The sequence below is a fragment of the Cetorhinus maximus genome, unplaced genomic scaffold (genome assembly GCF_964194155.1).
Source record: "Cetorhinus maximus unplaced genomic scaffold, sCetMax3.hap1.1 HAP1_SCAFFOLD_168, whole genome shotgun sequence".
In the NCBI taxonomy this organism is placed as follows: Eukaryota; Metazoa; Chordata; class Chondrichthyes; order Lamniformes; family Cetorhinidae; genus Cetorhinus; species Cetorhinus maximus.
In genome coordinates this window covers 324745-813000 of record NW_027596154.1, presented here as the reverse complement: position 1 = coordinate 813000, position 488256 = coordinate 324745, and the positions used below count along the sequence as shown (strand labels likewise).

At 46.9% G+C, this 488256-nt stretch overlaps 1 protein-coding gene across 1 annotated transcript; it reads left to right on the top strand.

The window, feature by feature from the left end:
- Positions 1-1073: 1073 nt before the first annotated feature.
- LOC144672961 (nitric oxide synthase 1-like) lies at positions 1074-264641 on the top strand (the record flags this gene model as incomplete). The annotated part of the gene is made up of 16 exons (XM_078534965.1): positions 1074-1159; positions 23043-23187; positions 23908-24012; positions 24468-24523; positions 150232-150342; positions 181135-181309; positions 187677-187815; positions 204497-204575; positions 249816-250009; positions 250957-251126; positions 251782-251992; positions 256722-256809; positions 256981-257102; positions 257712-257860; positions 260927-261121; positions 263066-264641. Coding segments are annotated over 16 exons (2151 nt in total), but the record flags the coding sequence as incomplete, so codon positions are not given.
- Between the last annotated feature and the right edge of the window lie 223615 nt (positions 264642-488256).

Sequence of the window (488256 nt, the reverse complement as noted above, 5' to 3'; positions counted from 1 at the left end):
TCTCTCTCGGGGAAGGTGGAAATGTTCAGTCTCTCTCGGGGAAGGTGGAAATGTTCAGCGTCTCGGGGAAGGTGGAAATGTTCAGTCTCTCTCGGGGAAGGTGGAAATGTTCAGTCTCTCTCGGGGAAGGTGGAAATGTTCAGTCTCTCTCGGGGAAGGTGGAAATGTTCAGCGTCTCGGGGAAGATGGAAATGTTCAGTCTCTCTCGGGGAAGGTGGAAATGTTCAGTCTCTCTCGGGGAAGGTGGAAATGTTCAGTCTCTTTCGGGGCAGCTGGAAATGTTCAGTCTCTCCCGACTTCAGTCTCCCCAGCATTGTCAGTGGGACCCTCAACACCGACTACACTCTCCCCAGCACTGTCACTGGGACCCTCAACGCCGACTGCACTCTCCCCAGCACTCTCATTGTGACCCTCAATACCGACTGTACTCACCCCAGCACTGCCAGTCAGACACTAAACACCGACTGTACTCTCCCCAGCATTGTCACTGGGACCCTCAACTCCGACTGCACTCTCCGCAGCATTGTCATTGGGACCCTCAACACCGACTCTACTCACCCCAGCACTGTCACTGGGACCCTCAACACCGACTGCACTCTCCCCGGCACTGTCACTGGGACCCTCATCACCGACTGCACTCGCCACAGCACTGTCAGTGTTACCCTCAACACCAACTGCACTCTCCCCAGCTCTCTCATTGTGACCCTCAACACTGACTGTACTCACCCCAGCACTGTCACTGGGACCCTCAACACCAACTGTACTCGCCCCAGCACTGACACTGCGTTCCTCAACACCAACTGCACTCTCCCCACCACTGTCAGTGTTATCCTGAACACTGATTGCATTCTCCCCATCCCTGTTACTGGGACCCTGAACAGCGACTGCGCTCTCCCCAGCGCTGTTACTGGGATCCTGAACAGCGACAGCGCTCTCCCCAGCACTGTCAGTGGGACCCTCAATCACTCAAGTCCAACTGCACTAACAATGGTCAAACATCAGTCTGCTGCATGTCCTAAATTCTCAGATGTGCAAACGGATTAAAGGCTGTCAAATTTCCATTCATTTTCTAGACTTCCCCTTGGAAAACCCACGAGTGGAAAGGAAGTGATGGGTTCCCAATGAAACGGCGCACAATTGGTTTCAAGGAACTTGCAAAGTAAGAACTAAGTGTAAATGTGAACCTTAATAGGGTGACGTACCTGCATGGAGAGGCTTCCCAAGTGACATGGGGACGGGGGACTCCAGCGTTGATGGGTGTTTTCAACATTCTCCTGATGCTGTATTACAGGACTGTGACACTCTCTTCTGATGTTACAGGACTGTGACACTCTCTTCTGATGTTACAGGACGGTGACACTCTCTCCTGATGCTGTGTTACAGGACGGTGACGCTCTCTCCTGATGCTGTATTACAGGACGGTGACACTCTTTCCTGATGCTGTATTACAGGACTGTGACACTCTCTCCTGATAGTGTATTAGAGGACGGTGACACAATCTCCTGATGCTGAATTACAGGACGGTGACACTCTCTCCTGATGCTGTATTACAGGACGGTGACACTCTCTCCTGATACTGTATTACAGGGCGGTAACACTCTCTCCTGATGCTGTATTACAGGACGGTAACACTCTCTCCTGATGTTACAGGACTGTGACACGCTATCCTGATGTTACAGGACGGTGACACTCTCTCCTGATGTTACAGGACGGTGACATTCTCTCCTAATGCTGTATTACAGGACGGTGACACTCTCTCCTGATGTTACAGGACTGTGACACGCTATCCTGATGTTACAGGACGGTGACACTCTCTCCTGATGTTACAGGACGGTGACACTCTCTCCTGATGTTACAGGGCGGTGACACTCTCTCCTGATGTTACAGGACTGTGACACTTTCTCCTGCTGTTACAGGGCGGTGACATTCTCTCCTGATGTTACAGGGCGGTGACATTCTCTCCTGATGTTACAGGGCGGTGACATTCTCTCCTGATGTTACAGGGCGGTGACATTCTCTCCTGATGTTACAGGGCGGTGACATTCTCTCCTGATGTTACAGGACGGTGACACTCTCTCCTGATGTTACAGGACGGTGACACTCTCTCCTGATGTTACAGGACAGTGACACTCTCTCCTGATGTTACAGGATGGAAACACTCTCTCCTGATGTTACAGGACGGTGACACTCTCTCCTGATGTTACAGGGCGGTGACATTCTCTCCTGATGTTACAGGGCGGTGACATTCTCTCCTGATGTTACAGGGCGGTGACATTCTCTCCTGATGTTACAGGGCGGTGACATTCTCTCCTGATGTTACAGGGCGGTGACACTCTCTCCTGATGTTACAGGACGGTGACACTCTCTCCTGATGTTACAGGACGGTGACACTCCTCCTGATGTTACAGGACGGTGACACTCTCTCCTGATGTTACAGGGCGGTGACATTCTCTCCTGATGCTACAGGACTGTGACACTCTCTCCTGATGTTACAGGACGCTGACACTCTCTCCTGATGTTACAGGACAGTGACACTCTCTCCTGATGTTACAGAATGGTGACACTCTCTACTGATGTTACAGGGCGGTGACACTCTCTCCTGATGTTACAGGACGGTGACACTCACTCCTGATGTTAAAGGACGGTGAAAATCTCTCCTGATGTTACAGGGCAGTGACATTCTCTCCTGATGTTACAGTGCGGTGACATTCTCTCCTGATGTTCCAGGGTGGTGACACTTTCTCCTGATGTTACAGGGCGGTGACACTCTCTCCTGATGTTACAGGGCGGTGACACTCTCTCCTAATGTTACAGTGCGGTGACACTTTCTCCTGATGTTACAGGGCGGTGACACTCTCTCCTGATGTTACAGGGCGGTGACATTCTCTCCTGATGTTCCAGGGTGGTGACACTTTCTCCTTATGTTAAAGGACGGTGACACTCTCTCCTGGTGTTACAGGGCGGTGACACTCTCTCCTGATGGTACAGGCCAGTGACACTCTCTCCTGATATTACAGGACGGTGACACTCTCTCCTAATGTTACAGTGCGGTGACACTTTCTCCTGATGTTACAGGGCGGTGACATTCTCTCCTGATGTTCTAGGGTGGTGACACTCTCTCCTGATGTTACAGTGCGGTGACATTCTCTCCTGATGTTCTAGGGTGGTGACACTCTCTCCTGATGTTACAGGATGGTGAAACTCTCTCTTGATGTTACAGGGCGGTGACATTCTCTCCTGATGTTACAGGACGGTGACACTCTCTCCTGATGTTACAGGCCAGTGACACTCTCTCCTGATGTTACAGGGCGGTGACACTCTCTCCTGGTGTTACAGGACAGTGACACTCTCTCCTGAGGTTACAGGGTGGTGACATCCTCTCCTGATGTTACAGGGTGGTGACACTCTCTCCTGATGTTACCGGACGGTGACACTCTCTCCTGGTGTTACAGGACAGTGACACACTCTCCTGATATAACAGAACGGTGACACTCTTTCCTGGTGTTACAGGACGGTGACAATCTCTCTTGAAGTTACAGGACGGTGACAATCTCTCCTGATGTTACAGGGCGGTGACACTCTCTCCCGATGTTACAGGATGGCGACACTCTCTCCTGATGTTACAGGATGGTGACACACTCTCCTGATGTTACAGGAAAGTGACACACTCACCTGATGTTACAGGATGGTGACACTCTCTCCTAATGTTGCAGGGCGGTGACACTCTCTCCTGATGTTACAGGGCGGTGACACTCTCTCCTGATGTTACAGGACGGTGACACTCTCTCCTGATGTTCCAGGACGGTGACACTCTCTCCTGATGTTACAGGATGGTGACACACTCTCCTGTTGTTACAGGCCAGTGACACTCTCTCCTGATGTTACAGATCACTGACACTCTCTCCTGATGTTACATGGCGGTTACACTCTCTCCTGATGTTACAGGACGGTGACACTCTCTCCTGATATTACAGGACGGTGACAATCTCTCCTGATGTTACAGGCCAGTGACACTCTCTCCTGATGTTACAGGGCGGTGACACTCTCTCCTGATGTTACAGGACGGTGACAATCTCTCCTGATGTTACAGGACGGTGACACTCTCTCCTGTTGTTACAGGACGGTGACACTCTCTCCTGATGTTACAGATCGGTGACACTCTCTCCTGATGTTGCAGGGCGGTTACACTCTCTCCTGATGTTACAGGACGGTGACACCCTCTCCTGATGTTAAAGGACGGTGACATTCTCTCCTGATGTTACAGCGCAGTGACATTCTCTCCTGATGTTAAAGGATGGCGACACTTTCTCCTGATGTTACAGGGCGGTGACACTCTCTCCTAGTGTTACAGGGCGGTTACACTCTCTCCTGATGTTAAAGGACGGTGACATTCTCTCCTGATGTTACAGCGCAGTGACATTCTCTCCTGATGTTAAAGGATGGCGACACTTTCTCCTGATGTTACATGGCGGTGACACTCTCTCCTAGTGTTACAGGACGGTGACACTCTCTCCAGATATTACAGGACGGTGACACCCTCTCCTGATGTTACAGGAAGATGACAATCTCTCCTGATGTTACAGGGCGGTGACACTCTCTCCTGATGTTACAAGACGGTGACACTCTTTCCTGGTGTTATAGGACGGTGACACTCTCTCTTGATGTTACAGGACGGTGACACTCTCTCCTGCTGTTACAGGACTTTGACACTCTCTCCGGATGTTTTATGCCAGTGACACTCTCTCCTGATGTTACAGGGCGGTGACAATCTCTCCCGATGTTAAAGGATGGTGACACTCTATCCTGATGATACAGGATGGTGACACATTCTCCTGATGTTACAGGAAGGTGACACTGTCTCCTGATGTTACAGGACGGTGACACATTCTCCTGATGTTACAGGACGGTGACACTCTCTCCTGATGTTACAGGACGGTGACACTCACTCCTGATGTTAAAGGACGGTGAAAATCTCTCCTGATGTTACAGGGCAGTGACATTCTCTCCTGATGTTACAGTGCGGTGACATTCTCTCCTGATGTTCCAGGGTGGTGACACTTTCTCCTGATGTTAAAGGACGGTGACACTCTCTCCTGGTGTTACAGGACGGTGACACTCTCTCCTGATGGTACAGGCCAGTGACACTCTCTCCTGATATTACAGGACGGTGACACTCTATCCTGATGTTACAGGGCGGTGACACTTTCTCCTGATGTTACAGGGCGGTGACACTCTCTCCTGATGTTACAGGGCGGTGACATTCTCTCCTGATGTTACAGTGCGGTGACATTCTCTCCTGATGTTCTAGGGTGGTGACACTCTCTCCTGATGTTACAGGATGGTGAAACTCTCTCTTGATGTTACAGGGCGGTGACATTCTCTCCTGATGTTACAGGACGGTGACACTCTCTCCTGATGTTACAGGCCAGTGACACTCTCTCCTGATGTTACAGGGCAGTGACACTCTCTCCTGGTGTTACAGGACAGTGACACTCTCTCCTGAGGTTACAGGGTGGTGACATCCTCTCCTGATGTTACAGGGTGGTGACACTCTCTCCTGATGTTACCGGACGGTGACACTCTCTCCTGGTGTTACAGGACAGTGACACACTCTCCTGATATAACAGAACGGTGACACCCTTTCCTGGTGTTACAGGACGGTGACAATCTCTCTTGAAGTTACAGGACGGTGACAGTCTCTCCTGATGTTACAGGGCGGTGACACTCTCTCCTGATGTTACAGGATGGCGACACTCTATCCTGATGTTACAGGTTGGTGACACACTCTCCTGATGTTACAGGAAGGTGACACACTCACCTGATGTTACAGGATGGTGACACTCTCTCCTAATGTTACAGGGCGGTGACACTCTCTCCTGATGTTACAGGGCGGTGACACTCTCTCCTGATGTTACAGGACGGTGACACTCTCTCCTGATGTTCCAGGACGGTGACACTCTCTCCTGATGTTACAGGATGGTGACACACTCTCCTGTTGTTACAGGCCAGTGACACTCTCTCCTGATGTTACAGATCGCTGACACTCTCTCCTGATGTTACATGGCGGTTACACTCTCTCCTGATGTTACATGGCGGTTACACTCTCTCCTGATGTTACAGGACGGTGACACTCTCTCCTGATATTACAGGACGGTGACAATCTCTCCTGATGTTACAGGCCAGTGACACTCTCTCCTGATGTTACAGGGCGGTGACACTCTCTCCTGATGTTACAGGACGGTGACAATCTCTCCTGATGTTACAGGACGGTGACACTCTCTCCTGTTGTTACAGGACGGTGACACTCTCTCCTGATGTTACAGATCGGTGACACTCTCTCCTGATGTTACAGGGCGGTTACACTCTCTCCTGATGTTACAGGACGGTGACACTCTATCCTGATGTTAAAGGACGGTGACATTCTCTCCTGATGTTACAGGACGGTGACACACTCTCCAGATGTTACAGTTCGGTGACACACTCTCCTGATGTTAGTGTGGTGACACTCTCTCCTGATGTTACAGGGCGGTGACACTCTCTCCGGATGTTACAGGCCAGTGACACTCTCTCCTGATGTTACAGGACGGTGACACACTCTCCTGATGTTACAGGACGGTGACACAACCTCCTGATGTTACAGGGCGGTGACACTCTCTCCGGATGATACTGGCCAGTGACACTTTCTCCTGATGTTACAGGGCGTTGACATGCACTCCTGATGTTACAGGATGGTGACACTCTCTTCTGATGTTACAGGACGGTGAAAATCTCTCCTGATGTTACAGGACGGTGACACTCCTGTTGTTACAGGCCAGTGACACTCTCTCCTGATGTTACAGGGCGGTGACACTCTCTCCTGATGATACAGGACAGTGACACTCTATCCTGATGTTAAAGGGCGGTGACACTCTCTCCTGATGTAACCGGACAGTGACATTCTCTCCTGATGTTACAGGACGGTGACAATCTCTCCTGATGTTACAGGGCGGTGAAAATCTCTCCTGATGTTACATGGTGGTGACAATCTTTCCTGATGTTACAGGCCAGTGACACTCTCTCCTGATGTTACAGCCCAGTGATAATCTCTCCTGATTTTATAGGACGGTGACACTCTCTCCTGATGTTACAGGGCGGTGACACTCTCTCCTGATGTTACAGGCCAGTGAAAATCTCTCCTGATTTTACAGGACGGTGACACTCTCTCCTGATGTCACAGGCCAGTGACAATCTCTCCTGATGTTACAGGTCGGTGATACTCTATCCTGATGTTACAGGACGGTGACACGCTCTCCTGATGTTACTGGCCATTGACGCTCTCTCTTGATGTTACAGGCCACTGACAATCTCTCCTGATGTTACAGGACGGTGACAATCTCTCCTGATGTTACAGGGCGGTGACACTCTCTCCTGATGTTAGAGGATGGTGACACTCTCTCCTGATGTTACAGGACAGTGACACTCTCTCCTGATGTTACAGGACGGTGACAATCTCTCCTGATGTTAGAGGATGGTGACACTCTCTCCTGATGTTACAGGACAGTGACACTCTCTCCTGATGCAACAGGATGGTGACAATCTCTCCTGATGTTACAGGATGGTGACACATTCTCCTGATGTTACAGGACGGTGACACTCTCCTGATGTTACAGTGCGGTGACACTCTCTCCTGATGTTACAGGACGGTGACACTCTCTCCTGCTGTTACAGGATGATGACAATCTCTCCTGATTTTACAGGACAGTGACGCTGTCTCCTTATGTTACAGGACGGTGACACACTCTCCTGATGTTACAGGACTGTGACACACTCTCCTGATGTTACAGGGTGGTGACACTCTCTCCTGATGTTACTGGGCGGTGACACACACTCCTGATGTTACAGGATGGTGACACGCTCTCCTGATGTTACAGGGCGGTGACAATCTCTCCTTCTATTACAGGCCAGTGACACTGTCACCTGATGTTACAGGACAGTGACACTCTCTCCTGATGTTATAGGACGATGACAATCTCTGCTGATGTTAGAGTATGGTGACACTCTCTCCTGATGTTACAGGACAGTGACACTCTCTCCTGATGTTACAGGCCAGTGACACTCTCTCCTGATGTTTCAGGGTGGTGACACTCCGTCCTGATGTTACTGGGCGGTGACACACTCTCTTGATTTTGCAGGATGGTGACACACTCTCCTGATGTTACAGGGCGGTGACATTCTCTCCTGATGTTACAGGATGGTGACACACTCTCCTGATGTTACAGTGCGGTGACACTGTCTCCTGATGTTACAGGGCGGTGAACTCTCTCCTGTTGTTACAGGCCAGATACACTCTCTCCTGATGTTACAGGGCGGATACACTCTCTCCTGATGTTAAAGGGTGGTGACACTCGCTCCTGATGTTACAGGACGGTGACACTCTCTCCTGATGTTACAGGGCGGATACACTCTCTCCTGATGTTACAGGGTGGTGACACTCTCTCCTGATGTTACAGGACGGTGACAATCTCTCCTGATGTTACACGACAGTGACACTCTCTCCTGATGTTAAAGGGCGGTGACACTATCTCCTGATGTTACAGGGTGGTTTAAATCTGTCCTGATGTTACATGGTAATGACACTCGCTCCTGATGTTACAGGCCATTGACATTCTCTCCTGATGTTACAGGACGGAGACAATCTCTCCTGATGTTAAAGGCCAGTGACAATCTCTCCTGATGTTAAAGGCCAGTGACAATCTCTCCTGATGTTACAGGCCAGTGACACTCTCTCCGGATGATACTGGCCAGTGACACTCTCTCCTGAAGTTACAGGGCGTTGACATTCACTCCTGATGTTACAGGATGGTGACACTCTCTCCTGATGTTACAGGACGGTGAAAATCTCTCCTGATGTTACAGGACGGTGACACTCCTGTTGTTACAGGCCAGTGACACTCTCTCCTGATGTTACAGGGCGGTGACACTCTCTCCTGATGATACAGGACAGTGACACTCTATCCTGATGTTAAAGGGCGGTGACACTCTCTCCTGATGTTACCGGACAGTGACATTCTCTCCTGATGTTACAGGACGGTGACAATCTCTCCTGATGTTACAGGGCGGTGAAAATCTCTCCTGATGTTACACGGTGGTGACAATCTTTCCTGATGTTACAGGCCAGTGACACTCTCTCCTGATGTTACAGCCCAGTGAAAATCTCTCCTGATTTTATAGGACGGTGACACTCTCTCCTGATGTTACAGGGCGGTGACACTCTCTCCTGATGTTACAGGCCAGTGAAAATCTCTCCTGATTTTACAGGATGGTGACACTCTCTCCTGATGTCACAGGCCAGTGACAATCTCTCCTGATGTTACAGGTCGGTGATACTCTATCCTGATGTTACAGGACGGTGACACGCTCTCCTGATGTTACTGGCCATTGACGCTCTCTCTTGATGTTACAGGCCACTGACAATCTCTCCTGATGTTACAGGACGGTGACAATCTCTCCTGATGTTACAGGGCGGTGACACTCTCTCCTGATGTTAGAGGATGGTGACACTCTCTCCTGATGTTACAGGACAGTGACACTCTCTCCTGATGTTACAGGACGGTGACAATCTCTCCTGATGTTAGAGGATGGTGACACTCTCTCCTGATGTTACAGGACAGTGACACTCTCTCCTGATGCAACAGGATGGTGACAATCTCTCCTGATGTTACAGGATGGTGACACATTCTCCTGATGTTACAGGACGGTGACACTCTCCTGATGTTACAGTGCGGTGACACTCTCTCCTGATGTTACTGGGCGGTGACACACACTCCTGATGTTACAGGATGGTGACACGCTCTCCTGATGTTACAGGGCGGTGACAATCTCTCCTTCTATTACAGGCCAGTGACACTGTCACCTGATGTTACAGGACAGTGACACTCTCTCCTGATGTTATAGGACGATGACAATCTCTGCTGATGTTAGAGTATGGTGACACTCTCTCCTGATGTTACAGGACAGTGACACTCTCTCCTGATGTTACAGGCCAGTGACACTCTCTCCTGATGTTTCAGGGTGGTGACACTCCGTCCTGATGTTACTGGGCGGTGACACACTCTCTTGATTTTGCAGGATGGTGACACACTCTCCTGATGTTACAGGGCGGTGACATTCTCTCCTGATGTTACAGGATGGTGACACACTCTCCTGATGTTACAGTGCGGTGACACTGTCTCCTGATGTTACAGGGCGGTGAACTCTCTCCTGTTGTTACAGGCCAGATACACTCTCTCCTGATGTTACAGGGCGGATACACTCTCTCCTGATGTTAAAGGGTGGTGACACTCGCTCCTGATGTTACAGGACGGTGACACTCTCTCCTGATGTTACAGGGCGGATACACTCTCTCCTGATGTTACAGGGTGGTGACACTCTCTCCTGATGTTACAGGACGGTGACAATCTCTCCTGATGTTACACGACAGTGACACTCTCTCCTGATGTTAAAGGGCGGTGACACTATCTCCTGATGTTACAGGGTGGTTTAAATCTGTCCTGATGTTACATGGTAATGACACTCGCTCCTGATGTTACAGGCCATTGACATTCTCTCCTGATGTTACAGGACGGAGACAATCTCTCCTGATGTTAAAGGCCAGTGACAATCTCTCCTGATGTTAAAGGCCAGTGACACGCTCTCCTGATGTTACAGGCCATTGATGCTCTCTCTTGATGTTACAGGCCGCTGACAATCTCTCCTGATGTTACAGGGTGTTGACACTGTCTCCTGATGTTACAGGGCGGTGACAATCTCTCCTTCTATTACAGGCCAGTGACACTGTCACCTGATGTTACAGGACAGTGACACTCTCTCCTGATGTTATAGGACGGTGACAATCTCTCCTGATGTTAGAGGATGGTGACACTTTCTCCTGATGTTACAGGACAGTGACACTCTCTCCTGATGTTACAGGACGGTGACAATCTCTCTAGATGTTAGAGGATGGTGACACTCTCTCCTGATGTTACAGGACAGTGACACTCTCTCCTGATGTTACAGGACGGTGACAATCTCTCCTGATGTTAGGGGATGGTGACACATTCTCCTGATGTTACAGGACGGTGACACTCTCTCCTGATGTTACAGTGCGGTGACACTCTCTCCTGATGTTACAGGACGGTGACACTCTCTCCTGATGTTACAGGACGATGACAATCTCTCCTGATGTTACAGGCCAGTGACACTCTCTCCTGCTGTTACAGGACGATGACAGTCTCTCCTGATGTTACAGGCCAGTGACACTTTCTCCTGATGTTACAGGGCGCTGACACACTCTCCTAATGTTACAGGACGGTGACACTCTCTTCTGATGTTACAGGACGGTGACAATCTCTCCTGATGTTACAGGATGGTGACACTCTCTCCTGATGTTACAGGCCAGGGACACTCTATCCTGATGTTACAGGCCAGTGACACTCTCTCCTGATGTTACAGGATGGTGACAATCTCTCCTGATGGTACAGGATGGGGACACTCTCTCCTGATGTTACAGGCCAGTGACAATCTCTCCTGATGTTACAGGACGGGGACACTCTCTCCTGATGTTACAGGACTGTGATACTCTCTCCTGATGTTACAGGACGGTGACACTCTCTCCTGCTGTTACAGGGCGGTGACACTCTATCCTGATGTTACAGGGTGGTGACACACTCTCCTGATGTTACAGGATGGTCACACTCTCTCCTGATTTTACAGGGCGGTGACACTCTCTCCTGATGTTACAGGACGGTGACACTCTCTCCTGATGTTACAGGGTGGTGACTCTCTCTCCTGCTGTTACAGGACGATGACAATCTCTCCTGATGTTACAGGCCGGTGACACTCTCTCCTGATGTTTTAGGCCAGTGACAATCTCTCCTGATGTTACAGGACGGTGACACACTCTCCTGATGTTACAGGACAGTGACAAACTCTCCTGATGTTACAGGATGGTGACACTCTCTCCTGATGTTACAGGACGGTAACAATCACTCCTGATGTTACAGGCCAGTGACACTCTCTCCTGATGTTACAGGGCGGTGACACTCTCTACTAATGTTACAGGGCGGTGAAACTCTCTCCTGATGTTACAGGACAGTGACACTCTCTCTTGATGTTACAGGACGGTGACAATCTCTCCTGATATTTCAGTCAGTGACACTCTCTCCTGATGTTACAGGGCGGTGACAATCTCTCCTGATGTTACAGGACGGGAACTCTCTCTACTGATGTTACAGGACGGTGACACTCTCTCCTGCTGTTACAGGGCGGTGACACTCTATCCTGATGTTACAGGGTGGTGACACTATCTCCTGATGTTACAGGACGGTGACACTCTCTCCTGCTGTTACAGGACGATGACAATCTCTCCTGATGTTACAGGCAGTGACACTCCATCCTGATGTTTCAGGCCAGTGACAATCTCTCCTGATGTTACAGGACGGTGACACTCTCTTCTGATTTTACAGGACTTTGACACTCTCTCCTGATGTTACAGGACGGTAACACTCTATCCTCATATTACAGGATGGTGACACACTCTCCTGATGTTACAGGGCGGTGACACTCTCTCCTGATGTTACAGGACGGTTACAATCTCTCCTGATGTTACAGGACGGTGACACTCTCTCCAGATGTTACAGGACGGTGACAATCTCTCCTGATATTTCAGACAGTGACACTCTCTCCTGATGTTACAGGGCGGTGACACTCTCCTCATGTTACAGACCAGTGACACTCTTTCCTGATGTTACAGGACAGTGACACTCTCCCCTGATGCTACAGGACGGTGACAATCTCTTCTGATGTTACAGGATGGTGACACTCTCTCCTGATGTTACAGGCCAGTGACAATATCTCATGATGTTACAGGACGGGGACTCTCTCTCCTGATGTTACAGGACGGTGACACTCTCTCCTGATGTTACAGGACGGTGACACTCTCTCCTGGTGTTACAGGGCGGTGACACTCTATTCTGATGTTACAGGCCAGTGACACTCTCTCCGGATGTTACAGGACGTTGACAATCTCTCCTGATGTTTCAGGACGGTGACACGCTCTCCTGATGTTACAGGACGGTGACACTCTCTCCGGATGTTACAGGCCGGTGAAACTCTCTCCTGATGTTACAGGGCGGTGACAATCTCTTCTGATTTTACAGGACTTTGACAATCTCTCCTGATGTTACAGGACGGTGACACTCTCTCCTGATGTTACAGGACCGTGACACTCTATCCTCATGTTACAGGATGGTGACACACTCTCCTGATGTTACAGGGCGGTGACACTCTCTCCTGATGTTACAGGACGGTGACACTCTCTCCTGATGTTACAGGGCGGTGACACTCTCTCCTGATGTTACAGGACGGTGACAATCTCTCCTGATATTTCGGAACAGTGACACTCTCTCCTGATGTTACATGCCAGTGACAATCTCTCCTGATGTTCCAGGACGTGGACACTCTCTCCTTATGTTACAGGGCGGTGACACTCTATCCTTATGTTACAGGGCGGTGACAATCTCTCCTGATGTTACAGGGTGGTGACACTCTCTCCTGATGTTACAGGACGGTGACACTCTCTCCTGATGTTACAGGACGGTGAACTCTCTCCTGATGTTACAGGGTGGTGACACTCTCTCCTGATGTTACAGGACGGTGACACTCTCTCCTGATGTTACAGGACGGTGACACTCTCTCTTGATGTTACATGGCGGTGACACTCTCTCCTGATGTTACAGGACAGTGACACTCTCTCTTCATGTTACAGGACGGTGATAATCTCTCCTGATATTTCAGGACAGTGACACTCTCTCCTGATGTTACAGGACGGTGACACTCTCTCCTGATGTTACAGGCCAGGGACACTCTATCCTGATGTTACAGGCCAGTGACACTCTCTCCTGATGTTACAGGATGGTGACAATCTCTCCTGATGTTACAGGATGGGGACACTCTCTCCTGATGTTACAGGCCAGGGACACTCTATCCTGATGTTACAGGCCAGTGACACTCTCTCCTGATGTTACAGGATGGTGACAATCTCTCCTGATGTTACAGGGTGGTGACACACTCTCCTGATGTTACAGGATGGTCACACTCTCTCCTGATTTTACAGGGCGGTGACACTCTCTCCTGATGTTACAGGACGGTGACACTCTCTCCTGATGTTACAGGGTGGTGACTCTCTCTCCTGCTGTTACAGGACGATGACAATCTCTCCTGATGTTACAGGCCAGTGACACTCTCTCCTGATGTTTTAGGCCAGTGACAATCTCTCCTGATGTTACAGGACGGTGACACACTCTCCTGATGTTACAGGACAGTGACAAACTCTGCTGATGTTACAGGATGGTGACACTCTCTCCTGATGTTACAGGACGGTAACAATCACTCCTGATGTTAAAGGCCAGTGACACTCTCTCCTGATGTTACAGGGCGGTGACACTCTCTACTAATGTTACAGGGCGGTGAAACTCTCTCCTGATGTTACAGGACAGTGACACTCTCTCTTGATGTTACAGGACGGTGACAATCTCTCCTGATATTTCAGTCAGTGACACTCTCTCCTGATGTTACAGGGCGGTGACAATCTCTCCTGATGTTACAGGACGGGGACTCTCTCTACTGATGTTACAGGACGGTGACACTCTCTCCTGATGTTACAGGGTGGTGACACTATCTCCTGATGTTACAGGACGGTGACACTCTCTCCTGCTGTTACAGGACGATGACAATCTCTCCTGATGTTACAGGCCAGTGACACTCCATCCTGATGTTTCAGGCCAGTGACAATCTCTCCTGATGTTACAGGACGGTGACACTCTCTTCTGATTTTACAGGACTTTGACACTCTCTCCTGATGTTACAGGACGGTAACACTCTATCCTCATATTACAGGATGGTGACATACTCTCCTGATGTTACAGGGCGGTGACACTCTTTCCTGATGTTACAGGACGGTTACAATCTCTCCTGATGTTACAGGACGGTGACACTCTCTCCAGATGTTACAGGACGGTGACAATCTCTCCTGATATTTCAGACAGTGACACTCTCTCCTGATGTTACAGGGCGGTGACACTCTCCTCATGTTACAGACCAGTGACACTCTCTCCTGATGTTACAGGACAGTGACACTCTCCCCTGATGCTACAGGACGGTGACAATCTCTTCTGATGTTACAGGATGGTGACACTCTCTCCTGATGTTACAGGCCAGTGACAATATCTCATGATGTTACAGGACGGGGACTCTCCCTCCTGATGTTACAGGACGGTGACACTCTCTCCTGATGTTACAGGACGGTGACACTCTCTTCTGGTGTTACAGGGCGGTGACACTCTATTCTGATGTTACAGGGTGGTGACACACTCTCCTGATGTTACAGGACGGTGACACTCTCTCCTTATGTTACAGGGCGGTGACACTCTCTCCTGATGTTACAGGACGGTGACACTCTCTCCTGCTGTTACAGGACTTTGACAATCTCTCCTGATGTTTCAGGACGGTGACACGCTCTCCTGATGTTCCAGGACGGTGACACTCTCTCCGGATGTTACAGGACGGTAACAATCACTCCTGATGTTACAGGCCAGTGACACTCTCTCCTGAGGTTACAGGGCAGTGAAACTCTCTCCTGATGTTACAGGGCGGTGACAATCTCTTCTGATTTTACAGGGCAGTGACACTCTCTCCTGATGTTTCAGGCCGGTGTCAATCTCTCCTGATGTTACAGGACGGTGACACTCTCCTGATGTTACAGGCCAGTGACAGTCTCTCCTCATGTTACAGGCCAGTGACACGCTCTCCTGATGTTATAGGACGATGACAATCTCTCCTGATTTTACAGGACGGTGACACTCTCTCCTGATGTTACATGCCAGTGACAATCTCTCCTGATGTTACAGGACGTGGACACTCTCTCCTTATGTTACAGGGCGGTGACACTCTATCCTTATGTTACAGGGCGGTGACACTCTCTCCTGATGTTACAGGGTGGTGACACTCTCTCCTGATGTTACAGGACGGTGACACTCTCTCCTGATGTTACAGGACGGTGACACTCTCTCCTGATGTTACAGGGTGGTGACACTCTCTCCTGATGTTACAGGACGGTGACACTCTCTCCTGATGTTACAGGACGGTGACACACTCTCCTGATGTTACAGGACGGTGACACACTCTCCTGATGTTACAGGATGGTGACACGCTCTCCTGATGTTATAGGACGATGACAATCTCTCCTGATGTTACTGGACGGTGACACTCTCTCCTGATATTACAGGGTGGTGACACTTTCTCCTGATGTTACAGGCCACTGGCAAGCTCTCCTGATGTTACAGGACGGTGACCCACTCTCCTGACATTACAGGGTGATGACCTCTCTCCTGATGTTACAGGCCAGTGACGCTCTCTCTTGACATTACATGACGGTGACACTCTCTCCTGATGTTACGGGCCACTGGCAAGCTCTCCTGATGTTACAGGACGGTGACCCACTCTCCTGACATTACAGGGTGATGACCTCTCTCCTGATGTTACAGGCCAGTGACGCTTTCTCCAGACACTACAGGACAGTGACACTCTCTTCTGATGTTACAGGACGGTGAAACTCTCTCATGATGTTACAGGCCACTGGCAAGCTCTCCTGATGTTACAGGACGGTGACCCACTCTCCTGACATTACAGGGTGATGACCTCTCTCCTGATGTTACAGGCCAGTGACACTCTCTCCTGATGTTACAGATCGGTGACACTCTCTCCTGATGTTACAGGGCGGTTACACTCTCTCCTGATGTTACAGGGCGGTGACACTCTCTCCTGATGTTACAGGACGGTGACACTCTCTCCTGATGTTACAGGGTGGTGACACTTTCTCCTGATGTTACAGGACGGTGACAATCTCTCCTGATGTTACAGGACGGGGACTCTCTCTACTGATGTTACAGGACGGTGACAATCTCTCCTGATGTTACAGGACGGGGACTCTCTCTACTGATGTTACAGGACGGTGACACTCTCTCCTGCTGTTACAGGACGGTGACACTCTCTCCTGATGTTACAGGGCGGTGACACTCTATCCTGATGTTACAGGACGGTGACACTCTCTCCTGCTGTTACAGGACGATGACAATGTCTCCTGATGTTACAGGCCAGTGACACTCCATCCTGATGTTTCAGGCCAGTGACAATCTCTCCTGATGTTACAGGACGGTGACACTCTCTTCTGATTTTACAGGACTTTGACACTCTCTCCTGATGTTACAGGACGGTAACACTCTATCCTCATATTACAGGATGGTGACACACTCTCCTGATGTTACAGGGCGGTGACACTCTTTCCTGATGTTACAGGACGGTTACAATCTCTCCTGATGTTACAGGACGGTGACACTCTCTCCAGATGTTACAGGACGGTGACAATCTCTCCTGATATTTCAGACAGTGACACTCTCTCCTGATGTTACAGGGCGGTGACACTCTCCTCATGTTACAGACCAGTGACACTCTCTCCTGATGTTACAGGACAGTGACACTCTCCCCTGATGCTACAGGACGGTGACAATCTCTTCTGATGTTACAGGATGGTGACACTCTCTCCTGATGTTACAGGCCAGTGACAATATCTCATGATGTTACAGGACGGGGACTCTCTCTCCTGATGTTATAGGACGGTGACACTCTCTCCTGATGTTACAGGACGGTGACACTCTCTCCTGGTGTTACAGGGCGGTGACACTCTATTCTGATGTTACAGGGTGGTGACACACTCTCCTGATGTTACAGGACGGTGACACTCTCTCCTTATGTTACAGGACGGTGACACGCTCTCGTGCTGTTACAGGACGTTGACAATCTCTCCTGATGTTTCAGGACGGTGACACTCTCTCCGGATGTTACAGGACGGTAACAATCACTCCTGATGTTACAGGCCAGTGACACTCTCTCCTCATGTTACAGGCCAGTGACACGCTCTCCTGATGTTATAGGACGATGACAATCTCTCCTGATGTTACAGGACGGTGACACTCTCTCCTGATGTTACATGCCAGTGACAATCTCTCCTGATGTTACAGGACGTGGACACTCTCTCCTTATGTTACAGGACGGTGACACTCTCTCCTGATGTTACAGGGTGGTGACACTCTCTCCTGATGTTACAGGACGGTGACACTCTCTCCTGATGTTACAGGACGGTGACACACTCTCCTGATGTTACAGGACGGTGACACACTCTCCTGATGTTACAGGATGGTGACACTCTCTCCTGATGTTACAGGACGGTGACACTCTCTCCTGATGTTACAGGACGCTGACACACTCTCCTGATGTTACAGGACGGTGACACACTCTCCTGATGTTACAGGACGGTGACACACTCTCCTGATGTTACAGGATGGTGACACACTCTCCTGATGTTACCGGATGGTGACACTCTATCCTGATGTTACAGGATGGTGACAATCTCTCCTGATGTTACAGGCCAGTGACACTCTCTCCTGATGTTTCAGGCCAGTGACAATCTCTCCTGATGTTACAGGACGGTGACACTCTATCCTGATGTTACAGGACGGTGACACATTCTCCTGATGTTACAGGACGGTGACACCCTCTCCGGATGTTACAGGACGGTAACAATCTCTCCTGATGTTACAGGCCAGTGACACTCTCTCCTGATGTTACAGGCCAGTGACAATCTCTCCTAATGTTACAGGACGGTGACACTCTATCCTGATGTTACAGGATGGTGACACACTCTCCTGATGTTACCGGACGGTGACACACTCTTCTGATGTTACAGGACATTGACACACTCTCCTGATGTTACAGGCCGGTGACACACTCTCCTGATGTTACAGGATGGTGACACACTATCCTGATGTTACAGGACGGTGACACTCTCTCCTGATGTTACAGGCCAGTGACACACACTTCTTCTGTTACAGGGCGGTGACACTCTCTCCTGATGTTACAGGGCAGTGACATTCTCTCCTGATGTTGCAGGACGTTGACATTCTCTCCTGCTGTTACAGGGCGGTGACACTCTATCCTCCTGTTACAGGGCGGTGACACTCTATCCTGATGTTACAGGACTGTGACAATCTCTCCTGATCTTGAAGGCGGTGACATTCTCTCCTGCTGTTACAGGACGGTGACAATCTCTCCTGATGTTACAGGACGGTGACAATCTCTCCTGATGTTACAGGTCGGTGACACTCTCTCCTGATGTTACAGGGTGGTGACACTCTCTCCTGATGTTAAAGGACGGTGACACTCTATCCTGATGTTACAGGCCATTGACACTGTCTCCAGATGTTACAGGGCGGTGACACTCTCTCCTGATGTTACAGGACGATGACACACTCTCCTGATGTTACAGGACGGTGACACTTTCTCCTGATGTTACTGGACGGTGACACTCTCTCCTGATGTTACAGGACGGTGACACTCTCCTGATGTTACTGGACGGTGACACTCTCTTCTGATGTTACAGGACAGTGACACTCTCTCCTGATGTTACAGGACGGTGACACTCTCTCCTGATGTTACAGGACGGTGACACTCTCTCCTGATGTTACAGGGTGGTGACACTCTCTCCTGATGTTAAAGGACGGTGACACTCTATCCTGATGTTGCAGGACGGTGACACTCTCTCTTGATGTTACAGGACGGTGACACTTTCTCCTGATGTTACTGGACGGTGACACTCTCTCCTGATGTTACAGGACGGTGACACTCTCTCCTGATGTTACAGGACGGGGAAACTCTCTCCTGATGTTACAGGGCCGTGACACTCTCTCCTGATGTTACAGGACGGTGACACTGTCTTCTGATGTTACAGGACAGTGACACTCTCTCCTGATGTTACAGGACAGTGACAATCTCTCCTGATGTTACAGGACGGGGAAACTCTCTCCTGATGTTACAGGGCCGTGACACTCTCTCCTGATGTTACAGGACGGTGACACTGTCTTCTGATGTTACAGGACAGTGACACTCTCTCCTGATGTTACAGGACGGTGACACACTCTCCTGATGTTACAGGCCGGTGACACTCTTTCCTGATGTTACAGGGTGGTGACATACTCTCCTGATGTTACAGGACGGTGACACATTCTCCTGATGTTACAGGACGGTGACACCCTCTCCGGATGTTACAGGACGGTGACAATCACTCCTGATGTTACAGGCCAGTGACACTCTCTCCTGAGGTTACAGTGCGGTGAAACTCTCTCCTAATGTTGCAGGACGGTGACAATCTCTTCTGATTTTACAGGACTTTGACAATCTCTCCTGATGTTACAGGACGGTGACACTCTCTCCTGATGTTACAGGACGGTGACACTCTCTCCTGATGTTACAGGCCAGTGACAATCTCTCCTAATGTTACAGGACGGTGACACTCTATCCTGATGTTACAGGATGGTGACACACTCTCCTGATGTTACCGGACGGTGACACACTCTTCTGATGTTACAGGACATTGACACACTCTCCTGATGTTACAGGATGGTGACACACCCTCCTGATGTAACAGGCCGGTGACACTCTTTCCTGATGTTACAGGACGGTGACACACTATCCTGATGTTACAGGACGGTGACACTCTCTCCTGATGTTACAGGCCAGTGACACACACTTCTGCTGTTACAGGGCGGTGACACTCTCTCCTGATGTTACAGGGCAGTGACATTCTCTCCTGATGTTGCAGGACGTTGACATTCTCTCCTGCTGTTACAGGGCGGTGACACTCTATCCTCCTGTTACAGGGCAGTGACACTCTATCCTGATGTTACAGGACTGTGACAATCTCTCCTGATCTTGAAGGCGGTGACATTCTCTCCTGCTGTTACAGGACGGTGACAATCTCTCCTGATGCTACAGGACGGTGACAATCTCTCCTGATGTTACAGGTCGGTGACACTCTCTCCTGATGTTACAGGGTGGTGACACTCTCTCCTGATGTTAAAGGACGGTGACACTCTATCCTGATGTTACAGGCCATTGACACTGTCTCCAGATGTTACAGGGCGGTGACACTCTCTCCTGATGTTACAGGACGATGACACACTCTCCTGATGTTACAGGACGGTGACACTTTCTCCTGATGTTACTGGACAGTGACACTCTCTTCTGATGTTACAGGACAGTGACACTCCTGATGTTACAGGACGGTGACACTCTCTCCTGATGTTACAGGACGGTGACACTCTCTCCTGATGTTACAGGGTGGTGACACTCTCTCCTGATGTTAAAGGACGGTGACACTCTAACCTGATGTTGCAGGACGGTGACACTCTCTCTTGATGTTACAGGACGGTGACACTTTCTCCTGATGTTACTGGACGGTGACACTCTCTCCTGATGTTACAGGACGGTGACACTCTCTCCTGATGTTACAGGACGGGGAAACTCTCTCCTGATGTTACAGGGCCGTGACACTCTCTCCTGATGTTACAGGACGGTGACACTGTCTTCTGATGTTACAGGACGGTGACACTGTCTTCTGATGTTACAGGACAGTGACACTCTCTCCTGATGTTACAGGACGGTGACACTCTCTCCTGATGTTACAGGACGGTGACACTCTCTCCTAATGTTACAGGGCGGTGACAGTCTCTCCTGATGTTACAGGCCAGTGACACTCTCTCTTGATGTTACAGGCCACTGGCAATCTCTCCTGATGTTACAGGACGGTGACACTCTCTCCTGATGTTACAGGACGATGACTCTCTCTCCTGATGTTACAGGCCACTGGCAAGCTCTCCTGATGTTACAGGACGGTGACCCACTCTCCTGACATTACAGGGTGGTGACCTCTCTCCTGATGTTACAGGCCAGTGACGCTCTCTCTTGACATTACATGACGGTGACACTCTCTCCTGATGTTACGGGCCACTGGCAAGCTCTCCTGATGTTACAGGACGGTGACCCACTCTCCTGACATTACAGGGTGATGACCTCTATCCTGATGTTACAGGACAGTGACACTCTCTCCTGATGTTACAGGACGGTGACACTCTCTCCTGATGTTACAGGACGGTGACACTCTCTCCTGATGTTACAGGGCGGTGACATTCTCTCCTGAAGTTACAGGACAGTGACACTCTCTTCTGATGTTACAGGGCGGTGACAATCTCTCCTGAAGTTACTGGACAGTGACACTCTCTCCTGATGTTACAGGGCGGTGACACTCTCTCCTGATATTACAGTTCACTGGCAATCTCTCCTGATGTTACAGGACTGTGACCACTCTCCTGACATTACAGGGTGATGACCTCATTCCTGATGTTACAGGCCAGTGACGCTTTCTCCTGACACTACAGGACAGTGACACTCTCTCCTGATGTTACAGGACGGTGACACTCTCTCCTGATGTTACAGGACGGTGACACTCTCTCCTGATGTTACAGGACGATGACTCTCTCCTGATGTTACAGGCCACTGGCAAGCTCTCCTGATGTTACAGGACGGTGACCCACTCTCCTGACATTACAGGGTGATGACCTCTCTCCTGATGTTACAGGCCAGTGACGCTCTCTCTTGACATTACAGGACGGTGACACTCTCTCCTGATGTTACAGGCCACTGGCAAGCTCTCCTGATGTTACAGGACGGTGACCCACTCTCCTGACATTACAGGGTGATGACCTCTCTCCTGATGTTACAGGACGGTGACACTCTCTCCTGATGTTACAGGGCGGTGACATTCTCTCCTGATGTTACAGGACGGTGACACTCACTCCTAATGTTTGAGGCCAGTGACACTCTCTCCTGATGTTACAGGGCGGTGACATTCTCTCCTGATGTTACAGGACGGTGACACTCTCTCCTAATGTTTGAGGCCAGTGACACTCTCTCCTGATGTTACAGGCCAGTGACACTCTCTCCTGATGTTACAGGCCAGTGACACTCTCTCCTGATATTACAGTTCACTGGCAATCTCTCCTGATGTCACAGGGCGGTGACACTCTCTGCTGATATATTACAGGTTTGTGATGCTCTCTCCTGATGATTTATTGCAGGGCGGTGACATTCTCGACAATGCTGATGGTCCAAGTCATGGCCAAGCGGATAAAAGTGACAATTCTCTACGCCTCAGAAACTGGCAAATCAGAGACTTTCGCCATGAAATTGTGTGAATTCTTTAAATGCACTTTTTATCCAAAGGTGAGAGTTTGTGTTTTGGGGAGGAGATGTGTTAATTTTTGTATTGGGCTCAGGAACCATAATGTGGATTAACGCCGATGTGAAGTGATTGCCGTTAGTGTACAATGTGTACAAAATTACTGCAGATTTCCAGCATCCGCAATATTTTGCTATTATCCTATTTAAATGAGGACAGCTGGAATGCAGCACAACGTCTACTACACGCAGGACATGGTCCAGGAAAGGACTGATTTGATCCCAGAGAGAGGGATCACAGAATGAAGGGATAGATGGATGGATGAAGAAATAGAAGTGATGGATGTTTTCAGGAATAGATGGAGGGGAGGGATTGTGGATTGAGGACAGAATGAACAGATGATGGGGAAAAATCATGCATTGAATGGAAGGAGTGAAAGACAGGTAGCAGGAGGGATGCATAAAGAAATTTAGGGATGTGTAATTGGAAGATGGGATGATGGTGACAAGTGGATGGATAAGAAGGGATGAATGGAGAGGTGGAGGATAGAGCTGGAATGACAAGATATACAGACTGCAGAGGAATAGAGTGTCTGTAGGGATTGAAGATTGAATCACTGAATGAAAGGCTAGATGATGGGGGGATGGCTCTTTAAACAGCTGATGGAGAGGAAGTATCTGTGCCTGCGTGTCTCTTTCTCAGTCCCTCATTACCTGTCACTCACTCTGTCTCTCTGCCTTTCTGCCCGGTTGTCTTGCTTGCAGGTCATATGCATGGACGAGTACGATATTATTAACCTTCAACATGAAACCTTGGTTTTAGCCGTCAGCAGCACATTTGGAAATGGTGACCCTCCAGAGAATGGACAGGTACAGTTCCGACCAATCACACACTGGGGACAGTGTCACTCACAGTCCGAGATCGGTTACACACTGGGGACAGTGTCACTCACAGTCCGAGATCGATCACACAATGGGGACAGTGTCACTCACAGTCCGAGATCGATCACACAATGGGGACAGTGTCACTCACAGTCCGAGATCGGTCACACAATGGGGACAGTGTCACTCACAGTCCGAGATCGATCACACACTGGGGACGTGTCTCTGACTGTCCGAGATCAGTCACACACTGGGGACAGTGTCTGACTGTCCAAGTTCGGTCACACACTGGGGATAGTGGCACTCACAGTCCAGCTGTGTGACAGGTCCCATTTTATCTCTGTCACCTCTGCCACATTTGGAGAAGGGGCGAGGTTTTGTAAAGTGTTGTTGATGCTTGCTCCAGATCCGGTTCTATAATAACAATCCTCTTGTCTTTTCAGAATTTTGCAGACCTCTTATTCGCGATGACACATCCAGGCTCCACCAAAGTGCTAAAGTGAGTTAAGCTGACTTGGAGCAGAGTAGGTACAGGGACAGTGTTGTCGAGCTCACAGCCATGTTCCTGAACACAGCATCACATATACAGAAATCCACAGCTGACAGGCCTCCGCAACAGTCATTGTCCGATCAGCCAGAGAACAGGGTGTGCTCATTCAGCACCTTATACGTGTTCCAACATAGGGATCATGGCTGTATTCTGACACCCTCTCTCCCTGTCTCTCTCTCTCTCTCTGACTCTTTCTCTCTGTCTCTGTCTCTCTCTCTCTCTTTCTCGTTCTGTCCCTCCCTCTCCATCCCTCTGTCTCTCTACCCTATCCAAATCCTTAATCATCTTAAGCACTTTGATTTGAATGTAAGACAAAAAAGGAGAGGTAATATAAAATAAAGGGTAGAGCTCTAAAGAGGGGTGCAGGAGCAGAGAGACCTGGCTGTATATGTGCTTGAGTCATTGAACGTGGCAGGACAAGGGGAGAGAGCAGTTAATAAAGCATATAGTATCCTGGGCTTTATTAAAAAGAGCAGAGAGTGGAAGAGCAAGGAGGTGATGTTGAACTTCTATAAGTCACTGATTCAGCCTCAGCTGGAGTATTGTGTCCAGCTCCGGGCACCACACTTTAGGAAAGACGTGTAGGCATTTCAGAGAGGACAGGAAAGATTCACGAGAATGGCTCCAGGGTGAGGAACCAATGTCATAGATTGGAGACAGTTTTTCTTTGAGAAGAGAAGGTTGAGAGGAGATGTGGTAGAGGTGATCAAAATCATGAGGGGTCTGGACGGAGTCGATAGGGAGGATCTATTCTCGTTGCTGTAAGGGCACAGCTGGAAGATAAAGAAGCAGTGGAGACAAGAGGAGAAACTTTTTCAAAAGAGAGTGGTTGGGATCAGGATTGTGCTGTGTCAGGGCCAGTGTCAGTCAGGCATTTGTAGAACAAGATGGAAATGGAGTGTGATGAGCAGTGTTTCTCCAACAGAGAGTGTGGGTTCGATGTGAGGATAACGAGGTTCCTGCTCTAATCATTCTACACCTAGACGAGTGTTTACTTTCCTGTAGTGAAGGAAATAAAAATTCAAATCTCATGATCAAAAATAAAAGCAGTTGGGCTGCACACCACTCACACTGGAAACTCCCTCACACCACTCAGACCGGGAACTCCCTCACACCACGCACACCGGGAACTCCCTCACACCACTCACACCGGGAACTCCCTCACACCACTCACACCTGGAACTCCCTCACACCACTGACACCGGGAACTCCCTCACACCACTCACACCGGGAACTCCCTCACACCACTCACACCGGGAACTCCCTCACACCACTGACACCGGGAACTCCCTCACACCACTCACACCGGGAACTCCCTCACACCACTCACACTGGAAACTCCCTCACACCACTCACACCGGAAACTCCCTCACACCACTCACACCGGGAACTCCCTCACTCCACCAAAACCGCGAACTCCCTCAGTCCACTCACACCGGGAACTCCCTCACTCCACTCACACCGGGAACTCCCTCACTCCCCCAACACCAGGAACTACCTCACTCCGCTCACACTGGGAACTCCCTCACTCCACTCACACCGGGAACTCCCTCACTCCCCCAACACCAGGACCTCCCTCACTCCGCTCACACTGGGAACTCCCTCACTCCCCAAACACCAGGAACTCCCTCACACCACTCACACCGGGAATTCCCTCACACCACTCAGACTGGATACTCCCTCACACCACTCACAACGGGAACTCCCTCACACCACTCACACCGGGAACTCCCTCACACCACTCACACCGGGAACTCCCTCACGCCACTCACACTGAAAACTCCCTCACACCACTCACACCGAGAACTCCCTCACTCCCCCAACATCAGGAACTCCCTCACTCCGCTCACACCGGGAACTCCCTCACTCCCCCAACACCAGGAACTCCCTCACTCCGCTCACACCGGTAACTCCCTCACCCCCCCAACACCAGGAACTCCCTCACTCCGCTCACACCGGTAACTCCCTCACTCGCCCAACACTGGGAACTCCCTCAGTCCCCTCACACCGGTAACTCCCTCACTCCACTCACACCTGGAACTCAGTCACTCGATCAACACTGGGGACTCCCTCACACCATCAATGCTGGGACTCCCTCACTCCACGCACACCGGGAAATCCCTCACACCCCCAACACTGGGAACTCCCTCACTCCCCCAACATCGGGAACTCGCTCACTCCACTCACACCGGGAACTTCCTCACTCCCCCAACACCAGGAACTCCCTCACTCCGCTCACACCGGGAACTCCCTCACTCCCCAACACCGGAAACTCCCTCACTCCACTCAAACTGGGAATCCCTCACTCCCACAATACCGGGAACTCACTCACTCCCCCAACACCAGGAACTCCCTCAGTCCGTTCACACCGGGAATTTCCTCACTCCACTCACACCGGGAATTCCCTCACTCCCCCAACACCAGAAACTCCCTCACTCCACTCACACTGGGAATTCCCTCACTCTCCCAACACCAGAAACTCCCTCACTCCACTCACACTGGGAACTCCCTCACTCCACCAAAACCGCGAACTCCCTCAGTCCACTCACACCGGGAACTCCCTCACTCCACTCACACCGGGAACTCCCTCACTCCCCCAACACCAGGAACTACCTCACTCCGCTCACACCGGGAACTCCCTCACTCCACTCACACCGGGAACTCCCTCACTCCCCCAACACCAGGACCTCCCTCACTCCGCTCACACTGGGAACTCCCTCACTCCCCAAACACCAGGAACTCCCTCACACCACTCACACCGGGAATTCCCTCACACCACTCAGACTGGATACTCCCTCACACCACTCACAACGGGAACTCCCTCACACCACTCACACCGGGAACTCCCTCACACCACTCACACCGGGAACTCCCTCACGCCACTCACACTGAAAACTCCCTCACACCACTCACACCGAGAACTCCCTCACTCCCCCAACATCAGGAACTCCCTCACTCCGCTCACACCGGGAACTCCCTCACTCCCCCAACACCAGGAACTCCCTCACTCCGCTCACACCGGTAACTCCCTCACCCCCCCAACACCAGGAACTCCCTCACTCCGCTCACACCGGTAACTCCCTCACTCGCCCAACACTGGGAACTCCCTCAGTCCCCTCACACCGGTAACTCCCTCACTCCACTCACACCTGGAACTCAGTCACTCGATCAACACTGGGGACTCCCTCACACCATCAATGCTGGGACTCCCTCACTCCACGCACACCGGGAAATCCCTCACACCCCCAACACTGGGAACTCCCTCACTCCCCCAACATCGGGAACTCGCTCACTCCACTCACACCGGGAACTTCCTCACTCCCCCAACACCAGGAACTCCCTCACTCCGCTCACACCGGGAACTCCCTCACTCCCCAACACCGGAAACTCCCTCACTCCACTCAAACTGGGAATCCCTCACTCCCACAATACCGGGAACTCACTCACTCCCCCAACACCAGGAACTCCCTCAGTCCGTTCACACCGGGAATTTCCTCACTCCACTCACACCGGGAATTCCCTCACTCCCCCAACACCAGAAACTCCCTCACTCCACTCACACTGGGAATTCCCTCACTCTCCCAACACCAGGAACTCGCTCACTCCGCTCACACCGGGAACTCCCTCACTCCCCCAACAACAGGAACTCCCTCACTCCGCTCACACCGGGAACTCCCTCACTCCCCCAACACCAGGAACTCCCTCAGTCCATTCACACCGGCAACTCCCTCACTCCACTCACACCGGGAACTCCCTCACACCCCCAACACCAGGAACTCCCTCACTCCGCTCACACCGGGAACTCCCTCACTCCACTCACACCGGGAACTCCCTCACTCCCCCAACACCAGGAACTCCCTCACTCCACTCACACCGGGAACTCCCTCACTCCACCAAAACCGCGAACTCCCTCAGTCCACTCACACTGGCAACTCCCTCACTCCACTCACACCGGGAACTCCCTCACTCCACTCACACCGGGAACTCCCTCACTCCACTCACACCGGGAACTCCCTCACTCCGCTCACACCGGGAACTCCCTCACTCCACTCACACTGTGAAGTCCCTCACTCCCCAAACACCAGGAACTCCCTAACTCTGCTCACACCGCAAACTCCCTCACTCCACTCACAATGGGAATCCCTCACTCCCACAATACCGGGAACTCCCTTACTCCCCCAACACCAGGAACTCCCTCAGTCCACTCACACCGTGAACTCGCTCACTCCACTCACACCGGTAACTCCCTCACTCCACTCACACCTGGAACTCAGTCACTCGATCAAAACCGGGGACTCCCTCACTCCATCAATGCTGGGACTCTCTCACTCCAAACAGACCGGGAAATCCCTCGCACCCCCAAAACCGGGAACTCCCTCACCCCGCACACACCGCGAACTCCCTCAGTCCACTCACACCGGGAACTCCCTCACTCCAATCACACCGGGAACTCCCTCATTCCCCCAACACCGGGAACTCCCTCACTCCACTCACACCGGGAACTTCCTCACTCCCCCAACACCAGGAACTCCCTCACTCCGCTCACACCGGGAACTCCCTCATTCCCCAACACCGGAACCTCCCTCACTCCACTCAGACTGGGAATCCCTCACTCCCACAATACCGGGAACTCCCTCACTCCCCCAACACCAGGAACTCCCTCAGTCCGCTCACACCGGGAATTTCCTCACTCCACTCACACCGGGAACTCCCTCACTCCCCCAACACCAGAAACTCCATCACTCCACTCACATTGGGAATTCCCTCACTCCCCCAACACCAGGAACTCGCTCACTCCGCTCACACCGGGAACTCCCTCACTCCCCCAACAACAGGAACTCCCTCACTCCGCTCACACCGGGAACTCCCTCACTCCCCCAACACCAGGAACTCCCTCAGTCCATTCACACCGGCAACTCCCTCACTCCACTCACACCGGGAACTCCCTCACTCCCCCAACACCAGGAACTCCCTCACTCCGCTCACACCGGGAACTCCCTCACTCCACTCACACCGGGAACTCCCTCACTCCCCCAACACCAGGAACTCCCTCACTCCGCTCACACCGGGAACTCCCTCACTCCACTCACACCGGGAAATCCCTCAAACCCCCAACACCGGGTACTCCCTCACTCTGCCAACACCAGTAAATACATTACTCCCCCAACATCGGGAACTCGCTCACTCCACTCACACCTGGAACTCAGCCACTCGATCAACACCGGGAACTCCCTCACTCCATCAATGCTGGGACTCCCTCACTCCGCTCACACCGGTAACTCCCTCACTCCCCCAACACCAGGAACTCCCTCACTCCACTCACAATGGGAATCTCTCACTCCCACAATACCGGGAACTCCCTTACTCCCCCAACACTAGGAACTCCCTCAGTCCACTCACACCGGGAACTCCCTCACTCCACTTCGTCCGGCAACTCCCTCACTCCACTCACACCGGGAACTTCCTCACTCCCCCAACACCAGAAACTCCCTCACTCCACTCACAGCGGGAACTCCCTCACTCCCCCAACACCGGGATCTCCCTCAGTCCACTCACACCAGGAAATCCCTAACTCCCCCAACACCGGGAACACCCTCACTCCAATCACACCGGGAACCCCCTCACTGCCCCATCATCGCGAAATCCCGCACTCCAGACACACCGCAAAATCCCTCAATCCACTCACACCGGGAACTGCCTCACTCCACTTAAATCAGGAAATCCCCCACCCTGACGACACCAGGAACTCCCTCACTCCCCCAACAATGGAACTCCCTCACACACACGAGGAACTCCCTCATTCCCCCAACACCGGTACTCCCTCACTCACACCAGGAATTCCCTCACTCCCCCAACACCGGGAATTTCCTAACTCCACTCACACCGGGAACTCCCTCACTCCAATCACACCGGGAACACCCTCACTCCACTCACACCGGGAACTCCCTCACTCCACTCACACCGGGAACACCCTCACTCCACTCACACCGGGAACTCCCTCACTCCACTCACACCGGGAACTCCCTCACTCCACTCATTCTGGGAACTCCCTCACTCCACTCAGACCGGGAACTCCCAAACTCCACGAACGCCGCGAACTCCCTCACTCCACTCACACCGGGAACTCCCTCACTCCAACAATACCAGAAACTCCATCACTCCGCTCACACCGAGAACTCCCTCATTCCGCCAACACCAGGAACTCCCTCACTCCACTCACACCAGGAATTCCCTCACTCCCCCAACAACAGGAACTCGCTCACTCCGCTCACACCGGGAACTCCCTCACTCCCCCAACAACTGGAACTCCCTCACTCCGCTCACACCGGGAACTCCCTCACTCCCCCAACACCAGGAACTCCCTCAGTCCATTCACACCGGCAACTCCCTCACTCCACTCACACCGGGAACTCCCTCACTCCCCCAACACCAGGAACTCCCTCACTCCGCTCACACCGGGAACTCCCTCACTCCACTCACACCGGGAACTCCCTGACTCCCCCAACACCAGGAACTCCCTCACTTCGCTCACACCGGGAACTCCCTCAATCCACTCATACCGGTATCTCCCTCACTCCCCCAACACCAGGAACTCCCTCACTCATCCAACACCAGGAACTCCCTCACTCCGCTTCACCGGGAACTCCCTCACTCCACTCATATCGGGATCTCCCTCACTCCCCCAACACCGGAAACTGCCTCACTCCACTCACACCGGGAACTCCCTCACTCCACTCACACCGGGAAATCCCTCACTCCACCATCACCAGGATCTCCCTCACTCCTCCAACACCAGGAACACCCTCACTTCACTCACACTGGGAACACCCTCTCTCCACTCACACCAGGAACTCACTCACTCGCCCAACACCGGGAACTCCCTCATTCCGCTCACACCGAGAACTCCCTCACTCCCACAACACCAGGAACTCTCTCACTCCGCTCACACCGGGAAATCCCTCACTCCCCCAACACCAGCAACTCCCTCACTCCGCTCAAACCGGGAACTCCATCAATCCACTCACACCGGGAACTCCCTCACTCCCCCAACACCAGGAACTCCCTCACACCGGGAACTCCCTCAATCCCCCAACACCAGGAACTCCCTCACTTGGCTCACACCGGGAACTCCCTCACCCGCCCAACACCAGGAACTCCCTCACTCCGCTCACAACGGGAACTCCCTCACTCCCCCAACACCGGAAACTCCCTCACTCCACTCACACTGGGAATACCTCACTCCCACAGTACCGGTAACTCCCTCACTCCCCCAACACCAGGAACTCCATCACTCCGCTCACACCGGGAACTCCCTCCTTCCTCCACACCAGATACTCCCTCACTCCGCTCACACTGGGAATTCCCTCACTCCCCCAACACCAGTAACTCCCTCACTCCGCTCACACCGGGAATTCCCTCACTCCCTCAACACCAGGAACTCCCTCTCTCCGCTCACACCGGGAACTCCCTCACTCCCCCAACACCGGGAACACCCTCAGTCCATTCACACCGGGAACTCCCTCACTCCACTCACACCGGGAACTCCCTCACTCCCCCAAAAACTGGAACTCCCTCACTCCGCTCACACCGGGAACTCCCTCACTCCACTCACACCGGGAACTCCATCACTCCCCCAACACCAGGAACTCCCTCACACCGCTCACACCGGGAACTCCCTCACTCCACCAACACCGCGAACTCCCTCAGTCCACTCACACTGTGAACTCCCTCACTCCACTCACACCGGGAACTCCCTCACTCCCCCAACACCAGGAACTCCCTCACTCCGCTCAGACTGGGAACTCCCTCACTCCCCCAACACCAGGAACTCCCTCACTCCGCTCACACCGGGAACTCCCTCACTCCCCCAACACCAGGAACTCGCCCACTCCGCTCACACCGGGAACTCCCTCACTCCCCCAACACCGGGAACTCCCTCTTCTCCATTCACAGCGGGAACTCCTTCACTCCCCCAACACCTGGAACTCCCTCACTCAACGCATACCGGGAACTCCCTCACTCCCCCAAACCGGGAACTCCCTCACACCACTCACACCGGGAAATCCTGCACTCTACTCACACCGTGAACTCCCTCACTCCCCCAACACCGGGAACTCCCTCACTCCACTCACACCGGGAACTCCCTCAATCCCCCAACAGCGGGAACTCCCTCACTCCACTCACACCGGGAACTCCCTCACTCCCCCAACAACGGAAACTCCCTCACTCCACTCACACCTGGAACTCCCTCACTCCTCTCTCACCGGGAACTCCCTCACTCCCCCAACACCGGGATCTCCCTCAGTCCACTCACACCAGGAATTCCCTAACTCCCTCAACACCGGGAACCCCCTCACTCCACTCACACCGGGAACCCCCCTCACTCCAATCACACCGGGAACCCACTCACGCCCCCAACATCGCGAAATCCCGCACTCCATACACACCGGGAAATCCCTCAATCCACTCACACCTGGAACTGCCTCACTCCCCCAACACCAGGAACTCCCTCACTCCCCCAACACCGGGAACTCCTTCACTCCGTTCACACCGGGAACTCCCTCACTCAACTCACACCGGGAACTCCCTCACTCCCCCAACACCGGGATCTCCCTCAGTCCACTCACACCAGGAAATCCCTAACTCCCCCAACACCGGGAACCCCCTCACTCCACTCACACCGGGAACCCCCTCACTCCAATTAAACCGGGAACCCACTCACACCCCCAACATCGCAAAATCCCGCACTCCATACACACCGGGAAATCCCTCAATCCACTCACACCGGGAACTGCCTCACTCCCCCATCACCAGGAACTCCCTCATTCCCCCAACACCGATACTCCCTCACTCACACCAGGTATTCCCTCACTCCCCCAACACCGGGAATTTCCTAACTCCACTCACACCGGGAACTCCCTCACACCACTCACACCGGGAAATCCTGCACTCTACTCACACCGTGAACTCCCTCACTCCCCCAACACCGGGAACTCCCTCACTCCACTCACACCGGGAACTCCCTCACTCCCCCAACAATGGAAACTCCCTCACTCCACTCACACCTGGAACTCCCTCACTCCACTCTCACCGGGAACTCCCTCACTCCCCCAACACCGGGATCTCCCTCAGTCCACTCACAGCAGGAATTCCCTAACTCCCTCAACACCGGGAACCCCCTCACTCCACTCACACCGGGAACCCCCCTCACTCCAATCACACCGGGAACCCACTCACACCCCCAACATCGCGAAATCCCGCACTCCATACACACCGGGAAATCCCTCAATCCACTCACACCGGGAACTGCCTCACTCCCCCAACACCAGGAACTCCCTCACTCCCCCAACACCGGGAACTCCTTCACTCCGTTCACACCAGGAACTCCCTCACTCAACTCACACCGGGAACTCCCTCACTCCCCCAACACCGGGATCTCCCTCAGTCCACTCAGACCAGGAAATCCCTAACTCCCCCAACACCGGGAACCCCCTCACTCCACTCACACCGGGAACCCCCTCACTCATATTACACCGGGAACCCACTCACACCCCCAACATCGCAAAATCCCGCACTCCATACACACCGGGAAATCCCTCAATCCACTCACACCGGGAACTGCCTCACTCCCCCATCACCAGGAACTCCCTCATTCCCCCAACATCGGTACTCCCTCACTCACACCAGGAATTCCCTCACTCCCCCAACACCGGGAATTTCCTAACTCCACTCACACCGGGAACTCCATCACTCCACTCACACCGGGAACACCCTCACTCCACTCACACCGGGAACTCCCTCACTCCACTCACACCGGGAACTCCCTCACTCCACTCATTCTGGGAACTCCCTCTCTCCACTCAGACCGGTAACTCCCAAACTCCACGAACGCCGGGAACTCCCTCACTCCACTCACACCGGGAACTAAATCACTCCACTAACAGCTGGAACTCAGTCACTCCATCAACACCGGGGCCTCCCTCACTCCTTCAATGCTGGGACTCCCTCACTCCACTCACACCTGGAAATCCCTCACACCCCCAACACCGTGTACTCCCGCACTCTGCCAACACCATTAAATACATCACTCCCCCAACATCGGTAACTCGCTCACACCACTCACACCGGGAACTCCCTCACTCCAACAATACCAGGAACTCCATCACTCCGCTCACACCGAGAACTCCCTCATTCCCCCAACACCAGGAACTCCCTCAATCCGCTCACACCGGGAACTCCCTCACTCCACTCACACCGGTATCTCCCTCACTCCCCCAACACCAGGAACTCCCTCACTCATCCAACACCAGGAACTCCCTCACTCTGCTTCACCGGGAACTCCCTCACTCCACTCATACCGGGAACTCCCTCACTCCCCCAACACCGGAAACTGCCTCACTCCACTCACACCGGGAACTCCCTCAATCCACTCACACCGGGAAATCCCTCACTCCCCCAACACCAGGAACTCCCTCACTCCCCCAACACCAGGAACACCCTCACTCCGCTCACACTGGGAACTACCTATCTCCTCTCATACCGGGAACTCACTCACTCCCCCAACACCGGAAACTCACTCACTCCACTCACACTGGGAATCCCACAATCGCCCAACACCAGGAACTCCCTCACTCCGCTCACACCGGGAACTCCATCAATTCACTCACATCGGGAACTCCCTCACTCCCCCAACACCAGGAACTCCCTCACTCCGCTCACACCGGGAACTCCCTCACTCCCCCAACACCAGGAACTCCATCACTTCGCTCACACCGGGAACTCCCTCACCCGCCCAACACCAGGAACTCCCTCACTCCGCTCACACCGGGAACTCCCTCACTCCCCCAACACCGGAAACTCCCTCACTCCACTCACACTGGGAATACCTCACTCCCACAATACCGGGAACTCCCTCACTCCCCCAACACCAGGAACTCTCTCACTCCGCTCACACCGGGAACTCCCTCACTCCACTCACACCGGGAAGTCCCTCCTTCCCCCACACCAGTTACTCCCTCACTCCGCTCACACCAGGAAATCCCTAACTCCCCCAACACCGGGAACACCCTCACTCCAATCACACCGGGAACCCCCTCACTCCCCCAACATCGCGAAATCCCGCACTCCAGACACACCGCAAAATCCCTCAATCCACTCACACCGGGAACTGCCTCACTCCACTTAAATCAGGAAATCCCCCACCCTGACGACACCAGGAACTCCCTCACTCCCCCAACAACGGAACTCCCTCACACACACGAGGAACTCCCTCATTCCCTCAACACCGGTACTCCCTCACTCACACCAGGAATTCCCTCACTCCCCCAACACCGGGAATTTCCTAACTCCACTCACACCGGGAACTCCCTCACTCCACTCACACCGGGAACACCCTCACTCCACTCACACCGGGAACTCTCTCACTCCATTCACACCGGGAACTCCCTCACTCCACTCATTCTGGGAACTCCCTCACTCCACTCAGACCGGGAACTCCCAAACTCCACGAACGCCGGGAACTCCCTCACTCCACTCACACCGGGAACTAAATCACTCCACTAACACCTGGAACTCAGTCACTCCATCAACACTGGGGCCTCCCTCACTCCTTCAATGCTGGGACTCTCTCACTCCATTCACACCTGGAAATCCCTCACACCCCCAACACCGGGTACTCCCGCACTCTGCCAACAACATTAAATACATCACTCCCTCAACATCGGTAACTAGCTCACACCACTCACACCGGGAACTCCCTCACTCCAACAATACCAGGAACTCCATCACTCTGCTCACACCGAGAACTCCCTCATTCCCCCAACACCAGGAACTCCCTCACTCCGCTCACACCGGGAACTCTCTCACTCCACTCATACCGGTAACTCCCTCACTCCCCCAACACCAGGAACTCCCTCACTCATCCAACACCAGGAACTCCGTCACTCCGCTTCACCGGGAATTCCCTCACTCCACTCATATCGGGAACTGCCTCACTCCCCCAACACCGGAAACTGCCTCACTCCACTCACACCGGGAACTCCCTCACTCCACTCACACCGGGAAATCCCTCACTCCCCCATCACCAGGATCTCCCTCACTCCCCCAACACCAGGAACACCCTCACTCCGCTCACACTGGGAACTCCCTCTCTCCACTCACACCGGGAACTCACTCACTCGCCCAACACCAGGAACTCTCTCACTCCGCTCACACCGGGAACTCCCTCACTCCGCCAACACCAGCAACTCCCTCACTCCGCTCAAACCGGGAACTCCATCAATCCACTCACACCGGGAACTCCCTCACTCCCCCAACACCAGGAACTCCCTCACACCGGTAACTCCCTCACTCGCCCAACACCAGGAACTCCATCACTCCGCTCACACCGGGAACTCCCTCCTTCCCCCACACCAGATACTCCCTCACTCCGCTCACACTGGGAACTCCGTCACTCCCCCAACGCCAGTAACTCCCTCACTCCACTCACACCGTGAACTCCCTCACTCCCTCAACACCAGGAACTCCCTCTCTCCGCTCACACCGGGAACTCCCTCACTCCGCTCACACCGGGAACTCCCTCACTCCCTCAACACCAGGAACTCCCTCTCTCCGCTCACACCGGGAACTCCCTCACTCCGCTCACACCGGGAACTCCCTCACTCCCTCAACACCAGGAACTCCCTCTCTCCGCTCACACCGGGAACTCCCTCACTCCAATCACACCGGGAACCCACTCACCCCCAACATCGCGAAATCCTGCACTCCATACACACCGGGAAATCCCTCAATCCACTCACACCGGGAACTGCCTCACTCCCCCAACACCAGGAACTCCCTCACTCCCCCAACACCGGGAACTCCTTCACTCCATTCACACCGGGAACTCCCTCACTCAACTCACACCGGGAACTCCCTCACTCCCCCAACACCGGGAACTCACTCACTCCACTCACACCGGGAACTCCCTCAATCTCCCAACACCGGGAACTCCCTCACTCCGCTCACACCGGGAACTCCCTCAATCCCCCAACACCGGGAACTCCCTCACTCCACTCACACCGGGAACTCCCTCACTCCCCCAACACCGGGAACTCCCTCACTCCACTCACACCGGGAACTCCCTCACTCCCCCAACACCGGTAACTCCGTCAATCCACTCACACCAGGAAATCCCTAACTTCCCCAACACCGGGAACCTCCTCACTCCACTCACACCGGGGAACCCCTCACTCCCCCAACATCGCGAAATCCCACACTCCAAACACACCGGGAAATCCCTCAATCCACTCACACCGGGAACTGCCTCACTCCACTTACATCAGGAAATCCCCCACCCTGACAACGCCAGGAACTCCCTCACTCCCCCAACAACGGAACTCCCTCACTCACACCAGGAATTCCCTCACTCCCCCAAAACCGGGAATTTCCTAACTCCACTCACACTGGGAACTCCCTCACTGCACTCACACCGGGAACTCCCTCACTCCACTCACACTTGGAACTCCCTCACTCCACTCAGACCGGGAACTCCCTCACTCCATGAACGCCGGGAACTCCCTCACTCCACTCACACCGCGATCTAAATCACTACACTGACACCTGGAACTCAGTCACTCCATCAACACCGGGGTCTCCCTCACTCCATCAATGCTGGGAAACCCTCACTCCACTCACACCTGGAAATCCCTCACTCCCCCAACACCGGGTACTCCCTCACTCTGCCAACACCAGTAAATACATCACTCACCCATCATCGGTAACTCGCTCACACCACTCACACCGGGAACTCCCTCACTCCCCCAACACCAGGAACACCCTCACTCCGCTCACACCGAGAGCTCCCTCATTCCCCCAACACCAGGAACTCCCTCACTCCGCTCACACAGGGAACTCCCTCACTCCTCTCACACCGGGAACTCCCTCACTCCCCCACCAGGAACTCCCTCACTCCGCTCACACAGGGAACTCCCTCACTCCACTCACACCGGGAACTCCCTCACTCCCCCAACACCAGGAACTCCCTCACTCCGCTCACACTGGGAACTCCCTCACTCCGCTCACAGCAGGAACCCCCTCACTACGCTCACACCGGGACCTCCCTCACTCCACTCACACCAGGAACTCCCTCACTCCCCCAACACCAGGTACTCCCTCACTCCGCTCCCACTGGGAACTCCCTCACTACACTCAAACCGGGAACTCCCTCACTCCCCCAACACTGGAAACCCTCACTCCTCTCACACCGGGAATCGCACACTCCCCCAACACCAGGATCTCCCTCACTCCCCCAACACCATGAACTCCCTCACTCCTCTCACACTGGGAACTCCCTCACTCCCCCAACACCAGTTACTCCCTCACTCCGCTCCCACCGCGAACTCCCTCACCGCACTCACACCGGGAACTCCCTCACTCCCCCAACACCAGGATCTCCCTAACACCGGGAACTTCCTCACTCCCCCAACACCAGGAAATCCCTCACTCTGCTCACACCGGGAACTCCCTCACTCACCCAACACCGGGACCTGCCTCAGTCCACTCCCACTGGGAACTCCCTCACTCCACTCACACCGGGAACTCCCTATCTCCCCCAACACCATGAACTCCCTCACTCCGATCACACCGGGAACTCCCTCACTCCAATCACACCGGGAACTCCCTGACTCCCCCAACACCAGGAATTCCCTCACTCCGCTCACATTGGGATCTCACTCACTCCCCCAACACCAGGAACTCCCTCACTCCGCTCACACCGGGAACTCCCTCTCTCCCCCAACACCAGGAACTCCCTCACTCCCCCAACACCGGGAACTCCTTCACTCCGTTCACACCGGGAACTCCCTCATTTAACTCACACCGGGAACTCCTTCACTCCACGAACGGCGGGAACTCCCTCACTCCACTCAGACCGGGAACTCCCTCACTCCACGAACGCCGGGAACTCCCTCACTCCACTCACACTGGGAACTAAATCACTCCACGTATACCTGGAACTCAGTCACTCCATCAACACCAGGGACTCAATCACTCCATCAATGCTGGGACTCCCTCACTCCACTCACACCGGGAAATCCCTCACAACCCCAACACCGGTTACTCCCTCACTCTGCCAACACCAGTAAATACATCACTCCCCCAACACCAGGAATACCTTCACTCCACCCACACCGGGAACTCCCTCACTTCCCCAACACCAGGAACTCCCTCACTCTGCTCACACCTGGAACTTCCTCACTCCACTCACACCGGGAATCCCTCACTCCCCCAACAGCAGGAGCTCCCTCACTCCGCTCAAACCGCGAACACCCTCACTCCCCCAACACCAAGAATTCCCTCACTTCGCTCACACTGGGAACTCCCTCACTCCCCCAACACCTGGAAATCCCTCACTCCGCTCACACCGGGAACTCGTTCACTCCCCCAACACCAGGAACTCCCCCACTCCGCTCACTCCGAGAACTCCCCCACTCCGCTCACACCGGGAACTCCCTCACTCACCCAACACCGGGAACTCCCTCACTCCACTCACACCGGGAACTCCCTGACTCCACTCACACCGGGAACTCGCTCACTCCCCCAACACCAGGAACTTCCTCACTCCGCTCACAACGGGATCTCCCTCACTCCACTCACATCGGGAACTCCCTCACTCCCCCAACACCAGGAAATCCCTCACTCCGCTCACACTGGGAACTCCCTCACTCCCCCAACACCCGGAATACCTTCACACCACCCACACCGGAAACTCCCTCACTCCACGCACACCGGGAATCCCTTGCTCCCACAACACCGGGAACTCCCTCAATCCCTCAAGCGAGGAACTCACTCACTCCGCTCACACCGGGAACTCCCTCACTCCACTCACACCGGGTACTCCCTCACTCCCCCAACACCAGGAACTCCCTCACTCCGTTCACACTGGGAACTCCCTCAGTCCCCCAACACCAGGAACTCCCTCACTCCGCACACACCGGGAACTCCCTCACTCCACTAACACCGGGAATTCCCTCACTCCCCCAACACCAGGAACTCCCTCACTCCGCTCACACCGGGAATTCCCTCACTCCCCCAACACCGCGAACTCCCTCACTCCGCTCACACCGGGAATTCCCTCACTCCCCCAACACCGCGAACTCCCTCACTCCACTCACACCGGGAACCCCCTCACTGCACTCACACCGGTAGCCCCCTCACTCCTATCACACCGGGAACCCCCTCACTCTCCCAACATTGCGAATTCCCGCACTCCAAACACACCGGGAAATCCCTCAATCCACTCACACCGTGAAGTGCCTCATCCCACTCACACTGGGAACTCCCTCACTCCACGTACATCAGGAAATCCCCCACACTGACAACGCCAGGAACTCCCTCACTCCCCCAACAACGGAACTCCCTCACTCACACCAGGAATTCCCTCACGCCCCCAACACCGGGAATTTCCTAACTCCACTCACACTGGGAACTCGCTCACTCCACTCACACCGGGAACTCCCTCACTCCACTCATTCTGGGTACTCCCTCACTCCACTCAGACCGGGAACTCCCTCACTCCACTCAGAACGGGAACTCCCTCACTCCACGAACGCCAGGAACTCCCTCACTCCACTCACACCGCGATCTAAATCACCACACTGACACCTGGAAGTCAGTCAATCCATCAACACCGGGGACTCCCTCACTCCCCCAACTCCGGGAACTCCCTCACTCCACTCACACCGGGAACTCCCTCAATCCCCCAACACCGGGAACTCCCTCACTCCACTCACACCGGGAACTCCCTCACTCCCCCAACAATGGGAACTCCCTCACTCCACTCACACCTGGAACTCCCTCACTCCACTCTCACCGGGAACTCCCTCACTCGCCCAACACCGGAATCTCCCTCACTCCACTCACACCAGGAAATCCCTAACTCCCCCAACATCGGGAACCCCCTCACTCCACTCACACCGGGAACCCCCTCACTCCAATCACACCGGGAACCCACTCACCCCCAACATCGCGAAATCCTGCACTCCATACACACCGGGAAATCCCTCAATCCACTCACACCGGGAACTGCCTCACTCCCCCAACACCAGGAACTCCCTCACTCCCCCAACACCGGGAACTCCTTCACTCCATTCACACCGGGAACTCCCTCACTCAACTCACACCGGGAACTCCCTCACTCCCCCAACACCGGGAACTCACTCACTCCACTCACACCGGGAACTCCCTCAATCTCCCAACACCGGGAACTCCCTCACTCCGCTCACACCGGGAACTCCCTCAATCCCCCAACACCGGGAACTCCCTCACTCCACTCACACCGGGAACTCCCTCACTCCCCCAACACCGGGAACTCCCTCACTCCACTCACACCGGGAACTCCCTCACTCCCCCAACACCGGTTACTCCGTCAATCCACTCACACCAGGAAATCCCTAACTTCCCCAACACCGGGAACCCCCTCATTCCACTCACACCGGGGAACCCCTCACTCCCCCAACATCGTGAAATCCCGCACTCCAAACACACCGGGAAATCCCTCAATCCACTCACACCGGGAACTGCCTCACTCCACTTACATCAGGAAATCCCCCACCCTGACAACGCCAGGAACTCCCTCACTCCCCCAACAACGGAACTCCCTCACTCACACCAGGAATTCCCTCACGCCCCCAACACCGGGAATTTCCTAACTCCACTCACACTGGGAACTCCCTCACTGCACTCACACCGGTAACTCCCTCACTCCACTCACACTGGGAACTCCCTCACTCCACTCACATTGGGAACTCCCTCACTCCACTCAGACCGGGAACTCCCTCACTCCATGAACGCCGGGAACTCCCTCACTCCACTCACACCGCGATCTAAATCACTACACTGACACCTGGAACTCAGTCACTCCATCAACACCGGGGACTCCCTCACTCCATCAATGCTGGGAAACCCTCACTCCACTCACACCTGGAAATCCCTCACACCCCCAACACCGGGTACTCCCTCACTCTGCCAACACCAGTAAATACATCTCTCCCCCATCATCGGTAACTCGCTCACACCACTCACACCGGGAAGTCCCTCACTCGCCCCACACCAGGAACACCCTCACTCCGCTCACACCGTGAACTCCCTCATTCCGCCAACACCAGGAACTCCCTCACTCCGCTCACACTGGGAACTCACTCACTCCCCCAACACCCGGAACTCCCTCACTCCACTCATACCGGGAACTCCCTCACTCCCCCAACACCGGAAACTCCCTCTCTCCACTCACACCTGGAATCCCACACTGCCCCAAAACCAGGATCTCCCTCACTCCCCCAACACCAGGAACTCCCTCACTCTGCTCACAGCAGGAACCCCCTCACTACGCTCACACCGGGAACTCCCTCACTCCACTCACACCAGGAACTCCCTCACTCCCCCAACACTAGGTACTCCCTCACTCCGCTCCCACTGGGAACTCCCTCACTACACTCAAACCGGGAACTCCCTCACTCCCCCAACACTGGAAACACCCTCACTCCTCTCACACCGGGAATCGCACACTCCCCCAACACCAGGAACTCCCTCACTCCCCCAACACCATGAACTCCCTCACTCCTCTCACACTGGGAACTCACTCACTCCCCCAACACCAGTTACTCCCTCACTCCGCTCCCACCGCGAACTCCCTCACCGCACTCACACCGGGAACTCCCTCACTCCCCCAACACCAGGAACTCCCTAACACCGGGAACTTCCTCACTCCCCCAACATCAGGAATTCCCTCACTCCGCTCACACTGGGATCTCACTCACTCCCCCAACACCAGGAACTCCCTCACTCCGCTCACACCGGGAACTCCCTGACTCCCCCAACACCAGGAATTCCCTCACTCCGCTCACATTGGGATCTCACTCACTCCCCCAACACCAGGAACTCCCTCACTCCGCTCACACCGGGAACTCCCTCACTCCCCCAACACCAGGAACTCCCTCACTCCCCCAACACCGGGAACTCCTTCACTCCGTTCACACCGGGAACTCCCTCATTTAACTCACACCGGGAACTCCTTCACTCCACGAACGGCGGGAACTCCCTCACTCCACTCAGACCGGGAACTCCCTCACTCCACGAACGCCGGGAACTCCCTCACTCCACTCACACCGGGAACTAAATCACTCCACTCATACCTGGAACTCAGTCACTCCATCAACACCAGTGACTCACTCACTCCACCAATGCTGGGACTCCCTCACTCCACTCACACCGGGAAATCCCTCACAACCCCAACACCGGTTACTCCCTCACTCTGCCAACACCAGTAAATACATCACTCCCCCAACACCAGGAATAACTTCACTCCACCCACACCGGGAACTCCCTCACTTCCCCAACACCAGGAACTCCCTCACTCTGCTCACACCTGGAACTTCCTCACTCCACTCACACCGGGAATCCCTCACTCCCCCAACAGCAGGAGCTCCCTCACTCCGCTCACACCGGGAACTCCCTCACTCCCCCAACACCAAGAATTCCCTCACTCCGCTCACACTGGGAACTCCCTCACTCCCCCAACACCAGGAAATCCCTCACTCCGCTCACACCGGGAACTCCCTCACTCCCCTCACACCGGGAACTCCCTCACTCCCCCAGCAACAGGAAAACCCTCACTCCGCTCACACCGGGAACTCGTTCACTCCCCCAACACCAGGAACTCCCCCACTCCGCTCACACCGGGAACTCCCTCACTCACCCAACACCGGGAACTCCCTCAGTCCACTCACACCGGGAACTCCCTGACTCCACTCACACCGGGAAATCCCTCACTCCGCTCACACTGGGAACTCCCTCACTCCCCCAACATCAGGAACTCCCTCACTCCGCTCAAACCGGGAACTCCCTCACTCCACGAACACCGGGAACTCCCTCACTACCCCAACACTGTGAAATCCCTCAAACGCCCAACACCCGGAATACCTTCACACCACGCACACCGGAAACTCCCTCACTCCACTCACACCGGGAATCCCTTGCTCCCACAACACCGGAAACTCCCTCACTCCCTCAAGCGAGGAACTCACTCACTCCGCTCACACCGGGAACTCCCTCACTCCACTAACACCGTGAATTCTCTCACTCCCCCAACACCAGGAACTCCCTCACTCCGCTCACACCGGGAATTCCCTCACTCCCCCAACACCGCGAACTCCCTCACTCCGCTCACACCGGGAACTCCCACAATGCCCCAACACCGGGAACTCCCTCACTCCACTCACATCGGGAACTCCCTCACTCCCCCAACACTGGGAACTCCCTCACTCCACTCCCCCCGGGAACTCCCTCACTCCTCCAACACCGGGAACTCCCTCACTCCACTCACACCGGGAACTCCCTCACTCCCCCAACACCGGTTACTCCCTCAGTCCACTCACACCAGGAAATCCCTAACTCCCCCAACACCAGGAACCCCCTCACTCCACCAACATCGCGAAATCCCGCACTCCAAACACACCGGGAAATCCCTCAATCCATTCACACCGTGAAGTGCCTCACCCCACTCACACTGGGAACTCCCTCACTCCACGTACATCAGGAAATCCCCCACACTGACAACGCCAGGAACTCCCTCACTCCCCCAACAACGGAACTCCCTCACTCACACCAGGAATTCCCTCACGCCCCCAACACCGGGAATTTCCTAACTCCACTCACACTGGGAACTCCCTCACTCCACTCACACCGGGAACTCCCTCACTCCACTCATTCTGGGTACTCCCTCACTCAACTCAGACCGGGAACTCCCTCACTCCACTCAGATCGGGAACTCCCTCACTCCACTCACACCGCGATCTAAATCACTACACTGACACCTGGAAGTCAGTCAATCCATCAACACCGGGGACTCCCTCACTCCCCCAACTCCGGGAACTCCCTCACTCCACTCACACCGGGAACCCCCTCAATCCCCCAACACCGGGAACTCCCTCACTCCACTCACACCGGGAACTCCCTCACTCCCCCAACAATGGGAACTCCCTCACTCCACTCACACCTGGAACTCCCTCACTCCACTCTCACCGGGAACTCCCTCACTCGCCCAACACCGGAATCTCCCTCACTCCACTCACACCAGGAAATCCCTAACTCCCCCAACATCGGGAACCCCCTCACTCCACTCACACCGGGAACCCCCTCACTCCAATCACACCGGGAACCCACTCACCCCCAACATCGCGAAATCCTGCACTCCATACACACCGGGAAATCCCTCAATCCACTCACACCGGGAACTGCCTCACTCCCCCAACACCAGGAACTCCCTCACTCCCCCAACAACGGGAACTCCTTCACTCCATTCACACCGGGAACTCCCTCACTCAACTCACACCGGGAACTCCCTCACTCCCCCAACACAGGGAACTCACTCACTCCACTCACACCGGGAACTCCCTCAATCTCCCAACACCGGGAACTCCCTCACTCCGCTCACACCGGGAACTCCCTCAATCCCCCAACACCGGGAACTCCCTCACTCCACTCACACCGGGAACTCCCTCACTCCCCCAACACCGGGAACTCCCTCACTCCACTCACACCGGGAACTCCCTCACTCCCCCAACACCGGTTACTCCGTCAATCCACTCACACCAGGAAATCCCTAACTTCCCCAACACCGGGAACCCCCTCACTCCACTCACACCGGGGAACCCCTCACTCCCCCAACATCGCGAAATCCCGCACTCCAAACACACCGGGAAATCCCTCAATCCACTCACACCGGGAACTGCCTCACTCCACTTACATGAGGAAATCCCCCACCCTGACAACGCCAGGAACTCCCTCACTCCCCCAACAACGGAACTCCCTCACTCACACCAGGAATTCCCTCACGCCCCCAACACCAGGAATTTCCTAACTCCACTCACACTGGGAACTCCCTCACTGCACTCACACCGGGAACTCCCTCACTCCACTCACACTAGGAACTCCCTCACTCCACTCACACCGGGAACTCCCTCACTCCACTCAGACCGGGAACTCCCTCACTCCATGAACGCCGGGAACTCCCTCACTCCACTCACACCGCGATCTAAATCACTACACTGACACCTGGAACTCAGTCACTCCATCAACACCGGGGACTCCCTCACTCCATCAATGCTGGGAAACCCTCACTCCACTCACACCGGGAACTCCCTCACTCCCCCAACACCGGAAACTCCCTCTCTCCACTCACACCGGGAATCCCACACTGCCCCAAAACCAGGATCTCCCTCACTCCCCCAACACCAGGAACTCCCTCACTCCGCTCACAGCAGGAACCCCCTCACTACGCTCACACCGGGAACTCCCTCACTCCACTCACACCAGGAACTCCCTCACTCCCCCAACACCAGGTACTCCCTCACTCCGCTCCCACTGGGAACTCCCTCACTACACTCAAACCGGGAACTCCCTCACTCCCCCAACACTGGAAACAACCTCACTCCTCTCACACCGGGAATCGCACACTCCCCCAACACCAGGATCTCCCTCACTCCCCCAACACCATGAACTCCCTCACTCCTCTCACACTGGGAACTCACTCAATCCCCCAACACCAGTTACTCCCTCACTCCGCTCCCACCGCGAACTCCCTCACCGCACTCACACCGGGAACTCCCTCACTCCCCCAACACCAGGAACTCCCTAACACCGGGAACTTCCTCACTCCCCCAACACCAGGAAATCCCTCACTCTGCTCACACCGGGAACTCCCTCACTCACCCAACACCGGGACCTGCCTCAGTCCACTCCCACTGGGAACTCCCTCACTCCACTCACACCGGGAACTCCCTCACTCCCCCAACACCAGTTACACCCTCACTCCGCTCCCACCGCCAACTCCCTCACCGCACTCACACCGGGAACTCCCTCACTCCCCCAACACCAGGAACTCCCTAACACCGGGAACTTCCTCACTCCCCCAACACCAGGAAATCCGTCACTCTGCTCACACCGGGAACTCCCTCACTCACCCAACACCGGGACCTGCCTCAGTCCACTCACACTGGGAACTCCCTCACTCAACTCACACCGGGAACTCCCTCACTCCCCCAACACCAGGAACTCCCTCACTCCGCTCACACCGGGAACTCCCTCACTCCAATCACACCGGGAACTCCCTGACTCCCCCAACACCAGGAATTCCCTCACTCCGCTCACATTGGGATCTCACTCACTCCCCCAACACCAGGAACTCCCTCACTCCGCTCACACCGGGAACTCCCTCACTCCCCCAACACCAGGAACTCCCTCACTCCCCCAACACCGGGAACTCCTTCACTCCGTTCACACCGGGAACTCCCTCATTTAACTCACACCGGGAACTCCTTCACTCCCCCAACACCAGGAACTCCCTCACTCCCCCAACACCGGGAACTCCTTCACTCCGTTCACACCGGGAACTCCCTCATTTAACTCACACCGGGAACTCCCTCACTCCCCCAACACCAGGAACTCCCTCACTCCCCCAACACCGGGAACTCCTTCACTCCGTTCACACCGGGAACTCCCTCATTTAACTCACACCGGGAACTCCTTCACTCCACGAACGGCGGGAACTCCCTCACTCCACTCAGACCGGGAACTCCCTCACTCCACGAACGCCGGGAACTCCCTCACTCCACTCACACCGGGAACTAAATCACTCCACGCATACCTGGAACTCAGTCACTCCATCAACACCAGTGACTCACTCACTCCACCAATGCTGGGACTCCCTCACTCCACTCACACCGGGAAATCCCTCACAACCCCAACACCGGTTACTCCCTCACTCTGCCAACACCAGTAAATACATCACTCCCCCAACACCAGGAATACCTTCACTCCACCCACACCGGGAACTCCCTCACTTCCCCAACACCAGGAACTCCCTCACTCTGCTCACACCTGGAACTTCCTCACTCCACTCACACCGGGAATCCCTCACTCCCCCAACAGCAGGAGCTCCCTCACTCCGCTCAATCCGCGAACACCCTCACTCCCCCAACACCAAGAATTCCCTCACTTCGCTCACACTGGGAACTCCCTCACTCCCCCAACACCTGGAAATCCCTCACTCCGCTCACACCGGGAACTCCCTCACTTCCCCAACACCAGGAACTCCCTCAATCCGCTCACACCGGGAACTCCCTCACTCCCCCAGCAACAGGAAAACCCTCACTCCGCTCACACCGGGAACTCGTTCACTCCCCCAACACCAGGAACTCCCCCACTCCGCTCACTCCGGGAACTCCCCCACTCCGGTCACACCGGGAACTCCCTCACTCACCCAACACCGGGAACTCCCTCACTCCACTCACACCGGGAACTCCCTGACTCCACTCACACCGGGAACTCGCTCACTCCCCCAACACCAGGAACTTCCTCACTCCGCTCACAACGGGATCTCCCTCACTCCACTCACATCGGGAAATCCCTCACTCCCCCAACACCTGGAAATCCCTCACTCCGCTCACACCGGGAACTCCCTCACTCCCCTCACACCGGGAACTCCCTCACTCCCCCAACACCAGGAACTCCCTCACTCCGCTCAAACCGGGAACTCCCTCATTCCACGAACACCGGGAACTCCCTCACTCCCCCAACACTGTGAAATCCCTCAAACCCCCAACACCCGGAATACCTTCACACCACCCACACCGGAAACTCCCTCACTCCACTCACACCGGGAATCCCTTGCTCCCACAACACCGGTAACTCCCTCACTCCCTCAAGCGAGGAACTCACTCACTCCGCTCACACCGGGAACTCCCTCACTCCACTCACACCGGGTACTCCCTCACTCCCCCAACACCAGGAACTCCCTCACTCCGTTCACACTGGGAACTCCCTCAGTCCCCCAACACCAGGAACTCCCTCACTCCGCACACACCGGGAACTCCCTCACTCCACTAACACCGGGAATTCCCTCACTCCCCCAACACCGCGAACTCCCTCACTCCGCTCACACCGGGAATTCCCTCATTCCCCCAACACCGCGAACTCCCTCACTCCACTCACACCGGGAACCCCCTCACTGCACTCACACCGGTAGCCCCCTCACTCCTATCACACCGGGAACCCCCTCACTCCCCCAACATTGCGAATTCCCGCACTCCAAACACACCGGGAAATCCCTCAATCCACTCACACCTTGAAGTGCCTCATCCCACTCACACTGGGAACTCCCTCACTCCACGTACATCAGGAAATCCCCCACACTGACAACGCCAGGAACTCCCTCACTCCCCCAACAACGGAACTCCCTCACTCACACCAGGAATTCCCTCACGCCCCCAACACCGGGAATTTCCTAACTCCACTCACACTGGGAACTCGCTCACTCCACTCACACCGGGAACTCCCTCACTCCACTCATTCTGGGTACTCCCTCACTCCACTCAGACCGGGAACTCCCTCACTCCACTCAGAACGGGAACTCCCTCACTCCACGAACGCCAGGAACTCCCTCACTCCACTCACACCGCGATCTAAATCACTACACTGACACCTGGAAGTCAGTCAATCCATCAACACCGGGGACTCCCTCACTCCCCCAACTCCGGGAACTCCCTCACTCCACTCACACCGGGAACTCCCTCAATCCCCCAACACCGGGAACTCCCTCACTCCACTCACACCGGGAACTCCCTCACTCCCCCAACAATGGGAACTCCCTCACTCCACTCACACCTGGAACTCCCTCACTCCACTCTCACCGGGAACTCCCTCACTCGCCCAACACCGGAATCTCCCTCACTCCACTCACACCAGGAAATCCCTAACTCCCCCAACATCGGGAACCCCCTCACTCCACTCACACCGGGAACCCCCTCACTCCAATCACACCGGGAACCCACTCACCCCCAACATCGCGAAATCCTGCACTCCATACACACCGGGAAATCCCTCAATCCACTCACACCGGGAACTGCCTCACTCCCCCAACACCAGGAACTCCCTCACTCCCCCAACACCGGGAACTCCTTCACTCCATTCACACCGGGAACTCCCTCACTCAACTCACACCGGGAACTCCCTCACTCCCCCAACACCGGGAACTCACTCACTCCACTCACACCGGGAACTCCCTCAATCTCCCAACACCGGGAACTCCCTCACTCCGCTCACACCGGGAACTCCCTCAATCCCCCAACACCGGGAACTCCCTCACTCCACTCACACCGGCAACTCCCTCACTCCCCCAACACCGGGAACTCCCTCACTCCACTCACACCGGGAACTCCCTCACTCCCCCAACACCGGTTACTCCGTCAATCCACTCACACCAGGAAATCCCTAACTTCCCCAACACCGGGAACCCCCTCACTCCACTCACACCGGGGAACCCCTCACTCCCCCAACATCGCGAAATCCCGCACTCCAAACACACCGGGAAATCCCTCAATCCACTCACACCGGGAACTGCCTCACTCCACTTACATGAGGAAATCCCCCACCCTGACAACGCCAGGAACTCCCTCACTCCCCCAACAACGGAACTCCCTCACTCACACCAGGAATTCCCTCACGCCCCCAACACCGGGAATTTCCTAACTCCACTCACACTGGGAACTCCCTCACTGCACTCACACCGGGAACTCCCTCACTCCACTCACACTGGGAACTCCCTCACTCCACTCACACCGGGAATCCCACACTGCCCCAAAACCAGGATCTCCCTCACTCCCCCAACACCAGGAACTCCCTCACTCCGCTCACAGCAGGAACCCCCTCACTACGCTCACACCGTGAACTCCCTCACTCCACTCACACCAGGAACTCCCTCACTCCCCCAACACCAGGTACTCCCTCACTCCGCTCCCACTGGGAACTCCCTCACTACACTCAAACCGGGAACTCCCTCACTCCCCCAACACTGGAAACACCCTCACTCCTCTCACACCGGGAATCGCACACTCCCCCAACACCAGGAACTCCCTCACTCCCCCAACACCATGAACTCCCTCACTCCTCTCACACTGGGAACTCACTCACTCCCCCAACACCAGTTACTCCCTCACTCCGCTCCCACCGCGAACTCCCTCACCGCACTCACACCGGGAACTCCCTCACTCCCCCAACACCAGGAACTCCCTAACACCGGGAACTTCCTCACTCCCCCAACACCAGGAAATCCCTCACTCTGCTCACACCGGGAACTCCCTCATTTAACTCACACCGGGAACTCCTTCACTCCACGAACGGCGGGAACTCCCTCAGTCCACTCAGACCGGGAACTCCCTCACTCCACGAACGCCGGGAACTCCCTCACTCCACTCACACCGGGAACTCCCTCACTCCCCCAACACCAGTTACTCCCTCACTCCGCTCCCACCGCGAACTCCCTCACCGCACTCACACCGGGAACTCCCTCACTCCCCCAACACCAGGAACTCCCTAACACCGGGAACTTCCTCACTCCCCCAACACCAGGAATTCCCTCACTCCGCTCACATTGGGATCTCACTCACTCCCCCAACACCAGGAACTCCCTCACTCCGCTCACACCGGGAACTCCCTCACTCCCCCAACACCAGGAACTCCCTCACTCCCCCAACACCGGGAACTCCTTCACTCCGTTCACACCGGGAACTCCCTCATTTAACTCACACCGGGAACTCCTTCACTCCACGAACGGCGGGAACTCCCTCAGTCCACTCAGACCGGGAACTCCCTCACTCCACGAACGCCGGGAACTCCCTCACTCCACTCACACCGGGAACTAAATCACTCCACTCATACCTGGAACTCAGTCACTCCATCAACACCAGTGACTCACTCACTCCACCAATGCTGGGACTCCCTCACTCCACTCACACCGGGAAATCCCTCACAACCCCAACACCGGTTACTCCCTCACTCCCCCAACACCGCGAACTCCCTCACTCCACTCACACCGGGAATCCCTCACTCCCCCAACAGCAGGAGCTCCCTCACTCCGCTCAATCCGCGAACACCCTCACTCCCCCAACACCAAGAATTCCCTCACTTCGCTCACACTGGGAACTCCCTCACTCCCCCAACACCTGGAAATCCCTCACTCCGCTCACACCGGGAACTCCCTCACTTCCCCAACACCAGGAACTCCCTCAATCCGCTCACACCGGGAACTCCCTCACTCCCCCAGCAACAGGAAAACCCTCACTCCGCTCACACCGGGAACTCGTTCACTCCCCCAACACCAGGAACTCCCCCACTCCGCTCACTCCGGGAACTCCCCCACTCCGGTCACACCGGGAACTCCCTCACTCACCCAACACCGGGAACTCCCTCACTCCACTCACACCGGGAACTCCCTGACTCCACTCACACCGGGAACTCGCTCACTCCCCCAACACCAGGAACTTCCTCACTCCGCTCACAACGGGATCTCCCTCACTCCACTCACATCGGGAAATCCCTCACTCCCCCAACACCTGGAAATCCCTCACTCCGCTCACACCGGGAACTCCCTCACTCCCCTCACACCGGGAACTCCCTCACTCCCCCAACACCAGGAACTCCCTCACTCCGCTCAAACCGGGAACTCCCTCATTCCACGAACACCGGGAACTCCCTCACTCCCCCAACACTGTGAAATCCCTCAAACCCCCCAACACCCGGAATACCTTCACACCACCCACACCGGAACTCCCTCACTCCACTCACACCGGGAATCCCTTGCTCCCACAACACCGGTAACTCCCTCACTCCCTCAAGCGAGGAACTCACTCACTCCGCTCACACCGGGAACTCCCTCACTCCACTCACACCGGGTACTCCCTCACTCCCCCAACACCAGGAACTCCCTCACTCCGTTCACACTGGGAACTCCCTCAGTCCCCCAACACCAGGAACTCCCTCACTCCGCACACACCGGGAACTCCCTCACTCCACTAACACCGGGAATTCCCTCACTCCCCCAACACCGCGAACTCCCTCACTCCGCTCACACCGGGAATTCCCTCATTCCCCCAACACCGCGAACTCCCTCACTCTACTCACACCGGGAACCCCCTCACTGCACTCACACCGGTAGCCCCCTCACTCCTATCACACCGGGAACCCCCTCACTCCCCCAACATTGCGAATTCCCGCACTCCAAACACACCGGGAAATCCCTCAATCCACTCACACCTTGAAGTGCCTCATCCCACTCACACTGGGAACTCCCTCACTCCACGTACATCAGGAAATCCCCCACCCTGACAACGCCAGGAACTCCCTCACTCCCCCAACAACGGAACTCCCTCACTCACACCAGGAATTCCCTCACGCCCCCAACACCGGGAATTTCCTAACTCCACTCACACTGGGAACTCGCTCACTCCACTCACACCGGGAACTCCCTCACTCCACTCATTCTGGGAACTCCCTCACTCCACTCAGACCGGGAACTCCCTCACTCCACTCAGAACGGGAACTCCCTCACTCCACGAACGCCAGGAACTCCCTCACTCCACTCACACCGCGATCTAAACCACTACACTGACACCTGGAAGTCAGTCAATCCATCAACACCGGGGACTCCCTCACTCCCCCAACTCCGGGAACTCCCTCACTCCACTCACACCGGGAACTCCCTCAATCCCCCAACACCGGGAACTCCCTCACTCCACTCACACCGGGAACTCCCTCACTCCCCCAACAATGGGAACTCCCTCACTCCACTCACACCTGGAACTCCCTCACTCCACTCTCACCGGGAACTCCCTCACTCGCCCAACACCGGAATCTCCCTCACTCCACTCACACCAGGAAATCCCTAACTCCCCCAACATCAGGAACCCCCTCACTCCACTCACACCGGGAACCCCCTCACTCCAATCACACCGGGAACCCACTCACCCCCAACATCGCGAAATCCTGCACTCCATACACACCGGGAAATCCCTCAATCCACTCACACCGGGAACTGCCTCACTCCCCCAACACCAGGAACTCCCTCACTCCCCCAACACCGGGAACTCCTTCACTCCATTCACACCGGGAACTCCCTCACTCAACTCACACCGGGAACTCCCTCACTCCCCCAACACCGGGAACTCACTCACTCCACTCACACCGGGAACTCCCTCAATCTCCCAACACCGGGAACTCCCTCATTCCGCTCACACCGGGAACTCCCTCAATCCCCCAACACCGGGAACTCCCTCACTCCCCCAACACCGGGAACTCCCTCACTCCACTCACACCGGGAACTCCCTCACTCCACTCACACCGGGAACTCCCTCACTCCACTCACACCGGGAACTCCCTCACTCCACTCACACCGGGAACTCCCTCACTCCGCTCACACCGGGAACTCGTTCACTCCCCCAACACCAGGCACTCCCCCACTCCGCTCACTCCGGGAACTCCCTCACTCCCCTCACACCGGGAACTCCCTCACTCCCCCAGCAACAGGAAAACCCTCACTCCGCTCACACCGGGAACTCGTTCACTCCCCCAACACCAGGAACTCCCCCACTCCGCTCACACCGGGAACTCCCTCACTCACCCAACACCGGGAACTCCCTCAGTCCACTCACACCGGGAACTCCCTGACTCCACTCACACCGGGAACTCGCTCACTCCCCCAACACCAGGAACTTCCTCACTCCGCTCACAACGGGAACTCCCTCACTCCACTCACATCGGGAACTCCCTCACTCCCCCAACACCAGGAAATCCCTCACTCCGCTCACACTGGGAACTCTCTCACTCCCCCAACACCAGGAACTCCCTCACTCCGCTCAAACCGGGAACTCCCTCATTCCACGAACACCGGGAACTCCCTCACTCCCCCAACACTGTGAAATCCCTCAAACCCCCAACACCCGGAATACCTTCACACCACCCACACCGGAAACTCCCCCACTCCACTCACACCGAGAATCCCTTGCTCCCACAACACCGGTAACTCCCTCACTCCCTCAAGCGAGGAACTCACTCACTCCGCTCACACCGGGAACTCCCTCACTCCACTCACACCGGGTACTCCCTCACTCCCCCAACACCAGGAACTCCCTCACTCCGTTCACACTGGGAACTCCCTCAGTCCCCCAACACCAGGAACTCCCTCACTCCGCACACACCGGGAACTCCCTCACTCCACTAACACCGGGAATTCCCTCACTCCCCCAACACCAGGAACTCCCTCACTCCGCTCACACCGGGAATTCCCTCACTCCCCCAACACCGCGAACTCCCTCACTCCGCTCACACCGGGAATTCCCTCACTCCCCCAACACCGCGAACTCCCTCACTCCACTCACACCGGGAACCCCCTCACTGCACTCACACCGGTAGCCCCCTCACTCCTATCACACCGGGAACCCCCTCACTCCCCCAACATTGCGAATTCCCGCACTCCAAACACACCGGGAAATCCCTCAATCCACTCACACCGTGAAGTGCCTCATCCCACTCACACTGGGAACTCCCTCACTCCACGTACATCAGGAAATCCCCCACACTGACAACGCCAGGAACTCCCTCACTCCCCCAACAACGGAACTCCCTCACTCACACCAGGAATTCCATCACGCCCCCAACACCGGGAATTTCCTAACTCCACTCACACTGGGAACTCGCTCACTCCACTCACACCGGGAACTCCCTCACTCCACTCATTCTGGGTACTCCCTCACTCCACTCAGATCGGGAACTCCCTCACTCCACTCAGACCGCGATCTAAATCACTACACTGACACCTGGAAGTCAGTCAATCCATCAACACCGGGGACTCCCTCACTCCCCCAACTCCGGGAACTCCCTCACTCCACTCACACCGGGAACTCCCTCAATCCCCCAACACCGGGAACTCCCTCACTCCACTCACACCGGGAACTCCCTCACTCCCCCAACAATGGGAACTCCCTCACTCCACTCACACCTGGAACTCCCTCACTCCACTCTCACCGGGAACTCCCTCACTCGCCCAACACCGGAATCTCCCTCACTCCACTCACACCAGGAAATCCCTAACTCCCCCAACATCGGGAACCCCCTCACTCCACTCACACCGGGAACCCCCTCACTCCAATCACACCGGGAACCCACTCACCCCCAACATCGCGAAATCCTGCACTCCATACACACCGGGAAATCCCTCAATCCACTCACACCGGGAACTGCCTCACTCCCCCAACACCAGGAACTCCCTCACTCCCCCAACACCGGGAACTCCTTCACTCCATTCACACCGGGAACTCCCTCACTCAACTCACACCGGGAACTCCCTCACTCCCCCAACACCGGGAACTCACTCACTCCACTCACACCGGGAACTCCCTCAATCTCCCAACACCGGGAACTCCCTCACTCCGCTCACACCGGGAACTCCCTCAATCCCCCAACACCGGGAACTCCCTCACTCCACTCACACCGGCAACTCCCTCACTCCCCCAACACCGGGAACTCCCTCACTCCACTCACACCGGGAACTCCCTCACTCCCCCAACACCGGTTACTCCGTCAATCCACTCACACCAGGAAATCCCTAACTTCCCCAACACCGGGAACCCCCTCACTCCACTCACACCGGGGAACCCCTCACTCCCCCAACATCGCGAAATCCCGCACTCCAAACACACCGGGAAATCCCTCAATCCACTCACACCGGGAACTGCCTCACTCCACTTACATGAGGAAATCCCCCACCCTGACAACGCCAGGAACTCCCTCACTCCCCCAACAACGGAACTCCCTCACTCACACCAGGAATTCCCTCACGCCCCCAACACCGGGAATTTCCTAACTCCACTCACACTGGGAACTCCCTCACTGCACTCACACCGGGAACTCCCTCACTCCACTCACACTGGGAACTCCCTCACTCCACTCACACCGGGAATCCCACACTGCCCCAAAACCAGGATCTCCCTCACTCCCCCAACACCAGGAACTCCCTCACTCCGCTCACAGCAGGAACCCCCTCACTACGCTCACACCGTGAACTCCCTCACTCCACTCACACCAGGAACTCCCTCACTCCCCCAACACCAGGTACTCCCTCACTCCGCTCCCACTGGGAACTCCCTCACTACACTCAAACCGGGAACTCCCTCACTCCCCCAACACTGGAAACACCCTCACTCCTCTCACACCGGGAATCGCACACTCCCCCAACACCAGGAACTCCCTCACTCCCCCAACACCATGAACTCCCTCACTCCTCTCACACTGGGAACTCACTCACTCCCCCAACACCAGTTACTCCCTCACTCCGCTCCCACCGCGAACTCCCTCACCGCACTCACACCGGGAACTCCCTCACTCCCCCAACACCAGGAACTCCCTAACACCGGGAACTTCCTCACTCCCCCAACACCAGGAAATCCCTCACTCTGCTCACACCGGGAACTCCCTCATTTAACTCACACCGGGAACTCCTTCACTCCACGAACGGCGGGAACTCCCTCAGTCCACTCAGACCGGGAACTCCCTCACTCCACGAACGCCGGGAACTCCCTCACTCCACTCACACCGGGAACTCCCTCACTCCCCCAACACCAGTTACTCCCTCACTCCGCTCCCACCGCGAACTCCCTCACCGCACTCACACCGGGAACTCCCTCACTCCCCCAACACCAGGAACTCCCTAACACCGGGAACTTCCTCACTCCCCCAACACCAGGAATTCCCTCACTCCGCTCACATTGGGATCTCACTCACTCCCCCAACACCAGGAACTCCCTCACTCCGCTCACACCGGGAACTCCCTCACTCCCCCAACACCAGGAACTCCCTCACTCCCCCAACACCGGGAACTCCTTCACTCCGTTCACACCGGGAACTCCCTCATTTAACTCACACCGGGAACTCCTTCACTCCACGAACGGCGGGAACTCCCTCAGTCCACTCAGACCGGGAACTCCCTCACTCCACGAACGCCGGGAACTCCCTCACTCCACTCACACCGGGAACTAAATCACTCCACTCATACCTGGAACTCAGTCACTCCATCAACACCAGTGACTCACTCACTCCACCAATGCTGGGACTCCCTCACTCCAATCACACCGGGAACCCACTCACCCCCAACATCGCGAAATCCTGCACTCCATACACACCGGGAAATCCCTCAATCCACTCACACCGGGAACTGCCTCACTCCCCCAACACCAGGAACTCCCTCACTCCCCCAACACCGGGAACTCCTTCACTCCATTCACACCGGGAACTCCCTCACTCAACTCACACCGGGAACTCCCTCACTCCCCCAACACCGGGAACTCACTCACTCCACTCACACCGGGAACTCCCTCAATCTCCCAACACCGGGAACTCCCTCACTCCGCTCACACCGGGAACTCCCTCAATCCCCCAACACCGGGAACTCCCTCACTCCACTCACACCGGCAACTCCCTCACTCCCCCAACACCGGGAACTCCCTCACTCCACTCACACCGGGAACTCCCTCACTCCCCCAACACCGGTTACTCCGTCAATCCACTCACACCAGGAAATCCCTAACTTCCCCAACACCGGGAACCCCCTCACTCCACTCACACCGGGGAACCCCTCACTCCCCCAACATCGCGAAATCCCGCACTCCAAACACACCGGGAAATCCCTCAATCCACTCACACCGGGAACTGCCTCACTCCACTTACATGAGGAAATCCCCCACCCTGACAACGCCAGGAACTCCCTCACTCCCCCAACAACGGAACTCCCTCACTCACACCAGGAATTCCCTCACGCCCCCAACACCGGGAATTTCCTAACTCCACTCACACTGGGAACTCCCTCACTGCACTCACACCGGGAACTCCCTCACTCCACTCACACTGGGAACTCCCTCACTCCACTCACACCGGGAATCCCACACTGCCCCAAAACCAGGATCTCCCTCACTCCCCCAACACCAGGAACTCCCTCACTCCGCTCACAGCAGGAACCCCCTCACTACGCTCACACCGTGAACTCCCTCACTCCACTCACACCAGGAACTCCCTCACTCCCCCAACACCAGGTACTCCCTCACTCCGCTCCCACTGGGAACTCCCTCACTACACTCAAACCGGGAACTCCCTCACTCCCCCAACACTGGAAACACCCTCACTCCTCTCACACCGGGAATCGCACACTCCCCCAACACCAGGAACTCCCTCACTCCCCCAACACCATGAACTCCCTCACTCCTCTCACACTGGGAACTCACTCACTCCCCCAACACCAGTTACTCCCTCACTCCGCTCCCACCGCGAACTCCCTCACCGCACTCACACCGGGAACTCCCTCACTCCCCCAACACCAGGAACTCCCTAACACCGGGAACTTCCTCACTCCCCCAACACCAGGAAATCCCTCACTCTGCTCACACCGGGAACTCCCTCATTTAACTCACACCGGGAACTCCTTCACTCCACGAACGGCGGGAACTCCCTCAGTCCACTCAGACCGGGAACTCCCTCACTCCACGAACGCCGGGAACTCCCTCACTCCACTCACACCGGGAACTCCCTCACTCCCCCAACACCAGTTACTCCCTCACTCCGCTCCCACCGCGAACTCCCTCACCGCACTCACACCGGGAACTCCCTCACTCCCCCAACACCAGGAACTCCCTAACACCGGGAACTTCCTCACTCCCCCAACACCAGGAATTCCCTCACTCCGCTCACATTGGGATCTCACTCACTCCCCCAACACCAGGAACTCCCTCACTCCGCTCACACCGGGAACTCCCTCACTCCCCCAACACCAGGAACTCCCTCACTCCCCCAACACCGGGAACTCCTTCACTCCGTTCACACCGGGAACTCCCTCATTTAACTCACACCGGGAACTCCTTCACTCCACGAACGGCGGGAACTCCCTCAGTCCACTCAGACCGGGAACTCCCTCACTCCACGAACGCCGGGAACTCCCTCACTCCACTCACACCGGGAACTAAATCACTCCACTCATACCTGGAACTCAGTCACTCCATCAACACCAGTGACTCACTCACTCCACCAATGCTGGGACTCCCTCACTCCACTCACACCGGGAAATCCCTCACAACCCCAACACCGGTTACTCCCTCACTCCCCCAACACCGCGAACTCCCTCACTCCGCTCACACCGGGAATTCCCTCACTCCCCCAACACCGCGAACTCCCTCACTCCACTCACACCGCGAACCCCCTCACTGCACTCACACCGGTAGCCCCCTCACTCCTATCACACCGGGAACCCCCTCACTCCCCCAACATTGCGAATTCCCGCACTCCAAACACACCGGGAAATCCCTCAATCCACTCACACCGTGAAGTGCCTCATCCCACTCACACTGGGAACTCCCTCACTCCACGTACATCAGGAAATCCCCCACACTGACAACGCCAGGAACTCCCTCATTCCCCCAACACCGGAACTCCCTCACTCACACCAGGAATTCCCTCACGCCCCCAACACCGGGAATTTCCTAACTCCACTCACACTGGGAACTCCCTCACTCCACTCACACCGGGAACTCCCTCACTCCACTCATTCTGGGTACTCCCTCACTCCACTCAGACCGGGAACTCCCTCACTCCACTCAGACCGGGAACTCCCTCACTCCACGAACGCCAGGAACTCCCTCACTCCACTCACACCGCGATCTAAATCACTACACTGACACCTGGAAGTCAGTCAATCCATCAACACCGGGGACTCCCTCACTCCCCCAACTCCGGGAACTCATTCACTCCACTCACACCGGGAACTCCCTCAATCCCCCAACACCGGGAACTCCCTCACTCCACTCACACCGGGAACTCCCTCACTCCCCCAACAATGGGAACTCCCTCACTCCACTCACACCCGGAACTCCCTCACTCCACTCTCACCGGGAACTCCCTCACTCGCCCAACACCGGAATCTCCCTCACTCCACTCACACCAGGAAATCCCTAACTCCCCCAACATCGGGAACCCCCTCGCTCCACTCACACCGGGAACCCCCTCACTCCAATCACACCGGGAACCCACTCACCCCCAACATCGCGAAATCCTGCACTCCATACACACCGGGAAATCCCTCAATCCACTCACACCGGGAACTGCCTCACTCCCCCAACACCAGGAACTCCCTCACTCCCCCAACACCGGGAACTCCTTCACTCCATTCACACCGGGAACTCCCTCACTCAACTCACCGGGAACTCCCTCACTCCCCCAACACCGGGAACTCACTCACTCCACTCACACCGGGAACTCCCTCAATCTCCCAACACCGGGAACTCCCTCACTCCGCTCACACCGGGAACTCCCTCAATCCCCCAACACCGGGAACTCCCTCACTCCACTCACACCGGGAACTCCCTCACTCCCCCAACACCGGGAACTCCCTCACTCCACTCACACCGGGAACTCCCTCACTCCCCCAACACCGGTTACTCCGTCAATCCACTCACACCAGGAAATCCCTAACTTCCCCAACACCGGGAACTCCCTCACTCCACTCACACCGGGGAACCCCTCACTCCCCCAACATCGCGAAATCCCGCACTCCAAACACTCCGGGAAATCCCTCAATCCACTCACACCGGGAACTGCCTCACTCCACTTACATCAGGAAATCCCCCACCCTGACAACGCCAGGAACTCCCTCACTCCCCCGACAACGGAACTCCCTCACTCACACCAGGAATTCCCTCACGCCCCCAACACCGGGAATTTCCTAACTCCACTCACACTGGGAACTCCCTCACTGCACTCACACCGGGAACTCCCTCACTCCACTCACACCGGGAACTCCCTCACTCCACTCAGACCGGGAACTCCCTCACTCCATGAACGCCGGGAACTCCCTCACTCCACTCACACCGCGATCTAAATCACTACACTGACACCTGGAACTCAGTCACTCCATCAACACCGGGGACTCCCTCACTCCATCAATGCTGGGACACCCTCACTCCACTCACACCTGGAAATCCCTCACACCCCCAACACCGGGTACTCCCTCACTCTGCCAACACCAGTAAATACATTACTCCCCCATCATCGGTAACTCGCTCACACCACTCACACCGGGAAGTCCCTCACTCCCCCAACACCAGGAACACCCTCACTCCGCTCACACCGAGAACTCCCTCATTCCCCCAACACCAGGAACTCCCTCACTCCGCTCACACAGGGAACTCCCTCACTCCACTCACACCGGGAACTCCCTCACTCCCCCAACACCAGGAACTCCCTCACTCCGCTCACACCGGGAACTCCCTCACTCCGCTCACACCGGGAACTCCCTCACTCCCCCAACACCAGGAACTCCCTCACTCCCCCAACACCGGGAACTCCTTCACTCCGTTCACACCTGGAACTCCCTCATTTAACTCACACCGGGAACTCCTTCACTACATGAACGGCGGTAACTCCCTCACTCCACTCAGACCGGGAACTCCCTCACTCCACGAACGCCGGGAACTCCCTCACTCCACTCACACCGGGAACTAAATCACTCCACTCATACCTGGAACTCAGTCACTCCATCAACACCAGGGACTCACTCACTCCATCAATGCTGGGACTCCCTCACTCCACTCACACCGGGAAATCCCTCACACCCCCAACACCGGGTACTCCCTCACTCTGCCAACACCAGTAAATACATCACTCCCCCAACATCAGGAACTCCCTCACTCCCCCAACACCAGGAATACCTTCACTCCAACCACACCGGGAACTCCCTCACTTCCCCAACACCAGGAACTCCCTCACTCTGCTCACACCTGGAACTTCCTCACTCCACTCACACCGGGAATCCCTCACTTCCCCAACAGCAGGAGCTCCCTCACTCCGCTCAAACCGCGAACTCCCTCACTCCCCCAACACCAAGAATTCCCTCACTCCGCTCACACTGGGAACTCCCTCACTCCCCCAACACCAGGAAATCCCTCACTCCGCTCACACCAGGAACTCCCTCACTCCCCTCACACCGGGAACTCCCTCACTCCCCCAGCAACAGGAAAACCCTCACTCCGCTCACACCGGGAACTCGTTCACTCCCCCAACACCAGGAACTCCCCCACTCCGCTCACACCAGGAACTCCCTCACTCACCCAACACCGGGAACTCCCTCACTCCGCTCACACCGGGAACTCCCTCACTCCCCTCACACCGGGAACTCCCTCACTCCCCCAACACCAGGAACTCCCCCACTCCGCTCACACCGGGAACTCCCTCACTCACCCAACACCGGGAACTCCCTCACTCCACTCACACCGGGAACTCGCTCACTCCCCCAACACCAGGAACTTCCTCACTCCGCTCACAACGGGATCTCCCTCACTCCACTCACATCGGGAACTCCCTCACTCCCCCAACACCAGGAAATCCCTCACTCCGCTCACACTGGGAACTCCCTCACTCCCCCAACACCAGGAACTCCCTCACTCCGCTCAAACCGGGAACTCCCTCACTACACGAACACCGGGAACTCCCTCACTCCCCCAACACTGTGAAATCCCTCAAACCCCCAACACCCGGAATACCTTCACACCACCCACACCGGAAACTCCCTCACTCCACTCACACCGGGAATTCCCTCACTCCCCCAACACCAGGAACTCCCTCACTCCGCTCACACCGGGAATTCCCTCACTCCCCCAACACCGCGAACTCCCTCACTCCGCTCACACCGGGAATTCCCTCACTCCCCCAACACCGCGAACTCCCTCACTCCACTCACACCGGGAACCCCCTCACTCCACTCACACCGGTAGCCCCCTCACTCCTATCACACCGGGAACCCCCTCACTCCCCCAACATTGCGAATTCCCGCACTCCAAACACACCGGGAAATCCCTCACTCCACGTACATCAGGAAATCCCCCACCCTGACAACGCCAGGAACTCCCTCACTCCCCCAACAACGGAACTCCCTCACTCACACCAGGAATTCCCTCACGCCCCCAACACCGGGAATTTCCTAACTCCACTCACACTGGGAACTCCCTCACTCCACTCATTCTGGGTACTCCCTCACTCCACTCAGACCAGGAAATCCCTCACTCCACGAACGCCAGGAACTCCCTCACTCCACTCACACCGGGAACTCCCTCAATCACCCAACACCGGGAACTCCCTCACTCCACTCACACCGGGAACTCCCTCACTCCCCCAACAATGGGAACTCCCTCACTCCACTCACACCTGGAACTCCCTCACTCCACTCTCACCGGGAACTCCCTCACTCGCCCAACACCGGAATCTCCCTCAGTCCACTCACACCAGGAAATCCCTAACTCCCCCAACTTCGGGAACCCCCTCACTCCACTCACACCGGGAACCCACTCACCCCCAATATCGCGAAATCCTGCACTCCATACACACCGGGAAATCCCTCAATCCACTCACACCGGGAACTGCCTCACTCCCCCAACACCAGGAACTCCCTCACTCCCCCAACACCGGGAACTCCTTCACTCCATTCACACCGGGAACTCCCTCACTCAACTCACACCGGGAACTCCCTCACTCCCCCAACACCGGGAACTCACTCACTCCACTCACACCGGGAACTCCCTCAATCTCCCAACACCGGGAACTCCCTCACTCCGCTCACACCGGGAACTCCCTCAATCCCCCAACACCGGGAACTCCCTCACTCCACTCACACCGGGAATTCCCTCACTCCCCCAACACCAGGAACTCCCTCACTCCGCTCACACTGGGAACTCCCTCACTCCCCCAACACCAGGAACTCCCTCACTCCACTCACACCGGGAACTCCCTCACTCCCCCAACACCGGGAACTCCCTCACTCCACTCACACCGGGAACTCCCACAATGCCCCAACACCGGGAACTCCCTCACTCCACTCACATCGGGAACTCCCTCACTCCCCCAACACCGGGAACTCCCTCACTCCACTCCCCCCGGGAACTCCCTCACTCCTCCAACACTGGGAACTCCCTCACTCCAATCACACCGGGAACCCCCTCACTCCACCAACATCGCGAAATTCAGCACTCCAAACAAACCGGGAAATTCCACAATCCACTCACACCGTGAAGTGCCTCACCCCACTCACACTGGGAACTCCCTCACTCCACTTACATCAGGAAATCCCCCACCCTGACAACACGAGGAACTCCCTCGCTCCCCCAACACCGGAACTCTCTTACTCACACCAGGAATTCCCTCACTCCCCCAACACCGGGAATTTCCCAACTCCACTCACACCGGGAACTCCCTCACTCCACTCACACCGGGAACTCCCTCACTCCACTCAGACCTGGAACTAAATCACTTCACTCAAACCCGGAACTCAGTCACTCCATCAACACCAGGAACACCCTCATTCCGCTCACGCTGAGAACTCCCTCATTCCCCCAACACCAGGAACTCCCTCACTCCGCTCACACTGGGAACTCCCTCACTCCACTCATACCGGGAACTCCCTCACTCCCCCAACACCTGAAACTCCCTCACTCCACTCACACCGGGAACACCCTCACTCCACTCAAACCGGGAACACCCTCACTCCACTCACACCAGTAACTTCCTTACTCCACTCACACCAGTGAAACCTTCACTCTACTCACACCGGGAACTCCCTCACTCCCCCAACACCGGGAACTCCCTCAGTCTACTCACACCCGGAAATTCTGCACTCCACTCACACCGGGAACTCCCTCACTTTACTCACACTGGGAAATCCCTCACTTTACTCACACCGGGAAATCCCCCACTCACCCAACACCGGGAACTCCCTCACTCCACTCACACCGGGAACTCCCGCACTCCACTCACACCGGGAACTCCTTCACTCTACTCACACCGGGAACCCCCTCACTCCAACAAAACATGGAAATCCCTCACTCCCCCAACACCGGGAATTCCATCACTCCCCCAACACCGGGAACTCCCACACGCACACCAGGAATTTCCTCACTCCCCCAACACAGGGAACTCCCTCACTCCACTCACACCGGCAACTCAATCATTCCATCAACACCGGGGACTCCCTCACTCCATCAATGCTGGGACTCCCTCACTCCACTCACACCGGGAACTCCCTCATCCCCCAACACCAGGAACTCCCTCATTCCGCTCACACTGGGAATTCCCTCACTCCCCCAACACCAGGAACTCCCTCACTCCACTCACACCGGGAACTCCCTCACTCCCCCAACACCGGGAACTCCCTCACTCCACTCACACCGGGAACACGCTCAATCCCCCAAAACCGGGAACTCCATCACTCCACTCACATCGGGATCTCCCTCACTCCCCCAACACTGGGAACTCCCTCTCTCCACTCCCCCCGGGAACTCCCTCACTCCCCCAACACCGGGAACTCCCTCACTCCACTCACACCGGGAACTCCCTCACTCCCCCAACACCGGGAACTCACTCAATCCACTCACACCGGGAACTTCCTCACTCCACTCACACCGGGAACTCCCTCACTCCCCCAACACCGGGAACTCACTCAATCCACTCACACCGGGAACTCCCTCACTCCCCCAACACCGGTTACTCCCTCAGTCCACTCACACCTGGAAATCCCTAACTCCCCCAACACCGGGAACCCCCTCACTCCACTCACACCGGTAGCCCCCTCACTCCAATCACACCGGAAACCCCCTCACTCCCCCAACATCGCGAAATCCCGCACTCCAAACACACCGGGAAATCCCTCAATCCACTCACACCGTGAAGTGCCTCACCCCACTCACACTGGGAACTCCCTCACTCCACTTACATCAGGAAATCCCCCACCCTGACAACACCAGGAACTCCCTCACTCCCCCAACACCGGAACTCCCTCACTCACACCAGGAATTCCCTCACTCCCCCAAAACCGGGAATTTCCTAAATCCACTCACACTGGGAACTCCCTCACTCCACTCACATCAGGAAATACCCCACCCTGACAACACCAGGAACTCCCTCAGTCCCCCAACACCGGAACTCTCTTACCCACACCAGGAATTCCCTCACTCCCCCAAAACCGGGAATTTCCTAAATCCACTCACACCGGGAACTCCCTCACTCCACTCACACCGGGAACTCCCTCACTCCACTCACACCGGGAACACCCTCATTCCCCCAAAACCGGGAACTCCCTCACTCCACTCACATCGGTATTTCCCTCACTCCCCCAACACTGGGAAATCCCTCACTCCACTCCCCCCAGAACTCCCTCACTCCCCCAACACCGGGAACTCCCTCACTCCACTCACACCGGGAACTCCCTCACTCCCCCAACACCGGGAACTCACTCAATCCACTCACACCGTGAACTCCCACACTCCCCCAACACCGGTTACTCCCTCAGTCCACTCACACCAGGAAATCCCTAACTCCCCCAACACCGGGAACCCCCTCACTCCACTCACACTGGTAGCCCCCTCACTCCAATCACACCGGAAACCCCCTCACTCCCCCAACATCGCGAAATCCCGCACTCCAAACACACCGGGAAATCCCTCACCCCACTCACACTGGGAACTCCCTCACTCCACTTACATCAGGATATCCCCCACCCTGACAACACCAGGAATTCCCTCACTCCCCCAACACCGGGAATTTCCTAACTCCACTCACACTGGGAACTCCCTCACTCCACTCACACCGGGAATTCCCTCACTCCACTCAGACCGGGAACTAAATCACTCCACTCACACCTGGAACTCAGTCACTCCATCAACACCAGGAGCACCCTCACTTCGCTCGCACTGAGAACTCCCTCATTCCCCCAACACCAGGAACTCCCTCACTCCGCTCACACTGGGAACTCCCTCACTCCACTCATACCGGGAACTCCCTCACTCCCCCAACACCGGAAACTCCCTCACTCCACTCACACCGGGAACTCCCTCACTTTACTCACACCGGGAACACCCTCATTCCACTCACACCAGTAACTCCCTTACTCCACTCACACCAGTAAATCCTTCACTCTACTCACACCGGGAACTCCCTCACTCCCCCAACACCGGGAACTCCCTCAGTCTACTCACACCAGGAAATCCTGCACTCCACTCACACCGGGAACTCCCTCACTTTACTCACACCGGGATATCCCTCACTTTACTCACACCGGGAAATCCCTCACTCCCCCAACACCGGGAACTCCCTCACTCCACTCACACCGGGAACTCCCGCACTCCACTCACACCGGGAACTCCTTCACTCTACTCACACCGGGAACCCCCTCGCTCCAACAAAACAGGGAAATCCCTCACTCCCCCAACTCCGGGAATTCCATCACTCCCCCAACACCGGGAACTCCCTCACGCACACCAGGAATTTCCTCACTCCCCCAACACAGGGAACTCCCTCACTCCACTCACACCGGCAACTCAATCACTCCATCAACACCGGGGACTCCCTCACTCCATCAATGCTGGGACTCCCTCACTCCACTCACACCAGGAAATCCCTCACACCCCCAACACCGGGTACTCCCTCACTCTGCCAACACCAGTAAATACATCACTCCCCCAACATCGGGAACTTGCTCACTCCACGAACACCGGGAATTCCCTCACTCCCCCAACACCAGGAATACCGTCATTCCACCCACACCGGGAACTCCCTGACTCCCCCAACACCAGGAACTCCCTCACTCCCCCAACACCATGAACTCCCTCACTCCGCTCACACTGGGAACTCACTCACTCCCCCAACACCAGGAACTCCCTCACTCCGCTCACACCGGGAACTCCCTCACCGCACTCACACCGGGAACTCCCTCACTCCCCCAACACCAGGAACTCCCTCACACCGGGAACTCCCTCACTCCCCCAACACCAGGAACTCCCTCACTCTGCTCACACCGGGAACCCCCTTTCTCCCCCAACACTGGGACCTCCATCAGTCCACTCACACTGGGAACTCCCTCACTGCACTCACACGGGGAACTCCCTCACTCCCCCAACACCAGGAACTGCCTCACACCTGGAACTCCCTCACTCCCCCAACACCAGGAACTCCCACACTCCGCTCACACCGGGAACTCCCTCACTCCCCGAACACCGGGACCTCCCTCAGTCCACTCACACTGGGAACTCCCTCACTCCACTCACACCGGGAACTCCCTCACTCCCCCAACACCAGGAACTCCCTCACTCCGATCACACCAGGAACTCCCTCACTTCAATCACACCGGGAACTCCCTGACTCCCCCAACACTAGGAATTCCCTCACTCCGCTCACACTGGGATCTCACTCACACCCCAACACCAGGAAATCCCTCACTCCGCTCACACCGGGAACTCCCTCACTCCCCCAACACCAGGAACTCCCTCACTCCCCCAACACCGGGAACTCCTTCACTCCGATCACACCGGGAACTCCCTCATTCAACACACACCGGGAACTCCCTCATTCCCCCAACACCGGGAACTCCCTCACTTCACTCACACCGGGAACTCCCTCAATCCCCCAACACCGGGAACTCCCTCACTTCACTCACATCGGGAACTCCCTCACTCGCCCAGCACCGGGAACTCCCTCACTGCACTCAGCCCGGGAACTCCCTCACTCCCCCAACACCGGGAACTCCCTCACTCCACTCACACCGGGAACTCCCTCACTCCCCCAACACCAGGAAATCCCTCACTCCGCTCACACTGGGAACTCCCTCACTCCCCCAACACCAGGAACTCCCTCACTCCGCTCAAACCGGGAACTCCCTCACTCCACGAACACCGGGAACTCCCTCACTCCCCCAACACTGTGAAATCCCTCAAACCCCCAACACCCGGAATACCTTCACACCACCCACACCGGAAACTCCCTCACTCCACTCACACCGGGAATTCCCTCACTCCCCCAACACCAGGAACTCCCTCACTCCGCTCACACCGGGAATTCCCTCACTCCCCCAACACCGCGAACTCCCTCACTCCGCTCACACCGGGAATTCCCTCACTCCCCCAACACCGCGAACTCCCTCACTCCACTCACACCGGGAACCCCCTCACTCCACTCACACCGGTAGCCCCCTCACTCCTATCACACCGGGAACCCCCTCACTCCCCCAACATTGCGAATTCCCGCACTCCAAACACACCGGGAAATCCCTCAATCCACTCACACCATGAAGTGCCTCATCCCACTCACACTGGGAACTCCCTCACTCCACGTACATCAGGAAATCCCCCACACTGACAACGCCAGGAACTCCCTCACTCCCCCAACAACGGAACTCCCTCACTCACACCAGGAATTCCCTCACGCCCCCAACACCGGGAATTTCCTAACTCCACTCACACTGGGAACTCCCTCACTCCACTCATTCTGGGTACTCCCTCACTCCACTCAGACCAGGAAATCCCTCACTCCACGAACGCCAGGAACTCCCTCACTCCACTCACACCGGGAACTCCCTCAATCACCCAACACCGGGAACTCCCTCACTCCACTCACACCGGGAACTCCCTCACTCCCCCAACAATGGGAACTCCCTCACTCCACTCACACCTGGAACTCCCTCACTCCACTCTCACCGGGAACTCCCTCACTCGCCCAACACCGGAATCTCCCTCAGTCCACTCACACCAGGAAATCCCTAACTCCCCCAACTTCGGGAACCCCCTCACTCCACTCACACCGGGAACCCACTCACCCCCAATATCGCGAAATCCTGCACTCCATACACACCGGGAAATCCCTCAATCCACTCACACCGGGAACTGCCTCACTCCCCCAACACCAGGAACTCCCTCACTCCCCCAACACCGGGAACTCCTTCACTCCATTCACACCGGGAACTCCCTCACTCAACTCACACCGGGAACTCCCTCACTCCCCCAACACCGGGAACTCACTCACTCCACTCACACCGGGAACTCCCTCAATCTCCCAACACCGGGAACTCCCTCACTCCGCTCACACCGGGAACTCCCTCAATCCCCCAACACCGGGAACTCCCTCACTCCACTCACACCGGGAATTCCCTCACTCCCCCAACACCAGGAACTCCCTCACTCCGCTCACACTGGGAACTCCCTCACTCCCCCAACACCAGGAACTCCCTCACTCCACTCACACCGGGAACTCCCTCACTCCCCCAACACCGGGAACTCCCTCACTCCACTCACACCGGGAACTCCCACAATGCCCCAACACCGGGAACTCCCTCACTCCACTCACATCGGGAACTCCCTCACTCCCCCAACACCGGGAACTCCCTCACTCCACTCCCCCCGGGAACTCCCTCACTCCTCCAACACTGGGAACTCCCTCACTCCAATCACACCGGGAACCCCCTCACTCCACCAACATCGCGAAATTCAGCACTCCAAACAAACCGGGAAATTCCACAATCCACTCACACCGTGAAGTGCCTCACCCCACTCACACTGGGAACTCCCTCACTCCACTTACATCAGGAAATCCCCCACCCTGACAACACGAGGAACTCCCTCGCTCCCCCAACACCGGAACTCTCTTACTCACACCAGGAATTCCCTCACTCCCCCAACACCGGGAATTTCCCAACTCCACTCACACCGGGAACTCCCTCACTCCACTCACACCGGGAACTCCCTCACTCCACTCAGACCTGGAACTAAATCACTTCACTCAAACCCGGAACTCAGTCACTCCATCAACACCAGGAACACCCTCATTCCGCTCACGCTGAGAACTCCCTCATTCCCCCAACACCAGGAACTCCCTCACTCCGCTCACACTGGGAACTCCCTCACTCCACTCATACCGGGAACTCCCTCACTCCCCCAACACCTGAAACTCCCTCACTCCACTCACACCGGGAACACCCTCACTCCACTCAAACCGGGAACACCCTCACTCCACTCACACCAGTAACTTCCTTACTCCACTCACACCAGTGAAACCTTCACTCTACTCACACCGGGAACTCCCTCACTCCCCCAACACCGGGAACTCCCTCAGTCTACTCACACCCGGAAATTCTGCACTCCACTCACACCGGGAACTCCCTCACTTTACTCACACTGGGAAATCCCTCACTTTACTCACACCGGGAAATCCCCCACTCACCCAACACCGGGAACTCCCTCACTCCACTCACACCGGGAACTCCCGCACTCCACTCACACCGGGAACTCCTTCACTCTACTCACACCGGGAACCCCCTCACTCCAACAAAACATGGAAATCCCTCACTCCCCCAACACCGGGAATTCCATCACTCCCCCAACACCGGGAACTCCCACACGCACACCAGGAATTTCCTCACTCCCCCAACACAGGGAACTCCCTCACTCCACTCACACCGGCAACTCAATCATTCCATCAACACCGGGGACTCCCTCACTCCATCAATGCTGGGACTCCCTCACTCCACTCACACCGGGAACTCCCTCATCCCCCAACACCAGGAACTCCCTCATTCCGCTCACACTGGGAATTCCCTCACTCCCCCAACACCAGGAACTCCCTCACTCCACTCACACCGGGAACTCCCTCACTCCCCCAACACCGGGAACTCCCTCACTCCACTCACACCGGGAACACGCTCAATCCCCCAAAACCGGGAACTCCATCACTCCACTCACATCGGGATCTCCCTCACTCCCCCAACACTGGGAACTCCCTCTCTCCACTCCCCCCGGGAACTCCCTCACTCCCCCAACACCGGGAACTCCCTCACTCCACTCACACCGGGAACTCCCTCACTCCCCCAACACCGGGAACTCACTCAATCCACTCACACCGGGAACTTCCTCACTCCACTCACACCGGGAACTCCCTCACTCCCCCAACACCGGGAACTCACTCAATCCACTCACACCGGGAACTCCCTCACTCCCCCAACACCGGTTACTCCCTCAGTCCACTCACACCTGGAAATCCCTAACTCCCCCAACACCGGGAACCCCCTCACTCCACTCACACCGGTAGCCCCCTCACTCCAATCACACCGGAAACCCCCTCACTCCCCCAACATCGCGAAATCCCGCACTCCAAACACACCGGGAAATCCCTCAATCCACTCACACCGTGAAGTGCCTCACCCCACTCACACTGGGAACTCCCTCACTCCACTTACATCAGGAAATCCCCCACCCTGACAACACCAGGAACTCCCTCACTCCCCCAACACCGGAACTCCCTCACTCACACCAGGAATTCCCTCACTCCCCCAAAACCGGGAATTTCCTAAATCCACTCACACTGGGAACTCCCTCACTCCACTCACATCAGGAAATACCCCACCCTGACAACACCAGGAACTCCCTCAGTCCCCCAACACCGGAACTCTCTTACCCACACCAGGAATTCCCTCACTCCCCCAAAACCGGGAATTTCCTAAATCCACTCACACCGGGAACTCCCTCACTCCACACACCGGGAACTCCCTCACTCCACTCACACCGGGAACACCCTCATTCCCCCAAAACCGGGAACTCCCTCACTCCACTCACATCGGTATTTCCCTCACTCCCCCAACACTGGGAAATCCCTCACTCCACTCCCCCCAGAACTCCCTCACTCCCCCAACACCGGGAACTCCCTCACTCCACTCACACCGGGAACTCCCTCACTCCCCCAACACCGGGAACTCACTCAATCCACTCACACCGTGAACTCCCACACTCCCCCAACACCGGTTACTCCCTCAGTCCACTCACACCAGGAAATCCCTAACTCCCCCAACACCGGGAACCCCCTCACTCCACTCACACTGGTAGCCCCCTCACTCCAATCACACCGGAAACCCCCTCACTCCCCCAACATCGCGAAATCCCGCACTCCAAACACACCGGGAAATCCCTCACCCCACTCACACTGGGAACTCCCTCACTCCACTTACATCAGGATATCCCCCACCCTGACAACACCAGGAATTCCCTCACTCCCCCAACACCGGGAATTTCCTAACTCCACTCACACTGGGAACTCCCTCACTCCACTCACACCGGGAATTCCCTCACTCCACTCAGACCGGGAACTAAATCACTCCACTCACACCTGGAACTCAGTCACTCCATCAACACCAGGAGCACCCTCACTTCGCTCGCACTGAGAACTCCCTCATTCCCCCAACACCAGGAACTCCCTCACTCCGCTCACACTGGGAACTCCCTCACTCCACTCATACCGGGAACTCCCTCACTCCCCCAACACCGGAAACTCCCTCACTCCACTCACACCGGGAACTCCCTCACTTTACTCACACCGGGAACACCCTCATTCCACTCACACCAGTAACTCCCTTACTCCACTCACACCAGTAAATCCTTCACTCTACTCACACCGGGAACTCCCTCACTCCCCCAACACCGGGAACTCCCTCAGTCTACTCACACCAGGAAATCCTGCACTCCACTCACACCGGGAACTCCCTCACTTTACTCACACCGGGATATCCCTCACTTTACTCACACCGGGAAATCCCTCACTCCCCCAACACCGGGAACTCCCTCACTCCACTCACACCGGGAACTCCCGCACTCCACTCACACCGGGAACTCCTTCACTCTACTCACACCGGGAACCCCCTCGCTCCAACAAAACAGGGAAATCCCTCACTCCCCCAACTCCGGGAATTCCATCACTCCCCCAACACCGGGAACTCCCTCACGCACACCAGGAATTTCCTCACTCCCCCAACACAGGGAACTCCCTCACTCCACTCACACCGGCAACTCAATCACTCCATCAACACCGGGGACTCCCTCACTCCATCAATGCTGGGACTCCCTCACTCCACTCACACCAGGAAATCCCTCACACCCCCAACACCGGGTACTCCCTCACTCTGCCAACACCAGTAAATACATCACTCCCCCAACATCGGGAACTTGCTCACTCCACGAACACCGGGAATTCCCTCACTCCCCCAACACCAGGAATACCGTCATTCCACCCACACCGGGAACTCCCTGACTCCCCCAACACCAGGAACTCCCTCACTCCCCCAACACCATGAACTCCCTCACTCCGCTCACACTGGGAACTCACTCACTCCCCCAACACCAGGAACTCCCTCACTCCGCTCACACCGGGAACTCCCTCACCGCACTCACACCGGGAACTCCCTCACTCCCCCAACACCAGGAACTCCCTCACACCGGGAACTCCCTCACTCCCCCAACACCAGGAACTCCCTCACTCTGCTCACACCGGGAACCCCCTTTCTCCCCCAACACTGGGACCTCCATCAGTCCACTCACACTGGGAACTCCCTCACTGCACTCACACGGGGAACTCCCTCACTCCCCCAACACCAGGAACTGCCTCACACCTGGAACTCCCTCACTCCCCCAACACCAGGAACTCCCACACTCCGCTCACACCGGGAACTCCCTCACTCCCCGAACACCGGGACCTCCCTCAGTCCACTCACACTGGGAACTCCCTCACTCCACTCACACCGGGAACTCCCTCACTCCCCCAACACCAGGAACTCCCTCACTCCGATCACACCAGGAACTCCCTCACTTCAATCACACCGGGAACTCCCTGACTCCCCCAACACTAGGAATTCCCTCACTCCGCTCACACTGGGATCTCACTCACACCCCAACACCAGGAAATCCCTCACTCCGCTCACACCGGGAACTCCCTCACTCCCCCAACACCAGGAACTCCCTCACTCCCCCAACACCGGGAACTCCTTCACTCCGATCACACCGGGAACTCCCTCATTCAACACACACCGGGAACTCCCTCATTCCCCCAACACCGGGAACTCCCTCACTTCACTCACACCGGGAACTCCCTCAATCCCCCAACACCGGGAACTCCCTCACTTCACTCACATCGGGAACTCCCTCACTCGCCCAGCACCGGGAACTCCCTCACTGCACTCAGCCCGGGAACTCCCTCACTCCCCCAACACCGGGAACTCCCTCACTCCACTCACACCGGGAACTCCCTCACTCCCCCAACACCGGGAACTCCCTCACTCCACTCACACCGTGAACTCCCTCACTCCCCCAACACCGGTTACTCCCTCAGTCCACTCACACCAGGACATCCCTAACTCCCCCAACACCGGGAACCCCCTCACTCCACTCACACCGGTAGCCCCCTTTCTCCAATCACACCGGGAACCCCCTCACTCACCCAACATCGCGAAATCCCGCACTCCAAACACACCGGGAAATCCCTCAATCCACTCACACCGTGAAGTGCCTCACCCCACTCACACTGGGAACTCCCTCACTCCACTTACATCAGGAAATCCCCCACCCTGACAACACCAGGAACTCCCTCATTCCCCCAACACCGGACCTCCCTCACTCACACCAGGAATTCCCTCACTCCCCCAACACCGGAACTCCTCACTCACACCAGGAATTCCATCACTCCCCCAACACCGGGAATTTCCTAACTCCACTCACACGGGGAACTCCCTCACTCCACTCACACCGGGAACTCCCTCACTCCACTCACACCGGGAACTCCCTCAGTCCGCTCATTCTGGGAACTCCCTCACTCCTCTCAGACCGGGAACTCCCTCACTCCACGAACGCCGGGAACTCCCTCACTCCACTCACACCGGGAACTAAATCACTCCACTCATACCTGAAACTCAGTCACTCCATCAACACCGGGGACTCCCTCACTCCATCAATGCTGGGACTCCCTCACTCCACTCACACCGGGAAATCCCTCATACCCCCAACACCGGGTACTCCCTCACTCTGCCAACACCAGTAAATACATCACTCCCCCAACATCGGGAACTTGCTCAATCCACGAACACCGGGAACTCCCTCACTGTCCCAACACCAGGAATACCTTCACTCCACCCATACCGGGAACTCCCTCACTCCCCCAACACAAGGAACTCTCTCACTCCGCTCACACCGGGAACTTCCTCAGTCCACTCAAACCGCGAACTCCCTCACTCCCCCAACACCAAGAATTCCCTCACTCCGCTCACACTGGGAACTCCCTCACTCTCCCAACACCAGGAAATCCCTCACTCCGCTCACACCGGGAACTCCCTCACTCCACTCACACCGGGAACTCCCTCACTCCCCCAAGAACAGGAAAACACTCACTCCGCTCACACCGGGAACTCGTTCACTCCCCCAACACCAGGAACTCCCTCACTCCGCTCACACCGGGAACTCCCTCACTCACCCAACACCGGGAACTCCCTCAGTCCACTCACACCGGGAGCTCCCTCACTCCACTCACACCGGGAACTCGCTCATTCCCCCAACACCAGGTACTTCCTCACTCCGCTCACAACGGGAACTCCCTCATTCCACTCACATCGGGAACTCCCTCAATCCCCCAACACCAGGAAATCCCTCACTCCGCTCACACTGGGAACTCCCTCAATCCGCCAACACCAGCAACTCCCTCACTCCGCTCACACCGGGAACTCCCTCACTCCACGAACACCGGGAACTCCCTCACTCCCCCAACAATTTGAAATCCCTCAATCCCCCAACACCCGGAATACCTTCACACCACCCACACCGGAAACTCCCTCACTCCACTCACACCGGGAATCCCTCGCTCCCACAACACCGGGAACTCCCTCACTCCCTCAAACGAGGAACTCACTCACTCCGCTCACACCGGGAACGCCCTCATTCCACTCACACCGGGTACTCCCTCACTCCCCCAACACTGGGAACTCCCTCACTCCACTCCCCCCGGGAACTCCCTCACTCCCCCAACACCGGGAACTCCCTCTCTCCACTCACACCGGGAACTCCCTCACTCCCCCAAAACCGGGAACTCCCTCACTCCACTCACACTGGGAAATCCCTCACTCCACTCACACCGGGAACTCCCTCACTCCCCCAACGCCAGGAACTCCCTCACTCCGCTCACACCGGGAACTCCCTCACTCCCCCAACACCGGTTACTCCCTCAGTCCACTCACACCAGGAAATCCCTAACTCCCCCAACACCGGGAACCCACTCACTCCACTCACACCGGTAGCCCCCTCACTCCAATCACACCGGGAACCCCCTCACTCCTCCAACATCGCGAAATCCCGCACTCCCAACAAACCGGGAAATCCCTCAATCCACTCACACCGTGAAGTGCCTCACCCCACTCACACCGGGAACTCCCTCACTCCACTTACATCAGGCAATCCCCCACCCTGACAACACCAGGAACTCCCTCAGTCCCCCAACACCGGAACTCCCTCACTCACACCAGGAATTCCCTCACTCCCCCAACACCGGGAATTTCCTAACTCCACTCACACCGGGAACTCCCTCACTCCACTCACACCGGGAACACCCTCACTCCACTCACACCGGGAATTTCCTAACTCCACTCACACCGGGAACTCCCTCACTCCACTCAGACCGGGAACTAAATCACTCCACTCACACCTGGAACTCAGTCACTCCATCAACACCAGGAACACCCTCACTCCGCTCACACTGAGAACTCCCTCATTCCCCCAACACCAGGAACTCCCTCACTCCGCTCACACTGGGAACTCCCTCACTCCACTCATACCAGGAACTCCCTCACTCCCCCAACACCGGAAACTCCTTCACTCTACTCACACCGGGAACCCCCTCACTCCAACAAAAAAGGGAAATCCCTCATTCCCCCAACACGGGAATTCCATCACTCCCCCAACACCGGGAACTCCCTCATGCACACCAGGAATTTCCTCACTCCCCCAACACAGGGAACTCCCTCACTCCACTCACACCGGCAACTCAATCACTCCATCAACACCGGGGACTCGCTCAATCCATCAATGCTGGGACTCCCTCACTCCACTCACACCGGGAAATCTCTCACACCCCCAACACCGGGTACTCCCTCACTCTGCCAACACCAGTAAATACATCACTCCCCCAACATCGGGAACTTGCTCACTCCACGAACACCGGGAACTCCCTCACTCCCCCAACACCAGGAATACCTTCACTCCACCCACACCGGGAACTCCCTCACTCCCCCAACACCAGGAACTCCCACACTCCGCTCACACCGGGAACTCCCTCACTCCAATCACACCGGGAACTCCCTGACTCCCCCAACACCAGGAATTCCCTCACTCCGCTCACACTGGGATCTCACTCACTCCCCCAACACCAGGAACTCCCTCACTCCGCTCCAACCGGGAACTCCCTCACTCCCCCAACACCAGGAACTCCCTCACTCCCCCAACACCAGGAATTCCTTCACTCCGTTCTCACCGGGAACTCCCTCATTCAACTCACACCGGGAAATCCCTCAATCCCCCAACACCGGGAACTCCCTCACTGCACTCACATCGGGAACTCCCTCACTCCCCCAGCACCGGGAACTCCCTCACTCCACTCACATCGGGAACTCCCTCACTCCCCCAACACCGGGAAGTCCCTCACTCCACTCACACCGGGAACTCCCTCACTCCCCCAACACCGGTTACTCCCTCAGTCCACTCATACCAGGAAATTCCTGACTCCCCCAGCACCGGGAACCCCCTCACTCCACTCACACCGGTAGCCCCCTCACTCCAATCACACCGGGAACCCCCTCACTCACCTAACATCGCGAAATCCCGCACACCAAACACACCGGGAAATCCCTCAATCCACTCACACCGTGAAGTGGTTCACCCCACTCACACTGGGAACTCCCTCACTCCACTTACATCAGGAAATCCCCCACCCTGACAACACCAGGAACTCCCTCACTCCCCCAAAAACGGAACTCCCTTACTCACACCAGGAATTCCCTCAATCCCGGGAATTTCCTAACTCCACTCACACCGGGAACTCCCTCACTCCACTCACACCGGGAACTCCCTCACTCCACTCACACCGGGAACTCCCTCACACCACGAACGCCGGGAACTCCCTCACTCCACTCACACCGGGAACTAAATCACTCCACTCATACCTGGAACTCAGTCACTCCATCAACACCGGGGACTCCCTCACTCCTTCAATGCTGGGACTCCCTCACTCCACTCACACCTGGAAATCCCTCACACCCCCAACACCGGGTACTCCCGCACTCTGCCAACACCATTAAATACATCACTCCCCCAACATCGGTAACTCGCTCACACCACTCACACCGGGAACTCCCTCACTCCAGCAATACCAGGAACTCCATCACTCCGCTCACACCGAGAACTCCCTCATTCCCCCAACACCAGGAACTCCCTCACTCCGCTCACACCGGGAACTCCCTCACTCCACTCACACCGTGAACTCCCTCACTCCCCCAACACCAGGAACTCCCTCACTCCCCCAACACCAGGAACTCCCTCACTCCGCTCACACTGTATACTCCCTCACTCCACTCATACCGGGAACTCCCTCACTCCCCCAACTCCGGAAACTCCCTCTCTCCACTCACACCGGGAATCCCACACTGCCCCAAAACCAGGAACTCCCTCACTCCCCCAACACCAGGAACTCCCTCAATCCGCTCACACCAGGAACTCCCTCACTCCGCGCACACCAGGATCTCCCTCACTCCACTCACACCAGGCACTCCCTCACACCCCCAACACCAGGTACTCCCTCACTCCGCACCCACTGGGAACTCCCTCACTCCACTCAAACCGGGAACTCCCTTACTCCCCCAACACTGGAAACACACTCACTCCACTCACACCGGGAATCCCACACTCCCCCAACACCAGGAACTCCCACACTCCCCCAACACCATGAACTCCCTCACTCCGCTCACACTGGGAACTCACTCACTCCCCCAACACCAGGAACTCCCTCACTCCGCTCACACAGGGAACTCCCTCACCGCACTCACACCGGGAACTCCCTCAATCCCCCAACACTAGGAACTCCCTCACACCGGGAACTCCCTCACTCCCCCAACACCAGGAACTCCCTCACTCTGCTCACACCGGGAACTCCCTCACTCCCCCAACACCGGGACCTCCCTAAGTCCACTCACACTGGGAAATCCTGCACTCTACTCACACCGGGAACTCCCTCACTTTACTCACACCGGGAAATCCCTCACTCCACTCACACCGGGAAATCCCTCACTCCCCCAACACCGGGAACTCCCTCACTCCACTCACACCGGGAACTTCCTCACTCCACTCACATCGGGAACTCCTTCACTCTACTCACACCGGGAACCCCCTCACTCCAACAAAACAGGGAAATCCCTCACTCCCCCAACGCCGGGATTTCCATCAATCTCCCAACACCGGGAACTCCCTCACGCACACCAGGAATTTCCTCACTCCCCCAACACAGGGAACTCCCTCACTCCACTCACACCGGCAACTCAATCACTCCATCAACACCGGGGACTCCCTCACTCCAACAATGCTGGGACTCCCTCACTCCACTCACACCAGGAAATCCCTCACACCCCCAACACCGGGTACTCCCTCACTCTGCCAACACCAGTAAATACATCACTCCCCCAACATCGGGAACTTGCTCACTCCACGAACACCGGGAACTCCCTCACTCCCCCAACACCAGGAATACCTTCACTCCACCCACACCGGGAACTCCCTCACTCCCCCAACACCAGGAACTCCCTCACTCCGCTCACACCGGGAACTTCCTCACGCCACTCACACCGGGAATCCCTCACTCCCCCAACAGCAGGAGCTCCCTCACTCCGCTCAAACCGGGAACTCCCTCACTCCCCCAACACCAAGAATTCCCTCACTCCGCTCACACTGGGAACTCCCTCACTCCCCCAACATGAGGAACTCCCTCACTCCGCTCACACCGGGAATTCCTTCACTCCCTCAACACCAGGAAATCCCTCACTCCACTCACACCGGGAACTCGCTCACTCCCCCAACACCAAGAAATCACTCACTCCGCTCACACCGGGAATTCCTTCACTCCCCCAACAACAGGAACTCCCTCACTCCGCTCACATCGGTAGCCCCCTCACTCCAATCACACCGGGAACCCCCTCACTCCCCCAACATCGCGAAATCCCGCACTCCAAATGCACCGGGAAATCCCTCAATCCACTCACACCGTGAAGTGCCTCACCCCACTCACACTGGGAACTCCCTCACTCCACTTACATCAGGAAATCCCCACCCTGACAACACCAGGAACTCCCTCAGTCCCCCAACACCGGAACTCCCTCACTCACACCAGGAATTCCCTCACTCCCCCAACACTGGGAATTTCCAAACTCCACTCACACCGGGAACTCCCTCACTGCACTCACACCGGGAACTCCCTCACTCCGCTCACACTGAGAACTCCCTCATTCCCCCAACACCAGGAACTCCCTCACTCCGCTCACACTGGGAACTCCCTCACTCCACTCATATCGGGAACTCCCTCACTCCCCCAACACCGGAAACTCCCTCACTCCACTCACACCGGGAACTCCCTCACTTTACTCACACCGGGAAATCCCTCACTTTACTCACAACGGGAAATCCCTCACTCCCCCAACACCGGGAACTCCCTCACTCCAATCACACCGGGAACTCCTTCACTTCCCCAACACCAAGAATTCCCTCACTCCGCTCACACCGGGAAATCCTGCACTCCACTCACACCGGGAAATCCCTCACTCCCCCAATACCGGGAACTCCCTCACTCCACTCACACCGGGAACTCCCTCACTCCCCCAACACCGGGAACTCCCTAACTCCACTCACACCGGGAACTCCCTCAATCCCCTTACACCGGGAACTCCCTCACTCCACTCACACCGGGATCTCCCTCACTCCCCCAACAATGGGAACTCCCTCAATCCACTCTCACCGGGAACTCCCTCACTCCACTCTCACCGGGAACTCCCTCACTCCCCCAACACTGGGATCTCCCTCAGACCACTCACACCAGGAAATCCCTAACTCCCCCAACATCGGGAACCCCCTCACTCCACTCACACCAGGAACTCCCTCACTCCGCTCACACCGGGAACTCCCTCACTCCACTCACACCGGGAACTCCCTCACTCCCCCAACACCAGGAACTCCCTCACTCCGCTCACACTGGGAACTCCCTCACTCCACTCATACCGGTAACTTCCTCACTCCCCCAACACAGGAAACTCCCTCTCTCCACTCACACCGGGAATCCCACACTGCCCCAAAACCAGGAACTCCCTCCCTCCCCCAACACCAGGAACTCCCACACTCCGCTCACACCAGGAACTCCCTCACTCCGTTCACACCGGGAACTCCCTCACTCCACTCACACCAGGAACTCCCTCACTCCCCCAACAACAGGTACTCCCTCACTCCGCTCCCACTGGGAACTCCCTCACTCCACTCAAACCGGGAACTACCTCACTCCCTCAACACTGGAAACACCCTCACTCCATTCACACCGGGAATCCCACACTTCCCCAACACCATTAACTCCCTCACTCCCCCAACACCATGAACTCCCTCACTCCGCTCACTCTGGGAACTCACTCACTCCCCCAACACCAGGAACTCCCTCACTCCGCTCACACCGTGAACTCCCTCACCGCACTCACACCAGGAACTCCCTCACTCCCCCAACACCAGGAACTCCCTTACACCAGGAACTCCCTCACTCCCCCAACACCGGGAACTTCCTCACTCCGCTCATACCGGGAACTCCCTCAATCCCCCAACACCGGGTAATCCCTCACTCCCCCAACACTGTGAAATCCCTCAATCCCCCAACACCCGGAATACCTTCACACCACCCACACCAGGAACTCCCTCACTCCACTCAGACCGGGAATCCCTCACTCCTACTACACCGGGAACTCCCTCACTCCCTCAAACCAGGAACTCCCTCACTCCGCTCACACCGGGTACTCCCTCACTCCCCCAACACCAGGAACTACCTCACTACCCCAACACCGGGAACTCCTTCACTCCGTTCACACCGGGAACTCCCTCATTCAACTCACACCGGGAACTCCCTCACTCCCCCAACACCGGGAACTCCCTCACTCCGCTGACACCAGGAACTCCCTCAATCCCCCAACACCGGCAACTCCCTCACTCCCCCAACACTGTGAAATCCCTCAATCCCCCAACACCCGGAATACCTTTCCGCCACCCACACGGGGAACTCCCTCACTCCATTCAGACCGGGAATACCTCACTCCCACTACACCGGGAACTCCCTCACTCCCTCAAATCAGGAACTCCCTCACTCCGCTCACACCGGGAACTCCCTCACTCCACTCACACCGGGAACTCCCTCACTCCACTCACACCGGGAACTCCCTCACTCCCCCAACAACGGGAACTCCCTCACCCCACGCACACCGGGAACTCCCTCAATCCCCCAACACCGGGAACTCCCTCACTCCAGTCACATCGGGAACTCACTCATTCCCCCAACACCGGGAACTCCCTCACTCCCCCAACACCGGGAACTCCCTCACTCGCCCAACACCGGAAACTCCCTCACTCCACTCACACCGGGAACTCCCTCACTCCACTCACACCAGGAACTCCCTCACTCCGCTCACACCGGGAACTACCTCACTCCCCCAACACCGGTTACTCCCTCAGTCCACTCACACCAGGAAATCCCTAACTCCCCCAACACCAGGAACCCCCTCACTCCACTCACACCGGTAGCCCCCTCACTCCAATCACATCGGGAACCCCCTCACTCCCCCAACATCGCAAAATCCCGCACTCCAATCACACCGGGAAATCCCTCAATCCACTCACACCGTGAAGTGCCTCACCCCACTCACACTGGGAACTCCCTCACTCCACTTACATCAGGAAATCCCCCACCCTGTCAACACCAGGAACTCCCTCATTCCCCGAACACCGGAACTCCCTCACTCGCACCAGGAATTCCCTCACTCCCCCAACACCGGGAATTTCCTAACTCCACTCACACCGGGAACTCCCTCACTCCACTCACACCGGGAACTCCCTCACTCCACTCACACCGGGAACTCCCTCACTCCACTCAGACCGGGAACTAAATCACTCCACTCACACCTGGAACTCAGTCACTCCATCAACAAATGGGACTCCCTCACTCCTTCAATGCTGGTATTCCCTCACTCCACTCACACCTGGAAATCCCTCACACCCCCAACACCGGGTACTCCCTCACTCTGCCAACACCAGTAAATACATCACTCCCCCATCATCGGTAACTCGCTCACTACACTCACACCGTGAAGTCCCTCACTCCCCCAACACCAGGAACACCCTCACTCCGCTCACACCGAGAACTCCCCCATTCCCCCAACACAAGGAAGTCCCTCACTCCGCTCACACTGGGAACTCCCTCACTCCACGCACACCGGGAACTCCGTCACTCCCCCAACACCGGAAACTCCCTCACTCCACTCACACCGGGAATCCCAAACTCCCCCAACACCAGGAACACCCTCACTCCCCCAACACCGGGAAGTCCCTCACTCCGCTCACACCTGGAACACCCTCACTCCAATCACACCGGGAACTCACTCACTCCCCCAACACCAGGAACTCCCTCACTCCGCTCACACCGGGAACTCTCTCACTCCCCCAACACCAGGAACTCCCTCACTCTACTCACACCGGGAACACCCTCACTCCACTCACACCAGTAACTCCCTCACTCCACTCACACCAGTAAATCCTTCACTCTAATCACAGCGGGAACTCCCTCACTCTCCCAACACCGGGAACTCCCTCAGTCTACTCACACCGGGAACTCCCTCACACCACTCACACCGGGAAATCCCGCACTCCACTCACACTTGGAAATCCCTCACTCCACTAACACCGGGAACTCCCTCACTTTACTCACACCGGGAAATCCCTCTCTCCCCCAACACCGGGAACTCCCTCACTCCACTCACACCGGGAAATCCCTCACTCCCCCAACACCGGGAACTCCCTCACTCCACTCACACCGGGAACTCCCTCACTCCCCCAACACCGGGAACTCCCTCACTCCCCCAACACCGGGAACTCCCTCACTCCACTCACACCGGGAACTCCCTCACTCCACTCACACCGGGAACACCCTCACTCCCCCAACACCGGTTACTCCCTCAGTCAACTCACACCAGGAAATCCCTAACTCCCCCAACACCGGGAACCCCCTCACTCCACTCACACCGGTAGCCCCCTCACTCCAATCACATCGGGAACCCCCTCACTCCCCCAACATCGCGAAATCCCGCACTCCAATCACACCGGGAAATCCCTCAATCCACTCACACCGTGAAGTGCCTCACCCCACTCACACCGGGAACTCCCTCACTCCACTCACACCGGGAACTCCCTCACTCCACTCAGACCGGGAACTAAATCACTCCACTCACACCTGGAACTCAGTCACTCCATCAACAAATGGGACTCCCTCACTCCTTCAATGCTGGTATTCCCTCACTCCACTCACATTTGGAAATCCCTCACACCCCCAACACCGGGTACTCCCTCACTCTGCCAACACCAGTAAATACATCACTCCCCCATCATCGGTAACTCGCTCACACCACTCAAACCGTGAAGTCCCTCACTCCCCCAACACCAGGAACACCCTCACTCCGCTCACACCGAGAACTCCCCCACTCCCCCAACACAAGGTAGTCCCTCACTCCGCTCACACTGGGAACTCCCTCACTCCACGCACACCGGGAACTCCGTCACTCCCCCAACACCGGAAACTCCCTCACTCCACTCACACCGGGAATCCCAAACTCCCCCAACACCAGGAACACCCTCACTCCGCTCACACCGTGAACTCCCTCACCGCACTCACACCAGGAACTCCCTCACTCCCCCAACACCAGGAACTCCCTTACACCAGGAACTCCCTCACTCCCCCAACACCGGGAATTCCTCACTCCGCTCATACCGGGAACTCCCTCAATCCCCCAACACCGGGTAATCCCTCACTCCCCCAACACTGTGAAATCCCTCAATCCCCCAACACCCGGAATACCTTCACACCACCCACACCAGGAACTCCCTCACTCCACTCAAACCGGGAATCCCTCACTCCTACTACACCGGGAACTCCCTCACTCCCTCAAACCAGGAACTCCCTCACTCCGCTCACACCGGGTACTCCCTCACTCCCCCAACACCAGGAACTCCCTCACTCCACTCCCACCTGGAACTCAGTCACTCCATCAGCACTGGCAACTCCCTCACTCCTTCAATGCTGGTATTCCCTCACTCCACTCACACCTGGAAATCCCTCACACCCCCAACACCGGGTACTCCCTCACTCTGCCAACACCAGTAAATACATCACTCCCCCATCATCGGTAACTCGCTCACACCACTCACACCGGGAAGTCCCTCACTCGCCCCACACCAGGAACACCCTCACTCCGCTCACACCGTGAACTCCCTCATTCCGCCAACACCAGGAACTCCCTCACTCCGCTCACACTGGGAACTCACTCACTCCCCCAACACCAGGAACTCCCTCACTCCGCTCACACCGGGAACTCCCTCACTCCCCCAACACCAGGAACTCCCTCAATCCGCTCACACCGGGAATTCCCTCACTCCCCCAACACCAGGAACTACCTCACTACCCCAACACCGGGAACTCCTTCACTCCGTTCACACCGGGAACTCCCTCATTCAACTCACACCGGGAACTCCCTCACTCCCCCAACACCGGGAACTCCCTCACTCCGCTGACACCAGGAACTCCCTCAATCCCCCAACACCGGCAACTCCCTCACTCCCCCAACACTGTGAAATCCCTCAATCCCCCAACACCCGGAATACCTTTCCGCCACCCACACGGGGAACTCCCTCACTCCATTCAGACCGGGAATACCTCACTCCCACTACACCGGGAACTCCCTCACTCCCTCAAACCAGGAACTCCCTCACTCCGCTCACACCGGGAACTCCCTCACTCCACTCACACCGGGAACTCCCTCACCCCACGCACACCGGGAACTCCCTCAATCCCCCAACACCGGGAACTCCCTCACTCCAGTCACATCGGGAACTCACTCATTCCCCCAACACCGGGAACTCCCTCACTCCCCCAACACCGGGAACTCCCTCACTCCCCCAACACCGGAAACTCCCTCACTCCACTCACACCGGGAACTCCCTCACTCCACTCACACCAGGAACTCCCTCACTCCGCTCACACCGGGAACTCCCTCACTCCCCCAACACCGGTTACTCCCTCAGTCCACTCACACCAGGAAATCCCTAACTCCCCCAACACCAGGAACCCCCTCACTCCACTCACACCGGTAGCCCCCTCACTCCAATCACATCGGGAACCCCCTCACTCCCCCAACATCGCAAAATCCCGCACTCCAATCACACCGGGAAATCCCTCAATCCACTCACACCGTGAAGTGCCTCACCCCACTCACACTGGGAACTCCCTCACTCCACTTACATCAGGAAATCCCCCACCCTGTCAACACCAGGAACTCCCTCATTCCCCGAACACCGGAACTCCCTCACTCGCACCAGGAATTCCCTCACTCCCCCAACACCGGGAATTTCCTAACTCCACTCACACCGGGAACTCCCTCACTCCACTCACACCGGGAACTCCCTCACTCCACTCACACCGGGAACTCCCTCACTCCACTCAGACCGGGAACTAAATCACTCCACTCACACCTGGAACTCAGTCACTCCATCAACAAATGGGACTCCCTCACTCCTTCAATGCTGGTATTCCCTCACTCCACTCACACCTGGAAATCCCTCACACCCCCAACACCGGGTACTCCCTCACTCTGCCAACACCAGTAAATACATCACTCCCCCATCATCGGTAACTCGCTCACTACACTCACACCGTGAAGTCCCTCACTCCCCCAACACCAGGAACACCCTCACTCCGCTCACACCGAGAACTCCCCCATTCCCCCAACACAAGGAAGTCCCTCACTCTGCTCACACTGGGAACTCCCTCACTCCACGCACACCGGGAACTCCGTCACTCCCCCAACACCGGAAACTCCCTCACTCCGCTCACACCGGGAACTCCCTCACTCCCCCAACACCGGTTACTCCCTCAGTCCACTCACACCAGGAAATCCCTAACTCCCCCAACACCAGGAACCCCCTCACTCCACTCACACCGGTAGCCCCCTCACTCCAATCACATCGGGAACCCCCTCACTCCCCCAACATCGCAAAATCCCGCACTCCAATCACACCGGGAAATCCCTCAATCCACTCACACCGTGAAGTGCCTCACCCCACTCACACTGGGAACTCCCTCACTCCACTTACATCAGGAAATCCCCCACCCTGTCAACACCAGGAACTCCCTCATTCCCCGAACACCGGAACTCCCTCACTCGCACCAGGAATTCCCTCACTCCCCCAACACCGGGAATTTCCTAACTCCACTCACACCGGGAACTCCCTCACTCCACTCACACCGGGAACTCCCTCACTCCACTCACACCGGGAACTCCCTCACTCCACTCAGACCGGGAACTAAATCACTCCACTCACACCTGGAACTCAGTCACTCCATCAACAAATGGGACTCCCTCACTCCTTCAATGCTGGTATTCCCTCACTCCACTCACACCTGGAAATCCCTCACACCCCCAACACCGGGTACTCCCTCACTCTGCCAACACCAGTAAATACATCACTCCCCCATCATCGGTAACTCGCTCACTACACTCACACCGTGAAGTCCCTCACTCCCCCAACACCAGGAACACCCTCACTCCGCTCACACCGAGAACTCCCCCATTCCCCCAACACAAGGAAGTCCCTCACTCCGCTCACACTGGGAACTCCCTCACTCCACGCACACCGGGAACTCCGTCACTCCCCCAACACCGGAAACTCCCTCACTCCACTCACACCGGGAATCCCAAACTCCCCCAACACCAGGAACACCCTCACTCCCCCAACACCGGGAAGTCCCTCACTCCGCTCACACCTGGAACACCCTCACTCCAATCACACCGGGAACTCACTCACTTCCCCAACACCAGGAACTCCCTCACTCCGCTCACACCGGGAACTCTCTCACTCCCCCAACACCAGGAACTCCCTCAATCCGCTCACACCGGGAACTCCCTCACCCCACTCACACCGGGAACTCCCTCACTCCCCCAACACCAGGAACTCCCTCACTCCGCTCACACTGGGAACTCCCTCACTCCCCCAAAACCAGGAACTCGCTCACTCTGCTCACACCGGGAACTCCCTCACTCCCCCAACACCGGGATCTCCCTCACTCTACTCACACCGGGAACACCCTCACTCCACTCACACCAGTAACTCCCTCACTCCACTCACACCAGTAAATCCTTCACTCTAATCACAGCGGGAACTCCCTCACTCTCCCAACACCGGGAACTCCCTCAGTCTACTCACACCGGGAACTCCCTCACACCACTCACACCGGGAAATCCCGCACTCCACTCACACTTGGAAATCCCTCACTCCACTAACACCGGGAACTCCCTCACTTTACTCACACCGGGAAATCCCTCTCTCCCCCAACACCGGGAACTCCCTCACTCCACTCACACCGGGAAATCCCTCACTCCCCCAACACCGGGAACTCCCTCACTCCACTCACACCGGGAACTCCCTCACTCCCCCAACACCGGGAACTCCCTCACTCCCCCAACACCGGGAACTCCCTCACTCCACTCACACCGGGAACTCCCTCACTCCACTCACACCGGGAACACCCTCACTCCCCCAACACCGGTTACTCCCTCAGTCAACTCACACCAGGAAATCCCTAACTCCCCCAACACCGGGAACCCCCTCACTCCACTCACACCGGTAGCCCCCTCACTCCAATCACATCGGGAACCCCCTCACTCCCCCAACATCGCGAAATCCCGCACTCCAATCACACCGGGAAATCCCTCAATCCACTCACACCGTGAAGTGCCTCACCCCACTCACACCGGGAACTCCCTCACTCCACTCACACCGGGAACTCCCTCACTCCACTCAGACCGGGAACTAAATCACTCCACTCACACCTGGAACTCAGTCACTCCATCAACAAATGGGACTCCCTCACTCCTTCAATGCTGGTATTCCCTCACTCCACTCACATTTGGAAATCCCTCACACCCCCAACACCGGGTACTCCCTCACTCTGCCAACACCAGTAAATACATCACTCCCCCATCATCGGTAACTCGCTCACACCACTCAAACCGTGAAGTCCCTCACTCCCCCAACACCAGGAACACCCTCACTCCGCTCACACCGAGAACTCCCCCATTCCCCCAACACAAGGTAGTCCCTCACTCCGCTCACACTGGGAACTCCCTCACTCCACGCACACCGGGAACTCCGTCACTCCCCCAACACCGGAAACTCCCTCACTCCACTCACACCGGGAATCCCAAACTCCCCCAACACCAGGAACACCCTCACTCCGCTCACACCGTGAACTCCCTCACCGCACTCACACCAGGAACTCCCTCACTCCCCCAACACCAGGAACTCCCTTACACCAGGAACTCCCTCACTCCCCCAACACCGGGAACTTCCTCACTCCGCTCATACCGGGAACTCCCTCAATCCCCCAACACCGGGTAATCCCTCACTCCCCCAACACTGTGAAATCCCTCAATCCCCCAACACCCGGAATACCTTCACACCACCCACACCAGGAACTCCCTCACTCCACTCAGACCGGGAATCCCTCACTCCTACTACACCGGGAACTCCCTCACTCCCTCAAACCAGGAACTCCCTCACTCCGCTCACACCGGGTACTCCCTCACTCCCCCAACACCAGGAACTCCCTCACTCCACTCCCACCTGGAACTCAGTCACTCCATCAGCACTGGCAACTCCCTCACTCCTTCAATGCTGGTATTCCCTCACTCCACTCACACCGGGAACTCCCTCACTCCACTCAGACCGGGAACTAAATCACTCCACTCACACCTGGAACTCAGTCACTCCATCAACAAATGGGACTCCCTCACTCCTTCAATGCTGGTATTCCCTCACTCCACTCACACCTGGAAATCCCTCACACCCCCAACACCGGGTACTCCCTCACTCTGCCAACACCAGTAAATACATCACTCCCCCATCATCGGTAACTCGCTCACACCACTCACACCGGGAAGTCCCTCACTCGCCCCACACCAGGAACACCCTCACTCCGCTCACACCGTGAACTCCCTCATTCCGCCAACACCAGGAACTCCCTCACTCCGCTCACACTGGGAACTCACTCACTCCCCCAACACCAGGAACTCCCTCACTCCGCTCACACCGGGAACTCCCTCACTCCCCCAACACCAGGAACTCCCTCAATCCGCTCACACCGGGAATTCCCTCACTCCCCCAACACCAGGAACTACCTCACTACCCCAACACCGGGAACTCCTTCACTCCGTTCACACCGGGAACTCCCTCATTCAACTCACACCGGGAACTCCCTCACTCCCCCAACACCGGGAACTCCCTCACTCCGCTGACACCAGGAACTCCCTCAATCCCCCAACACCGGCAACTCCCTCACTCCCCCAACACTGTGAAATCCCTCAATCCCCCAACACCCGGAATACCTTTCCGCCACCCACACGGGGAACTCCCTCACTCCATTCAGACCGGGAATACCTCACTCCCACTACACCGGGAACTCCCTCACTCCCTCAAACCAGGAACTCCCTCACTCCGCTCACACCGGGAACTCCCTCACTCCACTCACACCGGGAACTCCCTCACCCCACGCACACCGGGAACTCCCTCAATCCCCCAACACCGGGAACTCCCTCACTCCAGTCACATCGGGAACTCACTCATTCCCCCAACACCGGGAACTCCCTCACTCCCCCAACACCGGGAACTCCCTCACTCCCCCAACACCGGAAACTCCCTCACTCCACTCACACCGGGAACTCCCTCACTCCACTCACACCAGGAACTCCCTCACTCCGCTCACACCGGGAACTCCCTCACTCCCCCAACACCGGTTACTCCCTCAGTCCACTCACACCAGGAAATCCCTAACTCCCCCAACACCAGGAACCCCCTCACTCCACTCACACCGGTAGCCCCCTCACTCCAATCACATCGGGAACCCCCTCACTCCCCCAACATCGCAAAATCCCGCACTCCAATCACACCGGGAAATCCCTCAATCCACTCACACCGTGAAGTGCCTCACCCCACTCACACTGGGAACTCCCTCACTCCACTTACATCAGGAAATCCCCCACCCTGTCAACACCAGGAACTCCCTCATTCCCCGAACACCGGAACTCCCTCACTCGCACCAGGAATTCCCTCACTCCCCCAACACCGGGAATTTCCTAACTCCACTCACACCGGGAACTCCCTCACTCCACTCACACCGGGAACTCCCTCACTCCACTCACACCGGGAACTCCCTCACTCCACTCAGACCGGGAACTAAATCACTCCACTCACACCTGGAACTCAGTCACTCCATCAACAAATGGGACTCCCTCACTCCTTCAATGCTGGTATTCCCTCACTCCACTCACACCTGGAAATCCCTCACACCCCCAACACCGGGTACTCCCTCACTCTGCCAACACCAGTAAATACATCACTCCCCCATCATCGGTAACTCGCTCACTACACTCACACCGTGAAGTCCCTCACTCCCCCAACACCAGGAACACCCTCACTCCGCTCACACCGAGAACTCCCCCATTCCCCCAACACAAGGAAGTCCCTCACTCCGCTCACACTGGGAACTCCCTCACTCCACGCACACCGGGAACTCCGTCACTCCCCCAACACCGGAAACTCCCTCACTCCACTCACACCGGGAATCCCAAACTCCGCCAACACCAGGAACACCCTCACTCCCCCAACACCGGGAAGTCCCTCACTCCGCTCACACCTGGAACACCCTCACTCCAATCACACCGGGAACTCACTCACTCCCCCAACACCAGGAACTCCCTCACTCCGCTCACACCGGGAACTCTATCACTCCCCCAACACCAGGAACTCCCTCAATCCGCTCACACCGGGAACTCCCTCACCCCACTCACACCGGGAACTCCCTCACTCCCCCAACACCAGGAACTCCCTCACTCCGCTCACACTGGGAACTCCCTCACTCCCCCAAAACCAGGAACTCGCTCACTCTGCTCACACCGGGAACTCCCTCACTCCCCCAACACCGGGATCTCCCTCAGTCCACTCACACTGGGAACTCCCTCACTCCAATCACACCTGGAACTCCCTCACTCCCCCAACACCAGGAACTCCCTCACTCCGCTCAAACCGGGAACTCCCTCACTTCCCCAACACCAGGAAATCTCTCACTCCGCTCACACCGGGAACTCCCTCACGCCACTCACACCGGGTACTCCCTCACTCCCCCAACACCAGGAACTCCCTCACTCCGCTCACACCGGGAACTCCCTCACTCCCCCAAATCCGGGAACTCCCTCAGTCTACTCACACCGGGATCTCCCTCACTCTACTCACACCGGGAACACCCTCACTCCACTCACACCAGTAACTCCCTCACTCCACTCACACCAGTAAATCCTTCACTCTAATCACAGCGGGAACTCCCTCACTCTCCCAACACCGGGAACTCCCTCAGTCTACTCACACCGGGAACTCCCTCACACCACTCACACCGGGAAATCCCGCACTCCACTCACACTTGGAAATCCCTCACTCCACTAACACCGGGAACTCCCTCACTTTACTCACACCGGGGAATCCCTCACTTTACTCACACCGGGAAATCCCTCTCTCCCCCAACACCGGGAACTCCCTCACTCCACTCACACCGGGAAATCCCTCACTCCCCCAACACCGGGAACTCCCTCACTCCACTCACACCGGGAACTCCCTCACTCCCCCAACACCGGGAACTCCCTCACTCCCCCAACACCGGGAACTCCCTCACTCCACTCACACCGGGAACTCCCTCACTCCACTCACACCGGGAACACCCTCACTCCCCCAACACCGGTTACTCCCTCAGTCAACTCACACCAGGAAATCCCTAACTCCCCCAACACCGGGAACCCCCTCACTCCACTCACACCGGTAGCCCCCTCACTCCAATCACATCGGGAACCCCCTCACTCCCCCAACATCGCGAAATCCCGCACTCCAATCACACCGGGAAATCCCTCAATCCACACACACCGTGAAGTGCCTCACCCCACTCACACCGGGAACTCCCTCACTCCACTCACACCTGGAACTCAGTCACTCCATCAACAAATGGGACTCCCTCACTCCTTCAATGCTGGTATTCCCTCACTCCACTCACATTTGGAAATCCCTCACACCCCCAACACCGGGTACTCCCTCACTCTGCCAACACCAGTAAATACATCACTCCCCCATCATCGGTAACTCGCTCACACCACTCAAACCGTGAAGTCCCTCACTCCCCCAACACCAGGAACACCCTCACTCCGCTCACACCGAGAACTCCCCCATTCCCCCAACACAAGGTAGTCCCTCACTCCGCTCACACTGGGAACTCCCTCACTCCATGCACACCGGGAACTCCGTCACTCCCCCAACACCGGAAACTCCCTCACTCCACTCACACCGGGAATCCCAAACTCCCCCAACACCAGGAACACCCTCACTACCCCAACACCGGGAAGTCCCTCACTCCGCTCACACTGGGAACACACTCCAATCACACCGGGAACTCCCTCATTCCCCCAACACCAGGAACTCCCTCACTCTGCTCACACTGGGAACTCACTCACTCCCCCAACACCAGGAACTCCCTCACTCCGCTCACACCGGGAACTCCCTCACCCCACTCACACCGGGAACTCCCTCACTCCCCCAACACCAGGAACTCCCTCACTCCGCTCACACCGGGAACTCCCTCACTCCCCCAACACCAGGAACTCCCTCACTCCGCTCACACTGGGAACTCCCTCACTCCCCCAAAACCAGGAACTCGCTCACTCTGCTCACACCGGGAACTCCCTCACTCCCCCAACACCGGGATCTCCCTCAGTCCACTCACACTGGGAACTCCCTCACTCCAATCACACCTGGAACTCCCTCACTCCCCCAACACCAGGAACTCCCTCACTCCGCTCAAACCGGGAACTCCCTCACTCCCCCAACACAAGGAAATCTCTCACTCCGCTCACACCGGGAACTCCCTCACGCCACTCACACCGGGTACTCCCTCACTCCCCCTACACCAGGAACTCCCTCACTCCGCTCACACCGGGAACTCCCTCACTCCCCCAAAACCGGGAACTCCCTCAGTCTACTCACACCGGGAACTCCCTCACTCTACTCACACCGGGAACACCCTCACTCCACTCACACCAGTAACTCCCTCACTCCACTCACACCAGTAAATCCTTCACTCTAATCACACCGGGAACTCCCTCACTCTCCCAACACCGGGAATTCCCTCAGTCTACTCACACCGGGAACTCCCTCACACCACTCACACCGGAAAATCCCGCACTCCACTCACACTTGGAAATCCCTCACTCCACTAACACCGGGAACTCCCTCACTCCACTCACACCTGGAACTCCTTCACTGCACTCTCACCGGGAACTCCCTCACTCCCCCAACACCGGGATCTCCCTCAGTCCACTCACAACGGGAAATCCCTCACTCCCCCAACACTGGGAACTCCCTCACTCCACTCACTCCGGGAACTCCCTCACTCCACTCACACCGGGAACTCCTTCACTCCACTCACACCGGGAACCCCCTCACTCCAACATAACAGGGAAATCCCTCACTTCCCTAACACCGGGAACTCCTTCACTCCATCAACACCGGGAATTCCATCACTCCCCCAACACCAGGAACTCCCTCACTGCGCTCACACTGGGAACTCCGTCACTCCACTCATACCGGGAACTCCCTCACTCGCCCAACACCGGAAACTCCCTCAATCTACTCACACTGGGAATACCACACTCCTCCAACACCAGGAACACCCTCACTAGCCCAACAACAGGAACTCCCTCACTCCGCTCACACCGGGAACTCCCTCACTCCAATCACACCGGGATCTCCCTCACTCCACTCACACCGGGAACTCACTCACACCCTCAACAACGGGAACTCCCTCACTCCACTCACACCTGGAACTCCCTCACTCCAATCTCACCGGGAACTCCCTCAATCCCCCAACACCGGGATCTCCCTCAGACCACTCACAACGGGAAATCCCTCACTCCCCCAACACCGGGAACTCCCTCAATCCACTCACTCCGGGAACTCCCTCACTCCACTCACACCGGGAAGTCCTTCACTCCCCCAACACCGGTAACTCCCTCACTCCACTCACACCGGGAAATCCCTCACTCCCCCAACACCGGGAACTCCCTCACTCCACTCACGCCGGGAACTCCCTCACTCCACTCACACCGGGAACTCCTTCACTCCACTCACACCGGGAACCCCCTCGCTCTAACATAACAGGGAAATCCTTCACGCCCCCAACGCCGGGAACTCCTTCACTCCATCAACACCGGGAATTCCATCACTCCCCCAACACCAGGAATTCCCTCAATCCGCTCACACTGGGAACTCTGTCACTCCACTCATACGGGAACTCCCTCACTCGCCCAACACCGGAAACTCCCTCAATCTACTCACACCGGGAATACCACACTCCTCCAACACCAGGAACTAGCCCAACACCAGGAACTCCCTCACTCCGCTCACACCGTGAACTTCCTCACTCCAATCACACCGGGAACTCCCTCAGTCCCCCTACACCAGGACCTCTCTCACTCCGCTCACACCGGGAACACTCTCACTCCCCCAACACAAGGAACTCCCTCAATCCGCTCACACCGGGAACTCCCTCACCCCACTCACACCGGGAACTGCCTCACTCCCCCAACACCAGGAACTCCCTCACTCAGCTCACACCGGGAACTCCCTCACTCCCCCAACTCCAGGAACTCCCTCACTCTGCTCACACCGGGAACTCCCTCACTCCCCCAACACCGGGACCTCCCTCAGTCCACTCACACTGGGAAATCCCTCACTCCACTCACACCGGGAACTCCCTCACTCCCCCAACACCAGGAACTCCCTCACTCCACTCACACCGGGAACTCCCTCACTCCAATCACACCGGTAACTCGCTCACTCCCCCAACACCAGGAACTCCCTCACTCCGCTAACACCGGGAACTCCCTCACTCCCCCAACACCAGGAAATCCCTCACTCCACTCACACCGGGAACTCCCTCACGCCACTCACACCGGGAACTCCCTCACTCCCCCAACACCAGGAACTCCCTCACTCTGCTCACACCGGGAACTCCCTCACTCCACTCACACCGGGAACACCCTCACTCCACTCACACCAGTAACTCCTTCACTCCACTCACACCATTAAATCCTTCACTCTACTCACACCGGGAACTCCCTCACTCCCCCAACACCGGGAACTCCCTCTGTCTACTCACACCGGAACTCCCTCACACAACTCACACCGGGAAATCCCGCACTCCACTCACACTGGGAAATCCCTCACTCCACTCACACCGGGAACTCTCACACTTTACTCACACCGGGAAATCCCTAACTTTACTCACACCGGGAAATCTCGCACTCCCCGAACACCGGGAGCTCCCTCACTCCACTCAAACCGGGAAATCCCTCATTCCCCCAACACCGGGAACTCCTTCATTCCATCAACACCGGGAATTCGATCACTCCCCCAACACCAGGAACTCCCTCACTCCGCTCACACTGGGAACTCCGTCACTCCACTCATACCGGGAACTCCCTCACTCGCCCAACACCGGAAACTCCCTCAATCTACTCACTCCGGGAATACCACACTCCTCCAACACCAGGAACTAGCTCATTAGCCCAACACCAGGAACTCCCTCACTCTGCTCACACCGGGAACTCCCTCACTCCAATCACACCGGGAACTCCCTCACTCCCCCTACACCAAGACCTCCCTCACTCCGCTCACACTGGGAACTCACTCACTCCCCCAAGACCAGGAACTCCCTCACTCCGCTCACACCGGGAACTCCCTCACTCCCCCAACACCAGGAACTCCCTCAATCCGCTCACACCGGGAACTCCCTCACCCCACTCACGCCGGGAACTGCCTCACTCCCCCAACACCAGGAACTCCCTCACTCCGCTCTCACCGGGAACTCCCTCACTCCCCCAACTCCAGGAACTCCCTCACTCTGCTCACACCGGGAACTCCCTCACTCCCCCAACACCGGGACCTCCCTCAGTCCACTCACACTGGGAAATCCCTCACTCCACTCACACCGGGAACTCCCTCACTCCCCCAACACCAGGACCTCCCTCACTCCGCTCACACCGGGAACTCCCTCACTCCAATCACACCGGTAACTCGCTCACTCCCCCAACACCAGGAACTCCCTCACTCCGCTAACACCGGGAACTCCCTCACTCCCCCAACACCAGGAAATCCCTCACTCCACTCACACCGGGAACTCCCTCACGCCACTCACACCGGGAACTCCCTCACTCCCCCAACACCAGGAACTCCCTCACTCTGCTCACACCGGGAACTCCCTCACTCCACTCACACCGGGAACACCCTCACTCCACTCACACCAGTAACTCCTTCACTCCACTCACACCAGTAAATCCTTCACTCTACTCACACCGGGAACTCCCTCACTCCCCCAACACCGGGAACTCCCTCTGTCTACTCACACCGGAACTCCCTCACACCACTCACACCGGGAAATCCCGCACTCCACTCACACTGGGAAATCCCTCACTCCACTCACACCGGGACTCTCACACTTCACTCACACCGGGAAATCCCTCACTTTACTCACACCGGGAAATCTCTCACTCCCCGAACACCGGGAACTCCCTCACTCCACTCACACCGGGAAATCCCTCACTCCCCCAACACCGGGAACTCCTTCATTCCATCAACACCGGGAATTCCATCACTCCCCCAACACCAGGAACTCCCTCACTCCGCTCACACTGGGAACTCCGTCACTCCACTCATACCGGGAACTCCCTCACTCGCCCAACACCGGAAACTCCCTCAATCTACTCACACCGGGAATACCACACTCCTCCAACACCAGGAACTACCTCACTAGCCCAACACCAGGAACTCCCTCACTCTGCTCACACCGGGAACTCCCTCACTCCAATCACACCGGGAACTCCCTCACTCCCCCTACACCAGGACCTCCCTCACTCCGCTCACACCGGGAACTCCCTCACTCCCCCAACACCAGGAACTCCCTCAATCCGCTCACTCCGGGAACTCCCTCACCCCACTCACGCCGGGAACTGCCTCACTCCCCCAACACCAGGAACTCCCTCACTCCGCTCTCACCGGGAACTCCCTCACTCCCCCAACTCCAGGAACTCCCTCAATCTGCTCACACTGGGAACTCCCTCACTCCCCCAACACCGGGACCTCCCTCAGTCCACTCACACTGGGAAATCCCTCACTCCACTCACACAGGGAACTCCCTCACTCCCCCAACACCAGGAACTCCCTCACTCCGCTCACACCGGGAACTCCCTCACTCCCCCAACACCAGGAAATCCCTCACTCCACTCACACCGGGAACTCCCTCACGCCACTCACACCGGGAACTCCCTCACTCCCCCAACACCAGGAACTCCCTCACTCTGCTCACACCGGGAACTCCCTCACTCCACTCACACCGGGAACACCCTCACTCCACTCACGCCAGTAACTCCTTCACTCCACTCACACCAGTAAATCCTTCACACTACTCACACCGGGAACTCCCTCACTCCCCCAACACCGGGAACTCCCTCTGTCTACTCACACCGGAACTCCCTCACACCACTCACACCGGGAAATCCCGCACTCCACTCACACCGGGAACTCTCACAATTTACTCACACCGGGAACTCCCTCACTTTACTCACACTGGGAAATCTCTCACTCCCCCAACACCGGGAACTCCCTCACTCCACTCACACCGGGAAATCCCTCACTCCCCCAACACCGGGAACTCCCTCACTCCACTCACACCGGGAACTCCCTCACTCCACTCACACCGGGAACTCCTTCACTCCACTCACTCCGCGAAACCCCTCACTCCAGCAAAACAGGGAAATCCCTCACTCCCCCAATACCGGGAACTCCTTCACTCCATCAACACCGGGAATTTCATTACTCCCCCAACACCGGGAACTCCCTCAAGCACACCAGGAATTTCCTCACTCCCCCAACACCGGGAACTCCCTCACTCCACTCACACCGGGAACTCAATCAATCCATCAACACCGGGGATTCCCTCACTGCATCAATGCAGGGACTCCCCCACTCCACTCGCCACCGTAAATCCCTCACACCCCCAACACCGGGTACTCCCTCACTCTGCCAACACCAGTAAATACATCACTCCCCCAACATCGGGAACTTGCTCACTCCACGAACACCGGGAACTCCCTCACTCCCCCAACACCAGGAACTCCCTCACTCCGCTCACACCGGGAACTCCCTCACTCCCCCAACACCAGGAATACCTTCACTCCACTCACACCGGGAACTCCCTCAATCCCCTTACACCGGGATTTCCCTCACTCCACTCACACCGGGAACTCACTCACTCCCTCAACAACGGGAACTGCCTCACTCCGCTCACACCGGGAACTCCCTCACTCCAATCACACCGGGATCTCCCTCACTCCACTCACACCGGGAACTCACTCACTCCCTCAACAACGGGAACTCCCTCACTCCACTCACACCTGGAACTCCCTCACTCCAATCTCACGGGAACTCCCTCACTCCCCCAACTCCGGGATCTCCCTCAGTCCACTCACAACGGGAAATCCCTCACTCCCCCAACACCGGGAACTCCCTCACTCCACTCACTCCGGGAACTCCATCACTCCACTCACACTGGGAAGTCCTTCACTCCCCCAACACCGGTAACTCCCTCACTCCACTCACACCCGGAAATCCCTCACTCCCCCAACACCGGGAACTCCCTCACTCCACTCACACCGGGAACTCCCTCACTCCACTCACACCGGGAACTCCTTCACTCCACTCACACCGGGAACCCCCTCACTCTAAAATAACAGGGAAATCCTTCACGCCCCCAACGCCGGGAACTCCTTCACTCCATCAACACCGGGAATTCCATCACTCCCCCAACACCAGGAATTCCCTCAATCCGCTCACACTGGGAACTCTGTCACTCCACTCATACGGGAACTCCCTCACTCGCCCAACACCGGAAACTCCCTCAATCTACTCACACCGGGAATACCACACTCCTCCAACACCAGGAACTAGCCCAACACCAGGACCTCTCTCACTCCGCTCACACCGGGAACACCCTCACTCCCCCAACACCAGGAACTCCCTCAATCCGCTCACACCGGGAACTCCCTCACCCCACTCACACCGGGAACTGCCTCACTCCCCCAACACCAGGAACTCCCTCACTCAGCTCACACCGGGAACTCCCTCACTCCCCCAACTCCAGGAACTCCCTCACTCTGCTCACACCGGGAACTCCCTCACTCCCCCAACACCAGGAACTCCCTCAATCCGCTCACACCGGGAACTCCCTCACCCCACTCACACCGGGAACTGCCTCACTCCCCCAACACCAGGAACTCCCTCACTCAGCTCACACCGCGAACTCCCTCAGTCCCCCAACTCCAGGAACTCCCTCACTCTGCTCACACCGGGAACTCCCTCACTCCCCCAACACCGGGACCTCCCTCAGTCCACTCACACTGGGAAATCCCTCACTCCACTCACACCGGGAGCTCCCTCAATCCACTCACACCGGGAAATCCCTCACTCCCCCAACACCGGGAACTCCTTCATTCCATCAACACCGGGAATTCCATCACTCCCACAACATCAGGAACTCCCTCACTCCGCTCACACTGGGAACTCCGTCACTCCACTCATACCGGGAACTCCCTCACTCGCCCAACACCGGAAACTCCCTCAATCTACTCACACCGGGAATACCACACTCCTCCAACACCAGGAACTACCTCACTAGCACAACACCAGGAACACCCTCACTCTGCTCACACCGGGAACTCCCTCACTCCAATCACACCGGGAACTCCCTCACTCCCCCTACACCAGGACCTCCCTCACTCCGCTCACACTGGCAACTCCCTCACTCCCCCAACACCAGGAACTCCCTCAATCCGCTCACAATGGGAACTCCCTCACCCCACTCATGCCGGGAACTGCCTCACTCCCCCAACACCAGGAACTCCCTCACTCCGCTCTCACCGGGAACTCCCTCACTCCCCCAACTCCAGGAACTCCCTCACTCTGCTCACACCGGGAACTCCCTCACTCCCCCAACACCGCGACCTCCCTCAGTCCACTCACACTGGATACTCCCTCGCTCCAATCACACCGGGAACTCCCTCACTCCCCCAACACCAGGAAATCCCTCACTCCGCTCACACCGGGAACTCCCTCACGCCACTCACACCGGGAACTCCCTCACTCCCCCAACACCAGGAACTCCCTCACTCTGCTCACACCGCGAACTCCCTCACTCCCCCAACACCAGGAACTCCCTCACTCCGCTCACACCAGGAACTCTCTCACTCCCCCAACACCGGGAACTCCCTCAGTCTACTCACACCGGGATCTCCCTCACTCTACTCACACCAGGAACACCGTCACTCCACTCACACCAGTAAATCCTTCACTCTACTCACACCGGGAACTCCCTCACTCCAATCACACCGGGATCTCCCTCACTCCACTCACACCGGGAACTCACTCACTCCCTCAACAACGGGAACTCCCTCACTCCACTCACACCTGGAACTCCCTCACTCCAATCTCACGGGAACTCCCTCACTCCCCCAACTCCGGGATCTCCCTCAGTCCACTCACAACGGGAAATCCCTCACTCCCCCAACACCGGGAACTCCCTCACTCCACTCACTCCGGGAACTCCATCACTCCACTCACACTGGGACGTCCTTCACTCCCCCAACACCGGTAACTCCCTCACTCCACTCACACCCGGAAATCCCTCACTCCCCCAACACCGGGAACTCCCTCACTCCACTCACACCGGGAACTCCCTCACTCCACTCACACCGGGAACTCCTTCACTCCACTCACACCGGGAACCCCCTCACTCTAAAATAACAGGGAAATCCTTCACGCCCCCAACGCCGGGAACTCCTTCACTCCCCCAACAACAGGAATTCCATCACTCCCCCAACACCAGGAATTCCCTCAATCCGCTCACACTGGGAACTCTGTCACTCCACTCATACGGGAACTCCCTCACTCGCCCAACACCGGAAACTCCCTCAATCTACTCACACCGGGAATACCACACTCCTCCAACACCAGGAACTAGCCCAACACCAGGACCTCTCTCACTCCGCTCACACCGGGAACACCCTCACTCCCCCAACACCAGGAACTCCCTCAATCCGCTCACACCGGGAACTCCCTCACCCCACTCACACCGGGAACTGCCTCACTCCCCCAACACCAGGAACTCCCTCACTCAGCTCACACCGGGAACTCCCTCACTCCCCCAACTCCAGGAACTCCCTCACTCTGCTCACACCGGGAACTCCCTCACTCCCCCAACACCAGGAACTCCCTCAATCCGCTCACACCGGGAACTCCCTCACCCCACTCACACCGGGAACTGCCTCACTCCCCCAACACCAGGAACTCCCTCACTCAGCTCACACCGCGAACTCCCTCAGTCCCCCAACTCCAGGAACTCCCTCACTCTGCTCACACCGGGAACTCCCTCACTCCCCCAACACCGGGACCTCCCTCAGTCCACTCACACTGGGAAATCCCTCACTCCACTCACACCGGGAACTCCCTCACTCCCCCAACACCAGGAACTCCCTCACTCCGCTCACACCGGGAACTCCCTCACTCCAATCACACCGGGAACTCGCTCACTCCCCCAACACCAGGAACTCCCTCAATCCGCTAACAACGGGAACTCCCTCACTCCCCCAACACCAGGAAATCCCTCACTCCACTCACACCGGGAACTCCCTCACGCCACTCACACCGGGAACTCCCTCACTCCCCCAACACCAGGAATTCCCTCACTCTGCTCACACCGGGAACTCCCTCACTCCACTCAAACTGGGAACACCCTCACTCCACTCACACCAGTAACTCCTTCACTCCACTCACACCAGTAAATCCTTCACTCTACTCACACCGGGAACTCCCTCACTCCCCCAACACCGGGAGCTCCCTCAATCCACTCACACCGGGAAATCCCTCACTCCCCCAACACCGGGAACTCCTTCATTCCATCAACACCGGGAATTCCATCACTCCCACAACATCAGGAACTCCCTCACTCCGCTCACACTGGGAACTCCGTCACTCCACTCATACCGGGAACTCCCTCACTCGCCCAACACCGGAAACTCCCTCAATCTACTCACACCGGGAATACCACACTCCTCCAACACCAGGAACTACCTCACTAGCGCAACACCAGGAACACCCTCACTCTGCTCACACCGGGAACTCCCTCACTCCAATCACACCGGGAACTCCCTCACTCCCCCTACACCAGGACCTCCCTCACTCCGCTCACACTGGGAACTCCCTCACTCCCCTAACACCAGGAACTCCCTCAATCCGCTCACAATGGGATCTCCCTCACCCCACTCATGCCGGGAACTGCCTCACTCCCCCAACACCAGGAACTCCCTCACTCCGCTCTCACCGGGAACTCCCTCACTCCCCCAACTCCAGGAACTCCCTCACTCTGCTCACACCGGGAACTCCCTCACTCCCCCAACACCGCGACCTCCCTCAGTCCACTCACACTGGATACTCCCTCACTCCAATCACACCGGGAACTCCCTCACTCCCCCAACACCAGGAAATCCCTCACTCCGCTCACACCGGGAACTCCCTCACTCCCCCAACACCAGGAACTCCCTCACTCCGCTCACACCAGGAACTCCCTCACTCCCCCAACACCGGGAACTCCCTCAGTCTACTCACACCGGGATCTCCCTCACTCTACTCACACCAGGAACACCGTCACTCCACTCACACCAGTAAATCCTTCACTCTACTCACACCGGGAACTCCCTCACTCTCCCAACACCGGGAACTCCCTCAGTCTACTCACACCGGGAACTCCCTCACACCACTCGCACCGGGAAATCCCGCATTGCACTCACACTGGGAAATCCCTCACTCCACTCACACCGGGAACTTCCCTCACTTTACTCACAACGGGAAATCCCTCACTTTACTCACACCGGGAAATCCCTCACTCCCCCAACACGGGTAACTCCCTCACTGCACTCACACCGGGAAATCCCTCACTCCCCCAACACCGGGAACTCCCTCACTCCACTCACACCGGGAACTCCCTCATTCCACTCACACCGGGAACTCCTTCACTCCACTCACACCGGGAACCCCCTCACTCTAACATAACAGGGAAATCCCTCACACCCCCAACGCCGGGAAATCCTTCACTCCATCAACACCGGGAATTCCATCACTCCCCCAACACCTGGAATTCCCTCAATCCGCTCACACTGGGAACTCTGTCACTCCACTCATACGGGAACTCCCTCACTCGCCCAACACCGGAAACTCCCTCAATCTACTCACACCGGGAATACCACACTCCTCCAACACCAGGAACTAGCCAAACACCAGGAACTCCCTCACTCCGCTCACACCGTGAACTTGCTCACTCCAATCACACCGGGAACTCCCTCAGTCCCCCTACACCAGGACCTCTCTCACTCCGCTCACACCGGGAACACCCTCACTCCCCCAACACCAGGAACTCCCTCAATCCGCTCACACCGGGAACTCCCTCACCCCACTCACACCGGGAACTGCCTCACTCCCCCAACACCAGGAACTCCCTCACTCAGCTCACACCGGGAACTCCCTCACTCCCCCAACTCCAGGAACTCCCTCACTCTGCTCACACCGGGAACTCCCTCACTCCCCCAACACCGGGACCTCCCTCAGTCCACTCACACTGGGAAATCCCTCACTCCACTCACACCGGGAACTCCCTCACTGCCCCAACACCAGGAACTCCCTCACTCCGCTCACACCGGGAACTCCCTCACTCCAATCACACCGGTAACTCGCTCACTCCCCCAACACCAGGAACTCCCTCACTCCGCTAACACCGGGAACTCCCTCACTCCCCCAACACCAGGAAATCCCTCACTCCACTCACACCGGGAACTCCCTCACGCCTCTCACACCGGGAACTCCCTCACTCCCCCAACACCAGGAACTCCCTCACTCTGCTCACACCGGGAACTCCCTCACTCCACTCACACCGGGAACACCCTCAGTCCACTCACACCAGTAACTCCTTCACTCCACTCACACCAGTAAATCCTTCACTCTACTCACACCGGGAACTCCCTCACTCCCCCAACACCGGGAACTCCCTCTGTCTACTCACACCGGAACTCCCTCACACCACTCACACCGGGAAATCCCGCACTCCACTCACACTGGGAAATCCCTCACTCCACTCACACCGGGAACTCTCACACTTTACTCACACCGGGAAATCCCTCACTTTACTCACACCGGGACATCTCTCACTCCCCGAACACCGGGAACTCCCTCACTCCACTCACACCGGGAAATCCCTCACTCCCCCAACACCGGGAACTCCTTCATTCCATCAACACCGGGAATTCCATCACTCCCCCAACACCAGGAACTCCCTCACTCCGCTCACACTGGGAACTCCGTCACTCCACTCATACCGGGAACTCCCTCACTCGCCCAACACCGGAAACTCCCTCAATCTACTCACACCGGGAATACCACACTCCTCCAACACCAGGAACTACCTCACTAGCCCAACACCAGGAACTCCCTCACTCTGCTCACACCGGGAACTCCCTCACTCCAATCACACCGGGAACTCCCTCACTCCCCTTACACCAGGAATTCCCTCACTCTGCTCACACCGGGAACTCCCTCACTCCACTCAAACCGGGAACACCCTCACTCCACTCACACCAGTAACTCCTTCACTCCACTCACACCAGTAAATCCTTCACTCTACTCACACCGGGAACTCCCTCACTCCCCCAACACCGGGAGCTCCCTCACTCCACTCACACCGGGAACTCCCTCACTCCCCCAACACCGGGAGCTCCCTCACTCCACTCATACCGGGAACTCCCTCACTCGCCCAACACCGGAAACTCACTCAATCTACTCACACCGGGAATACCACACTCCTCCAACACCAGGAACTAGCCCAACACCAGGACCTCTCTCACTCCGCTCACACCGGGAACACCCTCACTCCCCCAACACCAGGAACTCCCTCAATCCGCTCACACCGGGAACTCCCTCACCCCACTCACACCGGGAACTGCCTCACTCCCCCAACACCAGGAACTCCCTCACTCAGCTCACACCGGGAACTCCCTCACTCCCCCAACTCCAGGAACTCCCTCACTCTGCTCACACCGGGAATTCCCTCACTCCCCCAACACCGGGACCTCCCTCAGTCCACTCACACTGGGAAATCCCTCACTCCACTCACACCGGGAACTCCCTCACTCCCCCAACACCAGGAACTCCCTCACTCCGCTCACACCGGGAACTCCCTCACTCCACTCACAACGGGAACTCCCTCACTCCCCCAACACCAGGAACTCCCTCACTCCGCTCACACCGTGAACTCCCTCACTCCCCCAACACCAGGAACTCCCACACTCCGCTCACACAGGGATCTCACTCACTCCCCCAACACCAGGAACTCCCTCACTCCCCCAACAACAGGAACTCCCTCACTCCGCTCAGACCGGGAACTCCCTCACTCCACTCACAACGGGAACTCCCTCACTCCCCCAACACCAGGAACTCCCTCACTCCGCTCACACCGTGAACTCCCTCACTCCCCCAACACCAGGAACTCCCTCACTCCGCTCACACCGTGAACTCCCTCACTCCCCCAAAACCAGGAACTCCATCACTCCGCTCACACCGTGAGCTCCCTCACTCCCCCAACACCAGGAACTCCCACACTCCGCTCACACAGGGATCTCACTCACTCCCCCAACACCAGGAACTCCCTCACTCCCCCAACACCAGGAACTCCCACACTCCGCTCACACTGGGACCTCCCTCACTCCCCCAACACTAGGAAATCACTCACTCCGCTCACACCGCGAACTCCCTCACTCCACTCACACCGGGAACCCCCTCACTCCAACAAAACAGGGAAATCCCTCATCCCCCAGCACCGGGAACTCCTTCACTCCATCAACACCGGGAACTAAATCACTCCACTCATACCTGGAACTCAGTCACTCCATCAACACCGGCCACTCCCTCACTCCTTCAATGCTGGGACTCCCTCACTCCACTCACACCTGGAAATGCCTCACACCCCCAACACCGAGTACTCCCTCACTCTGCCAACACCAGTAAATACATCACTCCCCCATCATCGGTAACTCGCTCACACCACTCACACCGGAAAGCCCCATACTCCGCTCACACCGAGAACTCCCTCATTCCCCCAACACCAGGAACTCTCTCACTCCGCTCACACTGGGAACTCCCTCACTCCAATCATACCGGGAACTCCCTCACTCCCCCAACACCGGAAACTCCCTCACTCCACTCACACCGGGAATCCCAAACTCCCCCAGCACCAGGAACACCCTCACTCCCCCAACACCGGGAAGTCCCTCACTCCAATCACATCGGGAACTCCCTGACTCCCCCAACACCAGGAACTCCCTCACTCCGCTCACACTGGGAACTCACTCACTCCCCCAACACCAGGAACTCCCTCACTCCGCTCACACCGGGAACTCCCTCACTCCCCCAGCACCAGTAACTCCCTCAATCCGCTCACACCGGGAACTCCCTCACCCCACTCACACCGGGAACTCCCTCACTCCCCCAACACAAGGAACTCCCTCACTCCGCTCACACCGGGAACTCCCTCACTCCCCCAACACCAGGAACTCCCTCACTCCGCTCACACCGTGAACTCCCTCACTCCACGAACACCGGTACCTCCCTCACTCCCCCAACACTGTGAAATCCCTCACACCCCCAACACCCGGAATACCTTCACTCCACCCACACCGGGAACTCCCTCACTCCACTCACACCGGGAATCCCTCACTCCCACAACACCGGGAGCTCCCTCACTCCCTCAAACCATGAACTCCCTCACTCCGCTCACACCGGGAATCCCTCACTCCCCCAACAGCAGGAGCTCCCTCACTCCGCTCAAACCGGGATCTCCCTCACTCCCCCAACACCAAGAATTCCCTCACTCCGCTCACACTGGAAACTCCCTCACACCCCCAACACCCGGAATACCTTCACTCCACCCACACCGGAAACTCCCTCACTCCACTCACACTGGGAACTCCCTCACTCCCCCAACACCAGGAACTCCCTCACTCCGCTCACACCGGGAAATCCCTAACTCACCCTACAGCGGGAACTCCCTAAGTCCACTTTCACCGGGAAGTCCCTCACTCCACTCACACCGGGTACTCGCTCACTCCCCCAACACCAGGAACTCCCTCAGTCCACTCACACCGGGAACTCCCTCAGTCCACTCACACCGGGAACTCCCTCACTCCGCTCACACTGGGAACTCCCTCACTCCCCCAACACCAGGAACTCCCTCACTCCGCTCACACCGGGAACTCCCTCACTCCACAAACAGCGGGGTCCCCCTCACTCCCCTAACACTGTGAAATCCCTCACTCCCCCAACACCCGGTATACCTTCACTCCACCCACACCGGGAACTCCCTCACTCCACTGACACCGGGAATCCCTCACTCCCACAACACCGGGAATTCCCTCACTCCCTCAACACTAGGAACTCCCTCACTCCGCTCACACCGTTACCTCCGTCACTTCACTCACACCGGGAACTCCCTCACTCCCCCAACACCAGGAACTCCCTCAGTCCACTCACACCGGGAACTCCCTCACTCTGCTCACACTGGGAATTCCCTCAATCCCCCGACACCTGGAACTCCCTCACTCCGCTCACACCGGGAACTCCCTCACTCCACAAACAGCGGGGTCCCCCTCACTCCCCTAACACTGTGAAATCCCTCACTCCCCCAACACCCGGAATACCTTCACTCCACCCACACCGGGAACTCCCTCACTCCACTGACACCGGGAATCCCTAACCCCCACAACACCGGGAACTCCCTCACTCCCTCAACACCAGGAACTCCCTCACTCCGCTCACACCGGTACCTCCGTCACTCCACTCACACCGGGAACTCCCTTACTCCCCCAACACCAGGAACTCCCTCACTCCGCTCACACTGGGAAATCCCGCACTCCCCCAACACCAGGACCTCCCTCACTCCGCTCACACCGGGAACTCCCTCACTCCACTCACACCGGGAACTCCCTCACTCCCCCAACACCAGGAACTCCCTCACTCCGCTCACACTGGGAACTCCCTCACTCCCCCAACACCGGGAACTCCCTCACTCCACTCACACCGCGAACTCCCTCACTCCCCCAACACCAGGAACTCCCTCACTCCGCTCACACCGGGAACTCCTTCATTCCCCCAACACCGGGAACTCCCTCAGTCCACTCATACTGGGAACTCACTCACTCCACTCACGCCGGGAACTCCCTCACTCCCCCAACACCAGGAACTCCCTCACGCCGCTCACACCGGGAACTCCCTCACTCTACTCACACCGGCAACTCCTTCACTCCGTTCACACCGTGATCTCCCTCACTCCATCAACACCGGGAATTCCATCACTCCCCCAACACCGGTAACTCCCTCACTCCCCCAACACCGGGAACTCCCTCACGCACACCAGGAATTCCCTCACTCCCCAAACACCGGGAACTCCCTCACTCCACTCATTCTGGGAACTCCCTAAGTCCACGTACACAGTGAACTCCCTCACTCCACGAACGCCGGGAACTCCCTCACTCCACTCAGACCGGGAACTCCCTCACTCCACGAACACCGGTAACACCCTCACTCCACTCACACCGGGAAATCCCTCACTCCCCCAACACCGGGTACTCCCTCACTCCATCAATGCTTGGACTCCCTCTCTCCACTCACACCGGCAAATCCCTCACACCCCCAACACCGGGTACTCCCTAACTCTGCCAACACCAGTAAATACATCACTCCCCCAACTTCGGGAACTCGCTCACTACACTCACAGCGGGAACTCCCTCACTCCATGAACACCGGGAACTCCCTCACTCCCCCAAAACTGGGAAATCCCTCACTCCCCCAACACCAGGAATACCTTCACTCCACCATACTGGGAACTCCCTCACTCCACTCACACCGGGAACTCCCTCGCTCGACGAACACCGGGAACTCCCGCACTCCCCCATCACTATGAACTCCCTCACTCCCTCAACACCAGGAACTCCCTCACTCCGCTCACACCGGGAACTGTCTCACCCCACTCACACCGGGAACTCCCTCACTCCCCCAACACCAGGAACTCCCTCACTCCGCTCACACTGGGAACTCCCTCACTCCCCCAACACCAGGAACTCCCTCACACCACTCACACCGGGAACTCCCTCACTCCCCCAAAACTGGGAAATCCCTCACTCCCCCAAAACTGGGAAATCCCTCACTCCCCCAACACCAGGAATACCTTCACTCCACCATACCGGGAACTCCCACACTCCACTCACACCGGGAACTCCCTCACTCCACTCACACCGGGAACTCCCCACTCCACTCACACTGGGAACTCCCTCACTCCGCTCACACCGGGAACTCCCTCACTCTACTCACACCGGGAACTCCTTCACTCCGTTCACACAGGGATCTCCCTCACTCCATCAACACCGGGAATTCCATCACTCCCCCAACACCGGTACCTCCCTCACTCCCCCAACACCGGGAACTCCCTCACGCGCACCAGGAATTCCCTCACTCCCCCAACACCGGGAACTCCCTCACTCCACTCATTCTGGGAACTCCCTAACTCCACGCACTCAGGGAACTCCCTCACTCCACCAACACCGGCTACCCCTGCACTCCACTTAGACCGGGAACTCCCTCACTCCACGAACGCCGGGAACTCCCTCACTCCACTCAGACCGGGATCTCCCTCACTCCACAAACGCCGGGTACTCCCTCACTCCACGAACACCGGTAACACCCTCACTCCACTCACACCGGGAAATCCCTCACTCCCCCAACACCGGGTACTCCCTCACTCCGTCAATGCTGGGACTCCCTCACTCCACTCACACCGGGAAATCCCTCACACCCCCAACACCGGGTACTCCCTCACTCTGCCAACACCAGTAAATACATCACTCCCCCAACATCGGGAACTCGCTCACTCCACTCACACCGGGAAATCCCTCACTCCCCCAACACCAGGAATACCTTCACTCCACCACACCGGGAACTCCCTAACTCCACTCACAGAGCGAACTCCCCTCACTCCCCAAACACAGGGAACTCCCTCACTCCCCAACAACAGGAACTCCCTCACTCCCCGACAGCGGGAACTCCCTCATTCCCCAACACCGGAAGTCCGCCACTCCATTAACACCGGGAAATCACTCACTCCCCAACACGGGGAACTCCCTCACTCCCCAACACCGGGAACTCCCTCACTCCCCCAACACCGGGAACTCCCTCACTCCCCCAACACTGGGAACTCCCTCACTCCCCATCACGGGGAACTCCCTCACTCCCCACCACAGGGAACTCCCTCACTCCCCCAACACCGGGAAGTCCCTCATTCCCCCAACACCGGGAACTCAGTGACTCCCTCAAGACCGGGAACTCCCTCACTCCACTCACACCGGGAACTCCCTCACTCCACTCACACCGGGAACTCCCTCACTCCACTCACACCGGGAACTCCCTCACTCCACTCACACCGGGAACTCCCTCACTCCACTCACACCGGGAATTCACTCATACCCAACACCGGGAAATCCCGCACTCCACTCACTCTGGGAAATCCCTCACTGCACTCACACCGGGAAATACCTCACTCCACTCACACCGAGAACTCCCTCACTCCCCATCACCGGGAACTCCCTCACTCCACTCACACCTGGAACTCCCTATCTCCCCCAACACCGGGAACTCCCTCAATCCACTCACACCGGGAAATCCCTCACTCCACTCACACTGGGAACTCCCGCACTCCATTTACACTGGGAAATCCCTCACTCCACTCACACTGGGAACTCCCGCACTCCACTTACACCGGCAACTCCCTCACTCCACTCACACCGGCAACTCATTCACTCCATTCACACCGGGAACTACCTCACTCCACTCACACCGGATACGTCCTCACTCCATGAAAACCGTGAGATCCCTCACCCCACTCACACCGGTGTCCGGCTCACTCCCCAAACACCAGGAACTCCCTCACTCTTCCAAAACTGGGAAATCCCTCACACCCCCAACACCGGGTACTCCCTCACTCTGCCAACAGCAGTAAATACATCACTCCCCCAACATCGGGAACTCGCTCACTACACGAACACCGGGAACTCCCTCACTCCACTCAGACCGGGAACTCCCTCACTCCACTCAGACCGGGAACTCCCTCACTCCACGAACGCCCGGAACTCCCTCACTCCACGAACACCGGTAACACCCTCACTCCACTCACACCGGGAAATCCCTCACTCCCCCAACACCGGGTACTCCCTCACTCCGTCAATGCTGGGACTCCCTCACTCCACTCACACCGGGAAATCCCTCACACTCCCAACACCGGGTACTCCCTCACTCTGCCAACACCAGTAAACACATCACTCCCCCAACATCGGGAACTCGCTCACTACACGAACGCCGGGAACTCCCTCACTCCGCTCAGACCGGGAACTCCCTCACTCCACTCACACCGGGAAATCCCTCACTCCCCCAACACCAGGAATACCTTCACTCCACCACACCGGGAACTCCCTAACTCCACTCACAGAGTGAACTCCCCTCACTCCCCCAACACAGGGAACTCCCTCACTCCCCAACAACAGGATCTCCCTCACTCCCCGACAGCGGGAACTCCCTCATTCCCCAACACCGGAAGTCCGTCACTCCATTAACACCGGGAAATCACTCACTCCCCAACACGGGGAACTCCCTCACTCCCCAACACCGGGAACTCCCTCACTCCCCCAACACCGGGAACTCCCTCACTCCCCCAACACTGGGAACTCCCTCACTCCCCATCACGGGGAACTCCCTCACTCCCCACCACAGGGAACTCCCTCACTCCCCCAACACCGGGAACTCCCTCATTCCCCCAACACCGGGAACTCCGTGACTCCCTCAAGACCGGGAACTCCCTCACTCCACTCACACCGGGAACTCCCTCACTCCACTCACACCGGGAACTCCCTCACTCCACTCACACCGGGAACTCCCTCACTCCACTCACACCGGGAACTCCCTCACTCCTCCAACACCGGGAACTCCCTCACTACCCCAACACCGGGAACTCCCTCACTACCCCAACACCGGGAACTCCCTCAATCCCCCAAAACTGGGAACTCCCTCATTCCCCCAATGCCGGGAACTGCCTCATTCCACTCACACTAGGAACTCCCGCACTCCACTGACACCAGGAAATCCTTCACTCCCCCAACACCGGGCACTCCCTCACACAGCCAACACCAGGAAATACATCACTCTCCCAACACCGGGAACTCCCTCACTCCCCCAACACTGGGAACTGCCTCACTCCACCAACACTGGGAACTCCCTCACTCCACCAACACTGGGAACTCCCTCACTCCACTCACAATGGGCACTCCCTCACTCCCCCAACACTGGGAATTCCCTCACTCCCCCAACACTGGGAACTGCCTCACTCCGCTCACACCGGGAACGCCCTCATTCCCCGAACACCGGGGACTCCTTCCCTCCCCCAACAGTGGGAACTCCCTCGTTCCCCCAAAACCAGGCACTCCCTCACTCCCCCAACACCGGGAATTCCCTCACTCCCCCAACACTGAGAGCTCCCTCACTCCCACAACACTGGGAACCTCCTCACTCCCCCAACACCGGGCAGTCCCTCACTCCACCAACACCAGGGATTCCCTGACTCGATCAACACGGGAACTCTCTCACTCCACTCACACCGGGAAATCCCTCTCTTCCCCAACACCGAGAACTCCCACACTCAAACCAGGAACTCCCCCAATACCGGGAACTCCCTCACTCTCCCAACACTGGGAACTTCCTCACTCCTCTGAGACTGGGAATTCTGTCACTCTACCAATTCCGGGAGCCCCCTCACTACACTCACACTGGGAACTCCCTCACTTCACTCACACTGCGAACTCCCTCACTCCACTCCCACGGGAAGTCCCTCATACTCTCACAGCGGGAACTCCCTCAATCTTCCAGCACCGGGAACTCCATCACTCCACCAACACCATGAATTCCATCACTCCGTCAACACCAGGAACTCCCTCACTCCCCCGACACCGGGAACTGCCACACTCACACCAGGAACTCCTTCACTCCCCCAACACTGGAAACTCCCTCACTCCACCAACAACGGGAATTCCCTCACTCCATCAACACCGGGAACTCCCTAACTCCACACACACTGGGAAATCCCTTACTCCGCAGCACCGGGAACTCCCACATTCTCCCAACACACACCTCACTCCTCTAATACTGGGAACTCCCTCACTCACACCAGGAACTCCCTCAATCCATTCACACCGGGAACTTCCTCCCTCCTCCAACACCGGGAACTCCCTAACTCCATCAACACCAGGAACTCCTCACTCCCCTAATACTAGGAAGTCCCTCACTCACGCCAGGAAATCCCTCACTCTCCCAACACCGGGAACTTCCTCATTCCATCAACAGCGGGAATTCTCTGACTCCATCAACACCGGGAACTCCGTCATTCCACTCATCCCGGGAACTCCCTCACTCCCCCAACACTGGGAACTCCCTCACTCCGCTCACAACGGGAACTGCCTCACTCCCCTAACTCCGGGAACTCCCTCACTCTCAACAGGATCTCCCTCACTCCCCCACATCAGGAACTCCCTCACTCCACCAACACCGGGAGCTCCCCCACTCTACTCATACCGGGACCCCCTTCACTCCATCAACACCGGGAACTCCCTCACGCCACTCACTCCGTGAACTCCCTCACTCCTCCAACACCGGGAGCCCCCTCACTACATCAACACTAGTAACTCTCTCACTGCATCAACACCAGGAACTCTCTCACTCCACTCACACCAGGAACTCTCTCACTCCATCAATACCGGGAACTCCCTCACTCCACTCACACTGGGAACTCCCTCACTCACCCAACGCCGGGAACTCCCTCACTCCCCCAACACCGGGAACTCCCTCACTCCACTCACACTGGGAACTCCCTAACTCTCCCAACACTGGGAACTCCCTCACTCCACTCATGCCGGGAACTCTCACTCCCCCAACACCGGGAACTCCCTCACTCCACTCACACCGGGAACTCCCTCACTCCACTCACACCGGGAACTCCCTCACTCCACTCACACCGGGAAATCCCTCACTCCCCCAACACCGGGTACTCCCTCACTCTGCCAACACCAGTAAATACATCACTCCCCCAACATCGGGAACTCGCTCACTACACGAACGCCGGGAACTCCCTCACTCCGCTCAGACCGGGAACTCCCTCACTCCACTCAGACCGGGAAATCCCTCACTCCCCCAACACCAGGAATACCTTCACTCCACCACACCGGGAACTCCCTAACTCCACTCACACCGGGAATTCACTCATACCCAACACCGGGAAATCCCGCACTCCACTCACTCTGGGAAATCCCTCACTGCACTCACACCGGGAAATACCTCACTCCACTCACACCGAGAACTCCCTCACTCCCCAACACCGGGAACTCCCTCACTCCACTCACACCTGGAACTCCCTAACTCCCCCAACACCGGGAACTCCCTCAATCCACTCACACCGGGAAATCCCTCACTCCACTCACACTGGGAACTCCCGCACTCCACTTACACCGGCAACTCCCTCACTCCACTCACACCGGCAACTCATTCACTCCATTCACACCGGGAACTACCTCACTCCACTCACACCGGATACGTCCTCACTCCATGAAAACCGTGAGATCCCTCACCCCACTCACACCGGTGTCCGGCTCACTCCCCAAACACCAGGAACTCCCTCACTCTTCCAAAACCGGGAAATCCCTCACACCCCCAACACCGAGTACTCCCTCACTCTGCCAACAGCAGTAAATACATCACTCCCCCAACATCGGGAACTCGCTCACTACACGAACACCGGGAACTCCCTCACTCCCCCAACACCAGGAACACCCTCACTCCGCTCACGCCGGGAACTCCCTCACTCCCCCAACACCAGGAATACCTTCACTCCACCACACCGGGAACTCCCTAACTCCACTCACAGAGCGAACACCCCTCACTCCCCCAACACAGGGAACTCACTCACTCCCCAACACGGGCAACTCCCTCACTCCCCCAACAGCGGGAACACCCTCACTCCACTCACTCTGGGAAATCCCTCACTGCACTCACACCGGGAACTCCCTCACTCCACTCATACCGAGAACTCCCTCACTCCCCCAACACCGGGAACTCCCTCACTCCACTCACTCCAGGAGCTCCCTCACTCCCCCAACACCAGGAACTACCTCACTCCATCAACACCGGGAATTCCATCACTCCCCCAACACCAGGAATTCCCTCACTCCCCCAACACCGGGAACTTCCTCACTCCACTCATTCTGGGAACTCCCTCAACCCACGCACACAGGGAACTCCCTCACTCCACTCACACCGGGAACTCCCTCACTCCACTTACTCTGGGAAATCCCTCACTGCACTCACACCGGGAACTCCCTCACTCCACTCATACCGAGAACTCCCTCACTCCCCCAACACCGGGAACTCCCTCACTCCAGGAGCTCCCTCACTCCCCCAACACCAGGAACTACCTCACTCCATCAACACCGGGAATTCCATCACTCCCCCAACACCAGGAACTTCCTCACTCCATCAACACCGGGAATTCCATCACTCCCCCAACACCAGGAATTCCCTCACTCCCCCAACACTGGGAACTTCCTCACTCCACTCATTCTGGGAACTCCCTCACCCCACGCACACAGGGAACTCCCTCACTCCACTCACACCGGGAACTCCCTCACTCCACGAACGCTGGGAACACCCTCACTCCACGAACACCGGGAACTCCCTCACTTCACTCACACAGGGAACCCCTGCACTCCACTCAGACCGGGAACTCCCTCACTCCACTCATTCTTGGAACTCCCTCACTCCACTGACAACGAGAACTCCCTCACTCCACTCACAGAGCGAATCCCCCTCACTCCCCCAATACCAGGAAATCGATCACTCCACGCACACCGGAAACTCCCTCACACCCCAGCAGCGAGAACTCCCTCACTCCCCAACACGGGGAACTCCCTCACTCCACAACACGGGGAACTCCCTCACTCCCCAACATGGGGAACTCCCTCACTCCCCAACACGGGGAACTCCCTCACTCCCCAACATTGGGAACTCCCTCACTCCCCAACACTGGGAACTCCCTCACTAACCAACACTGGGAACTCCCTCACTCCCCAACACGGGGAATCCCTCACTACCCAACAAGAGGAACTCCCTCACTCCCCAACACGGGGAACTCCCTCACTCCACCAACAACGGGAACTCCCTCACTCCCCAACACTGGGAACTCCCTCACTCCCCAACACGGGGAACTCCCTCACTCCCCAACACGGGGAACTCCTTCACTCCCCAACACGGGGAACTCCCTCACTCCCCAACAGCGGGAACTCTCTCACTTCCCAACAACGGGAACTCCCTCACTCCCCAACACGGGGAACTCCCTCACTCCCCAACAGCGGGAACTCTCTCACTCCCCAACAGCGGGAACTCCCTCACTCCCCAACACGGGGAACTCCCTCACTCCCCAACACTGGGAACTCCCTCACTCCCCAACACTGGGAACTCCCTCACACCCCAACAGCGGGAACTCCCTCACTCCCCAACAGCGGGAACTCCCTCACTCCCCAACACGGGGAACTCCCTCACTCCCCCAACACGGGGAACTCCCTCACTCCACCAACAACAGGAACTCCCTCACTCCCCAACAGCGGGAACTCCCTCACTCCCCAACACTGGAAGTCCGTCACTCCATTAACACCGGGAAATCACTCACTCCCCAACCCGGGGAACTCCCTCACTCCCCAACACGGGGAACTCCCTCACTCCACCAACAACAGGAACTCCCTCACTCCCCAACAGTGGGAACTCCCTCACTCCCCAACACCCGAAATCCGTCACTCCATTAACACCGGGAAATCACTCACTCCCCAACACGGGGAACTCCCTCATTCCCCAACACGGGGAACTCCCTCACTCTCCCAACACCGGGAACTCCGTGACTCCCTCAACACCGGGAACTCCCTCACTCCACTCACACCGGGAACTTCCTCACTCCACTCACACCGGGAACTCACTCACTCCACTCACACCGGGAACTCCCTCACTCCACTCACACCGGGAATTCACTCATACCCAACACCGGGAAATCCCGCACTCCACTCACTCTGGGAAATCCCTCACTGCACTCACACCGGGAACTCCCTCACTCCACTCACACCGAGAACTCCCTCACTCCCCCAACATCTGGAACTCCCTCAATCCACTCACACCTGGAACTCCCTAACTCCCCCAACACCGGGAACTCCCTCACTCCACTCACACCGGGAACTTCCTCACTCCACTCACACCGGGAACTCACTCACTCCACTCACACCGGGAACTCCCTCACTCCACTCACACCGGGAATTCACTCATACCCAACACCGGGAAATCCCGCACTCCACTCACTCTGGGAAATCCCTCACTGCACTCACACCGGGAACTCCCTCACTCCACTCACACCGAGAACTCCCTCACTCCCCCAACATCTGGAACTCCCTCAATCCACTCACACCTGGAACTCCCTAACTCCCCCAACACCGGGAACTCCCTCACTCCACTCACACCGGGAAATCCCTCACTCCACTCACACTGGGAACTCCCGCACTCCATTTACACCGGGAAATCCCTCACTCCACTTACACTGGGAAATCACGCACTCCACTTACACCGGCAACTCCCTCACTCCACTCACACCGGCAACTCATTCACTCCATTCACAATGGGAACTACCTCACTCCACTCACACCGGATACGTCCTCACTCCATGAAAACCGAGAGATCCCTCACCCCACTCACACCGGTGTCCGGCTCACTCCCCAAACACCAGGAACTCCCTCACTCTTGCAAAACCGGGAAATCACTCACTCCCCCGACACCGGGAAGTTCCTCACTCCACTGACACCGGGAACTCCCTCACTACCTCAACACCGGGAACTCCCTCAATCCCCCTAAACCGGGAACTCCCTCAAGCCCCCAACACCGGGAACACCCTCATTCTCCCAACACCGGGAACTACCTCACTCCACTCACACTGGGAACTCCATCACTCCACTTACACCAGGAAATCCCCCAACCTGGCAGTACCCGGAAATACCTCACTCCCCCAACAACGGAACTCCCTCACTCACACCAGGAACTCCCTCACACCCCCAACACCCGGAACTCCCGCAGTCCACTCACATGGCGAACTATCTCACTCTACTCACACCAGGAACTATCACACTCCTCTCACACAGGGAACTCCCTCACTCCACTCACACTGGGAGCTCCCTCACTCCACTCATCCGCGAACTCATCACTCGACCAACACCGGGAACTCCCTCACTCCACTGACACGAGGAACTCCTTCCCTCCACTCACACCGGGAACTCCCTCACTCCACTCACACCGGGAACTCCAACAAAACAGGGAACTCCCTCACTGCCCCAACACCGGGAACTCCCTCACTCCACTCACATCAGGAACCCCCTCACTCCAAAAACACCAGGAACACCCTCACTCCCTCAACACCGGGAACTCCCTCACTCCACTCACACTGGGAACTCAATCACTCCACTCACACCTGGAACTCAGTCACTCCATCAACACCGGGGACTCCCTCACTCCATCAATGCCGGGACTCCCTCACTCCACTCACACTGGGAAATCCCTCACACCCTCAACACCGGGTACTCCCTCACTCTGCCAACACCAGTAAATACATCACTCCCCCAACATCGGGAACTCGCTCACTCCACTCACACCGGGAAATAACTCAATCCCCCAACGCCGTGAACCCCATTCTCCCCAAATATCAGAAATTCCCTCACTCCCCCAACACCAGGATCTTCCTGACGTCCCCAAAACTGGGAAATCCCTCACTTCACCAACACTGGGAAATCCCTCCTGCCACCAACAGCGCTAACTCCCTCACTCCGCTCACACCGGGAACTCACTCACTCTACCAACACCGGGCACTCCCTCACACAGCCAATACCAGGAAATACATCTCTCCCCCAACACTGCAAACTCACTCACTCCACTCACACCGGGAATTCACTCACTCCACCAACACTGGGAACTCCCACACTCCACTCATACTGGGAAATCCTTCACTCACCCAACACCGGGCACTCCCACACACCGCCAACACCAGGAAATACATCTCTCCCCCAACACTGGGAACTCCCTCACTCCACCAACACCTGGAACTCCCTCACTCCCCCAACACTGCGAACTCCCTCAACCCTCCAACACCGGGAACTCCCTCACTGCACGCACACCAGGAAATCCCTCACTCCACTCACACCGGGAAATCCCTCACACCCCCAGCACCGGGTACTCCCTCACTCTGCCAACACCAGTAAATATATCACTCCCCAAACATCGGGAACTCGCTCACTCCACTCACAACAGGAACTCACTCACTCCCCCAAATCCGGGAACTCCCTCACACCACTCACAGCGGGAACTCCCTCACTCTCCCAACACCAGGAACTCCCTCACTCCACCTGCACCAAGAGCCGCTTCACTCTTCTCACACAGGGAACTCCCTCACTCCACTCAGACCGGGAACTCCCTCACTCCACGAACGCTGGGAACTCCCTCACTCCACGAACACCGGTAACTCCCTCACTCCACTCACACAGGGAATCCCTGCACTCCACTCAGCCCGGGAACTCCCTCACTCCACTCATTCTGGGAAGTCCGTCACTCCACACACAACGAGAACTCCCTCACTCCACTCACAGAGCGAACCCCCCTCACTCCCCCAACACCGGGAAATCCATCACTCCACTCACACCGGGAACTCCCTCACACCCCAGCAGCGAGAACTCCCTCACTCCCCAACACTGGGAACTCCCTCACTCCCCAACACGGGGAACTCCCTCACTCCCCAACACAGGGAACTCCCTCACTCCCCAACACGGAGAACCAACTCACTCCCCAACACGGGGAACTCCCTCACTCCCCAACAGCGGGAACTGCCTCACTCCCCAACAGCGGGAACTGCCTCACTCCCCAACACGGGGAACTCCCTCACTCCCCAACACGGGGAAATCCCTCACTCCCCAACACGGGGAACTCCCTCACTCCCCAACACGGGGAACTCCCTCACTCCCCAACACGGGGAACTCCCTCACTCCCCAACAGTGGGAACTCCCTCACTCCCCAACACGGGGAACTCCCTCACTCCCCAACACCGGGAACTCCCTCACTCCATCAAAACTGGGAATTCTCTGACTCCATCAACACCGGGAACTCCCTCACTCCCCCAACACCATGAACTCCCTCACTCCACTCATACAGGGAACTCCTCACTCCACTCACACCGGGAACTCCCTCACTCCACCAACACCGGGAACTCCCTGACTCCACAAAGACCAGATACTTCCTCACTCCATGAACACCGGGAGCTCCCTCACCCTGCTCACATCGGGGTCTCCCTCACTCACTCACTCCCTCACTCCACTCACAATGGGAAATAACTCAATCAACGAACGCCATTAATACCTCACTCCCACTACATCGGGAACTCCCTCACTCCACTCACACCAGGTACTTCCTCACTTCCCCAACACCGGGAACTCCCTCACTCCACTAACACCGGGAACTCCCTCCCTCCACCAACAGCGCTAACTCCCGCATTACCCCAACACCAGGAACTCCCTCAATCCACCAACACCAGGAACTCCCTCATTCCCTCAACACCGCGAACTCACTCACCCCACTCACACTGGGAATTCACGCACTCCATCAACACCCGAAACTCCTGCACTCCACTCACACGGGGAATTATCTCACTCCACTCACACCAGGAACTATCACACTCCATTCACACCGGGAACTCCCTCACTCCATTCACACCGGGAACTCCTTCACTCCACTCACACAGGGAACTCCCTCTCTCCCCCAACATTGCGAACTCCCTCACTGCACGCACACCGGGAGCGCCCGCTCTCCACTCACTCCATGAACTCATCACTCGACCAACACCGGGAACCACCCCACTCCACTCACATCGGGAAGTCCCTCACTCCACTCACACCGGGAATCCACTCACATCGGGAATCCTCTCACACCACCAACACCAGGAACTATCACACTCCACTCACACCGGGAACTCCCTCACTCCATTCACACCGGCAACTCCCTCAATCCCTTCTCACTTCAAACGTCCTCCCTCCCCCAACACCGGGAACTCCCTCACTGCACTCACACCGGGAACTATCTCACTCCACCAACACCGGGAACATCCTCAGACCACTCACACTAGGAACCCCTTCACACCTCCAACCGGGAAATCACACACTCCCCCGACACCAGGAATTACCTCACTCCACTCATGCCGGGAACTGCCTCACTCCCCCAACAGCAGGAACTGCCTCACTCCACTCACACCAGGAACCCCCTCACACCTCTAACACCGGCAAATCACTCACTCCCCCGACACCAGGAACTCCCTCACTCCACTCACACCGGGAACCCCCTCACACCACTCACACCGGGAGCCCCCTCACTCCACTCACACCGGGAACTCCCTCACTCCACTCACACCGGGAACCCCCTCACTCCACTCACACCAGGAACTCCCTCACTCCGCTCACACCGGGAACTCCCACACTCCATTCTCACCGGGAACACCCTCACTCCATCAAAACTGGGAATTCTCTGACTCCATCAACACCGAGAAATCCCTCACTCCAACAACACCGGGAACTCCTCACTCCCCTAATACTGGGAATTCCCTCACTCACACCAGGAACTCGTTCACTCTCCCAACACTGGGAACTCCCTCACTCCATTAACACCGGGAACTCCCTCACTCCATCAAAACTGGGAATTCTCTGACTCCATCAACACCGGAAACTCCCTCACTCCCCCAACACCATGAACTCCCTCACTCCACTCATACAGGGAACTCCTCACTCCACTCACACCGGGAACTCCCTCACTCCCCCAACACCGGGAACTCCCTGACTCCACCAAGACCAGATACTTCCTCACTCCATGAACACCGGGAGCTCCCTCACCCTGCTCACATCGGGGTCCCCCTCACTCACTCACTCCCTCAGTCCACTCACAATGGGAAATAACTCAATCCCCCAACGCCATTAATACCTCACTCCCCCTACACCGGGAACTCCCTCCCTCCACCAACAGCGCTAACTCCCTCATTACCTCAACACCAGGAACTCGCTCAATCCCCCAACACCAGGAACTCCCTCGTTCCCTCAACACCGCGAACTCACTCACCCCACTCGCACCGGGAATTCACTCACTCCACCAACACCCGGAACTCCTTCACTCCACTCACACAGGGAACTCCCTCTCTCCCCCAACATTGCGAACTCCCTCACTACACTCACATCGGGAATCCACTCACATCGGGAATCCTCTCACACCACCAACACCAGGAACTATCACACTCCACTCACACCGGCAACACCCTCACTCCACTGACACCGGGAACTCCCTCACTACACTCACACCGGCAACACCCTCACTCCACTCACACCGGGAAGTCCCTCACTCCACTCACACCGGGAGCCCCCTCACTCCACCAACACCAGGAGCTCCCTCAATCCACTCACACCAGCAACTCCCTCACTCCCTTCTCACTGCGAACGTCCTCCCTCCCCCAACACAAGGAACTCCCTCACTACCCCAACACCGGGTATTCCCTCACTCCATCAACACCGGAACTCCATAACTCCACTCACACCAGGAAATCCCTCACTGCCCAACACCGGTAACTCCTGCATTCTCCCAACACCAGGACATACCTCACTCCGATAATACTGGGAACTCCCACACTCACACCAGGAAATCCCTCACTCTCCCTATACTGGGAAATCCCTCACTCCACTCACACTAAGAGCTCTCCCACTCCACCAATACCGGGAACACCCCTACTCCACTCACACCGGGAACTCCCTCACTCCAATCACACCGGGAACTCCCTCACTCCACCAACACCAGGAGCTCCCTCACTCCACCAACACTGGCAAATCCCTCACACCACCGACACCGTGAACTCCCTCACTCCACTCACACCGGGAACCCGTTCACTCTACTCACAGGGTGAACTCCCTCACTCCAATCACACTATGAACTCCCTCGCGCTACTCACACCGTGAACACCCTCTCTCCACCAAAACCGGGAACTCCCTCACTCCACTCACACCGGGAACTCCCTCACTCCACTCACACCGGGAACTCCCTCACTCCACCAACACCAGGAGCCACTCACTCCACCAATACTGGGAACACCCTTGCTCCACTCACACCGGGAACCCCTTCACTCCACTCACAGGGTGAACTCCCTCACTCCACTCACATCAGGAACCCCTTCACTCCACTAACAGGGTGAACTCCTTCACTCCAATCACACTATGAACTCCCTCACGCTACTCATACCGGGAAGACCCTCTCTCCACCAACACCGGGAACTCCCTCACTCCACCAACACCGGGAAGTCCCTCACTCCACTCATACCGGGAACTCACTTCCTCCACGCACACCGGGAAGTCAGTCAACCACTCACACCGGGAACTCCCTCACTATCCAAGCACCAGGCACTCCCTCACTCCCCCAACATCGGGAATTCCCTCACTCCCCCAACACTGGAAACTCCCTCACTCCCCCAATACCAGGAAGTCCCTCACTCCACCAACACCGGGAATTCCCTCACGCCATCAACACCGAGAACTCCCTCACTCCACTCCCACCGGGAAATCCCTCACTCCCCCAACACCGGGAACTCCCTCACTCAAACCAGCAACTCCCTCACTCCCACAACGCCGGGAACTCCCTTACTCCCCCAATACCTGGAACTTCCTCACTCAACTCACAATGTGAACTCCCTCACTCCACCAACACCGGGAATTCCCTCACTCCATCAACACCGGGAACTCCCTAACTCCGCACACACCGGAAAATCCCTCACTCCACTCACACCAGGAACCCCCTCACTCCACCAACACCGGGAACATCCTCAGTCCACTCACACCAGGAACCCCCTCACACCTCTAACAACGGCAAATCACTCATTCCCCCGACACCAGGAACTCCCTCACTCCACTCATACCGGGAACCCCCTCACTCCACTCACACTGGGAACTCCCTCATTCCACTCACATTGGGAACTCCCTCACTCCACTCACACCGAGAAATCCCTCACTCCATCAACACCGGGAACTCCTCACTCCCCGAATACTGGGAACTCCCTCATTCACACCAGGAACCCCCTCACTCTCCCAACACCGGGAACTTCCTCAATCCACTCAGACTGGGAACTCTCTCACTCCACCAATACCTGGAACCCCCTCACTCCACTCACAGTGGGAACTCCCTCACTCCACCAACACCGGATGCTTCCTCATTCCACAAACACCGGGAGGTCCCTCATCCCACTCACACCGGAGTCCCCCTCACTCCCCCAACACCGGGAACACCTTCACTGCACTCACACCGGGAAATCCCTCACTCCCCCAACACCTGGAAATACCTCACTCCCCCGACACTGGGAACTACCTCACTCCCCCTACACGGGGATCTGCCTCACCCCACTCACACAGGGAACTCCCTCACTCACTCCACTCCGGGAACTCCCTCACTCCCTCAACACCAGGAACTCCCTCACTCCCTCAACACCGGGAACACATTCATTCCCCCAGCACCAGGAACTGCCTCACCCCACTCACACTGGGAACTACATCACTCCACTTACACCAGGAAATCCCCCACCCTGGCAGCACCCGGAAATACCTCACTCCCCCTACAACGGAACCCCTTCCCTCACACCAGGAACTCCCTCACACCCCCAACACCCGGAACTCCCGCACTCCATTCACATGGGGAACTATCCCACTCCATTCACACCAGGAACTATCTCACTCCACTCACACCGGGAACTCCCTCACTCCACTCACACCGGTTACTTCCTCACTTCCCCAACACCGGTACCTCCCTCACTCCCCCAACATCGGGAACTCCTTCGCTCCCCAAACACTGCGAACTCTCTCACTCCACCAATATCGGGAACTCCCTCACTCCAATTACACCAGGAGCTCCCTCACTCCACCAACACCGGTAAATCCCTCACTCCACCGACACCGTGAGCTGCCTCACTCCACTCACACCGGGAACAATCTCACTCCACTCACGCCTGGTACTTCCTCACTCGCACAAAACCAGGAATTCTCTCACTCCACCAACACCGAATACTTCCTCGCTCCATGAACACCGGGAGCTCCCTCACCCCACTCACACCGGGGTCCTCCTCACTTCCCCAGCACCGGGAACACCGTCACTCCACTCACACCAGGAAATCCCTCGCTCCCCCAACACCGGGAACTCCCTCAATCCTCCAACACCGGGAAATCCCTCACTCCCCCGATACCGGGAAATGCCTCACTCCCCTCACAATGGGATCTGACTCACTCCACTCACATGGGGAACTCACTCACTCACCCCACACCGGGAACTCCCTCACTCCTCCAACACCGGGAACTCCCTCACTACCCCAACACCGGGAACTCCCTCACTACCCCAACACCGGGAACTCCCTCAATCCCCCAAAACTGGGAACTCCCTCATTCCCCCAATGCCGGGAACTGCCTCATTCCACTCACACTAGGAACTCCCGCACTCCACTGACACCAGGAAATCCTTCACTCCCCCAACACCGGGCACTCCCTCACACAGCCAACACCAGGAAATACATCACTCTCCCAACACCGGGAACTCCCTCACTCCCCCAACACTGGGAACTGCCTCACTCCACCAACACTGGGAACTCCCTCACTCCACCAACACTGGGAACTCCCTCACTCCACTCACAATGGGCACTCCCTCACTCCCCCAACACTGGGAATTCCCTCACTCCCCCAACACTGGGAACTGCCTCACTCCGCTCACACCGGGAACGCCCTCATTCCCCGAACACTGGGGACTCCTTCCCTCCCCCAACAGTGGGAACTCCCTCGTTCCCCCAAAACCAGGCACTCCCTCACTCCCCCAACACCGGGAATTCCCTCACTCCCCCAACACTGAGAGCTCCCTCACTCCCACAACACTGGGAACCTCCTCACTCCCCCAACACCGGGCAGTCCCTCACTCCACCAACACCAGGGATTCCCTGACTCGATCAACACGGGAACTCTCTCACTCCACTCACACCGGGAAATCCCTCTCTTCCCCAACACCGAGAACTCCCACACTCAAACCAGGAACTCCCCCAATACCGGGAACTCCCTCACTCTCCCAACACTGGGAACTTCCTCACTCCTCTGAGACTGGGAATTCTGTCACTCTACCAATTCCGGGAGCCCCCTCACTACACTCACACTGGGAACTCCCTCACTTCACTCACACTGCGAACTCCCTCACTCCACTCCCACGGGAAGTCCCTCATACTCTCACAGCGGGAACTCCCTCAATCTTCCAGCACCGGGAACTCCATCACTCCACCAACACCATGAATTCCATCACTCCGTCAACACCAGGAACTCCCTCACTCCCCCGACACCGGGAACTGCCACACTCACACCAGGAACTCCTTCACTCCCCCAACACTGGAAACTCCCTCACTCCACCAACAACGGGAATTCCCTCACTCCATCAACACCGGGAACTCCCTAACTCCACACACACTGGGAAATCCCTTACTCCGCAGCACCGGGAACTCCCACATTCTCCCAACACACACCTCACTCCTCTAATACTGGGAACTCCCTCACTCACACCAGGAACTCCCTCAATCCATTCACACCGGGAACTTCCTCCCTCCTCCAACACCGGGAACTCCCTAACTCCATCAACACCAGGAACTCCTCACTCCCCTAATACTAGGAAGTCCCTCACTCACGCCAGGAAATCCCTCACTCTCCCAACACCGGGAACTTCCTCATTCCATCAACAGCGGGAATTCTCTGACTCCATCAACACCGGGAACTCCGTCATTCCACTCATCCCGGGAACTCCCTCACTCCCCCAACACTGGGAACTCCCTCACTCCGCTCACAACGGGAACTGCCTCACTCCCCTAACTCCGGGAACTCCCTCACTCTCAACAGGATCTCCCTCACTCCCCCACATCAGGAACTCCCTCACTCCACCAACACCGGGAGCTCCCCCACTCTACTCATACCGGGACCCCCTTCACTCCATCAACACCGGGAACTCCCTCACGCCACTCACTCCGTGAACTCCCTCACTCCTCCAACACCGGGAGCCCCCTCACTACATCAACACTAGTAACTCTCTCACTGCATCAACACCAGGAACTCTCTCACTCCACTCACACCAGGAACTCTCTCACTCCATCAATACCGGGAACTCCCTCACTCCACTCACACTGGGAACTCCCTCACTCACCCAACGCCGGGAACTCCCTCACTCCCCCAACACCGGGAACTCCCTCACTCCACTCACACTGGGAACTCCCTAACTCTCCCAACACTGGGAACTCCCTCACTCCACTCATGCCGGGAACTCTCACTCCCCCAACACCGGGAACTCCCTCACTCCACTCACACCGGGAACTCCCTCACTCCACTCACACCGGGAACTCCCTCACTCCACTCACACCGGGAAATCCCTCACTCCCCCAACACCGAGTACTCCCTCACTCTGCCAACACCAGTAAATACATCACTCCCCCAACATCGGGAACTCGCTCACTACACGAACGCCGGGAACTCCCTCACTCCGCTCAGACCGGGAACTCCCTCACTCCACTCAGACCGGGAAATCCCTCACTCCCCCAACACCAGGAATACCTTCACTCCACCACACCGGGAACTCCCTAACTCCACTCACAGAGCGAACTCCCCTCACTCCCCCAACACAGGGAACTCCCTCACTCCCCAACAACAGGAACTCCCTCACTCTACTCACCCGGGGACCCACCTGCATGCCCTGACCTCTCTCTTTGTGATAGTGTTTGCTCCTGATCGGAGTGTAAAAATTAAATGTGTAGACAATATGAGTTAGTAGATTTGGAAAGCAGCAGGTTTCTAGCAGCATCCCAATGAGGGCTGGTAGTTGTTGTGGCAGAGGGAAGGAGTTTCACTGCTCCAGTTCCACGCTCTTCAAGGCTCCTCTGCCAATGGGGCTGTGATTTAAATCAGTCATCATTAAGCATGTGCATTTAGTGGGGCCCAGCTGTCTCGGGTGTTTGTGGGGCTTCAGGAGATTACAGAGATTGGAATTACCAGATACATCAATGGATTTGAAAACAAAGTTGACAATTTCAAATTCAACCTGGATTCTGTATGGATCCGTGAAAGCAAGGGTGATGGGAGATCACCATGTGCCCCAGTTTGGACACTGGCACCTGTGTTTTGGTATCAGCTTCATGGGGTGAAAATTCTGGATGCCAAGAATGATTGCTTTAAGATCGTCAATCTGCAGCAAATCATATCACGGGATCAGTTTCTGGAAGCCTGTCATTGTGATATTTCTATGTCCATTTGTCAGTGAGAAAGATGTGTGAAAGATGGCTGTGTGTTTCTGTGTGTGTGTATGTCTGTCTGTCTGTGTGTGTGATGGTTGAGTGTGTGATGGTTGATTGTGTGATCGTTGTGTGTCTGTGAGATGGTTGTGTGTGTGTGAGATGGTTGTGTGTGTGTGAGATGGTTGTGTGTGTGTGAGATGGTTGTGTGTGTGTGTGATGGCTGTGTGTGTGAGGGATGGCTGTGACTGTGAGATGGTTGTGAGTGTGTGATGGCTGTGTGTGTGAGATGGCTGTGTGTGTGTGATGGTTGTGTGTGTGTGATGGTTGTGTGTGAGATGGTTTTGTGTGTGTGTGATGGTTGTGTGTGTGAGATGGTTGTGTGTGTGTGTGTGAGATGGTTGTGTGTGTGAGATGGTTGTGTGTGTGTGTGATGGCTGTGTGTGTGAGGGATGGCTGTGACTGTGAGATGGTTGTGAGTGTGTGATGGCTGTGTGTGTGAGATGGCTGTGTGTGTGTGATGGTTGTGTGTGTGTGATGGTTGTGTGTGAGATGGTTTTGTGTGTGTGTGATGGTTGTGTGTGTGAGATGGTTGTGTGTGTGTGTGTGAGATGGTTGTGTGTGTGAGATGGTTGTGTGTGTGTGTGATGGCTGTGTGTGTGAGGGATGGCTGTGACTGTGAGATGGTTGTGAGTGTGTGATGGCTGTGTGTGTGAGATGGCTGTGTGTGTGTGATGGTTGTGTGTGTGTGATGGTTGTGTGTGAGATGGTTTTGTGTGTGTGTGTGTGATGGCTGTGTGTGAGATGGTTGTGTGTGTGAAATGGTTGTGTGTGTGAGATGGTTGTGTGTCGGAGATGGTTGTGTGTGAGATAGTTGTGTGTGAGATGGTTGTGTCTGCGAGATGCTTGTGTCTGTGAGATGGTTGTGTCTGCGAGATGGTTGTGCGTGAGATGGTTGTGCGTGAGATGGTTGTGCATGTGATGGCTGTGTACGTGTGATGGCTGCGTGCGTGTGATGGTTGCGTGTAAGATAACTTTGTGTTTGAGGCAGTTGTGTTTGAGAAAGCTGTATATGTGAGATAACTGTGTGTGTGAGATAGTTGTGTGTGCATGTGAGATAGCTGTGTGTGTGTGTGTGCGTGAGATAGCTGTGTGTGTGCGTGAGATAGCTGTGTGTGTGTGAGATAGCTGTGTGTGAGATAGCTGTGTGCATGTGATGGCTGTGTGCGTGAGAAAGCTGTGTGCATGTGTAAGATAGCTGTGTGTGTGAGAGATAGTTGTGTGTGAGATAGCTGTGTGTGTGAGATAGCTGTGTGTGAGATAGATTTGTGTGTGTGTGTGAGATAGCTGTGTGTGTGAGAAACCTATGTATGTGTGCGAGATAGCTGTGTGTGAGTGAGAAAACTGTGAGAGTGAGAAAGCTGTGTGTGTGAGATAGCTGTGTGTGTGTGAGATAGCTGTGTGTGTGCGTAACATAGCTGTGTGTGTGAGATAGCTGTGTGTGTGAGAGATAGCTGTATGCGTATTTGAGATAGCTGTGTGCATGTGTGAGATAGCTGTGTGTGTGTGAGATAGCTGTGTGTTTGTGAGATAGATAGCTGTGTGCATATTTGAGATAGCTCTGTGCGCGTGTGAGATAGCTGTGTGTGTGAGAGATATCTGTGTGTGTGTGTGAGATAGCATGTGTGTGTGTGAGATAGCTGTGTGTTTGTGTGAGATAGCTGTGTGTGAGAGATAGCTGTGTGTGTGAGATAGGTGTGTCTGTGTGAGATAGCTGTGTCTGTGTGAGATAGCTGTGTGTGTGAGATAGCTGTGTGTGAGAAAGCTGTGCGTGCACATGATAGCTGTGTGTGTGAGAGATAGCTGTGTGTGTGAGAGATAGCTATGTGTGTGAGAGATAGCTGTGTGTCTGAGAGATAGCTGTGTGTCTGAGAGATAGCTGTGTGTGAGATAGCTCTGTGTGTGCGTGAGATAGCTGTGTGTGTGAGATAGCTGTGTGTGTGTGTGAGATGGCTGTGTGTGTGTGATGGCTGTGTGCGTGAGAAAGCTGTGTGTGTGAGATAGCTGCGTGTGTGTGAGATAGCTGTGTGTGTGTGTGTGAGATAGCTGTGTGTATGTGAGATAGCTGTGAGTGTGTGAGTGATAGCTGTGTGTGTGTGAGTGATAGCTGTGTGTGTGAGATAGCTGTGTGTGTGTGAGATAATGTGTGTGTGTGAGATAATGTGTGTGTGTGTGTGTGTGTGAGATGGCAGTGTGCATGTGATGGCTGTGAGCGTCAGATAGCTGTGTCTGTGTTTGAGATAGCTGTGTGCGTGTGATGATTGTGTGTGTGTGTGAGAGATAGCTCTGTGTGCATGTGATGACTTTGTGCATGTGATGGCTGTGTCGTGTGATGGCTGTGTGTGTGAGATAGCTGTGTGCATGAGAAAGCGGTGTGTGTGTGTGTGATGGCTGTGTGCGTGAGAAAGCTGTGTGTGTGAGAAAGATGTGTGTGTGATGGCTGTGTGCGTATGATGGCTGTGTGCGTGTGATGGCTGTGTGCGTGTGATGGCTGTGTGCATGTGATGGTTGTGTGCATGTGATGGCTGCATGTGTGATGTTTGCGTGTGAGATAGCTTTGAGTTTGAGGTAGTTGTGTTTGAGAAAGCTGTGTGTGTGAGATAACTGTGTGTGTGATGCTTTTGTGTGAGATAGCGGTGTGTGTGAGAGCTGGTTGAGTGTGAGATGGTTGAGTGTGAGATGGTTGAGTGTGAGATGGTTGAGTGTGAGATGGTTGAGTGTGAGATGGTTGAGTGTGAGATGTTTGAGTGTGTGATGGTTGTGTGTGCGAGCTTGTTGTGCATGTGAGATGGTGGCGTGTGCGATGACTGTGTGTGTGAGATAGTTGTATATGAGATGGCTGTGTGTGTGAAATGGTTGTGTGTGAGATAGCTATGTGTGTGTGAGATGGTTTAAGTGTGTGATGGTTCAGTGTGTGGGGGATAGCTGTGAGTGTGATGGTGGTGTGTGAGATGGCTGAGTGGGATGGTTGTGTGTGTGATAGCTGTGCCTGTGAGATAGCTGCATCTGTGAGATAGCTGCGTCTGCGAGATAGCAGAGTGTGTGATCATTGTATGTGAAGTGGCTGTGTGTGAGATGGTTGTGTGTGATGGTTGCATGTGAGTTGGCTGCGTGTGTGAGATAGCTGTGTGTGTGAGATAACTGTGTGCATGTGTGAGATAGCTGTGTGTGTGAGATAGCTCTGTGTGTCTGTCAGATAGCTGTGTGTGTGCGTGAGATAGCTGTGTGTGTGCGTGAGATAGCTCTGTGTGTGCGTGAGATAGCTGTGTATGAGAGAGATAGCTGTGTGCGTGTGTGAGATAGCTGTGCATGTGTGTGAGATAGCTGTGTGTGTCAGAGATAGCTGTGTGCATGTGTGAGAGATAGCTGTGTGCATGTGTGAGATAGCTATGTATGTGTGTGAGATAGGTGTGTGCGTATTTGAGATAGCTATGTGCATGTGTGAGATAGCTGTGTGTGTGTGAGAGATAGCTGTGTGTGTGTGAGAGATAGCTGTGTGTTTTTGAGATAGCTGTGTGTGAGATAGCTGTGTGTGTGCATGAGTTAGCTGTCTGTGTGTGAGATAGCTGTGTGTGTTTGTGAGATAGCTGTGTGCATGTGATGGATGTGTGCATGAGAAAACTATGTGCGTGTAAGATAGCTGCATATGTGTGTGAGATAGCTGTGTGTGTGAGAGATAGCTGTGTGTGCGTGTGTGTGAGTGATAGCTGTGTGTGTGAGATAGCTGTGCGTGTGTGTGAATAGCTGTGCGTGTGTGAGAGATAAATGTGTGTGTGAGATAGCTGTGTGTGTGCATGGGACAGCTGTCTGTGTGCATGAGATAGTTGTGTGTGTGTGTGAGATAATGTGTGTGTGCATGTGATGGCTGTGTGCGTGTGATGGCTGTCGTGTGATGGCTGTGTATGTGTGTGCGATAGCTCTGTGTGCATGTGATGGCTGTGTGCGTGTGATGGCTGTGTGTGTGATGGCTGAGTCGTGTGATGGCTGTGTGCGTCAGATAGCTGTGTGCGTGTGATGGCTGTGTGTGTATGTGACATAGCTCTGTGTGCATGTGATGGTTGTGTGCGTGGGATGGTGTGTGTGTGAGATAGCTGTGTGCGTGAGAAAGATGTGTGTGTCAGATGGCTGTGTGTGTATGATGGCTGTGTGCGTATGTTGGCTGTGTGCGTGTGATGGCTGTGTGCATGAGAAAGATGTGTGTGTCAGATGGCTGTGTGTGTATGATGGCTGTGTGCGTATGTTGGCTGTGTGCGTGTGATGGCTGTGTGCGTGTGATGGCTGTGTGTGTGTGATGGCTGCGTGTGTGATGTTTGCATGTGAGATAGCTTTGAGTTTGAGGTAGTTGTGTTTGAGAAAGCTCTGTGTGTGAGATAGCTGTATGTGTGATGCTTTTGTGTGAGATAGCTGTGTGTGTGAGATGGTTGAGTGTGAGATAGTTGAGTGTGAGATGGTTGAGTGTGAGATGGTTGAGTGTGAGATTGTTAAGTGTGAGATTGTTGAGTGTGAGATGGTTGAGTGTGAGATGGTTGAGTGTGAGATGGTTGAGTGTGAGATCGTTGATTGTGTGATGGTTGATTGTGTGATGGTTGATTGTGTTATGGTTGTTTGTGTGATGGTTGTGTGTGTGATGGATGATTGCATGATGGTTGTGTGTGAGATGGCAGTGTGTGAGAGTTGGTTGTGTGCGTGAAATGGTTGTGCGTGCAAGATAGCTGTGTGTGCGAGATAGCTGCATGTGTGAGATGGGTGTGTGAGATGGTTGTGTGTGTGAGATGATTGAGCGTGTGATGGTTGTGTGCGAGAGATGGTTGTGGGCGTGAGATAGCTGTGTGCATGAGATAGCTGTGTGCATGAGATAGCTGTGTGTGCGATGGTTGTGTGCGAGATAGTTATGTATGTGAGATGTTTGTGTGCAAGATGGTTATGTGCGAGATGGTTGTGTGTGTGAGATGGTTGTGCACGTGAGATGGTGGCGTGTGCGATGACTGTGGGTGTGTGAGATGGTTGAGTGTTAGATGGTTTAAGTGTGTGATGGTTCTGTGTTTGGGGTATAGCTGTGAGTGTGATGGTGGTGTGTGAGATGGCTGAGTGCGATGGTTGTGTGTGTGATAGCTGTGCCTGTGAGATAGCTGCATCTGTGAGATAGCTGCGTTTGTGAGTTAGCAGTGTGTGTGATCATTGTATGTGAGGTGGCTGTGTGTGAGATGGTTGTGTGTGATGGTTGCATGTGAGTTGGCTGCGTGTGTGAGATAGCTGTGTGTGTGAGATAGCTGTGTGTGTGTCAGATAGCTGCGTGTGTGTGAGATAGTTGTGTGTGCGTGTGAGATAGCTGTGTGTGTGCTTGAGATAGCTGTGTGTGTGAGATAGCTGTGTGTGTGAGACAGCTGTGTATGTGTGTGAGATAGCTGTGTATGTGTGTGAGATAGCTGTGTGCGTGTGTGAGATGGCTGTGTTGCGTGTGATGGGTGAGTGCGTGAGAAAGCTGTGCATGTGTGAGATAGCTGTGTGTGTGAGATAGCTGCATCTGTGAGATAACTGCGTTTGTGAGATAGCAGTGTGTGTGATCATTGTATGTGAGGTGGCTGTGTGTGGGATGGTTGCATGTCAGTTGGCTGCGTGTGTGAGATAGCTGTGTGTGTGAAATAGCTGTGTGTGTGTGAGATAGCTGTGTATGTGAGATAGTTGTGTGTGCATGTGAGATAGCTGTGTGCGTGTGTGAGATAGCTGTGTGTGTGATATAGCTGTGTGTGTCTGTGAGATAGCTGTGTGTGTGTCTGTGCATGAGATAGCTGTGTGTGTGCGTGAGATAGCTGTGTATGTGCGTGAGATAGCTGTGTGTGTGAGATAGCTTTGTGCGTGTGTGAGATAGCTGTGTGTGTGTGTTGGCTGTGTGCGTGAGAAATCTGTGTGTGTATGAGATAGCTGTGTGTGTGAGATAGCTGTGTGAGTGAGATAGCTGTGTGTGTGAGATAGCTGTGTGTGTGCATGAGATAGCTGTGTTTGTAAGATAGCTGTGTGTGTGAGAGATAGCTGTGGGCGTATTTGAGATAACTGTGTGTGTGAGAAAGCTATGTATGTGTGTGAGATAGCTGTGTGCGTGTGTGAGATAGCTGTGTGTGTGTGTGAGATAGCTGTCTGTGTGAGATAGCTGTGTGTGTGAGAGATAGCTGTGTGTGTGCGTGAGATAGCTGTGTGTGTGAGATAGCTGCATCTGTGAGATAACTGCGTTTGTGAGATAGCAGTGTGTGTGATCATTGTATGTGAGGTGGCTGTGTGTGGGATGGTTGCATGTCAGTTGGCTGCGTGTGTGAGATAGCTGTGTGTGTGAAATAGCTGTGTGTGTGTGAGATAGCTGTGTATGTGAGATAGTTGTGTGTGCATGTGAGATAGCTGTGTGCGTGTGTGAGATAGCTGTGTGTGTGATATAGCTGTGTGTGTCTGTGAGATAGCTGTGTGTGTGTCTGTGCATGAGATAGCTGTGTGTGTGCGTGAGATAGCTGTGTATGTGCGTGAGATAGCTGTGTGTGTGAGATAGCTTTGTGCGTGTGTGAGATAGCTGTGTGTGTGTGTTGGCTGTGTGCGTGAGAAATCTGTGTGTGTATGAGATAGCTGTGTGTGTGAGATAGCTGTGTGTGTGAGAGGGATAGTTGTGTGTGTGAGATAGCTGTGTGTGTGTGTGAGAGATAATTGTGTGTGTGTGCGATAGCTTTGTGTGTGCGTGAGATAGCTGTGTGTGTGAGATAGCTGTGTGTGTGAGAAAGCTGTGTGTGTGTGAGATAGCTGTGTGTGTGTGAGATAGCTGTGTGTGTGAGTGAGAGATAGTTGTGTGTGTGAGAAAGCTGTGTGTTTGTGAGATAGCTGTGTGCGTGTGTGAGATAGCTGTGTGTGTGCGTGAGATAGCTGTGTGCGTGTGATGGCTGTGTGTGTGATGGCTGTGTCGTGTGATGGCTGTGTGCGTGAGATAGCTGTGTGCGTGTGATGGCTGTGCGTGTGTGACATAGCTCTGTGTGCATGTGATGGTTGTGTGCGTGTGATGGCTGTGTGTGTGAGATAGCTGTGTACGTGAGAAAGATGTGTGTTTGTGATGGCTGTGTGTGTATGATGGCTGTGTGCGTATGATGGCTGTGTGTGTGTGATGGCTGTGTGTGTGATGTTTGCATGTGAGATAGCTTTGCGTTTGAGGTAGTTTTGTTTGAGAAAGCTGTGTGTGTGAGATAGCTGTGTGTGTGATGCTTTTGTGTGAGATAGCTGTGTGTGTGTGAGATGGTTGAGTGTGAGATGGTTGAGTGTGAGATGGTTGAGTGTGAGATGGTTGAGTGTGAGATGGTTGAGTATGAGATGGTTCAGTGTGAGATTGTTGAGTGTGAGATTGTTGAGTATGAGATTGTTGAGTATGAGATGGTTGAATGTGAGATGGTTGAGTCTGAGATGGTTGAGTGTGAGATGGTTGATTGTGTGATGGTTGATTGTGTGATGGTTGATTGTGTGATGGTTGTTTGTGTGATGGTTATGTGTGTGATGGTTGTGTGTGTGATGGATGATTGCGTGATGGTTGTGTGTGAGTTGGCAGTGTGTGAGAGATGGTTGTGTGCGTGAAATGGTTCTGCGTGCGAGATAGCTGTGTGTGCGAGATAGCTGCATGTGTGAGATGGTTGTGTGTGAGATGGTTGTGTGCGTGAGACGATTGAGGGTGTGATGGTTGTGTGCGAGAGATGGTTGTGTGCGTGAGACGATTGAGGGTGTGATGGTTGTGTGCGAGAGATGGTTGTGTGCGTGAGATAGCTGTGTGCATGAGATAACTGTGTGCATGAGATAACTGTGTGTGCGATGGTTGTGTGCATGAGATAGTTATGTATGTGAGATGTTTGTGTGCGAGATGGTTATGTGTGAGATGGTTGTGTGTGTGAGATGGTTGTACATGTGACATGGTGGCGTGTGCGATGACTGTGTGTGTGTGAGATAGTTGTATATGAGATGGCTGTGTGTGTGAAATGGTTGTGTGTCAGATAGCTGTGTGTGTGTGAGATGGTTGAGTGTGAGATGGTTTAAGTGTGTGATGGTTCTGTGTTTGGGAGATAGCTGTGAGTGTGATGGTGGTGTGTGAGATGGCTGAGTGTGATGGTTGTATGTGTGATAGCTGTGCCTGTGAGATAGCTGCATCTGTGAGATAGCTGCGTTTGTGAGATAGCAGTGTGTGTGATCATTGTATGTGAGGTGGCTGTTTGTGAGATGGTTGTGTGTGATGGTTGCATGTGAGTTGGCTGCGTGTGTGAGATAGCTGTGTGTGTGTGAGATAGCTGTGTGTGTGTGAGAAAGCCGCGTGTTTGTGAGATAGTTGTGTGTGCATGTGAGATAGCTGTGTGCGTGTGTGAGATAGCTGTGTGTGAGATAGCTGTGTGTGTCTGTGAGATAGCTCTGTGTGTGTGTGTGTGTTTGTGTGCGTAAGATAGCTGTGTGTGTACTTGAGATAGCTGTGTGTGTGAGATAGCTGTGTGTGTGAGATAGCTGTGTATGTGTGTGAGATAGCTGTGTATGTGTGTGAGATAGCTGTGTATGTGTGTGAAATAGCTGTGTGCGTGTGTGAGATGGCTGTGTGCGTGTAATGGCTGAGTGCGTGAGAAAGCTGTGTGTGCGTGAGATAGCTGTGTGTGTGAGAGAGATAGCTGTGTGCGAGTGTGAGATAGCTGTGTGTGTGAGATAGCTGTGTGAGAGATAGTTGTGTGTGTGAGAGATAGTTGTGTATGTGTGAGATAGCTGTGTGTGTGAGAGATAGTTGTGTGTGTGGGATAGCTGTGTGTGTGAGATAGCTGTGTGTTAGTGAGATAGCTGTGTGTGTGAGAAAGCTATGTATGTGGGCGACATAGCTGTGTGTGAGTGAGATAGCTGTGTGTGTGTGAGATAGCTGTGTGTGTGCATGAGATAGCTGTGTGTGTGAGAGAGCTGTGTGTGAGAGATAGCTGTGTGTGTGTGTGTGTGAGATAGCTGTGTGTGAGATAGCTGTGTGTGTGCGTGAGATAGCTGTGTGTGTGAGATAGCTGTGTGTGTGCGTGAGATAGCTGTGTGTGTGAGATAGCTACATCTGTGAGATAACTGCGTTTGTCAGATAACAGTGTGTGTGATCATTGTATGTGAGGTGACTGTGTGTGAGATGGTTGTGTGTGATGGTTGCATGTGAGTTGTCTGTGTGTGTGAGATAGCTGTGTGTGTGAGATAGCTGTGTGTGTATGAGATAGTTGTGTGTGCGTGTGAGATAGCTGTGTGCGTGTGTGAGATAGCTGTGTGCGTGTGTGATATAGCTTTGTGTGTCTGTGAGATAGCTGTGTGTGTGCGTGAGATAGCAGTGTGTGTGCGTGAGATAGCTGTGTATGTGCGTGAGATAGCTGTGTGTGTGAGATAGCTGTGTGCGTGTGTTGGCTGTGTGCGTGAGAAATCTGTGTGTGTATGAGATAGCTGTGTGTGTGTGAGATAGATGTGTGCGTGTGTGAGATAGCTGTGTGCGTGTGTGAGATAGCTGTGTGTGTGAGAGATAGCTGTGTGGGTGTGAGATAGCTTTCTGTGTGTGTGTGAGATAGCTGTGTGTGAGTGAGATAGCTGTGTATGTGTGTGAGTGAGATAGCTGTGTGTGTGAGATAGCTGTGTGTGCGTGTGTGTGTGTGAGATAGCTGTGTGTGTGAGATAGCTGTGTGTGTGAGAGATAGCTGTGTGCATGTGTGAGAGATAGCTGTGTGCATGTGTGAGATAGCGTGTGTTGGCTGTGTGCGTGAGAAATCTGTGTGTGTATGAGATAGCTGTGTGTGTGTGAGATAGATGTGTGCGTGTGTGAGATAGCTGTGTGCGTGTGTGAGATAGCTGTGTGTGTGAGAGATAGCTGTGTGGGTGTGAGATAGCTTTCTGTGTGTGTGTGAGATAGCTGTGTGTGAGTGAGATAGCTGTGTATGTGTGTGAGTGAGATAGCTGTGTGTGTGAGATAGCTGTGTGTGCGTGTGTGTGTGTGAGATAGCTGTGTGTGTGAGATAGCTGTGTGTGTGAGAGATAGCTGTGTGCATGTGTGAGAGATAGCTGTGTGCATGTGTGAGATAGCTATGTGTGTGAGAAAGCTATGTATGTGTGTGAGATAGGTGTGTGCGTATTTGAGATAGCTGTGTGCGTGTGTGAGATAGCTGTGTGTGTGTGTGAGATAGCATGTATGTGTGTGAGATAGCTGTGTGTGTGTGTGAGATAGCTGTGTGTGTGCGAGATAGCTGTGTGTGTGTGTGAGATAGCTGTGTGTTAGATAACTGTGTGTGTGTGTGAGATAGCTGTGTGTGTGTGAGAGATATCTGTGTGTTTTTGAGATAGCTGTGTGTGAGATAGCTGTGTGTGTGCATGAGTTAGCTGTCTGTGTGTGAGATAGCTGTGTGTGTGTGAGATAGCTGTGTGCATGTGATGGCTGTGTGCATGAGAAAACTGTGTGCGTGTGAGATAGCTGCATGTGTGTGTGAGATAGCTGTGTGTGAGATAGCTGTGTGTATGTGAGATAGCTGTGCATGTGTGAGAGATAGCTGTGTGTGTGAGATAGCTGTGTGTGTGCGTGAGACAGCTGTTTGTGTGCATGAGATAGTTGTGGGTGTGTGAGATAATGTGTGCGTGTGATGGCTGTGAGCGTGAGAAAGCTGTGTCTGTGTTTGAGACAGCTGTGTGCGTGTGATGGCTGTGTGTGTGTGTGAGATAGCTCTGTGTGCATGTGATGGCTGTGTCGTGTGATGGCTGTGTGCATGAGATAGCTGTGTGCGTGTGATGGCTGTGTGTGTGAGATAGCTCTGTGTGCATGTGATGGCTGTGTGCGTGTGAGGGCTGTGTGTGTGATGGCTGTGTCATGTGCTGGCTGTGTGCGTGAGATAGCTGTGTGCATGTGATGGCTGTGTGTGTGTGTGACATAGCTCTGTGTGCATGTGATGGTTGTTTGCGGGGGATGGCTATGTGTGTGAGATAGCTGTGTGCGTGAGAAAGCTGTGTGTGTGTGATGGCTGTGTGCGTGAGAAATATGTGTGTGTGTGATGGCTGTGTGCGTATGATGGCTGTGTGCATGTGATGGCTGTGTGTGTGATGGCTGCGTGTGTGATGTTTGCATGTGAGATAGCTTTGAGTTTGAGGTAGTTGTGTTTGAGAAAGCTGTGTGTGTGAGATAGCTGTGTGTGTGATGCTTTTGTGTGAGATAGCTGTGTGTGTGTGAGATGGTTGAGTGTGAGATGGTTGAGTGTGAGATGGTTGAGTGTGAGATGGTTGAGTGTGAGATGGTTGAGTGTAAGATGGTTGAGTGTGAGATTGTTGAGTGTGAGATTGTTGAGTGTGAGATGGTTGAGTGTGAGATGGTTGAGTGTGAGATGGTTGAGTGTGAGATGGTTGATTGTGTGATGGTTGATTGTGTGATGGTTGATTGTGTGATGGTTGTTTGTGTTATGGTTGTGTGTGTGATGGTTGTGTGTGTGATGGTTGATTGTGTAATGTTTGTGTGTGAGATGACAATGTGTGAGAGATGGTTGTGTGCGTGAGATGGTTGTGCGTGCGAGATAGCTGTGTGTGCGAGATAGCTGTGTGCGAGATAGCTGCGTCTGTGAGATGGTTGTGTGCGTGAGATGATTGAGCGTGTGATGGTTGTGTGCGAGAGATGGTTGTGTGCGTGAAATAGCTGTGTGCATGAGATAGCTGTGTGCATGAGATAGCTATGTGAGCAATGGTTGTGTGCGAGATAGTTATGTATGTGAGATGTTTGTGTGCGAGATGGTTATGTGCGAGATGGTTGTGTGTGTGAGATGGTTGTGCATGTGAGATGGTGGCGTGTGCAATGACTGTGTGTGTGTGAGATAGTTGTATATGAGATGGCTGTGTGTGTGAAATGGTTGTGTGTGAGATAGATGTGTGTGTGAGATGATTGAGTGTGAGATGGTTTAAGTGTGTGATGGTTCAGTGTGTGGGGGATAGCTGTGAGTGTGATGGTTGTGTGTGTGATAGCTGTGCCTGTGAGATAGCTGCATCTGTGAGATAGTTGCGTTTGTGAGATAGCAGTGTGTGTGATCATTGTATGTGAGGTTGGCTGTGTGTGAGATGGTTGTGTGTGATGGTTGCATGTGAGTTGGCTGTGTGTGTGAGATAGCTGTGTGTGTGAGATAGCTGTGTGTGCGTGTGTGACATAGCTGTGTGTGTCTGTGAGATAGCTCTGTGTGTGTGTGCGTAAGATAGCTGTGTGTGTGCGTGAGATAGCTGTGTATGTGTGTGAGATAGATGTGTGTGTGTGTGAGATGGCTGTGTGCGTGTGATGGCTGAGTGCGTGAGAAAGCTGTGTGTGCGTGAGATAGCTGTGTCTGTGTGAGATAGCTGTGTGCGTGTGTGAGAAAGCTGTGTGTATGAGATAGCTGTGTGAGAGATAGTTATGTGTGTGAGAGATAGTTGTGTGTGTGTGAGATACCTGTGTGTGTGTGTGAGAAAGCTGTGTGTATGAGATAGCTGTGTGAGAGATAGTTGTGTGTGTGAGAGATAGTTGTGTGTGTGTGAGATAGCTGTGTGTCTCTGAGATAGTTGTGTGTGTGTGGGATAGCTTTGTGTGTAAGAGAGCTGTATGTGAGTGAGATAGCTGTGTGTGTGTGTGAGATAGTTGTGTGTGTGAGAAAGCTATGTATGCGTGCGACATAGCTGTGTGTGAGTGAGATAGCTGTGTGTGTGTGAGATAGCTGTGTGTGTGTGTGTGCGACAGATAGCTGTGTGTGTGCGTGAGATAGCTGTGTGTGTGCGTGAGATAGCTGTGTGTGAGAAAGCGTTGTGTGTGAGATAGCTGTATGTGTGTAAGATAGCTGTGTGCGTGTGTGAGATAGCTGTGTGTGTGTGAGAGATAGTTGTGTGTGTCTGAGATAGCTGTGTGTGTGTGTGAGATAACGGTGTATGTGTGAGATAGCTTTGTGTGTGAGATAGCTGTGTGGGTGTGAGATAGTTTTCTGTGTGTGTGTGAGATAGCTGTGTGTGAGTGAGATAGCTGTGTGATTGAGTGAGATAGCTGTGTGTGTGAGATAGTTGTGTGTGTGGGATAGCTGTGTGTGTGAGATAGCTGTGCGTGTGTGTGTGAGATAGCTGTGTGTGTGAGATAGCTGTGTGTGTGAGAGATAGCTGTGTGCATGTGTGAGAGATAGCTGTGTGCATGTGTGAGATAGCTGTGTGTGTGAGAAAGCTATGTATGTGTGTGAGATAGGTGTGTGCGTATTTGAGACAGCTGTGTGCGTGTGTGAGATAGCTGTGTGTGTGAGATAGCATGTATGTGTGTGAGATAGCTGTGTGTGTGTGTGAGATAGCTGTGTGTGTGTGAGATAGCTGTGTGTGTGTGTGAGATAGCTGTGTGTTAGATAACTGTGTGTGTGCGTGAGATAGCTGTCTGTGTGTGAGATAGCTGTGTGTGTGTGAGAGATAGCTGTGTGTTTTTGAGAATACTGTGTTTGAGATAGCTGTGTGTGTGCATGAGTTAGCTGTCTGTGTGTGAGATAGCTGTGTGTGTGAGATAGCTGTGTGCATGAGAAAACTGTGTGCGTGTGAGATAGCTGCATGTGTGTGTGAGATAGCTCTGTGTGTGAGATAGCTGTGTGTATGTGAGATAGCTGTGTGTGTGTGTGTGTGAGTGATAGCTGTGTGTGTGAGATAGCTGTGCGTGTGTGTGAGATAGCTGTGTGTGTGAGATAGCTGTGTGTATGTGAGATAGCTGTCTGTGTGTGTGTGTGAGTGATAGCTGTGCATTTGTGAGAGATAGCTGTGTGTGTGAGATAGCTGTGTGTGTGCGTGAGACAGCTGTCTGTGTGCGTGAGATAGTTGTGTGCGTGTGTGAGATAATGTGTGTGTGTGAGATGACTGTGTGCGTGTGATGGCTGTGAGCGTGAGAAAGCTGTGTCTGTGTTTGAGATAGCTGTGTGCGTGTGATGGCTGTGTGTGTGTGTGAGATAGCTCTGTGTGCATGTGATGGCTGTGTCGTGTGATGGCTGTGTGCATGAGATAGCTGTGTGCGTGTGATGGCTGTGTGTGTGTGTGAGATAGCTCTGTGTGCATGTGATGGCTGTGTGCGTGTGATGGCTGTGTGTGTGATGGCTGTGTGCGTGTGATGGCTGTGTGTGTGATGGCTGTGTCATGTGATGGCTGTGTGCGCGAGATAGCTGTGTGCGTGTGATGGCTGTGTGTGTGTTTGACATAGCTCTGTGTGCATGTGATGGTTGTTTTCGGGGGATGGCTGTGTGTGTGAGATAGCTGTGTGCGTGAGAAAGCTGTGTGTGTGTGATGGCTGTGTGCGTGAGAAAGATGTGTGTGTGTGATGGCTGTGTGTGTATGATGGCTGTGTGCGTGTGATGGCTCTGTGCGTATGATGGCTGTGTGCACGTGATGGCTGTGTGTGTGTGATGGCTGCGTGTGTGATGTTTGCATGTGAGATAGCTTTGAGTTTGAGGTAGTTGTGTTTGAGAAAGCTGTGTGTGTGAGATAGCTGTGTGTGTGATGCTTTTGTGTGAGATAGCTGTGTGTGTGTGAGATGATTGAGTGTGAGATGGTTGAGTGTGAGATGGTTGAGTGTGAGATGGTTGAATGTGAGATTGTTGAGTGTGAGATTGTTGAGTGTGAGATGGTTGATTGTGTGATGGATGATTGTGTGATGGTTGATTGTGTGATGATTGTTTGTGTGATGGTTGTGTGTGATGGATGATTGCATGATGGTTGTGTGTGAGATGGCAGTGTGTGAGAGATGGTTGTGTGCGTGAAATGGTTGTGCGTGCAAGATAGCTGTGTGTGCAAGATAGCTGCATGTGTGAGATGGTTGTGCATGAGATGGTTGTGCATGCGAGATAGCTGTGTGTGTGAGATAGCTGCGTGTGTGAGATGGGTGTGTGTGAGATGGTTGTGTGTGTGAGATGATTGAGCATGTGATGGTTGTGTGCGAGAGATGGTTGTGTGCGTGAGCTAGCTGCGTGCATGAGATAGCTGTGTGCATGAGATAGCTGTGTGTGTGATGGTTGTGTGCGAGATAGTTATGTATGTGAGATGTTTGTGTGCAAGATGGTTATGTGCAAGATGGTTGAGTGTGTGAGATGGTTGTGCATGTGAGATGGTGGCGTGTGCGATGACTGTCTGTATGTGAGATAGTTGTATATGAGATGGCTGTGTGTGTGAAATGGTTGTGTGTGAGATAGCTGTGTGTGTGAGATGGTTGAGTGTGAGATGGTTTAAGTGTGTGATGGTTCAGTGTGTGGGGGTTAGCTGTGAGTGTGATGGTGGTGTGTGAGATGGCTGAGTGTGATGGTTGTGTGTGTGATAGCTGTGCCTGTGAGATAGCTGCATCTGTGAGATAGCTGCGTTTGTGAGATAGCAGTGTGTGTGATCATTGTATGTGAGGTGGCTGTGTGTGGGATGGTTGTGTGTGATGGTTGCATGTGAGTTGGCTGTGTGTGTGAGATAGCTGTGTGTGTGAGATAGCAGTGTGTGTGTGAGAAAGCTGCGTGTGTGTGAGATAGTTGTGTGTGAGATAGCTGTGTGTGTCTGTGAGATAGCTCTGTGTGTGTGTGTGTTTGTGTGCGTAAGATAGCTGTGTGTGTGCTTGAGATAGCGGTGTGTGTGAGATAGCTGTGTGTGTGAGATAGCTGTGTATGTGTGTGAAATAGCTGTGTATGTGTGTGAAATAGCTGAGTGCGTGCGTGAGATGGCTGTGTGCGTGTGATGGCTGAGTGCATGAGAAAGCTGTGTGTGCGTGAGATAACTGTGTGTGTGAGAGATAGCTGTGTGCGTGTGTTGGCTGTGTGCGTGAGAAATCTGTGTGTGTATGAGATAGCTGTGTGTGTGAGATAGCTGTGTGCGTGTGTGAGATAGCTGTGTGCGTGTGTGAGATAGCTGTGTGTGTGAGAGATAATTGTGTGTGTGTGAGATAGCTGTGTGTGAGTGAGATAGCTGTGTGTGTGAGAAAGCTATATGTGTGTGAAATAGGTGCGTGTGACTGAGATAGCTGTGTGTGTGAGATAGCTGTGTGTGTGAGAGAGCTGTGTGTGTGTGAGAGAGAGATAGCTGTGTGTGTGAGAGATAGATGTGTGCGTATTTGAGATAGCTGTGTGCATGTGTGAGATAGCTGTGTGCATGTGTGAGATAGCTGTGTGCGTGTGTGAGATAGCTGTGTGTGTGTGAGATAGCTGTGTGCGTGAGATAGCTGTGTGTGAGTGAGAGATAGCTGTGTGCGTATTTGAGATAGCTGAGTGCGTGTGTGAGATAGCTGTGTGTGTGTTAGATAGATGTGTGTGTGTGTGAGGTAGCATGTATGTGTGTGAGATAGCTGTGTGTGTGTGAGATAGCTGTATGTGTGAGATAGCTGTGTGTGAGATAACTGTGTGTGTGCGTGAGATAGCTGTCTGTGTGTGAGATAGCTGTTTGCATGTGATGGCTGTGTGCGTCAGAATGCTGTGTGTGAGATAGCTGCGTACGTGTGTGACATAGTGTGTGTGTGAGATAGCTGTGTGTGTGTGAGATAGCTGTGTGTGTATGTATGTGTTTGTGTGAGTGATAGCTGTGTGTGTGAGATAGCTGTGCGTGTGTGTGAGATAGCTGTATGTGTGCGTGAGACAGCTGTGTGTGTGCGTGAGACAGCTGTGTGTGTGAGATAATGTGTGCGTGTGATGGCTGTGAGCGTGAGAAAGCTGTGTCTGTGTTTGAGATAGCTTTGTGCATGTGATGGCTGTGTGCATGTGATGGCTGTGTGCATGAGATAGCTGTGTGCGTGTGATGGCCGTCTGTGTGTGTGTGTGTGAGATAGCTCTGCGTGCATGTGATGGCTGTGTGCATATGATGGCGGTGTGCATGAGAAGCTGTGTGCGTGTGATGGCTGTGTGTGTGTGACATAGCTCTGTGTGCATGTGATGGCTGTGTGCGTGTGATGGCTGTGTCATGTGATAGCTGTGTGTGTGAGATAGCTGTGTGCGTGAGAAAGCTGTCTGTGTGTGATAGCTGTGTGCGTGAGAAAGCTGTGTGTGTGAGAAAGATGTGTGTGTGTGATGGCTGTGTGCGTATGATGGCTGTGTGCGCGTGATGGCTGTGTGCATGTGATGGCTGTGTGTGTGTGTAATGGCTGTGTGTGTGATGTTTGCATGTGAGATAGCTTTGAGTTTGAGGTAGTTGTGTTTGAGATAGCTGTGTGTGTGAGATGGTTGAGTGTGAGATGGTTGAGTGTGAGATGGTTGAGTGCGTGATGGTTGATTGTGTGATGGTTGTGTGCGTGATGGTTGGGTGTGTGAGATGCTTGTGTGCGTGAGATGGTTTTGCATGTGAGATAGCTGTGTGTGCGAGATAGCTGCGTCTGTGAGATGGGTGTGTGTGAGATGGTTGTTTGTGTGAGATGATTGACTGTGTGATGGTTGTGTGCGAGAGATGGTTGTGTGCGTGAGATAGCTGTGTGCATGAGTTAGCTTTGTGCATGAGATAGTTGTGTGTGAGATGGTTGTGTGCAAGATGGTTATGTGCGAGATGGTTGTGTGTGTGAGATGGTTGTGCATGTGAGATGGTGGCGTGTGCGATGACTGTGTGTGTGTGGGACAGTTGTATGTGAGATGGCTGTGTGTGTGAAATGGTTGTGTGTGAGATAGCTGTGTGTGTGAGATGGTTGAATGTGAGATGGTTTAAGTGTGTGATGGTTCTGTGTTAGGGGGATAGCTGTGAGTGTGATGGTGGTGTGTGAGATGGCTGAGTGTGATGGTTGTGTGTGTGATAGCTGTGCCTGTGAGATAGCTGCATCTGTGAGATAGCTGCGACTGCGAGATAGCAGTGTGTGTGATCATTGTATGTGAAGTGGCTGTGTGTGAGATGGTTGTGTGTGATGGGTGCATGTGAGTTGGCTGCGTGTGTGAGATAGCTCTGTGTTTGTGATGTTTGTGGGCACAAATTCCTGATACCTATTTTTGAATATATACAATTTATTTCAGGAGTTATAAAGCACGATTTAACAGTTTAGCTGATGAGGATTTTGAACCGTGCGGCGGGATTGACATCGAGGAGAATTGTTTTGAGACCACAGGACCACTTGCCAGTGTGCGGTAAGAAGATTATCAGCAAGCTCCAATACAGGGGAATATGAACCTACTGGGATTGAGGAGATTGTAAAACTACTCGCATCAAGGGGAATATAAACCTATTCGGATCGAGGGGAATATAAACCTATTCGGATCAAGGGGAATATAAACCTACTCGGATCGAGGGGAATATAAACCTACTCAGATCGAGGGGAATGTAAACCTACTCAGATCGAGTTGAATATAAACCTACTCGGAACGAGGACAATATAAACCTACACAGATCGAGGGGAATATAAACCTACTCGGATCGAGGGGAATGTAAACCTACTCAGATCGAGGGGAATATAAACCTACTCAGATCGAGGGGAATATAAACCTACTCGGATCGAGGGGAATGTAAACCTACTCGGATCGAGGGGAATGTAAACCTACTCAGATCGAGGGGAATATAAACCTACTCGGATCGAGGGGAATGTAAACCTACTCAGATCGAGTTGAATATAAACCTACTCGGATCGAGGGCAATATAAACCTACACAGATCGAGGGGAATATAAACCTACTCGGATCGAGGGGAATATAAACCTACTCGGATCGAGGGCAATATAAACCTACTCAGATCGAGGGGATTGTAAACCTACACGGATCGAGGGGAATATAAACCTTCTCAGATCGAGGGGAATATAAACCTACTCGGATCAAGGGGAATGTTAACCTACTCAGATCGAGGGGAATATAAACCTACTCAGATCGAGGGGAATATAAACCTACTCAGATCGAGGGGAATGTAAACCTACTCAGATCGAGTTGAATATAAACCTACTCGGAACGAGGACAATATAAACCTACACAGATCGAGGGGAATATAAACCTACTCGGATCGAGGGGAATGTAAACCTACTCAGATCAAGTGGAATATAAACCTACTCAGATCGAGGGGAATATAAACCTACTCGGATCGAGGGGAATGTAAACCTACTCAGATCGAGTTGAATATAAACCTACTCGGATCGAGGGCAATATAAACCTACACAGATCGAGGGGAATATAAACCTACTCGGATCGAGGGGAATATAAACCTACTCGGATCGAGGGCAATATAAACCTACTCAGATCGAGGGGAATATAAACCTACTCAGATCGAGGGGATTGTAAAACTACTCGGATCGAGGGGAATATAAACCTACTCGGATCGAGGGGAATATAAACCTACTCGGATCGAGGGGAATATAAACCTACTCAGATCGAGGGGAATATAAACCTACACGGAGCGATGGGAATATAAACCTACACGGATCGAGGGGATTGTAAAACTACTCGGATCGAGGGGAATATAAACCTACTCGGATCGAGGGGAATATAAACCTACTCGGATCGAGGGGATTGTAAAACTACTCGGATCGAGGGGAATATAAACCTACTCAGATCGAGGGGAATATAAACCTACTCGGATCGAGGGGATTGTAAACCTACTCGGATCGAGGGGAATATAAACCTACTCGGATCAAGGGGAATATAAACCCACTGGGATCGAGGGGATTGTAAACCTACTCGGGTGTGTTTGGGTTGGAGGCGGGGTTTGATATGTGGCTGTGTTTAAGTTGGAGGCGGGGTTTCATATGCAGCTATGTTTGGGTTGGAGGCGGGGTTTGATATGGGGCAGTGTTTGGGTTGGAGGCGGAGTTTGCTATGTGGCTGTGTTTGGGTTGGAGCCGGGGTTTGAAATGGGGTGGTGTTGGGTTGGAGGAGGAGTTTGCTATGCGGCTGTGTTTGAGTTGGATGCGGAATTTGATATGCGGCGGTGTTATGGTTGAAGGCGGGGTTTGATATGGGGCGGTTTTGGATTGGAGGCGGAGTTTGCTATGCAGCTGTGTTTGGGTTGGAGGCGGGGTTTGATATGGGACGGTGTTGGGTTGGAGGCGGAGTTTGATATGCGGCTGTGTTTGGGTTGGAGGCCGGGTTTGATATTGGGCGGTGTTTGGGTTGGAAGCGGAGTTTGATATGGGGATGTGTTTGGTTTTGAGGCGGAGTTTGATATGCGGCTGCGTTTGGGTCGGAGGCGGGGTTTTATATGGGGCGGTGTTTGGGTTGGAGGCGGATTTTGATATGCAGCTGTGTTTGGGTTGGAGGCGGGGTTTGATATGGGGATGTGTTTGGTTTGGAGGCGGAGTTTGATATGGGGTGCTGTTTGGGTTGTTGGCGGAGTTTGATATGCGGCTGTGTTTGGGTTGGAGGCGGGGTTTGATATGGGGCGGTGTTTGGGTTGGAGGCCGAGTTTGATATGCAGCTGTGTTTGGGTTGGAGGCGGAGTTTGATATGCGGCTGTGTTTGGGTTGGAGTCGGGGCTTGATATGGGGCGGTGTTTGGGTTGGAGGCGGAGTTTGACATGGGGATGTGTTTGGGTTGGAGTCGGGGCTTGATATGGGGCGGTGTTTGGGATGGAGGCGGAGTTTGACATGGGGATGTGTTTGGTTTGGAGATGGTGTTTGATATGTGGCGGTGTTTGGATTGGAGGCGGGGTTTGATATGTGGCGGTGTTTGGATTGGAGGCGGGGTTTGATATGCAGCTGTGTTTGGGTTGGAGGCGGGGTTTGATATGCGGCTGTGTTTGGGTTGGAGGCGGGGTTTGATAAGGGCGGTGTTTGGATTGGAGGCAGAGTTTGTTATGCGGCTGTGTTTGGGTTGGAGGCGGGGTTTGATATGTGGCTGCGTTAGGTCTGGAGGCGGAGTTTGATATGGGAATGTGTTTGGGTTGGAGGTGGGGTATGATATGGGCGGTGTTTGGGTTGGAGGCGTGGTTTGAAATGGGGCGGTGTTTGGGTTGGAGGCGGAGTTTGATATGCGGCTTTGTTTGGGTTGGAGGCGGGGTTTGATATGGGGCGGAGTTTGGGTTGGAGGCAGAGTTTGATATGGGGCGGTGTTATTGATGGAAGCGGGGTTTGATATGGGGCGGAGTTTGGGTTGGAGGCAGAATTTGATATGCGGCTGTGTTTGGGTTGGAGGCGGGGTTTGATATGTGGCTGTGTTTGGTTTGGAGGTGGAGTTTGAAATGGGGATGTGTTTGGGTAGGAGGCGGCTTTTGATATGAGGTGGTGTTTGGGTTGGAGACAGAGTTTGATATGCGGCTGTGTTTGTGTCAGAGGCGGGTTTGATATGGGGCGGTGTTTATGTGGGAGGTGGAGTTTGATATGCGGCTGTGTTTGGGTGGAGTCGGGGCTTGATATGGGGCGGTGTTTGGGTTGGAGGCGGAGTTTGATATGGGGATGTGTTTGGTTTGGAGGTGGTGTTTGATATGGGGCGGTGTTTGGGTTGGAGGCGGGGTTTGATATGGGGCGGTGTTTGGGTTGGAGGCGGAGTTTGACATGGGGATGTGTTTGGTTTGGAGGTGGTGTTTGATATGTGGCAGTGTTTGAATTGAAGGCGGGGTTTGATATGTGGCGGTGATTGGATTGGAGGCGGGGTTTGATATGCAGCTGTGTTTGGGTTGGAGGCGGGGTTTGATATGTGGCTGTGTTTAAGTTGGAGGCGTGGTTTGATACGCAGCTATGTTTAGGTTGGAGGCGGGGTTTGATATGGGGCAGTGTTTGGGTTGGAGGCAGAGTTTGAAATGGGGCGGTGTTATTGTTGGAGGTGGGGTTTGATATGGGGCGGAGTTTGGGTTGGAGGCAGAATTTGACATGCGGCTGTGTTTGGGTTAGAGGCGGGGTTTGATATGTGGCTGCGTTAGGTCTGGAGGCGGAGTTTGATATGGGAATGTGTTTGGGTTGGAGGTGGGGTATGATATGGGCGGTGTTTGGGTTGGAGGCGTGGTTTGAAATGGGGCGGTGTTTGGGTTGGAGGCGAAGTTTGATATGCGGCTTTGTTTGGGTTGGAGGCGGGGTTTGATATGGGGATGTGTTTGGGTTGGAGGCGGCTTTTGATATGAGGTGGTGTTTGGGTTGGAGACAGAGTTTGATATGCGGCTGTGTTTGTGTTAGAGGCGGGTTTGATATGGGGCGGTGCTTATGTTGGAGGTGGAGTTTGATATGCGGCTGTGTTTGGGTTGGAGTCGGGGCTTGATATGGGGCGGTGTTTGGGTTGGAGGCCGAGTTTGATATGGGGATGTGTTTGGTTTGGAGGTGGTGTTTGATATGGGGCGGTGTTTGGGTTGGAGGCAGGGTTTGATATGGGCCGGTGTTTGGGTTGGAGGCGGAGTTTGACATGGGGATGTGTTTGGTTTGGAGGTGGTGTTTGATATGTGGCAGTGTTTGGATTGGAGGCGGGGTTTGATATGTGGCGGTGATTGGATTGGAGGCTGGGTTTGATATGCGGCTGTGTTTGGGTTGGAGGCCGGGTTTGATATTGGGCGGTGTTTGTGTTGGAAGCGGAGTTTGATATGCGGCTGTGTTTGGTTTTGAGGTGGAGTTTGATATGCGGCTGTGTTTGGGTCAGAGGCGGGGTTTTATATGGGGCGGAATTTGGGTTGGAGGCGGATTTTGATATGCGGCTATGTTTGGGTTGGAGGCGGGGTTTGATATGGGGATGTGTTTGGTTTGAAGGCGGAGTTTGATATGGGGTGCTGTTTGAGTTGTTGGCGGAGTTTGATATGCGGCTGTGTTTGGGTTGGAGGCGGGGTTTGATATGGGGATGTGTTTGGTTTGAAGGCGGAGTTTGATATGGGGTGCTGTTTGGGTTGGAGTCGGGGTTTGATATGGGGCGGTGTTTGGGTTGGAGGTGGGGTATGATATGGGGCGGTGTTTGGGTTGGAGGCCGAGTTTGATATGCGGCTGTGTTTGTGTTGGAGGCGGAGTTTGATATGCGGCTGTGTTTGGGTTGGAGTCGGGGCTTGATATGGGGCGGTGTTTGGGTTTTAGGCAGAGTTTGACATGGGGATGCGTTTGGTTTGGAGGTGGTGTTTGATATGTGGTGGTGTTTGGATTGGAGGCGGGGTTTGATATGTGGCGGTGTTTGGATTGGAGGCGGGGTTTGATATGCAGCTGTGTTTGGGTTGGATGCGGGGTCTGATATGCGGCTGTGTTTGGGTTGGAGGCAAGGTTTGATAAGGGCGGTGTTTGGATTGGAGGCAGAGTTTGTTATGCGGCTGTGTTTGGGATGGAGGCGGGGTTTGATATGTGGCTGCGTTTGGATTGGAGTAGGAGTTTGATATGGGAATGTGTTTGGGTTGAAGGTGGGGTATGATATGGGCGGTGTTTGGGTTGGAGGCGTGGTTTGAAATGGGGCGGTATTTGGTTTGGAGGCGGAGTTTGATATGCGGCTTTGTTTGGGTTGGAGGCGGGGTTTGATATGGGGCGGTGTTTGGGTTGGAGGCAGAGTTTGAAATGGGGCGGTGTTATTGTTGGAGGCGGGGTTTGATATGGGGCGGAGTTTGGGTTGGAGGCAGAATTTGACATGCGGCTGTGTTTGGGTTGGAGGCAGGGTTTGATATGTGGCTTGTGTTTGGGTTGGAGGCGGCTTTTGATATGTGGCGGTGTTTGGGTTGGAGGCAGAGTTTGATATGCGGCTGTGTTTGGGTTAGAGGCGGCGTTTGATATGGGGCGGTGTTTGTGTTGGCGGCGGAGTTTGATATGCAGCTGTGTTTGGGTTGGAGGCGGAGTTTAATATGGGGATGTGTTTGGTTTGGAGGTGGTGTTTGATATGTGGCGGTGTTTGGATTGGAGGCGGGGTTTGATATGCAGCTGTGTTTGAGTTGGAGTCGGGGTTTGATATGCGGTTGTGTTTGGGTTGGAGGCGGGGTTTGATATGGGGCTGTGTTTGGTTTGGAGGGGGAGTTTGATATGGGGATGTGTTTGGGTTGGAGGCAGACTTTGATATGGGGCGGTGTTATTGTTGGAGGCGGGGTATGATATGGGGCGGAGTTTGGGTTTGAGGCAGAATTTGACATGCTGCTGTGTTTGGTTTGGAGGCGGAGTTTGATATGGGGATGTGTTTGGGTTGGAGGTGGGGTATGATATGGGGCGGTGTTTGGGTTGGAGGCGTGGTTTTAAATGGGGCGTTGTTTGGGTTGGAGGCGGAGTTTGATATGCGGCTGTTTTTGGGTTGGAGGCGCAGTTTGAAATGCGGCAGTGTTTGGGTTGGAGGCGGGGTTTGACATGCGGCTGTGTTTGGGTTGGAGGCCGGGTTTGATATGGGCGGTGTTTGGGTTGGAAGCAGAGTTTGATATGCGGCTGTGTTTGGGTTGGAGGCGGGGTTTGATGTGGGGCGGTGTTATGGTTGGAGGCGGGGTATGATATGGGGCGGTGTTTGGGTTGGAGGCGGAGTTTGCTATGCGGCTGTGTTTGGGTTGGAGCCGGGGTTTGAAATGGGGCGGTGTTGGGTTGGAGGCGGGGTTTGATATGCGGCTGTGTTTGAGTTGGATGCGGAGTTTGATATGGGGCGGTGTCATAGTTGGAGGCGGGGTTTGATATGGGGCGGTGTTTGGGTTGGAGGCGGAGTTTGCTATGCGGCTGTGTTTGGGTTGGAGGCGGGGTTTGATATGGGATGGTGTTGGGTTGGAGGCGGAGTTTGATATGCGGCTGTGTTTGGGTTGGAGTCGGGGCTTGATATGGGGCGGTGTTTGGGTTGGAGGCGGAGTTTAATATGGGGATGTGTTTGGTTTGGAGGTGGTGTTTGATATGGGGCTGTGTTTGGGTTGGAGGTGGGGTTTGATATGTGGCGGTGTTTGGATTGGAGGCGGGGTTTGATAGGCAGCTGTGTTTGGGTTGGAGGCGGGGTTTGATAAGGGCGGTGTTTGGATTGGAGGCAGAGTTTGTTATGCGGCTGTGTTTGGGTTGGAGGTGGTTTTTGATATGTGGCTGTGTTTGGTTTGGAGGCGGAGTTTGATATGGGAATGTGTTTGGGTTGGAGGTGGGGTATGACATGGGCGGTGTTTGGGATGGAGGCGTGGTTTGAAATGGGGCGGTGTTTGGGTTGGAGGCGGAGTTTGATATGGGGCGGTGTTTGGGTTGGAGGCCGAGTTTGATATGCGGCAGTGTTTGTGTTGGAGGCGGAGTTTGATATGTGGCTGTGTTTGGGTTGGAGTCGGGGCTTGATATGTGGCGGTGTTTGGATTGGAGGCGGGGTTTGATATGTGGCGGTGTTTGGATTGGAGGCGGGGTTTGATATGCAGCTGTGTTTGGGTTGTAGGCGGGGTTTGATCTGCGGCTGTGTTTTGGTTGGAGGCGGGGTTTGATCTGCGGCTGTGTTTGGTTTGGAGGCGGAGTTTGACATGGGGATGTGTTTGGGTTGGAGGTGAGGTATGATATGGGGCGGTGTTTGGGTTGGAGGCGTGGTGTGAAATGGGGCGGTGTTTGGGTTGGAGGCGGAATTTGATATGCGGCTGTGTTTGGGTTGGAGGCGGGGTTTGAAATGCAGCAGTGTTTGGGTTGGAGGCGGGGTTTGATAAGGGCGGTGTTTGGATTGGAGGCAGAGTTTGCTATGCGGCTGTGTTTGGGTTGGAGGTGGTTTTTGATATGTGGCTGTGTTTGGTTTGGAGGCGGAGTTTGATATGGGAATGTGTTTGGGTTGGAGGTGGGGTATGACATGGGCGGTGTTTGGGATGGAGGCGTGGTTTGAAATGGGGCGGTGTTTGGGTTGGAGGCGGAGTTTGATATGGGGCGGTGTTTGGGTTGGAGGCCGAGTTTGATATGCGGCAGTGTTTGTGTTGGAGGCGGAGTTTGATATGTGGCTGTGTTTGGGTTGGAGTCGGGGCTTGATATGTGGCGGTGTTTGGATTGGAGGCGGGGTTTGATATGTGGCGGTGTTTGGATTGGAGACGGGGTTTGATATGCAGCTGTGTTTGGGTTGTAGGCGGGGTTTGATCTGCGGCTGTGTTTTGGTTGGAGGCGGGGTTTGATCTGCGGCTGTGTTTGGTTTGGAGGCGGAGTTTGACATGGGGATGTGTTTGGGTTGGAGGCGGAGTTTGCTCTGCGGCTGTGTTTGGGTTGGAGGCGGTGTTTGATATGGGACGGTGCCGGGTTGGAGGCCGAGTTCGATATGCGGCTGTGTGTGGGTTGGAGGCCGGGTTTGATATTGGGCGTTGTTTGGGTTGGAAGCGGAGTTTGATATGGGGATGTGTTTCGTTTTGAGGCGGAGTTTGATATGCGGCTGTGTTTGGGTCGGAGGCGGGGTTTTATATGGGGCGGTGTTTGGATTGGAGGCTGATGTTGATATGCGGCTGTGTTTGGGTTGGAGGCGGGGTTTGATATGGGGATGTGTTTGGTTTGGAGGCGAAGTATGATATGGGGCGCTGTTTGGGTTGTTGGCGGAGTTTGATATGCGGCTCTGTTTGGTTTGGAGACGGGGTTTGATATGGGGCGGTGTTTGGGTTGGAGGCGGAGTTTGATATGCGGCTGTGTTTGGGATGGAGGCGGAGTTTGATATGCGGCTGTGTTTGGGTTGGAGTCGGGGCTTGATATGGGGCGGTTTTTGGGTTGGAGGCGGAGTTTGATATGGGGATGTGTTTGGTTTGGAGGAGGTGTTTGATATGGGGCGGTGTTTGGATTGGAAGCGGGGTTTGATATGTGGCGGTGTTTGGATAGGAGGCGGGGTTTGATATGCAGCTGTGTTTGGGTTGGAGGCGGGGTTTGATATGCGGCTGTGTTTGGGTTGGAGGCGGGGTTTGATAAGGAGCGGTGTTTGGATTGGAGGCAGAGTTTGTTATGCGGCTGTGTTTGGGTTGGAGGCGGGGTTTGATATGTAGCGGTGTTTGGATTGGAGGCAGGGTTTGATATGCAGCTGTGTTTGAGTTGGAGGTGGGGTTTGATATGTGGCTGTGTTTGGGTTGGAGGCGGGGTTTGATATGGTGCGGTGTTTGGATTGGAGGCAGAGTTTGTTATGCGGCTGTGTTTGCGCTGGAGGCGGGATTTGATATGTGGCTGTGTTTGGTTTGGAGGAGGGGTATGATATGGGGATGTATTTGCGTTGGAGGTGGGGTATGATATGGGGCGGTGTTTGCGTTGGAGGCGTGGTCTGAAATGGGGCGGTGTTTGGGTTGGAGGCGGAGTTTGATATGCGGCTGTGTTTGGGTTGGAGGTGCGGTTTGATATCCTGCTGTGTTTGGGTTGGGTGCGGGGTTTGATATAGGGTGGAGTTGGGTTGGAGGCAGAGTTTGTTTTGCGGCTGTGTTTGTGTTGGAGGCTTGGTTTGATATGTGGCTGTGTTTGGTTTGGAGGCGGAGTTTGATATGCGGCTGTGTTTGGGTTGGAGTCGGGGCTTTATATGGGGCGGTGTTTGGGATGGAGGCGGAGTTTGATATGGGGATGTGTTTGGTTTGGAGGTGGTGTTTGATATGGGGCGGTGTTTGGGTTGGAGGCGGGGTTTGATATGTGGCGGTGTTTGGATTGGAGGCGGGGTTTGATATGCAGCTGTGTTTGAGTTGGAGGTGGGGTTTGATATGCAGATGTGTTTGTGTTGGTGGCAGAGTTTGATATGCGGATGTGTTTAGGTTGGAGGCGGGGTTTGATATGCGGCTGTGTTTGGGTTGGAGGCGGGGTTTGATATGGGGCGGTGTTTGGGTTGGAGGCGGGGTTTGATATGGGGATGTGTTTGGTTTGGAGGCGGAGTTTGATATGGGGCGCTGTTTGGGTTGGAGGCGGAGTTTGATATGCGGCTGTGTTTGGGTTGTAGGCGGGGTTTGATATGGGGCGGTGTTTGGGTTGGAGGCGGAGTTTGATATGTTGCTGTGTTTGGGTTGGAGGAGGGGTTTGATATGCAGCTGTGTTTGGGTTGGAGGCGGGGTTTGATATGCGGCTGTGTTTGGGTTGGAGGCGGGGTTTGATATGGGGCGGTGTTATGGTTGGAGGCGTGGTTTGTTATGGGGCGGTTTTGGGTTGGAGGCGGAGTTTGATATGTTGCTGTGTTTGGGTTGGAGGCCGGGTTTGATATTGGGCGTTGTTTGGGTTGGAAGCGGAGTTTGATATGGGGATGTGTTTCGTTTTGAGGCGGAGTTTGATATGCGGCTGTGTTTGGGTCGGAGGCGGGGTTTTATATGGGGCGGTGTTTGGATTGGAGGCTGATGTTGATATGCGGCTGTGTTTGGGTTGGAGGCGGGGTTTGATATGGGGATGTGTTTGGTTTGGAGGCGAAGTATGATATGGGGCGCTGTTTGGGTTGTTGGCGGAGTTTGATATGCGGCTCTGTTTGGTTTGGAGACGGGGTTTGATATGGGGCGGTGTTTGGGTTGGAGGCCGAGTTTGATATGCGGCTGTGTTTGGGTTGGAGGCGGAGTTTGATATGCGGCTGTGTTTGGGTTGGAGTCGGGGCTTGATATGGGGTGGTTTTTGGGTTGGAGGCGGAGTTTGATATGGGGATGTGTTTGGTTTTGAGGAGGTGTTTGATATGGGGCGGTGTTTGGATTGGAAGCGGGGTTTGATATGTGGCGGTGTTTGGATAGGAGGCGGGGTTTGATATGCAGCTGTGTTTGGGTTGGAGGCGGGGTTTGATATGCGGCTGTGTTTGGGTCGGAGGCGGGGTTTTATATGGGGCGGTGTTTGGATTGGAGGCTGATGTTGATATGCGGCTGTGTTTGGGTTGGAGGCGGGGTTTGATATGGGGATGTGTTTGGTTTGGAGGCGAAGTATGATATGCGGCTGTGTTTGGGTTGGAGGCGGGATTTGATATGTGGCTGTGTTTGGTTTGGAGGCGGAGTTTGATATGGGGATGTGTTTGGGTTGGAGGTGGGGTATGATATGGGGCGGTGTTTGGGTTGGAGGCGTGTTTTGAAATGGGGCGGTGTTTGGTTTGGAGGCGGAGTTTGATATGGGGATGTGTTTGGGTTGGAGGTGGGGTATGATATGGGGCGGTGTGTGGGTTGGAGGCGGGGTTTGAAATGGGGCGGTGTTTGGGTTGGAGTCAGAGTTTGATATGGGGCGGTGTTATGGTTGGAGGCGGGGTTTGATATGCGGTGGTGTTTGGGTTGGAAGCAGAGTTTGATATGCGGCTGTGTTTGGGTTGGAGTCGGGGCTTTATATGGGGCGGTGTTTGGGATGGAGGTGGAGTTTGATATGGGGATGTGTTTGGTTTGGAGGTGGTGTTTGATATGGGGCGGTGTTTGGGTTGGAGGCGGGGTTTGATATGTGGCGGTGTTTGGATTGGAGGCGGGGTTTGATATGCAGCTGTATTTGGGTTGGAGGCGGGGTTTGATATGCGGCTGTGTTTGGGTTGGAGGCGGGGTTTGATAAGGGGCGGTGTTTGGATTGGAGGAAGAGTTTGTTATGCGGCTGTGTTTGGGTTGGAGGCGGGGTTTGATATGTAGCGGTGTTTGGATTGGAGGCGGGGTTTGATATGCAGCTGTGTTTGAGTTGGAGGCGGGGTTTGATATGCGGCTGTGTTTGGGTTGGAGGTGGGGTATGATATGGGGCGGTGTTTGTGTTGGAGGCGTGTTTGGAAATGGGGCGGTGTTTGGGTTGGAGGCGGAGTTTGATATGCAGCTGTGTTTGGGTTGTAGGTGGGGTATGATATGGGGCGGTGTTTGGGTTGGAGGCGGGGCTTGAAATGGGGCGGTGTTTGGGTTGGAGGCAGAGTTTGATATGGGGCGGTGTTTTGGTTGGAGGCGGGCTTTGATATGGGGCTGTGCTTGGTTTGGAAGCAGAGTTTGATATGCGACTGTGTTTGGGTTGGAGGCGGGGTCTGATATGGGGCGGTGTTTGGGTTGGAGGCGGAGTTTGCTATGCGGCTGTGTTTGGGTTGGAGGCGGGGTTTGATATGGGGCTGAGTTGGGTTCGAGGTAAAGTTTGATATGCGGCTGTGTTTGGGTTGGAGAAAGATTTTGATATGCGGCTGTGTTTGGGTTGTAGGTGGGGTATGATATGGGGCGGTGTTTGGGTTGGAGGCGGGGCTTGAAATGGGGCGGTGTTTGGGTTGGAGGCAGAGTTTGATATGGGGCGGTGTTTTGGTTGGAGGCGGGCTTTGATATGGGGCTGTGTTTGGTTTGGAAGCAGAGTTTGATATGCGACTGTGTTTGGGTTGGAGGCGGGGTCTGATATGGGGCGGTGTTTGGGTTGGAGGCGGAGTTTGCTATGCAGTTGTGTTTGGGTTGGAGGCGGGGTTTGATATGGGGCTGAGTTGGGTTCGAGGTAAAGTTTGATATGCGGCTGTGTTTGGGTTGGAGAAAGATTTTGATATGCGGCTGTGTTTGGGTCGGAGGCGGGGTTTTATATGGGGCGGTGTTTGGGTTGGAGGCTGGGTTTGATATGGGGATGTGTTTGGTTTGGAGTCGGAGTTTGATATGGGGCGCTTTTTGGGTTTGAGGCGGAGTTTGATATGCGGCTGTGTTTGCGTTTGAGGTGGGGTTTGATATGCGGCTGTGTTTCGGTTGAAGGCGGGGTTTGATATTGGGTGGTGCTGGGTTGGAGGCAGAGTTTGTTACGCGGCTGTGTTTGTGTTGGAGGCGGGGTTTGATATGTGGCTGTGTTTGGTTTGGAGGCGGAGTTTGATATGGGGATATGTTTGGGTTGGAGGCGGGGTTTGATATGGGGCGGTGTTTGGATTGGAGGCAGAGTTTGATCTGGGGCGGTGTTATGGTTGGAGGCGGGGTTTGATATGGGGCGGTGTTTGGATTGGAGGCGGGGTTTGATATGTGGTGGTGTTTGGATTGGAGGCGGAGTTTGATTTGCAGCTGTGCTTGGGTAGGAGGCGGGGTTTGATATGCGGCAGTGTTTGGGTTGGAGGCAGGGTTTGCTATGTGGCTGTGTTTGGTTTGGAGGCGGAGTTTGATACGGGGATGTGTTTGGGTTGTAGGTGGTGTTTGATATGGGGCGGTGTTTGGGTTGGAGGTGGGGTTTGATATGTGGCGGTGTTTGGATTGGAGGCGGGGTTTGATATGCAGCTGTGTTTGAGTTGGAGGTGGGGTTTGATATGCGGATGTGTTTGGGTTGGTGGCAGAGTTTGATATGCGGATGTGTTTGGGTTGGAGGCGGGGTTTGATATGCAGCTGTGTTTGGGTTGGAGGCAGGGTTTGATATGTGGCGGTGTTTGGGTTGGAGGCGGGGTTTGATATGGGGATGTGATTGGTTTGGAGGCGGAGTTTGATATGGGGCGCTGTTTGGGTTGGAGGCAGAGTTTGATATGCGGCTGTGTTTGGGTTGTAGGCGGGGTTTGATATGGGGCGGTGTTTGGGTTGGAGGCGGAGTTTGATATGTTGCTGTGTTTGGGTTGGAGGAGGGGTTTGATATGCAGCTGTGTTTGGGTTGGAGGCGGGGTTAGTCACGCGGCTGTGTTTGGTTTGGAGGCGGGGTTTGATATGCGGCTGTGTTTGGGTTGGAGGCGGGGTTTGATATGGGGCGGTGTTATGGTTGGAGGCGAGGTTTGTTATGGGGTGCTTTTGGTTTGGAGGCGGAGTTTGCTCTGCGGCTGTGTTTGGGTTGGAGGCGGTGTTTGATATGGGACGGTGCCGGGTTGGAGGCCGAGTTCGATATGCGGCTGTGTGTGGGTTGGAGGCCGGGTTTGATATTGGGCGTTGTTTGGGTTGGAAGCGGAGTTTGATATGGGGATGTGTTTCGTTTTGAGGCGGAGTTTGATATGCGGCTGTGTTTGGGTCGGAGGCGGGGTTTTATATGGGGCGGTGTTTGGATTGGAGGCTGATGTTGATATGCGGCTGTGTTTGGGTTGGAGGCGGGGTTTGATATGGGGATGTGTTTGGTTTGGAGGCGAAGTATGATATGGGGCGCTGTTTGGGTTGTTGGCGGAGTTTGATATGCGGCTCTGTTTGATTTGGAGACGGGGTTTGATATGGGGCGGTGTTTGGGTTGGAGGCGGAGTTTGATATGCGGCTGTGTTTGGGATGGAGGCGGAGTTTGATATGCGGCTGTGTTTGGGTTGGAGTCGGGGCTTGATATGGGGCGGTTTTTGGGTTGGAGGCGGAGTTTGATATGGGGATGTGTTTGGTTTGGAGGAGGTGTTTGATATGGGGCGGTGTTTGGATTGGAAGCGGGGTTTGATATGTGGCGGTGTTTGGATAGGAGGCGGGGTTTGATATGCAGCTGTGTTTGGGTTGGAGGCGGGGTTTGATATGCGGCTGTGTTTGGGTTGGAGGCGGGGTTTGATAAGGGGCGGTGTTTGGATTGGAGGCAGAGTTTGTTATGCGGCTGTGTTTGGGTTGGAGGCGGGGTTTGATATGTAGCGGTGTTTGGATTGGAGGCGGGGTTTGATATGCAGCTGTGTTTGAGTTGGAGGCGGGGTTTGATATGCGGCTGTGTTTGGGTTGGAGGCGGGGTTTGATATGGTGCGGTGTTTGGATTGGAGGCAGAGTTTGTTATGCGGCTGTGTTTGCGCTGGAGGCGGGATTTGATATGTGGCTGTGTTTGGTTTGGAGGAGGGGTATGATATGTGGATGTATTTGCGTTGGAGGTGGGGTATGATATGGGGCGGTGTTTGCGTTGGAGGCGTGGTCTGAAATGGGGCGGTGTTTGGGTTGGAGGCGGAGTTTGATATGCGGCTGTGTTTGGGTTGGAGGTGCGGTTTGATATCCTGCTGTGTTTGGGTTGGGTGCGGGGTTTGATATAGGGTGGAGTTGGGTTGGAGGCAGAGTTTGTATTGTGGCTGTGTTTGTGTTGGAGGCTTGGTTTGATATGCGGCTGTGTTTGGGTTGGAGGCGGGGTTTGATATGGGGCGGTGTTTGGGTTGGAGGCGGAGTTTGATATGTTGCTGTGTTTGGGTTGGAGGAGGGGTTTGATATGCAGCTGTGTTTGGGTTGGAGGCGGGGTTTGATATGCGGCTGTGTTTGGGTTGGAGGCGGGGTTTGATATGGGGCGGTGTTATGGTTGGAGGCGTGGTTTGTTATGGGGCGGTTTTGGGTTGGAGGCGGAGTTTGATATGTTGCTGTGTTTGGGTTGGAGGCCGGGTTTGATATTGGGCGTTGTTTGGGTTGGAAGCGGAGTTTGATATGGGGATGTGTTTCGTTTTGAGGCGGAGTTTGATATGCGGCTGTGTTTGGGTCGGAGGCGGGGTTTTATATGGGGCGGTGTTTGGATTGGAGGCTGATGTTGATATGCGGCTGTGTTTGGGTTGGAGGCGAGGTTTGATATGGGGATGTGTTTGGTTTGGAGGCGAAGTATGATATGGGGCGCTGTTTGGGTTGTTGGCGGAGTTTGATATGCGGCTCTGTTTGGTTTGGAGACGGGGTTTGATATGGGGCGGTGTTTGGGTTGGAGGCGGAGTTTGATATGCGGCTGTGTTTGGGATGGAGGCGGAGTTTGATATGCGGCTGTGTTTGGGTTGGAGTCGGGGCTTGATATGGGGCGGTTTTTGGGTTGGAGGCGGAGTTTGATACGAGGCTGTGTTTGGGATGGAGGCGGAATTTGATATGCGGCTGTGTTTGCGTAAGAGGCGAGGTTTGATATGGGGCGGTGTTTGTGTTGGAGGCGGAGTTTGATATACGGCTGTGTTTGGGTTGGAGTCGGGGCTTGATGTGGGGCGTTGTTTGGGTTGGAGGCGGAGTTTGATATGGGGATGTGTTTGATTTGGAGGTGGTGTTTGATATGGGGCGGTGTTTGTGTTGGAGGCGGGGTTTGATATTTGGCGGTGTTCGGATTGGAGGCGGGGTTTGATATGCAGCTGTGTTTGAGTTGGAGGCGGGGTTTGATATGCGACTGTGTTTGGGTTGGAGGCGGGATTTGATATGTGGCTGTGTTTTGTTTGGACGCGGAGTTTGATATGGGGATGTGTTTGGGTTGGAGGTGGGGTATGATATGGGGCGGTGTTTGGGTTGGAGGCGTGTTTTGAAATGGGGCGGTGTTTGGGTTGGAGGCGGAGTTTGATATGCGGCTGTGTTTGCGTTGGAGGTGGGGTTTGATATGCGGCTGTGTTTGGGTTGAAGGCGGGGTTTGATATTGGGTGGTGCTGGGTTGGAGGCAGAGTTTGTTATGCGGCTGTGTTTGTGTTGGAGGCGGGGTTTGATATGTGGCTGTGTTTGGTTTGGAGGCGGAGTTTGCTATGCGGCTGTGTTTGGGTTGGAGGCGGGGTTTGATATGGGGCTGAGTTGGGTTCGAGGTAAAGTTTGATATGCGGCTGTGTTTGGGTTGGAGGCAGAGTTTGATATGCGGCTGTGTTCGGGTCGGAGGCGGGGTTTTATATGGGGCGGTGTTTGGGTTGGAGGCGGGGTTTGATATGGGGATGTGTTTGGTTTGGAGGCGGAGTTTGATATGGGGCTGTGTTTGCGTTGGAGGTGGGGTTTGATATGCGGCTGTGTTTGGGTTGAAGGCGGAGTTTGATATTGGGCGGTGCTGGGTTGGAGGCAGAGTTTGTTATGCGGCTGTGTTTGTGTTGGAGGCGGGGTTTGATATGCGGCTGCATTTGGGTCAGAGGCGGGGTTTTATATGGGGCGGTTTTTGGATTGGAGGCTGATGTTGATATGCGGCTGTGTTTGGGTTGGTTGCGGGGTTTGATATGGGGATGTGTTTGGTTTGGAGGCGGAGTATGATATGGGGCGCTGTATGGGTTGTTGGCGGAGTTTGATATGCGGCTCTGTTTGGGTTGGAGGCGGGGTTTGATATGGGGCGGTGTTTGGATTGGAGGCGGGGTTTGATAGGCAGCTGTGTTTGAGTTGGAGGCGGGGTTTGATATGCGGCTGTGTTTGGGTTGGAGGTGGGGTATGATATGGGGCGGTGTTTGTGTTGGAGGCGTGTTTGGAAATGGGGCGGTGTTTGGGTTGGAGGCGGAGTTTGATATGCGGCTGTGTTTGCGTTGGAGGTGGGGTTTGATATGCGGCTGTGTTTGGGTTGGAGGCGGGGTTTGATATGGGGCGGTTTTTGGGTTGGAGGCGGAGTTTGATATGTTGCAGTGTTTGAGTTGGAGGCAGGGTTTGATATGGGGCGGTGTTTGGGTTGGAGGCTGGGTTTGTCATGCGGCTGTGTTTGTGTTGGAGGCGGGCTTTGATATCGGCGGTGTTTGGGTTGGAGGCTGAGTTTGATATGCGGCTGTGTTTGGGTTGGAGGCGGGGTTTGATATGGGGCGGTGTTATGGTTGGAGGCGGGGTTTGATATGGGGCGGTGTTTGGGTTGGAGGTGGAGTTTGCTTTGCGGCTGTGTTTGGGTTGGAGGCGGTGTTTGATATGGGATGGTGTAGGGTTGGAGGCGGAGTTTGATATGCGGCTTTGTTTGGTTTGGAGGCTGGGTTTGATATGGGGCGGTGTTTGGTTTGGAGGCGGAGTTTGATATGGGGATGTGTTTGGTTTTGAGGCGGAGTTTGATATGCGGCTGTTTTTGGGTTGGAGACGTGGTTTGATATGGGGCGATGTTATGGTTGGAGGCGGTGTTTGATATGGGGCGTTGTTTGGGTTGGAGGTGGAGTTTGCTATGCAGCTGTGTTTGAGTTGGATGCGGAGTTTGATATGGGGCGGTGTTATGGTTGGAGGCGGTGTTTGATATGGTGCGTTGTTTGTGTTGGAGGTGGAGTTTGCTATGCGGCTGTGTTTGAGTTGGAGGATGGGTTTGATATGGGACGGTGTTGGGTTGGAGGCGGAGTTTGATATGCTGCTCTGTTTGGGTTGGAGGCTGGGTTTGATATTGGGCGGTGTTTCGGTTGGAGGCGGAGTTTGATATGGGGATGTGTTTGGTTTTGAGGCGGAGTTTAATATGCGGCTGCGTTTGGGTCGGAAGCAGGGTTTTATATGGGGCGGTGTTTGGGTTGGAGGCGGATTTTGATATGCGGCTGTGTTTGGGTTGGCGGCGGGGTTTGATATGGGGATGTGTTTGGTTTGGAGGCGGAGTTTGATATGGTGCTCTGTTTGGGTTGTTGGCGGAGTTTGATACGCGGCTGTGTTTGGGTTGGAGGCGGGGTTTGATATGGGGCGGTGTTTGGGTTGGAGGCCGAGTTTGATATGCGGCTGTGTTTGGGTTGGAGGCGGAGTTTGATATGCGGCTGTGTTTGGGTTGGAGTTGGGGCTTGAAATGGGGCGGTGTTTCGTTTGGAGGCAGAGTTTGATATGGGGCGGTGTTATGGTTGGAGGTGGGGTTTGATTTGGGGCGGTGTTTGGGTTGGAAGCAGAGTTTGATATGCGGCTGAGTTGGGTTGGAGGTGAAGTATGATATGGGGCTGTGTTTGGGTTGGAGGCAGAGTTTGATATGCGGCTGTGTTTGGGTCAGAGGCGGGGTTTCATATGGCGCGATGTTTGGGTTGGAGGCGGGGTTTGATATGGGGATGTGTTTGGTTTGGAGGCGGAGTTTGATATGGGGCACTTTTTGGGTTGGAGGCGGTGTTTGATATGCGGCTGTGTTTGGGTTGGAGACGGGGTTTGATATGGGGCGGTGTTTGGGTTGGAGGCGGAGTTTGATATGTTGCTGTGTTTGGGTTGGAGGCGGGGTTTGATATGGGGCGGTGTTTGGGTTGGAGGCGGGGTTTGTCATGCGGCTGTGTTTGTGTTGGAGGTGGGGTTTGATATGGGTGGTGTTTGGGTTGGAGGCAGAGTTTGATATGCGGCTGCGTTTGGGTTGGAGGCGGGGTTTGATATGGGGCGGTGTTATGGTTGAGGACGGGGTTTGATATGGGGTGGTGTTTTGGTTGGAGGCGGAGTTTGCTATGCGGCTGTGTTTGGGTTGGAGGCGGGGTTTGATATGGGACGGTGTAGGGTTGGAGGCGGAGTTTGATATGCGGCTTTGTTTGGGTTGGAGGCCGGGTTTGATATGGGGCGGTGTTTGGTTTGGAGGCGGAGTTTGATATGGGGATGTGTTTGGTTTTGAGGCAGAGTTTGATATGCGGCTGCGTTTGGGTCGGAGGCGGGGTTTTATATGGGGCGGTGTTTGGGTTGGAGGCTGATTTTGATATGCGGCTGTGTTTGGGTTGGAGGCAGGGTTTGATATGGGGATGTGTTTGGTTTGGAGGCGGATTTTGATATGGGGCGGTGTTTGGGTTGGAGGCCGAGTTTGATATGTGGCTGTGTTTGGGTTGGAGGCAGAGTTTGATATGTGGCTGTATTTGTTTTGGAGGCGGGGTTTGATATGGGGCGGTGTTTGTGTTGGAGGCGGAGGCTGATATGCGGCTGTGTTTGGGTTGGAGGCGGTGTTTGATATGGGGCGGTGTTTGTGTTGGAGGCGGAGTTTGATATGCGGCTGTGTTTGGGTTGGAGTCGGGGCTTGATATGGGGCGGTGTTTGGGTTGGAGGCGGGGTTTGATATGGGGCGGTGTTTGGGTTGGAGGCGGAGTTTGTTATGCGGCTATGTTTGGGTTGGAGGCGGGGTTTGATATGGGGATGTATTTGGTTTGGAGGCGGAGTTTGATATGCGGCTGTGTTTGGGTTGGAGGCAGGGTTTGATATGGGGCGGTGTTTGTGTTGGAGGCGGAGTTTGATATGTTGCTGTGTTTGGGTTGGAGGCGGGGTTTGATATGGGGCGGTGTTTGGGTTGGATGCGGAGTTTGATATGTTGCTGTGTTTGAGTTAGAGGCGGGGTTTGATATGCTGCTGTGTTTGGGTTGGATGCGGAGTTTGATATGCGGCTGTGTTTGGTTTGGATGCGGAGTTTGATATGTGGCTGTGTTTGGGTTGGAGGCGGGGTTTGCTATGCAGCTGTGTTTGGGTTGGAGGCGGTGTTTGATATGCGGCTGTGTTTGAGTTGGAGGCGGGGTTTGATATGGGCGGTGTTTGGGTTGGAGGCAGAGTTTGATATGCGGCTGTTTTTGGGTTGGAGGCGGGGTTTGATATGGGGCGGTGTTATGGTTGGAGGCAGTGTTTGATATGGGGCGTTGTTGGGGTTGGAGGCGGAGTTTGCTATGCAGCTGTGTTTGAGTTGAATGCGGAGTTTGATATGGGGCGGTGTTATGGTTGGAGGCGGTGTTTGATATGGTGCGGTGTTTGGGTTGGAGGCGGAGTTTGCTATGCGGCTGTGTTTGGGTTGGAGGCGGAGTTTGATATGCGGCTGTGTTTGGGTTGGAGTTGGGGCTTGAAATGGGGCGGTGTTTCGTTTGGAGGCAGAGTTTGATATGGGGCGGTGTTATGGTTGGAGGTGGGGTTTGATTTGGGGCGGTGTTTGGGTTGGAAGCAGAGTTTGATATGCGGCTGAGTTGGGTTGGAGGTGAAGTATGATATGGGGCTGTGTTTGGGTTGGAGGCAGAGTTTGATATGCGGCTGTGTTTGGGTCAGAGGCGGGGTTTCATATGGCGCGATGTTTGGGTTGGAGGCGGGGTTTGATATGGGGATGTGTTTGGTTTGGAGGCGGAGTTTGATATGGGGCACTTTTTGGGTTGGAGGCGGTGTTTGATATGCGGCTGTGTTTGGGTTGGAGACGGGGTTTGATATGGGGCGGTGTTTGGGTTGGAGGCGGAGTTTGATATGTTGCTGTGTTTGGGTTGGAGGCGGGGTTTGATATGGGGCGGTGTTTGGGTTGGAGGCGGGGTTTGTCATGCGGCTGTGTTTGTGTTGGAGGTGGGGTTTGATATGGGTGGTGTTTGGGTTGGAGGCAGAGTTTGATATGCGGCTGCGTTTGGGTTGGAGGCGGGGTTTGATATGGGGCGGTGTTATGGTTGAGGACGGGGTTTGATATGGGGTGGTGTTTTGGTTGGAGGCGGAGTTTGCTATGCGGCTGTGTTTGGGTTGGAGGCGGGGTTTGATATGGGACGGTGTAGGGTTGGAGGCGGAGTTTGATATGCGGCTTTGTTTGGGTTGGAGGCCGGGTTTGATATGGGGCGGTGTTTGGTTTGGAGGCGGAGTTTGATATGGGGATGTGTTTGGTTTTGAGGCAGAGTTTGATATGCGGCTGCGTTTGGGTCGGAGGCGGGGTTTTATATGGGGCGGTGTTTGGGTTGGAGGCTGATTTTGATATGCGGCTGTGTTTGGGTTGGAGGCAGGGTTTGATATGGGGATGTGTTTGGTTTGGAGGCGGATTTTGATATGGGGCGGTGTTTGGGTTGGAGGCCGAGTTTGATATGTGGCTGTGTTTGGGTTGGAGGCAGAGTTTGATATGTGGCTGTATTTGTTTTGGAGGCGGGGTTTGATATGGGGCGGTGTTTGTGTTGGAGGCGGAGGCTGATATGCGGCTGTGTTTGGGTTGGAGGCGGTGTTTGATATGGGGCGGTGTTTGTGTTGGAGGCGGAGTTTGATATGCGGCTGTGTTTGGGTTGGAGTCGGGGCTTGATATGGGGCGGTGTTTGGGTTGGAGGCGGGGTTTGATATGGGGCGGTGTTTGGGTTGGAGGCGGAGTTTGTTATGCGGCTATGTTTGGGTTGGAGGCGGGGTTTGATATGGGGATGTATTTGGTTTGGAGGCGGAGTTTGATATGCGGCTGTGTTTGGGTTGGAGGCAGGGTTTGATATGGGGCGGTGTTTGTGTTGGAGGCGGAGTTTGATATGTTGCTGTGTTTGGGTTGGAGGCGGGGTTTGATATGGGGCGGTGTTTGGGTTGGATGCGGAGTTTGATATGTTGCTGTGTTTGAGTTAGAGGCGGGGTTTGATATGCTGCTGTGTTTGGGTTGGATGCGGAGTTTGATATGCGGCTGTGTTTGGTTTGGATGCGGAGTTTGATATGTGGCTGTGTTTGGGTTGGAGGCGGGGTTTGCTATGCAGCTGTGTTTGGGTTGGAGGCGGTGTTTGATATGCGGCTGTGTTTGAGTTGGAGGCGGGGTTTGATATGGGCGGTGTTTGGGTTGGAGGCAGAGTTTGATATGCGGCTGTTTTTGGGTTGGAGGCGGGGTTTGATATGGGGCGGTGTTATGGTTGGAGGCAGTGTTTGATATGGGGCGTTGTTGGGGTTGGAGGCGGAGTTTGCTATGCAGCTGTGTTTGAGTTGAATGCGGAGTTTGATATGGGGCGGTGTTATGGTTGGAGGCGGTGTTTGATATGGTGCGGTGTTTGGGTTGGAGGCGGAGTTTGCTATGCGGCTGTGTTTGGGTTGGAAGATGGGTTTGATATGGGACGGTGTTGGGTTGGAGGCGGAGTTTGATATGGGGATGTGTTTGGTTTTGAGGCGGAGTTTAATATGCGGCTGCGTTTGGGTCGGAGGCAGGGTTTTATATGGGGCGGTGTTTGGGTTGGAGGCGGATTTTGATATGCGGCTGTGTTTGGGTTGGCGGCGGGGTTTGATATGGGGATGTGTTTGGTTTGGAGGCGGAGTTTGATATGGTGCTCTGTTTGGGTTGTTGGCGGAGTTTGATACGCAGCTGTGTTTGGGTTGGAGGCGGGGTTTGATATGGGGCGGTGTTTGGGTTGGAGGCCGAGTTTGATATGCGGCTGTGTTTGGGTTGGAGGCGGAGTTTGATATGCGGCTGTGTTTGGGTTGGAGTTGGGGCTTGATATGGGGCGGTGTTTGGGTTGGAGGCGGGGTTTGATATGTGGCGGTGTTTGGATTGGAGGCGGGGTTTGATATGGGGCGGTGTTTGGGTTGGAGGCAGAGTTTGATATGCGGCTGTGTTTGGGTCGGAGGCGGGCATTGATATGGGGCCGTGTTTGGGTTGGAGGCGGGGTTTGATATGGGGATGTGTTTGGTTTGGAGGCGGAGTTTGATATGGGGCGCTGTTGGGGTTGGAGTCGGAGTTTGATATGCGGCTGTGTTTGGTTTGGAGGCGGGGTTTGATATGGGGAAGCGTTTGGTTTGGAGACGGAGTTTGATATGCGGCTGTGTTTGGGTTGGAGGCGGGGTTTGATATGGGGCGGTGTTTGTGTTGGAGGCGGAGTTTGATATGTTGCTGTGTTTGGGTTGGAGGTGGGGTTTGATATGGGGCGGTGTTTGGGTTGGATGCGGAGTTTGATATGTTGCTGTGTTTGGGTTGGAGGCGGGGTTTGCTATGCAGCTGTGTTTGGGTTGGAGGCGGGGTTTGATATGCGGCTGTGTTTGAGTTGGAGGCGGGGTTTGATATGGGCGGTGTTTGGGTTGGAGGCAGAGTTTGATATGCGGCTGTTTTTGGGTTGGAGGCGGGGTTTGATATGGGGCGATGTTATGGTTGGAGGCGGTGTTTGATATGGGGCGTTGTTGGGGTTGGAGGCGGAGTTTGCTATGCAGCTGTGTTTGAGTTGGATGCGGAGTTTGATATGGGGCGGTGTTATGGTTGGAGGCGGTGTTTGATATGGTGCGGTGTTTGGGTTGGAGGCGGAGTTTGCTATGCGGCTTTGTTTGGGTTGGAGGATGGGTTTGATATGGGACGGTGTTGGGTTGGAGGCGGTGTTTGATATGGTGCGGTGTTTGGGTTGGAGGCGGAGTTTGCTATGCAGCTTTGTTTGGGTTGGAGGATGGGTTTGATATGGGACGGTGTTGGGTTGGAGGCGGAGTTTGATATGCGGCTCTATTTGGGTTGGAGGCCGGGTTTGATATTGGGCGGTGTTTGGGTTGGAGGCGGAGTTTGATATGGGGATGTGTTTGGTTTTGAGGCGGAGTTTAATATGCGGCTGCGTTTTGGTCGGAGGCAGTGTTTTATATGGGGCGGTGTTTGGGTTGGAGGTGGATTTTGATATGCGGCTGTGTTTGGGTTGGCGGCGGGGTTTGATATGGGGATGTGTTTGGTTTGGAGGCGGAGTTTGATATGGTGCTCTGTTTGGGTTGTTGGCGGAGTTTGATACGCGGCTGTGTTTTGGTTGGAGGCGGGGTTTGATATGGGGCGGTGTTTGGGTTGGAGGCCGAGTTTGATATGCGGCTGTGTTTGGGTTGGAGGCGGAGTTTGATATGCGGCTGTGTTTGGGTTGGAGTTGGGGCTTGATATGGGGCGGTGTTTGGGTTGGAGGCGGGGTTTGATATGCGGCTGTGTTTGGTTTGGAGGCGGGGTTCGATATGGGGAAGCGTTTGGTTTGGAGACGGAGTTTGATATGCTGCTGTGTTTGGGTTGGAGGCGGGGTTTGATATGGGGCGGTGTTTGGGTTGGAGGCGCAGTTTGATATGCGACTGTGTTTGGGTTGGAGGCGGGGTTTGATATTGGGAAGTGTTTGGTTTGGAACGGAGTTTGTTATGGGGTGGTGTTTGGGTTGGAGGCGCAGTTTGATATGCGGCTGTGGTTGGGTTGGAGACGGGGTTTGATATGGGGATGTGTTTGGTTTGGAGGCGGTGTTTGATACGTGGATGTGTTTGGTTTGGAGTCGGGGTTTGATATGGGGTGGGTTTTGGGTTAGAGGCGGTGTTTGTGTTGTAGGCAGGATTTGGGTTGGGGGCGGGGTTTTATATAGGGTGGGGTTTTGGTTGGAGGCGAGGTTTGATATAGGGTGGGGTTTTGGTTGGAGGCGGGGTTTGATATAGGGTGGGGTTTTGGTTGGAGGCGGGGTTTGATATAGGGTGGGATTTTGGTTGGAGGCGGGGTTTGATATAGGGTGGGGTTTTGGTTGGAGGCGGGGTTTGATATAGGGTGGGGTTTTGGTTGGAGGCGGGGTTTGATATAGGGTGGGGTTTTGGTTGGAGGCGGGGTTTGATATAGGGTGGGGTTTTGGTTGATGCGGGGTTTGATATGGGGTGGGTTTTGGGTTAGAGGCGGTGTTTGTGCTGTAGGCAGGGTTTGGGTTGGAGGCAGTGTTTGAAATGGGGTGGAGTTTGCATTGAAGAGGGGTTTGGGTTGGAGGCAGGGTTTGAAATGGGGTGGTTATTGGGTTGAAGGCGGGATTTGGGTTGGAGGCAGGGTTTGATATGGGGTGTGGTTTGGGTTGGAGGTGGAGTTTTATATGGAGTGGGGTTTGTGCTGAGTCGGGGTTTGGGATGGGGAAGCGTTTTTTCGCTCATGGAATGTGGGCGTTAATGGCTGGGCCAGCATTTATTGCCCATCTCTAGTTGCCCTTGGGAAGGTCGTGGTGAGCTACCTTCTTGAACTGCTGCAGTCCCTGTGGTGTAGGTACACTCACAGTGCTGTTTGGGAGGGAGTTCCAGGAGATTGACCCAGTGACAGTGAAGGAACGGTGATATATTTCCATAGGATGGCTTTGGTGAGGAACTTCCAGGTGGTTGTGTTCCCATGTATCTGCTGCCCTTGTCCTTCTAGATGGTAGTGGTCGTGGGTTTGGAAGGTGCTGCTGAGGAGCCTTGGTGAATTCCTGCAGTGCATCTTGTAGATGGTACACACTGCTGCCACTGTGCATCGGTGGTGGAGGGAGTGAATGTTTGTGGATGGGGTGCCAATCAAGCGAGCTGCTTTGTCCAGGGTGGTGTCAAGCTTCTTGAGTGTTTTAGGAGCTGCACTCATCCAGGCAAGTGGAGAATATTCCATCACGCTCCTGACTTGTGTCTTGTAGATGGTGGACAGGATTTGGGGAGTGAGCAGGGGAGTTATTTGTCACAGCATTCCTAGCCTCTGACCTGGTCTTGTAGCCACAGTATTAATATGGCTAGTCCAGTTCAATTTCTGGTCAATGGTAACCCCCAGGATGTTGACAGTGTGGGATTCGGTGATGGTAATGCCATTGAATATCAAGGGGCGATGGTTGGATTATCTCTTGTTGGAGATAGTCATTGCCTAGCACTCCTGTGGTATGAATGTTACTTGCCACTTGTCAGCCCAAGCCTGGATATTGTTCAGGTCTTGCTGCATTTGAACATGCACTGTTTCAGTATCTGAGGAGTCGCGAATGGTGCTGAACATTGTGCAATCATCAGCGAACATTCCCACTTCTGACCTTATGATGGAAGGAAGGTCATTGATGAAGCAGCTGAAGATGATCGGGCCTAGGATACTACCCTGAGGAACTCCTGCAGTGATGTCCTGGAGGTGAGATGACTGACCTCCAACAACCACAACCACCTTCCTTTGTGCTAAGTATGACTCCAACCAGCAGAGAGTTTTCCTCCTCATTCCCATTGACTCCAGTTTTGCTAGGGCTTCTTGATGCCACACTCAGTCAAATGCGGCCTTGATGTCAAGGGCAGTCACTCTCCCCTCACCTTGGGCGTTCAGCTCTTTTGCTCATGTTTGAACCAAGGCTATAATGACATCGGGAGCTGAGTGGCCTTGGTGGAGCCCATACTGGACATCAGTGAGCAGGTTATTGCGAAGCAAGTGTTGTTTGATAGCACTGTTGATGACCCCTTCCATTACTTTACTGATGATGGAGAGTAGACTTTTGGGACGCTAACTGACCTGGTTGGGTTTGTCCTGCTTTTAGTGTTCAGGACATACCTGGCCAATTTTCCACAGAGCCAGGTAGATGCCAGTGTTGTAGCTGTACTGGAACAGCTTGGCTTGGGGAGTGGCAAGTTCTGGAGCACAAGTTTTCAGCACTATTGCCGGAATATAGTCAGGGCCCATAGCCTTTGCAGTATCCAGTGCCTTCAGCCATTTCTCGATATCACATGGAGTGAATTGAATTGGCTGAAGACTGGCCCCTGTGATGCTGGGGACCTCCGGAGGAGGCCGAGATGGATCATCCACAGGGCAGTTTTGGCTGAAGATTCAGCTTTAACTTTTGCACTGATATGTTGGTCTCCCCCATCATTGAGGATGGGGATATTTGTGGAGCCTCCACCTCCAGTGAGTTGTTTAGTTGTTCACCACCATTCACGACTGGATGTGGCAGGACTGCAGAGCTTAGATCTGCTCCGTAGGTTGTGGGATTGCTTAGCTCTGTCTATCACTTGCTGCTTATGCTGTTTGGCACACAAGTAGTCCTGTGTTATAGCTTCACCAGGTTGACACCTCATTTTTAGGTATGCCAGGTGCTGCTCCTGGCATGCCCTCCTGCACTCTTCATTGAACTAGGATTGATCCCCTGGCTTGATGGTAATGGTAGAGTGGGGGATATGCTGGGCCACGAGGTTACAGATTGTGTTCGAGTATAATTCTGCTGATGCTGATGGCCCACAGCGCCTCATGAATGGCCAGTCTTGAGTTGCTAGATCTGTTTGAAACCAATCCCATTTAGCATGGTGGTAGTGCCACACATCACAATGGAGGGTGTCCTCAATGTGAAGGCGGGACTTCGTCTCCCCAAGGATTGTGCGGTGGTCACTCTTCCCGATACTGTCGTGGACAGATGTGGTAAGAACGAGGTCAAGTATGTTTTTCCCTCGTGTTGATTCCCTTACCACCTGCCGTAGACCCAGTCTGGCAGCTACGTATTTTAGCCAGCTCAGTCAGTAGTGGTGCTACCAAGCCACTCTTGGTGATGGAGATTGAAGTTCCCCACCCAGAGTACGTTCTGTGCCCTTGCCACCCTCATTGGTGTTCAACATGGAGGAGCGCTGATTCATCAGCTGAGGGAGGGCGGTATGTGGTAATCAGCAGGAGGTTTCCTTGCCCATGTTTGACCTGCCATGGAGCTTCATGGGGTCCGGAGTCAATGCTGAGGACTCCCAGGGCAACTCCCTCCCGACTGTATACCACTGTGCTGCCACCTCTGGGTGGGACAGGACATACCCAGGGATGGTGATGGTGATGTCTGGGACATTGTCTGTAAGGTATGATTCTGTGAGGATGACTATGTCAGCTGTTGCTTCTATCCTTGCTAATATGTCATCCTCAATACCATGAGTTCTTAGCTTGTGTAGTAATGTTTTGTCTGGCACCTTATCAAATTCCTTTTTGGAAATCCAAATACACACCTACAGGTTCTCCTTTATCTGCCCACGTATCACATCCTCAAAGGGCTCTAATAAAACTGTCATACATAGTTTCCCTTCCACAAAATCATGTTGACTCTTCTTGATTGTATTATGATTTTTGAAATGTCCTGTTACTACCTCCTTGATAATGGATTCCAGAATTTTCCCTGATTCCCCAGATGACCTGTAGATCCTGCTTTCTATCTTCTCCTTTCTTGAATAGTGGTGTTGCATTTGCAGCTTTCCAATCCACAAGGACCTTTCCAAAATCTAGGGAATTATGGAAGATTATAACCAATGCATCCACTCTCTCTGCAGCCACTTCTTTTAAGACCCTAGGATGCAGGCCATTATGTCCAGGCAACTTGTCACTGCTTAGCCCTAATAATTTTTACTCCAGTGATGGTGAATGTTTTAAATTCCTCCTTTTTTGCCTTTGATTTTCTACAATTACTGGGATTTTTTTTGTGTCTTCTACTGTAAAGGCGGATACGAAATACTTGTTCAAAACCATTGTTCCCCAGTACTAATTCAGTCTTATCCTATGAGGGACCAATTTGATTTGTACAATCTAAATGAAGATTAAAATCATTCATGATTATTGCAGTTTCTTTATTGCAAGCCCATATTATTTCTTGGTTTATACTCTGTCCAGTGTAGCTACTGTTAGGGGAGGCCTATAAACGACTCCCACTAGTGACATCTTACATGTGATCATCTTTCAAAATTCTATAGATTCTGGAACAGTGCCTGTGGATTAGAAGGTAGCAAATATCACTCCACAATTTAAGAAGGGAGGGAGAGAGATAACAGGGAACTACAGACTGACAAAAGGGTGTAATAACTGGGCACTATAATAATGGTGGGATTGGGCAGAGTCAACATGGATTTATGAAAATCATGTTTACCAAACCTGTTGGACTCTTTTGAGGATGTTACTAGCAGAATAGATAAGAGAGAATCAATGCTGTATTTGGATTTTCAGAAGGCTTTCATTAAGATCCCACACAGGAGGATAGTAAGCAAAATTAGAGCACATGGGATTGGCGGTAATATATTGGGTGATGATTGGTTAATGGACAGAAAACAGAGCAGGAATAAATGGGTCATTGTCAGGTTGGCATGTGGTGACTTGTGGGGTACCGCAAGGATCGGTGCTTGGGCCCCAGCTATTCACAATCTATATCAATGATTTAGATGTGGGGTTCAAATGTAATATTTCCAAGTTTGCTGATGACACAAAACTTGGTGGGAATGTGAGTTGTGTGGAGGATGCAAAGAGGCTTGAAGGGGATTTAGACAGACCAAGTGAATGGGCAAGAACATGGCAGATGGAATATAATGTGGAAAATGTGAAGTTATCCACTTTGTGAGGAAAAACAGAAATGCAGAGTATCTCTTAAATGGGGAGAGATTGGGAAGTGTTGATGTCCAAAAAGACCTGGATGTTCTTGTTCATAAGTCACTGAAAGCTAACATACAGGTTCAGCAAGCGACGAGGAAGGAAAACAATATGTTAGCAATTATTACAAGTGGATTTGAGTACAGGAGTAAGGAAGTCTTGCTGCAGTTGTATAGAGCCTTGGTGAGACCACACCTGGAGCATTGTGTACAATTTTAGTCTCCTTATCTAAGGAAGAGCATAGAGGGAGTGCAATGGAGGTTCACCAGACTAATTCCTGCGACGGTGGAACTGTCCTATGAGGAGGGATTGAGAAGACTGGGTCTGTATTCTCTAGAGTTTAGAAGAATGAGAGGTGATCTCATTGAAGTGTACAAAATTCTTACAGGGCTTGACAGAGTAGATACAGGAAGGATGTTTCTCTGGTCATGGAGTTTAGAACCAGGGGACACAGTCTCAGAATAAGAGGTACGCTATTTAGGACAGAGATGAGGAGTTCAGTCAGAGGGTGGTGAGTCTTTGGAATTCTCTACCCCAGGGGGCTGTGGAGGCTCAGTAATTGACAATGATCAAAGCACAGGGCGAGAGATTTCTAAATACCAATGACATTAAGGGATACGGGGATAGTGTGGGAAGGTGGTGTTGAGATAGAAGGTCAGCCATGATCTAGTTAAACGGTAGTGCACATTCGAGGGCCTGAATGGCCTTTTCCTGCTCCTATGTTCCTATCTCCTATCTTATCCTCTTGTTTATTAACAGAACTACCCCACCTCCTTCTCCTCTCTCCCTGTCTTCCAAAATGTCAAATACCCTGGAATATCCATGTCCCAGACATGGTCACTTTACAACCATATCTGTGTAATGGCTATCATATCACTCCCATTGATTTCTTTTTGTGCTATCAATTCATCCATTTTGTTATGAATGCTGGGTGCATTTAGACAAACAGCCTTTAATTCTGTCTTTTGACCATTTTTACCTACTCTGACCCTATTTGTTGGTGCAGTCTAATGTGTGTACACTCTGTCCCTTCCTGTCACACTCTGTATATCATTCCCCGCTTCGCTACCCTGCACTACTGTCTGTCCCTTCTTGTTAACTTCCTAAATTTCCCCTCACCTGAACCCTCCTCCACCCTCACTATTTAGTTTGAAGCCATACACCCCAAGGAGAAGGATGGTGTGGTCAACCTTGTCCAGAGCTGTAGACAGGTATGGAAGGATGAGGAGATATGGTTGCAATTGGTACATATTTTGCCATTTGTAGCTTTGATAAGAACTGTTTGGTACTGCGGCAGGGGCAGAAATGTGATTGGAGGGATGCAAAAATGGAGTTCCAGGAAAGATTGGAAGAGATTTGTATGGTGACAAAATGTTCAAGGACTTTGGAGAGGAAAGGGAGGTTGGAGATTGCAAGGACAGCGGGGTCAAGATTTGGTTCTTTTAGGAGACGGGGGATGATGGCAGAATTAAAAAAGAGAGGACAACACCTGAAGAGAGACAAGTGTGAACAATATGGGAGATGGTGGTGTAATGGTATTGTCACTAGGATAGTAATCCAAAGATCCAGGGCAATGCTGAGGGGGCATGGGTTCAAATCCCACTGTAGCAGCTGGTGGAATTTAAATTCGGTTAACAAAATTGGAATACTAAAAGCTAGCCTCAGTAATGATGACCATGAAACCATTGTCAATTGTTGTAAAAACCCATCTGGTCCTTTAGGGAAGGAAATCTGCTGTCCTTACCTGATCTAGCCTACAGGTGACTCCAGACCCACATCAATATGGTTGACTCTTAACTGCCCTCTGAAATGGCCTAGCAAGCCACTCAGTTTGAGGGCAATTAGGGATGGGCAACGAATACTGATTTTGCTAGTGGTGCCCATATCCCAGGAAAGAAAAAAAATCAGCTAACATGGGAACTAATACCCTCTCTATCCCTGTCTCACTCTTTAAAGTACAGGCACACCAGTACCTCAGACAGAGAGTTACAATCTGATTTTGATTCCTGCAGGTTTGCAGCTTTCGGTCTGGGTTCACGTGCATACCCACACTTCTGTGCTTTTGCCCGTGCCATTGACACAAGACTGGAGGAGCTGGGAGCAGAAAGAATCCTACCAATGGGAGAAGGGGACGAACTGTGTGGACAGGAGGATCTCTTCCGTGTTTGGTCCAAGAACATTTTCAAGGTCTTATGGGATGACTGAGGGCTGCTCTTGTTCTTATCTATTAGACAGTCGATTCTGTCTGACTGTCACATCTCATGTTAGCTGTGTTCCTGTGCACATTCTTTCCTACGTCACACCTTCTCTCTGTCCTTTCCTGTTTTAGTATTTCTCTCCTGAAACACAGAGAAATCCAGTGATAACATTTTGATCATATTTGGGGGAGAATGATGATTTCGAAAGAGAGGTGAGAGGGTGGATGGTCCAAAGAGAGGAAGTGCCAGAGGATTAGGGGCTCATGCCAAGGTGTGATCTCGTGAGAAGTGTCAGACCACCGCTGTGATGGTCTTGACGGGGCTCGAGTGGTGGAAGCTGTAACCAGGTGGGAAGTTTCATTGTCATCAGCACTTAGCTAGGTTTCTAAAAGGCCATGATGTCGATGCAATGGACAGCAAGGGCCTTGTTCACAAGTGAATGGAGTAACAGAACAATGGGAGAGAGAGATTATGGTAAAACAAATAAGAGGGTGCATGATGCATGTCAAGTGAAATCTTCAAGTGAGACCCAAGCCAAATGCAATAGGTGAAAGGGGGAGTGAATAGGGAATATGACTGGCCAAGAGACAATCTGAGAATAGGATGGCAGAAAAGATAAAATGGAACCCAAAAATCTTCTACCACCATGTGAGAGGTAGGTAATAAAAGGCAGGATGGGCCCTATGAGGAAAAAAGCTGAAATATGATTAGAGGTGCAGGGCAAAGCTAAAATACTTTGTGAGTACTTTGTTTACTAAGGAAGAGGATGCTGACAAGATGTTGGTGGAAGTGAAGGTAGTAGAGGTTAAGTGGTTACAGCTCAGAAGGAGGCCATTTAGAACCATAGAAAAGTTACAGCACAGAAGGAAGCCACTCGGCCCATCTTATCCATGCCAGCCTGAGGATACCCAGATGCCCTTTCTAACCCCACCTTCCTGCACACGGCCCATAGCCCTGCAGTTTACAGCACTTGAGGTGCAGACTTTTTAAATCAGTTTAAAGTTTCTGCCTCCACCACCAACTTGGGCAGCGAATTCCAGACACCCACTATCCTCTGCATAAAAAAATTCTTCCTCATGTACCCCCTACACCTTCTGCCACTTATCTTGAATCTATGTCCCCTGGTTCTAGAATTCTTCATCAAGGGAAACTATTTTATCCTGTCCACTCTATCTATTCCCCTCAGAATTTTGTACACCTCAATCCAGTCACCTCTTAGCCTTCTTTGTTCTAAGGAAAATAACCCCAATCTATCCCATCTCTCCTCGTAGCTACACTTTTCTAACCCTGGCAACATTCTTGTAAACCTCCTCTGCACTCTCTCCAGAGCTATTACGTCCTTCCTGTAATGTGGTGACCAGAACAGCACAAAATACTCCAGTTGTGGCCTCACCAGTTTTTTATACAATTCTAACATTATATCCTTACTTTTATATTCTATACCTCTGCTAATGAAGGAGAGCATTCTATATGCCTTCTTTACAACCTTGTCTACTTGAACTGCTGCCTTCAGGGACCTGTGTACTTGTACACCAAGATCTCTCACTTCATCTACCCCTCTTAGTATATTCCCATTTATTTTGTAATCCCTGTAACTGTTTGACTTCCCTAAATGTATGACCTCACACTTCTCTATGTTAAAATCCGTCTGCCACTTTACCGCCCACTCCACCAACCCATCTATATCGTTTTGGAGATTATGGCTATCCTCTACACTATCCAGTCTTTGCCAATCTTTGTGTCATCTGCAAATTTCCCAATTGTGCCCCCACATTCACGTCCAAATTGTCAATATATAACACAAACAGCAAGGGTCCCAACACCGAGCCCTGTGGAACACCACTTGAGACAACTTTCCATTCGCAAGGGCATCCATCGACCATTACCCTTTGTTTCCTATTACAAAGCCAACCTTTGATCCAGTTTGCCACATTACCCTGAATCCCATGGGCTTTTACTTTCCTGACCAATCTGCCATGCGGGGCCTTGTCAAATGCCTTGCTAAAATCTATGTACACAACATCCACTGCACTACCTTGATCAACCCTTCTTGTTAGTTCCTCAAAGAATTTGGCCCATTGTGTCCAATCACTGGCTCTCTGAAGGACCAACTCACATAGCGCTACTCTCTTGCCTTTTCCCTGTAACCCTGCGCACTCTTCCTTTTAAGGTATCCAATTCCCTCTTAAAAGACTGGATTGAATCTACCTCCACCACACTCTCAGGCAGTGCATTCCAGATCCTAATCACTCGATTCACCCCATCTCCACCACACTCTCAGGCAATGGATTCCAGGCCCTAATCACTCAATTCACCCCGTCTCCACCACACTCTCAGGCAATGGATTCCAGGCCCTAATCACTCGATTCACCCCGTCTCCACCACACTCTCAGGCAATGGATTCCAGGCCCTAATCACTCGATTCACCCCATCTCCACCACACTCTCAGGCAATGGATTCCAGATCCTAACCACTTGATTCACCCCGTCTCCACCACAATCTCAGGCAATGGATTCCAGACCCTAACCACTCGATTCACCCCGTCTCCACCACACTCTCAGGCAATGGATTCCAGACCCTAACCACTCGATTCACCCCGTCTCCACCACACTTTCAGGCAATGGATTCCAGATCCTAACCACTCGATTCACCCCGTCTCCACCACGCTCTCAGGCAGTGGATTCCAGACCCTAACCACTCTATTCACACCGTCTCCACCACACTCTCAGACAGTGGATTCCAGATCCTAACCACTCGATTCACCCCGTCTCCTCCACACTTTCAGGCAGTGGATTCCAGACCCTAACCACTTGATTCACCCCGTCTCTACCACACTCTCAGACAGTGCATTCCAGATCCTAACCACTCAATTGACCCTGTCTCCACCACACTCTCAGGCAGTGGATTCCAGACCCTAACCACTCAATTAACCCTGTCTCACCACACTCTCAGGCAGTGGATTCCAGACCGTAACCACTCGATTGACCCTGTCTCCACCACACTCTCAGGCAGCATATTCCAGATCCTAACCACTCGCTGTGTAAAAAGGTTTCTCCTCATGTCTCCAATTACCTTAGATCTGCGTCTCCTGGTTTTTGATCCTTCCACCAATGGGGACAATTTCTCCCTATCCACTCTGTCCAGACCCCTCACGATTTTGAACACCTCTATCAAATCTCTCAACCTTCACCTCTTTCCAAAAGTGCAGTGCCTAGAACTGGACTCAATACTCCAGCTGAAGCTGAACCAGTGTTTTATACAGGTTTAACATAACCTCCTCACTTTTGTACTCTATGCCCCTATTAAAGACTAGAATACTCTATGGTTTATTAACTGCTCTTTCAACCTGTCCAGCCACCTTCAATGATTTATCACATATACACCCAGGTCCCTCTACTCCTGCACCCCTGTTAGAATTTATTTTATATTGCCCTTCCATGTTCTTCCTACCAAAGTTAATCAGTTCACATTTCTCTGCATGAAATTTCACCTACCACTTGTCCACCCATTCCAACAACTTGTCTATGTCCTTTTGAAGTTCTACAATGTCCTCCTCGCAGTGCACAATACTTCCACATTTTGTTTAATCTGCAAATTTTGAAATTGTGCCATGTACAAAAATCTCTAGATCATTAATATATATTGGGAAGGCAAGGGTCCTAACACCGACCCCTGGAGAACTCCAGTATAAACCTTCTCTAGTCCGAGTATCATTAACCAGTACTCTTTGTTTCCTCTCACTCAACCAATTTCAAATTTATTCCATGGATTTAAATTTGCTCACAATCTGTTGTGCGAGACATTATGAAATGCCTTTCGGAAGTCCACGTACACCACATCAAAGCATTGCCCTCATCAACCCTCTCTGTTATCTCATCAAAAAACTCCAGCAAGTTAGTTAAAGAATCTTGCCCTTAACAAATCCATGCTGACCTTCCTTAATTAACATGCATTTACCCAAGTGACATTTTTTTTTCAAATGATCCTTTCTAAAAGCTTCCCCCGCCCAGCACTGAGGTTAAACTGCCCGGCCTGCAGTTTCTGGGCTTATCAATTTCAAACCCATCAAACGCCTGAGTTACCTCCTCTCTCACCATGATCTGGGCAGCATCTCCTTTCTTGGTTAAGACAGATGCAAAGTATTTGTTACATACCTCAGCCAAAGCCCTTGCTTTCATGTGTAAATCCCCCTTTTAGTCCTTAATTGGTTCCACTCCCCCCTTTTATTATTTATATGCCTAAGGAAGACTTTTGGGATTCCATGTTACGTTTGCGCCAGTTAGTTTATTTGCATACTCTGTCTTTGCTTCACTTACTTGCTTATTCAATTTTCTTCTGAACTTTCTGCATTCAGCCTGGTTCTCAACTGTATTATCTACTGAACACCTGTCATAAGCACCCTTTCTCTTCTTCATTTTAACCTTTATCTCTTTTATCATCCAGGGAGCTCAACTTTGCCCAACTTTTCCCTTTCGAGGGAATATACCTTGACTGTGCCTGAACTCTCTCTTGTTAAAGTTACAGTTTTGCCAGCCAAACTTAAATTCCAGTTTACCTGGGTCAGCTTCATTCTTGCCCCATTGAAGTTAGCTTTCCAAATTTTTCTTACTCTGGATTGCTCCTTGTCCTTTTCCATTGCCAACCTAACCCTTATGATACAATGATCACCGTCCTCTAAATGATACTTGATCCACTTATTCCCAAGAACCAGGTCTTGCAGTGCCTCCTTCCTCATTGGACTGGAAATATACTGCTGCAGAAAATTCTCCTAAACACACTCAAGGAACTCTTGTCCCTCACTGCCCCTTACACTACTACAATCCCAGTCAATATTTAGATAATTAACATCCCCCATAATAGAGTGTGATAACAAGTTGCTCTAGAATTCTTACGCCTCTCTGTAAATTCCTTGAAAATTTGTTCTTCTACATTCTTCCCACTAGTTGGTGGCCTATAGACCTAGCAATGTAATTGCACCTTTTTTGTTCCTCAACTCTCGTCAAATCGATTCTGTCCTTGACCCCACTCTCCAGTACTGCGATGTTCTCCTCAATCACCCCTCTGCCTTTTCTCCCTTTCCTATCTTTCCTGAACACTTTGTGCCTGGAAATATTTAACACCCTGTAATGTCCTCCTTTGAGTCACTTGCACTTGTTAGGATTTGGTCGACTGTATTCGCCGCTCACAATGTGGTCTCCTCTACATTGCGGAGACTAAACGGAGAGTGGGTGGCCACTTTGCAGAACATCTTTGCTCAGTCCATAAGCATGACTCTGACCTTCCTGTCGCTTGCCATTTCAATTCACCATCTTGCCCTCATAATCACATTTCTGTCCTTGGCCTGCTGCAATGTCCAAGTGAAGCCCAACACAAGCTGGAGGAACAGCAGCTCATCTTCCAATAAGGCACTTTAAGGCCTTCTGGACTTAATATTGAGTTCAACAACTTCAGACCATGAACTCTCTTTTCCATTTTGATTTTTTCCAACCCCCTTCCCCAAGTGCCAGTCTGTATCGTGTTCTCATGTTTTGCTTTCAGAAAGTGCTGACTCTTGCTCTGCAATTAACACATTCTGTTTTCAGAGTTGACTGTTATGCCACTATTAACACCCACTTTAGTGTTTAATACTATCATTACCACTCTCTTTGTCTTGCATTTTAGTCATTTAATCTCGCCTGATCTCCCACCTATCCCTGACTGTCTCTTTTGCTCCACCCCTCTCGTCAACAGTATAAAACCCATCACGTCTGAAGAAGTATGGATTCAAAACGTTAACTCTGTTTCTCTCTCCAGAGATGCTGTCAGTCTTGCTGAGTTTTTCCAGCATTTCATGTTTTTATTGGAGATAGTGAAAGGGCTTACCATAATTTTCCAATCTTTCCCAGATATAGGGGAGGTGCTGGAGGTTTGGACAGTGCCTCCTGTTTCCCGTCTTCTCTGGGAAAACCTGACCCATATAGTTTATACAAGAAGCTATGACAAACTTAATAAAACATTAGTCTCAACATCAATTTCTGGGTGCTGCACCTGAGGAAGAAAGTGAAGGTTTCGGAGAGGGTGCAGAAAAGATTCTTGTGAATGGTTCCAGGAATGAGCCACCTTTGTTACATGGTTAGATTGGAGAAGCTGGGACTGTTCTCCTTGGAGAAGAGAAGGTTGAAAGGAGATTTGATAGAGCTATTCAAAATCAGAGTAGATAGGGAGAAACTGTACCCATTGGTGGAAGGATCAAGAACAGAAAATTTTGATTTATGATTGGTAAAAGAAGCAATGGTGACATAAGGAACACATTTTTTCAAACAGTGAGTGGTTAGGATCACACACCAGCTAATGTCAAGTTGTCATTTTGCCCACAGGCAGCCTGTGAAGTTTTCTGTATCGATGATGATCATGGTGGTCAGGATGATAAGAACTCACTTTTCCACAATGACAGTACCTGGAAACCAAACAAATATAGAATTTCTATAGTGGCTGAGGCGACAGAACTAGCAGCAGGTAAAACCAGACGGGATACTGAGTGTTTATAAAAGGACTGAGTGTACCAACACTGCCTGTGTGTCTGGAAAACAGGACTGAGTTTCCCCACACTGATTGTGTGTTTATAACCAGACTGAGTGTCCCAGCGCTGACTGTGTGTTTAACAGGACTGAGTGTCCCAGCACTGACTGTACGTGTTTTAAAGGACTGAGTGTCCCAACACAGCCTGTGTCCATGTAACAGGACTGAGAGTCCCAGCACTGCCTGTGTGTCTGTAACAGGACTGACTGTCCCAGCACCAACTGTTTGTCTGTAACAAGCCTGAGTGTCCCAGCACTGACTGTGTCTGTAATAAGACTGAGAGTCCCAGCACTGCCTGTGTGTGTATAAAAGGACTGCGTGTCCGAGCACTGACCGTGTGCGTGTAGCAGGACTGAGTGTCCCAGGATTGACTGTGAGTATATTGCTGGACTGAGTGTCCCAACGCTGACTGTGTGTGTTTAACAGGACTGCATGTCCCAGCACTGCCTGTGTCCATGTAAAAGGACTGAGAGTCCCAGCACTGACTGTGTGTCTGTAACAGGTCTGAGTGTCCCTGCATTGACTCTTTGTATAACAGGGCCGAGGTCTCCCAGCAGCGACTGTGTGTGTAAATCACGACTGAGTGACCCAGGACTGACTGTCTGTGTACACCAGGACTGAGTGTCCCAGCACTGACTGCATCCGTATAATAAGACTCAGTTTCCCTGCACTGACTGTGTCTGTAAGAGGACTGAGTGTCCCAGCACTGACTGTGTGTCTGTAACAGGACTGGGTGTCCCAGCACTGACAGTGTGTGTGCAACAGAACTGTGTGTCCCAGCACTGACTGTGTCTGTAAGAGGACTGAGTGTCCCAGCACTGACTGTGTGTGTATAACAGGACTAGGTGTCCCAGCATTGACTGTGTCTGTTTAACAGGACTGAGTCCCAGCGCAGACTGTGTGCGCATTACAGGACTGAGAGTCCCAGCACTGACTGTGTGTGTATAACAGGACTGAGTGTCCCAGCGCTGACTGTACGTCTATAACAGGACTGAGAGTCCCAGCACTGACTCTGTGTCTGTAACAGGACTGAGAGTCCAAGCACTGACTGTGTGTGTATAACAGGACCGAGTGTGCCAGGACTGACTGTGTGCGTGTAACAGGACTGAGTGTCCCAGCTCTGACTCAGTACACAACAGGACTGAGTGTCCCAAGATTGACTGAGAGTATATTGCTGGCCTGAGTGTCCCAACGCTGACTGTGTGTGTTTAACAGGACTGCGTGTCCCAGCACTGCCTGTGTCCATGTAAAAGGACTGAGAGTCCCAGCACTGACTGTGTGTCTGTAACAGGTCTGAGTCTCCCTGCATTGACTCTTTGTATAACAGGGCCGAGGTCTCCCAGCAGCGACTGTGTGTGTAAATCACGACTGAGTGACCCAGGACTGACTGTCTGTGTACACCAGGACTGAGTGTCCCAGCACTGACTGCGTCCGTATAATAAGACTCAGTTTCCCTGCACTGACTGTGTGTGAGAAACAGGACTGAGATTCCCGGTGTTTAGACAGTGTGTGCATATCAGGATTTATTCTCACAGCACAGGTGCACAGCCTGTGTAATTGCTCCGAGTGACCCAACACTGACTATGTGTGTGTAACATGACTCGGTGTCCCGGCACTGAGTGTGTCCTTGTAACAACTCTGAGAGTCCCAGCACTGACTGTGTTTGTATCACAGGACTGAGTGTCCAGGTACTGACTGTGTATGTATAACAGGACTGAGTGTCGCAGCACTGAGTGTCCCAGCACTGACTGTGTGTGTGGGTAACAGGACCGAGTGTGCAGGACTGACTGTGTGTGTATAACAGGTCCGAGTGTACCAAGACTGACAGTGTGTCTGTAACAGGACTGAGTGTCCCAGCACTGACTGTGTGCGTGTAGCAGGACTGAGTACCCAGCTCTGACTGTGACCGTGTAACAGGACTGAGTGTCCCAGCACTGACTGTGAGTGTGCAACAGGACTGTGAGTGTCCCAGCAAGGCCTGTGTCCGTGTAACAGGACTGAGTGTTCCAGCACTGGCTATGTATGTGTAACAGGTCTGTGTGTCCCAGCATTGACTGTGTGTGTATTACAGGTCTCAGTGTGCCAGCATTGACTCTTTGTATAACAGGGCCGAGTGTCCCAGCAGCGACTGCGTGTGTAAATCACAACTGAGTGACCCAGGACTGACTGTCTGTGTAAACCAGGACTGAGTGTCCCAGCACTGACTGCGTCCGTGTAACAAGACTCAGTTTCCCTGCACTGACTGTGTGTGAGAAACAGGACTGAGATTCCCAGTATTTAGACAGTGTGTGCATATCAGGATTTATTCTCACAGCACAGGCGCACAGCCTGTGTTATTGCTCCGAGTGACCCACCACTGACTATGTGTGTGTTACATGACTGAGTGTCGAAGCACTGAGTGTGTCTGTAAGAGGACTGAGTGTCCCAGCACTGACTGTGTGTCTGTAACAGGACTGGGTGTCCCAGCACTGACAGTGTGTGTGCAACAGAACTGTGAGTGTTCCAGCACTGACTGTGTCTGTAACAGGACTGAGTGTCCCAGCACTGACTGTGTGTGTATAACAGGACTAGGTGTCCCAGCATTGACTGTGTCTGTTTAACAGGACTGAGTCCCAGCACTGACTGTGTGTGTATAACAGGACCGAGTGTGCCAGGACTGACTATGTGTCTGTAACAGGACTGAGTGTCCCAGCACTGAGAGTCCCAGCACTGACTGTGTGTGTATAACAGGACTGAGTGTCCCAGCACTGACTGTGTGTGTATAACAGGACCGAGTGTGCCAGGACTGACTATGTGTCTGTAACAGGACTGAGTGTCCCAGCACTGAGAGTCCCAGCACTGACTGTGTGTGTATAACAGGACCGAGTGTGCCAGGACTGACTGTGTGTCTGTAACAGGGCTGAGTGTCCCAGCACTGAGAGTCCCAGCACTGACTGTGTGTGTATAATAGGACTGAGTGTCCCAGCACTGACTGTGTGTGTATAACAGGACCGAGTGTGCCAGGACTGACTGTGTGTCTGTAACAGGGCTGAGTGTCCCAGCATTGACTGTGTGTGTGTTACAGGTCTCAGGTGTGCCAGCATTGACTCTTTGTATAACAGGGCCGAGTGTCCCAGCAGCGACCCTGTGTGTAAATCACGACTGAATGACCAAGGACTGACTGTCTGTGTACACCAGGACTGAATGTCCCAGCACTGACTGCGTCCGTGTAACAAGACTCAGTTTCCCTGCACTGACTGTGTGTGAGAAACAGGACTGAGATTCCCAGTATTTAGACAGTGTGTGCATATCAGGATTTATTCTCACAGCACAGGCGCACAGCCTGTGTCATTGCTCCGAGTGACCCACCACTGACTGTGTGTGTTACATGACTGAGTGTCGAAGCACTGACTGTGTGCGTATAACAGGACTGAGAGTCCCAGCACTGATTGTGCGCGTATAACAAGACTGAGTGTCCCAGCACTGACTGTGCGTCTATAACAGAACTGAGAGTCCCAGCATTGACTGTGTGCGTATAAGAGGACTGAGTGTCCCAGCAACAACTTTGCGTCTATAACAGGACTAGGTGTCCCAGCACTGAGTGTGTCCGTGTAACAGGACTGTGAGTGTCCCAGCACTGACTGTGTGTCTGTAACAGGACTGAGTGTCCCAGCACTGACTGTGTGTGTATAACAGGACCGAGTGTGCCAGGACTGACTGTGTCCGTGTAACAGGTCTGAGTGTCCCAGCCCGGCCTGTGTCCGTGTAACAGGACTGAGTGTCCCAGCATTGGCTATGTATGTGTAACATGTCTGAGTGTCCCATCATTAATGTTTGTGTAAAACAGGTCTGAGTGGCCCAGCATTGACTCTTTGTATAACAGGGCCGAGTGTCCCAGCAGCGACTGTGTGTGTAAATCACAACTGAGTGACCCAGGACTGACTGTCTGTGTATAACAGGACTGAGTGTCCCAACAATGACTGTGCGTCTATAACAGGAATAGGTGTCCCAGCACTGTGTGTGTCCGTGTAACAAGACTGTGAGTGTCCCAGCACTGACTGTGTGACTGTAACAGGACTGAGTGTCCCAGCACTGATTGTGTGTGTATAAAAGGACTGAGTGTCCCAGCACTGACTGTGTGTCTGTAACAGGACTGAGTGTCCCAGCTCTGACTGAGTACACAACAGACTGAGTGTCCCAGGACTCACCGTGTATCTATAATGGGACTGAGTGACCCAGGACTGACTGTGTGTGTATTGCTAGACTGAGTGTCCCAGCACTGACTGTGTCAGTGTAACAGGACTGAGAGTCCCAACACTGACTGTGTGTCTGCAACAGGACTGAGTGTCCCAGCACTGATTGTGTCCGTGTAACAGGGCTGAGAGTCCCAGCATTGACTCTTTGTTTAACAGAGCGGAGACTCCCAGCAGCGACTGTGTGTGTAAGTCATGACTGAGATTCCCAGCATTTAGACAGTGTGTGCATATCAGGATTTATTCTCACAGCACAGGCACACAGCCTGTGTAATTGCTCCAAGTGACCCACCACTGACTATGTGTGTGTAACATGACTGAGTGTCGAAGCACTGATTGTGTGTGCATTACAGGACTGAGTGTCCCAGCACTGACTTTGTGTCTAACAGGTCTGAGCATCCCAGGACTGGCCGTGTGTGCATAACAGGACTGAGTGTCCCAGGGCTGACTGTGTCTGTCTGTAAAAATGACTGGGTGTCCCAGCACTGAGTGTGTCTGTCTGTAACAGGACTGGGTGTCCCAGCACTGACTGTGCGTCTATAACAGGACTGAGAGTCCCAGCACTGACTGTGTCTGTCTGTAACAGGACTGAGTGTCCCAGCCCTGATTGTGTCCATGTAACAGGACTGAGTGTCCCAGAACTGACTGTGCGTGTATTGCAAGACTGAGTGTCCCAGCGCTGACTGTGTTTGTATTGCTGGACTGAGTGTCCCAGCACTGACTGTGCGTGTACAACAGGACTGAGTGTCCCAGCACTGAGTGTGTCTGTTTAACAGGAATGAGTGTCCCAGCACTGACTGTGTGTTTATTGCTGAACTGAGTGTCCCAGAACGGACCGTGTGTACACAACAGGACTGAGTGTCCCAGCGCGAACTGTGTGTGTGTAAGAGGACTGAGTGTCCCACCATTGACCCTGCGTGTTTAACAGGACTGAGTGTCCCAGCACTGACTCTGTCCGTGTAACAGGACTGAGTGTCCGAGCACTGACTGTGTCCGTGTAACAGGACTGAGTGTCCCAGCACTGACTGTGTGTGTACAACAGGACTGAGTGTCCCAGTACTGACTCTGTCCGTGTAACAGGACTGAGTGTCCGAGCACTGACTGTGTCCGTGTAACAGGACTGAGTGTCCCAGCACTGACTGTGTGTGTACAACAGGACTGAGTTTCCCAGCACTGACTGTGTGTGTTGAACAGTACTGAGTGTCCCAGCATTGACTGTGAGCGTGCAGCAGGACTCAGTGTACCAGCTCTGACTATGTTCACAACAGGACTGATTGTCCCAGCACTGACTGTGTATGTGTAAAAGGACTGAGTGTGCCAGCACTGAGTGTGTGAGTTGTGTGTGTGTGTAACAGGACTGAGTGTCCAAAAACTGGGTGTGTTTATTTAACAGGCCTGAGTGTCCCTGCACTGACTATGTGTGTATAGCAGGACTGAGTGCCCCTGGACTGACTGTGTCTGTGTAACAGGACTGAGTGACCCAGCACTCACTGTCTGTGTATAAGAGGACTAAGTGTCCCAGCACTGTCTATGTGTGCATAACAGGACTGTGTCCCAGCGCTGACTGTGTGTGTGTATAAAAGGACTGAGTGTCCAAGCACTGACTGTGTGTGTATAAAAGGACAGAGTGTCCCAGCACTGATTGTGCGTGTATAAAAATATTGAGTGTCCCAGCACTGACTGCGTGTGTATTACTGGACTGACTGTCCCAACATGGACTGTGTATGTGTAACAGGTCTGAGTGTCCCAGCACTGACTGTGTGTGTAACAGGGCTGGGAGTCCCAGCACTGTCTTTGTGTGTATAAAAGGACTGAGTGTCCCAGCACTGACTGTGTCTGTTTAACAGGACTGAGTGTCCCAGCACTGAGTGTGTGTCTGGAACAGGACTGACTCCCAGCAAAGACTGTCAGTCTGTAACGGGAATGAATGTCCCAGCATGGACTGTGTGTGTGTAAGAGGAGTGAGTGTCCCACCATTGACCGTGCGTGTTTAACAGAAATGAGTGTCCCAGCACTGAGTGTGTGTGTGTAACAGGGTTGAGTGTCCCAGCACTGAGTGTGTGTATAATAGGACTGAGTGTCCCAGCACTGAGTGGGTATACAAAAGGACTGAGTGTCCCAGCACTGACTGTATCTGTGTAACAAGACTGAGTCCCAGCGCTGACTGTGTGTGAATAACAGGTCTGAGTGTCCCAGCATTTAACGTTTGTGTAAAACAGGTCTGAGTGGCCCGGCATTGACTCATTGTATAATATGGCCGAGTGTCCCAGCAGCGACTGCATGTGTAAATCACGACTGAGTGACGCAGGACTGACTGTCTGTGTAAACCAGGACTGAGTGCCCCAGCACTGACAGCGTCCGAGGAACAAGACTCAGTTTCCCTGCACTGACTGTGTGTGAGAAACAGGACTGAGATTCCCAGTATTTAGACAGTGTGTGCATATCAGGATTTATTCTCACAGCACAGGCGCACAGCCTATGTAATTGCTCCGGGTGACCCACCACTGACTATGTGTGTGTAACATAACTGAGTGTCGAAGCACTGACTGTGTGCGTAAAACAGGACTGAGTGTCCCAGCGCTGACTGTGCGTCTATAACAGGACTGAGAGTCCCAGCACTGACTGTGTGCGTATAACAGGACTGAGTGTCCCAGCGCTGACTGTGCGTCTATAACATGACTGAGTGTCGAAGCACTGATTGTGTGCGTATATAACAGGACTGAGTGTCCCAGTGCTGACTGTGCGTCTATAACAGGACTGAGAGTCCCAGCACTGACTGTGTCCGTGTAGCATGACTGAGTGTCCCAGCACTGACTGTGTGCATGCAGCAGGACTGATTGTCACAGCACTGACTGTGTGTCTTTAACAGGAATGAGTGCCCAGCACTGAGTGTGTGTGTGTGTACAAAAGTACTGAGTGTCCCAGCACTGACTGTGTATGTTTAAAAGGACTGAGTGTCCCAATACTGATTGTGTGTGTATAAAAAGATTGAGTGTCCCAGCACTGACTGCGTGTGTATTGCTGGACTGACTGCCCCAACATGGACTGTGTATGTGTAACAGGTCTGGGAGTCCCAGCACCGTCTTTGTGTGTATAAAACAACTGAGTGTCCCAAAACTGGGTGTGTTTGTTTAACAGGACTGAGTGTCACTGCACTGACTGTGTGTGTTGAACAGAGCTGACTGTCCCAGTACTGACTGTGTGTTTAAAACTGGACTGAGTGTCCCAGCACTGACTTTGTGTCTAACAGGACTGAGTGTCCCAGCACTGTTTGTGTGTTTAACAGGACTGAGTGTCCCAGCACTGTCTTTGTGTGTATAAAAGGACTGAGTGTCCCAGCACTGACTCTGTGTCTATTGCAGGACTGAGTGACCCAGCACTGTTTGTGTGTTTAACAGGACTGAGTGTCCCAGCACTGTCTTTGTGTGTTTCAAAGGACTGAGTGTCCCAGCACTGACTGTGTGTGCATTACAGGACTGAGTGTCCCAGCACTGAGTTTGTGTCTAACAGGACTGAGTGTCCCAGGACTGGCCATGTGTGCATAACAGGACTGAGTGTCCCAGCACTAACTGTGTATGTTTAAAAAGATTGAGTGTCCCAGCACTGACTGCGAGTGTATTGCTGGACTGACTGTCCCAACATGGACTGTGTATGTGTAACAGGTCTGAGTGTTTCCGCACTGACTGTGTGTGTAACAGGGCTGGGAGTCCCAGCACTGACTGTGTGTGCATAACAGGACTGAGAGTCCCAGCACTGACTGAGTGTGCATAACAGGACTGAGTGTCCCAGCACTGACTTTGTGTCTGACAGGTCTGAGTGTCACAGGAGTGTGTGCATAACAGGACGGAATGTCCCAGCACTGACATTGTGTCTAACAGGTCTGAGTGTCCCAGCACTGACTGTGTGTGTGCATAACAGGACTGAGTGTCCCAGCACAGTGTGTGTGTTTAACAGGACTGAGTGTCCCAGCACTGAGTGTGTGTCTGGAACAGGACTGACTCCCAGCAATGACTGTGTGTCTGTAACAGGAATGAGTGTCCCAGCATGGACTGTGTGTGTGTAAGAGGACTGAGTGTCCCATCATTGACCGTGTGTGTTTAACAGGACTGAGAGTCCCACCATTGACCGTGCATGTGTAAGAGGGTTGAGTGTCCCAGCACTGATTGTGTGTATAAAAGGACTGAGTGTCCCAGCACTGACTGTATCTTTGTAACAAGACTGAGTCCCAGCGCTGACTGTGTGTGAATAACAGGTCTGAGTGTCCCAGCATTGACTCTTTGTATAACAGGGCCGAGTGTCCCAGCAGCGACTGCGTGTGTAAATCACGACTGAGTGACCCAGGACTGACTGTCTGTGTATACCAGGACTGAGTGTCCCAGCACTGACTGCGTCCGTGTAACAAGTCTCAGTTTCCCTGCACTGACTGTGTGTGAGAAACAGGACTGAGATTCCCAGTATTTAGACAGTGTGTGCATATCAGGATTTATTCTCACAGCACAGGCCAGTGTAATTGCTCAAAGTAACCCAGCACTGACTATGTGTGTGTAACATGACTGAGTGTCGATGCACTGGCTGTGTGCGTAAACAGGACTGAGTGTCCCAGCGCTGACTGTGCATCTATAACATGACTGAGAGTCCCAGCACTGACTGTGTCTGTCTGTAACAAGACTGGGTGTCCCAGCACTGATTGTGTCCATGTAACAGGACTGAGAGTCCCAGAACTGACTGTGCGTGTATTGCAGGACTGAGTGTCCCAGCGCTGACTGTGTTTGTATTGCTGGACTGAGTGTCCCAGCACTGACTGTCCGTGTACAACAGGACTGAGTGTCCCAGCACAGACTGTGTCTGTGTAACAGGACTGTGTGTCCCAGCACTGACTGTGTCTGTCTGTAACAAGACTGGGTGTCCCAGCACTGATTGTGTCCGTGTAACAGGACTGAGAGTCCCAGAACTGACTGTGTTTGTATTACTGGACTGAGTGTCCCAGCACTGACTGTCCGTGTACAACAGGACTGAGTATCCCAGCACTGACTGTGTCCGTGTAACAGGACTGAATGTCCGAGCACTGACTGTGTCCGTGTAACAGGACTGAGTGTCCGAGCACTGACTGTGTGTGTTGAACAGTACTGAGTGTCCCAGCATTGACTGTGAGCGTGCAGCAGGACTCAGTGTACAAGCTCTGACTGTGTACACAACAGGACTGATTGTCCCAGCACTAACTGTGTATGTGTAAAAGGACTGAGTGTGCCAGCACTGAGTGTGTGTGTTGTGTGTGTGTGTAACAGGACTGAGTGTCCAAAAACTTAGTGTGTTTATTTAACAGGACTGAGTGTCCCTGCACTGACTCTGTCCATGTAACAGAACTGAGTGACCCAGCACTGACTGTGTGTGTATAAAAGACTCAGTGTCCCAGCACTAACTATGTGTGTATAACAGGACTGAGTGCCCCAGGACTGACTGTGTCCATGTAACAGGACTGAGTGACCCAGCACTGACTGCGTGTGTATAAAAGGACTGAGTGTCCAAGCACTGACTGTGTGTATATAAAAGGATTGAGTGTCCCAGCACTGACTGCTTGTGTAATACTGGACTGACTGTCCCAACATGGACTGTGTATGTGTAAAAGGTCTGAGTGTCCCAGCACTGACTGTGTGTGTAACAGGGCTGGGAGTCTCAGCACTGTCTTTGTGTGTACAAAAGAACTGAGTGTCAAAGAACTGACAGTGTGTGTAAAACAGGACTGAGTGTCCCAGCACTGATTGTGTGTGTATATAAGGACTCAGTGTCCCAGCACTGACTGTTTGTGTATAACAGGACTGACTGTCCCAGCACTGACTGTGTGTGTATAACAGGACTGAGTGTCCCAGCACTGATTGTGTGTGTATATAAGGACTCAGTGTCCCAGCACTGCCTGTGTGTGTATTGCTGAACTGAGAGATCCAGCACGGACTGTGTGTGTGTAAGAGGACTGAGTGTCCCACCATTGACCGTGCGTGTTTAACAGGGTTGAGTGTCCCAGCACTGAGTGTGTGTATAAAAGGACTGAGTGCCCCTGCACTGACTGTGTGTCTGGAAAAGGACTGAGTGTCCCAGCACTGACTTTATCCGTGTAACAGGACTGAGTCCCAGTGCTGACTGTGTGTGAATAACAGGTCTGAGTATCCCAGCATTGAATGTTTGTGTAAAACAGGTCTGAGTGGCCCAGCATTGACTCTTTGTATAACAGGGCCAAGTGCCCCAGCAGCGACTGCATGTGTAAATCACGACTGAGTGACCCAGGACTGACTGTCTGTGTAAACCAGGACTGAGTGTCCCAGCACTGACTGCGTCCGTGTAACAAGACTCAGTTTCCCTGCACTGACTGTGTGTGAAAAACATGACTGAGATTCCCAGTATTTAGACAGTGTGTGCATATCAGGATTTATTCTCACAGCACAGGCGCACAGCCTATGTAATTGCTCCGAGTGACCCACCACTGACTATGTGTGTGTAACATGACTGAGTGTCGAAGCACTGACTGTGTGCGTTTAACAGGACTGAATGTCCCAGCGCTGACTGTGCGTCTATAACAGGACTGAGAGTCCCAGCACTGACTGTGTGCGTATAACAGGACTGAGTGTCCCAGCGCTGACTGTGCGTCTATAACATGACTGAGTGTCGAAGGACTGATTGTGTGCGTATATAACAGGACTGAGAGTCCCAGCACTGACTGTGTCCGTGTAACAGGACTGAGTATCCGAGCACTGACTGTGTCCATGTAGCATGACTGAGTGTCCCACCACTGACCGTGTGCGTGCAGCAGGAATCAGTGTACCAGCTCTGACTGTGTACACAACAGGACTGATTGTCGCAGCACTGACTGTGTGCCTTTAACAGGAATGAGTGCCCAGCACTGAGTGTGTGTGTGTACAAAAGTACTGAGTGTCCCAGCACTGACTGTGTATGTTTAAAAGGACTGAATGTCCCAGCACTGATTGTGTGTGTATAAAAAGATTGAGTGTCCCAGCACTGACTGCATGTGTATTGCTGGACTGAATTGTCCCAAAACCTATTGTGTATGTGTAACAGGTCTGGTAGTCCCAGCACTGTCTTTGTGTGTATAAAAGGACTGAGTGTCCCAAAACTGGGTATGTTTGTTTAACAGGACTGAGTGTCACTGCACTGACAGTGTGTCTACTGCAGGACTGACTGTCCCAGTACTGACTGTGTGTTTAAAACTGGACTGAGTGTCCCAGAACTGACTGTGTGTGCATTACAGGACTGTGTGTCCCAGCACTGACTGTGTATGTTTAAAAAGATTGAGTGTCCCAGCACTGACTGCAGTGTATTGCTGGACTGACTGTCCCAACATGGACTGTGTATGTGTAACAGGTCTGAGTGTCCCAGCACTGACTGTGTGTGTAACAGGGCTGGGAGTCCCAGCACTGACTTTGTTTCTAACAGGTCTGAGTGTCCCACCATTGACTGTGCGTGTTTAACAGGAATGAGTGTTCCAGCACTGAGTGTGTGTGTGTAACAGGGTTGGGTATCCCAGCATCGAGTGTGTGTGTGTAACAGGGTTGAGTGTCCCAGCACTGAGTGTATGTGTATGTAACAGGGTTTAGTGTCACAGCACAGAGTGTGTGTATAAAAGGACTGAGTGTACCTGCACTGACTCTATGTGTAACAAGACTGAGTCCCAGCGCTGACTGTGTGTGAATAACAGGTCTGAGTGTCCCAACATTGAATGTTTGTGTAAAACAGGTCTGAGTGGCCCAGCATTGACTCTTTGTATAACAGGGCCGAGTGTCCCAGCAGCGACTGTGTGTGTAAATCACGACTGAGTGACCCAGGACTGACTGTCTGTGTTCACCAGGACTGAGTGTCCCAGCACTGACTGCGTCCGTGTAATAAGACTCAGTTTCCCTGCACTGACTGTGTGTGAGAAACAGGACTGAGATTCCCAGTATTTAGATAGTGTGTGCATATCAGGATTTATTCTCACAGCTCAGGCGCACAGCCTGTGTAATTGCTCCAAGTAACACAGCACTGACTATGTGTGTGTAACATGACTGAGTGTCGAAGAACTGACTGTGTGCATTTAACAGGACTGAGTGTCCCAGCGCTGACTGTGCATCTATAACAGGACTGAGAGTCCCAGCACTTAATGTGTCTGTCTGTAACAGGACTGGGTGTCCCTGCACTGAGTGTGTCCGTGTAACAGGACTGAGAGTCCCAGAACTGACTGTGCGTGTATTGCAGGACTGAGTGTCCCAGCGCTGACTGTGTGTGTACAACAGGACTGAGTGTCCCAGCACTGACTGTGTCTGTGTAACAGGACTGAGTGTCCCAGCACTGACTGTGTCCGTGTAACAGGACTGAGAGTCCCAGAACTGACTGTGCGTGTATTGCAGGACTGAGTGTCCCAGCGCTGACTGTGCGTGTACAACAGGACTGAGTGTCCCAGCACTGACTGTGTCTGTGTAACAGGACTGAGTGTTCCAGCACTGACTGTGTCCGTGTAACAGGAATGAGTGTCCCAGCACTGACTGTGTGTGTATTGCTGAACTGAGTGTCTCAGCGCGGACTGTGTGTGTGTAAGAGGACTGTGTGTCCCACCATTGACCGCGCGTGTTTAACAGGAATAAGTGTCCCAGCACTGACTCTGTCTGTGTAACAGGACTGAGTTTCCCAGCACTGACTGTGTCCATGTAACAGGACTGGGTGTCCGAGCACTGACTGTGTCCGTGTAACAGGACTGAGTTTCCCAGCGCTGACTGTGTCCGTGTAACAGGACTGAGTGTCCGCGCACTGACTGTGTCCGTGTAACAGGACTGAGTGTCCGAGCACTGACTGTGTCCGTGTAACAGGACTGAGTTTCCTAGCACTCTCTGTGTGTGTTGAACTGAACTGAGTGTACCAGCTTTGACTCTGTACACAACAGGACTGATTGTCCCAGCACTCACTGTGTATGTGTAAAAGGACTGAGTGTGCCAGCACTGAGTGTGTGTGTTGTGTGTGTGTGTAACAGGACTGAGTGTCCAAAAACTGGGTGTGTTTATTTAACAGGACTGAGTGTCCCTGCACTGACTCTGTCTGTGTAACAGGACTAAGTGACCCAGCACTGACTATGTGTGTATAACAGGACTGAGTGCCCCAGGACTGACTGTGTCTGTGTAGCATGACTGAGTGACCCAGCACTGACTGTGTCTGTGTAGCAGGACTGAGTGACCCAGCACTGACTATGTGTGTATAACAGGACTGAGTGCCCCAGGACTGACTGTGTCTGTGTAGCAGGACTGAGTGACCCAGCACTCACTGTCTGTGTATAACAGGACTAAGTGTCCCAGCACCGACTGTGTGTGCATAACAGGACTGAGTGTCCCAATTCAGACTGTGTCCGTGTAACAGGACTGAGTCTCCCAGCACTGACTGTGTGTGTCTAAAAGGACTTACTGTGTCAGCACTGACTGTGTGTCTAAAACAGGACTGAGTGTCCCAGCACTGACTGTTTGTCTAACATGACTGAGTGTCCCCGCACTGACTGTGTGTGCATAACAAGGCTGATTTTCCCAGCACTGACTGTGTGTCTATAATAGGAATGAGTGTCCCAGCACTGACGATGTGTGTATAAAAGAAATGAGTGTCCCAGAACTGAGTGTGTGTGTGTGTGTGTAACAGGACTGAGTGTCCCAGCACTGAGTGTGTTTGTTTAACAGGACTGAGTGTCACTGCACTGACTCTATCGGGGTAACAGGACTGAGTGCCCAAGTAATGACTGTGCGTGTATAACAGGATTGAGTGACCCAGGACTGACTGTGTCCATGTAACATTACAGAGTGACCCCGCACTGAATGTGTGTGTCTAACAGGACTTACTGTCCCCGCACTGACTGTGTGTGTAAAACAGGACTGAGTGTCCCAGCACTGACTGTGTGTCTAACAGGACTGAGTTTCCCCGCACAGACTGTGTGTGCATAACAGGGCTGATTGTCCCAGCACTGGCTGTGTGTCTATAATAGGAATGAGTGTCCCAGCACTGAGTGTGTATGTGTATAAAAGGACTGAGTGTCCCAGCACTGACTGTGTGTGTATTGCTAGACTGAGTGTCCCACCATTGACTGTGCGTGTATAACAGGACTGATTGTCACAGCACTGACTGTCTGTCTGTTACAGGACTGAGAGACCCAGCACTGACTGTATTTGTTGTGAACATGGCTGAGAGTCCTAGCACCGACTGTGTCTGTTGAACAGGGCTGATTCTCCCAGTACTGGCTGTGTGTTGAACAGGCTGAGTGTCCCAGCACTGACTCTGACTGTAACAGGACTGAGTGTCCGAGCACTGACTGTGTCCGTGTATCAGGACTGAGTGTCCAAACACTGACTGTGTCCATGTAACAGGACTGAGTGTTCCAGAACTGGGAGTGTTTGTTTAACAGGACTGAGTGCCCCAGCTCTGACTGTGTACACAACAAGACTGACTGACCCAGCACTGACTCTGTGTCTATAATACGAAAAAGTGTCCCTGCACTGAGTGTGTGTATAAAAGGACTGAGTGTCCTAGCAGTGACTATGTGTCTTAAACAGGACTGAGAGTCCCAGCACTGACTCTGTGTGTTCAACAGGACTGAGTGCCCCAGGACTGAGTGTGTGTCTATAATAGGAATGAGTGTCCCAGTGCTGACTGTGTGTGTTTAACAGGACTGAGTGTCCCAACTAAGACTGTGTCCGTGTAACAGGACTGAGTGTCCCAGCACTGACTATGTGTGTATAACAGGACTGACTGTCCTAGCACTGACTGTCTGTGAAAAACAGGACTGAGTGTCCCAGCACTGACTGTGTGTCTAACACGACTGAGTGTCCCCGCATTGACTGTGTGTGCATAACAGGAGTGATTGTCCCAGCACTGACTGTGTGTCTATAATAGGAATGAGTGTCCCAGCACTGAGTGTGTGTGTGTATAAAAAGACTGAGCGTCCCAGCATTGACTCTGTGTGTATAAAAGAAATGAGTGTCCCAGAACTGAGTGTGTGTGTGTGTAACAGGACTGAGTGTCGCAAAACTGGGTGTGTTTGTTTAACATGACTGAGTGTCACTGCACTGACTCTATTAGGGTAACAGGACTGAGTGCCCCAGTAATGACTGTGTGTGTATAACAGGGTTGAGTGACCCAGGACTGACTGTGTCCATGTAACAGGACAGAGTGACCCAGCACTGAATGTGTGTGTCTAACAGGACTTACTGTCCCTGCACTGATTCTCTCCATGTAACAAGGCTGACTATGTGTGTACAACAGGACTGAGTGTCACAGCACTGACTGTGTGCGTGTAACAGGACTGAGTGTCCCAGCACTGCCTGTGTCCATGTAACAGGACTGAGTGTCCCAGCACTGACTGTGTGTGTGTAACAGGGCCGAGTGTCCCAGCAGCGACTGCGTGTATAAATCACGACTGAGTGACCCAGGACTGACTGTCTGTGTAAACCAGGACTGAGTGTCCCAGCACTGACTGTGTCCGTGTAACAAGACTCAGTTTCCCTGCACTGACTGTGTGCGAGAAACAGGACTGAGATTCCCAGTATTTAGACAGTGTGTGCATAACAGGATTTATTCTCACAGCACAGGTGCACAGCCTGTGTAATTGCTCCGAGTGACCCACCACTGACTATGTGTTTGTAACATGACTGAGTGTCCAAGTACTGACTGTGTGCGTATAACAGACTGAGTGTCCCAGCACTGACTGTGTGTAATAGGGCTGAGAGTCCCAGCACTGACTGTGTGTATAACAGGACTGAGTGTCCCACTGCTTACTGTGTGTGTAACAGGACTGAGTGTCCCAGCACTGACTGTGTGTATAACAGGACTGAGTGTCCCACTGCTTACTGTGTGTGTAACAGGACTGAGTGTCCCAGCACTGACTGTGTGTAAATGGAATATGGAGTTGTAGAATGGTTGTTCTGTAGACAGATGCCAATGTCACCCTCCACAGGAGCAAATTGTTATTTTCCACTCCTCTGACTTTTCCCTATGTCGCACTAAATTTCCTTGAGGTAATGAAGCAATTGTCTTTTAAAACCACTTTCTCCCATTTTATTCGGCTCTCACACTCTCTCCACCTCGCTTGCTTTTCATCACTTTCTCCTCTTTTTTGCTTTCTCTCTCACATTCTTTCCCAATATCTCATGCTCCCTCTTCCTAACTTTCCCATCCCTTTTTCAAATTCCCATTTCTCCTTCCTTCTTTATGTCCCATTCTCTCCGCTGTGTGAATCTCACGTTCCACAAGCTCCTATCTCTTCCACTCTCTTTGTTCCCTCTCTCTCTCTCACACGTGTCGTGTTGGTCCTGCATGTCACCGCCCTCTGGGATGCAAATCAGCTGCTGTGCCTTGTGTTCCCTCTTTTTGAACAGCTCTCTGTCACTTGCACAAGCGGAAAGTAGTTGAGGCACGAATTATCTGCAGGCAGAATCTCCAGCATGAGAACTCTGGGTAAGTCAAGTGTTTTAAATTCTCGACCTCTCTGTAGGGCAATGTCAGGAGCAATCCATCAGGTTAATCAACGGTCCCAGTCCCACAATTTAGCTTCCTGTCCCATGTCCAAGGTATGGGCTTCCCGAGGCCATTATTCCAGGATTTCTCTTGGCAACAAGTGCTCACATATGTAAAGACTCCTCCGGATCATGCCCGAGGATCGCTGGTGTCTGCTCATGCGCACTCCAGAGCCTGTACAGCATTAACACACACTCGGACACCAGTACAAAGCCCGCACAGCATGAACACACACTCGGACACCAGTTGTGAGCCCGCACAGCATGAACACACACTCGGACACCAGTACAGAGCTGGCACAGCACAAACACACACTCAGACACCAGTACAGAGCCCGCATAGCATGAACGCACACTCGGACACCAGTTCAGAGCCTGCACAGCATGAACACACACTCAGACACCAGTACAGAGCCCGCACAGCATGAACGTACACTGGGACACCAGTACTGAGCCCGCACAGCATGAACATACACTCGGACAACAGTACAGAGCCTGCACAGCATGAACACACACTCAGACACCAGTACAGAGCCCGCACAGCATGAACACACACTTGGAAACCAGTACAGAGCCCGCACATCACAAACACACACTCAGACACCAGTACAGAGCCCGCAAAGCACAAACACACACTCAGACACCAGTACAGAGCCCGCGTAGCACAAACACACACTCAGACACCAGTACAGAGCCCGCACAGCATGACCACACACACGGACACCAGTACAGAGCCCGCACAGCATGAACACACACTCAGACACAAGCACAGATCTGGCACAGCATGACCACACACACGGACACCAGTACAGAGCCCGCACAGCACGAACACACACTCGGACACCAGTTGTGAGCCCGCATGGCATGTACACACGCTCGGACACCAGTACAGAGCCCGCACAGCATGAACGCACACTCGAACACCAGTACAGAGCTGGCACAGCACGAACACACACTCGGACACCAGTTGTGAGCCCGCACAGCATGAACACAGACTCAGACACCAGTACAGAGCCCCCACAGCACGAACACACACTCAGACACCAGTACAAAGATGGCACAGTATGAACACACACCCAGACACCAGTACAGAGCTGGCACAACATGAACATACACTCAGACACCAGTACAGAGCCCCCACAGCACGAACAGACACTCAGACACCAGTACAAAGATGGCACAGTATGAACACACACCCAGACACCAGTACAGAGCTGGCACAGTATGAACACACACTCAGACACTAGTACAGAGCCCGCACAGCATGAACATACACTCGGACACTAGTACAGAGCTGGCACAGCATGAACACACACTCGGACACCAGGACAGAGTTGTTACAGAATGAACACACACTCAGAGACCAGTACATAGCCCGCACAGCATGAACGTACACTCGGACATCAGTACAGAGCGGGCACAGCATGAACACACACTCAGACACCAGTACAGAACCCGCACAGCATGAACACACACTTGGAAACCAGTACAGAGCCCGCACAGCACAAACACACACTCAGACACCAGTACAGAGCCCGCAAAGCACAAACACACACTCAGACACCAGTACAGAGCCCGCGTAGCACAAACACACACTCAGACACCAGTACAGAGCCCGCACAGCACAAACACACACTCGGACACAAGCACAGATCTGGCACAGCATGACCACACACACGGACACCAGTACAGAGCCCGCACAGCACGAACACACACTCGGACACCAGTTGTGAGCCCGCATGGCATGTACACACGCTCGGACACCAGTACAGAGCCCGCACAGCATGAACGCACACTCGAACACCAGTACAGAGCTGGCACAGGAGAAACACACAATCGGACACCAGTACAGAGCTGGCACAGCATGAACACAGACTCAGACACCAGTACAGAGCCCCCACAGCACAAACACACACTCAGACACCAGTACAAAGATGGCACAGCATGAACATACACTCGGACACTAGTACAGAGCTGGCACAGCATGAACATACACTCGGACACCAGGACAGAGTTGTTACAGAATGAACACACACTCAGACACCAGTACAGAGCCTGCAAAGCATGAGAAAACACTCAGACACTAGTACAGAGCTGGCACAGCATGAACATACACTCGGACACAAGTACAGAGCCTGCACAGCATGAACACACACTCGAACACCAGTACAGAGCTGGCACAGCATGAATATACACTCAAACAGCAGTTGTGAGCCCGTACAGCACGAACACACACTCGGACACCAGTTGTGAGCCCGCATGGCATGTACACACGCTCGGACACCAGTAAAGAGCCCGCACAGCATGAACACACACTCGGACACAAGTACAGAGCTGGCACAGCATGAACACACACTTGGAAACCAGTACAGAGCCCGCACAGCACAAACACACACTCAGACACCAGTACAGAGCCCGCACAGCACAAACACACACTCAGACACAAGTACAGATCTGGCACAGCATGAACACACACACGGACACCAGTACAGAGCCCGCACAGCATGAACACACACTCAGACACCAGTACAGAGCCAGCACAGCACAAACGCACACTCGGACACCAGTAGAGAGGTGGCACAGCACGAGCAGACACTGAGACACCAGTACAGAGCTGGCACAGCACAAACACAGACTCAGACACTAGTACAGAGCCCGCATAGCATGAACACACACTCGAACACCAGTACAGAGCTGGCAAAGCATGAATATACACTCAAACAGCAGTTGTGAGCCCGTACAGCACAAACACACACTCGGACACCAGTTGTGAGCCCGCATGGCATGTACACACGCTCAGACACCAGTACAGAGCCCACACAGCATGAACGCACACTCGAACACCAGTACAGAGCCCGCACAGGAGAAACACACAATCGGACACCAGTACATAGCCCCCACAGCACGAACATACACTCAGACACCAGTACAAAGATGGCACAGTATGAACACACACCCAGACACTAGTACAGAGCTGGCATAGCATGAACATACACTCGGACACTAGTACAGAGCCCGCACAGCATGAACATACACTCGGACACTAGTACAGAGCTGGCACAGCATGAACACACACTCGGACACCAGGACAGAGTTGTTACAGAATGAACACACACTCAGAGACCAGTACATGGCCCGCACAGCATGAACGTACACTCGGACATCAGTACAGAGCGGGCACAGCATGAACACACACTCAGACACCAGTACAGAACCCGCACAGCATGAACAGACACTCAGACACCAGTACAGAACCCGCACAGCATGAACACACACCTTGACACCAGTACAGAGCCCGCACAGCATCAAGAAACACTCAGACACCAGTACAGAGCCTGCACAGCATGAACACACACCTTGACGCCACTCCACACCCCGCACAGCATCAACGTACACTCGGACACCAGTACAGAGCTGGCAAAGCACGAACACACACCCGGACAACAGTGCAGAGCCTGCACAGCATGAAAACACAATCAGACACCAGTGCAGAGCTGGGACAGCATCAAACCACACTCGGACACTAGTACAGAGCTGGCACAGCATGAACATACACTCGGACACCAGTACAGAGCTAGCACAGCATGAACACACACTCGGACAGCAGTACAGAGCTAGCACAGCATGAACATACACTCGCACACCAGTACAGAGCTGGCATAGCACAAACACACACTCAGACACCAGTACAGAGCCCGCACAGCATGAACACACAATCAGACACCAGTACAGAGCCCGCACAGCATGAACGTCCACTCAGACACAAGTACAGAGCTGGCCAAGCATAAACATACACTCAGACACCAGTACAGAGCTGGCACAGCACAAACACACACTCAGTTACCAGTACAGAGCCCGCACAGCATGAACACACACTCAGACACTAGCACCGAGCCCGCACAGCATGAACACACACTCAGACACTAGTACCGAGCCCGCACAGCATGAACACACACTCAGACACTAGTACCAAGCCCGCACAGCATGAACACACACTCAGACACTAGTACCGAGCCCGCACAGTATGAACACACACTCAGACACTAGTACAGAGCTGGCACAGCACGAACACAGACTCAGACACTAGTACAGAGCCCGCATAGCATGAACACACACTCGAACACCAGTACAGAGCTGGCACAGCATGAATATACACTCAAACAGCAGTTGTGAGCCCGTACAGCACGAACACACACTCGGACACCAGTTGTGAGCCCGCATGGCATGAACACACGCTCGGACACCAGTACAGAGCCCGCACAGCATGAACACACACTCAGACACCAGTACAGAGCCCGCACAGCACAAACACACACTCAGACACCAGTACAGAGCCCGCACAGCACAAACACACACTCAGACACCAGTACAGAGCCCGCACAGCACAAACACACACTCGGACACAAGTACAGATCTGGCACAGCATGAACACACACTCAGACACTAGTACAGAGCCAGCACAGCATAAACACACACACGGACACCAGTACAGAGCCAGCACAGCACAAACGCACACTCGGACACCAGTAGAGAGGTGGCACAGCACGAGCAGACACTGAGACACCAGTACAGAGCTGGCACAGCACAAACACAGACTCAGACACTAGTACAGAGCCCGCATAGCATGAACACACACTCGAACACCAGTACAAAGCTGGCACAGCATGAATATACACTCAAACAGCAGTTGTGAGCCCGTACAGCACGAACACACACTCGGACACCAGTTGTGAGCCCGCATGGCATGTACACACGCTCGGACACCAGTACAGAGCCCGCACAGCATGAACGCACACTCGAACACCAGTACAGAGCTGGCACAGGAGAAACACACAATCGGACACCAGTACAGAGCTGGCACAGCATGAACGCACACTCGAACACCAGTACAGAGCTGGCACAGGAGAAACACACAATCGGACACCAGTACAGAGCCCCCACAGCACGAACATACACTCAGACACCAGTACAAAGATGGCACAGTATGAACATACACTCAGACACCAGTACAGAACCCGCACAGCATGAACACAGACTCAGACACCAGTACAAAGATGGCACAGTATGAACACACACTCAGACACCAGTACAAAGATGGCACAGCACGAACACACACTCAGACACCAGTACAAAGATGGCACAGCATGAACATACACTCGGATACCAGGACAGAGTTGTTACAGAATGAACACACACTCAGACACCAGTACAGAGCCTGCAAAGCATGAGAAAACACTCAGACACAAGTACAGAGCCCGCACAGCATGAACACACACTCAGACACCAGTACAGAGCCTGCAAAGCATGAGAAAACACTCAGACACAAGTACAGAGCCCGCACAGCATGAACACACACTCAGACACCAGTACAGAGCCCGCACAGCATGAACGCACACTCGAACACCAGTACAGAGCCCGCACAGGAGAAACACACAATCGGACACCAGTACATAGCCCCCACAGCACGAACATACACTCAGACACCAGTACAAAGATGGCACAGTATGAACACACACCCAGACACCAGTACAGAGCTGGCACAGCATGAACACACACTCAGACACTAGTACAGAGCCCGCACAGCATGAACATACACTCGGACACTAGTACAGAGCTGGCACAGCATGAACACACACTCGGACACCAGGACAGAGTTGTTACAGAATGAACACACACTCAGAGACCAGTACATAGCCCGCACAGCATGAACGTACACTCGGACATCAGTACAGAGCGGGCACAGCATGAACACACACTCAGACACCAGTACAGAACCCGCACAGCATGAACAGACACTCAGACACCAGTACAGAACCCGCACAGCATGAACACACACCTTGACGCCACTCCACACCCCGCACAGCATCAACGTACACTCGGACACCAGTACAGAGCTGGCAAAGCATGAACACACACCCGGACAACAGTACAGAGCCTGCACAGCATGAAAACACAATCAGACACCAGTGCAGAGCTGGGACAGCATCAAACCACACTCGGACACTAGTACAGAGCTGGCACAGCATGAACATACACTCGGACACCAGTACAGAGCTAGCACAGCATGAACACACAATCAGACACCAGTACAGAGCCCGCACAACATGAACGTCCACTCAGACACAAGTACAGAGCTGGCCAAGCATAAACATACACTCAGACACCAGTACAGAGCTGGCACAGCACAAACACACACTCAGTTACCAGTACAGAGCCCGCAAAGCATGAACACACACTCAGACACTAGTACCGAGCCCGCACAGCATGAACACACACTCAGACACTAGTACAGAGCCCGCACAGCATGAACACACACTCAGACACTAGTACCAAGCCCGCACAGCATGAACACACACTCAGACACTAGTACCGAGCCCGCACAGCATGAACACACACTCAGACACCAGTACAGAGCTGGCACAGCACGAACACAGACTCAGACACTAGTACAGAGCCCGCATAGCATGAACACACACTCGAACACCAGTACAGAGCTGGCACAGCATGAATATACACTCAAACAGCAGTTGTGAGCCCGTACAGCACGAACACACACTCGGACACCAGTTGTGAGCCCGCATGGCATGAACACACGCTCGGACACCAGTACAGAGCCCGCACAGCATGAACACACACTCAGACACCAGTACAGAGCCCGCACAGCACAAACACACACTCAGACACCAGTACAGAGCCCGCACAGCACAAACACACACTCGGACACAAGTACAGATCTGGCACAGCATGAACACACACACGGACACCAATACAGAGCCCGCACAGCATCAAAACACACTCGGACACAAGTACAGATCTGGCACAGCATGAACACACACTCAGACACGAGTACAGAGCCAGCACAGCACAAACGCACACACGGACACCAGTACAGAGCCAGCACAGCACAAACGCACACTCGGACATCAGTAGAGAGGTGGCACAGCACGAGCAGACACTGAGACACCAGTACAGAGCTGGCACAGCACAAACACAGACTCAGACACTAGTACAGAGCCCGCATAGCATGAACACACACTCGAACACCAGTACAGAGCTGGCACAGCATGAATATACACTCAAACAGCAGTCGTGAGCCCGTACAGCACGAACACACACTCGGACACCAGTACAGAGCCCACACAGCATGAACACACGCTCGGACACAAGTACAGATCTGGCACAGCATGAAGAAACACTCAGACACTAGTACAGAGCCCGCACAGCACAAACGCACACACGGACACCAGTACAGAGCTGGCACAGCATGAACACACACTCAGACACCAGTAGAGAGGTGGCACAGCATGAACACACACTCGGACACCAGTTGTGAGCCCGCATGGCATGAACACTCGCTCGGACACCAGTACAGAACCCGCACAGCATGAACACACACTCGGACACAAGTACAGAGCTGGCACAGCATGAACACACACTCGGACACCAGTACAGAGCCCGCACAGCATGAGCACACACACGGACACCAGTACAGAGCCCGCACAGCATGAACACACACTCAGACACCAGTACAGAGCCAGCACAGCACAAACGCACACACGGACACCAGTACAGAGCCAGCACAGCACAAACGCACACTCGGACACCAGTAGAGAGGTGGCACAGCACGAGCAGACACTGAGACACCAGTACAGAGCTGGCACAGCACAAACACAGACTCAGACACTAGTACAGAGCCCGTATAGCATAAACACACACTCGAACACCAGTACAGAGCTGGCAAAGCACGAATATACACTCAAACAGCAGTTGTGAGCCCGTACAGCACGAACACACACTCGGACACCAGTTGTGAGCCCGCAAGGCATGTACACACGCTCAGACACCAGTACAGAGCCCGCACAGCATGAACGCACACTCGAACACCAGTACAGAGCTGGCACAGCACAAACGCACACTCGGACACCAGTACAGATCTGGCACAGCATGAACAAACACTCAGACACTAGTACAGAGCCCGCACAGCACAAACGCACACACGGACACCTGTACAGAGCTGGCACAGCATGAACACACACTCAGACACCAGTACAGAGCCCGCACAGCATGAACGCACACTCGAACACCAATACAGAGCTGGCACAGGAGAAACACACAATCGGACACCAGTACATAGCCCCCACAGCACGAACATACACTCAGACACCAGTACAAAGATGGCACAGTATGAACACACACCCAGACACCAGTACAGAGCTGGCACAGCAGGAACACACACTCAGACACTAGTACAGAGCCCGCACAGCATGAACATACACTCGGACACCAGTACAGAGCTGGCACAGCATGAACACACACTCGGACACCAGGACAGAGCTGGCACAGCATGAACATACACTCGGACACCAGTACAGAGCTGGCACAGCAGGAACACACACTCAGACACCAGTACAGAGCTGGCACAGCATGAACACACACTCGGACAGCAGTACAGAGCCTGCAAAGCATGAGAAAACACTCAGACACAAATACAGAGCGGGCACAGCATGAACACACACTCAGACACCAGTACAGAGCCCGCACAGCATGAACACACACTCGGACATCAGTACAGAGCTGGCACAGCATGAACACACACTCAGACACCAGTACAGAACCCGCACAGCATGAACACACACTCAGATACCAGTACAGAGCCTGCACAGCATGAACACAAACCTTGACACCAGTACAGAGCCCGCACAGCATCAAGAAACACTCAGACACCAGTACAGAGCTGGCAAAGCATGAACACACACCCGGACAACAGTACAGAGCCCGCACAGCATGAAAACACAATCAGACTCCAGTGCAGAGCTGGGACAGCATCAAACCACACTCGGACACTAGTACAGAGCTGGCACAGCATGAACACACACTTGGACACCAGTACAGAGCTAGCACAGCATGAACACACACTCGGACAGCAGTACAGAGCTAGCACAGCATGAACATACACTCGGACACCAGTACAGAGCTGGCATAGCACAAACACACACTCAGACACCAGTACAGAGCTGGCATATCATGAACACACACTCAGACACCAGTACAGAGCCCGCACAGCATCAACATACACTCAGACACCAGTACAGATCCCGCACAGCATGAACATATACTCAGACACCAGTACAGAGCCCGCACAGCATCAACATACACTCAGACACCAGTACAGATCCCGCACAGCATGAACACACACTCAGACACCAGTACAGAGCTGGCCAAGCATAAACATACACTCGGACACCAGTACAGAGCCCGCACAGCATGAACATGCACTCGGACACCAGTTGTGAGCCCGCATGGCATGAACACATGCTCGGACACCAGTACAGAGCTGGCACAGCATGAACACACACTCAGACACCAGTACAGTACCCGTACAGCATTAACATACACTCGGACAACAGTACAGACCTGGAACAGCATTAACACACACACGGACACCAGTACAGAGCCTGCACAGCATGAACGCACACTCGAACACCAGTATAGAGCTGGCACAGAATAAACACACACTCGGACACCAGTACAGAGATGGCACAGCATGAACACACACCCAGAAACCAGTACAGTGCTGGCACTGCATGAACACACACTCGGACACTAGTACAGAGCCTGCACAGCATGAACATACACTCGGACACTATACAGAGCCCGCACAGCATGAAAACACACTCGGACACTAGTACAGAGTCCGCACAGCATGAACATACACTCGGACACCAGTACAGAGCTGGCGCAGCATGAACACACGCTCGGACACCAGTACAGAGCTGGCGCAGCATGAACACACACTCGGACACCAGTACAGAGCTGGCACAGAATGAACACACACTCAGACACCAGTACAGAGCTGGCACAGCATGAACACACACTCGGACACCAGTACAGAGCCCGGACAGCATGAACACACGCTCAGACACCAGTACAGAACCCGCACAACATGAACACACAATCAAACACCAGTACAGAGCCCGCACAGCATGAACACACACTCAGACACCTGTACAGAGCCCGCAGAGCATCAACGTACACTCGGACACCAGGACATAGCTGGCAAAGCGTGAACACACACCCGGACAACAGTACAGAGCCCGCAGAGCATTAAAACACAATCAGACACCAGCACAGAGCCTACACAGAATGAACACACACTCGGACACCAGTACAGGGCTGGCACAGCATGAACGCACACTCGGACACCAGTACAGAGCTGACACAGCACAAACACGCACTCAGTCACCAGTACAGAGCTGGCACAGGAGAAACACACAATCGGACACCAGTACAGAGCTGGCACAGCACAAACGCACACTCGGACACCAGTACAAAGCCTGCACAGCATGAACACACACTCAGACACCAGTACAGAGCCAACACAGCATGAACACACACTCGGACACAAGTACAGATCTGGCACAGCATGAACAAACACTCAGACACTAGTACAGAGCCCGCACAGCACAAACGCACACACGGACACCAGTACAGAGCTGGCACAGCATGAACACACACTCAGACACCTGTAGAGAGGTGGCACAGCATGAACACAGACTCAGACACTGGTACAGAGCCCGCATAGCATGAACACACACTCGAACACCAGTACAGAGCTGGCACAGCATGAATATACACTCAAACAGCAGTCGTGAGCCCGTACAGCACGAACACACACTCGGACACCAGTTGTGAGCCCGCATGGCATGAACACACGCTCGGACACCAGTACAGAACCCGCACAGCATGAACACACACTCGGACACAAGTACAGAGCTGGCACAGCATGAACACACACTCGGACACCAGTACAGAGCCCGCACAGCATGAACACACACTCGGACACCAGTACAGAGCCCGCACAGCATGAACACACACTTGGAAACCAGTACAGAGCCCGCACAGCATGAACACACACTCAGACACCAGTACAGAGCCTGCACAGCACGAACACACACTCGGACACAAGTACAGATCTGGCACAGCATGAACACACACACGGACACCAGTACAGAGCCCGCACAGCATGAACACACACTCAGACACCAGTACAGAGCCCGCACAGCATGAACACACACACGGACACCAGTACAGAGTCCGCACAGCATGAACACGCACTCAGACACTAGTACAGAGCCAGCACAGCACAAACGCACACACGGACACCAGTACAGAGCCAGCACAGCACAAACGCACACTCGGACACCAGTACAGAGCCAGCACAGCACAAACACAGACTCAGACACTAGTACAGAGCCCGCATAGCATGAACACACACTCGAACACCAGTACAGAGCTGGCACAGCATGAATATACACTCAACCAGCAGTTGTGAGCCCGTACAGCACGAACACACACTTGGACACCAGTTGTGAGCCCGTATGGCATGTACACACGCTCGGACACCAGTACAGAGCCCGCACAGCATGAACACACACTCGGACACAAGTACAGAGCTGGCACAGCATGAACACACACTTGGAAACCAGTACAGAGCCCGCACAGCACAAACACACACTCAGACACCAGTACAGAGCCCGCACAGCACAAACACACACTCAGACACCAGTACAGAGCCCGCACAGCACAAACACACACTCGGACACAAGTACAGATCTGGCACAGCATGAACACACACTCGGACACCAGTACAGAGCCAGCACAGCACAAACGCACACACGGACACCAGTACAGAGCCAGCACAGCACAAACGCACACTCGGACACCAGTAGAGAGGTGGCACAGCACGAGCAGACACTGAGACACCAGTACAGAGCTGGCACAGCACAAACACAGACTCAGACACTAGTACAGAGCCCGCATAGCATGAACATACACTCAGACACCAGTACAAAGATGGCACAGTATGAACACACACTCGGACACTAGTACAGAGCCCGCAGAGCATGAACATACACTCGGACACCAGTACAGAGCTGGCACAGCATGAACACACACTCGGACACCAGGACAGAGTTGTTACAGAATGAACACACACTCAGACACCAGTACAGAGCTGGCACAGCATGAACACACACTCGGACAGCAGTACAGAGCCTGCAAAGCATGAGAAAACACTCAGACACAAATACAGAGCGGGCACAGCATGAACACACACTCGGACATCAGTACAGAGCGGGCACAGCATGAACACACACTCAGACACCAGTACAGAACCCGCACAGCATGAACACACACTCAGATACCAGTACAGAGCCTGCACAGCATGAACACACACCTTGACACCAGTACAGAGCCCGCACAGCATCAAGAAACACTCAGACACCAGTACAGAGCTGGCAAAGCATGAACACACACCCGGACAACAGTACAGAGCCCGCACAGCATGAAAACACAATCAGACACCAGTGCAGAGCTGGGACAGCATCAAACCACACTTGGACACGAGTACAGAGCTGGCACAGCATGAACATACACTCGGACACCAGTACAGAGCTAGCACAGCATGAACACACACTCGGACACCGGTACAGAGCCGGCACAGCATCAACATACACTCAGACACCAGTACAGATCCCGCACAGCATGAACATATACTCAGACACCAGTACAGACCCCGCAAAGCATGAACATATACTCAGACACCAGTACAGAGCTGGCCAATCATAAACATACACTCAGACACCAGTACAGAGCCCGCACTGCATCAACATACACTCAGACACCAGTACAGATCCCGCACAGCATGAACATATACTCAGACACCAGTACAGAGCTGGCCAAGCATAAACATACACTCAGACACCAGTACAGATCCCGCACAGCATGAACACACACTCAGACACCAGTACAGATCCCGCACAGCATGAACATACACTCAGACACCAGTACAGAGCCCACACAGCATGAACACACACTCAGACACCAGTACAGATCCCGCACAGCATGAACACACACTCAGACACCAGTACAGAGCCCGCACACCATGAACATGCACTCGGACACCAGTTGTGAGCCCGCATGGCATGAACACATGCTCGGACACCAGTACAGAGCTGGCACAGCATGAACACACACTCAGACACCAGTACAGTACCCGTACAGCATTAACATACACTCGGACAACAGTACAGACCTGGCACAGCATTAACACACACTCGGACACCAGTACAGAGCCTGCACAGCATGAACGCACACTCGAACACCAGTATAGAGCTGGCACAGAATAAACACACACTCGGACACCAGTACAGAGCTGGCACAGCATGAACACACACTCAGACACCAGTACAGTACCCGTACAGCATTAACATACACTCGGACAACAGTACAGACCTGGCACAGCATTAACACACACTCGGACACCAGTACAGAGCCTGCACAGCATGAATGCACACTCGAACACCAGTATAGAGCTGGCACAGAATAAACACACACTCGGACACCAGTACAGAGATGGCACAGCATGAACACACACTCAGATACCAGTTGTGAGTCGCACTGTATGAACACACACCCAGAAACCAGTACAGTGCTGGCACAGCATGAACACACACTCGGACACTAGTACAGAGCCTGCATAGCATGAACATACACTCGGACACTAGTACAGAGCCCGCAGAGCATGAACACACACTCGGACACTAGTACAGAGCCCGCACAGCATGAACATACACTCGGACACCAGTACAGAGCTGGCGCAGCATGAACACACACTCGGACACCAGTACAGAGCTGGCACAGAATGAACACGTACTCAGATACCAGTACAGAGCTGGCACAGCATGAACATACACTGAGACACCAGTACAGAGCCCGCACAGCATGAACACACACTCAGACACCAGTACAGAGCCCGCACAACATGAACACACAATCAGACACCAGTACAGAGCCCGCACAGCATGAACACACACTCAGACACCTGTACAGAGCCCGCAGAGCATCAACATACACTCGGACACCAGGACAGAGCTGGCAAAGCGTGAACACACACCCGGACAACAGTACAGAGCCCGCAGAGCATGAAAACACAATCAGACACCAGTACAGAGCCTACACAGAATGAACACACACTCGGTCACCAGTACAGGGCTGGCACAGCATGAACGCACACTCGGACACTAGTACAGAGCTGACACAGCACAAACACGCACTCAGACACCAGTACAGAGCCCTCATACCATGAACACACACTCAGACACCAGTACAGAGCCCGCATAGCATGAACACACACTCAGACACCAGTACAGAGCCCGCAGAGCATGAGCAAACACTCAGACACCAGGACAGAGTCCGCACAGCATGAAAACACACTCAGACACCAGTACAGAGCCCGCACAGCATGAACAAACACTCAGACACCAGTAAAGAGCCCGCACAGCATGAACACACACTCAGACACCAGTACAGAGCCTGCACAGCATGAACACACACTCAGACACTAGTACAGAGCCCGCACAGCATGAACACACACTCAGACACCAGTACAGAGCCTGCACAGCATGAACACACACCTTGACACCAGTACAGAGCCCGCACAGCATGAAGAAACAATCGGACACCAGTACAGAGCCCGCACAGCATGTAAACACAATCGGACACCAGTACAGAGCCCGCAAAGCATGAACAAACACTCAGACACCAGGACAGAGTCCGCACAGCATGAAAACACACTCAGACACTAGTACAGAGCCCGCACAGCATGAGCAAACACTCAGATACCAGGACAGAGTCCGCACAGCATGTACACACACTCAGACACCAGTACAGAGCTGGCACAGCATGTACACACACTCAGACACCAGTACAGAGCTGGCACAGCATGAACACACACTCAGGCACCAGTACAGAGCCCGCACAGCACAAACACACACTCAGACACCAGTACAGAGCCCGCACAGCATGAACAAACACTCAGACGCCAGTACAGAGCCCGAACAGCATGAACAAACACTCAGACACCAGTACAGAACCCACACAGCATGAACACACACTCGGATACCAGTACAGAGCTGGCACAGAATGAACACACACTCAAATGCCAGTACAGAGCTGGCCAAGCATAAACATACACTCAGACGCCAGTACAGAACCCACACAGCATGAACACAAACTCGGACACCAGTTCAGAGCCCGCACAGCGTGAACACACACTCAGACACCAGTACAGAGCCAGCACAGCACAAACGCACACTCGGATACCAGTACAGAGCCCGCACAGCATGAACATGCACTCGGACACCAGTTGTGAGCCCGCATGGCATGAACACATGCTCGGACACCAGTACAGTACCCGTACAGCATTAACATACACTCGGACAACAGTACAGACCTGGCACAGCATTAACACACACTCGGACACCAGTACAGAGCCTGCACAGCATGAACGCACACTCGGACACCAGTATAGAGCAGGCACAGAATAAACACACACTCGGACACCAGTACAGAGATGGCACAGCATGAACACATACTCAGATATCAGTTGTGAGTCGCACTGTATGAACACACACCCAGAAACCAGTACAGAGCTGGCACAGCATGAACATACACTCGGACACCAGTACAGAGCTAGCACAGCATGAACACACACTCGGACACCAGTACAGAGCCCGCACAGCATCAACATACACTCAGACACCAGTACAGATCCCGCACAGCATGAACATATACTCAGACACCAGTACAGACCCCGCAAAGCATGAACATATACTCAGACACCAGTACAGAGCTGGCCAATCATAAACATACACTCAGACACCAGTACAGAGCCCGCACAGCATCAACATACACTCAGACACCAGTACAGATCCCGCACAGCATGAACATATACTCAGACACCAGTACAGAGCTGGCCAAGCATAAACATACACTCAGACACCAGTACAGATCCCGCACAGCATGAACACACACTCAGACACCAGTACAGATCCCGCACAGCATGAACATACACTCAGACACCAGTACAGAGCCCACACAGCATGAACACACACTCAGACACCAGTACAGATCCCGCACAGCATGAACACACACTCAGACACCAGTACAGAGCCCGCACACCATGAACATGCACTCGGACACCAGTTGTGAGCCCGCATGGCATGAACACATGCTCGGACACCAGTACAGAGCTGGCACAGCATGAACACACACTCAGACACCAGTACAGTACCCGTACAGCATTAACATACACTCGGACAACAGTACAGACCTGGCACAGCATTAACACACACTCGGACACCAGTACAGAGCCTGCACAGCATGAACGCACACTCGAACACCAGTATAGAGCTGGCACAGAATAAACACACACTCGGACACCAGTACAGAGCTGGCACAGCATGAACACACACTCAGACACCAGTACAGTACCCGTACAGCATTAACATACACTCGGACAACAGTACAGACCTGGCACAGCATTAACACACACTCGGACACCAGTACAGAGCCTGCACAGCATGAACGCACACTCGAACACCAGTATAGAGCTGGCACAGAATAAACACACACTCGGACACCAGTACAGAGATGGCACAGCATGAACACACACTCAGATACCAGTTGTGAGTCGCACTGTATGAACACACACCCAGAAACCAGTACAGTGCTGGCACAGCATGAACACACACTCGGACACTAGTACAGAGCCTGCATAGCATGAACATACACTCGGACACTAGTACAGAGCCCGCAGAGCATGAACACACACTCGGACACTAGTACAGAGCCCGCACAGCATGAACATACACTCGGACACCAGTACAGAGCTGGCGCAGCATGAACACACACTCGGACACCAGTACAGAGCTGGCGCAGCATGAACACACGCTCGGACACCAGTACAGAGCTGGCGCAGCATGAACACACACTCGGACACCAGTACAGAGCTGGCACAGAATGAACACGTACTCAGATACCAGTACAGAGCTGGCACAGCATGAACATACACTGAGACACCAGTACAGAGCCCGCACAGCATGAACACACACTCAGACACCAGTACAGAGCCCGCACAACATGAACACACAATCAGACACCAGTACAGAGCCCGCACAGCATGAACACACACTCAGACACCTGTACAGAGCCCGCAGAGCATCAACGTACACTCGGACACCAGGACAGAGCTGGCAAAGCGTGAACACACACCCGGACAACAGTACAGAGCCCGCAGAGCATGAAAACACAATCAGACACCAGTACAGAGCCTACACAGAATGAACACACACTCGGTCACCAGTACAGGGCTGGCACAGCATGAACGCACACTCGGACACTAGTACAGAGCTGACACAGCACAAACACGCACTCAGACACCAGTACAGAGCCCTCATACCATGAACACACACTCAGACACCAGTACAGAGCCCGCACAGCATGAACACACACTCAGACACCAGTACAGAGCCCGCAGAGCATGAGCAAACACTCAGACACCAGGACAGAGTCCGCACAGCATGAAAACACACTCAGACACCAGTACAGAGCCCGCACAGCATGAACAAACACTCAGACACCAGTAAAGAGCCCGCACAGCATGAACACACACTCAGACACCAGTACAGAGCCTGCACAGCATGAACACACACTCAGACACTAGTACAGAGCCCGCACAGCATGAACACACACTCAGACACCAGTACAGAGCCTGCACAGCATGAACACACACCTTGACACCAGTACAGAGCCCGCACAGCATGAAGAAACAATCGGACACCAGTACAGAGCCCGCACAGCATGTAAACACAATCGGACACCAGTACAGAGCCCGCAAAGCATGAACAAACACTCAGACACCAGGACAGAGTCCGCACAGCATGAAAACACACTCAGACACTAGTACAGAGCCCGCACAGCATGAGCAAACACTCAGATACCAGGACAGAGTCCGCACAGCATGTACACACACTCAGACACCAGTACAGAGCAGGCACAGCATGTACCCACACTCAGACACCAGTACAGAGCTGGCACAGCATGAACACACACTCAGGCACCAGTACAGAGCCCGCACAGCACAAACACACACTCAGACACCAGTACAGAGCCCGCACAGCATGAACAAACACTCAGACGCCAGTACAGAGCCCGAACAGCATGAACAAACACTCAGACACCAGTACAGAACCCACACAGCATGAACACACACTCGGATACCAGTACAGAGCTGGCACAGAATGAACACACACTCAAATGCCAGTACAGAGCTGGCCAAGCATAAACATACACTCAGATGCCAGTACAGAACCCACACAGCATGAACACAAACTCGGACACCAGTTCAGAGCCCGCACAGCGTGAACACACACTCAGACACCAGTACAGAGCCAGCACAGCACAAACGCACACTCGGATACCAGTACAGAGCCCGCACAGCATGAACATGCACTCGGACACCAGTTGTGAGCCCGCATGGCATGAACACATGCTCGGACACCAGTACAGTACCCGTACAGCATTAACACACACTCGGACACCAGTACAGAGCCTGCACAGCATGAACGCACACTCGGACACCAGTATAGAGCAGGCACAGAATAAACACACACTCGGACACCAGTACAGAGATGGCACAGCATGAACACATACTCAGATATCAGTTGTGAGTCGCACTGTATGAACACACACCCAGAAACCAGTACAGAGCTGGCACAGCATGAACACACACTCGGACACTAGTACAGAGCCTGCACAGCATGAACATACACTTGGACACTAGTACAGAGCCCGCACAGCATGAACACACACTCGGACACTAGTACAGAGCCCGCACAGCATGAACGCACACTCGGACACCAGTACAGAGCTGGCGCAGCATGAACACACACTCGGACATCAGTACAGAGCTGGCACAGCATGAACACACACTCGGACACTAGTACAGAGCCTGCACAGCATGAACATACACTTGGACACTAGTACAGAGCCCGCACAGCATGAACACACACCCGGACAACAGTACAGAGCCCGCAGAGCATGAAAACACAATCAGACACCAGTACAGAGCCTACACAGAATGAACACACACTCGGACACCAGTACAGAGCACGCACAGCATGAACATATACTCGGATGCCAGTACAGAGCTGACACAGCACAAACACGCACTCAGACACCAGTACAGAGCCTGCACAGCATGAACACACACCTTGACACCAGTACAGAGCCCGCACAGCATGAAGAAACAATCGGACACTAGTACAGAGCCTGCACAGCATGAACATACACTCGCACACTAGTACAGAGCCCGCACAGCATGAACACACACTCAGACACCAGTACAGAGCCCGCCCAGCATGAACAAACACTGAGACACCAGTATAGACCCCGCACAGCATGAACACACACTCAGACACCAGTACAGAGCACAGAGAGCATGGACAAACACTCAGACACCAGTACAGAGCCCGCCCAGCATGAACACACACTCAGACACCTGTACAGAGCCCGCAGAGCATCAACGTACACTCGGACACCAGGACAGAGCTGGCAAAGCGTGAACACACACCCGGACAACAGTACAGAGCCCGCACAGCATGAAAACACAATCAGACACCAGTACAGAGCCCGCACAGCATGAAGAAACAATCGGACACTAGTACAGAGCCTGCACAGCATGAACATACTCTCGCACACTAGTACAGAGCCCGCACAGCATGAAAACACACTCAGACACCAGTACAGATCCCGCACAGCATGAACACACACTCAGACACCAGTACAGAGCCCGCACAGCATGAACAAACACTGAGACACCAGTACAGAACCCACACAGCATGAACATACACTCAGACACCAGTACAGATCCCGCACAGCATGAACATACACTCAGACACCAGTACAGATCCCGCACAGCATGAACACACACTCAGACACCAGTACAGATCCCGCACAGCATGAACATACACTCAGACACCAGTACAGAGACCACACAGCATGAACACACACTCGGACACCAGTTCAGAGCCCGCACAGCGTGAACACACACTCAGACACCAGTATAGTACCCGTACAGCATTAACATACACTCGGACAACAGTACAGAGCTGGCACAGCATGAACACACACTCAGACACCAGTACAGTACCCGTACAGCATTAACATACACTCGGACAACAGTACAGACCTGGCACAGCATTAACACACACTCAGACATCAGTACAGTACCCGTACAGCATTAACACACACCCGGACAACAGTACAGAGCCCGCACAGCATGAAAACACAATCAGACACCAGTGCAGAGCTGGGACAGCATCAAACCACACTCAGACACTAGTACAGAGCTGGCACAGCATGAACACACACTTGGACACGAGTACAGGGCTGGCACAGCATGAACATACACTCGGACACCAGTACAGAGCTAGCACAGCATGAACACACACTCGGACACCAGTACAGAGCCCGCACAGCATCAACATACACTCAGACACCAGTACAGATCCCGCACAGCATGAACATATACTCAGACACCAGTACAGACCCCGCAAAGCATGAACATATACTCAGACACCAGTACAGAGCTGGCCAAGCATAAACATACACTCAGACACCAGTACAGAGCCCGCACAGCATCAACATACACTCAGACACCAGTACAGATCCCGCACAGCATGAACATATACTCAGACACCAGTACAGAGCTGGCCAAGCATAAACATACACTCAGACACCAGTACAGATCCCGCACAGCATGAACACACACTCAGACACCAGTACAGATCCCGCAAAGCATGAACATACACTCAGACACCAGTACAGAGCCCACACAGCATGAACACACACTCAGACACCAGTACAGCGCCCACACAGCATGAACACACACTCAGACACCAGTACAGATCCCGCACAGCATGAACACACACTCAGACACCAGTACAGAGCCCGCACACCATGAACATGCACTCGGACACCAGTTGTGAGCCCGCATGGCATGAACACATGCTCGGACACCAGTACAGAGCTGGCACAGCATGAACACACACTCAGACACCAGTACAGTACCCGTACAGCATTAACATACACTCGGACAACAGTACAGACCTGGCACAGCATTAACACACACTCGGACACCAGTACAGAGCCTGCACAGCATGAACGCACACTCGAACACCAGTATAGAGCTGGCACAGAATAAACACACACTCGGACACCAGTACAGAGATGGCACAGCATGAACACACACTCAGATACCAGTTGTGAGTCGCACTGTATGAACACACACCCAGAAACCAGTACAGAGCTGGCACAGCATGAACACACACTCGGACACTAGTACAGAGCCCGCACAGCATGAACACACACTCGGACACTAGTACAGAGCCCGCAGAGCATGAACACACACTCGGACACTAGTACAGAGCCTGCACAGCATGAACATACACTCGGACACCAGTACAGAGCCCGCACAGCATGAACACACACTCGGACACTAGTACAGAGCTGGCGCAGCATGAACACACACTCGGACACCAGTACAGAGCTGGCACAGAATGAACACGTACTCAGATACCAGTACAGAGCTGGCACAGCATGAACATACACTGAGACACCAGTACAGAGCTGGCACAGAATGAACACACACTCAGACACCAATACAGAGCCCGCACAACATGAACACACAATCAGACACCAGTACAGAGCCCGCACAGCATGAACACACACTCAGACACCTGTACAGAGCCCGCAGAGCATCAACGTACACTCGGACACCAGGACAGAGCTGGCAAAGCGTGAACACACACCCGGACAACAGTACAGAGCCCGCAGAGCATGATAACACAATCAGACACCAGTACAGAGCCTACACGGAATGAACACACACTCGGTCACCAGTACAGAGCTGGCACAGCATGAACGCACACTCGGACACTAGTACAGAGCTGACACAGCACAAACACGCACTCAGACACCAGTACAGAGCCCTCATACCATGAACACACACTCAGACACTAGTACAGAGCCCGCACAGCATGAACACACACTCAGACACCAGTACAGAGCCCGCACAGCATGAACACACACTCAGACACCAGTGCAGAGCCCGCAGAGCATGAGCAAACACTCAGACACCAGGACAGAGTCCGCACAGCATGAAAACACACTCAGACACCAGTACAGAGCCCGCACAGCATGAACAAACACTCAGACACCAGTAAAGAGCCCGCACAGCATGAACACACACTCAGACACCAGTACAGAGCCTGCACAGCATGAACACACACTCAGACACTAGTACAGAGCCCGCACAGCATGAACACACACTCAGACACCAGTACAGAGCCTGCACAGCATGAACACACACCTTGACACCAGTACAGAGCCCGCACAGCATGAAGAAACAATCGGACACCAGGACAGAGTCCGCACAGCATGAAAACACACTCAGACACTAGTACAGAGCCCGCACAGCATGAGCAAACACTCAGATACCAGGACAGAGTCCGCACAGCATGTACACACACTCAGACACCAGTACAGAGCTGGCACAGCATGTACACACACTCAGACACCAGTGCAGAGCTGGCACAGCATGAACACACACTCAGGCACCAGTACAGAGCCCGCACAGCACAAACACACACTCAGACACCAGTACAGAGCCCGCACAGCATGAACAAACACTCAGACGCCAGTACAGAGCCCGAACAGCATGAACAAACACTCAGACACCAGTACAGAACCCACACAGCATGAACACACACTCGGATACCAGTACAGAGCTGGCACAGAATGAACACACACTCAAATGCCAGTACAGAGCTAGCCAAGCATAAACATACACTCAGACGCCAGTACAGAACCCACACAGCATGAACACAAACTCGGACACCAGTTCAGAGCCCGCACAGCGTGAACACACACTCAGACACCAGTACAGAGCCAGCACAGCACAAACGCACACTCGGATACCAGTACAGAGCCCGCACAGCATGAACATGCACTCGGACACCAGTTGTGAGCCCGCATGGCATGAACACATGCTCGGACACCAGTACAGTACCCGTACAGCATTAACATACACTCGGACAACAGTACAGACCTGGCACAGCATTAACACACACTCGGACACCAGTACAGAGCCTGCACAGCATGAACGCACACTCGGACACCAGTATAGAGCAGGCACAGAATAAACACACACTCGGACACCAGTACAGAGATGGCACAGCATGAACACATACTCAGATATCAGTTGTGAGTCGCACTGTATGAACACACACCCAGAAACCAGTACAGAGCTGGCACAGCATGAACACACACTCGGACACTAGTACAGAGCCTGCACAGCATGAACATACACTTGGACACTAGTACAGAGCCCGCACAGCATGAACACACACTCGGACACTAGTACAGAGCCCGCACAGCATGAACGCACACTCGGACACCAGTACAGAGCTGGCGCAGCATGAACACACACTCGGACATCAGTACAGAGCTGGCACAGAATGAACACGCACTCAGACACCACTACAGAGCACAGAGAGCATGGACAAACACTCAGACACCAGTACAGAGCCCGCCCAGCATGAACACACACTCAGACACCTGTACAGAGCCCGCAGAGCATCAACGTACACTCGGACACCAGGACAGAGCTGGCAAAGCGTGAACACACACCCGGACAACAGTACAGAGCCCGCAGAGCATGAAAACACAATCAGACACCAGTACAGAGCCTACACAGAATGAACACACACTCGGACACCAGTACAGAGCACGCACAGCATGAACATATACTCGGATGCCAGTACAGAGCTGACACAGCACAAACACGCACTCAGACACCAGTACAGAGCCTGCACAGCATGAACACACACCTTGACACCAGTACAGAGCCCGCACAGCATGAAGAAACAATCGGACACTAGTACAGAGCCTGCACAGCATGAACATACACTCGCACACTAGTACAGAGCCCGCACAGCATGAAAACACACTCAGACACCAGTACAGAGCCCGCACAGCATGAACAAACACTCAGACACCAGTACAGAGCCCGCCCAGCATGAACAAACACTGAGACACCAGTATAGACCCCGCACAGCATGAACACACACTCAGACACCAGTACAGAGCACAGAGAGCATGGACAAACACTCAGACACCAGTACAGAGCCCGCCCAGCATGAACACACACTCAGACACCAGTACAGAGCCCGCACAGCATGAACATGCACTCGGACACCAGTTGTGAGCCCGCATGGCATGAACACATGCTCGGACACCAGTACAGTACCCGTACAGCATTAACATACACTCGGACAACAGTACAGACCTGGCACAGCATGAACACACACTCAGACACCAGTACAGTACCCGTACAGCATTAACATACACTCGGACAACAGTACAGACCTGGCACAGCATTAACACACACTCGGACACCAGTACAGAGCACAGAGAGCATGGACAAACACTCAGACACCAGTACAGAGCCCGCCCAGCATGAACACACACTCAGACACCTGTACAGAGCCCGCAGAGCATCAACGTACACTCGGACACCAGGACAGAACTGGCAAAGCGTGAACACACACCCGGACAACAGTACAGAGCCCGCAGAGCATGAAAACACAATCAGACACCAGTACAGAGCCTACACAGAATGAACACACACTCGGACACCAGTACAGAGCACGCACAGCATGAACATATACTCGGATGCCAGTACAGAGCTGACACAGCACAAACACGCACTCAGACACCAGTACAGAGCCTGCACAGCATGAACACACACCTTGACACCAGTACAGAGCCCGCACAGCATGAAGAAACAATCGGACACTAGTACAGAGCCTGCACAGCATGAACATACACTCGCACACTAGTACAGAGCCCGCACAGCATGAAAACACACTCAGACACCAGTACAGAGCCCGCACAGCATGAACAAACACTCAGACACCAGTACAGACCCCGCACAGCATGAACAAACACTGAGACACCAGTATAGACCCCGCACAGCATGAACACACACTCAGACACCAGTACAGAGCACAGAGAGCATGGACAAACACTCAGACACCAGTACAGAGCCCGCCCAGCATGAACACACACTCAGACACCTGTACAGAGCCCGCAGAGCATCAACGTACACTCGGACACCAGGACAGAGCTGGCAAAGCGTGAACACACACCCGGACAACAGTACAGAGCCCGCAGAGCATGAAAACACAATCAGACACCAGTACAGAGCCTACACAGAATGAACACACACTCGGACACCAGTACAGAGCCCGCACAGCATGAACACACACTCAGACACCAGTACAGAACCCACACAGCATGAACATACACTCAGACACCAGTACAGATCCCGCACAGCATGAACATACACTCAGACACCAGTACAGATCCCGCCCAGCATGAACACACACTCAGACACCAGTACAGATCCCGCACAGCATGAACATACACTCAGACACCAGTACAGAGACCACACAGCATGAACACACACTCGGACACCAGTTCAGAGCCCGCACAGCGTGAACACACACTCAGACACCAGTACAGTACCCGTACAGCATTAACATACACTCGGACAACAGTACAGACCTGGCACAGCATTAACACACACTCAGACACCAGTACAGTACCCGTACAGCATTAACACACACCCGGACAACAGTACAGAGCCCGCACAGCATGAAAACACAATCAGACACCAGTGCAGAGCTGGGACAGCATCAAACCACACTCGGACACTAGTACAGAGCTGGCACAGCATGAACACACACTTGGACACGAGTACAGGGCTGGCACAGCATGAACATACACTCGGACACCAGTACAGAGCTAGCACAGCATGAACACACACTCGGACACCAGTACAGAGCCCGCACAGCATCAACATACACTCAGACACCAGTACAGATCCCGCACAGCATGAACATATACTCAGACACCAGTACAGACCCCGCAAAGCATGAACATATACTCAGACACCAGTACAGAGCTGGCCAAGCATAAACATACACTCAGACACCAGTACAGAGCCCGCACAGCATCAACATACACTCAGACACCAGTACAGATCCCGCACAGCATGAACATATACTCAGACACCAGTACAGAGCTGGCCAAGCATAAACATACACTCAGACACCAGTACAGATCCCGCACAGCATGAACACACACTCAGACACCAGTACAGATCCCGCACAGCATGAACATACACTCAGACACCAGTACAGAGCCCACACAGCATGAACACACACTCAGACACCAGTACAGCGCCCACACAGCATGAACACACACTCAGACACCAGTACAGATCCCGCACAGCATGAACACACACTCAGACACCAGTACAGAGCCCGCACACCATGAACATGCACTCGGACACCAGTTGTGAGCCCGCATGGCATGAACACATGCTCGGACACCAGTACAGAGCTGGCACAGCATGAACACACACTCAGACACCAGTACAGTACCCGTACAGCATTAACATACACTCGGACAACAGTACAGACCTGGCACAGCATTAACACACACTCGGACACCAGTACAGAGCCTGCACAGCATGAACGCACACTCGAACACCAGTATAGAGCTGGCACAGAATAAACACACACTCGGACACCAGTACAGAGATGGCACAGCATGAACACACACTCAGACACCAGTACAGAGCTGGCGCAGCATGAACACACACTCGGATACCAGTACAGAGCTGACACAGCACAAACACGCACTCAGACACCAGTACAGAGCCCTCATACCATGAACACACACTCAGACACTAGTACAGAGCCCGCACAGCATGAACACACACTCAGACACCAGTACAGAGCCTGCACAACATGAACACACACCTTGACACCAGTACAGAGCCCGCACAGCATGAAGAAACAATCGGACATCAGTACAGAGCCCGCACAGCATGTAAACACAATCGGACACCAGTACAGAGCCCGCAAAGCATGAGCAAACACTCAGACACCAGGACAGTGTCCGCACAGCATCAAAACACACTCAGACACCAGTACAGAGCCCGCACAGCATGAACAAACACTGAGACACCAGTATAGACCCCGCACAGCTTGAACATACACTTGGACACGAGTACAGAGCTGGCACAGCATGAACACACACTCGGACACCAGTACAGAGCCCGTACAGCATGAACACACACTCGGACAGCAGTACAGAGCCTGCAAAGCATGAACACACACTCAGACACCAGTACATAGCCCGCACAGCATGAACGTACACTCGGACACCAGTACAGAGCCGGCACAGCATGAACACACACTCGGACAGCAGTACAGAACCCGCACAGCATGAACACACACTCAGGCACCAATACAGAGCCTGCACAACATGAACACACACTCAGACACCAGTACAGAGCCAGCAGAGCATGAACACACACTCGGACACCAGTACAGAGCCCACACAGCACAAACACACACTCAGACACCAGTACAGAGCTGGCACAGCATGAACACACACTCGGACAGCAGTACAGAGCCCGCACAGCATGAACACACACTCGGACACCAGTACAGAGCTGGCACAGCATCAACACACACTCGGACAGCAGTACAGAGCCCGCACAGCATGAACACACACTCAGACACCAGTACAGAGCTGGCACAGCACAAACACACAGACACCAGTACAGAGTTCGCATAGCACAAACACACACTCAGACACCAGGACAGAGTCCGCACAGCATGAGCAAACACTCAGACACCAGGACAGAGTCCGCACAGCATGAACAAACACTGAGACACCAGTATAGACCCCGCACAGCTTGAACATACACTTGGACACCAGTACAGAGCTGGCACAGCATGAACACACACTCGGACACCAGTACAGAGCCCGTACAGCATGAACACACACTCGGACAGCAGTACAGAGCCTGCAAAGCATGAACACACACTCAGACACCAGTACATAGCCCGCACAGCATGAACGTACACTCGGACACCAGTACAGAGCCGGCACAGCATGAACACACACTTGGACAGCAGTACAGAACCCGCACAGCATGAACACACACTCGGACACCAGTACAGAGCCTGCACAACATGAACACACACTCAGACACCAGTACAGAGCCAGCAGAGCATGAACAAACACTCAGACACCAGTACAGAGCCCGCACAGCATGAACACACACTCGGACACCAGTACAGAGCCCACACAGCACAAACACACACTCAGACACCAGTACAGAGCTGGCAAAGCATGAACACACACTCGGACAGCAGTACAGAGCCCGCACAGCATGAACACACACTCGGACACCAGTACAGAGCTGGCACAGCACAAACACACACTCAGACACCAGTACAGAGTTCGCATAGCACAAACACACACTCAGACACCAGTACAGAGCCCACACAGCATGAACACACACTCAGACACCAGGACAGAGTCCGCACAGCATGAACACACACTCAGACACCAGTACAGAGCCCGCACAGCATGAACAAAAACTCAGACACCAGTACAGAGCCCGCACAGCATGGAAAAACAGTGAGACACCAGTACAGACACCGCACAGCATGAACATACACTCAGACACCAGTACAGAGCCAGCAGAGCATGAACAAACACTCAGACACCAGTACAGAGCCCACCCAGCATGAACACACACTCGGACACAAGTACAGAGCCCACCCAGCATGAACACACACTCGGACACAAGTACAGAGCCCACACAGCACAAACACACACTCGGACACCAGTACAGAGCTGGCACAGCACAAACACACACTCAGGCACCAGTACAGAGAGCGCACAGCATGAACACACACTCAGACACCAGGACAGAGTCCGCACAGCATGAACACACACTCAGACACCAGTACAGAGCCCGCACAGCATGAACAAACACTCAGACACCAGTACAGAGCCCGCACAGCATGAACAAACACTCAGACACCAGTACAGTGCCCGCCCAGCATGGAAAAACAGTGAGACACCAGTACAGACACCGCACAGCATGAACATACACTTGGACACCAGTACAGAGCTGGCACAGCATGAACACACACTCGGACACCAGTACAGAGCCCGCACAGCATGAACGTACACTCGGACACCAGTACAGAGCTGGCACAGCATGAACACACACGCAGACACCAGTACAGAGCCCGCACAGCATCAACATACACTCGGACACCAGTACAGAGCCCACACAACACAAACACACACTCGGACACCAGTACAGAGCCCACACAACACAAACACACACTCGGACACCAGTACAGGGCTGGCATAGCATGAACACACGCTCGGACACCAGTACAGAGCCCACACAGCACAAACACACACTCGGACACCAGTACAGGGCTGGCACAGCATGAACACACACTCGGACACCAGTACAGGGCTGGCACAGCATGAACATACACTCAGACACCAGTACAGAGTTGGCATAGCACAAACACACACTCAGACACCAGTACAGAGTTGGCATAGCACAAACACACACTCAGACACCAGTACAGAGCCCGCACAGCATGAACACACACTCAGGCACCAGTACAGAGCCCGAACAGCATGAACAAACACTGAAACACCAGTACAGACCCCGCACAGCATCAACATACACTCGGATACCAGTACAGAGCTGGCCAAGCATGAACACACACTCGGACACTAGTAAAGTGCCCTCACAGCATGAACACACACTCAGACACCTGTACAGAGCCCGCACAGCATGAACATACACTCAGACACCTGTACAGAGCCCACACAGCATTAACATGCACTCGAACACCAGTACAGAGCTGGCACAGCATGAATATGCACTCAAACAGCAGTTGTGAGCCCGCACAGCACGAACACACACTCGGACACCAGTTGTGAGCCCGCACAGCAGCAACACACACTCGGACACCAGTTGTGAGCCCGCACAGCATGAACAAACACTCAGGCACAAGTACAGAGCCTGCAAAGCATGAATATACACTCAGACACCTGTACAGCGCCCGCACAGCATGAACACACTCTCGGACACCAGTCCAAAGCCTGCACAGCATGAACACACACTCAGACACCAGTACAGAGCCCACACAGCATGAACACACACTCGGACACCAGTACAGAACCTGCACAGCATGAACACACACTCGGACAGCAGTACAGAACCTGCACAGCATGAACACACACCTTGACACCAGTACAGAGCCCGCAAAGCATGAACAAACACTCAGACACCAGTTCAGAGCCCGCACAGCATGAACACACACTCGGACACCAGCACAGAACCTGCACAGCATGAACACACACTTGGACAGCAGTACAGAACCTGCACAGCATGAACACACACCTTGACACCAGTACAGAGCCCGCACAGCATGAAAACACAATCGGACACCAGTACAGAGCCCGCAAAGCATGAACAAACACTCAGACACCAGTTCAGAGCCCGCACAGCATGAACACACACTCGGACACCAGTACAGAGCTGGCACAGCATGAACACACACTCGGACACCAATACAGGGCTGGCACAGCATGAACACACACTCAGACACCAGTAAAGGGCTCGCACAGCATGAACACACACTTAGACACCAGTACAGAGCCCGCACAGCATGAACATACACTTGGATACCAGTACAGAGCTGGCACAACATGAACACACACTCGGACACCAATACAGGGCTGGCACAGCATGAACACACACTCGGACACCAGTAAAGGGCTCGCACAGCATGAACACACACTCGGACACCAATACAGGGCTGGCACAGCATGAACACCCACTCGGACACCAGTAAAGGGCTCGCACAGCATGAACACACACTCAGACACCAGTACAGAGCCCGTACAGCATGAACACACACTCGGACACCAGTAAAGGGCTCGCACAGCATGAACATACACTCAGACACCAGTACAGAGCCCGCACAGCATGAACATACACTCAGACACCAGTACAGAGCCCGCACAGCATGAACATACACTCAGACACCAGTACAGAGCCCGCACAGCATGAACATACACTCAGACACCAGTACAGAGCCCGCACAGCATGAACATACAGTCAGACACCAGTACAGAGCCCGCACAGCATGAACATACACTCAGACACCATACAGAGCTGGCACAGCACAAACACGCACTCAGACACCACTACAGAGCCCTCATACCGTGAACACACACTCAGACACCAGGACAGAGCCCGCAAAGCATGAGCAAACACTCAGACACCAGTACAGAGCCCGCACAGCATGAACACACACTCGGACACCAGTACAGAGCTGGCCGAGCATGAACACGCACTCGGACACTAGTAAAGTGCCCTCACAGCATGAACACACACTCAGACACCAGTACAGAGCCTGCAAAGCATGAGCAAACACTCAGACACCAGTACAGAGCCCGCACAGCATGAACACACACTCAGGCACCAGTACAGAGCCCGAACAGCATGAACAAACGCTGAAACGCCAATACAGACCCGCACAGCATGAACATACACTCAGACACCAGTACAGAGCCCGCACAGCGTGAACACACACTCAGACACTGGTACAGAGCCAGCACAGAATAAACGCACACACGGACACCAGTACAGAGCTGGCACAGCATGAACACACACTCAGACACCGGTACAGAGCCAGCACAGCACAAACGCACACACAGACACCAGTACAGTGCTGGCACAGCATGAACACACACCCAGACACCAGTACAGAGCCTGCACAGCATGAACACACACCTTGACACCAGTACAGAGCCCGCACAGCATGAAGAAACAATCGGACATCAGTACAGAGCCCGCACAGCATGTAAACACAATCGGACACCAGTACAGAGCCCGCAAAGCATGAGCAAACACTCAGACACCAGGACAGAGCCCGCACAGCATGAAAACACACTCAGACACCAGTACAGAGCCCGCACAGCATGAACAAACACTCAGACACAAGTGCAGAGCCCGCACAGCATGAACACACACTCGGACACCAGTACAGAGCCCGCACAGCACAAACACACACTCAGACACCAGTACAGTGTCTACACAGCATGAACACACACCTTGACACCAGTACAGAGCTCGCACAGCATGAAGAAACAATCGGACACCAGTACAGAGCCCGCACAGCATGTAAACACAATCGGACACCAGTACAGAGCCCGCAAATCATGAACACACACTCAGACACCAGTACAGAGTCCGCACAGCATGAAAACACACTCAGACACCAGTACAGAGCCCGCACAGCATGAACAAACACTCAGACACCAGTACAGAGTCCGCACAGCATGAAAACACGCTCAGACACCAGTACAGAGCCCGCACAGCATGAACAAACACTCAGACACCAGTACAGAGTCCGCACAGCATGAAAACACACTCAGACACCAGTACAGAGCCCGCACAGCATGAACAAACACTCAGACACCAGTACAGTGCCCGCCCAGCATGGAAAAACAGTGAGACACCAGTACAGGCACCGCACAGCATGAACATACACTTGTACACCTGTACAGAGCTGGCACAGCATGAACACACACTCAGACACCAGTACAGGCACCGCACAGCATGAACATACACTTGGACACCAGTACAGAGCTGGCACAGCATGAACACACACTCAGACACCAGTACAGAGCCCGCACAGCATGAACGTACACTCGGACACCAGTACAGAGCTGGCACAGCATGAACACACACTAGGACAGCAGTACAGAACCCGCACAGCATGAACACACACGCAGACACCAATACAGAGCCTGCACAACATGAACACACACTCAGACACCAGTACAGAGCCCGCACAGCATCAACATACACTCGGACACCAGTACAGAGCCCACACAACACAAACACACACTCGGACACCAGTACAGAGCTGGCACAGCATGAACACACACTCGGACACCAGTACAGGGCTGGCACAGCATGAACACACACTCGGACACCAGTACAGAGCCCACACAGCACAAACACACACTTGGACACCAGTACAGGGCTGGCACAGCATGAACACACACTCGGACACCAGTACAGAGCCCACACAGCACAAACACACACTTGGACACCAGTACAGAGTTGGCATAGCACAAACACACACTCAGACACCAGTACAGAGTTGGCATAGCACAAACACACACTCAGACACCAGTACAGAGCCCGAACAGCATGAACAAGCACTGAAACACCAGTACAGACCCCGCACAGCATGAACATACACTCGGATAGCAGTACAGAGCTGGCCAAGCATGAACACACACTCGGACACTAGTAAAGTGCCCTCACAGCATTAACACACACTCGGACACCAGTACAGAGCTGGCACAGCATGAATATACACTCAAACAGCAGTTGTGAGCCCGCACAGCACGAACACACACTCGGACACCAGTTGTGAGCCCGCACAGCATGAACAAACACTCAGGCACAAGTACAGAGCCTGCAAAGCATGAATATACACTCGGACACCTGTACAGCGCCCGCACAGCATGAACACACTCTCGGACACTAGTCCAAAGCCTGCACAGCATGAACACACACTCAGACACCAGTACAAAGCCCACAAAGCACAAACACACACTCAGACACCAGTACAGAGCTGGCACAGCATGAAAACACACTCGGACAGCAGTACAGAACCTGCACAGCATGAACACACACTCGGACAGCAGTACAGAACCCGCACAGCATGAACACACACCTTGACACCAGTACAGAGCCCGCACAGCATGAAAACACAATCGGACACCAGTACAGAGCCCGCAAAGCATGAACACACACTCGGACACCAGTACAGAGCTGGCACAGCATGAACACACACTCGGACACCAATACAGGGCTGGCACAGCATGAACACACACTCAGACACCAGTACAGAGCCCGCACAGCATGAACATACACTTGGATACCAGTACAGAGCTGGCACAGCATGAACACACATTCGGACACCAGTACAGGGCTCGCACAGCATGAAAACACACTCAGACAGCAGTACAGAGCCCGTACAGCATGAACACACACTCAGACACCAGTACAGAGCCCGCACAGCATGAACACACACTCAGACACCACTACAGAGCCCTCATACCGTGAACACACACTCAGACACCAGGACAGAGCCCGCAAAGCATGAGCAAACACTCAGACACCAGTACAGAGCCCGCACAGCATGAACACACACTCGGACACCAGTACAGAGCTGGCCGAGCATGAACACACACTCGGACACTAGTAAAGTGCCCTCACAGCATGAACACACACTCAGACACCAGTACAGAGCCCGCACAGCATGAACAAACACTCAGACACCAGTACAGAGCCCGCACAGCATGAACACACACTCAGACACCGGTACAGAGCCAGCACAGCACAAACGCACACACAGACACCAGTACAGAGCTGGCACAGCATGAACACACACTCAGACACCTGTGCTGAGCCCGCACAGCATGAACATACACTCAGATACCTGTACTGAGCCCGCACAGCCAGAACATGCACTCGAACACCAGTACAGAGCTGGCACAGCATGAATATACACTCAAGCAGCAGTTGTGAGCCCGCACAGCACGAACACACACTCGGACACCAGTTGTGAGACCGCATGGCATGTACACACATTTGGACACCAGTTGTGAGCCCGCACAGCAGCAACACACACTCGGACACCAGTTGTGAGCCCGCACAGCATGAACACACACTCAGGCACAAGTACAGAGCCTGCAAAGCATGAATATACACTCTAACACCTGTACAGAGCCCGCACAGCATGAACACACTCTCGGTCACCAGTCCAAAGCCTGCATAGCATGAACACACACTTAGACACCAGTACAGAGCCCACACAGCACAAACACACACTCGGACACCAGTACAGAGCTGGCACAGCATGAACACACACTCGGACACCAGTACAGAGCTGGCACAGCATGAACACACACTCGGACACCAGTACAGAGCATGCACAGCATGAACACACACTCGGACAACAGTACAGAGCATGCACAGCATGAACACACACTCGGACACCAGTACAGAGCTGGCACAGCACAAACACACACTCAGACATCAATACAGAGCCCGCACAGCATGAACACTAACTCGGTCACCAGTACAGCGCTGGCACAGCATGAACACATACTCAGGTACCCGTTGTGAGCCCGCACGGTATGAACACACACCCGGACACCAGTACAGAGCTGGCACAGCATGAACACACACTCAGACACCAGTACAGATCCTGCACAGCACAAAAACGCAATCAGAAACCAGTATAGAGCCCGCAAAGCATGAAAACACACTCGGACACCAGTAAAGAGCAGGATAATGCAGCAAGTAACACACTGTGGGATAATGCAGCAACTCACACACTGTGGGATAATGCAGCAACTCACACACTGTGGAATAATGCAGCAACTCACACACTGTGGAATAATGCAGCAACTCACACACTGCGGGATAATGCAGCAAGTAACAGACTGTGGGATAATACAGCAACTCACACACTGCAGGATAATGCAACAACTCACACACTGCGGGATAATGCAACAACTCACACAATGAGGGATAATGCAACAACTCACACACTGTGGGATAATGCAGCAACTCACACACTGCGGGATAATGCAACAACTCACACACTGTGGGATAATGCAACAACTCACACACTGTGGGATAATGCAGCAACTCACACTGTGGGATAATGCAGCAAGTAACACACTGCGGGATAATGCAGCAAGTAACACACTGCAGGATAATACAGCAACTCACACACTGTGGGATAATACAACAACCCACACACTGTGGGATAATGCAGCAAGTAACACACTGCGGGATAATACAGCAACTCACACACTGTGGGATAATGCAGCAACTCACACACTGTGGGATAATGCAGCAACTCACACACTGTGGGATAATGCAGAAAGTCACACACTGTGGGATAATGCAGCAACTCACACACTGTGGGATAATGCAGCAACTCACACACTGTGGGATAATGCAGCAACTCACAAACTGTGGGATAAAGCAGCAACTCACACACTGTGGGATAATGCAGCAACTCACACACTGTGGGATAATGCAGCAACTCACACACTGTGGGATAATGCAGCAACTCAGACACTGTGGGATAATGCAGCAACTCACACACTGTGGGATAATGGAGCAACTCACACACTGTGGGATAATGCAGCAACTCACACGCTGTGGGATAATGCAGCAACTCACACACTGTGGGATAATGCAGCAACTCACACACTGTGGAATAATGCAGCAACTCACACACTGTTGAATAATGCAGCAACTCACACACTGCGGGATAATGCAGCAAGTAACAGACTGTGGGATAATACAGCTACTCACACACTGCAGGATAATGCAACAACTCACACACTGCGGGATAATGCAACAACTCACACAATGAGGGATAATGCAACAACTCACACACTGTGGGATAATGCAACAACTCACACACTGTGGGATAATGCAGCAACTCACACACTGCGGGATAATGCAACAACTCACACACTGTGGGATAATGCAACAAATCACACACTGTGGGATAATGCAGCAACTCACACACTGTGGGATAATGCAGCAAGTAACACACTGCGGGATAATGCAGCAAGTAACACACTGCAGGATAATACAGCAACTCACACACTGTGGGATAATACAGCAACTCACACACTGTGGGATAATGCAGCAAGTAACACACTGCGGGATCAAACAGCAACTCACACACTGTGGGATAATGCAGCAACTCACACACTGTGGGATAATACAGCAACTCACACACTGCGGGATAATGCAGCAAGTAACACACTGCGGGATAATACAGCAACTCACAGACTGTGGGATAATGCAGCAACTCACACACTGTGGGATAATACAGCAACTCAAACACTGCGGGATAGTACAGCAACTCACACACTGTGGGATAATGCAGCAACTCAAACACTGCGGGATAGTACAGCAACTCACACACTGAGGGATAATGCAGCAACTCACACACTGTGGAATAATGCAGCAACTCACACACTGTGGAATAATGCAGCAACTCACACACTGCGGGATAATGCAGCAAGTAACAGACTGTGGGATAATACAGCAACTCACACACTGCAGGATAATGCAACAACTCACACACTGCGGGATAATGCAACAACTCACACAATGAGGGATAATGCAACAACTCACACACTGTGGGATAATGCAACAACTCACACACTGTGGGATAATGCAGCAACTCACACACTGCGGGATAATGCAACAACTCACACACTGTGGGATAATGCAACAAATCACACACTGTGGGATAATGCAGCAACTCACACACTGTGGGATAATGCAGCAAGTAACACACTGCGGGATAATGCAGCAAGTAACACACTGCAGGATAATACAGCAACTCACACACTGTGGGATAATACAGCAACTCACACACTGTGGGATAATGCAGCAAGTAACACACTGCGGGATCATACAGCAACTCACACACTGTGGGATAATGCAGCAACTCACACACTGTGGGATAATACAGCAACTCACACACTGCGGGATAATGCAGCAAGTAACACACTGCGGGATAATACAGCAACTCACAGACTGTGGGATAATGCAGCAACTCACACACTGTGGGATAATACAGCAACTCAAACACTGCGGGATAGTACAGCAACTCACACACTGTGGGATAATGCAGCAACTCACACACTGTGGGATAATACAGCAACTCACACACTGCGGGATAATGCAACAACTCACACACTGTGGGAAAATGCAACAACTCACACACTGTGGGATAATGCAACAACTCACACGCTGTGGGATAATGCAACAACTCACAAACTGTGGGATAATGCAACAACTCACAAACTGTGGGATAATGCAGCAACTCACACACTGCGGGATAATGCAGCAACTCACACACTGTGGGATAATGCAACAACTCACACACTGTGGGATAATGCAGCAACTTACACACTGTGGGATAATGCAACAACTCACACACTGCGGGATAATGCAACAACTCACACACTGTGGGATAATGCTACAACTCACACACTGCGGGATAATGCAGCAACTCACACACTGCCGGATAATGCAGCAACTCACACACTGCGGGATAATGCAGCAACTCACACACTGTGGGATAATGCAGCAACTCACACACTGTGGGATAATGCAGCAAGTAACAAACTGCCGGATAATGCAACAACTCACACACTGCGGGATAATGCAGCAACTCTCACACTGCGGGATAATGCAGCAACTCACACACTGTGGGATAATACAGCAACTCACACACTGCGGGATAATGCAGCAAGTAACACACTGCGGGATAATACAGCAACTCACACACTGTGGGATAATGCAGCAACTCACACACTGTGGGATAATACAGCAAATCACACACTGCGGGATAATGCAGCAAGCAACACACTGCGGGATAATACAGCAACTCACAGACTGTGGGATAATGCAGCAACTCACACACTGTGGGATAATACAGCAACTCAAACACTGCGGGATAGTACAGCAGCTCACACACTGTGGGATAATGCATCAACTCAAACACTGTGGGATAATACAGCAACTCACACACTGCAGGATAATGCAACAACTCACACACTGTGGGATAATGCAACAACTCACACACTGTGGGATAATGCAACAACTCACACGCTGTGGGATAATGAAACAATTCACACACTGTGGGATAACGCAGCAAGTAACACACTGCGGGATGATACAGCAACTCACACACTGCGGGATAATGCAACAACTCACACACTTTGGGATAATTCAGCAACTGACACACTGAGGGATAATGCAGCAAGTAACACACTGCGGGATAATGCAACAACTCACACACTGCGGGATAATGCAGCAACTCACACACTGTGGGATAATGCAACAACTCACACACTGTGGGATAATGCAGCAACTCACACACTGTGGGATAATGCAACAACTCACATACTGTGGGATAATGCAACAACTCACACACTGTGGGATAATGCTACAACTCACACACTGCGGGATAATGCAGCAACTCACACACTGCGGGATAATGCAGCAACTCACACACTGCAGGATAATGCAGCAACTCGCACACTGTGGGATAATGCAGCAACTCACACACTGTGGGATAATGCAGCAAGTAACACACTGCCGGATAATGCAACAACTCACACACTGCGGGATAATGCAGCAGCTCACACACTGTGGGATAATGCAGCAAGTAACACACTGTGGGATAATGCAACAAGTAACACACTGTGGGATAATGCAACAACTCGCACACTGTGGGATAATGCAGCAAGTAACACACTGTGGGATAATGCAACAAGTAACACACTGTGGGATAATGCAACAAGTAACACACTGTGGGATAATACAGCAACTCACACACTGTGGGATAATGCAGCAACTCACACACTGTGGGATAATGCAGCAAGTAACACACTGTGGGATAATGCAGCAAGTAACACACTGTGGGATAATGCAGCAACTCACACACTGTGGGATAATGCAGCAACTCACACACTGTGGGATAATGCAGCAACTCACACACTGTGGGATAATGCAGCAACTCACACACTGTGGGATAATGCAGCAACTCACACACTGTGGGATAATGCAGCAACTCACACACTGTGGGATAATGCAGCAACTCACACACTGTGGGATAATGCAGCAACTCACACACTGTGGGATAATGCAGCAACTCACACACTGTGGGATAATGCAGCAACTCACACACTGCGCGATAATGCAGCAACTCACACACTGTGTCATAATGCAGCAACTCACACACTGCGGGATAATGCAGCAAGTAACAGACTGCGGGATAATACAGCAACTCACACACTGCAGCAAAATGCAACAACTCACACACTGCGGGATAATGCAACAACTCACACAATGAGGGATAATGCAACAACTCACACACTGTGGGATAATGCAGCAACGCACACACTGTGGGATAATGCAGCAGCTCACACACTGCGGGATAATGCAGCAACTCACACACTGTGGGATAATGCAGCAACTCACACACTGCGGGATAATGCAGCAATTCACACACTGTGGGATAATGCAACAACTCACACACTGTGCGATAATGCAGCAACTCACACACTGTGGGTTAATGGAGCAACTCACACACTGTGGGATAATGCAACAACTCACACACTGTGGGATAATGCAACAAGTAACACACTGTGGGATAATGCAACAACTCACACACTGTGGGATAATGCAGCATGTAACACACTGTGGGATAATGCAGCAACTCACACACTGTGCGATAATGCAGCAACTCACACACTGTGGGATAATGCAGCAAGTAACACACTACGGGATAATGCAACAACGCACACACTGTGTGATAATGCAACAACTCACACACTGTGGGATAATGCAACAACTCATACATTGTGGGATAATGCAGCAACTCACACACTGTGGGATAATGCAGCAACTCACACACTGTGGGATAATACAGCAACTCACACACTGTGGGATAATGCAACAACTCACACACTGTGGGATAATGCAACAACTCACACACTGTGGGATAATACAGCAACTCACACACTGTGGGATAATGCAGCAAGTAACACACTGCGGGATAATACAGCAACTCACACACTGTGGGATAATGCAGCAACTCACACACTGTGGGATAATACAGCAACTCACTCACTGTGGGATAATGCAGCAAGTAACACACTGCGGGATAATACAGCAACTCACACACTGTGGCATAATGCAGCAACTCACACACTGTGGGATAATACAGCAACTCACACACTGTGGCATAATGCAGCAACTCACACACTGTGGGATAATACAGCAACTCACACACTGCGGGATAATGCAACAACTCACACACTTTGGGATAATGCAGCAAGTAACACACGGCGGGATAATGCAACAACTCACACACTGCGGGATAATGCAACAACTCACACACTGTGGGATAATGCAACAACTCACACTCTGTGGGATAATGCAGCAACTAACACACTGTGGGATAATGCAACAACTCACACACTGTGGGATAATGCAGCAAGTAACACACTGTGGGATAATGCAGCAACTCACACACTGTGGGATAATGCAACAACTCACACACTGTGGGATAATGCAGCAAGTAACACACTGTGGGATAATGCAACAACTCACACACTGTGGGATAATGCAGCAAGTAACACACTGTGGGATAATGCAGCAACTCACGCACTGTGGGATAATGCAGCAAGTAACACACTGTGGGATAATGCAACAACTCACACACTGTGGGATAATGCAGCAACTCGCACACTGTGGGATAATGCAGCAACTCACACATTGTGGGATAATGCAACAACTCACACACTGAGGGATAATGCAGCAAATAACACACTGTGGGATAATGCAACAACTCACACACTGTGGGATAATGCAACAACTCACACACTGTGGGATAATGCAGCATCTCACACACTGTGGGATAATACAACAACTGACACACTGTGGGATAATGCAGCAACTCACACACTGTGGGATAATGCAGCAACTCACACCCTGTGGGATAATGCAACAAGTAACACACTGCAGGATAATGCAACAACTCACGCACTGCGGGATAATGCAGCAGCTCACACACTGCGGGATAATGCAGCAACTCACACACTGTGGGATAATGCAGCAACTCACACACTGTGGGATAATGCAACAACTCACACACTGCGGGATAATGCAGCAAGTAACACACTGCGGAATATTACAGCAACTCACACACTGCGGAATAATGCAACAACTCACACACTTTGGGATAATGCAGCAACTCACACACTGCGGGATAATGCAGCAAGTAACACACGGCGGGATAATGCAACAACTCACACACTGCGGGATAATGCAGCAACTCACACACTGTGGGATAATGCAACAACTCACACTCTGTGGGAAATGCAGCAACTAACACACTGTGGGATAATGCAACAACTCACACACTGCGGGATAATGCAACAACTAACACACTGTTGGATAATGCAACAACTCACACACTGCAGGATAATGCAGGAACTCACACACTGCGGGATAATGCAACAACTCACACACTGCGGGATAATGCAGCAACTCGCACAGTTTGGGATAATGCAGCAACTCACACACTGGGATAATGCAACAACTCACACACTGTGGGATAATGCAGCAAGTAACACACTGTGGGATAATGCAACAACTCACACACTGTGGGATAATGCAGCAAGTAACACACTGTGGGATAATGCAGCAACTCACACACTGTGGGATAATGCAGCAAGTAACACACTGTGGGATAATGCAACAACTCACACACTGTGGGATAATGCAGCAACTCGCACACTGTGGGATAATGCAGCAACTCAGACACTGTGGGATAATGCAACAACTCACACACTGTGGGATAATGCAGCAAGTAACACACTGTGGGATAATGCAACAACTCACACACTGTGGGATAATGCAACAACTCACACACTGTGGGATAATGCAGCAACTCACACACTGTGGGATAATACAACAACTGACACACTGTGGGATAATGCAGCAACTCACACACTGTGGGATAATGCAGCAACTCACACCCTGTGGGATAATGCAACAAGTAACACACTGCAGGATAATGCAACAACTCACGCACTGCGGGATAATGCAGCAGCTCACACACTGCGGGATAATGCAGCAACTCACACACTGTGGGATAATGCAGCAACTCACACCCTGTGGGATAATGCAGCAAGTAACACACTGTGGGATAATGCAACAACTCACACACTGTGGGATAATGCAGCAAGTAACACACTGTGGGTTAATGCAGCAACTCACACACTGTGGGATAATGCAGCAAGTAACACACTGTGGGATAATGCAACAACTCACACAATGTGGGATAATGCAGCAACTCGCACACTGTGGGATAATGCAGCAACTCAGACACTGTGGGATAATGCAACAACTCACACACTGTGGGATAATGCAGCAAGTAACACACTGTAGGATAATGCAACAACTCACACACTGTGGGATAATGCAACAACTCACACACTGTGGGATAATGCAGCAACTCACACACTGTGGGATAATACAACAACTGACACACTGTGGCATAATGCAGCAACTCACACATTGTGGGATAATGCAGCAACTCACACCCTGTGGGATAATGCAACAAGTAACACACTGCAGGATAATGCAACAACTCACGCACTGCGGGATAATGCAGCAGCTCACACACTGCGGGATAATGCAGCAACTCACACACTGTGGGATAATGCAGCAACTCACACCCTGTGGGATAATGCAGCAAGTAACACAATGTGCGATAATGCAACAACTCATGGACTGTACCTCGATGGAAATGATGTACTGAGTGAAACATTCTCAGATTGGATATGCAGCGCCTCTAACCTGCCTGTATGCTGTTGCTGAACCACATTCACGGAGCCTGATGGTAACCTTTGTAACCTTTGAAACACCACCTTTTTTGACATTAACGGTTACATGGCAAATGTCTGCATCTTCTCATGCTTCACTCATATTAGTTTATTCTAATTGATGCAAAGCACACTAACAGGCTTTTCAATGCAACCAGTACGTGTCGTGGTTTCTGTTCCTTCCCAGCCTGCTCCCCCTCTGTCAGTTCAGTGGAGCCTCATGTCCCATTCCGCTTTGTGTTCTTCCAGCCACTCAACCACTCCCCATGACAGTGAGTTTCACATTCTCACCACTCTCTCCATAAATACCTTTCTCCTCAATTCAGATTGTATTTATTGTTGACTATATATATTTATGCCCCTGAATTTTGGTCTCCCTCACAAGTAGAAATATCCTCCTGACTCCTTCAGAATGTTAATAACCACTAGCAGGTCACCAGTCGAAACCTCTCTTGTGTAGAAAAGAACTACAGCCTTTTCTGTCCTTCCTGGAGGCCTGTTCACCATCCAGCTGAGGAAGAATTAGCCACACTCGAGTGAACACTCTCTAAGCCAATACACGGCAATTTGAAATATTCTCTTCTAATTCATACTGATCTCTAACTTCATCCCATCAATTCCATGAGACTCCATCTTGGGAGTGAACTGCTGCGATGAATTTGATCAAATGAATGACCTAAATTTCTATAGCACCACTCACAGCCTCAGGACACCCCAAAGCAACTCCAGCCAAAGTTTTACTTCAAGTATATTCTTTGCTGTAATATGGACACTGCAAGTAGCCAATTGACGCACAGCAAACTCCCACACAGAGCAATGAGATACTGAGCAGATAAACTGTTTTTCATGAAAATCATTTAGGGATAAATGTGAGTTGGAATGCCGTGGAGAGCTCCTGCTCCTTTTCAAAATAGTGCACTGGGGTCTTTACAGGTATCTGAGAAGGCAGACTGAGGCCTCTCCAATTCAAAAGATGGCACCTCCAGCACAGCAGCGCTCTCTCAATGCTGACCCTCCAACAGTGCAGCGCGCCTTCAATACTGACCCTCCACAGTTCAGCACTCCCGCAATACTGACCCTCTGACCGTGCAGCACTCACTCAGTACTGACCCTCCGACAGTGCAGCGCTCCCTCAATACTGACCCTCCACAATGCAGCACTCCCTCAATACTGACCCTCCGACCGTGCAGCACTCACTCAGTACTGACCCTCTGACAGTGCGGGACTTCCTCAGCGCTGACTTTCCAACAGTGCGGCACTCCCTCAGTACTGACTCTCTGACTGTGCAGCACTCCCTCAGCACTGACCCTCTGACTGTGCAGCAAACCCTCAGCGCTGACCCTCTGACTGTGCAGCACACCTTCAGTGCTGACCCTCTGACTGTGCAGCACACCCTCAGTGCTGACCCTCTGACTGTGCAGCACACCCTCAGTGCTGACCCTCTGACTGTGCAGTAATCCCTTATAGTGTCTACTTGGTGACTGCTGTTCCCCAAATGAAGACCTTGGTCTACATGATCCACCTATTGGTCTGAGCTAGCCTTTCCCCATATTCTTGCTGAAAATATAATACCTCTGCCAACCATGCACCCAGACCAAGCATCTTCATGATCAATCCACGGGATCCCTCCTTCTCTTGACTGATGAGGAACTTGAAGATGGATGATCAGCTCTTTTGAAGAGCTAGCGCATACATAATGGGCTACTTGGCCCCTTTCTGTGGTGTAAGATGCTCAGATCTATTTACACCTTGCCTTTTTAAAATGTTTGTATTTTGCCTGCAGTCGATCGACCATCCTGGTTTGTCTTCAGACTGGAGACACACAGGAGCTGAACTATGTTCCTGGGGATCATGTGGGAATCCACCCAGCCAATCAGGAGGAGCTGGTTGAGAGGGTGATGGAGCGGATGGAGGAGTTGCCAGCTTTTAATGACACCATCTGTGTGGAGACAGTGCTCGAGACGCAAACCGAACAAGGTGAGACTATCAAGTTAGTCCTTTTTCCACCACCTTAACATCATCCACAAGTTCCCCACCAAGCCACTCACCATCCTGACTTGGAAATATATCACCGTTACTTCACTGTCGCTGGGCCAAAATCCTGGAACTCCCTCTCTAACAGCACTGTGGGTGTAGCTACACCACATGGACTGCAGCAGTTCAAGAAGGCAGCTCACCACCACCTTCTCAAGGGCAATTAGGGATGGGCAACAACATCACCGAGCCAGCGATGCCCACATCCTATGAAAAAATTTAAAAATCCTGTTGCCTCTCCCACCTCAACTTATCTCCTGCTGAAACCCTCTGTTTTGCCTTTGTTTCCTTGGGACTTGACTATTCCTGGCTGCTCTCCAACATTCACTCTCTGTAAACTTCAGATCATCTGAACACTGTTCCCCATGCTTTCCTTGTACCAATTCCCACTCCGCTATCTCTCTGTACTCACTGATTTAAATTGGCTTCCAGTCCACCACAATAAAATGCCCATCTCTGTTTTTAAATTCCTCCATGGCCTTGCCCCTCCCTGTCTCTGTAATCTCCTCCAGCCCCATAACCCTCCAAGTGATCTGTGCTCCTCTAATTCTGGCCTCTCGAGCATCCCTGATTGTAATTGCCCCATCATTAGCAAACATGCCCTTAACTGATGAGTCCCTAAGCTCCAGAAAAGCCTTTCGCAATCTCTCTGCCTCTATACATCTCTCTACCCTTAATGATGCTTTTGAAAACCTATCTCTTCGGACAAGAATTTGACCATCTGCTCTAACATCGTCTCAATGTCAAATATTGTTTGTAAGCTCCAGAGGAACACCTTGGGATATTTTGATGTGGAAATGCCAATACATAAATTCAAGTTAGTGTTGTTGCTCTATCTGAATCAAACACTAAGCAGTGATGGGCAGTAAAGAGCTTCTGTTTGTCTTCAGGACCCCAGCGTAAGTGGGTGTCGGAGAAGCGGCTCCCACCCTGCACAGTGTTCCAGGCACTCTCACATTTCCTCGACATCACAACACCACCGTCCCCTGAACTGTTAGAGTCCTTTGCAGAACTCGCAACAGATCCCAGAGAGAAGAAGGAGCTGGAAGAACTGAGCCAGGTAAAAGAGCGAGGAGACAGAGAGAGGGGACGGGTCACTCCCTGTCAGGACAGAGTGAGGGGATGGGTCACTCCCTGTCAGGACAGAGTGAGGGGATGGGTCACTCCCCGTTGGGGACAGAGTGGGGGGTGCAGGTCACTCCCCACTGGGGACAGAGAGAGGGGACGGGTCACTCCCCGTTGGGGACAGAGTGGGGGGTGCAGGTCACTCCCCGTTGGGGACAGAGAGAGGTGACGGGTCACTCTCCATCGGGACAGCGGGAGGGGACGTGTCACTCCCCATGGGAACAGAGTGAGGGGACGGGTCACTCCCCGTCGGGACAGAGAGAGGGGATGGGTCACTCCATCGGGAGAGAGTGAGGGGACGGGTCACTCCCCGTCGGGACAGAGAGAGGGGATGGGTCACTCCATCGGGAGAGAGTGAGGGGACGGGTCACTCCCCGTCGGGACAGAGAGAGGGGATGGGTCACTCCATCGGGAGAGAGTGAGGGGACGGGTCACTCCCTGTCGGGACAGAGTGAAGGGACGAGTCACTCCATCAGGACAGAGTGAGGGGACAGGTCACTCCCTGTCTGAGGGGACTTGATGCTGTCTATCAGTTGTTTGCTGCCTGTCTCCTCCTTGCTGCCTCTATTTAATCTCTGTTTCTGATTCAGGGGACACCCAAGTATGAAGATTGGAAATGGGAATGTGTTCCGACTATCGCAGATGTCCTTGAGGAGTTCCAGTCTGTCAGAGTGCCACCAAGTCTGCTCCTCACCCAACTCCCTCTGCTTCAGCCTCGATATTACTCCATCAGCTCATCACCTGATGTCCATCCATCTGAAATTCATTTAACTGTTGCAGTTCTCAAATATCGAACCAGATGTACGCAGCCTTCATTAACCTTGGCCATTGACTCCCCCCAGCGCATGAGTCTCCTCTGGCACTGACTCTCCCCAGGGCATAGGTCTCTATGAGCATTAACTCTCCCTAGAGTATAAGGCCCCTATGGGCACTGAATTTCCCCAGGGTAGGGGTCCCCACGGGCACTGACCTTTCCCAGGGTAAGGGTCCCCACGGGCACTGACTCTCCCCAGGGTAAGGGTCCCCACGGGCACTGACTCTCCCCAGGGTAAGGGTCCCCATGGGCACTGTCTCTCCCCAGGGTAAGGGTCCCCATGGGCACTGTCTCTCCCCAGGGTAAGGGTCCCCATGGGCACTGTCTCTCCCCAGGGTAAGGGTCCCCACGGGCACTGACTCTCCCCAGGGAAGGGGTCCCCACGAGGACTGAATCGTCCCAGCTGCAGAACGTTGAGCTCCAGGTTTTGGAACCCAAGTGGTGGCTGGAGTCACTGTGGCGCGTCCGCGAGGCTGAGAGCTACATGGACAGCACGTTCAGAGAGCTGGTCACAGCACAGCATAGGAGCTGGAGGCAGAACGGGAATGGCTAACTGTTAGACAGTCCAAGACAACTAGGCAGGTAGTGCAGGGGCCCCCTGGAATCCCGCTCATGAAACAGTTTTCCAATTTGGATACTTGTGAGGGCATTGGTTCTGCGGAGGAGCACAGTCAGAGCCAAGTTTGTGGCATCACAGGTGGTTCTGCTGTACAGGAGGGGAGAAAGACGAGGGGAAGAGCAGTAGCAATAAGGGGTTTGTTACTCAGTGGAACAGACAGGTATTTCTGTGGCCGTTGAAATGACTCCAGGATGGTTTGTTGTCTCCCAGGATCAAGGATGTCACGGAGCGACTGCAGGACATTCTTCTGGGGGAGGATGATCATGGTCGTGGTCCACATTGGTATCAATGACTTAGGAAAGGGGATGAGGTCCTGAAAGCAAACTTTAGGGAGCTAGGAAAGAGATTGAAAAGCAGGATCTCTAAAGCAGTAATCTCAGGATTACTCCCAATCCCACATACAAGCGAGTATAGAATAAGGAGAATTGAGCGATTGAACACATGGCTGGAAAGCTGGTGTAGGAGGGAGGGCATCAGATTTCTGAAGCATTGGGACCGGTTCTGGGGAAGGTGGGACCTGTACAAGAAGGACAATCTATACCTGAAGAGGACTGAGACAAATACCCTCGCAGGGAGATTTACTCCTGCTGTTAGGGTGGGGGGGGAGGTGGTTTAAACTAGCTTGGCAGGGGGTTGGGAACCTGAGGGCAAATTGAGAGCAGGGAACGGGAGATGGAGAATTAGTGAGTGACTCTGAAAGACGGAATCAGCACAGGTTAAAAGGTGTACAGCACAGGAATTTTGCATATTAAAAGGTATATAAGTAAATGTAAGGAGCATAATAAAAGCCAACGAGCTGAGGGCGAAGATATACACATGGCAGCGTAACATCATCGCTATAATGGAAACTTGGCTTAAGGAGGGGCAAAAATAGCAGCTCAGCATCCCTGGATATAGAGTTTTCAGGCAGGATAAGGAGGGGGATGAAAAAAGATGGGGTGCAGTATTATTGGTTAAAGAATCAATTACAGCTGTGAGGAGGGATGTACTAAATGAAGCATCAAATGAGGCCATATGGGTTTAGCTCAGAAATAAAAAAAAGGGACAGCCACACAGCCAGGAGTGTACTACAGACCCCCAAATAGTGGAAGGGAGTTAGAAGAGCAAATGTATAGACAGATTTCCAAGTGTAAAAACAATGGGGCAATAATCGTTGGGAACTTCAACTACCCTAATGTCAATTGGGATACGAACAGTGTGAAGGGCAAAGTGGGTGCAAAGTTCTTGAACTGCATTCAAGAGAACTTTTTTAGCCAGCACGTAACAAACCCAACGAGAGGGGGCACAATTCGAGATTTAGTATTAGGAATTGAAGCTGAGAAAGTGGATGAAGTATCAGTGGGGGCCATTCTAGAGACAGTGACTATAATACAGTTAGATTTAGCACCATTATGGAAAAGGACAAAGATAGAACAGGAGTAAAAGTTCTGAAACAAAAAAAAATTGCTGGAAAAACTCAGCAGGTCTGACAGAATCTGCGGAGAGGAATACAGTTAACATTTCGAGTCTGTCTGAGTCTTCGTCAGAACTAAAGTAAAATAGAAATGCAGTGAAATATAAACTGGTTGAGTGGGTTGGGACAGGTGGAGCTGGATAGAGGGCCAGTGATAGGTGGAGGCAAAAGAGAGATTGCCAAAGATGTCTTAGAAAAAAGGGTGTTGACGGTGGTGATATTAGCTAAAGGATGTGCTAATGGTGACATTAAGGGTGGAAAGCAGGACGAGCAAGTGACAGATAGCCCTAGTGGGGGTGGGGTGGGGGGAAGGGATCGAAATAGGCCAGAAGGTGGAGATAAAACAATGGATGGAAATACAATGTTAAAAGAATAATAGAATAGGTGGGAAAAGAAAAATATAGATATATAAAATATATAATAATTATTAGAAAAAAGGGGGATTGGAAAGGGGGTGGGTTGGAGGAGAGAGTTCCTGATCTAAAGTTGTTGAACTCAATATTCAGTCCAGAAGGCTGTAAAGTGCCTAGTCGGAAGATGAGGTGCTGTTCCTCCAGTTTGCGTTGAGCTTCACTGGAACATTGCAGCAGGCCAAGGACGGACATGTGGGCTTGAGAGCAGGAGTAAAAGTTCTAAATTGGGGGAAGACAAATTTTACAAAGCTGGGAGGTGAACTGGTGAGAGTGGGCTGGATACAGCTATTAGAAGGGAAAACTGTCAAATCAATGGAAGGCATTCATAGATGAGATTCTCCAGGCACGGTGTAGACATGCCCCCACAAAGAAAAAGAGTGGCACTGCCAAATCTAGAGCCCCCTGGTTATCTAGAAGCATCCAGGCCAAGATAAAGCAGAAAATGAAAGCTTATGACTGTAGAAAGCCTAGAGGAGTATAGAAAATACAGGGGTGAAGTAAAAAAGGAAACTAAGAAAGCAAAGAGAGGATACGAAAACATATTGGCAGGTAAAATCAAAGAAAATCTTAAGATTTTTTACCAGCACATTAAGAGCAAGAGAATAACTAAGGCAAGGGTAGGGCCTATCAGAGATGTGCATGGTGACTTGTGGGTTGATGCAGAAGATGTGGGCAGGGCTCTTAATGAGTACTTTGTCTCTGTCTTCACTAAGGAGAGGGATGATGCAGACATTCTAGTTAAAGAGGAGTGAAATATTAGATATAATAAGCATAAGGAGAGAAGAAGTACTGGAGGGACTGGCATCCTTGAAGCTGGATAAATCACCAGGGCCAGATGGATTGTATCCCAGGCTGTTGAAGGAAGCCAGGGAGGAAATAGTGGATGCTCTGAGGAACATTTTCCAATGCTCACTAGATACAAGCGAGGTCCCAGAGGATTGGAGGTCTGCGAGTGTTGTAGCATTATTTAAAAAGGGTGCAAGGGATAGGCCAGAAAATTATAGGCCCGTCAGACTGATTTCAGTGGTGGGCAAATTATTGGAATCAATTCTGAGACATAGGATAAACTGCCACTTAAAAAGACTCATCAGCCACTCACATATATATTTTCAATATCTACTATGCAACACAACATTATCACAATATTTCAATACCTGAAAAATCTCAGAAAAGCACCAAGATAGAGTGGTATTTTATGTATGTGGACAAAAGGACAAGATTGAAATCAATAGAAAGACTCTTGAGAATCATGTGCATTGTAAGACAGGTTACTAATTCACTGTGAGCCCATTACACACTCCTGGCAGTTTCACCCCACAAATTCCACTCACTGCAAACCTCCATTAGCAACAAAATAAACAGAACTCCAGCCATGATTCCACCTTCTGTTCACAAAATAATGATGAATGACAAAGGCCATCTAGCCCAGCTCATCTTTCAATGTGTAGGGCTATGGTGAGAAGGCAGGGGAATGGCACTAGGTGAATTGCTGATTTGGAGAGCTGGTGGAAACACAATGGGCCGAATGGCCTCCTTCTGCACTGTCAAATTCTGTAATAGTGCAGTGAGAAGCAGCAATCAGTAGAGTCATCAGACTTGCTGATCAAGAAAACACAGCTACAATTTTAAACCATTCAGTCTTTGTCCTCTGGCCTGTTAAAAGTTGTGTTGCACAGACTCACCTGAGGACTCCAACGCTTCTCACTGACAATGAAGACCCACGTTGTTCAATCATTCCACTTTGTTACTCGGGATTAATTTGATCTTTCTACCCTGAGATTACGAATAAAATAGAATCCAATTATACCCTTGTATGAAATAATTGCATTGAATGATATCATGTACCCAGACAGGAGAAAGTCTGGCGGACTTCTACTTCTACAGAATGGAAAAGACCTTGTGCATTTCAAGTAGTCTTCACAGCCACAGGACATCCCAAAGCACTTTGGAGCCAATGACTTCCTGTTGAAATGTGGTCACAGCAGTGAAACTGACGGTTCTTATTTATTTTTAAAGCGAGTCGGTCATGAAGCTGCCTGAAGGTCTTTTCCTGCTCTCAGCAACCGTACGGTTCAGTTAAACTGTCAGTTGCTGAAAGTGGTGGCCTATAGACTGTGTAATGTAATTGCACCTACACTATCCTCCTCACAGTTCACAATACTTCCAAGCACTGACTCTCTCCAGGGTACAGGCCCACATGTGTTAACTATATTTTTTTGAAATCTTTTCAGGTGACCAGGGTCCATTGCGACATGGAGTGTGCTCCTCCTGGCTGAATCGCATCAGTCCTGGTGACACTGTTCCATGTTTCATCAGAAGGTAGGAGTTCAAACAGAACAGAACATATAACATCCCTGCCCATTCCCCACCCCTTACACTTGAAGCTGGAACATTGACACTCTGGTGTCATTGTGGAGGGAGAGGTGGTCACAGCTGCCACTCTGAACTGCTACACCTACATTTATACATGTGACTCTGTCTTGTTTCTAGAGCTCCACTGTTCCACCTGCCATCTGATATTTCTGTCCCGTGTATGCTTGTGGGCCCTGGGACTGGGATTGCTCCTTATAGAAGTTTCTGGCAACAGAGATTGTATGAGATTGAAAACCAAGGTTTGTGCATACCATCTCACCAAACCACTGAGAGGCATGCTCCCTCTCAGGTCACCGTCGCTATCCCTCATACCCCCTCTCCCTCAGTCTCTCCCAAACCCTCGACTATCCTTCGATCTCTGAACTCTCCCTCATTTCCCTTAACCTCAGTTCCCTCTCCCCCTCTCTCTTCTTTCCACACATACCGTTTGTTCCTCCTCTCTCAGCCCCCTTCACTTTCTCTCTGAAATCTACCTGCACATGCACTCTCTCTCTGACCTCCATGCTCACTCATTCACCCTTTCTGTTTTCCCTCTCTCCCCCGCCACACACTATCATACACATTCTCTCTCCCTATGAATGCTGCACACTCTCTCATGCACAACACTAACTTTCTTCCGTCCCCCACTCTCTCTCCCCTTGATGCCTCTCTCTGATCCCTCTATCTCTCTTTGTCTCTCTCTCTCCCTCACTCTCTGATCCCTTTCACGCTCTTCCTCTCTCTCTCTGATCCCTCTCTCTCTCTCTGATCCCTCCTTTTCGATCCCTCCCCCTCTCTCTGATCCCTCTCTCCCTCTCTCTGTGACCCCTCTCACTATTGTTCTTTGACCCATTCCTCTATGAAAGCAGGATGGAAGCCATGTGCAATGATGCTGATCTTTGGATGCCGTCACTCTCAAATGGATCATCTTTACAAAGAGGAAGTGATGGAGGCGAAGGAGAAAGGAGTTTTCAAAGAAATTTACACTGCATATTCAAGAGATCCAGGTTGGAAGAAGGTAAACAGGGAGTCAGATAGAGAGTGGGAGTGATAACAGCAGGAGAGTGGAACAGAACTTGTGAAAGAGAGGGGGACAGAGTGTGTGATAGAGATGGAGAGAGAGAGAGGGAGGAGATAGAGACAGAGCATGTGTTAGAGAGAGGGGGAGAGTGGGACAGAGCATGTGATAGAGAGAGAGGGACAGAATGTGTGATAGAAAAAGAAAGTGGGACAGAGCACGTGATAGAGAGAGACAAAGAGAGAGCATGTGATAGAGAGAGAGAGAGTGAGCCAGAGAGTGTGATAGAGAGAGAGGAAGAGAGGAGGACAGAGAGTGTGATAGAGAGAGAGAGGGAGAGACTGGGACAGAGCATGTGATAGAGAGAGAGAGAGAGACAGAGAGAGATACACAGAGAAAGAGAGAGACAGAGAGACAGAGCTTGTTTATTTTAATATTCATTCATGGGAAGTGGGCTTCGCTGGCATTTATCGCCCATCCCTAGTTGCCCTTGAGAAGGTGGTGTTGAGCTGCCTTCTTGAACCGTGACAGTCCATGTGATGTAGGTACACCCACAGTGCTGTTAGGGAGGGAGTTCCAGGATTTTGATCCAGCAACAGTGAAGGAACAGCCCATATATTTCCAAGTCAGGATGGTGAGTGACTTGGAGGGGAACTTCCAGGTCGTGGTGATCTCATCTATCTGCTGCCCTTGTCCTTCTAGATAGTAGTGTTCATGAGTTTGGAAGGTGCTGTTGAAGGAGCCTTGGTGAGTTCCTGCAGTGCATCTTGTAGATGGTACACACTGCTGCAACTGCGCTTCGGTGGTGGAGAGAGTGAACGTTTGTGGATGGGGTGCCAATCAAGCGGGCTGCTTTGTCCTGGACGATGTCAAGCTTCTTCAGTGTTGTGGGAGCTGCACTCATCCAGGCAAATGGAGAGTATTCCATCACACTCCTGACTTGTGCCTTGTTGGACAGGCTTTGGGGAGTCAGAGGGTGAGTTACTCATCACAGCATTCCTAGCCTCTGACCTGCTCTTGTAGCCACAGTATTTATATGGCTTGTCCAGTTCAGTTTATGGTCAATGGTAACCCCCTGGATGTTGATATTGGGGGATTCAGTGATGGTAATGCCATTGAACATCAAAGGGCGATGGTTAGATTCTCTCTTGTTTGAAATGGTCATTGCCTGACACTTGTGTGGCGTGAATGTTACTTGCCACTTATCAGCCCAAGCCTGGATATTGTCCAGGTCTTGCTGCATTTGGACATGAACTGCTTCAGTCTCTGAGGAATCGCGAATGGTGCTGAACATTGTGCAATCATCAGTGAACACCCTCACTTCTGACCTTGTAATGGAAGGAAGGTCATTGATGAAGCAACATGGTTAGGTTGAGGACACTACCCTGAGGAACTCCTGCAGTGATGTCCTGGAGCTGAGATGACTGACCCCCAAGAACCACAACTATTTTCCTTTGTGCTCAGTATGACTCCAACCAGCAGAGAGTTTTCCCCCTGATTCCCATTGACTCCAGTTTTGCTAGGGCTCCTTGATGCCACACTCGGTCAAATGCTGCCTTGATGTCAAGGACAGACGGTCTCACCTCACCTCGGGAGTTCAGCTCTTTTGTCCATGTTTGAACTAAGGCTGTAATGAAGTCAGGAGCTGAGTAGCCCTAGCAGAACCCAAAGTGCTGCTTCACCGCATTGCTGATAACCCCTTCCATCATTTTACTGATGTTCGAGAGAAGACTGATGGGTGGTAATTGGATGGGTTGGATTTGTCCTGCTTTTTGTGTACAGGACACACCTGGGCAATTTTCCACAAAGCCGGTTAGATGCCAGTGTTGTAGCTGCACTGGAACAGCTTGGCTAGGAGTGCGGCAAGTTCTGGAGCACAAGTCTTCAGTACTATTGACAGAATATTTTCAGAGTCCATTACCTCTGCAGTATCCAGTGCCTTCAGTCATTTCTTGACGTTATGTGGAGTGAATTGAATTAGCTGAAAACTGGAATCTGTGATGCTGGGGACCTCTGGAGGAGGCCGAGATGGATCATCCACTCAGCAATTCTGGCTGAAGATGTGCTGGGCTCTCCCATGATTGAGGATGGGGATATTTGTGGAGCCTCCTCCCCCATTGAGTTGTTTAGTTGTCCACCACCATTCATGACTGGATTCGGCAGGACTGCGGAACTTAGATCTGATCCGTTGGTTGTGGGATTGCTTAGCTCTGTCTATCACTTGCTGCTTATGCTGTTTGGCACACAAGTAGTCCTGTGTTATAGCTTCACCAGGTTGACACCTCATTTTTTGGTATGCCTGGTGCTAGTCCTGGCATGCCCTCCTGCACTCTTCATTGAACCAGGATTGATCCCCTGGCTTGGTGGTAATGGTAGAATCAGAGATATGTTGGGCCATGAGGTTACAGATTGTGTCTGAGTACAATACTGCTGCTGCTGATGGCCCACAGTGCCTCATGGATGCCCAGTCTTGAGTTGCTAGATCTGTCTGAAATCTTTCCCATTTAGCACCGTGGTAGTACCACACAACATGAAGGAGGGTATCCTCTATGTAAAGATAGGACTTCATCTCCACATGGACTGTGCGGTGGTCACTCCTACCGATACTGTCGTGGACAGATGTATCTGCAGCAGGCAGGTTGGTGAGGATGAGGTCAAGTATGTTTTTCCCTCTTGTTGGTTCCGTCACCACCTGCTGCAGACCCAGTCTAGCAGCTATGTCCTTTAGGACTCGGCCAGCTTGGTTAGTAGTGGTGCTACTGAGCCACTCTTGATGATGGACATTGAAGTCCCCCACCCAGAGTACATTCTGCGCCCTTGCCACCCTCTTCCTCCAAGTGGTGCTCAACATAGAGGAACACTGATTCATCAGCTGAGGGAGGACGGTACGTGGTGATCAGCAGGAGGTTTCCTTGCCCATGTTTGACCTGATGCCATAGGACTTCTTGGGGTCTGGAGTCATGTGATAGAGAAAGGGAGAGATTCTGACACAGGGTTTCAGAGACGAACACTTCGCCTGTCTAATTTTTTGGTTGATTTATTCTACTTGTTGTTTTCATCCCCTAGGTGTATGTACAGGATATCATTCAAACTCAGCTACCTGTTGAGTTGTTCCACATCTTGAATTCAATGAAGGGACACCTGTATGTTTGTGGTGATGTTACGATGGCTCAAGAGGTTGCAAAAACTGTCCAAGAAATTATTGCTGCCCAGGGAGATATGAGTTTAAATGATGCAGCAACTTATATTGCAAAGCTGAAGGTAAGAGAGCTGCTTATCTGTCAACTTATCAAGTGGCAATATTAAAGTGCTGTAGAGAATGATGAGAGGCAAACTGATTTGATCAGACTATAAACAGGTGACCAGTTTCAAACTAACAATCTTCAAGTGTGATTTGAGATTGAAAGGAGGTTTTGTGTCACTAACTGGTGAATGTGGATCAGAATCGAATGAGGTGCTTTGTGCTGCCTTCTTAGAAGAGCAGCCACAGAAATATTTACTGGGCAGCAAGATTAATCATAGAAGATAGAATCATGCCACACAGACAGAGGCCATTCTGTCCTCATGCCTGTGCTGGCCCTTTAAAACAGCAGCCATGCTTAATAACATATTGTCCTTAGTCTTCTTAATTCTGTCTAAAATTATTGATGGAATCAGCTTCTGGTATCTCCCAGATCCTGACAACTCTGAGTGAAAAATAATTCCCCTCATCTCTCCTCTGGGTTTTTGTCACCAACTTTGAAATGATGACCTCTGGTTACTGAGCCACTCACCAGAGTTTCTCTCTGTCTAATCTGTCAAAACTCTCACTATTTTCAAAACCTCGAGTCGGTCACCTCTTAACCTTCCCTGTTCCAAAGAGAACATTCCTAACCTCTCCTCATAACTGCAATCTCTCAGGCCTGCTAACATCTGGGTAAAACTCTTCTGTAACCTTTCTAAGCTCCTTACATTTTTCCTGAAGTGTGCTGCCCAGGACTGTCCACAATATTCCAGCTGAGGTCTAACTGGTGATTTATAAAGCTCTAACATAATCTATTTGCTTTTATATTCTGCCCATAAACTGGAAGTGATCCATATCCTTTTTATTCCCATCTTATCAACTTGTCCTATCACCTTTAATGATTTGTATAGATGGACACCAAGATGTCTGTGCTCATCTACACTTTTCAAACAATTCGTTTAGAGTGTTCTGTCTTTCCATATTAATCTTCCCAAATCACATTTCCCACTTCTCCACAGTAAACTTCACCTGTCATTCTTCTATCCATTCCACCACCCTGAAGCCTATAAACTATCCTCATCATTATCTGCCATTTTACTGAGTTTAGTTTTATCTGCAAGCTTTATACTGCTGCTCATAACACCAAACTCTAGTTCATTTATAATAATCACAAAGGCTAATGGACTCAACACTGATCCTTGGGGGAACACGGCTACAAACATCTGTCTGGCAGCAACCTTAGCTTCCTGTTAACAAGCCAATTCCTTATGGATCCCCTGACTTTTCTCTGAATTCCATTGCTTTCCATCTTCTTGCTAAGCTTCTGGTGGGACATTTTGTTGACTGCATTCCAAAAGGGCCATTTCACAAAATTTCAGCAATGAATTCAACAATGTTAGTCAGACACAACTTTTCCTTCACAAATTGTTTTCTTTGATCTTTGATTAACCCATACCTTTCCAAATGAAAACTTATTTTGTCTCTGATAATGGTTTCCAATAACTTCCCCACTCAGGATCCATGGATAGGAAGAGGCTGTTTGGTATCAGGAGTAGTGGAACCTGAGTCTTTGCAAAATAGGAGGCAGAGTGCCTATAAACACCAGGAAGTTAGAGTTAATGTAGAAGTCGAAGTATGATTACAGTAAATGGCAGAGCCAAGGTGCCATATAGTCTCCTCTTCTTCCTATTTCTTGTGTTCTTCTATGGAGGTGGAGAAGTATTCTGCTGTTTTTTCTGTATTCTATTCAATGATTGGTGAAAATTTGAATAGAGCTTTTTTCTCAAGGTTAAGTGGGTGGGTGGAGTCAATAATAGGGAGGAACGCACATGTGCTGTGGGAGAAGAGGTCTTGATGTTTATTGTCTGGATCTATCTACTCTTTCCTTCCGTTCTACTGTGTTTTTGTCCTTTCCATTCACAATGCACCTGTCACAGTCCTTATTAGTGTTAGTGATCTGGTATTTTGTACATTCCCTGTAGGATGAAAATCGCTACCATGAAGATATATTTGGAGTAACATTACGAACCCGGGAGGTCACCACAAAAATCCGATCAACATCTTTGACATGTTGGCAGGGAACAAAGTCAATGATTGGCTCTGCTTAACTCATTGAGAGAAGCAGTTTTTGCCTGAAAATCAAAACTTTTCGCAAAGGAATCAAACATTTTTGGATTGTCATTAAAGCAGTAGTTAAATACATCTGCAGAATTTTACAGCCAACACTTTCAGCATTTGGTATTGGGTGTATATGAGGGAATGTTACAACCTATTATATAGAATGATACAGGATATCTGAATGTTAAAGCTTGTCTTTCCACTGGACATTGTCTGATAATTACTTGTCACTATATTTTCAAGTGTATCCCAGTGTATTTCAGAAATAAAACTTATACAATGTTCATTTCCCGAAACAAGATTTTCTAAGGGTTAAACTGCATCAGTGTCCAAAATATGCAGTTCTCTTCCTCCCACCTCCTCAGCATCTCTTGCACCTGTGTCCCTTAGTCCTTGTGCCATTAGTTAATGGACACACCTTTTCTTACACTGTCTTACAAGTCATAATTTTGTACCATTCTTTTGAATCTCCCCTCAATTTTCTTTGCTCCAAGGAGAATAATCACAGTTTCTCCACCCTAAGCTTGTCGCTAAAATCCCTCATCCCTGGAACCATTCTGGTAAATCTTCTCTGCACCCATTCAAGGACACTCACACCCTTCCTAATGTATGGTGACCAGAACTGGAGACAACATCAAAACAGTAGAACGTCACAAATCAATACTTACCTCACTGAGATAAGCATTTGTTGCCAGAAAATCAAAACTTTTCACAAATGAGTCAAAAATTGTTGCTTTATAAACATTCAACATAAATAACAGGACTGTCCTTACATCCTTTCTTGAATAAGGGGGTCACATTTGCCACTGTCCAATCACCCGGCACCTCCCCCGTATCTAATGAAGATCGGAAGATTATGAAAAGCACTTGTAATCCCTCCACCCCCACTTCCTTTAGCAACCTGGGATGTAAGCACACACTGAGTATATGCAGCCTTTCCAGCACCTCCTGCTTATCAATTTTCACCTCATCCATTACCTCTACCATCTCCACTTCCGCCTTGACCTTATTTTGCCTTTTTTGCAAAGTTCCTAGTTGTACCTGAAACATCACCTCCTTACTTATCACCCATTCTTTTGTTACACTTTATCCAACCAGTCATGTAAAGCAGTACTTACAATGAAACCAAATGCATTTAGTCGGAGGGCTTAATTACATTTCAGTGCAAGCTCAGTATCATGAGGGTTTAGATCTTAATCAAATCCCAAGTTCCCCGTCCCACGTTTTATCCTTTTCCACCTGACAATTCATATTTTTCTGTTACATATACAACTCCATATATGAGAAATGTTCATGATTTTCTCCATTATCAATAACTATAGATATAACAAGCTCTTATTCCACTCAGCAGTATAATTCTCCAACTTTAGCTTTCTGAAAAGGATGACATTTTCTGTTGAACTAACCTGCTTTCAATTGATTAAACTTCTCTGAAATCTCTGCCTCCGTCTGCAGTCTTTTAATTTGGTTTACTGGTAACTAACTGATCAGTGTATTAAGTCACAATTCAATATTTCAGTGGCCACTGCATTGAAATAGATTTTTACAGGCAAAAATTGCAGGTTACTATTAGTACAAAGGAATGAGAAATCCCCAACAGTTTAACTATATTCACCCTTTCCTTACTTGTGAGGGAGGCTTTATTGGTTGCTGAAGCATTATGCCAGTTTGATATCATTCCAACACAGGTTACCCATTGGATTTATGTATATCAAAAATATTATTCATAACATTTTACAATGTTACATGAAATACAGGCTCTTAAAAGAGTGGCAGTTCTCAAAAATCACCTGCTCCAGATGGACTGAATCCGAAATTGATGAGGGAATTAAGATAGTGGAAAATCTTCCAAACCTCCTTGTATATTTGAGATGACAGGAGAATTTCAAACAATAAATCACTATTTAAAAAAAGAGAGAGAGATAAACCCAGAAACGATAGACCAGCCAGTCAGTGGTGGGGAAACATTAGAGACATTCTGAGTCTATGAGTGAAAACATCTGAGACAAACCAGAGGAGACAATCGGCAGCTATAACTAAATGGGAAGGAATCTGGTGCATTGGGAAGAGGTGCCCAGTTTTAAAAGGTCTTTTAAAAAATCACAGGAAAGCTATGAGTTGATTACCTGGTGATTGTGTGTTTCCCTTTCTCCAAAGTTCGGGATTGAGTCCAATCAGCTGGGAAATTAAACACATTAACAATTTACAAGTAAAGCATTCAGCTAGCTTCCTTATATTTAAGTGATGTCAACAGAAGGCTGATAAGTAACTGGTGAGCCTTCCTGTTCAACATGAATGAAATGGCTGCTCCAGTCTCTAAAGTGCACATGTTGTGCCATGTGGGAATTCCAGAGTACTTCATGAAGGCAGTGGTACATCACAAAGAAATGCTTAACTCACCGAGATAAGCAATTCAAGCCAGATAATCAAAACTTCTCACAAATGACTCGAAAATTTGTGGGACCTTCCTAAAGACAGCAGACGATCACAAGAATTGCATAACTCACGGAGAAATGCTTTTTGTAAGAAAATCAAAAGGTTTTGCAAATCACACACAGATTCTTGGACTTCGAAGTACATCATGTATATCACATAATTTGTTTAACTCACTGAGATATGGGCCCCTAAAATCCAGACATCGGGGTGTGGTAACTGGGGGAACCCCAAAGATGTGCTGGGGAGTCCACAGGTTACACAGGGACACACACACATACACGGGGATACACAAACACACGCACAGGGATGCACACACATGCATGGATACAAACACACACACACAGGGATACACATACACACGCAAGGGTCAACACAGACATACACGCAGGAATATACACATACATGCTGGGAAACACACACATGCAGGGATACAGACATACGCATGGATATACACACACATGCACACACAGGGATACACAAACACGTGCAGGGATACGCACACAAACAGGGATATATACACACAAATACACAGGGATACACAGACACAGCGATATATACACACACACACACACACTGGGATGGATACACACAAATACACACGCGCACACACACGCAGGGATGTGCATACACACAGGGATACACTCAGAGGTGTACTCACACACACACACACACACACTCGGTACTGATCCTCCGACAGTCTAGTTTTCCTGCAGTAATGACCTCTGAGACTGCAGTGCTCCCTCACTACTGGCCTTCCGACAGTGTGGCACTCCCTCACTGCTGGCCTTCCGACAGTGCGGCGCTTCCTCACTACTGACTGCGCTGGGATGCATGCGCACAATCGGGGATACACATAGGGGTGCACAGACTCTCTCTCACACACACACACAGTCAGTACTGATCCTCCAACAGTCTAGCTTTCCCACAGTAATGACCTCTGAGACCGCAGTGCTCCCACGGTACTGCCCCCCTCTGAGACTGCAGCACACTCACACTCACCCTGATTCTCTCTCACACACACATCCAAAGGGGCACCCTCACTCTCACACCCTCAGACGCACAAAGGGGCACCCTCACTCTCACACCCTCAGACGCACAAAGGGACTCCCTCACTCTCTCACACACATACACAAATGGACTCCCTCACTTAGACATTTCTGAAGCATTCTATTGTCTTGGGGCATTTATAGTAAACGGCTTCTGCAAAGGACACCATTAAAATTCACTTATTCATCAACCAAAACCTGTTTGTCCATTCAGACACCCTGCCCTACATCCTGTTTCTTCAAAGGTAACTCACGTTCACAATGTAGAAATGTATGAATGCAAACAGCTTTTCACACATTTACACAATACAACTGCTAACACTTTTCAGGGCGAAACTTTCAAGATGACATTCATCAACTGACAGAATTCCAGCTCCAAATGGAAGCTTCACGATATAGAAAGTGACACAGAAATGAAACCACAGGTTTCTCTGTTTCTGCACCCGCTATTGGAAAGCACAGGGTTAGATACGAATTAAACTTCAGTATAAATTGTCTCCATCAAAACCTCCCAGGGCATGTACAGCATGATTTTAACACAGAGTAAACCTCTATCAACACTCTCCCCATCAAACACACCCAGGACAGGTACAGCACGAGGTTAGATACAGAGCAAATATCCCTCTGCACTAACCCCATCAGACACTCCCAGGGCAGGTACAACACAGCGTTACATACTGTGTGAAGCTACCTCTACACTGTCCCCATCAAACACACCTGAAAGAGCTAAAAGAGAGGGAAATAGAGAGAGAGAGAGAGATGGAGACTAATATCCTCAAATGTTACTCTTTCTGCTGTAACAGACACATGAAGAATATTTGAAGTCTCTGTGACTGAAGTAGAGCCCTAATGATAACCAGCATGGTGGAAGAGAGCGATAGAAAAGAGAGAGGGAGAGGAAGAGAGAGAGATGGAGAGAGGCAGAGTGACAGAGGGATCAGGAGAGATAGCAGTGCAGAGAGTAACAGTGAGGCAGTGAGGAAGAGAGATAAAGTCAGGTTGACAGCAAATGTCAGGAGAGCCTGAGACATTTTCGAAGCAGGGGAAAGGGTTTAAAATGGAGGAGTGTTTCTTCTCCATCTTTAAGTGACAATCCACACTGACATGGAGAGGATGGGCTCATGGGCAGAAAACAAAGTCAGAATAAAGAAGTCATTTTCAGCTTGGCAAGCTGGTGCTAGTGGGGTGCCCCAAGAACCACAGCTAAAGCTGCAGTTTTTTTACGGTCGATATCAATGACTGAGATGAAGGGAACAAGTGGAATGTTTCCTGGATAAAAGAAAAATACTGCGGATGTTGTAAATCTGAAACAAAAACAGAAAATTGCTGGAAAAACTCAGCAGGTCTGACAGCATCTGTGGAGAGAGAAAAAACAGAGTTATAGTCTGTATGAAGAAGAGTCATAAGGACTTGAAACAGTAGTGGCGGGGGGAGGAGCGGCGATGCCAGCTGTGGCCGCTTGGATGGAGTTGGCAACCTTGGAGGCGGGGCAGTTCTTCCACACATGCCCCAGCTCCTTACAAGCATGGCACCGCATGCCATCCACAGTCCAAAAGACCTGGTAGGCGGTCCCCTCGAAATCGATGGAAAAGGCCCCCTCCAGCCACTCCTCCCGGGCCAAGTGGATGAAAACCTGGCGCCGGAAGGAGTACACGTGGTGGAGGACCATGTCCCTGAGGCCGAGCGGGATTGGCGCAACTCCAGACCTGACCTCCCCCTGTTGATGGAGGTGGGGTAGGAGGAGCTCACTGGTAACTAAGGGCTCGAAATTATGAGTCTCTGGGTGGTAGCCTCAAGAGGGTCCACCGCCAGAAAGGTCCTGTCCACTGTGAGCCCCTTTTCCAGGGCCAGGTGCACCACCCGCTCAGGCCTCAGGTAAAATACGGCCTTGCCGTAAATCTTTGAGGCGGCGACAATGGCTGAGAGGCCGACGACCCCAGCCATAGACCTACGCAGGCCTCAATGGTCATCTCGGGGTGAGTGTAGCTCTTCACCCCCAAGGCCTTGGTGAGGAGGCGGAAAGGTGATGGGGCCACGGGAGCAGCAGGAGCCACAGAAGCAGCTGTCCCCGCATAGGTTTTTTTAGGGGGCCCCACCAGCGGTGACAATACCGCATCCACATTTGCCTCTGAAGGCCTGGCCACAGGTGATTGTAAAGTAGCCATAGGGGCTGAGCCACACCCACTCTGAGAAATATTGGTTTTAATATTTATTTTTTAAACTCCTCCCTGAGGGACAGGGGGAGAAAGGTGGATTAATCTCCCCCTCTGAGATGTTAAATAGAAGAGAGGAGAGGAGGGAGAGGGGTAGAGGACAGGGAGGCACAGGAGGGAAAGGGGAAAGTATAGGTGGGTGTCTTCTGATGGAAGATGAACGGTGGGTGGGGGCCTTGATGATCTTCTGGTAGGGGGAGGGCGATGTCTTCACCAGGCAGCCGGTACTGCCTGGCACACAGGAGTGAGGCCTGTCCCTCTTTACCAGGCAGCACCAGCTACCTGGGCTTAGGCCTAGTAAACAGTGATGGAATCGGGGGGGTGGAGGGGTGGTGGCAAGACTTTACACACAGTTGCACACACGCCCGCTTTCTCCCTCAAGTCTCAAGGGCAGTCTTCTGCCCTCCCCCTACAAAACACAGTTCTTGTACAGCCTCCACCTGAACAAATATAACTCCAGACACCCACCTAGGATGTTTCAAAAGACAGTCCTGGCCTCCTGGCCTCCCTGTCCTGTAGCAGCAGCAAACAACAGCAAACAGCAGCAGCAGCTCTTCCTCTCCCTCTCTCTCCTTCTCTCTCCTTCCCTCTGTTGGCCTTACAGAAATGCCTTTCAGGCTCCAACTCCCCCAGGCAATGGAGGATGATGAAGTTGTTGTTGAAAATAAAACAGAAGGCTTCAGGAGGCAAGCAGTCAGAATAATAGGAAATCCAGCAAGGCAGCAGTCAGGAGCACACAGCCAGAGCACCTTACTCTCCCTGCTCTCAGGCTGCAACCGAAGCAGCAAAGGAGCAGCAACGAGCTTCTTTGAGGAAGTGTCCACTCATCTTGGATCCATCGACGCGGGCAAGTGCATCGTCCTCGGGAGATTTCAACTGCACCCTCGAGGCCTGGGACCGTCACGGTGCCCAGCACCTCACACTAGGTGTGAGTAAGTTACAGGACTAGTCGCCTCCTTCGACTTGGTGGACGTCTGGCGACATCTCCATCCTGATTCCAGCGTTTTCACTTGCGTGTCACCTAGAGTCAGAGCGTCCAGACTCGACCACCTTCACGTTTCCAAGGTGTTCGTGTCGTGCATTCCATCGGCTTCTGTGCGGTAGGTGCTGTGCTCGCACCACCATCTGGTGTGGGTGGAACAAGTTGAAAGCTTAAGTTTAAAGTGTAACTCGCTTCCTAACAGCACTATGGATGTAACTGCACTAGATGGACTGCAGCAGTTCAAGAAGGCTTCTCGAGGGCAATCAGAAATGGGCAATAAATGCTGGCTTAGCCAGTGAGGCTTACACCCAATGAAAGAACAAAAAAATGTAATTGTCTGAGAGAGGTGTCAGTTAGGGAGATGGTATCAGGTTTGGGAGTGTTGGGCTTATTTATATTTATTTAAATAATCTGCATTAAGAAAACAATGCTAATGATTACGTTTGTAGAGGGGAGTGGAGAAGCAGGGCAAGGGTGGGAAATAAAGTCTGCACATCAGGCTGATGATTCAATTCAAGACACAACATTTGTAGAGTCAGAATCATCCTAAATGAATAGTCGAGACAGAAAAATGCAAGGGCAACAGTATTCACTGATGGGGGAAAAGTGTGTTGGAGTGAGATGATTCTTTTTTTTTGAAAAATATACTTTATTCATAAAATATCTGGAATAACATTCCAAAATATTTCAAAATCACCATCACATAAGTACAATCAGATTCAACTTTTACACATGGATCACAAGGTGCAACAATACAATCATTGGACTGAGATGATTCAACACTGACCACATCCACTAACTGCACTGCAGCAATTAGCAAAGGAATCTCTTTCATAGATTATTTGCCAGAGATGCACCATGTTTAGGTCATACTGTTTTTTATTCATTCACAGGATGTGGGCATCACTGGCTGGGCCAGCATTTATTGCCCATCCCTATTGCCCTTGAGAAGGTGGTGGTGAGCTGCCTTCTTGAACCACTGCAGTCCGTGTGGTGTAGGTACACCACATGGCACTGAGCAAATCAAACTTCCAATTGCATTTAACTCTCTGGTCAGGAGGCTAGGGGAAGGATTGACCTTGTAGGGCCATTGCATGGTTCACAAGGCAAGTGGAATAGGAACGTTTAACCCTGAGCACTACTTGGCTTAAAGACTGATGTCACGAAACACATTGTCTTCACCAACAACAGGCATTTAAATCCAGAGAACCTGACTCAAGGTGCCTCACACAAGGGGAGAACTGGGTACAACTCTGCTCACCTTGGAGGCAGCACAGAGGGAATCGAGAAAGCTGATCCCAGGCATCAGAGAAGAAATGCAACAGTCTTTTCAGGCAGAGGGTATACTGAATTTCAAATAAAAACCAAAAGGAAGAATAGAAGAGGATGAATGAAGTGCAGGGAAGTAGAATTTGACAGCTCCAGAAGGTGCATTAACCCAAATGGCTTCTTCCTGTGCATTTGTTTCCATTGTATGACTCGCTATTAGAAATGATTCAGTAAGCTGAGGCTCTTCATTCTACCAGAAATACAGAGAGAAACTGAGATCAATAAGATATATAGTGGGGTGGATAAAGTCAAGACAGAGCGATGCCAAGGTAGAAGGTGGAAGGCAGCTGAACAGGGCTGTAACCTGCAGGGCTACAGACCAAATGCTGCAAAGTGGGATTACGCTGGGTGGCTTGTTTTTTGGCTGGTGCAGAAGGATAGGCCGAGTGGCCTCTCTCTGTGCTGTAAACTTTCTATGATTTTAACAAGCAGCGCAGGTTTTGAGCTCTGAGGTGCAGGTTTAGCTTCGAATGAGAACTCATTCCGTAGCAGGGGCCAACAGCTGGTACATGTATGGCAGGTGGTACTGGTACACGTATGGTACATGTTTGGCATGTGGTACTGGCACGCAGCACTGGCTCGTGGCGGTGTGGGTGTACACATGCTACCTGAGTGGAGGAGGCTGTGGGTCAGAGATTGGGAAGGTGGTCACTATCGATAAAAGGCTGGCAGGGTCACCTCCACCCCAGTGCCTTCTTTCTACCAGCGTGATCCTGAGCTATGTAAGCCTGTTCCTTGCTACCAAATTTTGCATGCTTCCCGCCCCCTCCAATATTTTAAACTTTCCAACCAAGCTCTTGTATGCATCTTGTATTGCCCTCATTTCTCTTACTTCTCTCCTGATACTTGCTTTTATCTTACACTATTATCCCTGCGCCCATTTAGTCAGCTCCTGATTTCCATCACATCCCTCTACAGATCACTCTTCAGTAACTTTCTTTTGTACATATAGCCATTTCTCTCTCTTGTCTCTTCTGCACTGAGTCTGCTCATTCTAATAGACTGGCCATCTGCAACATCTTCCAGATCAAAGAGTCATTAGCTGGATACCTTCATCTCGCCTTTTTCCTGCTGACCTACTGAGTGTTTGCAGCTTTTTCTGCTTTAAAACATCTCCTTTGTGTTGAGAACAGAAAACTTATGCCCTGATTCAAGTGGAAAGGGCCCTCCACCAAATTCTCCCAGCCTCCACGCCACGGGGCAGTTCCCCAGCCATCCAATATCTATTCACACCATCTACTTACAGCCACAGCAGCAAACATGGCCATCAGCGAGAGAGAATCCTTCACAACAGTCACGTCAACAGAGATAAAAACAAAAAACTACTGCGGATGCTGGAAATCCAAAACAAAAAGAGAATTACCTGGAAAAACTCAGCAGGTCTGGCAACATCGGTGGAGAAGAAAAGAGTTGACGTTTCGAGTCCACATGACCCTTCAACAGAACTGAGTGTAGTTAGGAGAGGGGTGAAATATAAGCTGGTTTAAGGTGGGGGACGGGGGGAGAGAAGTTGAGGGTGGGGTGGTTGTAGGGACAAGCAAGCAGTGATAGGAGCAGATAATCAAAAGATGTCACAGACAAAAGGACCAAAGAGGTGTTGAAGGTGGTGATATTATCTAAGAAAAGTGCTAATTAAGAATGGATGGCAGGACACTCAAGGTACAGCTCTAGTGGGGGTGGGGTGGAAAGACTAACAAGGTATTAGTTGTAGATTTAAAAATAATGGAAATAGGTGGGAAAAGAAAAATCTATATAAATTATTGAAAAAAACAAAAGGGAGGGGGAAGAAACGGGGTGGGGATGGGGGGAGGGAGTTTAAGATCTAAAGTTGTTGAATTCAATATTCAGCCTGGAAGGCTGTAAAGTGCCTAGTCGGAAGATGAGGTGCTGTTCCTCCAGTTTGCGTTGGGCTTCACTGGAACAAAGCAGCAAGCCAAGGACAGACATGTGGGCAAGAGAGCAGGGTGGAGTGTTAAAATGGCAAGCGACAGGGAGGTTTGGGTCTTTCTTGCGGACAGACCGCAGGTGTTCTGCAAAGCGGTTGCCCAGTTTGCGTTTGGTCTCTCCAATGTAGAGGAGACCGCATTGGGAGCAACGAATGCAGTAGACTAAGTTAGGAAAACTGCAAGTGAAATGCTGCTTCACTTGAAAGGAGTGTTTGGGCCCTTGGACGGTGAGGAGAGAGGAAGTGAAGGGGCAGGTGTTGCATCTTCTGCGTGGGCATAGGGAGGTGCCATAGGTGGGGGTTGAGGAGTAGGGGGTGATGGAGGAGTGGACCAGGGTGTCCCGGAGGGAACGATCCCTACGGAATGCCGCCGGGGGGGTGAAGGGAAGAGGTGTTTGGTGTTGGCATCATGCTGGAGTTGGCGGAAATGGCGGAGGATGATCCTTTGAATGCGGAGGCTGGTGGGGTGATAAGTGAGGACAAGGGGGACCCTACCATGTTTCTGGGAGGGAGGAGAAGGCGTGAGGGCAGATGCGCGGGAGATGGGCCGGACATGGTTGAGGGCCCTGTCAACAACCGTGGGTGGAAAACCTCGGTTAAAGAAGAAGGAGGACATGTCAGAGGAACTGTTTTTGAAGGTAGCGTCATCAGAACAGGTCATGTCCAGGGAAGTGCTCAGGAAATTACATTTCTTTGCTCTGAGAAAGGCCGGATTAGCTCACAGAAATTTTCAATGGTTCCAGCTTTGACAACATTGATTCAGTCAAATTCTTCACTGTCGTAAAGGGTTAGAATAATGGTTTGCAAATTAAATGACAAACTTGATAGTAAGTATGGCAGTCAGGACATTTTGTCACCCAGAAAGTAGATCAATGGGCTGTTATCAGGGACAAATTTTAAAAAAGCAGCGTAATTGAGGGCAAGGGACAATTAGACGCATGTTAGGAGAGAGATAGAACTGACAGACACAGTGAATAGGTGGGGAGACGGGTATAAGGGATAAGAGGAGAAGGTGGGGAGATGGTATTGGTGGGGGTAAAGCACCTTGAGAATGGGGGATACAGGGAGGAGGTGGGCCAAATCTACAAGAAATGAGTGGGGTCAATATTTGTAAAATATTCTTGTTTTAAATTGAGAAAAGCAATGAGGTTGTTTGGTTAACGTGGTGAAATCGAAACAAAACAAACCGAGTGAGTGGACATGACAGGGAAAAGATGGGAATGAACAGGTGTGGCTGAGAATGAGGGAAGTTGTACAGCTGAGAAGTGGGAAGCTGTAACTGAGAACGTCCGCTCATTTAGTCATCTCCAGCTCTCCATCTCCTCACCGGGCAGGTTACAACATGGAGGGGGGCTCACGGGACATTTGGAAGAACAAAATAGTGACAAAGGTGCCAGGTGGGTGGGGCACAGGGCCCTGGGCACTGAACTGGAAGTGATTTCTGTTGATACCAAGGATTTGCGTACATAGTTACGTTAATGCATGCATTTAATAGTGTAATTAGTATAGGAGATAGCGTGAGATGGGTTATTAAAAAAGGAAGCAGTCTTTTAGAATTATGATGGTTCATTTTTTGATAGAGAGGGGTATATCATGAAAAGATATTAATGTTTATGTAATTGGAAATTATTTTAAATTGGACTTGTAGTAGGGTCTGTGGGTGTGAGTGTGTGTGTTTGTTAATTGGATTAAAACCAAATAGTCTGGCTGCTTTGATGTATAGTAATTTTGAGATGTTAATTGGGTGAACAGTAAGTGCAAAGGTAAAGAGTACATTTGTGTTTTGTTGAATAAACCATTCAAAGACTGGGGGTGAAATCTTGCAACGAGCTAGCAGACACCAAGCAACATGTTTATATTACTAATAAAATCGATACCATGAAAGGGTTTTTATGGTGAAAAGAGGTGAAGGTCAAAAGGCCTGGCGATACAATGAGAATTTACATTCAAAGGGTAAGCTAGGTATAACCCGAGAGGAGTGTGTGTGTGTTTGTGTGTGCACGCAGGTCAGAGGCATGGAAGATCTGAGCCTCTGAGCCGACCACTGTGTCTGCAAAGGAACAAATTGAAAGGAGCCTCATTTTGAATTTCTAAGATAAAATGTGCTTTGCCTGGTGTCTGTTTAAGTCTATGAGGTTATTGCTGACTTGGGAAAGATTACCTGGCAGTGATTAATTTGGTGAGTTGTTTAAACATTATTATGGTAGTAATTTGTGGACATGTGTATGTGTTTAAATCTATTAAATTAGTAAATGTTTAATTTAATTTTCATAAAAAACCTCTGGAGCCTTGGTGGTTTCATTTCTGAATTCAGAGTTGCATCTGTTACTCACAAAAAGAGGTTGTGGTGGAAGAATTAATCCGGGCTTGTCTTTTGGTTCAAGCTGGTTTATTTTCAAGACAGCTCCTCAATACTACTGACTTACAAGTAGCTTCCACACAAAATGTTCCAGCTGTACATTTTTATTCTGTTTCGATGGGATAATCAGTGCCCATCACCTGTTTAACTAGCAATTGTCTTTAACAAGGTGATTGCTGGGCAGTGTGATTATTTATACATTGACAGATTCCACTCTTTTCTTTTTAAATTAAAACTTTGAAAAAAATTAAAGAACATTCTATTTTGAAACAAACAGAAGGAAATAATATCACGTACTTCCACATCTATAGTTCCTGTATTACCTTTACCGAATGTCTATATATATAAACAACTCCAAAAAAAGTGTTTTTCCATTTCATCATTATAACACAAGACACCTCTCTTCCAATACATTTCATAATTTCTTAGACCGGCACTTCTTTTTGTAAAACAGTCTTATAGTTGGTGTCTTGTGTCAACCCATTGTATCTTAGAGATTTCTCTTCTCATTAACATTTCTTATATGCTGGCCAGGTCTATTCTTAGCCTTTCTTCATTGACACTTTTCATGGAATGACCATTATCCCAAAGAGACTGGTTATCAGCATAACATTCTCTGGGCAAACTTTTCTCACATTGCCCCTTATATAATATTTCTGTCAGTATATTGGATAACTAAACCCCCATATCTAATGCTTCTACCAAGGCCATTGTTTCAGCAGCTAAGGTGCTTTTCACTACCCTTTTTATTTTCTTGGCCTCCCAAGCCAGCGGGCAACATTTATCATTCTTTCCCACCAAGAATACGTTAAACCCTGTGCTAGAGTACCCATCTGGAAGATTGGCATGTGAAGCATCGCTAAAGCTGACCAACCTCACATCCTCTGGCTCGCCCAAGGCTGGAAACTTGAGCACACATCTCTCCAAATTTTATTTTTTGTGTTTTATTTGCTCTCAGAACATCCTCAACTGTAGCATGTTTTATCATGGTACTCAGCTCCAACACATCATAACTAGCATCAGGCCTAGTCTGAGTGCACAACCAGTTCAACTGCCCAGTCAAACTTCTCAATTGTTCCGTTTCTTCCATGGTAGCAGGATCCTCTTTTTGTGAGGAGCTAACCCGAGTTATTGGGAAATGATTAACTTTTTCTGGATAATGTTGTTGATTCAATGTCAATCCTAATTTACTTTGCTTAATGTCTAAACCTACATATTTAAAGGCCACTGAAGCCTGACTTCCGACCTGGAATTCTTTCTTTATCTTCTCGATTACCCATTGTTCAATTTCTACAGAGCCTCCCCAAAGGAAATCATCAACATGCATGATAAATATTCCAGCTAGTTTCTCCTTATGGTACCAGTAGAACATTGCAGGGTCTGCCTTTAACTGACTGCAACTTGTTTTCAACAGGACAGACCTCATGGAAAAATACTAAACTCCTGATGAATCATTCAACCCATAAACACACTTATTCAATTTCCATAGCTTTCCTTCTACATCCCCAGCTTCTTTGGGTGGTTTCAAAAAAACTTCCCTTTGAAACTTCTCCCCCTATAAAATCTCAGCCTTTATATCAATCGATTTGCACTCACAGGAATAAGATGCCAAAATAGCTTTAAAAAAATCTTCAAACTCACTTTCCCCACAGTAGGCAAGTCCACTGACATTCTGATCTCCTAGTCTCTTTTCAAAGCCTCGGGCTATTAATCTCGCTTTGGCCTTATATGTGCTCTCTGGGATTACCTTTTCTGTACTGATCCATCTGTGAGATAAAGCTGGCTGTCCTCTGTCAGGTATTTCAGAATATACTCCAAATTCCTCCCAACTTTCTAACTCTTTCCGTTTGGCTTCCTTTATCAGCGTATTTTCCAATTTATTAGCAGCTATTAGAATCTCTCTGTCATAAGGACTTCTACTCCTTTGAGATTTTTTAGCTTGCTCTCTAGTCCTTGTTCTTGTTAAGCTATTGCCTCTACTCACATTCCTCTCCCTTTCTGGACTGCTACTATATGATTTTTCTCCCGTGCGAACAGAACTCCGTTTGCAAGTCCATGATTTTTTCTAGGGCCATGGCCACTTTCTGCTCCACTGTCAGAACTCATACTGCGCTTTCTGGGTTTCCACGTCTTTACCTCAGTTTTCTAATCGATAGGTCTCGTCTCCTGTCCTTCACCCTGCACATTTAGCCAATGTTTGTATTTACTAGTGGCCTTACCTGCTCTCCCTATGATGGTGCCATCTCTCCACACACTGGTCGCTTCTGGCATGTATGTTACCTTTGTTCCTACTTTGGGTAGTTGCCCTTTCAGGCGGATCATGTTGCCCTGTGCTACTTTGTTCATAGTCGGTCAACCCTGTATCTGCTGTCGTCTGCTCCTCATAACTACCCAGTGTGTGTGTAGGTGAAGTACATGGTGCCTCCTTGTATTCTATGTCCTGTTCAGAGCCTGTAAAGGTATAGTCAGTACCAGTTAACTGTGAAGAATGTACCCTAACAGTTTGATTACCGTGTTGCACAATTACTACTTTCCAATAACTCCCTATAACCTTGCCAGGTCCTTTCCACTCTTTCCAGCCTTTCCTTTTATAATGTACCATATCTCCTTGTCTAAACTGTATTCCTGATGGTCTTATGCGGTGCCGTAGGGCCCGCCGAATTTTCTCTGAAACCTCAGCTTTAATGAAAGCTTTTCTGCCCATGTGCAAAGCGTTCAGATAAGCAGAAAAGATGGAGCTAATGCTAGTCCCTTCTAGAGCAGGGGGAGCATCTGACAACACTGAAGACAAATTGAGAAGAGCTGTTCTACCCCATTGACACTGATTCCAACCCCTGTCACCCACCACCCACCTGCTCAGACACTCATTTAGGTTCACCCAGACCAGGCCTTGTAACGCTTCTTACAAACATTCAGGGTCAAATGCAAGTAGCAGTTGTTGCTCTTGTCTGCCTCATTTTTTTATTGCATTCAGCAATCACAATTTTACGCTCCAGTCAAGTAAAGAACATGCTCCCACCCTCAACCTTCCCAGGTTCTCTCCTCCGCTCAAGGCCTTGATCAAGCTTTTGCATTGTTCCATTGGTGTCACCAGCCTTTCCAACTACAATTCCCATTCTGCATGTATAAAACCCAAAGTCAGCAGCCACAATTTCAGAAATGAGAACATCGAGTTCCACACTGACATCCAGACGTATGCACAATCCAAGAAAAGGGGCAACTGGACAGTGGAATCGGCCTGATTCTCCCCACTTTGACCAGGGCCCTATTGGCCACCTGCAGAGGTCAGATACTGCACCACATCCCGGGATCCAGCCTGGGGATTTGTTGGCTTATTTAGCACAGTTTCACCCTCATCAGTGAATTGGCCAAGTACCCCAATAAGGGCGTATCACATTACACATTACATTAAACACTCCAGGCATCACATCCCCTGATGTCCACAGTTCTTGGGTGAGTCAGGATGTGAACCATGATGGCCTAAGAATTGACCATGGTAATTATGGAAAACTTCAGCCTTTTGGGAAGACAGTTCATCAACAGCCTTAGGTTTGTCGCCGAGTGTAAACCCTTTCCAAATGGTAACGTGTGTGCAATTTAATTTATCTTGCAGCTGAACTGACTGAATTGGGGTTGTGGGGGGTTGCGAAGGATCTAACTTGAAAGAAGCTTACCTTTAAGGTCCAGGTTTTTGGCACCATTGATGCTCTGAGTCACAGATCTAGCATCCACCTTCAGTGTGTGAGTGTTGCTGTTGTCCCTGGTGATAACCACATTGTCAGAGCCTGTAAAGGTATATCAGTTAACCGTGAAGAATGTACCCTAACAGTTTGATTACTGTGTTGCACAATTACTACTTTCCCATAACTCCCTATAACCTTGCCGGGTCCTTTCCACTCTTTCCAGCCTTCACTTATATAATGTACCATATCTCCTTGTCAGAGTTCTTTTCAGTGTTTTTAGAGTTCCCCTTGATAACGTTGGGCCCATTTCCCAGATCAAACACATAGTGGATGTATCTGCAGAACGACAAGGATTCATCAAGTTTTAAACAAATCCTGGAGCCAAGACTGGTGAACAAAGGATATCAACAAACAAAAATTAAATACAGGAATTTGTATGTGATGTATTAACCATTAGAGTTGCAGTAAAAATATTACACTGCTTAACAAAAAATGAAATATAATTAATATTAAAATTAAAGAAAGGAAAAATGAGAAGCTGTGCATTTATCACAGATTCACTATTTAGTTTTAATTTAACTTTGGCAATGAAAATGTTAACCAGATCCTTGATAATTATTTAATATTCTTTCTTTTTCAAAGAAAAGCACTCTTGAATTGCTTGATTCCTGGGATGGCAGGATTGTTGTATGAGGAGAGGTTGGGCCGACTAGGCCTGTGTTCACTGGAGTTTGGAAGAATGAGAGGGGACCACATTGAAATGTATAAAATTCTGATAGGGCTGGTCAGACTGGATGCAGGGATAATGTTTCCTCTGGCTGGGGGAGTCTAGAAAAAGGGGTCACAGTCTCAGGATACAGGGTAGGCCATTTAGGACTGAGATGAGAAGAAACTTCTTCACTCAGAGGGTGGAATTCTCTACCGCAGAAGGCTATGGGGGGGGGTCAAGTCACTGAATATATTTAAGGGGGAAATCGATAGCTCTCTAGACTGTAAAGGCATCAAGGGTTATGGAGAGACAGTGGGAGTATGGCATTGAGATAGAGGATCAGCCATGATCATATTGAATGGTGGGGCAGGCTTAAAAGGGCCGAATAACCTACTCCTGCTTCTATTTTCTATATTTCTATGTTTCCCCTCTCAAAAGCATTGACTGTCTTTGTAGGGTACAGGTTCCATAGGGAGCTTTCATTCTCTAATGTCTTGTCCAGGTATCTCTTCATGTGTGAATTTCAACAGTGTGGATTTGCAAAGGAAGAATTGGCATTTGTATGTTGCCTCATGATGTTTCAAAGCACCTTCAGAACCAATAACTTAAAGCAAAGTCACTGTTGTGATGTAGGGAGATGGGGCTGGAATGGACATGAAAGCTCGGAATCTGTCATGTTGAAAGTTGGATGAAGATATCAAGATACCAACTGGAATAGCAAAGGTTAATAGCAGCACTCTTCCACGGTAAAACATCACACTCAGAGCGGGGAGATCTCTGTACAAACAGTTAGAGGGTCACAGCTGATGTCAGGGAATGACTTTGCAGAAAGAATGCATGTATAAAAATGGGGGAGGACTGTGGAGGCAGAAATCCCAGAATAGGTGAAGAAGCCGTTTGAAGCTATGATGTGAGGAAGGAAATGAACTAAGTGGCTGGAGTGGCCTGCCTGATCTCTACCTATCTTTGTGATGTTTGTCATTAAAATAATCTCTTGTTCTGCCTCACTGTTTGGCACAAGCAAAACCAGACTAAATGAACCCACAGCCAAGACCAATTAAGTTAAACCATTCACATGAAAGTCAGCAAGCCGGGGGAGGGGGGCTGGAAATTAGTCTGTTTCTATGGTGTAATTAGTTAAATAAGCACTTTTTAAGATTTGCTTTAAAAGGTTGTTGTGACAATACAAATACAAAGTTTAAGGAGTAATTTCTACATTCTGATTTAAACCACCATTCATCCTCAGCTGACTGACTGGTACTTGCTTTGAAGTGAAGGTGTTTTATGTTACAGCCCCGCGAGTGACCTCCCTTCTTTACATTTACACTGCTCCCACTTTCTCTCCATTACTCACTGACCATCAGCAGATGTGGTGAATCCAGTGAGAACTCACAAAACGACCCAAACAAGTTTCCCATACCCTTTAATTAGTCCCACAGCGATGAAGTTGTTGCCATCTCCACTGTTGAACAGGATGAATCCGTCGGGGGAAGTGGTCTTGAACTGGATGAAGAGGTGCATGGACGTGTACGCCTGCAGAGTAGCCAGGGTCAAATAGCTGTTCTTGGTTTTGAAAGTGATGAGATCTGCAATAATGGATCTCATACCACAGTTTAATTAATCATGAATAAAAAGTCACTGTAAAGCATCACTTGGGAGTGGTATCGCACTGAAGGGTGCATTTACTCCACAATTGTATAGGCAGTTGACATTGTAATTTCAATGTAAGTGCAGCCTCAGTCCAGGTCACAGCCTGACCTCAGGGAGCTGAACAAAGCAGAGAGATGCTCTGTGGGGGAAGAATTCTTGCTCATCTTCATCTCAGAGTCAGTTCCAGGCTTCACGCTCATTTTGCACTTCTCAGTTTAGCATCGGTACAAAGCCGTTTCAGCTGTGCTCCACACTTGTGGAGTGTAAATGCACTTTTGGAGAGTAGGAAGCTGTGAGGTTCAATCACTTGTGTGTACTGAGTAAGTTGATCACAGCCAGGACTGCGCTGAGGTACCAAAAAGTGAGCTGGTAATCTGGGCATTGAAAAGGGTAAAGAGTCCACATCTAGTTTCTAATTGTTATCCTGTAACCCTAGAAGTTTACACTCCTGTAATGTTGGGTGAGACCAGCTCAGGGCTGGGATGTAACGTTCCTGAAACAAACTGTTGACTGGACTCATACTGGAGGTTCTGGAGGGTTGCACCTTCAGAAAAGGAAGTAAAAGGAGTAAAAGAAAGATAGCATTTATTTTTAGACAAAGGGCGCTGCTAGCTTCTGAATACTTGTAGCTTTGGCAAGTTTCAAGCTTCCATGGTGGGATTTAAACGAGAGGTACATGCAATATTTCTTAATCCAGATTCAGAATAAACCTTCAAAATGTTGCAGACAGAGGTCACTTCAAATTCTAATAGCAAGTACACATGTACGTTGAAATTTGACTGTGTGTAGGTAGTGTCGTCTTGGCAGTTTCCCAACAGTCAGTGCACTTCAACATTTGTGAAGTGTTCACAGAATCACACAGTGCAGAAGAGGCCCTTCAGCCCATTGAGTCGGTACTGACACATGAGAAACACCTGACCTACCTACTTAACCCCGTTTACAGCACTTGGCCCATAGCCTTGAATGTTATGACATGCCAAGTGCTCATCCAAGTACTTTTTAAAGGATGTGAGGCAACCCGCCTCCACCACCCTCCCAGCATTCCAGACCGTCACCACCCTCTGGGTAAAAAAGTTTTTCCTCACATCCCCCCAAACCTCCTGCCCCTCACCTTGAACTTATGTCCCCTTCTGACCCTTCAGCTAAGGGGAACAGCTGCTCCCTATTCACCTTGTCCATGCTCCTCATAATCTTGTACACCTGATCAGGTCGCCCCTCAGTCTTCTCTGCTCCAACAAAAACAACCCAAGTCTATCCAACATCTCTTCATAACTTAAATGTTTCATCCCAGGCAAAATCCTGGCGAATCTCCTCTGCACCCCCTCCAAGTGCAATCACATCCTTCCTATAATGTGGTGACCAGAACTGCACACAGTACTCCAGCTGTGGCCTCAGCAAGGTTCTATACAACTCCAACATGACCTCCCTACTTTTGTAATCTATGCCTCGATTGATAAAGGCAAGTGTCCATATGCCTTTTTCACCACCCCATTAAAATGCCCCTCCGCCTTCAGAGATCTATGGACACACACGCCAAGGTCCCTTTGTTCCTCAGAACTTCTTAGTGTCATGCCGTTCATTGAATACTTCCTTGTCAAATTACTCCTTCCAAAGTGTATCACCTCACACTTTTCAGGGTTAAATTCTATCTGCCACTTATCTGCCCATTTGACCATCCCGTCTATATCTTCCTGTAGCCCAAGACACTCAACCTCACTGTTAACCACCGGGCCAATCTTTGTGTCATCCGCAAACTTACTAATCCTACCCCCCACATAGGCATCTATGTCATTTATATAAATGACAAATAATAGGGGACCGAGCACAGATCCCTGTGGTACACCACTGGACACTGGCTTCCAGTCACTAAAGCATCCTTCTGTCATCACCCTCTGTCTCCTACAACTAAGTGAATTTTGAATCCACCTTATCAAATTACTTTGTATCCCATGTGCATTTGCCTTCTTTATAAGTCTCCCATGTGGGACCTTGTCAAAAGCTTGGCTGAAATCCATATAAACTACATCAACTACACTACCCTCATCTACACACCTGGTCACCTCCTCAAAAAATTCAACCAAATTTGCTAGGCATGACCTCCCTCTGAGAACACCATGCTGACTATCCCTGATCAAACCTTGCCTCTCCAAGTGGTGATAAATTCTCTCCTTCAGAATTTTCTCCAATAGTTTCCCTACCACTGACATGAGGCTTACTGGCCTGTGGTTCCCTGGCTTCTCTCTACAACCCTTCTTAAATAACGGAACCACATTAGCTGCTCTCCAGTCCTCTGGCACCTCCCTCTGTGGCCAGAGAGGAATTAAAAATTTGGGTCAGAGCCCCTGCGATCTCCTCCCTTGCCTCCGTCAGCAGTCTGGGACACAAATCATCTGGACCTGGAGATTTGTCCACTTTTAAGCCTGCCAACACCTCCAATACCTTGTCACACCCTATATCAATTTGCTTAAGAACCTCACAGTCTCTCTCCCCGAGTTCGATGCCTTCATCCTCATTCTCTTGAGTGAAGACAGATGTGAAGTATTCATTCAATACTCTAGTGATGTCCTCTGGCTCCACCCATATATTGCCCCCTTGGTCCCTTATGGGCCCTACACTTTCCCTGGTTATCCTCTTCCCATTGCTATACTTATAGAATATTTTGGGATTTTCCCTACTTTTACCAGCCAGAGCTTTCTCATATCCCCTCTTTGCTCTCCTAATTGTTTTCTTAAGCTCCACCCTGCATTTTCTGTACTCCACTAATGCCTCCATTGATTTGCTTCCTTTGTACCTGCTAAAAGCCTCTCTTTTCCTTCTCATCGTAACCTTAATATCTCTGGTCATCCATGGTTCTCTGGGCTTGTTGCTCCTTCCTATCATCCTAGAGGGAACATGTAAAACCTGTACCCTTCCGATTTCCTTATTGAACGCCTCCCACTGCTCCTCTGTAGATTTCCCCACAAGTAGCTGTTCCTAGTCTACCTTGGCCAGATCCTGCCTTATTTTACTCTCCACTCTCACCACTCTCCCCCAATCCAAAACTTTTTTTTGCAACTTGTCTATTTCTTTGTTCATAACAAACTTGAACTGTACCATGTTGTGGTCGCTATCACTAAAATGCTCCCCCACCACCACCTCAGCCACCTGTCCGGCTTCATTCCCCAGAATTAGGTCCAGCACTGTGCAGTCCCTTGTTGGACCCTCTACATATTGACCTAAACATTTCTCCTGTACACATTTCAAGAAACCCACTCCATCCAAGCCTTTAACACTATGTCTATCCCAATTAATTTTGGGAAAGTTGAAATCACCTAATATAATTACCCTATTGTTATTGTTTTTACACACCTCCGCAAATTGTGTATATATTTGCTCCTCAATTTCCCGCTGACTACCTGGGGGTCTATAATAAACACCTAACAATGTGGCTGCCCTTTTTTATTCCTAAACTCTGCCCACAAAGCTTTATTCGATGCCCCCTCCAAGATATCTTCTCTCTTTACTGCTGTAACTGACTTCGTAACTAATAATGTAATGCTCTCTCCTCATTTACCCCCTCCCCTGTCTTGCCTGAAGATTCTATATCCAGGAATGTTGAGTTGCCAATCCTGCCTCTCCCTCAACAACGTCTCAGTGATGGATAGTATATCACAATTCCACATGTCAATCCTCACCCTTAATGCATCTGTTTTACCTGCAATACTCCTGGCATTAATGTAGAGGCCATCCAGCCTTGCCTTACTCCCTTGAGACTTAATGCAACTGTACTCCCTCTGACTTGATTGTTTTGCAGTATTATGATGTTTCCCTATTCTGCTAACATTCTGTGTCCCCTCCCCCTGCTGAATTAGTTTAAACTCCTCCCAACAGCACTAGCAAACCCGCCCGCAAGGATGTTAGTCCCGCTCTGGTTCAGATGTAGACTGTCCAACTTGTACAGGTCCCATCTTCCCCAGAAACTGTCCCAGTGATCCAGGAATCTAAAACCCTCCCTCCTGCACCAACTCTTAAGCCATGTATTCTTCTGCGCTATTCTTCTAGTTCTGAGCTCGCTAGCACGTGGCACTGGGAGTAATCCAGAGATTGCAACCCGAGAGGTCTTACTTTTTAGTCTACTGCCTAATTCCCTGAATTCTTGATGCATATCTCATCCCTCTTTATACCTATATATTGTGCTGCCAGAAGCTTGGCTCTGTCTGCACTCCCTGGAGGAACCAGTGCCCTCATCAGCCTCCAAAATGGAATACCGATTTGTTAGCGGGACCCCAGAGGACTCCTGAACTACCTGCATGTTTCTCTCGGACTATCTGTTGGTCACCCATTCCCTTCCTTCCTCAAGTCCCTTCATCTGCGGTGTGACCACCTCTCTAAACGTGCTATCCACGATGTTGTCAGACTCGCGGATGCCCCACAGTGTCCCCAGCCGCCGTTCCAACTCTGAAACCCAAGCTTCCAGGAGCTGCAGCTGGACACACTTCCCGCACACATGCTGGTCCCGGGCACTGGAAATGTCCCCGGCTTCCCACATGGAGCATGAGGAGCACAACACGGCTTTGGGCTCTGCTGCCATGACTTATCCCTTTAAATTAAACCTTTTATATTAGTTACTCTAGGGCCCTTCTTTCCTGATCCTCATTACTATAGACTATACAAACTATAAACCACAAAAATACCTTAAACTATAAGCGATGAAAGTAGTAAATACTTACCAGATCTTACCCACTGCTTACCAGTCATTCCTTTCCCTTGTAGCCTCTACTGCTGCAGCAGGGCAAGACCACTTTTTGAAGATTTATGAAGTTGGATAGCACCTCTTTCCCTATGCACCAAATTCCCACTGTGCACCAAATTGTCAATACCCACTCTGGCTGTGTCTCACTCAGGATGAGCTCTCTCTCCTGTTTGTCTGCAAGCACACTGTAGTGTGCTTCTAGATAGTCCCTTTCTTAAATAGACATTTATTTCCATCCATTGTTTTATCTCCACCTTTTAGCCTATTTCGATCCCTTCCCCCCGACCCCACCCCCACTAAGGCTATCTGTCACTTGTTCATCCTGCTTTCTACCCTTAATGTCATCATTAGCACATCCTTTAATTAATATCACCACCGTTAACACACCTTTGACCTTTGTTTATGACATCTTTGGCAATCTTTCCTTTGCCTCCACCTATCACTGGCCTCTATCCAGGTCCACCTGTCCCACCCCCCTTAAACAGTTTATATTTCACTTCATTTCTATTTCTCTTTCGTTCTGATGAAAAGTCATATGGACTCGGAACATTAACTGTGTTCCTCTCCACAGATGCTGTCAGACCTGCTGAGTTTTCCTAGCTATTTTTGTTTTTGTTTCAGATTTCCAGCATCCGCAGTATTTAGCTTTTATTTTAGTGGTGTGATCGGATGCTATATAAATAGAAGTCTTTGTTGAAGATCAGTGTTTCCAATGCAGGGGCAGCTGAAGATCAAGTTTTCTCTTTTTCTTCTTTTGGAACAAGAAACTTACTTGAAATGAACATTATAAAGAATTCAACGATAGTTTGCAATTCATATTAATAAAGTCATTGTCTCTTGTGAGCTGAACTGTGAGAATAGAGAAATAATGGAGGTAAGGAATGTATACGTTTGAGGCCCTGGGAAAGAATGAGTGGGAATAGGAGATGACACATTCAACACAGCGAGGAGCAAAAGCAAATATGACAAAGATTTAGATCTTTGGGGAAGCAAGAGAGAAAATTTCAGCTAATGGAATACTGATTACAATCAATAAAATGGGATGACAGGAAAAGCTCCAATGGAGAGCAAGGAAACATTTGGGACAAGAGACAAGAGAAGGATCACTTATTTCATGACCATCTTTTCCGTGTATCCTGCTCAAGAATGTGGGATTTTAGAAAAGCTTCCTTATGTTACTCAACTCTTGGATTGGTTTAGGATTTACTGAGAGTTAGTTCCCATTGGTTGAGAGAGAAAGAAGTATCTGTCATGAAAGAGGGGTGGAGAGGGTACAGTATGAGAGAGAGGAGGAGTGAGTCCAAGAATGTCAATGAAAGAAAATTTAATAATTGAGATATTGAAGGTAAGAGGTGTCTGCTGTGGATCAGACATGGGGTTGGGTGGGGGGGGTTGGAGGGAGGGAGGGGTCATGCAGAAAGGGTGTCTTCAGAAGATTCAACGCAGGTTTTATTCATCCATTCAAATGCAGAGAACTTGAGATGAACTGTACTGCTACATGAAAGCATTCTTTCTCTTTTTCAATTTCTCACTCCACCCCTCTCCTACCCAACTCCAAGTTGCAAATCCGTGTGGTGTTTCCCTCTTCACATTTGTGTGTGTGTGGGTTTAAATTAACTCTGAAGCATAAAATGCCGCTGAACATGATTTGGTTTGTCCCGAATCTCCAGACTTCTTTTAATGTTCCTTCTGGGTTGTAAAGCATTAACCAATCATGCCCAGCTGTCGTTGAATTGAAATTCAAGCTCTCGGCTGTTGCCAAATGCCATCTGCGGCTGATCCTGGTAATGGCTTGATAGAAAGTATGCTCAATGACAAGAAAATCACACAGGAAATTCAATCAGCTCTTAAAACGATAATGAATACTTTACATCTCCCCAAGAAAATATAGTTAAAAGCCCTTCTGGGAAGGTGATCTCCTGTTGCAAAGTGACTGGAGAAACTTTGTGTTACCCCTGGTCGCAGAATACATTGCTGCATAATTAACTTACTTTGACATTCCAACGTCAAATCAATTTTTTTAAGGTAAAACATTTTATTAAGGTACTGATTTATGAAGGGGTGTGGGACACATCTCTAAAGATCACCTGTTTTGAAAAAGCATCTCCAGGGATCTCTCTCATGCTTAGGTGCAAATAATCACCAGTGCCAGGATTTTACAGCCCCACCATGGTGCACTTCCCCTGCCCGCACCACCGCGGCGCACTTACCCCCCCTGACCGCACCGCCGCAGCGCACTTACCCCCCTGCCTGCACCGCCGCGGCGCACTTAACCCCCCTGCCCGCACCGCCACGGCGCACTTACCCCCCCTGCCCACACCACCATGGTGCACTTACCCCCCTGCCTGCACCGCCGCGGCGCACTTAACCCCCCTGCCCGCACCGCCACGGCGCACTTACCCCCCCTGCCCACACCACCATGGTGCACTTACCCCCCTGCCTGCACCGCCGCGGCACACTTACCCCCCCTGCCCACACCAACGTGGTGCACTTACCCCCCCTGCCCACACCACCGCGGTGCACTTATCCCCCTGCCTGCCCCGCCACGGCGCACTTACCCCCTGCCCACACCGCTGCGGCGCACTTACCCCCCCGCCCGCACCGCTGCGGCGCACTTACCCCCCAGCCTGCACCGCCACGGTGCACTTACCCCACCTGCCGCGGCGCACTTACCCCCCCGCCCGCCCCACCACGGCGCGTTTCCCCCCCACTGCCCACCACAGTGTGTTCCCCCCTGCCCCCCCCACCCGCCTCACCACAGTGTGTTTCCCCCCCTCCCCCCACCGCCCTGTCATGGTGCGTTTTCCCCCACCGGCCCTGTCACGGTGCATTTCCCCACCCCACCCCCGTCCCACCACAGTGCGTTTCCTCCCCCCCGCCCTGTCATGGTGTGTTTCCCCCCCTCCCCCCCAGCCCTGTCATGGTGCGTTTCCCCACCCCCCCGTCCTGCCACGGTGCGTTTCCCTCCCCCCACCCCTGGATGTTGTGAGACATTTAAAGCTCCATTCAGTTCGGCGGGACGATAATATCCCACTGGGTGGGAGGGACTGTAAAATCCTGGCCCAGGATTGGACTTTGAGGAGGAACATCGAACAGGGCGGATGGCACACAAATAATGGAGCCTGGCCAACTGTGCGTCCCAATAGATGGGATATAGTGTGGGTCCCCTTACAGGGGGGCAAATCTTTCTGTCTAAGGCCACCCTCACCTCTGTTGTTAGTATTGTATGAAAGAAAGAACTTGCATGTACTTAATGCTGATTATGGCCTCAGGACATCCCAAAGCGCTTGACCGGAATTAAGTATTTTTTGAAGTGTTGTCACTGTTGTAATGAAGGAAATATGGGAGCCAATTTACACTCAGCAAGCTCCCTCAAACAGCAATGCAATAACCAGCAGGAATTCTGTTTCAGTGATGCTGTTTGAGGCTTTTTTCCAAAATGGTTCCACGGGATCTTTTACCTTCACCTGAGACGGCAGACGGGGCCTCACTTTGATGCCTTATCCAAATACAGCACCTTGAAGACTGCAGCATTCCCTCAATACCGCACTGGGAGCATCAGCCGAGGTTTTGTGTTTAAGTCTCTGGATTAGGACTTGGCCACAATCGTCCCACTCAAAGGCAAGAAAACTGCTCACTGGGCCACAGCTGACACTGTTGGTTTGAACCCTGAGAGAAAAGCAGCTACTCCTGCTCAGGGTTAGCACTAATATTCAGCAAGCACTTAGGGATTTTCAGAAAAATACTTCAATATTACTGAGAATATCAGAAAACAAGCATCGTTAGAAGCCAAGTCTGCAACTGGGGCAAAGGCTGCATGAGGTAAAAGTTCCCTTGGGTCAGTGGGTAACATTCCTGCCTCTCAGTCAGAAGGTCCATGTTCAAGTTTCACGTCGGAGGCTGGAGCTCGAAAATTGATGTTGACACATCAGTGCACTTCACTGCTTTTAGCTGTTACATCTTTTGGATGTAATTTCTAACCAAAGCCCCATCCATCCTTTCAAATCAACGTAAAAGATCCCATTTGAAGATGACCAGCTGACCAAGTGTCATGCTAAAATTTGTCCTTTAAAAAAGACCATAAAAAGCATATTATCTGTCTATTGATTAAACTTTACAGCTGAGTTAGGAAATAATTTAAAGAAAGGTGATTTGAAAGATCCCTTCAACAAAAGGATCTAGATGATACTTAAAGCTACATTGCTTAAATATTATGTAGCTTGGAAACAGACCATTCAGCTGAACTGGTCCATGTCAGTGTTTATATCCAAATGAGCCTCTTCTTTTTTTATTCTTTCATGGGATGTGGGCGTCACTGGCAAGGCCAACATTTTGTTGCTCCTCCCTAATTGCCCTTGAACTGAGCAGCTTGCTAGGCCATTTCAGAGGGCAGTTAAGAATCAACCACGTTGCTGTGGGTCTGGAGTCACATGTAATCCAGACCAGTTAAGGATATTCTTCCCTAAAGAGAGGACATTAGTGAACCATTAACCACTAAGGTTGGAGGAGTTGCAGATAGTGAAGAGGATTGTCAAAGGATACAATGGGATATAGATTACTTGGAGACTTGGGCGGAGAAATGGCAGATGGAGTTTAATCCAGACAAATGCGAGGTAATGCATTTTGGAAGGTCTAATACAGGCAGGAATTATACAGTAAATGGCAGAACCCTTAAGTGCATCGACGGACAGAGGGATCTGGGTGTACAGGTCCACAGGTCACTGAAAGTGGCAACACAGGTGGATAAGGTAGTCAGGTAGGCATATGGCATGCTTGCCTTCATTGGCAGGGGTATTGAGTATAAAAGCTGGAAAGTCATGCTGCAGCTGTATAGAACCTTGGTTAGGCCACAATTGGAATATTACGTGCAATTCTGGTCGCCACATTACCAGAAGGATATGGAGGCGTTGGAGAGGGTGCAGAGGAGGTTTACCAGGATGCTGCCTGGTCTGGAGGTTATTAGCTATGAGGAGAGGTTGGAGAAACTCGGATTATTCTCACTAGAGCGACAGAGATTGAGGGGCAACTTGATAGAAGTTTACAAAATTATGAGTGGCATGGACAGAGTAGATAGTCAGAAGCTTTTTTCCAGGGTGGAAGAGTCAATTACTAGGGGACATGGATTTAAGGTGAGAGGAGAAAACTATAGAGGAGATGTGCGGGGCAAGTTTTTTACGCAGAGGGTAGTGAGTGTCTGGAATTCACTGCCAGAGGAGGTGGTGGAAGCTGGAATGATAGTGGTGTTTAAGAGGCAGCTTGACAAATACATGAATAGGATGGGAATAGAGGGATATGGACCCCAGAAGTGCAAAATATTTTAGTTGACAGGCAATATGATTGGCGCAGGCTTGGAGGGTCGAAAGGCCTGTTCCTGTGCTGAACTTTTCTTTGTTCTTCAGATAGATCTTTACAACAAATTGACAATAGTTGTTATGTCAGGTTTATTAATTGAATTTAAAATCCACCAGCTGGTATGGTGGGATTTGAACCCAGTGCCCCCAGGCCTAGTCCTTATTCGGCCAGTAAAATTACCACTACACCACTGTCTCCATTTCCCTCGCTCCTACCCCTCTTCATCTAACTCAATCATCACTCTCTTCTACTTCTTCCTCCCATATGTGTTTATCTAACTTCCCTCTGAAATATACTTGAGGCGACCAGTAAAGATGCATTGTGGTAGTGAGTCCCACATTCTAACTGCTCTCTGGGAATGGAAGTTTCTCCTAAATTGCCTTTGGGTTTAGCAGTGACTTTAGGTAGAAATTTAATGGAACCCACTGGAGCGGGCAGGGTGGTAGCTGGGCCCAGAGAATCGGGTGGGAATTCCCATGACCGATTTCCGACAGCAAAAAACTGTCCCATGTTTAGTGGGAGACAAGAAGGGACCAATATGGGAATTCTGCCCTCTGGCAGCAGGATGTCAGTTAGGCTCATTAATGAGCTACTTGAGAATCATCCCTGAGCCCACTGGGATTTAATGGTGGCTCAGGGATTAAACAGGAGTCACACGAGTCACCCCTGCCTCCAGAAAGCCACCCAGCAAACTCTGTGTTTCCTGTGGCCTCGTTTGAAGGGGCCGTCCACACTCACAGGCACTCAGTTCCCAACTGAGGGAGCTGGCATTGGGAAGGGTGAGGGGTGGTCACTGAAATCATCCCCCTGCCTTTGCATATGATGTCCTCTCCCCCAGCCCACATCGCTGGTGACCCAGTCCTCATGGCCCTCCCCCCAAATCCGCGCACACTTCCCTGTCTCCAGGGATCTAGCGACAATCCCAGCTGAAGGCCTCAGTGCATTAATGGCAGCGACCAGTGCTTTGGGTATGTGACAGAGCTGCTGTCCTCTGATTGGCTGACAGTTCTTGAGGGCAGGGTTCCTGCCTGACTGAGGAATTGATCGAGTGGGAAGCCCGACACTGTCCAGGTAAGTGTCTGGTTGCACTGAAATTGTCTTGAGCCTCTCGGAGAAAAATAACACATGGTTCCCAACAGTTCTCCAACCATGTGTGGGACGCCTGTCGTCAACACGAAATTCCACCCAATTTTATATTTATGCCCCCTTGTTCTGAACAATCTGCAGGTGTAAACATCTTCACTCCATCTACACTATTCTTTTCATAATATGGAACATGAACTGTTCACAGTGCCCCAAATGTGGTGTGACCGAACTTTTGTGCAAGTTTAACATAACTCTCTCTGTTTTTAATTCTATATCTCTAGAAATGAACGACAGGGTTTTGCTTAAACGGTCTTTTTTGTTCCGCGTTCCAGTAAATGTCACGTTCATTCAAACTATTATTATATCTGCAGACAAGACAAGGCAGATAAACACCAAACCCGACATGTTGGCATGTGTAGCACAGATGGACATCGAACCGGAGACCTTCTTCACTTGTATAACTCTTCACTATACCGGGCAATTCATTTACCCAACACAGCAGCGGAGGTGCTAAAGGGCCATTTCCACAGCAGAATTAACCTGGACTCAGGGTACATCAGAAACTATACAATTATTAACATTAAAAATTGAAAAGAGCTTCAAATTCATTATATTTAATCCACTCTTAAATTGAATGTTATCTTATAATGAAGAATGAGAGAGTAGACTGTTTTGAGGAAGTAAATGATTGTACCTTCCACAGTGACTTCATCAACCATCAGCTTCTGACTGTTACCTCAGTGACCCACTCCTGCAATGTGCCTATCATTGTCATTGCGTTTTTGTACAGGATAAATTGTCTCTGGTCCTTTGCCTGGGGAAGGTGTTGGATAAATAGTGTTATTTTGCACATTGGAGATAAGCCTGTTGACATTACATTCATTATGGCTGCAATAAAGACTCTATCTTTGCATTGAATTTTCACAAAAAGTACCCCCCCAAATCCGCCCACACTTCCCTGTCTCCAGGGAACATCTATTTAAAGATCTCTGACCCTTCATTACTGACTAAAGTACAATTCTGCCTAATTCAGTCTCACACTCGTCGCAGAGAAGCACATTTTGTTTCTATTCTCCAAAATCTCTAAAATTAACCTTTATCACAACCCTAATATAATCCATTCAATCAAATACAACATATAACAAAACACCAAACTCAATAATGCCCCATCTCTCTCAATATGGTCACATCCTTCTTAGTCTCACAATGACTTCCTCACAACATTTAAGAAGTATTTAGATGAGCACTTGTTTCAAGATGAAATCAGTTACAAAAAGCAATATAACCAACTGACTATATGCTCATACGTCCACTCCACTCAGTTTTACATTCTCATTGGCCTTTCTTTGTATCTTTGTTTCTTTGTAACCACATACTGTGTAAAACAAGGTCATGGTCAGGGGTAAGCTTGGCTGTGGAGCAATCTCAGCACCTTCTCCATGTGTCCAGTTGCTAATTCTAACTATGCTGTTGGAGAGGAACTGGTCAGCGCGATCCTCTTCTGCAAGCAAGGGTACAAAATAAATGTTCTTCCACTCCACAAATAAAATAAAATGTGGGTTTATACAGCCAGGCTGCAATCTCCTACATTTCCTCGTGGTGGCCTCAAGAACATACCAATATCCTAGCACTTTGACAAGTTGAAGTCCCAGTGCACTACAACATGTACTGGTAACTTCACGCTTCTTACTTGCTGCTCTCGATGCCAGGTTGTCCAGTTAAGTTGAGAACAGGAGATTTCCCTGAAAGGTAGGTGAAAAATCAAAGGGGAAGCAAGAGCTATTGAATCACGTGTTCTGTCAGTGATGAAGTGGCGTAGGGGACAGAGGAAAGTGAGGAGGAGAAAATTACTTCAAAATAAATTGTCACAACCTGATTAAAAGATGTGTAATTGGCCTGGGGAGAGAGCATGTATACAGAAGGACAGGACAGCAAGTGAAAAGGTAATACAAAACCACACTCAGAAATGCTAACAGAAGATGTCATATTGAAGTATCATTTGTGGAGCTTGTTGTGAATGTAACACGGATGCCCAAACGATGGCCCTTCAAAAGAGAACAGCTCATAAAGCTCGAACAGTCATACACAACAGAGGCTTATAAAAATATTTAACATGGAATTACTCTCTAACAAACTGCTACCATAGGTAACTCACTAGTGATACATTTTTCACCTTGTGTCAAAGATTAGCACCTAGTTATAAACCACAATATGTTAAATCTTTTCTCATCAAGGACCGGAGAAACTACAACAGCAACTTTGACACAACAGGTTTTGTTGTGTATCTCAACATAATGTGAAACTTGCTATTTTGTGCATAAATAACTATCTTTTGAAAACACTGCACACCTGGAACCAAAATGCACACAGTCGATTCATTTCTAAATCTAACACTTTCTCCAAAATTTTCTCTCATTTATTTCCTTCTATTTGCTGGAAACGGTGCCCACCAGCTGCATCGCCAGTTTCTGATTGAGAAACGAACATGTTCTGCACTTTGGACCAAACTGTGGACACCACCAATGGGAATCACTCCATCAGCTCATAAAGGTGCACAATTAGGAGGAGGGAAATCAGTCTCAGATTTTGCCTCCATCACAGAGAGCCAGAGTTTCCCACAGAAGCCTCAACTAATCTCGACCCCAAGATCAGCCCACTGAACTCATATGATTACAAAAGATCCTGGTTTCTCGAAGACACTTTTAAGTAACTTCAAAATTTAAAGTACACCATCACTAACTGGATAAAAATAACCACGCAATGCCAAAGTGGAGACTATCTGGTTGATACTGCTTAAATTCAACCTACTGCACAATAACCCTAACAGCACTGTGGGTGTACCTACACCACATGGACTGCAATGGTTCAAGAAGGCAGCTCACCACCACCTTCTCAAGGGCAACGAGGGATGGGCAATAAATGCTGGCCCAGCCAGTGGAGACCACATTCTGTAAATGAATAAAAAATAACCTGATGGCCTACAGGCATGATGAAACTTTCATCAACATGCATTTCACCAACAGGCATGAACACGATAGTACAAACAAGGTATCTGTTTAACAGGTAATCGAGTGAGCAAAAAATGCTGGCCTTGCCAGTGATGTTCACATCCCCCGAATGAATCAAGCTCAATTCCCAAACCCACCAATACTGCAACTGCTTTGCACCTGTATTTCATTTAACAATCCTTTACTTCACATTACATCAAAGAGGGGGAACACATCTCAACGGATTGATTTCCAACAATGCCCTTCCTTTTGTATTTTCTGTTTACTTGAATGTGCATCCCACTTCAGCATCAAGTGCAAGGAGATATGAGAGGAAGGAGAGGGGAAAAGAGAGAAAAAAGAAAGAAAGAAAAGCAAAAAGAAGAAAATAAGGAAAGGATAGAGAAGAAAAGAAAACAAAGACTTGCATTTATATTGTGTTTTTCATAACATCTCAAAGTGTTTTACAGCCAATGAAGTATTTTTTAAAGTGTAGTCACTTTTGTAATGTAAGAAATATGACAGCCAATTTGTGTACAGCAAACTCCATGAACAGCAATATGATAACGACCAGATAATCTGGTTTTGTGATGGTGATTAAGGAATAAATATTGGCCAGGACACTGGGGATAATTCCCCCACTTTTCTTCAAAATGGTGCCATCGGATTTTTCTACATCCACTCACATTGATAGATGGAGCCTCAGTTTAATGTCTCATCCGAAGGACAGCAACTCTCACACTGCAGCACTCCCTCAGTACTGCACTGCAATGTCAGTCTTGATTTTTGTGCTCAAGCCCTCGAGTGAGACTTGAACCCATAACCTTATGACTCAGAGAGGTGAGAATGTGACCAACTAGCAGAAAATGAACTGTCCATAGTTTATCTGTGCAACACATTGAGTTTAAGGAACTTCCACTCCAATCCACTCCCATTCTACAGGGAGACAGCAGTGTACTGGTAATGTCACTGGACTAGTAATCGAAAGGCCCAGGCTAACGCCCTGGAGACATGGGTTCAATTCCCACCACGGCAGCTGTTGGAATTTAAATTAAGTTAATAAAATCTGGAATATAAAGCTAGTTTTCCCTTTGGGGAAGGAAACCTGCCATCCTCACCTGGTCTGACCTACATGTGACTTCTGACTTCTGATCCACAGCAATGCAGTTGACTCTTGACTGCCCTCTGAAATGGCTTAGCAAGTCACTCAATTCAAGGGCAATTAGGAATGGGCAACAAATGCCCACATCCCATGGAAGAAAAAATGAATCTGTCTTCATCAAGCCCTTTATTGTCTTTCTGTGTCTGCCAACACTACTCTCACTGTGAACTGATCCTGAGCTTCACACATGTTGTCATACATGATCTTCATCTTTGCTCCTTCCAGATTCTTTACTCTATTGAAATCGAGATACTTGTCTCCTACTCTTTCCCAAACCCCACAACCATGAGAAATCCTAATCTTCTTTCAGACTTCCCTACATTCTACAATTTACAGGCTGAAAAAGTTTTAACTTGTCATAACTTAATGACTCATCTTATTTCTTGCAATTTACTGATGTTCTGCTATTAAAACTCTTCAGTTAGGTTTCTAACTTAGATAATAATGTTGTCAAGACATTTTTTTCAAGACATAGTGCCTCAGGTAGAATCTTGAAGAGACAATCTTAGCTCAATTGCACCATTAGAATGTGACTAGATATTCTGATACAGACTGATTGAGTTAGTACACATTCTTCATCTCCTTAGTCCGCCATATGTTTTCTTTCTTTATTCTTTTATGGGATGTGGGCATCACTGGCAAGGCTAGCATTTGTTGCCAATCCCTAATTTCCTTTGAATGAGTGGCTTGCTAAGCCACTTCATAGGACAGTTAAGAGTCAACCACATTGCTGTGGGTCTGGAGTCACATGTAGGCCAGACCAAGGAAAGGACAGCATATTTCCTTCCCTAAGGGACATTAGCAAACCAGATGACTTTTTACAGCAATGAATGAGAGCTTTATGGTCTCTATTACTGAGGCATTTCAGGGTATTTTATCATTGAATTTAAATGACATACAAACATATGAATTAGGAGAAGGCCATTCGGCCCCTCGAGCCTGCTCTGGCATTCAATATGATCTTAGCCAATCTGATTATAACCACCCGCCTCCCCGATAACCTTTCACCCCTTGTTAATCAAGAATCTATCTACCTCTGCTTCAAAACTGTTCAAAGACTTTGCTTTCATTGCCTTTTGAGGAAGGGAGTTCTGAAGACTCACGATCCTCAGAGAGAAAAAATTCTCCTCATCTCTGGTTTAAATGGGTGACCCTTATTTTTAAACAGTGACCCCTAATTCTAGATTCTCCCACAAGAGGAGACATCGTCTCTGCATACACCCTGTCAAGACTCCTCAGGATCTTAAAAGTTTCAGTAAAGTCACCTCTTACTTTTCTAAATTCCAGTAGTTGCAAGCCTAGCCTGTCCAACCTTTCCTCAAAAGACAACTCACCCATTCCTGGTATTCATCTTGTAAACCTTCTCTGAACTGCTTCTAAAGCATTTACATCCTTCCTTAAATAAGAAGCATTCATAAGGGCTAGAAGGCTGGGAACAGATGAAGCCCGTGGAGAATACAAAGAAAGTAGGAAGAAACTTAAGCAAGGAGTCATGAGGGCTAAAAGGGATCATGAAAAATCACTGGCAACCAAGATTAAGGAAAATCCCAAGGCCTTTTATACATATGTAAAGGGCAAGAGGGTAGCCAGAGAAAGGGTGGGCCCACTCAGGGACAGAGGTGGGAATCTGTGTGTGGAGCCAGAAGAAATGGGAGAGATATTGAATGAATACTTCTCATCAGTATTCACCAAAGAGAAGGATTTAGCGGTGGATTTGTCTAGGGAAGAGTGTGAAAACTGGACCATGTTGAGATCAAAAAAGAGGAGGTGTTAGGCATCTTGAAGAATATTAAGGTGGATAAGTCCCCAGGGCCAGATGGGATCTACCCCAGTGTACTGAGGGAGGCAAGGGAGGAGATTGCTGGGGCCTTGACAGAAATCTTTGTATCCTCACTGGCTACGGGTGAGGTCCCAGAGGACTGGAGAATGGCCAATGTTGTTCCATTGTTTAAGAAGGGTAGCAGGGATGATCCAGGAAATTACAGGCCGGTGAGCCTTACGTCATTGGTAGGGAAATTATTGGAGAAGATTCTTCGTGACAGGATTTACTACCATTTGGAAGCAAATGGGTGTATTAGTGAGAAGCAGCATGGTTTTGTGAAGGGGAGGTCGTGTCTCACTAACTTGATCGAGTTTTTCGAGGAAGTGACAAAGATGATCAACGATGGAAGGGCAGTAGATGTTATATACATAGATTTCAGTAAGGCCTTTGACAATGTCCTTCATGGGAGACTGGTACAGAAGGTAAAGTCGCACGGGATCAGAGGTGAGCTGGCAGGATGGATACAGAATTGGCTTGGTGATAGAAGACAGAGGGTAGCAGTGGAAGAGTGCTTTTCTGAATGGAGAGCTGTGACTAGTGGAGTTCTGCAGGGATTAGTGCTGGGACCTTTGCTGTTTGTGGTATACATAAATGATTTGGAGGAAAATGTAATTGGGCTAATTAGTAAGTTTGTAGACGACACCAAGGTTGGAGGAGTTGCAGATAGTGAAGAGGATTGTCAAAGGATACAACAGGATATAGATCGATTGGAGACTTGGGCGGAGAAATGGCAGATGGAGTTTAATCTGGACAAATGTGAGGTAATGCAATTTGGAAGGTCTAATACAGGAAGGAATTACACAGTAAATGGCAGAACCCTTAAGTGCCTCGACGGGCAGAGGGATCTGGGTGTACAGGTCCACAGGTCACTGAAAGTGGCAACGCAGGTGGATAAGGTAGTCAGGTAGGCATATGGCATGCTTGACATCATTGGCAGGGGTATTGAGTATAAAAGCTGGAAAGTCATGCTGCAGCTGTATAGAACCTTGGTTAAGCCACAATTGGAATATTGCGTGCAATTCTGGTCACCACATTACCAGAAGGATATGCAGGTGTTGGAGAGGGTGCAGAGGAGGTTTACCAGGATGCTGCCTGGTCTGGAGGTTATTAGCTATGAGGAGAGGTTGGAGAAACTCGGATCGTTCTCACTAGAGCGATGGAGATTGAGGGGCGACTTGATAGAAGTTTACAAAATTATGAGTGGCATGGACAGAATAGATAGTCAGAAGCTTTTTCTCAGGGTGGAAGAGTCAATTACTAGGGGACATAGATTTAAGGTGAGAGGAGAAAACATTAGAGGAGATGTGCGGGGCAAGTTTATTACGCAGAGGGTAGTGAGTGTCTGGAATTCACTGCCAGAGGAGGTGGTGGAAGCAGGTACGATAGTGATGTTTAAGAGGCAGCTTGACAAATACATGAATAGGATGGGAATAGAGGGATATGGACCCCGGAAGTGCAAAATGTTTTAGTTCACGGGCAATATGATCGGCGCAGGCCTGGAGGGCCAAAGGGCCTGTTCCTGTGCTGTACTTTTCTTTGTTCTTTGTCCTTGTTCTTTGAGACCAGTACTGTACACAATATTCCGTATGCGGTCTGACCAATGCACTGTACAACTGAAGCATAACCTCCCTATTGTTATCAACAACAACAAAAACAGAATTACCTGGAAAAACTCAGCAGGTCTGGCAGCTTCGGCGGAGAAGAAAAGAGTTGACGTTTCGAGTCCTCATGAGCAGAACTGAGTAAAGTTAGGAGAGGGGTGAAATATAAGCTGGTTTAAGGTGGGAGTGGGGTGGGGGGAGAGAAGTTGGGGGGCGGGGTGGTTGTAGGGACAAGCAAGCAGTGATAGGAGCAGATAATCAAAAGATGTCACAGACAAAAGGACCAAAGAGGTGTTGAAGGTGGTGATATTATCTAAGAAAATGTGCTAATTAAGAATGGATGGCAGGACACTCAAGGTACAGCTCTAGTGGGGGTGGGGTGGAAAGACTGACAGGGCATTACAGTTATAGATTTAAAAATAATGGAAATAGGTGGGAAAAGAAAAATCTATATAAATTATTGGAAAAAACAAAAGGAAGGGGGAAGAAACGGAAAGGGGGTGGTGATGGGGGAGGGAGTTCAAGATCTAAAGTTGCTGAATTCAATATTCAGCCCGGAAGGCTGTAAAGTGCCTAGTCGGAAGATGAGGTGCTGTTCCTCCAGTTTGCGTTGGGCATCACTGGAACAATGCAGCAAGCCAAGGGCCAATGTGGGCAAGAGAGCAGGGTGGAGTGTTAAAATGGCAAGCGACAGGGAGATTTGGGTCTTTCTTGTGGACAGACCGCAGGTGTTCTGCAAAGTGATCGCCCAGTTTGCGTTTGGTCTCTCCAATGTAGAGGAGACCGCATTGGGAGCAACGAATGCAGTAGACTAAGTTAGGGGAAATGCAAGTGAAATGCTGCTTCACTTGAAAGGAGTGTTTGGGCCCTTGGACGGTGAGGAGAGAGGAAGTGAAGGGGCAGGTGTTGCATCTTCTGTGTGGGCAAGGGGAGGTGCCATAGGTGGGGGTTGAGGAGTAGGGCGTGATGGAGGAGTGGACCAGGGTGTCCCGAAGGGAACGATCCCTATGGAATGCCGCCAGAGGGGGTGAAGGGAAGATATGTTTGGTGGTGGAATCATGCTGGAGTTGGTGGAAATGGTGGAGGATGATCCTTTGAATGCGGAGGCTGGTGGGGTGATAAGTGAGGACAAGGGGGGCCTTATCATGTTTCTGGGAGGGAGGAGAAGGCGTGAGGGCGGATGCGCGGGAGATGGGCTGGACACGGTTGAGGGCCCTGTCAATGACCGTGGGTGGAAAACCTCGGTTAAGGAAGAAGGAGGACATGTCTGAGGAACTGTTTTTGATGGTAGCATCATCAGAACAGATGCGACAGAGGCGACGGAACTGAGAGAATGGGATGGAGTCCTTACAGGAAGCGGGGTGTGAGGAGCTGCAGTCGAGGTAGCTGTGGGAGTCGGTAGGCTTGTAATGGATATTGGTGGACAGTCTATCATCAGAAATTGAGACAGAGAGGTCAAGGAAGGGAAGGGAAGTGTCAGAGATGGACCATGCGAAAATGATGCAGGGGTGGAGATTGGAAGCAAAATTAATAAATTTTTCCAGGTCCCGACGAGAGCATGAAGCAGCACCAAAGTAATCATCGGTGTACCAGAGAAAGATTTGTGGGAGGGGGCCAGAGTAGGACTGGAACAAGGAATGTTCCACATACCCCATAAAGAGACAGGCATAGCTGGGGCCTATGTGGGTACCCATAGCCACACCTTTTATTTGGAGGAAGTGAGAGGAGTTAAAGGAGAAATTGTTCCGTGTGAGAACAAGTTCAGCCAGAAGGAGGAGAGCAGTGGTGGATGGGGATTGTTCGGGCCTCTGTTCAAGGAAGAAGCTAAGGGCCCTCAGACCATCCTGGTGGGGGATGGAGGTGCAGAGGGATTGGACGTCCATGGTGAAGAGGAAGCGGTTGAGGCCAGGGAACTGGAAATTGTTGATGTGACGTAAGGTGCCAGAGGAGTCCCGGATGTAGGTGGGAAGGGACTGGACCAGCGGAGAGAGAAGGGAGTAACGAGATAACGAGAAATGAGTTCCATGGGGCAGGAACAGGCTGATGCGATCGGTCTGCTGGGACAGTCCTGTTTGTGGATTTTGGCTAGGAGGTAGAAGCGGGCCATCCAAGGATGGGCAACTATTAGGTTGGAAGCTGTGGGAGGAAGATCTCCAGAAGAGATGAGGTCAGTGACAGTCCTGGAAACAATGGCTTGATGTTCAGTAGTGGGGTCATGGTCCAGGGAGAGGTAGGAGGAAGTGTCTGCGAGTTGATGCTCAGCCTCCGCGAGGTAGAGCTCAGTGCGCCAGACAACAACAGCACCACCCTTGTCAGCGGGTTTGATGACAATGTTGGGGTTGGACCTGAGAGAATGGAATGCAGTAAGTTCAGAGAGAGACAGATTAGAATGGGTGAGAGGAGCAGAGAAATTGAGACGACTAATGTCACGCCGACAGTTCTCAATGAAAAGATCAAGAGAAGGTAAGAATCCAGAGGGAGGGGTCCAGGTGGAGGGAGAATATTGGAGGTGGGTAAAAGGATCCGTTGAACGGGGAGAGGACTCCTGCCCAAAGAAGTGAGCATGGAGACAAAGACGGCGGAAGAAGAGTTCAGCATCATGCCGAGCCAGAAATTCATTGAGATGAGGGCATAAGGGTATGAAACTAAGTCCTTTGCTGAGCACTGAATGTTCAGCATCGGAGAGGGGAAGGTCAGGGGGTATAGTGAATACACGGCTGGGGCTGGGATTGGAAAATGGGGTGGGGACGGAGGGACAAGCAGGGGTGGAAGGTCCCAGATGGGTGTTGGTGTCGATGAGTTGTTGGAGCTTGCGTTCCTTAGCACTTGAGAGAAAGAGAAAAAGTTTCTTGTTGAGGCGTCGGATGAGACAAAGAATAAAATGAAACTGGGGGCACGCGCAGCTATGAAAAAGGGTGCGGCGGTGCTGCTGGAGGGAGAGGTCGAGTGTGTTCATATGGCAGCGCATGGAACTGAGTGTGGATCTCAGAATGCGATGGGAACAGCAGTCCGAGAAACGTTTTATGTCCCGGAGATACCTATAATCCTGGGTGGGCTCAAAAGAAGAGGGATGGAATTTCAATTGGAATCCACGTGGGGTGAGTCGGAGATGGAGACAGTCACTGAGGAAGGAAATATGGCTGTGAATGCGAGTTTTAGTAAACACCTTGTCAAACACCAGGAGAGAAATGGAAAGCAATGAAGGTGAACAGGGCAAAAGAGGCAGGCGGAAATCCTGTCGGAAAGCAGAGCAATACTTCTTCAAGGTAGGCATTTCTTGAAGAGGAGTGGCAGTCAATTAAACACAGAGATAAAAACAAAAAACTACTGCGGATGCTGGAAGTCAAGAAACAAAAACAGAATTACCTGGAAAAACTCAGCAGGTCTGGCAGCATCGGCGGAGAAGAATAAAGTTGACGTTTCGAGTCCTCATGACCCTTCAGCAGAACTGAGTAAAGTTAGGAGAGGGGTGAAATATAGGCTGGTTTAAGGTGGGGGGCGGGTGGGCTGGGCAGTGGGGTGGTTTGGTGGGAGATAAGTTGGGGGGGTGGTTGTAGGGACAAGCAAGCAGTGATAGGAGCAGATAATCAAAAGATGTCACAGACAAAAGGAACAAAGAGGTGTTGAAGCTGGTGATATTATCTAAACGAATGTTCTAATTAAGAATGGAAGACAGGATACTCAAAGTACAGCTCTCGTGGGGGTGGGGTGGAAAGACTGAGAGGGTATTACAGTTATAGAATTAAAAATAATGGAAATAGGTGGGAAAAGAAAAATCTATATAAATTATTGGAAAAAACAAAAGGGAGGGGGAAGAAAAGGAAAGGGGGTGGGGATGGGGGAGGGAGTTCAAGATCTAAAGTTGTTGAATTCAATATTCAGCCCGGAAGGCTGTAAAGTGCCTTTTCGGAAGATGAGGTGCTGTTCCTCCAGTTTGCGTTGGGCTTCACTGGAACAATGCAGCAAGCCAAGGACAGACATGTGGGCAAGAGAGCAGGGTGGAGTGTTAAAATGGCAAGCGACAGGGAGGTTTGGGTCTTTCTTGTGGACAGACCGCAGGTGTTCTGCAAAGTGATCGCCCAGTTTGCGTTTGGTCTCTCCAATGTAGAGGAGACCGCATTGGGAGCAACGAATGCAGTAGACTAAGTTAGGGGAAATGCAAGTGAAATGCTGCTTCACTTGAAAGGAGTGTTTGGGCCCTTGGATGGTGAGGAGAGAGAAAGTGAAGTGGCAGGTGTTGCATCTTCTGCGTGGGCATGGGGAGGTGCCATAGGTGGGGGTTGAGGAGTAGGGGGTGATGGAGGAGTGGACCAGGGTGTCCCGAAGGGAACGATCCCTATGGAATGCCGCCAGAGGGGGTGAAGGGAAGATATGTTTGGTGGTGGAATCATGCTGGAGTTGGCAGAAATTGCGGAGGATGATCCTTTGAATGCGGAGGCTGGTGGGGTGATAAGTGAGGACAAGGGGACCCTATCATGTTTCTGGGAGGGAGGAGAAGGTGTGAGGGCGGATGCGCAGGAGATGGGCTGGACACGGTTGAGGGCCCTGTCAACGACCGTGGGTGGAAAACCTCGGTTAAGGAAGAAGGAGGACATTTCAGATGAACTGTTATTAATGGTAGCATCATCAGAACAAATGCGATGGAGGCGACGGAACTGAGAGAATGGGATGGAGTCCTTACAGGAAGCGGGGTGTGAGGAGCTGTAGTCGAGGTAGCTGTGGGAGTCGGTAGGCTTGTAGTGGATATTGGTGGACAGTCTATCATCAGAAATTGAGACAGAGAGGTCAAGGAAGGGAAGGGAAGTGTCAGAGATGGACCATGTGAAAATGATGCAGGGGTGGAGATTGGAAGCAAAATTAATAAATTTTTCCAGGTCCCGACGAGAGCATGAAGAAGCACCGAAGTAATCATCGATGTACCGGAGAAAGATTTGTGGGAGGGGGCCGGAGTAGGACTGGAACAAGGAATGTTCCACATACCCCATAAAGAGACAGGCATAGCTGGGGCCCATGCGGGTACCCATAGCCACACCTTTTATTTGGTGGAAGTGAAAGGATTTAAAGGAGAAATTGTTCCATGTGAGAACAAGTTCAGCCAGATGGAGGAGAGTAGTGGTAGATGGGGATTGTTCGGGCCTCTGTTCAAGGAAGAAGCTAAGGGCCCTCAGACCATCATTGTGGGGGATGGAGGTGTAGAGGGATTGGACGTCCATGGTGAAGAGGAAGCGGTTTGGGCCAGGGAACTGGAAATTGTTGATGTGACGTAAGGTGTCAGAGGAGTCCCGGATGTAGGTGGGAAGGGACTGGACAAGGGGAGAGAGAAGGGAGTCAAGATAACGAGAAATGAGTTCCGTGGGGCAGGAACAGGCTGACACGATCGGTCTGCCGGGACAGTTCTGTTTGTGGATGTTGGGTAGGAGGTAGAAGCGGGCCATCCGAGGATGGGTGACTATCAGGATTGAAGCTGTGGGAGGAAGATCTCCAGAGGGGATGAGGTCAGTGACAGTCCTGGAAACAATGGCTTGATGTTCAGTGGTGGGGTCATGGTCCGGGGAGAGGTAGGAGGAAGTGTCTGCGAATTGATGCTCAGCCTCCGCGAGGTAGAGGTCAGTGCGCCAGACAACAACAGCACCACCCTTGTCAGTGGGTTTGATGACAATGTTGGGGTTGGACCTGAGAGAACGGAGTGCAGTAAGTTCAGAGAGAGACAGATTAGAATGGGTGAGAGGAGCAGAGAAATTGAGACGGCTAATGTCACGCCGACAGTTCTCAATGAAAAGATCAAGAGAAGGTAAGAATCCAGAGGGAGGGGTCCAGGTGGAGGGAAAATAATGGAGGTGGGTAAAAGGATCCATTGAATTGGGAGAGGACTCCTGCCCAAAGAAGTGAGCATGAAAAAGAAGATGGCAGAAGAAGAGTTCAGCATCGTACCGAGCCCGAAATTCATTGAGATGACGGCGTGAGGGTATGAAACTAAGTCCTTTGCTGAGCACTGGACGTTCAGCATCAGAACCAGTTCCCTAGCCCCAACCGCTTCCTCTTCACCATGGATGTCCAATCCCTCTGCACCTCCATCCCCCACCAGGATGGTCTGAGCTTCTTCTTAGCTTCTTCCTTTAATAGAGGCCCGAACAATCGCCATCCACCACTACTCTCCTCCGTCTGGCTGAACTTGTTCTCACACGGAACAATTTCTCGTTTAACTCCACTCACTTCCTCCAAATAAAAGGTGTGGCTATGGGTACCCGCATGGGCCCCAGCTATGCCTGTCTCTTTATGGGGTATGTGGAACATTCCTTGTTCCAGTCCTACTCTGGCCCCCTCCCACAAATCTTTCTCCGGTACACCGATGATTACTTCGGTGCTGCTTCATGCTCTCGTCAGGACCTGGAAAAATTTATTAATTTTGCTTCCAATCTCCACCCCTGCATCATTTTCACATGGTCCATCTCTGACACTTCCCTTCCCTTCCTTGACCTCTCTGTCTCAATTTCTGATGATAGACTGTCCACCAATATCCACTACAAGCCTACCGACTCCCACAGCTATCTCGACTACAGCTCCTCACACCCTGCTTCCTGTAAGGACTCCATCCCATTCTCTCAGTTCCTTCGCCTCCATCGCATCTGTTCTGATGATGCTACCTTCTAAAATAGTTCCTCTGACATGTCCTCCTTCTTCCTTAACCGAGGTTTTCAACCCACGGTCGTTGACGGGGCCCTCAACCGTGTCCGGCCCATCTCCCACGCATCCGGCCTCACGCCTTCTCCTCCCTCCCAGAAACATGATAGGGTCCCCTTGCCCTCACTTATCACCCAACCAGCCTCCGCATTCAAAGGATCATCCTCCACCATTTCCGCCAACTCCAGCATGATTCCACCACCAAACACATCTTCCCTTCACTCCCCCTGGGGGCATTCCATAGGAATCGTTCGCTCCGGGACACCCTGGTCCACTCCTCCATCACCGCCTACTCCTCAACCCCCACCTATGGCACCTCCCAATGCCCACGCAGTAGATGCAACACCTGCCCCTTCACTTCCTCTCTCCTCACCGTCCAAGGGCCCAAACACCCCTTTCAAGTGAAGCAGCATTTCACTTGCATTTCCCCTTACTTAGTCTACTGCATTCGTTGCTCCCAATGCGGTCTCCTCTACTTTGGAGAGACCAAACGCAAACTGGGCGACTGCAATGCAGAACACCTGTGGTCTGTCCGCAAGAAAGACCCAAACCTCCCTGTCGCTTGCCATTTTAACACTCCACCCTGCTCTCTTGCCCACATGTCTGTCCTTGGCTTGCTGCATTGTTCCAGTGAAGCTCAACGCAAACTGGAGGAACAGCACCTCATCTTCCGAAAAGGCACTTTACAGCCTTCCGGGCTGAATATTGAATTCAACAACTTTAGATCTTAAACTCCCTCCCCCATCCCCACCCCCTTTCCATTTCTTCCCCCTCCCTTTTGTTTTTTCCAATAATTTATATAGATTTTTCTTTTCCCACCTATTTCCATTATTTTTAAATCTATAACTGTAACACCTTGTCAGTCTTTCCTCCCCACACCCACTGGAGCTGTACCTTGAGTGTCCTGCCATCCATTCTTAATTAGCACATTTTTTTAGATAATATCCCCACCTTCAACACCTCTTCGTTCCTTTTGTTCCCCCCCCAACTTCTCTCCACCCCTCCACCCCCCCCACCAACCTTAAACCAGCTTATATTTCACCCCTCTCCTAACTTTACTCAGTTCTGCTGAAGGATCATGAGGACTCGAAACGTCAACTCTTTTCTTCTCCGCCGATGCTGCCAGACCTGCTGAGTTTTTCCAGGTAATTCTGTTTTTGTTTTGGATTTCCAGCATCCGCAGTAGTTTTTTTTTTATCTCCCTATTTTTATATTCAGCTCCCCTCGCAATAAATGATAACATTTTATTAGCTTTCCTAATTACCTGCTAGACCTGCATACTGGCCTTTTGCGATTCATCTACTAGGACACCCAGATCCCTCTGAATCCTAGAGCTCTGCAATCTCTCACCCTTTGTATAATATGCTTTTTTATTTTTCCTGCCAAAATGGACAATTTAACATTTTTCCACATTATACGCCATTTGTCAGTTCTTTGTCGATTCATAAAGAGAAGCGCGAGAGGAGCCGGGAGGTGAAGAGAAGCGCAAGAGGAGCCAGGAGGTGAAGAGAAGCGCGAGAGGAGGGGGAGGTGAAGAGAAGTGCGAGAGGAGCCAGGTGGTGAAGAGAAGCGCGAGAGGAGCCGGGAGGTGAAGAGAAGCTGGGAGAGCAGAGGTGACTGAGGGAGTTCGGTGAGGGGGGAACAGGGTGATCCTTTGAGTACCGTGAGTACGGTCAGGTAAGTGTTTACTACTTTTATTGCTTATAGTTTTTAAGGTCTTATTATGTGGTTCACCATTTCTAAGAGCGATATTCTGTAACAACGAGGAGCAGGGAAGAAGGGCCCGAGAGTAATTGATATTATTTGATACTAAGCATCTTCCAAAAGGTTTAATTTAATTTAAAGGGGTAAGTCATGGCAGGAGAGCTCAAAGTCGTGGTGTGTTCCTCTTGCTATATGTGGGAAGCCGGGAACATTTCCAGTGCCCAGGGCCAGCATGTGTGCAAGAAGTGTCTCCAGCTGCAGCTCCTGGAAGCCCAGGTTTTGAAGCTGGAGCGGTGGCTTGGGGACACTGTGGAGCATCCGCAAGGTGGAGAGTATTGTGGATAGCACGTATAGAGAGGTGGTCACACCGCAGGGTAAGAGTTCACAGGCAGGAAGGGAATGGGTGACCACCAGGCAGAGCAAGAGGACTAGGCAGGCAGTGCAGGAATCTCCTGTGGCTATTCCCCTGCAAAACAGATATGCCGCTTTGGATACTGTTGAGGGGAATTGCCTCTCAGGGGAAAGCAGCAACAGCCAAATTCATTGCACCACGGTTGCCTCTGCTGCACAGGGGAGGAGTAAAAAGTGTGGGAATGCAATAGTTATAGGGGAATAGATAGGCGTTTCTGTGGCCGCAAGAAGGACTCCAGGATCGTATGTTGCCTCCCTGGTGCTAGGGTTAAGGATGTCTCAGAGCGGCTAGAGGGCATTCTGAATGGGGAGGGTGAACAGCCAGTGGTCGTGATACACATTGGTACGAACAACATATGTAAAAAAAGGGATGAGGTCCTAAAAGCAGAATATAGGGAGTTAGGAAGTAAGTTGAAAAGTAGGACCTCAAAAGTAGTGATCTCAGGATTACTACCAGTGCCACATGCTAGTCAGAGTAGAAATAGCAGGATATATCAGATGAATACATGGATGAAGAGATGGTGTGAAGGGGAGGGTTTCAGATTCCTGGGGCATTGGAACTGGTTCTGTGGGAGGTGGGACCAGTACAAACTGGACGGGTTACACCTGGGCAGGACTGGGACTGATGTCCTGGGGGGAACATTTGCTAGAGTGGTTGGGGAGGGTTTAAACTAAAATTCCAGGTGGATGGGAACCTATGCAAGGAGTCAGAGGAGGGGGAATCAAGGACAAGAACAAAAGACAGAAAGCAGAATAAGAGAAGTGACAGTCAGAGAAATCAAGGGCAAGAATCAAACAGGGCCTCAGTGAAAAATAGTGGGAATGGGACAAGCCTTAAAGCTTTGTGCCTTAACGCAAGGAGGATTCACAATAAAGTGGATGAATTAACTGCGCAAATAGATGTAAACAGCTATGATATAGTCGGGATTATGGAAACATGGCTGCAGGGTGACCAGGGATGGGAACTGAACATCCAGGGGTATTCAGTATTTAGGAAGGATACACAAAAAGGACAAGGCGGTGGAGTTGCATTGCTGGTTAAAGAGGAAATTAACTCAATAGCGAGGAAAGATATTAGCTCCGACGACGTGGAATCTGTATGGATAGAGCTGAGAAACACTAAGGGGCAATAAACGTTAGTAGGGGTCGTCTATTGACCCTCAAACTGTAGTAGTGATGTTGGGAATGGCATTAAACAGGAAATTAGAGACGCATGTAATGAAGGAACATCTGTAATTATGGGTGACTTTAATATGCGTATATAGATTGGGCAAATCAAATTAGTAACAATACCGTAGAGGAGGAATTCCTGGAGTGTATACGGGATGTTTTTCTGGACCAATACATTGAGGAACCAATGAGAGAACAGGCCATCCTCAACTGGGCATTGTGTAATGAGAAAGGAATAATTGGCAATCTAGTTGTGCAAGGCCCCTTGGGGATGAGCGATCATAATATGATAGAATTCTTCATCAAGATGGAGAGTGACGTAGTTGATTCTGAGACTTGGGTCCTGAATCTTAAAGGAAACTACAATGGTATGAGGCGCGAGTTGGCTATGATGGATTGGGAAACGTTAATTAAAAGGATGATGGTGGATAGGCAATGGCAAACATTCAAAGACCGCATAGGTGAACTGCAACAATTGTTTATTCTTGTCTGGTGCAAAAGTAAAACAGGAAAGGTGGCCAAACCATGGCTTACAAGGGATATTAGAGATAGTATTAGATGCAAGGAAGAGGCATACAAATTGACCAGAAAAAACAACAGACTGAGGATTGGAAGCAGTTTAGAATTCAGCAAAGGAGGACCAAGGGATTGATTAAGAAGGGGAAAATAGAGTACGAGAGTAAGCTTGCAGGGAACATATAAACTGACTGTAAAAGGTATGTGAAGAGAAAAATATTGGTGAAGACAAATGTAGGTCCCTTACAGTCAGAAACAGGGGAATTTATAATGGGGAACAAAGAAATGGCTGACCAACTAAATACATACTTCGGCCCTGTCTTCACAAAGGAGGACACAAATAACATACCAGAAGTGTTGGGGAACACAGGGTTTAGTGAGAGGGAGGAACGGAAACAAATCAGTATTAGTAGGGAAATGGTGTTGGGGAAATTGATGGGATTGAAGGTCAATAAATCCCCGGGGCCTGATAATCTACATCCCAGAGTACTTAAGGAAGTGGCCCTAGAAATAATGGATGCATTGGTGGTCATCTACTGAGATTCTATAGACTCTGGAACAGTTCCTACAGATTGGAGGGTAACTAATGTAACCCCACTATTTAAAAAGGGAGGCAGAGAGAAAACAGGGAATTATAGACCAGGCCTGATGTCAGTAGTGGGGAAAATTCTAGAGTCCATTATAAAAGATTTAATAGCTGAGCACGTGGAAAACAGTGGCAGAATCGGACAGAGTCAACATGGATTTATGAAAAGGAAATCATGCTTGACAAATCTACTGGAATTTTTCGGGGATGTAACTGGTAGAGTTGATGAGGGGGAGCCAGTGGATGTGGTTTGTTTGAACTTTCAGAAGGCTTTCGAGAAAGTCCCACATAAGAGATTGGCGTGTAAAATTAAAGTGCATGGGATTGGGGGGTAGTGTCTTGAGGTGGATAGAAAACTGGTTGGCAGACAGGAAACAAAGAGTAGGAATAAACGAGTCTTTTTCCAAATGGCAGGCAGTTACTAGTGGAGTACCGCAGGGATTGGTGCTGGGACCCCAGCTATTCACAATATATATTAATGAGGGAATATGAGGGAATGAAATGTAATATCCCCAAATTTGCAGATGACACAAAGCTGGGTGGGAGGGTGAGCTGTGAGGAGGATGCAGAGATGCTTCAGTGTGATTTGGACAAGCTGAGTGAGTGGGCAGATGCAATATAATCTGGATAAATGTGAGGTTATCCATTTTGGTAGCAAAAACAGGAAGGCAGATTATTATCTGAATGGCTATAAATTGAGAGAGGGGAATGTACAACAAGACCTGGGTGTCCTTGTACAATAGTCACTGAAGGTAAGCATGCAGGTGCAGCAGGCAATAAAGAAGGCAAATGGTATGTTGGCCTTCATAGTCAGAGGATTCGAGTACAGGAACAGGGATGTCTTGCTGCAATTGTACAGGGCTTTGGTGAGACCACACCTGGAATATTGTGTGCAGTTTTGGTCTCCTTATCTGAGGAAGGATGTACTTGCTATAGAGGGAGTGCAACGAAGGTTTACCCGACTGATTCCTGGGATGGCGGGACTGACATATGAGGGGAGATTGAGTCAATTAAGATTATATTCGCTGGAGTTCAGAAGAATGAGGGGGGATCTCATAGAAACCTATAAAATTCTAACAGGGTAGATGCAGGATGGATGTTCCCGATGGTGGGGGAGCCAGAACCAGGGGTCACAGTCTGAGGATATGGGGTAGGCCATTTAGGACTGAGATGAGGAGAAATTTCTTCACCAAGAGAGTGGCGAACCTGTGGAATTCGTTACCACAGAAAGTACCAAAACATTGTATGTTTTCAAGAAGGAGTTAGATATAGCTCTTGGGGCAAAAGGCATTAAAGGGTATGGGGAGAAAGCAGGAGCAAGCTATTGAGTTGGATGACCAGCCATGATCATAATGAATGGTGGAGCATGCTCAAAGGGCCGAATGGTCTATTCCTGCTCCTAGTTTCTATGTTTCTATACAGTGCAGAAGGAGGCCATTCGGCCCATCGAGTCTGCACTGGCTCTCTGAAAGAGCATTCTACCCAGTCCCACTCCCCTGCCCTATTCCTATACCCTTGCACATTCTCTCTTTACAGGTAGCAATCCAATTCCCTTTTGAATACCTCGATCGAACCTGCCTCCACCACCCTCTCAGGAAGTTTGTTCCAGACTCCAACCTCCTTCTGGGTGGAAACATTTTTTCTCACATCACTTTTGCCCATTATTTTCAATCTGTGCCCTCCAGTTCTTGATGTTCTCTTGAGTGGGAACAGTTTCTCACTATTCATCCTATCCATACCCCTCAGGATCAAGAATACCTCCTTCAAGTCTCCTCTCAGCCTTCTTTCCTCCAAGGAAAACAGTCCCAACCTCTCCAACCTATCCTCATACCTCCAGTTCATCCCGGGAATCATTCTTGTGAACATTCATAATGGTTTTTGTTTATTCCATGCATTCCAACTTAAACAAGTCGTGTTCAGGAGCTCACCATCAAGAACCAAAATAGACAAAGCAAAACCAAAGCCCTGAGGCGTCAATCACAATGACCTGAGATTTTTAAAAGGAGTCCAGCTAATGAGACTCGCTCTTTAATTGTGCAAAGCAGTTTAAGAAAAGATGGTTTTCATGTGCGCGGTTTGTTCCTTCGTGGTTTGCTGGAAGGACTATGATTATTAATGAGGTTATTGTGTGACACAGGTTTGACCCCATGTTTGAAATATTTTCTTCAACTAGGTTTCAAAGGGGAAAAATGGTTCAAAATATAAAATATATTTGATGGAAATGAACTCCATCCAGACATACTATGTAATTGTGAACATTTTCAAAATGCCCATTCAGAACACTGCAGTAGTATAATCTTAATTCAAATAGGTTGATGAGAAACATTGGAATAAGTGCCGATGTTGCAAACAAAGTATTAGTATTCCTTCTGGGTTATGTGACTGAGATTTAAATGCTCAATTATATTGGAAATTCAGTCAGGTTATAAATAAAAAAAAATGCACGTCTGTCAATGGTTATGTGAGGCTCACTCAAAAATGGATTTGCAAAGGGGAAATGTAGTTCCTGTAATTAAAATGTGATGTGATGAGGTAATTTCCATGAATTATGAAAATATTAAATGAAAATGAAAATGTTGCGTAGAGGGCAGGGACAGTACCACTGGATTGACATAATAGGGGTGGTGGTCCCCATCTTTAAGGGCACCATAGGGTGTGCTCCAACTATCGAGGGATCACATGCCCCAGTGTCCCCGGAAAAGCCTATGCCAGAGTGCTGCAAAGGAGACGTCGTCCGTCAGTTGAACCTCAGATTCAGGAGGAAGAATGCGGATTCCGGTCTGGCCAAAGAACAGTGGACTTGCTCTTTGCCCTCTCATGGATATTTGAGGGTTGATGAATGGGAAGGGTTTTGGATCCATTGGAATTGCGTACAGTGGGAGTGAACGGGAAGGGGCTTGGGTCCATTGGGACTGTGTACAATGGGAGTGAATGGAAAGCAGTTTGTTCCTATTCAAAAACAAAAACAAAAATAGCTGGAAAAACTCAACAGGTCTGACAGCATTTGTGGAGAGGAATACAGAGTTAATGTTTTGAGTCCATATGATGCTTCATCAGAACTGATGAAGATTCATACGGACTCGAAACGTTAGCTCTGTCTTCCTCTCCACAGATGCTGTCAGACCTGCTGAGATTTTCCAGCTATTTTTATTTTTGTTTCAGATTTCCAGCATCCACAGTATTTTGCTTTTATCTTTTTGTTCCTATTCAGGTTGTGTACAGTGGGAGTGAATGGGAAGATGTTTGGGTCCATTGAGATTTGTTGGGAGTGAACAGGAAGGTATATATGTGGATAGGGAGATGTCGGAGTGATTCGGAAGAGGCTGATGTTCTTTGGGATGGTGTACAGTGGGGGCGAATGGGAAGGGATTTGGGCTCATTGGCTTGTGTACATTGGGAGTGATTGGGAAAGGGTTTGTTTCCATTTGGATTGTGTACAGTGGGAGTGAATGGAAGGGAGTTGAGTCCATTGTAGTTTTGTACAATGGGAGTGAATGAGAAGGGGTTTGAGTCCACTGGGATAGTGTACAATAGGTAAATGGGAAGGGGCTTGTTCCATTTGGGATTGTGCACAGTAGGAGTGAACGGCAAGGGATTTGGTTTCAATGGGATTGTGTGCAGTCGGAGTGCACAGAAAGGGAGTTGGATCCATTGGGATTGTGAACATTGGAAGTGAATAGGAAGAGTCTTGGGCCCATTGGGATTGCGTGCAGTGGGAGTTAAAGAAAAGGGGTTTGGTTCCATTGGGACTGTGTACAGTGGGAGTGAATGGGTTGCATTTTGGGTCCATTGGGTTGTATTGAGTGGGGGTGAATGGGAAAGGGTCTTGGTCCATTTGGGTTGTGCACAGTGGGAGTGAATGGGAAGGGGTTTGGGTCCATTGCAACTATGTACATTGGAAATTAATGGGAAGGGATTTGGGTCCATTGGGATTGTGTACAGTGGGAGTGAATGGGGAGGTGTCTGGGTGCATTGGGATTGTGTACATTGGGAGTGAAAGGGACGAGTTTTGAGCCCATAGAGATTGTGTATAAAAAGTCAATGGGAAGGGGTTTGCTTCCATTAGGATTGTGTACAGTGGGAGTGAACAGGAAGGTATTTGGGTCCATTGGGATTATCTACAGGTGGGAGTGAATGGGAAGGGGTTTGGGTCCACTGGGAATGTGTACAATGGGAATGAATGGGAAGGGATTTGTGTCCATTGGGATTGAGTAAAGTGGGAGTGAAAGGGAAGATGTTTGCATCCATAGAGATTGTGTACAATAGGTCAATGGGAAGGGGTTTGTTTCCATTGGGATTATGTACAATGGGAGTGAACAGGAAGGTACTTGGGTGCATTGGGATTGTGTACAGTGGGAGTAAATTGGAAGGATTTTTGGGTCCATTGGGACTGTGTACAGTGAGGGTGAATGGGAAAGGATTTGGGTCCAGTGGGATTGTGTACAGGGGGAATGAATGGGAAGCAGTTTGTGCCTGTTGGGATTGTGTACAGTGAGCATGAATGGAAAAAGATTTGTGTTCATTGGGATTGTGTAACAGTGGGAGTACATGGGGAAAGGCTTTGGTCCATTGGGATAATGTACAGTGGGAGTGAATGGGAAGTGGTTTCTTTCCATTTGGCTTGTGTATAGTGAGAGTGAATGGGATGTTGTTTGGGTCCATTGGGATTAATTGGGAGTGAACAGGAAGGCGTTTGTGTGGATAGGGCGATGTCAGAGTGATTTGGAAGGGGTTTGGATTTTTTGGGATTATGTACAGTGGGGGTGAATGGGCAAAGGTTTGGGTCCACTGGGATTGTGTACAGTGAGAGTGAATGGGAAGTGGTTTCTGTCCGTTGGGATTGTGTACAGTTGGAGTGAATGGGAAGCGGTTTCAGTCCGTTGGGATTGAGTACAGTGGGAGTGAATGGGAAGTGGTTTCTGTCCGTTGGGGTTGAGTACAGTGGGAGTGAATGGGAAGTGGTTTCAGTCCGTTGGGATTGAGTACAGTGGGAGTGAATGGGAAGTGGTTTCTGTCTGTTGGGATTGAGTACAGTGGGAGTGGATGGGAAGTGGTTTCTGTCCGTTGGGGTTGAGTACAGTGGGAGTGAATGGGAAGTGGTTTCAGTCCGTTGGGATTGAGTACAGTGGGAGTGAATGGGAAGTGGTTTCAGTCCGTTGGGATTGAGTACAGTGGGAGTGAATGGGAAGTGGTTTCAGTCCGTTGGGATTGAGTACAGTGGGAGTGAATGGGAAGTGGTTTCTGTCTGTTGGGATTGAGTACAGTGGGAGTGGATGGGCAAGGGTTTTAGGTCAATTTGGAATGTGTAGAGTTGGAGTGAATGGGAATGGATCTGAGTCCATTGGGATTGTGTATAGTGGGAATGAATGGAAAGGGGTTTGGTTCCATTTGATTGTATATAGTGGGAGTGAATCAGAAGGTGTTTGGGTCCATTGGGATTGTGTACAGTGGGAATGAATGGGAAGGGGTTTGATCCATTGGGATTTTGTGGGAGTGAATAGGAAGGTTTTCGGGTCCATTCTGATTTTGTGGGACTGAATGGGACGTGGTTTGAATCCATTCCAATTTTCTTCAAGTGAATAGGAAGGGGTTTGTGTCCATTAGGATTTTGTGGGAGTGAATGGCAAGGCAGTTGTGTCCATTGGGATTTGTGGGATCGAATGGGAAGGGGTTTGATTCCATTGGGATTTTGTCGGAGTGAATGGAAAGGGTAACCCTGTGATCCTTACCTTGGGACTCATTGTGCAGATGATCACTATTCCCCCTGAATCTCTGATCATTGATACAGCAGGGCTCCAATCAGAAGGAAACCCATCTGATTATCTCCAGTCACATCGAGGATACAAATTTCAGAACCAGAGTGTGAGCCAATCTGGAAAACAGTTCGGGATCAGCGATAAATATTAGTCAATCATAGACATAGCTAGCTTTATTCCCTCTGTGCAAGAGCAGGTCAGAGGTTATGAGATACATAAATACAAACATACAGACATCGAATGAGGAGCAGGAGGATGCCATTCAGCCCCTCAAGCCTGTTCCGCCATTCAGTAAGATCATGGCTGATCTGATTGTAACCTCAACTCTACATTCCCGCCTAGCCATATTACCTTTGACTCCCTTGTTAGTCAAGAATCTATTAACCTCATCTTAAAAATACTCATTGACCTAGCCTCCATAGCCCTCCAGGAAGAGAGTTCACAGATTCACCACCCTCAGAGAGAAAAAAATTCTCCTTGTCTCTGTGTTAAATAGAAGGCCCCTTATTTATTAAGTGTGTTCCCTGGTTCTAGTCTCTCCCACAAGGGGTTACATCCTTTCAGCATCTACCCTGTCAATTTCCCTCAGGATCTTGTATGTTTCAATAAGGTGACCTCTCATTCTTCTAAACTCCAATGGATGCAGGCCCAGCCTGTCCAACCTTTCCTCACGGGATAATGTCCTATCCCAGGCATCAGTCGAGTGAACCTTCTCTGAACTGCTTCTAACACATTTATATCATTTCTTAAATAAGGTGTCTAAAACTGGGCATAGTACTCCAGGTGTGGTCTTACCAACATCATGTACAACTGTAAACACCCCTATTTCTATGTTCCCATTCTTCAATTACAGTTTTTCCCACCAATCTCTCATTCCAGTCTATCTGGCCCAGCTTTGTTTTTGCCCCATCGAAGTCAGCTCTCATCCAGTTAATTATCTCACTCTGGATTATCTATCGTCCTTTTCTATCATCATCCTAAAACGTACAATACAATGATCACTGCCTCCTAAATATTCCCCCACTGACACTTGAGCTACTTGGCCCTCCTCATTTCCAAGAAGCAGGTCCAACAGTGCACCTTTTCTCATTGGCTTGGACACATGCTGCTGTAGAAAATTCTCCTGAACACAATCTAGGAACTTTTGCTCCTCTCCACCCTTTACACCACCACTGTCCCAGTCTACATTCGGGTAATTAAAGTCACCCATTATAACTACACTGCATCTCTAATTTCCCTGCAGATTTGTTCTTCTACATCCTTCTCATTATTTGGCATACAGACTACACTGAGCAATGTAATTGCACCCTTTTTGTTCCTTAGATCAAGCCAAATCCTTGAACCCTCTGGGACATCCTCTTTAACCAGCACTGCAATGCTCTTCGTAAATAATACCTCCTCCTTTCCTTCCTTTCCTATCTTTTCTGAACACCTTGTACCCCAGACTGTTTAACATTCACTTCTGCTTCTCTACCTTACAAATACCACTTCCCTCCTTATTTCTTACACTTCATCTACCTGTCATCAACCACTTATACCACCCCAGTCCTTTTGATCTCCTCCACATCATTTTCCCCATCTACCTTCACCTTTCCCTGGAAACTGTCATCTTTCTCTCCTCACCTTTCTACCATTGCCCTCTTTGTTCCCCTATGGCCCATGTTTTTTTTCCCCCCGAGTTGATTATTTCGGCATGCCACCCGCCCAGTAAACTCATTGTCAGTGGGCATTCGAACTGTCAATCCAGAAACATCTGGTCTTGCTCTTGAAGGACTTCCAATTACTGGGATTAAACGTGTACTGCTGCACCTCTCAGAAACAAATGATAACCCTGGGCACAATTTAATGCCCTCCCCCATGGCGAGGGGCATTTACTCGGGTGGGAGGGTGGTGGGCGGGGAACAAGCCACAGTCCCGCCTCAGCACCTACTGTGTCAGGAAGCATCGTGGAAGGCCTTCCTGCCTGCCACCGCTGGGATTCACTCAGTGGCAGGTAGGGGACTGGCCATGCAGGAAGTCTAAAAAGGTGGCAGGAGGAGCAGGAGTCCCTTGTTCAGAGGCACTCAGTTCCTGACTGAGGGATCCTGCATTGGGAAGGGGGAAATGCTGAGTGTTACACCCCTGCCCTTCCTGCTGACCCTTCTCCTCCTCTGTGCCCTGGGGTCCCCAATCTGCAAAGCCCTCCTGCCACCACTGACCTGAGACCGAGGTCCTTCGGTGACCCTGGGTTCGGGTGGGTGCATCACCGGCCACACTCACCACCTCCCCGGCTGTGCTACCGAGCAATGAAGAGCTGCTGGCCTCTGATTGGCTGGGAGCTCTTGGCGGGCAGCACATACGCCCCTGGAGTCCTTGATTCTGGGGAATGCCCTCGCCGGCTGGAAAGCCAGCGGGCGAGACCCCCATCGTCCACATGAAGCTCTGTGCCCTGTGTCTACACTCTTGTTTTTTGTTTTAATGATGCACACAGACCGTTGACATTGTAGCTGAGCTAACTTTACTGATAACACATTTTCCTAACATGATCACATATCTGCAGTAACTGAACTCTATCAAGACAGGTTCCAACCTGTGCTATCTGACCTTCAACCCCCAGGTCAAGTGACCCCCTATCGAATACAGAGTATCGTATAGTATCTAATACTGGAGCCCACTACCATAATCAGCTATTGTCATGACAGGCACTCACCAACATAATGGCCCAGAATTTGCTGAGAAATAACGGTGTGTGAAAGGCACATGCATATCAGGCAGCAACTTGTGGCGAGGGAGAGATACCCCATCAATTGCGAATCAGCATCAGTTGGGAGATGATTTGCACCATTCCATGAGCTTTGTGAAAATGTTATCTCACACTGATTTTCATGAAGTTGCTGCATTGGGAGGTTCGTCTCCCATGAAACTTAGCACAGAAACTTAACAAGAACAAACTGTGTTTATAGTGTAGTGAAATGTCCCAAGGTGCTTCACAGGAATGTTATCAGCCAGAAGTTTGATACCGAACTACAGAAGGAGACGATAAGGCAGATGACGAAAAGTTTGGTCCAAGAGCTGGGATTTAAGGAGCATCTTAAAGAATGTGAATCCAGTCATTAACAGGAGAAGTATGCTTTTAATGGTGTTAATTGTTAATAACAGTCAATCACCTATCTTGCCTCGGAAGAGTTAAGATTAAAAGTGTGAGTCTCATGTATTCGTGTAATACTTGTTGGAGATTTGAAAATAGTCAATTTGTTTTCTTCCACAAAAAACCCTTACTTTTCCTTTCTGTCTCTTTTTCTCTAAATCTAATCTTTCTTTTCCTCTCTTTCTGTTCCTGATTTGACAGTGAATTCATCCAATTCACTCTCCTTCTCACTCTTTCCTCTGTTTATTTTTCAACTCTTTAAACCCATTAGTTAAGAAGACAACCCATCAGTCCCAAGCTAAGCTTTTGGTCGCCTGTGCTGATATCTGCTTATGTGGCTCAATGTCAAAAATATTCATTGAAAAAGCTTTTGTTCAGGATCTTGGACTAATTTTGCTGCAGTATAGGTGCTATATAAATGCAAGTTGTTGTGCATCTGTAAATACAGAATATTAATAAAACAATAAACTTCACAGAATAAACAAAAGACAAGGGGAGAGGGGCTTAACTTTAAACCTACCCACAAGGCAGAGGGTCAATAAACAGTGGGAAGTTTACCTAGTTACTAAAGCAGGCAGAAGCACCATAATTTGATGCAAATTGGGGCTCTTATGATGTTAACAGGACTCCAATGCAATTTGAACTGGGGCCTAAGCAGGGAACGTTCTGTGACTTTCCCTCTAAGCTGAAGCAGGGCAGGAGCAGCAGGTGGCTTCCACTGGGCCCACAAATGAAGGTCACGGCTCCCCGGCTGTGTTCTCTCCCAACCTCATCCCTTCCCTATCGACAGACCCTCCTGAAGTTCCCTCCCCTACAACCTACCTGGAATGTTTTATTTAATTAGGATTAAGATTTAATTTCTGCCGCTGTCCAGCTGACTACTTAACAATCTTTGTGATTTTTATGGAAGACATTTGTTCCAGCCCATTTCTTGTGGGTTCTCATTTGTCATACATGCAGATCTTCCTCATCCATCTGGAAGTCTCACAGACGAGTGAAGCAACAGCCTGACATAGTCATCTCACGCAATCATACCTTACAGATAATGTCCCAGAAACCACCATCACCATCCTTGAGTATGTCCTGTCCCACCGACAGGACAGACCAGGCAGAGGTGACCCCATAGTGATATACACTCAGGAGGGAGTTGCCCTGGGGGTCCGCAACATCAATTCCGGACCCCATGATGTCTCATGCCATCGGGTCAAACATGGACAAGGAAACCTCCTGCTGATTACCATGTACCGCCCTCCCTCAGCTGATGAATCAGTGTTCCTCCGTGTTGAACACCACTTGCAGGAAGCACTGAGGGTGGCAAGGGTACAGAACATACTCTGGGTGGGGGACTTCAATGTCCATCACCAAGTGTGGCTCGATAGCACCATTACTGACCGAGCTGGCTGAAGCCTAAAGGACATAGCTGCTAGACTGGGTCTGCAGCAGGTGGTGAGGGAACAAACAAGAGGGAAAAACATATTTGGCCTCATCCTCACCAACTTGCCTGCTGCAAATACACCTGTCCAGGACAGTATTGGCAGGAGTCACCACCGCAGTCATTGTGGAGACAAAATCCCATCTTCACATTGAGGACACCCTCCATCGTGATGTGTGCCACGACCACCATGCTAAATGGGATAGATTTCGAACAGACCTAACAACTCAAGACTGGGAATGCATAAGACGCTGTGGGCTATCAACAGCAGTAGAATTGTATTCAAACACAATCTGTAACCTCATGGCCCAGCATATCCCCCACTCCACCATTGCCATCAAGCCAGGGGATCAGCCCTGGTTCAATGAAGAGTGCAGGAGGGCATGCCAGGAGCAACACCAAGCATACCTAAAAATGAGGTGTCAACCTGATGAAGGTATAACACACATGCTGTTTAAGGGTCATGGCTCCTTAGACAGCGCCTTCCAAACCCACGACCACTACCATCTAGAAGGGCAATGGCAGCAGATAGGTGGGAACACCACCACCTGGATTCCTCTCCAAGCCATTCGCCATCCTGACTTGGAAATATACTGGCATTTCTTCACTGTCGTTGGGTCCAACTCCTGGAACTCCCTCCCTCACAGCACTGTGGGTGTACCTACACCACATGGACTGCAGCAGTTCAAGAAGGCAGCTCACCACCACCTTTTCAAGGGCAACTAGGGATGGGCAATAAATGCTGGCCCAGCCAGCGAAGCCCACATCCTGTGAATAAGTAAAAAAAACTTGCGTGCCAAACAGCATAAGCAGCAAGTGATAGACAGAGCTAAATGATCTCACAACCAACAGATCAGATGTAAGCTCTGCAGTCCTGTCATATCCAGCTGCGAATGGTGGTGGACAATTAAACAACTCACTGGTGGATGAGGCTCCACAAATATCCCCATCCTCAATGGTGAGGGAACCCAGAACATCAGTGCAAAATATAAGACTAAAGCATTTGCTGAAATCTTCAGCCAGAAGTGCCGAGTGGATGGTCCATCTTGGCCTCCTCCCCAGCATCACAGATGCCAGCCTTCAGCCAATTTGACTCAATCCACGTGATATCAAGAAACGGCTGAAGGCACTGGTTACTGCAAAGGTTATGGGCCCTGACAATATTCCAGCAACATTACTGATGATTTGTGCTCCAGAACTTGCTGTGCCCCTAGCCAAGCTGTTCCAGTACAACTACAACACTGAAGGCGCTCGACACTGTCCAGGACAAAACAGCCCTGCTTGATTGGCACCACATCCATAAACATTCACTCCCTCCACCACTGACGCACAGTAGCAGCAGTGTGTACCATCTAAAAGATGCACTGCAGGGATTCACCAAGGCTCCTGGTGGTGGACCATCTAGAAGGACAAGGGCAGCAGACACATGGGAACACCACCACCTGGAAGTTTCCCTCCAAGTCACTAACCATACAGGCTTGGAAATATATCGCCATTCCTTCACTGTCGCTGAGTCAAAATCCTGGAACTCCCTCCCTAACAGCACTGTGGGTGTACCTACACCACATGGACTGCAGCAGTTCAAGGAGGCAACTCACCACCACCTTCTCAAGGGCAACTAAGGATGGGCAATAAATGCTGGCCCAGCCAGCGACACCAACATCCCACGAATGAATGAATTTTTTTTTTAAAAGAGTCTGCTGTCTGTGTTTGACTCGTGTCTTACACAGGAACTGATGGAATTTACGCAAGTGAGACAAACCAGTGCCAATGAAAGGCTGTTTCGAGGCTGGAACTTGCAACCTATTGAATGGGAGTTGAGAGCTCAGCTTCTTTAGCTGTCGAGCTCTTACCTCTAGTTTTTTAATGGATTTGAACTCATTATCTGCCTCACACCACCAAGATTTTATCTTTAAAAATGTATCCTGCTTCCAATTGTCTGCATTTGCATTATAATTGGTAACTGAATGAAATAAAACTTGTCTTTGTATAACAGCTCAGAGTGGAAGAGACTCACTGAGGCTCGATATCGAGCATGGGGATTGTGGTGCTCGATTACCCGATGCACGGTCCTATTGGGGTGGGGAGCAAGCAAACTTTGTGCTGCCTCCTGAACAACATGACTGGAATGTGCACAAACACGCTCCTGATTGACTGCACATTCAGCAGAATCTCAGCAGTGCGTGTGGCTAGCATGACCCAAAACTAGTGTGCACTTAAAGACAGCCTTTCCCTCTTCAACTAGAGGTGCACTGAGGCTACATCAGCTGCTGCAGCAGTACTTGGAAGGCTTTGCTGGATGCAGGAGGACTTTAATGGAGTGGAAGAGCAGAGAAAAGGCTCTTAGGCTCTCGGATGCAGCGCTGAAGGCTGAATGGAGATTGAAAAGAGAGAAGTCATGTTTCCACAAGGGGCATTAAAGACTGAGATGAGAAGAAATTTTATTCTTTCAGAGGGACTTGAATCTTTGGAATTCTCTTTCCCTGAGAACAGCGGAAGTGGAGTCAATTAATATTTTTAAGGCTGAGGTCGATAGATTCTTGACTAACAAGGGAGTCAAAGTTTATCAGGAGTCAGCGGGAATGTGAAGTTCAGGCCACAGTCAGATCAGCTGTGATCTTATTGAATGGTGGAGTAGGCTTGAGGGGCCGAATGGCCTCCTCCTGCTCCTAGTTCATACGTTTGTAGGAATGTGAAGAGGTGGTCATGGAGGATAATTCTTGGAGTCTGGCCGTGAGGACCTGGTTGGAGAATGTGCCAGAAAATGGTTAATACCCTGATTCACATGAACAAGGTCAATGAAAGCATTGTCAAATGACATCTGCTACCCAATACTCCAGCAACATTGACACTGCTCAATGCAGCACATCCTGAGCACTCAGCCATCAGCAATCAGGACTCATGCTTAACATTCACATGCTCCACATCTTCCTGAGGACAGGTACAGCACGGGGTTAGATACAGAGTAAATATCCCTCAGCACTGACCCCATGAAATGTTTCCAGGAAAGGTACAGAATGGGATTAGATACTGAGTAAATCTGTTGGATAGACAGTAAATCTCCATCTACACTGTCTCCATCAAACACTCCCAGGACAGGTACAGCACGGGGTTAGATACTGAGTAAATCTCCCTCTGCACTGTCCCATCAAATACTCACACTTCTGTACACACAGGCTGGTGGAAATCTGGGACTCTCTCTCACCCAAAAATTACTGATGCTACCTGAAAAATACAAAAGAGATTTTTGCTGAGTAAAGGCATGAAGGGATAATGAACCCAGGTCGATACGGATCAGCCATCAGCTAACTGAAGTAAGAGGTTGTGTGGATTCACCCATGTTTCTATGCTACGCTGTTTAATAGCTGGATGAATGCTCTGCCTAGAAGTGTGGTGGAGGGAGGTTCAATCGAGGCGTTCAAGAGGATATTAGATGATTATTTGAATAGAAACAATGTGCAGAGTTATGGGGAAAAGGCAGGGCAGTGGCACTGGGTCATAATGCTCATTTGGCGAGCCGGTGCCCGCATGTTGGGCTGAATGGCCTCCTTCTGTGCTGTTAAAAAACTTTCTATGATTGTGTGATGTAATCGTTCTGGCCTGCCACGTACTATGCAGCTAAAGAGCCCGTCAAGGCCTATTCGGTAGAGTCACAGAGAGACAGCCACCCCTTGAGTCAGGCAAATATTATGTGGTTGACTTAACATTCTATGAAGCGGCCTAGCATGCCATTCAGTTATAAAGACATTGGTAAAAAATACCACTTCTCAGGGCAATGAGGGATGTGCAATAAGCATGGCTATAATTTGAGATGTCTCCAAATAGTTTTATATCTAAAAGATAGGATCAGCTACTGGCTTCAACAACTTGCAAATAGTATGTGAAATGTTGGAAAGTTTGAGTGCTCTGTTAAGCCATTTTAGAGAGCACTGAGTCACCACAGTGTGGCTGAGAATCATGTGTAGGTCCAGACAAGGTAGGGCTGGCAGGCTTAATGTCTGGAAGCACCTGACTGAACCTGTTGGCTTTTTACAAGAATTTGGCAGCTCACAAATTGCCAGATTTATTGAATTCAACTTTATAAGTTGTGGTGGGCTGCCAGCCCAGTACTGTAACTACTACACTGTCAATGCCCACTGAAGCAGAGAAGGTTACCAGGAGACTGTGTAAAACAGAACTTTGTAAAGTATAGAAGGATGTTGACAGAGCGAATAGGGACAGAGGCTGTTCCCTCTGGTTAGAGAGTCAGTAATGATGGACCACAGACACCGAGCAAAAAGTTTATGTGAAGTATTATTGCTCAGAGGTTTTGGAGTGTGGACTCCTTTCCTACAGGAGGTGGTTGAGGCAGAGACCATTATATCTTATAAAGGAAATGGCAATAAGTGTTTGAAGCAGCAGGTGATACAGGACTAAAAGGAGAGAGTAGCCCAGTAGAATGAGTTTTAAATTACCAGGGAAAAAGAGGTTCCACAGACAGACTGGGACGAATTGCACCTTCCCCCAGCCCATCTTTGCTGTAAACTTCTGTTGCTCTATAATCCTGAGGCTCAACAGCATCTTCAAGGAGACCCAACTTTGTTCATTGACAGAATGTGGCCATTACTGGCAAGGCCAGCATTTATTGCCTCCCGCTCATCACCCTTAACTGAGTCCAAAGGCAGTTAAGCTAATGTTCTGGAGTCAAAAATAGGCCAGGCCAGATAGGAAGACGGATTTTCTTTCCTGAAGGGGATTAGTGAACCAGGAGGGTTTTTACAACTGTCACCAATGGATCAGCTGGTGGTCAGAAAGACTGCTTACAAGTGGCTGTGGCAACTGTTCTCTCGCCTGAGACAAGCCAAACTGCTGTAACTAGTCTTAACTGGCACTGGGTGAGAAAAGCCAGTTCCGCTGACTGGAAAGTGCATCTATGTGGACAGAGCATCACTCTGAACTGTGATGAGCAACATGGATAGAAAATAGGGAACAGTGAGTGACGGATAATGCATATTTCTTGGGCTGGAGGAAGGTTTGTAGTGCAGTTCCCCAGGGGTCAGTATTGGGACCCTTGCTTTTCCTGAGAGATATTAATGATCCAGATCTTGGTGTGCAGGGGTTAATTTCAAAGTTTGCGGATATACAAAACTTGGAAGCATTGTAAACTGCGAGGAAGACAACGTAGAACTTCAAAAGGACATAAACCAGTTGGTAGAGTGGGCAGCTAGGTGGCAGATGAAATTCAAAGCAGAGAATTGTGATGTTATTCATTTTGGTAGGAAGAACAAAGAGAGACAATATAAAATAAGGAGTACAACTCAAAAGGAGTTGTAGGAGACAGAGGGTGATGACAGAAGGATGCTTTAGTGACTGGAAGCCAGTGTCCACTAGGAAGTTCTGAGGAACAAAGGGACCTTGGCGTGTGTGTCCATAGATCTCTGAAGGCAGAGGGGCATGTTAGTGGGGTGGTGAAAAAGGCATATGGGACACTTGCCTTTATCAATCGAGGCATAGATTATAAAAGTAGGGAGATCATGTTGGAATTGTATAGAACTTTGATGAGGCCACAGCTGGAGTATTATGTGCAGTTCTGGTCGTCACATTATAGGAAGGATGTGATTGCACTGGAGGGGGTGCAGAGGAGATTCACCAGGATGTTGCCTGGAATGAAACATTTAAGTTATGAAGAGAGGTTGGATAGACTTGGTTCAGTGCTCAGTAAAAGACTTAGTTTCATACCCTTACGCCCTCATCTCAATGAATTTCGGGCTCGGCACAATGCTGAACTCTTCTTCCACCACCTTCGTCTCCATGCTCACTTCTTTGGGCAGGAGTCCTCTCCCTGTCCAACGGATCCTTTTACCCACCTCCAATATTCTCCCTCCACCTGGACCTCTCCCTCTGGATTCTTACCTTCTCTTGATCTTTTCATTGAGAACTGTCGGCATGACATTAGTCATCTCAATTTCTCTGCTCCTCTCACCCATTCTAAGCTGTCTCTCTCTGAACTTACTGCACTCCATTCTCTCAGGTCCAAACCTAACATTGTCATCAAACCCGCAGACAAGGGTGGTGCTGTTGTTGTCTGGCGCACTGACCTCTACCTCGCAGCAACTCGCAGACACTTCCTCCTACCTCTCCCTGGACCATGACCCCACTACTGAACATCAAGCCATTGTTTCCAGGACTGTCACTAACCTCATCTCCTCTGGAGATCTTCCTTCCACAGCTTCCAAGCTGATAGTCGCCCAGCCTCGGATGGCCCGCTTCTACCTCCTACCCAAAATCCACAAACAGGACTGTCCCGGCAGACTGATCGTGGCAGCCTGTTCCTGTCCCACAGAACTCATTTCTCGCCATCTTGACTCCCTTCTCTCTCCCCTTGTCCAGTCCCTTCCCACCTACATCCGTGATTCCTCTGACGCCTTATGTCACATCAACAATTTCCAGTCCCCAACCGCCTCCTTTTCACCATGGACGTCCAATCCCTATACACCTTCATCCCTCACCGGGATGGTCTGGTGACTCTCCGCTTCTTCCTCGAACAGAGGCCCGACCAATCCCCATCCACCACTGCTCTCCTCCATCTGGCTGAACTTGTTCTCACACTGAACAATTTCTCCTTTAACTCCTCTCACTTCCTCCAAATAAAAGGTGTGGCTATGGGTACCCGCATGGGCCCCAGCTATGCCTGTCTCTTTATGGGGTATGTGGAACATTCCTTGTTCCAGTCCTACTCCGGCACCTTCCCACAAATCTTTCTCCGGTACATCGATGATTACTTTGGTGCTGCTTCATGCTCTCGTCAGGACCCGGAAAAATTTATTAACTTTGCTTCCAATCTCCACCCCTCCATCATTTTCACATGGTCCATCTCTGACACTTCCCTTCCCTTCCTTGATCTCTCTGTCTCAATTTCTGGTGATAGACTATCCACCAATATCCATTACAAGCCTACCGACTCCCAAAGCTACCTCGACTACAGCTCCTCACACCCCGCTTCCTGTAAGGACTCCATCCCATTCTCTCAGTTTCTTTGCCTCCGTCGCATCTGTTCTGATGATGCCACTTTGAAAATCAGTTCCTCTGACATGTCCTCCTTCGTCCTTAACCGAGGTTTTCCACCCACGGTGGTTGACAGGGCCCTCAACCGTGTCCAGTCCATCTCCCATGCATCTGCCCTCATGCCTTCTCCTCCCTCATGATAGGGTCCCCCTTGTCCTTATTTATCACCCCACCAGCCTCCGCATTCAAAGGATAATTCTCCACCATTTCTGCCAACTCCAGCATGATGCCACCACCAAACACATCTTCCCTTCACCCCCCCGGCAGCATTCCACAGGGATCGTTCCCTCCGGGACAATCTGGTCCACTCCTCCATCACCCCCTACTCCTCAACCCCATTCCACGGCACCTTCCCATGCAACCGCAGAAGATGCCACACCTGCCCCTTCACTTCCTCTCTCCTCACCCTCAAGGGCCCAAACACTCCTTTCAAGTGAAGCAGCATTTCACTTGCACTTCCCTCAACCTAGTCTACTGCATTCGTTGCTCCCAATGCAGTTTCCTCTACATTGGAGAGACCAAACACATACTGGGTGACCGCTTTGCAGAACACCTTCGGTCTGTCTGCAAGCATTACCCAGACCTGCCTGTCGCTTGCCATTTCAACACTCCACCCTGTTCTCATGCCCACATGTCTGTGCTTGGCTTGCTGCATTGCTCCAGTGAAGCTCAACGTAAACTGGAGGAACAGCATCTCATCTTCCGACTAGGCACTTTACAGCCTTCCGGACTGTATATTGAGTTCAACAATTTTAGATCTTGAACTCTCTCCTCCATCCCCACCCCCTTTCCGTTTCTTCCCCCTCCTTTTTGTTTTTTCCAATAATTTATATGGAAATTTATAATTTTCTTTTCCCACCTATTTCCATTATTTTTCAATGTATTTCCACCCATTGTTTATCTCCACTTTTTAGCACTTTTAGTATTCCCCCACCCCCACTAGAGCTATCTGTACCTTATCTGTCCTGCTTTCCACTCTTAATTAGCACATTCCTTTAGATAATATCATCACCTTCAACACCTCTTTGTCCTTTTGTCTGTGATTTCTTTTGGTTATCTCCACCTATTACCGGCTGCTTGTCCCAACAACCACCGCCCCCCCCCCCCTTTAAACCAGCTTATATTTCACCCCTTTCCTATTTTTACTTAGTTCTGTTGAAGGGTCATGAGGACTCAAAACGTCAACTGTGCTCTCCTCCGCCGATGCTGCCAGGCCTGCTGAGTTTTCCCAGGTATTTCTGTTTCTCTTTTTGTTTTGGATAGACTTGGGTTGTTTTCGTTGGAGCAGAGAAGACTGAGGGGCGACCTGATCGAGGTGTACAAGATTATGAGGGGCATGGACAAGGTGGATAGGGAGCAGCTGTTCCCCTTAGTTGAAGGGTCAGTCACGAGGGGACATAAGTTCAAGATGAGTGACAGGAGGTTTAGGGGGGATGTGAGGAAAACCCTTTTTACCCAGAGGGTGATGACGGTCTGAAATGCACTGCCTGGAATGGTGGTGGAGGTGGATTGCCTCACATCTTTTAAAAAGTACCTAGATGAGCACTTGGCACGTCATAACATTCAAAGCTATGGGCCAAGTGCTGGTAAATGGGACTAGGTAGGTAGGTCAGGTGTTTCTTATGTGTCGGTGCAGGCTTGATGGGCCGAAAGGCCTCTTCTGCACTGTGTGATTCTGTGATTCTGAAAAGGGTGTATGGGAGCAGAGGGACCTGGGTGTATATGTGAATAAGTCATTAAAGGTGGCAGGACAGGTGGGGAGAGCAGTTAATAAGCAATACAGTATCATGAGCTTTACTAATAGGGGCACAGAGTACAAGATCAAGGAGGTTGTGCTGAACTTGAATAGGACACGAGTTAAACCTCAGCTGGAGTATTGTGTACAGTTCTGGACGCCACACTAAGGAAGGATTGGAGGGAATGCAGAAGAGGTTTACAAAAGTGGTTCTAGGGATGAGAAACTTCAGTTATTAAGATAGATTGGAGTGGTTGGTACTGTTCTCCTTGGAGAGGAGAAGGCTAAGAGGCGATTTGATAGAGGTGTTCAAAATCATGAGGGGGCTAGAGAGGGTAGATAGGGAGAAATTGTTCCCACTTGTAAAACGAGCGAGAATGAGAGGGCACAGATTTAAAGTGATTTGCAAGAGAAGCAAACACGAAGTGAGTAAAAATTGGTACAGTTGCAATGAGCTGAATGGCCTACTTTTGTGCTAAGCAGTTCTATTGGTGCAACTGCAACACTTCTGTCAACCAGGTCAAGATCGGCTAACTCACTATTAAGCAGAAATTCAACACAGGAACCACATGTTTAAAAACAAAACAAAACACAAATACAGTAACATGTCAGGCGCAGTATCTGTGAAGAGAAGTGACAAATTAATGTTCCAGGCATAACCCTTCATCAGAAGTGGAAAATATTACAGATTAACAGGTTCTAAAAAGGAACAGAGCAACAGGGAAGGAGTGGTTTCGAACATGCAATGGGCAGGCCTGTTGGTGCACCATGTGTAGGGGGGTGTCACACCTCTGGTGCTGACCTAGGACACTCCCATCAGACTCCTGTAGCTGACTGCACTTTTCCAGGCCTCTCTCCACTCTCCCTGGAACTCGACTAAACTCTTTCAAGCATTCACTGCTCTCAGACATGTCTTCTTTTCTGCTTTGGTCTCAAACTACTGTTGTGTCAGTGAACAATCTCCTGTTCTCCACCAAATCATGTCACAGCTCTCTCCTTCTCTTTACCTTGTGCATATGCCCACCCCACCCCACCCTTCCCCTCCCTCTATTCCTCCTTCTAAACTAGAATCCATTTCAGATCATATGAAGGATTTTGCCTCGAATATTCATTTCTCTCCACAGATGCTGTGCCTAACTCAGGGCTTCCGAAACTGGGTTGTGACCCCCGGTGGGACAGAAAGATGAGATTTTGGGGTCACAAGCAGGAATGGCTGCTATGGAGCTCGGACTGATTTCTGGCAGCTGTGAGGCCCCCTTAAATGCTGCGTTTTGTTGTTGCTGGGCAGTGTCTAATGGATGGCTCCTTGAGGCCCGATTGCTGCTGCTGCTGAAAATAAAGATCTGTGAACAGGCAGGAGATGGTGTTTTTGGAGAAGCCCTGCATTTTCATCAACTCCCCCCACGTTCAAATCATTTCCCAACACACCACTCACCCCCTCCCCCAAACCCAGCTCAACAACCCTTCCTCCTTCCCCCACCACTCAAAAACTCTCATAATTTCCCCTATGGGGTCACATGAATTCTTAGCCACTGAAATGGGGTCACAGCAGGAAAAGGTTTGGGGAGCACTGGCCAAACTTGTTCAGTATTTGCAGCATCTCCAGCTCGGTGCTTTGTTACAGGCCAGTGTCACAGCAGGCAGGGTCATTCATTCGTTCAAGTTACATAATGGCACTTTTCCTTGAAGACAGTTTCTGCTCTTCAATTTTGAACCAGATGGCACTATGTAAATATCAGAGGAGACTGTACCAGCTGGAATATGCCAAAAGCAAGCGGATCCTCCAACAAGTACCAGATCAGAGAGAGCTTCCAAAACTCACAGTGTATCCACCCCATCTGTACAGGAATGAAGATAAGTCCAATACAGACAGAAAAAACAATTGCATATTTTCATCCACCCAGAAAGGGAGATTAGATACAAAAACAATAGAGGATGTGCAATGGGGCTGTCATGCACAAGGCTTTGTCCTGTTAATATTCTGGCAGATAATGAAGGTTCCGCTGTTAAAAAAACGCTAACGTTCAATTTTATAGTCACGCCCCAAACACTATTAAACACACACTCAGACCCAAGTACAAAACAGCTGGGTTAAAGTGACTCAAGAGGCATTGGAAACACAAGATCCAAGTACTGGGTAAAACTAAGCACTGCAGCCATGAACTGCCACTGGCATCTTCAAAATGCTGCCATTTAGGGAGCTAAACTAGTGACAGCAGGAAGGTTCAACATTTTGGTTTACAGGTAGGGGAGAGAGAACAACTTCAGCTGCTGCTGATAACTGCTGGACAGTGTGCAGGCGAATATTAGACAGGGACAAGACTGGGCTCAACTGTCAGCCTGCTTTCAATCTATCCAAGCTCAGATGCAAAATAGCCATTTGGAGAAGTTACCAGAGGACAGGCGATGCAGCTGGAGCTGTACCTCAAGAGTCTATGCCTGAAGGCAAGAAAATATGGCAAAAAAATGACAATGTACTTTTAGCGTCAACTCAACAGATTTGGCAACCAGGACTACCCTCGATGTACCTGTGATGGCTACATCAAATGTGAATGTGTGTGTGAAAGGCTCAGTAATATAAACTCAGTTCCAAAGAAGAATCACACTCGACTCAAAATGATCGCTAGAAAGTGATATTTTGCTAGATACAGAGAGCCATGTTTACTTAAATTGAAGGATAAAGAGAAATTGAGGTCAATTGTTGAGAAGCTGAAAATGTTCAGAATTTGATTAATTGCAAGAAAGAGTATTTGCTGGATACAGAGGACTGGATTAGTTGAAAAACGTAGAAATTGGGAAATTGAAGGTCTAGTTGAACAATGAACATGTGGAACTGTGTTGATTGTTGGATATGGAGATATTAATGCAGATCGACGTAACAAATTATTCTGGTTGGAGAAATTGATTGAAATGTAGAAAAATGCACAGTGAGTGAACGAACAGATGATGCGAACAGAGCAGATTTAATCAAAATCGGAGAATATACAAACATGGAGAAAGAGAAATATCTGCAGATAGAGAAAATGGAAGAAGTTGATCAATTGTTTGAAATTCTCATTTCGCTAGTTACAGAGAGCCAGCTTTTCAGAATTCGAAGAATACGGAAAAACGAAAGTGTTGCTGAATGCTTCTCGCTGCAAATGTGCTCAATATGAGATATTTCTGAGAATTGAGAATTTGACAGATTCAGAGAACTACGTTTGCTGATAAAGAGAGAAGTTGAAAGATTTAAGTTTGAGATGAATGAGGAGTCGTTGGGAATGTGGATGTAGCTATAAATATAGAGATTAAAGTAGGTGGACAGTTGAAATTTGTAGAGATGGAGAAGTTAATGGAAATGGAGAGGTTTTTACACTCGGTGATGTTGCATATGCTACAAACAGCAAATTTTATGGAAATGGGAGATTTTACAAATATTGGTAATAAGATATATCTGCAGATAGAGAAATTGCTTGATTTTGCTCTATTGCCAGCAATTGACAATTTGATAGATGGAGAGTACCAGTTCTCCTGGTGTTTCAAGATATGGAGGACTTGAACTTACAGTGAATGCAGAGAACCAACAAAAGTGCAAATTCTAAAAAATTGAGCATTTCATAGAATTACAGAACTAGATTTGCTGATAAAGGGAGAAATGGGTACATTGTAGTTTGAGGTGAATGAAGAGTTGCTGGAAATAAGTAGATTGTTAGAAATAGGGACATTTATGCAGATAGACATTAGAAATTAATAGAGATAGTGTGGTTGATGGAAATGGAAAAGTCTGCTCATTCGGAGAAGGAGCTGAAGCTAAAAGCAACACGTTTCATGAAAATGGGAGGTTTTATAAATATGGGCAACGAGAAATAACTGCAGATAGAGAAAATGCAAGAATTTTATCAATCGCTCGAAAGTGATATTTTGCTATAGATACAGAGAGCCATGTTTACTTAAATTGCAGGATCAAGGGAAATTGAAGTTGAGGTCAAATGCAGAGAAGCTGGAAATGTTCCGAATTTGATTAATTGCAAGAAACAGTATATCCTGGATAGAGAGAACTGGATTTGTTTACAAATGTAGAAAGTGGGAAACTGAAGGTCTAGTTGAACAACGAACATGTGGAAGTGTGTTGATTGTTGGATATGGGGATATTAATGCAGAACGCTAGCAGATATTATTCTGCTTGGAGAAATTGATTGAAATGTAGAAACATGTACAGTCAGTGAACGAGCAGATGACGCGAACAGAGCAGATTTAATCAATATCGGAGAATATACAAACATGGCGAAAGAGAAATATCTGCAGATATAGAAAATGGAAGAAGTTGATCAATTCTTTGAAATTCTCATTTTGCTAGTTACAGAGAGCCAGCTTTTCAGCATTGGAAGAATACGGAAAAACGAAAGTTGTACTGCATGCTACTCGCTGCAAAGGTGCTCAATATGACATATTGCAGAGAATTGAGAATTTGACAGATACAGAGAACTACGTTTGCTGATAAAGAGAGAAGTTGAAAAATTTAACTTTGAGATGAATGAGGAGTCGTTGGGAATGTGGATGTAGATATAAATATAGAGATTAAAGCAAGTGGACAGTTGAAATTTGTAGAGATGGAGAAGTTAATGGAAATAGAGAGGTTTTTACACTCGGTGATTTTGCAGATGCTACAAGCAGCGAATTAGATGGAAATGCGAGATTTTACAAATATTGGGAATAAGATATATCTGCAGATAGAGAAATTGCTTGAATTTGCTCTATTGGAGGCAATTGACAATTTGATAGACAGAGAGTACCAGTTCTCCTGGTATTTCAAGATATGGAGGACCAGAACGTCCAGTGAATGCGGAGAACCTACAAATGTGCTAAATCTAACAAATTGCTGGAATTTGAGAATATCATTGAATTACAGAACAAGATTTGCTGATAAAGGGAGAAATGGGGACATTGTAGTTTCAGGTGAATGAAGAGTTGCTGGAAATAAGGAGATTGATCGAAATAGAGACATTTGTACATATAGACATTAGAAATTAATAGAGATAGTGTGGTTGATGGAAATGGAGAAGCCTGTACATTCAGAGAAGGAGCTGATGCTAAAAGCAACACGTTTCATAAAAATGGGAGGTTTTATAAATATGGGCAACAAGAAATAACTGCAGTTAGAGAAAATGCCAGAATTTTATCAATCGCTAGAAAGTCATATTTTGCTATAGATACAGAGAGCCATGTTTACTTAAATTGCAGGATCAAGGGAAATTGAAGTTGAGGTCAAATGCAGAGAAGCTGGAAATGTTCAGAATTGGATTAATTGCAAGGAACAGTATTTCCTGGATACAGAGAACTGGATTTGTTTACAACCATAGAAAGTGGGAAATTGAAGGTCAATTTGAACAACGAATATGTGGAAGTGTGCTGATTGTTGGATATGGGGATATTAATGCAGAACGCTAGCAGATATTATTCTGCTTGGAGAAATTGATTGAAATGTAGAAACATGTACAGTCAGTGAACGAGCAGATGACGCGAACAGAGCAGATTTAATCAAAATCGGAGAATATACAAACATGGCGAAAGAGAAATATCTGCAGATAAAGGAAATGGAAGAAGTTGATCAAGTCTTTAAAATTCTCATTTCGCTAGTTACAGAGAGCCAGCTTTTCAGAATTGGAAGAATACAGAAAAACGAAAGTTGTACTGTATGCTACTCTCTGCAAAGGTGCTCAATATGACAGATTGCTGAGAATTGTGAATTTGACTCATACAGAGAACTACGTTTGCTGATAAAGAGAGAAGTTGAAAAATTTAACTTTGAGATGAATGAGGAGTCGTTGGGAATGTGGATGTAGATATAAATATAGAGATTAAAGCAAGTGGACATTTGAAATTTGTAGAGATGGAGAAGTTAATGGAAATGGAGAGGTTTTTACACTCGGTGATGTTGCAGATGCTACAAGCAGCGAATTTGATGGAAATGGCAGATTTTACAAATATTGGGAATAAGATATATCTGCAGATAGAGAAATTGCTTGAATTTGCTCTATTGCCAGCAATTGACAATTTAATAGATAGAGAGTACCAGTTCTCCAGGTATTTGAAGATATGGAGGACCAGAACTTCCAGTGAATGCGCAGAACCTACATAAGTGCTAAATCTAACAAATTGCTGGAAATTGAGCATTTCATAGAATTACAGAACTAGATTTGCTGATAAAGGGAGAAATGGGGACATTGTAGTTTCAGGTGAATGAAGAGTTGCTGGAAATAAACAGATTGTTAGAAATAGAGATATTTATGCAGATAGACATTAGAAATTAATAGAGATAGTGTGGTTGATGGAAATGGAGAAGCCTGTACATTCGGAGAAGGAGCTGATGCTAAAAGCAACAAGTTTCATGAAAATGGGAGTTTTTATAAATATGGGCAACGAGAAACACCTGCAGATAGAGAAAATGCTAGAATTTTATCAATCGCTAGAAAGTGATATTTTGCTATAGATAGAGAGAGCCATGCTTACTTAAACTGCAGGATCAAGGGAAATTGAAGTTGAGGTCAAATGCAGAAAAGCTGGAAATGTTCAGAATTTGATTAATTGCAAGAAACAGTATTTCCTGGATACAGAGAACTGGATTTGATGACAAACGTAGAAAGTGGGAAATTGAAGGTCTAGTTGAACAACGAACATGTGGAAGTGTGTTGATTGTTGGATATGGGGATATTAATGCAGAACGCTAGCAGATATTATTCTGCTTGGAGAAATTGATTGAATTGTAGAAACATGTACAGTCAGTGAACGAGCAGATGATGCGAACAGAGCAGATTTAATCAAAATCGGGGAATATACAAACATGGCGAAAGAGAAATATCTGCAGATATAGAAAATGGAAAAAGTTGATCAATTCTCTGAAATTCTCATTTCGCTATTACAGAGAGCCAGCTTTTCAGAATTGGAAGAATACGCAAAAACCACAGTTGTACTGAATGCTACTCGCTGCAAAAGTGCTCAATATGACATATTGCTGAGAATTGAGAAATTGACAGACACAGAGAACTACGATTGCTGATAAAGAGAGAAATTGAAAAATTTAACTTTGAGATGAAATAGGAGTCGTTGGGAATGTGGATGTAGATATAAATATAGAGATTAAAGCAAGTGGACAGTTGAAATTTGGAGAGATGGAGAAGTTAATGGAAATGGAGAGGCTTTTACACTCGGTGATGTTGCAGATGCTACAAGCAGCGAATTTGATGGAAATGGGAGATTTTTACAAATATTGGGAATAAGATATATCTGCAGATAGAGAAATTTCTTGAATTTGCTCTGTTGCCAGCAATTGTCAATTTGATAGATAGAGAGTACCAGATCTACTGATATTTCAAGATATGGAGGACTTGAACTTCCAGTCAATGCGGAGAACCTACAAAAGTGCTAAATCTAACAAATTGCTGGAAATTGTGCATTTCATAGAATTACAGAAGTAGATTTGCTGATAAAGGGAGAAATGGGGACATTGTAGTTACAGGTGAATGAAGAGTTGCTGGAAATAAACAGATTGTTAGAAATAGAGCCATTTATGCAGATAGACTTTAGAAATTAATAGAGATAGTGTGGTTGATGGAAATGGAGAAGCCTGTACATTCGGAGAAGGAGCTGATGCTAAATGCAACGAGTTTCATGAAAATGGGAGTTTTTATAAATATGGGCATCGAGAAATAACTGCAGATAGAGAAAATGCTAGAATTTTATCAATCGCTAGAAAGTGATATTTTGCAATCGATAGAGAGAGCCATGTTTACTTAAATTGCAGGATCAAGGGAAATTGAAGTTGAGGTCAAATGCAGAGAAGCTGAAAATGTTCAGAATTTGATTAATTGCAAGAAACAGTATTTCCTGGATACAGAGAACTGGATTGGTTGACAAATGCAGAAAGTGGGAAATTGAAGGTCTAGTTGAACAACGAACATGTGGAAGTGTGTTGATTGTTGGATATGGGGATATTAATGCAGAACGCTAGCAGATATTATTCTGCTTGGAGAAATTGATTCAATTGTAGAAACATGTACAGTCAGTGAACGAGCAGATGATGCGAACAGAGCAGATTTAATCAAAATCGGAGAATATACAAACATGGCGAAAGAGAAATATCTGCAGATAGAGAAAATGGAAGAAGTTGATCAATTGTTTGAAATTCTCATTTCGCTATTACAGAGAGCCAGCTTTTCAGAATTGGAAGAATACGGAAAAACGAAAGTTGTACTGAATGCTACTCGCTGCACAACTGCTCAATATGACATATTGCTGAGAATTGAGAAATTGACAGACACAGAGAACTACGTTTGCTGATAAAGAGAGAAGTTGAAAAATTTAACTTTGAGATGAAATATGAGTCGTTGGGAATGTGGATGTAGATATAAATATAGAGATTAAAGCAATTGGACAGTTGAAATTTGGAGAGATGGAGAAGTTAATGGAAATGGAGAGGCTTTTACACTCGGTGATGTTGCAGATGCTACAAGCAGCGAATTTGATGGAAATGGGAGATTTTACAAATATTGGGAATAAGATATATCTGCAGATAGAGAAATTGCTTGAATTTGCTCTATTGCCAGCAATTCTCAATTTCATAGATAGAGAGTACCAGATCTCCTGATATTTCAAGATATGGAGGATTTGAACTTCCAGTGAATGCGGAGAAACTACAAAAGTGCTAAATCTAACAAATTGCTGGAAATTGAGCATTTCATAGAATTACAGAACTAGATTTGCTGATAAAGGGAGAAATAGGTACATTGTAGTTTCAGGTGAATGAAGAGTTGCTGGAAATAAACAGATTGTTAGAAATAGAGCCATTTATGCAGATTGACTTTAGAAATTAATAGAGATAGTGTGCTTGATGGAAATGGAGAAGCCTGTACATTCGGAGAAAGAGCTGATGCTAAATGCAACGAGTTTCATGAAAATGGGAGTTTTTATAAATATGGGCATCGAGAAATAACTGTAGATAGAGAAAATGCTAGAATTTTATCAATCGCTAGAAAGTGATATTTTGCAATCGATAGAGAGAGCCATGTTTACTTAAATTGCAGGATCAAGGGAAATTGAAGTTGAGCTCAAATGCAGAGAAGCTGGAACTGTTCAGAATTTGAATAATTGCAAGAAACAGTATTTCCTGGATACAGAGAACTGGATTGGTTGACAAACGTAGAAAGTGGGAAATTGAAGGTCTAGTTGAACAACGAACATGTGGAAGCGTGTTGATTGTTGGATATGGGGATATTAATGCAGAACGCTAGCAGATATTATTCTGCTTGGAAAAATTGATTCAGTTGTAGAAACATGTACAGTCAGTGAACGAGCAGATGATGCGAACAGAGAAGATTTAATCAAAATCGGAGAATATACAAACATGGCGAAAGAGAAATATCTGCAGATACAGAAAATGGAAGAAGTTGAACAATTCTTTGAAATTCTCATTTCGCTAGTTACAGAGAGCCTGCTTTTCAGAATTGGAAGAATACGGAAAAACGAAAGTTGTGCTGAATGCTACTCGCTGTAAAAGTGCTCAATATGACATATAGCTGAGAATTGAGAAATTGACAGACACAGAGAACTACGCTTGCTCATAAAGAGAGAAGTTGAAAAATTTTACTTTGAGATGAATGAGGTGTCGATGGGAAAGTGGATGTAGATATAAATATCGAGATTAAAGCAAGTGGACATTTGAAATTTGGAGAGATGGTGAAGTTAATGGAAATGGAGAGGCTTTTACACTCGGTGATGTTGCAGATGCTACAAGCAGCGAATTTGATGGAAATGGGAGATTTTACAAATATTGGGAATAAGATATATCTGCAGATAGAGAAATTGCTTGAATTTGCTCTATTGCCAGCAATTGACAATTTAATAGATAGAGAGTACCAGTTCTCCAGGTATTTGAAGATATGGAGGACCAGAACTTCCGGTGAATGCGCAGAACCTACATAAGTGCTAAATCTAACAAATTGCTGGAAATTGAGCATTTCATAGAATTACAGAACTAGATTTGCTGATAAAGGGAGAAATGGGGACATTGTAGTTTCAGGTGAATGAAGAGTTGCTGGAAATAAACAGATTGTTAGAAATAGAGATATTTATGCAGATAGACATTAGAAAATAATAGAGATAGTGTGGTTGATGGAAATGGAGAAGCCTGTACATTCGGAGAAGGAGCTGATGCTAAAAGCAACAAGTTTCATGAAAATGGGAGTTTTTATAAATATGGGCAACGAGAAACACCTGCAGATAGAGAAAATGCTAGAAGTTTATCAATCGCTAGAAAGTGATATTTTGCAATCGATAGAGAGAGCCATGTTTACTTAAATTGCAAGATGAAGGGAAATTGAAGTTGAGGTCAAATGCAGAGAAGCTGGAATTGTTCCGAATTTAATTAATTGCAAGAAACAGTATTTCCTGGATACAGAGAACTGGATTTGATGACAAACGTAGAAAGTGGGAATTTGAAGGTCTAGTTGAACAACGAACATGTGGAAGTGTGTTGATTGTTGGATATGGGGATATTAATGCAGAACGCTAGCAGATATTATTCTGCTTGGAGAAATTGATTGAATTGTAGAAACATGTACAGTCAGTGAACGAGCAGATGATGCGAACAGAGCAGATTTAATCAAAATCGCGGAATATACAAACATGGCGAAAGAGAAATATCTGCAGATATAGAAAATGGAAGAAGTTGATCAATTCTTTGAAATTCTCATTTCGCTATTACAGAGAGCCAGCTTTTCAGAATTGGAAGAATACGCAAAAACGAAAGTTGTACTGAATGCTACTCGCTGCAAAAGTGCTCAATATGACATATTGCTGAGAATTGAGAAATTGACAGACACAGAGAACTACGTTTGCTGATAAAGAGAGAAGTTGAAAAATTTAACTTTGAGATGAAATAGGAGTCGTTGGGAATGTGGATGTAGATATAAATATAGAGATTAAAGCAAGTGGACATTTGAAATTTGGAGAGATGGAGAAGTTAATGGAAATGGAGAGGCTTTTACACTCGGTGATGTTGCAGATGCTACAAGCAGCGAATTTGATGGAAATGGGAGATTTTACAAATAATGGGAATAAGATATATCTGCAGATAGAGAAATTGCTTGAATTTGATCTTTTGACAGCAATTGTCAATTTGATAGATAGAGAGTACCAGATCTCCTGATATTTCAAGATATGGAGGACTTGAACTTCCAGTGAATGCGGAGAGCCTACCAAAGTGCTAAATCTAACAAATTGCTGGAAATTGAGCATTTCATAGAATTACAGAAGTAGATTTGCTGATAAAGGGAGAAATGGGGACATTGTAGTTACAGGTGAATGAAGAGTTGCTGGAAATAAACAGATTGTTAGAAATAGAGCCATTTATGCAGATAGACTTTAGAAATTAATAGAGATAGTGTGGTTGATGGAAATGGAGAAGCCTGTACATTCGGAGAAGGAGCTGATGCTAAATGCAACGAGTTTCATGAAAATGGGAGTTTTTATAAATATGGGGAACGAGAAATAACTGCAGAAAGAGAAAATGCTAGAATATAATCAATCGCTAGAAAGTGATATTTTGCTATCGATAGAGAGAGCCATGTTTACTTAAATTGCAGGATCAAGGGAAATTGAAGTTGAGCTCAAATGCAGAGAAGCTGGAAATGTTTATAATTTGTTTAATTGCAAGAAACAGTATTTCCTGGATACAGAGAACTGGATTTGTTGACAAAAATAGAAAGCGGGAAATTGAAGGTCTAGTTGAACAACGAACATGTGGAAGTGTCTTGATTGTTGGATATGGGGATATTAATGCAGAACGCATAGCAGATATTATTCTGCTTGGAGAAATTGATTGAAATGTAGAAACATGTACAGTCAGTGAACGAGCAGATGATGCGAACAGAGCAGATTTAATCAAAATCGGAGAATATACAAACATGGAGAAATAGAAATATCTGCAGATATAGAAAATGGAAGAAGTTGATCAATTGTTTGAAATTCTCATTTCGCTAGTTACAGAGAGCCAGCTTTTCAGAATTGGAAGGATACGGAAAAACGAAAGTTGTACTGAATGCTACTCGCTGCAAAGGTGCTCAATATGACATATTGCTGAGAATTGAGAATTTGACAGATACAGAGAACTACGTTTGCTGATAAAGAGAGAAGTTGAAAAATTTAACTTTGAGATGAATGAGGTGTCGATGGGAAAGTGGATGTAGATATAAATATCGAGATTAAAGCAAGTGGACATTTGAAATTTGGAGAGATGGTGAAGTTAATGGAAATGGAGAGGCTTTTACACTCGGTGATGTTGCAGATGCTACAAGCAGCGAATTTGATGGAAATGGGAGATTTTACAAATATTGGGAATAAGATATATCTGCAGATAGAGAAATTGCTTGAATTTGCTCTATTGCCAGCAATTGACAATTTAATAGATAGAGAGTACCAGTTCTCCAGGTATTTGAAGATATGGAGGACCAGAACTTCCGGTGAATGCGCAGAACCTACATAAGTGCTAAATCTAACAAATTGCTGGAAATTGAGCATTTCATAGAATTACAGAACTAGATTTGCTGATAAAGGGAGAAATGGGGACATTGTAGTTTCAGGTGAATGAAGAGTTGCTGGAAATAAACAGATTGTTAGAAATAGAGATATTTATGCAGATAGACATTAGAAAATAATAGAGATAGTGTGGTTGATGGAAATGGAGAAGCCTGTACATTCGGAGAAGGAGCTGATGCTAAAAGCAACAAGTTTCATGAAAATGGGAGTTTTTATAAATATGGGCAACGAGAAACACCTGCAGATAGAGAAAATGCTAGAAGTTTATCAATCGCTAGAAAGTGATATTTTGCAATCGATAGAGAGAGCCATGTTTACTTAAATTGCAAGATGAAGGGAAATTGAAGTTGAGGTCAAATGCAGAGAAGCTGGAATTGTTCCGAATTTAATTAATTGCAAGAAACAGTATTTCCTGGATACAGAGAACTGGATTTGATGACAAGCGTAGAAAGTGGGAATTTGAAGGTCTAGTTGAACAACGAACATGTGGAAGTGTGTTGATTGTTGGATATGGGGATATTAATGCAGAACGCTAGCAGATATTATTCTGCTTGGAGAAATTGATTGAATTGTAGAAACATGTACAGTCAGTGAACGAGCAGATGATGCGAACAGAGCAGATTTAATCAAAATCGCGGAATATACAAACATGGCGAAAGAGAAATATCTGCAGATATAGAAAATGGAAGAAGTTGATCAATTCTTTGAAATTCTCATTTCGCTATTACAGAGAGCCAGCTTTTCAGAATTGGAAGAATACGCAAAAACGAAAGTTGTACTGAATGCTACTCGCTGCAAAAGTGCTCAATATGACATATTGCTGAGAATTGAGAAATTGACAGACACAGAGAACTACGTTTGCTGATAAAGAGAGAAGTTGAAAAATTTAACTTTGAGATGAAATAGGAGTCGTTGGGAATGTGGATGTAGATATAAATATAGAGATTAAAGCAAGTGGACATTTGAAATTTGGAGAGATGGAGAAGTTAATGGAAATGGAGAGGCTTTTACACTCGGTGATGTTGCAGATGCTACAAGCAGCGAATTTGATGGAAATGGGAGATTTTACAAATAATGGGAATAAGATATATCTGCAGATAGAGAAATTGCTTGAATTTGATCTTTTGACAGCAATTGTCAATTTGATAGATAGAGAGTACCAGTTCTCCAGGTATTTGAAGATATGGAGGACCAGAACTTCCAGTGAATGCGCAGAATCTACATAAGTGCTAAATCTAACAAATTGCTGGAAATTGAGCATTTCATACAATTACAGAACTAGATTTGCTGATAAAGGGAGAAATGGGGACATTGTAGTTTCAGGTGAATGAAGAGTTGCTGGAAATAAACAGATTGTTAGAAATAGAGATATTTATGCAGATAGACATTAGAAATTAATAGAGATAGTGTGGTTGATGGAAATGGAGAAGCCTGTACATTCGGAGAAGGAGCTGATGCTAAAAGCAACAAGTTTCATGAAAATGGGAGTTTTTATAAATATGGGCAACGAGAAACACCTGCAGATAGAGAAAATGCTAGAAGTTTATCAATCGCTAGAAAGTGATATTTTGCAATCGATAGAGAGAGCCATGTTTACTTAAATTGCAGGATCAAGGGAAATTGAAGTTGAGGTCAAATGCAGAGAAGCTGGAAATGTTCAGAATTTGATTAATTGCAAGAAACAGTATTTCCTGGATACAGAGAACTGGATTGGTTGACAAATGCAGAAAGTGGGAAATTGAAGGTCTAGTTGAACAACGAACATGTGGAAGTGTGTTGATTGTTGGATATGGGGATATTAATGCAGAACGCTAGCAGATATTATTCTGCTTGGAGAAATTGATTCAATTGTAGAAACATGTACAGTCAGTGAACGAGCAGATGATGCGAACAGAGCAGATTTAATCAAAATCGGAGAATATACAAACATGGCGAAAGAGAAATATCTGCAGATAGAGAAAATGGAAGAAGTTGATCAATTGTTTGAAATTCTCATTTCGCTATTACAGAGAGCCAGCTTTTCAGAATTGGAAGAATACGCAAAAACGAAAGTTGTACTGAATGCTACTCGCTGCAAAAGTGCTCAATATGACATATTGCTGAGAATTGAGAAATTGACAGACACAGAGAACTACGTTTGCTGATAAAGAGAGAAGTTGAAAAATTTAACTTTGAGATGAAATAGGAGTCGTTGGGAATGTGGATGTAGATATAAATATAGAGATTAAAGCAAGTGGACATTTGAAATTTGGAGAGATGGAGAAGTTAATGGAAATGGAGAGGCTTTTACACTCGGTGATGTTGCAGATGCTACAAGCAGCGAATTTGATGGAAATGGGAGATTTTACAAATAATGGGAATAAGATATATCTGCAGATAGAGAAATTGCTTGAATTTGATCTTTTGACAGCAATTGTCAATTTGATAGATAGAGAGTACCAGATCTCCTGATATTTCAAGATATGGAGGACTTGAACTTCCAGTGAATGCGGAGAGCCTACCAAAGTGCTAAATCTAACAAATTGCTGGAAATTGAGCATTTCATAGAATTACAGAAGTAGATTTGCTGATAAAGGGAGAAATGGGGACATTGTAGTTACAGGTGAATGAAGAGTTGCTGGAAATAAACAGATTGTTAGAAATAGAGCCATTTATGCAGATAGACTTTAGAAATTAATAGAGATAGTGTGGTTGATGGAAATGGAGAAGCCTGTACATTCGGAGAAGGAGCTGATGCTAAATGCAACGAGTTTCATGAAAATGGGAGTTTTTATAAATATGGGGAACGAGAAATAACTGCAGAAAGAGAAAATGCTAGAATATAATCAATCGCTAGAAAGTGATATTTTGCTATCGATAGAGAGAGCCATGTTTACTTAAATTGCAGGATCAAGGGAAATTGAAGTTGAGCTCAAATGCAGAGAAGCTGGAAATGTTTATAATTTGTTTAATTGCAAGAAACAGTATTTCCTGGATACAGAGAACTGGATTTGTTGACAAAAATAGAAAGCGGGAAATTGAAGGTCTAGTTGAACAACGAACATGTGGAAGTGTCTTGATTGTTGGATATGGGGATATTAATGCAGAACGCATAGCAGATATTATTCTGCTTGGAGAAATTGATTGAAATGTAGAAACATGTACAGTCAGTGAACGAGCAGATGATGCGAACAGAGCAGATTTAATCAAAATCGGAGAATATACAAACATGGAGAAATAGAAATATCTGCAGATATAGAAAATGGAAGAAGTTGATCAATTGTTTGAAATTCTCATTTCGCTAGTTACAGAGAGCCAGCTTTTCAGAATTGGAAGGATACGGAAAAACGAAAGTTGTACTGAATGCTACTCGCTGCAAAGGTGCTCAATATGACATATTGCTGAGAATTGAGAATTTGACAGATACAGAGAACTACGTTTGCTGATAAAGAGAGAAGTTGAAAAATTTAACTTTGAGATGAATGAGGTGTCGATGGGAAAGTGGATGTAGATATAAATATCGAGATTAAAGCAAGTGGACATTTGAAATTTGGAGAGATGGTGAAGTTAATGGAAATGGAGAGGCTTTTACACTCGGTGATGTTGCAGATGCTACAAGCAGCGAATTTGATGGAAATGGGAGATTTTACAAATATTGGGAATAAGATATATCTGCAGATAGAGAAATTGCTTGAATTTGCTCTATTGCCAGCAATTGACAATTTAATAGATAGAGAGTACCAGTTCTCCAGGTATTTGAAGATATGGAGGACCAGAACTTCCGGTGAATGCGCAGAACCTACATAAGTGCTAAATCTAACAAATTGCTGGAAATTGAGCATTTCATAGAATTACAGAACTAGATTTGCTGATAAAGGGAGAAATGGGGACATTGTAGTTTCAGGTGAATGAAGAGTTGCTGGAAATAAACAGATTGTTAGAAATAGAGATATTTATGCAGATAGACATTAGAAAATAATAGAGATAGTGTGGTTGATGGAAATGGAGAAGCCTGTACATTCGGAGAAGGAGCTGATGCTAAAAGCAACAAGTTTCATGAAAATGGGAGTTTTTATAAATATGGGCAACGAGAAACACCTGCAGATAGAGAAAATGCTAGAAGTTTATCAATCGCTAGAAAGTGATATTTTGCAATCGATAGAGAGAGCCATGTTTACTTAAATTGCAAGATGAAGGGAAATTGAAGTTGAGGTCAAATGCAGAGAAGCTGGAATTGTTCCGAATTTAATTAATTGCAAGAAACAGTATTTCCTGGATACAGAGAACTGGATTTGATGACAAGCGTAGAAAGTGGGAATTTGAAGGTCTAGTTGAACAACGAACATGTGGAAGTGTGTTGATTGTTGGATATGGGGATATTAATGCAGAACGCTAGCAGATATTATTCTGCTTGGAGAAATTGATTGAATTGTAGAAACATGTACAGTCAGTGAACGAGCAGATGATGCGAACAGAGCAGATTTAATCAAAATCGCGGAATATACAAACATGGCGAAAGAGAAATATCTGCAGATATAGAAAATGGAAGAAGTTGATCAATTCTTTGAAATTCTCATTTCGCTATTACAGAGAGCCAGCTTTTCAGAATTGGAAGAATACGCAAAAACGAAAGTTGTACTGAATGCTACTCGCTGCAAAAGTGCTCAATATGACATATTGCTGAGAATTGAGAAATTGACAGACACAGAGAACTACGTTTGCTGATAAAGAGAGAAGTTGAAAAATTTAACTTTGAGATGAAATAGGAGTCGTTGGGAATGTGGATGTAGATATAAATATAGAGATTAAAGCAAGTGGACATTTGAAATTTGGAGAGATGGAGAAGTTAATGGAAATGGAGAGGCTTTTACACTCGGTGATGTTGCAGATGCTACAAGCAGCGAATTTGATGGAAATGGGAGATTTTACAAATAATGGGAATAAGATATATCTGCAGATAGAGAAATTGCTTGAATTTGATCTTTTGACAGCAATTGTCAATTTGATAGATAGAGAGTACCAGTTCTCCAGGTATTTGAAGATATGGAGGACCAGAACTTCCAGTGAATGCGCAGAATCTACATAAGTGCTAAATCTAACAAATTGCTGGAAATTGAGCATTTCATACAATTACAGAACTAGATTTGCTGATAAAGGGAGAAATGGGGACATTGTAGTTTCAGGTGAATGAAGAGTTGCTGGAAATAAACAGATTGTTAGAAATAGAGATATTTATGCAGATAGACATTAGAAATTAATAGAGATAGTGTGGTTGATGGAAATGGAGAAGCCTGTACATTCGGAGAAGGAGCTGATGCTAAAAGCAACAAGTTTCATGAAAATGGGAGTTTTTATAAATATGGGCAACGAGAAACACCTGCAGATAGAGAAAATGCTAGAAGTTTATCAATCGCTAGAAAGTGATATTTTGCAATCGATAGAGAGAGCCATGTTTACTTAAATTGCAAGATGAAGGGAAATTGAAGTTGAGGTCAAATGCAGAGAAGCTGGAATTGTTCCGAATTTAATTAATTGCAAGAAACAGTATTTCCTGGATACAGAGAACTGGATTTGATGACAAGCGTAGAAAGTGGGAATTTGAAGGTCTAGTTGAACAACGAACATGTGGAAGTGTGTTGATTGTTGGATATGGGGATATTAATGCAGAACGCTAGCAGATATTATTCTGCTTGGAGAAATTGATTGAATTGTAGAAACATGTACAGTCAGTGAACGAGCAGATGATGCGAACAGAGCAGATTTAATCAAAATCGCGGAATATACAAACATGGCGAAAGAGAAATATCTGCAGATATAGAAAATGGAAGAAGTTGATCAATTCTTTGAAATTCTCATTTCGCTATTACAGAGAGCCAGCTTTTCAGAATTGGAAGAATACGCAAAAACGAAAGTTGTACTGAATGCTACTCGCTGCAAAAGTGCTCAATATGACATATTGCTGAGAATTGAGAAATTGACAGACACAGAGAACTACGTTTGCTGATAAAGAGAGAAGTTGAAAAATTTAACTTTGAGATGAAATAGGAGTCGTTGGGAATGTGGATGTAGATATAAATATAGAGATTAAAGCAAGTGGACATTTGAAATTTGGAGAGATGGAGAAGTTAATGGAAATGGAGAGGCTTTTACACTCGGTGATGTTGCAGATGCTACAAGCAGCGAATTTGATGGAAATGGGAGATTTTACAAATAATGGGAATAAGATATATCTGCAGATAGAGAAATTGCTTGAATTTGATCTTTTGACAGCAATTGTCAATTTGATAGATAGAGAGTACCAGTTCTCCAGGTATTTGAAGATATGGAGGACCAGAACTTCCAGTGAATGCGCAGAATCTACATAAGTGCTAAATCTAACAAATTGCTGGAAATTGAGCATTTCATACAATTACAGAACTAGATTTGCTGATAAAGGGAGAAATGGGGACATTGTAGTTTCAGGTGAATGAAGAGTTGCTGGAAATAAACAGATTGTTAGAAATAGAGCCATTTATGCAGATAGACTTTAGAAATTAATAGAGATAGTGTGCTTGATGGAAATGGAGAAGCCTGTACATTCGGAGAAGGAGCTGATGCTAAATGCAATGAGTTTCATGAAAATGGGAGTTTTTATAAATATGGGCCTCGAGAAATAACTGCAGATAGAGAAAATGCTAGAATTTTATCAATCGCTAGAAAGTGATATTTTGCTATCGATAGAGAGAGCCATGTTTACTTAAATTGCAGGATCAAGGGAAATTGAAGTTGAGCTCAAATGCAGAGAAGCTGGAAATGTTCAGAATTTGATTAATTGCAAGAAACAGTATTTCCTGGATACAGAGAACTGGATTTGTTGACAAACGTAGAAAGTGGGAAATTGAAGGTCTAGTTGAACAACGAACATGTGGAAGTGTGTTGATTGTTGGATATGGGGATATTAATGCAGAACGATAGCAGATATTATTCTGCTTGGAGAAATTGATTCAATTGTGCAAACATGTACAGTCAGTGAACGAGCAGATGATGCGAACAGAGCAGATTTAATCAAAATCAGAGAATATACAAACATGGCGAAAGAGAAATATATGCAGATAGAGAAAATGAAAGATGTTGATCATTTGTTTGAAATTGTCATTTCGCTAGTTACAGAGAGCCACCTTTTCAGAATTCGAAGAATGCGGAAAAACGAAACGTGTGCTGAATGCTTCTCGCTGCAAAGGTGCTCAATGTGACATATTGCTGAGAATTAAGTATTTGACAGATACAGAGAACTACGTTTGCTTTTAAAGAGAGAAGTTCAAAATTTAAGTTTGAGACGAATGAGGAGTCGTTGGGAATGTGGATGTAGATATAAATATACAGATTAAAGCAAGTGGACAGTTGAAATTTGTAGAGATGGAGAGGTTAATGGAATTGGAGAGGTTTTTACACTCGGTGATGTTTCATATGCTACAAGCAGCGAATTTTATGGAAATGGGAGATTTTATAAATATTGGGAATAAGATATATCTGCAGATAGAGAAATTGCAGGAATTTGCTCTTTTGCCAGCAATTGACAACTTCATAGATAGAGAGTACCTGTTCTCCTGGTATTTCAAGATATTGAGGACTTGAACGTCCAGTGAATGCGGAGAACCTACAAAAGTGCGAAATCTAACAAATTGCTGGAAATTGAGCATTTCGTGGAATTACAGATCTAGATTTGCTGATAAAGGGAGAAATGGGGATATTGTAGTTTCAGGTGAATGAAGAGTTGCTGGAAATAAGTAGATTGTTTGAAATAGAGACATTTATGCAGATAGACATTAGAAATTAATGGAGATAGTGTGGTTGATGGAAATGGAGAAGCCTGTACATTCGGAGAAGGAGCTGATGCTAAAAGCAACAAGTTTCATGAAAATGGGAGGTTTTATCAATATGGGCAACGAGAAATAACTGCAGATAGAGAAAATGCTAGACTTTTATCAATCGCTAAAAAGGTATATATTGCTATAGATACAGAGGGCCATGTTTACTTAAATTGCAGGATCAAGGGAAATTGAAGTTGAGGTCAAATGCACAGAAGCTGGAAATTTACAGAATTTGATTAATTGCAAGCAACAGTATTTCCTGGATATAGAGAACTGGATTTGTTGACAAACGTAGAAAGTGGAAATTGAATGTCTAGTTGGACAACGAACATGTGGAAGTGTGTTGATTGTTGGATATGGGGATATTAATGCAGAACGCTAGCAGATATTATTCTGCTTGGAGAAATTGATTGAAATGTAGAAACATGTACGGTCAGTGAACGAGCAGATGATGCGAACAGAGCAGATTTAATCAAAATCGGAGAATATACAAACATGATGTAAGAGAAATATCTGCAGATAGAGAAAATGGAAGATGTTGATCAATTCTTTGAAATTCTCATTTCGCTAGTTACAGAGAGCCAGCTTTTCAGAATTGGAAGAATACGGAAAAACGAAAGTTGTGCTGAATGCTTCTCGCTGCAATGGTGCTCAATATGACATATTGCTGAGAATTAAGTATTTGACAGATACAGAGAACTACGTTTGCTGATAAAGAGTGAAGTTCAAAATTTAAGTTTGAGATGAATGAGGAGTCGTTGGGAATGTGGATGTAAATATAAATATAGAGATTAAAGCAAGTGGACAGTTGAAATATGTAGAGATGGAGAAGTTAATGGAAATGGAGAGGTTTTTACACTCGGTGATGTTGCATATGCTACAAGCAGCGAATTTTGTGGAATTGGGAGATTGGACAAATATTGGGAATAAGATATATCTGCAGATGGAGAAGTTGCTTGAATTTGCTCTATTGCCAGCAATTGACAATTTGATAGATACAGAGTACCAGTTCTTCTGGTATTTCAAGATATGGGGGACTTGAAATTCCAGTCAATGCGGAGAACCTACAAAAGTGCTAAATCTAACAAATTGCCAGAAATTGAGCATTTCATAGAATTACAGAACTAGATTTGCTGATAAAGGGAGAAATGGGGACATTGTAGTTTCAGGTGAATGAAGAGTTGCTGGAAATAAGTAGATTGTTAGAAATAGAGTCCATTATGCAGATAGACATTAGAAATTAATAGAGATAGTGTGGTTGATGGAAATGTAGAAGCCTGTACATTCGGTGAAGCAGCTGAAGCTAAAAGCAACAAGTTTAATGAAAATGGGAGGTTTTATAAATATGGGCAACGAGAAATAACTGCAGATAGAGAAATTGCTAGAATTTTATCAATCGCTAGAAAGGGATATTTTGCTTTAGCTACATTGAGCCATGTTTACTTAAATTGCAGGATCAAGGGAAATTGAAGTTGAGGTCAAATGCAGAGAAGCTGGAAATGTTCAGAATTTGATTAATTTCAAGCAACAGTATTTCCTGGATACAGAGAACTGGATTTGTTGACAAACGTAGAAAGTGGGAAATTGAAGGTCTAGTTGTAGAACGAACATGTGGAAGTGTGTTGATTGTTGGATATGGGGATATTAATGCAGAACGATAGCAGATATTATTCTGCTTGGAGAAATTGATTGAAATCTAGAAACATGTACAGTCAGTGAACGAGCAGATGATGCGAACAGAGCAGAATGAATCAAAATCAGAGAATATACAAACATGGCGAAAGAGAAATATCTGCAGATAGAGAAAATGGAAGAAGATGATCAATTGTTTGCAATTCTCATTTCGCTAGTTACAGAGACCCAGCTTTTCAGAATTCGAAGAATACGGAAAAACGAAAGTTGTGCTGAATGCTACTCGCTGCAAAGGTGCTCAATCTGACATATTGCTGACAATTGAGAATTTGACAGATACAGAGAACTACGTTTGCTGATAAAGAGAGAACTTCAAAATTTAAGTTTGAGATGAATGAGGAGTGTTGGGAATGTGGATGTAGATATAAATATAGAGATTAAAGCAAGTGGACAGTTGAAATTTGTAGAGATGGAGAAGTTAATGGAAATGGAGAGGTTTTTACACTCGCTGATGTTGCAGATGCTACAAGCAGCCAATTAGATGGAAATGGGAGATTTTACAAATATTGGGAATAAGATATATCTGCAGATAGAGAAATTGCTTGAATTTGCTCTATTGCCAGCAGTTGACAATTTGATAGATAGAGAGTACCAGTTCTCCTGCTATTTCCAGATATGGAGGACTTGAACTTCCAGTGAATGCGGAGAACCTATGAAAGTGCTAAATCTAACAAATTGCTGGAAATTGAGCATTTCATAGAATTACAGAACTAGATTTGCTGATAAAGGGAGAAATGGGGACATTGTAGTTTCAGAAGAATGAAGAGTTGTTGGAAATAAGTAGATTGTTAGAAATAGAGACATTTATGCAGATAAACATTAGAAATTAATAGAGATAGTGTGGTTGATGGAAATGGAGAAGCCTGTACATTCGGAGAAGGAACTGATGCTAAATGCAATGAATTTCATGAAAATGGGAGTTTTTATAAATATGGGCAACGAGAAATAACTGCAGATAGAGAAAATGCTAGAATTTTATCAATCACTAGAAAACGATATTTCGCTATAGATAGAGAGAGCCATGTTTACTTAAATTGCAGGATCAAGGGAAATTGAAGTTGAGGTCAAATGCAGAGAAGCTGGAAATGTTCAGAATTTGATTAATTGCAAGAAACAGTATTTCCTGGATAGAGAGAACTGGATTTGTTGACAAAGGTAGAAAGTTGGAAATTGAAGGTCTAGTTGTTCAACGAACATGTGGAAGTGTGTTGATTGTTGGATATGGGGATATTAATGCAGAACGCTAGCAAATATTATTCTGCTAGGAGAAATTGATTGAAATCTAGAAACATGTACAGTCAGTGAACGAGCAGATGCTGCGAACAGAGCAGATTTAATCAAAACAGAGAGTATACAAACATGGCGAAAGGGAAATATCTGCAGATATCGAAAATGGAAGAAGTTGATCAATTCTTTGAAATTCTCATTTCGCTAGTTACAGAGAGCCAGCTTTTCAGAATTGGAAGAATACGGAAAAACCAAAGTTGTACTGAATGCTACTCGCTGCAAATCTGCTCAATATGACATATTGCTGAGAATTGAGAATTTGACAGATACAGAGAACTACGTTTGCTGATGAGGAGAAAAGTTGAAAAATTTAACTTTGAGATGAAGGAGGAGTCGTTGGGAATGTGGATGTAGATATAAATATAGAGATTAAAGCAAGTGGACAGTTCAAATTTGTACAGATGGAGAAGTTAATGGAAATGGAGAGGTTTTTACACTCGCTGTTGCTGCAGATGCTACAAGCAGCGAATTAGATGGAAATGGCAGATTTTACAAACATTGGGAATAAGATATATCTGCAGATAGAGACATTGCTTGAATTTGCTCTATTGCCAACAATTGACAATTTGAAAGATATAGAGTACCAGTTCTTCTGCTATTTCCAGATATGGAGGACTTGAACTTCCAGTGAATGCGGAGAACCTACAAAAGTTCTAAATCTAACAAATTGCTGGAAATTGAGCATTTCATAGAATTACAGAACTAGATTTGCTGATAAAGGGAGAAATGGGGACATTGTAGTTTCAGGTGAATGAAGAGTTGCTGGAAATAAGTAGATTGTTAGAAATAGAGACATTTATGCAGATCGACATTAGAAATTAATAGAGATAGTGTGGTTGATGGAAATGGAGAAGCCTGTACATTCGGAGAAGGAGCTGATGCTAAATGCAACGAGTTTCATGAAAATGGGAGTTTTTATAAATATGGGCAACGAGAAATAACTGCAGATAGGGCAAATGCTAGAATTTTATCAATCGCTAGAAAGGCATAATTTGCTATAGATAGAGAGAGCCATGTTTACTTAAATTGCAGGATCAAGGGAATTTGAAGTTGAGGTCAAATGCAGAGAAGCTGGAAATGTTCAGAAGTTGATTAATTGCAAGAAACAGTATTTCCTGGATACAGAGAACTGGATTTGTTGACAAAGTTAGAAAGTTGGAAATTGAAGGTCTAGTTTAACAACGAACATGTGGAAGTGTGTTGATTGTTGGATATGGGGATATTAATGCAGAACTCTAGCAGATATTATTCTGCTTGGAGAAATTGATTGAAATGTAGAAACATGTACAGTCAGGTAACGAGCAGATGATGCGAACAGAGCAGATTTAATCAAAATCAGAGAATATACAAACATGGCGAAAGAGAAATACCTGCCGATATAGAAAATGGAAGAACTTGATCAATTGTTTGAAATTCTCAGTTCGCTAGTTACATAGAGCCAGCTTTTCAGAATTGAAAGAATACGGAAAAACGAAAGTTGTACTGAATGCTACTCGCTGCAAAGGTGCTCAATATGACATATTGCTGAGAATTGAGAATTTGACAGATACAGAGAAGTACGTTTGCTGATCAAGAGAGAAGTTGAAAAATTTAACTTTGAGATGAAGGAGGAGTCGTTGGGAATGTGGATGTAGATATAAATATAGAGATTAAAGCAAGTGGACAGTTGAAATTTGTAGAGATGGAGAAGTTAATGGAAATGGAGAGGTTTTTACAGTCGCTGATGTTGCAGATGCTACAAGCAGCGAATTAGATGGAAATGGGAGATTTTACAAATATTGGGAATAAGATATATCTGCAGATAGAGAAATTGCTTGAATTTGCTCTATTGCCAGCAGTTGACAATTTGATAGATAGAGAGTACCAGTTCTCCTGCTATTTCCAGATATGGAGGACTTGATCTTCCAGTGAATGCGGAGAACCTATAAAAGTGCTAAATCTAACAAATTGCTGGAAATTGAGCATTTCATAGAATTACAGAACTAGATTTGCTGATAAAGTGTGAAATGGGGACATTGTAGTTTCAGAAGAATGAAGAGTTGTTGGAAATAAGTAGATTGTTAGAAATAGTGACATTTTTGCAGATAGACATTAGAAATTAATAGAGATAGTGTGGTTGATGGAAATGGAGAAGCCTGTACATTCGGAGAAGGAGCTGATGCTAAATGCAACGAATTTCATGAAAATGGGAGTTTTTATAAATATGGGCAATGAGAAATAACTGCAGATAGAGAAAATGCTAGAATTTTATCAATCACTAGAAAATGATATTTCGCTATAGATACAGAGAGCCATGTTTACTTAAATTGCAGGATCAAGGGAAATTGAAGTTGAGGTCAAATGCAGAGAAGCTGGAAATGTTCCGAATTTGATTAATTGCAAGAAACAGTATTTCCTGGATACAGAGATCTGGATATTAATGCAGAACGCTAGCAAATATTATTCTGCTTGGAGAAATTGATTGAAATGTAGAAACATGTACAGTCAGTGAACGAGCAGATGATGCGAACAGAGCAGATTTAATCAAAATCGGAGAATATACAAACATGGAGAAATAGAAATATCTGCAGATATAGAAAATGGAAGAAGTGATCAATTGTTTGAAATTCTCATTTCGCTAGTTACATAGAGCCAGCTATTCAGAATTGGAAGAATACAGAAAAACCAAAGTTGTTGTGAATGCTACTCGCTGCAAAGGTGCTCAATATGAAATATTGCTGAGAATTGAGAATGTGACAGGTACACAGAACAACGTTTGCTGATAAAGAGAGAAGTTGAACAATTTAACTTTGAGATGAATGAGGAGTCGTTGGGAATGTGGATGTAGATATAAATATAGAGATTAAAGCAAGTGGACAGTTGAAATTTGTAGAGATGGAGAAGTTAATGGAAATGGAGAGGTTTTTACACTCGCTGATGTTGCAGATGCTACAAGCAGCAAATTAGATGGAAATGGGAGATTTTACAAATATTGGGAATAAGATATATCTGCAGATAGAGAAATTGCTTGAATTTGCTCTATTGCCAGCAGTTGACAATTTCACAGATAGAGAGTACCAGTTCTCCTGCTATTTCCAGATATGGAGGACTTGAACTTCCAGTGAATGCGGAGAACCTATAAAAGTGCTAAATCTAACATATTGCTGGAAATTGAGCATTTCATAGAATTACAGAACTAGATTTGCTGATAAAGGGAGAAATGGGGACATTGTAGTTTCAGGTGAATGAAGAGTTGCTGGAAATAAGTAGATTGTTAGAAATAGAGACATTTATGCAGATAGACATTAGAAATTAATAGAGATAGTGTGGTTGATGGAAATGGAGAAGCCTGAACATTCGGAGAAGGAGCTGATGCTAAATGCAACGAGTTTCATGAAAATGGGAGTTTTTATAAATATGGGCAACGAGAAATAACTGCAGATAGGGCAAATGCTATAATTTTATCAATCGCTAGAAAGTGATATTTTGCTATAGATAGAGAGAGCCATGTTTACTTAAATTGCAGGATCAAGGGAAATTGAAGTTGAGGTCAAATGCAGAGAAGCTGGAAATGTTCAGAATTTGATTAATTGCAAGAAACAGTATTTCCTGGATACAGAGGAGTGGATTTGTTGACAAAGGTAGAAAGTGGGAAATTGAAGGTCTAGTTGAACAACGAACATGTGGAAGTGTGTTGATTGTTGGATATGGGGATATTAATGCAGAACGCTAGCAGATATTATTCTGCTTGGAGAAATTGATTGTATTGTAGAAACATGTACAGTCAGTGAACGAGCAGATGATGCGAACAGAGCAGATTTAATCAAAATCGGAGAATATACAAACATGGCGAAAGAGAAATATCTGCAGATATAGAAAATGGAAGAAGTTGATCAATTGTTTGAAATTCTCATTTCGCTAGTTACAGAGAGCCAGCTTTTCAGAATTGGAAGAATACGGAAAAACCAAAGTTGTACTGAATGCTACTCGCTGCAAAGGTGCGCAATATGACATATTGCTGAGAATTGAGAATTTGACAGATACAGAGAACTACTTTTGCGGATAAAGAGAGAAGTTGAAAAATTTAACTTTGAGATGAATGAGGAGTCGTTGGGAATCTGGAAGTAGATATAAATATAGAGATTAAAGCAAGTGGACAGTTGAAATTTGTAGAGATGGAGAAGTGAATGGAAATGGAGAGGTTTTTACACTCGGTGATGTTGCAGATGCTATACGCAGCGAATTAGATGGAAATGGGAGATTTTACAAATATTGGGAATAAGATATATCTGCAGATAGAGAAATTGCTTGAATTTGCTCTATTGCCAGCGATTGAGAATTTGCTAGATAGAGAGTACCAGTTCTCCTGCTATTTCCAGATATGGAGGACTTGAAATTCCAGTGAATACGGAGAACCTACAGAAGTGCTAAATCTAACAAATTGCTGGAAATTGAGCATTTCATAGAATTACAGAACTAGATTTGCTGATAAATGGAGAAATGGGGACATTGTAGTTTCAGGCGAATGAAGAGTTGCTGGAAATAAGTAGATTGTTAGAAATAGAGACATTTATGCAGATAGACAACAGAAATTAATAGAGATAGTGTGGTTGATGGAAATGGAGAAGCCTGTAGATTCGGAGAAGGAGCTGATGCTAAATGCAACGAATTTCATGAATATGGGAGTTTTTATAAATATGGGCAACGAGAACTAACTGCATATAGAGAAAATGCTACAATTTTATCAATCGCTAGAAAGTGATATTTTGCTATAGATACAGAGAGCCATGTTTACTTAAATTGCAGGATCCAAGGAAATTGAAGTTGAGGTCAAATGCAGAGAAGCTGGAAATGTTCAGAATTTGATTAACTGCAAGAAACCGTATTTCCTGGATACAGAGAAAAGGATTTGTTGACAAACGTAGAAAGTGGGAAATTGAAGGTCTAGTTGAACAACGAACATGTGGAAGTGTGTTGATTGTTGGATATGGGGATATTAATGCAGAACGCTAGCAAATATTATTCTGCTTGGAGAAATTGATTCAAATGTACAAACATGTACATTCAGTGAACGAGCAGATGCTGCGAACAGAGCAGATTTAATCAAAATCGGAGAATATACAAACATGGCGAAAGAGAAATATCTGCAGATATAGAAAATGGAAGAAGTTGATCAATTCTTTGAAATTCTCATTTCGCTAGTTACAGAGAGCCAGCTTTTCAGAATTGGAAGAATACGGAAAAACGAAAGTTGTAGTGAATGCTAATCGCTGCAAAGGTGCTCAATATGACATATTGTTGAGACTTGAGAATTTGACAGATACACAGAACTACGTTTGCTGATAAAGAGAGAAGTTGAACAATTTAACTTTGAGATGAATGAGGAGTCGTTGGGAATGTGGATGTAGATATAAATATAGAGATTAAAGCAAGTGGACAGTTGAAATTTGTAGAGATGGAGAAGTTAATGGAAATGGAGAGGTTTTTACACTCGCTGATGTTGCAGATGCTACAAACAGCAAATTAGATGGAAATGGGAGATTTTACAAATATTGGGAATAAGATATATCTGCAGATAGAGAAATTGCTTGAATTTGCTCTATTGCCAGCAGTTGACAATTTGATAGATAGAGAGTACCAGTTAACCTGCTATTTCCAGATATGGAGGACTTGAACTTCCAGTGAATGCGGAGAACCTATAAAAGTGCTAAATCTAACAAATTGCTGGAAATTGAGCATTTCATAGAATTACAGAACTAGATTTGCTGATAAAGGGAGAAATGGGGACATTGTAGTTTCAGAAGAATGAAGAGTTGTTGGAAATAAGTAGATTGTTAGAAATAGAGACATTTTTGCAGATAGACATTAGAAGTTAATAGAGATAGTGTGGTTGATGGAAATGGAGAAGCCTGTACATTCGGAGAAGGAGCTGATGCTAAATGCAACGAATTTCATGAAAATGGGAGTTTTTATAAATATGGGCAACGAGAAATAACTGCAGATAGAGAAAATGCTCGAATTTTATCAATCACTAGAAAATGATATTTTGCTATAGATACAGAGAGCCATGTTTACTTAAATTGCAGGATCAAGGGAAATTGAAGTTGAGGTCAAATGCAGAGAAGCGGAAATGTTCAGAATTTGATTAATTGCAAGAAACAGTATTTCCTGGATACAGAGAACTGGATTTGTTGACAAAGGTAGAAAGTTGGAAATTGAAGGTTTAGTTGTTCAACGAACATGTGGAATTGTGTTGATTGTTGGATATGGGGATATTAATGCAGAACGCTAGCAGATATTATTCTGCTTGGAGAAATTGATTGTATTGTAGAAACATGTACAGTCAGTGAACGAGCAGATGATGCGAACAGAGCAGATTTAATCAAAATCGGAGAATATACAAACATGGCGAAAGAGAAATATCTGCAGATATAGAAAATGGAAGAAGTTGATCAATTCTTTGAAATTCTCATTTCGCTAGTTACAGAGAGCCAGCTTTTCAGAATTGGAAGAATACGGAAAAACCAAAGTTGTACTGAATGCTACTCGCTGCAAAGGTGCGCAATATGACATATTGCTGAGAATTGAGAATTTGACAGATACAGAGAACTACGTTTGCTGATAAAGAGAGAAGTTGAAAAATTTAACTTTGAGATGAATGAGGAGTCGTTGGGAATGTGGATGTAGATATAAATATAGAGATTAAAGCAAGTGGACAGATGAAATTTGTAGAGATGGAGAAGTGAATGGAAATGGAGAGGTTTTTACACTCGGTGATGTTGCAGATGATATAAGAAGCGAATTAGATGGAAATGGGAGATTTTACAAATATTGGGAATAAGATATATCTGCAGATAGAGAAATTGCTTGAATTTGCTCTATTGCCAGCAGTTGACAATTTGATAGATAGAGAGTACCAGTTCTCCTGCTATTTCCAGATATGGAGGACTTGAACTTCCAGTGAATGCGGAGAACCTGCAAAGGTGCTAAATCTAACAAATTGCTGGAAACTGAGCTTTTTTTAGCATTACAGAACTAGATTTGCTGATAAAGGGAGAAATGAGGACATTGTAGTTTCACGTGAATGAAGAGTTGCTGGAAATAAGTAGTTTGTTAGAAATAGAGACATTTATGCAGGTAGACATTAGAAATTAATAGAGATAGTGTGGTTGATGGAAATGGAGAAGCCTGTACATGCGGCGAAGGAGCTGATGCTAAATGCAACGAGTTTCATGAAAATGGGAGTTTTTATAAATATGGGCAACGAGAAACAACTGCAGATAGGGCAAATGCTAGAATTTTATCAATCGCTAGAAAGTGATAATTTGCTATAGATAGAGAGAGCCATGTTTACTTAATTTGCAGGATCAAGGGAAATTGAAGTTGAGGTCAAATGCAGAGAAGCTGGAAATGTTCAGAATTTGATTAATTGCAAGAAACAGTATTTCCTGGATACAGAGAACTGGATTTATTGACAAAGTTAGAAAGTTGGAAATTGAAGGTATAGTTGAACAACGAACATGTGGAAGTGTGTTGATTGTTGGATATGGGGATATTAATGCAGAACTCTAGCAAATATTATTCTGCTTGGAGAAATTGATTGAAATGTAGAAACATGTACAGTCAGTGAACGAGCAGATGCTGAGAACAGAGCAGATTTAATCAAAATCAGAGAATATACAAACATGGCGAAAGAGAAATATCTGCAGATATAGAAAATGGAAGAAGTTGATCAATTCTTTGAAATTCTCATTTCGCTAGTTACAAAGAGCCAGCTTTTCAGAATTGAAAGAATACGGAAAAACCAAAGTTGTACTGAATGCTACTCGCTGCAAAGGTGCTCAATATGACATATTGCTGTGAATTGAGAATTTGACAGATACAGAGAACTACGTTTGCTGATCAATAGTGAAGTTGAAAAATTTAACTTTGAGATGAATGAGGAGTCGTTGGGAATGTGGATGTAGATATAAATATAGAGATTAAAGCAATTGGACAGTTGAAATTTGTAGAGATGGAGAAGTTAATGGAAATGGAGAGGTTTTCACACTCGGTGATGTTGCAGATGCTACAAGCAGCGAATTAGATGGAAATGGGAGATTTTACAAATATTGGGAATAAGATATATCTGCAGATAGAGAAATTGGTTGAATTTGCTCTATTGCCAGCGATTGAGAATTTGATAGATAGAGAGTATCAGTTCTCCTGCTATTTCCAGATATGGAGGGCTTGAACTTCCAGTGAATGCGGAGAACCTACAAAAGTGCTAAATCTAACAAATTGCTGGAATTGAGCATTTCTTAGACTTACTGAACTAGATTTGCTGATAAAGGGAGAAATGGGGACATTGTAGTTTCAGAATAAGGAAGAGTTGTTGGAAATAAGTAGATTGTTAGAAATAGAGACATTTTTGCAGATAGACATTAGAAATTAATAGAGATAGTGTGGTTGATGGAAATGGAGAAGGCTGTACATTCGGAGAAGGAGCTGATGCTAAATGCAACGAATTTCATGAAAATGGGAGTTTTTATAAATATGGGCAACGAGAAATAACTGCAGATAGAGAAAATGCTAGAATTTTATCAATCACTAGAAAATGATATTTTGCTATAGATACAGAGAGCCATGTTTACTTAAATTGCAGGATCAAGGGAAATTGAAGTTGAGGTCAAATGCAGAGAAGTGGAAATGCTAAGAATTTGATTAATTGCAAGAAACAGTATTTCCTGGATACAGAGAACTGGATTTGTTGACAAAGGTAGAAAGTTGGAAATTGAAGGTCTAGTTGTTCAACGAACATGTGGAAGTGTGTTGATTGTTGGATATGGGGATATTAATGCAGAACGCTAGCAGATATTATTCTGCTTGGAGAAATTGATTGTATTGTAGAAACATGTACAGTCAGTGAACGAGCAGATGATGCGAACAGAGCAGATTTAATCAAAATCGGAGAATATACAAACATGGCGAAAGAGAAATATCTGCCGATATAGAAAATGGAAGAAGTTGATCAATTGTTTGAAATTCTCATTTCGCTAGTTACAGAGAGCCAGCTTTTCAGAATTGGAAGAATACGGAAAAACCAAAGTTGTACTGAATGCTACTCGCTGCAAAGGTGCGCAATATGACATATTGCTGAGAATTGAGAATTTGACAGATACAGAGAACTACGTTTGCTGATAAAGAGAGAAGTTGAAAAATTTAACTTTGAGATGAATGAGGAATCGTTGGGAATCTGGAAGTAGATATAAATATAGAGATTAAAGCAAGTGGACAGTTGAAATTTGTAGAGATGGAGAAGTTAATGGAAATGGAGAGGTTTTTAGACTCGGTGATGTTGCAGATGCTATAAGAAGCGAATTAGATGGAAATGGGAGATTTTACAAATATTGGGAATAAGATATATCTGCAGATAGAGAAATTGCTTGAATTTGCTCTATTGCCAGCCATTGAGAATTTGCTAGATAGAGAGTACCAGTTCTCCTGCTATTTCCAGATATGGAGGACTTGAACTTCCAGTGAATGCGGAGAACCTACAAAAGTGCTAAATCTAACAAATAGCAGGAAATTGAGCATTTCATAGAATTACAGAACTAGATTTGCTGATAAATGGAGAAATGGGGACATTGTAGTTTCAGGCGAATGAAGAGTTGCTGGAAATAAGTAGATTGTTAGAAATAGAGACATTTATGCAGATAGACAACAGAAATTAATAGAGATAGTGTGGTTGATGGAAATGGAGAAGCCTGTAGATTCGGAGAAGGAGCTGATGCTAAATGCAACGAATTTCATGAAAATGGGAGTTTTTATAAATATGGGCAACGAGAACTAACTGCATATAGAGAAAATGCTACAATTTTATCAATCGCTAGAAAGTGATATTTTGCTATAGATACAGAGAGCCATGTTTACTTAAATTGCAGGATCCAAGGAAATTGAAGTTGAGGTCAAATGCAGAGAAGCTGGAAATGTTCAGAATTTGATTAATTGCAAGAAACCGTATTTCCTGGATACAGAGAACAGGATTTGTTGACCAACGTAGAAAGTGGGAAATTGAAGGTCTAGTTGAACAACGAACATGTGGAAGTGTGTTGATTGTTGGATATGGGGATATTAATGCAGAACGCTAGCAAATATTATTCTGCATGGAGAAATTGATTGAAATATAGAAACATGTACATTCAGTGAATGAGCAGATGCTGCGAACAGAGCAGATTTAATCAAAATCGGAGAATATACAAACATGGCGAAAGAGAAATATCTGCAGATATAGAAAATGGAAGAAGTTGATCAATTCTTTGAAATTCTCATTTCGCTAGTTACAGAGAGCCAGCTTTTCAGAATTGGAAGAATACGGAAAAACCAAAGTTGTAGTGAATGCTACTCGCTGCAAAGGTGCTCAATATGACATATGGCTGAGAATTGAGAATTTGACAGATACAGAGAACTACGTTTGCTGATAAAGAGAGAAGTTGAAAAATTTAACTTTGAGATGAATGAGGAGTCGTTGGGAATGTGGATGTAGATATAAATATAGAGATTAAAGCAAGTGGACAGTTGAAATGTGTAGAGATGGAGAAGTTAATGGAAATGGAGAGGTTTTTACACTCGGTGATGTTGCAGATGCTACAAGCAGCGAATTAGATGGCAATGGGAGATTTTACAAATATTGGGAATAAGATATATCTGCAGATAGAGAAATTGCTTGAATTTGCTCTATTGCCAGCAATTGACAATTTGATAGATAGAGAGTAAAAGTTCTCCTGCTATTTCCAGATATGGAGGACTTGAACTTCCAGTGAATGCGGAGAACCTGCAAAGGTGCTAAATCTAACAAATTGCTGGAAATTGAGCTTTTTTTAGCATTACAGAACTAGATTTGCTGATAAAGGGAGAAATGGGGACATTGTAGTTTCACGTGAATGAAGAGTTGCTGGAAATAAGTAGTTTGTTAGAAATAGAGACATTTATGCAGATAGACATTAGAAATTAATAGAGATAGTGTGGTTGATGGAAATGGAGAAGCCTGTACATGCGGCGAAGGAGCTGATGCTAAATGCAACGAGTTTCATGAAAATGGGAGTTTTTATAAATATGGGCAACGAGAAACAACTGCAGATAGGGCAAATGCTAGAATTTTATCAATCGCTAGAAAGTGATAATTTGCTATAGATAGAGAGAGCCATGTTTACTTAATTTGCAGGATCAAGGGAAATTGAAGCAGAGGTCAAATGCAGAGAAGCTGGAAATGTTCCGAATTTGATTAATTGCAAGAAACAGTATTTCCTGGATACAGAGAACTGGATTTATTGACAAAGTTAGAAAGTTGGAAATTGAAGGTATAGTTGAACAACGAACATGTGGAAGTGTGTTGATTGTTGGATATGGGGATATTAATGCAGAACTCTAGCAAATATTATTCTGCTTGGAGAAATTGATTGAAATGTAGAAACATGTACAGTCAGTGAACGAGCAGATGCTGAGAACAGAGCAGATTTAATCAAAATTGGAGAATATACAAACATGGCGAAAGAGAAATATCTGCAGATATAGAAAATGGAAGAAGTTGATCAATTCTTTGAAATTTTCATTTCGCTAGTTACAAAGAGCCAGCTTTTCAGAATTGAAAGAATATGGAAAAACCAAAGTTGTACTGAATGCTACTCGCTGCAAAGGTGCTCAATATGACATATTGCTGTGAATTGAGAATTTGACAGATACAGAGAACTACGTTTGCTGATCAATAGTGAAGTTGAAAAATTTAACTTTGAGATGAATGAGGAGTCGTTGGGAATGTGGATGTAGATATAAATATAGAGATTAAAGCAATTGGACAGTTGAAATTTGTAGAGATGGAGAAGTTAATGGAAATGGAAAGGTTTTTACACTCGGTGATGTTGCAGATGCTACAAGCAGCGAATTAGATGGAAATGGGAGATTTTACAAATATTGGCAATAAGATATATCTGCAGATAGAGAAATTGCTTGAATTTGCTCTATTGCCAGCGATTGAGAATTTGATAGATAGAGAGTATCAGTTCTCCTGCTATTTCCAGATATGGAGGGCTTGAACTTCCAGTGAATGCGGAGAACCTACAAAAGTGCTAAATCTAACAAATTGCTGGAAATTGAGCATTTCTTAGACTTACTGAACTAGATTTGCTGAAATAGGGAGAAATGGGGACATTGTAGTTTCAGGTGAATGAAGAGTTGCTGGAAATAAGTAGATTGTTTGAAATAGAGACATTTTTGCAGATAGACATTAGAAATTAATAGAGATAGTGTGCTTGATGGAAATAGAGCAGCCTGAACATTCGGAGAAGGAGCTGATGCTAAAAGCAACAAGTTTCATTAAAATGGGAGTTTTTATAAATATGGGCAACGAGAAATAACTGCAGATAGAGAAAATGCTAGAATTTTATCAATCGCTAGAAAGTGATATATTGCTATAGATAGAGAGAGCCATGTTTACTTAAATTGGAGGATCAAGGGAAATTGAAGTTGAGGTCAAATGCAGAGAAGCTGGAAATGTTCCGAATTTGATTAATTGCAAGAAACAGTATTTCCTGAATACAGAGAACTGGATTTGTTGACAACGGTAGAAAGTTGGAATTTGAAGGTCTAGTTGAACAACCAACATGTGGAAGTGTGTTGATTGTTGGACATGGGGATATTAATGCAGAACGCTAGCAAATATTATTCTGCTTGGAGAAATTGATTGAAATGTAGAAACATGTACAGTCAGTGAACGAGCAGATGATGCGAACAGAGCAGATTTAATCAATATCGGAGAATATACAAACATGGAGAAATAGAAATATCTGCAGATATAGAAAATGGAAGAAGTGATCAATTGTTTGAAATTCTCGTTTCGCTAGTTACATAGAGCCAGCTTTTCAGAATTGGAAGAATACAGAAAAACCAAAGTTGTAGTGAATGCTAATCGCTGCAAAGGTGCTCAATATGACATATTGCTGACAATTGAGAATTTGACAGATACAGAGAACTACGTTTGCTGATAAAGAGAGAAGTTGAAAAATTTAACTTTGAGATGAATGAGGAGTCGTTGGGAATGTGGATGTAGATATAAATATAGAGATTAAAGCAAGTGGACAGTTGAAATTTGTAGAGATGGAGAAGTGAATGGAAATGGAGAGGTTTTTACACTCGCTGATGTTGCAGATGCTACAAGCAGCGAATTAGATGGAAATGGGAGATTTTACAAATATTGGGAATAAGATATATCTGCAGATAGAGAAATTGCTTGAATTTGCTCTATTGCCAGCAGTTGACAATTTTATAGATAGAGAGTACCAGTACACCTGCTATTTCCAGATATGGAGGACTTGAACTTCCAGTGAATGCGGAGAACCTATAAAAGTGCTAAATCTAACAAATTGCTGGAAATTGAGCATTTCTTAGAATTACTGAACGAGATTTGCTGAAATAGGGAGAAATGGGGGCATTGTAGTTTCAGGTGAATGAAGAGTTGCTGGAAATAAGTAGATTGTTTGAAATAGAGACATTTTTGCAGATAGACATTAGAAATTAATAGAGATAGTGTGCTTGATGGAAATAGGGAAGCCTGTACATTCGGAGAAGGAGCTGATGCTAAAAGCAACAAGTTTCATGAAGATGGGAGTTTTTATAAATATGGGCAACGAGAAATAACTGCAGATAGAGAAAATGCCAGAATTTTATCAATCGCTAGAAAGTGATATTTTGCTATAGATAGAGAGAGCCATGTTTACTTAAATTGCAGGATCAAGGGAAATTGAAGTTGAGGTCAAATGCAGAGGAGCTGGAAATGTTCCGAATTTGATTAATTGCAAGAAACAGTATTTCCTGAATACATGAACTGGATTTGTTGACAACGGTAGAAAGTTGGAAATTGAATGTCTAGTTGAACAACCAACATGTGGAAGTGTGTTGATTGTTGGATATGGGGATATTAATGCAGAACGCTAGCAAATATTATTCTGCATGGAGAAATTGATTGAAATGTAGAAACATGTCCAGTCAGTGAACGAGCAGATGATGCGAACAGAGCAGATTTAATCAAAATCGGAGAATATACAAACATGGAGAAATAGAAATATCTGCAGATATAGAAAATGGAAGATGTGATCAATTGTTTGAAATTCTCATTTCGCTAGTTACATAGAGCCAGCTTTTCAGAATTGGAAGAATACAGAAAAACCAAAGTTGTAGTGAATGCTAATCGCTGCAAAGGTGCTCAATATGACATATTGCTGACAATTGAGAATTTGACAGACACAGAGAACTACGTTTGCTGATAAAGAGAGAAGTTGAAAAATTTAACTTTGAGATGAATGAGGAGTCGTTGGGAATGTGGATGTAGATATAAATATAGAGATTAAAGCAAGTGGACAGTTGAAATTTGTAGAGATGGAGAAGTGAATGGAAATGGAGAGGTTTTTACACTCGCTGATGTTGCAGATGCTACAAGCAGCGAATTAGATGGAAATGGGAGATTTTACAAATATTGGGAATAAGATATATCTGCAGATAGAGAAATTGCTTGAATTTGCTCTATTGCCAGCAGTTGACAATTTGATAGATAGAGAGTACCAGTTCTCCTGCTATTTCCAGATATGGAGGACTTGAACTTCCAGTGAATGCGGAGAACCTGCAAAGGGGCTAAATCTAACAAATTGCTGGAACCTAAGCTTTTTTTAGCATTACAGAACTAGATTTGCTGATAAAGGGAGAAATGGGGACATTGTAGTTTCACGTGAATGAAGAGTTGCTGGAAATAAGTAGTTTGTTAGAAATAGAGACATTTATGCAGATAGACATTAGAAATTAATAGAGATAGTGTGGTTGATGGAAATGGAGAAGCCTGTACATGCGGCGAAGGAGCTGATGCTAAATGCAACGAGTTTCATGAAAATGGGAGTTTTTATAAATATGGGCAACGAGAAACAACTGCAGATAGGGCAAATGCTAGAATTTTATCAATCGCTAGAAAGTGATAATTTGCTATAGATAGAGAGAGCCATGTTTACTTAATTTGCAGGATCAAGGGAAATTGAAGCTGAGGTCAAATGCAGAGAAGCTGGAAATGTTCCGAATTTGATTAATTGCAAGAAACAGTATTTCCTGGATACAGAGAACTGGATTTATTGACAAAGTTAGAAAGTTGGAAATTGAAGGTATAGTTGAACAACGAACATGTGGAAGTGTGTTGATTGTTGGATATGGGGATATTAATGCAGAACTCTAGCAAATATTATTCTGCTTGGAGAAATTGATTGAAATGTAGAAACATGTACAGTCAGTGAACGAGCAGATGATGCGAACAGAGCAGATTTAATCAAAATCGGAGAATATACAAACATGGAGAAATAGAAATATCTGCAGATATAGAAAATGGAAGAAGTGATCAATTCTTTGAAATTCTCATTTCGCTAGTTACATAGAGCCAGCTTTTCAGAATTGGAAGAATACAGAAAAACCAAAGTTGTAGTGAATGCTAATCGCTGCAAAGGTGCTCAATATGACATATTGCTGACAATTGAGAATTTGACAGACACAGAGAACTACGTTTGCTGATAAAGAGGGAAGTTGAAAAATTTAACTTTGAGATGAATGAGGAGTCGTTGGGAATGTGGATGTAGATATAAATATAGAGATTAAAGCAAGTGGACAGTTGAAATTTGTAGAGATGGAGAAGTGAATGGAAATGGAGAGGTTTTTACACTCGCTGATGTTGCAGATGCTACAAGCAGCAAATTAGATGGAAATGGGAGATTTTACAAATATTGGGAATAAGATATATCTGCAGATAGAGAAATTGCTTGAATTTGCTCTATTGCCAGCAGTTGACAATTTTATAGATAGAGAGTACCAGTTCTCCTGCTATTTCCAGATATGGAGGACTTGAACTTCCAGTGAATGCGGAGAACCTATAAAAGTGCTAAATCTAACAAATTGCTGGAAATTGAGCATTTCATAGAATTACAGAACTAGATTTGCTGATAAAGGGAGAAATGGGGACATTGTAGTTTCAGGTGAATGAAGAGTTGCTGGAAATAAGTAGATTGTTAGAAATAGAGACATATATGCAGATAGACATTAAAAATTAATAGAGATAGTGTGGTTGATGGAAATGGAGAAGCCTGTACATTCGGAGAAGGAGCTGATGCTAAATGCAACGAATTTCATGAAAATGGGAGTTTTTATAAATATGGGCAACGAGAAATAACTGCAGATAGAGAAAATTCTAGAATTTTATCAATCACTAGAAAATGATATTTCGCTATAGATACAGAGAGCCATGTTTACTTAAATTGCAGGATCAAGGGAAATTGAAGTTGAGGTCAAATGCAGAGAAGCTGGAAATGTTCAGAATTTGATTAATTGCAAGAAACAGTATTTCCTGGATACAGAGAACTGGATTTGTTGACAAAGGTAGAAAGTTGGAAATTGAAGGTCTAGATGTTCAACGAACATGTGGAAGTGTGTTGATTGTTGGATATGGGGATAGTAATGCAGAACGCTAGCAAATATTATTCTGCTAGGAGAAATTAATTGAAATGTAGAAACATGTACAGTCAGTGAACTAGCAGATGCTGCGAACAGAGCAGATTTAATCAAAATAGAGAGTATACAAACATGGCGAAAGGGAAATATCTGCAGATATCGAAAATGGAAGAAGTTGATCAATTCTTTGAAATTCTCATTTCGCTAGTTACAGAGAGCCAGCTTTTCAGAATTGGAAGAATACGGAAAAACCAAAGTTGTACTGAATGCTACTCGCTGCAAATATGCTCAATATGACATATTGCTGAGAATTGAGAATTTGACAGATACAGAGAACTACGTTTGCTGATAAAGAGAAAAGTTGAAAAATTTAACTTTGAGATGAAGGAGGAGTCGTTGGGAATGTGGATGTAGATATAAATATAGAGATTAAAGCAAGTGGACAGTTCAAATTTGTAGAGATGGAGAAGTGAATGGAAATGGAGATGTTTTTACACTCGCTGATTCTGCAGATGCTACAAGTAGCGAATTAGATGGAAATGGGAGATTTTACAAACATTGGGAATAAGATATATCTGCAGATAGAGACATTGCTTGAATTTGCTCTATTGCCAACATTTGACAATTTGATAGATAGAGAGTACCAGTTCTTCTGCTATTTCCAGATATGGAGGACTTGAACTTCCAGTGAATGCGGAGAACCTACAGAAGTGCTAAATCTAACAAATTGCTGGAAATTGAACATTTCATAGAATTACAGAACTAGATTTGCTGATAAAGGGAGAAATGGGGACATTGTAGTTTCAGGTGAATGAAGAGTTGCTGGACATAAGTAGATTGTTAGAAATAGAGACATTTATGCAGATCGACATTAGAAATTAATAGAGATAGTGTGGTTGATGGAAATGGAGAAGCCTGTACATTCGGAGAAGGAGCTGATGCTAAATGCAACGAGTTTCATGAAAATGGGAGTTTTTATAAATATGGGCAACGAGAAATAACTGCAGATAGGGCAAATGCTAGAATTTTATCAATCGCTAGAAAGTGATAATTTGCTATAGATAGTGAGAGCCATGTTTACTTAAATTGCAGGATCAAGGGAAATTGAAGTTGAGTTCAAATGCAGAGAAGCTGGAAATGTTCATAATTTGATTAATTGCAAAAAACAGTATTTCCTGGATACAGAGAACTGGATTTGTTGACAAAGTTAGAAAGTTGGAAATTGAAGGTCTAGTTTAACAACGAACATGTGGAAGTGTGTTGATTGTTGGATATGGGGATATTAATGCAGAACTCTAGCAGATATTATTCTGCTTGGAGAAATTGATTGAATTGTAGAAACATGTACAGTCAGTGAACGAGCAGATGATGCGAACAGAGCAGATTTAATCAAAATCGGAGAATATACAAACATGGCGAAAGAGAAATACCTGCAGATATGGAAAATGGAAGAAGTTGATCAATTGTTTCAAATTCTCATTTCGCTAGTTACAGAGAGCCAGCTTTTCAGAATTGAAAGAATACGGAAAAACGAAAGTTGTACTGAATGCTACTCGCTGCAAAAGTGCTCAATATGACATATTGCTGAGAATTGAGAATTTGACAGATACAGAGAACTACGTTTGCTGATCAAGAGAGAAGTTGAAAAATTTAACTTTGCGATGAATGAGGACTCGTTGGGAATGTGGATGGAGATATGAATATAGAGATTAAAGCAAGTGGACAGTTGAAATTTGTAGAGATGGAGAAGTGAATGGAAATGGAGAGGTTTTTACACTCGCTGATGTTGCAGATGCTACAAGCAGCGAATTAGATGGAAATGGGAGATTTTACAAATATTGGGAATAAGGTATATCTGCAAATACAGAAATTGCTTGAATTTCCTCTATTGCCAGCGATTGAGAATTTGATAGATAGAGAGTACCAGTTCTCCTGCTATTTCCAGATATGGAGGACTTGAACTTCCAGTGAATGCGGAGAACCTACAAAAGTGCTAAATCTAACAAATTGCTGGAAATTGAGCATTTCATAGAATTACAGAACTAGATTTGCTGAAAAAGGGAGAAATGGGGACATTGTAGTTTCAGGTGAATGCAGAGTTGCTGGAAATAAGTAGATTGTTTGAAATAGTGACATTTTTGCAGATAGACATTAGAAATTAATAGAGATAGTGTGCTTGATGGAAATAGAGAAGCCTGTACATTCGGAGAAGGATCTGATGCTAAAAGCAACAAGTTTCATGAAAATGGGAGTTTTTATAAATATGGGCAACGAGAAATAACTGCAGATAGAGAAAATGCTAGAATTTTATCAATCGCTAGAAAGTGATATTTTGCTATAGATAGAGAGAGCCATGTTTACTTAAATTGCAGGATCAAGGGAAATTGAAGTTGAGGTCAAATGCAGAGAATCTGGAAATGTTCAGAATTTGATTAATTGCAAGAAGCAGTATTTCCTGGATACAGAGAACTGGATTTGTTGACAAACGTAGAAAGTGGGAAATTGAAGGTCTAGTTGAACAACGAACATGTGGAAGTGTGTTGATTGTTGGATATGGGGATATTAATGCAGAACGCTAGCAAATATTATTCTGCTTGGAGAAATTGATTGAAATGTAGAAACATGTACAGTCAGTGAACGAGCAGATGCTGCGAATAGAGCAGATTTAATCAAAATCGGAGAATATACAAACATGGCGAAAGAGAAATATCTGCAGATATGGAAAATGGAAGAAGTTGATCAATTCTTTGAAATTCTCATTTCGCTAGTTACAGAGAGCCAGCCTTTCAGAATATGGAAGAATACGGAAAAACCAAAGTTGTACTCAATGCTACTCGCTGCAAAGGTGCTCAATATGACATATTGCTGACAATTGAGAATTTGACCGACACAGAGAACAACGTTTGCTGATAAAGCAAGAAGTTGAACAATTTAACTTTGAGATGAATGAGGAGTCGTTGGGAATGTGGATGTAGATATAAATATAGAGATTAAAGCAAGTGGACAGTTGAAATTTGTAGAGATGGAGAAGTTAATGGAAATGGAGAGGTTTTACACTCGGTGATGTTGCAGATGCTACAAGCAGCGAATTAGATGGCAATGGGAGATTTTACAAATATTGGGAATAAGATATATCTGCAGATAGAGAAATTGCTTGAACTTCCTCTATTGCCAGCGATTGACAATTTGATAGATAGAGAGTACCAGTTCTCCTGCTATTTCCAGATATGGAGGACTTGAACTTCCAGTGAATGCTGAGAACCAACAAAAGTGCTAAATCTAACAAATTGCTGGAAATTGAGCATTTCAAGGAATTACTGAACTAGATTTGCTGATAAAGGGAGAAATGGGGACATTGTAGTTTCAGGTGAATGAAGAATTGCTGGAAATAAGTAGATTGTTAGAAATAGAGACATTTTTGCAGATAGACATTAGAAATTAATAGAGATAGTGTGGTTAATGGAAATAGAGAAGCCTGTACATTCGGAGAAGGAGCTGAAGCTAAAAGCAATAAGTTTCATGAAAATGGGAGTTTTTATAAATATGGGCAACGAGAAACAACTGCAGATGGAGAAAATGCTAGAATTTTATCAATCGCTAGAAAGTGATAATTTGCTATAGATAGAGAGAGCCATGTTTACTTAATTTGCAGGATCCAAGGAAATTGAAGTTGAGGTCAAATGCAGAGAAGCTGGAAATGTTCAGAATTTGGTTAATTGCAAGAAGCAGTATTTCCTGGATACAGAGAAGTGGATTTGTTGACAAAGGTAGAAAGTGGGAAATTGAAGGTCTAGTTGAAAAACGAAAATGTGGAAGTGTGTTGATTGTTGGATATGGGGATATTAATGCAGAACGCTAGCAGATATTATTCTGCTTGGAGAAATTGATTGTATTGTAGAAACATGCACAGTCAGTGAACGAGCAGATGATGCGAACAGAGCAGATTTAATCAAAATCGGAGAATATACAAACATGGCGAAAGAGAAATATCTGCAGATATAGAAAATGGAAGAAGTGATCAATTCTTTGAAATTCTCATTTCGCTAGCTACAGAGAGCCAGCTTTTCAGAATTGGAAGAATACGGAAAAACCAAAGTTGTAGTGAATGCAAATCGCTGCAAAGGTGCTCAATATGACATATTGCTGACAATTGAGAATTTGACAGATACAGAGAACTACGTTTGCTGATAAAGAGAGAAGTTCAAAAATTTAACTTTGAGATGAATGAGGAGTCGTTGGGAATGTGGAAGTAGATATAAATATAGAGATTAAAGCAAGTGGGCAGTTGAAATTTGTAGAGATGGAGAAGTTAATGGAAATGGAGAGGTTTTTACACTCGGTGATGTTGCAGATGCTACAAGCAGCGAATTAGATGGAAATGGGAGATTTTACAAATATTGGGAATAAGATATATCCGCAGATAGATAAATTGCTTGAATTTGCTCTATTGGCAGCAGTTGACAATTTGATAGATAGAGAGTACCAGTTCTCCTGCTACTTCCAGATATGGAGGACTTGAACTTCCAGTGAATGTGGAGAACCTATAAAAGTGCTAAATCTAACAAATTGCTGGAAATTGAGCATTTCATAGAATTACAGAACTAGATTTGCTGATAAAGGGAGAAATGGGGACATTGTAGTTTCAGGTGAATGAAGAGTTGCTGGAAATAAGTAGATTGTTAGAAATAGAGACATTTATGCAGATAGACATTAGAAATTAATAGAGATAGTGTGGTTGATGGAAATGGGGAAGCCTGTACAGTCGGAGAAGGAGCTGATGCTAAATGCAACGTGCTTCATGAAAATGGGAGTTTTTATAAAATGGGCAACGAGAAATTACTGCAGATAGAGAAAATGCTAGAATTTTATCAATCGCTAGAAAGTGATATTTTGCTATAGATACAGAGAGCCTTGTTTACTTAAATTGCAGGATCAAGGGAAATTGAAGTTGAGGTCAAATGCAGAGAAGCTGGAAATGTTCCGAATTTGATTAATTGCAAGAAGCCGTATTTCCTGGATACAGAGAACTGGATTTGTTGACAAACATAGAAAGTGGGAAATTGAAGGTCTAGTTGAACAACGAACATGTGGAAGTGTGTTGATTGTTGGATATGGGGATATTAATGCAGAACGCTAGCAGATATTATTCTGCTTGGAGAAATTGATTGAAATGTAGAAACATGTACAGTGAGTGAACGAGTAGATGCTGTGAACAGAGCAGATTTAATCAAAATCGGAGAATATACAAACATGGCGAAAGAGAAATATCTGCAGATATAGAAAATGGAAGAAGTTGATCAATTGTTTGAAATTCTCATTTCGCTAGTTACAGAGACCAGCTTTTCAGAATTGGAAGAATACGGAAAAACCAAAGTTGTACTGAATGCTACTCGCTGCAAAGGTGCTCAATATGACATATTGCTGACAATTGAGAATTTGACAGATACAGAGAACTACGTATGCTGATAAAGAGAGAAGTTGAAAAAATCAACTTTGAGATGAATGAGGTGACGTTGGGAACGTGGATGTAGATATAAATATAGAGATTAAAGCAAGTGGACAGTTGAAATTTGTAGAGATGGAGAAGTTAATGGAAATGGAGAGGTTTTTACACTCGCTGATGTTGCAGATGCTACAAGCAGCGAATTAGATGGAAATGGGAGATTTTACAAATATTGGGAATAAGATATATCTGCAGATGGAGAAATTGCTTGAATTTGCTCTATTGCCAGCGATTGACAATTTGATAGATAGAGAGTACCAGTTCTCCTGCTATTTCCAGATATGGAGGACTTGAACTTCCAGTGAATGCGGAGAACGTACAAAATGGCTAAATCTAACAAATTGCTGGAAATTGAGCTTTTCTTAGCATTACAGAACTAGATTTGCTGATAATGGGAGAAATGGGGACATTGTAGTTTCACGTGAATGAAGAGTTGCTGGAAATAAGTAGTTTGTTAGAAATAGAGACATTTATGCAGATAGACATTAGAAATTAATAGAGATAGTGTGGTTGATGGAAATGGAGAAACCTGTACATTCGGAGAAGGAGCTGATGCTAAATGCAACGAGTTTCATGAAAATGGGAGTTTTTTTATATATGGGCAACGAAAAATAACTGCAGGTAGAGAAAATGCTAGTGTTTTATCAATCGCTAGAAAGTGATATTTTGCTAAGATACAGTGAGGCATGATTACTTAAATTGCAGGATCAAGGGAAATTGAAGTTGAGGTCAAATGCAGAGACGCTGGAAATGTTCAGAATTTGATTAATTGCAAGAAACAATATTTCCTGGATGGAGAGAACTGGATTTGTTGACAAAGGTAGAAAGTTGGAAATTGATCGTCCAGTTGAACAACGAATATGTGGAAGTGCGTTGATTGTTGGATATGGGGATATTAATGCAGAACGCTAGCAAATATTATTCTGCTTGGAGAAATTGATTGAAATGTAGAAACATGTACAGTCAGTGGACGAGCAGGTGGAGCGAACAGAGCAGATTTAATCAAAATCGGAGAATATACAAACATGGCGAAAGAGAAATATCTGCAGATATAGAAAATGGAAGAAGTTGATCAATTCTTTGAAATTCTCATTTCGCTAGTTACAGAGAGCCAGCTTTTCAGAATTGGAAGAATACGGAAAAACGAATACTGAATGCTACTCGCTGCACAGGTGCTCAATATGACATATTGCTGAGAATTGAGAATTTGACAGATACAGAGATCTACGTTTGCTGATAAAGAGAGAAGTTGAACAATTTAACTTTTAGATGAATGAGGAGTCGTTGTGAATGTGGATGTAGATATAAATATAGAGATTAAATCAAGTGCACAGTTGAAATTTGTAGAGATGGAGAAGTTACTGGAAATGGAGAGCTTTTTACACTCGCTGATGTTGCAGATGCTACATGCAGCGAATTAGATGGAAATGGGAGATTTTACAAATTTTGGGAATAAGATATATCTGCAGATAGAGGAATTGCTCGAATTTGTTCTATTGCCAGCGATTGACAATTTGATAGATAGAGAGTACCAGTTCTCCTGCTATTTCCAGATATGGAGGACTTGAACTTCCAGTGAATGCGGAGAACCTACAAAAGTGCTAAATCTAACAAATTGCTGGAAATTGAGCATTTCATAGAATTACAGAACTAGATTTGCTGATAAAGGGAGAAATGGGGACATTGTAGTTTCAGGTGAATGAAGAGTTGCTGGAAATAATTAGATTGTTAGAAATAGAGACATTTATGCAGATAGACATTAGAAATTAATAGAGATAGTGTGGTTGATGGAAATGGAGAAGCCTGTACATTCGGAGAAGGAGCTGATGCTAAATGCAACGTGTTTCATGAAAATGGGAGTTTTTATAAAATGGGCAACGAGAAATAACTGCAGATATAGAAAATGCTACAATTTTATCAATCGCTAGAAAGTGATATTTTGCTACAGATACAGAGAGCCATGTTTACTTAAATTGCAGGATCAAGGGAAATTGAAGTTGAGGTCAAATGCGGAGAAGCTGGAAATGTTCAGAATTTGATTAATTGCAAGAAACCGTATTTCCTGGATACAGAGAACTGGATTTGTTGACAAACATAGAAAGTGGGAAATTGAAGGTCTAGTTGAACAACGAACATGTGGAAGTGTGTTGATTGTTGGATATGGGGATATTAATGCAGAACGGTAGCAGATATTATTCTGCTTGGAGAAATTGATTGAAATGTAGAAACATGTACATTCAGTGAATCAGCAGATGCTGCGAACAGAGCAGATATAATCAAAATCGGAGAATATACAAACATGGTGAAAGAGAAATATCTGCAGATATAGAAAATGGAAGAAGTTGATCAATTCTTTGAAATTCTCATTTCGCTAGTTACAGGGAGCCAGCTTTGTCAGAATTGGAAGAATATGGAAAAACCAAAGTTGTACTGAATGCTACTCGCTGCAAAGGTGCTCAATATGACATATTTCTGAGAATTGAGAATTTGACAGATACAGAGAACTATGTTTGCTGATAAAAAGAGAAGTTGAAAAATTTAACTTTGAGATGAATGAGGAGTCGTTGGGAATGTGGATGTAGATATAAATATAGAGATTAAAGCAAGTGGACAGTTGAAATTTGTAGAGATGGAGAAGTTAATGGAAATGGAAAGGTTTTACACTCGCTGATGTTGCAGATGCTACAAGCAGCGAATTAGTTGGAAATGGGAGATTTTACAAATATTGGGAATAAGATATATCTGCAGATGGAGAAATTGCTTGAATTTGCTCTATTGCCAGCAATTGACAATTTGATAGATAGAGAGTACCAGTTCTCCTGCTATTTCCAGATATGGAGGACTTGAACTTCCAGTGAATGCGGAGAACCTACAAAAGTTCTAAATCTAACAAATTGCTGGAAATTGAGCATTTCATAGAATTACAGAACTAGATTTGCTGATAAAGGGAGAAATGGGGACATTGTAGTTTCAGGTGAATGAAGAGTTGCTGGAAATAAGTAGATTGTTAGAAATAGAGACATTTATGCAGATAGACATTAGAAATTAATAGAGATAGTGTGGTTGATGGAAGTGGAGAAGCCTGTACAGTCGGAGAAGGAGCTGATGCTAAATGCAACGAGTTTCATGAAAATGGGAGTTTTTATAAATATGGGCAATGAGAAATAACTGCAGATAGAGAAAATGCTATAATTTTATCAATCGCAAGAAAGTGATATTTTGCTATAGATAGAGAGAGCCATGTTTACTTAAATTCCAGGATCAAGGGAAATTGAAGTTGAGGTCAAATGCAGAGAAGCTGGAAATGTTCCGAATTTGATTAATTGCAAGAAACAGTATTTCCTGGATGCAGAGAACTGGATTTGTTGACATAGGTAGAAAGTTGGAAATTGAAGGTCTAGTTGAACAACCAACATGTGGAAGTGTGCTCATTGTTGGATATGGGGATATTAATGCGGAACGCTAGCAAATATTATTCTGCTTGGAGAAATTGATTGAAATGTAGAAACATGTACAGTCAGTGAACGAGCAGATGTTGCGAACAGATCAGATTTAATCAAAATCGGAGAATATACAAACATGGCGAAAGAGAAATATCTGCTGATATAGAAAATGGAAGAAGTTGATCAATTCTTTGAAATTCTCATTTCGCTAGTTACAGAGAGCCAGCTTTTCAGAATTGGAAGAATACGGAAAAACGAAAGTTCTAGTGAATGCCACTCGCTGCAAAGGTGCTCAATATGACATATTGCTGAGAATTGAGAATTTGACAGATACAGAGAACTACGTTTGCTGATAAAGAGAGAAGTTGAAAAATTAAACTTTGAGATGAATGAGGAGTCGATGGGAATGTGGATGTAGATATAAATAAAGAGATTAAAGCAAGTGGACAGTTGAAATTTGTAGAGATGGAGAAGTTAATGGAAATGGAAAGGTTTATACACTCGCTGATGTTGCAGATGTTACAAGCAGCAAATTAGATGGCAATGGGAGATTTTACAAATATTGGGAATAAGATGTATCTGCAGATAGACGAATTGCTCGAATTTGCTCTATTGCCAGCCATTGAGAATTTGATAGATAGAGAGTACCAGTTCTCCTGCTATTTCCAGATATGGAGGACTTGAACTTCCAGTGAATGCGGAGAACCTACAAAAGTGCTAAATCTAACAAATTGCTGGAAATTGAGCATTTCATACAATTACAGAACTAGATTTGCAGATAAAGGGAGAAATAAGGACATTGTAGTTTCAGGTGAATGAAGAGCTACTGGAAATAAGTAGATTGTCAGAAAAAGAGACATTTATGCAGATAGACATTAGAAATTAATGGAGATAGTGTGGTTGATGGAAATGGAGAAGCCTGTACATGCGGAGAAGGAGCTGATGCTAAAAGCAACAAGTTTCATGAAAATGAGAGTTTTTATAAATATGGGCAACGAGAAACAACTGCAGATAGAGAAAATGCTAGAAATTTATCAATCGCTAGAAAGTGATATTTTGCTATAGATGGAGAGAGCCATGTTTACTTAAATTGCAGGATCAAGGGAAATTGAAGTTGAGGTCAAATGCAGAGAAGCTGGAAATGTTCAGAATTTGATTAATTGCAAGAAACCGTATTTCCTGGATACAGAGAACTGGATTTGTTGACAAACATAGAAAGTGGGAAATTGAAGGTCTAGTTGAACAACGAACATGTGGAAGTGTGTTGATTGTTGGATATGGGGATATTAATGCAGAACGGTAGCAGATATTATTCTGCTTGGAGAAATTGATTGAAATGTAGAAACATGTACATTCAGTGAATCAGCAGATGCTGCGAACAGAGCAGATATAATCAAAATCGGAGAATATACAAACATGGTGAAAGAGAAATATCTGCAGATATAGAAAATGGAAGAAGTTGATCAATTCTTTGAAATTCTCATTTCGCTAATTACAGAGAGCCAGCTTTTCAGAATTGGAAGAATACGGAAAAACGAAAGTTGTAGTGAATGCTAATCGCTGCAAAGGTGCTCAATATGACATATTGTTGAGACTTGAGAATTTGACAGATACACAGAACTACTTTTGCTGATAAAGAGAGAAGTTGAACAATTTAACATTCAGATGAATGAGGAGTCGTTGGGAATGTGGATGTAGATATAAATATAGAGATTAAAGCAAGTGGACAGTTGAAATTTGTAGAGATGGAGAAGTTAATGGAAATGGAGAGGTTTTTACACTCGGTGATGTTGCAGATGCTACAAGCAGCGAATTAGATGGAAATGGGAGATTTTACAAATATTGGGAATAAGATATATCTGCAGATAGAGAAATTGCTTGAATTTGCTCTATTGCCAGCAGTTGACAATTTGATAGATAGAGAGTACCAGTTCTCCTGCTATTTCCAGATATGGAGGACTTGAACTTCCAGTGAATGCGGAGAACCTACAAAAGTGCTAAATCTAACATATTGCTGGAAATTGAGCATTTCATAGAATAACAGAACTAGATATGCTGATAAAGGGAGAAATGGAGATATTGTAGTTTCCGGTGAATGAAGAATTGCTGGAAATAAGTAGATTGTTAGAAATAGAGGCATTTATGCAGATAGATATTAGAAATTAATAGAGATAGTGTGGTTGATGGAAATGGAGAAGCCTGTACATTCGGAGAAGGAGCTGATGTTAAATGCAAGGAGTTTCATGAAAATGGGAGTTTTTATAATTATGGGCAACGAGAAACATCTGCAGATAGAGAAAATGCTAGAATTTTATCAATCGCTAGAAAGTGATATTTTGCTATAGATACAGAGAGCCATGTTTACTTAAATTGCAGGATCAGGGAAATTGAAGTTGAGGTCAAATGCAGAGAAGCTGGAATTGTTCAGAATTTGATTAATTGCAAGAAACAGTATTTCCTGGATACAGAGAACTGGATTTGTTGACAAAGATAGAAAGTTGGAAATTGAAGGTCTAGTTGAACAACAAACATGTGGAAGTGTGTTGATTGTTGGATATGGGGATATTAATGCAGAACGCTAGCAAATATTATTCTGCTTGGAGAAATTGATTGAAATGTAGAAACATGTACAGTCAGTGAACGAGCAGATGCTGCGAACAGAGCAGATTTAATCAAAATCGGAGAATATACAAACATGGCGAAAGAGAAATATCTGCAGATATAGAAAATGGAAGAAGTTGATCAATTATTTGAAATACTCATTTCGCTAGTGACAGAGAGCAAGCTTTTCAGAATTGGAAGAATACGGAAAAACCAAAGTTGTACTGAATGCTACTCGCTGCAAAGGTGCTCAATATGACATATTGCTGAGAATTGAGAATTTGACAGACGCAGAGAACTACGTTTGCTGATAAAGTGAGAGGTTGAAAAATTTAACTTTGAGATGAATGAGGATTCGTTGGGAATGTGGATGTAGATATAAATATAGAGATTAAAGCAAGTGGACAGTTGAAATTTGTAGAGATGGAGAAGTTAATGGAAATGGAGAGGTTTTTACACTCGGTGATGTTGCAAATACTACAAGCAGCGAATTAGATGGAAATGGGAGATTTTACAAATATTGGGAATAAGATATATCTGCAGATAGAGAAATTAATTGAATTTGCTCTATTGCCAGCAGTTGACAATTTGATAGATAGAGAGTACCAGTTCTCCTGCTATTTCCAGATATGGAGGTTGAACTTCCAGTGAATTCGGAGAACCTACAAAAGTGCTAAATCTAACATATTGCTGGAAATTGAGCATTTCATAGAATTACAGAACTAGATTTGCTGATAAAGGGAGAAATGGAGACATTGTAGTTTCCGGTGAATGAAGAGTTGCTGGAAATAAGTAGATTATTAGAAATAGAGGCATTTATGCAGATAGACATTAGAAATTAATAGAGATAGTGTGGTTGATGGAAATGGAGAAGCCTGTACATTCGGAGAAGGAGCTGATGCTAAATGCAACGAGCTTCATGAAAATGGGAGTTTTCATAAATATGGGCAACGAGAAACAACTGCAGATAGAGAAAATGCTAGAATTTTATCAATCGCTAGAAAGTGATATTTTGCTATAGATGGAGAGAGCCATGTTTACTTAAATTTCAGGATCAAGGGAGATTGAAGTTGAAGTCAAATGCAGAGAAACTGGAAATGTTCCGAATTTGATTAATTGCAAGAAACAGTATTTCCTGGATACAGAGAACTGGATTTGTTGACAAAGGAAGAAAGTTGGAAATTAAAGGTCTAGTTGAACAACGAACATGTGGAAGTGTGTTGATTGTTGGATATGAGGATATTAATGCAGAAGGCTAGCAAATATTATTCTGCTTGGAGATATTGATTGTATTGTAGAAACATGTACAGTCAGTGAACGAGCAGATGCTGCGAACAGAGCAGATTTAATCAAAATCGGAGAATATACAAACATGGCGAAAGAGCAATATCTGCAGATATAGAAAATGGAAGAAGTTGATCAATTCTTTGAAATTCTCATTTCGCTAGTTACAGAGAGCCAGCTTTTCAGAATTGGAAGAATACGGAAAAACGAAAGTTGTACTGAATGCTACTCGCTGCAAAGGTGCTCAATATGACAAATTGCTGAGAATTGAGAATTTGACAGACGCAGAGAACTACGTTTGCTGATAAAGTGAGAGGTTGAAAAATTTAACTTTGAGATGAATGAGGAGTCGTTGGGAATGTGGATGTAGATATAAATATAGAGATTAAAGCAAGTGGACAGTTGAAATTTGTAGAGATGGAGAAGTTAATGGAAATGGAGAGGTTATTACACTCGATGATGTTGCAAATGCTACAAGCAGCGAATTACATGGAAATGGGAGATTTTACAAATATTGGGAATAAGATATGTCTGCAGATAGAGAAATTGCTTGAATTTGCTCTATTGCCAACAATTGACAATTGATAGATAGAGAGTACCAGTTCTCCTGGTATTTCCAGATGTGGAGGACTTGAACTTCCAGTGAATGCGGAGAAGCTACATAAGTGCTAAATCTAACAAATTGCTGGAAATTGAGCATTTCATAGAATTACAGAATTAGATTTGCTGATAAAGGGAGAAATGGGGACATTGTAGTTTCAGTTGAATGAAGTGTTGCTGGAAATAAGTAGATTGTTAGAAATAGAGACATTTATGCAGATAGACATTAGAAATTAATAGAGATAGTGTGGTTGATGGAAATGGTGAAGCCTGTACATTCGGAGAAGGAGCTGAAGCGAAAAGCTACAGGTATCATGAAAATGGGAGTTTTTATAAATATGGGCAACGAGAAATAACTGCAGATAGAGAAGATGCTACAATTTTATCAATCGCTAGAAAGTGATATTTTGCTATAGATACAGAGAGCCATGTTTACTTAAATTGCAGGATCAAGGGAAATTGAAGTTGAGGTCAAATGCAGAGAAGCTGGAAATGTTTAGAATTTGATTAATTGCAAGAAACCGTTTTTCCTCGATACAGAGAACTGGATTTGTTGACAAAGGTAGAAAGTGGGAAATTGAAGGTCTAGTTGAGCAACGAACATGTGGAAGTGTGTTGATTGTTGGATATGGGGATATTAATGCAGAACGCTAGCAGATATTATTCTGCTTGGAGAAATTGATTGTATTGCAGAAACATGTACATTCAGTGAACGAGCAGATGCTGCGAACAGAGCAGATTTAATCAAAATCGGAGAATATACAAACATGGCGAAAGAGAAATATCTGCAGATACAGAAAATGGAAGAAGTTGATCAATTCTTTGAAATTCTCATTTCGCTAGTTACAGAGAGCCAGCTTTTCAGAATTGGAAGAATACGGAAAAACCAAAGTTGTACTGAATGCTACTCGCTGCAAAGGTGCTCAATATGACATATTGCTGAGAATTGAGAATTTGACAGATACACAGAACTACGTTTGCTGATAAAGAGAGAAGTTGAAAAATTTAACTTTGAGATGAATGAGTCGTCGTTGGGAATGTGGATGTAGATATAAATATAGAGATTAAAGCAAGTGGACAGTTGAAATTTGTAGAGATGGAGAAGTTAATGGAAAAGGAGAGGTTTTTACACTCGCTGATGTTGCAGATGCTACAAGCAGCGAATTAGATGGAAATGGGAGATTTTACAAATATTGGGAATAAGATATATCTGCAGATAGAGAAATTGCTTGAATTTGCTCTATTGTCAGCGATTGAGAATTTGACAGAAAGAGATTAACAGTTCTCCTGCTATTTCCAGATATGGAGGACTTGAACTTCCAGTGAATGCGGAGAACCTACAAAAGTGCTAAATCTAACAAATTGCTGGAAATTGTGCATTTCATAGAAATACTGAACTAGATTTGCTGACAAAGGGAGAAAAGGGGACATTGTAGTTTCAGGTGAATGAAGAGTTGCTGGAAATAAGTAGTTTGTTAGAAATAGAGACATTTTTGCAGATAGACATTAGAAGTTAATAGAGATAGTGTGGTTGATGGAAATAGAGAAGCCTGTACATTCGGAGAAGGAGCTGATGCTAATAGCAACAATTTTCTGAAAATGGGAGTTTTTATAAATATGGGCAACGAGAAACAACTGCAGATAGAGAAAATGCTAGAAGTTTATCAATCGCTAGAAAGTGATAATTTGCAATAGATCGAGAGAGCCATGTTTACTTAAATTGCAGGATCCAAGGAAATTGAAGTTGAGGTCAAATGCAGAGAAGCTGGGAATGTTCAGAATTTGATTAATTGCAAGAAGCAGTATTTCCTGGATACAGAGAAGTGGATTTGTTCACAAAGGTAGAAAGTTGGAAATTGAAGGTCTAGTTGAACAACGAACATGTGGAAGTGTGTTGATTGTTGGATATGGGGATATTAATGCAGAACGCTAGCAAATATTATTCTGCTTGGAGAAATTGATTGAAATGTAGAAACATGTACAGTCAGTGAACGAGCAGATGATGCGAACAGAGCAGTTTTAATCAAAATCGGAGAATATACAAACATGGCGAAAGAGAAATATCTGCAGATATAGAAAATGGAAGAAGTTGATCAATTCTTTGAAATTCTCATTTCTCTAGTTACAGAGAGCCAGCTTTTCCGAATTGGAAGAATACGGAAAAACCAAAGTTGTACTGAATGCTAATCGCGGCAAAGGTGCTCAATATGACATATTGCTGAGAATTGAGAATTTGACAGATATAGAGAATTACGTTTGCTGATAAAGAGAGAAGTTGAACAATTTAACTTTGAGATGAATGAGGAGTCGTTGGGAATGTGGATGTAGATATAAATATAGAGAATAAAGCAAGTGGACAGTTGAAATTTGTAGAGATGGAGAAGTTAATGGAAATGGAGAGGTTTTTACACTCGGTGATGTTGCAGATGCTACAAGCAGCGAATTAGATGGAAATGGGAGATTTTACAAATAATGGGAATAAGCTTTATCTGCAGATGGAGAAATTGCTTGAATTTGCTCTATTGCCAACAATTGACAATTTGTTAGATAGAGAGTACCAGTTCTCCTGGTATTTCCAGATGTGGAGGACTTGAACTTCCAGTCAATGCGGAGAAGCTACAAAAGTGCTAAATCTAACAAATTGCTGGAAATTGAGCATTTCATAGAATTACAGAACTAGATTTGCTGATCAAGGGAGAAATGAGGACATTGTAGTTTCATGTGAATGAAGAGTTGCTGGAAATAAGTAGATTGTTAGAAATAGAGACATTTATGCAGATAGACATTAGAAATTAATAGAGATAGTGTGGTTGATGGAAATGGTGAAGCCTGTACATTTTGGAGAAGGAGCTGAAGCTAAAAGCTACACGTGTCATGATAATGGGAGTTTTTATATATATGGGCAACGTGAAATAACTGCAGATAGAGAAAATGCTAGAATTTTATCAATCGCTAGAAAGTGATATTTTGCTATAGATAGAGAGAGCCATGTTTACTTAAATCGCAGGATCAAGGGAAATTGAAGTTGAGGTCAAATGCAGAGATGCTGGAAATGTTCAGAATTTGATTAATTGCAAGAAAAAGTATTTGCTGGATACAGTGAACTGGATATGTTGTCGAAGGTAGAAAGTTGGAAATTGAATGTCTAGTTGAACAACGAACATGTGGAAGTGTGTTGATTGTTGGATATGGGGATATTAATGCAGAACGGTAGCAAATATTATTCTGCTTGGAGAAATTGATTGAAATGTAGAAACATGTAGTCAGTGAACGAGCAGTTGCTGCGAACAGAGCAGAATTAATCAAAATCGGAGAATATACAAACATGGCGAAAGAGAAATATCTGCAGATATAGAAAATGGAAGAAGTTGATCAATTCTTTGAAATTCTCATTTCGCTAGTTACAGAGAGCCAGCTTTTCAGAATTGGAAGAATACGGAAAAACGAATACTGAATGCTGCTCGCTGCAAAGGTGCTCAATATGACATATTGCTGAGAATTGAGAATTTGACAGATACAGAGAACTACGTTTGCTGATAAAGAGAGAAGTAGAACAATTGTACTTTGAGATGAATGAGGAGTCGTTGGGAATGTGGATGTAGATATAAATATAGAGATTAAAGCAAGTGGACAGTTGAAATTTGTAGTGATGGAGAAGTTAATGGAAATGGAGAGGTATTAACACTCGCTGATGTCGCAGATGCTACAAGCAGCGAATTAGATGGAAATGGGAGATTTTACAAATATTGGGAATAAGATATATCTGCAGATAGAGGAATTGCTCGAATTTGCTCTATTGCCAGCAATTGAGAATTTGATAGAAAGAGAGTACCAGTTCTCCTGCTATTTCCAGATATGGAGGACTTGAACTTCCAGTGAATGCGGAGAACCTACAAAAGTGCTAAATCTAACAAATTGCTGGAAATTGAGCATTTCATAGAATTACAGAACTAGATTTGCTGATCAAGGGAGAAATGAGGACATTGTAGTTTCAGGTGAATGAAGATTTGCTGGAAATAAGTAGATTGTTAGAAATAGAGACATTTATGCAGATAGATATTAGAAATTAATAGAGATAGTGTGGTTGATGAATATGGAGAAGCCTGTACATTCGGAGAAGGAGCTGATGCTAAAAGCAACAAGTTTCATGAAAATGGGAGTTTTTATAAATATGGGCAACGAGAAACAGCTGCAGATAGAGAAAATGATAGAATTTTACCAATCGCTAGAAAGTGATAATTTCCTATAGATGGAGAGAGCCATGTTTACTTAAATTGCAGGATCCAAGGAAATTGAAGTTGAGGTCAAATGCAGAGAAGCTGGAAATGTTCAGAATTCGATTAATTGCAAGATACCGTATTTCCTGGACAAAGAGAACTGGATTTGTTGAGAAACGTAGAAAGTGGGAAATTGAATGTCTAGTAGAACAACGAACATGTGGATGTGTGTTGATTGTTGGATATGGGGATATTAATGCAGAACGCTAGCAGATATTATTCTGCGTGGAGAAGTTGCTTGAAATGTAGAAACATGTACATTCAGTGAACGAGCAGATGCTGCGAACAGAGCAGATTTAATCAAAATCGGAGAATATACAAACATGGTGAAAGAGAACTATCTGCAGATACAGAAAATGGAAGAAGTTGATCAATTGTTTGAAATTCTCATTTCGCTAGTTACAGAGAGCCAGCTTTTCAGAATTGGAAGAATACGGAAAAACGAATACTGAATGCTACTCGCTGCAAACGTGCTCAATATGACATATTGCTGAGAATTGAAAATTTGACACATACAGAGAACTACGTTTGCTGATAAAGAGAGAAGTTGAACAATTGAACTTTGAGATGAATGAGGAGTCGTTGGGAATGTGGATGTAGATATAAATATAGAGATTAAAGCAAGTGGACAGTTGAAATTTGTAGAGATGGAGAAGTTAATGGAAATGGAGAGGTTTTTACACTCGCTGATGTTGGAGATGCTACCAGCAGCGAATTAGATGGAAATGGGAGATTTGACAAATATTGGGAATAAGATATATCTGCAGATAGAGGAATTGCTCGAATTTGCTCTATTGCCAGCAATTGACAATTTGATAGATAGAGAGTACCAGTTCTCCTGGTATTTCCACATATGGAGGACTTGAACTTCCAGTGAATGCGGAGAACCTACAAAAGTGCTAAATCTAACAAATTGCTGGAAATTGAGCATTTCATAGAATTACAGAACTAGATTTGCTGATAAAGGGAGAAATGGGGACATTGTAGTTTCAGGCGAATGAAGAGTTCCTGGAAATAAGTAAATTGTTAGAAATAGAGACATTTATGCAGATAGACATTAGAAATTAATAGAGATAGTGTGGTTAATGGAAATGGAGAAGCCTGTACATTCGGAGAAGGAGCTGATGCTAAAAGCAGCGAGTTTCATGAAAATGGGAGTTTTTATAAATATGGGCAACGAGAAATAACGGCAGATAGAGAAAATGCTAGAATTCTATCAATCGCTAGAAAGTGATATTTGGCTATAGATAGTGAGAGCCATGTTCACTTAAATTGCAGGATCAAGGGAAAATGAAGTTGAGGTCAATTGCAGAAAAGCTGGAAATGTTCCGAATTTGATTAATTGCAAGAAACAGTATTTCCTGGATACAGAGAAGTGGATTTGTTGACAAAGGTAGAAAGTTGGAAATTGAAGGTCTAGTTTAACAACGAACATGTGGAAGTGTGTTGATTGTTGGATATGGGGATATTAATGCAGAACGCTAGCAGATATTATTCTGCTTGGAGAAGTTGATTGAAATGTAGAAACATGTACAGTCAGTGAACGAGCAGATGATGCGAACAGAGCAGATTTAATCAAAATCGGAGAATATACAAACATGGCGAAAGAGAAATATCTGCAGATATAGAAAATGGAAGAAGTGATCAATTCTTTGAAATTCTCATTTCGCTAGTTACAGAGAGCCAGCTTTTCAGAATTGAAAGAATACGGAAAAACGAATACTGATTGCTACTCGCTGCAAAGGTGCTCAATATGACATATTGCTGAGAATTGAGAATTTGACAGATACAGAGAACTACGTTTGCTGATAAAGACAGAAGTTGAACAATTTAACTTTGAGATGAATGAGGAGTCGTTGGGAATGTCGATGTAGATATAAATATAGAGATTAAAGCATATGGACAGTTGAAATTTGTAGAGCTGGAGAATTTAATGGAAATGGAGAGGTTTTTACAGTCGCTGATGTTGCGGATGCTACAAGCAGCGCATTAGATGGAAATGGGAGATTTTACAAATATTGGGAATAAGATATATCTGCAGATAGAGGAATTGCTCGAATTTGCTCTATTTCCAGCAATTGAGAATTTGATAGATAGAGAGTACCAGTTCTCCTGGTATTTCCAGATATGGAGGACTTGAACTTCCAGTGAATGCGGAGAACCTACAAAAGTGCTAAATCTAACAAATTACTGGAAATTGAGCATTTTTCTAGAATTACAGAACTAGATTTGCTGATAAAGGGAGAAATGAGGACACTGTAGATTCAGGTGAATGAAGAGTTGCTGGAAATAAGTAGATTGTTAGAAATAGAGACATTTATGCAGATAGACATTAGAAATTAATAGAGATAGTGTGGTTGATGGAAATGGAGAAGCCTGTGCATTCGGAGAAGGAGCTGATGCTAAATGCAACGAGTTTCATGAACATGGGAGTTCTATAAATATGGGCAACGAGAAACAACTGCAGATAGAGAAAATGCTAGAAGATTATCAATCGCTTGAAAGTGATAATTTGCTATAGATGGAGAGAGCCATGTTTACTTAAATTGCAGGATCCAAGGAAATTGAAGTTGAGGTCAAATGCAGAGAAGCTGGAAATGTTCCGAATACGATTAATTGCAAGAAACCGTATTTCCTGGACACAGAGAACTGGATTTGTTGACAAACGTAGAAAGTGGGAAATTGAAGGTCCAGTTGAACAGCGAACATGTGGAAGTGTGTTGATTGTTGGATATGGGGATATTAATGCACAACGCTAGCAGATATTATTCTGCTTGGAGAAATTGATTGCATTGTAGAAACATGTACAGTCAGTGAACGAGCAGATGATGCGAACAAAGCAGATTTAATCAAAATCGGAGAATATACAAACATGGTGAAAGATAAATATCTGCAGATATAGAAAATGGAAGAAGTGATCAATTCTTTGAAATTCTCATTTCGCTAGTTACAGAGAGCCAGCTTTTCAGAATTGGAAGAATACGGAAAAACGAATACTGAATGCTACTCGCTGCAAAGGTGCTCAATATGACATATTGCTGAGAATTGAGAATTTGACAGATACAGAGAACTACGTTTGCTGATAAAGAGAGAAGTTGAAAAAGTAAACTTTGAGATGAATGAGGAGTCGTTGGGAATGTGGATGTAGGTATAAATATAGAGATTTAATTAAGTGGACAGTTGAAATTTGTAGAGATGGAGAAGTTAATGGAAATGGAGAGGTTTTTACAGTCGCTGATGTTGCAGATGCTACAAGCAGCGAATTAGATGGAAATTGGGAGATTTTACAAATATTGGGAATAAGATATATCTGCAGATAGAGAAATTGCTTGAATTTGCTCTATTGCCAGCCATTGAGAATTTGATAGATAGAGAGTACCAGTTCTCCTGCTATTTCCAGATATGGAGGACTTGAAATTCCAGTGAATGCGGAGAACCTACAGAAGTGCTAAATCTAACAAATTGCTGGAAATTGAGCATTTCATACAATTACAGAACTAGATTTGCTGATAATGGGAGAAATGGGTACATTGTAGTTTCAGGTGAATGAAGAGTTGCTGGAAATAAGTAGATTCTTACAAATGGAGACATTTATGCAGATAGACATTAGAAATTAATAGAGATAGTGTGGTTGATGGAAATGGAGAAGCCTGTACATTCGGAGAAGGAGCTGATGCTAAATTCAACGAGTTTCATGAAAATGGGAGTTTTTATAAATATGGGCAACGAGAAATAACTGCAGATAGAGAAAATGCTAGAATTTTATCAATCGCTAGAAAGTGATATTTTGCTATAGATAGAGAGAGCCATGTTTACTTAAATTGCAGGATCAAGGGAAATTGAAGTTGAGGTCAAATGCAGAGAAGCTGGAAATGTTCCGAATTTGATTAATTGCAAGAAACAGTATTTCCTGGATACAGAGAAGTGGATTTGTTGACAAAGGTTGAAAGTTGGAAATTGAAGGTCTAGTTGAACAACGAACATGTGGAAGTGTGTTGATTGTTGGATATGGGGATATTAATGCAGAACGCTAGCAGATATTATTCTGCTTGGAGAAGTTGATTGAAATGTAGAAACATGTACATTCAGTGAACGAGCAGATGCTGCGAACAGAGCAGATTTAATCAAAATCGGAGAATATACAAACATGGTGAAAGAGAAATATCTGCAGATATAGAAAATGGAAGAAGTTGATCAATTGTTTGAAATTCTCATTTCGCTAGTTACAGAGAGCCAGCTTTTCAGAATTGGAAGAATACGGAAAAACGAATACTGAATGCTACTCGCTGCAAAGGTGCTCAATATGACATATTGCTGAGAATTGAGAATTTGACACATACAGAGAACTACGTTTGCTGATAAAGAGAGAAGTTGAACAATTGAACTTTGAGATGAATGAGGAGTCGTTGGGAATGTGGATGTAGATATAAATATAGAGATTAAAGCAAGTGGACAGTTGAAATTTGTAGAGATGGAGAAGTTAATGGAAATGGAGAGGTTTGTACACTCGCTGATGTTGCAGATGCTACAAGCAGCGAATTAGATGGAAATGGGAGATTTTACAAATATTGGGAATAAGATATATCTGCAGATAGAGGAATTGCTTGAATTTGCTCTATTGCCAGCAATTGAGAATTTGATAGAAAGAGAGTACCAGTTCTCCTGGTATTTCCAGATATGGAGGACTTGAACTTCCAGTGAATGCGGAGAACCTACAAAAGTGCTAAATCTAACAAATTGATGGAAATTGAACATTTCATAGAATTACAGAACTAGATTTGCTGATAAAGGGAGAAATGGGGACATTGTAGTTTCAGGTGAATGAAGAGTTGCTGGAAATAAGTAGATTGTTAGAAATAGAGACATTTATGCAGATAGACATTAGAAATTAATAGAGATAGTGTGGTTGATGGAAATGGAGAAGCCTGTACATTCGGAGAAGGAGCTGATCCTAAAAGCAACAAGTTTCATGAAAATGGGAGTTTTTATAAATATGGGCAACGAGAAACAACTGCAGATAGAGAAAATGCTACAATTTTATCAATCGCTAGAAAGTGATAATTTCCTATAGATGGAGAGAGCCATGTTTACTTAAATTGCAGGATCCAAGGAAATTGAAGTTGAGGTCAAATGCAGAGAAGCTGGAAATGGTCCGAATTTGATTAATTGCAAGAAACAGTATTTCCTGGATACACAGAACTGGATTTGTTGACTTCGGTAGAAAGTGGGAAATTGAAGGTCCAGTTGAACAACAAACATGTGGAAGTGTGTTGATTGTTGGATATGGGGATATTAATGCAGAACGCTAGCAGATATTATTCTGCTTGGAGAAGTTGATTGTATTGTAGAAACATGCACAGTCAGTGAACGAGCAGATGATGCGAACAGAGCAGATTTAATCAAAATCGGAGAATATACAAACATGGCGAAAGAGAAATATCTGCAGATATAGAAAATGGAAGAAGTGATCAATTCTTTGAAATTCTCATTTCGCTAGTTACAGAGAGCCAGCTTTTCAGAATTGGAAGAATACGGAAAAACGAATACTGAATGCTACTCGCTGCAAATGTGCTCAATATGACATATTGCTGAGAATTGAGAATTTGACAGATACAGAGAACTACGTTTGCTGATAAAGAGAGAAGTTGAAAAAGTAAACTTTGAGATGAATGAGGAGTCGTTGGGAATGTGGATGTAGGTATAAATATAGAGATTTAATTAAGTGGACAGTTGAAATTTGTAGAGATGGAGAAGTTAATGGAAATGGAGAGGTTATTACAGTCGCTGATGTTGCAGATGTTACAAGCAGCGAATTAGATGGAAATTGGGAGATTTTACAAATATTGGGAATAAGATATATCTGCAGATAGAGAAATTGCTTGAATTTGCTCTATTGCCAGCCATTGAGAATTTGATAGATAGAGAGTACCAGTTCTCCTGCTATTTCCAGATATGGAGGACTTGAAATTCCAGTGAATGCGGAGAACCTACAGAAGTGCTAAATCTAACAAATTGCTGGAAATTGAGCATTTCATACAATTACAGAACTAGATTTGCTGATAATGGGAGAAATGGGTACATTGTAGTTTCAGGTGAATGAAGAGTTGCTGGAAATAAGTAGATTCTTACAAATGGAGACATTTATGCAGATAGACATTAGAAATTAATAGAGATAGTGTGGTTGATGGAAATGGAGAAGCCTGTACATTCGGAGAAGGAGCTGATGCTAAATGCAACGAGTTTCATGAAAATGGGAGTTTATATAAATATGGGCAACGAGAAATAACTGCAGATAGAGAAAATGCTAGAATTTTATCAATCGCTAGAAAGTGATATTTTGCTATAGATAGAGAGAGCCATGTTTACTTAAATTGCAGGATCAAGGGAAATTGAAGTTGAGGTCAAATGCAGAGAAGCTGGAAATGTTCCGAATTTGATTAATTGCAAGAAACAGTATTTCCTGGATACAGAGAAGTGGATTTGTTGACAAAGGTAGAAAGTTGGAAATTGAAGGTCTAGTTGAACAACGAACATGTGGAAGTGTGTTGATTGTTGGATATGGGGATATTAATGCAGAACGCTAGCAGATATTATTCTGCTTGGAGAAGTTGATTGAAATGTAGAAACATGTACAGTCAGTGAACGAGCAGATGCTGCGAACAGAGCAGATTTAATCAAAATCGGAGAATATACAAACATGGTGAAAGAGAAATATCTGCAGATATAGAAAATGGAAGAAGTTGATCAATTGTTTGAAATTCTCATTTCGCTAGTTACAGAGAGCCAGCTTTTCAGAATTGGAAGAATACGGAAAAACGAATACTGAATGCTACTCGCTGCAAAGGTGCTCAATATGACATATAGCTGAGAATTGAAAATTTGACACATACAGAGAACTACGTTTGCTGATAAAGAGAGAAGTTGAACAATTGAACTTTGAGATGAATGAGGAGTCGTTGGGAATGTGGATGTAGATATAAATATAGAGATTAAAGCAAGTGGACAGTTGAAATTTGTAGAGATGGAGAAGTTAATGGAAATGGAGAGGTTTTTACACTCGCTGATGTTGCAGATGCTACAAGCAGCGAATTAGATGGAAATGGGAGATTTTACAAATATTGGGAATAAGATATATCTGCAGATAGAGGAATTGCTCGAATTTCCTCTATTGCCAGCAATTGAGAATTTGATAGAAAGAGAGTACCAGTTCTCCTGGTATTTCCAGATATGGAGGACTTGAACTTCCAGTGAATGCGGAGAACCTACAAAAGTGCTAAATCTAACAAATTGATGGAAATTGAACATTTCATAGAATTACAGAACTAGATTTGCTGATAAAGGGAGAAATGGGGACATTGTAGTTTCAGGTGAATGAAGTGTTGCTGGAAATAAGTAGATTGTTAGAAATAGAGACATTTATGCAGATAGACATTAGAAATTAATAGAGATAGTGTGGTTGATGGAAATGGAGAAGCCTGTACATTCGGAGAAGGAGCTGATCCTAAAAGCAACAAGTTTCATGAAAATGGGAGTTTTTATAAATATGGGCAACGAGAAACAACTGCAGATAGAGAAAATGCTACAATTTTATCAATCGCTAGAAAGTGATAATTTCCTATAGATGGAGAGAGCCATGTTTACTTAAATTGCAGGATCCAAGGAAATTGAAGTTGAGGTCAAATGCAGAGAAGCTGGAAATGGTCCGAATTTGATTAATTGCAAGAAACAGTATTTCCTGGATACACAGAACTGGATTTGTTGACTTCGGTAGAAAGTGGGAAATTGAAGGTCCAGTTGAACAACAAACATGTGGAAGTGTGTTGATTGTTGGATATGGGGATATTAATGCAGAACGCTAGCAGATATTATTCTGCTTGGAGAAGTTGATTGTATTGTAGAAACATGCACAGTCAGTGAACGAGCAGATGATGCGAACAGAGCAGATTTAATCAAAATCGGAGAATATACAAACATGGCGAAAGAGAAATATCTGCAGATATAGAAAATGGAAGAAGTGATCAATTCTTTGAAATTCTCATTTCCCTAGTTACAGAGAGCCAGCTTTTCAGAATTGGAAGAATGCGGAAAAACGAATACTGAATGCTACTCGCTGCAAAGGTGCTCAATATGACATATTGCTGAGAATTGAGAATTTGACAGCTACAGAGAACTGCGTTTGCTGATAAAGAGAGAAGTTGAAAAAGTAAACTTTGAGATGAATGAGGAGTCGTTGGGAATGTGGATGTAGGTATAAATATAGAGATTAAAGCAAGTGGACAGTTGAAATTTGTAGAGATGTAGAAGTTAATGGAAATGGAGAGGTTTTTACAGTCGCTGATGTTGCAGATGCTACAAGCAGCGAATTAGATGGAAATGGGAGATTTTACAAATATTGGGAATAAGATATATCTGCAGATAGAGAAATTGCTTGAATTTGCTCTATTGCCAGCCATTGAGAATTTGTTAGATAGAGAGTACCAGTTCTCCTGCTATTTCCAGATATGGAGGACTTGAACTTCCAGTGAATGCGGAGAACCTACAGAAGTGCTAAATCTAACAAATTGCTGGAAATTGAGCATTTGTCTAGAATTACAGAACTAGATTTGCTGATAAAGGGAGAAATGAGGACACTGTAGTTTCAGGTGAATGAAGAGTTGCTGGAAATAAGTAGATTGTTAGAAATAGAGACATTTATGCAGATAGACATTAGAAATTAATAGAGATAGTGTGGTTGATGGAAATGGAGAAGCCTGTGCATTCGGAGAAGGAGCTGATGCTAAATGCAACGAGTTTCATGAAAATGGGAGTTTTTATAAATATGGGCAACGAGAAATAACTGCAGATAGAGAAAATGCTAGAATTCTATCAATCGCTAGAAAGTGATATTTGGCTATAGATAGTGAGAGCCATGTTCACTTAAATTGCAGGATCAAGGGAAAATGAAGTTGAGGTCAATTGCAGAAAAGCTGGAAATGTTCCGAATTCGATTAATTGCAAGAAACAGTATTTCCTGGATACAGAGAACTGGATTTGTTGACAAAGGTAGAAAGTTGGAAATTGAAGGTCTAGTTGAACAACGAACGTGTGGAAGTGTGTTGATTGTTGGATATGGGGATATTAATGCAGAACGCTAGCAGATATTATTCTGCTTGGAGAAGTTGATTGAAATGTAGAAACATGTACAGTCAGTGAACGAGCAGATGCTGCGAACAGAGCAGATTTAATCAAAATCGGAGAATATACAAACATGGTGAAAGAGAAATATCTGCAGATATAGAAAATGGAAGAAGTTGATCAATTGATTGAAATTCTCATTTCGCTAGTTACAGAGAGCCAGCTTTTCAGAATTGGAAGAATACGGAAAAACGAATACTGAATGCTACTCGCTGCAAAGGTGCTCAATATGACATATTGCTGAGAATTGAGAATTTGACAGATACAGAGATCTCCGTTTGCTGATAAAGAGCGAAGTTGAACAATTGAACTTTGAGATGAATGAGGAGTCGTTGGGAATGTGGATGTAGATATAAATATAGAGATTAAAGCAAGTGGACAGTTGAAATTTGTAGAGATGGAGAAGTTAATGGAAATGGAGATGTTTTTACACTCGCTGATGTTGCAGATGCTACAAGCAGCGAATTCGATGGAAATGGGAGATTTTACAAATATTGGGAATACGATATATCTGCAGATAGAGGAATTGCTCGAATTTGCTCTATTGCCAGCAATTGAGAATTTGATAGATAGAGAGTACCAGTTCTCCTGGTATTTCCAGATATGGAGGACTTGAACTTCCAGTGAATGCGGAGAACCTACAAAAGTGATAAATCTAACAAATTGCTGGAAATTGAGCATTTCATAGAATTATAGAACTAGATTTGCTGATAAAGGGAGAAATGGGGACATTGTAGTTTCAGGTGAATGAAGAGTTGCTGGAAATAAGTAGATTGTTAGAAATAGAGACATTTATGCAGATAGACATTAGAAATTAATAGAGATAGTGTGGTTGATGGAAATGGAGAAGCCTGTACATTCGGAGAAGGAGCTGATCCCAAAAGCAACAAGTTTCATGAAAATGGGAGTTTTTATAAATATGGGCAACGAGAAACAACTGCAGATAGAGAAAATGCTACAATTTTATCAATCGCTAGAAAGTGATAATTTCCTATAGATGGAGAGAGCCATGTTTACTTAAATTGCAGGATCCAAGGAAATTGAAGTTGAGGTCAAATGCAGAGAAGCTGGAAATGTTCAGAATTTGATTAATTGCAAGAAACAGTATTTCCTGGATACACAGAACTGGATTTGTTGACATAGGTAGAAAGTGGGAAATTGAAGGTCCAGTTGAACAACAAACATGTGGAAGTGTGTTGATTGTTGGATATGGGGATATTAATGCAGAACGCTAGCAGATATTATTCTGCTTGGAGAAGTTGATTGTATTGTAGAAACATGTACAGTCAGTGAACGAGCAGTTGATGCGAACAGAGCAGATTTAATCAAAATCGGAGAATATACAAACATGGCGAAAGAGAAATATCTGCAGATATAGAAAATGGAAGAAGTGATCAATTCTTTGAAATTTTCATTTCGCTAGTTACAGAGAGCCAGCTTTTCAGAATTGGAAGAATGCGGAAAAACGAATACTGAATGCTACTCGCTGCAAAGGTGCTCAATATGACATATTGCTGAGAATTGAGAATTTGACAGCTACAGAGAACTGCGTTTGCTGATAAAGAGAGAAGTTGAAAAAGTAAACTTTGAGATGAATGAGGAGTCGTTGGGAATGTGGATGTAGATATAAATATAGAGATTAAAGCAAGTGGACAGTTGAAATTTGTAGAGATGGAGAAGTTAATGGAAATGGAGAGGTTTTTACACTCGCTGATGTTGCAGATGCTACAAGCAGCGAATTAGATGGAAATGGGAGATTTTACAAATATTGGGAATAAGATATATCTGCAGATAGAGAAATTGCTGGAATTTGCTCTATTGCCAGCCATTGAGAATTTGGTAGATAGAAAGTACCAGTTCTCCTGCTATTTCCAGATATGGAGGACTTGAACTTCCAGTGAATGCGGAGAACCTACAGAAGTGCTAAATCTAACAAATTGCTGGAAATTGAGCATCTCCTAGAATTACAAAACTAGATTTGCTGATAAAGGGAGAAATGGGGACATTGTAGTTTCAGGTGAATGAAGCGTTGCTGGAAATAAGTAGATTGTTAGAAATAGAGACATTTATGCAGATAGACATTAGAAATTAATAGAGATAGTGTGGTTGATGGAAATGGAGAAGCCTGTACATTCGGAGAAGGAGCTGATGCTAAATGCAACGAGTTTCATGAAAATGGGAGTTTTTATATATATGGGCAACGAGAAATAACTGCAGATAGAGAAAATGCTAGAATTCTATCAATCGCTAGAAAGTGATATTTGGCTATAGATAGTGAGAGCCATGTTCACTTAAATTGCAGGATCAAGGGAAAATGAAGTTGAGGTCAATTGCAGAAAAGCTGGAAATGTTCCGAATTTGATTAATTGCAAGAAACAGTATTTCCTGGATACAGAGAAGTGGATTTGTTGACAAAGGTAGAAAGTTGGAAATTGAAGGTCTAGTTGAACAACGAACGTGTGGAAGTGTGTTGATTGTTGGATATGGGGATATTAATGCAGAACGCTAGCAGATATTATTCTGCTTGGAGAAGTTGATTGAAATGTAGAAACATGTACAGTCAGTGAACGAGCAGATGCTGCGAACAGAGCAGATTTAATCAAAATCGGAGAATATACAAACATGGTGAAAGAGAAATATCTGCAGATATAGAAAATGGAAGAAGTTGATCAATTGATTGAAATTCTCATTTCGCTAGTTACAGAGAGCCAGCTTTTCAGAATTGGAAGAATACGGAAAAACGAATACTGAATGCTACTCGCTGCAAAGGTGCTCAATATGACATATTGCTGAGAATTGAGAATTTGACAGATACAGAGATCTCCGTTTTCTGATAAAGAGAGAAGTTGAACAATTGAACTTTGAGATGAATGAGGAGTCGTTGGGAATGTGGATCTAGATATAAATATAGAGATTAAAGCAAGTGGACAGTTGAAATTTGTAGAGATGGAGAAGTTAATGGAAATGGAGATGTTTTTACACTCGCTGATGTTGCAGATGCTACAAGCAGCGAATTAGATGGAAATGGGAGATTTTACAAATATTGGGAATAAGATATATCTGCAGATAGAGGAATTGCTCGAATTTGCTCTATTGCCAGCAATTGAGAATTTGATAGATAGAGAGTACCAGTTCTCCTGGTATTTCCAGATATGGAGGACTTGAACTTCCAGTGAATGCGGAGAACCTACAAAAGTGCTAAATCTAACAAATTGCTGGAAATTGAGCATTTCATAGAATTACAGAACTGGATTTGCTGATAAAGGGAGAAATGGGGACATTGTAGTTTCAGGTGAATGAAGAGTTGCTGGAAATAAGTAGATTGTTAGAAATAGAGACATTTATGCAGATAGACATTAGAAATTAATAGAGATAGTGTGGTTGATGGAAATGGAGAAGCCTGTACATTCGGAGAAGGAGCTGATCCTAAAAGCAACAAGTTTCATGAAAATGGGAGTTTTGATAAATATGGGCAACGAGAAACAACTGCAGATAGAGAAAATGCTACAATTTTATCAATCGCTAGAAAGTGATAATTTCCTATAGATGGAGAGAGCCATGTTTACTTAAATTGCAGGATCCAAGGAAATTGAAGTTGAGGTCAAATGCAGAGAAGCTGGAAATGTTCAGAATTTGATTAATTGCAAGAAACAGTATTTCCTGGATACACAGAACTGGATTTGTTGACATAGGTAGAAAGTGGGAAATTGAAGGTCCAGTTGAACAACAAACATGTGGAAGTGTGTTGATTGTTGGATATGGGGATATTAATGCAGAACGCTAGCAGATATTATTCTGCTTGGAGAAGTTGATTGTATTGTAGAAAGATGTACAGTCAGTGAACGAGCAGATGATGCGAACAGAGCAGATTTAATCAAAATCGGAGAATATACAAACATGGCGAAAGAGAAATATCTGCAGCTATAGAAAATGGAAGAAGTGATCAATTCTTTGAAATTCTCATTTCGCTACTTACAGAGAGCCAGCTTTTCAGAATTGGAAGAATGCGGAAAAACGAATACTGAATGCGACTCGCTGCAAAGGTGCTCCATATGACATATTGCTGAGAATTTAGAATTTGACAGCTACAGAGAACTGCGTTTGCTGATAAAGAGAGAAGTTGAAAAAATAAACTTTGAGATGAATGAGGAGTCGTTGGGAATGTGGATGTAGATATAAATATAGAGATTAAAGCAAGTGGACAGTTGAAATTTGTAGAGATGGAGAAGTTAATGGAAATGGAGATGTTTCTACACTCGCTGATGTTGCAGATGCTACAAGCAGCGAATTAGATGGAAATGGGAGATTTTACAAATATTGGGAATAAGATATATCTGCAGATAGAGAAATTGCTTGAATTTGCTCTATTGCCAGCCATTGAGAATTTGTTAGATAGAGAGTACCAGTTCTCCTGCTATTTCCAGATATGGAGGACTTGAACTTCCAGTGAATGCGGAGAACCTACAGAAGTGCTAAATCTAACAAATTGCTGGAAATTGAGCATCTCCTAGAATTACAAAACTAGATTTGCTGATAAAGGGAGAAATGGGGACATTGTAGTTTCAGGTGAATGAAGCGTTGCTGGAAATAAGTAGATTGTTAGAAATAGAGACATTTATGCAGATAGACATTAGAAATTAATAGAGATAGTGTGGTTGATGGAAATGGAGAAGCCTGTACATTCGGAGAAGGAGCTGATGCTAAATGCAACGAGTTTCATGAAAATGGGAGTTTTTATAAATATGGGCAACGAGAAATAACTGCAGATAGAGAAAATGCTAGAATTCTATCAATCGCTAGAAAGTGATATTTGGCTATAGATAGTGAGAGCCATGTTCACTTAAATTGCAGGATCAAGGGAAAATGAAGTTGAGGTCAATTGCAGAAAAGCTGGAAATGTTCCGAATTTGATTAATTGCAAGAAACAGTATTTCCTGGATACAGAGAAGTGGATTTGTTGACAAAGGTAGAAAGTTGGAAATTGAAGGTCTAGTTGAACAACGAACGTGTGGAAGTGTGTTGATTGTTGGATATGGGGATATTAATGCAGAACGCTAGCAGATATTATTCTGCTTGGAGAAGTTGATTGAAATGTAGAAACATGTACAGTCAGTGAACGAGCAGATGCTGCGAACAGAGCAGATTTAATCAAAATCGGAGAATATACAAACATGGTGAAAGAGAAATATCTGCAGATATAGAAAATGGAAGAAGTTGATCAATTGATTGAAATTCTCATTTCGCTAGTTACAGAGAGCCAGCTTTTCAGAATTGGAAGAATACGGAAAAACGAATACTGAATGCTACTCGCTGCAAAGGTGCTCAATATGACATATTGCTGAGAATTGAGAATTTGACAGATACAGAGATCTCCGTTTGCTGATAAAGAGCGAAGTTGAACAATTGAACTTTGAGATGAATGAGGAGTCGTTGGGAATGTGGATGTAGATATAAATATAGAGATTAAAGCAAGTGGACAGTTGAAATTTGTAGAGATGGAGAAGTTAATGGAAATGGAGATGTTTTTACACTCGCTGATGTTGCAGATGCTACAAGCAGCGAATTCGATGGAAATGGGAGATTTTACAAATATTGGGAATACGATATATCTGCAGATAGAGGAATTGCTCGAATTTGCTCTATTGCCAGCAATTGAGAATTTGATAGATAGAGAGTACCAGTTCTCCTGGTATTTCCAGATATGGAGGACTTGAACTTCCAGTGAATGCGGAGAACCTACAAAAGTGATAAATCTAACAAATTGCTGGAAATTGAGCATTTCATAGAATTATAGAACTAGATTTGCTGATAAAGGGAGAAATGGGGACATTGTAGTTTCAGGTGAATGAAGAGTTGCTGGAAATAAGTAGATTGTTAGAAATAGAGACATTTATGCAGATAGACATTAGAAATTAATAGAGATAGTGTGGTTGATGGAAATGGAGAAGCCTGTACATTCGGAGAAGGAGCTGATCCTAAAAGCAACAAGTTTCATGAAAATGGGAGTTTTGATAAATATGGGCAACGAGAAACAACTGCAGATAGAGAAAATGCTACAATTTTATCAATCGCTAGAAAGTGATAATTTCCTATAGATGGAGAGAGCCATGTTTACTTAAATTGCAGGATCCAAGGAAATTGAAGTTGAGGTCAAATGCAGAGAAGCTGGAAATGTTCAGAATTTGATTAATTGCAAGAAACAGTATTTCCTGGATACACAGAACTGGATTTGTTGACATAGGTAGAAAGTGGGAAATTGAAGGTCCAGTTGAACAACAAACATGTGGAAGTGTGTTGATTGTTGGATATGGGGATATTAATGCAGAACGCTAGCAGATATTATTCTGCTTGGAGAAGTTGATTGTATTGTAGAAACATGTACAGTCAGTGAACGAGCAGTTGATGCGAACAGAGCAGATTTAATCAAAATCGGAGAATATACAAACATGGCGAAAGAGAAATATCTGCAGATATAGAAAATGGAAGAAGTGATCAATTCTTTGAAATTTTCATTTCGCTAGTTACAGAGAGCCAGCTTTTCAGAATTGGAAGAATGCGGAAAAACGAATACTGAATGCTACTCGCTGCAAAGGTGCTCAATATGACATATTGCTGAGAATTGAGAATTTGACAGCTACAGAGAACTGCGTTTGCTGATAAAGAGAGAAGTTGAAAAAGTAAACTTTGAGATGAATGAGGAGTCGTTGGGAATGTGGATGTAGATATAAATATAGAGATTAAAGCAAGTGGACAGTTGAAATTTGTAGAGATGGAGAAGTTAATGGAAATGGAGAGGTTTTTACACTCGCTGATGTTGCAGATGCTACAAGCAGCGAATTAGATGGAAATGGGAGATTTTACAAATATTGGGAATAAGATATATCTGCAGATAGAGAAATTGCTGGAATTTGCTCTATTGCCAGCCATTGAGAATTTGTTAGATAGAGAGTACCAGTTCTCCTGCTATTTCCAGATATGGAGGACTTGAACTTCCAGTGAATGCGGAGAACCTACAGAAGTGCTAAATCTAACAAATTGCTGGAAATTGAGCATCTCCTAGAATTACAAAACTAGATTTGCTGATAAAGGGAGAAATGGGGACATTGTAGTTTCAGGTGAATGAAGCGTTGCTGGAAATAAGTAGATTGTTAGAAATAGAGACATTTATGCAGATAGACATTAGAAATTAATAGAGATAGTGTGGTTGATGGAAATGGAGAAGCCTGTACATTCGGAGAAGGAGCTGATGCTAAATGCAACGAGTTTCATGAAAATGGGAGTTTTTATAAATATGGGCAACGAGAAACAACTGCAGATAGAGAAAATGCTAGAATTTTATCAATCGCTAGAAAGTGATAATTTGCTATAGATGGAGAGTGCCATGTTTACTTAAATTGAAGGATCAAGGGAAATTGAAGTTGAGGTCAAATGCAGAGAAGCTGGAAATGTTCAGAATTTGATTAATTGCAAGAAACAGTATTTCCTGGATACAGAGAACTGGATTTGTTGAAAAAAGGTAGAAAGTTGGAAATTGAAGGTCTAGTTGAAGAACGAACATGTGGAAGTGTGTTGATTGTTGGATATGGGGATATTAATGCAGAACGCTAGCAAATATTATTCTGCTTGGAAAAATTGATTGAAATGTAGAAACATGTACAGTCAGTGAACGAGCAGATGATGCGTACAGAGCAGATTTAATCAAAATCGGAGAATATACAAACATGGCGAAAGAGAAATATCTGCAGATATAGAAAATGGAAGAAGTGATCAATTCTTTGAAATTCCCATTTCGCTAGTTACAGAGAGCCAGCTTTTCAGAATTGGAAGAATACGGAAAAACGAATACTGAATGCTACTCGCTGCAAAGGTGCTCAATATCACATATGGCTTAGAATTCAGAATTTGACAGATACAGAGAAATACGTTTGCTGATAAAGAGAGAAGTTGAACAATTTAACTTTGAGATGAATGAGTCGTTGGGAATGTGGATGTAGATATAAATATAGAGATTAAAGCAAGTGGACAGTTGAATTTGTAGAGATGGAGAAGTTAATGGAAATGGAAAGGTTTTTACACTCGGTGATGTTGCAGATGCTACAAGCAGCGAATTAGATGGAAATGGGAGATTTTACAAATATTGGGAATAAGATATATCTGCAGATAGAGAAATTGCTTGAATTTGCACTATTGCCAGCGATTGACAATTTGATAGATAGAGAGTACCAATTCTCCTGGTATTTCCAGATATGGAGGACTTGAACTTCCAGTGAATGCGGAGAACCTACAAAAGTGCTAAATCTAACAAATTGCTGGAAATTGAGCATTTCATAGAATTACAGAACTAGATTTTCTGATAAAGGGAGAAATGGGGACATTGTAGTTTCAGGTGAATGAAGAGTTGCTGGAAATAAGTAGATTGTTAGAAATAGAGACATTTATGCAGATAGACATTAGAAATTAATAGAGATAGTGTGGTTGATGGAAATGGAGAAGCCTGTACATGCGGAGAAGGAGCTGAAGCTAAATGCAACAAGTTTCATGAAAATGGGAGTTTTTATAAATATGGGCAACGAGAAACAACTGCAGAGAGAAAAGGCTACAATTTTATCAATCGCTAGAAAGTGATAATTTGCTATAGATGGCGAGAGCCATGTTTACTTAAATTGCAGGATCCAAGGAAATTGAAGTTGAGGTCAAATGCAGAGAAGCTGGAAATGTTCAGAATTTGATTAATTGCAAGAAACAGTATTTCCTGGATACATAGAACAGGAATTCTTGACAAAGGTAGAAAGTGGGAAATTGAAGGTCTAGTTGAACAACGAACATGTGGAAGTGTGTTGATTGTTGGATATGGGGATATTAATGCAGAACGCTAGCAGATATTATTCTGCTTGGAGAAATTGATTGTATTGTAGAAACATGTACAGTCAGTGAACGAGCAGATGATGCGAACAGAGCAGATTTAATCAAAATCGGAGAATATACAAACATGGCGAAAGAGAAATATCTGCAGATATAGAAAATGGAAGAAGTGATCAATTCTTTGAAATTCTCATTTCGCTAGTTACAGAGAGCCAGCTTTTCAGAATTGGAAGAATGCGGAAAAACGAAAGTTGTACTGAATGCTACTCGCTGCAAAGGTTCTCAATATGACATATTGCTGAGAATTGAGAATTTGACAGATACAGAGAACTACGTTTGCTGATAAAGAGAGAAGTTGAAAAAGTAAACTTTTAGATGAATGAGGAGTCGTTGGGAATGTGGATGTAGATATAAATATAGAAATTAAAGCAAGTGGACAGTTGAAATTTGTAGAGATGGAGAAGTTAATGGAAATGGAGAGGTTTTTACACTCGCTGATGTTGCAGATGCTACAATCAGCGAATTAGATGGAAATGGGAGATTTTACAAATATTGGGAATAAGATATATCTGCAGATAGAGAAATTGCTTGAATTTGCTCTATTGCCAGCCATTGAGAATTTGTTAGATAGAGAGTACCAGTTCTCCTGCTATTTCCAGATATGGAGGACTTGAACTTCCATGAATGCGGAGAACCTACAGAAGTGCTAAATCTAACAAATTGCTGGAAATTGAGCATCTCCTAGAATTACAAAACTAGATTTGCTGATAAAGGGAGAAATGGGGACATTGTAGTTTCAGGTGAATGAAGCGTTGCTGGAAATAAGTAGATTGTTAGAAATAGAGACATTTATGCAGATAGACATTAGAAATTAATAGAGATAGTGTGGTTGATGGAAATGGAGAAGCCTGTACATTCGGAGAAGGAGCTGATGCTAAATGCAACGAGTTTCATGAAAATGGGAGTTTTTATAAATATGGGCAACGAGAAATAACTGCAGATAGAGAAAATGCTAGAATTCTATCAATCGCTAGAAAGTGATATTTGGCTATAGATAGTGAGAGCCATGTTCACTTAAATTGCAGGATCAAGGGAAAATGAAGTTGAGGTCAATTGCAGAAAAGCTGGAAATGTTCCGAATTTGATTAATTGCAAGAAACAGTATTTCCTGGATACAGAGAAGTGGATTTGTTGACAAAGGTAGAAAGTTGGAAATTGAAGGTCTAGTTGAACAACGAACGTGTGGAAGTGTGTTGATTGTTGGATATGGGGATATTAATGCAGAACGCTAGCAGATATTATTCTGCTTGGAGAAGTTGATTGAAATGTAGAAACATGTACAGTCAGTGAACGAGCAGATGCTGCGAACAGAGCAGATTTAATCAAAATCGGAGAATATACAAACATGGTGAAAGAGAAATATCTGCAGATATAGAAAATGGAAGAAGTTGATCAATTGATTGAAATTCTCATTTCGCTAGTTACAGAGAGCCAGCTTTTCAGAATTGGAAGAATACGGAAAAACGAATACTGAATGCTACTCGCTGCAAAGGTGCTCAATATGACATATTGCTGAGAATTGAGAATTTGACAGATACAGAGATCTCCGTTTGCTGATAAAGAGAGAAGTTGAACAATTGAACTTTGAGATGAATGAGGAGTCATTGGGAATGTGGATGTAGATATAAATATAGAGATTAAAGCAAGTGGACAGTTGAAATTTGTAGAGATGGAGAAGTTAATGGAAATGGAGATGTTTTTACACTCGCTGATGTTGCAGATGCTACAAGCAGCGAATTAGATGGAAATGGGAGATTTTACAAATATTGGGAATAAGATATATCTGCAGATAGAGGAATTGCTCGAATTTGCTCTATTGCCAGCAATTGAGAATTTGATAGATAGAGAGTACCAGTTCTCCTGCTATTTCCAGATATGGAGGACTTGAACTTCCAGTGAATGCGGAGAACCTACAAAAGTGCTAAATCTAACAAATTGCTGGAAATTGAGCTTTTCATAGAATTACAGAACTGGATTTGCTGATAAAGGGAGAAATGGGGACATTGTAGTTTCAGGTGAATGAAGAGTTGCTGGAAATAAGTAGATTGTTAGAAATAGAGACATTTATGCAGATAGACATTAGAAATTAATAGAGATAGTGTGGTTGATGGAAATGGAGAAGCCTGTACATTCGGAGAAGGAGCTGATCCTAAAAGCAACAAGTTTCATGAAAATGGGAGTTTTGATAAATATGGGCAACGAGAAACAACTGCAGATAGAGAAAATGCTACAATTTTATCAATCGCTAGAAAGTGATAATTTCCTATAGATGGAGAGAGCCATGTTTACTTAAATTGCAGGATCCAAGGAAATTGAAGTTGAGGTCAAATGCAGAGAAGCTGGAAATGTTCCGAATTTGATTAATTGCAAGAAACAGTATTTCCTGGATACACAGAACTGGATTTGTTGACTTCGGTAGAAACTGGGAAATTGAAGGTCCAGTTGAACAACAAACATGTGGAAGTGTGTTGATTGTTGGATGTGGGGATATTAATGCAGAACGCTAGCAGATATTATTCTGCTTGGAGAAGTTGATTGTATTGTAGAAAGATGTACAGTCAGTGAACGAGCAGATGATGCGAACAGAGCAGATTTAATCAAAATCGGAGAATATACAAACATGGCGAAAGAGAAATATCTGCAGCTATAGAAAATGGAAGAAGTGATCAATTCTTTGAAATTCTCATTTCGCTACTTACAGAGAGCCAGCTTTTCAGAATTTGAAGAATGCGGAAAAACGAATACTGAATGCGACTCGCTGCAAAGGTGCTCCATATGACATATTGCTGAGAATTGAGAATTTGACAGCTACAGAGAACTGCGTTTGCTGATAAAGAGAGAAGTTGAAAAAGTAAACTTTGAGATGAATGAGGAGTCGTTGGGAATGTGGATGTAGATATAAATATAGAGATTAAAGCAAGTGGACAGTTGAAATTTGTAGAGATGGAGAAGTTAATGGAAATGGAGAGGTTTTTACACTCGCTGATGTTGCAGATGCTACAAGCAGCGAATTAGATGGAAATGGGAGATTTTACAAATATTGGGAATAAGATATATCTGCAGATAGAGAAATTGCTTGAATTTGCTCAATTGCCAGCCATTGAGAATTTGTTAGATAGAGAGTACCAGTTCTCCTGCTATTTCCAGATATGGAGGACTTGAACTTCCAGTGAATGCGGAGAACCTACAGAAGTGCTAAATCTAACAAATTGCTGGAAATTGAGCATCTCCTAGAATTACAAAACTAGATTTGCTGATAAAGGGAGAAATGGGGACATTGTAGTTTCAGGTGAATGAAGCGTTGCTGGAAATAAGTAGATTGTTAGAAATAGAGACATTTATGCAGATAGACATTAAAAATTAATAGAGATAGTGTGGTTGATGGAAATGGAGAAGCCTGTACATTCGGAGAAGGAGCTGATGCTAAATGCAACGAGTTTCATGAAAATGGGAGTTTTTATAAATATGGGCAACGAGAAATAACTGCAGATAGAGAAAATGCTAGAATTCTATCAATCGCTAGAAAGTGATATTTGGCTATAGATAGTGAGAGCCATGTTCACTTAAATTGCAGGATCAAGGGAAAATGAAGTTGAGGTCAATTGCAGAAAAGCTGGAAATGTTCCGAATTTGATTAATTGCAAGAAACAGTATTTCCTGGATACAGAGAAGTGGATTTGTTGACAAAGGTAGAAAGTTGGAAATTGAAGGTCTAGTTGAACAACGAACGTGTGGAAGTGTGTTGATTGTTGGATATGGGGATATTAATGCAGAACGCTAGCAGATATTATTCTGCTTGGAGAAGTTGATTGAAATGTAGAAACATGTACAGTCAGTGAACGAGCAGATGCTGCGAACAGAGCAGATTTAATCAAAATCGGAGAATATACAAACATGGTGAAAGAGAAATATCTGCAGATATAGAAAATGGAAGAAGTTGATCAATTGATTGAAATTCTCATTTCGCTAGTTACAGAGAGCCAGCTTTTCAGAATTGGAAGAATACGGAAAAACGAATACTGAATGCTACTCGCTGCAAAGGTGCTCAATATGACATATTGCTGAGAATTGAGAATTTGACAGATACAGAGATCTCCGTTTGCTGATAAAGAGCGAAGTTGAACAATTGAACTTTGAGATGAATGAGGAGTCGTTGGGAATGTGGATGTAGATATAAATATAGAGATTAAAGCAAGTGGACAGTTGAAATTTGTAGAGATGGAGAAGTTAATGGAAATGGAGATGTTTTTACACTCGCTGATGTTGCAGATGCTACAAGCAGCGAATTCGATGGAAATGGGAGATTTTACAAATATTGGGAATACGATATATCTGCAGATAGAGGAATTGCTCGAATTTGCTCTATTGCCAGCAATTGAGAATTTGATAGATAGAGAGTACCAGTTCTCCTGGTATTTCCAGATATGGAGGACTTGAACTTCCAGTGAATGCGGAGAACCTACAAAAGTGATAAATCTAACAAATTGCTGGAAATTGAGCATTTCATAGAATTATAGAACTAGATTTGCTGATAAAGGGAGAAATGGGGACATTGTAGTTTCAGGTGAATGAAGAGTTGCTGGAAATAAGTAGATTGTTAGAAATAGAGACATTTATGCAGATAGACATTAGAAATTAATAGAGATAGTGTGGTTGATGGAAATGGAGAAGCCTGTACATTCGGAGAAGGAGCTGATCCTAAAAGCAACAAGTTTCATGAAAATGGGAGTTTTTATAAATATGGGCAACGAGAAACAACTGCAGATAGAGAAAATGCTACAATTTTATCAATCGCTAGAAAGTGATAATTTCCTATAGATGGAGAGAGCCATGTTTACTTAAATTGCAGGATCCAAGGAAATTGAAGTTGAGGTCAAATGCAGAGAAGCTGGAAATGTTCAGAATTTGATTAATTGCAAGAAACAGTATTTCCTGGATACACAGAACTGGATTTGTTGACATAGGTAGAAAGTGGGAAATTGAAGGTCCAGTTGAACAACAAACATGTGGAAGTGTGTTGATTGTTGGATATGGGGATATTAATGCAGAACGCTAGCAGATATTATTCTGCTTGGAGAAGTTGATTGTATTGTAGAAACATGTACAGTCAGTGAACGAGCAGTTGATGCGAACAGAGCAGATTTAATCAAAATCGGAGAATATACAAACATGGCGAAAGAGAAATATCTGCAGATATAGAAAATGGAAGAAGTGATCAATTCTTTGAAATTTTCATTTCGCTAGTTACAGAGAGCCAGCTTTTCAGAATTGGAAGAATGCGGAAAAACGAATACTGAATGCTACTCGCTGCAAAGGTGCTCAATATGACATATTGCTGAGAATTGAGAATTTGACAGCTACAGAGAACTGCGTTTGCTGATAAAGAGAGAAGTTGAAAAAGTAAACTTTGAGATGAATGAGGAGTCGTTGGGAATGTGGATGTAGATATAAATATAGAGATTAAAGCAAGTGGACAGTTGAAATTTGTAGAGATGGAGAAGTTAATGGAAATGGAGAGGTTTTTACACTCGCTGATGTTGCAGATGCTACAAGCAGCGAATTAGATGGAAATGGGAGATTTTACAAATATTGGGAATAAGATATATCTGCAGATAGAGAAATTGCTGGAATTTGCTCTATTGCCAGCCATTGAGAATTTGGTAGATAGAAAGTACCAGTTCTCCTGCTATTTCCAGATATGGAGGACTTGAACTTCCAGTGAATGCGGAGAACCTACAGAAGTGCTAAATCTAACAAATTGCTGGAAATTGAGCATCTCCTAGAATTACAAAACTAGATTTGCTGATAAAGGGAGAAATGGGGACATTGTAGTTTCAGGTGAATGAAGCGTTGCTGGAAATAAGTAGATTGTTAGAAATAGAGACATTTATGCAGATAGACATTAGAAATTAATAGAGATAGTGTGGTTGATGGAAATGGAGAAGCCTGTACATTCGGAGAAGGAGCTGATGCTAAATGCAACGAGTTTCATGAAAATGGGAGTTTTTATATATATGGGCAACGAGAAATAACTGCAGATAGAGAAAATGCTAGAATTCTATCAATCGCTAGAAAGTGATATTTGGCTATAGATAGTGAGAGCCATGTTCACTTAAATTGCAGGATCAAGGGAAAATGAAGTTGAGGTCAATTGCAGAAAAGCTGGAAATGTTCCGAATTTGATTAATTGCAAGAAACAGTATTTCCTGGATACAGAGAAGTGGATTTGTTGACAAAGGTAGAAAGTTGGAAATTGAAGGTCTAGTTGAACAACGAACGTGTGGAAGTGTGTTGATTGTTGGATATGGGGATATTAATGCAGAACGCTAGCAGATATTATTCTGCTTGGAGAAGTTGATTGAAATGTAGAAACATGTACAGTCAGTGAACGAGCAGATGCTGCGAACAGAGCAGATTTAATCAAAATCGGAGAATATACAAACATGGTGAAAGAGAAATATCTGCAGATATAGAAAATGGAAGAAGTTGATCAATTGATTGAAATTCTCATTTCGCTAGTTACAGAGAGCCAGCTTTTCAGAATTGGAAGAATACGGAAAAACGAATACTGAATGCTACTCGCTGCAAAGGTGCTCAATATGACATATTGCTGAGAATTGAGAATTTGACAGATACAGAGATCTCCGTTTTCTGATAAAGAGAGAAGTTGAACAATTGAACTTTGAGATGAATGAGGAGTCGTTGGGAATGTGGATCTAGATATAAATATAGAGATTAAAGCAAGTGGACAGTTGAAATTTGTAGAGATGGAGAAGTTAATGGAAATGGAGATGTTTTTACACTCGCTGATGTTGCAGATGCTACAAGCAGCGAATTAGATGGAAATGGGAGATTTTACAAATATTGGGAATAAGATATATCTGCAGATAGAGGAATTGCTCGAATTTGCTCTATTGCCAGCAATTGAGAATTTGATAGATAGAGAGTACCAGTTCTCCTGGTATTTCCAGATATGGAGGACTTGAACTTCCAGTGAATGCGGAGAACCTACAAAAGTGCTAAATCTAACAAATTGCTGGAAATTGAGCATTTCATAGAATTACAGAACTGGATTTGCTGATAAAGGGAGAAATGGGGACATTGTAGTTTCAGGTGAATGAAGAGTTGCTGGAAATAAGTAGATTGTTAGAAATAGAGACATTTATGCAGATAGACATTAGAAATTAATAGAGATAGTGTGGTTGATGGAAATGGAGAAGCCTGTACATTCGGAGAAGGAGCTGATCCTAAAAGCAACAAGTTTCATGAAAATGGGAGTTTTGATAAATATGGGCAACGAGAAACAACTGCAGATAGAGAAAATGCTACAATTTTATCAATCGCTAGAAAGTGATAATTTCCTATAGATGGAGAGAGCCATGTTTACTTAAATTGCAGGATCCAAGGAAATTGAAGTTGAGGTCAAATGCAGAGAAGCTGGAAATGTTCAGAATTTGATTAATTGCAAGAAACAGTATTTCCTGGATACACAGAACTGGATTTGTTGACATAGGTAGAAAGTGGGAAATTGAAGGTCCAGTTGAACAACAAACATGTGGAAGTGTGTTGATTGTTGGATATGGGGATATTAATGCAGAACGCTAGCAGATATTATTCTGCTTGGAGAAGTTGATTGTATTGTAGAAAGATGTACAGTCAGTGAACGAGCAGATGATGCGAACAGAGCAGATTTAATCAAAATCGGAGAATATACAAACATGGCGAAAGAGAAATATCTGCAGCTATAGAAAATGGAAGAAGTGATCAATTCTTTGAAATTCTCATTTCGCTACTTACAGAGAGCCAGCTTTTCAGAATTGGAAGAATGCGGAAAAACGAATACTGAATGCGACTCGCTGCAAAGGTGCTCCATATGACATATTGCTGAGAATTTAGAATTTGACAGCTACAGAGAACTGCGTTTGCTGATAAAGAGAGAAGTTGAAAAAATAAACTTTGAGATGAATGAGGAGTCGTTGGGAATGTGGATGTAGATATAAATATAGAGATTAAAGCAAGTGGACAGTTGAAATTTGTAGAGATGGAGAAGTTAATGGAAATGGAGATGTTTCTACACTCGCTGATGTTGCAGATGCTACAAGCAGCGAATTAGATGGAAATGGGAGATTTTACAAATATTGGGAATAAGATATATCTGCAGATAGAGAAATTGCTTGAATTTGCTCTATTGCCAGCCATTGAGAATTTGTTAGATAGAGAGTACCAGTTCTCCTGCTATTTCCAGATATGGAGGACTTGAACTTCCAGTGAATGCGGAGAACCTACAGAAGTGCTAAATCTAACAAATTGCTGGAAATTGAGCATCTCCTAGAATTACAAAACTAGATTTGCTGATAAAGGGAGAAATGGGGACATTGTAGTTTCAGGTGAATGAAGCGTTGCTGGAAATAAGTAGATTGTTAGAAATAGAGACATTTATGCAGATAGACATTAGAAATTAATAGAGATAGTGTGGTTGATGGAAATGGAGAAGCCTGTACATTCGGAGAAGGAGCTGATGCTAAATGCAACGAGTTTCATGAAAATGGGAGTTTTTATAAATATGGGCAACGAGAAATAACTGCAGATAGAGAAAATGCTAGAATTCTATCAATCGCTAGAAAGTGATATTTGGCTATAGATAGTGAGAGCCATGTTCACTTAAATTGCAGGATCAAGGGAAAATGAAGTTGAGGTCAATTGCAGAAAAGCTGGAAATGTTCCGAATTTGATTAATTGCAAGAAACAGTATTTCCTGGATACAGAGAAGTGGATTTGTTGACAAAGGTAGAAAGTTGGAAATTGAAGGTCTAGTTGAACAACGAACGTGTGGAAGTGTGTTGATTGTTGGATATGGGGATATTAATGCAGAACGCTAGCAGATATTATTCTGCTTGGAGAAGTTGATTGAAATGTAGAAACATGTACAGTCAGTGAACGAGCAGATGCTGCGAACAGAGCAGATTTAATCAAAATCGGAGAATATACAAACATGGTGAAAGAGAAATATCTGCAGATATAGAAAATGGAAGAAGTTGATCAATTGATTGAAATTCTCATTTCGCTAGTTACAGAGAGCCAGCTTTTCAGAATTGGAAGAATACGGAAAAACGAATACTGAATGCTACTCGCTGCAAAGGTGCTCAATATGACATATTGCTGAGAATTGAGAATTTGACAGATACAGAGATCTACATTTGCTGATAAAGAGAGAAGTTGAACAATTGAACTTTGAGATGAATGAGGAGTCGTTGGGAATGTGGATGTAGATATAAATATAGAGATTAAAGCAAGTGGACAGTTGAAATTTGTAGAGATGGAGAAGTTAATGGAAATGGAGATGTTTTTACACTCGCTGATGTTGCAGATGCTACAAGCAGCGAATTCGATGGAAATGGGAGATTTTACAAATATTGGGAATACGATATATCTGCAGATAGAGGAATTGCTCGAATTTGCTCTATTGCCAGCAATTGAGAATTTGATAGATAGAGAGTACCAGTTCTCCTGGTATTTCCAGATATGGAGGACTTGAACTTCCAGTGAATGCGGAGAACCTACAAAAGTGATAAATCTAACAAATTGCTGGAAATTGAGCATTTCATAGAATTATAGAACTAGATTTTCTGATGAAGGGAGAAATGGGGACATTGTAGTTTCAGGTGAATGAAGAGTTGCTGGAAATAAGTAGATTGTTAGAAATAGAGACATTTATGCAGATAGACATTAGAAATTAATAGAGATAGTGTGGTTGATGGAAATGGAGAAGCCTGTACATTCGGAGAAGGAGCTGATCCTAAAAGCAACAAGTTTCATGAAAATGGGAGTTTTTATAAATATGGGCAACGAGAAACAACTGCAGATAGAGAAAATGCTACAATTTTATCAATCGCTAGAAAGTGATAATTTCCTATAGATGGAGAGAGCCATGTTTACTTAAATTGCAGGATCCAAGGAAATTGAAGTTGAGGTCAAATGCAGAGAAGCTGGAAATGTTCAGAATTTGATTAATTGCAAGAAACAGTATTTCCTGGATACACAGAACTGGATTTGTTGACATAGGTAGAAAGTGGGAAATTGAAGGTCCAGTTGAACAACAAACATGTGGAAGTGTGTTGATTGTTGGATATGGGGATATTAATGCAGAACGCTAGCAGATATTATTCTGCTTGGAGAAGTTGATTGTATTGTAGAAACATGTACAGTCAGTGAACGAGCAGTTGATGCGAACAGAGCAGATTTAATCAAAATCGGAGAATATACAAACATGGCGAAAGAGAAATATCTGCAGATATAGAAAATGGAAGAAGTGATCAATTCTTTGAAATTCCCATTTCGCTAGTTACAGAGAGCCAGCTTTTCAGAATTGGAAGAATACGGAAAAACGAATACTGAATGCTACTCGCTGCAAAGGTGCTCAATATCACATATGGCTTAGAATTCAGAATTTGACAGATACAGAGAAATACGTTTGCTGATAAAGAGAGAAGTTGAACAATTTAACTTTGAGATGAATGAGTCGTTGGGAATGTGGATGTAGATATAAATATAGAGATTAAAGCAAGTGGACAGTTGAATTTGTAGAGATGGAGAAGTTAATGGAAATGGAAAGGTTTTTACACTCGGTGATGTTGCAGATGCTACAAGCAGCGAATTAGATGGAAATGGGAGATTTTACAAATATTGGGAATAAGATATATCTGCAGATAGAGAAATTGCTTGAATTTGCACTATTGCCAGCGATTGACAATTTGATAGATAGAGAGTACCAATTCTCCTGGTATTTCCAGATATGGAGGACTTGAACTTCCAGTGAATGCGGAGAACCTATAAAAGTGCTAAATCTAACAAATTGCTGGAAATTGAGCATTTCATAGAATTACAGAACTAGATTTTCTGATGAAGGGAGAAATGGGGACATTGTAGTATCAGACGAAAGAAGAGTTGCTGGAAATAAGTAGATTGTTAGAAATAGAGACATTTATGCAGATAGACATTAGAAATTAATAAAGATAGTGTGGTTGATGGAAATGGAGAAGCCTGTACATTCGGAGAAGGAGCTGATGCTTAATGCAACGAGTTCCATGAAAATGGGAGTTTTTATAAATATGGACAATGAGAAATAACTGCAGATAGAGAAAATGCTAGAATTTTATCAAACGCTAGAAAGTGATATTTTGCTGTAGATACAGAGAGCCATGTTTACTTAAATTGCAGGATCAAGGGAAATTGAAGTTGAGGTCAAATGAAGAGAAGCTGGAAATGTTCAGAATTTGATTAATTGCAAGAAACCGTAGTTCCTGGACACAGAGAAGTGGATTTGTTGACAAACGTAGAAAGTGGGAAATTGAAGGTTTAATTGAACAACGAACATGTGGAAGTGTGTTGATTGTTGGATATGGGGATATTAATGCAGAACGCTAGCAGATATTATTCTGCTTGGAGAAATTGATTGAAATGTAGAAACATGTACATTCAGTGAACGAGCAGATGCTGCGAACAGAGCAGATTTAATCAAAAACGGAGAATATACAAACATGGTGAAAGAGAAATATCTGCAGATATAGAAAATGGAAGAAGTTGATCAATTCTTTGAAATTCTCATTTCGCTAGTTACAGAGAGCCAGCTTTTCAGAATTGGAAGAATACGGAAAAACGAATACTGAATTCTATTCGCTGCAAAGGTGCTCAATATGACATATTGCTGAGAATTGAGAATTTGACAGATACAGAGAAATAGGTTTGCTGATAAAGAGAGAAGTTGAACAATTGAACTTTGAGATGAAAGAGGAGTCGTTGGGAATGTGGATGTAGATATAAATATAGAGATTAAAGCAAGTGGACAGTTGAAATTTGTAGAGATGGAGAAGTTAATGGAAATGGAGAGGTTTTTACAGTCGCTGATGTTGCAGATGCTACAAGCAGCGAATTAGATGGAAATGGGAGATTTTACAAATATTGGGAATAAGATATATCTGCAGATAGAGGAATTGCTCGAATTTGCTCTATTGCCAGCAATTGAGAATTTGATAGATAGAGAGTACCAGTTCTCCTGTTATTTCCAGATATGGACGACTTGAACTTCCAGTGAATGCGGAGAACCTACAAAAGTGCTAAATCTAACAAATTGCTGGAAATTGAGCATTTCATAGAATTACAGAACTAGATTTTCTGATAAAGGGAGAAATGGGGACATTGTAGTTTCAGGTGAATGAAGAGTTGCTGGAAATAAGTAGATTGTTAGAAATAGAGACATTTATGCAGATAGACATTAGAAATTAATAGAGATAGTGTGGTTGATGGAAATGGAGAAGCCTGTACATGCGGAGAAGGAGCTGAAGCTAAATGCAACAAGTTTCATGAAAATGGGAGTTTTTATAAATATGGGCAACGAGAAACAACTGCAGAGAGAAAAGGCTACAATTTTATCAATCGCTAGAAAGTGATAATTTGCTATAGATGGCGAGAGCCATGTTTACTTAAATTGCAGGATCCAAGGAAATTGAAGTTGAGGTCAAATGCAGAGAAGCTGGAAATGTTCAGAATTTGATTAATTGCAAGAAACAGTATTTCCTGGATACATAGAACAGGAATTCTTGACAAAGGTAGAAAGTGGGAAATTGAAGGTCTAGTTGAACAACGAACATGTGGAAGTGTGTTGATTGTTGGATATGGGGATATTAATGCAGAACGCTAGCAGATATTATTCTGCTTGGAGAAATTGATTGTATTGTAGAAACATGTACAGTCAGTGAACGAGCAGATGATGCGAACAGAGCAGATTTAATCAAAATCGGAGAATATACAAACATGGCGAAAGAGAAATATCTGCAGATATAGAAAATGGAAGAAGTGATCAATTCTTTGAAATTCTCATTTCGCTAGTTACAGAGAGCCAGCTTTTCAGAATTGGAAGAATGCGGAAAAACGAAAGTTGTACTGAATGCTACTCGCTGCAAAGGTTCTCAATATGTCATATTGCTGAGAATTGAGAATTTGACAGATACAGAGAACTACATTTGCTGATAAAGAGAGAAGTTGAAAAAGTAAACTTTTAGATGAATGAGGAGTCGTTGGGAATGTGGATGTAGATATAAATATAGAAATTAAAGCAAGTGGACAGTTGAAATTTGTAGAGATGGAGAAGTTAATGGAAATGGAGAGGTTTTTACACTCGCTGATGTTGCAGATGCTACAATCAGCGAATTAGATGGAAATGGGAGATTTTACAAATATTGGGAATAAGATATATCTGCAGATAGAGAAATTGCTTGAATTTGCTCTATTGCCAGCCATTGAGAATTTGTTAGATAGAGAGTACCAGTTCTCCTGCTATTTCCAGATATGGAGGACTTGAACTTCCAGTGAATGCGGAGAACCTACAGAAGTGCTAAATCTAACAAATTGCTGGAAATTGAGCATCTCCTAGAATTACAAAACTAGATTTGCTGATAAAGGGAGAAATGGGGACATTGTAGTTTCAGGTGAATGAAGCGTTGCTGGAAATAAGTAGATTGTTAGAAATAGAGACATTTATGCAGATAGACATTAGAAATTAATAGAGATAGTGTGGTTGATGGAAATGGAGAAGCCTGTACATTCGGAGAAGGAGCTGATGCTAAATGCAACGAGTTTCATGAAAATGGGAGTTTTTATAAATATGGGCAACGAGAAATAACTGCAGATAGAGAAAATGCTAGAATTCTATCAATCGCTAGAAAGTGATATTTGGCTATAGATAGTGAGAGCCATGTTCACTTAAATTGCAGGATCAAGGGAAAATGAAGTTGAGGTCAATTGCAGAAAAGCTGGAAATGTTCCGAATTTGATTAATTGCAAGAAACAGTATTTCCTGGATACAGAGAAGTGGATTTGTTGACAAAGGTAGAAAGTTGGAAATTGAAGGTCTAGTTGAACAACGAACGTGTGGAAGTGTGTTGATTGTTGGATATGGGGATATTAATGCAGAACGCTAGCAGATATTATTCTGCTTGGAGAAGTTGATTGAAATGTAGAAACATGTACAGTCAGTGAACGAGCAGATGCTGCGAACAGAGCAGATTTAATCAAAATCGGAGAATATACAAACATGGTGAAAGAGAAATATCTGCAGATATAGAAAATGGAAGAAGTTGATCAATTGATTGAAATTCTCATTTCGCTAGTTACAGAGAGCCAGCTTTTCAGAATTGGAAGAATACGGAAAAACGAATACTGAATGCTACTCGCTGCAAAGGTGCTCAATATGACATATTGCTGAGAATTGAGAATTTGACAGATACAGAGATCTCCGTTTGCTGATAAAGAGCGAAGTTGAACAATTGAACTTTGAGATGAATGAGGAGTCATTGGGAATGTGGATGTAGATATAAATATAGAGATTAAAGCAAGTGGACAGTTGAAATTTGTAGAGATGGAGAAGTTAATGGAAATGGAGATGTTTTTACACTCGCTGATGTTGCAGATGCTACAAGCAGCGAATTAGATGGAAATGGGAGATTTTACAAATATTGGGAATAAGATATATCTGCAGATAGAGGAATTGCTCGAATTTGCTCTATTGCCAGCAATTGAGAATTTGATAGATAGAGAGTACCAGTTCTCCTGCTATTTCCAGATATGGAGGACTTGAACTTCCAGTGAATGCGGAGAACCTACAAAAGTGCTAAATCTAACAAATTGCTGGAAATTGAGCATTTCATAGAATTACAGAACTGGATTTGCTGATAAAGGGAAAAATGGGGACATTGTAGTTTCAGGTGAATGAAGAGTTGCTGGAAATAAGTAGATTGTTAGAAATAGAGACATTTATGCAGATAGACATTAGAAATTAATAGAGATAGTGTGGTTGATGGAAATGGAGAAGCCTGTACATTCGGAGAAGGAGCTGATCCTAAAAGCAACAAGTTTCATGAAAATGGGAGTTTTGATAAATATGGGCAACGAGAAACAACTGCAGATAGAGAAAATGCTACAATTTTATCAATCGCTAGAAAGTGATAATTTCCTATAGATGGAGAGAGCCATGTTTACTTAAATTGCAGGATCCAAGGAAATTGAAGTTGAGGTCAAATGCAGAGAAGCTGGAAATGTTCCGAATTTGATTAATTGCAAGAAACAGTATTTCCTGGATACACAGAACTGGATTTGTTGACTTCGGTAGAAACTGGGAAATTGAAGGTCCAGTTGAACAACAAACATGTGGAAGTGTGTTGATTGTTGGATATGGGGATATTAATGCAGAACGCTAGCAGATATTATTCTGCTTGGAGAAGTTGATTGTATTGTAGAAAGATGTACAGTCAGTGAACGAGCAGATGATGCGAACAGAGCAGATTTAATCAAAATCGGAGAATATACAAACATGGCGAAAGAGAAATATCTGCAGCTATAGAAAATGGAAGAAGTGATCAATTCTTTGAAATTCTCATTTCGCTACTTACAGAGAGCCAGCTTTTCAGAATTTGAAGAATGCGGAAAAACGAATACTGAATGCGACTCGCTGCAAAGGTGCTCCATATGACATATTGCTGAGAATTGAGAATTTGACAGCTACAGAGAACTGCGTTTGCTGATAAAGAGAGAAGTTGAAAAAGTAAACTTTGAGATGAATGAGGAGTCGTTGGGAATGTGGATGTAGATATAAATATAGAGATTAAAGCAAGTGGACAGTTGAAATTTGTAGAGATGGAGAAGTTAATGGAAATGGAGAGGTTTTTACACTCGCTGATGTTGCAGATGCTACAAGCAGCGAATTAGATGGAAATGGGAGATTTTACAAATATTGGGAATAAGATATATCTGCAGATAGAGAAATTGCTTGAATTTGCTCTATTGCCAGCCATTGAGAATTTGTTAGATAGAGAGTACCAGTTCTCCTGCTATTTCCAGATATGGAGGACTTGAACTTCCAGTGAATGCGGAGAACCTACAGAAGTGCTAAATCTAACAAATTGCTGGAAATTGAGCATCTCCTAGAATTACAAAACTAGATTTGCTGATAAAGGGAGAAATGGGGACATTGTAGTTTCAGGTGAATGAAGCGTTGCTGGAAATAAGTAGATTGTTAGAAATAGAGACATTTATGCAGATAGACATTAAAAATTAATAGAGATAGTGTGGTTGATGGAAATGGAGAAGCCTGTACATTCGGAGAAGGAGCTGATGCTAAATGCAACGAGTTTCATGAAAATGGGAGTTTTTATAAATATGGGCAACGAGAAATAACTGCAGATAGAGAAAATGCTAGAATTCTATCGATCGCTAGAAAGTGATATTTGGCTATAGATAGTGAGAGCCATGTTCACTTAAATTGCAGGATCAAGGGAAAATGAAGTTGAGGTCAATTGCAGAAAAGCTGGAAATGTTCCGAATTTGATTAATTGCAAGAAACAGTATTTCCTGGATACAGAGAAGTGGATTTGTTGACAAAGGTAGAAAGTTGGAAATTGAAGGTCTAGTTGAACAACGAACGTGTGGAAGTGTGTTGATTGTTGGATATGGGGATATTAATGCAGAACGCTAGCAGATATTATTCTGCTTGGAGAAGTTGATTGAAATGTAGAAACATGTACAGTCAGTGAACGAGCAGATGCTGCGAACAGAGCAGATTTAATCAAAATCGGAGAATATACAAACATGGTGAAAGAGAAATATCTGCAGATATAGAAAATGGAAGAAGTTGATCAATTGATTGAAATTCTCATTTCGCTAGTTACAGAGAGCCAGCTTTTCAGAATTGGAAGAATACGGAAAAACGAATACTGAATGCTACTCGCTGCAAAGGTGCTCAATATGACATATTGCTGAGAATTGAGAATTTGACAGATACAGAGATCTCCGTTTGCTGATAAAGAGCGAAGTTGAACAATTGAACTTTGAGATGAATGAGGAGTCGTTGGGAATGTGGATGTAGATATAAATATAGAGATTAAAGCAAGTGGACAGTTGAAATTTGTAGAGATGGAGAAGTTAATGGAAATGGAGATGTTTTTACACTCGCTGATGTTGCAGATGCTACAAGCAGCGAATTCGATGGAAATGGGAGATTTTACAAATATTGGGAATACGATATATCTGCAGATAGAGGAATTGCTCGAATTTGCTCTATTGCCAGCAATTGAGAATTTGATAGATAGAGAGTACCAGTTCTCCTGGTATTTCCAGATATGGAGGACTTGAACTTCCAGTGAATGCGGAGAACCTACAAAAGTGATAAATCTAACAAATTGCTGGAAATTGAGCATTTCATAGAATTATAGAACTAGATTTGCTGATAAAGGGAGAAATGGGGACATTGTAGTTTCAGGTGAATGAAGAGTTGCTGGAAATAAGTAGATTGTTAGAAATAGAGACATTTATGCAGATAGACATTAGAAATTAATAGAGATAGTGTGGTTGATGGAAATGGAGAAGCCTGTACATTCGGAGAAGGAGCTGATCCTAAAAGCAACAAGTTTCATGAAAATGGGAGTTTTGATAAATATGGGCAACGAGAAACAACTGCAGATAGAGAAAATGCTACAATTTTATCAATCGCTAGAAAGTGATAATTTCCTATAGATGGAGAGAGCCATGTTTACTTAAATTGCAGGATCCAAGGAAATTGAAGTTGAGGTCAAATGCAGAGAAGCTGGAAATGTTCAGAATTTGATTAATTGCAAGAAACAGTATTTCCTGGATACACAGAACTGGATTTGTTGACATAGGTAGAAAGTGGGAAATTGAAGGTCCAGTTGAACAACAAACATGTGGAAGTGTGTTGATTGTTGGATATGGGGATATTAATGCAGAACGCTAGCAGATATTATTCTGCTTGGAGAAGTTGATTGTATTGTAGAAACATGTACAGTCAGTGAACGAGCAGTTGATGCGAACAGAGCAGATTTAATCAAAATCGGAGAATATACAAACATGGCGAAAGAGAAATATCTGCAGATATAGAAAATGGAAGAAGTGATCAATTCTTTGAAATTTTCATTTCGCTAGTTACAGAGAGCCAGCTTTTCAGAATTGGAAGAATGCGGAAAAACGAATACTGAATGCTACTCGCTGCAAAGGTGCTCAATATGACATATTGCTGAGAATTGAGAATTTGACAGCTACAGAGAACTGCGTTTGCTGATAAAGAGAGAAGTTGAAAAAGTAAACTTTGAGATGAATGAGGAGTCGTTGGGAATGTGGATGTAGATATAAATATAGAGATTAAAGCAAGTGGACAGTTGAAATTTGTAGAGATGGAGAAGTTAATGGAAATGGAGAGGTTTTTACACTCGCTGATGTTGCAGATGCTACAAGCAGCGAATTAGATGGAAATGGGAGATTTTACAAATATTGGGAATAAGATATATCTGCAGATAGAGAAATTGCTGGAATTTGCTCTATTGCCAGCCATTGAGAATTTGTTAGATAGAGAGTACCAGTTCTCCTGCTATTTCCAGATATGGAGGACTTGAACTTCCAGTGAATGCGGAGAACCTACAGAAGTGCTAAATCTAACAAATTGCTGGAAATTGAGCATCTCCTAGAATTACAAAACTAGATTTGCTGATAAAGGGAGAAATGGGGACATTGTAGTTTCAGGTGAATGAAGCGTTGCTGGAAATAAGTAGATTGTTAGAAATAGAGACATTTATGCAGATAGACATTAGAAATTAATAGAGATAGTGTGGTTGATGGAAATGGAGAAGCCTGTACATTCGGAGAAGGAGCTGATGCTAAATGCAACGAGTTTCATGAAAATGGGAGTTTTTATAAATATGGGCAACGAGAAACAACTGCAGATAGAGAAAATGCTAGAATTTTATCAATCGCTAGAAAGTGATAATTTGCTATAGATGGAGAGTGCCATGTTTACTTAAATTGAAGGATCAAGGGAAATTGAAGTTGAGGTCAAATGCAGAGAAGCTGGAAATGTTCAGAATTTGATTAATTGCAAGAAACAGTATTTCCTGGATACAGAGAACTGGATTTGTTGAAAAAAGGTAGAAAGTTGGAAATTGAAGGTCTAGTTGAAGAACGAACATGTGGAAGTGTGTTGATTGTTGGATATGGGGATATTAATGCAGAACGCTAGCAAATATTATTCTGCTTGGAAAAATTGATTGAAATGTAGAAACATGTACAGTCAGTGAACGAGCAGATGATGCGTACAGAGCAGATTTAATCAAAATCGGAGAATATACAAACATGGCGAAAGAGAAATATCTGCAGATATAGAAAATGGAAGAAGTGATCAATTCTTTGAAATTCCCATTTCGCTAGTTACAGAGAGCCAGCTTTTCAGAATTGGAAGAATACGGAAAAACGAATACTGAATGCTACTCGCTGCAAAGGTGCTCAATATCACATATGGCTTAGAATTCAGAATTTGACAGATACAGAGAAATACGTTTGCTGATAAAGAGAGAAGTTGAACAATTTAACTTTGAGATGAATGAGTCGTTGGGAATGTGGATGTAGGTATAAATATAGAGATTAAAGCAAGTGGACAGTTGAATTTGTAGAGATGGAGAAGTTAATGGAAATGGAAAGGTTTTTACACTCGGTGATGTTGCAGATGCTACAAGCAGCGAATTAGATGGAAATGGGAGATTTTACAAATATTGGGAATAAGATATATCTGCAGATAGAGAAATTGCTTGAATTTGCACTATTGCCAGCGATTGACAATTTGATAGATAGAGAGTACCAATTCTCCTGGTATTTCCAGATATGGACGACTTGAACTTCCAGTGAATGCGGAGAACCTACAAAAGTGCTAAATCTAACAAATTGCTGGAAATTGAGCATTTCATAGAATTACAGAACTAGATTTTCTGATAAAGGGAGAAATGGGGACATTGTAGTTTCAGGTGAATGAAGAGTTGCTGGAAATAAGTAGATTGTTAGAAATAGAGACATTTATGCAGATAGACATTAGAAATTAATAGAGATAGTGTGGTTGATGGAAATGGAGAAGCCTGTACATGCGGAGAAGGAGCTGAAGCTAAATGCAACAAGTTTCATGAAAATGGGAGTTTTTATAAATATGGGCAACGAGAAACAACTGCAGAGAGAAAAGGCTACAATTTTATCAATCGCTAGAAAGTGATAATTTGCTATAGATGGCGAGAGCCATGTTTACTTAAATTGCAGGATCCAAGGAAATTGAAGTTGAGGTCAAATGCAGAGAAGCTGGAAATGTTCAGAATTTGATTAATTGCAAGAAACAGTATTTCCTGGATACATAGAACAGGAATTCTTGACAAAGGTAGAAAGTGGGAAATTGAAGGTCTAGTTGAACAACGAACATGTGGAAGTGTGTTGATTGTTGGATATGGGGATATTAATGCAGAACGCTAGCAGATATTATTCTGCTTGGAGAAATTGATTGTATTGTAGAAACATGTACAGTCAGTGAACGAGCAGATGATGCGAACAGAGCAGATTTAATCAAAATCGGAGAATATACAAACATGGCGAAAGAGAAATATCTGCAGATATAGAAAATGGAAGAAGTGATCAATTCTTTGAAATTCTCATTTCGCTAGTTACAGAGAGCCAGCTTTTCAGAATTGGAAGAATGCGGAAAAACGAAAGTTGTACTGAATGCTACTCGCTGCAAAGGTTCTCAATATGACATATTGCTGAGAATTGAGAATTTGACAGATACAGAGAACTACGTTTGCTGATAAAGAGAGAAGTTGAAAAAGTAAACTTTTAGATGAATGAGGAGTCGTTGGGAATGTGGATGTAGATATAAATATAGAAATTAAAGCAAGTGGACAGTTGAAATTTGTAGAGATGGAGAAGTTAATGGAAATGGAGAGGTTTTTACACTCGCTGATGTTGCAGATGCTACAATCAGCGAATTAGATGGAAATGGGAGATTTTACAAATATTGGGAATAAGATATATCTGCAGATAGAGAAATTGCTTGAATTTGCTCTATTGCCAGCCATTGAGAATTTGTTAGATAGAGAGTACCAGTTCTCCTGCTATTTCCAGATATGGAGGACTTGAACTTCCAGTGAATGCGGAGAACCTACAGAAGTGCTAAATCTAACAAATTGCTGGAAATTGAGCATCTCCTAGAATTACAAAACTAGATTTGCTGATAAAGGGAGAAATGGGGACATTGTAGTTTCAGGTGAATGAAGCGTTGCTGGAAATAAGTAGATTGTTAGAAATAGAGACATTTATGCAGATAGACATTAGAAATTAATAGAGATAGTGTGGTTGATGGAAATGGAGAAGCCTGTACATTCGGAGAAGGAGCTGATGCTAAATGCAACGAGTTTCATGAAAATGGGAGTTTTTATAAATATGGGCAACGAGAAATAACTGCAGATAGAGAAAATGCTAGAATTCTATCAATCGCTAGAAAGTGATATTTGGCTATAGATAGTGAGAGCCATGTTCACTTAAATTGCAGGATCAAGGGAAAATGAAGTTGAGGTCAATTGCAGAAAAGCTGGAAATGTTCCGAATTTGATTAATTGCAAGAAACAGTATTTCCTGGATACAGAGAAGTGGATTTGTTGACAAAGGTAGAAAGTTGGAAATTGAAGGTCTAGTTGAACAACGAACGTGTGGAAGTGTGTTGATTGTTGGATATGGGGATATTAATGCAGAACGCTAGCAGATATTATTCTGCTTGGAGAAGTTGATTGAAATGTAGAAACATGTACAGTCAGTGAACGAGCAGATGCTGCGAACAGAGCAGATTTAATCAAAATCGGAGAATATACAAACATGGTGAAAGAGAAATATCTGCAGATATAGAAAATGGAAGAAGTTGATCAATTGATTGAAATTCTCATTTCGCTAGTTACAGAGAGCCAGCTTTTCAGAATTGGAAGAATACGGAAAAACGAATACTGAATGCTACTCGCTGCAAAGGTGCTCAATATCACATATGGCTTAGAATTCAGAATTTGACAGATACAGAGAAATACGTTTGCTGATAAAGAGAGAAGTTGAACAATTTAACTTTGAGATGAATGAGTCGTTGGGAATGTGGATGTAGGTATAAATATAGAGATTAAAGCAAGTGGACAGTTGAATTTGTAGAGATGGAGAAGTTAATGGAAATGGAAAGGTTTTTACACTCGGTGATGTTGCAGATGCTACAAGCAGCGAATTAGATGGAAATGGGAGATTTTACAAATATTGGGAATAAGATATATCTGCAGATAGAGAAATTGCTTGAATTTGCACTATTGCCAGCGATTGACAATTTGATAGATAGAGAGTACCAATTCTCCTGGTATTTCCAGATATGGACGACTTGAACTTCCAGTGAATGCGGAGAACCTACAAAAGTGCTAAATCTAACAAATTGCTGGAAATTGAGCATTTCATAGAATTACAGAACTAGATTTTCTGATAAAGGGAGAAATGGGGACATTGTAGTTTCAGGTGAATGAAGAGTTGCTGGAAATAAGTAGATTGTTAGAAATAGAGACATTTATGCAGATAGACATTAGAAATTAATAGAGATAGTGTGGTTGATGGAAATGGAGAAGCCTGTACATGCGGAGAAGGAGCTGAAGCTAAATGCAACAAGTTTCATGAAAATGGGAGTTTTTATAAATATGGGCAACGAGAAACAACTGCAGAGAGAAAAGGCTACAATTTTATCAATCGCTAGAAAGTGATAATTTGCTATAGATGGCGAGAGCCATGTTTACTTAAATTGCAGGATCCAAGGAAATTGAAGTTGAGGTCAAATGCAGAGAAGCTGGAAATGTTCAGAATTTGATTAATTGCAAGAAACAGTATTTCCTGGATACATAGAACAGGAATTCTTGACAAAGGTAGAAAGTGGGAAATTGAAGGTCTAGTTGAACAACGAACATGTGGAAGTGTGTTGATTGTTGGATATGGGGATATTAATGCAGAACGCTAGCAGATATTATTCTGCTTGGAGAAATTGATTGTATTGTAGAAACATGTACAGTCAGTGAACGAGCAGATGATGCGAACAGAGCAGATTTAATCAAAATCGGAGAATATACAAACATGGCGAAAGAGAAATATCTGCAGATATAGAAAATGGAAGAAGTGATCAATTCTTTGAAATTCTCATTTCGCTAGTTACAGAGAGCCAGCTTTTCAGAATTGGAAGAATGCGGAAAAACGAAAGTTGTACTGAATGCTACTCGCTGCAAAGGTTCTCAATATGACATATTGCTGAGAATTGAGAATTTGACAGATACAGAGAACTACGTTTGCTGATAAAGAGAGAAGTTGAAAAAGTAAACTTTTAGATGAATGAGGAGTCGTTGGGAATGTGGATGTAGATATAAATATAGAAATTAAAGCAAGTGGACAGTTGAAATTTGTAGAGATGGAGAAGTTAATGGAAATGGAGAGGTTTTTACACTCGCTGATGTTGCAGATGCTACAATCAGCGAATTAGATGGAAATGGGAGATTTTACAAATATTGGGAATAAGATATATCTGCAGATAGAGAAATTGCTTGAATTTGCTCTATTGCCAGCCATTGAGAATTTGTTAGATAGAGAGTACCAGTTCTCCTGCTATTTCCAGATATGGAGGACTTGAACTTCCAGTGAATGCGGAGAACCTACAGAAGTGCTAAATCTAACAAATTGCTGGAAATTGAGCATCTCCTAGAATTACAAAACTAGATTTGCTGATAAAGGGAGAAATGGGGACATTGTAGTTTCAGGTGAATGAAGCGTTGCTGGAAATAAGTAGATTGTTAGAAATAGAGACATTTATGCAGATAGACATTAGAAATTAATAGAGATAGTGTGGTTGATGGAAATGGAGAAGCCTGTACATTCGGAGAAGGAGCTGATGCTAAATGCAACGAGTTTCATGAAAATGGGAGTTTTTATAAATATGGGCAACGAGAAATAACTGCAGATAGAGAAAATGCTAGAATTCTATCAATCGCTAGAAAGTGATATTTGGCTATAGATAGTGAGAGCCATGTTCACTTAAATTGCAGGATCAAGGGAAAATGAAGTTGAGGTCAATTGCAGAAAAGCTGGAAATGTTCCGAATTTGATTAATTGCAAGAAACAGTATTTCCTGGATACAGAGAAGTGGATTTGTTGACAAAGGTAGAAAGTTGGAAATTGAAGGTCTAGTTGAACAACGAACGTGTGGAAGTGTGTTGATTGTTGGATATGGGGATATTAATGCAGAACGCTAGCAGATATTATTCTGCTTGGAGAAGTTGATTGAAATGTAGAAACATGTACAGTCAGTGAACGAGCAGATGCTGCGAACAGAGCAGATTTAATCAAAATCGGAGAATATACAAACATGGTGAAAGAGAAATATCTGCAGATATAGAAAATGGAAGAAGTTGATCAATTGATTGAAATTCTCATTTCGCTAGTTACAGAGAGCCAGCTTTTCAGAATTGGAAGAATACGGAAAAACGAATACTGAATGCTACTCGCTGCAAAGGTGCTCAATATGACATATTGCTGAGAATTGAGAATTTGACAGATACAGAGATCTCCGTTTGCTGATAAAGAGAGAAGTTGAACAATTGAACTTTGAGATGAATGAGGAGTCATTGGGAATGTGGATGTAGATATAAATATAGAGATTAAAGCAAGTGGACAGTTGAAATTTGTAGAGATGGAGAAGTTAATGGAAATGGAGATGTTTTTACACTCGCTGATGTTGCAGATGCTACAAGCAGCGAATTAGATGGAAATGGGAGATTTTACAAATATTGGGAATAAGATATATCTGCAGATAGAGGAATTGCTCGAATTTGCTCTATTGCCAGCAATTGAGAATTTGATAGATAGAGAGTACCAGTTCTCCTGCTATTTCCAGATATGGAGGACTTGAACTTCCAGTGAATGCGGAGAACCTACAAAAGTGCTAAATCTAACAAATTGCTGGAAATTGAGCATTTCATAGAATTACAGAACTGGATTTGCTGATAAAGGGAAAAATGGGGACATTGTAGTTTCAGGTGAATGAAGAGTTGCTGGAAATAAGTAGATTGTTAGAAATAGAGACATTTATGCAGATAGACATTAGAAATTAATAGAGATAGTGTGGTTGATGGAAATGGAGAAGCCTGTACATTCGGAGAAGGAGCTGATCCTAAAAGCAACAAGTTTCATGAAAATGGGAGTTTTGATAAATATGGGCAACGAGAAACAACTGCAGATAGAGAAAATGCTACAATTTTATCAATCGCTAGAAAGTGATAATTTCCTATAGATGGAGAGAGCCATGTTTACTTAAATTGCAGGATCCAAGGAAATTGAAGTTGAGGTCAAATGCAGAGAAGCTGGAAATGTTCCGAATTTGATTAATTGCAAGAAACAGTATTTCCTGGATACACAGAACTGGATTTGTTGACTTCGGTAGAAACTGGGAAATTGAAGGTCCAGTTGAACAACAAACATGTGGAAGTGTGTTGATTGTTGGATATGGGGATATTAATGCAGAACGCTAGCAGATATTATTCTGCTTGGAGAAGTTGATTGTATTGTAGAAAGATGTACAGTCAGTGAACGAGCAGATGATGCGAACAGAGCAGATTTAATCAAAATCGGAGAATATACAAACATGGCGAAAGAGAAATATCTGCAGCTATAGAAAATGGAAGAAGTGATCAATTCTTTGAAATTCTCATTTCGCTACTTACAGAGAGCCAGCTTTTCAGAATTGGAAGAATGCGGAAAAACGAATACTGAATGCGACTCGCTGCAAAGGTGCTCCATATGACATATTGCTGAGAATTGAGAATTTGACAGCTACAGAGAACTGCGTTTGCTGATAAAGAGAGAAGTTGAAAAAGTAAACTTTGAGATGAATGAGGAGTCGTTGGGAATGTGGATGTAGATATAAATATAGAGATTAAAGCAAGTGGACAGTTGAAATTTGTAGAGATGGAGAAGTTAATGGAAATGGAGAGGTTTTTACACTCGCTGATGTTGCAGATGCTACAAGCAGCGAATTAGATGGAAATGGGAGATTTTACAAATATTGGGAATAAGATATATCTGCAGATAGAGAAATTGCTTGAATTTGCTCAATTGCCAGCCATTGAGAATTTGTTAGATAGAGAGTACCAGTTCTCCTGCTATTTCCAGATATGGAGGACTTGAACTTCCAGTGAATGCGGAGAACCTACAGAAGTGCTAAATCTAACAAATTGCTGGAAATTGAGCATCTCCTAGAATTACAAAACTAGATTTGCTGATAAAGGGAGAAATGGGGACATTGTAGTTTCAGGTGAATGAAGCGTTGCTGGAAATAAGTAGATTGTTAGAAATAGAGACATTTATGCAGATAGACATTAAAAATTAATAGAGATAGTGTGGTTGATGGAAATGGAGAAGCCTGTACATTCGGAGAAGGAGCTGATGCTAAATGCAACGAGTTTCATGAAAATGGGAGTTTTTATAAATATGGGCAACGAGAAATAACTGCAGATAGAGAAAATGCTAGAATTCTATCAATCGCTAGAAAGTGATATTTGGCTATAGATAGTGAGAGCCATGTTCACTTAAATTGCAGGATCAAGGGAAAATGAAGTTGAGGTCAATTGCAGAAAAGCTGGAAATGTTCCGAATTTGATTAATTGCAAGAAACAGTATTTCCTGGATACAGAGAAGTGGATTTGTTGACAAAGGTAGAAAGTTGGAAATTGAAGGTCTAGTTGAACAACGAACGTGTGGAAGTGTGTTGATTGTTGGATATGGGGATATTAATGCAGAACGCTAGCAGATATTATTCTGCTTGGAGAAGTTGATTGAAATGTAGAAACATGTACAGTCAGTGAACGAGCAGATGCTGCGAACAGAGCAGATTTAATCAAAATCGGAGAATATACAAACATGGTGAAAGAGAAATATCTGCAGATATAGAAAATGGAAGAAGTTGATCAATTGATTGAAATTCTCATTTCGCTAGTTACAGAGAGCCAACTTTTCAGAATTGGAAGAATACGGAAAAACGAATACTGAATGCTACTCGCTGCAAAGGTGCTCAATATGACATATTGCTGAGAATTGAGAATTTGACAGATACAGAGATCTCCGTTTGCTGATAAAGAGCGAAGTTGAACAATTGAACTTTGAGATGAATGAGGAGTCGTTGGGAATGTGGATGTAGATATAAATATAGAGATTAAAGCAAGTGGACAGTTGAAATTTGTAGAGATGGAGAAGTTAATGGAAATGGAGATGTTTTTACACTCGCTGATGTTGCAGATGCTACAAGCAGCGAATTCGATGGAAATGGGAGATTTTACAAATATTGGGAATACGATATATCTGCAGATAGAGGAATTGCTCGAATTTGCTCTATTGCCAGCAATTGAGAATTTGATAGATAGAGAGTACCAGTTCTCCTGCTATTTCCAGATATGGAGGACTTGAACTTCCAGTGAATGCGGAGAACCTACAAAAGTGATAAATCTAACAAATTGCTGGAAATTGAGCATTTCATAGAATTATAGAACTAGATTTGCTGATAAAGGGAGAAATGGGGACATTGTAGTTTCAGGTGAATGAAGAGTTGCTGGAAATAAGTAGATTGTTAGAAATAGAGACATTTATGCAGATAGACATTAGAAATTAATAGAGATAGTGTGGTTGATGGAAATGGAGAAGCCTGTACATTCGGAGAAGGAGCTGATCCTAAAAGCAACAAGTTTCATGAAAATGGGAGTTTTTATAAATATGGGCAACGAGAAACAACTGCAGATAGAGAAAATGCTACAATTTTATCAATCGCTAGAAAGTGATAATTTCCTATAGATGGAGAGAGCCATGTTTACTTAAATTGCAGGATCCAAGGAAATTGAAGTTGAGGTCAAATGCAGAGAAGCTGGAAATGTTCAGAATTTGATTAATTGCAAGAAACAGTATTTCCTGGATACACAGAACTGGATTTGTTGACATAGGTAGAAAGTGGGAAATTGAAGGTCCAGTTGAACAACAAACATGTGGAAGTATGTTGATTGTTGGATATGGGGATATTAATGCAGAACGCTAGCAGATATTATTCTGCTTGGAGAAGTTGATTGTATTGTAGAAACATGTACAGTCAGTGAACGAGCAGTTGATGCGAACAGAGCAGATTTAATCAAAATCGGAGAATATACAAACATGGCGAAAGAGAAATATCTGCAGATATAGAAAATGGAAGAAGTGATCAATTCTTTGAAATTTTCATTTCGCTAGTTACAGAGAGCCAGCTTTTCAGAATTGGAAGAATGCGGAAAAACGAATACTGAATGCTACTCGCTGCAAAGGTGCTCAATATGACATATTGCTGAGAATTGAGAATTTGACACATACAGAGAACTACGTTTGCTGATAAAGAGAGAAGTTGAACAATTGAACTTTGAGATGAATGAGGAGTCGTTGGGAATGTGGATGTAGATATAAATATAGAGATTAAAGCAAGTGGACAGTTGAAATTTGTAGAGATGGAGAAGTTAATGGAAATGGAGAGGTTTTTACACTCGCTGATGTTGCAGATGCTACAAGCAGCGAATTAGATGGAAATGGGAGATTTTACAAATATTGGGAATAAGATATATCTGCAGATAGAGAAATTGCTGGAATTTGCTCTATTGCCAGCCATTGAGAATTTGTTAGATAGAAAGTACCAGTTCTCCTGCTATTTCCAGATATGGAGGACTTGAACTTCCAGTGAATGCGGAGAACCTACAGAAGTGCTAAATCTAACAAATTGCTGGAAATTGAGCATCTCCTAGAATTACAAAACTAGATTTGCTGATAAAGGGAGAAATGGGGACATTGTAGTTTCAGGTGAATGAAGCGTTGCTGGAAATAAGTAGATTGTTAGAAATAGAGACATTTATGCAGATAGACATTAGAAATTAATAGAGATAGTGTGGTTGATGGAAATGGAGAAGCCTGTACATTCGGAGAAGGAGCTGATGCTAAATGCAACGAGTTTCATGAAAATGGGAGTTTTTATAAATATGGGCAACGAGAAATAACTGCAGATAGAGAAAATGCTAGAATTCTATCAATCGCTAGAAAGTGATATTTGGCTATAGATAGTGAGAGCCATGTTCACTTAAATTGCAGGATCAAGGGAAAATGAAGTTGAGGTCAATTGCAGAAAAGCTGGAAATGTTCCGAATTTGATTAATTGCAAGAAACAGTATTTCCTGGATACAGAGAAGTGGATTTGTTGACAAAGGTAGAAAGTTGGAAATTGAAGGTCTAGTTGAACAACGAACGTGTGGAAGTGTGTTGATTGTTGGATATGGGGATATTAATGCAGAACGCTAGCAGATATTATTCTGCTTGGAGAAGTTGATTGAAATGTAGAAACATGTACAGTCAGTGAACGAGCAGATGCTGCGAACAGAGCAGATTTAATCAAAATCGGAGAATATACAAACATGGTGAAAGAGAAATATCTGCAGATATAGAAAATGGAAGAAGTTGATCAATTGATTGAAATTCTCATTTCGCTAGTTACAGAGAGCCAGCTTTTCAGAATTGGAAGAATACGGAAAAACGAATACTGAATGCTACTCGCTGCAAAGGTGCTCAATATGACATATTGCTGAGAATTGAGAATTTGACAGATACAGAGATCTCCGTTTTCTGATAAAGAGAGAAGTTGAACAATTGAACTTTGAGATGAATGAGGAGTCGTTGGGAATGTGGATCTAGATATAAATATAGAGATTAAAGCAAGTGGACAGTTGAAATTTGTAGAGATGGAGAAGTTAATGGAAATGGAGATGTTTTTACACTCGCTGATGTTGCAGATGCTACAAGCAGCGAATTAGATGGAAATGGGAGATTTTACAAATATTGGGAATAAGATATATCTGCAGATAGAGGAATTGCTCGAATTTGCTCTATTGCCAGCAATTGAGAATTTGATAGATAGAGAGTACCAGTTCTCCTGGTATTTCCAGATATGGAGGACTTGAACTTCCAGTGAATGCGGAGAACCTACAAAAGTGCTAAATCTAACAAATTGCTGGAAATTGAGCATTTCATAGAATTACAGAACTGGATTTGCTGATAAAGGGAGAAATGGGGACATTGTAGTTTCAGGTGAATGAAGAGTTGCTGGAAATAAGTAGATTGTTAGAAATAGAGACATTTATGCAGATAGACATTAGAAATTAATAGAGATAGTGTGGTTGATGGAAATGGAGAAGCCTGTACATTCGGAGAAGGAGCTGATCCTAAAAGCAACAAGTTTCATGAAAATGGGAGTTTTGATAAATATGGGCAACGAGAAACAACTGCAGATAGAGAAAATGCTACAATTTTATCAATCGCTAGAAAGTGATAATTTCCTATAGATGGAGAGAGCCATGTTTACTTAAATTGCAGGATCCAAGGAAATTGAAGTTGAGGTCAAATGCAGAGAAGCTGGAAATGTTCAGAATTTGATTAATTGCAAGAAACAGTATTTCCTGGATACACAGAACTGGATTTGTTGACATAGGTAGAAAGTGGGAAATTGAAGGTCCAGTTGAACAACAAACATGTGGAAGTGTGTTGATTGTTGGATATGGGGATATTAATGCAGAACGCTAGCAGATATTATTCTGCTTGGAGAAGTTGATTGTATTGTAGAAACATGTACAGTCAGTGAACGAGCAGATGATGCGAACAGAGCAGATTTAATCAAAATCGGAGAATATACAAACATGGCGAAAGAGAAATATCTGCAGCTATAGAAAATGGAAGAAGTGATCAATTCTTTGAAATTCTCATTTCGCTACTTACAGAGAGCCAGCTTTTCAGAATTGGAAGAATGCGGAAAAACGAATACTGAATGCGACTCGCTGCAAAGGTGCTCCATATGACATATTGCTGAGAATTTAGAATTTGACAGCTACAGAGAACTGCGTTTGCTGATAAAGAGAGAAGTTGAAAAAATAAACTTTGAGATGAATGAGGAGTCGTTGGGAATGTGGATGTAGATATAAATATAGAGATTAAAGCAAGTGGACAGTTGAAATTTGTAGAGATGGAGAAGTTAATGGAAATGGAGAGGTTTCTACACTCGCTGATGTTGCAGATGCTACAAGCAGCGAATTAGATGGAAATGGGAGATTTTACAAATATTGGGAATAAGATATATCTGCAGATAGAGAAATTGCTTGAATTTGCTCTATTGCCAGCCATTGAGAATTTGTTAGATAGAGAGTACCAGTTCTCCTGCTATTTCCAGATATGGAGGACTTGAACTTCCAGTGAATGCGGAGAACCTACAGAAGTGCTAAATCTAACAAATTGCTGGAAATTGAGCATCTCCTAGAATTACAAAACTAGATTTGCTGATAAAGGGAGAAATGGGGACATTGTAGTTTCAGGTGAATGAAGCGTTGCTGGAAATAAGTAGATTGTTAGAAATAGAGACATTTATGCAGATAGACATTAGAAATTAATAGAGATAGTGTGGTTGATGGAAATGGAGAAGCCTGTACATTCGGAGAAGGAGCTGATGCTAAATGCAACGAGTTTCATGAAAATGGGAGTTTTTATAAATATGGGCAACGAGAAATAACTGCAGATAGAGAAAATGCTAGAATTCTATCAATCGCTAGAAAGTGATATTTGGCTATAGATAGTGAGAGCCATGTTCACTTAAATTGCAGGATCAAGGGAAAATGAAGTTGAGGTCAATTGCAGAAAAGCTGGAAATGTTCCGAATTTGATTAATTGCAAGAAACAGTATTTCCTGGATACAGAGAAGTGGATTTGTTGACAAAGGTAGAAAGTTGGAAATTGAAGGTCTAGTTGAACAACGAACGTGTGGAAGTGTGTTGATTGTTGGATATGGGGATATTAATGCAGAACGCTAGCAGATATTATTCTGCTTGGAGAAGTTGATTGAAATGTAGAAACATGTACAGTCAGTGAACGAGCAGATGCTGCGAACAGAGCAGATTTAATCAAAATCGGAGAATATACAAACATGGTGAAAGAGAAATATCTGCAGATATAGAAAATGGAAGAAGTTGATCAATTGATTGAAATTCTCATTTCGCTAGTTACAGAGAGCCAGCTTTTCAGAATTGGAAGAATACGGAAAAACGAATACTGAATGCTACTCGCTGCAAAGGTGCTCAATATGACATATTGCTGAGAATTGAGAATTTGACAGATACAGAGATCTACATTTGCTGATAAAGAGAGAAGTTGAACAATTGAACTTTGAGATGAATGAGGAGTCGTTGGGAATGTGGATGTAGATATAAATATAGAGATTAAAGCAAGTGGACAGTTGAAATTTGTAGAGATGGAGAAGTTAATGGAAATGGAGATGTTTTTACACTCGCTGATGTTGCAGATGCTACAAGCAGCGAATTCGATGGAAATGGGAGATTTTACAAATATTGGGAATACGATATATCTGCAGATAGAGGAATTGCTCGAATTTGCTCTATTGCCAGCAATTGAGAATTTGATAGATAGAGAGTACCAGTTCTCCTGGTATTTCCAGATATGGAGGACTTGAACTTCCAGTGAATGCGGAGAACCTACAAAAGTGATAAATCTAACAAATTGCTGGAAATTGAGCATTTCATAGAATTATAGAACTAGATTTTCTGATGAAGGGAGAAATGGGGACATTGTAGTTTCAGGTGAATGAAGAGTTGCTGGAAATAAGTAGATTGTTAGAAATAGAGACATTTATGCAGATAGACATTAGAAATTAATAGAGATAGTGTGGTTGATGGAAATGGAGAAGCCTGTACATTCGGAGAAGGAGCTGATCCTAAAAGCAACAAGTTTCATGAAAATGGGAGTTTTTATAAATATGGGCAACGAGAAACAACTGCAGATAGAGAAAATGCTACAATTTTATCAATCGCTAGAAAGTGATAATTTCCTATAGATGGAGAGAGCCATGTTTACTTAAATTGCAGGATCCAAGGAAATTGAAGTTGAGGTCAAATGCAGAGAAGCTGGAAATGTTCAGAATTTGATTAATTGCAAGAAACAGTATTTCCTGGATACACAGAACTGGATTTGTTGACATAGGTAGAAAGTGGGAAATTGAAGGTCCAGTTGAACAACAAACATGTGGAAGTGTGTTGATTGTTGGATATGGGGATATTAATGCAGAACGCTAGCAGATATTATTCTGCTTGGAGAAGTTGATTGTATTGTAGAAACATGTACAGTCAGTGAACGAGCAGTTGATGCGAACAGAGCAGATTTAATCAAAATCGGAGAATATACAAACATGGCGAAAGAGAAATATCTGCAGATATAGAAAATGGAAGAAGTGATCAATTCTTTGAAATTTTCATTTCGCTAGTTACAGAGAGCCAGCTTTTCAGAATTGGAAGAATGCGGAAAAACGAATACTGAATGCTACTCGCTGCAAAGGTGCTCAATATGACATATTGCTGAGAATTGAGAATTTGACAGCTACAGAGAACTGCGTTTGCTGATAAAGAGAGAAGTTGAAAAAGTAAACTTTGAGATGAATGAGGAGTCGTTGGGAATGTGGATGTAGATATAAATATAGAGATTAAAGCAAGTGGACAGTTGAAATTTGTAGAGATGGAGAAGTTAATGGAAATGGAGAGGTTTTTAAACTCGCTGATGTTGCAGATGCTACAAGCAGCGAATTAGATGGAAATGGGAGATTTTACAAATATTGGGAATAAGATATATCTGCAGATAGAGAAATTGCTGGAATTTGCTCTATTGCCAGCCATTGAGAATTTGTTAGATAGAAAGTACCAGTTCTCCTGCTATTTCCAGATATGGAGGACTTGAACTTCCAGTGAATGCGGAGAACCTACAGAAGTGCTAAATCTAACAAATTGCTGGAAATTGAGCATCTCCTAGAATTACAGAACTAGATTTGCTGATAAAGGGAGAAATGGGGACATTGTAGTTTCAGGTGAATGAAGCGTTGCTGGAAATAAGTAGATAGTTAGAATTAGAGACATTTATGCAGATAGACATTAGAAATTAATAGAGATAGTGTGGTTGATGGAAATGGAGAAGCCTGTACATTCGGAGAAGGAGCTGATGCTAAATGCAACGAGTTTCATGAAAATGAGATTTTGTATAAATATGGGCAACGAGAAATAACTGCAGATAGAGAAAATGCTAGAATTTTATCAATCGCTAGAAAGTGATATTTTGCTATAGATAGAGAGAGCCATATTTACTTAAATTGCAGGATCAAGGGAAATTGAAGTTGAGGTCATATGCGGAGAAGCTGGAAATGTTCCGAATTCGATTAATTGCAAGAAACAGTATTTCCTGGATACAGAGAAGTGGATTTGTTGACAAAGGTAGAAAGTTGGAAATCGAAGGTCTAGTTGAACAACGAACATGTGGAAGTGTGTTGATTGTTGGGTATGGGGATATTAATGCAGAACGCTAGCAAATATTATTCTGCTTGGAGAAATTGATTCAAATGTAGAAACATGTACAGTCAGTGAACGAGCAGATGATGCGAACAGAGCAGATCTAATCAAAATCGGAGAATATACAAACATGGCGAAAGAGAAATATCTGAAGATATAGAAAAGGGAAGAAGTTGATCAATTGTTTGAAATTCTCATTTTGCTAGTTACAGAGAGCCAGCTTTTCAGAATTGGAAGAATACGGAAAAACGAATACTGAATGCTACTCGCTGCAAAGGTGCTCAATATGACATATTGCTGAGAATTGAGAATTTGACAGATACAGAGAACTACGTTTGCTGATAAAGAGAGAAGTTGAACAATTTAACTTTGAGATGAATGAGGAGTCGTTGCGAATGTGAATGTAGATATGAATATAGAGACTAAAGCAAGTGGACAGTTGAATTTGTAGAGATGGAGAAGTTAATGGAAATGGAGAGGTTTTTACACTCGGTGATGTTGCAGATGCTACAAGCAGCGAATTAGATGGAAATGGGAGATTTGACAAATATTGGGAATAAGATATATCTGCAGATAGAGAAATTGCTGGAATTTGCTCTATTGCCAGCGATTGAGAATTTGATAGATAGAGAGTACCAGTTCTCCTGGTATTTCCAGATATGGAGGACTTGAACTTCCAGTGAATGCGGAGAACCTACAAAAGTGCTAAATCTAACAAATTGCTGGAAATTGTGCATTTCATAGAATTACAGAACTAGATTTGCTGATAAAGGGAGAAATGGGGACATTGTAGTTTCAGGTGAATGAAGAGTTGCTGGAAATAAGTAGATTGTTAGAAATAGAGACATTTATGCAGATAGACATTAGAAATTAAAAGAGATAGTGAGGTTGATGGAAATGGAGAAGCCTGTACATTCGGAGAAGGAGCTGATGCTAAATGCAACGTGTTTCATGAAAATGGGAGTTTTTATAAATATGGGCAACGAGAAATAACTGCAGATAGAGAAAGTGCTAGAATTTTATCAAACGCTAGAAAGTGCCATTTTTCTGTAGATACAGAGAGCCATGTTTACTTAAATTGCAGCATCAAGGGAAATTGAATTTGAGGTCAAATGCAGAGAAGCTGGAAATGTTCCGAATTCGATTAATTGCAAGAAACCGTATTTCCTGGACAAAGAGAACTGGATTTGTTGACAAACGTAGAAAGTGGCAAATTGAAGGTCTAGTTGAACAACGAACATGTGGAAGTGTGTTGATTGTTGGATATGGGGATATTAATGCAGAACGCTAGCAGATATTATTCTGCGTGGAGAAGTTGATTGAAATGTACAAACATGTACATTCAGTGAACGAGCAGATGCTGCGAACAGAGCAGATTTAATCAAAATCGGAGAATATACAAACATGGTGAAGGAGAAATATCTGCAGATACAGATAATGGAAGAAGTTGATCAATTGTTTGAAATTCTCATTTCGCTAGTTACAGAGAGCCAGCTTTTCAGAATTGGAAGAATACGGAAAAACGAATACTGATTGCTACTCGCTGCAAAGGTGCTCAATATGGCATATTGCTGAGAATTGAGAATTTGACAGATACAGAGAACTACGTTTGCTGATAAAGAGAGAAGTTGAACAATTGAACTTTGAGATGAATGAGGAGTCGTTGGGAATGTGGATGTAGATATAAATATAGAGATTAAAGCAAGTGGACAGTTGAAATTTGTAGAGCTGGAGGAGTTAATGGAAATGGAGAGGTTTTTACACTCGCTGATGTTGCAGATGCTACAAGCAGCGAATTAGATGGAAATGGGAGATTTGACAAATATTGGGAGTAAGATATATCTGCAGATAGAGGAATTGCTCGAATTTGCTCTATTGCCAGCCATTGAGAATTTGATAGATAGAGAGCACCAGTTCTCCTGGTATTTCCAGATATGGAGGACTTGAACTTCCAGTGAATGCGGAGAACCTACAAAAGTGCTAAATCTAACAAATTGCTGGAAATTGAGCATTTGTCTTGAATTACAGAACTAGATTTGCTGATAAAGGGAGAAATGATGACGCTGTAGTTTCAGGTGAATGAAGAGTTGCTGGAAATAAGTAGATTGTTAGAAATAGAGACATTTATGCAGATAGACATTAGAAATTAATAGAGATAGTGTGGTTGATGGAAATGGAGAAGCCTGTAAATTCGGAGAAGGAGCTGATCCTAAAAGCAACAAGTTTCATGAAAATGGGAGTTTTATAAATATGGGCAACGAGAAACAACTGCAGATAGAGAAAATGCTAGAATTTTATCAATCGCTAGAAAGTGATAATTTGCTATAGATGGAGAGAGCCATGTTTACTTAAATTGCAGTATCCAAGCAAATTGAAGTTGAGGTCAAATGAAGAGAAGCTGGAAATGTTCAGAATTTGATTAATTGCAAGAAACAGTATTTGCTGGATACACAGAACTGGATTTGTTGACAAAGGTAGAAAGTTGGAAATTGGAGGTCTAGTTGAACAACGAACATGTGGAAGTGTGTTGATTGTTGGGTATGGGGATATTAATGCAGAACGCTAGCAAATATTATTCTGCTAGGAGAAATTGATTCAAATGTAGAAACATGTACAGTCAGTGAACGAGCAGATGATGAAAACAGAGCAGATCTAATCAAAATCGGAGAATATACAAACATGGCGAAAGAGAAATATCTGAAGATATAGAAAAGGGAAGAAGTTGATCAATTGTTTGAAATTCTCATTTTGCTAGTTACAGAGAGCCAGCTTTTCAGAATTGGAAGAATACGGAAAAACGAATACTGAATGCTACTCGCTGCAAAGGTGCTCAATATGACATTTTGCTTAGAATTGAGAATTTGACAGATACAGAGAACTATGTTTGCTGATAAAGAGAGAAGTTGAAAAATTTAACTTTGAGATGAATGAGGAGTCGTTGGGAATGTGAATGTAGATATGAATATAGAGACTAAAGCAAGTGGACAGTTGAATTTGTAGAGATGGAGAAGTTAATGGAAATGGAGAGGTTTTTACACTCGGTGATGTTGCAGATGCTACAAGCAGCGAATTAGATGGAAATGGGAGATTTGACAAATATTGGGAATAAGATATATCTGCAGATAGAGAAATTGCTGGAATTTGCTCTATTGCCAGCGATTGAGAATTTGATAGATAGAGAGTACCAGTTCTCCTGGTATTTCCACATATGGAGGACTTGAACTTCCAGTGAATGCGGAGAACCTACAAAAGTGCTAAATCTAACAAATTGCTGGAAATTGTGCATTTCATAGAATTACAGAACTAGATTTGCTGATTAAGGGAGAAATGAGGACATTGTAGTTTCAGGTGAATGAAGAGTTGCTGGAAATAAGTAGATTGTTAGAAATAGAGACATTTATGCAGATAGACATTAGAAATTAAAAGAGATAGTGTGGTTGATGGAAATGGAGAAGCCTGTACATTCGGAGAAGGAGCTGATGCTAAATGCAATGTGTTTCATGAAAATGGGAGTTTTTATAAATATGGGCAACGAGAAATAACTGCAGATAGAGAAAGTGCTAGAATTTTATCAAACGCTAGAAAGTGCTATTTTTCTGTAGATACAGAGAGCCATGTTTACTTAAATTGCAGCATCAAGGGAAATTGAAGTTGAGGTCAAATGCAGAGAAGCTGGAAATGTTCCGAATTCGATTAATTGCAAGAAACCGTATTTCCTGGACAAAGAGAACTGGATTTGTTGACAAACGTAGAAAGTGGCAAATTGAAGGTCTAGTTGAACAACGAACATGTGGAAGTGTGTTGATTGTTGGATATGGGGATATTAATGCAGAACGCTAGCAGATATTATTCTGCGTGGAGAAGTTGATTGAAATGTACAAACATGTACATTCAGTGAACGAGCAGATGCTGCGATCAGAGCAGATTTAATCAAAATCGGAGAATATACAAACATGGTGAAAGAGAAATATCTGCAGATACAGAAAATGGAAGAAGTTGATCAATTGTTTGAAATTCTCATTTCGCTAGTTACAGAGAGCCAGCTTTTCAGAATTGGAAGAATACGGAAAAACGAATACTGATTGCTACTCGCTGCAAAGGTGCTCAATATGACATATTGCTGAGAATTGAGAATTTGACAGATACAGAGAACTACGTTTGCTGATAAAGAGAGAAGTTGAACAATTGAACTTTGAGATGAATGAGGAGTCGTTGGGAATGTGGATGTAGATATAAATATAGAGATTAAAGCAAGTGGACAGTTGAAATTTGTAGAGCTGGAGGAGTTAATGGAAATGGAGAGGTTTTTACACTCGCTGATGTTGCAGATGCTACAAGCAGCGAATTAGATGGAAATGGGAGATTTTACAAATATTGGGAATAAGATATATCTGCAGATAGAGGAATTGCTCGAATTTGCTCTATTGCCAGCAATTGAGAATTTGATAGATAGAGAGTACCAGTTCTCCTGGTATTTCCAGATATGGAGGACTTGAACTTCCAGTGAATGCGGAGAACCTACAAAAGTGCTAAATCTAACAAATTGCTGGAAATTGAGCATTTGTCTTGAATTACAGAACTAGATTTGCTGATAAAGGGAGAAATGAGGAGGCTGTAGTTTCAGGTGAATGAAGAGTTGCTGGAAATAAGTAGATTGTTAGAAATAGAGACATTTATGCAGATAGACATTAGAAATTAATAGAGATAGTGTGGTTGATGGAAATGGAGAAGCCTGTGCATTCGGAGAAGGAGCTGATGCTAAATGCAACGAGTTTCATGAACATGGGAGTTTTATAAATATGGGCAACGAGAAACAACTGCAGATAGAGAAAATGCTAGAAGTTTATCAATCGCTAGAAAGTGATAATTTCCTATAGATAGAGAGAGCCATGTTTACTTAAATTGCTGGATCCAAGGAAATTGAAGTTGAGGTCAAATGCAGAGAAGCTGGAAATGTTCCGAATTCGATTAATTGCAAGAAACCGTATTTCCTGGACACAGAGAACTGGATTTGTTGACAAACGTAGAAAGTGGGAAATTGAAGGTCTAGTTGAACAACGAACATGTGGAAGTGTGTTGATTGTTGGATATGGGGATATTAATGCAGAACGCTAGTAATATTATTCTGCTTGGAGAAATTGATTGAAATGTAGAAACATGTACAGTCAGTGAACGAGCAGATGATGCGAACAGTGCAGATTTAATCAAAATCGGAGAATATACAAACATGGCGAAAGAGAAATATCTGCAGATTTAGAAAATGGAAGAACTGCTCAATTGTTTGAAATTCTCATTTCGCTAGTTACAGAGAGCCAGCTTTTCAGACTTGGAGGAATGCGGAAAAACGAAAGTTGTACTGAATGCTACTCGCTGCAAAGGTGCTCCATATGACATATTGCTGAGAATTGAGAATTTGACAGATACAGAGAACTACGTTTGCTGATAAAGAGAGAAGTTGAAAAAGTAAACTTTGAGATGAATGAGGGGTCGTTGGGAATGTGGATGTAGATATAAATATAGAGATTAAAGCATGTGGACAGTTCAAATTTGTAGAGATGGAGAAGTTAATGGAAATGGAGAGGTTTTTACACTCGCTGATGTTGCAGATGCTACAAGCAGCGAATTAGATGGAAATGGGAGATTTTACAAATATTGGAAATAAGATATATCTGCAGATAGAGAAATTGCTTGAAATTGCTCTATTGCCAGCGATTGACAATTTGATAGATAGAGAGTACTAGTTCTCCTGTTATTTCCAGATATGGAGGACTTGAACTTGTAGTGAATGCGGAGAACCTACAAAAGTGCTAAATCTAACAATTTGCTGGAAATTGTGCATTTCATAGAATTACAGAACTAGATTTGCTGATAAAGGGAGAAATGGGGACATTGTAGTTTCAGGTGAATGAAGAGTTGCTGGAAATAAGTAGATTGTTAGAAATAGAGACTTTTATGCAGATAGACATTAGAAATTAAAAGAGATAGTGTGGTTGATGGAAATGGCGAAGCCTGTACATTCGGAGAAGGAGCTGATCCTAAAAGCAACAAGTTTCATGAAAATGGGAGTTTTTATAAATATGGGCAACGAGAAACAACTGCAGATAGAGAAAATGCTACAATTTTATCAATCGCTAGAAAGTGATAATTTCCTATAGATGGAGAGAGCCATGTTTACTTAAATTGCAGGATCCAAGGAAATTGAAGTTGAGGTCAAATGCAGAGAAGCTGGAAATGGTCAGAATTTGATTAATTGCAAGAAACAGTATTTCCTGGATACACAGAATTGGATTTGTTGACATAGGTAGAAAGTGGGAAATTGAAGGTCCAGTTGAACAACAAACATGTGGAAGTGTGTTGATTGTTGGATATGGGGATATTAATGCAGAACGCTAGCAGATATTATTCTGCTTGGAGAAGTTGATTGTATTGTAGAAACATGTACAGTCAGTGAACGAGCAGATGATGCGAACAGAGCAGATTTAATCAAAATCGGAGAATATACAAACATGGCGAAAGAGAAATATCTGCAGATATAGAAAATGGAAGAAGTGATCAATTCTTTGAAATTCTCATTTCGCTAGTTACAGAGAGCCAGCTTTTCAGAATTGGAAGAATACGGAAAAACGAATACTGAATGCTACTCGCTGCAAAGGTGCTCAATATGACATATTGCTGAGAATTGAGAATTTGACAGCTACAGAGAACTACGTTTGCTGATAAAGAGAGAAGTTGAAAAAGTAAACTTTGAGATGAATGAGGAGTCGTTGGGAATGTGGATGTAGATATAAATATAGAGAATAAAGCAAGTGGACAGTTGAAATTTGTAGAGATGGAGAAGTTAATGGAAATGGAGAGGTTTTTACAGTCGCTGATGTTGCAGATGCTACAAGCAGCGAATTAGATGGAAATGGGAGATTTTACAAATATTGGGAATAAGATATATCTGCAGATAGAGACATTGCTTGAATTTGCTCTATTGCCAGCCATTGAGAATTTGTTAGATAGAGAGTACCAGTTCTCCTGCTATTTCCAGATATGGAGAACTTGAACTTCCAGTGAATGCGGAGAACCTACAGAAGTGCTAAATCTAACAAATTGCTGCAAATTGAGCATTTCATACAATTACAGAACTAGATTTGCTGATAATGGGAGAAATGGGTACATTGTAGTTTCAGGTGAATGAAGAGTTGCTGGAAATAAGTAGATTCTTACAAATGGAGACATTTATGCAGATAGACATTAGAAATTAATAGAGATAGTGTGGTTGATGGAAATGGAGAAGCCTGTACATACGGAGAATGAGCTGATGCTAAAAGCAACAAGTTTCATGAAAATGGGAGTTTTTATAAATATGGGCAACGAGAAACAACTGCAGATAGAGAAATTTCTAGAATTTTATCAATCGCTAGAAAGTGATAATTTGCTATAGATGGAGAGTGCCATGTTAACTTAAATTGCAGGATCAAGGGAAATTGAAGTTGAGGTCAAATGCAGAGAAGCTGGAAATGTTCAGAATTTGATTAATTGCAAGAAACAGTATTTCCTGGATACAGAGAACTGGATTTGTTGAAAAAAGGTAGAAAGTTGGAAATTGAAGGTCTAGTTGAACAACGAACATGTGGAAGTGTGTTGATTGTTGGATATGGGGATATTAATGCAGAACGCTAGCAAATATTATTCTGCTTGGAGAAATTGATTGAAATGTAGAAACATGTACAGTCAGTGAACGAGCAGATGATGCGAACAGAGCAGATTTAATCAAAATCGGAGAATATACAAACATGGCGAAAGAGAAATATCTGCAGATATAGAAAATGGAAGAAGTTGATCAATTCTTTGAAATTCCCATTTCGCTAGTTACAGAGAGCCAGCTTTTCAGAATTGGAAGAATACGGAAAAACGAAATTTGTACTGAATGCTACTCGCTGCAAAGGTGCTCAATATGACATTTTGCTTAGAATTGAGAATTTGACAGATACAGACAACTACGTTTGCTGATAAAGAGAGAAGTTGAAAAATTTAACTTTGAGATGAATGAGGAGTCGTTGGGAATGTGGATGTAGATATAAATATAGAGATTAAAGCAAGTGGACAGTTGAATTTGTAGAGATGGAGAAGTTGATGGAAATGGAGAGGTTTTTACACTCGGTGATGTTGCAGATGCTACAAGCAGCGAATTAGATGGAAATGGGAGATTTTACAAATATTGGGAATAAGATATATCTGCAGATAGAGACATTGCTTGAATTTGCACTATTGCCAGCGATTGACAATTTGATAGATAGAGAGTACCAGTTCTCCTGGTATTTCCAGATATGGAGGACTTGAACTTCCAGTGAATGAGGAGAACCTATAAAAGTGCTAAATCTAACAAATTGCTGGAAATTGAGCATTTCATAGAATTACAGAACTAGATTTGCTGATGAAGGGAGATATGGGGACATTGTAATATCAGGCGAATGAAGAGTTGCTGGAAATAAGTAGATTGTTAGAAATAGAGACATTTATGCAGATCGACATTAGAAATTAATAAAGACAGTGTGGTTGATGGAAATGGAGAAGCCTGTACATTCGGAGAAGGAGCTGATACTTAATGCAACGAATTCCATGAAAATGGGAGTTTTTATAAATATGGGAAATGAGAAATAACTGCAGATAGAGAAAATGCTAGAATTTTTTCAAACGCTAGAAAGTGATATTTTGCTGTAGATACAGAGAGCCATGTTTACTTAAATTGCAGGATCAAGGGAAATTGAAGTTGAGGTCAAATGAAGAGAAGCTGGAAATGTTCAGAATTTGATTAATTGCAAGAAACCGTATTTCCTGGACACAGAGAAGTGGATTTGTTGACAAACGTAGAAAGTGGGAAATTGAAGGTCTAGTTGAACAACGAACATGTGGAAGTGTGTTGATTGTTGGATATGGGGATATTAATGCAGAACGCTAGCAGATATTATTCTGCTTGGAGAAATTGATTGAAATGTAGAAACATGTACATTCAGTGAACGAGCAGATGCTGCGAACAGAGCAGATTTAATCAAAATCGGAGAATATACAAACATGGTGAAAGAGAAATATCTGCAGATATAGAAAAGGGAAGAAGTTGATCAATTGTTTGAAATTCTAATTTTGCTAGTTACAGAGAGCCAGCTTTTCAGAATTGGAAGAATACGGAAAAACGGAAGTTGTACTGAACGCTACTCGCTGCAAAGGTGCTCAATATGACATATTGCTGAGAATTGAGAATTTGACAGATACAGACAACTACGTTTGCTGATAAAGAGAGAAGTTGAAAAATTTAACTTTGAGATGAATGAGGAGTCGTTGGGAATGTGGATGTAGATATAAATATAGAGATTAAAGCATGTGGACAGTTGAAATTTGTAGAGATGGAGAAGTTAATGGAAATGGAGAGGTTTTTACACTCGCTGATGTTGCAGATGTTACAAGCAGCGAATTAGATGGAAATGGGAGATTTTACAAATATTGGAAATAAGATATATCTGCAGATAGAGAAATTGCTTGAATTTGCTCTATTGCCAGCAATTGACAATTTGATAGATAGAGAGTACCAGTTCTCCTGTTATTTCCAGATATGGAGGACTTGAGCTTCCAGTGAATGTGGAGAACCTACAGAAGTGCTAAATCTAACAAATTGCTGAAAATTGAGCATCTCCTAGAATTACAGATCTAGATTTGCTGATAAAGGGGGAAATGGGGACATTGTAGTTTCAGGTGAATGAAGCGTTGCTGGAAATAAGTAGATTGTTAGAAATAGAGACATTTATGCAGATAGACATTAGAAATTAATAGAGATAGTGTGGTTGATGGAAATGGAGAAGCCTGTGCATTCGGAGAAGGAGCTGATGCTAAATACAACGAGTTTCATGAACATGGGAGTTTTATAAATATGGGCAACGAGAAACAACTGCAGATAGAGAAAATGCTAGAATTTTATCAATCGCTAGAATGTGATAATTTGCTATAGATAGAGAGAGCCATGTTTACTTAAATTGCAGGATCCAAGGAAATTGAAGTTGAGGTCAAATGCAGAGAAGCTGGAAATGTTCTGAATTCGATTAATTGCAAGAAACCGTATTTCCTGGACAAAGAGAACTGGATTTGTTGACAAACGTAGAAAGTGGCAAATTGAAGGTCTAGTTGAACAACGAACATGTGGAAGTGTGTTGATTGTTGGATATGGGGATATTAATGCAGAACGCTAGCAGATATTATTCTGCGTGGAGAAGTTGATTGAAATGTACAAACATGTACATTCAGTGAACGAGCAGATGCTGCGAACAGAGCAGATTTAATCAAAATCGGAGAATATACAAACATGGTGAAGTAGAAATATCTGCAGATACAGAAAATGGAAGAAGTTGATCAATTGTTTGAAATTCTCATTTCGCTAGTTACAGAGAGCCAGCTTTTCAGAATTGGAAGAATACGGAAAAACGAATACTGATTGCTACTCGCTGCAAAGGTGCTCAATATGACATATTGCTGAGAATTGAGAATTTGACAGATACAGAGAACTACGTTTGCTGATAAAGAAAGAAGTTGAACAATTGAACTTTGAGATGAATGAGGAGTCGTTGGGAATGTGAATGTAGATATCAATATAGAGACTAAAGCAAGTGGACAGTTGAATTTGTAGAGATGGAGAAGTTAATGGAAATGGAGAGGTTTTTACACTCGCTGATGTTGCAGATGCTACAAGCAGCGAATTAGATGGAAATGGGAGATTTGACAAATATTGGGAATAAGATATATCTGCAGATAGAGAAATTGCTTGAATTTGCTCTATTGCCAGCGATTGAGAATTTGATAGATAGAGAGTACCAGTTCTCCTGGTATTTCCAGATATGGAGGACTTGAACTTCCAGTGAATGCGGAGAACCTACAAAAGTGCTAAATCTAACAAATTGCTGGAAATTGTGCATTTCATAGAATTACAGAACTAGATTTGCTGATAAAGGGAGAAATGAGGACATTGTAGTTTCAGGTGAATGAAGAGTTGCTGGAAATAAGTAGATTGTTAGAAATAGAGACATTTATGCAGATAGACATTAGAAATTAATAGAGATAGTGTGGTTGATGGAAATGGAGAAGCCTGTGCATTCGGAGAAGGAGCTGATGCTAAATGCAACGAGTTTCATGAACATGGGAGTTTTATAAATATGGGCAACGAGAAACAACTGCAGATAGAGAAAATGCTAGAAGTTTATCAATCGCTAGAAAATGATAATTTCCTATAGATAGAGAGAGCCATGTTTACTTAAATTGCAGGATCCAAGGAAATTGAAGTTGAGGTCAAATGCAGAGAAGCTGGAAATGTTCCGAATTCAATTAATTGCAAGAAACCGTATTTCCTGGACACAGAGAACTGGATTTGTTGACAAACGTAGAAAGTGGCAAATTGAAGGTCTAGTTGAACAACGAACATGTGGAAGTGTGTTGATTGTTGGATATGGGGATATTAATGCAGAACGCTAGCAGATATTATTCTGCTTGGAGAAATTGATTGTATTGTAGAAACATGTACAGTCAGTGAACGAGCAGATGATGCGAACAGAGCAGATTTAATCAAAGTCGGAGAATATACAAACATGGCGAAAGAGAAATATCTGCAGATTTAGAAATTGGAAGAAGTGATCAATTGTTTGAAATTCTCATTTCGCTAGTTACAGAGAGCCAGCTTTTCAGAATTGGAAGAATACGGAAAAACGGAAGTTGTACTGAACGCTACTCGCTGCAAAGGTGCTCAATATGACATATTGCTGAGAATTGAGAATTTGACAGATACAGACAACTACGTTTGCTGATAAAGAGAGAAGTTGAAAAATTTAACATTGAGATGAATGAGGAGTCGTTGGGAATGTGGATGTAGATATAAATATAGAGATTAAAGCATGTGGACAGTTGAAATTTGTAGAGATGGAGAAGTTAATGGAAATGGAGAGGTTTTTACACTCGCTGATGTTGCAGATGTTACAAGCAGCGAATTAGATGGAAATGGGAGATTTTACAAATATTGGAAATAAGATATATCTGCAGATAGAGAAATTGCTTGAATTTGCTCTATTGCCAGCAATTGACAATTTGATAGATAGAGAGTACCAGTTCTCCTGTTATTTCCAGATATGGAGGACTTGAGCTTCCAGTGAATGTGGAGAACCTACAGAAGTGCTAAATCTAACAAATTGCTGGAAATTGAGCATCTCCTAGAATTACAGATCTAGATTTGCTGATAAAGGGAGAAATGGGGACATTGAATTTTCAGGTGAATGAAGCGTTGCTGGAAATAAGTAGATTGTTAGAAATAGAGACATTTATGCAGATAGACATTAGAAATTAATAGAGATAGTGTCGTTGATGGAAATGGAGAAGCCTGTGCATTCGGAGAAGGAGCTGATGCTAAATACAACGAGTTTCATGAACATGGGAGTTTTATAAATATGGGCAACGAGAAAAAACTGCAGATAGAGAAAATGCTAGAATTTTATCAATCGCTAGAATGTGATAATTTGCTATAGATAGAGAGAGCCATGTTTACTTAAATTGCAGGATCCAAGGAAATTGAAGTTGAGGTCAAATGTAGAGAAGCTGGAAATGTTCCGAATTCGATTAATTGCAAGAAACCGTATTTCCTGGACAAAGAGAACTGGATTTGTTGACAAACGTAGAAAGTGGCAAATTGAAGGTCTAGTTGAACAACGAACACGTGGAAGTGTGTTGATTGTTGGATATGGGGATATTAATGCAGAACGCTAGCAGATATTATTCTGCGTGGAGAAGTTGATTGAAATGTAGAAACATGTACATTCAGTGAACGAGCAGATGCTGCGAACAGAGCAGATTTAATCAAAATCGGAGAATATACAAACATGGTGAAAGAGAAATATCTGCAGATGCAGAAAATGGAAGAAGTTGATCAATTGTTTGAAATTCTGATTTCGCTAGTTACAGAGAGCCAGCTTTTCAGAATTGGAAGAATACGGAAAAACGAATACTGATTGCTAATCGCTGCAAAGGTGCTCAATATGACATATTGCTGAGAATTGAGAATTTGACAGATACAGAGAACTGCGTTTGCTGATAAAGAAAGAAGTTGAACAATTGAACTTTGAGATGAATGAGGAGTCGTTGGGAATGTGAATGTAGATATCAATATAGAGACTAAAGCAAGTGGACAGTTGAATTTGTAGAGATGGAGAAGTTAATGGAAATGGAGAGGTTTTTACACTCGGTGATGTTGCAGATGCTACAAGCAGCGAATTAGATGGAAATGGGAGATTTGACAAATATTGGGAATAAGATATATCTGCAGATAGAGAAATTGCTTGAATTTGCTCTATTGCCAGCGATTGAGAATTTGATAGATAGAGAGTACCAGTTCTCCTGCAATTCCCAGATATGGAGGACTTGAACTTCCAGTGAATGCGGAGAACCTACAAAAGTGCTAAATCTAACAAATTGCTGGAAATTGTGCATTTCATAGAATTACAGAACTAGATTTGCTGATAAAGGGAGAATTGAGGACATTGTAGTTTCAGGTGAATGATGAGTTGCTGGAAATAAGTAGATTGTTAGAAATAGAGACATTTATGCAGATAGACATTAGAAATTAATAGAGATAGTGTGGTTGATGGAAATGGAGAAGCCTGTGCATTCGGAGAAGGAGCTGATGCTAAATGCAAGGAGTTTCATGAACATGGGAGTTTTATAAATATGGGCAACGAGAAACAACTGCAGATAGAGAAAATGCTAGAAGTTTATCAATCGCTAGAAAATGATAATTTCCTATAGATAGAGAGAGCCATGTTTACTTAAATTGCAGGATCCAAGGAAATTGAAGTTGAGGTCAAATGCAGAGAAGCTGGAAATGTTCCGAATTCAATTAATTGCAAGAAACCGTATTTCCTGGACACAGAGAACTGGATTTGTTGACAAACGTAGAAAGTGGCAAATTGAAGGTCTAGTTGAACAACGAACATGTGGAAGTGTGTTGATTGTTGGATATGGGGATATTAATGCAGAACGCTAGCAGATATTATTCTGCTTGGAGAAATTGATTGTATTGTAGAAACATGTACAGTCAGTGAACGAGCAGATGATGCGAACAGAGCAGATTTAATCAAAGTCGGAGAATATACAAACATGGCGAAAGAGAAATATCTGCAGATTTAGAAATTGGAAGAAGTGATCAATTGTTTGAAATTCTCATTTCGCTAGTTACAGAGAGCCAGCTTTTCAGAATTGGAAGAATACGGAAAAACGGAAGTTGTACTGAACGCTACTCGCTGCAAAGGTGCTCAATATGACATATTGCTGAGAATTGAGAATTTGACAGATACAGACAACTACGTTTGCTGATAAAGAGAGAAGTTGAAAAATTTAACATTGAGATGAATGAGGAGTCGTTGGGAATGTGGATGTAGATATAAATATAGAGATTAAAGCATGTGGACAGTTGAAATTTGTAGAGATGGAGAAGTTAATGGAAATGGAGAGGTTTTTACACTCGCTGATGTTGCAGATGTTACAAGCAGCGAATTAGATGGAAATGGGAGATTTTACAAATATTGGAAATAAGATATATCTGCAGATAGAGAAATTGCTTGAATTTGCTCTATTGCCAGCAATTGACAATTTGATAGATAGAGAGTACCAGTTCTCCTGTTATTTCCAGATATGGAGGACTTGAGCTTCCAGTGAATGTGGAGAACCTACAGAAGTGCTAAATCTAACAAATTGCTGGAAATTGAGCATCTCCTAGAATTACAGATCTAGATTTGCTGATAAAGGGAGAAATGGGGACATTGAATTTTCAGGTGAATGAAGCGTTGCTGGAAATAAGTAGATTGTTAGAAATAGAGACATTTATGCAGATAGACATTAGAAATTAATAGAGATAGTGTCGTTGATGGAAATGGAGAAGCCTGTGCATTCGGAGAAGGAGCTGATGCTAAATACAACGAGTTTCATGAACATGGGAGTTTTATAAATATGGGCAACGAGAAAAAACTGCAGATAGAGAAAATGCTAGAATTTTATCAATCGCTAGAATGTGATAATTTGCTATAGATAGAGAGAGCCATGTTTACTTAAATTGCAGGATCCAAGGAAATTGAAGTTGAGGTCAAATGTAGAGAAGCTGGAAATGTTCCGAATTCGATTAATTGCAAGAAACCGTATTTCCTGGACAAAGAGAACTGGATTTGTTGACAAACGTAGAAAGTGGCAAATTGAAGGTCTAGTTGAACAACGAACACGTGGAAGTGTGTTGATTGTTGGATATGGGGATATTAATGCAGAACGCTAGCAGATATTATTCTGCGTGGAGAAGTTGATTGAAATGTAGAAACATGTACATTCAGTGAACGAGCAGATGCTGCGAACAGAGCAGATTTAATCAAAATCGGAGAATATACAAACATGGTGAAAGAGAAATATCTGCAGATGCAGAAAATGGAAGAAGTTGATCAATTGTTTGAAATTCTCATTTCGCTAGTTACAGAGAGCCAGCTTTTCAGAATTGGAAGAATACGGAAAAACGAATACTGATTGCTAATCGCTGCAAAGGTGCTCAATATGACATATTGCTGAGAATTGAGAATTTGACAGATACAGAGAACTGCGTTTGCTGATAAAGAAAGAAGTTGAACAATTGAACTTTGAGATGAATGAGGAGTCGTTGGGAATGTGAATGTAGATATCAATATAGAGACTAAAGCAAGTGGACAGTTGAATTTGTAGAGATGGAGAAGTTAATGGAAATGGAGAGGTTTTTACACTCGGTGATGTTGCAGATGCTACAAGCAGCGAATTAGATGGAAATGGGAGATTTGACAAATATTGGGAATAAGATATATCTGCAGATAGAGAAATTGCTTGAATTTGCTCTATTGCCAGCGATTGAGAATTTGATAGATAGAGAGTACCAGTTCTCCTGCAATTCCCAGATATGGAGGACTTGAACTTCCAGTGAATGCGGAGAACCTACAAAAGTGCTAAATCTAACAAATTGCTGGAAATTGTGCATTTCATAGAATTACAGAACTAGATTTGCTGATAAAGGGAGAATTGAGGACATTGTAGTTTCAGGTGAATGATGAGTTGCTGGAAATAAGTAGATTGTTAGAAATAGAGACATTTATGCAGATAGACATTAGAAATTAATAGAGATAGTGTGGTTGATGGAAATGGAGAAGCCTGTGCATTCGGAGAAGGAGCTGATGCTAAATGCAAGGAGTTTCATGAACATGGGAGTTTTATAAATATGGGCAACGAGAAACAACTGCAGATAGAGAAAATGCTAGAAGTTTATCAATCGCTAGAAAATGATAATTTCCTATAGATAGAGAGAGCCATGTTTACTTAAATTGCAGGATCCAAGGAAATTGAAGTTGAGGTCAAATGCAGAGAAGCTGGAAATGTTCCGAATTCAATTAATTGCAAGAAACCGTATTTCCTGGACACAGAGAACTGGATTTGTTGACAAACGTAGAAAGTGGCAAATTGAAGGTCTAGTTGAACAACGAACATGTGGAAGTGTGTTGATTGTTGGATATGGGGATATTAATGCAGAACGCTAGCAGATATTATTCTGCTTGGAGAAATTGATTGTATTGTAGAAACATGTACAGTCAGTGAACGAGCAGATGATGCGAACAGAGCAGATTTAATCAAAGTCGGAGAATATACAAACATGGCGAAAGAGAAATATCTGCAGATTTAGAAATTGGAAGAAGTGATCAATTGTTTGAAATTCTCATTTCGCTAGTTACAGAGAGCCAGCTTTTCAGAATTGGAAGAATACGGAAAAACGGAAGTTGTACTGAACGCTACTCGCTGCAAAGGTGCTCAATATGACATATTGCTGAGAATTGAGAATTTGACAGATACAGACAACTACGTTTGCTGATAAAGAGAGAAGTTGAAAAATTTAACTTTGAGATGAATGAGGAGTCGTTGGGAATGTGGATGTAGATATAAATATAGAGATTAAAGCATGTGGACAGTTGAAATTTGTAGAGATGGAGAAGTTAATGGAAATGGAGAGGTTTTTACACTCGCTGATGTTGCAGATGTTACAAGCAGCGAATTAGATGGAAATGGGAGATTTTACAAATATTGGAAATAAGATATATCTGCAGATAGAGAAATTGCTTGAATTTGCTCTATTGCCAGCAATTGACAATTTGATAGATAGAGAGTACCAGTTCTCCTGTTATTTCCAGATATGGAGGACTTGAGCTTCCAGTGAATGTGGAGAACCTACTGAAGTGCTAAATCTAACAAATTGCTGAAAATTGAGCATCTCCTAGAATTACAGATCTAGATTTGCTGATAAAGGGAGAAATGGGGACATTGTAGTTTCAGGTGAATGAAGCGTTGCTGGAAATAAGTAGATTGTTAGAAATAGAGACATTTATGCAGATAGACATTAGAAATTAATAGAGATAGTGTGGTTGATGGAAATGGAGAAGCCTGTGCATTCGGAGAAGGAGCTGATGCTAAATACAACGAGTTTCATGAACATGGGAGTTTTATAAATATGGGCAACGAGAAACAACTGCAGATAGAGAAAATGCTAGAATTTTATCAATCGCTAGAATGTGATAATTTGCTATAGATAGAGAGAGCCATGTTTACTTAAATTGCAGGATCCAAGGAAATTGAAGTTGAGGTCAAATGCAGAGAAGCTGGAAATGTTCCGAATTCGATTAATTGCAAGAAACCGTATTTCCTGGACAAAGAGAACTGGATTTGTTGACAAACGTAGAAAGTGGCAAATTGAAGGTCTAGTTGAACAACGAACATGTGGAAGTGTGTTGATTGTTGGATATGGGGATATTAATGCAGAACGCTAGCAGATATTATTCTGCGTGGAGAAGTTGATTGAAATGTACAAACATGTACATTCAGTGAACGAGCAGATGCTGCGAACAGAGCAGATTTAATCAAAATCGGAGAATATACAAACATGGTGAAAGAGAAATATCTGCAGATACAGAAAATGGAAGAAGTTGATCAATTGTTTGAAATTCTCATTTCGCTAGTTACAGAGAGCCAGCTTTTCAGAATTGGAAGAATACGGAAAAACGAATACTGATTGCTACTCGCTGCAAAGGTGCTCAATATGACATATTGCTGAGAATTGAGAATTTGACAGATACAGAGAACTACGTTTGCTGATAAAGAAAGAAGTTGAACAATTGAACTTTGAGATGAATGAGGAGTCGTTGGGAATGTGAATGTAGATATCAATATAGAGACTAAAGCAAGTGGACAGTTGAATTTGTAGAGATGGAGAAGTTAATGGAAATGGAGAGGTTTTTACACTCGGTGATGTTGCAGATGCTACAAGCAGCGAATTAGATGGAAATGGGAGATTTGACAAATATTGGGAATAAGATATATCTGCAGATAGAGAAATTGCTTGAATTTGCTCTATTGCCAGCGATTGAGAATTTGATAGATAGAGAGTACCAGTTCTCCTGCTATTTCCAGATATGGAGGACTTGAACTTCCAGTGAATGCGGAGAACCTACAAAAGTGCTAAATCTAACAAATTGCTGGAAATTGTGCATTTCATAGAATTACAGAACTAGATTTGCTGATAAAGGGAGAAATGAGGACATTGTAGTTTCAGGTGAATGAAGAGTTGCTGGAAATAAGTAGATTGTTAGAAATAGAGACATTTATGCAGATAGACATTAGAAATTAATAGAGATAGTGTGGTTGATGGAAATGGAGAAGCCTGTGCATTCGGAGAAGGAGCTGATGCTAAATGCAAGGAGTTTCATGAACATGGGAGTTTTATAAATATGGGCAACGAGAAACAACTGCAGATAGAGAAAATGCTAGAAGTTTATCAATCGCTAGAAAATGATAATTTCCTATAGATAGAGAGAGCCATGTTTACTTAAATTGCAGGATCCAAGGAAATTGAAGTTGAGGTCAAATGCAGAGAAGCTGGAAATGTTCCGAATTCAATTAATTGCAAGAAACCGTATTTCCTGGACACAGAGAACTGGATTTGTTGACAAACGTAGAAAGTGGCAAATTGAAGGTCTAGTTGAACAACGAACATGTGGAAGTGTGTTGATTGTTGGATATGGGGATATTAATGCAGAACGCTAGCAGATATTATTCTGCTTGGAGAAATTGATTGTATTGTAGAAACATGTACAGTCAGTGAACGAGCAGATGATGCGAACAGAGCAGATTTAATCAAAGTCGGAGAATATACAAACATGGCGAAAGAGAAATATCTGCAGATTTAGAAATTGGAAGCAGTGATCAATTGTTTGAAATTCTCATTTCGCTAGTTACAGAGAGCCAGCTTTTCAGAATTGGAAGAATACGGAAAAACGGAAGTTGTACTGAACGCTACTCGCTGCAAAGGTGCTCAATATGACATATTGCTGAGAATTGAGAATTTGACAGATACAGACAACTACGTTTGCTGATAAAGAGAGAAGTTGAAAAATTTAACTTTGAGATGAATGAGGAGTCGTTGGGAATGTGGATGTAGATATAAATATAGAGATTAAAGCATGTGGACAGTTGAAATTTGTAGAGATGGAGAAGTTAATGGAAATGGAGAGGTTTTTACACTCGCTGATGTTGCAGATGTTACAAGCAGCGAATTAGATGGAAATGGGAGATTTTACAAATATTGGAAATAAGATATATCTGCAGATAGAGAAATTGCTTGAATTTGCTTTATTGCCAGCAATTGACAATTTGATAGATAGAGAGTACCAGTTCTCCTGTTATTTCCAGATATGGAGGACTTGAACTTCCAGTGAATGTGGAGAACCTACAGAAGTGCTAAATCTAACAAATTGCTGGAAATTGAGCATCTCCTAGAATTACAGATCTAGATTTGCTGATAAAGGGAGAAATGGGGACATTGTAGTTTCAGGTGAATGAAGCGTTGCTGGAAATAAGTAGATTGTTAGAAATAGAGACATTTATGCAGATAGACATTAGAAATTAATAGAGATAGTGTGGTTGATGGAAATGGAGAAGCCTGTGCATTCGGAGAAGGAGCTGATGCTAAATACAACGAGTTTCATGAACATGGGAGTTTTATAAATATGGGCAACGAGAAACAACTGCAGATAGAGAAAATGCTAGAATTTTATCAATCGCTAGAAAGTGATAATTTGCTATAGATAGAGAGAGCCATGTTTACTTAAATTGCAGGATCCAAGGAAATTGAAGTTGAGGTCAAATGCAGAGAAGCTGGAAATGTTCCGAATTCGATTAATTGCAAGAAACCGTATTTCCTGGACAAAGAGAACTGGATTTGTTGACAAACGTAGAAAGTGGCAAATTGAAGGTCTAGTTGAACAACGAACATGTGGAAGTGTGTTGATTGTTGGATATGGGGATATTAATGCAGAACGCTAGCAGATATTATTCTGCTTGGAGAAATTGATTGCATTGTAGAAACATGTACAGTCAGTGAACGAGCAGATGATGCGAACAGAGCAGATTTAATCAAAATCGGAGAATATACAAACATGGTGAAAGAGAAATATCTGCAGATATAGAAAATGGAAGAAGTGATCAATTCTTTGAAATTCTCATTTCGCTAGTTACAGAGAGCCAGCTTTTCAGAATTGGAAGAATACGGAAAAACGAATACTGAATGCTACTCGCTGCAAAGGTGCTCAATATGACATATTGCTGAGAATTGAGAATTTGACAGATACAGAGAACTATGTTTGCTGATAAAGAGAGAAGTTGAAAATTTAACTTTGAGATGAATGAGGAGTCGTTGGGAATGTGGATGTAGATATAAATATAGAGATTTAAGCAAGTGGACAGTTGAAATTTGTAGAGCTGGAGAAGTTAATGGAAATGGAGAGGTTTTTACACTCGCCGATGTTGCAGATGCTACAAGCAGCGAATTAGATGGAAATTGGGAGATTTTACAAATATTGGGAATAAGATATATCTGCAGATAGAGAAATTGCTTGAATTTGCTCTATTGCCAGCCATTGAGAATTTGATAGATAGAGAGTACCAGTTCTCCTGCTATTTCCAGATATGGAGGACTTGAACTTCCAGTGAATGCGGAGAACCTACAGAAGTGCTAAATCTAACAAATTGCTGGAAATTGAGCATTTCATAGAATTACAGAACTGGATTTGCTGATAATGGGAGAAATGGGTACATTGTAGTTTCAGGTGAATGAAGAGTTGCTGGAAATAAGTAGATTCTTACAAATGGAGACATTTATGCAGATAGACATTAGAAATTAATAGAGATAGTGTGGTTGATGGAAATGGAGAAGCCTGTACATTCGGAGAAGGAGCTGATGCTAAATGCAACGAGTTTCATGAAAATGGGAGTTATTATAAATATGGGCAACGAGAAATAACTGCAGAGAGAGAAAATGCTAGAATTCTATCAATCGCTAGAAAGTGATATTTGGCTATAGATAGTGAGAGCCATGTTCACTTAAATTGCAGGATCAAGGGAAAATGAAGTTGAGGTCAATTGCAGAAAAGCTGGCAATGTTCCGAATTTGATTAATTGCAAGAAACAGTATTTCCTGGATACAGAGAAGTGGATTTGTTGACAAATGTAGAAAGTTGGAAATTGAAGGTCTAGTTGAACAACGAACATGTGGAAGTGTGTTGATTGTTGGATATGGGGATATTAATGCAGAACGCTAGCAGATATTATTCTGCTTGGAGAAGTTGATTGAAATGTAGAAACATGTACAGTTTGTGAACGAGCAGATGTTGCGAACAGAGCAGATTTAATCAAAATCGGATAATATACAAACATGGTGAAAGAGAAATATCTGCAGATATAGAAAATGGAAGAAGTTGATCAATTGTTTGCAATTCTCATTTCGCTAGTTACAGAGAGCCAGCTTTTCAGAATTGGAAGAATACGGAAAAACGAATACTGATTGCTACTCGCTGCAAAGGTGCTCAATATGACATATTGCTGAGAATTGAGAATTTGACAGATACAGAGAACTACGTTTGCTGATAAAGAAAGAAGTTGAACAATTGAACTTTGAGATGAATGAGGAGTCGTTGGGAATGTGGATGTAGATATAAATATAGAGATTAAAGCATGTGGACAGTTGAAATTTGTAGAGATGGAGAAGTTAATGGAAATGGAGAGGTTTTTACACTCGCTGATGTTGCAGATGTTACAAGCAGCGAATTAGATGGAAATGGGAGATTTTACAAATATTGGGAATAAGATATATCTGCAGATAGAGGAATTGCTCGAATTTGCTCTATTGCCAGCAATTGAGAATTTGATAGATAGAGAGTACCAGTTCTCCTGGTATTTCCACATATGGAGGACTTGAACTTCCAGTGAATGCGGAGAACCTACAAAAGTGATATATCTAACAAATTGCTGGAAATTGTGCATTTCATAGAATTACAGAACTAGATTTGCTGATAAAGGGAGAAATGGGGACATTGTAGTTTCAGGTGAATGAATAGTTGCTGGAAATAAGTAGATTGTTAGAAATAGAGACATTTATGCAGATAGACATTAGAAATTAATAGAGATAGTGTGGTTGATGGAAATGGAGAAGCCTGTACATTCGGAGAAGGAGCTGATCCTAAAAGCAACAAGTTTCATGAAAATGGGAGTTTTTATAAATATGGGCAACGAGAAACAACTGCAGATAGAGAAAATGCTAGAATTTTACCAATCGCTAGAAAGTGATAATTTGCTATAGATGGAGAGAGCCATGTTTACTTAAATTGCAGGATCCAAGGAAATTGAAGTTGAGGTCAAATGCAGAGAAGCTGGAAATGGTCAGAATTTGATTAATTGCAAGAAACAGTATTTCCTGGATACACAGAACTGGATTTGTTGACATAGGTAGAAAGTGGGAAACTGAAGGTCCAGGTGAACAACAAACATGTGGAAGTGTGTTGATTGTTGGATATGGGGATATTAATGCAGAACGCTAGCAGATATTATTCTGCTTGCAGAAATTGATTGTATTGTGGAAACATGTGCAGTCAGTGAACGAGCAGATGATGCGAACAGAGCAGATTTAATCAAAATCGGAGAATATACAAACATGGCGAAAGAGAAATATCTGCAGATATAGAAAATGGAAGAAGTTGATCAATTCTTTGAAATTCTCATTTCGCTAGTTACAGAGAGCCAGCTTTTCAGAATTGGAAGAATGCGGAAAAACGAAAGTTGTACTGAATGCTACTCGCTGCAAAGGTGCTCAATATGACATATTGCTGAGAATTGAGAATTTGACAGATACAGAGAACTACGTTTGTTGATAAAGAGAGAAGACGACAAATTGAACTTTGAGATGAATGAGGAGTCGTTGAGAATGTGGATGTAGATATAAATATAGAGATTAAAGCAAGTGGACAGTTGAAATTTGTAGAGATGGAGAAGTTAATGGAAATGGAGAGGTTTTTACACTCGGTGATGTTGCAGATGCTACAAGCAGCGAATTAGATGGAAATGGGAGATTTGACAAATATTGGGAATAAGATATATCTGCAGATAGAGAAATTGCTTGAATTTGCTCTATTGCCAGCAATTGACAATTTGATAGATAGAGAGTACCAGTTCTCCTGCTATTTCCAGATATGGAGGACTTGAACTTCCAGTGAATGCGGAGAACCTACAGAAGTGCTAAATCTAACAAATTGCTGGAAATTGAGCATCTCCTAGAATTACAGATCTAGATTTGCTCATAAAGGGAGAAATGGGGACATTGTAGTTTCAGGTGAATGAAGAGTTGCTGGAAGTAAATAGATTGTTAGAAATGGAGACATTTAGGCAGATCATCATTAGAAATTAATAGAGATAGTGTGGTTGATGGAAATGGAGAAGCCTGTACATTCGGAGAAGGAGCTGTTGCTAAATGCAACGTATTTCATGAAAATGTGAGTTTTTATAAATATGGGCAACGAGAAATAACTGCAGATAGAGAAAATGCTAGAATTTTATCAAACGCTTGAAAGTGATATTTTTCTGTAGATACAGAGAGCCATGTTTACTTAAATTGCAGGATCAAGTGAAATTGAAGTTGAGGTCAAATGCGGAGAAGCTGGAAATGTTCAGAATTCGATTAATTGCAAGAAACCGTATTTCCTGGACAAAGAGAACTGGATTTGTTGAGAAACGTAGAAAGTGGGATATGGAAGGTCTAGGAGAACAACGAACATGTGGAAGTGTGTTGATTGTTGGATATGGGGATATTAATGCAGTACGCTAGCAGATATTATTCTGCGTGGAGAAGTTGATTGAAATGTAGAAACATGTACATTCAGTGAACGAGCAGATGCTGCGAACAGAGCAGATTTAATCAAAATCCGAGAATATACAAACATGGTGAAAGAGAAATATCTGCAGATATAGAAAATGGAAGAAGTTGATCAATTGTTTGAAATTCTCATTTCGCTAGTTACAGAGAGCCAGCTTTTCAGAATTGGAAGAATACGGAAAAACGAATACTGATTGCTACTCACTGCAAAGGTGCTCAATATGACATATTGCTGAGAATTGAGAATTTGACAGATACAGACAACTACGTTTGCTGATAAAGAGAGAAGTTGAACAATTTAACTTTGAGATGAATGAGGAGTCGTTGGGAATGTGGATGTAGATATAAATATAGAGATTTAAGCAAGTGGACAGTTGAAATTTGTAGAGCTGGAGAAGTTAATGGAAATGGAGAGGTTTTTACAGTCGCTGATGTTGCATATGCTACAAGCAGCGAATTAGATGGAAATGGGAGATTTTACAAATATTGGAAATAAGATATATCTGCAGATAGAGGAATTGCTCGAATTAGCTCTATTGCCAGCAATTGAGAATTTGATAGATAGAGAGTACCAGTTCTCCTGCTATTTCCAGATATGGAGGACTTGAACTTCCAGTGAATGCGGAGAACCTACAAAAGTGCTAAATCTAACAAATTGCTGGAAATTGAGCATTTGTCTAGAATTACAGAACTGGATTTGCTGATAAAGGGAGATATGTGGACACTGTGGTTTCAGCTGAATGAAGAGTTGCTGGAAATAAGTAGATTGTTAGAAATAGAGACATTTATGCAGATAGACATTAGAAATTAATAGGGATAGTGTGGTTGATGGAAATGGAGAAGCCTGTGCATTCGGAGAAGGAGCTGATGCTAAATGCAACGAGTTTCATGAACATGGGAGTTCTATAAATATGGGCAGCGAGAAACAACTGCAGATAGAGAAAATGCTAGAAGTTTATCAATCGCTAGAAAGTGATAATTTGCTATAGATGGAGAGAGCCATGTTTACTTAAATTGCAGGATCCAAGGAAATTGAAGTTGAGGTCAAATGCAGAAAAGCTGGAAATGTTCCGAATTCGATTAATTGCAAGAAACCGTATTTCCTGGACACAGAGAACTGGATTTGTTGACAAACGTAGAAAGTGGGAAATTGAAGGTCTAGTTGAAGAACGAACATGTGGAAGTGTGTTGATTGTTGGATATGGGGATATTAATGCAGAACGCTAGCAGATATTATTCTGCTTGGAGAAATTGATTGCATTGTAGAAACATGTACAGTCAGTGAACGAGCAGATGATGCGAACAGAGCAGATTTAATCAAAATCGGAGAATATACAAACATGGTGAAAGAGAAATATCTGCAGATATAGAAAATGGAAGAAGTCATCAATTCTTTGAAATTCTCATTTCGCTAGTTACAGAGAGCCAGCTTTTCAGAATTGGAAGAATACGGAAAAACGAATACTGAATGCTACTCGCTGCAAAGGTGCTCAATATGACATATTGCTGAGAATTGAGAATTTGACAGATACAGAGAACTACGTTTGCTGATAAAGAGAGAAGTTGAAAAAGTAAACTTTGAGATGAATGAGGAGTCGTTGGGAATGTGGATGTAGATATAAATATAGAGATTTAAGCAAGTGGACAGTTGAAATTTGTAGAGCTGGAGAAGTTAATGGAAATGGAGAGGTTTTCACACTCGCTGATGTTGCAGATGCTACAAGCAGCGAATTAGATGGAAATTGGGAGATTTTACAAATATTGGGAATAAGATATATCTGCAGGTAGAGAAATTGCTTGAATTTGCTCTATTGCCAGCCATTGAGAATTTGATAGATAGAGAGTACCAGTTCTCCTGCTATTTCCAGATATGGAGGACTTGAACTTCCAGTGAATGCGGAGAACCTACAGAAGTGCTAAATCTAACAAATTGCTGGAAATTGAGCATTTCATAGAATTACAGAACTAGATTTGCTGATAATGGGAGAAATGGGTACATAGTAGTTTCAGGTGAATGAAGAGTTGCTGGAAATAAGTAGATTCTTACAAATGGAGACATTTATGCAGATAGACATTAGAAATTAATAGAGATAGTGTGGTTGATGGAAATGGAGAAGCCTGTACATTCGGAGAAGGAGCTGATGCTAAATGCAACGAGTTTCATGAAAATGGGAGTTTTTATAAATATGGGCAACGAGAAATAACTGCAGATAGAGAAAATGCTAGAATTTTATCAATCGCTAGAAAGTGATATTTGGCTATAGATAGTGAGAGCCATGTTCACTTAAATTGTAGGATCAAGGGAAAATGAAGTTGAGGTCAATTGCAGAAAAGCTGGAAATGTTCCGAATTTGATTAATTGCAAGATACAGTATTTCCTGGATACAGAGAAGTGGATTTGTTGACAAATGTAGAAAGTTGGAAATTGAAGGTCTAGTTGAACAACGAACATGTGGAAGTGTGTTGATTGTTGGATATGGGGATATTAATGCAGAACGCTAGCAGATATTATTCTGCTTGGAGAAGTTGATTGAAATGTAGAAACATGTACAGTTTGTGAACGAGCAGATGCTGCGAACAGAGCAGATTTAATCAAAATCGGAGAATATACAAACATGGTGAAAGAGAAATATCTGCAGATATAGAAAATGGAAGAAGTTGATCAATTGATTGAAATTCTCATTTCGCTAGTTACAGAGAGCCAGCTTTTCAGAATTGGAAGAATACGGAAAAGCGAATACTGAATGCTACTCGCTGCAAAGGTGCTCAATATGACATATTGCTGAGAATTGAGAATTTGACAGATACAGAGATCTACGTTTGCTGATAAAGAGAGAAGTTGAACAATTGAACTTTGAGATGAATGAGGAGTCGTTGGGAATGTGGATGTAGATATAAATACAGATATTAAAGCAAGTGGACAGTTGAAATTTGTAGAGATGGAGAAGTTAATGGAAATGGAGATGTTTTTACACTCACTGATGTTGCAGATGCTACAAGCAGCGAATTAGATGGAAATGGGAGATTTTACAAATATTGGGAATAGGATATATCTGCAGATAGAGGAATTGCTCGAATTTGCTCTATTGCCAGCAATTGAGAATTTGATAGATAGAGAGTACCAGTTCTCCTGGTATTTCCACATATGGAGGACTTGAACTTCCAGTGAATGCGGAGAACCTACAAAAGTGCCAAATCTAACAAATTGCTGGAAATTGAGCATTTCATAGAATTACAGAACTAGATTTGCTGATAAAGGGAGAAATGGGGACATTGTAGTTTCAGGTGAATGAAGAGTTGCTGCAAATAAGTAGATTCTTACAAATGGAGACAATTATGCAGATAGACATTAGAAATTAATAGAGATAGTGTGGTTGATGAAATGGAGAAGCCTGTACATTCGGAGAAGGAGCTGATGCTAAATGCAACGAGTTTCATGAAAATGGGAGTTTTTATAAATATGGGCAACGAGAAACAACTGCAGATAGAGAAAATGCTAGAATTTTATCAATCGCTAGAAAGTGATAATTTGCTATAGATGGAGAGAGCCATGTTTACTTAAATTGCAGGATCAAGTGAAATTGAAGTTGAGGTCAAATGCAGAGAAGCTGGAAATGTTCAGAATTTGATTAATTGCAAGAAACAGTATTTCCTGGATACAGAGAACTGGATTTGTTGACAAAGGTAGAAAGTTGGAAATTGAAGGTCTAGTTGAAGAACGGACATGTGGAAGTGTGTTGATTGTTAGATATGGGGATATTAATGCAGAACGCTAGCAAATATTATTCTGCTTGGAGAAATTGATTGAAATGAAGAAACATGTACAGTCAGCGAACGAGCAGATGATGCGAACAGTGCAGATTTAATCTAAATCGGAGAATATACAAACATGGCGGAAGAGAAATATCTTCAGATTTAGAAAATGGAAGAAGTGATCAATTGTTTGAAATTCTCATTTCGCTAGGTACAGAGAGCCAGCTTTTCAGAATTGGAAGAATGCGGAAAAACGAATACTGAATGCTACTCGCTGCAAAGGTGCTCAATATGACATTTTGCTTAGAATTGAGAATTTGACAGATACAGAGAACTACGTTTGCTGATAAAGAGAGAAGTTGAAAAATTTAACTTTGAGATGAATGAGGAGTCGTTGGGAATGTCAATGTAGATATGAATATAGAGACTAAAGCAAGTGGACAGTTGAATTTGTAGAGATGGAGAAGTTAATGGAAATGGAGAGGTTTTTACACTCGGTGATGTTGCAGATACTACAAGCAGCGAATTAGATGGAAATGGGAGATTTTACAAATATTGGGAATAAGATATATCTGCAGATAGAGAAATTGCTTGAATTTGCTCTATTGCCAGCGATTGAGAATTTGATAGATAGAGAGTACCAGTTCTCCTGCTATTTCCAGATATGGAGGACTTGAACTTCCAGTGAATGCGGAGAACCTACAAAAGTGCTAAATCTAACAAATTGCTGGAAATTGAGCATTTCATAGAATTACAGAACTAGATTTGCTGATAAAGGGAGAAATGGGGACATTGTAGTTTCAGGTGAATGAAGAGTTGCTGGAAATAAGTAGATTGTTAGAAATAGAGACTTTTATGCAGATAGACATTAGAAATTAAAAGAGATAGTGTGGTTGATGGAAATGGAGAAGCCTGTACATTCGGAGAAGGAGCTGATGCTAAATGCAACGTGTTTCATGAAAATGGGAGTTTTTATAAATATGGGCAACGAGAAAGAACTGCAGATAGAGAAAGTGCTAGAATTTTATCAAACGCTAGAAAGTGCTATTTTTCTGTAGATACAGAGAGCCATGTTTACTTAAATTGCAGCATCAAGGGAAATTGAAGTTGAGGTCAAATGCAGAGAAGCTGGAAATGTTCCGAATTCGATTAATTGCAAGAAACCGTATTTCCTGGACAAAGAGAACTGGATTTGTTGACAAACGTAGAAAGTGGCAAATTGAAGGTCTAGTTGAACAACGAACATGTGGAAGTGTGTTGATTGTTGGATATGGGGATATTAATGCAGAACGCTAGCAGATATTATTCTGCTTGGAGAAATTGATTGTATTGTAGAAACATGTACAGCCAGAGAATGAGCAGATGATGCGAACAGAGCAGATTTAAACAAAGTTTGGAGAATATACAAACATGGCGAAAGAGAAATATCTGCAGATATAGAAAATGGAAGAAGGATCAATTGTTTGAAATTCTCATTTCGCTAGTTACAGAGAGCCAGCTTTTCAGAATTGGAAGAATGCGGAAAAACGAAAGTTGTAGTGAATGCTACTCGCTGCAAAGGTGCTCAATATGACATATTGCTGAGAATTGAGAATTTGATAGATACAGAGAACTACGTTTGCTGATAAAGAGAGAAGTTGAAAATTTAACTTTGAGATGAATGAGGAGTCGTTGGGAATGTGGATGTAGATATAAATATAGAGATTAAAGCATGTGGACAGTTGAAATATGTAGAGATGGAGAAGTTAATGGAAATGGAGAGGTTTTTACACTCGCTGATGTTGCAGATGCTACAAGCAGCGAATTAGATGGAAATGGGAGATTTTACAAATATTGGAAATAAGATATATCTGCAGATAGAGAAATTGCTTGAATTTGCTCTATTGCCAGCGATTGACAATTTGATAGATAGAGAGTACTAATTCTCCTGTTATTTCCAGATATGGAGGACTTGAACTTCCAGTGAATGCGGAGAACCTACAGAAGTACTAAATCTAACAAATTGCTGGAAATTGAGCATCTCCTAGAATTAGAGAACTAGATTTGCTGATAAAGGGAGAAATGGGGACATTGTAGTTTCAGGTGAATGAAGCGCTGCTGGAAATAAGTAGATTGTTAGAAATAGAGACATTTATGCAGATAGACATTAGAAATTAATAGAGATAGTGTGGTTGATGGAAATGGAGAAGCCTGTACATTCGGAGAAGGAGCTGATGCTAATGCAACGAGTTTCATGAAAATGCGAGTTTTTATAAATATGGGCAACGAGAAATAACTGCAGATAGAGAAAATGCTAGAATTTTATCAATCGCTAGAAAGTGATATTTTGCTATAGATAGAGAGAGCCATGTTTACTTAAATTGCAGGATCAAGGGAAATTGAAGTTCAGGTCAAATGCAGAGAAGCTGGAAATGTTCAGAATTTGATTAATTGCAAGAAACAGTATTTCCTGGATACACAGAACTGGATTTGTTGACATAGGTAGAAAGTTGGAAATTGAAGGTCTAGTTGAACAACGAACATGTGGAAGTGTGTTGATTGTTGGATATGGGGATATTAATGCAGATCACTAGCAGATATTATTCTGCTTGGAGAAGTTGATTGAAATGTAGAAACATGTACAGTCAGTGAACGAGCAGATGTTGCGAACAGAGCAGATTTAATCAAAATCGGAGAATATACAAACATGGTGGAAGAGAAATATCTGCAGATATAGAAAATGGAAGAAGTTGATCAATTGTTTGAAATTCTCATTTCGCTAGTTACAGAGAGCCAGCTTTTCAGAATTGGAAGAATACGGAAAAACGAATACTGAATGCTACTCACTGCAAAGGTGCTCAATATGACATATTGCTGAGAATTGAGAATTTGACAGATACAGAGAACTACATTTGCTGATAAAGAGAGAAGTAGAACAATTGAACTTTGAGATGAATGAGGAGTCGTTGGGAATGTGGATGTAGATATAAATATAGAGATTAAAGCATGTGGACAGTTGAAATTTGTAGAGATGGAGAAGTTAATGGAAATGGAGATGTTTTTACACTCGCTGATGTTGCAGATGCTACAAGCAGCGAATTAGATGGAAATGGGAGATTTTACAAATATTGGGAATAACATATATCTGCAATTAGAGGAATTGCTCGAATTTGCTCTATTGCCAGCAATTGACAATTTGATAGATAGAGAGTACCAGTTCTCCTGCTATTTCCAGATATGGAGGACTTGAACTTCCAGTGAATGCGGAGAACCTACAAAAGTGCTAAATCTAACAAATTGCTGGAAATTGAGCATTTCATAGAATTACAGAACTAGATTTGCTGATAAAGGGAGAAATGGGGACATTGTAAGTTTCAGGTGAATGATGAGTTGCTGGAAATAAGTAGATTCTTACAAATGGAGACATTTATGCAGATAGACATTAGAAATTAATAGAGATATTGTGTTTGATGGAATTGGAGAATCCTGTACATTCGGAGAAGGAGCTGATGCTAAAAGCAACAAGTTTCATGAAAATGGGAGTTTTTATAAATATGGGCAACGAGAAACAACTGCAGATAGAGAAAATGCTAGAATTTTATCAATCGCTAGAAAGTGATAATTTGCTATAGATGGAGAGAGCCATGTTTACTTAAATTGCAGGATCAAGGGAAATTGAAGTTGAGGTCAAATGCAGAGAAGCTGGAAATGTTCAGAATTTGATTAATTGCAAGAAACAGTATTTCCTCGATACAGAGAAGTGGATTTGTTGGCAAAGGTAGAAAGTTGAAAATTGAATGTCTAGTTGAACAACCAACATGTGGATATGGGGATATTAATGCAGAACGCTAGCAGATATTATTCTGCTCGGAGAAGTTGATTGAAATGTAGAAACATGTACATTCAGTGAACGAGCAGATGCTGTGAACAGAGCAGGTTTAATCAAAATCGGAGAATATACAAACATGGTGAAAGAGAAATATCTGCAGATATAGAAAATGGAAGAAGTTGATCAATTGTTTGAAATTCTCATTTCGCTAGTTACAGAGAGCCAGCTTTTCAGAATTGGAAGAATACGGAAAAACGAATACTGAATGCTACTCGCTGCAAAGGTGCTCAATATGACATATTGCTGAGAATTGAGAATTTGACAGGTACAGAGAACTACGTTTGCTGATAAAGAGAGAAGTTGAACAATTGAACTTTGAGATGAATGAGGACTCGTTGGGAATGTGGATGTAGATATAAATATAGAGATTAAAGCAAGTGGACAGTTGAAATTTGTAGAGATGGAGAAGTTAATGGAAATGGACATGTTTTTACACTCGCTGATGTTGCAGATGCTACAAGCAGCGAATTAGATGGAAATGGGAGATTTTACAAATATTGGGAATAAGATATATCTGCAGATAGAGATATTGCTTGAATTTGCTCTAGTGCCAGCAATTGAGAATTTGATAGATAGAGAGTACCAGTTCTCCTGCTATTTCCAGATATGGAGGACTTGAACTTCCAGTGAATGCGGAGAACCTACAAAAGTGCTAAATCTAACAAATTGCTGGAAATTGAGCATTTCATAGAATTACAGAACTAGATTTGCTGATAAAGGGAGAAATGGGGACATTGTAGTTTCAGGCGAATGAAGAGTTGCTGGAAATAAGTAGATTGTTAGAAATAGAGACATTTATGCAGATAGACATTAGAAATTAATAGAGATAGTGTGGTTGATGGAAATGGAGAAGCCTGTACATTCGGAGAAGGAGCTGATGCTAAATGCAACGAGTTTCATGAAAATGGGAGTTTTTATAAATATGGGCAACGAGAAATAACTGCAGATAGAGAAAATGCTAGAATTCTATCGATCGCTAGAAAGTGATATTTGGCTATAGATAGTGAGAGCCATGTTCACTTAAATTGCAGGATCAAGGGAAAATGAAGTTGAGGTCAATTGCAGAAAAGCTGGAAATGTTCCGAATTTGATTAATTGCAAGAAACAGTATTTCCTGGATACAGAGAACTAGATTTGTTGACAAAGGTAGAAAGTTGGAAATTGAAGGTCTAGTTGAACAACGAACATGTGGAAGTGTGTTGATTGTTGGATATGGGGATATTAATGCAGAACGCTAGCAGATATTATTCTGCTTGGAGAAGATGATTGAAATGTAGAAACATGTACAGTCAGTGAACGAGCAGATGCTGCGAACAGAGCAGATTTAATCAAAATCGGAGAATATACAAACATGGTGAAAGAGAAATATCTGCAGATATAGAAAATGGATGAAGTTGAACAATTGATTGAAATTCTCATTTCGCTAGTTACAGAGAGCCAGCTTTTCAGAATTGGAAGAATACGGAAAAACGAATACTGAATGCTACTCGCTGCAAAGGTGCTCAATATGACATAATGCTGAGAATTGAGAATTTGACAGATACAGAGATCTATGTTTGCTGATAAAGAGAGAAGTTGAACAATTGAACTTTGAGATGAATGAGGAGTCGTTGGGAATGTGGATGTAGATATAAATATAGAGATTAAAGCAAGTGGACAGTTGAAATTTGTAGAGATGGAGAAGTTAATGGAAATGGACATGTTTTTACACTCGCTGATGTTGCAGATGCTCCAAGCAGCGAATTAGATGGAAATGGGAGATTTTACAAATATTGGGAATAAGATATATCTGCAGATAGAGGAATTGCTCGAATTTGCTCTATTGCCAGCAATTGACAATTTGATAGATAGAGAGTACCAGTTCTCCTGCTATTTCCAGATATGGAGGACTTGAACTTCCAGTGAATGCGGAGAGCCTACAAAAGTGCTAAATCTAACAAATTGCTGGAAATTGAGGATCTCCTAGAATTACAGAACTAGATTTGCTGATAAAGGGAGAAATGGGGACATTGTAGTTTCAGGTGAATGAAGAGTTGCTGCAAATAAGTAGATTGTTAGAAATAGAGACTTTTATGCAGATAGACATTAGAAATTAATAGAGATAGTGTGGTTGATGGAAATGGAGAAGCCTGTACATTCGGAGAAGGAGCTGATCCTAAAAGCAACAAGTTTCATGAAAATGGGAGATTTATAAATATGGGCAACGAGAAACAACTGCAGATAGAGAAAATGCTACAATTTTATCAATCGCTAGAAAGTGATAATTTGCTATAGATGGAGAGAGCCATGTTTACTTAAATTGCAGGATCCAAGGAAATTGAAGTTGAGGTCAAATGCAGAGAAGCTGGAAATGTTCAGAATTTGATTAATTGCAAGAAACAGTATTTCCTGGATACACAGAACTGGATTTGTTGACATAGGTAGAAAGTGGGAAATTGAAGGTCCAGTTGAACAACAAACATGTGGAAGTGTGTTGATTGTTGGATATGGGGATATTAATGCAGAACGCTAGCAGATATTATTCTGCTTGGAGAAGTTGATTGTATTGTAGAAACATTTACAGTCAGTGAACGAGCAGATGATGCGAACAGAGCAGATTTAATCAAAATCGGAGAATATACAAACATGGCGAAAGAGAAATATCTGCAGATATAGAATATGGAAGAAGTGATCAATTGATTGAAATTCTCATTTCGCTAGTTACAGAGAGCCAGCTTTTCAGAATTGGAAGAATACGGAAAAACGCATACTGAATGCTACTCGCTGCAAAGGTGCTCAATATGACATATTGCTGAGAATTGAGAATTTGACAGATACAGAGAACTACGTTTGCTGATAAAGAGAGAAGTTGAAAAATTTAACTTTGAGATGAATGAGGAGTCGTTGGGAATGTGGATGTAGATATAAATATAGAGATTAAAGCATGTGGACAGTTGAAATTTGTAGAGATGGAGAAGTTAATGGAAATGGAGAGGTTTTTACACTCGCTGATGTTGCAGATGCTACAAGCAGCGAATTAGATGGAAATGGGAGATTTTACAAATATTGGAAATAAGATATATCTGCAGATAGAGACATTGCTTGAATTTGATCTATTGCCAACAATTGAGAATTTGATAGATAGAGAGTACCAGTTCGTTTGCTATTTCCAGATATGGAGGACTTGAACTTCCAGTGAATGCGGAGAACCTACAAAAGTGCTAAATCTAACAAATTGCTGGAAATTGAGCATTTCATAGAATTACAGAACTAGATTTGCTGATAAAGGGAGAAATGGGGACATTGTAGTTTCAGGTGAATGAAGAGTTGCTGGAAATAAGTAGATTGTTAGAAATAGAGACTTTTATGCAGATAGACATTAGAAATTAATAGAGATAGTGTGGTTGATGGAAATGGAGAAGCCTGTACATTCGGAGAAGGAGCTGATCCTAAAAGCAACAAGTTTCATGAAAATGGGAGTTTTGATAAATATGGGCAACGAGAAACAACTGCAGATAGAGAAAATGCTACAATTTTATCAATCGCTAGAAAGTGATAATTTGCTATAGATGGAGAGAGCCATGTTTACTTAAATTGCAGGATCCAAGGAAATTGAAGTTGAGGTCAAATGCAGAGAAGCTGGAAATGTTCAGAATTTGATTAATTGCAAGAAACAGTATTTCCTGGATACACAGAACTGGATTTGTTGACATAGGTAGAAAGTGGGAAATTGAAGGTCCAGTTGAACAACAAACATGTGGAAGTGTGTTGATTGTTGGATATGGGGATATTAATGCAGAACGCTAGCAGATATTATTCTGCTTGGAGAAGTTGATTGTATTGTAGAAACATTTACAGTCAGTGAACGAGCAGATGATGCGAACAGAGCAGATTTAATCAAAATCGGAGAATATACAAACATGGCGAAAGAGAAATATCTGCAGATATAGAATATGGAAGAAGTGATCAATTGATTGAAATTCTCATTTCGCTAGTTACAGAGAGCCAGCTTTTCAGAATTGGAAGAATACGGAAAAACGCATACTGAATGCTACTCGCTGCAAAGGTGCTCAATATGACATATTGCTGAGAATTGAGAATTTGACAGATACAGAGAACTACGTTTGCTGATAAAGAGAGAAGTTGAAAAATTTAACTTTGAGATGAATGAGGAGTCGTTGGGAATGTGGATGTAGATATAAATATAGAGATTAAAGCATGTGGACAGTTGAAATTTGTAGAGATGGAGAAGTTAATGGAAATGGAGAGGTTTTTACACTCGCTGATGTTGCAGATGCTACAAGCAGCGAATTAGATGGAAATGGGAGATTTTACAAATATTGGAAATAAGATATATCTGCAGATAGAGACATTGCTTGAATTTGATCTATTGCCAACAATTGAGAATTTGATAGATAGAGAGTACCAGTTCTTTTGCTATTTCCAGATATGGAGGACTTGAACTTCCAGTGAATGCGGAGAACCTACAAAAGTGCTAAATCTAACAAATTGCTGGAAATTGAGCATTTCATAGAATTACAGAACTAGATTTGCTGATAAAGGGAGAAATGGGGACATTGTAGTTTCAGGCGAATGAAGAGTTGCTGGAAATAAGTAGATTGTTAGAAATAGAGACATTTATGCAGATAGACATTAGAAATTAATAGAGATAGTGTGGTTGATGGAAATGGAGAAGCCTGTACATTCGGAGAAGGAGCTGATGCTAAATGCAACGCGTTTCATGAAAATGGGAGTTTTTATAAATATGGGCAACGAGAAATAACTGCAGATAGAGAAAATGCTAGAATTCTATCAATCGCTAGAAAGTGATATTTGGCTATAGATAGTGAGAGCCATGTTCACTTAAATTGCAGGATCAAGGGAAATTGAAGTTGAGGTCAATTGCAGAAAAGCTGGAAATGTTCCGAATTTGATTAATTGCAAGAAACAGTATTTCCTGGATACAGAGAACTAGATTTGTTGACAAAGGTAGAAAGTTGGAAATTGAAGGACTAGTTGAACAACGAACATGTGGAAGTATGTTCAATGTTGGATATGGGGATATTAATGCAGAACGTTGCAGATATTATTCTGCTTGGAGAAGTTGATTGAAATGTAGAAACATGTACAGTTTGTGAACGAGCAGATGCTGCGAACAGAGCAGATTTAATCAAAATCGGAGAATATACAAACATGGTGAAAGAGAAATATCTGCAGATATAGAAAATGGAAGAAGTTGATCAATTGATTGAAATTCTCATTTCGCTAGTTACAGAGAGCCAGCTTTTCAGAATTGGAAGAATACGGAAAAACGAATACTGAATGCTACTCGCTGCAAAGGTGCTCAATATGACATATTGCTGAGAATTGAGAATTTGACAGATACAGAGATCTACGTTCGCTGATAAAGAGAGAAGTTGAACAATTGAACTTTGAGATGAATGAGGAGTCGTTGGGAATGTGGATGTAGATATAAATATAGAGATTAAAGCAAGTGGACAGTTGAAATTTGTAGAGATGGAGAAGTTAATGGAAATGGAGATTTTTTACACTCGCTGATGTTGCAGATGCTACAAGCAGCGAATTAGATGGAAATGGGAGATTTGACAAATATTGGGAATAAGATATATCTGCAGATAGAGGAATTGCTCGAATTTGCTCTATTGCCAACAATTGACAATTTGATAGATAGAGAGTACCAGTTCTCCTGCTATTTCCAGATACGGAGGACTTGAACTTCCAGTGAATGCGGAGAACCTACAAAAGTGCTAAATCTAACAAATTGCTGGAAATTGAGCATCTCCTAGAATTACAGAACTAGATTTGCTGTTAAAGGGAGAAATGGGGACATTGTAGTTTCAGGTGAATGACGAGTTGCTGGAAATAAGTAGATTTTTAGAAATAGAGACTTTTATGCCGATAGACATTAGAAATTAATAGAGATAGTGTGGTTGATGGAAATGGAGAAGCCTGTACATTCGGAGAAGGAGCTGATCCTAAAAGCAACAAGTTTCATGAAAATGGGAGTTTTGATAAATATGGGCAACGAGAAACAACTGCAGATAGAGAAAATGCTACAATTTTATCAATCGCTAGAAAGTGATAATTTCCTATAGATGGAGAGAGCCATGTTTACTTAAATTGCAGGATCCAAGGAAATTGAAGTTGAGGTCAAATGCAGAGAAGCTGGAAATGGTCAGAATTTGATTAATTGCAAGAAACAGTATTTCCTGGATACACAGAACTGGATTTGTTGACATAGGTAGAAAGAGGGAAATTGAAGGACCAGTTGAACAACAAACATGTGGAAGTGTGTTGATTGTTGGATATGGGGATATTAATGCAGAACGCTAGCAGATATTATTCTGCTTGGAGAAGTTGATTCTATTGTAGAAACATGTACAGTCAGTGAACGAGCAGATGATGCGAACAGAGCAGATTTAATCAAAATCGGAGAATATACAAACATGGCGAAAGAGAAATATCTGCAGATATACAATATGGAAGAAGTGATCAATTCTTTGAAATTCTCATTTCGCTAGTTACAGAGAGCCAGCTTTTCAGAATTGGAAGAATAAGGAAAAACGCATACTGAATGCTACTCGCTGCAAAGGTGCTCAATATGACATATTGCTGAGAATTGAGAATTTGACAGATACAGAGAACTACGTTTGCTGATAAAGAGAGAAGTTGAAAAATTTAACTTTGAGATGAATGAGGAGTCGTTGGGAATGTGGATGTAGATATAAATATAGAGATTAAAGCATGTGGACAGTTGAAATTTGTAGAGATGGAGAAGTTAATGGAAATGGAGAGGTTTTTACACTCGCTGATGTTGCAGATGCTACAAGCAGCGAATTAGATGGAAATGGGAGATTTTACAAATATTGGAAATAAGATATATCTGCAGATAGAGACATTGCTTGAATTTGATCTATTGCCAACAATTGAGAAATTGATAGATAGAGAGTACCAGTTCTTTTGCTATTTCCAGATATGGAGGACTTGAACTTCCAGTGAATGCGGAGAACCTACAAAAGTGCTAAATCTAACAAATTGCTGGAAATTGAGCATTTCATAGAATTACAGAACTAGATTTGCTGATAAAGGGAGAAATGGGGACATTGTAGTTTCAGGCGAATGAAGAGTTGCTGGAAATAAGTAGATTGTTAGAAATAGAGACATTTATGCAGATAGACATTAGAAATTAATAGAGATAGTGTGGTTGATGGAAATGGAGAAGCCTGCACATTCGGAGAAGGAGCTGATGCTAAATGCAACGAGTTTCATGAAAATGGGAGTTTTTATAAATATGGGCAACGAGAAATAACTGCAGATAGAGAAAATGCTAGAATTCTATCAATCGCTAGAAAGTGATATTTGGCTATAGATAGTGAGAGCCATGTTCACTTAAATTGCAGGATCAAGGGATAATGAAGTTGAGGTCAATTGCAGAAAAGCTGGAAATGTTCCGAATTTGATTAATTGCAAGAAACAGTATTTCCTGGATACAGAGAACTAGATTTGTTGACAAAGGTAGAAAGTTGGAAATTGAAGGTCTAGTTGAAGAACGAACATGTGGAAGTGTGTTGATTGTTGGATATGGGGATATTAATGCAGAACGCTAGCAGATATTATTCTGCTTGGAGAAGTTGATTGAAATGTAGAAACATGTACAGTCAGTGAACGAGCAGATGCTGCGAACAGAGCAGATTTAATCAAAATCGGAGAATATACAAACATGGTGAAAGAGAAATATCTGCAGATATAGAAAATGGAAGAAGTTGATCAATTGATTGAAATTCTCATTTCGCTAGTTACAGAGAGCCAGCTTTTCAGAATTGGAAGAATACGGAAAATCGAATACTGAATGCTACTCGCTGCAAAGGTGCTCAATATGACATATTGCTGAGAATTGAGAATTTGACAGATACAGAGATCTACGTTTGCTGATAAAGAGAGAAGTTGAACAATTGAACTTTGAGATGAATGAGGAGTCGTTGGGAATGTGGATGTAGATATAAATATAGAGATTAAAGCAAGTGGACAGTTGAAATTTGTAGAGATGGCGAAGTTAATGGAAATGGAGATGTTTTTACACTCGCTGATGTTGTAGATGCTACAAGCAGCGAATTAGATGGAAATGGGAGATTTGACAAATATTGGGAATAAGATATATCTGCAGATAGAGGAATTGCTCGAATTTGCTCTATTGCCAGCAATTGACAATTTGATAGATAGAGAGTACCAGTTCTCCTGCTATTTCCAGATACGGAGGACTTGAACTTCCAGTGAATGCGGAGAACCTACAAAAGTGCTAAATCTAACAAATTGCTGGAAATTGAGCATTTCATAGAATTACAGAACTAGATTTGCTGATAAAGGGAGAAATGGGGACATTGTAGTTTCAGGTGAATGAAGAGTTGCTGGAAATAAGTAGATTGTTAGAAATAGAGACATTTATGCAGATGGACATTTGAAATTAATAGAGATAGTGTGGTTGATGGAAATGGAGAAGCCTTTACATTCGGAGAAGGAGCTGATCCTAAAAGCAACAAGTTTCATGAAAATGGGAGTTTTTATAAATATGGGCAACGAGAAACAACTGCAGATAGAGAAAATGCTACAATTTTATCAATCGCTAGAAAGTGATAATTTGCTATAGATGGAGAGAGCCATGTTTACTTAAATTGCAGGATCCAAGGAAATTGAAGTTGAGGTCAAATGCAGAGAAGCTGGAAATGTTCAGAATTTGATTAATTGCAAGAAACAGTATTTCCTGGATACACAGAACTGGATTTGTTGACATAGGTAGAAAGTGGGAAATTGAAGGTCCAGTTGAACAACAAACATGTGGAAGTGTGTTGATTGTTGGATATGGGGATATTAATGCAGTACGCTAGCAAATATTATTCTACTTGGAGAAATTGATTGAAATGTAGAAACATGTACAGTCAGTGAACGATCAGATGATGCGAACAGAGCAGATTTAATCAAAATCGGAGAATATACAAACATGGCGAAAGAGAAATATCTGCAGATATAGAAAATGGAAGAAGTGATCAATTCTTTGAAATTCCCATTTCGCTAGTTACAGAGAGCCAGCTTTTCAGAATTGGAAGAATACGGAAAAACGAATACTGAATTCTATTCGCTGCAAAGGTGCTCAATATGACATATTGCTGAGAATTGAGAATTTGACAGATACAGAGAACTACGTTTGCTGATAAAGAGAGAAGTTGAACAATTGAACTTTGAGATGAAAGAGGAGTCGTTGGGAATGTGGATGTAGATATAAATATAGAGATTAAAGCAAGTGGACAGTTGAAATTTGTAGAGATGGAGAAGTTAATGGAAATGGAGAGGTTTTTACACTCGCTGATGTTGCAGATGCTACAAGCAGCGAATTAGATGGAAATGGGAGATTTTACAAATATTGGGAATAAGATATATCTGCAGATAGAGGAATTGATCGAATTTGCTCTATTGCCAGCAATTGACAATTTGATAGATAGAGAGTACCAGTTCTCCTGCTATTTCCAGATATGGAGCACTTGAACTTCCAGTGAATGCGGAGAACCTACAGAAGTGCTAAATCTAACAAATTGCTGGAAATTGAGCATTTCATAGAATTACAGAACTAGATTTGCTGATAAAGGGAGAAATGGGGACATTGTAGTTTCAGGCGAATGAAGAGTTGCTGGAAATAAGTAGATTGTTAGAAATAGAGACATTTATGCAGATAGACATTAGAAATTAATAGAGATAGTGTGGTTGATGGAAATGGAGAAGCCTGTACATTCGGAGAAGGAGCTGATGCTAAATGCAACGAGTTTCATGAAAATGGGAGTTTTTATAAATATGGGCAACGAGAAATAACTGCAGATAGAGAAAATGCTAGAATTCTATCAATCGCTAGAAAGTGATATTTGGCTATAGATAGTGAGAGCCATGTTCACTTAAATTGCAGGATCAAGGGAAATTGAAGTTGAGGTCAATTGCAGAAAAGCTGGAAATGTTCCGAATTTGATTAATTGCAAGAAACAGTATTTCCTGGATACAGAGAACTAGATTTGTTGACAAAGGTAGAAAGTTGGAAATTGAAGGACTAGTTGAACAACGAACATGTGGAAGTATGTTCAATGTTGGATATGGGGATATTAATGCAGAACGTTGCAGATATTATTCTGCTTGGAGAAGTTGATTGAAATGTAGAAACATGTACAGTTTGTGAACGAGCAGATGCTGCGAACAGAGCAGATTTAATCAAAATCGGAGAATATACAAACATGGTGAAAGAGAAATATCTGCAGATATAGAAAATGGAAGAAGTTGATCAATTGATTGAAATTCTCATTTCGCTAGTTACAGAGAGCCAGCTTTTCAGAATTGGAAGAATACGGAAAAACGAATACTGAATGCTACTCGCTGCAAAGGTGCTCAATATGACATATTGCTGAGAATTGAGAATTTGACAGATACAGAGATCTACGTTTGCTGATAAAGAGAGAAGTTGAACAATTGAACTTTGAGATGAATGAGGAGTCGTTGGGAATGTGGATGTAGATATAAATATAGAGATTAAAGCAAGTGGACAGTTGAAATTTGTAGAGATGGAGAAGTTAATGGAAATGGAGATTTTTTACACTCGCTGATGTTGCAGATGCTACAAGCAGCGAATTAGATGGAAATGGGAGATTTGACAAATATTGGGAATAAGATATATCTGCAGATAGAGGAATTGCTCGAATTTGCTCTATTGCCAACAATTGACAATTTGATAGATAGAGAGTACCAGTTCTCCTGCTATTTCCAGATACGGAGGACTTGAACTTCCAGTGAATGCAGAGAACCTACAAAAGTGCTAAATCTAACAAATTGCTGGAAATTGAGCATCTCCTAGAATTACAGAACTAGATTTGCTGTTAAAGGGAGAAATGGGGACATTGTAGTTTCAGGTGAATGACGAGTTGCTGGAAATAAGTAGATTTTTAGAAATAGAGACTTTTATGCCGATAGACATTAGAAATTAATAGAGATAGTGTGGTTGATGGAAATGGAGAAGCCTGTACATTCGGAGAAGGAGCTGATCCTAAAAGCAACAAGTTTCATGAAAATGGGAGTTTTTATAAATATGGGCAACGAGAAACAACTGCAGATAGAGAAAATGCTACAATTTTATCAATCGCTAGAAAGTGATAATTTCCTATAGATGGAGAGAGCCATGTTTACTTAAATTGCAGGATCCAAGGAAATTGAAGTTGAGGTCAAATGCAGAGAAGCTGGAAATGGTCAGAATTTGATTAATTGCAAGAAACAGTATTTCCTGGATACACAGAACTGGATTTGTTGACATAGGTAGAAAGAGGGAAATTGAAGGACCAGTTGAACAACAAACATGTGGAAGTGTGTTGATTGTTGGATATGGGGATATTAATGCAGAACGCTAGCAGATATTATTCTGCTTGGAGAAGTTGATTCTATTGTAGAAACATGTACAGTCAGTGAACGAGCAGATGATGCGAACAGAGCAGATTTAATCAAAATCGGAGAATATACAAACATGGCGAAAGAGAAATATCTGCAGATATACAATATGGAAGAAGTGATCAATTCTTTGAAATTCTCATTTCGCTAGTTACAGAGAGCCAGCTTTTCAGAATTGGAAGAATAAGGAAAAACGCATACTGAATGCTACTCGCTGCAAAGGTGCTCAATATGACATATTGCTGAGAATTGAGAATTTGACAGATACAGAGAACTACGTTTGCTGATAAAGAGAGAAGTTGAAAAATTTAACTTTGAGATGAATGAGGAGTCGTTGGGAATGTGGATGTAGATATAAATATAGAGATTAAAGCATGTGGACAGTTGAAATTTGTAGAGATGGAGAAGTTAATGGAAATGGAGAGGTTTTTACACTCGCTGATGTTGCAGATGCTACAAGCAGCGAATTAGATGGAAATGGGAGATTTTACAAATATTGGAAATAAGATATATCTGCAGATAGAGACATTGCTTGAATTTGATCTATTGCCAACAATTGAGAATTTGATAGATAGAGAGTACCAGTTCTTTTGCTATTTCCAGATATGGAGGACTTGAACTTCCAGTGAATGCGGAGAACCTACAAAAGTGCTAAATCTAACAAATTGCTGGAAATTGAGCATTTCATAGAATTACAGAACTAGATTTGCTGATAAAGGGAGAAATGGGGACATTGTAGTTTCAGGCGAATGAAGAGTTGCTGGAAATAAGTAGATTGTTAGAAATAGAGACATTTATGCAGATAGACATTAGAAATTAATAGAGATAGTGTGGTTGATGGAAATGGAGAAGCCTGTACATTCGGAGAAGGAGCTGATGCTAAATGCAACGAGTTTCATGAAAATGGGAGTTTTTATAAATATGGGCAACGAGAAATAACTGCAGATAGAGAAAATGCTAGAATTCTATCAATCGCTAGAAAGTGATATTTGGCTATAGATAGTGAGAGCCATGTTCACTTAAATTGCAGGATCAAGGGATAATGAAGTTGAGGTCAATTGCAGAAAAGCTGGAAATGTTCCGAATTTGATTAATTGCAAGAAACAGTATTTCCTGGATACAGAGAACTAGATTTGTTGACAAAGGTAGAAAGTTGGAAATTGAAGGTCTAGTTGAAGAACGAACATGTGGAAGTGTGTTGATTGTTGGATATGGGGATATTAATGCAGAACGCTAGCAGATATTATTCTGCTTGGAGAAGTTGATTGAAATGTAGAAACATGTACAGTCAGTGAACGAGCAGATGCTGCGAACAGAGCAGATTTAATCAAAATCGGAGAATATACAAACATGGTGAAAGAGAAATATCTGCAGATATAGAAAATGGAAGAAGTTGATCAATTGATTGAAATTCTCATTTCGCTAGTTACAGAGAGCCAGCTTTTCAGAATTGGAAGAATACGAAAAATCGAATACTGAATGCTACTCGCTGCAAAGGTGCTCAATATGACATATTGCTGAGAATTGAGAATTTGACAGATACAGAGATCTACGTTTGCTGATAAAGAGAGAAGTTGAACAATTGAACTTTGAGATGAATGAGGAGTCGTTGGGAATGTGGATGTAGATATAAATATAGAGATTAAAGCAAGTGGACAGTTGAAATTTGTAGAGATGGCGAAGTTAATGGAAATGGAGATGTTTTTACACTCGCTGATGTTGTAGATGCTACAAGCAGCGAATTAGATGGAAATGGGAGATTTGACAAATATTGGGAATAAGATATATCTGCAGATAGAGGAATTGCTCGAATTTGCTCTATTGCCAGCAATTGACAATTTGATAGATAGAGAGTACCAGTTCTCCTGCTATTTCCAGATACGGAGGACTTGAACTTCCAGTGAATGCGGAGAACCTACAAAAGTGATAAATCTAACAAATTGCTGGAAATTGAGCATTTCATAGAATTACAGAACTAGATTTGCTGATAAAGGGAGAAATGGGGACATTGTAGTTTCAGGTGAATGAAGAGTTGCTGGAAATAAGTAGATTGTTAGAAATAGAGACATTTATGCAGATGGACATTTGAAATTAATAGAGATAGTGTGGTTGATGGAAATGGAGAAGCCTTTACATTCGGAGAAGGAGCTGATCCTAAAAGCAACAAGTTTCATGAAAATGGGAGTTTTTATAAATATGGGCAACGAGAAACAACTGCAGATAGAGAAAATGCTACAATTTTATCAATCGCTAGAAAGTGATAATTTGCTATAGATGGAGAGAGCCATGTTTACTTAAATTGCAGGATCCAAGGAAATTGAAGTTGAGGTCAAATGCAGAGAAGCTGGAAATGTTCAGAATTTGATTAATTGCAAGAAACAGTATTTCCTGGATACACAGAACTGGATTTGTTGACATAGGTAGAAAGTGGGAAATTGAAGGTCCAGTTGAACAACAAACATGTGGAAGTGTGTTGATTGTTGGATATGGGGATATTAATGCAGTACGCTAGCAAATATTATTCTACTTGGAGAAATTGATTGAAATGTAGAAACATGTACAGTCAGTGAACGATCAGATGATGCGAACAGAGCAGATTTAATCAAAATCGGAGAATATACAAACATGGCGAAAGAGAAATATCTGCAGATATAGAAAATGGAAGAAGTGATCAATTCTTTGAAATTCCCATTTCGCTAGTTACAGAGAGCCAGCTTTTCAGAATTGGAAGAATACGGAAAAACGAATACTGAATTCTATTCGCTGCAAAGGTGCTCAATATGACATATTGCTGAGAATTGAGAATTTGACAGATACAGAGAACTACGTTTGCTGATAAAGAGAGAAGTTGAACAATTGAACTTTGAGATGAAAGAGGAGTCGTTGGGAATGTGGATGTAGATATAAATATAGAGATTAAAGCAAGTGGACAGTTGAAATTTGTAGAGATGGAGAAGTTAATGGAAATGGAGAGGTTTTTACACTCGCTGATGTTGCAGATGCTACAAGCAGCGAATTAGATGGAAATGGGAGATTTTACAAATATTGGGAATAAGATATATCTGCAGATAGAGGAATTGCTCGAATTTGCTCTATTGCCAGCAATTGACAATTTGATAGATAGAGAGTACCAGTTCTCCTGCTATTTCCAGATATGGAGCACTTGAACTTCCAGTGAATGCGGAGAACCTACAGAAGTGCTAAATCTAACAAATTGCTGGAAATTGAGCATTTCATAGAATTACAGAACTAGATTTGCTGATAAAGGGAGAAATGGGGACATTGTAGTTTCAGGTGAATGAAGAGTTGCTTGAAATAAGTAGATTGTTAGAAATAGAGACATGTATGCAGATAGACATTAGAAATTAATAGAGATAGTGTGGTTGATGGAAATGGAGAAGCCTGTACATTCGGAGAAGGAGCTGATTCTAAAAGCAACAAGTTTCATGAAAATGGGAGTTTTTATAAATATGGGCAACGAGAAACAACTGCAGATAGAGAAAATGCTACAATTTTATCAATCGCTAGAAAGTGATAATTTCCTATAGATGGAGAGAGCCATGTTTACTTAAATTGCAGGATCCAAGGAAATTGAAGTTGAGGTCAAATGCAGAGAAGCTGGAAATGTTCAGAATTCGATTAATTGCAAGAAACAGTATTTCCTGGATACAGAGAACTGGATTTGTTGACAAACGTAGAAAGTGGGAAATTGAAGTTCTAGTTGAACAACGAACATGTGGAAGTGTGTTGATTGTTGGATATGGGGATATTAATGCAGAACGCTAGCAGATATTATTCTGCGTGGAGAAGTTGATTGAAATGTAGAAACATGTACATTCAGTGAACGAGCAGATGCTGCGAACAGAGCAGATTTAATCAAAATCCGAGAATATACAAACATGGTGAAAGAGAAATATCTGCAGATACAGAAAATGGAAGAAGTTGATCAATTCTTTGAAATTCTCATTTCACTAGTTACAGAGAGCCAGCTTTTCAGAATTGGAAGAATACGGAAAAACGAATACTGAATTCTATTCGCCGCAAAGGTGCTCAATATGACATAGTGCTGAGAATTGAGAATTTGACAGATACAGAGAACTACGTTTGCTGATAAAGAGAGAAGTTGAACAATTGAACTTTGAGATGAATGAGGAGTCGTTGGGAATGTTGATGTAGATATAAATATAGAGATTAAAGCAAGTGGACAGTTGAAATTTGTAGAGATGGAGAAGTTAATGGAAATGGAGAGGTTTTTACACTCGCTGATGTTGCAGATGCTACAAGCAGCGAATTAGATGGAAATGGGAGATTTTACAAATATTGGGAATAAGATATATCTGCAGATAGAGGAATTGCTCGAATTTGCTCTATTGCCAGCAATTGAGAATT